Raw genomic sequence first — 524,489 nt, 5'->3', positions numbered from 1 at the left:
GGAGGAGGGAGGCTCAGCAGCAGCAGGACAGGCTTGCTGGGAAACCCGAGCAGCCCTGAAGCATCACCGCTTTTCATCGCGGCTTCATTTGCTCTCCATTTACCGGGACGATGACGCATGAAGATGGCTTCAATATTCACTGAGACAAGGGTGGATTCTTTGCGTTCAGCCTCGGAGCTAGTCCAAACGTTCCGTGTACACAGACGCACCGATTTATGCAGGGTGAATAGAAATCAACTTCGAGGCCAGATTAAAATGAATCGTGACAAGAGCGCTTCACATGAGCGGCTTTCGACTGCGTTGTTGCACACATCTGAGTCCTGACAAGTCAACAAGACTGAATTGGGTTTAACTTTTAACACCTGGAAAACAAATGACACTCACGCGTTTGTTTTCTTGGCCCATTAGGTAGTTCAGCGGCCATTAAGTAGTTACATCAAATGGTAAAATGGAAACCAGGCTGCATCTGAATAATTTCAGTCAGTGAGAAGATCTGCAACAAGAAAGTCAAGAAATGCTCACTTGAGCTTCACAATGTTGATTGTATTTTACCATCGTGTAAATACAAGCATGCAGTAAGTTTATCCATTTCTTTCAGGACACAAATAAAATCCTGCAGACTTCCATAAAACCTAGTAAGTACTCCGACCATCTTATTGATGGTATTTCATGTCAAAACACAAAGATGTGGCTGTGAGCAGGTTTCAGCTGTGTTTGTCCCAAGCTCCTGGCACTTTCCGAATGGTGAGAAATGACTTATTGGAGCAGCCTGCCCCAAGAACCGATTGATTGCGAGCCACATTAATGGAGGAAATGTGGCTTCACCAAGACTAACAACAGCAGTAAGTATGGAAGAGTATGTTTTTTTCAAATGTAGTGTGAACATGCTTGGGATGAATTGGGAGAGAGTTCCAAGGAAGTCATCAGATTTTGTTTTCTTGTGCATTCACAGTAGATTACTGCTCAACACGGAGCCCAAATTAGACTAAACATCGAGCTACTATTAACATCCTAGACTTGGTAGAATGTAAACACATTTGTGAATTGTGCGTTTTGGCACAGAAGAGTCTGGTTGCTGTTAAAACAGGCCGAAAGTTCATATTGATGCGGTGCCCTAAAACGACAAAACACATGGTACAAAGCAGTCATTTGTCTCTGCATCACCTTCACACATACTGAATTGTCCTGAAATTTGATCTCCGAGATGTTTTTTTTTTTTTTTTTTTTGCAGGAAGATGATTTAGGGATATTTTTGTCATCTGATGTCCACATGTATTCAACCTTTTTTGTTTTTCTTCTACTTCTAAGGGGCCACAAATGTGGAAATGAGGACTGTATTAATAATTCTGAGTCGAAACGGGCAAACACACCGTCCCACATGATGGAGTGCACTGCGTCAGTGACTGCAGTGCACTCCAATCATGAGCAGCAAGGACCCTTACATGGGATGAGGCACAAAGCTATTCGAGGAGAAGTGAAGGAAGCTGTAGGGTAGCAATGCTAATGCCAATGCATATGACATGTTTAGATTACACAGACATGATCATTTATTACTCATTTGTTGTTTGTGAATGCACATATTTTTCAAATCATCATGTCTGAGTTTGTACAATGTGGTAAATCTATTCATGACGCTAATGTTGTTTTTATGTTGGGCTTTTTTTTTTTTTGATCCCTGTAAGACCAGTGTGAGATTCTAATCAGTTTGGTCTGCATTATCGGCAGTAAATCAGCCGTATTTGTTTCTAGCAGAGGCGATTACTCTAAGACTGCAAGGGAAGCTCCCCTAAACTGTCAAAAAGTAAGTGATCAAATATATGTGTGTACGTATGTACAATTGTGTGGACATATCATTGACTAAATATGCACTACAACGCATTCAACTGGGAGTCTATGGACAGTGGGCGTTTATAGGCTGGCCAGGAAGCTCAGCTTTTCTGCATATGATGATTGGGTGATCTGTCTGAGGCTGAATCTCTTTTTGATTGACAGCGAAATGAGCCAATCACCGATCTTATGGCGAAGGCATTCTTTTCATTTTTGTGAAAAGGAATGCAGAGTAGAATTCACGTATAAATAAACGGACTAATTTTTATGATGTGAGAGTTGGACTCCGTGGGTGGCTTTTGTCACCAATTCTGATTATACCGTAACTTCTATGGACAGAATTTCTGCATCAAGAGGAACCAGATGAGGTGTCTATGTAGTCCACAGTGTAATGCAGGTATTGCTATTTGTATGTCAACAGTCACTGTGTGTTACTTCTTCCCACGACCGAATGGCCAGAAAAAGGAAAATTAAAGACAGACACTGCAGAATCAAACCATTTTATGCAAACCAACCTGACATTCCAAATCCTGTGGCAGCCGCTCGGTATAATCGCTCTGTGTGGTCAAATGATAATTACGATAACTGTTCTATGAACTGTAGCCGGGTGGGAGTGGAAATGTGGATATCTGCACCAGGGGGAACCACTGTGATATGTGTGCTGGCATGCCAAAACCACAGAGCTTACACAGCCCTAAGGATGACGAGAGTGGGACAACTGAAGAAGGCTCACATGAAACAAAGAACGTAGCCCGTAAAGACTTTCAGATGGACCGTGCCCTGCGTGTTTGATTTTTAGTGGTTGCAGCGTGGCTTGGCTGCCCCTCAATGCAATCTACGAGCAATTTTCCTGAGCATAGAAAAAGATCTATTGTGAAAAATTTCAGAGGATACCATCAAAAGTGAAACTCAACTGTTTCTATTTTTCACTACTTTCATGTTTCACTGATAGATCAGCTGCAGGATGATTGTGGCTCTAAAATGAAAATTGTGTGAAAGTGTGAAATTTGCGGGCATCACCAATTGTGGCCAGGACTCCATCAAAGACGAATTTTGAAGTGTATCCACCTGCATTTTGATTGCATTCAATCGAAACATGCTGTAAAAGCAACTAAAAACTTTTTGAAAGCATAGAAATTGATTTTTTTTTTTTTGTTAGTGGCCTGATTTCTAAAGCAAAGTCTGTTTCAATGGACTCCACATTGCAGGCAGCCATTGACTGCAAAAGGACTTTACGTCGTAAAAATGATGCTTTTATTTAATAGTACAATAATGCCAACTCTCTAAAAATTATTGAGCCGCTGAAAAAGAAAATAATTTGCCTAAAATGGCTCTCAAAAGGCTATTATTTGTGTGTGTGTGTAAAGCCTTTGATATTAATGCTCAGCACAGTTTAGACTTAAATCAACGCTTCAATCTTTTATTTCAAATCCATTATGGTGGTGTATAAAGGGGAAAAAAAATCATCAAATCTCAGTCACTGTCCCAATATTTCTGAACCAGTTTTTTGATAGCTTTGTCTACATGTTGGTTTGAAGTGCTGAATTGGACCAATGTTATTGACGTTTATTTAAATTGGTTCTGTAGTTACTAAGGGTAATAGCGTGTAAGCCAGCGTTATACCCACTCATCTGGAAGCATATGCAGTTGACATAATAACGGGTGCAATATTTGACATATATGAGAATGTGTTGAATACTCATAGGTTAAACTACAAAAGCATCTGACATTTATCGCTCTTTTAAATTTATTTCCCTCCGCACAACAGCCTGGCTATCCTTCGTTTCAGCTGTTGGTCTATTTCACACATTCTCACGTGCGCACAAGCTCAGCATGCTGACATGAGGCTGACGTCACGTCACACGCTGCTTGTGAGTGGAGCTTTCAGATGGTGTGCGTTTATATGCACATGCGTGCATGTATGATGGTATCCGAATATTGCCAGGCGCCCATCAAGATTCACTGTGCTTTCTTCGTGTTGTGACGTACTCCAATGAGTTCATCCAAAGGACATAGCAGTAGCAAAATGTGCATGCGTGTATGTGTGCGTGTGTGTGCGTGCGTGCGTGTGTGTGTGTTTAGTTTTGGGTTCGCGCTTCTCTTAGGACCATGAAAGCATACCTGTCAACTCATACGGTTTAGCCATAGTTCATCCGGATTTTGTGGTGAATCTTACGTATATGGCCGTATCGCACAAATCATACGGATTCTGAAAATTTCCGTCCACCCCCCTAACATGTAGTTCCGTTTGCTTTTGCCCAGAATGGTGCTAGTCTACTCGAATGCTTTCATTTCCGGTAACTTTCCAGTAAATCACGTGGTTCCTAGTTGGTTCCTAGTTGAAACCTGAGTGCTGAATGGCTATTTTTTTCTGTGTTTTCAATATTTGGAGTTGGTGAAAAAAGTAACGCAGGAATACAACTCTGAACACAGTAATGCCACTAAGTAAAATGATGATTAGACATTAACCAGACATTGTATTATGGAGATCTACAATAAATATCATTGAAAATTTTGTGGGGTTTTTTTCTGCCGTTATTTTGACATATAAAATGCTTTGGTATGTTATAAGGATTTTTTGCTCTTTATAAGGATTTTTTTGGTAGTTTATACAGGTTGGCGCTCCGAAAAGTTGACAGGTATGTGAAAGACACCCCAAAGCTGTGAATGAAGTTCAATTTAAAGGGCAGATTTTATGGGATTGTGGCTTTTTAACCCTTTGAGGGACAGTGGCTACGACAGTGAACATTTTATCAGATTACATTCATTCATTTTCCTATCTGTTTATCCTCACAAGGGTAGCAGGGGGTGCTGGAGCCTATCCCAGCTGTCTTCGGGGAGGAGGCGGGGGACACCCTGAACCGGTTGCCAGCCAATCCATCAGGTTTGTCATTGTTTGTGCATGAAAGGGTTAATTGCTAATATGTAACTATTGAGATCTCTGGAGTGCTGGTCTAGCCATCAAGTGTGAAATTAAAACAACCAAGTGAATCTATTTTTACCTGCCTACTTTGGAAAAAATGTGTCCGTGAGCGAGCTGTGAGATGTAAACATCCCATTGAGTTTCTCTACTCATGACTTGGCAGCTAACCTGATGTTTATCCATGTACATTTTAAGAAAATTACTTCAGCACTATTTTTGGTTTTCCGAAATTCTTGCTCGCTGTTCGTTCAAATGGCATTAGCTTGAAATGGTGAACAAAAATATGAAATATAATGTGAAGGAATGAAATCTCTGCTCTTCAAGTGGTACTTCGCGAAACGAATATGTCTGAGGTGGTCCTGTAAAAGGTTGGAGAGCCCCTGAGCTAGAATGCAACTCAAGTGGATTTCCTTCAAGTTGTAGCATTCAGCATTTGGCCTCCAAAGTTGCTCAAAAGTTTAGAGTTCAAACCATCACTCTGAATGTTGACAAAAAGAACTCAGCTCAGTACTCATTCCTGAAGCATGTGTTTGGTTTTATATTACCGGTATGTTATTTTTATTAGGTTGTTTAAGTGAATATAAAATAAATATTAATGTGTCATTTTACAGTGCTGTTACAACAAGTAATACAGTAATGATTGAAAAAAAATGTATAGATGAAAAGACATAACTGCATGTGCTGACTGAATGGCACTCACATGTTCGTTTTTACATTTTATTAACAAATCAGAAAAACAAGAATCAGATAGTGTTCATGTTTAGATGGTCCACTGTAGATGTTGACACTGTTGCGGCGCGGGATGAGCACTGACTTCAGAAGCAGTTTCATACCAATAGCAACAGGCCTGATGCACATACTTGATTGCGGGCATCCCAGTCCAATGAAGACGAGACATTGAATCCTTTTCGCTTCACCCTGACGCACAGCTGACAAACCATGCATGAAATCCTCCATTTCACTTAATGGATTTGATGAGATTTGCAGGTCGTAACAGCCACTGCCCCACCTTATTTATTCCTCTATGCAAACACATCTATACATGTGAAATTTATGTCCTGTGATGTTTGCTCACAACTTAAATTCGCGCTTGGGTCATCCAGTTCCAGGAACTACAGCAGCCGTGCAGCGACAACTCAGTCACGACAGGAGAGTGAACTTCTAATTGGCCTCAACGGCTGCTATGTGAGCCAATGAGAGCTCAGTGCCGGATTGCTCTCCAGATCGTCAGCGATAGCGTCGGACCGTATGACCGTGTCATGATTGCACTGTTGTCCAAACAGAGAACAGGTGTGCAAGCTCTTTGGAGCTCAGGTGGCCTTCCTGGAAACCCAACGCAAGCTGCAGCTCGGCAGACTTCACACCCACCCTGAGCAAACACACTCAACTTACGGATTGTTCTGCACTTGCATGCTTTTAGACTTCAAGACGAAAAACATCTTTGGGTGTACAGTCAATATATAACTAACCTTCACCAACATTTTGAGAAGAGGCGGCGCTCAGCTCAAGGAAGAGTCTATGATATGATGCATTTGGCTCCACTCGAGCTTAACCCTGGAGAACCCAAGAACCCTTTTCTTCTTTGGAAAATGATGAATTATACATTAAATGGCTGCTATATGTTCACTGAACACCAAAATATATGTTTTTTCAAATATTCAATGCTTTAATCCTAATTTAGGATTCGGGAAAATTTTGACCCTTTGGGATTTAAGGGTAGAATTTGAGTAGCTGAATTTATAGGTTCTCCAGGGTTAAATATGAGCACATGCACGGCATGCTTTGTGCAGTAGTTATGCCGAATAATCAATGTGCTCCATTCTATCCTTGCAGACTTGCACAACAGAAGGTATTAGGGGCGCCCTGGAAAAAGGCCATCGCCCAATGTAAGGACTATGCCACAGCTGTCCAAAATGAACCACGGTGGTAATTATCATAATATATAAATATTTTTTTTCGTTTCCCTAGCGGTTAATGGACAAGCTGTCAAAGCGTCATTTTGTTTCTTTTCTTCCAAGGCAGCGGTCGTTGAGGCGGGATAATGGCAGGGGTCGGTGTCAGTGAAAATATTTAGTGAGAAATTATGGCTAATGGCAAGGAAGCCTCAGGCAGTTTGGATGCGCGTGGGTACTTCTGGCACATCAACCGGAATCTGTGTGAACGAAAATGCTTTTACATCCCATGACATTTGGAGACTGAAATGAGCGATGAATCTGTCGGTGTATCCCCTTTATGGGTTTGGTTAGCCTGCATCCTCTTTTGCTTTTGGTTTTTAGGGAAAACCAAAGTCAACGTGGAGGAAGGCCAAAATCCGTGTGGTTTGGAAGCAAGGCATCTTGGTTACAGTGCGGGTGCTGGAACAATCCTCTTGAATAGGATTTGAGAACATTTCCACATCAATCCCTGCCATTAACTAACCAAATCTAATCGTGCAGGGGAAGTACTGGGTTTCATTTTGTATGGGGGGATCTTATATAATGTAAAAATTTGGGATTTTCCCACATTTCTTGAGAACTGTGTGATGATTCCCGTTAGAGTTGGAAGGGTGATGATCGAAACATAGAATCTTTGGATGCGGAGCGACAAACATGGAAGTTGTAAATGATAGTGCCAATGCCAGTTTCTGGATTCTACTTGAGCATAAAAGCACAAAAAAAACCAGGAATGAAGTTACAAAACATGGACAAGCTGGAATGATTATTGGAATGGTATTCCTGCTTTCCGTGAAATAATGTCTCTCGCATTCAAGAGAACATCTGCAATCATCTTGAGATCAATCCAGTCTTTTGGTCTGCGGATCATCAGGGACCCAGACACCCTTCCATCTTTTTGGCTGCCAAGCCAGTCAAGCTTTAGCCAGTCGAGCCCTGCGTGTCTGCATGGTCTTAGGCTTGCCTTTATTTAAACGTTTTCCAGCCAAAGCCAACACCCCTCCAGGGTATGAGGACTTTTACCTCCGCCCTCAACTCTTCTTTTTCTCCGGGAGGCTCCTTTTACAGAAAGTATCCAAGACCCCCAGGCACCAGAATCCTCTGTTCTTTACCATGCTCTTTACCTCCTCACCTTTTGGTATTTTTCTTTTGCCTTTATGTGAGGCTTGTTTGCAGCGTCAGAGCACATTGTGAAGCACAGCCACAGCTGGGGCCCCCACGACAAGGGCTGCCATGTGGCCTGTTAGAGCACAAATATTGCGCCACTGAGTAAACGGACTCTGGGGCCCACGTCTGAGCACCTTTGTTATTGTCACTCGCAAAAGTCAGGTCATTGCAGGCACAGAATGCTGCTTACAGGGTGACATTATCAGCCTTTTCTTTGAACTGATCATCTTAACTTACCGGTTGTTTTTTTTTCTTTCTTTCTTTCTTTTTTGCTGTTTCCATGACTTTCATCAAACATTTTTACGGTTTTGAAAGTCTGCTTTGGTTTCCATTTTTATGCCCGTTTTTTGGCTAACATTAAAACACATCAATCATTTAAGTTGACTATTTGCCTGTCTTATTAATGTTTAAGGAACTATCTTTCTCATCAAAACTAAGGTCATTTCCTCCAGCACGGATAGGTTAATCTGTAAATGTCCGGAATTTATCCTGGATTTTCTATTTAAACCGGCTGGCAAATGATAGCAAACATTAATCTCACTTGGGATGATTTTTATTTACATCTCATATTTCCTGATTGTTATTTTTTGGCAGCTCCATTTCAAGTAACGGATGATCTGCAAATCTGTAACAACTTTATGTGTTTACTTCTTTTTCTCTGTCTCTGTCATCCTCTCTCCCAGTTCCTGGAGCTGCAGGAGGAAGGAGACGACTCAGAGAGTTATAGCGGGAAAGAGGCTTAAGTGGTTGTCTAAACAGTGTCGCCGACTTTCCCAGACCTCGGACAAATATCGACCCCTCTTTCTGTGTATTCTGTCTGGGGTGACACACCGGAGGCTGTGCTTCCTGTTCTGGATCAACACTCTTCCATCCTGGTGTCCCACAGGTAGTGTGGCGATTTCAAATGTGTAAATGAAGGTGTCATTTGCAAGATAAGAATTGATTCCTTCAGGATGTTATCATTTTACACCCATTTCATCCACATCCACATCAGTAAGACCGCTGGATGGCTTTTTTTTCCCTTCCAAATTATGATTTTTCCAGAGTTGTCCTTCAAGGATGCATGACCAGCAACTCTCTTCCATTCTATCCAGACACAAGATTCTCATTTTTGTCAGTTACACTCGGTGCAACGGCTGAAAAGTAACCAGTCCAGAAAGATGCAATGTAAGCTATTTTTATTTATTTATTTATTCATTTATTTTGTTAGGGTTTTTTTTGGGGGGGGGGGGGGGGGGCTCCATGAAATATCTTTCTGCAAAGACTTGCATGATGACATACATGCCCATGCTATGACAGCCATTCATGAGTATTCATCCATCCATCCATCTCTCAATTTTCTGTTCTGGATCAATGTGCCAGTGTACACTATACATATGTTTTCAAATACAGTAAATTAATATAAGGCTTCGGATAGATAGCGCTTTAGACAACACTTTGGACTTCGGATGAAACTCCAAGCTCTGTGGGCCACCAACCAATTAATTAGCTTCATTTAAAGAAATAATAATAATCTTCCTCATGCTGGCCATGTTGCAGGTGCCCTAACTTAATAGATTAACAAGTAAAATTCCCAACATTGCGAAAATGACCTATTTAATATACAGTAAAATGCATTAATGAACTCATAAAAAATGGTAATTCAACAAGTTGATGTTGATTTCAGCATCCTAACATTCCCTGACTTGTGATACTGTCAAATGTCAGAAAGGGGAAAAGGGCTCCTTACAAATTGGATTGAACAGCATGGAAATCTAGAAAAAAGGATTTCCATATAATGTAGAGACGGAATATAACAAGCAACATTGTGTGTAGTGAAGATTTTGTTCCCATCCACTATGATATATCACTCGAATATGTTCAGAAATAAAATTTCTTGACATAAAAAAAGGAGTATCGGGCAACAATTTTGACATTTGTCTTCTAACACTATATTTTGATCCTCATATTCTCCTCTACCCCAAAAGAGAAAAAAATGCATCAATCAATTTTCTTTGAGGAGATGATCCTAGCAGCTGTGGGTACTGTTTTAAAGTACCAAAAATAAAGATGCATGCTTCGAACAGATGCTGCCACAGTTTTATCTGCTGTTTTATCGAATATTTCCTTGTTCTGAAAAGAAGAGAACAACTTGATTAACATTATGGACTTGTCTTCGTCCGATTTTCAGTCCCTGTATCACAGTAGTTGACTTTGATTATGTGCGTATTATGACCTGTTTTGCTGTATTACCTTGCTGGTTGGCAGCACGGAGGTCGACTGGTTAGCATGTCTGCCGCACAGTGCAGAGGTGCAGGGTTCGATTCCAGGCTCCGGTCTTCCTGTGTGGAGTTTGCATCTTCTCCCCATACCTTCGTGGGTTTTCTCCGGGTACTCTGGTTTCCTCCCACATTCCAAAAACAGGCGTGACAGGTTGATTGAACACTCTCAATTGCCCCGAGATGTGACTGTGAGCGCGAATGGTTGTTAGTTCAGGGTATATCCCGCCTACTGCCCGAAGACGGCTGGGATAGGTTCCAGCACGCCGGCGACCCTCGTGAGGATAAGCAGCTCGGATGATGGATAGATGGATTTTGCTGGTCTGTGTGGGACAGAATGTTTGTCAAGTACTCATTCCCATTTCCATTGCTCATTCCCAGCTGGTTTCGGAACAAAAGCAAATGATGGGTAGCTTAATCAGTCCCAAAAGTAGAATTTCACTTTTTGGAGTGCTGATGTTATACGACGTGTATGAATGCATGATATGTAGGTGTGGCCTGTGTACAGTAATTTGTTTCCATCACACTTCAAAAGAGCAAATAACTCGAGAAACAGCATATACCAACATTCTTTAATTTGAAGTGCACTAGTATGCTCATTGAATGCTTCTTGGCAGACCAATTCAATTTCTAGACACAGTTTGACCCTCAAACTTGTTACAAGTACCGAACCACTAGAAACCACAAGCAGTGAGAAACGAATCTCTGACGTTTCAATCGTAAAAATACAGCTTCCAACAATGTAAGAGCGATAAACACGGTTTATAGATATACAATATGTCTCAACATGCAGAAATCTTGAAATTATCCAATTGAGTTGAGCAACCTCAGTTTGGGCATGCAAAAATGACTTCCGATTTGAACAGATTCAGATCTCCTGGATCACAGATAGACAAGTGTTTCGTAATGGGAAGCCTTCCACTATACCGTGCATCCCCTGGTGGCCTCAGAGCACAGTTTACTGTGTCAATGTGATGCAGATTGAGTCAACTAGCTACACATGTTGTTGCCTCTTGCTTGGAGATGAGCCAGTGGTCTTTGTAGCCCTCACAGACAAAACAATGATAAAAAGGGGTAGCTGCGTGGCTAATTGAAAAGGCACTTGTCTTGAGCATCCCTCTGTCCTTCCGTGGCTTTTGATCTTCTGAACACTCATTACTGCTGACGCATGAACATGTTGACTGAAACACGACACAAGGGCAAAAACACGTGGTTTCTTTGCAGAAACTTTTCAAATTTGTTGACCAAATGGGAAGTCTAGAACTCAGACTGCACACTCAGAGTGAGTGTGTTGATGCTTCTGACTGTGCACATGGAGGTCTCATTCTGGGAAAATGTCACAAAATGTATTTTTATTATTTATTATTATTTGTTGCACTTCTTCATGAGGGATTTTATTTATTGTCAAAGTGAGAAATTATGGCTGCAGCGTAAATTCCAGACACTTGAGCCATTTGGACAACAGACTGCATGCAGCGTCCCTACACTCAAATGCCTCTTGGCTCAAAAGCAAGCACATTCCATATCAAGTCTCCGTCACCTTTCGTTTTTAATTTTGTGTGAGGCACATCCGTAAAAGGCAGCCAGCAAACTGCAGTGACAATAAAATGACACTAAGTATGATGGCGCCTGGCCATTGCAGGCTCTGTCACTGAAGATAAACATTGGATTGAATTCTAAGATCAATGTGGAGCCAGTGCAAGGACAACAGTGTGTGTGTGTGTGTGTGTGTGTGTGTGTGTGTGTGTGTGTGTGTGTGTGTGTGTGTGCGCGCGCGCGCCCATGTTTTGAGGGTATGCTCCACCCAGCATGTGTTCTTCTCTTCACAGTGTGTTTTAAAGACATGCCTTTCTGCAACTGTATGTAATTGTTCTCTACAATAACACCACGGCTTGTTTGTCCTGGCACCGAACAAAATGTGCAAGAGGGGCCCGTACTTTTTTTTTTTCCTGGTATCTAGCTGCCTCATGGACTGCCAAAATCATTAAGGGCAGAGGGAGTGTATGGAAATATGTGTGAGGCATTGCTACATTGAAGCCCTCTCCGACTCTCATCAATTCTTTGAGTCAAGCAGTGGTCAGCACATACTGCACACTGACCGGCTGCCTTTTCCACCCCAGGATGTGGTGGCGTCCCAGCACAAGCTCACTTAAGTGTTGTTATGGGGTTAACAGGCGCCTTGAGCAAGCATACAGGAGCTTAAACCTTTGAGTGACAGCTCTTTAAGAAGGTCCCCAAGGTGCTGCAGGTGTGAGAAAGAGAATCAAGTCCAGCAAACAGCACCATATAAGGAGTTTCTAGAGCTGAGTTAAGATCTCTGATATGACCTATGATTCATGATCTTGACATCATGGGAGAGAAGTTGCATGGTTCACCAGCCTAGTCGGGCAGCTCAACCCACACTTTGGCAATGCCACTTTATCACCAGATAAAATTGTCTTACATTTAAGCTAATATTGTTCAAAGGGTGGGTGATATTACATATTTCATTTATTGGTTTGAAATTCCAAAACCAACAATAACTTCATCTTATCACAATACTGGCTTAGTAATTCTCATAAGTTTTGCTGGCAATAACAAGCATATTGAATAACCTTCGGCTTAAAGGATTCTCGGGGTAAGCGTGTGTGTGTGTGAATGCACACGTGCATGTGTCTGCAAATGGGGTATCAGCTGTCAATACCCCACTATCAACATATGGATCTGTCGTCTATCTTCATGTAACAATAACCAACATATATATTATACTGTCAATTCAATTCAGAACCCATTGAATAGCTCAAAAACAAATCATACTTAAGTCACAAAAAAGCATTAAGTTTTCAGAAATTCAGCACCAACACGTCTCTGCTTTTCTTTACTGATTAGCCTACATTTTTGCAACTGCAATGTACATTTGAAGCTTAAACTTTCAATGTAGGTTATCACGACACAAAAAAATTGCAGTCACTCCCTAAATTATGGGATTGTGTCAGTTGCATTGAAGTAGAAGAAAACAAGAGCAATATTAATCGTGTTGTTGTCTTAGAAAGTAAATGCAGTTTGACAAGCTTGTCTGTCTTGTCTTACGGATGAAGCCAGAATGGCATGCTTTAAAATAAGAGCACAACAAAGGCAAACATTGTAAATTTCCCCAGTGTGGGACAAATAAAGGATATCTTATCTTATCTTATATGTTACGAAGAGTGGTTCAAACTGGTTCTATCCAAATTATTTTTGTCATGTGGTTTGTCAAGAAATTACATCGCAGCACAAATGCTCTTTGCATTTACATCGCAGAAAATAACATCCGTGTATCCTTGCAGTTTTGGTGTGTGATAAACAAATCCTGTTGGCAAACAGCACAAATGTGATCTTTTTAAATTTTAGTTGCAAGTCAGTTGGTGTTAAATGTACACAAAAAAAAAATAACAATATGGACTAAATTCCGCAATGTATACATTAAATTCCAGGCCTGGGCTTGACGAAATCTTCCTGAACTGGACTAAACATCTTTAGGGAAGCGCTAAGCAAAGGCAGCGCGACACATCAACATTACTTCCTGTCAGCCAAAGGAAATGATTGTAGGCAGAAAGGACATGCATCAGCCTGAGCGGCCAGCTGCAGAACTGTCACTCCAAAACGTCCAAACATTCCCCAGGAGGCAAACTATATTCTCGCTGTCACCTCTGCTCACGTCAACCCCAGGGGACCCCATGCCATACACTGCTACTACATCTCCAAGACGGAAAGCAAAGGCTTATTGTTATTTAACAATAGCAATGTTTCTGTAAACGTTACTACTGTACACCAATTTGTAGGTCGACAACTAAAATTTAATTTTTAATGCCAAAATATGATTTTCTTTTTCATGAATGGAAAAAAATAAAATAAAAGGTGTAAATAGCAACACTGTTTTTGGCCTGTCTTAAATGAGGGTTCAAAAATTCTATTTTAAATTCTTCTTTCCTATTCAAAATGAATACATTTTGAGTGTTCACTGAAAATGACTTTGACCGCGGTTTTGAAAGATTTCAAAATCAAAACCATTTGTATAAATGTGAGACCAAATCTTTTAAGGTTGTCTAAAGCAAATTCTCCGTCGAAGTAGAAATGTTACATGCGCCTCTTAGCACTGGCCAGATGTGTGTTGCAAGTTTCAGGAGCATTCATCCAGAAAAATAACTTATTAAAGTTACCTGAAGAATTTACTACATCTGGAGCTGCTTTGTTTCTTTTCCGACGAAAATCATTAGAGTCGCAAAACGTTGACGGGCTGTGAGTGAGTTGACTGAGACTTTCCATGTCTTTCCATTCATGTATCTTTAATTGAATATCTGCATTCACGTTTGTGTTGAATGCAGCAGGGAATGAGGCAGACAAAGGAGTTTGAGGATCCTAAACGTGGCTTGTGGCCGTAATTGGATAATGTTCCACTAATATCACCTCTCGTATGTTTCTCATCACTGTGTGGATTCTCATGATCGACTCGGATAGTTAATCTTTATTTATGGGTTAGCAGAGCTTCATATGGAAAATTGACTGCAGGAAAGGCTTAGCGAGACCTGACAAGCAGATTTAAATGACGTTTCAACTGGATGTTTGCTTCCCACTTTCCTCTCGTTTCAGCATTTTTTATTTTTTTTTGAAAAGCGGTCAGGATTTGCCTGATATAAGGTTTCACAAAGAATAAGGTCAATCGTCAAGTTATTGCTGTCCATGTACAATGCAGTGCTACCTTTGAATTGAACTTATATCTGAGAATTAGTGACTGACAGCACAATGGTGTGTTGATTCTCAGTACCATGAGTATTCTGTAATTAGTGAACCCAGCCAAATCCCCAGTTATATAATTACAGGAATATAAATGCATACACATTTAAAAATGGGGGTCAGTATCTTGCTCAAGGACACTTCAACATGGTCACAATAGCCGGGATCGAGCCATAAACTTCAGGGTGGGGAAACGACCACTCTAGTTCCCTCCTTTTCATTTTCATTTAGTTTAAATTGCAAGATTACTGATGTCAAGTATATACAGGTATATATATATATATATATATATCTATATATATATATATATATATATATATATATATATATTACAATACAAGTACAGTATCTTAAAACTCACTTTGTGACCCCTCTTTTTTTTTTTTTTTTCGTTTTCATGTTCTAAAATGTGCTGTTGTTTTGTAATTGAACAGCCAAAAGGACGACTTTTTCTTCCATTGTGTCTGTTAATAGGATTAGATGTCTGGATTAGATGTCGTAGATGCGCCTCTTGCCAATGAAAATCACTGTTGTGTTTAGGAACGTGAGCGCAACTATTATTACAGGGGTGTTTTAAACAGTACAAAATGAGGGTAATGAAGCGGACACGTACATTCCACAGTTCCTGTGGTTCCCTCCATCCGTAAATTGTAAAACAATGAAACATTGTTGCTGCAGACAAGAAATCACGATACAATAAGCTTCTGTCCTTCTTTCCCTTTCCATACTTTCACTTTTTTTTTATATATATACCGTGTATATATATTTGTCACATTGTTTATGTGAGCTCCCAATGGGGAACTTTGAGTCGCGCGTGTGCATGTGTGTGTGTGTTTGTGTGTGTCTGTGCGCTAAGAGAAAGTGACGAACACATGGGGTGCATAGAGAGTCTTTTGTGCACATCCCTGGATCCTAACACATCCACACTTTGGACGACACTCTCGCTTTCTGCCGCTCTGTCCACTGGCATATTGCGTGCGCGCGCGCACACACACACACACACACACACACACAGCGAGGGCACACACTCATTACACTTATTTACACACATCACTCTGCTGCCTGTTTTTTATAGTGGTTTTTACTGCAGTCATTCTTTCCAGGGAGGGAAGCGTGTCGTGAACTCTGCGGCTCTAAGCCCAGAGCTCTGGCAGTGGCAGCTCGTGATGCAGCCGCAAATTCAAACCAGGCCCCCCATTCCCTCCCCACCATTCCGAGACATCCTGCCGCTGTGTCTTTTTGCTTGCATGGGAATAGCACCCAGATGTTCAAATATATTATAGTGCTTTGGTGTACTTGCAAGTCGTGGTATCCATTTTCTGCTTTTTCCTGCTGGTATAGTCATCTCAAAAGATAAAGCAAATGCCCCCAACCAAGCATGCTTTCCTTTATATTTACTACTTGAGTTCTCAGAAATATGTTGTTGCAATGAAAAATGATACGTTTCCTCAGTATTTCATTATCCCCCACCCCCCTTTCAAATTTGTGTGCACATTCAAAATGATCCTATCGAATTTTCATCCTAAGGCTGAAAGTGCATAAGTTCAAAAGAGTGTGAACAACATTTTTCAATATTTATTCATATATTTTCTTTTGCTTTTTCTGTTACTTCCCTTAAAACTCCTTCCGGTGCTGTGACCCATTCCATCAAAATGAGTCTTGTCATATTTTGTCCATGTGATTCAATTTCATGAGAGAATCTACTTTCATGTTCTCAGATTTCACTCGTCTCAATTTTATCATACCGCTTAGCACACCTACTATTGAGCTAATTATAAATGTGTAAGTCTTTATTATTCGGCACCATAATTCTGCAGGATATATCAGGAATGCTGACGACCCAGGAGGGGACAAAAACGATTTATGAAGCCCCCCCCCCCGCCCCTCCCTCCAAAAGCCAATAGGGGTTTCAGCTTACATCTATGGCGCAGTGGAGATTTATGTTTAATAAGCTTCAGGTGTTGGCTGGCTCGGTGAGGGTGTACTGCCTGCAGAGAGTGGAGCAGCTCGCACACACACACACACACACACACACACACACACACACACACACACACACACACACACACACACACACACTCATATACAGTACACACACGTACTTTTAGTCCATTTTGGCTGTCACAGGCTGAACCGACGCTTCAGTTTGCACGGTTGCCTTGCGTCTGGAAAAACAGAGCTACCTTTGTGTCCGTCTCGCTGTCGGTTAAATGCGGCAGTCCGTACCAACCATTAGAACAACACACAGCCCGTCAGGGGGAAGCAGAGACAAATGGAAAAGCTAATATATGTCTAATAAGCAGAGAAGGGGAGGAATGTGCTGGTGAGGTCAAAGGGGAGATTGGCGGCAGCTATGAACAGTGCCCCCTCCTTCTGCCTCATTCTTTGACTTTTTTGTTGTGTCTTTTGGTGGATGACAGCCACTTTAACCACCTGGTGTTGTGAATTGAAGGTCATTGCATTTAGAACATCTCCTCCACTACAAATAAAGCAACTCTTTGGAGGAGGTCCATCTTGAGTTGGTACAGTATATCGCAAAAAATGTCGAAGCCCCTCACATTTTTTTAAGAGAAATCATAAAGAAATGGCACTTTGTTACAAAGAAAAAAAACTTGATTTTACAGCTTGTTGTAAACCTTTTTTCTGTCCCCCCTCAAAAATAACTGAAGACACAGCCAATGATGTCTAACACGCTGGCCTTAAAAGTGAGGAAAATCCCTCAGGGAAAATGCCCAAATTGGGCCCAAAACATCAATAGTTTGTGCGCCCCTCTTATTTTGCAGCCCTGTTTTAACCACCTTGGACATGAAGAGCACCAGAGTCTCACAGCCAGCCACTGGAATCCTCTTCCACTACTCCATAATGACATCATGGAGATGGTGGATGGTAGAGACCTTGGTCCTCCTCCACCTTCCATTTGAAGATGCCCCACACATGCTCAACAGTGTCTGTGTCCGCAGTCATGCTTGGCCAATCTTTTCCGTCAGATTTTTTTAGCAAGGTGGTGGTCGAGTGGTCTTCGATGTGTCTTTGGCTTGTTACAAATCTATATAATGTGAGGGACTCACTTACTTTTTATGAGATGCTGCGTTGACAGCTATACAAAGAAAAAGAAAAATGACAGCTTTCCATATGTAGCCACATGTGTCTGGTCCTGCCTTCTGGCCTTCACAGCCCCCACCCCACCCCAACCCTGCCATGCCTCTTCACTTTTTCCCAAAAGCCCTCATAGGCCCTACCTGTCACATGTCATCATTTATCCTCCCAGCAAACATTCCTCCAGAAAGTGTCTCAACAAGACAAACTACAGATGCAAGTGTGGCATTTCGAAGCCAACGAATGTGATACAGCATTCCAAGCCCTCCAGCCAGAGCATTAAGTGCACAAGCACAATCTAATGAACAGTAACAAAATGCCTTCTGTTACCTTGAAAAAAAAATTAATTTTCCACTTTGATTGACACTGCAGAGATAGAATGTAGTTGTGGTTTATGGTGGTGTCACTCAAACTAAACTAAAAGTTTTTTTTTTTTTGTGTTGACTTTAATTCCATCAGAGGGTAGGAACATTCGAAAGAGCTCGCATTTTGTGTTATAAGCACAATAACAAAGGTGCTGTAAATTAATTTGTTACTGTATTTTTTTAATTTAATAGCAGGATTATGCAGGGGAAAAAAAGCTACAGAACCGATTTCCTTGGAACTTTGTGGAGGTTGTGGCATAAATGTCAAACATTTTGGTACAATTATGGAGAAAAAAAACCCCCAAAGATAGAGGAGCACATTTTCTATATTTCACAATTTGAGTCACGATTGAACCCCCGCCAAGAATGCAAAGACTAGTCCCAACCGCCCATTCCTAATGTCTGACATCATTCTTCATGAAGCAAAAAGTAGCCCGTGTACTGTTGTATTGTCTGTTTACGTTCTAGGTTGTGAATAGTGGCCTGACCGGATGGGAGATTCGGTATTCTGAGAGCTTGTCGGAGCTGGCAGTTGGTAAAAGAAAAATCACTGCAGGTCTTACAAGAATATTGCTGTCGAGGGTGTGTTTTTTGAGGGATGGATGTTATGTGGTGCTCACATTGTTTCCTGGTGTTGTCTATCCATCAGGTGAGGGTGGTTTGAGAAGTGATAATAGCTGGTATTGGTACACAAGGTCAGAGCACAGTGGTAAATAATAGCCTGTTGCTCCGATTGGTTCCGCCTGTGGTGGAGTTATTGTGTGGAGTGCAAAATGGCACAAGTGGCTCTTATTCAGCAGACACACGCTGGAGGGCCCTGCCTTTCTTCTCTGCACAAAGATCCACAATTCCCTGGGCAGTTCTCAGGTGGATCGACTTTCCGGTTCTGCCCCGGTAGCTCACGTAAGGACGGCCCAGCGGATTTAACCTGCTCCAGTCTCACACACAGGGTTACAGTTACATAGTACATTGGTAGTAGGTATGCACAGATGCTTACAAACAAGCACATGCACAAAAGGTGCACTCACAAAAACACCGCCGATGGAAAATCCCATTCTGGGATACATGTGTACACATGCTTGCAATTATGGGACATTTGCAATACGCTTTCAGTGCGTGGATCAGCCCGGTCAGCTGTGTCAAAACAGAACCATACACTGTCACCTGAGCTACTGTTGTCGGAATCCTTTACACTACGCGCCAATGGCAGCTTTTCGCTTGTAGCGCGCTGTCCTTGTGTTCACTGAGCTCAACTCTCAGATTCCTGCTGTTGATTGAGAAACAAGTTTTCCCAAAGGAGCAACTCAACACTATACACTCCACATACGCGCAGGTTATAATGTTGCAACGTTTTGTTTTCTGGTGCCGGAAAATGAGTAGAGAGTATATACCAAACCAAGATACTATACATACACATTATCTTTGAGCATTGTGTTTATGCGTGCCTGAAAACATAAGCACCACGAAGGGTATTTGTGTTTCTTGAAAATGAGAAGTTATGAGATGATTACATTCCTTTGCATTTGGATCGAGCAAATTTGAAACCCATTATACTGCCTGCCTTCCGCAAAGTTTGGCTTTCTAGATTGATGACAATAATCTTTACTATGCAGAAGATGTTTGATGTTTGTATTTTTCATTTCAATTATATATTCATCCATCTATCCATTTTAAATACCACTCATCCTCGCTCGGGTCGCGGGTAGAATAGTTACAGTTGGAGCCCATTTCTATCCTCAAGGTACAATCTACATTAAGTGAGCAGTTTGTTTCTTCTCCAGGGCCAAATTAATTAGTGGTCCAAGCTGGAGAGCTCAAATGTGAATACGTAATAATTACCTTTCAGATCATGAAGACGCTGTCTCCATAACGACATAAAGGCCGGCTACTCCAAAATATTTTGGACGTTTTATCTGAACAAACACAGGTCTGAGTTGATACCTGGTCCAGAAATCTGCTTCGATACTCTGTTTCACTTGGTAACATCGGCCCCCTGCGCCAAGTTCTCAGTCAACTCTGAAATACTCCTGAGAGGTTCCCTGCTGCTCTTTGCCAGGCAAATGTCAATTACATCTGTGAGTGTGCGTCCTCGTGGACCGAGATGTTCACATTTTATTTGTTTATTTATTTTTGCGCCTGCCAAAAGATGGACAGAGATTCTTCCCACAAGATGAAAATTCAAGTTAAAAAAGGAAATGACATTAGCAGGGAAGAGGATGAGATGTGAGGAGGTGACAGGGGCTTGAGAAAATCACCTTCCCATTAAGCATGTCTGTTTTGTTTAGATCATTTTTTTCTAACCAAGACATCAGTAAAGGGCATCTCTCAGCACAACGTCATCTGTCAAGTTGTCAATTACTGTAGATACGCCTGACGATCATACAAAGTTTGTATTACTTTTGCTGCACAATGACATCGAAGAATGACAGTTCCTGTTCCTGTGAAAAGAACCACACAGACTTAAATGTCGATTTAGTCAAGTGGATGGACAACAAGTGTCTTTTTTTTTAATCTGTTTTTCACATTTTCTCTTTTCAGCGTGACCCATTTCTGTGTATATGCTACAAGGCATTTATCGTGCAAGTAGTACAAATAGTGTAGGTTATAAAATAAAGATCGGGTCCAGCAGTTTATCCATCCATCCATTTTCCGAACTGCTTGATCCTCACTAGGGTCGCGGGGGGTGCTGGAGCCTACCACCCTGAATCAGTTGCCAGCCAATCGCAGGGCACACAGAGACGAACAACCATCCACGCCCACACTCACACCTAGGGACAATTTAGAGCGTCCAATCAGCCTGACATGCATGTTTTTGGAATGTGGGAGGAAACCGGAGCACCCGGAGAAAACCCACGCAGGCCCGGGGAGAACATGCAAACTCCACACAGGGAGGCCGGAGCTGGAATCGAACCCGGTACCTCTGCACTGTGAAGCCGACGTGCTAACCAGTGGACTATCCATTATAAATTGAATTACAGAAGATGTAGACTGTGAATTTAATGGTGGCAATAGGTGTAATACTTTTTTTTTTTAAGTCTAACCCCACTAAAAAAATTACTGCAGACTTTGCTGATCTCCATTACAGACAATGTATTCATCAAGTCACCCAACTGTGGGATAAAACAGTGTGATTTATTTGATTGAAAGCAGTATAACCACACAAAAACACAGTCGGTGCTTTTTCTCTGATCTTTGTTCTTCTCTAGTTTTGCCCTTCAAGTCTGATAGGAATGTGTGGGGACTGAGCAGCTGTAATTTATTCTCCTTGCTTGGCTACAATATTACAGTGATACTTGTTTCGGCCTGCTAAATGGCTCATGTATTTTGTGTGTGGAAACAATGTGTGGGGGTTTTTTGTTCATCAGACAATCTGCGTTTAGCAAAAACAGAGTACTCGATCCATGCGTCTCATTCTTTCTCTCCCCGATCGTTGGTTCACTCTTTCTTCCCTCTTGGTTTTTGGTCACAATCTGTCACCATTGAAGGGTGTGATATTGTTGTGAAATGTGCTTCTTTGCTAAGCATCATAGTGTTTGTTCTTTTGGGTACTTAGAGAACGCGGTAAAGACTATCCATTCCTGTGTGATGTTTTTCCTCTGTGTCAAAGCAGCTGTCGTTTCTCAGTGATAAAGACAATGCATGAGGCCATCAAAAGTCGTCACAAATTAAAATCAAAACATGGACTTCCATTGTCCCATAAGCCACTAGAGACTTTATTATCGCTTCTCAGAATCAGAATCAATCTAGTCTTCCTGGCCTAGAAAGAGTTTCATATGAAATTAAATCTACAGTCTGAGGAAATTTTGATGGAAGACATTGCTCCTTGGATTGTATTTATGAAGGAAAAACAACAATTCAAAGCTTTGGCCCTGGATGAAAAAGTACTTGCCACCTAAACCTCAGAACCAGTTTGGCCACCCTCAGCAACAACAACTGGAAATCGTGCATTTTCCATAACCGTCAATGAGCCTTTCACATCTCTGTGGAGATATTTTGGCCCACTCTTCCTTGTACATTTCCTTTATTTCAGCAGCCCTGGTGTCTTTTCCAGCACAAACGGCCTTTTTTAAGATGTTGCCACAATGAATTAAAGTCTGGACTTTGTCTTCGGCATGCCAAAACTTTCTTTGTTGTTTTTTTTAAAGCTATTCAGAAATTGCTATTTATAGATATGTTTTGGATTGTTGTCCTGCCACAGAACCCGAGTGCACTTCAGCTTACATCACAAACTGATGGCAGAACATTCTCCCGCAAGATTTTGCAGTCAAGAGTAGAATTCATGGTTCCATCAATCACAGCAAGTTGTCTCTGCCCTGAAGAAGAAGAAGAAGCCTGAGATTTGACAGTAAACGCCCACGTTCTAGGGTGGCTCCACCGATGGTACATATCTGGCATAAAAAGGCGTAAATGACAAAGGACTGCACAGCCCAAAATTTAAAAAAAGCACGCGGCTGTACGCCTTTTCTCTCTTACGTACATTGAAGAGTATGGCATTTTGAAAAGTCACGCCTTCACCCCTACGCCTTAAAATCTGTGACAACACACCATAACTCATCCACAATGACAGGAAAATCATTCCAAATCTTGATATTGTTCCCCCGCCTTTGAGAAATTAAGTTCAAGTAAGACTGTTGCTGTTCTGGCCGAGGTGTTGCTTGGTTGGATTGCATACATCATATTGTCTTGCGGAATGACTTCAGTCTGAGTGTATGCTTGATTTCAAAACAGTCCTTGCACTCAGGGTAGGATTCAGGATATAAAATGAAACACTTGAACTTTACCAACACGATATATTCAATATTTTTTCCCCTGTCTGTCGCATTTCATATTCAAGTTCCAAATGTTTCGTTTTGGCTATTCGGCCCGTGACCTAACTAAGATGTGCTTTGAGTCTCGGCCCAGTGAAATGTGAGGTTGACACACTTGATCGAGCTGATCTCTTGTCAATAGTCAGTAAAGGAGCACAGTGGCTCCTAACTACACCTCTACGTGACAATGATCTATGGTCTTTTTTTTCCTCACCAATTTTCTTTCACAAACTGCCCCCCCCTTCCTCTTCCTGTGCTCTGTTAATATCATCATCTAGATACCATTGACTCATACTGTCATATGGGGTATACGAGAGAGGCCCACTGTCATGAATGCAGCATATTCCGATGAAAGGTCTGCGTATCACATCTGCATTTCTGTTTTTGTCACCTGGTGCATGAGCAGATACAGTATCAGGTTTGGGCCATTAAAGTTACCTTTGCCCGCGGACCTTGACACTGATGCACACAGAAACATTCAGAATTCACAAAGTTAAAAAAACAAAACTAAATGAAAAAAAAAACCATGTCTCAGCCTGTTCACTTCTTGGCTTCGGAAGAGGAAATCATATCAATTAACAAATTAAGATGGGTGTTATTATCTCTTCCGTAGCGCAAAGCATCAAAACGAAGTGCTTTAGGACAAAGCAAAAATGAAATTTACTTGAGTTTGGAAGCCAGGTATCATCTCAAACTTACTCCTCGGATCTGACCATTCCTCTTTCGTTGTCAAGTATTTATTTTTAGTAGTTTAATCTACTAATGTACTGCGTTTGTTCAATACCAACATCCCTTCATCATGGATGAAAAAATATACTCGGAACAGTCCCAATCACTTTCTGAACAGCCAACTTTGAAATGCCCTTTCGATCACTCTCCCCATTTACATGAACCGTTCTTGCATTGGTTTTCTTTGAGTACTCCAGTTTCTTGCCCCATTCCCAAAAACTTAACATTCATTTAGGTTCATTGAAAACCCTCGACTGTGTGTGAATGGCGGTTTGTTTATGTGTATGACTGAGTGGTGACTAATCCAGGATGCAGGGCACCCCTCCTCTCGCCCAAAGTCTGCTGGGATAGGTTCTCGTTTCCCATAAATCGAATGAGGGCAAGTGGTATCAAGCATGGATGGATAGGCAGGTACCCTGTATTGCATTGACTGTCTCAACCAAAAATCTATTAAATCCTCAAACAATGTTTCGTATGAGCCACGCCCAGGGGTATATGAAAAATGGCTGACCTCCACCGCACGCATCCACACAGTTCGGAATCTGCCGAAACATAGACATGGTCAAAGCCACCGAATCGTCATTCCGCCAGGCGTATCCCCAACGACGCTCCTTCAGCTGTATGCTCAGTTCGGTGGAAACCGGTCCAACAAAAGTGTGGAGAGCCTTGCAGGATCCGCCAATATTTCTGCCCCACGACGGATGCACTGCCTACCGAAATAGAGGCCATGATGTTTAAATGCGAACAGTAAAATGAAGGCCTTACAACAGGGGATTGATGCCATTTTGCTCTTTGTTAGAGAACAGCAAATACTGACATTTTGGACACATACAGTACATTGAAAAGTTGAGAGAAGGTTATATTCACCTGTAAGCATTACGATGCTTTGTAGATTCCTCGTGAAATTTCACCCAGAATCCGAATATGGCTAACTTTTTGTTTGTACTTTATATTATTTGTGAAACATTCTTAAAAACGACAATTCAATGTCTGGATTGCACGTCGAAATGGACAGCGATGAGGTGCACGCCCCTGCTTGTCTCTACATTCCAATTTTTGATCCTTTCTTTTGATGAATCTGCACTATTCCCCTTCCTCTTCCTGACGACTTTAGTTAGAATACCTCATCCATCACTCATGTGGGTCTTTCAAAATTCAGCTTGGCGATGTTTTCCAAGAGAAATCATAGAGGCAGTGCTGGCAGGCTATTCAGGAATTTCTGAAAGTGGCGAAGTTGCAAAAAAACAATTTCCTCCAATCAGGTCATTGTTGATTTTACTGAACTCATTTCGGCTTGACAGCCTTTTATCAAGATTAGAGCTCCAGTTTCTATGTTGATTGGCACCTTACGCTCTTTGTCTTCATTAGCGCTGACCTCTCACCTATGATCACCATCCCTTTGGCTTTGTGAGTACAGCGGTCACATGAGGGTCCAAAATTTCAAATTCTCCTCTTTGTGCACGTTTGGACAAGGTGAGCTATGTTATTTTCATTGAGAGCTGAGATATATCTGCCTTCGGCCACAAAGAGCATAATACAGAGGAATGCAAAGCGAGGCCACGCCAATGTCTTCTGGCAAATTCACCTCTCAGCAGATGCACTACATTTATTATTGACCTTGAAGTTTGATGCAAAGCTTGGAGAAAAATGAACTGTTTTCAAACAATAGACGACTGATGCCAGTGCAGGTGCTTGAACTACAGTAGCTGTAAAATGGCCTTCACGTATGCAATGTGTGATCTTAAAGAATGATGTGATGGTCAACAAGAGGTCAAAAAGTGAAATGAATTAACAGTTATAAGGAGAAATCTACATGCATGTCCTTATCATACGCATAATGGCAGCAGCACATATGGAATGACTGTAAACACAGGAACCCACATGGAATTAATTTATATTTCTTCTCTCTCTCTCTCTCTCTCTCGTACACACACACACACACACACACACACACACACACACACACACACACACACACACACACACACACACTCACACATTCATGGAAAGAGCTGTAACAGTCCATCAAAAAGTGCTCTTGTAAGTGAGATCATATCTCAATTGCTCAATGCACGGCATGTGAGCAGACTTTGTTTGGATCCCAGTCAGCATTCGCATGAACGGGGGTTTGTTAAGGCTGCGTGTTACACTTTCCCTCATTTTCCCTCACTTTTGCTCTACACATACCACAAAAAAACCAAATAAACAAAAAAAAACAGTAGCCAATTTTACGCAGAACTCGAATAGGCCTCACTACAAGATGACTAAAAGCTGTAAGACTCTTGAACTTATTGCATAGTTGCCAATATAGTAAAAACAGCGTATTAAAAATGATTCAAAAGGACTTTTGCAGAAGCATTCAAAGAAAAAAAAGGGATTTCATATTGTCGATGCTTTCATTTTCAGTAGGCTGGAATCCTGCCTCCAAAGCATATTAAAAAAATTGTAGCTAGATTCCTGCAATGAATTGTAACTGTCCAATTATCAAGAGACATGAGTCGTGTTTATAACCCATTTGCTCCTCTTTGTAGTTTAAATTACACTGCATTGTGACCGTGTTTTTGGCCCTGTTGTGCAGTGGGCTGCTGTTGATTTCTGTTCTGCCGTGTCCTACATATGGACCAATGATCACAGCAGGTGCTGAAGCTCACTTGCAAGTTCCTGCCTGCCTACAATCTGTAAATGATTACCCTGTCATCCATCAACAATACCATCAGAGAATGTCTGTCTTTCGCCCATAATGCAACACTTGTGTCTTGACCTCCGCGCTGCCCATAAACACAAACAGAGGGATCCATATCACGTCAGCTATCAACTACTTTATTCCAAAGTTAATGACATAATATTGCCTCCGTAGTCCTGCTGACCCGCGCCCGACTTGTCCGCTCCCCTCACAAGCCCTCATTGTCTTGAACTTTCTTTCGAACTCCACCGGGTGACTCCAAGACTGCTTTGTTTACATTGGAGCTCTGTCAGGGGATCTCTCCAGCCGCCAAGCCAGGTGCTTATCTGATGCAATGGACCATTGATCACCTTTTACCCCCACAACGAATCAACCCGCTGTTAGTTGAGTGGCGAATCATCCACTTGGTAACTTTACACTAACCTCGTATATGGCAGCTCCAGGTTCATCGGACCGCCGCTTGTTGGGAAATAGCGAATATTATTGGACATGTACGTCCTCGATTTGCAGCCCTGAAATGAAACGGCGTGTCACATTACGTTTGAGCTTCAAAATGTTGCAACACTTTGGGTGATACTTCCCCCGATGGAAAGCCTCGTGACACAATGACGTCAATTTCAACAACCACCTTTCATGAAGCGTATTGTTTAAGAAATTGTACCAACAATTGGAGCTCTCCTCATCCTGAGATCCCTTATTCATCTCACTTGTTTATCTGGGTGGTAAATATTTATCCACTGCGGAAATCCTGATTGCATTCAGCCATATCCCTTTTTTTAAGAAGGCATATATGAAATTAAACAATAACGTGTTCACAAATAGTTCAGTCAAGTGCCACCATATGGTCAGTAGTTTGTGTTCGTCCCGTGTCTGAGGCCACTTGGCTCAAATTCGTCTTGTACACCTCCTGACACACAACAGACAACGTTTGTAATTCATCATGACGCTGTCACGCGTGAACTGATTTGTTTGGGGTTGTGGAACAACACCCGCTGGCTGGGAAGGGGAATGTCGAAACAATTGTTGCCTAAACGCTCCAAAATATAAATATAGTCATCCATTTGTTTTGTGACACAGCTGCAGGCTAAACAAACTCAAAAAGTGTCCATTTGGTGATTCTCAATTTAATAGTTGCACTTTGCATATTGGAAGGATATAAAACACTCATCAGATATTTTGATGAAATTAAGCATGAGATTACACTGGGTGGTGGGGGGTTGTGTCAGTAAGAGGAAGAATTATAGACCCTGACAAATTTAAGTACCATTTCTGCAGTGAATTAAAATGATCCCAAACGAGTTTGTGCCACAGCAGCTCATTTCATATTAAAGAGCTCATTATTCTCTTTTCAGTCCATTACTGGTTTCGGACGGAATGGCACCACCAAGTCTGCCTCCATAGATTGTCAGAGGCGGCGAGGGGGGATGACTACATGTTTCACTGAGAGCTCCTGAACCAGGGCAGATAGTATCGCGCCAAGAGCAGCAGCAGTTAGACCCTGAAACCTAACCACCTCTCCACCCCTTCAACCCCCAACTTAATTAGGCCATAATTTTACTGTATGCCACAGAGTGGAGACGTTGGCTATGTTGAGAGAAGGAGGTGTGCTGCACCAGGGTTTAACAGTGGTTCCAAAAGGACCATTAAAACTTTAAATTAGCCTTCCCGGCCCCACATTTAACCAAATAGTGCACATTATTTCAGTGCAGGTCAGCATTCCTGCATGCTTTTAGAACCACAAACCAGCAACTATTCTGATTCCTGGCTTGAATCTCAGCTCTGGCCTTCTTGTGTGAACTTTGCATTTTCTTCCTGTTTCCAAAAACATACTAGTTGATCAAAGACTAAATTGTTGATGAGTGTGAACACAAGCGTGAACAAAATATGCACAAAATACGTGTACCCTTGCCACTCTCCCAAGGTCAGCTGGGATAGACACTCATATATATAATATAGTGTCAACTATTATGAATTGAACAAATTCACTTTCATGACTGTTATTTGCCTTTCAGCATTCTTTAATTAACTATAATGTATAACTTTATGGATGCAGCCATTGCAAATGAGCTGATAAAGTAAATCTTCTCTGGCGTTTTCTAATAATATATATATATATATATATATATAAAATATACAGTATATATTTTTTTAAACCAATCAATGAAAGAAGGCTCAAAATGTCCACCCCACATGAACATGAGTGCATGTTGCTTGATGCATTTTAGTTTGGGTTAACACAACATTCTGTTTATTTTATTGCTGACCGATATATTGCAACTTTTTCCTTCCCCTGAGCCAGAGGAAGACCAAACATCCTTCCGTCGTAAATTTTTCTGCATGAACACAACCTGGTGAGCGTGCCACAAAGGAAACTATTCACAGTACACAAACACACATGCAGCCACGCACGTCGGGGCTGCGGTGAACTGGAGAAATACCAAAATAAAAACACCTATGGCCATAATTCTCCTCATATAAAATGTACCACATGTGTTTTTATATTTTGGTGCTGTTAACGATTCGTCAAAAATATTTTACAAGCTGTACAACTTCATTTTTATCAATCACTAACTAAAGGCTTCTGGCTGCATCAGATTCAATCAGTCAAATATGGCCAGCACAAATTGTTATTCACCTCCAATATTATTGATGAGATCACTATGTGAATTAAATACGGTCTAAACGTTGTTAGTGTCAGAGCTGCATTTGTCTCCACAAAAGATTTCCATCTTGATTGAATCTGAGCTGCAAATTTATTTGTAAGAGTTGATGCCTGAGTCAAGACATATAAAAGGAAACATAAGAAAAGCTTGCATTAATACTAATGCTTATTATGATGTGTTTGATGCGATGGAGTTGAATTCTTCTCTGCGGTCTCCTGTGCTGCCTTTGGATTTGCGATCAACGTTTTGAAACACATACAAGCTCTGTGTTTTCTCTCACCGTGGTACTTGTTTGTTGATATGTGTGATCTAAAGGCAGACAAGCAAAAAAATGCATTTGATTCTTTGGTTGCGCAATATGCTATTTGCGCAAGTGTTTGCATAAGTGGTGGAGTGCCTCCTTGATATTGAATATGTTTATTTTTCTTGGGGAGGGAGTGGGGTAATTATTCCAAATAACAGTCTGGCTTGTGAAGACATGAGATGGATGGATTAAAGACGGTGTGAAGGACGTACAAGGAAACAAAATGAAAATTACGTTTAGAAGGGCGGGGTTATCACTTGATGAACAGAATTAAACTTTATTTTAAACCTAGAACACTTGAACCCCTGAACCTTGATCACTGAAAAAAGAGACTTTGCCATGAAATATAATTATTTAAATCCTTTATTGATGTTTTATTTATTTGTGTATTTATTTATTACAATTATTGTGTTACTTATTATCCCAAACATACTTTTGCTATGTTTTCTTTAAATTTGGTTTAAGTTTACACTTTAGTTGTGTCCCTGGGTTGTCACTCAATCCCGTCACCCTAAAGTAAGTTCATTCGTTTAGTTTTCGGTATGTGTGAGGATATACTCAAACTCAGGGGTTAAAATCCCCCAAAATAAAGTCAAGACTTACTCATGCTAATATACTGAACAAGCAGGATAAATCCTGTGCTTCAGCACTAATTGCACAATTTAAAGCATTGCTGACAAACACCTCTGAGAGGCGCCACACTGGCGGCTTTTTGTAGACAGACACAGGCAAGGCAGCACGCAAATCGAAAGGAAAATATAAGGTGCTAAAATGAGATTTCAGTGCTTTCTGGTTAAATAAACAAGTGACCAAAGCAATCAGTTTCCCAGAAGGCAAAGCAATTCAAATTCTCATCTGGAGTATATTGGTCGAAAGCAAGAGTACCGTGTAGTATATTGTCAATGCTCATACATGACACTTGACACTGGCCTCAAAGCATTGACTTAACTTGAATTAGAACAGTTGCAACTTAATGATACATTTTTCCTCCCTGTCATAAATCTGCTCAACAGGTTTGTCGCCTGTTGTTGTGTCAAAGGGCACATATATAACGGAAATATGGCTTTCTAATTGCTCATCTACAAATAATGCAGCTGAAAATGTGCTGAAAAAAACTTTCAAGCAGCGGCTGGACTACCGTACATATATGAAAGACTATTTTAATGGCTCGCAGATCTGCATTGAGTTTTGTTGGCCGCACAGACTCGTGTTGGCTACAAGTGTTAGCTTTTAAAGAGCAGCTAATATGGCTTGGTAAAGTTATCAATGGGGTGGGATGGACTATTTGTGTTTGGCAACGCGTCCGCGGCGGGGCGCGTAACGACTACGTTCACACTGCAGGGCCTGATGCCCGATGAGAACCTTTGTCTTGAATCGGATTTTTATATGAAGTCATTCCCATTACAAAAACAAAAATGCAACTTCTAATGTGAATGGAATGCGTTAATGAAGTGACACAATGTCGAGTGCACGCTTGTGCACAATGTCACAAGGGACGATGTTTATGGAAGTGGACATGGCTCCACACATAGTTCTCATTCCTGACGCATTTGTGGCAGTTTCAGGGATCTGTGCTTGACCTGACTGGTCCTGCCTGACTGTATATTTAGCACCTACAACGTGTCTTTATTTTGCCTCCTTCATCCTCGGTTGCTTTACGTGCCAGTCTGCTTTCTTTCTCAAACAGTTTTCGGGACTGTTGATTGATGTATAGGTCATTTTTTTCTTTTTTAATACGAGGGTGCAACTCCCAAACCTCCCCCATCGTCACTTGGCCCAAAGTTTAGGGGGCATTGGCAGCAAAGTGTAATTTGCAGAAGAGAGGACTGCCACTCCAAAACAGGCTAAGCATTCAGCATAACATATCGGAAAAATAGGAAATGTAAAACATGCCACAATTCGTGATCCATTGATAGCATTTCACAGGTATGTGAGTTTGGCAACTGTTTTAAATAATGAAATATCCGTGCCTTTAAACAGGTACTTCTCATATCACTAAGCCAGTACTTGTAAGGGAAGGTTAAAAAAAAAAATCCCAGATAACTTTTGAACTGCTCTCAAGCCCCCATCACTGCGCTGGCAGCCGTGAAGCCTCGGAAGACCGTTAAGGCTTTACAAGGTGACATGTCATAAAAAAGCGAGAAAGGGGGAGGTCATTTCTAGGAGAGAGAAGAAACTTCAAGTCACGTAGCAGCTTAGCAGTAAAGCTTTCTTTGGGGTGAAAAGGAAAGTCCTCCTCATGAGACAATGAAGTCACTTTCAGCATCATGTTTTTGCTGCGTAAGAAATCATTTGTTCAAGTAGTAAAGTGACGTAGTCGTGAGTGAAGGTCTCGCGATTGTAAATGAGTGAGTGACTATACATGCATGCGTTATGTGTTTTTGAAGCTTCATGGCTGAGACGGACGGGTGGGCTGGTGAGCCGTTCCCTGTCTGCCATCACCCTTGTCCACTTACACACACAATCTCGGGCTCTGCGGGAATGAAGAGGGGATTATGTCTGCGACCGATCCTGGAGGGGCATGCACTTAACACTACTGTAAACAACAGGGCCATTTGAGTGCTTCACACCAAGTTGACCCACTCCAAATCACGAGGTGAAAGGTGGGGGACGTACACTTTGAGGGTGGTCTCTTGAAGACTGGTGACAGTGGTACCCAGTTGAATGTTTACATGCATGTGCCCCTGCATGGAGCATTTCACCCACCCACTCCCACTCCCACACACACACACACACACACACTATAGAAAAACTGCATTATGAGACCACTTTTGGGTTGTTGCAAATGTGTAAAGGGTTATCAAAATATGTCTTTCTTTATCAATTCATGTGAAAAGGGCAGAACAAAACTCTGTTGTCAGCTGTTGGGAGAAGAGTGAAAACATCAAAACAGACAGGTATAGTTTGCTTTGAAAAGAACTATGTCGTATACTAAAACAAAGGCATATCAATACAGTCGCTGCCAGTGCCGTCTCCTCAAAGAATGCTAATATTTGTTTTGAGTCGTACGATTTGTTCTCTGAAGCAGTCTTAGCAGGATCTGAACTTTTGCACTAATGTTTGCTCTTTTCCCCTTTGATTATAAGTTGACCTAAAAATGCAACCAAGTGGCCTAGAACAGAAATTACTTCGAATATTTCAGCATTATAGCGATTCATATGAAACGGTTTATTTTGCTTGGCATGTGCAAGCTCTGGAGGAAAAAGGGCAGGGAAGGTGACAGACACTTTGGCGATGGAAATATTCAACAGTGTGTTTATAATCTCTTCCTTCACACAATAAACGTACCACAGTTCACTCACTTTCCAGTCATACTGGAGGTGTAAACATTCATTTAAATCCGTAGTGAAGCGATGAAATTATGCATAACCGACATCTCCTACAAGGAAACTTTACAACTGCTTCTTGTGCAAGATGAACGTATTTAGCTTTCTATTTCTTCGAGTTTGTGTTTTGGGGTTTTGCACAGAACTGATTATGGTCTTCTTGTACTCCATGAGCTAATCATTACACTTTGTTAAGATAAAAATTCATTAGAAAAAGTCCACTCACCCCCCCCCCCCGCTCCTTCATTAAGACTGATTCTAATTAGAGAACAAGCCTGCTGTGGTGAAGGTGACGCTGGCACAAACTCAAAATGTCAAATCCAAGAGGAGCACCAGTGTTCAGGACTACTGTGGAGGAGGTGCCCAATTTGGCAATAAATTGTTGAGTAGCCTACGCAGGTGGCTTTTGTCCTTTTGGACAAACCAGGGAACAATTTGTCAAAAGAATTTAGACATAATGGTCTTAATTCAGTGCAGTCCCTTAGTTGTTTTAATTAGTTAATAAAAATATGATATCAGTCCCTGCTGCATCACAATTATTGGGTCTGTGGGATACAATGAGTGAAGAGAGGGGAATCGGGAGTGACTTTAGGCCACACACTGCAATAACCCCCGCGTCTGTAATTGAGAGACGGGATTGACTTCTCTAAACATATTATCGTATTTGATGATCATGACTCATCTTGTCTCATGTTTTTTTTCTTCTTCTTCTTTTCATCCGCTAACAAACCATACACCATTGCCAGGTAAGCTTCTGCTCATATTTTTGGTGGTTAATGATATTGCAGTTTTGTCGCTTGAAGTAGTCTCATCCAAGGGTGTGGATCTGTTATTCTCCCTTAGGGAACAAAAACCCAGACTTAAGGCTCCAAAGCTTAGGAATTAGAGCAAAGCACCAGAGGTTTGTTTTCGCAACCCTCTGGTGCGTCTCAGCCTGACTTCACCAATGTGGCCCAGCCTGGTTGCGCGCAGCTCATGGAGACTGGCAGGAAGGAGCTGTCACTCCAGATGGTATAGTTCAGTCTCTGCCAGCAAGTGCGTCTGAAGGCCTGGCTGCTGGCCTAGAACTACAACTTCTGACAGACGCAAGCCTCAGGCCCTTCTGAACCGGCACAAAGCACCTTTTCAGGGGCCCTCGCTGCTTTGCCTCCTTCTTTCTTGCACAGCTAGGGGCAAAACACCTCATGGAGGCTGGGATGGAAAGTATTCACCGCAGAAGTGGGCTTTGGTTCAACCTCCGCATTCATCGGTTGCCAAGTGAATCCGATAAAAAACAGACATTTGCACCCTGTTTTACATTGCGTATCTCTACATGCATGTACTCTATGTGTGTGTCCAATGTTGAGACGACAGGCGCTAACCTGCAAGTGAACCTAATACTCCCAGAGTGCCTGAATCAGCAGTGTAGCACACTTGAACTGTTAGCCTCTCTGTGCATGTACAAACAACATCAAGCTCAGCACCCTGTACACACCCTCCTTTGTCTTGGAAGGAAAACTAATCATGATGCAACAGTTACCATGGCCAGAGATGACGAGTTGAGCAGAACTAAAACAAAAATAGTCGTTGCGGTAAGCGACAAGTACTTCAACTATTCCCTCTTGCCTTAGCATGACACGACGCAGGCCTCTTTTTGTTCTGGAGCAAAAATCTGATTTGGAGTTAAGTCACTCCAAAACTTTTCCTTGAATACTTTTGGTCCACTGACAGTTGAAAAGCAAAAATAGGGAAGTATGCTTTTACCTGGTTACAAAATGAAGGGAGCTGGATTTTTAATTCACTATAACTGACTAAAACAAGAAAAATAAGTAAAGCTAACTTAGTTTAGAAAAGAATCAAGAAGAAATTGAAAGCATATTTTGAGGTGGCAAATACAGTTGGGTGGAGCGGCTAATTTGAAATGAGAGGCGTTGCCGCATGGAGACACAGTAGTGTTTTTGTTCGTCGGAGAGAGTGATGCAGGTGAAAAGGCAGGCCTCGTCCTGTTTAAGATCCCATCTATCACCACAAAATTGTCGTTGGAATTATTTGTCTTTTGGATTGTGCAAACAGTCTATCTGACTCAAAGGTAAGCATGAATATCTCGAACGGGACTGTGCCTCAGAAACTCCTGATTCATGCTTCGACCTGCAAAACGCTACAGCTACAATATAACTCGTCATGTTTTAACCTTGATCAGTTAGAGTTTTAGGATTCTTCCTTCACTCTTGGAGGTCACATAAATCATCGCTGGTTTGTTTGAGTCATTGTCGCCATGTGGGTTGGCTGGCGCCCGGAGGAGGTCACATGATTTGCCAAAGTAGTCACCTCAATCGATACGACGCGGTGGGATCATTTTGGCATTTCTGTGATAAAGGCTTCCAAAATATTCAACTTGTACTGTGACACTTATACCTGCAGTAATATTGTATGTTACTACTGCTCGGTGGTGCTAAATACGTTTACACCAAAGAAAAGTGTGGATTACGATAAAAGAAATTCATATCACAATCTCAGGACGCACTACTGTACCATGTCGCATTGTTCTTCATCATGCGAGCACTGTTTCTCTGTTATACGTCACACGTAGCAAATGCAGCAGTCACATTCCCTCCACGCACCCCGCAACAGAACCACGAGCAACATCAGGTTGTACCATCCCAAACCGTTCAGTGGTGAACTAAACTGTAGCGTGCCACTTGGCTTTACACTTCTTTCCCGTCATCAACCTCATCATCCCATCTACCGCCCAACTTCCCACGTCAAGCACCAGGGAGAACGCTGACTCTTGGGAGCATCACTCTGACCAAGTGCTCCCCTGCACCGTTTCCGTTCAACATAATTTATGAGAAGTCTATGCTTTTACAAGTTGTTTTATTGACTTGACTCTGTGTTTATGCATGACAGTAGAAATGCAGCCAGACTGATTAAATCCAGTCTGTCTCCTGATGTGAGGCCAACGGAGACGACAGACTCGTTACTGTCTAAAACAAACTTTCTGTCCTCGAGCAGTCAGATTGAAGAGGGTTCTCAACTCTGGCTCTCTCACTGTGTCTGCGTCCAACTGATACTTTCAATAATATTGAGTCTGTCAGTGCTCTAACACGTTTGCTCTTAAATTCTGGCAATTTGTACTCGATTGTTAACTTTTAGTACAGCCCAATTGGGCCGATATTATACAGCCGTAAGAATACTGCTGCTCTCTTAGGGGCATATTCTCAACATTCATGCTTAAGTTAATTTTTGCGCGCTTTTCTTGTGCATTTGCAAGGTGCAGCGATTCTCCGGTCTAGGCTTGTGACACACTTACTGTGCTTAACTTGGAAATTCTTTCGCAACCACCAAAGAGGAATGATTCGTGATTGTGAGTCTTCGTGAGACTTTTGAATTACATTGAGATCCCTCCCACTTTGATTGTGAAATTATCTAGCATCGTGGATCCTGAAGTTATCGCCGGTCACGTGTGTGCAGCCCACCCACAGGCTACTTTGAAGGAGCGTATGTTGTTGCATTCACTTTTTAATTCATCCAAACACAAGCAATTTAATCACAGTTCCCTGCTCATAACAAAATGCTTAGGAGGTGGAGCACATTGAGAGTTGACCAGGTTGCCAACGACCCGAGAAAATCTATAATGTGCGGCCAACAACGGTAGCTCTTTTATGATCGGCGCTTCAAGCCCCCCCATAAGCATTTGGAAATGCTCCTCACATGTGGAGTAAAAAAAATCCACCGGCACAGATCTTGTCATGATTCGGTTTATGGACCAACAGGTGGCACTGTAGGGCTCCCCCGCCAGCTGCACACGTGTTGGTCATAGGTAATTAGGGCCTTAAAAGGACTCCCAGCCCGAACACTCAGTGCCGGGTCATTATTGCTCTTTGATCCTGTCATGTTCGTTTGTTTGCTGTTGTCAGGTTTGTTTCGGTCATGTTTTGGTCACGGTTCTGTTTTAGCTTCAGTTGCTATTTTTGTTTGTTACTTTGGACTATGGTTGTTTTTGAATTTTGTTTTTTCTGTGTTTTATCAATACACTTCTTCAAATACACCCTGCTCCTCCCTCCTGCCTGCTTTTTGGGGTGAACCACCACCTTGCAACGTGACAGAATGACCCGACCACCTGGACCCCGCAGGTACTAAGGACTGTTCCCTATTCCACCAATTGCCTGGCGGAGCGCGTCTGCGGCCGACACCCTTTCCCCTTTCAGGCAGCGCTGGTGATGCGGCTGTCCTGTTTTCGTCTCGTCAAGCCGCGTCTACGGTGGGCCGAGCCCCGGCCGCGTCTACGTTGAGCCGAGGCTCGTCACGTGTCTGTTGGAGCTGAGTCACATTCACGTCGACGACGAGCCGTGCCACGTCCACGCCCACGTCAGGCCGAGCCCCTGTTCACGTCCGGCTGTTCCATGTCCCCCGTTACGTCGAGCTCCGTCCACGTCAGGCCACGCCCAGCCAAAGGATTGCCGTCGCTTTTGTTCCTGTTCTCCGGCGAGGCAAGGGTTGCCGTCGCTTATTGTTCCTGTATTTCGGCGAGGCGAAGGTCGCCGTCGCTTTTGTTCCTGTTCTCCGGCGAGGCAAGGGTTGCCGTCGCTTTTAGTTCCTGTTCCCCGGCGAGGCAAGCTTTTGGACAACTTTGGGACGTCTGAGATCCGTCCCTTGAGCGAGGGGTACTGTCATGATTCGGTTTATGGACCAACAGGTGGCACTGTAGGGCTCCCCCGGCAGCTGCACACCTGTTGGTCATAGGTAATTAGGGCCTTAAAAGGACTCCCAGCCCGAACACTCAGTGTTATTGCTCTTTGATCCTGTCATGTTCGTTTGTTTGCTGTTGTCAGGTTTGTTTTGGTCACGGTTCTGTTTTAGCTTCAGTTGCTATTTTTGTTTGTTACTTTGGACTATGGTTGTTTTTGAATTTTGTTTTATCAATACACTTCTTCAAATACACCCTGCTCCTCCCTCCTGCCTGCTTTTTGGGGTCCACCACCACCTTGCAACGTGACAGATCCTTTTTATTTCACCAATTAATATGATATAATCACATTCAGCCATTGTTATAATGTAGTAGGGTCACATATATGGCCGTTGGGCAGTCAAAGAGCATATATGGGACAGGTGTGATACTGCGTCCGCAAGTGAGCAGAAATCAGCCGATGACTGTTATCAATTGCCGTCAACGACTTTGAAATGACTCAAAACGTGCAAGATGATGTTTCACCTTTGAGAGGCACAAGACCTTTAGTAGAGCCTCTGGAGCTCGAGAGGCAAAAGGGAGAATGAGCAAACTGACAGATTTGTGAGGGTCACGCCCTGATTTGAAGATCACTCCACTACATTTCATGCAGGTACGTAAGTGGCACAATTAAGCTGATGGAAGAATCTGTGCAAGCAAAACATTGTGCATCAGCTCACCTTTTCTGACTTAAGCACTCAGGAGAATATGCCCTAAGAGTGCTGACGTCTTTGAGCAATTCCCAATTGCTTTACCCTGGTAACTCATTTTATGGTGTTGACACCAATTGTAAACTGTAAAATAATTTACTTTAAGATTGCCTTTTTCGAGTTTTGTCCATCTGTTGAAGATCAGACTTTTCCTTACTTGTCACGTTTGATCATTTATCCAAATCGTGAATTATTTAGTTAATTATACACATTGGCCTGACTTCACTCGTATGCATTTATGACATCATCGCTGCTGGACTACCCAAAGGGGAGTGAGGCCGAAGCTGTTGTCATTGGCATTACTGTGCGGGGAACATTATGAGTAAGGACACACCCAGACCTGCTAAGCATGCTGTGAAAGTGGATTGTATCATTATGGATCAGCACTCATAATGAGATCAGTAAACACTATAGAAAGGGGAATATTATTATCAACTGATCAAGTCAGCACAAGCTGTTTCAGTTTTTTTTTTTTTTAAGTCCTGGCAGGGCTGGATGGATTGTTATCTTCCTCCAAACAATTTAGTTCTCGATCTTCCTTTCCCAATGATTACACACCAAGTGCTCTCGCCTCAGACCTTCAGACATAGCACAGTAGGTTTATAAACTAACTCAAAGTGGGACGTGTTAGCCACAACTGCAAATGTTTAGAAGATCTCAAAGGCCAACAAAGCTTATTCATCCTTACTCACACATGCACAGCAGTACCAAACACAAACATCCAGTCCACTTGGTAATCCTTCCATGCAAAACCAGACACGGTGCCTTCCCAGCGTATAATCAAACACAAGCACACCCTTCCTTCACACTCTGACCTTGTGCTGAACCATTCATTATCTGCTGCCTAATGCAAATGGTGGACTGAGGAATGTGCAGTCCAATTCCCCTCCGAAATTGTTCTGCGAAAAGTAAAATCCAGTGATGTGTTCCTCGAGCCGGTCCTTGGCGTCAAGGACCGGCTCAAGGACCGAAGGGCGGTCCTTGGTCTTTGGCCTTGGCCTCGGAGTCAAGTCCTTGGTCCTTGGCCTTGGCCTCGGAGTCAAGTCCTTGGCCTTGGCTTTGGCCACGGGTTGCCGGTCATCGGATACAACGAGGGATTAGAGCCCCTAATCCTTCGTCCACAGGTATAAAGTGGGCCAGAGGACTGCAAAAATCACAAAGAAATCAAACAAAATCCATCCAGGGAAACCCACGTTGATAACTTTGTGTGGCGCTTTAAGAGGGGTGGGGCTGTCACTGACAGTCAGTATATGTTTAAAGAGCGGCATCACATTCAGTTTCAATCATGGTTCGTTCCGTATATGTACAGTCAGGCGTTTTTGGACGAAATTTTTAGCGTAAAAAAACGACCATGTAAGGCATTTTTGGACAAAATTTTTAGCCGAAAAAAACGACCATGTATACTAAGGCGTTTTTAGCCGAAAAAACCGACCATGTATAGTAAGGCGTTTTTAGCCGAAAAAAACGACCATGTATAGTAAGGCGTTTTTAGCCGAAAAAACCCCCGACCATGTATAGTAAGGCGTTTTTAGCTGAAAAAAATGACCATGTATAGTAAGGCCTTTTTGGACGAAAAAAACGACCATCTATAGTACGGCGTTTTTGGACGGAAAAAACGACCATGTATAGTAAGGCATTTTTAGACGAAATTTTTAGCCGAAAAAAACGACCATGTATACTAAGGCGTTTTTAGCCGAAAAAAATGACCATGTATAGTAAGGCCTTTTTGGACGAAAAAAACGACCATGTATAGTACGGCGTTTTTGGACGAAAAAAACGACCATGTATAGTAAGGCATTTTTAGACTAAATTTTTACCATGTATACATGGTCGTTTTTTCGGCTAAAAATCTCGAAAAAATGTATAATACTAAGGCGTTTTTAGCCGAAAAAAACGACCATGTATAGTAAGGCGTTTTTAGCCGGAAAAAAACGACCATGTATAGTAAGGCGTTTTTCGACGAAAAAAAAACGACCATGAATAGTAAGGCGTTTTTAGCCGAAAAAAACCCGACCAAGAATAGTAAGGCGTTCTAACAAAAAAAAAAAAAAAAACGACCATGTATAGTAAGTCATTTTTAGCCGAAAAAAACGACCATGTATAGGAAGGCGTTTTTAGCTGAAAAAACCCCCGACCATGTATAGTAAGGTGTTTTGAGCCCAAAAAAAAAAGACCATGTATAGTAAGGCGTTTGTTTTTAAACGAAAAAAAACAACCATGTATAGAAAGGCGTTTTTAGCCGAAAAAAATACAACCATAAAAAAAAACCTTACTATACATGGTCGTTTTTTTCGGCTAAAACGCCTTACTATTAATGGTCGTTTTTTTCGGCTAAAAACGCCTTACTATACATGGTTCGTCTTTTTCGGTGAAAAACGCCTTACTATACTATGTCGTTTTTTTCGGGCCAAAAACGCCTTACTATACTATGTCTTTTTTTTCGGGCCAAAAATGCCTTACTATACTATGTCGTTTTTTTCGGGCCAAAAAGGCCTTACTATACTATGTCATTTTTTTCGGCTCAAAAACGCCTTACTATACTATGTCGTTTTTTTCGGGCCAAAAACGCTTTACTATATATACTATGTCGTTTCTTTCGGGCCAAAAACGCCTTACTATACTATGTCATTTTTTTCGGCTAAAAACGCCTTACTATACATGGTCGTTTTTTTTGGCTGAAAGTTTCGTCCAAAAATGCCTTACTATACATGGTTCGTCTTTTTCGGTGAAAAACGCCTTATGATACAAAAGAGGACTTCAATAAGCCTTACTTATCATGTTGGTCAAAGAAAGAAGGGATATGGTTGCAACGTCTGGGGATTGAACACCCAACCACTAGTTTGGGACATGGTTTCTCTATCCCTGAGCCACACCACCACATAACCCATTGTTTATTTTGTGTTTTCTTCAATAAAGCTGCAAATGGTGGTTAAAGAGGTGACCTTGTTGCAAATACTGGGAATCGAACACCCAACCGCTGGATTTGGGACTTCAGCTTTCTACCACTGAGCTAACCCACCACAATGAACCTTTGTGTTGTTTTGTGTTTTTCCTCAAATAAGTTGTATACGGTGATTAAAGAGTCGACCTTGTTGCAACAACCAGGGATCGAAAACTCAACCTCTGGTGTGGCACTCCATCACTCTACCACTGAGCCAAAGCACTACAGAGAACAGTGGGGTTGTGTTTTTTTATCAATCATGGTCGTTTCTTACGGCTAAAAACTGACTATACATGGTCATATTTTTGGGTCGAAAAATGCCTTACTATACCATGGTCGTTTTTTCGGCTAAAAACGCCTGACTATATGGTCGTTTTTTTTTCGGCTCAAAAACGCCTTACTATACTATATCGTTTTTTTCGGGCCAAAAACGCCTTACTATACTATGTCGTTTTTTTTCGGCTCAAAAACGCCTTACTATACTATGTCGTTTTTTTCAACTTAAAAACGCCTTACTATATTATGTCGTTTTTTTTCGGCTCAAAAACGCCTTACTATACTATGTCGTTTTTTTCGGCTCAAAAACGCCTTACTATACTATGTCGTTTTTTTCTGGTCAAAAACGCCTTACTATATGTCGTTTTTTTCGGCTCAAAAACACCTTACTATACTATGTCGTTTTTTTCGGCTCAAAAACGCCTTACTATACTATATCGTTTTTTTCGGCTCAAAAACGCGTTACTATACTATGTCGTTTTTTTCGGGCCAAAAACGCCTTACTATACTATGTCGTTTTATTCGGGTCAAAAACGCCTTACTATACTATGTAATTTTTTTCGGGCCAAAAACGCCTTACTATATGTCGTTTTTTTCGGCTCAAAAACACCTTACTATACTGTGTCGTTTTTTTCGGCTCAAAAACGCCTTACTATACTATATCGTTTTTTTCGGCTCAAAAACGCGTTACTATACTATGTCGTTTTTTTCGGGCCAAAAACGCCTTACTATACTATGTCGTTTTATTCGGGTCAAAAACGCCTTACTATACTATGTCATTTTTTTCGGCTAAAAACGCCTTACTATACATGGTCGTTTTTTTTGGCTAAAAGTTTCGTCCAAAAATGCCTTACTATACATGGTTCGTCTTTTTCGGTGAAAAACGCCTTATGATACAAAAAAGGACTTCAATAAGCCTTACTTATCATGTTGGTCAAAGAAAGAAGGGATATGGTTGCAACCTCTGGGGATTGAACACCGAACCGCTGGTTTGGGACATGGTTTCTCTACTCCTGAGCCACACCACCACATAACTTCTTGTTTGTTTTGTGTTTTCTTCAATAAAGCTGCAAATGGTGGTTAAAGACGTGACCTTGTTGCAAACACTGGGAATCGAACACCCAACCGCTGGATTTGGGACTTCAGCTTTCTACCACTGAGCTAACCCACCACAATGAACCTTTGTGTTGTTTTGTGTTTTTCCTCAAATAAGTTGTATACGGTGATTAAAGAGTCGACCTTGTTGCAACAACCAGGGATCGAAAACTCAACCTTTGGTGTGGCACTCCATCACTCTACCACTGAGCCAAAGCACCACAGAGAACAGTGGGGTTGTGTTTTTTTATCAATCATGGTCGTTTCTTACGGCTAAAAACTGACTATACATGGTCATTTTTTCGGCTAAAAACGCCTGACTATATGGTCGTTTTTTTTCGGCTCAAAAACGCCTTACTATACTATATCGTTTTTTTCGGGCCAAAAACGCCTTACTATACTATGTCGTTTTTTTTCGGCTCAAAAACGCCTTACTATACTATGTCGTTTTTTTTTGGGCCAAAAACGCCTTACTATACTATGTCGTTTTTTTCAACTTAAAAACGCCTTACTATATTATGTCGTTTTTTTTCGGCTCAAAAACGCCTTACTATACTATGTCGTTTTTTTCGGCTCAAAAACGCCTTACTATATGTCGTTTTTTTCGGCTCAAAAACACCTTACTATACTATGTCGTTTTTTTCGGCTCAAAAACGCCTTACTATACTATATCGTTTTTTTCGGCTCAAAAACGCGTTACTATACTATGTCGTTTTTTTCGGGCCAAAAACGCCTTACTATACTATGTCGTTTTATTCGGGTCAAAAACGCCTTACTATACTATGTAATTTTTTTCGGGCCAAAAACGCCTTACTATATGTCGTTTTTTTCGGCTCAAAAACACCTTACTATACTATGTCGTTTTTTTCGGCTCAAAAACGCCTTACTATACTATATCGTTTTTTTCGGCTCAAAAACGCCTTACTATACTATGTCGTTTTTTCGGGCCAAAAACGCTTTACTATATATAGTATGTCGTTTTTTTCGGCTCAAAAACGCCTTAGTATACTATGTCTTTTTTTTTCGGGCCAAAAATGCCTTACTATACTATGTCGTTTTTTTCGGGCCAAAAACGCTTTACTATACTATGTCGTTTTTTTCGGGCCAAAAACGCTTTACTATATATACTATGTCGTTTTTTTCGGCTCAAAAAGGCCTTACTATACTATGTCGTTTTTTTCGGCTCAAAAATGCCTTACTATACTATGTCGTTTTTTTTTCGGGCCAAAAACGCTTTACTATATATACTATGTCGTTTTTTTCGGGCCAAAAACGCCTTACTATATATGGTTCGTCTTTTTCGGTGAAAAACGCCTTACTATACTATGTCGTTTTTTTCGGCTCAAAAACGCCTTACTATACTATGTCGTTTTATTCGGGTCAAAAACGCCTTACTATACTATGTAATTTTTTTCGGGCCAAAAACGCCTTACTATACTATGTCATTTTTTTTCGGGCCAAAAACGCTTTACTATATATACTATGTCGTTTTTTTTCGGGCCAAAAACACCTTACTATATTATGTCGTTTTTTTCGGGCCAAAAACGTCTTACTATACTATTTCGTTGTTTTTTCGGCTCAAAAACGCTATACTATGTCGTTTTTTTCGGGCCAAAAACGCCTTACTATACTATGTCGTTGTTTTCTGCTCAAAAACGCCTTACTATACTATGTCGTTTTTTTCGGGCCAAAAACGTCTTACTATACTATGTCGTTTTTTTCGGGCCAAAAACGCCTTCCTATATATACTATGTCGTTTTTTTCGGCTCAAAAACGCCTTACTATACACTGTCGTTTTTTTCGGCTAAAATTTTCGTCCAAAAAAACCTTACTATACTATGTCGTTTTTTTTCGGGTCAAAAACGCCTTACTATACTATGTAATTTTTTTCGGGCCAAAAACGCCTTACTATACTATGTCGTTTTTTTTCGGGCCAAAAACGCTTTACTATATATACTATGTCGTTTTTTTCGGGCCAAAAACGCCTTACTATATTATGTCGTTTTTTTCGGGCCAAAAACGTCTTACTATACTATTTCGGGGGGTTTTCGGCTTAAAAACGCCTTACTATTATATTATGTTGTTTTTTCGGCTCAAAAACGCCTTACTATACTATGTCGTTTTTTTCGGGCCAAAGACGCTTTACTAAATATACTATGTCATTTTTTTCGGCTAAAAACGCCTTACTATACTATGTCGTTTTTTTCGGGCCAAAAACGCCTTACTATACTATGTCGTTGTTTTCTGCTCAAAAACGCCTTACTATACTATGTCGTTTTTTTCGGGCCAAAAACGCCTGACTATACGATGTCGTTTTTTTCGGCTTAAAAACGCCTTACTATACGATGTCGTTTTTTTCGGCTAAAATTTTCGTCCAAAAAAACCTTACTATACATGGTCGTTTTTTTCGGTCAAAAACGCCTTACTATATACCATGGTCGTTTTTTTCAGCTAAAAACGCCTTACTATACATGGTCGTTTTTTTCGGCTAAAAACGCCTTACTATACATGGTCGTTTTTTTTTCGGCTAAACATTTCATCCAAAAATGCCTTACTTTACATGGTCATTTTTTTTCGGCTAAAAACACCTTACTATACATTGTCGTTTTTTTCGGCTAAAAAACGCCTTACTATACATGGTCGTTTTTTTCAGCTAAAAAGGCGTTAGTATCCATGGTCGTTTTTTCGGCTAAAAATTTTGTCCAAAAATGCTTTACTATACATGGTCATTTTTTTCCACTAAAAAAATTGTCCAAAAATGCCTTACGATACATGGTTGTTTTTTTCGGCTAAAAACGCCTTACTATACTATGTCGTTTTTTTCGGGCCAAAAACGCCTTACTATACTATGTCGTTGTTTTCTGCTCAAAAACGCCTTACTATACTATGTCGTTTTTTTCGGGCCAAAAACGCCTGACTATACGATGTCGTTTTTTTCGGCTTAAAAACGCCTTACTATACGATGTCGTTTTTTTCGGCTAAAATTTTCGTCCAAAAAAACCTTACTATACATGGTCGTTTTTTTCGGTCAAAAACGCCTTACTATATACCATGGTCGTTTTTTTCAGCTAAAAACGCCTTACTATACATGGTCGTTTTTTTCGGCTAAAAACGCCTTACTATACATGGTCGTTTTTTTTTCGGCTAAACATTTCATCCAAAAATGCCTTACTTTACATGGTCATTTTTTTTCGGCTAAAAACACCTTACTATACATTGTCGTTTTTTTCGGCTAAAAAACGCCTTACTATACATGGTCGTTTTTTTCAGCTAAAAAGGCGTTAGTATCCATGGTCGTTTTTTCGGCTAAAAATTTTGTCCAAAAATGCTTTACTATACATGGTCATTTTTTTCCACTAAAAAAATTGTCCAAAAATGCCTTACGATACATGGTTGTTTTTTTCAGCTAAAAACGCCTTACTATAAGTGGTCGTTTTTTTCGGCTAAACATTTCGTCCAAAAATGCCTTCCTATACATGGTAATTTTTTTCGGCTAAAAACGCTTTACTATATATGGTCGTTTTTTTTTCGTCTAAAAACTCCTTACTAAACATGGTCGTTTTTTTTCGTTGAAAAACGCCTTGTTATACATGGTCTTTTTTTTCATCTAAAAACGCATTACTATACAGGGTCATTTTTTTGGCTAAAAACGCCTTACTATACAAGGTCGTTTTTTTCGTCTAAAAACGCCTTACTATACATGGTCGTTTTTTTCCGGCTAAAAACGCCTTACTATACATGGTCCTTTTTTTTCGTCCAAAAAGGCCTTACTATATGTGGTCATTTTTTTCGGCTAAAAGCACCTTACTATACATAGTCATTTTTTTGGGCTAAAAACGCCTTACGATACATAGTCGTTTTTTTTCATCTAAAAACGGCGTACTATACATGATCATTTTTTTCGGCTAAAAACGCTTTACTATACATGGTCATTTTTTTTCGGCTAAAAGCGCCTTACCATACGTGGTCGTTTTTTTCAGCTAAAAACACCTTACTATACGTGGTCATTTTTTTCGGCTAAAAGCACCTTATTATACATAGTCATTATTTTCAGCTAAAAACGCCTTACTATTCATGGTCATTTTTTTCGTCGGAAAACACCTTACTACACATGGTCGTTTTATTTGTCTAAAAACGCCTTACGATACATGGTCGTTTTTTTCGTCTAAAAACGGCTCATTGTTCACTTCAAAGAGGCTCTTTGTATTGGCCCGTTCGCGACCGACACATCACTTGTGAAAATGTAGGTGATTGAACAGTCAGAGGTGCTGCCAAAAAGAACCCTTTCTGCACTGAAATACAATGAAATTAATTTTCATTCCGTTTGCTACAATACCAACCGGCTGGATACTTCATACTTGACCATAAAGTTAATTTAAAACTTAGTACCTCAATTCAAAAAAAAAATCTGACGTTGAAAAAAAACATCGTTTTGTATTTGTAAGACTGAATGTGAAAATAAACAGAATTTAATTTTCAGTGAGGATCAAATACAGTTTCAAAGAAAAAAAAGTCTATCGTTTCAAATTCAGATTGTACAATTCAGATTCAGTTATTCAATATGATTCAGAGTAAAATATACAAATCCATCCAAAATCCGAGCCACTGACCTTCAATTCACGCAATTCAAATTCAGTATAAACTATTTAAAAGTTATTCACGTTTAGTTTTTGGTGGCAAATATTCCGCCCCACAGCGTCACACCTAGTTTAGTTTTGGTTGTAAAGTGTCCTAGAGTGTCTTGAAAGACGTTTATAAATGAAATTTATTATTATTAATATTATAAGAAATTTCAGGGGTTATTTTTACTGACCATTCATTGTTCATGACATGTACAAATGTTTGTTTTCCTAACACACTGTCCATTCTTGTTTTCTTACAGTTCTTACAGCCGCTGTGAGACCTAACAGCCTAACATCTTGGGCCTCAGACCAGGAAATTGTTGTCACAATCAAAAGATGTGACATCAAGATGTGATCGGGATGGTGACAGGAAGGAGAGCATGAGAAGAAAAGAGGACATGGAGAGTGCAACAATTTGATGGACAGAAAAATACCGTTCAAGAGTAAGCTGCATTCCAATTTGGACTTTGTGTTCACTGTTAATTAAAGAAAAGTGCATTTTTCCAGTGTATGTGGAGTTATATGTGAGGTTGACAAATTGTGACAATAAACATATTTTTATAAGTCGTTTTTGAGACTTTTTTTAATGTGGGTCAAATATGGCTCATGAAAGATGTGGCTTAGTTGAGGTTGAATTCAGGCTGATATCAGGAACCTGTTCTGGCCCAGCGTCGGATCGAAGTAGGGCCAGATATGGTTTTACAATGCGGCTCAGATGCGGCCCACATCGTGGATGCCAGACGTGGGCCACTGCAGGACCGTCATTCATTGAGGTATGTGGGCCGAGTGTATGTGCCGTGTCTGCCCCAGAGCTGGGCCAGACCAATTTTGCTGACTGGGTATTTTAGTCCGCAAACTGAGGAATTGCGCGGATGAAAGTTTGAGATGGCGGCGAAAAAAAAACTCACAAAGGTCTACTAATTACAACATTTCAGAAATGGGAATGCCAGTCTGATTTTTCGTATGAATCGTCCAAAGGGTGTATCACTAAACTCACCTGAAATGTATGCACAGAACACGAGAGCGAGATACGACGAGAGGCACGATTACGAGGCAAGTTGGTCATTAGATTTGTAGGCTAATCGTTATGAAAAATATTATGAAACAGTATTGGTTATTCCATAATTTACTGGTTGTAGCATGGTAACTTTATGAATAAAACCTTCGTCACAAGGTGTAGTAATGCTAATGTTAACTGTTGGTAGAACTCATGATGACGTGTGTTAAATTCTTCCGTCAAATTGATCGTAGATTACACATGCATCGTCTTGGGAAGAGGATGTCAAGCCACATCAATACTTCCATCCATCCATCCATTTTCCGAACCGCTTGATCCTCACTAGGGTCGCGGGGGTGCTGGAGCCTATCCCAGCTGTCTTCGGGCAGTAGGCGGGGGACACCCTGAATCGGTTGCCAGCCAATCGCAGCACATCAATACTTACCTGTATTAATGATTACCAGTCAATTAATCTTTGCAGTGTGAGATTGGAAAAAATACTCTGATGATGCCACACGAGTACCCTGACTGTTCTACTCTTTGAATAAAACCACTTCATTCAAGCGTTAGGGAGTGCAAGGGGTTATGATGGAGGGGTGTTGCAAATCATGAAGACCTGCCAAGTGGTATGATAGCACTGTTTTATACATGTCCTCGGCTCGGCCTCAGCTTCAAAATCAGTCCTTGGTCCTTGGCCTTGGAGGCAAGTCCTTGGTCCTTGGCCTTGGCCTCGGAAAATTTCTCAATTCCTTGGCCTTGGCCTTGGCCTCGGGTTGCCGGTCCTTGGACACAACACTGGTAAAATCTGGATGGAAATTCTGATTAACACAGAGATGTGCAGATGCTTGTGTAAAAAGAAATTAACATTAATACTGCTTAATGAAAATAAAAATACATCTCATAACATTACCTTGTTTTTGCCATAGGTTAAGAAAATTGCTGCGAGTCACCTTCCTGCTCCCCACCTTTTGGTATTCTTAACCATCATACCATCAAGTGTGGAAATAAACTGAAAATCTAAAGAGGCCTACAAACTGTATGATAAGCATTTTATGACAAAAAGATGACTCTCTTCACAATAACTTCAGCATCTCCAAAAGAGATTCCTGAGAACCCCGGATAGGGATGTGTGAACCAATTTCCTACATTGAAATGATTTGAGTCATCATCAGGTTTTCACCAAATACTGTATTAAAATATTATACAAAAAGCAAACAACATTGGAGTCAATCTCGTCACTCATTATGGCATCCAATTTTTTTTTTTTTTTTTTTTTTGCCAGACCCTCTGGCATATATCTCGAAAACCTTTGGTGGTTATCTGTATTGTTCATGTTTACAGGTTCCTCGACACATCTTGGTTGCTGTTGAACAAGCTTCAGGGAGTGAGTGAAGGGAATCGTGTTCAGGATTAAGTTGGGTGAATCACGGAGACTTGGCACTTTCGCTGAAAAGGAACGTTTCTCTCTATCTCCATCATGTTAAAGCCCAACCCGTCTTCCTCTCTGGGTTTGGTGGGGACTTATCTCCAATGGATATAGGCTCCTCTGGCTTTACACAAAGCCTTGTGTTGACATTCCAGAGGACCAAGATTTGTACAAACACACCAGGCCACACCAGATGGCTGTTCAAGGGAGGACGAGGCAAAGATGAAGGACACTGAGGGGGATTATGAAGGACAGGAAGAAACAACACAATGACCTTAGCCACCAAAATGTCAAGCTCCCCATACAGGCCTCAATTTTAACAAACCACTTAGTCTTTCAAACTTTGCTCCATATTCAACGACATACCATTCCATACATGATAAAAACGTTTTCTAGCTCCTGCCCCAAAAGTCACACAAAACTAATATTTGGGGATCAAAGGTTAATCTTGCCAGCATATGGAGCCACAAACTCTTCAAATGAAAAAGTAATTTAAGGCTTTGAGTGACCGCAGAGGGTCATGTTTATCAGATTAGGTCAAGAAAAATATCACCATGCAACGAATCCCAGGGAATTTGAGCAGGAGGGAAAAAAACAGCAAGAAGGCATCCAAACAGCAAGCTAACACCAACAACAAACTCTTCAGCACCTTCGACCAATGTTCAGACATTGTTTTTTATAGCACCAATATAGTACAACCTCTAAACAGACATTTGAGTTTTTTTTCACAATGGAACAATCTAATCCTCCATATGCCCCCAACCTCTCTTGCTGCCTGGGTGTTCCATCAGCCTGATACACAATAGACAGCCAGTCTAATAAAAGTGTGTGCACTAAGAAGTGTGGATGGATATCCGGCTGCCTTTCCCTCCACCCCACTTGAATGAGAGTTAAGGTAGTTTATACTGACACTTTGCTCCATTTTCACATCTTGGGCCCCCAACCCCTCCTTCAATCCTCAAGGGCTTTAGCTGCTTTCTTTCCCTTATTCAATGGAATAAGAGGAATGCTTTTAAAGGGAATTTTCCCTCGAAGCTTTTTTTTTTTTTTCAGGTTTCCGGAGACATGAAGGGGCATGTTCAGTGGAAGAGTTTGTGACTCGTTTGTATGGACTTGTGTTCTGGGGATCACACCTGCTGATAGGATGGCTGAAGATGGTGGATTGACATCGTACTCATTAGAATGTTCGATGTTGTTTACTACTTACAAACTTGCCGAACACACAATACAGAGTCAGTTCCGTCACCATAAACTTTACGCCACTTGTCAAAGTCAAGGCCCTAGGGCCAGATCCGGCCCACCACAACATCATATGCGGCAGGCTAAAGCAAATCATATGCGCTATGACATGTTTATCGATAAAATCTGGACCAAAACCATTTTAAAATATAGATATTGCATGTAGCATTTATTTTGTTCCCAAATACATTTTGAAAAGGAATTTAATAGTTGAACAAAACCTGTAGTCCATCAATTTGTTGTGCAAACAGTATGTAAATAATATGACGAGGTGGTCATATATGGTTTCAATGTCATAGCAGCCCTCAACTGCAATGTGACCCCTACTTTACACAAATACGTACTGTACACCGGAAACAATGACCAAAAAACCCCATAATAATCTAGTGTGGAACTGCAATGCATCACACTGATAGTTGCTTTTAATGTTGACTCTCATCAAACAGAGAAAGAAGCTCAAAGAGCAAATTAAAACAAGAACTTCGAACAGAATTATACTGTTTTGTAGAGTTGATGTTGAAAATTAAAATGTTTCACTCTTCTAAGACAGTGAGCGGCGCTAGGTATAAAAAAAAAATCGCTCATTGTTTGTGGTGGTTGTGCTATACAGTATACAGAAGAGCTGATGCTTCCAACATCGGCCACGCTAGCCAATAAATCAATTTTGATTAACTTGAATGAATGTAGATAAATCAAAGACCCACTCTGTACAATTAAATCTCTTCTGATAATGAAAGAAAAAAAAATCAATCAGCTAATCAGACTAGCCATTAGCTTGCCAGGATCCCAACAGTGGATCTTTGTCTGATAGCAGATCAAGACACACTTACACTGTCATGACAATAATGAGTTCTTTCTTCCTTAATGGAATTGGGTTGGGATAGGCTCCAGCACCCCTCGAAACCCTTGTGAGGATAAGCGGATCGGAAAATGGTTGGATAGATGGACAAAATATATTTTAAAAGTGTAAAAAAAATAAAAATCGTCTGTCTTCAAGACATGAAATTCAAATTTTGTATTCCTGAATGAAAACATGGTAACAGTTAGATCTTTTTTCAAAAGTGACAAATTGCATAAGTACTCCTATAATACTACTACTATCACAATAATTTGGACCATTTTTTCCCCTCAAATTTCAACATCATCTCTCTCCACCCACTTATCTTCAAGCATCCAACAAACTTAAAAAAAAATAAATAAAAATGACAAAAATGAACATGAAATCATCGCAGGATCTTGAATAGACCCACCGGCTATTATTGGTACAAAATAAGCTCACAGCCAAAAGCGTCTGTGGTTTTAATTATTTATTTGCAAATGTGACAGGTACATCTGCAATGGAACAGCTTAATGTTGGTCCAGTAGAAAAAAAACCACACTGATTTCATACTCTTTAAGTGTTCGATTGTGTCAAGTTAAATTGGGTTCTAGGTTGAATCGAAAGGAGCCAGCGGATAATTGTGTCTTTACACTTGGAGCAGTCAATCCAGAAAAACGTCCACTTCCTAAAGTAAAGCTAAAAAAGGCTTCAAGATCTGAAGAGAGAATGCCATCAGGATCTACATAAGAAAGAATTAGCTTGCTATAAAATGTACAAATTTCCCAAAACTTTAACTTAATATTCACATTCATATATATAAAACTTAGAAAACATAGTTCCGTCAAACCCAGTAAAAATAAGCCACTTTTCCGTTACTGCAGAGAGATCATTTTTAAATTACCATACATTTCAAGGATTACGTCGATATTATGTTCAGCTTTAATAACATCATATTGATTTTGTTCTTTCTCCAGACTTACTCATTAATACAAACATCACAAGTCAATAAATTAAAATGCTACCTCAGTCCCTGAAAGCCAATACTTAACCTTGTGTTACTGAGTGAGTGTGAGGCAGGTTTTTAGGCTTGTGTGTGTGTGTTTGTCTTGAAATGTGAATGTGTGTGTGTGTGTGTGGATGCGTGTGGGTATCTGTGTGTGTGTTTTGTGAATATAAGCTGTGTGCAACCCTGCCTATTACTCCAAACTGGGTGAAGGGGAGTGGTGTAAGGTGGGGTAAGTACCTTTTTATTTTTGAGTCCATACAAAAAAATAATTCATTGTAAATATATAATATATATTTATACATATTTGAAGATATTTACAAATATACCCAGAACTACACATTATAGTGCAGTTGTTGTTTTTCTCTAGAGTAATTGGGAGAAACAAGTGAAAAAAGAAAGGCATCAACATTACAAAATCAACAGGAAAGCTGTTTCTACATGCGCTCTCCCTCTTCCTCGGTTTTTGTTAGTCAAAGCTTTGTTTCTTAGTCCTTTTCCTATTTTTACTCCTCTTCTTTTAAGTTCATATTGGTCTATACATTCCTCCAGAAGCAAATAAAAAGTATTGGAATGCCAGCCACTGGAATGGGGTCACCTCTACTACAGATTATAATGTGTGTGCGTGTGTGTGTGTATATATACATATATACACGTATATATACAGTATATATATATATACTGTATATATACACACACACACACAAACGCATAGATAAAAATCTCTGTTAATATAAAAAATGAGAGATAAGAATCCTTGAGAATGTCAGTTTGTCCATTCCAAAAAAGTTCATCTTGTGTCGGGCCCCTATCCTCTTCTTAAGACACAAGGGCATGTTGAATGCAGGTAATGCAAATGGCAGTGCAACAGCGCTGCTGCCCGCCAGATCCCAAAGGGGTCCATAAGTCAGCCGAATGGTGGACAAAAGAAGGAACGGACCGGGAAACTGGGAGAATTTTAGGGCAGGTGTCTCTGCTGAGTGTGATTTGGGCTTTCCAGTAAAGAGTGCAGGGAGGAGCTCATGTTTTGACGTTGCCGTTGATGTGCTGATACTTGGGGTGACACGGCTCATCCGGTAAGGACTCGTGTGAGAACACGGAGTCGTCGCCGGAGGAGCAGGAGCTGCGAGTGTCTGGGAAGATTGGAGAATACTGTTCTGCGGGGGTGCACAGGTCCAGATATTCCTGTATACACAGACATAAGGGGTTCGCACATTGTTATGATACAAAAGGGACAGAGAAGGACAAAGTTCAAATCAAATGGGGAGGATAGTGATCAGATAGGTAAAATAGCCATGAACATTTTACAAAAACGTGATGCGATGAAATGTAAAGAAATAAACAGGTTTTACATAGTATAATTACTGTCGTACTTGTGTGTTGGATGTGTGCCTTTTCTAGGGCGTGACCGAGAGCAAATGACAGCTCCTAAATTGGGGCAGATGTTGGCTCAACCGGTTTAAGACTTGTGCCTGCTTGTATAAGAGCGGCCAAAAATCTCAGCGGACAATGTTAATGGTATTTGTATTTGATGTCTTTTTATAATAATGTCAGTGCAATCGCAGTGGTTCTTAACCTGGGTTCGATCGAACCCTAGCGGTTCGGTGAATCAGTCTCAGGGGTTCGACAGAGCCTCAGCCATGGAGGTTAAGACACGCCCGACTCATCATATCAATTAGTTATGACACGCTCACTTGGCAATCACTGGCTGGTTCATTTTGTGCACAGACACTTTATACTTATACTCATTGTATACTTATATATTATTGTATTTCCGTTTTGAATGAATTTATTTCATCATATACAGTATTTTTATTTTTCACTAATGAAGGGTTCGGTGAAGCTGCATATCAACTGGTTGGGTTGGGTACCTTTAACAAGGTTAAGAACCACCGCCGTAGTACAATATGACAACTGTGCTTTATACCTATCAATGTGTTTTCAAGACCTATTGCAAAAACAATGTGCAGTACCCAAGAAAAAAAATGATACCCTATCGTATTTATGTTGTCCATGTTTATATGGCCACATGATGCATAAATATATACTGTTGAAATCATCTCAACAAAACATGAGAGAGATAGCAAGGAGTTGGTGAAAAATAGCTATTGAAAATAATTTAGTTGTGAATAGCATCTGTGTTCCGTTCTTTCTTCGGTCTTTTTTGATGACTGTTTCTGGGTCTGCTTGTGAGGGAGACGACTTATTGTGGTTTTCTCGAAAAGAGCACTGGCTTGCATTTGCTCAGCTGAAAAAGAGAAGGCTCACATTCCTAAAGACCTTCACATCTGCCAATGGTTTAGGGCAGAGAAGAGTGGGTGTGTGTGTGTGTGGGGGGGGGGGGGTTATTGCATTTCAAAAGTTCAAAATGAAAGTTGGGCTCTTTTGGCTTCAATTCATGGAGTTTCAGAGCAGGGATTAGTTTTGACAGCTTTCCATCTCCTCTGTTCAGATAGCAGATACCACAGAACACAGGGAAGAGAACAGGCTTCGCTGTAGGGAGCTTGGTCGTAACGATCAGTCAAATTTACGGGGGCCTTGGTGGCCTGGATCAAATAATTTGAACTTTTGTTTGTGTGTGTGTGTGTGTGTGTGTGTGTGTGTGTGTGTGTGTGTGTGTGTGTGTGTGTGTGTGTGTGTGTGTGTGTGTGTGTGTGTGTCTGTGTGTGTGTGTGTGTGTGTGTGTCTGTGTGTGTGTTGGTGGTTGTCACGACCAATGCTTTGTAGCCGGAACGTGCATGGTGCTCCGAAAGCTTTCAGAAACATTCATGTGAACCTTGCATGCACTGGTGGTTTTGTATGGTTTGAATTGGATCAAAACTCATGTTACGCTGTGTAGGAATGTATCATATTACAGTATTCCATTTTATTTTGACAAAAGGTCAACTTCCATTTGCCAGGAAACCATTAACATTAGCGCAGTATGGTTTCAAACCACCCGAATTCTTCCAAGAACTTTGTGGAAGACCACTGATGCTGCACTAACCTCATTGGTGCTGAGTGTGAGAATGCGATCCAGATCCTCGACAAGCTGCTTGAAGGTTGGTCTATGGGATGAGATGGCGTGCCAGCAGTCTTTCATCATCATATAGCTGCGAGACACAAAGTCAAAGTTGGTACATTCGCCGAAGCATGTGAAGAACACAGGAGATGGAGGCTGGATCATTCACCATTCCTTTTCTAACTATTTCTCTTAGTTTAAAAATCTGCCACTGAAAATAATGTATGGGACTTAAGGGCTCTTTTTCATATATGATTTCTGTACCATGCCACTGCCTTTGCGTTCCAGCTACCTCTACAAAACAGCGCCATTGTGGTCACAGTGAAAGACAGACGTTGATAGCAGCCGGAGTCAGCCGTGTGAGTGACAGAGGACATTGATAGGATGGACTGAGGAGACAGACTCGGCCCCAAGTCATGGATCTAATGGGGCACCATAAAAGAGGGCCAATGTGCTCGTTTCTAATGGAACATGTCAACGACTTACAGCTCATTTGTGCAGTTGCCAGGCTTGTCCATGCGATGGCCCTCTTTGAGCAGCTTGAAGAGCTCTTCCACGGGGATGCCGGGGTAAGGGGAGCCCCCTAGGGTGAAGATCTCCCACATAAGCACCCCAAATGACCACCTGTGAAGGGAGAACAACACTGGCACGATAAGCAACAGTGGCAAAGCAGGTTCCGTTGAAATGTTGGACAAGGCGGACGGATGTTGAAACAATGTGGATGAATTTGCAAGGGACCTTGCATTCTCATAGAATACTCATGTTATTGTAGAATCAGGTAGTCTAGAAGCAGCTTATTTATGTCATTGGGGTTTCCCTCACAGGGCTGTTCTGACTGCGAAAATCATATAAATGTATATTCATGATTCTAAACAAAAGTGCTTGAAAATGGATTCAAGTGATTTTACTTTTTTTTAATTTTCTGTTAAGTCTTTCTGCAAAAATGACCAAAAAGCGTATCTCTTTACGGTGAAATTAAGTAGACACATCTTTGTTTCAGTGGGCCAGCTCCTGCCACCATTCTTGAGTGTTACATTTCACGATCTGTATGAAAGGACAGAAAGTCTTCATGTTTTGTTCCAATTTAGTTTGGGTCGCATGCAGCAAGCATGTTTCTCGTGTAAATGCCGTCCTTCATCTTGTGACACCGACCCACTCTCAGTGCCACTCCGGCCCTGATCTGAACAATGGCTTTTGTGCCTGCTGTGAAAATGACACAGGCTTGCATTGTCGAGTCCCTCCACACCAAAACAAACTAAACTGGGCCACCCAAATGGCAGAGAAATGAGGAAAGGGCAACTGATCTTTTGATTAACTAATAATGACTTCCCTGTTGTAAAATTTTCAGGATTCCACAATTCGGTTGTTGATGTGGGGCAAGTTTAGAAAGACTGGACCCACATAGGGTAAGTCTTTCAATGCTGCACCATAACACAAGGGTATGCTTACAATCACAAACGTATTTGGCTAGGTGCTAGAGGCATCACGAAAGCAACAGGCGAGCGGGACTGCTGATATATCAGTTTCTTCCATCTGTTTACACAAGCAGCACCAGCTTCATGCTGGTCTCTCTTGTTGACACACTCGTCTCTCTTTTCTGGACTACTTTGTAAATGCCTCTCAGCACTGTGTCACCCCGTTTCCCCTGTGCGTCCGTGTCCACGTGCGCCCATCCTTGACTCAACAAACAAGCGGACGCACCGACAGGTGACCTTTTACTTCACCTTTCATGTATTCCAGCACACACCACCAAACTCATCAATGGGCATATCACGGTGTAACTGATAGAGAGACAACACCGGTGAGTCCCACTCAACTGTGAAATTATGTAATTTCACTTACTAATCCAAAAATGGCCATTATTATCATTAATTAAAAATAATGTGTCTGTGTCGTGTCTATCTCTGCCAGTGATGTATTGCGATAGGCAGAAAATTGAAATGCTCTTCCACTGGGACCGCAAATCATTATTTCAGTATATGCAGAATAGTTTTAAATCTTTTTTGGGGGGTGTTGTGTCATGAGATTCTTTTCATGTCGATTATGTGTGTTGGCTTTTTGCCCTGTTGGAAAATGTTATGACATCGAAAAAGGGGAGAATGAATATACAAAGTAGATGGGAGAAAGCAAGTGACTCTTAGCAAACGGTTCGGGAGCCTGAACCTGCAAAATTTGGTATTCATCTGATTCAATCTCCCCCTCCGTAAAGACTGTGACCATGATGTCAGTGAGCTGCACCAGTCTACATCAACAAAGGACGACTTCCATTGTAATTCACGTATTCATTTAAGCTGATGTCATTTGGGGATTGCCTGTGCACTCTGTCGGTGTTGAAGTAAACAGCACCCCCCCCCCCCCCCACACACACACACACACTTCCCAAACAGCCTTCTTGCCTTCATAATGTTATTTGATGGACCAATCACTAAAAGTGAGTGATGAAATGTAATTAGCTGTGAGCAAACAAAGAGGACTGCCTGCACTCCCATCCACTCTTCTGCTATGACAGATTGGTGCTGCTCTGTGGAACGTGAATGGCATCATGTGTACATGCAGATATTATTTACAGGCGTGCGTGCGCACACACACACACCTACATAAACACTTACAGATGTGGACAGAAAAGAGGTCATTTCATTTCAAAACCTCACTGGAACAGCTCCATGTTGAGACTGCTACTGGTGCACGTCTCAAAGACACATGAATGCATGTGGATGCAAAATCTCTTTTACTTGAGGTTAGCTTGCAAGGCATTTACCTAATTGCCACATACACCCTCTGCCGCCTGCGTCTGGAGCAGAAACTTCAAACGACGCTGTCAGATCGCATACGACTCAAACACCAAAAGGAGTAATGCCCTCTCTTTGTTCTCTTTTTAGAATGAGTGTTCTTGAACTTAAAAAAAAAAAAAGGGGAAAATAAAGGAGACAGCGGCGGGTCAGCAATTCACATGCCAGATGAATGAAAATAAGAATGGTGGGGGTGAAAATGGTGGGAGGGATTATTTAGAGCATCTTCAAACCGATAAGCCGCACGTTCAAAGGAAGGGGAAGACAGGGGGAGCGAGCAGCAAGAGGACTGGGTTGCAGCGCTGCGGCTTTGTCGCATTTAGACGGGGGCCCAAAAAGAGAGAGGGACTTCTGAGCTGAGACGGAGAAGCAAAATGTGAAACATTGAGGGAGTAGGTACTGGTTGGTGGGTTCTGGGCTCCTTCCAGGGCCCTTTGAAGCTGCTCAGATTAGTAACACGACATTGGCTACAAGTCTAGCGTGAAATCCTCACTTTTGCCACAAACCGGCCAGCTTTGGCCCCCCTATAGGCAAGCAAGCACTCCACCCACCAAACACCTCAAACTAGTCTCGATCGATAACCCTGCAGCAGCACAAGACATTGTGTGAAAGACTGTGAAGGGTACAGATTGCATGAATATCATTTTTGTCTCAGAGTGGTTAGGTACATTTTATTGTTAGGAGTTACTTACACATCACTCTGGTGAGTGTAGACCCGGTCAAAAAGCGCTTCGGGAGCCATCCACTTTACAGGAAGGCGGCCCTGTAGATAGACAAAAGTAAAAAGACGAACAAAGCGATTAATCAACTTTCATTTCTGGCCTGATCAGCATTTTTGACGTCTTTTGGGAGATTGTTACTCAAAGACAATCGGGAGTGCCTCGGAAGAGTCATTCCCCCAGAGGAACATTCACAGAGTGTTCAAGCAAGGGAGCTGATGAAGAGGTCTTGGATAATGCGCAGTATCTCTCTTTGTGCTATTAAAGCACTGACTGGTAGGCAAAACTATCCAGTCTGCCCCAATCAATGTGTTTGATGGCTTGGCGACTCATCTGTTTAGTTAAGTGAACACTTGAATGAGTCTTTGCGAAAATGTATATAGCCATTTATCACAGGGGTTACCTTCTAGACCACTGGTGTCAAAGTCAAGCCCGGGGGCCAGATCTGGCCAGCCACATCATTTTATACGGCCCGCGAAAGCAAATCAAACATGTCAAGTTCCATGATGCTTGCTAAAGTCAGAACCAAAATTTCAAATTGTCATATGTAATCCACAATAACAGTCATTATTCTTGACTTCTGATTTTAAAACTAGTTATTCATCAATTTGCTGTGCGCTGTGTAGGCAAGATGTGGAGGGGATTAAACATTGATATGGTTTTCCAAAATTCATAACGGCCGTCCAAGGGAAAACGGAACTACAATGTGGCCCGCGACAAAAATGAGTTTGACACCCTTGTTCTAGACCCTTCTGAAATAGATGAAAATTCACAATATAGAGAGATTAAAAAAGAAAACAACTTAATCTAGATTTACCCCCCCTACATGCTTTAAACACATTATTAAAACCCACTTGAACTTATTAAAACACATTAACCTACTTGAACACAAAAACACAAATTGTCAGAAAAAAAATGCATATCGAATATTGTATTGCATGATGAGGTGTCTCTTGCCTCTTCTTGCGTTCGCCAATTGGCTGAAAAGTGCATCAACAATTGTGGCTCTCCTTTCCCACATACAAAGGCATTACAGTAAGTATATTGTTAAAACGATTGCTTAAAAAAAATGTGATAGCAGAAGCGTGAACAATGAACCGTGACATAGCTGGACTAAAACATACATTACAGCCACATTTAGATAACAGAATTACGACACAAAAAAATTCATGTTTGTATGCCGACACACTGAACAAATAAACACGAATTAAACATTAACAGCACAACAATGGCAGCTCTGTCTAAATGTCAAATAAGCGATCGCCATCATTGTCACGGCTGCCATTGCTATAATCATCATTACTCTCAACATCACGGCATACCGTTGTTGTTGTTGATAGCTTGTTCTCAGCATGATCGTGCATGGGATGAAAAGGCAAGCATGCATACGAAATGAGGGCGCGCGGACTGGGCTGCTCTGCGGTGGGAAAGAAAGACACCACTGGGCTGCTATGGAGTTGTCAATTATGTTTAAACTGCTCCCCCTCTCACCGTGTCTCTCTTTTTGGCTAATTGTATAAGTGCCTATGAAACTAAAGGAGGGAGAGGGATAAACAAGGCAGTCTACAGAATCCCGACATTCATAGACTGCCTGGGAACCTGCAGCTTCTGCCAAGACGCTGCAAATCCAAGAAGAGAGTGAAAAAGAAAGATGAGGGAAGAGAGCGAATTTGGATGGGTAAATAAATCACAGTTTGTAGCTCCCCAAGACGAGGCCGTCCCTCAAAGAGCACGATGCCATGTGTGCAACATGCAGGTCGATGACTCACATTGGTTGTCTTTTTATAGTAGTCGATGTTATGGACATCACGGGCCAAACCAAAGTCAGCGATCTTCATGACGTTGCTTTCTGTGACCAGGACATTCCTGGCTGCCAGGTCTCTGTGTATACACTAGGATGGAGAGAGTGAGAAATGCAAGGGTGGGGGTGGGGTGGGGGGGGGGGGTCACGAAGTGGAAAAAATGAGGGCAAGGGAAGAATTAGACATTTACGTCACTCTCCAAATAAATGAACTCTGAATCTCCTGGACACAGGTAGCACTGCCCTAAATGGCATCACACGACAAAGTCGGCAATTCTGTGAACGTGTCTGAAACGTTCCTCTTTTGCCACATGCCTGGTCAGACACAGATCTGTTGGTCACGCATGTGCAAGAATGTGTGTGTGTGTGTGTGTGTGTGTGTGTGTGTGCGTGCGAGAGTGTCACATTCCAACAGTGAGCGGGAGCTAGAAGGCTGTCTTTGGACAACATGACTGCACTACTATTGTGGAAAAAAAAATACAATTCCTCCACACAGAGGGGCCTTTGTCAAGGGATGAGACACAATGAAGAGGTTGGCCAGAGGGGTGACATTAATGTTTTTAAAAGATAAAACCCCCACTGTGACGGGCCATAGCAAAAGCAATACAACACAATAGCTGTGCCCCCCTCCCCCTCCCCCCAAATTCTATTCTTTGTAGCCAGTAGGTGGCCTTTTGCTTGTGGAACACATCGTACCTTTTGGGATGCAAGGTACTCCATGCCCCGTGCCACTTGATAAGTGCAAGAGACCAGATCTTTGAAAGTGAGCTGTTCGTCAGAGACACGGGCAATGTCGTAGGAATACTCCATTCCAGGAGGTCGGCGGGCTCGGAGGTACTCCCTAAGGTTACCTTTGGAGGCGTACTCCACGATCACATACAGGGGGCCTGCATTGGGGGGAAGATGGCATTTACTTGTTGAATGTAGTTGAAAAACCTCAAAATGTCAGTGCACTAAAGAAAAAAAAAGCTCGGCGTACTCCGAGAGACACGGACACAAACTTAGTTTGCCTTTGCTTACCATCTTGTGTGCAGGCCCCCAACAGATTGATGATGTTCTTATGTTTACCGATCATCTTCATCATTTCCATCTCTGACACCAGGTCAGACAGGTCCTTTTCGGTGGCGTCATCTGAAAGCAGAAGAAGAATGATCGAAAGTTGCACTGGGGAAACAAACACGCCTACGCCTTGCCTTCCTTCTAACCCTTGACTCACAGCTCATTGTCAGCCAGTCAGCCAGCACCTTGTTTCGTAGTGTGCTTTGATTAAACGCAGCTGACAGACAATGTGAGCTACAGTTACAACGGTGAGGGGGGATCCTCACGCAGACTACAGGAGCACCTTTGCGGTGCCAGGAGGAGGAGAAAAGAATGACTTAAAGATGCTCAATCTAGATTCATTATCTGCTGCACAAGCTCACTTTTCACAGGAGAGTGGTTGGATCCACAAAGCCGGGATGGCATTGCCCGAATTCCTCGGCCTCAGGAGCTGAACGAAAGAGCCCATTTCTATAGGCAGGGTTGGTCTGCTGCTTTACCTGATCCTACCCCAGCACTGCTGCTGCTTTCATTAATAACAGCGGTGTGACTTGCATCTTTGTGTGGCCGCTGAATGAGCTTCACCCAGCTGCTGCTCTGGGGTCGGCTATGTGACCACTCCTCACCCTTACCTCGACCACCCGCCATCCCCATAGGTGTCCTTCGGCAACCACCACCAATAACAAATAAGAATGACTCCCCCAGGCTCCACTTTCCCCTGCAATGAACTCTGACTGGAGCATATATCACATATAAAATGTGCTCAAGTTGCCCACTTAGGGTGAAGTGGTCTACTCGGCATCCTCGTAGTCAGATTTTTGGTCCAAGTCAGCTGTTTATAATTACAACCCAAATACCTGCAGGACCTACTCACCTTTCAGCATCTTGACAGCGACAGTTAAGGCCTCTTTGGGTTTGTCTTTATCAATGCCGAGAGCTTCTGCCATGACAACTTGGCCAAAGCAGCCCTCTCCGAGTGGTTTACCCAGAGTCAACCTGCAGCCGCACACAATAAAGCACAGACAGGGCTCTGATTAGCAGTTGATATACAGAGTCAAACAGACACCACCGAGTCCTACTGGATGAAATTGAGTGTGCGTGCGAGTAAAAGAGGCCAGGAGTCACGCTTGCTTGGTCCTTGCATTTCTTTTTTCTTTTTCTTTTTTTTTCATCAGCTGTAGTTTTGATCAGATAATGAAGGTGAAGTGCTTAGTTGGCACAGATGACTGCTTTAAGACCAGTTGGTAGAAAGATTGACATGGCAAAAATCTGATGACGCCCGCTGATGAAGGCACTCACTTCCAACCAGTTTATCATGCTTTGGCATGAGCTAATATCCACTTACTTGTGGCATTCCACAAGCTCTCTCAGCCCAGACACATTCACTTGTGACGGGTGGGCCGCTGCCACCGGCCGACCTCACTTACAGTTCCACATGGAAATGTAATTACCTATGTTTAGTATGCCATCTTGTAAATGTAAACTACTTTACAGTGAAGTATCGTTCACACATGTAAGCTTTTAGTTGGAATCGTGTGGGTGGCGAGAAAATACGGGAGAAAGATTTTCACTGACACGGTCAGCCATCTATATATAGTTTGGGTTGCTCGACTGTTTGTTTTTCTTTTTCTTTTTCTTTATCTTTTGATTGACAAGTGTCGCTCCCACCTCTAAGTTTCAGCATCTTGGCTATGTAAACGCTCAGTGCAGGCCAAGAAAGGTCCGGGACCTGAGGCCAGCAGCCTGCCACAGTAACACAATCCCCTATCTGTCTGCACATGATCACCACACTCAATGGCCACCATTCTGTCCATACAGCCACACATAATTGATGTTATTTTTTTTCCCTCCGCACAAGCCGCAGACGTTTGCATTCCTCAGCATTCTGCAATTCCAACATGATCCCTCGGGCTTTGGGTGACAAGAGCAGTATAAAGGCCCAGACTGACATATACGGACATTGACCCAACCTGAAAAAAAAGTGTCTCTTTGTGTTTATTTTCTATTATAATAGACAAGCAAAAATAGGTATGATGGTAAACTACATGTATATGTTCTTGTTTGGAGCGTTTCAGTTTCCAGGCCTGTTATTTTTTTTATTGAGGTTATAATATAAAGGCTATTATCAACAGCAACATTTACGCAGTAGACAGTGCACTGTTATACTGTTACAACCGTGATAAAGCTCTTTTTTAGTTTCTAATTAGCAGTAGAAAAGTGTGACCGGGTTGCTGCCATGTGGAACTTTAATTACTTGCAGGGACTATTTATTTTCTGGATAACATTGCATGCTGTGTGTAATTTGTGGTTTGTGAATATCACCTCAAAAGATCCAATGGGATTAAATCAAGCGAAACAATTGAATCGTAGCGGGTAATAAATATGATTCGTGTTCGATCGAATCTGCTGACCTGTCTCTGACAAACTCCCACCGCGGATCCTCAGGGAGGTCGTACTCAGGGATTGGGTCATCGTGCGCAGAACTGCGCCGTGTGGTGATGCGTACGAGTGGCGTGTTTGAGTTCATGGAAGCACTGGAGTCAGCCGACACCTACAGATACAAAGAGATTGGCTGATCACCACTATCTGAGTTCAAAAGACAGACAAAGCTCTTGGCCATCACTAGAGGAGTTACTTTCAGCACTTCTGTGTTGCTTCGCTACTGTACTTGTATTGATCTTATCAGCGATGTTTGCACACACAGCATATTAATTTGCTTGATTTCAGAACTTCCTGCATGGGTTATCACTCTGTGTTGAGTGTGTGACATTCTCACCAAGAATGTGTGAGAAGCAACCTTCCGTGCTTCTTGTTTTCCCTTTTTTTCTCTCTAAACTCATCTTACCTCGACACAGGATTCAGTTTCTCTGCAGGTCCAGCATTTTTTTTTGTACCTTTTGACTCCACTTAAAGGAAAAGCATGACTCAAACATAAACATTCACATACTGTAGTAGAGTTGACTTGCCTTAGACAGTAGCTTTGAGATGCGTGGTTCCAAGTACAGACCTTTAAATGTGGATTATTAATATGTATTTCAATTTTACCAACCACGCTTTTTTTTTTTTAATTGTTGAAGTAAAGTGTATTCTTGTCTTATGCTTGCGTGTCTGTTTTGCTCCTCTAGAGGTGTTAGGTGCCATAGAACTCTTTATCTACTTTCTGTTACCTGGCGGCGCAGTGGGATCTGTTTGCTTAGTTTGTGAACTGCGGGTTGGCCACTAAAGTCCGGCTTTTTGGCCGTGTTCCTCATGCGGCACACCACCACGATGCCCACCATGCAGGCGATGAGGAAGACACCTGCGCAATAAATTGCGATCTCCACATAATCGGGAGAAAGGGGCTCCATGTTTTTCTCTGCAGCTGAGGCAAATAAAGGAGGGACAGTGAGAGAGAGAGAGAGAGAGAGAGAATGTTTGATTAAAGGAAATGTACTGATCATTCTTGCACACCGTTGCACATGGATGTTCTCCATTCAAATCAACACACACGGACAAACAGACACGGCTGCTCAAGGGGTGACTCATGTAAATGTAATCACCGTCAACCATAACTTAACTCTCTCTTCTCCAGGTACCAGCATGCCGATTGTACCATGTAAGCACAACAAGAAAAAGACAATACATGCCTCACTTAGAGGAAGTCAACCCCAACATTTTCTTTCCAGTAATATCTTCTATGCACCTCCCCTCGTCGAAACACAGCATCCTGATTAATATTGTGTTTGTGGAATATGAGTTGGGCAGCAAAATCCACCCGTTTTTAGCCATCTCATGGGGTGGCCATTTTGCCACTTTCTGTCGACTGAAAATGACATCACACTTGCAACTGATATGGATAAAAACTGATTTTACAGCTTAAACTCATATCCCACAAACACAATATTAATACAATACTGTGTTTAGCCTTGTGGTGGTGCATAGAACATATTATTGGAAAAAAATATTTGGGGGTTGACTTCCCCTTTCATTTCACAAGCGAAAGAGTGCAAGAATATGAATTTATGGCCTTTGTGGTTTGTGCTTCCAAGATGGATTCTCAATAATGAATGAACCCTCAAAATCATAAACGTGGGCATTTTCAATATGAAGCCAGTTAAGAAGCACTCCTGCCATCCACATGGGGGTAACAACATACAACGTACCCAAAGTAGGAGGCTGTTGGTGAATGCAGTTGAGAATAATTCTCTTTTGAAGGAGAATTGAGGCCACAATAAAAAGAGAAATAACATTAATGTAGTGCTTGTTGTTCTTTCACAGGAAAAGACGTCACAATACTGATGATGGTGTCGGGGTGACAAAATACGTTGATGATGAATTATTTCATTTGTAAAAATTACAGTATGTACTTGTGAATTTAGAACTATATTAAGCATATTTCATCTCATTATGGCCATCACTATTTTCATGAAATTACAATATTGTTGACTTTTTTTTAACTTGACTACAATATTCCCATAATTGCATTGCTTCTTGTTTTCCTCTTTTCACTGAGGCCCTAATACTTATTTGTAATGGTTCACCTATGGTAACAATTTGTATTGTTTGCGAACAAAAAAAAACGTATGCTATTTATTTAATATCTGTGACAAGTGACATTCCTGTACTTAATTTTGGTGTATACTGCTGAAACCAACTAGTGTGTGTGTGTGTGTGTGTGTGTGTGTGTGTGTGTGTGTGTGTGTGTGTGTGTGTGTGTGTGTGTGTGCAGCAGAGAACAGATATAGCATGACAAAAGTTGAGCAGCAAACACAAACAACCCAGCACTTGCATACATGACTTTTGTTTTTTTTTGTTTTTTGTTCCATAGGCTGAGTTTGGGCTCTGATAATTTAGAAAGTCAAGCCAGATATCATGCACATATTCAGCTTTGACTTTCACTCTTTATTTCAAGATGAAATAAAGACTCAAAGAGACAACAATTATCAGAGCCAGGAAAAGAGTGAAAAGGAGACATGTACTGACAAAAGGTTGCCTGAATTGCTCAAGACCAAAATATGGCACCGGCATGCTAATTTCAAGGAGCAGGAGAGATGTGACAGAGTAGAAGGTGAGAGACAAATCCTCCCTTCCCTTTGGAGACTGGAGACGCTCAAGCTGCTTTGGGAGCTCCACTTCCGTCCCCGAGTTGTAGTAATTTGTCTACAAACGACCCTCTTATCTGCTTTGAGCTTTCAACAGCTTTCCAGTCCAGATCATATTCAAGAATATATGGCCCTTGTTGCTCTTGCATGACGCTATCTTGGGTTACGACCATGCACGTTCATCTGAGTTACTGAATACTTGAGCTATGTGCCTTCTACTCCAGAGGGAAGACTTGCCTTCTCGACACCAATGATCCAAATATGTTGGACCATACTGTTGGAAGAAATGGAAGGAGAGGACAGTTAAAGAGTGTATTTACCTGGAAGAACCGTCAACCAAGCAGTGTGATAGGAGAGCCCAATAGAATTACCCGCCAAGCACGTATACTCCCCAGCATGTTCAAATGTTACATTGGGCAAGTAGAGAACTTCTATCTCCTTATCTGTGGTGTTTACACCCGCGGTCTGGAGAGAGGAAGAAGGAGGAGGTGGAAAAGAAGAAGGAGAGGGTAGATAAGAGGGGTGGGGGGGTCAGGGGGGGGGTAAAAAATGAGGGGGGACAGAGAGGAGAAAAAAAATGAGACCCAAAACACCAAGAAAGAAATAAGAAGATGGTGTCCAACGATGAATTCCCTTCTACAGCAAAGATGTTGGGTGGATGAAACAAGGTGGGGGTGTGGTACAAACACAAGAGTAAAAAAAAGAGCCCAACACATCACCAAAACATGTGAAATTAAAGGCAAATAAATCTGATAAAACATCCCATAGCCATACTACGAGACTATAGAATGCCTACATTTGAACGGGCACATGCACACACAAACACAGAGAGCATGGAGTGAACTCCTACATACACTACGTATTGACACAGCAGACTCGACAAGCGATAACAAATGTGTGTGCTGTGACAATTTTAGTGTTTAGGCAGCTCCGCTCAATGCTTCCGAGGCTGAGCCACTCTCAGCAGCTGCAACACAAAGGTGTAGCATTAGGGGAGGGACGGTCGTGAGGACCCAGGATCACCAAGAGACCACCAATAGGACCGCCACAAAATAGCAGGTCAGGGTTGAAGCCCAGGAAACCACACCAGGAGAGGAGGGAAGACCGGTCAGGTCTTTGGGTTACCTGGGATGACAGTCAGCCAGCCAGATTGGTTGGCTTCCCCTATATAATTGGAGACTTTACAGATATACTCTCCAGCATCATCCGGCGTCACGTTGGTGAGGTTGAGCACCTCTGCGTTGGAGCTGTTAATGCCTGAACGCTGAAATCCACACATTACGACAGGACAAGGTCAACAATAGAATCATACAGACGTGCTAACATGACGACAACGGCTTCAATGAAATGCACAAGTAGGAGAAGAAGATGATATCGGGAGCCACGATAGATACTGTAAAACCTGTTAATGTAACACATCGGTGAGAAGAGAACAACGCCATCAGTTCTTTGCGGCCACTGTAGAAAGACTGGTAGAGAAAGGGAGAATATTTTCAATCCAATCCGGAGAATACAAGAGGTGACGTACCTTTAGCACTTTGACATAAGGGTTCCCATCGGGACCATAGCGACTGCCGTTCTGAGTGATGTGCTTCAGCCACTGAATGTGAGGTTGGGCGTCGCTGTACACTTTGCAGACAAAGCGGGCGTCTTCTCCAACGTAGACGGACGTATTGGCGGGCAGGCCGGCTTGGAGAATGGGGCGGTGAGGAGACCGCTCTGGACAGTGGGAAGATTCTTTTTAGTTTCGACTCCGAATGAAACAGACATACACAAATACAGTGGGTAGAAAAAGTCTACACACCCTTTATATGTTACAAACAAATGAGACCAAAATAAATCATTGAAAAAGAATTTCCATACTTTTTCACCATTAATGCGACCTACAACATGTGCAACTCAATTGAAATGTACGTGTGTGTGTGTGTATCGATTTCTTTTTATAGCTGTCAGGTTAACGCTCATATTAATAGTGAGAAAATGTTTTGAACTGATTTATCTTGTTCTCAGTTTTTTATATCACAAAAAAATAGCATTTGAACTGAGGTATGTTGACCTTTTGTTGTGTTTATGGTCATAACAGTAAAAATGACCCTTCAACCTCATTTCAACCAAATCAAGCCTTATCAGTGTTTAATCGATTGCAGCTGTTTGAACTCTGCGGCCTTGTGGAAAAGTGGCTCTATGGTCCACAAGTACAAAAAGTACTCAATTGTGGTCCTCATATGATGGTATTCCTTTCCTCTTTGTTGAATAATTAGTAATTTACACTGGTATGGTGTCACACTACTTACAGAGCTGACACAGACATTTCATCCCACATACATAGCCTGTCGTGGAAACACAAGCCACTAGAAGTGGTCAGCTTGGTGGGAATGTCTATCAGAAAGCGAAATGTCTTGAAACCAGATGGTAAACATCTTTAGATCATGTATTTCATTTTAACGATTACAGTATCTCCAGGACTTCCTGAGTTCTGTGTACAAAGATTTCCTGGTGAACTTGGATGGACAGAAACATGACTGCTCTCTTATCGGAGAATAATTTGTAAGCCGAAGACACGGCGGTATATCCTTGAAGGAATTCACGTTGGAGGATGACTTCCATAAAGTTAGGCGTTTAAGCGGCATGGCAGTCGGAGAGTTATGCTTGCATGTGTGTTGGAATGCGAAACACCTTTGCAGCACCCCCCACATGTCCTGCTATCTGCATTCTTCTGCAGGCAAACATTTGGACTGCAAATCCAAACAGAGCGAGACCTGTTGAACAATGGCACCCTTTCAAACTGCACCGGGCCGCCGCAAGCGTGCTGAGGAGCCCACCAACCCCCACACTGACAGCAACCACTCGCTGCCATCAGGCACACACACACACACACACACACACATGCGCATTCACATGGAATGACATCACTCAGCCTGAGGCACTGTATTGCTTTTTCAAACAATGCCTGAAGGTAAGTGCAGTGGGCCATTAAAGTTAAAGGTGAAAAGCCTCGGAATTCAGAGTTACCAAATGAAGGAATGGGATGAGGGGTAGTCTGCTTGCTTCCTTGATGTTATGTTTGTGTTTCTGTATATCTTTCAGCAACATGTCAGACAAGATGCTTCTCACTCCTCCTCCTTCCTATCCCTATCCTCCTTCCTGCATCGTCATTGTGCAAGTGTTCATAATCCCCCACCACTGTTGTTGTTGTTGTTGTTGTTTTTTTAACTCCCCATCTAGCAAAAGCAAGTTCACCTTCTCTAAGTCTAAAGATTTTACGGACAGAGCAAGGGAAACAATGTTACAGTCAAACTTTTCCCAGTGTAAATTGCAAGTGACAATAAAAGAAATAACTGGCCAAAGCAAATCATTTGTCACCATTTAATGTCCTGAGGAAATGCACATAACCGGAACAATCATGACAGCAGTCACTGGCAAGACATCCCATCCCGCACACAAGAGAGCAATACTGTAGGAGGGGAAGACGTCACCTCAGATCGAAACCCAAGAGAATCGTCTTCCGGTACTCTCAAGCGTGATGACAGGAAACGTTTTTATAGTTACACGATACATAAATGTATCTATCAGCTATTGGTAGTAGCTTGATTTGGAAATTTTGAATGGTGAAATGGTCACCGGGTCATGATTTGCAATGGAGGCAAAAGCAGACACAATGCAGGATACTGTATTGTAAATCCTCTCCGACCTTGTGACCCGGCAGAAGAAACACGGCCACTTGATTTCAGCATTTCTTTTGACTCTCCACGTGTGTCCTTTCATCATGCATGTCCACTCATGGTCATCCAGCCATTATCCTTGCTTCGGAGGGGCCAGTTTGAGCCAGAAGTTACTAGTTTTACCTTGTTTTAACAGCTAATCTTGTGGATCATTTGTGGGGGGACACTCATATGAACAATCTTTTCTTCTATTCCCCCTCCCGTTCTGTTCCAAACCCTCTGCTCTTCCTTTGTGGCCCACATTATAAAGAAGTAAAATGAAGCAAGAGGTTGCAGGGGGCAATGGCTGTGGAGCCAGACGTTTAGAGGCTTTACTGCTCAGCTATAAAACAGAACAAAAACAGAAATATGCAGTCCAAAGCAGAGCTTTGGCTTACTGCAGAATCAACCAGAGCAGGGGGCTCAAATTAGGGAGTGAGAGTGTGCATTTAGCATGCACTTATTGGGCAAGAACCCTCAGGTATTTAATCTCCATTTGATAAAAACACAAAGAAACGTGACTTGAAGCACAAATGTACAGGTCCGTTCAGGACGATGTCGAGTGGGGTAGTATCTGTCAACACAGTCTCACGCAGTGACCAGTGGACCCTTTAACATCTTTGTGTGAATCAAACATCTGCCGCTAAACATCAGCCCGGTTGTGGATTATTGACCTTTTCAGTCAGATAAGGGGCGTTCATGTGATTACTCTAAAGCGATTCGAGCAAGTCCTAACGAGAGAGAGTCCGCACCCCAACGTACACGCTCACATCGATCCTCAGTCGTTATCCGACTGTGGTGCTGCTGACTATTGATTCTGCTAACTCAGTAGAAAAACACTTTGCTTTGTGTGCTCCAAAGGTCATTGAGAAGGGTTGACCAAGTCTGATGAGGGGAGTAGTGCTGACCCCAGCACACCGCATGTGCTACTGCCTTAGTGAAACGAAATAATGATCGCATAATGAGTCCGTGAATCACCAGAAGCGTACTCAATCTATTCATCCTGAGTAGAAAACAAATAACTGTAAAATGATTTTGAGGTTAACTGTTCAAGGCAACCAGATTACAAACTAGTTGAATCTTCTAATTGACGAACCAAGTGATGAAACATCACGCAAAAACAAATACAAATACATTTTGAATTGTCAGTTCCATTGCGCTCCCACCCCCTAGCCCCACCACTCCACTCCACTCCTAAATTAGCATAAACTAAGACTTGTACGTTGTATCACTACTGACCAACAACATCCAGGGTGTAGGTGTGGCTGATGGATCCAAACTCATTCTCCACCAAGCAGGTGTAGTTGCCTTTATCCGATGGAACCACACTTTCCATAATAAGGGTCCAGTGCTGACTTCGGACCTGCAGAAGCAAGTTGGTGGAGTCATAAGATGGGTACAAGAAAGAAAAACACTCACAGAGATCTAAAAGTAAGTAAGAAAGTAAAAGAAGGATAAGAGAACAATAATCTTAAGGTAAAGGTAGGCGATGGAAGGTAAAGATGATCAATTTCACCTCCACGCATTTTAGTGTAAGGATAATACAACAATACCAACTGTCATTTAAAACGTCAGTCATTTGGATTCCATTAAATATTGAAAAAAAAATTGAAAAAAACAGAGTAGAATTGCAAAATGTTCCCGCTATCATCTAATTTATCAGCCGGTTACAAAGGACGCGGTTTACGACAGAGTCCTGTTCCTGCAAATATGACATTATGCAAATTTGTACGGTAAGTCGAAGCACAGAGTAGTCTATCACTAACCTATGCTAATGCAGTAGTAAAGCCAACAATTATTACAGTAAATATATGAACCAAAATACTTCTGGATCATGCCCAAAACAAAAAATAAAAAATAAGTATTGTGGTGGTAACTGAGCATGCCTTTTTTGTGCCGACACATTTTAATAACGCCACCAAAGTAGTCGGTGATGACGTGTTTCAAACATTGCAACCAATGTTGGGAATCGAAAAACCACAACCTCCTGTACTTATTTTTATTATTTCAAGGCGCTAAATGAGTTGCATCAGTGTGTGGGGCCCACATGACCAAGCAACAATAAAAAACAATTTCTGTCTACATTCAGAGTGACTGGAGCGAGACGAGGCCACATCTCACACAAAGGGAAGCTTATGCCACAGCCTTGGGCTCAGGTAGAGCTTTTGTCTAACGTTTGTGGACAAAAAAAAAAAGAAAGAAAGAAATGAGCTTCCCGAGGTTTGTCTAACAGGCTGAATGTATCATTTTCACCTGGCTGGTATATTGTCTGCATTGTAATAAACCTGCTAAAGGCAGAATGGATGCAATATTCGCAGCTATATGAACACAATCGCCACCTTAAACTCTCCTGGTGGGGCAACAATCAGCCTTTAGCGGTTTCGCTTGCTTCACTGTAACTTTCCGGGAAGTTCCAATCATCTAATTTACTTTCCATGTGCAATTATTCTTCTTTTGACAAAGGAAAATATAACAGACATTTCTAGTACGAGATAAGATGAGTAACAAGTCCAATTGTTGGAACCGTGTTACTGCTCGAAAAAATTGGTCATGTTTACGTACAAACTGTTTTCTGCGTCCCGAAAGAGTAACCTTATCCATTCACTTTCATTGTAAACGAAGTCGCGTCATGCACAAGCTCAGCTCAGCAGAAACCTGCTGCGGTCATTCACTGACCACTTAGTGACTCACATGAACGTCAACTCCACACAAATAACAGCAAGCGGGACCCGTTTTCCCTGATTGAGTTACCTCAGGCTCTTCTCACTTCACACCTGACACTACCCAATTTCTCTTACTGCCTGTGGGCGTATTGCACCCTTAAGTCCCACGCCTGGCTCTGTAATGAGTTACAGTGAGAGATTCTGCAAAGTCTCCTGGTGAGAGGAGGCTCAAGGATGAGCAATTCCAATTTCACACCATAAACCCTGTCCTTGTTTCCTCCGTCTCCGTTGGAGCATGAAAACGAGGTGAAAGGACATTCACAAGTATTAGAAAACAAAATTGGACTCTGACCGCAAATAGCTGGAATGATGATAGCACAGAGATGGGAAAGTCTGACATCAGACATAAACAGAAGTCTGATTTAGTAATGCTTGTCCTACCTTATAACCTCCCATGCGGTCCTCTTGGTGGAAGGGCCTGCTGTTTTTAAGCCAGTGCAGCTTGGGCCGGGGGTGGCCTCCTGCAGCACAGCGGAACTTGACTGTGTTGGCAGCTGGCACTGCATGCAGCTTCTTCTCCATCTTTGCAGCCGAGGTCCAGTATGGGGCGCCTGCAAACAGTTGGCCAGTTAGGCTGAGATCCCTAAAACATGTCATCAGTGTTAACTCCGTGGCCTTGGGAGCCAAGACGGTTGCAGACGGTGGGGTTGCAGAAAAGCCAAGAGCGGGCTTTCCCCCAATCCAACAAGCCACAGACGCTGAAAATCACCTTGCTGACTTTGATCGACACACTGCCTGAAGAACTCAACCCAGAGGTGGAACACTCACAAAAGTCAATAAAAGCACACTTTCATCTTAAAAAAACTGGACAGCGTTTGCCAAAATGAAAAAAACAAAAACAAAACTTTGGTCTAGGAGAGAAGGCACTTGGTATTGCCAAGAGGGTAACTGGACTATTCCATTCAATTTGATCTCATTCAATTTAGCAGCTTTTCTTACTCCACTTCCTCCAATTCCCATAGCTCCCGTCTTTATCTGCCTGTCACTTGGCATGATGCAGAAAGCAGGACCACAGATGCTTATCGCCCTTGGAAAACCATTATGTGTTGTCAGAGGAGAAAATAGAAGCTACCAAAAAGGATCTCATTCGTTCACCAAACTCAGAGTGGTTCTATAACATCTGACTGCCTCTCTGACTGTGTTGTGTTTGTTTCTCCACATTTCTGCCGCGCAAGCAACTAGCTAGATTTTGTTCCAAGCACCCTTCCTGCCCCGTTCTCCGTGCACCTGGGAGCATGATTGCCAAAGCAGATGGGCCTCAGAAGGAAAAAGAGAGAGTTTTAACGGCAACCTAAACGGTCTTCCACACCATCACTTCCCCTCTTGCACAACTGACAAACAGCAGAGGGAATTCCCACTCATAAGACCACTACTGTCTTTCAAAGATATATTTACGGTGCATGAGAATATTGCCCTATGTAAATAGAGCCCATTCCGTCTTTTTCGCTGGTACGCCCCAGACAAGAAGCGCATTGTTGGAGAGTAAATTCCATTCTTCCTTCCTGGATGGATGCATACAGTATGCTAAGTGCTCAACTATAATTAGTCTTTCCAATTGTATCCCATCACTCTCTCTATCAGTCTCCCTTTATTTCTTGGTATCTTTAGCCCTCACTGTCTTCAATTGCACTCTCCTTGTCAACGCTCCTTGCATTCCCACAGACAGATTAGATGAAGACTGTCCCATTGCAAGGCCGTCCCACCACAATGACCTCTGACCCCAAAGTGCCAGCCAGGTTGGAGGATGAGGCTAACACATGAAAGGTGAGCGCTGCTGTTTCCCATGCCCTTCGTCCGGAGGTGCAACACTTCAAACAAGATGACCCTCCAACCTCTCACCGGATGAAGTGGCCAACTGCTGTGGTGCCCAGGACACACTGCACTCTCGTTGCCTACCACATCTGGATCCACAGTCATGGACCCTTATCTCAGGATGGCCCACGGTCAGCTGAGGTTATCTAACTCCTGCACTCTGAGTCTTTTTTTTTTTTTTTTTTTTGCATAGTCCTCCTGAGAGTTAAATCACTTGGTCCAAAGCAATAATTCAGTGTTGTCATATCCTGTAATCTAAAAAGGTTACATACAGTATATGCTGCATAGGTCACCACTGTAACATTTTCACAAAAACAAGACATCCAGATTCAAGTTTCAAATAGAAAGTATTGTCCGTCTTGGTTGGGCAATATCGAACAAATGGAAAGCCTGCTTTTGTTCAATCAAATTAGTTTTCAGTTGCTGTTTAACTAGGCTTGATGTAGATTCTTGATGCAAAAACTGGGAAACTTGGGTACGAGCTTCCTACAAAGCCTTTTGTTTCGCTCACTCGTCCCCAGCGTTCCAAAAAAAATGGTTTCTTCTTCGCGAGTTCTCTTTTACTATTTTATCATGTGTGTTTTCTTGAAACGGGAGGTCCGCCAACAGTGTCTGATGATGTAAACCAAATTGAGGAAAGCTCTCAACCAGAAAAACTGTGACAAACACTTGGCTCTCTGCCTTCATCATGACATCAGTGTTACCCACCCTTCTCCGAAAGACAGCTTCCCTCACATGAAGCGGCTCCTCCATGTCTCCGCCAAAAGGCGACCACTGCCAACCAAACAAACTGCCTGTGGGTTTTTTTTTTTCAAACCACAGGAGTTGATCAATCTTTCATAAAGTTGATTTTAATCATTTGGAGTAAGTACAATGAACTAATTTGAGTAAAATGTATTCTGAATATCAAAGTGAGCTTGCCATCAGTATTTCAGTCTGTCTGTGTCGTCGGCGAGAGCCAAGGGGCGTTGAGTACGGACTTTCCGGTAGTACTTCACACACAGGTGCCACGCACCTGACAGGCAACCAAATACAGAAAAAGTAATTCAAATAAAATAACGTTGTATAACATTCAGCCCCAGAGACCTCAATGGAGTATCCCATATTGTTTTTATTTCACCAATCATGATGCTGTGCATGTATTTGTTGTTTTTATTTAGATTTCTTTTCTTAATTTGACCACGCGTGCCTGTGTGTGACGTGAAAATTAGGTTCTCAACGCCGACTGACTGTCGCCGAAGAGTTACGGACTGGGTTCACGTGGGACGGGCTGAATACTGACGGAAGCAGTGATGGACTGACGAAGGACTGACACACACACACACACACACACGCACACACACACACACACACACACACACACACACACACACATTGTGTCCTTGCTAAATGTATTCTATTTTTTAAGAATATGTAATTGTACAGGCAGAACAGCTGCCCTTTGGTTTTTAACCACTTTATTACCAACGGGAGCTTCTGGATCTTTTCTCTTTTCCCATTTGTGCAGTGTTCTTGCTTGCTTCCTCCCCCATATTGAATGTTTTTCAGGCAATGTGAGCCCAAAAAGGGAGGTGGAGAAGCAATCAGTGTGTGCGTGCATGTGGAGAATTTTAACAAGACGTGGAAGGCCTCATCTTCACTTTAGCCCATTTTTGAGAGTGAGCGTATGTCTGGATGTCTTATGTAAATAGATAAGACCAGCTGACTGACTGGCAAGCCAAATGGCTCCAAGAGGCCTGGCTACCTGCGAGACACAAGCTGAAGGAATGTCAGGAATCTCTGCATTCCCTGGAGCATCTAGTACACCCACGCGCCTAGAGTGGCGCGCGCGCGCACATGCACGCACGCGCGCACACACACACACACACACACAAACAGCAGAAATCGAGACTATGAGCGGAGAAATTGGTGTTTTGGTGCGACCAGTTCTACGTCCAATAAAATGAAGTCATTCTACTTCCTCTTTTTGCCTTACTATGTTCAAACAATCAGATTCCCGCTAACATTACCATTCTGATGCTCCGCTGTCTTGCAATGAGAGAATAGCATCTCTGTCATTACTATGGTGACCGTGTGCCATCTACTTTAGTGACGTTCAAGAGTGGTTGACTGACCGAGATCACTCGTCATGTTAGCACCAGTGTCAAAGCTAAAAATTACTTTAATTGTTATTACTCACGGTTGTATATGGCGCTTGCATAAGCACACGCTAAAACTATTGAAACACAGCATTTGGAAGTATTGTGCACAAAATCACATAAAGTATTCAATTAGACATGCTACTGGAGTCCAATAATCATACCTTTAAGGTAGATTCATTTTATCAGGAGGTACAGAGCCAGACTCCTATTGAAACCCAATTTCAGTCGATTTTGACTTTTTTCCTTCGAGCTTTTCCCATCAAAAAAAGATTCACAAACATCATGGAATCAGTCTATTAAAACTACACACAACAAATCAACCGCATAAAGTAAAGCCAACTAATTGCCATCCGAGCGCAACGAGTAATTGAGCTGAGATCACGTTTTCCAGGCGTAAATCCCTCCCATACTCACTTAGCTGTTTTCCGTCCGCCCCTGTGTCTTCTGTTCGCTCTGTATCATCCTCGTCATCCCCCGACGAGATGGCATCTGCACAGAGTAACTCGGGTTACTGACCCCCTTTCTCAGGCCATGCACCTCATCATGCAGCAGCGTCCACTCTGTTTTGCGCCACGGACGAGTTTCATGCAAAGGAACATATTGGTGGACTAGCATAGAAACAAAAACAAGTTCAGTTCACTATTATGACAAATGCAGTTGTTCTAAATCAATGAGAGCTCTGCACTTGTTCCCATTTAATGAGACTTACGTCCACGGTACTAGTCTACTTCATAATTTTGTTTTGGTCGCCGTCATTTCAGAAGATCCTGATTCAAAAAGGAAGCAAGGAATTCAGAGCAGTTTTTAAGCACGGTGCCGCATTTTACTCAAAGCAGGCTGGGTGCTTGAGAATTACTTCTCACGATGAACGTGTATTTTAAGTAGGGCTACTAATACGGTCTCTCAAAAATACAGCTTTCTTTGTTGGAAGGGAATTTGTGGCTATTCTCCTCCTGACTCATCATTCAAACATTTGCCTCTTTCCAAAGAAGTTCTCCGCGGACGTTTACTTATTTTTTATTACCCATTTTTGCTAGCGAGTGGGTTTTCTTTTTTGTACACGCAGGTGACTGAATGTGATTTTCCAAATAAAACTTCTTTCAGGCTCTAATGACGAAGAGATTATTTTTATACAATCGCAGTCTGCTACAACCCTCTGCACCATTGTAAGAATAAATTCATTGAATGCATTATTATTAGCACCACCACCACTCCTACTACTACGACTACTAAATGCTTCTGCGTTCCGACATGTCGAGACTGTAGCGCAGGGGTGTCAATCGTGCACACTGCGGGCCAGATTAGGCCCGCGAACGGCCTGTGAGACAATTTGGTCAATTCTAAAAATAAGTACGGGCTGACTGAATAGGCGCCCCAAATTCGCCAAACGGTCAGTGTTAGTTGTACACAAGTTAAAAACGTCTCCAAACTTATTTCGCTGCAGTTTAACCATAGGATTGATTCTTCTGATTAATGTAGTGAATTTCTTTGAAAAGGTCATTCTGCAATTATTTCGTTCAATGTGTTAAATTTCTTGACCGATACAACTAAAACTTAAATGCGCAAGGCAAGCTCTATATGGAATTGGCCTGTATGTCACTATTTTACACACAACTTTAAGTCAGTGTTTGTTTGAAAAAAATATTCAACTACTGGGAACACAAACACATGACAGGACAAGGACATTATGTTGCCTACAGGGACAGTTTGAAAACAGCCATTGTTTCACATGGCCTTCAATCCATGCATGCATCCATCCACTTATCCATCTATCCATCCCACTAACCATCCATCCATCCATCCATCTCTGCTGCATGGGACACAAGTGTTTATCACATCTATCTCACAGTTCTTGTGTTTTGGATTTGAATTGCAGGTGCTCAGGCATCCCAAAACCATGCATTTTTAACAACCAAAGGACAGAACAGACCAGACAGATATGTAAAAAATATATATCTATAATATACACGTTTTGCTCTTTGTTTGAATTTTTTAAAACATATCTGGTTTGGAGTACTGCAAAAGTAATTAAAAGTATTCAAGTTACTTTACTTCAATATTATAGTCCTTGAATTACATTGTGTGTGTGCCGCATTTAAAGGGAAAGAGAGGAGCCATTTGAAATTGGCTGTGATCACTCCCACGGTGGCGCAGACCTCCTTCTCTCCGTTCCGCCGGCCTTCATTAGTCTACACAATTACCACGACTGGGTCTAACTTGCCCGTGTAAAGGAGTTATGCCAAACAGTGAGTAGGCTTAGGCCAGTCACAAAAATAGAGCCCTAATTGTATAAACTAACCCTGTCCTGTCCTGCCCTGCCGTGCCTGGGCCCTGACTCACCTGTGACATTGACTATGAAGCAGACCGTGTCTTTGCCCACACTGGTGCAGGCATACAACCCCGAATCCTTGGGTGTGGCATCACGGATCTGCAGCACCTCCTGCTCTATCAGTGTGCGGTTGTTGGTGCCCAGAGAGCTGCCGTCTTTGGTCCAGGTGATGGTCCCAGTTGCCGGCAGAGGGCAGCTCAGCTTCAACACCTCCCCCGGGTGCACAGAGCACACCGTGGGCTTAGAAATTTGGTATTTGTTGGATGCGTCTGCAAAGCGAATGAGGATGGAGGAGGAGAAGAAAGGGGGAGTTGGAGTGGATGAAAAGGGTGCACAGGAAGGTGGGAAGAGAGGAAGAAACAAGCAATAGTGTAAGAAACAAAAACACCACAACACCACCAAATGGATGCACTTCAATTAACTTGTGCAGGCAGAGCAGAATATACAGGTATTTGTAAACGTCCCCATCATGTATTCCCAGTGAAACATTTGAAACAAAGCCCTCAGAAAAAGAAAAAAAACCAGCAGTCACAAAAACAAATGTACAGTGTGATTGGTAGTTATTGATAGAGAACATGCAAAAGCCACAGCATTGTGAAAAATTATCCAAATCAACCGTTGCATTGTTAGCATGAGAGATTTCAACATGGCTGTATGAAGAGAAAGCTCCCAACCGCAACTAACATTAATTGAGATGCCAAGCAGTGTGTATGTGTGTGTTTGTGTGTGTGCGCGTGTGTGTGAAAGAGAGAAAGTGAGTATGCGTAACTGATAGACTGGTCTAAAAAAAAAAAAAAGGTAATACAACTGCGGAATGCATACCTGAGTAAAACAGCAGCCAAGAGGTCTAAGATGGAAGTTGTTGAGACAGAAAGGAAAAGAAGCAGGTGTTATGTGTTTGAGTTTGGTGGAGGCTTTTCTCTGCTTCTGTCTTGTGACTTAACTTTTAAACCCCCTACCTGGCATTGACCTGACATTTCTGTTTTCCATTTCCGACTTCGCTATTCTCATTTATGAAATGTCCGTAGGAGAGCTACAACTACTGCACAAGATCAGCTGGCGAAGAAAGAGGATCGAAACACCGCTCGGCCCCATATAGAGCGGAGATCCTAAATCTAAAAACGTCAGTGAATGCCTGTGTGCACACCGTGTCTTGAAAAGACTATGATGGCTGTTATGGGACCAAGTGAATCTTCAATGACTCAAAGATAAGACTGCATTTCTACAACATAGGGGAAAATTCAACACAGTCAAATACAGCCAACTGCAATGTTTGAAATCCTTTACGACTGACATAAAAAGATCCATCCAAGTTCTGTTCTTTGTTGCAGCACAAAAATGATTGTCAGTCCACAGCGAAAGCGTCAGGAAAATGGAAAATGGTAGTCATGGTATCGCATGGTGATGAATGGATATTTAGAGCAAGTGGCTTCAGGTTGATGCATGTAATTATGGAGGTCGAGCCACTCCCCACATTTCCTGTGTCTTAACAAACACACCTTTCAACCACGCTGCACCCACATGATGTCCTGCTGTGTGTATGTGTGTGTTAAGTGTCGCGTATACACACTCCAGCCTCAACAGGAAGGGAAATTCTGCTGCAAGCCAGCAGCCGCGGCATGTGTGCATGCCTCCAAACGTTCCCCTCGGGCGAGTAAACACACGCACGCGCACACACATGCGCACGCGCGCGCGCACACACACACACACACACACACACACACGCACACACACACACACACACACACACACACACACAGGTACAGTTCCTGCATTGTCTTTTTTACTTTCCTTGCTTCAGAAATAATTAGCCCTTCCTTCACCACTCTCAGCTACGTGTGTGGTCTGATAAGAGGGAAGATGTCTCGTGCTGAATAACAGAATCTATTCTCGCCACGTTTTATGACGTAATGCCTGTAGGCCTTTCGAGAGGAGTGATTTGAAACTGACAAAACACTCCTGCCTGGCATAGTCACAACCACACCTGTTAATATATTGTACACTGGTTATAACAAACACAAGGAGGGTCCCGAGATGGTCCACACTACAAATACATAGTGGAAGATAACTGGGTAATCACATCGTCATGCAGCTAACTGACATTAATGCCTTTTTTAGGGGGGCGGGGGGGGGGCACAATTAAATTAGAAAGAAAGACTAACCAGGCAAGATGTGTTTGAAGAGGAATAACTTTGGAAGGGAGAAAGAATACACACTGGAATCGACTCGCGTTCATTTGTTATCAAAGTTAACACCCAAGTTAGCCTCTTTTAAAGAGTAACAACATCTGAATATAAAATAAACAGAAGTTCATTTTAGACCTGACTGACAGTTAATACTGGTCAAAAGCTACTTAAAATTTCCATTTTAGTTCACACAAGTCTTTTGCTACTCAGAGTTTGATCCTGGAAATGGATTGTTTCTCTTTCCTTTATTTCCCATGGGATTTATTTTTTTTCCAAAGCCGACCAAATCTGAGATAAATGACCATCCAGGAACTGATTGTGTTACATAAACATAAACAAGAGGCAGAAGCGGGCTTCCAAATGGTGTGCTTAATTAAAGAAAGCATCGACGTGTTAGTTCTGCCCTCATTACGTTATATCTCTGCCGGCTCCATTTGTGCCACTCTATCATCTCCAGCTCCCACTGCCTCCCGGTTTCTCTCTTTCACCTCACCTTCCATTTTGCCCTCTCCTTCCCCCGTTCCAAACACCCGCCTCCACGCTCTCACCCCTGACCCGGCTGACCTGACCCTGTTGACACCTCCAGCTTGCCTGACTATTCATGGGAACCTGTGTCATATGTGAGCACACTTAAACATACTGAGAATACATCAGCAACCACAAGGAGCCTTAAAGGGCGGTATTAAAAAAAACATGGATACAAGGTTTATAATAACAAAGGCGTCTATCATGCAAACTAACGCAAACACGTACACACAAGTAGAAGGGCACATGCTGGGTTGAAGAGTTGAGTAGACCGAATTTTCATTGCTGCAAGGCTAAAAATCCCCCCCCCCCCCTCTTCACCACAGGAGGGGTTGGGAAATCTCACTCATCTTTATTACAAACATACGTATTTTTGCTCTATATCCATCAGCTTCATCACTGTCGGTCCTTCTGAGGGGGAAAACATCTCTTTGTCTTTTCTGACAGTGATTCCACGCGTCACACGTGAGATGAGAATGGCCCACTCCAATCTAGATGGCAAAATGTGTATCTGATGGCAGGGAGTAAATCTAAAAACATCTCTGCCATCCTACCTGCCTTCTGATGTTTCAGTCTGCCCCATCTCATCGGGGAAGACTGAGCAGTGACATGGAAAGTGGCAAAATGTCAACTAGCAATAACTTGGCTTACTTTTGTAGAAAGGCTCATTCAGCTGAAAGTCCACTTTACTATCTCTTCTGTCTCTGACGAAATGTAATGACTGCCATCTCATCTTAGAAGCTACACACATACACACACACACACATTACTGAATTAAATTGTCTCCGCAACTCCTCTTATCCCTCCTTTTTCCTCTCCTCCTCCCTTTGCATCCTGCTCACGTAGAAAATCCCTCTCTTTCTTTTCTTGTTTTTCCCTCTTTTCTTTCTCTTTTTTTCCTCCTTTCACATTCAAATCCCTTCTTTGCTTTTTATGCGATGACAAAAGAGAGGCTCCGTGAACCGGTACCCAGCTAACATCCATGGCAACAGCCCCTTCATTTTGCCTGACCCCCCGCTACCCATTCCCAATCAAGGTTTTCCCTGAACCCCACCCGACCCTTTCAACTCTGCCTACGTCTTAACTCTTTATAGGCTAAGATGCACTCAGCCTAAAGATGTCCTTCCTTCTATAACATGTACTATTTATTTCAGATGATATTCCGTACAATCACCAGCCACAACATGAGAGTTAATAATAATAATAATAATACATCACATTTGCAAGCGCCTTTCATAACACTCAAGAACACTGTACAACCAAGAGCAATAATAAAACACAGATAAAATAATAAAACACAGATAAAATAATAAACAAAGAAAGAAAGATTTAAGGTGGATAGGCAAGCCTGAATAGGTGGGTTTTGAGCTGGGTTTTGAATATGGAAAGAGAGTCAATATTATGAATGTTGGGAGAAAGTGAGTTCCAGAGTTTGGGGGCAGAGCGACTGAAGGCTCTGCACCCCATTGTACTGAGACGGGCAGAGGGTAGAAAAAGGTGGAGGGAGGATGAGGACCTGAGTGAGCGAGAGGGAATTGAAGAAGATCCGACAGATAGGGGGGCGCAAGGTTATGGATGGCTTTGAATGTATAGAGAAGTAATTTGAAATTGATTCTAAATTTAGATTCTAAATTCTAAATGATGCATGGTGGATTAAGACCACCATGCATCCATTTTCTATACAGCTTATCCTCATGAGGGTCACGGTTGTGCTGGAGCCTATCCCTGCCGACTTCTGGCACGAGGCAGGATACATGACTGGTCACCAGCCAATTCCAAAGCATATAACGTCACACACACACACATTCACATCGAAGGACGATTTAGATTCTTCAACGAAACGTATATGATGGATGGTGGACTACCCACGCAAGTCCGGGGAGAACATGCAAACTCCACACGAAGAGCAAGGACCAGATTCAAACCCTCAACCTAAGAACTGTGAAGCAAACATGCCAATCACTCAGCCACCTTGCTATCATCTGAAAGCTACACCTGCACCATTTAACATTCCGTTAATAACACAAATGCCACAGCTAAACATCCACCACTGCCAACACACTCACCATCCACTGAGAAATGAAGGAACACATTTTGCCTTTCCGCCACAAAGAAAGATTTTTGTTGTTGTTGTTGTTCAGTTTCTCTTCGATGCATTCAAATGCGCCCGTACTCCTCAGGTTTTGGCTCCGTGAGTGAATGAACATTAATTACATTGTAAGCAATTCAGAAAGCTCATCTACCAGGTGATGAATAGATATCCAGACTATGCCTCATGGGAAACGTTACAAATCAGGGAAAAAACTGTCACTTATGTGTTAAAGGCAAGCTCCATTAACTAGTAATTGGCACTCGTATAACATAGTAATCTATTCCTGTTTTCCTCTATCAACACCTCTGTCTCCTGCTGTGGACAAGCGACACTAACGGTGTTAGGTTGGAGTTCAGGTCATTGTCAACATCATAACCCTCCCCCTCTCAAACACACACATTCTCCATGTCATTAGCTAGCCAAGTGACACTTTTATACTTTTACAGCCTTCCTACTATTATGAGATAGCACAGTGTTACAAAATGGCACTAAACACACAACACACGGTGCATCTTCTCACACCCTTGACCACCATGACCATGACTGCTGACAGCATACATGCATTTTTTTTAAAAATCAGTGTAGAATCAAACAAATATAAGTCTGCCAAGGCAACAACTACAGCATTCACACAGTCAACAAGAAAGAAAAAAAGGCTGTTTCTCTTGAAAAAGTTCCAAATCTTAATTGTGTCAGTCTCAACATCAAAGGCTCAAGTTTGCCGTCTTTAATTATCTAACCACTCAACTATTTGGAGTAGTTGGTCTCGGTGCTGCACAGAATGTTTTTTTTTTTTAAGAAAAAAAAAAAAGTTTGGCAGGGAAAGCAGGACAAGGGCCAAGTCATGAACTGACTTTTGTCAGCTGCACTTGCTTTTGGGCCACCATCCAGCGTGCCACTCTTATTCTACATCTGCAAAAGCAAGGCCTGTGAACTCGAGAAAGCCCATGCAAAGGATTGTGTTTGGTGCCATTGTCAAAGTGCAAACGGAGTGCGCCTGGACAAGGTAAACACGCTCCCACAGATACCGCAGCGGCTTCAGTGACAACAATGACTCTGTTGTGCAGGGCCTTAACCACCACACTGGCCTGGCTAGAAATGTTACAGGTAGAAAAACCCGCAGGGCCGCACGAGCTCCACTGAGGCTACTACGCTGATACACAATCTCACCCATCTAAAGTTATTTTACTCCCACGCGCACACATAGCATGGCTGAGGGCAGAGCGGGCTGGAGGGAATCCCAGACATCTCCGTAGGGGGGTGTTATTAAGACAGAGGGGGCGGGATCAGCGGCCATTCTGTCTTCCTGACATGTACGCCCTCCAGGTGACACCAGTCACAACAGGATAAAAAAGACAGTGCGGTTGGACAACGCTCTGAATAACTGAATCTGCAGTCACATGACGTCTGCGTGGTCCAAATCAATGTCATCTCATTTAAAGAATGAGTGTAGACAAAGCCTCGCAGAGAATGCTTGGCGACCCTGCTGTCCCTTCGTTTGTCTCCTGATCCACAACAAAGTGAGACAGACTCTCATCAACACAACAATCATTCTTGACCTCTAAAGTAAAGGCCAAGAGAAGTTGAAGGATGAATACTGAGTGTGTGTGGGGGAGGGGGAATGGGTGAAAAGTATTGTTTTGTTGTTTTCCAAACAAACAATTATCATTCAGATTAAAGCAGTACAACAAAAGGCTTTGGAATGTTACTTAGCACAGAAATAAAAATAAACATTATCTTTGCAGACAGCATGATTGGAGACAAAATCTTGGAGATGTATCGACTTAAAAGCAATAATAGAATGCCAAAATATCCACCAAGGTCATAGAGTCGGATCCAAACAAAACTGTATGCCTCCATCAACTCCTGGACAGTATGAGCTTTCCATTGACGCGAGTAGTGCATTCATTATTGACGACTTTAGGAAAAAATAAAGAATCGGCAACAAATCTGAATGTGTTCTTGTTAGAGCTACCACTGACCGTTAAAAATAAATAAATAAAAATTATGATAAAACCTCATTTACCATTATAGTAAAAGAGGCATGTTTTAAGCAGTTTGACCAAATGTGCTTAATCTGTAAGATTCCTTGCAGAACCATCGCTTGTCACCCCAGCAAGTAAAATACATGTATAATTCCTTTTAGACATCTGTTTGCGGGGAAAACTAGAACATAAAATGCGACAGGTTTAAGTTTTTAACTCCCAGACCAGTGAAAGCATACGATCGCATTCCTACTTTCTCTCTTTCCATCTCACTTAATTCCAGGCATGAGAGTGCTGCCAGCATAAATAGTGTCTCAGCCTCCACGGTCCCACCAACTTGCTTTTCACACTCACGCACAACTTCAACTACGGCAGACATCAGCAACAGATGACAAAACAGTGGGCTTTCTGAGTCAATGTTTGTTGGGCCTTTTCAACGCATATATATTTTTTAAAAACATTTTACAATGTGACCTGCACATTCCACGAGCCTTATGTGTTTGCTTTATAAAACCAAGCCCGTCAAAAGGTTCAGACATTGAGACCATCCTCCATCTCACAGCTCGATGCATCTCTCCCAGCCTGCTCTGGCCGCTCACCTTCAGGTTCCAGAGTGGACTCCTCTTCCTTGGTGGCGGTTAGGGGTGGCCGGGCCACGCTGACAGTCAACAAGGACAGCAGGACGGCAGCGAGCAGCCAGGCCCACGAGGCCATCCCGTTAGAGGTGGCCAGTGCTCCCCATACTCCCCGTCTCCACTGCCCCCTGGACACTGATCCCATCTGAGGGGGTCCGCCCAATCATCAACTGCTGCCGGGTTGGACTGTCAGGCACTGGAATTCACCCGATCACCTGGGCTGAGAATGGAATAAGACAATGGTCAATAGAGGAATCAGTGCTGCGTTTTCTGTGTTTTTCACTAGTTCATCTGTCTTGAAAGACAAAGTGAGACAACAGTAGAAGGCTTTACAATGTAACGCAAACAAGCTGATGCTGAAGATGTGAAGAAGCTGTGAGGCACCAGAAGTTAATACGCAGCCAACCTCAAATTCTAATACAGCAAAATGATCTTAGACAACTCAAACTCGCCATGGAGTATCAAAATATCCATCCATCCATCCATTTTCCGAACCGCTTGATCCTCACTAGGGTCGCGGGGGGTGCTGGAGCCTATCCCAGCCGTCTCCGGGCAGTAGGCGGGGGACACCCTGAATCAGGTGCCAGCCAATCGCAGGGCACACAGAGACGATCAACCATCCGCGCTCACACTCACACCTAGGGACAATTTAGAGCGTCCAATCAGCCTGCCATGCGTAGTTTAATTGGTGTGTTGCAGATTAAAAACTGATTTTTCTCTCATTGTTCACAATCAAATCTGTTCCATAAAAAGCGACCGACACCAGTTGATTGCTGTCCGCAGAGGAGACGCCAGACCCGTTGCAAGCCACTGCCTTTCGGTGCATTTCCCTCACCCGATTATGGAAATCAACCGTAACATTCACACGTATCATAACGTTGGTGCAATTTAGCAGTCGAATTATAGCAGACGTCAGTTCTTAAATGTCTCTCTATGTTCAAGTGCACGCCTCCCTGAGCTCCACATCTAGAACATATTGATTTTTCTTTTTTGTTTCCTTAACATTATTTGACTGAATGAGCATCACAATTACTATTAAATGTATGTTACTATACTGCTAATGAACTCACCCCACTTCATTTTAGTAAAACGCAAAAAGTTGAGCGCGTACAAAATAACATAAATGAATAAAAATGCAAGACTGGACTAGAAAATAGTTTGTAATGGTGTTACTTTGCTTCAAACGTGGACACCTTCTTCATTTAAAGCAGACTGAATGAAATTTCTTGGCGCTGATTGAATTCCTATTGAGATTCAAATCAGTTGGCTTTTCCTCAATTGGTGGGGGTGTCATTTGGAGCTGTTCCGTGATTTAGGGGCCCCGGCACCAAAGCAGTGAAGAAGAAAAAACAACTGCAGTCACGGGATAATTGGCACCATAAAGGCGATGTAGAAAATTAAGCATAGTAATAAATAACCAAGACCCACGTTAATGGGTTCTAAAGTAATGATGCAAGGTGTTGTATAGTTCTTCGGCTTCTAAAACAAACAAGGGTCCAGTTTTACTGGGGGGGTAAACATTCTTTCAGTGAAGTTCAATACAGAGTGTTTGCATGCACAGTTGACAATACGTGTGGTTGCATATTCTAAAGTGGTGTGTATGTGATTTTTGCCCTGGAGTTGTACACTTATCTTGAACCCTGAAATGTAAAAAAAAAAAAAAAGGCTTCTACGTTAAGGTAGGGAGACAATGGAATGTGAATGGAAACTTTTTTTTCCTGCCGAGTTAGATCATAAACCGAAGAAACACTTACCAGAGTGGAGTAAAATCGTGGAGCTCTGTTTTGGCACGCACGGATAAAGGGAGGACAGAACATGGGCTCAATCCAAACGGAGGAATGTCTCCCAACTCCTCAACACTCCGAAAAGAAAATCGGTCTGCCGTTCACTAATCCACTCTCAGATCAAATCGCTGAATATATTCCAAGTCTGATTTGCAGAGTACTGCGCTGCCATGCAAAGAAATCCTACGTTTTATCCGTGGAAGTGGGGGGGTTGTTAAAAAAGGCACAGTCAAGTAGCCCCGAAACTTTCCTCCTCGTCACCAAGTTTCTTCTGCCAGGGCGCAACAACAATCCAGCTGTGCACTTGTCAACTCAAAAGAAAGTCAGTACGAGGGTGGACGTGGGATCAATAACACAGACGTCCGATGCAAAATGCGTTAAAATCCATCAACGTGTGTCCCCTTCTTCTTTGCCGACACTCCTCACAGTGTTTTATGCAGACGCTTTGTCAGGTTTACTCGCTTTTTCTCCTCCTTACGTCTCCACACTCTGCTTTCCTCCCTCCTCCCAATCCTCAACGCTCCCCCTCCTGCTGTAATTCGAGCTGCTTCCTGGCCGCAGTGCTTTTGGGCCTCGCCTCCCTCCGCCCATCTAACCATCCAAGCGTGCGCGATCGTCTTAAAAGCGAGAGACGCGCTCCGCAGTTGGAGCGCCCCCTAGTGTATCAAGCGCGACATCTCACGGTCTACAACAGACGAGAAGTCCAGTGATTCCCAAACTTTACTGAGCCAAAACAGAGCTGGGCGACGCCTCCACGGGACCCAAAGCAGGATTTGACTTCGAGGCCCTGTAAAACCCATCATATTTCTTTTGGATTATTCATCTGCCAACTATAAATCCATGCACACAATGGATGTTCCAACCTGTTGCTTCATGAAGTCACCTCAAAGCCACTCCCAGCTGATCCGGTGACAATCAGAAGAATAAAAGTTTGTTTTATGGCCTCACAATCACAGAGAGACACATTAAAACGGAATCAAGCCAATAACACACAAGAGTTTATCAGCACCACAACATAACAAAAAGGATGATCATGACAGATAATGACCCATACTGGTAGAAAGTCAACTTGCCAATTCAGAGCACAGTGATGTAATTAAAAGCATCAATACCGTGCATCAGAGGTACATATCTACACTTTTAACCACCTATGAGCCAGCCCGCGGACCTGGTTATTCCAAAGTCAAGGCTTAAAACTAAAGGTGAGAGAACATTTTATATCAGGACACCTCAACTTTGGATTGGAATGACCTGCCTGTGCATCTGGGATGCACAAAATCGGTTGCGTCTTTTGAATCACTTCTTAAAATGCACTTGTACAGCTTTAATTGCGTTGTTTCTTAAAATGTCCTTGAATATATTCTTTCTCTTACATAATTTATTTCTCCCTTCCAAATTATTCTCCACTGCTTGGCATCCCACTTTCTGGGGTAGCAGAGTCTCAAGAGCTTTTGACTGCAAACTACACGGAGTCAATGCCCGGCACTGTGGTATCCATCAACATGTCATTGATGTTCTTGTTCGATGTTTTATTCGGACCTCTTGCTTCCTTCGTCCTGCTGGCCCACTGTTTGAAAACAAGGAACGGCTGTGAAAGGGAAAGAACGTGGCAATGCAATCTTAGCAGCATTTGAAAGCAACACATTGATTCTCTCACATTGTTCTTTGGAACCATCAATGGAAAGCATGCATGTAAGCATATCCTCAACGCTGAGACCCCTTTCCTCTAACTGCTAAGGCCTCTCTGTGCTTCTGAAGCTTCCCTCCTGCAGCTACACGCATTCAAGATGCTGTTGAAGTGAGTTAATCAACAACTAGCTTCCCTTTTGTCTTTGGACCAGCTAATTTCTTCCCCTTAACTCCCTATTCTTGTTGAGCCAATGATAATAACTTACTTGGGGCATTATGCCTGCTGTTGTAGAAAAGTGCACTCAGGAAGTGTACAGCCCCCTCTCGTCCCCTTCAATGAGAAAGCAAAACAGGATTTCAGGCCTTTTTGTGGCTTCAAAATTGACGGAGCAAGTCAGATTAGAAACCTAGCCAGGAAGTCCAAGGAACTGCCCAAAGGACAGATCGGGACAAGGCTACAAAAATTCCATAGTTAATATTCTCAAGAGCATGGTGATATTTATTATTCACACAAGGCACATGTTCTGGACAACCGCGACTAATCCTTGAGCTGGCTACACAGTCAAACTGAGCTATTGGGGGACAAGATCCTGTATGAAGATGAGAGAAATTTATTGATGGAAGAATTTGTCTGGTTTCATCCACATATGCCATTCACAATTGAGGCAATAACTCAGTTCAGAGAAATTAGCATTAGTATTGTAGTTGTTCACTTTTTCGTGTCGCTGGTGTGCAATCTATTTCCACGCAGTGTCTGTTCACGGTCACCCAGCAATTGACTGACGACCAGTCGAGGGTATAGTCCCTCTATTACGCTGGGATAGGCCCCAGCTCTAGGAGGAGAACTGGTTGCTTCAAACTCTGCCATTTAAGAATTAGGCAGACCACCCACCGCTCTTGGGAACGTTAAAAGCAGCAGCCATTATTTTGTGGGCTTGCCACAAGCTTGTCTCTGAGCCCCTCAGACAGTTTTTTGGACCTCAGGGCTTTCCAAACGATGTATCCCATCTATATTCTATGACGTGTAATGCAAAGCCTTTAATATAATATATGGTTAAATTAACACTTAATACCCCTCTGACAGTGTCAATCAAAACCGAACATGTTTGTAATAGGGGGGACATTTGAACACAGCTTTTGTATTAGATCGGTACAAAGTTGTTTCAGGGCTGCCGGCTAACTTTTTTTTACAAGGTGCACTATGGCCGCCAATATGAAATTCTATGGGCGCAAGTAGAAAATTTAGCAGCATGTCGTGTTAAGTCAAATTGCTATGTGAATATTCACTCCATTAATTTTCATTACTATTAACGGGCTTGAAGTGTGGAGCAGACAAAACATATTCAAGAATAGTAACTAAAAAAAAAATGCAGATTTACTGGCCACACAGGTGCGAGGAGATGAAAAATAGACTTGCACTGTTTCAAATTATAGAAGCAAAATGCCATCATTTTGAGTCAGTGTGGAGCCTCGTGTTTGACACAAATCACAGATGGAGATTGTGGAAGTGCCTCAATTTGAGCCAATGAACCACCGTAATGTCTTTTACTGCAGTGCTGCATATATCCACTCCACTCCATTTCAGTGAACGGGGCCAGAAAAGCAAAACATGTCCTATCGTAGCGAGGCTTTACAGAAATATTCGCAGAGCACAAAGCACACTTGTACTGTGCAGGCTCGTCCACTTCAAGGGTGCTGCTCTTGATCATGAATGGCAGCGATGTGTTATTGTAATTGTACTACACCAAATCTTAGCGAGCCCTCTCCTTGCACTGCCACTACATATCACTGACTGAAGTCTAATTAAAACATCAAACACGAGTGAGTCACATCCTGTGCAAAATATGAAACAAATACGCAAAGCTGTGTGCGGCTGAGGGATGAGGGCCAAATGCAGCGAGAAGGTAAAGTAGACAGACACACGCCTCAGATTTAATGTGAACCATATATAGGTTCTCAACTGGGGAAATGTTTAGGTAAGAATAGCGCTTTGAGTAGGATGAATTTTTTCAATGCATTTTGATATGATAGGAAGATTTGTTCACATTTTGACGAAACAAGTAAAGGAAAGAATCCATTCAAACTGTCATCATATAACCATTATTTATTGTACTGACAAAATAACATTTTGATGCTTTGGCATAGCCTACAAATGGGAATACAGTAATATACTACAGAATGATTGAATCAATATTCCCAATGGAGGACATTTATGTCGACACAAAAAGAGAGAGAGAGAGAGAGAGAGAAAGAGAGATAGAAAACGAGTTTTAAGTTGTAATATGAAAATGAAGTACTTTTTTTCCCCATGAATAAGAGTTGTTAACTTGATGTTAAATTGTAGTTGTTGGTTTTTTTTGCGGGGGTATCCAAGATAAGTAAATGGGGGGAAAGTAAATTTAAATTTGAACCAAAAACATGTCTTTCTCATAAGACAACCGTATTTGCTTACCGTACTTTAATGAGGAAGTCATATTGCAAAGGAATGTTCTGTTTCAGATGGTTCTGATGCAACCCACACATTAACATCCATCCATTCATTTTCAAATCCGCTTTATCCTCACAAGGGTCCCTGTTTACGGATAAATTCCCGGTTACTGTTTACGGTTCATAAAGATGGCACACAAACGCTAAACAAACACAAACCACACAAAAGCACATGGCACGGCTCATTGTGGTCTGAGAACATGTCACTAATTCTGGGCATTGATTTATTATCTGCAAGTGAGCGCATGTTAGATATTCTCCTCAAGCTAAGAGTTGAACAAAGCCTCACATCTTGATTTTGGTCATGACAAAGAGGTATTATCCTTCTCCGTCAGCTTTTCTTTCATTTTACAAATACGACCAATAGCATTCCGGGAGGTCATCTTTTTTCTTCTTTCTTTTTTTTTTCTCTTTTGCATAATTCCTTTGACTATACATCAATATATCAAGTAGAGGACCTCAGCAGGTAAGACTCAATTGTATTGCCTTTTTGTGATAATGAATTCTTAAATAGCAATCTATCCAGTGAGGAAGAGCTGGCACGGACTTACAGCCCCTATACATTAAACGTGGCGGTTAACATTGGTAATTTTTGACATTCACTCCTAAAAATGGAGGCAAATGTAGCATTTTAGACCTGTTGCTGTTCCCCACACACAAAAAACAAACAAATCCAGGAGTACAGGGACTTTTGATTGTGTGATGGTTAAGGCCATTCTGTTTTCTTAAGGCAGTACTTTTCAAAATCATGACATTTATTATAACTATTATTAAATATGGTACATTATTATTGATTAATGTTAATTATTATTGAAAAATGTGACGAAAACTAGACTCAAACCTTTTCGAATTTTCGTTGAATTAAAAAAAAACCCTTTTTGAGTTTTTGTTGATTAAAACTGCACTACAATGATCACATCTGGTTATGACTAATATGTGCCAAAGACTAAAAGTATTTTTGTCCAAAAGAGGCTAAAGCGAAAGCGGCTGTCAACGAGAACACTGGACCGAAAAAAGATGATGATGATGATGATGATGATGAATTATTTTTAAAAAAAACAACAAAATGTCACATCACGGAACACACTTCAATAAATTGACATGGCTTGGAAAATTTGGTTTGATTTAGCAATCGTTCTTCATCCATTGTTGGAGGGGCACAGGGGAGGTTAGACATTTGTGCTGACGACAGTGGTCCCAAGAAGTTTCTTTCCTGGGAGCAACAGGATGCCAGGTTAAACATTAAAAGGTGACCAGAACCAGCCTGTCCTAAATAACTACCATTGAGACATGATATCTCACAGCTCGAGTTATTGTTAATATTACTCCGATGCACTAGTTCTACGGCAAAGACCAATGTGATGGACTTTCAATCTATTGTCAAAGCATCTGTTTGCACTTGGGAGTATTTTCATCTTTAGCAATTGACTGCAGTTTGTCCTTCTTCCCTCCCTCTTATGCCTGGTATTTGTGACAAAATGAGTACTAAATAGGCCTGTGGAAACAAACGATGTGTTCTTAGGGACATTTTGACGTGGTCACCTCGGAAAGACGCACATTCCCAGCATACACATAGCTCTTATTGTGTTTATAGATCGAGGGGGCCCCGGGAATAAATCACAAGGTCAGCCAATGGGCTGTCTGACCTTTAACCCCAGAGCCAAGTAAAGACTCTGCTCTATGTTCTGATGCCATCAACAAGTCATTACCACCAGCGCTCTCAACACCTCCAGTGTCCTACCTTAACTCACTCTGCTTGGCTGCTATTGGACGCAAAGCCTGGTCACAGCACCTAAATTACTGTGCAGGGTGGCAGTTATAGACTTGACCTTGACTGTGTGCTGTTTTCCACGCCACACCGCCACATTTAATTCTGCCTAGGCTTTCTTTGCACAACTCTATATATTGGTTAGCCTTGTGGCAGGAAAATGAAAAAAAGTAGGTTATTGATTGGATAAATAACATGTTCTGATCAACTGAAATGATCCTGTTTTTATATATATATATATATATATATATGATTTTTTTTAACCTAAGGGAATTTGCAGACTTCTGTCCTTGCTAAAATGAGACAGAGGTATTGAGGCAAAGCATATGTTTTCTTAGGTGAGCTGCTCAGGTTAATTAATATGACCATGAATGCCAATCTACGGCCTAATTTGGGCTGAGCGGTCTCCTGAGGTGGAACCTCCTCGCCAGGGCCCTGCCCTTTGACCCCTGGGATAAGCGTGTCTGCACTATATCCAGTAATAAACTAAATGTAAATGAATAAATAAAAGAAATATAAAACGTTTTCTACAAAGTAAAATGAGATAAAAGCTACATTGCAAAAAGGTCAATAGTGCCATGCCCTTTGTTATGCACACACTCAATTTTTGTCTGAGTCAATGAATCGATTTGACAGAATTTTTTATTTATTTATTTGGGAGGGTTTTGTGTTTCAGTAAATACATTTTTCTTATAACAAGTGGATTTAGGGTGGTTTGGAAAATACTTCTTCATACAGTATACATGCCTTGACAAGCTACATGTACATATGACAGTTCCCCTGCCCTGGAAATCCAAATTAACCAAACGTTCCATTATAAGTTTATGGTTAATGTTTACAGGATTTCCTGTGCTTCCTGCAGAGGACCAACTGTGAGTGAGCTGGTTCGACTCAGTGCGTCAGGTTGCAGCATGCCCCCTTGAGCAGCTCAGACTGACAGTTTTACATTGTTATGTCCCACATCTTGCAAGTTCTAATCATACGCTTCAGTTCTGGCATCTCCCCCCGCAAAAAAAACCTCATCTCTCATCATTTTCCAGGTTCTATTTCCAACACGCACTCGCCCACAGCAATATCTGAAGCTGTGAGTTGTGCAAAGCAGGATGGATTTAAAAATTTCCTCAAGGCATGTAAACTAGGAAGGTAACTGGATGCACCTGGACATGCTGATCTGCAGAGTTGAATAGATCTCAAGACAAAACAGCGTTTGTCTAAGTCATTAAAAAAAGAAAAACAGATTAAGTTTGAACTCACCTCTGAAACATGCCAGGGAAAATCGACAGAGTCCTCCTTTGAGTGAACAGGCGTATATGTCTGAATGGGTGGTGACTAATGGATGTCCTCGTTTAAAAAAAAGAAGCACACTGTACAAATGAATTAATCAAGTTCCAAGCTCCACATCGTTTCAAAGCACTTCAAACAGTTTGCATACCCTATTAGTGAAGATTCCATCAATCATCATCATCATTTCATGCTAGAAAAATGGGACAAGGCCAATAGAGCACATTTCCACAACGCAACTAGATGTAGTTTGTGTTGCAAAATAGTGTAAGACAGCAGCTGCGGACATGAACATTATTCAGTCGTTCATTTATTTTCCACCGATTATAGACAAACAACTATTTACCCTCACACACATTCACAGCTACGAGCAATTTAGAGTCTTCAATTATCAGAACTGTGTCGCTGTGTCACAGACGCAAGACCACATGCCACAGCAGCAATTAATTGTAGAATTGACAAAGAAGACAATAAACTTGGAATAAGAATCGAAGACCGTCAAAGTGGATTTATTTGTCACAATATTCTCTAGCGCTAAAATATGCACGGAGATAATCAGCACTTCAGTTTCCTGAAAAAGAACAAAACTAAAAAAAGTTACCTTTCAGAGGAAACTATCATCTTGAAACCATTCCACTGAAGCTCAGATTATCACATTGGTGTAGTTTGTCAGCTTTTTAAAAAAAAATCACTATGCAGAGAAACATGCAAGAATACAGATTTATTTTAATTATATCTCATACCGATTCTGTAAAATCCAATCGACATGATTCAATGTAAATACAGTACTGTTGTTCAATGCATTTGAAAACAATGGATGCATTCTGACGATGTGATAGTGAATCTTCAAGGTGAAAACCCACATACACTGTAATCTCTTATCCTTAAAACTTGTCAGCGTTTGTTGTCATTAAACCTATTCGTAGTGTGGCGAAAAAAAAACTGTGGGGGGGGGGGGGGGCCGAGCTAGTAATTACTAAAAGAGTGAAAGTCAGGGAGGGAGACACACCTTGTAAGATGATCCCTGAGAATCCTAATGCTCACATTGAGCACCCCTCCCCTGTTGCTACTGCACTCACAAACTCCAGCAGCAGAAGAGCCTCCACCCCAATCATCCTCTCACCATTCAGAAACCCCCAGCCCCGACAATAAATGGATAACGGAATTGTTGGGTATGAATTTGTGGTTCGCCGATGTGACTTTTTAAAATAAACTTCAATTTGCCCTTGGAGAACAGAAAAGAGAAACAAACAACACGCCTAACATTTCGAATGGTCCTGTCATAGGAGATGATAGGCTGAGAAATTGTAGGGTCGGTGACCTCTGACACCTTGATGCAGAGCAAAGACAGCATAGGGGGGAGGGGGGCTGTCTAAGTTTCACACCCCTTCTCAAATGCCGAGCTGGGTTGGAGGTTTTATGCAATTGCTTCTTCTATGAGCGGCCGAGTGCTTGTAGCATCGACAATAAACCCGTGGGGGGCAGGGGGCAGCAAAAGGAAGAACACCCAATAGGCAGAGAAATAGAAAAGGTGTAGGAAGGGGGGGGGGGGGGATCGGAGAAAAGAGAGCAAGCAAAAAAGAATAAGGAACATGAACCAAGGTTCAGTTGACAATGAGGAGTAAATCACAGGTGGAGTGAGAACATGATGCCTCTGGGCTCACCATTTTGTTTTCAAGTGCAAGATCCATAATAGTTCCCTTGCCGCCGAGTGAGCACATCCTAAGAATTTCAGGTAGTAATGATCACTTGTTTAGCTACTCTCAGAAACCTAATCAATTGCAGTGTAAACATTAACTGTATGGTATGCAGAGATAGCAGTGGGCTGTTAGGTGCTTTCAGAGATTTTTTTTTATTTAAAAAGCACTTCATTCATACATGGTGGGCAACTTCATCCCGGAAGTGCAAGTGAAGTGGAAGTTGTGACGATTTATTTTTATTTAGCAAAACTCTCCTTGGTCTGCGGCATCAACATTCTACACAACACAGCATTCCTTTTCAGTTCTAAATCCGAGTACAATAAAAATAGCAACAGAGAACCATTTGATAAATGTGTTTTCTGTTCAATGATGACAATACGACTTTTTGGAGGCAAATGGAATATGATCCAGCGGCACGGACACAAGCGTGCAATGGCGTGTTACTTCATGCTACAGTAAATATCAGCTCAGTTTGCTATGCAGTCAAACTGACGATAGCATAAAAGTTGAATACAATGCACGGAATGGTCTGTAAACAACTAATGAAGAAGAGATAAGCAGATAAGTCAATACATGCATTAAAATACACAGCAACATAGTGCAGTAAGTCAACACGTGAGGATGGATTATGGAACAAAAACTAGGAAAGAATAATACAGGTGCTGGTTTGAGTAACATTTCTGTAACATTTCATACAAAAGGGAATTTGAATAACCTTTTCAATCCTGTGAAGCAAATTAAAAAAAATTTCTTTGTATTTTAGTTTAAAAAAAATTGTATTGATATTTGCACGTGGAAGTAGCACGGCGAGTTATTAGTTAGCATGTTTGACTAACTGTTCGACTTTCGGAGCTCAAGTCTTAATCTCCGACATTCCAAAAACATTTGTTTTAGGTGAACTGAAGCTTCTACATTATGTGAGAATGCGTGAATGGTTGTTTTTCAATGTGTGCCCTGTGATTGTGAGACCAGGATGTACGGTTGGATGATTTCCCACAATGCCCTAATGGGCGGCACAATAGTCACTGAGTAGTTAGTTAGTTAGTTAGTTGGTTAGTTAAGTTAAAAGGTGCTTATCTGAGAGGTGGCATATAATATAAATAGCTGTGGGTTAGTGTATAAAGTGGGGCCTATTAAAAATAAAAGTGGTCAGTCAGTCAGTCAGTCTACACTCATTTTATATCTTTGAAAAAAAAGGTTCACCTAATTTATTCTGAGCACTTCAACCCAGGAAATCAATATTTTTTTTGGGAGAGTTAACTCATGTCGAAATCAAATAATAGTGTGGAAGAATTTTGCTGTAACTTCACAGTTTGGGAGCTTCAGTTAGAAAAGGGGGTAAACATGTTTTTAAGCTACTTGCACATAATGAATACACAATCACGCACAAAAGGTGTAATTGGGTTTGGAGTATAAGAGTGGGTGTGGGCCCATCTGCCTCTGGTATCCGAGCTCTGTGTTTGGGGGGCCACGGGCAGCCTGCTCCTGCCACCGAGTTTGAATAGGCTGACGGTTGAGCCGAGAGAAATGTGTGCACATGGCCTCCATGGTTAATCTTCTAATGTATTCCAGAGGTCAGGAGGGTTTCGCACCAAATCAATGGAGGGATTTACGCAGCTTTCCCCTGGAATGTGCTCCATCCGCACTCTGCTTCGGGGAAAAACATCCACCTCTGCTTTGCCGGGACGTCCAATTTTCCGCAGCATTTAACCACAAAAAAGGAGGGGTGCATCTAAAAAAGAGAGAGGGATGTGCTCTGAAGCACTCGTCCCTCTTTCTCTTGCCTGCCCAACATTAAAAAAGCAGCAATGGCGGCTGCATTCACATGAAGGAAATTAGCAGCAATAAAAAATATGTATGTGGCATCACATAAGGAATTTTTTTTGTGTGTGCCCTAAAGTTGGGCTACTTTTATGCATCAGCTTGAAAATAAGAGAATTATAGTGAAAATGTAGTTTTAGCACAGATCAACTGAAAAATGGCAGGAAATAGAAACAACATTGAGCAAGATGTTGGTCGAAAGGTATCAGCTCCAAATGAAATAAAGAACTGCTGAAATATTCCATACAATAGACATGAACTTGGGCAGCATTGGGGAACTGTGGTGCTCCTCAGTGGAGTTTACATGTTCTCCCCATGCTTTCACTGGTTTTCTCTGGGTAGGACTTCTCCACACATTCCACAAACAAGCATATTAGGCTGATTGAACAAATTAATCAATAGGGGTGAGTGTGAATGATTGTTTCACTGTCTACACTAGAGTTGGCTCTGTGACTGACTGGCAACCGGCTCAGCCTGTCGCAAACCTGTCACCAAAAAGTGTCCAGCTCACACATGACCCTAATGAGGACAAGTGATCTAGAAAATGGATGGATGGATGAATGGAACTTTCCCTTGCGGTTAAACTGCCAGGAAGTGGGAAATGGGGAGAAAAAAAACCAAACCTCTCCAGTTCGTGTCAAACAATCACCATATTACGAATTTACACATCCATTCATTTTCTACTGCCTGATGAGGGCCACAGGTGAAGTGGAGCCTGTTACAGCTGAGTTTGGGGACGAGGTGGGCTACAAGTACATGTCGCCAATCAATCAAAATGCAGATACTGTATCGACAAATAACCATTCATAATCACCGGTTCAACCTGTGGGCAATTTAGTGGTATTAACATGTATCAAAGGTTCACTAGCCTAACCCAACATCAAAGATTTTGAAGCAATTAACAAAATAACTACACTGCCTGTCGCCGGGGCCGCCCGCCTCCACAGATGCCCGCCTGCCCACCCAGCCCTGGCTCCAAAGCAACATGGTTGATCCTGCCAGTATGCTCGTCTCAAAGATTAAAGCCATGTACACATGTCCCACAACCTAAACTTGTAACCTTCCAAGGCTTTGTATGACTCACCAATTTTTGTCGTTCTCCCCATCTGCCATCATGATAGTTGTCAAAAGCACTCCTAGCCCTTGATAGGATCTGCCATATCCAACCTGTCCAGCTTGCACATGTATCTCAATATGTCCTTCTCATCAAAGTGAGACGTGAATTCACTCGGACAAAAGATTGAGGGATAAACATTGATCTTATCACCGCTCACCTTCCCCTGCTGCTGCTATGATCCTTTCAGCTTGGCTGAATAAGCAAATGCACGTGGGGATCAGTAACGTGATCTCCGGAGTCTATCGTACGGATGTGAGATTGATACAATTGATTGGTGAATCAAGAAATAGCAAGAACATGTGGAGTTTAATGCCTTCCAATAGGCCTTTTTGGAGAGAAGCTGTAGGCCCCGTAAAGCGGGCTTTCTTTGTGAACTTTTGTAGCAGCAAAGTGACTGACAGAAAGTTCAACAAGTGGCAGAATAATATGAAACTATTAAGACTATTAAGCACACACTATAATTACGGCGCTGGGTTGCTCAACTCATGCCAAGAATGTAAAGTGATTGATAGGATAGTTCACAAATTCAGAATTATGTATTTATTTACTTTTAAAATTCTGTGAGGTCCTTGACTACGTTGGCCCCTGGGCTCTAGCCGAGGTAAGCCCATTGGCAAAGGCGGACCTGGACACAGTCGTCATAGGTCTGTGGAGGTATGAGATAGAGCTCGGAGACCAAATCTGTGTTTGCATATTCGTTGGCCATTTAACCACCGAATCCATTCAAATGGTTGATTGATTTTACTGAAAAACATGTCATAATAGTCCAAAATGTCCAAATGCCCCAAATGCAATTTGATCACAATGGTGTAAATGGTAAATGGTAAATGTGCACTTATATCGCGGTTTATCTACACCAGGGGTCCCCAAGTCCTGGACAGCCCTGATCGAGCCTGTTTGACATGTTTCCCTCCTCCAACACACCTGATTAAAATGATTAGGATCATTATCAGGCGTATGCAAAGCTTGCTGATATGCTAATCATTTCAATCAGGCATATTTGAGGAGGGAACCCTACAGCCATGTTTCCAACAGTATTGTGTTCAAGAACATCTTCAAACCTAAGATGCAGTCTATCACCTAATGTAGTATACATGACCAGCCCAGACCAAACAAACCTACACATATTTTTAAACTTATGTGACATTCTTTCCAGGTCACACCGGTGTTTCATAAAATGGATGCTACCGATTCAGCGAGGTCATGTCTCATCCGACATGGGAGTGTTTTCTTGGTCTGCACACTATCACCAGGGGTCTTAATGCCAAGTATACACATTACCTAGAAACTTTGATGGAGAAAAAAAATAATGTCCCACAAAAATATAATTGATGACAAAGCATCAGGAGCAACTGCGGGCTAACTATCTTTGACGAGTCTCGGGCCAAGTGCTAGTTGAATCAGCAATTTTCGGAAAGTTATTTCTCAGAGTCGTCCAATAAAGTTGTCTGTCACTCATGTGCAGAGGAATGTACTGTATGGTGGTTATGTGCTCCCTTACCTCCGCCTCTGCCTCAGGCAGTTGGGCTGAGATCTAGTCAGGTCATAAATAAGACACTGTTTCGAGCGCGGGACAAGCAACACCAGACATGCAGACGCACAGTACATGGGCCATGTAGAGGCCAGACAGCCCGGCTTGGACCCAAAACAACCTTGATAGACACACTCTTTAGTGCCGTGCGCACACACATACACACACACACACACACACACACACACACCAATCCTAGCAGCTGTACCCCTTACTACCCTTAACACACCAGTTACAGAGGTGAAAGGTCAACCCCATCTAAATGCGCTCGGCCTGTTTGGTCCCACAGGAACATTTCATGTTATTGTCTTGGATGTCTGACAAGAGGGAGTTACGTGGAGAGTTGCTTGATAGGACAGTTACAAGAGGATTTATAGAGATGCATGTGGTGACGAGCCACAAAGTCTGACTATGATTAGGAGTCTTCTTTTTTTTCCTCGCATGATACTGCTGACTGCAGCGTTATGATTTGGATTTAGACAGGCCACACTTTGCAGGGAACATCATTTGTCTGTCAGTGTAGGAAATTCTTTCCTAAAACGTTTGACAATGTTTCCAATCTTTTTTGAGAATGTTTCAAATCCGTAATGTCAAATCCCCGCGTCAACCTTTCGCCGAATTTGTTTTTCTCAGCTACAATGCTACATGATCCGTTTACAACAATGTATCGAGTTCATTCACTTGCAAGAACACTAACACACACCCTTATGACAACCACGACAAGAACTGTATCAAATATTTTGCCTTCACGACTGTTAGTTTTAAATGACTGTGGGAGACTTCGTTTTTCAATGGTGTGGCACCACATCAGAGCAAAATATTAGAAACAGTTCTTGGTATGTAGCAGTGACAGACGGTGCATTTTTATCACGCGACACTTATTGAAACCATCAATTCTATAAAATAAAATGCAATATAAAAGCACACAACTGTAACATCTAGCTAATAAAATGACAAAAAAATAGTAATAAATTCATCAAATTCAGCATTGAGAGGTTGATTATTCAATGTATTACAGAGTTCCAGACTGGTATCATTTTTACTTTGAAAGTCAATTTACAGTGTGCACCCCAAAATGTTTTGCTTTTAAGTTAGGGGCCACTGTGCTCCTGAAGAAAAAAATAGTCTTGAACCCTGTATTAAAGACTGTTAGACATGTTTTGCAAGTAAAATTTGGCTGTAACAAGTTTTACTTTAACGAACCAATCAGAGTTTGCAAAAATGCCGACATCATCCAGGGCTAGTGAGGATGAATATGAAATCGTATTTATTTAAGAAGCAGCCCATTTGCTAATATCATTGAAGTTACTCTGGCCAGCACTACTGATTCCGAAGGCTGTGGGCAAATTAAAATGATAAAATAATACTTCAGCTTCCATGCCCCTACATCGCATCCTATCAAGTTCAGCTTCATTACCCCCCCAACCCCACCCTGGGTCTGGTCTCTGGCTGCATCCTCCTCATTGACATGATCTCTCCATTCATCTGTCAATGCGCTTCCTGAGCATGGAGTGACGGGGGGTGGAAGGGGGGGGGGGGTGTGACCAGTTTGATGAACTCATAAAAGGCTGCCCCATTAGTGCCCGGATGTCCTCCGCCTTCCCACAGCCTTTCTGTGGTGTCAGACTGTTCTTTGACTGACAAGCGCAGTCACCCTACAGACCCCACCGGCAGGCACTCCACAAAAAAAAAAAAAGAAATCCGAGTTAAGAATAAATCAACTCTCTGCCAATGAGATTGAAGTGTAAGCAGACAAATATACCCTTGTCATTGCGACACGTATGTCATAGAAGATTCAGGACAAAAACACACATCTGCTGTGAATTTTGCCCGTTAGCTCCTTGTTGGAGATGTGCATTCAAAAGTTTAGAGAATGTCAAATTAAGATCGCCTGTTAAGGTGACGGTGCTTTTTAGGCTGCCTTCATCTCTGATTTTTTCTGAGTAGCGAATGTTTCATCATTATAACATTGTTCATCATGCTAAATAGGATGGTAGTTCCACTTTTCTGCAAATTAAGATTTTTATTGTGTTGTTAAATGACACATTTGCCCTGAGAGGCGACTATAAATGTTCCCCACGTGCTAACATTTCTCATAGCCCGAGCCAGGTAACAGACCACAGCCCTGCGTCTCACCCCTCAGAGGGCTGGAGGCGGATTTCTAAACCAGACACACATTAGATTGACGGAAAGTTGTCTCTTGGGCCAAGAGCTCAGTCAAGCATGTCTTAGGCGTTCTACTTTTATGAGGTGAAGGTGAATTAAAGTGAAATTAACACACACGAGAATGGATGACAGGCTTGCTGACTGATAATGACATAATCTGAAGGGTAGCTGCAGACTTACACACTTGGATACAGGAATATGTCATGTATATTAATGGAAGAGCCAAGCATAATAAATGTCCCTCCCGGCTAAAGAAAAGGTCAGTAACTAGTTCGTGCTGATAATCCCCACAATAAATATTATGAATAACTCTGTACCTGTCACTCGATCTGCTTCTATCTAGTGACACATCTTTGGCCACGTTTTTTGTGTGCAAAATAATTTTTAAAATGTCTATCTATGCATCTATAAGCAAGTATTGCTGCTGCGGCTGCCTCCTCATCCATTCCACATCCTTGTGGGCAAAGCTGGCAATGAGCTTCGAGCGATTTCCCGCACAGACGTTTGTGATTCAGATGCGGATCCTTCTGGCATTCTCTCCATGTGTGGTGGGGACCATCTTCTTCCCTTTTCTGTTTACCGAACAGTTGAAAAGCAGAGACCACAGACCAGTGCGGCTCCTCATTCTTACCAGAGATGAGAAAATGATTCTACGAACTGAGCTAACCCTGGGATGTTTCAACTGCCTTTTTTCCACAACAGGTTTTCGTTATGTTCGTCCTACCATTGAATGTGATGGCCCAGTGGCTTTTCAACACCAACCTGAAAGAGTCGTCCAATGCAATTTATTTGATTCTTCAATTCAAATAGGCTCACTTTGTCTGACACTGCAGCGCAGACGTGCAGCAGGAGCAGAAGAGGCTATAAAACCGTCTGTGGGCAAAAAGACAAAGTACACAAGGAGAGTAAGTAAAATGGCCAATGTGGTAAATAGTGTAACCTATGTAAAAGGGGGGCAGGAAAGTGGTACAGAAAGAGAAGCAGAAAAAGCAGGCTTTTATTTTCCCAACTCCAGATTCCTGGGTAATGACTGGGCTGTAATAGCCGTGAGCCTCAATTGGCCAAATGAAACAAGAGGCCAGCCAGTCCAATGATGTTTATTTCTCCCCATTCTTCATCTTTCCCCCTTTTCCTTACTTTTGAGAAAAGAAAAATCATATAAACAGAATCTGCCTTTCATTTGTCAGAAAGCACCATGTTTTCTTCTCTTATTGCCATTTGATACCCCCTGATTTTTGTGCATTCAGCAAAGGCATCAGTCCAAAATAGGGATTTGTGGTTTTCAGGCCGGTGGAGGGGCCATTTCCAAGAAATCCCCTCAAACCACAACTTTATTTGCTATGGCCTTGAATGGTGACCAGAGTAAGGGTCTGTCGATTCTGCACAAACAGCTTTTTGGTCCATATTGTCTTTCTTTACCAGTTGAATATCGACACAAATTGGTGGAACAAAAGAGTTAAAATATTTATCACTACATTTTGAAATAGCTGTATTGAAGGTGCCCAACCATTATACTGTTAAGCACATTGCAAACACTTTGTTGCAATGTGAAGATATTGCACATACCTGCCCCCTCACTGCTGGACTTCAAATGTCCTGCCACATACAACTTAAAGCGGTATGCCAAACATTTTTGAAGCACCCCAAATAATGTTGCATGGGTTCTCATGCAAAACCGAGTCAACAACCAATGTGGAAATGATAGCTGTCTGCAAGATTGATGAGGCTGTACAAGCCACCGATGGGCCTCAGTCCAGCAGCGACAGGGACTGGATGAGAGCCAGCCAGGCCGCATGCCATGGCACATTTCTGGGGTCAGTCTTATTCGTCTCCTGTCCAAATGTATACCACTGAGAGATTCATATTTGGTGTGAGCGGGGTTTCTGGCCGCAGGCCTTATTTGGGTTGATTTACGGGCGCCATGAAGAGACCACATGATCCAAACCGAGACGTGAATGCGCTATTTGACACAAACACTGACTGAGCAAAGAACAATCACAGGAAAACTTCAAACAATTACGGTTTAGGCAGAGTCATCAACTGTCTTGACTCAGTCTGAAATCACTGTAATGGAATTGTTTTGTTGAATGTCAATCAATAGCCATTTTTAAGCACATTTAGCATTTGTGTCAGCACACACTATTTCATCATACCACATTTGCAAGGACATACACTCTCACTCATTAAGTACATCTCCACAATCTAATGAGTTTAGGCTTTTTATTCAAACTAGCTCTACACCAGGGGTGCCCAAACCTTTTTGACTGAAGATCGATTTTTCAAGCAACCAGCGCCTCCACAATCAACCCGTTACCTCATGTGCAAGCATACATACACGGACGAGCACAAAAATGTATATTATTAACACACACACAGTTGTACAAAACATTACGTTCGGTTCTGAACCTGACAAGTTGGGTATCTGAATGCATACCTACCCATCAAGAGTGAAAGTAAACATTCAAGTAACTCCGGTTATTTGCTCATTTCTGAAACAGTGTATAAGCTCGGGGTGGCTTCATACAAAGTGAGCAGAATTGTATTGAATACAGCGATTAGCATTATCTAACAGCAGGTGATTCTGAAAAGCAGCACATTCAGTACTTTGATGCTCAATGTAATGTTTAAATGTAGCTACGTGTCCATGAGCTGCATACGCATAGCATAGTGTGTGAACTGCTGTCTGTACTTGATTTCATTGTTTTTAGGGGCACTCACTTTTTTTTTTATCACACTCCAGGTTCTGTTTCTGCACATTAAAGTTTGATGATCAGAGGTGGCCATTCCATCGGTACTGAGGGAAGGTCAGTCAGTCCGTTATTGACGGACACCACTTTTGCTGACAATTGAGAGATGACGCAAAACTTTAAAAAAAAAAGAGGGATCAAAGCTCATTGGCATTAAGTGTTGGTTTTCGGCCTTGTCGCTTACATGCAGTGATTTCTTCAGATTCGCTGAACTTTTTAATATGATGGACCCCGATGATGCCATCCCCAATTTTGTTGCAATTGTACTTTGAGGAAGATTGTCCTTAAACTGTTTCACTAGCATCTGATGCAGAGGTAAAAATCGCCACATGTGAATGACTGAGCAATTCAAAGAAGCTCCTTTTCCACCAAATCATGACACCCACCAGTTCCGAGTTAGCCTGCTCACCTGTGATACTGTATGTTCTAATCGGGTGTTTGATGAGCATTCCTCAACAACCTTTTCTGTCTTTTTTTTTTTTGCCACCTGTCCCAGCTTTTTTGGAAGGTGTTGCAGCCATAAAATTCCAAGTTAATGATTATTTGCTAAAAACAACAAAGTTCATCAGTTTGTACATTAAATACCTTGCCTTTGTCATATTAAACAGATAGTTGAGAGAGAGAGAGAGAGAGAGAGAGAGAGAGAGAGAGAGAGAGAGAGAGAGAGAAACATACATGAGGGAAGGAGAGTGGGATTAAGCAAAAAAAAAAAAAAAAAATTAAATAAATAAATAAATAGGACTTTCAGCTGTGTGAGTGTTTCCTGCAACGGCGTCATTCACACCACTGGAGTTGCGTCAGCTTCATGAGGCCATAAATATCAAGAGTTTTGTCATCTTAATTAGACACCCATTTCAGTCTTCCTCCACAGGCCGGCTTCCCATCGGATGCCAAGCACGCCCCTCAACAAGAATAGCATTCAAGGGGTGAAGATTTAAAGCTCTGCAAATATTGACTGCGCCATGGCTTTCATGCGCCAGGCCAAAGAGGGAATGACTCCAACCTCCACCTGTTTTGTCAGCGGCTTCGCCACATTCAAATAAAACACACGAGGGCAGTTTCCTCGCTGAAGATAAATGAGATTAAGGTCAGAAAAACAGCAGGGAGAGAGGGAGCGAAAAAAGATTTAGATTCCCCGGAGAAGACAGCACACATGAGAGGAGGCTAGTTGGTCAGCTCCCACCACTGCCTGAAGATTTGACGATTCACACGGACCCATTAGTATTCAAATGCCAGTGGGAATATGTATGACTGCCTTTGAGAGAATGAGATGCACAGGCCTGATCCAGAGAGGAAAAAGACAATGAAGACAAGGAGAGACGTTTATGAGTTTGGGACGGAGGGGAGCACAAACAAGTCGAGGGTGATAAATGACGACATTGACCTCACTAAAGTTGTCCTGTCGCCATTAGTCTTCGGATGCATTAAAAGAGAGGGGGCGCTGTCATGTACAGTATCTGCATTCTGATGGACTTTCACAAAGCAATGTTTTAGCAAACATTGCAATACTGGGGAAATTGACATTTTATATAATGATACATTTGTTTTTTCTGATTGTGCAGAACATATTCAAATGTGCAAAGATCTCAATACCTTAAAGGGGTAAAATAGACAAATTACATTATTTAACAAGTTCAACACAAAAAGGAAAACCCATAGAGAGCGTGGGTGTCACTTTTTGGAGTTGTGCACCTGCATATTGAACAAGACTGCGATTGAGAATTTGCCAATGAGTGTTACATACAGTATGCAAACCTGCATCGAACTTTATTCCTTTTTTTTTCCAAACACAACTACTTGACGCTTATATTCTGACCACATCCAAAGTGACCCATGTCGAAATTGTCTTCACGATTGTCTCCACAAATACAATTGTCTCCCCTCTAGCCAAGAGCAGTCTGGTGACAGTGTGTTGAATCTGGGTGACAGAGGTCCGACAGGAGAGGGTTCCCTCACCGCCCCCCGGACCTCTTTAATAATCCCCAGAAGAAAGGCTGGGCATTTAGAGTGAGATATGCTTAATCCAGGGTGGCCCGTCTCACAAAAGACTGCGGCACTTCCTCTGGTTTGGGAGCTTCCGCTGATTTTGGGGGGTTAGTGCAAACACACAGCAATAATACACGTCGGAATCACAATGGAGCAAACAACAGATGTACAGTTTAAACATACATAGACATGGAAATGTGAACTAAATAAATCAGCTGTGAGGGAAGAAACTAAACAAGGGGCCCACACATCGAGGGACAAGTACACAAAGATTTATTTTGCCAAAATTATGAGGGGAGTGTACTTTCTGTTCCAATGGTGAAATACAGAGTGCGTGTTATGGAGGGATCGAATGCAGCTCAAAACATGTCACGGCCTACTACACTCCGTATCTACAAAGAGAGAGGAAGCTTCATGCATGGTTGAAGCTCCCTCTTACGCGAGGAATATGATGATCACCCAATCCATCACCCCAGTGTTTGTGTATCTCAATGAGAAAATAGAATACTTTTTTTTCCCCCGCAAAAATATGGACAGGAATAGTCTGGTCACATTTTTTTCCCTTCATTTCTGACATTTTAACTTCTGACAAACTGCAAGTTTTGGTTAGCTCCTGTTTTTACTCACACCTGCTCCTTTCACATTAAAAGTACACCAATTTGCAGCTTGAAATGTCATTGTAGAGGAGATACTTCACTTTTTCCTTTTTTATTTTCCAACATTCAAATCAGGTCATCAGCATTTAAAGGTCAATCCAGACTTCATACTTAGTGAGGCAATTATACCCCAGTCAGGTCCAAGGCCTGCCAGGCTGTGTCACGCAACATTATGAACTCACAATAAACCAGCTCAGCCGTCCAGGTCACTTATTTTGACAGGAGGTCGACCACAGAATTAACGCTGAATATGCTACGTGGCCTCCACCAAGACTAACTTTTCATGACAGTGCCAAGTGTGTGTGTGTGTGTGTGCGGTGCTGCAATCCTGGAGAAACAGCCTGTCCATCAGTTCTAATTGCTAAGGGCACAGATGTATTCTTTCTAGGCTGAGTTTAAAGAAGACGTTATGGTGGTGAAGACTGACTGTCAACAGTGTTCTTGGGTTTGGTTGAAGTCTGCAGACGGGTTTGAACTTGTGCAGGACTGCGAGCTGTTCAGAACAGTCACCGAAACAAAAACATAAATCTTCCACTCCACTCCTTACCTCACACCAACATTCCCTTTTTACAGTACTGTACTTCATAGTGCTCATTCCTCAGGAATCACAGATAAGACTGCTGTATTGCAAGTTTTGGATAAAAAGAACAGCTCACGGTCCAGCAGGCAATATACAGCCCTTTATTTGGTGAACATAACAGCTGATATTGAAAGAAAAGCACAGACATTTATGAACATAAATACAAAGGCCTGACTTTAAAATGTGGCTGATCATGAGATTGAGAGTTTGGGATATAATGATAGAAATTAAAAAGGTGCTTTTAATGGTGAAAGACATTTGAAAGTCAGTTGCTCCTTCAGCAGCAATAATTGGAAAAATTCTAATAGCTGTGAGTTTGCACGTCTATTTTCAACGTAACTTAAGCATACACAGAATCAAAAGTACATTTAAGGGACTGATCCATGTGAGGTCAAGGGTCACACATCAAGTATATGCATATTAAAAAAGTGACACTACAGGGAGAGGTGGCACAAAGCTCACTCAGAAATAGTGACAGACCAGAAACACACATTTCCACCAAACAGTACAATGCAGTGCAGCTTGCAACTGGTTTGGTTAAGCAACTGACTGATGCTTTATACCTGGTCTAGTTTGCCTTTCCACTGAGGCTGTGAAGTCAAGATGGTAACTGGCAATTGTAAAATAAACTTCAATTCATCCATTTTGGCAGAACCATCCATATGTGTCACACTTGTTGAATCCACCATTCAAATGAAACAGGTTACATGAAGCTACAGTATGTCTCCAAGCAATGGCGGCATAATGATTTCACGACATAAACGAGTAGAGGATTTGAGCAATTCAGGATGACTCGTGTGGTGCTGATACTATAAGAGAGCAATTGGTCAAGGGCCATGTTAAATTGGGGGAAAAAGTAGGTGCCTTCAAACCCGGGACCCTTTGTGCATTGGGAGCAGGGGAGTTGAGCCAGTGCATTGACTGTCTCAAGCTTGCAACATATTCAAGTTTGCTTCTTGTAAGTGTCAGAAAATACATAACGTGCAAAAAGCTTCGGATATTAGGCTGCCATCTAAAACTTCAGGGTGAACCTAAAATGCACTTTCATTCTTTACGGGTGACTTGAATTGTCATTCTCTAAATTTATGAATGCAGAGATGCAACTGTTCAATTTTGCGTCATTGTTTTGGGGACGGGGTGGCCTGCTGCAATTCATTTGTGGAATACAGACAATGCTGATCAATGCATTTTCTGACCACCAAAAATTAATGTAAACATCAATCAAAAAGACAAACACTCGGGATGAATCAAGTAAGAAGATTGGTTTAAACACCCATTCATGTCACATTGAAGTAATGATGGTCCACTGACCAATCATTGCAAAGCAGTGCACCTAATAGCGGAGTACTGTGGTAGGCAACTACGACAGGCTGCTGGGAAAAAAAGGGGGAAAAACTGGCAAGGTGTTAATCATTTGCCAGACTTGACAAAATGATCTGTACTGTACTGAAGCTCTCTTGTACTGCTTGGCTGAAATTAGGTTTCAGTGACACAGTTGCAGGGAGGTGGTTTTTAAATGCCTCAGTGGTGTGATTCATCAGAGTTAGGCTCTGTAAAGCAAGATCCTTTCAGCACAATTTTGACCAACCAAACTAGCAAATTCTCTCACTTCTGTCTCATCGCAAGAGCCTTTCTGTTTGCGGGAATAGACCGCGTAGGGCATGACGGTCCGTCTGTGTAGCACCAGCGCTCTGCCCACGTCTTTCAAGACCCGAGCATCTCCTGGAAACAAAGACACACAGATGCATGTGTTAACTAACTCCAGAAGAAAATGCAGTGCAACACAAACTCGCCTCGTTTTCCCTCCCTTTGACTTACCTCCGAGTGACTTGCCAAAGTTGCTTCATTATTCCGAGAAGCAGTTGGGGGAGCAGAAAGCAATTTAGCTCCAGACAACACTAACTACACTCTGACCTAAACTTGAAGTCATGGCATTGCATGAGCAGGCTAGTTAGCTTGCCGTGTTTATATGGCCTTGCTCACTGCTGGCTTGTCAAACTCAGCATCTCATTAGGTCCCGTCTCAAGCACTGCCAGCATCTATTCGGCCTATGAAAACACTCTTATTCTCAAAAGTGCATACGCAGCAAAGAGTGCTCCTCTGGAGAGGTGGTTGGAAAAAGGGCGAAAAATGGTGATCTTCTCTTTGATATTAAAATCATCACCTCCTGGAAAGAAAGGCTGAGCCAAAGTACGCACAGCAGACGCCAGTGAGAGAGAGGAAGGACTCGCACAAAGCAGGTATAAGATTGAACTATGCGCACGATACGTTGCACTCTACAACACCTAACAAGTGCAAAGGTTGGCTCATGGTCTTGCCAATAAGATTATTGATTAGATTTATCTAGTCATTCTAATTACCCCACACAGTTTTGCAAGACCTCTTTAGACCATCGTTCCAATACTAATTATAGCACATGCCTTGCAAAAGACTTTCAAATAAACCTTCTGAAACTGAAGGCCGTTGATTCAGAGATTTCACAATACTGCTGGAAGGGTAATATGTCCATAAAGTTGCCTGTTTACACAGAATCTATAAATGTTGGTGTACCACTGCTCATTTTTAAATGGCGTTCCAGGGTTCCATGCTCCGCGGACTTCCATCACAGAGTAACCACAGCTTATGTGAATTTGCCATTTTTGCAGACATCGATCTACTGTTGGTGTTGGGTGAAACATTCCATTGCCATTATGTATCCCCACCACTCCACCGCCTTTTCATTTGAGCAGAAATGTGAAGGCCAAATAAACATCTTGAACTCCTTCTTTGGTTCCTCGAGCCATTCCTGTGATTTTCTTGTAGCGTGGCAAAACAGATTATACTACTGGAAGGCACCACCGTCAAGATCAGCAGCCTCCAGTAAATTTAGGAGTTTTGCAAAGACAGAAGGTGAGTTAGCATCTTCTGCATGAATGCTGGGTCACACGATTCCCCTACAGAACATTAATCAACGAATCAGTGTTTATCTTTTCCCCTGGTCCAGCACAGATCTTTCCAAAAGAAAGTTGGATTCATCTGTCCAAGCCATTTAGTTATCGCTCCCGCAATTTGACACAAACAGCGATATCAAGCTGATTTAAAATTCTAAAATTCTGACTAGACAAATGTGTCTAGAACACGAAAACCAACTTCACTCAGATTTTCCTCCGTAAGGACATTTCAATCTAAGACTTTGTTAATTAATTCTTCCTTTATCAGCTTTGCTACTGAAAGTCCTGAAATTGTCAAAAATATTCAAGGACTGTTTGGTGCAAAATTTCCTTTTAAAAACAAATAAGTCAGCAGTTTATAATATTAATTAAGATATCCTTTAATATCTCACCAGCATCAGATGAACACACAAAATGAAATGACAATAACCGTAATTTTAGTAGGTCTTGAAGGCAAAAATATAACACTGTACAGTATTTACAAATTCAAAGTGGCAATGAATTCACCAGTTCCAACCACAGCTTGCCTCCTTAAGATCATTATCAGAGTGACGAGCCACTTCAAGTTACACTTCTGGTGTGTGCATGACACCAGTGTAAAGTATCACTGTCCTTTTGTGCAAATTATTTTCTGTGAACATTACACAGACCTTCATGGTGTGTACTCCCACATATCTTTAAGATAGTCTATTAACCTCCACTTTAGTACAGACCAGAACTCAGAGTGGAGACATACGGCCATTTGCCTCCTTTGACTTGCAGCGACCCAAACATCCGCTAAGAACATAAACAACTTCCTTTCACTTCGACTCGCTCTGTCCCCTTATTGATGCATCATCCTCAGTTTGAGTAAGTCCAGACAACCTTTTCCAACGCCTTTTCTGTCTATCTACCGGATGTTCAGTGACATACTGCTTTGAGGTGACGTTTCTTAAGCATCCGGGTTCAAGGGTCGGGGGAGGAGTGGTGAGGGTTGATCTGGAAGTGAGTGGGTCAGGGCTGGAGTTGGAGGCCTTGACACGTAGCCACACTTCTTGTTCTTTTCATTCATCTTGAACTTTCAAAATACGCCCATCACCGGATGCTGGTCAAAGGCACACCATGGGCTACTTCTTTGGACGTGACCACTTCCTATAACCTCTTGTTGCAAATCCAAATGCCGTTTAGATATGAAAGGAAAGAAAAGGCCAACATGTTGGTGTAGTATAGAGGTTCAAGACCTCATGTCTGTAAGCTTTCTTTTCAACTGGATGTGCTGCGATGGATCCCGGAAGAACCCTTCCAGTGCAAGAAGGGGGGGACTGGGAAAGTGCATTCGACTCCAGGGTGATTACTTGAGGAGAACACTTGTCGTTGGTAGTTTGGATTTGAAATATACCCTTCGTGTCACCAGTCCCGGAGAGCTTTCTGACATACTTCATGTTAGACATGTATATAGTATATGACAAGATAAAGGAATACACCTGGATGTTAGGGGTGAGTCGACCGACCACCTGCTGTGAAGAATATGAACTTCAACAACAACAAAAGTCAGGAGCCACATGAGAGGTGACTATCTTGAAAATTTCATGTCAACTTTTGTGTATGTCACACGTTTGGTCAGTAGACAGTTTAGTTTAAGAGGTTGACCCCTTAACAGAAACATTTTCTGCTGTGTTTATTCAGCAGAATGGACAATGACCCTGGCTTTTTTCACTCTCTCAAATAAACAATGATAGCGAACGTGTGAGATTGTTCGTATGCCTTGTGCAGAATGAATAAATATTGCACGTACACTCATGAGAGGCCACGTTGAAGTCTTAAGGCACTTGAAGTGAAAGCGACGTGATCAACGTGGGTCTGCTTTGGCTCGTTATTTAAAAATGATCTTCTTTATTTGCTTCAGTTTTATGATTCCTAACTTTTTTTTTCCATGCTCCTTTTATTCAGTGACGAAATGACATGTCTTTTTATTACCACGCTTATGTCCAGGATATATGCTTAAATTGTGTGCTATGCTGTCATTATGACACGTGGAGGGGCATTTTGGGTCACGCCACTGGGCGTATTTCTGCAACACTGGTTCGAAACCTCCACACCAGCAGATGCTCAAGCCCACAAGCTTGGCAACAGTGTGCCTGAGAGTGAAATATCCAAATGGCCAACACTGAAACATGTTGACAGTGAGTTTGGACAGTTAGGCCTGATATAATGTCCATCTCAGGCCAAGATCAACAGGCCACGGAGGAATGGAGGCACCACAAACATAAACTTGTCATAGCATATATAAACTCTGACCATGACACATCATCGGTGTTTGTGCATGGATTAAGGCGATTAATGAAATGAGAATTCCTAACATGACTTTCATTGAAAGTCATGTATATGGCAGGTAACTGGTTTAATGCGTTGAATTTTTCAGAAGGTGTAGCTATGAAACTAAAAACTCACTAAAAAGTCTCTCACAACCGAAAGCAGGTCATTTATGATTAGACTAAGCATATACCGATAAGGCAACCGATGCCTAAACATTTAGCTACTTCTAAATGGAAGGATTTCAAGGTATGACCTCACTAAAAGAAAATATGAAGCCATTTCTTGCATTTATAAATTCCCATTTGCCTCTCTATTTTCCTGTCAGTATAAATCTACCTTCACAGCATCTCTCACTTTCTCTTGAAGTGTCAGTACTTAGAATCAGCCTCCCTCCCTTTCTGGCCTTATGCTGTTCACAACTTTTATTTTTCTAATTTACTTCTCCTCTAATGGCATGTCCCAATGTTTTACCTAATAAAAATAAATAAAATAATAATAAAATAATAAACGTGTGACTAGGCTAGAATGTTGATTTGTACCTTCATCAGGATTTGGGTTGAAACGAGCATATCGGGAATTCTCCAGGTGTGGAAGGCATTGCTCAATGGCTACCCAGACATAGGTTTCTGGGCAGAGCAGCTCTGAAGGCCGGTATTGTCCCTGAAATGATAAGGAAAATATAGATCACGAGGGTTAGTGGTGGTAGTCCCTGTCACCCACATATGGCTCTCTCTCACTGAGCAGCGAATGTCGGCAATCGCATCAAATATGGGGTTTTGTCAGAGTTCGTAAAAGTTTGCATACATGTCTGTAAACAATTGTAGTTGTTGCCAACAGTTTTTCTAGTCGCAAGGAAATTGTGAACGTGTTCCAAATTTAAAGTGCTTGTGCTAACAGATGGCCATCGGTGGAATGTTGTGCAGCAGCGTATTCGTAATGGACACACACATGGATCTGATGCTCTCCATGTCCCAACCGCCTTCAGCCTCCTACAACTGTCAGCACAGGCGGCTTGACACTCACACACTCCAGCTCACCTCTATGGACTCCTTCAACACTGCTGAGGAACACACCTCTAAATAGGCATACAAACAAACCCACACACACCTGCTTGTCGATAAAAGCAGACTTATTTCTGCAGGCCTCAGCAGCTCCAATCAAGCAGGAAGCATGGAAGGGAATAATAAGGGAGGTGAGAGACACTTTCTTTTTTCAACTTCTTTCCATGCTGGTGTCTTCAGTCCAAAATGATATTTCGTTATAGAAGTTTTAGAAAAGCAAGGCTAAACGAAAGTTATTTGAACTGAAGCGAAACTGAATACTGGTCCTGTTTTGACTTCTCTCTGCGATAGACCGACTACTTTTTTCTATTTGCAAAGTAAACATTTTAACTAAATAATGCCACTTTCTTATTAAGTCTTGCTACATTTTATCATTTCTAATGTACATGTTAAAGTGTATTAGCAAGTCTTATTTCTAATGGCAGGTGATGTGTTTGGGAAAGCTGAAACCTCTGTTGCACTGCATGCCATAACAGTGGCCTCCCTGCCTGGGGAAAATCTGTATATTTGAATGTAAATTGGAACATCTGCTTTGTTGCTTTAATGATAATGTGTGAATGCAAAATAAATAATGAAGTACACTGGGAATTTTCCACGATTGCCTCACGAAGTAAAAAGTTGCTGCTAATTTTGCTGTGCGGAGGCCTTGCTGGGATGAGATCCAATCATTCGCCAGCCCTCGTTTACTCTTCATTCCATCATAGCATGTCCGGACGGATATGGATGTAATGCTGGTGACAAGCGGGGACAAGGACAATAGGAACATGAATGAAAGAAAAAGCAGAAAAAGGCATAAATGAAAAAAGATATGGACAGATTTGTTGAAAATGTTCATGGTATTGGAGAAAGCAACAAGTTGAAAGTGGGTGAGTCAAAGTGTAAAAAGAACATACCAAAGTGTATAGACCAAGAGGAAAAGTACAGTACGAAACTTTACAAGGGCATACTCTTGTTAATGAACGAATACCAAATGTCATGATTCATTGTATCTATTCATCCATTTTCTGCAACGCTTATCCGCTTATATACAAGTTGCTGTAACCTATCCCAGATGACTTTGGGCGGAAGGCAGACAACACCCTGAACTGGTCGCCAGTCAGTCACAGGGCACATATAGAGACTAATGACCATTCGCATAACCATATGCACACGGTCACCGAGGGGGAACGGATCCCATCCTACCCGCACACAAGTTCGGGGAGTGTGCCACGACATCATGGATGACTCTTGATCCCAATTATTTGTTTTCCCCAAAAAAAAAAAAAAACATGGTTTGTTCAAGATTGAATAAATCTCCACAATCAGTGTAAATAGACACTCATATGGCTTACACGATATTATACACATTCTCAAGCAACCCCGCTCGCACACTTTTATTTATTCAGAGCAATTTTCAAACCACAGACTGTCCATGAATATACAGTAAATAACTGGAAAAATGCTGACAGAAAGAACTTTTGCGGCAACAGAGAGAATGAAACTCACAAATGTCAGCAAAAGGCTTTGCTCTTCTCTGGCATTTTGCCATTCATATTGACCTTGTTTTCTTGCACACTTCAAGAGATCATCATTGCCTCAGAACAATAAAGATGATTTATAAGAATGGCAATTAATCAGACACATAGATAATCTGCACTTTACTACGAACAAGTAATCCCACACAACTTTCTGGTTCTTTTATCGTCTCCATTTCCAGACTCGAATCTGAAGACATAATTTTGATTCAAAGTAAAATAAATTAAACATTTGACGAAAATTAAGGAATTTTATTAATTTTTGAAATCCTTAAAAATGATACAGGACGAGAACAAAATAATACAACTTCATTTTAGGGTTCCAGAAAAAATCTGGTACAAAAAGTTGAACCTTCTCAGGCTGAGTCATTGGGGAATTTGGTCCTGGATTTCCTGACCAGCACACCACAGGCTGTCAAGATCCACAACACTGTCTCCTTCTCCATCAGATCACAGCACTGGCTCTACCCAGGGCTGTGTGCTGGGCCCCCTACTGTTCACACGACTGACCTTTGACTGCTTTGTGGAATTCCCGATCTGTCATAGTGAAGTTTGCACTACAGCGTGAGTGAGATCATGCATCACTAACAATGATGAGTCCGAGTACAGAATAAAATGAATGAAACAAGAAAACCTAGTTGACTTGTGGAAATATAACTATTTTTACATCAATTTGAAATAGACCGGGCGGCATGGTGAGCGACTGGTTAGTTTTATTGTTGTATTTTTATCTTCGCAATACCATATCATGTGGAAATGTTTGTTAATATGACAAAATTTCTTGAATACTTGCAATTACATGAATAAAGCTCATTGAAGACATTCAAGTGTACAGTATTATAATTTGAGACACAACACAATTGTCCTGGACATTTCCTGTATTAAGTATGATTTGGCTCTGAGAATCTCATAGTAAAAGCACATTGCTTCACATCCAAGTGTTGTTTAAAGTTGCTCACTTTAAGAATTATTTGAGGGCAAGACGACAAGACTGGATGTGGTGTCCATAGTGTGTTTTCTTTGCAGCATCCACATCTGCTGCTTATTTCCTATACATATTACTTGTTAAGTTTTCCCCTCACAAATATGGCAACATGGGTAATGCAATAAAAGACAGATCTGCATCAAATGTGGAGTAAAACGGGAGTTACGGAAAGTTGGTGGTAAACTTTTTTTGAAACCTCTCCACCCCCAACCCCAAAAAAAGAGCCAGTTTTATAATAATGGAGTGTGGTAATTAGTAGAAATGACACATACAAGCACGTTTGGCCCAGCAAACAAAAAAAGGTCACTGTGTTAAATGTGCAGTTCATCTATAATAAGTTGTTCAGTTGTTTTTCATTCAGGCCATAAAACAAATTAACTGACATACAAAGAGGTCTAGTGTGAGCCAAAGCCAAGCAGACTTTACCCAGCCTGGTCCGGGGGGTTAGGCTCTGACCCAGGGTCAGGTTCAGCCAATCTCAATCCCCAAAAATGAAATGCATAATAAACATGGGCCATGATACTTGCATCCGTCGACCCTCTCAAACGTACAACTCTTCAGCATTTTAACATTTGTTGGAATGTACACATTACGGCCAGACAAGGAGGCACTGCCGAGCCATGAGGCTGCTGATGGACATTCGTAAACAGCATGATGCACAAACATACACATGCAGCTAGACAAATAACGCTTAGAGTTAAGGAGCCTGGACACAGGGATCGCACCACTGAAAGACATGTCCAAACAAGACATGATTCTGAAAAGGGACCCACAGCAACCCACACTCTCACTGCAGTCTGCAACACTGTGTGTATTTATGTAGTGGTGGGGGTCCTTTTAGAAATGGCCTGAACATGTCTGGAGTCTATGTTTTGGGGGAGATTTATACCACGGGCAGCAGTTTAAACAATGTCCGCCAAGGCTGTTGCACCTTAGTCAACACAAAACCACAGCACAGTCTTCAAATAAAGTATCCAGGCTGTGGGCCCCAAGACAGGCCTCATAATCGCAACACCAACCCACTCAACCCCTTGCTCTGCCTCACCCAGCAAAGCGTCATGGCTCCACGGATGACAGGTTAATGAGGAGAAAATATTTTTATAGGATCACATTTCAACTGACTCTTGAGAACCAATGGTAGAGCCGTTATGGGTATCAGTTCACAGCTTTGGCACCTTTATCTCTTTATCACGTTTGGTCTTTACAGGGAGGCTAGCCTGACATCTGTCTCACACTCGCTACATCTTAGTGACAAGTGGAACAATAACTAATCTTAAAAGCTCAGCTCATGCATCCAGCTCGACACTCCCAGCAACACAAAAACATGTATTTTTGATTGCAGTTCATAAGTGCTTATCGAAAGATCTTAATGTATCTTGACAAGCCCCCCCGCCACCACCAAAAAGGGGGGGGGGCAGCTGCGGCGGTTTTAAAAAAACAAATTGTGATGGTAATGGCAAGGCAAACACCTCTGGATGGCAGCTAGAAGGTCCTGGATCTGCTCAGCATGATAACGTTTCTAAACTCTCACTTTCAGCTCTGTGACCTTCGCACCACCCCCTCCTCGCTCCAACCATGCAACCGCTCACACCCCCAACTGCATCATTCAATCCATGGTGCGACGGAATCTACCCCTGACCTGACCCCTTGAACCTTGCTCTGTCAGAACCTCACCCTGTCAGCAATACTCCCGGGGGATGCCAAGTGCTGGTTGCCACAAGACCAGGTCGTACGTAGTCTGTTAGCGATTTGTTATATACACAACTACAACAAGGCAAGAAGAAAAGTGTTGATGTGACAAAAAGAGGAATAATGGTAATGGTAATATTAAAAAAAAAAGTCTGTTGAAAGCTACACCATTGGTGGTCTCCTACTGAGTTAAATCAAACACAGTTGGAGAATTTGTCAGCAAGGCAGGGTAGAGTGTGAGGTAAAAAAGCTTTACCTCAAGACAAGTTGAAAATGGACCTGACAGGCCTTTTACTTTAAACGGAAACTTTTTTTTAAACATAAGATTAAATGAAAAATACAAATACCACAACCAGGGTGAGTAGAATCATTTATTGTATGAAGGTAAACACATTTGAGAAACACCTCCATCGACATCAGAATTGCACAAGTGATCCAAGCATGAGGACATGACAAATGGAAAAACAAGATCCTTACTGCTGCCGAAGTACTGTGCCAACAAAGCTTGTAATGAGGCCCACAAACACTGAAAGAAATCTGCCGTCAAGTGTTAAGTTCTGAATGGAACCATATTCGATGGCATCACCTGTTTGCTTGCTTCCCATCAGTCTTTCATCCCAACCAAAATGGTAGTTGCTTTTTTGGGAAACAAGAGGGAAAAAGTCTGTTGTCTGGACCTGTCTGGCCTGAGAAGTATGACAATATGTCTACAAGTCTTACACAGTCAAATAGAAAGACAAAAAAATGAAATTTAGACTTCGAGCAAAGATGAGGAAGGGAGCATATGTGGAAAGTCCACAGCGAGATGCCACAGACTCATCAGTCACTGTCATTTTTAAGATGTGCAAGTGACACTCACATTCCCATACACAAAACATACTGCATGAATGGGGCTCTTGGGGGAAAATATGCATTCAGTCGGCTATCTGAGACATCTCGCAAGTTCTAACATGCAGGTTTGTACTAGTAGAATGGACAGGTTGAGGGTGAACTACAGATGGCACTGTAATTAAAAAAAAAACATTCATGAACGGCAATACAAGTCTGTTGATGAGCGTGCCTCACGTTAATGACCTTGATAAAACTTCTCTGACAAGTTGTACGTTTGCTGACATCAAAGCACACAGATTAATCCTAGTGCAGATTCTCAATCCATAAACACTTGAACAAATCAAGCAAATGCCTAATTCTGGCAGGCCAAGAGGGTGCTAAGTATTTTGGCATTTCTATATGGGCCAGGATCATTCTAACCAAATATTGGGTCATGTAAACGCATATCGGGATACCTCCACTGAACGGAACATTCGTTTGTGTTCTGAGCATGCTCTATACACAAGGAATATTGGTCTTTCAATTACAGGAAGTACTTGTATGTGCAGTGTTTGGTGTGCAACACACTGGAAAAATACAGAAGGAGAGGTAAACAAACATGGCGAAGCACAAAACCACATTTAGGAGCAAGGAGGAACCTGACTATTTTATTGGTGTGGTGAAACATATGAATAGATCATTTTAATGTCTTTAATTGATAAGTAGAAAGTAAGTCGAGGAATTGACGTCTATTTGCGTCATGACGTCCGTTCGTCACATTTTAGAGTGGGACATTCTAATTGATCACAATTACCATGTATATGCAAGTAACTCATGCGTGTTAATTCTAATGTTTCAGAAACCGGAATTTCGACCTGAATTATATAAAAACATATAAACGTAGTCATAGAAGGAACGCGTTTAATTTATTCGACTCTTCATCAAAAGACATCATTTCAGCTGAGTTCATCTCAAGCAAGGTTTATTCAGATGGCTTTTGTTGCACATGAGGCACTTGGGAGAAAAAAGGTGTCAGAAGGGCTGAGACCTTTGGGCTCATTTAACATCTAAGACTTTCACCTTCTGCTCTCCACAGCTCAACAACAGAAGGCCAGAGAGCGCCAAAGGGACAAGGACAAGAGCCAAGGGCAGGATGTCACGTCCAGCCACAAAACCACCAGCCAAACCAGGAAGGCCCTTGGGACACACACTCTCCAGTTTTACAACAAATGAGATGGCCTGACACTAGCCAGGCAACCTCCTTTTCCTTTTCTGGGCTGGCCTCCAAATCTTCAGTGACCCTGCTCTTGGGTGCTGGCACGACTCAGATTCATTTTCACAAGTTGGTCTGTTCTTGTCCAAACAGTACAATGATTTCACTTGTATGTCCAAATAATGTTCATTTTGAAGCAATACAAATATAAGTTCAACTTTAAAAAGCGCATGAACACGGGCCATTAATGGTAGCAAAGTGAAAATGATAGAACACTTGGGGAAACAGCTTGATGATGATCTGCTGCAGTCCCGATACGCTCAACACATAATCTTGTCAGCATTTTCTATAGTGCTGCAATGTACCAAATTAACATGGTCTCAGGCAACAAAGCAAAAGAAGGATGATGGGGAGTAAAATGAAGAAGAGTGGTGTTCAAGTGCTTTGAGTGGAGTCCAGCAAGGCCCCCATTGCTGGTGCAATTGACGGATTGAGGTAAACAACAGGAATGAGATTCAGAAATGGGTAACGCTCCAATACAATGGTGCTGGATTTTCGGCGCACCCCAACTTGAACACAGTGTGTATTAATGAATTGCTTGGGCTTATATGCAAATGAATCATGTCGGGAGAGAAAGTATCTGCATGGGAGGGTTTCTAAGGGAGTGTAAGAGCCCAAGGTGGGAACTCTGCAACCTTCTCACCCTTGTTCAGTGTTCCTCCCAAAGGGTAAAAAAGGGAGAAGTGGGGTTGTTCGGAACGAGATGCTGCAGTTGCACACACACACACACACACACACACACACACACACAAGAGCAAATATGGGGGTTGAGGGGGGAAATTCCAACGCAAGTGTTGTGGAAACAGTGGCTTCAGATAAAACATGACTGGGAGTGTGATGTGATTGATATTGATCGAATATCTATGCAGAACCCAAGTGAAAAATAATGATACATTAAAAAAAAAAACGAGATGTGGCACTTGGCCATAATCTCCAATAAGAATTCAGTTTAATTTTACTTTTCAAATGTATTTACTCTCACCTTGTATTAAGAGGGTTATTTATCTAACCTCCTAATCTAATACTAATCAACGTATTAATTAACCTCGCTTATTCTACCATATCAATCCTGTGTATTCTGAAAATCATTTCTTTATACCACTTTAAAATTTATATATATATATATATATATATATATATATACACACACACACACACACACACATATGGGGGGTGTACTCATTAAAAGCATATATTTCATTTTGCACTTTCAAAACATTTGTGAGCAAAAAATGTGCTCTGAACATTACACAGAGAGAAAGATATGGGGATGTGAGACAAACGATACCTTATATCGCATCTTGGGACAGGAGTGAATGTAAAAGCCCATGTAGTAGTGGGACAGCTTTGGGGACGACTTCTGTAGCTGCCTTGTGAAAGCAATCTCCCTAAAATGGAAAAAGAGGTGACAATTTTAAGATGATTGCACATTTTAGTTCTGAGAATGTATCACGCGACAGGTAAAATATAGTTTGCTCTAACAACGCAAAATACCATTATTATTGCAAATGACACGATTGAAATATCAGACCGGATAACTATGCTTTAAATCGGCCAAGTAATTATTGACCAAAATATTGATTACATTGCTTGGCAAGAAAATGCTGGAACATTTACGCTGGGATCCATATGTAAGGTTTTCAGAGCCAAACAAAATTTATAAGACCCGGTCTGCAAATACATTTCAGCCTAAAATACAGTATGTCGCTCATTCAAAAATTTCAAATACAAATTTGTTGAAATTGAATGAAATATAATTTCTCTAAAATAGGATGTAAGGTTCTTTAAAAAAAAATGTTCAAAAAAAATCAAACTGAAAGTTCTATTTCTTCAACACACCAAAGAAATCTTGAAGAACAAAGTGTGTACAAATAAAATGCTAAAATACACAAAGCAACACCATAGTGCACCTTTTAAAACAGTATATAATGCAGGTTCCGAAATAAAATTGTCCAACACATTTAAAACCGGTATCCAAGCTGAGGAAGTAAACACCCAAACGCAAGGAGGCAGCTTTTCTTGTCTCATTTCATTAGACGAAAACAACACCCTTCTCTCTATAGAAGCAGTGAGCCTTTAAGCACAAAAGCAGGTGGTAAAAAAGGAGATTTATACAGCTTCTTCAAATACAGTAAATGTCTTTCCTTCCTTTATCCCCCCCCAGTAGTTTCTTCCTTAATTGCATCCTTTTACTAACCATTCATTTTCTCCTTCCATCTGCCATTTCCTTCACCATTCCATAACTAAATTCCAGCTCCTTTTGTTTCACTCTTCCTTCTACCACCTTTCATCCACCCAAACGAAGGGGGAGAATTCCCTTTCTTTCAAAACTTTCAAGTAAGAGAAAGAGGCCTTAACATAAAATAGATGCTCTGAAAAATAAGACATGGGACAAAGGGAACGTGGGGGGAGAGAAAAGTGGAGAGAGCAGGAGGAGAATATAAAACACCGTGTTGGAGAAAGCGAAAAGAAGGCTGAGGAGAAGCAGCTCCAGTGAGGTGCTAGAAGGTCACCCACTTGCTGCCAGGTTCCTGGGTTCCCATCCCCTCACCACAAAAGGCCTGAATTGAGTGAAGGGGGTAGGGGGTCCAAGAAAAGCAAGGGGTCCATTCACCCCCCCTAAAAAAAAAAAACACTGCAGACCCCCCCCCCCCTTCTCTCGAGCCCCTCACACCCCCAATCTCACATCAATGGGAGCAGCTTGAGTTTACCATTATCCCCTCTTCAGCCATCTGACACTCCAGCACAAGCCAATTATCAGGCCCTGATGAAGGCACGCAAACACACAGACACACACACACAGGGAGGTGCACCCTCATATGAACAAGACAAGTTTTTTTCCCAAAAATGAGAGTGTGTTAATTAGCTCGTTCATGTGTTATCAAAGTTGTAGAGCTGATCAGTGTGTGCGGGAATTGACTATATTTCTGAAAAAACGTGTGCTGCAAAAACAATTGTACATGACCTTGAGCTGTTAATTTTCACAATTTTGTATGAGGAAAAAAATTCACAGCACAGAAATGTAACGACAACTACTGAAATGATGATCTTGTTTCAACCTACCGGTACTCATTTGTTTAGTCAATGTGAAATTCGGGCCTGCGTAGTTAAACACAAAGATATAAACAATCCGTTTCACAAACCTGGTTCAACAAATTCTGAGTTTAGTTCTGATCTCTTAGTTGATCTACTCTGGGACAGGAAACTCTGAGGTGTCCAGTTCCAGAACAGCTTATTTGAATCAGTTTGATCAACTGCGAGTGCCTTCACCTGGAATGAAGTGCATGTCCCACAACTATGGAAAGCCAGCATCAATGGCAGCCATATTCGACGAGTCACCATGACAACGGGGAAGTAGAGGCTGCGTTTTTCACCAAACTAGAACTGGAAATATGAGTGCTCTGATGCGGCAGGTTTGAACACATTAACTGGACATGGACTTTTTATATAGTGACTCAGATTTAAATGACAGACGGCAGCACAAGACTATGCCACAACCCGCCTCCTGACTGAATGAATGAGGAAATGAAATGGGGTGTGTCGCTCCGAAAGAGGGCGTAGACAGAAACTCCCGACCAGGTTAGCTTGATAGTCTGTTCCTGCGGTAACTGACCGTGAGTTTAAGTTAACTCTCTCTCGCTGAAAATGGCTAGAGTTACCCCTCTTTCTCCGTTTTGAATTACCTTCCTTTTTTAAAACGGAAAACTCAGAGTTTCCCTCTTCAGGATTAACAGAATCTCGTGTTTTCACAAAATCTGCTTTGTGAAGCGGACCACAAGTTAACTGTGCAATCTGCCATATAATGGAAGAGCATTTAATAGTTGTTCCTGTCGCTATACATCACAGGCATCTACCGTTAACGGATGACGTGTAGCAGTACTCAATAAGTTTTCAGCTGAATTGAGACGGTATAATTTACTGTAGCAAACCACTTACCTAGAGACCAATGAAACCGCTGACGCACGGAGGTCACAAAATTATGCATAGGACAAGATTAACTAAAAATATGAATGTATATATTTTAACATGTTTTAGTGTCCCACTCGATGATGCTTCACAAAGAAAAAAAAATACAGTATATCTTTATGTTTGAAGCCTGAAATGTGGCAAAAGGTCAAAAAATTTCAGGGGGGCCAAATACTATCACAAGTCACCGTAATGGAAAACACATATTTAAAAGCTGACTGTTACAAGAAATTAAAAGAAAATTGTACCAGCTTTGTGTTACAACGTACAGTATATATATACAGATTCAGGCATGATAATGTTCCTTCCTGAGAACAAACATCTCAGTTTGTTCTCACAGAACTTGGCAAAGTGTGGTTGAGAGGACCAGCTAAATAAGTGGTCCACTTATCCTCAGTGAATATCCAAAGATGCTTGGCAGTGGTGGTTTAACAAAAGAATATTTTGAAGCCATTTTCCAAGCCACTTTGGACAGACCTCTAATTGGATAAATATGATCTATGAGCAATCTTATGTTGCATTAATTTGTGATATTTTTAAATATTACATGAAATAAGTTGGCAACATTGTAATGGTAATTGCAAAGTGCAGACAACTACTACTAATAATTTTTTTTAAAGTTTTGAAAACATTGCCATATGTCTGTGCCATTTGAAGCACAACATGAGACTTTATTGGGATTTTCAATAATGAAGGCCTTAGAAAAATCAAATCTAAGATTCATAAGGATTCATGGACACTCGGCACTGCCAGGAGGTTTTGAGCACAGGCAGCCATGGCAAGTAGATCGAGGAGGAGAGATGATAAAAGATCTGTGCTCTGGTGTCTGTAAACAAGCAGGAGGACATCAGTACAGTGAGCTTCCTGTACTTCCTGGAGAAAACCTCCTCCAGACCCAATCACTTAGTTTAAGTCTTGAATTCTACTTGAGACTAAAAATAAAAAAAGTGATGGGAAGCAGTGCACTTTGAATCATCAAGATCCCCCCCCCCTCAACATGAGCAATGCCCACCTGTCCAAACTGGTCTCACTTTTTTGTGGATTACACACGTGCACACAAAATCACCCACAAACGCATACTGTACAACATCATCATCAACCCAACATCTGTGAAATATTTTAAAACGTTTACCCACTTTATTGATGACCATTTCACTGGAATTGCCAGAAATGTGTCTATAGTGTGTGTGTGTAGTGTATACATGTGTGTGCTCTAATTTCGTCTTGGCAGAGAGAACTGTCGCCAGCTAAACCACAATAGAAAAGCTGCCTCAGCTAATCAAATGTGAAGACAGAGGAATGTTCCTCACCCTCACGTGTGTGTGTGTGTGTGTGTGTATATATATATATATATATATATATATATATACAGTATATACATATACATACATACACACACACACAGACAGACACACACACACACCAGTGACATTTTCCAGAGACGTGTCATTTCAAGTCCATATTTGATGACTAATTAATTAAGTTTAAAAAATGAAAATGAAAGTTCTACGATCAACCAAGGCAAGCTTTGGGAACCAACCTGAGAGCGGAGTAGGAGCCCAGAGACAAGAAGGCAAAGTCTGGGTGGTAGTACAGGTAGACAGATGACACGCAAGTAGGCAGGATATCGATCACTCCCACTGCCACGATCTGGCCATCTAGCCAGTACTGCTGGTGAAAGGAGCCATAACCCATCTCGGGCCCATCGGCCGAGTACTCTGCCTGGAATGGAATAAAGAAAGTGGATAAGAAATCATTGGCGTCACCAAAATAGTTGCAGTGCTCTTTTGTGTACAATCTTGCAACTATGACCAGCATATTGTCCCCATCTCATGTACCGGGACACAAGCTTGTGCTTGAAATAAGAGAATCAAGATGTGACAGAAAAAAAGAACAGTTAGCTTAAAGAGTTTTAAAAATGATTGGACTCTATTACTATTTATTTTGGAATTACAGCCGTTTCAATCTATTTTCAGGGGCTCAAAAGTAATTGAGAATTTTGATGCAAGTGTGAATAGAACAACGGACAAGTCAAATTTATTCATATAGCACATTTCATACGCAAGACAACTCAATGTGCTTCACACAACCAAAAGCACATCTGAAAGCATTACCAAACTGTACTGAATACATTCAACAGAGCAAAGAGAACAGTAAGTATCTTATTAAAATGACTAAAACAACATTTAAGCACATTTGCACCAAAAGATATAGAGACATTTAATAGCAAAGGAAAGAAATAAAAAGTAGCTTCCTGAAATGACTAAAAGACCATATCGAGAAATTGATTTACAAATGCTTAAAAGCCCTTAATTAAAACATAGAGGTGAAAAGCATCGTTTTTAATCTGGATTTAAAAGCATTTATACTTGCAGATGTAGGGGCAACAGGATTCTTTTGGTCATACTTGGATGAAAATGTTTTGCCGTCAATGGGTGCCTGAAGTCTGGAATCCAACGAGTTTGAATTTTTGGGGGAGTTTCCTCCACGGAGATGCTTTGCTCGGACTTCACTGCAGCCTGTCTTCACTTCGTCTTCAGTGATCATAAAGAATACAATATTGAGTTGAGGTCAGGCCGTTGATGTGTTCAGTTTTCAATTGCTTCCACAGTACGTTGAGAGATACCATCCATGTGCAGAGTTTAAAAAAAACGCAATCATTTTTAATTACAAATCCATTGCGGTGGTGGATAGACGTATTATAAGAGCTTCTTTCTGCCAGGCCTTGCATATTATGTGTGGGGGTATACAGTAGCCTCACTTTCAGGCTGCTAATGGCTCCCAAATGTGGAATGAGTGCAATAGCAAAGCATAGTTGGCTTAGAATTGGTACTTGCTTCAGAAACACTACAGAAGAGAAGGTTTTTAATGAGAAGTCACGTAACCAGCCAGCGGTGCAGTGACGCCAAACTTTCTCCTGTATTATCCGTGTGTGCTCACTTCATGTGGTATTAAATAATGTGTGTTAGAGAGCACATGCTTGCTTGTGTTTCATCTGTTAATGACACTTTGGGATGATGTACGGCGCAATATAATCGGCACACATGCTCTGTGTTACTTATCAAAGACTGTGGTTGTCTGGTTAAGACTATTTTCTCCAGCTTTATGTTTATGGATAAATGTGTGGATCATTCCAGTGCATGAGAAAGTGCTCAGTTTCATTCATTAATACACTCCATTATGCTTTCATTGGATGTAAACTAATTTCCAAAAGAAGCAAGGCACACAAATGCACGACTTGCGTTACGGTATGTTATGATCGAGGTAAGTGGGTCTGGTGCCATGGTACTTGACACTGCATTCTTTGTGAATGTAGGCATGTGCATGTGTGTGTGTTTGCTTCTTTGAGATGAATATATTTTAAAAGTGTGTTTAAAAAATATTAATGGAATGTGCTCTTATTATAGAAACATTGTGACTTGAAAATATTTTTTTGCGTGTATTTCATAGAATGTTTGTCCTGGTTGTAAATTTACTATTGTATGACTACAAATACTGTCGATTAATTTACTGGCAATAATCAATAATACGTACCTGTGTCTGTGATTGTATTCTGTCCAAACTGTATAATATGTAAATTGCATAATGACGAATAAAATCCATGGAGCTGTTGAACATATACCCCATCATGGTTTCAATTGCACATTATGACAGTTGCCAGTGTACGAATGTTGAGTTTATGCATATCTAATTAGCTTCAAGTTTGTTTTCGTACAGTTTCAAGTCAAAAAAGGCAGCACTGAACTAGGCCTGTTACTTGTCTGTCACATCACCTCCAATCCTTTTTGCTTTCATTTTACTGTATATGTGAATGCATATTGTTTTGGGCTCTATGACAGAGGCAAACAATATCAAAGTTGTTGCTGTCCAGTAGGTTCACTCCACTCCAAATTAGCATTGACTAACTGGCAAGGAGACAATATATGAGGGGAACATTTTTGAACGCGCGTGTGTGTATGTGTAAATTTGGGTGAAATGTTCATCTGAGTAAGCGGGAGCCTGTTATTTCTTGGCACAAGTTCCATGAAAAACACTGCAGTCTTTGTAAGAGTTCCCAAGAAGGTTTGGCCTCGCTTTAGTGTGTGTGCGTGTGTGTGTGTGTGTCTACAAAACAAAAGCAGAAAATAGTACATATTCAATTTTGTAATTGCAAGTACTGCCAATATCAAAACAAGTTTTGGGTCAAAAAGAGTGGAGTTTTCATTGACTGGTCAAGTCGTGGTGCATTGCCTTCAGTCACAATATGAACATCTGGCCTGTACTTGCATACACACGCCCCATCTCACTTCACAAGGGTCATGTGAAATGCCGCATGCATGGCTGCTGTTCATCACATGAACAAGTACAGATATACAACTGAGTGGATCTGACAGCACAAAATAATTGATGAGTCACCGTATGTAAATGTATTTTTTAAAACACACAACGCCTCTGTTCTAATAGCTCTGCAAAAATAGGTCCTTAATAGCTGCAGTTAAATGTTGCATGAATTAGAAGAAATGCAACACGATGCGAACCACACACACACACACCACATGGTGAGTATTTTAATAGCCCTCAGATTGGAAACAGATGGAAGCCGACACGCAGAGGCAGAAAAGAAAAGCCACATACAATAACTTTGACATGAGCGGGGTGGACCGGGTGGCAGATCAGAGACAGGAATAAAAACAGGGTGGGCAACAGAGGGTCAGACGAGCAGAGATAGCATACTAAATCCATTTGAGGAGAGTTGAGTGAAAGCAGCGCATGAGGGAGTGTGCCAGAGAGTGTGTGCATAGAACGGGCTGTTCAATGCGCGTGGCCAGCTTCGATGAGGTGAGAAAAGCTTGTACCCTAAAAATCGCTAATGACGTTCATTAAGGAAGACCCAAGGGACGCCACACAGCCAAACTACAGCGATCCATGTGCACCTCAATCTAATCAATGTTGCTGTTCCAAGTATCCTTCCTGGATTTGAGTTCTGTTGTACATGTCGTGAGCTAATATGTCCACTTGTGTTTTTAGAGGCTGAAGTTCACAAAGTTTGAAGTGCTCAGTGATGACTGGTTGAAAATACATGTCACTCAACGCTACAAGGTGTACTGAGGTTTTACCATAAAACCATCGGTACTACTTGAATACTGGTAGCCACAATAAGACTTAAATTACTCAAGGAATGAATAAAGCTTTGTGTGAATTCCGCAAAAACCAGCATGAGTGGGTGTGGTTTAAGTGGTCCGAGGGCACCTATTTTGAAAAGATTAATCTTTGATGTCCTTTTCATGTGGTTTGCAAGATTAATTAGGTTAGAAATGCCCAGCTGGGCGATTTGACTGAAAAGTATATCATGATATAAGTGTTTTATATTGGTTGATTGATATATATTGATTTTTTAAAAAATTTATTTTACTTTCTTTGTTTACTCTTGAAAATAAGGACCCGAAGAAAAAAGGCTAAATTCAGGCAATTTTATAGTAACATACAATACTTAACCTTTTATAAGAGGTTAACGCAACAATGAAAAAGTCAAATAAAGTGGTCAACTGAAAGATTAAACAAACGCCTTTTTAAACATAACGTGCATGGTAGGGCTTGGCGATATATGGCTGAAAAATGTGTCACTATAGTAAGTTGTAAAAAGTATTTCATATCAGTCAATATTGATGACAACTTATTTGTTTCTCCTGTTCTTGTGTACACTGAAATTTGAAAAGTTGCTCCTCCAACAGTGCATTGTAAATGCGCATTTGTGTCGGATGTCACGATATGTAAATGAGCGTTACTCTGATTGCATTGTTGTTCTTTTTAATCTGAATATGGAATAAGCTCTCCTCTGATTGGGGGGCTGGCGGTATCTCAGCTTGCATATGTCAGGTCTTACTATCGTTGTGAGGCAGAATTCACCAAGAATTGGCGGTTTGTTAATGAGAACACGCTGAATGGCGAGGCTTTATAGATTTTTGAAGCTACACATATTGTACTTTATTACAATTAAAAAAGCTAGCGTAACAATCAAGGAAGAAGCTGGTTGCTACAGAAGGATGACGTGGGTGAAAATAACTTTTTGTTCGACTATATTATGCATGAAACAGTGGATAAATATGGATTCAGGGGTACCTTTAAGTACCCATTAGCCATCCGTTGGATACTAAACCACGAAGCAAATGTGTCTCATTGTATCAAGGACAGGCCAGGCTCACTCTGGGCATTTTTTTCAATCTCGATGCAATCTGGTCACCACATTTCAATTTAACCTTTAAGTCACTTTTCTACTCGTACTAGGGGAGATAACTCCTCTATATGAAAAAATAACCCCTTTCCTGTATCCCTTTAACACCACTCAATCTCGCCAGAGGGCTTGAAAATGGTGAGCAAAGCTGAGTGATTCAATATGTAAAAGTGGAAAGGAAATGAAATTTTAATTAATCTGTTACGGTAAGGTGGTGACAGAGAAAAAAAATGTGTGGAGTAAGAAAATAAAAGGCAATGCTACAAGGAAACTTACTGACAAGAAAAACTGTGAAAAGGCAAAGGAAATCCATACCTCTAACGGTGAATCGCAGAGAAATCGCCGGAACTATAGTGGGATGCAGAGGAGAAAAAAAGTGAGTTCTCATTTTTTCCAAAATATTACAATGTATGAAAATCTCACATACTTCTGCTACTGTCATAGAAATAAGAAGTGTTCTCTTGACCAAGTAGTTGCGTATCAAATACAATCACAAAGGGCTATGAAAAAAAAGACCGTTTACACAAATGAAAACATTTCGGCCAGTCAACTAGACAAGAGGAGATAGTGACAGTTCAAAGGATAAGGCAGAAATGTTTCAATCTGGCCTCCATTTTCTTCATTCTTTTAGTTTTAGATACTTGGTTGGGACACGAATCACTGCCATTTTTTCAGGAAGATTTAGAATGCTTTTGGAGAAATGTTTTACAGTACACTTGTGCCTGTCAAAGCAGGGCCAACAAAAATTTGTTTTTTGATTTGAAAATTTGCGAGCAGAATCACATTGCATGGCGCACATTTTTGTCCATGTGTTCGCTGTCCTGTTTTCAGCGTTTTGTGCCAGGGTAGAGAGCAGTGTTTGCAGAAGATGTACATCTTGAGGGCATGCCTCCAAAAAGAACTACGAACAACAGAAAAGCCCTTATGACTTTGATGACTATATTCCCCAAATTTGCTTCAGTCCACCTCTTGCGTTCCTTAAACTTGTACAACTAAAGTGAATGAAAAAGCCCCTTGCCAAGCATATGTGAGCCTTCTGGTTAACCAATAAAACTAACTAACAGATTTTACCCAAGACAAGTTTGGGGAAAGCCTGGGCTTGCACAGTGAAGGGCAAAGTGCTGCTGGTGGGGCAGCATTAATCTTATAAATGCAATTTTCATCTTATATTATACGAAAGGGCCATGTTATTTGGGTATACCGAAATTCAAAATGTATAATACACGGATTCCGACCTATATCTGTGTTTTTCCTAACAGATTTCTTTTGTCAAACATCAACTCCAGCCACTCTGAGTACATGTATGTTCAAATCGAAACATGATTGAGGTAGCTGACACTGTTCATTCTCTGCTTTTAAGTCCCCGTTTGTTGACATGCACTCGGTTCACATTTTATCCGCCCAAACTAAGTCCGCCTCCGTAACACTTGGTGGGGATGAGGATTAATGCTAACATTTCAACAATGCATCTGTGCCTTGCCAAGAGTGGATAAAATGTTCCCAATTGAAATTTTATCAGACAGGATCCACTAGTGTAATTCTTGTGAATGGTCCTCACATTTACTTATAATATTGACTATATTTAGGGTGACTTTTATTAGGAAAACAAAACGCACATTGGAGACTACTAAAAGTTGTTTGTTTACTGGTATTTTTTATTGCCATATTTTAATTCAAATTGATTTTAAAAATGCGGTTTTGGTCATAAATCTGCCTGTTTGATTAGCTGATTTGCACAGTCATCTTGTCAAAGTTTAAACAGACGTAACAGCCGTTGTATTGTACGTTGGCATGGTGATAGGAAGGTTACTGGTTTGACGGCATGGTTTCAAAACCACTTCCATCGGCAGTATGAGCTAGGCTTTTTTTGTTTTGTTTTTTTCCTTTCAAGTCATAGAGAGACCGGCAATGTGCAGCCATGTGTTCTTATGAATCCAACTTGAGTTTAAAGCAGGATATGTCCTGCTGCACTTTGATTGGCTGCTGCAGCAAGTACGCCTGGATGTGGCGTCTAATCGTACGATTCAGGTATCCTGGCTGCAGTGGCTTATCATTGCAGCCAGCTGTGTCCTGCCTCCAAATGCAGTGAGATTTTCATAACACGAGCAGCTGGCGAGCACGATGAGTGATGGTTGAATAAGGTGAACATCTCAAACCTTTTCCCCTCCTCGAAAAAGACAATGTCGGCTGAATGGGAATTTGTTGACTACCCCCCCAACCCCCCCCCCCCCCCAAAAAGCACAGATGGTAAAAGCTTGGAGGAGGAAGAATATCCTACTTGCACCACCCATCACTCTTTGACAAAGCCAAGCTGTCTTGAAAGGAACGTTTGCATCCAGCTGAGTTAAAATGTCAACAATTGATGAAATACAAACTACAACAGATTTGCTACTGAGACACATAACATGGCGAACATCAGGTCATTTCCGCTCTGAGAGAAGAGTAACTACTCAATTTCTGAGAAATTTCTTGAGGGAAATTAAATATTTTCATTTCTTTTTATATTTATTAATGTACCTCCAGAAGGAACAAAAGGAAAAAAGGTTATTTACCTAAACATTTTAAAATCATACATTTTCAAGCTGTAATTGCTAACCAACAATACTTTTGCGAACACTTTTATCATACCATCAGATTCTGATACCGAGCCACGCCTACTTCTGTGATTATTTAAATAGGCGTGTTTATGTTACATCTACCTTGTAGACTTTAATGTATTGCTGATGTAGTATGAATTCTTAACTTTAAAAAGCCAAACTCGGCCACATTAAGGTGTTGACATACATTTGAAGCGTGGGTTTCAATCAATTGAATATAATAGCTTGTTTCATTTGATAAAAAATTACTGGTTAGGTAAAAACATACTCGTGTATTGTTGCTGGTAGTAGTTCACCGGGTGGAACATTCTGCGAATAAGCGCAACTGGAAGCCCTGCCAAAAATTAGTGCTTCCCCTGATGTGTGTCTAACAACGTTCTTGCATATCATCTGTCAAACCAAGTTTAGATTTTGCTAAAGTAAATAAGCAAGCAGTCCTACTGTATTTCAGGATCAGATATGAAATAGAAAATTAACAATGGCCACAAAATTAGACAAAGAGAATGAAGGGAAAAAAAATCTCATGACATGCTTTTTCTGCCACTGAGAATGAAATCAAGCTGTTTGCGATTCCCTTTCTGATAAAAATTGGAAACATAGTCTGCAATTGCATCTTGTACTAATACAGTGTGATGATTCTCTGACGAATTTTCATCGGCTCTGTTTGACAAGGCTTGGTTAAAACTAACCACCCGTGTGGAGAACACAACTATTTATGTCCCGAGGCGAATTCATCCACATGCACGGTATCGTTAGTTTGGGATGCAAATCGTTGAGCGGCTTTGCAGCAAGGCAGTTGGCTAGAAACTCCCTCAATATTCTATTCAATAGTTAAGAGGGACAAGAATGCGTCCACATTTATCCTCAGGTGAGACAATATGTAGCCTCACATGAATGAGCGGCCTGGTTGTGCATTTATTCAACAGGTGACTCTGGGTTAAAAAAAATAAAATAAAAAAGGTTTGGACACCCTTGCTTAGATTATGTGAGATAATAATGTACATTATTAATAATGGTGTGCTCAACTGATATTTTAGCAGATATATTTGGACTTTTTTTATGATAGGAAAAATTGAAAAAAAAAACCCTACCCCTGTAAGAATGCCACAAAACTGACATTTTCCTCGATTAACTTTACAGTCAACGCATTACCAACAGCAAAGCCAAACAATGTGGAACACGCTGAAAGGCAAAAACACTAACACTTTTATTGAAAACTCACAAAAACTGTTCAGTAAAAACAGCTGCAGGTAATAGGTGATGCCGTTTAAAATCTACCATTGTAAAACAAGCTGCCGGGTATACTTGAGTCTCCAAACAAACTACGCATCCTTGAATTTGATGATAAATGCGTGTATGTGTGAATGAAACACATTTTCACAAAGGCATTTTCGATGTGCGTGCGGTCAGTTCTAATTAGATCATCGCTGCATTATTTCCGGCATGAGCTGAGGACAACGCGGTGTCAGTCAAACATGCAGGTGTTGACAGCAAGGCAACACCATTACGGCATGTGAATGCAATCTCAGCTTCCCTTCACTGACGCAACCACACAATAGCCCGCAAACAGATTGTGTCTCGAGTACCTTCTGGAACGCTCTCATTGGCACCACATGGAGGACATCACTTCCTATTTCGTTCCCTTTTACTCCAGTAAACACTCATATGCATCTGCACACAATTAAGGTCTAAAATGCACACATACGGACCGTATAAACACACTCATTTGCTTCGACGTAATTCTTAGGACCCTACACAATTGTGCTCTTCAAACATGGTGTGTTTTTCAAAAATAAACACACACACACAGCTAGCCCAGGTCTCCAAGGGTGAACATTAGTGGCTTGTGGTAGATTTGACCCCTCCAAATTGAGTGCATGGTGTAATACTGCTCAGTGCAACAGGTCATAAAATAGAACGGCCACACAATTAAATTTAAAAAAAATAAAGATAAAATTAAGCTTTCTTCTGTTCCGTACCCATTCATATGGATTTGTGGAAATCTGTTTGCCATATGTAAAAGGGGGAGGGCACAGATCTTTGGTAATGTGCTGAAGCTAAACCAATGTCATCATATCTTTGAAGCTCTGCACTAAAAAGATATTATGGGTAAATGAAATATTGTCTTTTTTCCCCTCACCCCCATCTACTTATTCGTCTTATCATCATTCGTAAAGTTTATGCTCACTTTCATGGGTAACTCCTTAAGTGGAGGTCTTTTTCCAAAATGGGGAGTACAGAGTCAACAGTTTTTGTTTCTTTTTTTTTTTCTTTCTCCTGACAATGAAAGCCACATGTGCTGGAAGCCAGTCACGGCTCACCAAAAGAGTCAGGTACAGTAAGTGAACAGTGCGCTTGGTAGTGCTTTTGTATAGCATGTGCCTCAACTTTAAGTGGATGTTGTGGAAAGAATAAGCCGATCTCCTTTACATCCGCTTTTTGGGGAAAAAAGAACTCAGAGAAACACTAAAGCCATTCTAAACAGTTCACTTCTAGCTTGCCTGAATGAAGGTGACCTTACAGTCGTACTTAGGAACAGGGAAATGGGTATTCAACGTATTAAAATTAGCAGAGACCTAGCATTTTATTTGTTGTTGACAAGAGACTCCAGATATACTTGCTTTCAAGGTACATCTATGTAACATCCCATTTATAACCTTTACAGTAAGTTTCAATAAAAGTCATTGTGGAAATCTCTTGCATCTACCTTGTGTACAGCTGACTGACCTGACAATGCACCTGTACAATATGCATCAACACCAGCGAAATCTACAGGCAAAATATCTCCGGCATATTCCATCATTCACTTGGTCAAAAGAAACGCATCGACAGATTGTTCTGAAAGGCTTTACATTATGTTCTTGAACCTTTCTGATCACTATGGTTAAAAAAACTGATCTGAACCTGGTATAACCGCTGGTCTTAAGACACTCGGAAAGAATCTGCCATTGCCTTCTTGCCAAATCATACTACTTTTACAATTAATGAATTACCTTACTTTTACAAGGCAGAGAATTTGGCCATTTACTCATGCCTTTTGGCAGACATTTTGGGGAGGAGGTTGTTTTTCCAGCCCTTGGGAACAACTTGCCCACTCAGGTTAGTGGAAAAATGTTTGTAGTTCTACATGTTGACTTGGCTTTATTTTCTCCACTTTGTATTTATTAGGGCAGGTGAACACATATTGCACACTGCTACAAAACATAACAAATATTTAGATTTCGGGGGGACGGGGGGGTTTGCCCCAAGACGAAAAGATGACGTTGTTAGAAGGTGTTGTGACATGCATTGCATGCACCTCTAGAAAGTCCTCCTTAAAAAAAAAAAAAAAGAATGTTCATTAGAATAATGCCTTAAAATAAAATTATCTCCTCAGAGCCTGTAGTGCTGTATGTGTTTATAATGCTATCCCTAGCCCTGGCGAGCCTTTGAGAAAGGCTACATTTGCTTCTACGTAACAAATCATGATCAGAAATTATTGATGTGTGATATTCTATCCAAGTACTGCTTCTGTTGTTGTTTCCACATTGATTTTAGCATCATCTTTTATGAGAGTATAAGCAATAATGTTATGATATAATCATTCTACTGGATTGTCTTATGTCTGCTAAGTTCTTCTGACCAACAAACATCGAATTTTTACACATTAAAACCTAGTATTTATGTCCTACAGAGCGTACAGAATAAAAACAGGGTGGTACCTCACTCTCACTACATTCGCTGGGGTCATCCCCATGAATGGCCATCTGGTATCGGGTGTACAGGGCCACAGACTGCTGATATGATGCTGTAAAGTGGGGGTCCTCAAAGCTGACTCGTACTAGCCTCACCTTCAAGCACAAAGTGTAAAAGGGAAGAGCAATGAGGGTCAACGAGTGCTGTTTGATGTTGCTTCGAGATGTCACTTCAGTCTCCTTGATCGTGCTTACAGCCGCAATTGACATACAGCTTCCTTTTACTGCTGTAGAAAAAGTACAAACGAATGGAATGAAATGACAGTCGAGGAGACTGAATGAGGACTATATGTTTTTAAACAGCTCACACTTGAACAGGGAACTTGAAGATGAGGCTAGCGCATGGCCCGCTATTTTTCAGATTGAGCATTCTTAGACATTATTTGACTTTTAGGACATTACCTTGACCCCTCTTCAAGAAAGCATATCAAATTTGTCAAACTGCAATCACCTCTTTCACAAAACTGCACAATGGAATTGTAAACATGACTCCAGCATGGCACCCAACCTGTGACTCCTTTCGGTGCCACTTAGGGATATGGAGGGCCGAGTTGCACCAGCAGCATGACATTGCCAACATGAGTGTGTAGGAGGTGCTCAGAAATGATTCCCCTTTTATAATCGATTATTTATCAATGTAATATTGCATGAATTTTGGCCATAGAAGAGGCACTGATGAGATTGAACTCTGAAGACTGGGGGCGGGGGTTGGCTGTCAAGCTGACGCCCCCCCCCCCCCCCCTCAGAAAACAGACGAGAATAAATACCCTACCGACTACCTCAAGGCCAACTCAAGACACCTGAAGAAACACTGCTCTCAGCCGTGGCGTATGGAAACATTTTTGCCTCATTATCTCCCATTCTTCGACACATACATGTGATTTCAGATTGAAACCTAATGGTTATCACTTACACTGACATCTTTGATATTGTGTCCATGTATGAAACATCTACAAATATGTAGTCCACTGGTCTGACAGTGAAGTAGAGACAATACTTCTTTCTTTAATAAAACTAAAGGACTCTTAAAAGACAGAAAGTAATGATTCTAAGACATCAATCGAAAAGAGCATCATTACTAGAACTATTACTGTCGTTGTTTGTAAATGTCCTTCTGAATGCATATCTATCATCTCCCACCCGCTGTGAGAAGGCCAACAGCAGCTTGACCTATGCCTGCCACCCCCTGACCTGGCTCTCGGAGGGTTTGTCAGGAGGGTCCTTGTGAATTGCCATCTGGTAGAGTTTGTACACCTGGTAGGAGGCGTCGAAAGAGGCTTTGAACTGCGGGCAAGGGGGATTGGCGCGCACTAGCCTCACCTTAAAAAAAAAATAAAAATAAAGGCAGGTAATAGTTAACATCAACATGGAAGGGGGGGGTACAGAAAACATTACAGGTACAATATGAAAAAGGAAACAACTCAAAGAGAGAACCATTATGAAGGCATTGTGACATGAGAATCACACAAACATATACACACACAAACACACACTCCTTGCTCTGTGTCAACTTTGTTGATATTTTTGACCGTAACTACAGTAATTTGTTTTCTGTTCTCCAAAAGAGCTATTGCTCTTATGATCCCTTCCTTGAAAGGGAAACCAGATGAGATGGAGAACAACATGCTATGAGAATCTGTAAAAATACACACGAGATGAAAAGTTACCAAATTGATTTATTAAAAAAAGGACATCAACCATTCTAGTGATTCACCATGTCCAAGTTTTTATTTTCTTTATGTAATAAACTTTATTCAAAAATCAAAATGCATCAGAAAGTCTTTGCTGATAAATCTTGGATCAACGATCTTGTTAGATTGATCAAAATAAGAAAAACCGTGAGTGTTTCTAACACCAAACAAACTGAATTATTAATGTGCTCAGAATCGGCCTCTGTGTCATTAACCACATCTCCAACCAAAGGCTTTTATTGGCCAAAGACACAGAGTCCATTGAGTCTTCTAGGCAGATACGAAGGGGGCTCGAGCCTGCAGTTTATTGGATTTGGACTGAAGAGGGCGGGTCTCAGATGACTTTTGGCATCTACTTTTCTGAGTTAAACAAATCCTTAGAAATAAAAGGACATTTCCCAAATTCAATCTTTTAAATTATGCTTCAGTGCTGAAGATATGTTTTGACGGGATAAACTACTTGAGGCACGCCACAAATCACACCATAGTGGTGAGAATTTTTTTTTGGGGGGGGGGGGGGGGGCTATCATAACAGTACTACAACATTACACAAATAGTTGGATACTTGACTGCCCAAGAATGTTTAAATAAAGCCAAAATATACGAATCTAAGTTTGATTATGATGCCAATAAATTTTAATGAAACTGTCATCCAATTTGCACTTTTCCCGAACCATGTATGGACAAAACCTCAGTCTACAAAAAAATTATCAGATTTTTCTGTACTGGTGGGAGGGAAACAAAATAAATCCATTGAAAGTATTTCACACTCCACTTGAATATTATTTGCTCGTTTGACTGTATTGTAGGTTTTAGTCAATGTACTTCATTAGGCTGTGTTCCACTTCACATGGAAGCTGTTAAGCTTCACAGTATCTCCAAATCTCTAAACTAAACTATTTTGCCCTCAATTTATTTTTCCTAAAAAATAAAACAAAGTAGAAAGCTGTGTGACCAGTGAAGTGGTTTTTGAAAGAGTGATGTTGCATGAGGACACAGAATCATGTTCACATTGCCCTCTGGTGGGTGAGAACTGAACATCACCAACGCAAACAAAAACTGAAAAATTGATTTGGATTAAGATACTTGTTTAAAATGGTTAAATTGATGACCAAGTTTTACAACACGGGTTCAACGGCAGTCACATCTAAACGTGAATGCCAGTTTAGTATTCAGCCAAGCCACTTTTGTGTTTTGTTTTGTTATTACCACCTGTCTATTCTTTTTCAAATATGTCTTGAAAGTAAGTACAAGTCTGAAAAATGCATACGTATATATTAGAGGTACCGTGAAATTATTTATAAAGCATTTATTCAAAACACTGAGTGTTCTGAATTAAAAGTCTGGCCCTAAGATTGCTCACAGTATTTTAGACATAACTGTCCAGGAATAATGGGACTTTGTAAACAGTACAGCATGTCAAGAGTAGCTCTCAAAGTAAAACACACTGTTGGACATCATACTTTTCAGTAGAAAGTATTGTGCTTCGTCAGAGGTACACATTCTGAGTTAGCAACTGGAAACCTTCTGGCCCTGCATCCAGATGCATTATGCATCCTCAAACACCCGTGAGAAGAGTGGGTTGACAAAAGACAGTGTTTACATCTGTTTTAAGTCTTGGTCAGGACCAAAAGTGATGCGACTTTGCCAACCTCATTTTCGGACCTTTGCCAGGGACTTGTTTGCCAAAATCACTCTGACTCCCTACCAAAGGTTCATTTTCATTCCTAGTGATGTGGTAGCTTTGGTTTGAATGTCATCATCGGGTAACATGGCGAAGTCTGTGGTGTGTCTACAATTCCATTGATCTTAGACTGGGAACGAGGCATTTTTTTCCTCACTGTGCTTTGGCAATTGAGCCTCCAAACATAATAAACATGGTGAAGTCACTGAGGCTCATGATGATGGAAGCGGCAATTCAACCTTGTTGCAATCACCACAACAGGCAAATGCTTATTTCAAGTAAGATACAAAGGAGATTGGAAACCACTACTGCTTACCTCAAGGCAATGAGATGGACTGTCAGGGCATGTCTCTGTCAGGAAATCTTCCAGAGTTTTGGTTTGGTTTGTCGGTGTGGCAGTAGGAGGACTAGTGGTCAAGGTGGAGGAGCCCCCAACACCGCTGTGTTTCAACTGCTCCTTTTGATGACGGCGCTCTTTTCTTAAATCTTTGGCCTTGCGACAAGGGGGTCGGTTGGGGTCAAGTCCGATACCTGCATCCCAGAGAGAGAAGACTGCAACGCTCACTCTTGTGTATGTGTGTGTCTGTGGAACTGACGTTATCCTAAGAACACATGCTCCATTTCCATTGGCAGTAAAGTATCATTTGCTGGTGACGTCATTAGCACCAAGTATGACTTAGAACGTGAACATTCTCTGTGGAAATGCAATCTTGTCTCAGCCCCCACCTGACCCCCTCTCTTCTAATCTTCCTTTTCCACCACCATCTCTTGCCAAGCCCTCCAGCTCTACGGGCATCCCATGTCAACAGTTTATACGCCCACATCCTGTTTGGAGCAATAAGGAAATGGGGACCATTTCCAGCTTGTCAAATTGCCAAACGCAACCGGCAGCTCACTTTCCAACTCCTCCTCCATCAACGTAAGCGAGGAATACCCCATCTTGACACCAGTAAAAGGGAAAACCTGGCATGGATGGATGTTCAATCGAAAGCGTCCATCCATTCATCATCTGGTCTGCTTACTGCCACAAATGTCATGGGCGTGCTGGAGCCTATCCCAGCTGTCTTTGAGCAGTAGGCGGGGTACAGGTTGAACTGGTTGCCAGTCAATCGCAGGGCACACATAGATGAACGTTTTGCGCCAAGTCACACCTTGGGACAATTTAGAGTGCTCGATTAACCCGCCGTGCATGTTTTAGGAATGTGGGAGGAAACCAGAATATTCGAGAAAACCCAAGCAGGCACGGAGAGAACATGCAATCTCCACACAGGAAAGCCGAAGCCGGAATCGAACCCTGCACCTCTGCACCCTGAGGCGGATGTGCTAACCGGTTGTCCACCATGACGCCCTGGAAAGCATCTAAATGTAATTACAGCTACTTCGTAGCTACTTCATTTCCTGAGTGGGATAACAGGGAGGGTGCCATCAAGGGGAGGCATCTATTTATTAAAAAAAATAATAAATAGCTGTCTTTGGCCTACTGCCCAAAGACAGCTGGGATAGGCTCCAGCACCCCCCGCGACCCTAGTGAGGATCAAGCGGTTCGGAAAATGGATGGATGGATGGATATAGTGTACAGTGAAATCAATACTCCACTTTTAGCGATACTGACCACCCAAAAGCAGAACCATCACATAAGCTATGTGATTTCGTACCAGGTTTAGGAGCTGTGACTGTTGTTCTGCCATCCAGGACAGATCCCGGCTCTTTTCGAGGTGGCTCTGAGACAGTGGGTGTGACATCTGCCTCATTCAACTCGACATTTGTGACAGCGGGAAACTCTGCTACCTCCTTCTGAATGTCTGTAATAGCACACTCCATTCCTTTACTTGGTTCTTGAGGACCTTCAACTTCGCACACTGAATCCATTAGTTCCCCTAGAAAAAGTAAAACAAACAAAAAAAAAAGCTAAATAATAATACAACACGTGGGGGATAAAATTATAAAATAAAAACATCCTCTTAAACACACACAAAAAAATAATTTGCAATACTCACTAGGTTCACTCTCTTTCGGCAATACTCCTTTGCAAATATATTTATTGATCTTCTTCAAGATTTTCTTATGGGATTTGGTAGGCTGGAATTTTGCAGCATGGCATCTTGAAAAGCACAGAGTAGCATCTTTCGTTATAATTCTTCCAAACAAATATTTTCAGTCATCAAATGAATATAAATAACAATGAGCCTGCATGCTCACGCCATCATGTTTGGAAATCATTACCTGATGGTATATTGTGGACAGCAGGTCTTGTTCATTATGGGCTTGTAAACATATTTTCCACTTCTATTGAAAACAAAAACATGTATAAAGTTAAGGTAAAATTACAGAAATGTGGTGAAAATCTTGAGCTTTACAGTAGAAGTATGCGATTATTTCTGGTTGAAACGAGTTGAAAGGCAGAAAAAATTGCTTGGTACCTCCTCCATCCTCTGTCTATGAGGTCTTGGTAGTCTTGTACTGTCATGGTGTGAGACCACATACCTGAAGCAAAAATTGATCATCAAGCTACATTGGTCAAGTACATTATAGCTTTATTTTACAACAGAGCCAAGAAAGTAAGGTGAGAATTGTTTTGTATGCTGTTCCTAAATCTTACATAATAGCACATGCGCAACCTGTTGAGTCTGCCCTACAGTGGAAAAAAACTTTTTTTGGATTTACTTAATTTGAACATGAACATCGGTTGCACATGATTTAAATATGGTAATCAGATGTGATTCTTCATTTGCCACCTGTAATTCAAATGAATAACATCTCAGAAAAAACATGTCAAACATGCCTACTCCCTTGAACATAATAACTGTGTTGAATGAAGATTGATTTCTTTCTTTTTACTTTTTTTATCTACCTTATTTTCTGTCAAATTATTACTGTATATATGTTTTATGTTCAATAAACAAACAAACAAACAAAAACATGTCATGACTTTTTCAAAATTCAAGAAAGATTATCACAAAGATCTAAATAAAATGGAAGTGTCTCTTTGGTAGATTACGACTATGAATTACTTTGTATCCCTGAAGCTTTCCCTGATGGCATATAAAGTGTGTTTCATCATCTTGAAGTATTGCCAAGAAACATTCTCATAGTCCCCCAATGAAGATGTGTGTATTTATTAACTGTATAAACAGGATATTGCGTCCCGTTTCCCAAGACTGCGGGCAAAGATCCCATTGCAACCTCTGACCGTGTCTGCAACAATCATAAACACACAGCTTGAGAGCTACATCGACCAGCACATTGCTGTACTCTACATCTAAACCACAGTAATTTAATATTAACCAGGTTACACAAGTGACATATATGCACTCATTTATTTTCTTCATTGAAAATGGAAGTGACTGCTCATGAGACTTAACTTTTTTAGCACATTACTTTTCCAGACCTGAACCATTTATGCTGCTCCCATGATGTAACAAGTCCACTCTTACCTGAGATTAGAGTACCACTTGTCTGCATCGTTCACTGGCTGTATTAGTAACCACCTCGGTCCTAATTGGAGCAAAACTGTCTCATCCCTCTTGACAGAAAATGAGGCTGCTTTGCAAGTCAGCATAAAATATTGCACTAGGGGGAGTTTTTTAGACTGATGCTGATTCTGAAATTTGGCAGAATAAAATTCTGATAACCGATTAATCAGCCGATGAATTGATGAATGAAAAAATATATATATAATTTCTTGGTACAGGATGAATTACAGGCATAACATATGATTGTTTAAATTCCAAGATGGCGCCCGAGTAGGCAGCCTTTGGCAAGTGCTCTTCAAGAGCCTTGCTTTTTTGTTCTTTTTTGTTGTTTTTGTCTTTTGTTTTGTCACATGTTTGTTGTTGCATCGTGTGGACCTGATATGGACTGTTTTCAGCGTTTTTTGGCCACGACATTCGTCAAAGGAGAAGTATCTGTGCTTAGTGGTTGTGCCTTCTTGGCAGCACGCCTGTGCCAGCACAGATTTTGATTGGGAGGAATGCCGGCGCCATTGACTGTCGGTGCTGGACAGACCTGGGGCGCTTGTGTTTTTTGCGCCTGTAATGGGCAGCATTTTTCACAACCTCGTTTTGTTCAGTGGAGATGTCGGTGCTGTTGGACAGTCGGCGTTGGTGCGGCGGGATGGATGGCTGCTGAAGTTGAGGATGGGGACAGAGGAGCGTTGGCGCAGAGCGCCGATGCGTATTTGGAACCGAGAGTCGCCGCTTGGAATTGAAATGGATTTCCATGGGACAGGAGAAGTGAACCAATCTCTTTTTTCGTCAATGGATGCTACAGCTTCTTGTTGACTTTGAAACTTAGATTGTAGCTGACGTGTGCACATTTTGAGCATGACGTCTCTGATCCACTGGTTAAAGGACACTTTGATTCTTTCCTCTTTCATCTCAAACTGCTTCAAACAACAAAGCGTGTGACGGAAAAGTGGTTAGGACTGCACGACTGTCCGTGTTTTATGTTGTGTTGTGTTCATTATTTTATTTTATGTTAACTGTTTTGTTAAGCGCTTTGTTACAGCTGCCGCTGTTGTGAAAGCGCTATATAAATCAGCATGTATTGTATTGTATTGTATACATGTGTTGGGTGGGTATTTGAATGTTTGGGTATTTGGGTATTTGAATCTTTGTCATATGTTGTAGTTATTTAACAAAAAAACAACAATTTTTTTTGCTGATTCATTTGTGTTGCAGCAGGAAGAGATGGCAAACAGACAGGACAGCGACCCTTGAGGACCGAGTTTGGACACCCTTGTGCAAACAACTCCATCTCCATGCTGCCAACAACCAGAATAATTGGGGGGGGGGGGGGTAATCACTGTGTTTAGACAATGTAAATAAAATGTATATTTAAAAAAAAAAAAGAGTTCCGCTTTTTTGAACACTCATACTGAAATAAATAAACTTGCACACTGTCCTCTAATGAATTGCAATGTACCCATATGACGTCATGTAATGGTGAAACGTCACTGTGCTCCAGGCAACTGTAATTTGGGCCACAAGTGCAGTCACGGCACCGGATTAGTACTGCATATTCATGTACTGTACCGGAAAGCTAACTTTGGAACAAGTAGTCAGGAAAGACACGACTGTGCATGGTAAACCCATCTCACTGCAACTCTGAACTTCCACAAAGATTGGAAGGCATCAACTGGGAGCAGAGAGTGCTGCATAGGCGGTCACATCTTGGTGATGGTGCGAGCAGTAGATAACTCGATGCTAGTTGGTGACACACCAGTTCTCCATAACTGCTCATGTTGCACCGTTTATCGTGGTATAAACGACAGCGTCACTGCCAAATTAACAACATTGCACACAAGACTCTTCTAATTTGATGCACGTTATATTCCCCGATGCACACTGATTAGGGCTTTCGGGATAGCATTAAAAACTTTATGCTAAGAGAGGAGAAAGGCTAAAATAACCTTAATAGTCGGGCCCAAGCAACGCTTATTATGACAGTGGTATGCATTTAAAACACCTTGTTCGTATTTTAATGTCTGATAACATCTATTACAAAATAAGGGATCGGTGAATGCGTTCGCTGACAGGAAGAGATAGTTTGTTAATGGTAAATTCTAGACTGGGATCTCTGATTCAACACTTACCATGAGAAAAGTTTCCCTTTTCATTTTTGCAGTAACCACAGCGGTAACCGTCGTCCCCACCGAAATATTCTACAATCGTATAGCAATTGTTTCCAGCCATGTTTAGTCCAAAAACCGATGACAGATGAGGGTGCAGGGTAGGAGGAAGTCGCCGGCCAGACAAGTACTATAGCGCACCACCGTGAGGCAAAAAAAAAAAAAAAAACTTTATTGCGACCACAGCTAGTGTCAAAGATGCTTTACCGTTATGGCGAACACAACCAATTGAGTTCAAACATTTATTATTGTTAAGTGGTATCTTTGTGGTAAAACAAATAAAGGTGCTTAAGGTTTTAATGTTTTATTCTCGCGTCAAATTTGTGCCTGTGCCGCACCCCGCTTGTGACGTCATTAGCAAGCGACCGTGGGATTTTCCTTATCCCTTAAGAAAAGTAAACACGCACCCTCACAATCGTCCTGTACTTAAGTACAAGTACAGATAATTGTGTCATAAGACACCGTGGTAAAAATAGTTCACGTATTGATTCAAAAAAGTGGCTTACAAAAGTGTAGGTGCAGAGAATGAATTGTACTTGATTGTAATTTGATGTAAAAAGGTGAAGCCCGTCTTGATAATTTGTCACAACGGGAAGGGTTGCACACACATTTATTATTTTGCATAGTGCTCTTCCCAAAACGGAAAAAAAAACACTTTGCACTGCTTTCCTGCAAGCTAAATTGTGACAGAAGAATCAGGACTGAGGTAACATGACAGATTTGAGCCAATCCCCCCCCCCCCCCCCCCACAAATGTTACTAAAAAAAAAAACAACACACTACCTGTATGTATTTTTTTCCGATGAACTTGAGAATTTTTGAACACCGCAAAATGGCTATCAAGTTGCTTCAAGGTAGCCGATGTTGCTCCATGTTGATACAGTACTGTCTGGTTTTTTAACCTTATAAGTCCCCAACATCTCAATCACACTCACAATGTCAATCACGGTAGCATTTAGCTCTCTCTACTTATATCTTTTGTTGCATCGTCATCATCCACAAAAATTGAAAAACGTAACCTGCCGATTTTGACAAAGTATTGCAGCGAATAGAAGGTACAGATACAGTATTTGTTTTCAAATTTAAGGCATTAAAGATCATCAGAAAAATAGATGCTCAGGTCTTCCAAGGACCATCAACTGAAAAAATATACTTACTGTAATAAAGTCATCTACTGAGTACCGTAACGGAGTAGCTGTATTTCAGATGTACTTGGCAGCCTACATTGTTACTTCCCACCACTCAACACATAAGATACAGGGATAAAGCTAATCTGTTTAGCAATTAGGAATAATAATAGTCTGATTTGTGTGTGCATAATGAAATGGAAAAGAGGAAATACAATAACCTACAGGCATAAAACAACACAAGGATAAATCGATCACATTACCATTGTGAGTATTTATTCAAATAATCACTAACAGGAGGATCGGCCGCTAAACAAATCTGCAATACTGCAAAATCCCTTACAGTAAATTCCAAAAAGCAATGATAGAGTTTGTAGAAAAATAAGTTAAAAATCCCCACTGTGTCAGTGATTACCTTTTCATCACTGTGAAAAAATATAAATTGCCGGGTGTATACTGCATGTTTGGTTATAATTTATTTGAAATATAAACAGTCACAATATGTGCATGTTTTCAAAAACCATCATTTGATATAAGTAGCCTTTGTTCTGTTAACACTTGATTTTTTTTTTTTTTTACAAGAAATGAAGCGATAACAGCTAAGTGCTACTTTCAGACACAAACCTTAGGATGCGGCTGACATTTGCAATCTTGAGTCATTGATATGAGTTTGGGCAGGAGCCTAGTTGAAGCTCCCCTGGGGAACGGGGAGGTTTTCATGAAGGTATTTCATACTTCCTTGCTCAGAGAAGTCGGCCACAGAATGCCCTTCTCCTCGAAGGACCCATTTGGTGGTCAGTAGCCCCTCTAAACCCACTGGACCTCTGGCATGGATGCGTGCTGTGCTAATCCCCACCTCAGCACCTGGAAATGTAAATAATCAATTGACTTTCACTATTAAAAAAAATCTCTAATTATAATGTTAAATCAATACCTAGACCAAAGCGGTAGCCATCAGCAAAGCGAGAGCTTGAGTTGAAAAATACGCAAGCACTATCCACTTGTTGTAGGAACTGTTCAGCTGTTTCTTCATTTTCTGTCACAATGACATCGGTGTGGGAGCTGCCGTATTTATGAATATGGTCCACAGCATCCTGCATACTGTCCACCACTTCGATACAGCACTCTAGATCCCCGTACTCCGTCCGCAGGGACTTCACCTCAGATGGGCTGAACGTTAAAAATGAAGCAAACCGGGGACCAGCGTGTATCTTTACCTGAAGAAATGAAAATGGGAAATTAGAGTAATTCTTTGTTAGTATATAAATATGGGAAAGTGAATTAACATTTATCTTACATGTTCTGTCCTGAGCATATCGATGATCTGGTCAAATATTGGAGTTCGCAACAAGTCTCTATGGATGAGGAGGGTTTCCATGGCGTTGCAGGCCGCAGGGTAGTCACATTTAGAGTCTCGGACTGGAATCAAATGCATACATGTACAAATATAAGTTTGTGTGTCAAACACTTAAAGGTCGCATGCCGCTGAGGTTGGCAGCTGATCCGAAGTCTTAGCTTCGCACAAGGCGCAGGTGCCTAGTCGCTGCCGAGCATTTTTCCCGAGTTTAGTGGATGTGTGACAACCATAAAGTGGGCAGGTACTTGGATAATGATTGTTTGTGCAGGCCTTTACATTTTAAAGGTTATAGTATGCAAACAGGAAACCACATAGATGTCACTCTTAAACCACGCCACCAATTATTTTTGACCAACAGAAAGCAATGGAAAAACGGACTTTTAGGGGCACTGTCAGATACAAGAACACGATGAGATACAATATGACACACACAAGTCTTAAAAGCCAACTGTAGCTAAAATAGTGGCTAAATAAACACACAAAGGGAATACATACCAATGTCAACAGCTTTATCAATGCTTGCTTCACTGTCAATGTAGACATGACAGACACCTTCGCTGTGGCCTAGTACAGGAATACCCTTTGCTGCTCTCTGGATGTCTCGTACCAATTGGGACGAACCTCTCGGAATGATCAGGTCAATGATCTTATTCAGTCTGCATAAATCTTCAACTTCTTCTCGTGTGCTAACCTGCAAGGTACAATCAATGAAAACAAGAAGATCTTCATCCCATCTGGTCGCGTGTATATAATTTAACCAGTTCAATCTCACCAGTTGAATAGCATCTGCCACTCCATGAATGGAAAGTGCTTCTTGCGTGAGCTGATGCAGAATTCTGTTGGTGTTGGAAGCTTCCTTGCCTCCCTTCAGCAGCAAAGCATTTCCACTTGCAATAGCCAAAGCTGAAACCTGAAACACACATAACAGATACAATTTTAATCGAGATTCAGAATCATGAGCACTAAAAGACTCAAGTGCTAATTACCTGTGGGAGACAGTCAGGACGTGACTCAAAGATAACCAGCAGGACACCAATGGGGACAGTAATCTGCTCCAACTCCAAGTTGTTTGCAATCCTGGTCCTCCGCAGCACCCGCCCCACGCTATCCCTTGAGGAGACGGCCAGTTGACGCAGGCCGATGGCGAGGCTGTTAAGTTTAGCTGTTGACAGACTCAACCGGTCGATCAGAGCCTGGGAGAAACGGCCTGTGAAGAATTCCGGTGAACACATGAGGAGAACTATTTTAAAATGCCAGATTTAGTCGATTCACATGGAGATTTTTTTTATTTATTTTTGATTATGTGCAATCCAATTACACGCATACTGATACCACAACCGGAGCTGCTGAGTTTGAAGGAGTTTCACTAACTGACACATCTTTAAGCCTGTGGATCACACGCGTAGGTGGACTTTAGTCATCCATGTGACCTGTTTGTCATCTTTACCTGACGATGTTGCCATCTCCATGTCTCTCTTGTTAGCACTGAGAATCTCATTCTTCTTCTCTGTAAGCAACTCGGCAAGACTGCAGATGATTTCTCCTCTCTAGAAACGCATAAAATGTGCACAATGTGTACATGCAATGAAACCATGATTGATTCGAACCGGAAAATACGTTTAGATTTACAAGATGTGAGTGCATAAAATCAAATGGAATCATTCCACTTTAAAATATATTAAGATACATAGTGAATTGTCTTTTATTGGAGAGCTACAATATATCTCTGATAGAAAATGTCACATTTGCAATACTGACAAGTTGATTTCTATCAAATGCAATCTTAATCGCACCGTGTCAACCAGAGATAAATCCTTACACTTTAAAATCAAATCAGATCTCACCTCATGTATCGAGATCAAATCGAGTTCTATTGAGAAATGCGGCCCCCTATTTGCTTCACAAAACACCTCTGTTCATGAAGATCAGTTTACGAACAAAACAAATATTGCTCTGGCTCACAGGGGTTGAAACTGAAGTAGTTGTACACTTAGATTATTCACGTATTTACTTGAGTAACATATTTCATTTTGTGACTTTGTCCAAAGTGACTCATTACTTTTTCAAGTACCGATTCAATGATTGCGATGTTGGGCACTTATAGGGCAGAACGCGAACCAGGGAACAGTCACTACAACAGTTGCAGATTTGGAACAGCAAGCTATTCCCCATCCATGGACGTATTTAAGAGAAGTGTTTGAGGTCGTGGGTTACAAGATTGATTTACAACAAATGAGTTGTCTTGTGCTAACCCATAAATCACATTTTTGGGCACCCAAAAATTCTCCAATATAGAAACATAAACATGTAAAGTTTATTTTTTGCTTTTATTAGCTGATTTAGCTTGTCATTTTTAATAACCGGTAGTTCACAATGTTCAGACTCATTTGGCAAGAGTTAATGCTGGGAATGGAACACCTCAGGTCCATTCATTTTAATGGGAAAAATTGATTCTATTCCCAGAGTTTCATAATGAATTAAGTTTGTGAACTGAGGTTCCACTGTAATAGCACAGGTTTTGGGGTTTGTTGCTTTTTTCAAAGGCATCCCAACAGTTATCAGGTCGACAAGCATCTCTTATAGATGTGCTACTGCCATGCCACATTCTTAATAGCGAGATGGGATTTTTAACCATGAAATTAATGAGGAAAGGAGAAATTCACCTGCTCCGGCAGCAGTGAAGCCAGAGTTCTTCCAGCATGACGAGCCATCTCGGTCTGTTGCTCCACAGTGGGACCTGATGGTGACAAGTGTATCAACCACAAATATTTACAGCACTCGTGATCAAAATGCATAATCATGAACCATTTCCAATTGTATTGAGTTCAATGCACCTGCTGGTTTTACTTCAGAGAAGAAGGTGCCGACTTTCTTCCCCTCCACAATGTCAGTGATGACATGGCCTGTGACTTTGGGGTCCGTGCCGTTGGCAATGACCACAGATGACCCACCTTGTAGTGCCCATAGGGCTGCTTTGACCTGTATAAGAAAAAATTAAGGAATTTAATCAAGAATCCCCTTTATTTAATTCCACATACAATTTGAGATGAAGCATTCTGTATGTTGCATCAACCTTGGCTTCCATGCCACCAATGCCAACTCTAGACTTGGTTCCATAAGTGACTGATTGTTGATCTCCAGGATAGAAGATATCAATGAGTTTAGCATCATCTGTCCCAGGTGGACTGTCATATAGGCCTGTAAAAGAAAAGGTCGCGGGTGAGCTGGAGCAATACCAGCTGATTTTGGGTGGTAAATGAGGCACGACCTGAAGTGATTGGCAGTTAAGAGCAGGGCATATACTGTATGTACAGTAGATAAACAACTATTTACACTTATATTCAAATCAATTTAGTTCCTTCAATAAAGCTACCATACCTGTTTTTGGAATGTGGGAATAGGAATTAGCACCCAGATGAAACCCATGACGTGTATATGTAATTTTTTTGGGATGTCCCGATCCAATCACGTCATCTGAAATTCGGCTGATCACGCTATTTTCAACTGATCCAGTATCGGGTGAAAAAATAGATAAGTTTTATTCATTTTTAAAGATCAAAAAGCTACAAAAGAATCCAAATATCTTACCAAATGCAACATAATAGCGTAGTTGTATACAATACAGTATAATGCTATGTTTTTGTTATTTATTTTTAGTTGAGGTACTCACTCGCTCACTCACTGACACCTACTCCCGCTGCTCTGCTCCCTTAATGTAGAAGCAGAGCGGCGGGTTTGACATCATAGATTGTTTGGAACGACAGGCAAGCCGCAAGATACTCTTAAACACGTCTGCCTAGTGTGCTATAAAGAAGCCTCCTCGCTAAACGGCATCATCAAAGAGTTGCGAGAGCGACAGACAGGTTTGGGACGGGTGTGACACTTCCAAATGAGTTCACCTCAAATAGAAGTTTAATGAGGGTAAATTATTTGCTGACGAAAAAGCTAGATCCCCCATGGTTACATTTAATGAGGTCATAAATCAATAGTGTCGTTTCGAGATGAGAGAAGTCACACAAGTACCAAAAAAACTACATGGCTGTGTGGACTCTTCATTTTAGCCCGCACAGGCCTCTAAATAATGATGTAAATGTATTGTTTAGCACTGAATCAATCAAACGTACACTAAGAGAGCATGTCCTCATTCTATGTTAAAGCTTGTACTGTATGGGCAATTCCACCAAATTGGTGCCATTTGCAATCCCAGGCCATTATATGAAAATACATTATTATAAAGTGTCCTCCACATTGATATGTATTAGGTTTAAAGCTAATATTCGATTAGCGTAAATGATAATTGATCATTTTAATGCTAAAAACGCTGAGAGTTTCAGTACAAAAACAATGACATGATAAAAAACAAGTCTGAGATGGATCAATCTACATTTTGAGTTGTGCAATATGTGTATCATCAAATTCAGCACTTAAAAAGGAAAACATTTGGAACTTTGAGTTTATTTTGAGTGTGTTCCAAAAGGCTATTGGCACTGATATGGCGGAATGGTCCATATACTGTAATATAAATTTATATATAACAACCTATAACATACAAATTGTTGTATATAAATATCTGTCTGTATATTTCTATATTAATTGGCAAAAAATCTGATGTATGTTCTTTTTTTTCTGAATGGAGCGAAGTATCGGACAGGGACATGGTATCAGCACAAACTTAAAATTGAAGACTTGAATTTGGACGATGGTAATTAAAAAAAGCGTGATCGGGACATCACTCATAATTTTACCAACTAATAACAAGATTGTCAAAGACATTTTTTATGAAGTATTGAACTGTAAATTCATAACAATAATCTGGTAATTCTGCACCTTGAACATCCGAGAGGGCAATCAGGAGGTCCACTTTCATTTCAACAGCCAGACGGGCAGCTAAGCTGTCATTATCTTTGATGCTTATGACCTGAAACGTAGAAAATCAGTTTGGTCAGGCCATCAAGAAAAAAAAAAAATCTGACTATGAGCTGCAAATGTAGTTTGGAAAAAATAATTAGATGGTACTATACAGCAAAAAGCCAGCAAGTATCATTAAGTAGTTCGAAGTTCACCCCTTTCGAGCTAACCTAAGCGGAAATGTTTACCATGTAGTTTGAAGGGGAAAAAGACTGAAATATCACCAAAGTAAACACACAATTACAATCCCTGAGGGAAAAAATTAAAATGCATACGCCTTGGAAGTGAATGTTGCAATGGGTAGAAACATAGTGTAAGGTATTTCGTTTGATGCATGCATGCCTTAGGACATCCCCACACGCCTGATGCATGCCTTATGACATCCCCACACGCAACCTGGACCACACTGAGCATTCCCAGCACGCCCTTCACACAGTACCTACATTTACTCCCTGTAGGTCACTGCTGGGAACCGGAGGGGGAACGACGGCATCATTGGTGTTAATGATGGGGACAATGTTCATCCGCAGAAGTTCAAGAAGAGTGCTGTTAAGGTTGCGCCGCTTCTGTTCGTCATGAAAATCCAAGTTTGTGACTAAAATCTGCAGAAGTGAACACACGTTACAAAGCCTTTAGTGACAGTCACTTTCAAACTGCTTTCAGTGAAAAAAAAAAATCCTAAGGTGCATACTTGTGCAGTGCAGATGCTATACTGAGTAAACATGGCTTCATACAATGCCATCAGACCACTCTGTCCAGCAGCTGCACAAGCTCTTGCCTCCAAAAGTGGAATTGCCTGGAAAAAAAAAAAAAAATTGTCACTCATGTAAACTCGTTTTCATCTTCTATTCAGCAGACGCATATCTAATAAAGTTGTCAGTCACCATTTCCTTCAGATGGTTCTGGCCTGAATGTAAAGCTTGTCTGACACTTTGAGAGAGCAGGATTTCATGTCTTAATCTCTGCTTCCCAAATGCCACAGCACCACTGGTGACAATCATCATCTCCCTCCCTTGATTCTGCAGCATGGCCACCTGACAGGATACAAGAATTATAATGAATCTTGAACGGAATTGACTCCTTAGGAACACAAGGATAGGGATCAACAAGTTAAATGGTGCATTACCTGCTCAACAATGGAGGCCAGTCGCCCCAATGCCAGGCCGCACTCATCTCCTCGTGTCACCACAGCACTCCCTAGTTTGACCACAATGCGTTTGGCTTGCTTCAACTCACTGCGATGGGCAAAAGACTTGCCATGGGAGCGAGGGTGCGAGACTGTAAATGCATTGTAGGGATGAAAGAGTTAACGGTTAACTGGTCAACTGTGAGCAAGAAAAGATTGAATAAAGCCCACTTCAATTAATGAGTAAAATACTTTTGAATACTGGCAGCTCAACTCAGATCCATATGATGGAGAATAAACATTTGTGATTCCATTTCATTGTTTTTGTGCACCCATGTGTTAATTTATTGACAGAAATATAACTGAAAACACTTTCTGCTTTTAATCACTGTAACTACATTTCATGGTGTCTTACAGGTGTGAGAATTCATAAGGATTTCCAATTTTGAATGTCAAAAAGTACATGGGGTTTCCGAAAGTGTTTATATTGAAAAATAAAACAAGTTGCAATATTAGAGCATGTACCTGTCATTTTTTTAAATTTACATTTCTTCTAGCAATACAGCACAGTGATAATGAGAATAACTTTGGTCGTGATTTAATCATGATATCAAATGTGAATTCCGTTTCATCTCTGTGCCCTCTCTCTCTCTCTCTCAAGTCTAGTGCACATCAGAAAAAAATATCAGCATGTATCAAAAATGAAATTAGATGAACACAAACATGACATTTCGGGTATATTACTTGCTAACAAATGAAAAAAACAGTAATATTGTGCATGTGTGCAGGCCCTATGGTTGCGGTCAATGAGAATGCAGCAAAGTCTGTTATCAGCTACAGGACGAGCTGCGTGTTACTTACACTTGGCTTGAGAAAATCCTCTGAGAGAGGCAGGATTGACTTTCACTTGCCGAATTCTGGGTGGCAAGTGAGAGCACAAGTGCAGTCTGGCAAACATGGCACCGAAACCTAAAATCAAGTGTGACAAACACAGAGAAATGCCCATTTAGTACAGGACACATGGTTTACTGGGTTAAATACTTTTTGGGAAAGTCTGGGACAGGCATCAGCTAACACGCGACCCTAATAGGGAAACGCGGTAGAGGTGGGTGGTGGATGGATGTTGTTTTATCTGAATAACAGTGATGCTGCTTGAACTTGACAAAAATAAGTTGACAGTAACCTACCGATCAGGATGTTGATGGCCTGCAAAAATAAACAAAAAATATTGACTCACAATATCCAGACAGTGGGTGCTGCTCAAAAGAATACATCTCATGGTGCAATAACAGAAGCAGCTTGCACATTATTCTAAACATGCAAAGGTTTGCATATGTTAGCTAGCTTAGCATTAGCTTAACAAGTTATTTTGCCGACACAAGCAGAGTGCAAGAAGAAAAAAAATTAAGTCAGTCAGTCCTTACCTCACAGAGATCAAAATCAAGAAACCTAGCCTAAATACACTTGGTAAAACTTCTGGAGCAAAGACACGTAATCAGCTGTCGGCACTTTGCTGCCACATCCACAGCCTACGTTTACGGTTAGAGCGACGGGACTGCAATTCACAAATGATTTTTGCGTATGTTTTTTTTGGTTACGCAGCACCGCGCACTTGGGAGTCATTGGGCGTACGCAAAATAGTTGACGGACAATGACGCAACTACGAGAATAGAACACCTGAACACAAAGGCAACTGCATTTTATCACATAGTGTGCCAAAAACACAAATTATTAGGTATTACCACCGAGGTATTCATGTAAATGCATTGTGTGCACGTGTATGTGTACTTTTCAACGTTGAAAGCTTAATATATATTAAACGTACTGTAACTTGATTGCTGAAAATTGATGGATGAGTTGTACATACAGTAATACATAAAAACATTATGTTTGTGCATGTACACACACACACAGATATTTCTGGCTGTCTCTCTCTATCTATCTATCTATCTATCTATCTATCTATAAATTACTTAAGTTTTGCTGGTTCAATGTTAAAGCTTTGCTCCACATAAATCCATTTGTTTTGCTGGAGTGAGCCAGTCCAAGAAACGGAAAAATATCAGGACATCTTTCGTAAGGTGATACTGATGCACGTGATTGCCTGTGCATGCAGAAAGAGGCCTGTGAAACATTCATGAGCAGGACATGCAGCACCAGGCATTATCGCTGAGCCACCATAGCAGGTCCAAGTAGAGCTATGGAGACTGTCGAAGAAACTCTGAAGTGTCCTGCCTGCCAGGATTTTTTCACAGATCCTGTCAAACTCCCATGCAGACATGATTTTTGTCTGACCTGCATCCAGGCGGTCTGTGAAGACGGTCCTTTTTTCTGCCCAGAGTGTCAGATCCTGCTACCATCCAACATCACCCTGGAGATAGATGCAAGCCTACAAAGCAAAGTGAATGAGTTCATTATCAAATCATCAACGTCGTCGCCACAGACAGAAACCAAATCTTCATCAGTAATCCTCTGCGACCACTGTATTGCGACGCCATCAGAAGCTATTCGGACTTGCCTGACCTGTGACGCCTCTTTGTGCCAGGCCCATGCATTGTTGCACCAGCAAAGATCTGTACTGAGGGAGCACACCGTGGTGGAGGTGACACAGGATCTGCTGTCTTTAAAATGCAAGGAGCACCGTGATGAGCTGAAGTTCTTTTGCTTGGAGGAGAGAGTCCCTGTTTGCTGTCTGTGTGTCCTGGTTGGTGCACACAAGAATCACAAAGCAGCCCGGCTACATGAAGCCTGCACAGACTTAAAGGTCATTAAATAATGGGTTTGCCTCGCATATTTCTATGCCCTGATTCCATGCAAAAGAACGAGTCGTATGTCTGTTTCAGAGCATGTTGGAGAGAACTGTGAGACAACTGCTGCAGATGAGATGCGAAGCAGAGAATGCCATTAAGGACTTGGAGTTCATGTATACGCAAACAGTGGTACAGTCATTGTAAAATAATTTTGTGAATCGATATTTTAGCATTTCATATAATTAAAAAATAATCATTTTCAGATGTCTGCAGCGGATTTCAGAGAGAGAATCTCAGACAAGTACAACAGGATCCGAGTTGTGCTGAATGGCGACGAGCGTCTGATGACGCAGATCATTGATGCAGAAGAGGAATGCATGAGCGAGTGGCTGGAAGCGCAGAGAGGAATCGTGGAGGATCGCATCAAGGAGATAGACAAACTCAGAGTTTCCAGTAAACTACTCTTACAAGAAACACATGACCTGAGCTTCATACGGGTAGGTGGAAACATCTTTTGCTCCAATGTCATGGTCACACTTCAAGTACATGAGCTAGTTTTGTTTTCTTTTTCCAGCAAATCACCGCTCAGAATCTGTGGTTAGTATATTTGTCATTCATGTTTTCATTGTCATAATTGATGGATATTTGTTTTGACGTGTGATTGTGTTTCTGTTTGATTGAAGTGACCCTCCAAGTTTGGCACCCATTCAGCAAATAGACAGAGAACTGTGCGAGCCTGACAAAATGAGAACAGTAGAAAAGCTGGTGGATGACCTGTCAGTGGCTCTGTCGCAACACTTACCTCGAATGTGGTCCTGTAAGTAAAATGATCTTTTCCAGTGGAACGTCCAAAGTCTGACACATGCTGGACTTCCAGGTTATTTAAGTTTCAAAATATTTTACCCATAGTAAATAATGTTAATGAATATATTTGGATCATCTTTGGAAGTGTATAGGCAATGTTATTTCGATGTCCATAAGTGCCATATAAATGTATCCGCTGTCTAAAATAATTAAATACAACTACAATGAACTAAAACTCTTCACAATTTGAAAACGCCTGGCAGACACAGCATGGAGAGAGTACAGGAGGTGTTGGTAGAGTTGTACTTTCTTGTTGGAGTTAAAAATATCTCTTCTCATCTATTTTGTGCTCTGTAGTTGCTTTTTTAAGTACGTACTGCAACGTTGTACCCAATAGGGCATTTGCTTGGTAAAACAATGAACTAGTAGTTTGCATTTCTCCACCGTCCTGTGTGTGTGTGTTTTCTCTCTGTATCTTGATTAAGTTCCTCTGAAAAAGATGCAAGATCTGAAGACTAAATTGTCCAGAGGTCAATGTGGGTATGAATAGTTGTTTGTCTATATGTGCCCTGTGATTGGCTAGTGACCAGTCCAGAGTGTACCCCCCGCCTCTCAACCCAAATCCAGCAAGGCTTGGCTCCAGCTGACACAAGACCCTAATGAGGACAAGCTGTCCATGCTTTTCATCCATCTTCTATACTGCTCATCGTCATTAGGGTCTCACACACAAGCACTGGGTGAAGATGTAAATTCTACACAGGAAGACCAGAGCTGAGATTGGCACCCCGAATCTCAGAATTGTGTGTGGAGACATTCTTACCTCTCCTCCATGGGGCTGCTATGAAACATTTTATTTTAATTGACTATATGTTCTATTCTAATGAGGAGCCAGATACTTTCATATCCTCGGCAGTCACATGGCATCACACATGATGGATTTTGTTTGAATTTTGAGGCATATTTTTTCTCAGTTTTTGATTGAAATCCAAATTATGCCACTTTTCGCAGCGTGGGTGTTCACTTCATTTCAGTGGTGAGACCAGACATGATGTACAGCTCAATGGCACTGAAAAAAAACAACGGGAGGTTCTGTGGGACCAAAAAAAAATGTTGGAGTTCTTTTTTGGAGCAACCAGGTTGGTTAGGATTAGAAATGAGCTTATCAGAAAGACAATCAAGGTTAGGTGTTTTGAAGGCAAACTTTGATGGTTTGGACACATTTAGAGGAGATATTATGAGTGTATTGTGAGGAGAAAGACACAGATGGAGCTTCCAGGCGAGAGAGCTAAGAATACCTCAGGAAAGGTTGATAGATGTGGACCCAGAGGGAAGCCATGAGAGTCTTCAAGAAGAGGATGCACACTGCGCTGACCCCAAATAGGACAAGCCAAAAGAAAAAGATGAAGATTTGATTAAAATTTCTAAAATTAACTTATTCTCCTAATAATTGTCTTCTGAATATCAATTTGTCATTTCAGATCTAGGTTGTCCTGCTCTCGACTTGAAAACAGCCCACCCAAAGCTGGAGGTATCCCAGGACGGGAGACAAGTGTGCTGGGGAGTGCAACCTGACAGTGGAGCTCCAATCACTCAGCCATATGATTCTCAGTACAGCGTCTTGGCTCAGAAGAGTTTTACTACTGGCCGACACTACTGGGAAGTCATCGTACAGGAGAAACCATATTGGCTGATCGGTGTGACTACTGGTCCAGTCACTGGAGATGTTGGTCGGAGTCTGAGGCCCTCTGGTCTGGGTGTGAATAAGACTTCCTGGTGCATCTACCACGGTGATGGACAGTACATGGCGTGCCACGACACCCAGGAGAAGCAACTGCAAGTTGGGAAGAAAGTCAGAAAATTGGGCATACTGGCAAATCTTCCCAAGGGGGAGCTGTCGTTCTACAATGCAGACACCATGAGCCTGCTTCACTCTTTCTGCGTGGAGTGCAAAGAGCCCATTTTCCCAATGTTTAATCCCTGCATTGATGTAAATGGTCTGAACGGGCAGCCCTTGACCATGTTTTGGATCAAGGATCCCTGGGATTGGAGTGTCAGCACAGATGGAGGTGACGAGTGATTTTGTCATTTGTCATATTACAGTACAAAAAGGATGTTGGACGTTAGATATTGTTGAGTCTTGTATAAGATGAGTATTAAGTTTGCGTGTTTGATTTTGGCATTTGACATGATTAGAGAAAGTAACTGTCACCGCTTTACACTGTAAATATTTAATCTATTCATTTCTGGGACAAACTACTGTCACACAGTTCACCAAGCTAATGACTCATGCATTGCTTGTTCTTTTCACCACATGACCCTCAGCACAGCACAGCACCGAGGTCATTCGTGCCTTCGGTGTCACATGTCAGTGTACCTTGCACGGGCGACCTGTATGAAAAATCGACCTAATTAAGCCTCAATATAGGTGTGACACTGCATCTTCACGTGTCTTGATAGATGATAGAGAAAATGAGAAATGGCATCCTATTGAGTTGTATTTTGAGGTCTTGTGTGCCCATTTGTCCACGTATAGATTAATAAAATCGATCTTTTATGTATATGTGTGTGAACACAGCCAAATTGAACCTTTTGAGTAAAATTACCTCCATAAGTCATTTTTAGTCAATTAAACCAAACAAGTAAAGCTGTGTCTCGGGCATTTACAATTACTATTATGTAGGTCATCATCATCATCATCATCATCATTATAAGCTTCACATCATTGCCAAATGTGCAGAACACTTCAAGATGTTATCCTTATAAGTACATGACTGGGTTATATATAATTACATTCAGTCAAAACTACGACAACTGCACAAACACCAAACCCGACTCATAAGAGTGAGGTTCAGGCCCTAAGTTCTACTCGACGCAATAATACAGTAGATGCTCCTTATTAAGATGACGCTTGAGTCTTTGATTTGATCCAGTCCAGAAAGTGAGAGACCCGTGCATACACCCCAGGCTTATTCTTCTGTCCACATTGGTCTCCCCAGCTCACCAAACCATAAACAACATGGGTATTGTTCTGCTCACAGGTCAGCGGCCCTCCAGAATCACCCTGAAACAACAAGTGTCCTCAACAGTAAAGCCGCAGCCACGCCCAACAATTTAAATGAGTCAATCACTGTATGAGTATTAGTTTTTCATTTTCTCCTTACTTACCTGGCAGGAATCGATCCCTCCTTTTAGATGGCCAGCGCAAAACATGGTGTTATCCAAAGCTGTGCCATAAATTTTGCTGTCAGAGCATTTCGCTTGGTTGATCAGCAGAACATTAGCCTCCAGCAAATGGTTGGAACCATAGTCGGCTGCAAATAGAAATAGAACAAGAGAGTGGATCAGCTTCAAGGTGTACAAGCATTTTGAATTCAAACGTTTAACCTCATCAATTATTATAATGTAGGTGGAATATATGTTTCATTATTTCACTTGAAGATAATTGGACTTACATTCCTCAGTGGCACCCCATCCAGAAATGGTACATTCCTCCCCATCATCTAGCAGCTCTTCGGGCAGACAGGCTGCCTTCACAAACTGGGTCTCATTGGCACAAACACCATCAGTGCTTTCCAGTCGCAGCAATGCTGTACAAATACAGTTGTGGTACGTTATTAGGTTACATTTAACATACAAACTATGAGACCAAAACACTCTAGTGTTATTTCAAACTGAACATATAAGTCAAACAAACGGCTCACGGGTTGTTTTTGAAAAAAATGCATGAACAACCCTGGCTAAACTTAACCCCGTCATACAAATATTTTGAAAAGTGGAGATGTATTTTATTGCATCAACATACTCCCTTGACATCAATTATCTTATTATTTTCCTATCAGTCAGAGCTTCAGAGGTACATTGAACCATCTTAATGTTGCACAGCTCCAAAATACACAGAGATTTCACAAATACACATAACAGAAATAATGTTTTTATGTGAATAGCTGACCATAGGTTCCGCAGACAAACCCGCAAATAGGTGTGGGTTAACTGCAAACCACAGGAATTTGGTAGAGACAGCAGGTCGCATCAAAGTGCTCACCGATGTCATTGTGAACTGATACTGGAGTCTCCCTGTAGTTCTCATGCACAATAGCCTCTTCAACATTAATGATCTGTTCAGTGGGTTCATCAGTGTCCAGGGAGAGTCTTCCCATAACCACCTGCATGTCATATCCCCGCTCGCTGTTCAAACACATCAACATGTCATCTGGAATGTTTACAGTGTTTTAAAAAAATGTGCTTGTCAAAATTGCTCTTACATGCAATGTCCAGCTGTCAGTATCCAGCAGCTTTCAATAAGAACACCTCCACAGATGTGCTTGAACTGCCGGGTGGATCTCTTAGGTCTCACTTGCAGCGACACCTGCCAAGGTAATGCTCCAGGGGATACCTTCAATCCCCCAAAAATTCGGGTTACGACTTTCTTTGGCTGAGGCTTCCCACAAGTGTTGAACAGTTTTGGAGATGATGCGAGAGTGGGTGAGGTGTCACTTGGTTGCGGAGGCTGAGTGGGCTTTTGGTCTGGGGAAGATCTTGTTGGCTGGGGCTTTGGAGCAGGAGGCTGAGGAGGAGCTGGGGAGTCTGGGGGAGCTGGCGAGGCTGGGGGATCTGGGGAGGCTGGAGGGGCCATTCCTTCTGGTGTCACCCAGAGGAATTCACAGTTCGGCAAGTAAAACAACTCGATTTGTGCTATGTGCAATTAAAACAGAATCTTATGCAAACAACTGAAGTCTACGTACCTTCAGAACACTCGTTTACATCACAGTAGTTCCACAGCAGCTTTTGCCCTCTTCTGAAGAAACACCATGGCGTCAAGTCGCCGTCTGGGTTCCTGGGGCATCGAAAACATCTCACTTAGCACCTTGCTTTTCCCCCCCACCCCCCAGTAAGTAGACGTTTTCAATAGCATCCTTTGAGAAAAAGTTGACCTGCAGAAGTTGTGAGGGCCAAGGCCATCACTGTCCTCAAATGAGTTGAAAGGATCGACTCCATTCTTGAGGATGAAGTGAGAGTTCCAATAGAGGCATTCGTTGCCATTAACTGTCTCGCTCACGGTGCCACGATACGACTCTCCATCATCGTCATAACAGTCATTTGGGCCTGAGAATCAAAACAGTCCCACTTCAATAATTTCAACCATAACATTCAGACTTCAACAATAAAGATTAGTTGTAAGTACTTTCAATACAGCATCAATGCCATTATCAATAGCTTAAGTCCGCTGGCATACAAAAGGAAATGCCATAGAAGGCGAATGGAAATTAACATTGCGATTTCAGCCATTTCAAGCTACTGTTACTTGAACACACCCATGGCTGTTACACATACAAATAGAATGTCCAACAGCACTAGCGGGCATATATCTTGTCTCTGCTCTGTAGAAACAATTAGAATCGGTGGAGTTTAGCTTTCATTTAGATTGTTGACTGGCCCTGTGCCACATAACTACCACTGTCGGGCTATGACTTGCACACCAGATGTGCAATTTATGAACCAGTGTAGCCAATGTGTGAAAAAAAGTTCAGATTTTTCTGATTTTTGTTTAGTGGAAGCAGCTTGTGATAACCGCATTTAATGGCACTTACCAACGTGGCAGAAACGACCTCTGAACCCCGAAGGACACTCGCAGTCAAAGTCATCTCCATCCTTGATGCACCTGCCGCCATTCTTACATGGATTCGGCTCACAAAGAGTATCTGTAGAAAAAGCAGTCAACATTATGTACTCGAATTAAACAACCCTCTACAAGTTCGGCCATTGGTGTGAGTGAATAGAGCAATGGTTCCTTACATGTTCTACAGTATGGCGGCTGGAAGGGATGCTTGCATTTGCACTCATAAAAAGGTCGAGTGGAAGTCACCACGCACTCACCACGGCCACAGAGACCTCTCTTGCAAAACTTTGGTGCTGGAACATTGATCGTGTTTTTATTGCTAATTTCTTGCAAAACACATTTGCTGTATGCAACAAATCCCTTCTAACCTCTCTCGCAGCGTCTTCCCTTGAAATGTTTCGGGCAGTCGCATTTAAATTTCTGCTTTCCTTTTTCCTTGCAGACACCATTATTTTGGCAAGGGTTCGGGTTACATCGACCTGAGGAAAAGATAGGAAAAGGAAGAAGTAGCCCACGGAGATATGGTTTAAAAAAAATGTACCACATGACACATAAGAAAGAACGACTGAAAGAAGAACATTTCGGTTCAGTGTTTCTCACCCGCTGGCTCTTGTAGGTCATAGAGCCATTCACTTGGGTCATCGTCGTCGTCATCTTCATCATCCAAAATTCCAAAGAACGGGTCTAAGAAGGATGACATGATATAAACGTATGCATCTGTGACATGCTACAACATGAAATTTGAATCACTTACCATTCAGTATGTCAGTAAATCGTTCTCTCCATTTCGCACGTTTTCCATGTTTACTATCACTGACTTCTCGACGAACATGGTCATGGTCATGATCATGATGATGGTGAGGAGGATGATGATTACAATTATGCTTTTTGTGCTTTTTAGGTTTCATCTGGAGAAAAAAAAAGGTGTTGAATATGTTTCCATTGGGAACGACAATAAGTGTCTTCTTTTGGGGGAGGGTGTATTTTTTTACAACGGTTAAATAGAAACTTGGAGTTTCAAAGGCATTTTTCTAGAGAATTTGGGACATTTGGAAAATAGATTATTTCTATGACATGAAAGGACATCTCACAACATGATTAAACATTTTCACGTATAGTAAGTGTCTTAATCATTTTTGGGTGTGTAAACACACACCCACACATACAAAAACCCATTCAAGTTCCCTGCAATTTTGCAGATGTCCCATGTTTATTTCTGTAGTTTCCGTAATTTCCAATACCTTCCCTGAATTTCTATGGAACATTTCCAGCTTTGAAAATTACAGCAGTGTTGCAACTCTGTTTGTGATTAGTCATCATTATTATGGCTGGTGAATGGCTCCATTTTATTCAAAAGAAAAAGGCATAACAAAAGGCAAAAAGCCCACCATAATAAGTTAAGCACCAGAAGTGAGCAGGGAATACATACTTCGGCTGGGATGAGGATCACAGCAAGAAAGAGGCAAAAGAAGAGGAGCTTCAGGTTCATGATGGCAGCAGATGAGCGAGCGGACACGCAGACAAATGAGAGTATGCGGCAGCAGATCGCTCTCACTTTTGTAAACCTTTGCATGAGTACACTAACCTTTGATTCGCCTTTATCTTGCCGGTCAATGATATTGATTTTTTGCTATACCTTTGAGGATTCATATGCAGTCACAAACACAATATTGTTCTGTGAATCACACTATGGACATTTGAATACCAACAACGAAGCACCAATTGTGTTTATGGTGAGATTTTTATTTACTTTTTTTGAGTTTCCAATCAAAGGACGAAGAAGTTTTTTCAAAATCAACTCATCTTTTCAAAATCAAAATCAACAATCACGTCATAGTGATAATGAAATATTACTACCGGTATTAGGTTCAGATGTGTTTTTGTTTCATTACAGTTGTGGGCTCATGGAATCATTGCATGTCTGCCCCCCTACACCCCTCATTTTCAGCGCCTCAGGGAAAAGTTCATTTGCAAGGAACTTATTTGTTTGACTGTAGACTTTGGATCTACATACACTGGCTGACTCTCAAGATAAACTACCACTGCTATTTAAACTCACTTCACCCCAAATCCAGTGCAGCCTAATGTACGATCCAGTCTAGTGGGTAGACCAAGCGGATTTGTGATGTTATTATATGGTTTTGTTCCACCAAACTACTGTTAAATATTCTGAAGTGTTAGACATGAGAAGGCATTGTGTTGCAATGCCCCACCATAAGCATTATTTTTAGAAGGAAGTATATATCCAAATGAAACTGATCACATTGTGAACAAGGAACCGCAAGCACCAGATTCTTCAATAGAGCGTCTTAAACTCTTTACATAACTGTTATTTTTACAACATGAATGGGGTTGGAAAATATTGTCTGACTTGTCTGAGGCTGACATATGTTTAGTCTGTCTGTTAAATATTTGAATTCCTCTGGAAGCTCAATTGATAGACCATCAGACCACAAAACCGCATTGTGGTTCACGCAGCATTTACTGTAAAGTTCATTTTAAAGTCTGAAAAGGTAAAACAGCTAATAACTCAAACTTCAAATGAATTACACGACTTGCAATGTTTTCCCAAGGGCGAGCAGAATGGCTAGCATATCTGCCACGCAGTTTGTGGTTCTGGGTTTGAATCTCAGCTGCATGTTGGCCCGGGATTTGTGCGAGTTTTCCCCTGGGTTGTTTAGTTTCCTACCACATTTCAAAAACATGTACCTGTATATTAGGTGAATTAAAGACTGAATTGCCCATAGGTGTGTGAATAATTTTTTGAGTGTGACACACGTACACCGCGACTGACTGGCGACTAGCAAGATACATCCAAAACCACCTGGAATAGTCTCCATCTTAACCTGTGATCCACAGCAGGATACACAGTACAAAATGGATGGATGGAAGGTTTCATTTCCATGTGTGCCAATTCCCTTATAAATGATTGGTACAACGTTAAATATGTGGAGCTGGAGGTGTTGCATTACAGATTACAATAGGTTTTGCATTGGTTCCATTGTGGTCATGGCCAGGACACAAGGCCAGGTGGAGGCTGTCCGAGAAGCTCCCTGCACAGAAGCAGAACAGCGGTGACATATCGTCTGCACCCAGAAACATCACCGACGCGGCTGGGAAATTACACAAAATTCCAATTCGACAGAACTGTTTTGGGACAATCAGTTGATGGGGCACTCCTCGGTGCCAGGCTGTATACTCCCCACCAAAAAACTCCACGCACCACGACTCATCTCCGCGACCCAGCCAGCAGTCCTCAGCGATGCCCTTGCGCGGAATGCTGGGATACGTGACGCCAAGCTCCCAGTAAGTCTTGCCAGTCACGTCCATTTCCCAGTAATGACAGCCAGAGCTGAAGCTTTGCAAGCTTATGACATTAAGAGTGGTGTCAAAGCGGGAAGGGGCGTCAGGAAGCTCCTTCCATGTGTCTGTGTAGGTGACACTGTCACCTTTCGGAGAGATGAGCAGCTTGGGATGGGCTGTGTCTGGATCCAGGCACACGTCACTCGAATCTGGAGATTAATATGATGTATCACTATGGTGAAAAGAAACAATGAATTTGTGGTCGCTAAAATTTGTGGTTAAACTAACAACTTTTCGCAAGATTCTTCATGGTAGGGGTGAGGGAGGAGATGAGCAGAAGCATGTTGTTGGTGAGGCTGAGAATCTGCTCAGCTTTCGTGGCGTCCAAGCTCACACTGCAACACTCAAACCTACTGAGTGCATCTGCCACTCTGGATCAGAAATTGAAAGATGTTGAGTCACAATCGAGCGTTTTGATTATATTTTTTCCATTATCACAGTTTAATTGCGATGGTGATACATACCTGTTGATCACCCCTGCACCTTGGTGGTCTGACTAAGAAGCAAGGAAATCATAATAAAATGAAGTGTACTGCATATCATCATTATTTATGTTGCTTTAGGAATGTGAAAATAAATACATCTGACTAGAATTACACCTGGAAGAGCACAGCTCTTCAAAATATATATAAATAAATAAAATATGGAGTCTCTAGGCAGAATTGAACAGCTGAACGGTGAAGCAAATGTGCTCAATATTAGTGCACTGTACTGCCTGTAATTCAACATATATACTTGTACCAGAATATATTCCATGCTCATTCACCATTTCATGAGCATGCAAGTCCTCGTGGTCGAGCGTCACTGTGATCCCAGCCAGGTCCTGTTCTATCTCCCGGATCAGAGACCAGTTCCTCTCCATGAGCCAGTCCAGAGCTGAGACAGCAGCACGCTCCTCTGCCTCCAGGTGGGACAGTGTGGTCCTCAGGTCTTCGTCCAGGATGGCTCGGATCTCCAGATGTTTTCTTATTATGCTCTCCTTTATCACATAGGACTTTTTCTGAGGTACAAGCACTCATCAGTTCAATGTGCAGTATAAAGAGAGTCACTCTAAATGCTTGTTTTTCTTTAAGGTTAAAGCCATGTTTATTGCCAACAACAACAGAAACATCAGCTTTTAAGTCATCATAGTAGTGGGGCACTTTTTGGGTGTGAATGACCATGTAAAGGGGGGGGGGGGACAGGTCACACTCTGAACTATTTGGAGATAAGCAACATGGTCACTGTAAAGTGAGCAACCTTAACGCCAAAGGCTAATACTATACTGTATTACAAATGAAGGAATATTCTTTTGATATTTTTTCTTCATATTCTCGCTAAATTTTACTACTAGGGACTCTTCCCATTGAGAACTTACAGTGATTTCCGATTGTTGCATGGCCAGGTTCTTCCGTCTGTCCTTCACCACCTCCCTCTGCATCTTTAGACATTCTCGATGACTTTTTAACAACTCCTGCAGAGAATGGTGTACATGAAATATCGTCAGAGGGATGTATAGGTTCATATTAAGCCTTAGTCATAATACGACGACGGTTTGGTCATTGATGTTGCGCTTGACGACAGGGCTGTAGTCAAGCCCACATTTATGATAGAGTCCAAGTCCAGTTCGAGCCACAGCGGTACAAGTCCAAGTCAAGTCCGCGTCACAAAGGGTCCAAGTTCAAGTCCGATGACATCAAGAGGAACACTTTGCCTTATTAACTGTGTGCATAGATAAACAACAAAAACAATTACCGGTCTTTTTGTGGTGCCTCTGCAAGCGTCAAACCAAGACGTGTTGGCTAACGCTCATTCTCGAGGGTTGCTAAAACCAAATGTTATAACCCCGCTGTTGGCTGTCAAGACTGAAAGAAAAAGTCTGCATGCTTCAGCACATCATGTTAACCAATCAAATGGCTATCTGAAAAACTTTATTTCAAGTTTCTTTTGAAGGAGGACGTTAATTTTTAGAAGTTAAAACTCCATTGAGTCCATGAAAACATTTTGCAAGTCCAATGGCCCAGTCCAAGTCAAATGCCAAGGAGTCTGAGTCAAGTCCGAGACAACAACAACAAAAAAATTCAGATTGTGTACTCCAGCCCTGGTTGACAATATTGTCAATTTCAAGAATTATACTGTACTATATTATATAAGGGCGGCCCGGTGGTCCAGTGGTTAGCACGTCGACCGCACAGTGCAGAGGTCGAGGGGTTCGATCCCGGCTCCGGCCTTCCTCTGTGGAGTTTGCATGTTCTCCCCGGGCCTGGGTGGGTTTTCTCCGGGTACTCCGGTTTCCTCCCACATTCCAAAAACATGCATGGCAGGCTGATTGAGCACTCTAAATTGTCCTCAGGTCTAAATTGTCCCTCAGTGTGAGTGTGAGCACGGATGGTTGTTCCTCTCTGTGGGCCCTGCGATTGGCTGGCAACCGGTTCAGGGTGTCCCCCGCCTACTGCCCGTGGCCCTTGTGAGGAGAAAGCGGATCGGAAAATGGATGGATATATTATGTAATTATACTCTACCATACCATATTTGGTTCCCATTGTTTAGAATATGAGCCAAAGCTATTAGAATAAGTCCGAAGTCATTTAAAACATATTGATTTATCGTTAAAGTGCAATATATATACAGGAAGGAAAGTATAAATCAAATTGTATTGCTTCATTTAAATGGCTATTGACAAATATGTTTTGGAAATTTCCCCATTATCCCCTTACATCCTGGAATGCAAGATAAAATCTAGAAGATATCCAGTGGGATACTTTGTGGGTGTCTACAATTTTTCTGGTGTCTACAATAATTGGAATTTACTGAGGAAAGGTGGTATTCCTCTCCCGTCTTACCCTTTTTTGATTTTGGTTTAGTTGAAATCAGTCAACATGAGCACGTCACTGTTTTACCACTGTTACATTACTATGAGTGTAATTTGTCATCAGAGAAATTGAGAATTTACACTTTGTGCCGTATCTCATTCAGAGGAAAACGGACAGAAGTACTTAAGAAGTGGAATGACTTTCATAGTGTTCAGTATATTTTGAATAAGTCTGACTTACCTTCGTGGATCGAAAACATGACACATAACTCCTGACAGACATATACCACTTTAACCTATTTCTTTTGTCATTTGATCTGTTACTCTCAGGACAAAGCCATTTTAACAATACTCTGTTTTCAAACGAAATACCCCATATAATAAGCGTGTATGTGCAAACTTTCCCATTGGGTCCATAAAAGCCACCAAGTCCTTAAACAACCTCTCACCCAGGATAAATGTGCTTGACGGAGAAACGCAAACTTCACAGAAAGAGGCAGTGAGTAGCTATGGTCTGGCTGGGGATAGTGTGGTTCATGGTGATTTAAAGCTTTATTGGCTTCGTTTTCAAAACAACAACCGGCAGCGTGAGTTTTCAATCACTGTATAAAACAATACTGTCAAACAGGCTTGCTTACATTAGCTATATTATCTACTGGTCTCTTACTGTATATTGGGTATGGCAATAAAATATATTAAGATGTATATTTTCAATAAAGGTGAGGGGTAAATGTCCGGCCATGTTTCAGAGAGCCTGAGAGGAGTGCCATTTTCTATTTTTTAAGGATCTAATGAAAGCTGGCATGTCCAGGAGGCAAGATATGAAGGCTGAGTGTAGATGCTTGGATCATTCATTAGCATAGTCAGGCAGGAAAACTGTTTCGGCTGGTCAGTTGACTGCTTTCGCAGTGGTTTTTTTTCTTTGTTTTTAATTACTTCTATTATTCAAAGACACACTGAAACAACTGATGCAACCTTTGGACCAAATATTTTTTGGTCCCAGCAAAGGAAAGCAGATGTATATTCAGGCTACGCGAGTGGACATTCTGTGGCGTCATAAAGTTCTACCGCACTTACAAAGTTCCACAGGGGTCAACAGCAACAAATAGCAGGAAGCAACGAGCATAAAAAGGAAGAAAGCAAAGTAAGAAAAAAACAAGCGCCATCAATACACATGTCATCATCCTATTTATCATTCATTCTTTGTCATTTTTGAGCATGAAATGATTCGTGATTATGAGTTCCCTGTGCAAATCTAATGAGTTGGACCATTCAGCTCAGAGTCTCAGGAAGTGTCTGGGCAAAAAGAGTTCATGTCAGAAGGTAGAAAAAAATAAAATCAAGAAGAAATTAAGGAAACAAACCGAAGCCTAGCCCAGATGATTGTTTTCATGAATGGTTTGTTTGAATGTGCACGTGTGTGGATGCATGCTGCCGCGAGCGCTAGAAAAGCTTGGCCTTCTTTTTCATGTCGTTGCGTTTCCACAGGGGAAGCCTGTCAAACTCCTGGATCTCCATTCCAAAGATGTCAAAGAACGTTTCAGGTGCTAAGTGGCGCTAAAAGGGTGGAGACAACAAAGGAGGGGAGGTAGGGGTTAGCACCAAAGCCATAAAAATGATATCTGCAAAAATGATGAGAAGCAATGAATACTGCACATTTTTGCTAATGCTCTATTTGTGTAACATGCTTAGACACAAAATTAGAAAATCGAGCATCAATGACGGATAAACATTGATACCTCCAGTCTGGTTCTGTCCACATCCCTGGGCAGTTTAGCTCTCCCTCTACTGGTTATCACGAGCATTTCATAGGGATACACCTTCAGAGGGAGACATGCATCAGTGCATTGGGTCACACACCCAAGTTGTTTTAACTATTAGCAACTTTATCTGACGAAATAACAATAATTGTATGTGAATGTACTTGTAATTGTGACAGAGGGAAGAAGTGGAAAGAGTGCAGGTATGTGGCAGGAGGATGACTGACAGTGAAAGTGGTCCTTTAGTTTGTTGGGAAAATGCTGGTTGGGTGCCATGGCGTGCATAATCTCACGTGCAAAATATCGAGAAAGAAAGGGTTGACAGTTTTGTAAGGGCGGTATTTTGAGGACAAATCAGTATAAACGGAAAAAAAACCCCATCAGACCAACATCAGTCACGCTGGCCAAGTAAACCTCATGGGAATGATCACACTAGTAAACGATAACCAGAATACCGGTAACTAATTTCACATGTGAGAGAAGAAAGCAGCAACTGAAAATTGTGGTGATGTGATTGATAAACAACGTGCTTGAATTTCTGCTTATTCTCTGACCTACTCATATCCACACAGTGGTGGAATGCTCCCTGACGAGGTGTGTCAGAAAAGTTTCAGGACTGCATTTCACAAAGTACACTTCTCGCCCTTCACTGTAATCGCCTTGAAGTACTTAACCGTGAGCTCAGCTCTCTGGAGCTCTTCAAGGTTTGTGTACATGCTTTGATATAAATATCTCCCATGTCGGGCCATCAAGGAACTGCCAGAGTGAGTAATGAGAGTAAGGAGACCAGACTTGCTAGGGAGCGTCAACACCGGTGATAATTCTTCCGAGTACGACCAAATGCCAGAGACTTCAGTGGAAAAGTCTGAAGAAAACAATGAAGTCCAAGTCCAAAATCATGTTGATCGCATTCTTCTGTGTGAGAGGCATCAACGATCTACCAGCACAGAGATTCTGCTGCGCTTGCTTCATTCAGTGCATGAGTACTAGTAGAGGCGAGACTTGTGGTGGGGCTTCACCATGTCAACACACCTGCTCACAATGCCCTGAGCACCTGACTCGGGAGAGTATCGCTGTGCTCACGGAGCAACCTCCCTACTTACCAAACTTGGCTGTGTGTGACTTTTTTTTCCTTTTGCTCAAGCTCAAGGGAATTACCAAGGGGTCCCGTTTTGAATACATGAGTGAGCTCAACATGGCCAGCAGAATGATACGGAGGAGCGCCAAAAATATCCCTCCATGAAGGCATCACAGAGAGGCCAGGGAAGCACTTTAAGACTTCGGAGGGGAAAACTTGTAGTTAACACTTGAAATATAATTTTTGTCACACCAGTTTTGCAACTTTTCTGACACCCTTTGTATGCACTCTACAGTACTCTACATAGTGGTATAGAGTCTTTAAGATGGAATTTTAAACACTGGTTCTTCACTGTATGGCACATACAGCATCAAGACCCCAGAAATCAAAGCCATGTGCAGATGAACATGAAGAAGCCGGCATGCTAAGCGCTAACGTGACTGCAGCTCCTGAAGCAGCATGCTAAATCTGCAATTTCTTGAATTAAGGCGTTAAATAAAATGTCTCTGCACTGCAGGGAGCAAACAGTAAATGACTTCCATTCTATGCTTCTATCTATCAACAAACCTCCTTGCATTATGTTAAAATAATTTGTGTATAAAATAGCTGAAACTTTTGTGTTTAGCTAGTGTTCGTGTAAGCTCACTATACATTTGTTAACATACAATATATGAACAGAAGTATTGGGACCCGTGGTCGTTTAAGCTGCATAAGATTTTGGAGGGTATGGGGGTATGATTGTCCATTCATCCAGAAGAACATTTGTGAGCGAGATGGGGGCCGGGTTATTACATCATTTCTGCTCTAGTTCATCCTGAGTGTGTTTGATAGGGTTCTCCACACCAAACAAATCCATGTACCAGTACAGTATTTATTTATGGACCTTGCTTTGTGCAGTGCTACTGGAATGGAAAGGGGACTTCCTCAAATAGTTGGCAGAAAAGTTAATGGGATTCTCTTCCATTTTTAACAGCAAAAACATTGGAAAGATATGCATTGCATGACCTGAAATGAACGCTTTGGTTAAATCAGGTGTTTATTGTGCTATTTTATCCATTTTTTCCAAGATTGCCATTTTCCAGAATAAAATGTGTTGCGGGTTGATATTCTGCACGTAAATATGGTAAGTTGGAGTTGGTTTTGGTTCCCTCTCGATCTGACGTTGTCAAATGATGACTTGTTTTACTTTTTTTATATATAAAAATATATTTATATATATATATATTTTTTTTTTATTTCATTTCATCCATTTCTTTTCTTTCTTATTTCATTGACGGCTATGGGTAAACTACAGCCTAGAAGCCGGACATCTGAAACTCGGCCTTGGGGCAATTCGCGGCCCGTGGGATGATATTTTATACATAATTCTGAAGTGACACTCAGTGCAAGGAAAAAGTAGGCTGTCGCCTACAACCCGTCATGTCTTTTTCAAAACCTGCAATGAAGAGAAAGGTTAGTGATGCGAACAGCCAAAGACAGTTTTTTTGTTGTTGAAAACACGGGCACCTTGACATGTCTTGAAAGCAAAGAGAAATTTGTGGCGTTAAATTTTTTTTATGCCTTTTACTCAAGTAGACATGCTGAGGAGTATGCACGGTACTAGGTAATTGGGAGCGAGGAGTGAGATACCAATCTTGTTCACTATTTGAAAAAAACGTTATTGTTCTGAACTGTTATTAATAAAGATTGAAAAGAGTGGATTAGTTGTACTTTTTGGAATACTTAAACCCCTTTTTGGAATACTTGATACAGCCCATACACACCCAGACTCTGTCTCCAAGGGTCCCTGCTATAGACAAACTAACATTGACACACACATTCACCCAAATGGGCACGTTAACATCATCAATAAACCCAACATTTTTGGGGGAATAAATTCTTGAGACGAGATTCGACCACAGAAATTCTTGACGTGACAGTGCCGCCCTATGTTAATCTTGTTTATTATACAGTAATCTATTTCTCTTTATGTTTGGAAGACAGCTAAGAGTGTTACATAAAGTCAGCCCAAACATTTTCTTTTCAATATGTTCTATGCGCCTTCACTAGTCGAAACACAGCATTCTGATTCATATTACAATGCACTGTACACCATGGCAACATGGTGCCACACAGGTTTTTAGTTGATTATTATTTTTTATCATTTCAGGTCAATTCCAATGTTTTAGACAATAATTCTAAGAGATATGAGGACTAATATTAAGGTTCAAGGGCATATTCAGTAGTCAAGTCCAACCGCTGATTGATTGGGCAACTGACGAGGTGGTGTGTCTCAATACTTTTGTCCATACAGTGTAGTTCACATTGTTGCCATCAGTACAAAAAGAAGAAGATACTTGCTTTGGGTTCCAACATATTAGGCATAGATACTCCCCTGTCCATCCTTGCAAGTGCTGCACGGCCATCCTTAATGTGCTAAAGAATAGAACATACACAAATATAATATAGTGGGACGGGACTGCAGGGTTAATGGCATGAGTATGTTGTCGTTTTATGACAGTGGGCACACTTTCCACTGGATGGAGCAAGGAGCTTGACTAGCGCTCAGGATCCTAGAATTCATGATGTTCAGTTGCTGTTCAAATGTCGGTTTATGTGTCCCTGGGGTGAATTTTGAACAAACAAAAAAAAAAGATTCCTAAACTCTAACATTTAGCTCGGGGCATGACATTGGTAGACAGACAAACAAAACAAGGTGGTGCTTGCACCTTGCACGTAGAGTGCAGCTACTCAGCTACTGGGCAGTGCATTTCAATTGACTGCATGCCCTGTAGGTGACGTTAAGATGAGATACAGGAACATGTTCGACGACAATGCAAGCATGTAGCACAAGTGGATAGTGTGCATTCAGGGCAAGATGCCTACTGCAAGCAAATCCGTGGTGCGAGATGAGAAAGCATGCCATGTGAAAAAGCAGATGGGGGACATACCTGAAAGTCTGCAGGACAAAATGGGACAAAAAATGAGACTCACAGTTAATGGTTTTGCTGTCACGTCTCCTGTCGGTCTACTCGCTACCGTATAAAACGTGTCCCTGATGACACATTGGGGGCACCATGAAGCAGATGTTTAAAAATGCACGGCTACTTCATGTATGCTTACCCGTGGCTCAGGCATTTCTGAATCTTTGACTACGGGTGATATCACTTGTGACATTTGCTAGTTCAACATGTTTTGGTTGCGGTGCTCACCTCTGCCTCCGCCATACATGTCGCCATAGCTGTTGTATTGTGTGAAATCTGTTGACTGGGGCTGCGGAGCAGAGGAAAATTGCTGAGTTTGGTTTACCATAGACACTATGTACTGTATGCATCACTGCATTATAAAAAACTATATGACACACGTAACAATAGTTTACTCCTGCACGTGTTCCGTAAGGGACAGTATTAATACAACAACACAATAATCACAATGGTGAAAGCATATCAATCCAGTGTTTTCTAAATATAGCTATGTAAGATTTAGTATTTTTTAGACAGAGCCTTTTTTTTCTTCCATCTGCGGTCACAATGAAACTTCTTGAGATCTCACCCGGTGAAGGCCATTCCTCCCATATGCAGGCAAGGAGTTTGTTCTAGCTGGAGAAATTGGATCTGAAAGTTCCAAACAAACTTTTATTTATACATTATATCAAATCCAAATTGACTGGATTCAGTGAGAAAACATTGAATGCTTCTCTTTACCTGCATCTCCGTTATCCTGCTTGGTGTCATAGCGCTGAGCAGAGACACTCCTTGTGTAGCGTTCCCTAACCTGCTCTTTTTCCATCTCCTCCCTGAGAATTAGCTTTCCCAAACCTGACTGGATCTAAATAAGAAAATACTTTCCAAGTCAAGTACCATTCCAAACAGGACGATTAAGAATACAAAGCATGTGCAGGATATCTAATTGTTATGGTTAAGTATTATTCGATTGACCTTGTTGAGATGTTCTTCCTGAAGCTGCTTTCTTTTCAAGGCATCTTCCTCCTCCTCTTCTCTGGATCGTCTTCTTCCCTCTGTACCTGCCGATCCAAATACAGCCCCCAAAAACATATCGTAACTTTCCAAGTAAGATGCACATTCTGCAGGAGGATATCGTGATGCACATATAATTGGACAGTGCGACATATGGTATGAAACAAGTTATAAATAACAGAAAGAGAAGGTGTATTTCCACGAATGAACTAAGAAGTAAATAATATACAGGGTGTAAAAAGGGACACAAATGTGAGACAGAGTTGACAAGACAGACAAACAGGGGACTTTTTGGAATCTTTGGGTACGCTGACATGTGATGTTGACTTTGGTGGCTTCAATCATGTACTTCCTGGAATTACTGCACGTCTAATACACAGAATAGCACAGATGTAAGACACATGGACACATGTCAGTTTGAAGTCAGTCTCAGTTATCTCTGTCTAAGCCATTTGTGGCTTTATTGTGTGCATACAGTATCTTGCGCCAAAGAGGGCAGGAAGGTAAAAAAGTGAAACTGAAGCTACGCTAGTAACTTGAGCAAAAAAATAAATAAAAATAAATTATATTGTAGCAAAAGAAGCAAAGCTTTTTATGCGCAAGCGCAACATAATAGGTTTGCCCGTTTCCAAGAGTGCTTAAACGTGAAGCAGGGATGCAGGATTTAGAGCAGCTCCAGGGGGGGATGAAACAAGAATTAGTTAGGTGAGGTTTGCCACTCCATGGCTGCAATGCAAGCATGCCCATTAGGCGCCTACTGTACCTAATAGAACGTTAGGGGAGGGCCAACAATCGCCCTCGTTCTGTAAGCTGTCATCTGGAGAGGGAGCATGGGCAGCAGGGAAGGTGGCAGATCTGATGATGTCATCAGCCGACTTGCTTTGACGTGCTATGGCAGCTGTATATAGGTTGGTAACCATGGCAACTGATCTGTCAGCGTTTATGACGCTGGCTCAACCACATTTAGCAATGTGGGCCTTACACAAAGCAAAGCATTTCTTCCACAAGCTTCATGAATTACTTTAAGTGACAAGTGAGCACGTGTTTGTTTCCTAGAAGGGCTTGGAATTGTCAAAATAACCTAATGAACAACACTACATGGTTAAAAGTAGCGGGACAACTGATGTTCAATAAATTGAGTTAGAAACATATTACATGGCATATGGTAGCATCCTGAAATTTTTGGACATGCCATTGTTCCTGTGACGTAAGATATACGACTCACAAAAAGTTTAAGGATGAACCTAAAATGCATTACAATCTTTACTTATTTCACCTTCCCTAAATTTTCGAATGCATATGACCAACTATTAATGATGTCAAAGTGCGAACAGCTTGATGAGGAGTGTTTACCATAAATACAAATTGTAATTCAATCAGAAATGTTATTGGTTGGGCCAAAAGTACTGAAACACTACACATTTAAAAAGTCATATTTGCTTGACTTATAAAGGTTAAAGTGCATTTTAGGTTCAGTTTGAAATTTCACCGTACATGCCGAAAGTTACCGTGTGTGAGTAGTGAAGATAACTCTTATCCCAAGAGATAAAAATTCTATTTGATTTAATTGCTCAAACTGAACACATTACATAACGTTATTCTCAGGAATCAATGAAAAACTACTAAGCATTATTTGATGGGATGGATAAATGCTGCAGGTGACACAGAAACGGATAAGAGACAGACTTCAAACAGCGCACATAAACTGACAACGGGTAGCTATAAGTTAAATGACAAAACATTTTCATCACGGAACATATAGAGTGTCGTACATTTGGACTTATAACCCACTCGCATCAGTATTCAGACAAAATTCAGATGAGTAAACAAGCTGTAAATAGAAGAAAAGGTACCGTATTGTTTGTAGATGGGTGGTTTTCTGTAGATGTTACTGCCTTGATCTGAAATTGGTCAAATAGAGATAATTTCTTTTAAAGACCATTTATGCAAAGCACATGCGGTACCAACATTTTTCTTGGTCAATTATTATTATAACATAGTTCTACCCACCGAAACAGCCTAATGCTCATCTCTCTGTATATTTAAAGGTATCAGGGTAAAAAGCAACCGAGCAGGCTTCCAGATAGATAGATAGAGAGATAGATGAACAGTGACAGGGTGTGCTCCGACTCCTACCTGGGAGGTGAAAATGTTTAGGGGTCAGACAGAGAGGTGGGGTGCCCGGCCGGCTGTCGGGCCTAAGCGGGAGAGGGGAGCTCCGGCCGCTTGGTGAGTCAGTGCCTCCAGTGAGAAGAACCAAAAAAAAAAAAAAAGAACGTAAACAGGGATGCACAAGGGGATCCTGAGTGTGGATGGGGACAACGCATATGGACAAGTGGGGCGAATTTGGGGTTATTGTTAGTCTTGCCGTCGTAGATGAATGCTGTTAGACGAGTGGTACATTATGGAGATGATTATTATTCGTTATATCGACATGGCTGTTTGCTTGGACTATGAAATGTAACAACATTCAACTTCCATAGTAGAAAGTGAAACACCAGAACCTCTCAACGGCATGTAAACAGCAAATAAACAACACCAAGAGCTTGACATCTGCTCAGGCTGAAGTAGTGCCGGTGTCACGAAAGAAGGCACAAGCTGTTCGACGAGACATGCTGATGGGTCCAAAATAACAAACGAGACCAGCATGAGGTGGCATCCCAGGCTGTAATGGAGATGATGTGCTATCTCAGGGGGAGTAAGGGAGGCGTGGTGATTGGGACGAGGGGGGGAGCACCTTACCTTGACTATGGGGGAGGAAATGGTGTCTAAAAGGAGAGGTGGGCCGGGAGTCACTATTTCTGGAGCCCACACTGTTACTGCACAAGGAGGAGCAGAGTTTCTGCATGCCTGTCAGAGCTTCTGCAGAGGGGAAGCGAGTGCGGCACCCGGCAGCAGCCGCCAGAGCGACCGGTTGTGGGAGGGTGATAGAGGTTGAGAACGTGAGGAGGAAATGGAAAAGGGAGATTTGCAGGCATTCAAAAATCCAAAGAAATGACAACCGAGGTGAAAAGAAATGAAACAAACTACACTCTTGTGCACGGTTAAAAAGGGAAATGTGATGCTAAGGAGGCAAACTGGCTGTCTGGCTGTTATGGGAAGATTACACTTTTTTTTTTCATTGAATTCAGTCACAAGAGATAACAACCAATCAGTCAATTTCCTTTTCACATGGTAAAAACATAAAGAAGAGGAAGCGAGAACCCAATCTTACGAGGCTTATACCTTTCCCTCAGTTCACTTCAACAATCGCGAATAATCTGTACAATTGCAGGAAGGATCCACAAAAGGACTCACCTGGCCTGTGAAAATGCTGCGGGGACCGTGACAGAGTGGGGGTGTAGCCATGGCGATTATAAACTGGTGAGCCTAAGGAGCCCTGACTGGTGGACCTCTGGAGAATGCGTTCTCTTTTGTCATAACATCCCTGACATAGAGTATACACAAAGAGACAGTGTTCGATGATGGTAAGAACAGTACCATACTGACAATCCACATACAAGAAGAAAATTGAAGTTTGATAAAACACTATGCTCACCTCATTGGATAGAGTTGGAGACATGGTTCTAAAAGACTGGAAATAAGACAAAGCATAATTACCGGTAAATCAAGTTCTGCCTTGTCAGCATCATTTTAGTTATTGATCGTTATTATCAAATCTATCTCTTGCTATACCTCTGCTGCATAGAAAAAAAATAGCAAGGCATCATAAGGAAGCATCATAAACTGGATTTTATGACAGTATCACTCAGTTATGTACATTTTTTTTTAAATATTTTTTTTCTGATTTTGTTTTATTTATCAGATTAAGGGGAGCTCAACTGGGCAGTGCCTCACAGCAAGATGTGAGTGGGCTGCTGTGTCTGTCCAAGTTTGAGTGGTAATCGTAAAATTCAGTTTTATCTGTAAACGTCTTTCCAGACCCTCCAGGACACTGCACATGAATAAAACAACAGTAAATCTGTACTCTGTGGGCAAGTTCCTCCCACAGTTTGAGCACATATGAGTGAATGTGTTTTGTCTGTCTTTTGTGTCAGGATCCAGGTTGTACATGGACACCGCTCTTCCGAACTCCTCAGCTTCCTTACGACCTTGAACAGGAGCAAGATAGAAAATGGATAGATACTGTACATCAGCAGCTGATGTAACTCACCCTTTCATCAGGCAAGGGTGAACGCTCCTTCCTGGCATGAAGAAGCTGTGAGGGACAGTGAAGTTCATGAGCAGATTCAGAAGGTGCCCCAGTAATCATTTAGAACGTTCACCAGTATTTTACAGATAAACAGAGGATCAGCTTAGGAAATGCATTCTTGCTGTTCAACATGACCACAAGGATGCCGTGCATGCAATGGGAGGAGCATGCAGTCTGCTTTACCTCTCCTACACTTTCTCGTCTCTCCTCTCTCTCCTCCAAGGAGGTGGTGTACATAGGTTCATAGGTAATAAGGTCAGGGCGCTCAATGTCATAAATGGCTTTGACTTTTGGAATGGCAGCTAGGTCTCTGTAATCAAGAATCTCATTGTCTACTTTTGCCTAAGGAGACAAATAAAGACAAACATGCACACACAGACGTAAGCAAAGAGATACTGCTGATGTAAAACCATTCGCTTCTTGAGTAAGGCACAAATATAACAGACAATTACTTGTACGTAAATGGGGCCGGAAAGGATAATTTTTCATTCAGAGAGAGGGGAAAAAAAATAGACACGCTCGTTGAGACATACAGGATGTCTGGGTGATATATCTTACATAGATCGTGTGACCCGGTGAGCCAGGTATGCTTGAACCAGGTCTGGAACAAATACTCTCAGATGACGATCTCGTTGGCTGCAGGAGGGAAAAGCAAACATACACAATATTTAGTCATGGCAGCTCATTTGTGCAGCCAGTTTGTCTTCAACCACAGGCCCCTCACCGACTTCAGATCACCCAAAACCCTCCAACACAACATCATTTAGCCGTTATGAGCGTGAGTGATGGTAGAGATTTGCAACCCCTGTATTTATGTTTCAGGAATTATGCAGAGTCATTTCAAATCTTTCCAACATGTCACGATGAGGGCATTCATTTGCAAATGCGCAAAGTGAATGAGTGAGCCGTAGTGTTGCCTTGCCTGTTTATGAGAAATGAACTGTTTGGATGACAGCAGCAATCTTGAATGTAGTATAATTAAACGAGCTTTTAAGCTAATGGGTAAATGGGGCTTTTAGAGAAGACAAATTAGTCATTTATTCTGAATGGCTTCATGTGGAATCACGGAAAGGGCACTGCAAGCTGTCTCCAGCAGATGGCAGCAAACAGTGTCGTGCTCTGCGTGTACAGTATGGTGGAACACAATGAAGCGCCTCACAGCCCATAGCGAATACAGTACCTGCCTTTCTGTTTTTTGAAGGAATAAGAGGGACGGAGGCAGTAGCTGTGGAGGAAGGGAGAAGGCGTTCACAGGACATCACACAGGGGTTGTTCATCTCCAGTCTGACTCAAAGTTCACTCGTATGCTCAGGGGCGCCGATAAGTGATTTGGACCCCGTGAGAAAAGAGCTCTCGGGGCTCCACCACTAGCACCATATATTTTTTAGGGTCCCTGTCATACACAGGACCCTCTGCTCCTTATGGCGCCCCTGCATACACTTAACGGCCACTTAACATGACGTACACTTGTGCAGTCGAACAATCCAACATCGCATGTATGAGTTTTACAAAGGTAATGAGTGTTGAATGACACTGCCAAGGTGGCAATACATTAATTGTGTTCATTAACTTGCTTTGCAGATTGTAGTAACTGTTTTGTTGGTTTGTTTATTGAACATATAAACGGATAACAGAAATTTGGCAGAAGGTAATTGTCATTTAACACAATTGACACGTTCAAAGGAAGTAGGATGGGATGAAAAAAACGTATCTATTCCTACCCCTTGTTCTTTGTGTATTTTAACTTGTTTAAAATTAATATAATAATAGGTCATTCATGTAGTATGTCAAAATGAAAGAAAAGGAAAAAGTCAACATATAGACCTACTCAAGTAGGCAAATGTATTTACACTTGTGCGTGTTGTACATATGCCGAACAACATACGGTATGTACAGGAACTATGTAAGCACGCACTCTGGTACATTTATATATCATTATTCTCTCATACTTACAATCAATATTCTGTTACATTAGACTCAATCTAACATGTTAAAAAATTACTGCAGTGTTAATTAAAAAATAATAATAATAATAAGAGTACCGGTACTTTTTTCTTTTGACACAGCTATTGCACTGAATCAAAATAGAGTGTGAATCTGTACCTAATGCAATATCAGATAAGTGTACGTCAAGTCAAACATTTCCAGCAGTGAAGTTTTTCTAAAAAAAACTCAGAAGCTTCTTCATTTCGCAAATTCGTGTTGCACATGCAGCATTTTCAACTCCATTCCCATAGAATGTTATCAGGGTTTAGTTGAGGATAATGGAACGTGCAGATTCCTACCCTCTCCCTGTGTCTCTCCTCTGTTCTAGTCGTGTTCTTGCAGCCGGGATGCCACACTGTTGATCCTGAAGAAAGCACAAAGTAAGGATTGTTTCCCAAATCTAACTCCTCGTCCCTTTAAGTGTCATGCAATTCTGGAAAGGTTTCTTGCAGAGGCAGCCTTGTGTCGACCGTGAGAGAAATGTCACTCAATTAGGTAATAAAGCTTTGCATTAGTGATGAGACTGGCATGACGAAAACCTCACTATTGGACAATGGAACAGTATGTTTAAAATAATGTAGTAATATAGAAAGAATGTCACGTCATCTGCAGGGTATTTGCGATTTGCCGAGGAGCCCGCCGTGCCAGCCAAAACAAAGCATGAGACTTGAGTTTTAGTTTGACTCTTTTTGTGCTTTCTACTGTCTTCGTCACTTTTTTATTGTTTTATTGTTTGTTGTATGAATTCTTTTTGCTCCAAGTACAGCACTTTGTATACAGCGGTGGTTGTTTTAAAGTGCTCTATAAATACAGTTGAATTCAGTTGAGAATTTCATTTGCTGCTTGTGCATCATTTTCAGTGTTATTCACCAATCACGCTTGGGTTTAAAACTATAAAGCTTCAAAGAATTTGTCGATAACGGCAGCAGAACGTGCCGCTCACCTTGGAGGTACATCTCCTCTCCTTCCGTAAACATCTGATTGCACCTGCTGCATCTCGCACAGCTGGGGTGGTAATGTTTATCTCCTGCCTGCAAAGCATTACAGCACAAAGAAAAAAACCTGACTTCAGAGAAACGGCAAGATCAATGACATCCCGCAGCGGTGAGGCAGGAAATAAACCCAATAATCCCACTTCAATCAGCTATGCTCGGACCGCCAAAGCCTGCTAAACTCTGGGACGTTTCATCAGATTCAGCAAAGGGGACTTATTACAGCTCATCCAGAGTGTCTTTCTAAAACTGTGAAGTGCTGTCGTTAGTTATTTACTGTCAGTCCTAAATAGGAAGATTGTGGGCTGGCTGAAATGTGGCTATAAAAAGGTGAATTTAATGTGAAAACCCCCATTGTTGTTCAAATATCGAAAGCTCACTGAAAATTCAAGAGTCTGCCATGATGTTGGGTGCTTCAATAAATAAATGTAATGAGCACATTATTCGATTTAATGATGGCGGTGCATGGTGAGCTGTAGAACAAATTGTTCCAAAAATGTGGCACTGGTGTTGAATTCGTTGTGAGAATGTATTAACGGCACACCATTCATACTTCCTCAACACGTTTAGTGGCTCAACAGTTCTATTTGAAAGAATCCGCATTTGTTTTCTTTTTTTGCACTTTTCCCACCACGCCCGGGAGGACAAAAGAGCACATACCTTTGAATAAAATGTGGAGTGCAGATGATTCATGACTAAGTTTGACACATACCGTGCATTGAAAATTTGTTATTACATTACTTGAGATAGTAAATCAGTTTGACGGGGAAATATTTGGGAGGTAGCACTTTGCAGTACGATTTCATGGGCAAAGCTTTTCATCTTGATTGGCTATTATTCTACTGCTACAGAGAATATGGCAAAGAAGTCTTAATTAAAAAGAAAAAAACTGATCTTAATCAAGAGTTGGACTAGACCTCCATTATTAGGACTCCCTGAATCTTAATTCCTTGTTTTAGCACGATATCTACGAAGCGGAGTGGAAACTGTCCTGAAATCCAGATGGAAGCTCCCCGCGCTTTAAAGAAAACCAACAAAACAGAGCATCACGGTTTTATCCATTACACTATATAAATGAACTAAATTGATTTTAACAGATCTCAAGAGTGAGAATCATCCGATAAAATAACATAGATAGTAGACCAAAGTAATGGTGGTCTAAAACAATACATGCGTTTCGTACTGTACCGAGGAAGAGCGGTATTCATCAATCCAGTCGAGTTCACGAGATGTTTAACTTGTCACTTGTGTCCCCGATTAAACTGCCAGACAGCCTGGCATCACTTTGGCAGCACTGTTGCTTTGGCAGCAGCTCAGGAGGGAGATGCAGAGAGATCTTTTCCTATTGTCACATAGTCCAGCCTTAATACCGGATTACCGTATACTCTGCTAGCTGGCGCTAACATTTTCATACCAGTAAATGACTTACTGACCGATTGGATCACTGTCTGCTGGGCAGTCGAGCTTGATGGGGGGGATACGTGTGGCTATAAAGGTTTGAAGCGTCAATTATATTTGCAGACAAATATCGGATTTAGAAGACTCTACATCGAGTAGTTTTAGGGATGCTTCAGTCACACAAACATCACATTAGGCATTTTATGTCATATTTATGTAAGTGATGGCAAAAGGAGCCGGAGTATGCAAGCATTTAGAGTTATAAAAAGCTGAAAAGCTACCCAGAATTAATCTTTTAGCAGAACACTTTCATGTCAAGAGACTGTTTGGCTCCGTGTTGAAGAGATTACAACACAGATTAACAAAGTACATTTATGGCAAACTGATTTTAGATGTGAACAGCACGTTACATAAATCCACACGTTGAAATAAAAACAGAGCAACAACTACTTTGGGTTAGTCGCCAGATTCCCCAAATTCATACTAATGGCTTTGTATCTTACCTCAAGTACTTTGCCTGTGATGAATTGATGACACGCTTCACACTGGACTCCAAAATGAATCTGGTAGTCCTTCTCACAGTACGGTGCACCATCCCTAAATGGAGGAAGTCAACGTTGAACATCAGGAACGGTGTTTTGAAAAACACTTGCTCAAAATACGGGAATATAAATAAATATCGAGACAAGTTTCCGCCAAACGGTTCAGCTCAGTTCAACTTTCCATTGTGCAGTTTAAACAGTATGTCCGGGATAGTTGTGTACCTCCTCTCATCAGGAATCCCATATTCGGATAATAATTTCTTTGGATCAGAATTTTCCATGGTGTAATGTTTATACATGATGAATCTTCAATGATTTTTCAAAAGAAAAAATTATTTTGAGTTAAATTGAAGTTGTTTAATTTAGGATGGGCCTCAAACATATACAGCACACACACACACACACACACACACACACCCATTCATATTGTGTTAAAGGTCTATTAGCAACTTTCAGCTCAATCAGATGCTTTGTGGCCATCGACAAGCGTCTGACAAAATTTGACCTGGATATTTGACCACTTTTTGTTGCGGGAACAAAAGTGTCGAGTGCCCAACAAGTGGTGTGTGACAAATCAATTATTTTGGTTACTCTAGTCTGGATGATAAAAATGGCAAAAATACAAAATCCAACCAATTTAGGCTACGGTTACTTACTTGCTGATGTACTCTCCGGTTAGCACTTTACCGCAGGCCTTGCACTTGAAGCAGCCGAGATGCCACTGTTTGTCTAACGCTAGGAGAGCCTGTCCATTCTTAATATCTCGACCGCATCCTGCACAATCTAAAGAAACAAAAGATGCATTGAACGGCACTGTCAACTTTGCATACGCTTGGAGAAAAAAAAAAGCCTGCAAACAAGAGCGCTCTGACACAATTCTCACTTCAGTGAATTCATATTAAGACTGAACAGCGATAATGATTGCACGTTAAGTGAAATTGAAAAGTAAAGATGGTGCCAGCGATGAGGTGCTGATAAGATGCCTCTTTCTATCATGAATATTTCTTTAAAAACTGCATCCATATTGAAGAAGCCTGCAGAAGCTCTAAAGAGGAGAGGCTGGTTTGAGTAATGAACAGCAAACTCCAGGCATCTCTTGTTTAATGAATAGTGGATGAAAGCGAGGAAGAGCGAGACGCAAACCGCAGGGGACGTGAGCACGTAAGGCCTAACGGGGTTGTGGCTCATGACGTGAAGAGAATAAGCATATCTTATTCATAGATGACCTTGTCAGAAAGCTCTCCAAATGCCAGCAGGGGGACTGCTGAGGGTGAGAGCAGTGGCAGGAGAGAGAAAGAGAAGAGGAAAAGAAGGGCCAGGGATCAGGGGTTGCAAATTCAGGAAAAAAACTTGCTTAATTTAGAAAAGTATTTCTTGAGAAGATAACAACCTGCCTAAATCAAAAACCCTCCATCTTTGAGTCTTCTGGCTTTGGTTACGCTCTATTGTTACATAAAACGTTCAATGCACGATAATCAATAATCCAGGGTCACATTAGTTTTAGCTGCATAACTGAATGATGCCCATGACTTCTTCAAACTTCCAAATGCCTGTTGGGGGTCCATGACAATTTGAGTTGTTTACCCATACAAGAGATGGCCTGCTGTGTCTTTTACAGATTGCTATGGCTGATGCTACGGGGTAGTGTCGTTGTGGCCATTTTGGCCAAGGGTGATAAGTGGCATGCGCTCGCCCCACTTAAATGTCTAATAACCCTTTCCCACTGCCGCAAAACCACGGGTAAACACGCATTTTTGGGCAGTGGGGCTCACTGGCCAGTGTCGATCCGTGCACGCCATGGGAGGCGGGTTGTGATCGCCTCCGCTCCGTATCGTTTGCAGTTTAAAAGCCTGACACGGTAGCTGCCCGCTAATTACGTGATGACATAGGGCGGTACGTGATGCGTCATAACATCGCGCGCCATCGGCCTCGTAAATAGCACGCACTCCCGCAATTTCGGCCTAACATTCACGTCGTCCTCCACGGAAAGGAGCAATATGACAATTGGTTGCGTGTCGTCATGGATCACTACTATCCACTAGTTTCAGTGGGAAAAGGGTATGAAGTGTGCATACTTCATCGGCTCGGGGTGAATCTGTGTTCTGGTTTGCTGGTGGTAATGTGTGTCTTGCGTGCTGCAGGCTATCCGAGCTTTGCATGACCAGCACAGCTGTTTCTTTGCACCAGTATGAGACATGCAGCATTATCCTGGCGCAACACATCAGCAAACACTTTGAACCCATTTTTGAACACACCCTTGTTGCTGAGCCAATGTTAGTGGGCTGCTACACCACTTTAAGGTTGTTGTTTTTTTCTTCTTCAAATTGTCAGGCTATGGGGATGGAGGTTTATACAATGAATTCATGTGTTACTATCTTGTCCTTGGATGAATATTGTAGTTACACTATTGGAATAAAAAGATTACTCGCTCACTAGTCTTTTAGTCACTAGTGGGCAGACACACATCCACAGAAATCCATGAGATGTGAACTGTTTGTATAATGTCTTTGTAGTGTGTGTGTGTGTGTGTGTGTTTTGTCATCGATGTGTAAACAATGTCTTTATTATTGTGACTGTAGTTTGCTTTGGCATCTAACTTCACTGTGTCATACTGAGAGATTATTGCCGCCTCCCCCCCGCCCCCGGTTCTTTACAACAAAACATAAGCCACATCTGAAGATAATATTTTTTAAATAGATTAGCTGCCCTTAAGCTTAAATACCACACTGTAAAAGACAATGCCTTCCTATGCTTTAACCTTGAAAAATGACTTACTGCTGGCACCCAAGATGTCTTTTGGTCCTGGAGACATTGGCTCAACACAGTACTGACACAGACAGTCCTTCCCGTTGAAGGTCACCCTGTCTCCGGCTGGGAATGGCCGTCTGTAAAGGGGATGAGATCAATAAAGTGAGCCGATACCTTATGGTTTAAGTTCATTGAGCACGGTCAGAACAGACAATGAGTAGACTCACGAAAATGCTACTTTCTGGTACCTTTTATTTTGTTGTAATAGGAAATGTTTATAAGACTGCACTAACCATCAAGGTGAATTCACATGCTCTTCTGCTTATTACAACCCAATATATATTGGAATCTTACTTGCAAACGGTGCAAACAAAGCAGGCAGGGTGATAGGTCTTGCCCAGTGCAGTGACCACTTCCCCCTCCACAAAGTCCCCACATCCAGTGCAGCGGGTACCGTGCATGCGTTGGTAGTCCACTGTGCACAGATAATCTCCATTCTTCATGAAGAAGCCGCCCTGGGCCAGGTCACATCCGCACGCTGAGCAGAGCACACACAGTGGCATGGGCCGGTTACCGCTCGGCCCGCAACACAAGAGACACCCAGTCAGGGTGCTCACTTGTCACCACTACTTACTTGTGCACAAGGATCACTGGGTGCTTGAGATAAAACATTTTCTTTTCAAATTGTGTCTTCGAGACCTGTGACGCTACTCATTTTCCAAAGGCGGGGTACCTTATAGCTTGATTGTTCATGGCAATTCAAGCTCTGTCCCTTTTTACTGTTGAGGGCCCAATGCAACAATTATACAATTGTCCAGCTCAGGAAACACCCTTGATCTGCCCCAGAAGATAACTTGGCTTTGAATAATTCACACTGCAGTTAGTTCCGTCTATTCAATTATAACCATGTCATTCAGACAAACAGGATTGCGGAAAAACAACGGTTGGATTCATAGCAACAAAATGCTGGATTATAAAACGGATTATTTTATATGAAGAAACCTGTTTTTTGTATATTTTACACAGAATTGGCAGATGACCTTTGACAAACACAACGAAAATAAATCCATTGACTCGACCTAAACAGCCTGTGCACTTGAAATGCTATGATAAATTTTCACTCCTTGTATATCCATCCATTCTTTGCTTTATGCTCACAAGGACCGCAGCTGGAGCCTATCCCAGCTGTTCTTGGGCAGTAGGCGGGGGACACCCTGAACCGGTTGTCGGGGAGAACATGCAAACTCCACACAGGGAGGCCAGAGCCGGAATCCAACCCACGACCTCTGCACTGTGAGGTTGACATGCTAACCACTGAACCACCGCACCAGTCGTTATTCATGGTATACTAAAATCGTGTGTATTATTTGTATTTGCATCTATGTACAGTATAAGACTGTATGTTACTATTGTGCATATTGTATGCACTCACCCTAGGTTAGCTCATCTCTAAGGACTCTAGCTTTGGAACTGAACAGTCAAAGGTTCAAGTCCTGCTGTGAACAAAAATGTCACTCTGAATCTTTCCTTGCATGCCTGCATGTGTGCGATCTGGTGCGCCATGTTGTGTGGAACACAAAATAAGATAAGAAAAACCTTTATTAGTCTCGCAATGGATATACAGCAGAATTGAAGCTCACTTCCCCCTTGAGGGATAATAATATGTTTCTTTTTAATTGTCGATATACAGATAGTTTTTGCACATAACGATGACATGGCCAAGTGACTCGCAGTTCCAGAACCCCGGCATGTGGCTTTTGTGAATCAAAAGGCTTTTGGAAATGCCGCAGAAAGGGGGCGAAATATTTTGATGCTTGCGATAACTTTCTCTAATCATTGTTATGCAATGAGTCCCGCTAAATCCTGTGGATGAATGAGAGAGAGAGTGAGCGAAAGGCCAAGATTTAATTGCATTAGGGCTCAGGGATGACGAGATTAACATGGAAGATAACTGATTTGAGAGTAACCCCGCACATTGAGATTTAATAGCCTTTTGAATGGTGACCATCATTTTGTACTCAAAGATACGACGTTATTGCATCGACATTTTCCAAAAATTAAAAGGGTAATCTTATTACAAGTAATGTTGGGGAATTATCAATTGCTGTATTCCCCTAAAATAAATGCATGTAGTCGCTGAAGGATGTGTGTGTGTGTGTGTCTGCAAATAAGTAGGAAGTAACAATGCCTAAACACTTTAAAGTTGAACATAGTCAACTGGCATTCCAATTTAAGAACCCCAACTCAGGACTGGGACTCCTATCTCCATTCGCAAGCTCCTGCAGGTGAGTACAAACACGTACTGTACAACCCCGCTATGGCATGTACATCCACTTGCTGAGGACACAAATAGGTACTAATCTCAGCATTTGCTTATTTAGAGTTCGTTATTCCCAGTACTCGGTGATAGCTGTAACAGTGCACCAGTCACAGATTAACCACCAAAGGTTTCACTACGACAAGTTGAGCCTTTAAGAAGGAGACAGTTAGGCCAGCCGAGGGCACCAAAGCAGTAACCATGCCAGAAATTCATCACTAATAGGGTTAAACACTGAAGTCGGGCTGGATTGAAGATGAGCCTCTAGATGTCAGACGCAGGATTCAATTCAGACAGCACCCTACACGACATGGTTAGATCACGTCTTACAGTAATCAAAGAAATCCCTACTCAGTACATTCGATCATCGTTTTTGTCTCATAGGTACAATAAGGACAATCAGATTGTACGAAACACATTTGTGTTCCACCCGGCAGGATGCACGCAGTGAAAACAAGCAGGAGTCCTACGATTGGGAAAGGGTCAAATTAGCACTGCATTGAACAATATTGCACCTTTGCTGCCAATTTTCACTCAGCTCCCACGTCTTTGTACTTTATTCGGTAAAAATGGCTCAGCTAAACTTGTATTTTAGAATGGGAAGATAGATCAAATGAAAAAAAAAGGTGGCTAGCTAGGTAGTGTCACATTGTGTTACACATACAGCACATTTGACAATAAAGTTGTATCCAATCCAATCCAATTGCGTTTCTGGTCTATCGACACATCAGAGGCATAACAGTAGAGTTATGAGTTGATGAGAGATGAGTTATTCGCCTTTGCCGTTCAGATAGCACTCACCGAAGCGGGACGTTTCCATGCACATTCACTCAGCCGATGCGCGTTGTCCTATTTCACATAATTGAATACATGGCAACGTCAATGTGACACTACCAAATACTTTCAATGCAAAAGGGGCTTGTGCAGTGAGGCTTGGTTTTAAACTTGACACTCTGGTCGTCACTGGTTATTAGTCTGTTACTTCATGATACTACACAGCCGGCAAATTCCTCTGCAGACTTCAAGCCAGTTGGTACTTTACACACGCGACAGCAAGCCAGGAAAAAGCCAGCATAGATGCTGTGAAATTATTCTTGTGACCAAGAAACTGCCTTTTGGACAACATTTAGCTTCCAGGTTTGAGGAAGGCCCTTTTGAGCATCCCGGGTATTCTCCAGGAGGCGTTTGGTGTGAAAGAGCCTGAAGGAGCGTCAACCATGTGAATGAACTAATTCAGACCCTCTTGCCAATGACCTCATAAAAAATGAGTCAAAGCTCCAAATCGGGAAACCACCATGTTTTCTTTCCTTTTCACGTCTCGCAGATGTAATACATAATAATACCTTTTAGAAAAACACTGAGTATCAGTAAAATATATGACGAAAATTCAGAACAGTGCAAGAAAAAGTCATTGAGTGTTATTTATTGTAATGTGCACACTTCATGTACAGTACGGAAAGGAGACCTTGAGGTTTGTGTTTGTTTGCGTATTCAGCAGCGTGTTACTGTACCTTTACAGGTGAAGCACTTTAGATGAAAGTGTTTGTTTTGAACCCGCAGCACCTCGCCCTTGCATGACTGCCTGCACTTATAGCACTGGATCAGGGGCTTCTCCGTGGAGTGGTGTTGCGTATCCTGCGCATGAGCCACTGCAGAGAGAAGACACATTAGCATGACTAATGGGTTCAAAATTGATGACGATGACTCATCTCGGCTGATCGGTGTGAGTCTCTGCACTTTCATGGCTCTTCTTTTTCTTGTTGTTCTTAGCACATACGGTAGATACAACAGTTTACATGACCCTGGTCAAAAAAAGGAAGAAAAAAAACATTAATATTGACCAGTGTGATGCAATTGGTTTTTTTTTAATTACAAAAAGCAAAAGAAATTCCAAAATTTATTTTGAAATGTTGTATAAACATACTTGAAACTGGGAAAAATGTGTCATGGTGCGATGAAAACAAGGTTAAACGTTTTGGCCATAATTTCAAAAGTGTTTGGAGCAAACAATACTGCTCATGATCAAAAAGCACACCATAATTACAGTGAAGCATGGCAGAATTCAGCCTTGGGTCAAGGTGGAGAGAATTACAAATAGTTCCAAGTACCAGCCAGTGTTAGCACAAAACCTTAAGGCTTCTCGGAGAAAGCAAACATTTGCCTATAACAGCCTCGTACAACAGCTGAACTTTAACCGGGCTTGGCCGAAGTGATTTTAACAGATGACAAGTGAACGGACTGCCATTTTCTATGTGTTTGTCGTTATATTGGTCAAGTCTGACTACAATCACATCCCGGTTGTAAGAGCGCACATTTGTGCAAACAGGTTATGTCAGTTTATTAGTTTATTTTTTACCCTTTTCTTTTTCAGCTGACTTTTATAGGTCATGTTAGTGGTGGAAAATATTTGGAAATTATTTATATCTTGGTCTCATTTTTTTTAGATAAAAAATGGCATCTGAACATGGGTGTGTCGACTTTTCTTAGGCAACTGAATGTTTTATATTCTCTACACTTGCAGTGTGTACACCAACATCGCACCTTAAACCAACCGCTGTTAGCATAATGCAGGAAAACAATTGGCGGGTCAGCACAACCCAGACCCCCTACACAGAGTGAGTGTCTGCAAACAGCAATCTAAATATAGTAAGTCATCAACAAAGCTGGGAAAAGCAGTGTAAGGCGTGGTCAAAGGTTAAAGATAGAATGACTTGGAGAACTTTCAAGTCTCAACCAAATACTAAAAATAATGTCAATCACTTCTTTTTTTCCCCCACTGGCTCTTGAAGTATTCACTTGGGTTGTTTGAGAGAGTGTCAAATATTTGACAGTGTGCAGATCCTGGCATTCAGCTCAGATAAGAATAAAACAGGCTTCCTGTGAAGATAGAGAGTGGATGAATGAGTGAAAGGAACAAAATGTTCACAGTGTTTTCTTCTGTGAAGTGTAGTGGCAGAGAGTCTAAAAAGACAGATGACATTGCTTTAACAAACTTGCCTTGGCCCATGTTGTAGTTATGGTTTCCCTTAGAATGTCTAATTGCTATGGGTGTAACGGTGTGCCGGAAAACCCAGTTTGATATGTCCTTATGGGTTCGGTTCACATCGGTTACGGCAAGGGAATGCAAATCCAAGTCTTTATTGTGCTGTATATCAAATCTCATTTTAAGTTAGAGCTCAACAGCTTTAATGTTTTCTGGTAAGTGCAACAACAGTTTGTTTTCTTTTTATAAAACAGAGCATACAACAGCCTGAACAGAGAGAATTGTGATACTATAAAAACATTAACAATAGCAATTTTTATTGCATTGGATCCATGTGAAGAGCCAAAGAGAGGCTGTTTAAAGGCTGCTGAATGTTGTGGGTTCTTTTTTTCCCCCCGCTAGCCATCATGTCTGTTAACCAGAAGATGAGCTGCACTCTATTAATTTACGGAATAGGTATTTGGCTAAAGTATGATGCAGTTACAATTCTTGTCCCTTAATTGATATGTTCAAAGTAGGAACACGAATAATGGTCTCATCAATACTTTATATAAGTACGCACAGAAGTCAAAGGAAAAAGTGCAGCAAGTCTTTGTGGGCCACATAAAATGACGTTGAGGGCCCAATCCAGCATATGGGCCTTGGGTTGTACACCTGCCCTTCACTGTGTTGGGAGGAGTTTCTTGGAAAAAAAAAAAAGTGGAGGAACCTGAAGTCGACTTTAATGCAACATACTGCATAGGATGCAACAACGTCTGTGCTGTTGCCGTACACGCAGTTTATCGATGTTTCTGACATCAGTAGATGACCGCTATACACTAATGATAAAGTCACTCTAACTCCTGCTTCTATGACTGGTTTTAAAGCAAACGGTATCACACACAATCATTTTGTGAACAGGATTTCTCTGCTGTGAATCGTTGCTCTGGAAGGCAGCACAAGCAAAGCATAGCCATACAAAAACTATTGCTTGACGTTTGATTTATCTTCACGGAGAAATCATCACAATTACAGCTTCTTTGCTGTGAAGAAAATGGCTTGGATAGAGAGAGTGTAGATACACAAGAGGGGTAGGCACCTCTCCTTTGATGCAGTAACACTCAGTAGGACAATGAGTCATCTCTGGATGAACCAGACACTAAAGTCTCAGCAGCTCCGAGTGTGACATTGCACCTCCAAACAATAACACAGGCCATCTGGATTACCGGACACTGCCAAAACTGCTTAAGCCTCTTTACCATTCACCATATTGTAAAAAATATATATAAAAAGAAGGTTTAGTTAAAACTCGTGATAGACTCGAAAAATATCGTAAGAAATCATTTTGGTTTAAGAGAATTGGATTCCTGCCATTGTATGGTGATAAATTACCTTTATAGCCGGAGAGTGGGAAGACAATTACATCATTCACGACCTAAAACATGGAAGAGCCATTGCTAACATTATAAAGCTCCATGATTCCAAGCTCAAAACTGAGGTTTGGATGGGAAAGAGTGTGCTGAATTTTTGCGCGTCAATGCAGCCTGCTTGCTCCACATTAAATGGCTGTGGTCTTACTGCAAAGTGTACTCAGGGTGGAGATTCTGTGACAAAATAAAGCTCAGACAGGCAGGCTACACCACAGGTTATTAAAATTTTAAAAACCCAAAAAGGGTTTTACCTAAAAGCAGATTGGGACATATCATGAGTTTAAATACAAACCCTACTCGCAACATCTTCATTATTTGCAACACCAACTAAACAAAACAAAACAAAAAAAAACATTTCTCTGCTGCAAACTAAGTGTTCTCATGATAGCAGCTTAACAAGAATGCATGTTGTATAACACGATAAATAATAGAGTATGTTAAATGTAACAAACTCAGCAAAAAGCAACTCACTCAAACAAAAAAAATTATTTGCGCACACATTCCTTAATCTTGGTGAGAAATGTTGCCTGTACTGACTTTGTGATCTGTCCTGCTCTTCACAGAGGGATAATGTGACTGATATGAGACGAAACACACAATGAATACACACACACACAGACACACACGCACGCATACAACCATGGGGTGCTGAGAAAGCAAAAACCAGCGGCGCATCCTGAAGCCTAGTGAAGAGGCATTAGGGGCGGGGTTTCTCACCTCACCCTTAAAGGCCTTCCGCCCTGCACTCATAAAAGCAGAGCATCGCTGTGTCGGCAATAACAAAAGGGAAGGCCATCTGAGGGCAAAGCAGGAAAGCTTTCAGTCCCCCGAGAGCTGATTTTCTTGCAACACGTGCTCTTAACCTTGTTGATTAATGAAAATACTGACAGTGATAGTGCCTTAAATTACAACTTTAAACTCACCAGAATGCTCGATTTTAATCGCAGGTTGGGAGCACATCAGGGAAAAGGGAATTCAGACAAGAGAGGGAAGCTCTGATAAAATATTTATTTGCTCATTGCCTTTTGCGACTGTAAGATATACTGTATAGTGTCTCCAGCTGAGACAGACAACATTCCCAAAGGAGTATGTGAATGCTGGTAAGAAAACAGACAAAGAGGTTGCATACTACACAATAGGAACCCAGATGTGACTGCCCATGCTCAACCACTCATGGATAACTCGCCCTTGACCTTATTTTCTAAATGCATTCTGTGTGACACCTTCACAAAGGAGGGAACGGTGAGGAACGTGTGACGGCTGGGACACATGTCAGGACCAATGAAGGATCATGATAGCCAATTCAGAAAGAAGTGGTTTCAGATGCTCTCATTTATTCATCGTGAAGCAGTACAACCCTTCTCCACTTGTGTAATGCAAAACCTCCACCAACAAACCCAACTTGAGTGAAAACTAAATATCCACCTTAATACGAGGGTGTCCAAAGTCAATGGCATATTGCAAAGATTTTTAAAAAAATGGCTTGCAGCAAAACATCATTAAGGAGCAACAGCCCATGACCCTGAAAGATAAAAAAAAGTACCACGATACTATTATATTTGTTGGTATACTGTACAAATAAAACTGTACAAAGCTGAGAAAAAAAACCTCCCTGCTTCATTGGAGCTGCACTTAAAACTATACTGGGGTGTTTCTTGGCCCATAACCCAAAGTGAATGATGTGGAAAGTATTATGGTTTTTGTATTACTTTGATACTTAAAGAAAAAGCATTGAAGACAGAAGAAACTTTGAAGGGATAAGGAACTGTACCACAGTATCTATTTGTTTGGAAATTGATTTAAGTGTGTTCAATCAGCGATAGTCACAAGACTGTATTAACTTACAGTACATTGTGGTCGATGGTATGAAAAATCACATTAATCATTGCCATACTCGGGAGATACAGTGAGGTCATCATAGAACTGGGGCATAGCAAGACCAGTATGACGGGTGATGCACTTTTCAGATACTTTTTTTGGACACATCAACTCTTGCAACATTCCAGAGGATAAAAATTCCACACACTCAACCGGTCAAGTTCCAACTGACAAATGTACCCGTAAGCCAAATACCTTGGCTTTGGATCACCTGAGCCCTAGCAGGAAGTTAAACAAACAGGAGATGTGGAATTCAATTATGGGGAAGGAATTTACTTTCACAACAAAAAAGATAACCTTTGAACAAGTTTTTTTTTTTTAATGTTTTAAGAATATTCATGACAATCATTTCAAGAACATTTCAACCATAAGTTGCATCTTCAAGCCTAGTAAGCAGGGGGGAAATACAATTACGTTTTTTATTTTCACGTCTAGGTCCATTCATTTTAAGAAATCTTAATTCATAGTTTTAGTTTTGTGTCGCTGGCGTAAACCTCTACTGCTTGATTCTCTAGAACCAACAGCCTGTAGTATTTACTAATTTTACACAGACCAATAAATATCACAGAAGTGTGTCCATCATTCTGTGATTGGTGTGATTCATGTACAACATTCTATTGCTACTTATAATCTTTGTGAAGGGTATCTAAAAAAAAACACTGCGATTGGCTGGCAACCGGTTCAGGGTGTCCCCCCGCCTACTGCCCGAGGACGGTTGGGATAGGCTCCAGCACCCCCCGCGACCCTAGTGAGGATTAAGCGGCTCGGAAAATGGATGGATCTAAAAAAACTAAATGGAAGATTCCAAGCAGGGTTAGCAAAGCTACTACTTGAGAGCTTTGTATCTCTTTAAAACACCATCCCAGTTTAAATATTAGTTTACAACCATTGGCTACAAAAAGGATTCATGCTAATGAACGGCATGAAATGTATAACTAAAATAATACACTTGCATGTACTGTACTTATTAGCATTTAAACAGACTAACTCAGGGATTGGTCACTATATGTTCTACATACAAAGTATACAGTATCTGTTTATATTATTGCCACTCTTGTGGTTACCGCCAATACTTATACCTCAAACTGTATTTACAGTTGTGTGATGACACCATTAAATCTCAATGCATGGTCAGATGTACGAGCATGTGTGTGTGTGTGTGTGTGTGTGTGTATACATGTGTCTATGGGGGAGGGGGTGCAGAGCTCTTTATCACCGAACCATAACAAGAAGCTCTTAACCCCCAGTACCATGAATATGTATGGCAGCCAGCCCGCCTCTCTGCCCCACTACCAGCACCCCAGACAAAGGACTTCAAATACATGCATATAACGTGAGCTGGTGGGAGGGAGGGCGGGGTGACCCTATCAGACTCCACCAGACCCCCCAAACTACTCCCCAGGGGCCTTGTCTTGGAATCATGATTTATAACAATGCAAAACATTTGTTGTTCCGCAAGTACCATACATTTTGCTGATAAACACTTCGAGGGACTTCCAGTTCAGTGGCCCTATCAGTAATGAGACAATGGCTGTAATGAGAACCACAGAACCACAGCATATGGCTACGTGGACATGATAAAAGCTATTCACTTTTGGAATCAGAATGACAGTCCATTATGTCGCCACACGCCACTGCGTTATTTCCTGTTAGCATGAGACCAACAACGGCAGACAAAGAGGATGTTTGACCAGCGCAACATATGCTATTCTCATATCTGTTTGTTGTTTTAACATCTATACTTTAAGTCAATGACTTTCCGTTCCTGACTGACCACTAATGTCATCTGCATAGTCTGGTCGAGTGTGCCAGCTGTACAAGTATGGTGCCAAAGGCACAACAGGTGTGAGCGCTTGACATGCCACCTTTTGCTGTTCACGTTGGAGAAAGGGGTTAGTTCTGCCATCAGAACGTCGACACTGGCAATAGTAAAAGAGAAGTGGCCATGTTCTGAAATAAGTGTCAGCGTTACGTTCCACTACATTAGATCAAATTGTGTAGAAATGATTAGCTCCTCAGTCAAGGGAATTCTGGGTAATTATGTCTCATCATGGTGGTGCTTTTGTACAGTAGACGGCAATAATGAATGCATAAGACAGTATGATTATTGCGTGTAATAAATGTAGTTGGAAGGAAGCAGAAAGTATTACAAATGCACACAAATAAGGGTAAGAGGGATTCCACGGCGTCACCATGGCATTGATGAATTACTACTTATTTAGAGGCTTTGTGTTGCACTGCAAAATGAACAACCACCTGCACACAGTGAGAAAATGCTCATGTTGCATTCCCGACGTTGTGATTCATCATTCACGTCATACAGCGTAATTCACTTAGGCAGCTACGCATCAGCCGAGGTCACAGCCCACCCGGCCTCAGAAGAGCTGCATGATGATCTCGTTAAAATCTTAGGGTTGCTTTCTTTATGCATTCTAAAAAAACAACAACAAAAGGCCTCTGAATGTGGATGAATCCTTGTTTTGACAGATTCCAAGAATCCAAAAGGGGAGTAGCCCTGCAAGTGCGTGGAAAACCTACTGAACATGTGGCTTCCAGAACTTTTGGTTGTTCTGCCAGCACGGGTCTTGGTGACAAGGCCGTTATTTTGTGGCCAATTGAGTCCACATCAAGAGAAGGATTTCAGGGCTGGATGCAGCCTCTGGACCGTAGAGCGCCGTCAGAAAAATAAATAAACCGATACAAGCATGGGTCAAGAAATGAGTCATTCCTTTTTTTGGGGTTGAAGGAAATACTTGTTTCTAACCCCGCCCAGAAATATCACATTACACCCACACAGCAAACAAAGCCGCCTGTACAAGATACAAGTTCAACTTCGAAAATGTGTTTTACTAAAACACAGGACAAATGGACAGTATGGCGTTAGGCTATTCAAGGAAATGAACATATGATACAGATCTCCTCCCGGGAAGGTTGTTCAGGACAACTGATTAGCTTCATGACAAGTACTGATCAGTTGATTTCATTTTGAAATGTGACATTGCTCTGTCAATTACATCAGAGAATTTATGTTGATATTAATAGATTTAATGCGTGTTCTATATGTGCTTGTCATTTAATAACGTAAAGAAATACCTACAACCTACTTTTTTGTGCCACGGAACTGCTGATCAATTTATTCTGACGACAAGGAGCGAACACCTAAATCAGTATTGTAACACAGTTCTAACAAACAATAACATCAAACCACAGAACCCAGAAAATGGACCTAAACTATTAATATTACTGAAATATGCTCCATGCCACTCATGTATCTAAAACAGCACCGTGACCTTGCTTGCGGGTAGCGGCAACCACCTTTTTTCTTTTAACGGGGCATTATGAATGAGGCCACATCTGACAACAATGGATTGTACCTTTTGCATGGTCACCATGGCAACGGCTGCAGACAGAGCATTGGAGGGAGAGGCAAAGAGAGAGAGAGAGAGAGAGAGCTCTGCGCAATGTGCTTCCCTATATAACTGTTCCACTTTTTACATTTTATACTCTGAGCCGCATTGAATGCGAAGAGGCATCTCTTTGAATCCAACACTCCCATTGCCTATTCTTCTCCATATGGTCTCATGCTTGCTCCTAACACGCCAGATGCTTTCTTCCAACATCCATTTACATACAGCCTGACACTGCCAAACTAAGCGCACGCCAGCCTGAGCATCATGTGTTCATACTGGGGGAGGCATTGCACGGTCAAGTCTTTACAGAGAGCATGTTTACGCGCCACATGTTTCTTCAAAGTTATAACGAGCACGCACACCCACAAACCTACCCACCTTATAAATAGTCCGATCAGACACAGAGGTGAGTCCGTGAAATAGAATGTAAAAGACATTGGTTCACATCGGCACACACATCCACCACAGTCCACGGCCACCGATATCACCATACCTTTTTCTTTGACCATGACCATTGGAATCCGATAAATCTGCAACAAAGAAAGCTTCTAAGTATCCCTCAGCAATGGCACAGGAGCTGTTGGATCTTTTCAAAGTGCACACAGAGAAAGAGGGGAGGTGCAGGTGCTATGCTCTCCTTCTGAAAACACCGCTATAGTGAGGGGTTCGCCTGCTTTGCTGCCACATCCCTCTTCTTCTCCTCCGCCTCCTCTGCCCACTCCTCCTGCTTCCTCTGCCTCACTCTGTCCCTCTGTTGTGTCAGCCACATCCTCACTGCAGCAATCTGGTGGCTGCTGCCTCTGTGTGAACCAAACCCGGAACCCCAAATCTCAAAGCAGATACTTAAATAGACCAGGAACTTCAGTCTATCTCACATTTCAACGTTGGTATCTGACCATTTGACAAATCATAACAGTAAAGGTTAAGAAACAGAAACAAGAGAGAGACCGTCACAGGAGATAATAACTTTTACAGGTTATTTAGGTTACTATTAGGAAGTGTTTTATATTTTCCATTGCTAATATTTGTCAGCAGGGTGGCACATAAAATACGTGGAATAATTGCATTAAACTTATTGGAAGCGTGTATATAAGACTATATGAGACCCATTTAATTTTGTGTTGAATCCAAATGTTATCCTACCAAGCAAATCATCCCCCCCCCCCCCCGTTTTATTGATCACTGTCTGTGTATTTGTGTGTTCTAAGCTCTGCTAAAAATTATGCTCCCCCCATATTTGTCCACAGGTTCTCACTACTACATTAGGATATTGTGCTCATTCAGACAAAAATAGATTTCTTTTTGTAATCCTAATTGCATATACAGTAGTATGCATAGAATATCATTTCTTGGTGCTTGAATGCAAATGAAGACAGGTTAGATTAATTAAAGCAATAACTAAAACATTTGTTTGTGTCCAACGGCAAAACAACAAGCTTGAAGCAGAACTTAATGACTTGTGTTAATAAATAATGCTTCCCGTGGGCTCACCACCTGCGGCAGGGGTCAAAGTGTCGAGTGCAGAGTGAGCTGTGTTGCGGCCAAAGGTGGAAACCTTGGTGGTCCGATCTCCAGCTACACAAACTGGCTCTTAGGACCTGGAATGTCACCTCTCTGGCAGGGAAAGAATCTGAGCTGGTGTGCAAGGCAGAGAATTCCGACGAGATATAGTTGGACTTGCCTCCACATACAGCTTGGGTTCTGGTACCAGTCCTCTCGAGAGGGGTTGGACTGTTTTCCACTCTGGAGTTGCCAATGGCGAGCAGCGCAGAGCAGGTGTGGGCACACTGATTGACCCTCGGCTTAGCGCCTTTACAATGGGGTTCACTCGCATGGACGAGAGGGTACTCTCTCTCTGCCTTTGGGTGGGGAGTGGGTCCCGACTGTGGTTCGCATTGCCGACAGTCAATCTGATTCGGTTCCAATGAGGGTTTAAAGACAGAATTTCTAGGCATAGTCAAGATGTTGGGGTTGTCCGTTTTGAGGGTCTCCGTATTACATCATTGCTTTTTGCAAAATGATGTGATACTGTTGGCTTCTTCGGGCCATGATCTTCAACTCTCACTGGAGCGGTTAGCAGCTGAGTGTGAAGCGGTTGGAATGAAAATAAGCACCTCCAAATCTGTGACCATGGTCCTCAGTCGGAAAGGGGTGAAGTGCCTTCTCCAGTTCGGGTATGAGATCCTGCCTCAAGTGGAGGAGTTCAAGTATCTTGAGGTCTTGTTCACGAAAGAGGGGAGGATGGAGCAGGAGATCGACAGGCAGATCAGTGCAGCATCTGCAGTGATGCGGACTCTGTATCAATCTGTCGCGGTGGAGAGGAAGCTGAGCCAGAAGTCTAAGCTCTTAATTTATTGGTCAATATATGTTCCTACCCTCACCTATGGTCACAAGCTGTGGGTCATGACCGAATAAATAAGATCATCTATAAAAGCGGCAGAAATACGTTTCCTCTGCGTGCTCTTCCTTAGAGATAAGGTGAGAAGCTCCGTCATCCGGGAGGGGCTCCGAGATGAGCCGCTGCTCCTCCATATTGAGAGGAGCCAGTTGAGGTGGCTTGGGCATCTTGTTATGACGCCACCTAGACGCTTCCCTGGTGAAGTGTTTTGGGCACGTCCCACTGGGAGGAGTCCCAGAGGACGACCCAAGACACACTGAAGAGACTATGTGTCCTGGTTGGCTTGGAAACACCTTGGAATCCCTCTGGAGGAGCTGGACGATGTGGCTTGGGAGAGGGAAGTCTGGGCTTTCCTGCTTAGCCGCTGCCTCCGTGAGCCAACCTCAGATAAGAGGAAGCAAATTGATGGATGGAAAATGAACAATGAATAAATTTTTGTTACCTTTGTTTCAATTTCGACTACCAGAATATGAAATTGGAGATTATCAGATCAGACACTTAAACTTTTGAATGTCAACTTGTGTTAATTATTTCATTGCTTTCACAGGCGATGCTCCGTATGAGAGGGCACTAAGAGTCATTTTCAGTCAGAGGTCAGAACGGCCATGACCTCTAGCATGAGCTTTGAATTAACATATTTAGTGGGCCTTATGAATCTAATTAAAGAGTGCACGGGAGAACATTTGCCTGTCCTGTGCACTGTCATCACTCAGTGGCATTCAAGAGTCTATCCTCTGACGTTTAAGTGCTCTTGTCATTAATATTAAGTAACCAACACTACAATCTGCATGTATGAAAACCATGAAAGTGTTGCCTTCAGCTTTGTTGCTTTAATGGCTGTCTTTGAGTGTAATGAAGTGCAAATTTGTTCCTGCACTTGAGTAGAAATTTATATATTTCTGGCAACTTTCACGTTTACTTCATTGCATTTAAAGTTATCTCCCAAATATTTTGTAGAGACAAAGGAGAAGGCAAATAAGGTATCCTCTGATACTTCAAAGGGCAGCAATCACACTAAATGAGATGCACGATGCTTGCGGTATTTCCAGATCTGTATTTGCTGATGCTCGCAATAGTTTGTCCGAACGCAATTACCAATTACTCTGCAAAAATACCTGTGCTACATGCTGGATACTCAAAAACCTGCCTCTATTTCAAACAAAGGCGTTTTCTTTCCATCATGGAATGGAGACGTGCCAAAGGGGCAAAAATAGTTAGCAGATACATTTTCACTACTCCACCCTTTTCATCATGCAGAGAGACACATGCAATCTGTTCATGATGAAATACTTGCCTTGAAGCTTTAATATTTATCATTGCGGCAATAAATTTTTATTTAACATGTCCTGCTACTGCGTTTTGCAGCAAAAACAGACCGCACTTTCCATTATTTAAAGAGTTCTGTTACTATGCTTTTAGAAAGTCACACTATTAAAAAAAATAAAAGTTTTTTTGCATTGCAATCAAGTTTACTCTATTTGTTTCTCTTGCTGGCCACCCATAAAACTGTGTGTTATGTATAGTTATGATACTCTTACCATGTGCATATACAGTATACTAGGTAGAAATAAATGTCCCTTCATTTCGGTTTTTGGTTTTCAGTGTAAGGGTTTGGTTATCCGGTCGTGTTTGCCTGTTTGATCTCTTCATTTCTCGTGCCACTGGCCCATTAGAAGTAAATGGAAGGTCAACATCAACCTCTGTGGCCTTTAGTAGCATATTGCCTCTATCAGGTTTGGGTTGAAAGTCAAAACACATGACTGAAACAATAACATTGTGTCAATTTTAGACCAATAAGCCCAGCTAGAGTGGTTTTGCGACTTTGTGTCAGATGCATTCTGAGTGTGCTTAACGGTTTGAAAACCTCAAATTGTACTGATGCCCACGAGTAATCCAGATGTAAGACACCGTGTTGCATGGTCATGTGCTGCTGTTTGGCAAAATGCAAGAGGTCTGGCCTTGCGCTATGGACACACATTATGTAACTGTAGGTGATTAACTTATTGTCTTTTCCCCATTTTTAGCAACACTTTTGGATATGGGGGGGGGGGGTATATGATTGCGCAACACATGCACAGTAGATTTTGTGCATATGCACAGATGTGAGCAGCCAATGAAAATGCAGTCATTTCTGGGAAACATCCAAACTATTGACTTGTGTTCACCTACATGCACATGGAATTCAAGGCAAAGAAGACAGACAGAAAGCTCGAATAAACAAAGGGTGAAGGTGAATGCACTTGAAATAGCAACCGTCTGGTATCTGTTATTGATTCTAACACAATATTGTGACTGCGCCGGCTAGAAACCACCCATAATTAACTTCTAGACATGCGACGTCAATTCAGGAGGCAGATGAACACATTTAATATGCCTCCCTATCCTACCTGAAGCAACATCATGTAGCCTTTCACTCAGGTAATAGTCGTTTGGGTTGAGGTAGGGCAGCTGCTCCATGTACTGTTTCGGAATGAGGTACAGGACCTCAGCCACATGTCCATCCTCAATGATGGACATGCGTTTGATGGAGCTCTTGCGTTTCACCCGCACATGATCTACGTTGTGGCTGCGGCTGGAGCTGCATAGCCTCCCGAGGCTGTTGAGATTGGGCAGAGTTGGCATGACGCTTTGCTCCCCCTCGACTGTGCCACAAAGGCGGGTGAAGCACTCCAGGTAGGCGTCAGCCAGCGTCCAGGGGTCAGGCTCAATCCCCCTCTAAAACGCAGCTGCCTTTCGACATGATGAAAACGCAGTCCTCAAAGCGCTCCAAATCTGAAGTAAGGATGAACTTGAAATGGACAGGAAGTGCATCATAAAATCCAGCGATATCCTCCAGGCTTGTCCTTAGAAATCCCCCCGTTATGATCTCATTTGTTCACATCTAAAGCAAACCCAAAAAGGTGGGTGCTGATGTGCACCTTGTGCAGGGGAAGTCAAACATCGGGTAAGATTCGGAGCCCAATGAGACACTGGTAAAGAAGCTTAGGAGTGTCTTCAGCCCAACCACACTGGAGCCTTAAGCTGCTTATGGCTGACGTTGAGCCTATGATTATCTTCTGGGTGGGGTTAGGTAGTTCCACAGCAGGTTTGCTCAGTGTACTCTGGGACACTTGCCAAGTCATGGGACCCTCGGTCGTTTATACACATCTGCCAGAAACTAACACCCTATCTGGGCTTAAGGGACACTTTAAAAACTGTAAAAGCACACACGCGTGAGCAGGCTGTGCTCGAGGCATCAAAGATCAATTAAAGTGAATTAAACAAGTGCTGGTGAATTAGTGTAAAGTAAGACCAAATGGATGCATTGCATAAAGACGGTGCATCATGATAATCTAAGACCTCCGTGGCAGATTGACTCATGATGACAAGGTCAGAAACGTGCACGAGCCTTGATTATCGTGACCATGATCCTTCAAAATAAATACGGTCACCTCATGGCCAGAAAAACAAAGTCAAATCAGTGGCACTCGCTTTTCATCTATTGGAAATACCGCACAAAGCAATTTGACCTTGGGCATAAAACTCAGAAACTGTGCGTGTTTAATTTTGATCCAGTCTGAAGGTTATTCCCAGCAGAAAGTGCAACATTTTGCTCTGTTAGTTCGCTATGCGATACATGAAATCACTGACGTGCCTCCTGACTGTGAGATGGAAAGTGAAGTTGATAATAATGAGCAAACTACCGAGATAAGATAAAATGAACTCTTGGAATCTGACAGCACACTAAAAGAACAGCTTTGTTTTGTCCAGCAGAACCCCGCCAGCCTGTATCCTTAAGTAACACAATATCATGATAAAGCAAAAGTCAGTGCTGTTGTTTGGAGTGCTCAGGCCCACATCTGAAATTATGAGAATATCTTAATTGTTGAAGAGGAAGAACTCAAGACACTTTGACTACTGCTCTGCTGGCTAGCCGAGTTTACCATTATTAATATACATACATCTATATCAGACGATGCTTTCAACAATACACATCAAGACAATGAGAAGAGCCCAGTTAAGGACATGCTACAGTGCTGCAGTGAGGCGCTGCCCTCCAACTGTCATCCACTCCTCAAATGTGCTACGACACATCTTCCCACATGCTCACATTCACACGGGCATGTTCTGAACAAGTCAGCTGCGCCTGGATGCATAAGACACACTCATGAGAGAGTCCAAATCCCGCCCTTGTGCATAAACATCATCATTTTCCGCTATTCTTACCATCCAGTCCGAAGCAGGAGGTGATTTTTTGGGCGTAATTGCACAGCCCATCGTCGCCTTGCTCCTGCATCACTGTGTTCCTCTCCCAAGTCTCTACACAGAGACAGGCAATCTTACACACACGCCGTCCCAGCCAGTCCTGCGTTCACTCCTTTGCCTGCTCATGAATTATTCATGCTTTTTGCCAGGACACTTGCACACGCGTCTGCAAGAACCCCCTCATGCAGATCGCTCTGTATACCCGCACAGAAACTGAGAAAAGTGCTGATGCAGAGGGATGTGTGCATTCCTCTCCACTGTCTGGTCCTATATGGAGGAGGCAGCGGATTTTGTTACTGCAGGACAAAGCCTTCGTTTTAATCTCTCATTGATCGCCACATTAAGTGCAATAGATAAAGTTTGTGCGACGTTCGAACACTGAGCAGGCAATACGGACTTGGAGGGGATACGAGGAAGCTCTTGCTGACGAATTAGATTATTGAAGGATCGAGCAGCACATGTTAGTCACTGAAAACCAGTCGAAAATAAATGGAGATGTTTTCCCTGCTCCCTTTGGGAAACTAATAAAAGTTTCATCCTGTTTCAAAGGACCAAAATGTCATATTTCCCCATACGGTTATCAATGTGAAATTGGAGGTATCGCAGCTAGCATAGTCGAGTCTTCCAACTCATTCACGTGGCTTTTCACTGAATGTCATTGTTTTTGAGTGTACCAACCGTATGCCTTGGGACACACGGCAGAAGTCAAGTATGCCTGTCCTAATAAATAAAAAAGGTGGTTTTACATCTGCAATTCACAGCCCAGAGGATTGTTGATATACGAAACCAAATACGACACGTCAACAGATACAAAATTCAAAGTGAAATGAAAAACACTGGCTTACTAGTGGGTATGAGAATTCTGCCGAGTTGAAGATCCCATGATGGAACTGATCCGAGAGACTAACATGAACAATAAACCCGTTCACAGATGAAACGCCAAACTAAATACTGAGCAGAAACTATTTTGGCTGGACAATACAACCCATAAATAAGGATTTAAAAAGCATTAGGTTTAGAAGGATCATATATGTTGGTACAACTGTAACTGTTTGGAGGAACCTTGACATCCAAACCCTTAATGAGGACAGGAATAAAAAGAATGCATTTTAATAAAGAATAGCTCAAAGACATCAGTGCAGTGGAAATATGATGACTTTGGTAGAGCAGCAAGCCCACAAGGGAGTATTGTACTTTTATTGGGTCACTAATGGAAGGAAATCACTTCCAAGGTAAAAGCTGTTGGCCTCGGACTGATTCTGTACCAGGGGGAGGCTAGAAAGTGAAGCAAAGACTGAGAGCGCTGTAATGGCTTTAACAGTTGATGGAATGTCGAATAATCAGAAACGGAGGCCAATCGCTCTGACTCCCACACTCAAGAATGCAACTTCTTGCCAATCTTGTGCTATTGTATTAATAATAAAATATCATGTGAGCGAGCCCAATACAAATGTTCACATATCACAAAGAGCGAGAAATCTTAGCCAGTTTGCACAATCTTTAATCGTCTCCTTGAAAAACATTTGACTGGTTCTCTGCTATCGAGTCATCGCAATACTTACCGGCACAGGTGCAAGTAATAGCACACTGCGCAGGACTGTGCAACGTTACTGTTCATGAATAATGGCTGGCTTGCAGTGGCGTAAATAGGCTCATTAAAAATGTCATGCAGTGGACCCTGAGCCCTATCGATCTCCACGGGCAACACAGAAGACACCTGAAAGGTCATGCCAGTTGAGATTGACCAGACGCAATATTAGGTACACTTGTACAAGCCAATGAGATTCTCATCAAGGGGCAAGTCACTCATACTTAGGATTATTGATCCTTTCTCCAAGTGTGCCCACTTCATTGCACGACTCAGCGTCCAACCCCTTTTCGAAACTGCCAATTTACTCATTCACTACACTGGATTCATGGGATCCCGGTGGACATCGTTTCTGACCGGGGTCCACAATTTGTCGGCCAGGTTTGGAGGCGGTTCTGCTATGCCCCGGAGGCCAGGGCGAGCCTTTCTTCCGGGTATCACCCGCAATCTAATGAGCAAACCGAAAGGAAAAACCAGGACCGGGAATCCGCAAGCCACCGTGTAAATCTGCACCAGCTTCCGTCATGGGCCAACCATCTGCCCTGGGTAGAGTATGTGCACAACACTCTCGTCTTGTCGGCCACAGGGCGGTCTCCTTTCAGCGGTCTTCCATTCACCACTATTCCCGTCGCAGGAAGGGCTCGTGGAGATCCCCTCAGTTCAGCTCCACTTGCAGTGGCCTGATACGATTTGAAGACCAAAGCTGCCCTGTCACATACCGCCTCACGGAATCAGGTTATTGTGGACCGTCGACGACGCCCTGCGCCGGACTATCATGTTGGGCATAAAGTATGGCTCTCTACCCTGCATCTGTCCGGCTCATCGAGAAATTTGGGACCATGGTTCATGGGACCATTCGAGATGTAAGCCATCATCAATCCCATCTCCGTCAAGCTCAGGCTACTTCCCACCATGAAGGTTCACCTAGAATTCCACGTATACCTTCTCAAGCCCGTGGCATCCAGTCCTCTGGCTCCTTCTCCCACTCCACCTCCGCGTTCGATCTACGGAGATCCTGTGTATACGGTGAGAGAAATTTGGGACTCTAGCCGCAGGGGGCAGAGGCATTCAGTATCTGATCAAGTGGAAGGGCTATGGACCGGAGGAGAGGCAGTGAATTCCCTGCTCCTGGATACTCCATACTTTCCACTCAACCCATCCAACTAAACCAGGTGGTCAACCATGAACGCATTCGTTAAGAGAGTTTTTTTTTTTTAAATAAACCTTTTTGGAGTTCAATTCTGTCCAGAGCTTTCTGGAAAACAATTTTTGTAGCAGTAGTTTAACTGAATGTGGACTTGAACTGCATGATTCTGACATGAGCTTCACTGAGAAGTCAGAAATTCATTGGGAAAACCGACTAAAACTTAGTTTGCCTGTTCATGCATGTAAATAACTATAATTTGACATCTTAATGAAGGAATAGGAATAATAATAATAACCATAATCAAGTACTATATTCCATCCATCCATCCACTTCCCGAACCGCTTGATCCTCACTAGGGTCGCGGGGGGTGCTGGAGCCTCTCCCAGCTGTCTTCGGGCAGTAGGCGGGGGACACCCTGAATCGGTTGCCAGCCAATCGCAGGGCACACAGAGACGAACAACCATCCACGCTCACATTCACACCTAGGGGCAATTTAGAGCGTTCAATCAGCCTGCCATGCATGTTTTTGGAATGTGGGAGGAAACCGGAGTACCCGGAGAAAACCCACGCAGGCCCGGGGAGAACATGCAAACTCCACACAGGGAGGCCGGAGCTGGAATTGAACCCGGTACCCCTGCACTGTGAAGTCGACGTGCTAACCACTGGACTACCGGGCCGCCAAGTACTATATTATCATCACCATTAAAAAAACGTGTGTGTGTATACAACTGTTACCATAAAAAGCCAGGCTCAAACCATGATGAATCCACCCACAGTAACCTTGAGGTCATGGGAATCTTTGTCTGCCACAGCTCATCCTATCATTCAAGCAGGTCCTCTGACCGATGGATGGATAAGCTGTGGGCTATATCTAACATCACAACTTTACTGAAATCCATTCCCATCGAACCGCAACAATACCATCCAGCAGCATTGTTTGCAGCTCTTTGTGTCCTGTGACAACCTTGGAAAACGTGATTTATTTTGTAAAGGAACATCAGTACAGTATTGTATCACTTTTGTGCTGAGCACCCGTCAATCCTTCCAATTTACATACCGCTTATCATGTTCAAGATCGAAGGGACGTGGAGTGAGGAGACCTCAGGGAAAAAGTGGACTCCACCGCGGACTGGTCTTCAGTTAATCACATGGCATATTTACAGACACAAAATTCACACTTACATCATCGAGTGACATACACTTTCTGTGACTTCTGTGTGCTTAAGAGCGGCTCTCAAATGTATCAATGCACCACAAGCAGTCAGCTAAGAATAGTATGTACTGGGCAGTATGGAACTATGAATCCTGACCTTGACTCACTCAAAAAGAGGGTCGGGCAGTTGCTCCCTCCAGCCACCAGCACTCACACAAGAGCTACCACTGCGCAAGACACTGAGGTGGAATCCCCTCCTTGAATTCTCTCTAATAATATGATGAAGAAAAGTCAAATATGCTGTTGCACGTGTGTATTGTATACAGATTAATCACAGGTTTTGCTGAGGCAAGAGAAAGTATAGTATGTTGTGATTCTCAGATCACATTCAACATCCACTGACTGAAAGAGCAAATGGGGTGAATTTTGCAAGTGATGATTTCAAATGTCTGGTCTATTTTTAGACATGAAGTTACAAGGTGTAGACACCATCAAATAAATTGTAGGCTGCAGCAGTGTGGTTATTCCAGCTGCAACGATGTAACCTACTTACACAGTCGATGCTTTTGTCAGTGCTCCTCCGAAAGATGGCAATGGGTTTATTTCGCAAACAGACCCGTTCTTCAACCCTCTCCTACCAAAAATGAAGAGACCTGCTTCCGCATCAACTGATATGAAGGCTTCTGCGGCATAAGACACTCACCTTTTGCAGACATGCCGGGTAGGACTGTCTTTCTCTACAGCGATGAACAGAAGACGAGCTCAGCTCAGTCAAACGCGGAGCGTCGCTTCAAATGTTAATGTCTTTTATCTGAACTTGAAGTTTTCGTCAGGCATTCTCAACATTAATTTGAACCCCTGGAAAACGGTGGCTGCTATTTAGCGGATGAGACGGTGGAGATGGCACACTGGCAGCAGGGCGTGTCCGGGAATAGGCAGCATCCTTTTTGATTTGAAGTTTTCCACTGTATTAAACTTAATGTTTGGCATGGTTATATCGCTTGCGTTTTATTGAGTACAGCGTCATCGTAACATTTAAATCAGCCGTATTGTTTCGGGAATTACGGACGTTCTGAGCAATGCAAATAATAATGGGTTAGCGGGTATTCCATGTTTGTCTTTTTATGTCAAATTGTTACATACCTTTTATTTTCTTCCATTGTCCGTATCGTGTGGACCTGGGTAATTCCAAAACATTTCCTCCAACATTTCAACATGTGTGTTATGAGACTGTATGCGAGTTACGAAAAATGCCATTTCCATTGTTTCTCAAACCTACATTGCTTGATTGGCAGAAAGACATCACATACATCAGACGCCTTCATCTAATGTTTGTAGCCAAATTGAAAATACTCTTTTGAACGCTTCCCTGTTGCATTTGTATGCATTGCCCGTCGTCAGTGTCAAACTGGCCGTGTGTGTTGGAGTCGAGCGGGTCCTGCTGGTGGGAAACGGGGCTGCCTGGTGAGCGAAGTGCCACCGTGTCCAAAGTGAGCTCGCCTCGCTCGGTTCTCGCCCGACGTCTGCTTGTTTACAGCGGCTGCGCTTATGGCCGGCGAACTTTCGCGGCCAAAAACGTTTTATTGTTTTATTACTCACGACGATTCTCTCGTTTCAAGGGTCGTTATACGAAAGCTCCAATCTGGATCGAGGCGGCAACAACAGGAAGAAGAAGATAGAGGAATTCTCTAGGTCTTCTCGGGAGAAAATAGTTCAGTCGAAGAACAAAATGTTCTCCAAATTTACGTCGATTCTCCAGCATGCAGTGGAAGCGGTGAGTCTTGAGCAAAAACGCAACCGTGCATTAATTTGTGCCTATTTTTTAAACATTTTACTTGCATTATGTTAGACCGTCCGTACCAAAACGTCAGCAGTGCTAACGAACTAGCACATGCTAACTAGCGTTTACGTCTGCCAGTTTAAGTGGAAAATAGAGCAAATAATGCACAATGTCAACGTTGTTTATATGCTCAAGACATGTTGCAGTCCCTGGACTGTACTTGTCCGAATGGTAATCAGCCGATTGTGTGTAACGAGCTTGGCAGATGGTGCGAGTTAGCCGCTAACGTTAGCTGCAGCTACGCTCATGTTGCTGCTAGTTAGCGCAAGTGAGTTTTATCTTGAGAGTGTTGCAATAGTGAAACATAGGTTTTCCATTGCACAACTGTAGTTGCACTGCTCTTGAGCAAACATTCGGTGAGGACTTTGATGGCCGTCTGATATGTGACGTGTTGTTTTGGGCTGATTTCAAGTCAGTCGAGGGGAGCTACTTCGCGAAACGTTTTCAAACAAAAGTCATCAGCATACTTATTCGGACACAAGATATAAAGCGTTCGTTTTGATCAATAATTGTAACTGACCAAATATTTTATGAATAAAAATCCACATTATGTTTTTATTTAAGAACACCACCACTATTTCCGGGCAAATACTCTACTCTTTACCGTCTTGTAAAACAGATACACTGTACAGTCTTTGCTATTGTCAGCTGATTAATGTCAACACGTCTAATTTATTCCTACTGTTTTCTTTTTTCAGCTAGCTCCATCACTACCCCTGCAGGAGGACTTTGTCTATCACTGGAAAGCCATTACACATTATTACATTGAAACGTCAGGTAAGATCCGTCTCAGGCCAAAACCTGATGGCATTATTGACTCAGTAACGAGTTTCTGATCTAAAATACCTTTTGGGTAAATGCAGTCATGCGCAGGTTTTGAACACTTGCGTTTGCTTTCTCTAAGGGTCTAATGCTGAAAAGGCAGCACTTTTACCATGAGTAATGAATGTGAAATGCTTGGCATTCTTGGAGTTTAAACCCATGCTGTTGTTTCAGCATGTTGCTGTAGTTACTATACTGAAAATATTTTACAAATGATTCAGAAAGCAGTACACGTTTGGGATCATCGGACTTTTCTCTTGCATGTTCGGTATGATTATTGCTTTTACACAGTGGCGGGCCGTGCATTTCAATCTTAGGCCTTCAGTGACGTCACATACATACACAATATAGGCTCGTCAGGCAGCACTTAATTTCAGGAGCATTTAAAACCATCAAGTATGCATTCACAATTAAGAGCAGAAAACTAAATTGACATATTGTCAAAAATAAAAAGATTTTAAAAAATACGAAATAAAATGCCACTCAAATTACGCTGTGGGATCATAAACAAGTCTGTCCAATAAATTGCGCAATGTCGCAGTTTCATATAAGACACCAACCACACAATAACAAAACAAACTATTCTTTGGAAATAAAATTAACAGATCATTTGCATTTTGAGAATAGGCTATACAACAGCAAATAACTGAAAATGTTGAGCAACTGAGATTGAACGAATTTTAGTGCACGAAGCTGACACCAATGCACCATTATAAATTGCAGGTGAGCTGATTTGATACATTTTTGTATCTTTGTCATTTTATTTCGTTACCATTAAGACTAACGAAATAAAATAAGAAGAAATGTAAAATAAAATTCATTTACTCACCAATGTAGTGCCTGTTCAGAGCTGCAGATCTACGAGAGTGCCCCCAAACGTTTTTAAACGCACCGTAGTTTGTAAGTGCCCAGCCGTGCTCTGATGTTTCCTTGCTGCCTTGGTAAAACAACTTAAATTGGTCAATCCAGTGGAAGGTCAGTCTTGAAAATTGTGTGGAAAGTAGTCCTGCAACCAGATCAACGTCTTCTCCTTCGGCCATTTTGGGTCAAAATGCAGCAAAAGCTCCCTCGAGCAGGCGCTAATCCGTCCAGTGTCGACGTAATAAGCCCTTCCAGCTGGCCCTGGTACGCAGACTCGTGATCTGATTGGCTATTGCAAGCTGACTGTGCCCGTTCATTTAGAGCGCACAGTTGCCTGGTCCGTTTCATCTGAAGGCCCCGAGCAAGTTTAGTTTACCTGGCAACACAAGCTATCTGAAATATGATTGGTTAAAAACTCGACCAGAATAAATAAGTTATTTATCAAGTGGCTTTCAATGTTATTTAAAATAACATTGAAAGCCACTCGACTAAGTGGAAATAATATGACGTAAAGAATACTGAGAATAATTTTGTTTACATATTTATGACAATAAAATAACAAATTACATTTGTTATTCTCAGAAAAGTAAATTTATTAAATTTGAATGTTTAGGCCAGCAGAGAAGGCCTTGCTGGCCCTGACGGAACGCCACTGCTTTTACAGCATGTAGGTGCCATGCTGACATCTGCAATGTGGATAAATCTTGCTTTACATGTTAGCAAAGTTTGATACAGTCTGATGTCATTACTATTAAACATGATCCTCAGCTCTCATTTCCACCCTGTGAACATTCGTTGTGGAGCTTTTTTTCTGGGTTTATGTGGTTAGGTTGCATTTGTACTCGATTATGTAATCCTCTGATCAGTTTTTGAAATGGCGTTCTACAATAAGTATGTTAACATTTTGCGGTGACAAAAGGGGGAAAGTTAAGCAAAGTGTCCATTCTCTTGTTTTGGGGATGGGAGGAAAACAGTTTACAAGCATGATACATTATACAATGGAAATTTTACATGCCAGCCTGCTTCCTGAGCTCCAAGTCAGCTCAGTCATTGTGGGACACACTGACACACTAGCTCTCCCTTGCTGCATGTTGCAGTTCTTATGTACATATTAGTTTTTGCTTGATGTAAAAAAACATTGACTGTTTGTGCTATTTGCTAACGCTAACAAGATTTGACTGAAGCTATTCATAGCGTCACTCAACCAACTTAAGATCATGAATTTGATGCATCTTACCGTTGTATGTTTGTTTCTGCTGTCAGATGACAAAGCGCCAGTCACAGACACCAACATCCCGTCCCACCTGGAACAAATGCTGGAAATTCTGAGTCAGGAGGAACTCGAACGGGAGTCTGGGGAGACTGGACCTTGCATGGAGTATCTCCTGCACCACAAGATCCTGGAGACACTTTACACTTTGGGCAAGGCAGATGTAAGACACCCGTGCATTTAAATCCTGTCCTCAAGAGGGAGTTTAACAATAGCAAAATCTCATTGACGGTCCTCATTTTGACAGTTCGATGACTTGATGAATATTTCATAAAACCTTTCAATAATTGATGTTATTATGATGACACAAAGTATTGTGGGATGTTTTCAGCACGTCATATTGATGATAAGTGGTATGTGAAATGAATGGGTATTTGAAGGCCGGTTTCCTACTAGTGTCCTCCAGGAATGAAGCAGCAGGTCCTGACCTTCTACACGAAGCTGCTAGCACACATCCGTCAACCTCTCCTGCCACACATCAATGTTCACAGACCAGTTCAGGTGTGATGATTAGCGTTTCCACTCTTTTTTTTTCCCCCCCGTATTGCAGTTTACCCTAGCACTGGTTGTGTAACAATTTTCAACCTGTTTCTGATAGAAACTGATCCGCCTGTGTGGGGACGTACTTGCTGCTCCTACGGAAAACGAGGAGATTCAGTTCCTTTGTATAGTTTGTGCCAAACTGAAGCAGGATCCATATCTTGTCAACTTCTTCCTTGAGGTAGGTTGTTGTCTCCAGGCAGTCCTCCCTTTATGGCGAGGGTCCTTTCGAGGGCCGGGACTCTCAAAAGTATGTCACTAATCTGCACTAATGCAGTAGAAGTCATAATTGTCAACATTTCTTAGAGCAAGAATTCTCACTCGGTGTGCCGTAAGGTTATTATAGTGAAAGAAAAACTAACAAAATAACTAAAATTAAAATCAAATGTAAAATGGAATTGCTTTAAAAAAAAAGTTACATCTTACGTTTATAAAACTAACACTCATTGTAGCGAAAATGTCCTTTGTTTTCGTCTTTATCAATTCATATAGATGAGCTTTTGGCTTCATTTAATTTCAGTATTGCTGTTCGTCTATACAGAAAAAAGGATGGTCAAACGGTTGAGTTATCTTTCACTTTATTACAAAATATTTTATAATACTTTTTTTTTTACCTAAAAATGCTCTATTTAAAAAAAACTAATACTAAAACTAAACAAAAAAAGACAACTAACAAAAACTAACAAATTTGCTCTAAAATCTAATTACAATTAACTGAATTAAAAAAGTAAAAATAAAATAAAATCTAACTATACTGAAAAATCTTATGCTATTAACACTGATGTGCTGTGGGAAATGATCAAATTCCACTCAATTGGTCAAATATATTTTTGTTGATCTATGCTAGTGAATTCCAGTGACCAAGAGGAAAAAAAAATGCTCTTCTGGACATTTACCCACGCTTGTGGTGTTGTTCCTAGAACAAGGCTAAGAAAAAGGAGAACAAGAGTCCAGCTGGGGCGGACGGGCCAAAGGCCGCCGCGTTGGCTCCAGACACGGGTCAAGAACGTGCAGAAGGCAGTGAGGCGGCACAAGCGGCCGCTTCCATCTCAAGTCCAAGCAACAGCAACAACAACAACAATTATAATCTCGTTACCTCGCTGCTCAACCTTACAAAGAGTCCCGTGAGTAAACACACATTGTAAGTCACCCTTTGGTGTTGCCAGACTTTGTTTTTGGATTTTGTATCCACTTGTCCATTGTGCAGGATGGCAGGATTGTGGTGAAGGCCTGTGAAGGCCTCATGCTGCTGGTCAGTTTACCCGAACCCGCTGCTGCCAAGTGCTTGACTGAGAACACTGAGCTCTGTGAGCTTCTGACCGACAGACTGGTCACCCTCTACAACGCCCTTCCGCCCTCCATGGACCCTTTGGACATCGAGACAGTGGAGTCCATCAACTGGGGGTAAAACCATCGTATTTATTTGTTTATCTACAATGTCAGTTCAATTGTATAAGAATATCCTGATTGTTTGTTTTTTTTTTTTTTGGTTCTTTTCAGTCTTGATGTATATAATGGGAAGGAGGATGCTGCAATGTTTGCAGGGAAAAGGCCTCTCATCTCCTTCCTTTCGTGGCTGGATTATTGCGACCAGCTCATTAAAGAGGCTCAGAAGGTCATTTGCAGCTTTTGCTTGCCGTGCGAGGATGCGTCACTTTGCCACTTGACTTGGCAGAAACAAGTATTGTTTTTTGTCCTTCCAGTCGGCGGCCTCTGTGATGGCCAAAGCGGTGCGCGAACGATTTTTTGTTGGTGTGATGGAGCCGCAGCTTATGCAGACGTAAATCCTGTCGTCACTCGCCCCCGCTTTGCATTCCTCTGTCATGATTTGCTTCTTAAAGCCCGTGTTCTCAATCGTAGGTCCGAGATGGGCATCCTCACCTCCACGGCCCTGCTCAACAGGATCATCAGGCAGGTGACGTCCGAGGCTCTGCTTCAGGAGATGGTGCACTTCCTCCTGGGGGAGGAGAGCGAAGCCGAGACTCCGTCTACCATCGCTCAGAATCCCGTCAGGCACAGGCTCATCGAGCACTGTGACCACCTTTCAGACGAGGTCAACGTCACGTTTTATCGTTCATCTGTCAACCATTATGAAGCTTTTTCATCGTGGTTGGTTGCTTTGTTGTCAGGAATGCATTCTTCTCATTAGACTTGTTCCAAAATCACCACCTGCCTGTGTAGAAAAAAACCCAAAGCGTTGCTGTGACTCATGTTGTCAACCAAAAGCACACAAATAATATCTGACAAAGCCACTGCGCACATTGTCCTCGCACAAATGCAGGATTATTTATATCAGACGTTTGCGACAGCCTCTGTCGCCTTTCTTTTCTTCTCAGGAAACAAACGTTGGGCACGTTGCTCTTGCGCCGCGCCGACAACTGAACCGCTCTTCTTCTCCTCCCCAATCACTTGCAGATCAGCATCATGACTCTGAGGCTTTTTGAGCAGCTCATCCAAAAGCCCGACCAGCACATCCTGCACAGTTTAGTGCTGCGCAACCTCGAGGAGAGGAACTACCTGGAGAACAAACCTCCCGAGGAACGAGAGCCCATTGAAAACGGGCAGCCTCATGACGCTGTGTAAGGACCCTGTTAGAATGTCAAATATGTGGTGAAATAATTATTCATGGTTGAGGTGAATGTTCCGTAAATGTTTTTGTGCGCAGAGACCTGGAGGAGGATCCACTGTTTGGCGACGACCTCTCGCCAGACAGCAGGCTGCCGTCTTCCGATTGGCTCAGCCCGTCTCCGTCGCACAGTCCGGACCACTCCAAGTCTGAGGGGAAAACGGAAGTTCACAAGATCGTCAACAGGTCCGCCATCTGCTCGACACGCTCGCCGCTCGCTCGCCGTTGATCTTTTTTTGCGTTTTAATTTGTCGGCCATCGTCGCTTGCAGTTTCCTGTGTTTGGTGCCCGACGAGGCAAAGTCGTCGTACTTTGTGGAAGGAAGTGGCTATGACACGTACCTCCGAGACGCGCACAGACAGGTGACCTTTCAAGAGTCCATCATCATCACCAGAAGAGCACATTCTAATGCCAGCGAATGGGTGTCCTTAGTTCCGAGACTATTGTGGCGTCTGTCTGCGCTGGGACTGGAGAGGAAGCCCCAAAGCCTTTGAGAAATGCAACTTGGAACTCCCCTTCTTTGAGGGCCACTTCCTTAAGGTCCTCTTTGACAGGATGGGGCGTATTCTAGATCAGGTCAGTTTGGGGATGTACTCAAAGCTTTTTTTTTTTTTAATTCACCACGAGTCATCTTAGTGGTGGTAGTACTATCAGTATTATTATAGACAGTGGCGGGCCGTGCATTTCTACCTTAGGCCTTCAGTGACGTCACATACATTAACACAATATAGGCTCGTCAGGCGGCACTTAATTTCAGGAGCATTTAAAACCATCAAGTATGCATTCACAATTAAGAGCAGGAAACTAAATTGACAGATATTGTCAAAAATAAAAAGATTTAAAAAATACGAAATAAAATGCCACTCAAATTACGCTGTGGGATCATAAACAAGTCTGTCCAATAAATTGCGCAATGTCGCAGTTTCATATAAGACACCAACCACACAATAACAAAACAAACTATTCTTTGAAAATAAAATTAACAGATCATTTGCATTTTGAGAATAGGCTATACAACAGCAAATAACTGAAAATGTTGAGCAACTGAGATTGAACGAATTTTAGTGCACGAAGCTGACACCAATGCACCATTATAAATTGCAGGTGAGCTGATTTGATACATTTTTGTATCTTTGTCATTTTATTTCGTTACCATTAAGACTAACGAAATAAAATAAGAAGAAATGTAAAATAAAATTCATTTACTCACCAATGTAGTGCCTGTTCAGAGCTGCAGATCTACGAGAGGGTCCCCAAACGTTTTTAAACGCATCGTAGCTTGTAAGTTGTCATTTCATTTCGTTACCATTAATACTAATGAAATGAAATAAGAAGAAATGTAAAATAAAATTCATTTACTCACCAATCATTTACTCGCCTGTTCACTGAGCTGCAAATCTATGCGCTCGCTCTGATGTTTCCTTGCTGCCTTGGTAAAACTACTTAAATTGGTCAATCAAGTGGAAGGTTCGTCTTGAAAATTGTGTGGAAAGTAGTCCTGCAACCAGATCAACGTCTTCTCCTCTGGCCATTTTGGGTCAAAATGCAGCAACAGCTCTCTCTAGCAGGCGCTAATCCAATCACCGAACGCGCACATCCAGTCTCGACGTAAGGCATAGGTGTCAAACTCAGGTCCTGGAGGGCCGCTGTCCTGCATGTTTTCCAAGTCTCCCTGTTGCAACACACCTGATTCAAATGAACAGGTTCAATGTCAGGCTTGCGCAGAGCTTGCTGATGATCTGATCATTTGAATCAGGTGTGTTGCAACGGGGACACTTGGGAAAACATGCAGGGCAGCGGCCCTCCAGGACCCGAGTTTGACACCTATGACGTAAGCCCCTCGAGCTGGCCCTGATACGCAGACTTGTGATCTGATTGGCTATTGCAAGCTGACTGTGCCCGTTCATTTACAGCGCGCACGGGCCTGCTCTGTTTAATCTGAAGGCCCCGAGCAAGTTTAGTTTACCTGGCAACACAAGCTATCTGAAATATGATTGGTTAAAAATTCGACCAGAATAAATAAGTTATTTATCGAGTGGCTTTCAATGTTATTTAAAATAACATTGAAAGCCACTCGACTAAGTGGAAATAATATGACGTAAAGAATACAGCGAATACTTTTGTTAACATATTTATGTTATTCTCAGAAAAGTAAATTTACTTTTCTGAGAATGTTTAGGCCAGCAGAGAAGGCCTTGCTGGCCCTGACGGAACGCCACTGATTATAGAGCATATCAAGGTCGACTTTTTTTTGTTCTTGTATTGCATCTCATTAGATTCTGTAAGTGTACCCAATGAAGTTTCTATCTGTGCCCGCCACAGCCATTTTTGACGTCATAAATCCACAATGAGGGTTAAATAAAACGACTGTCATTCACGCCAATCTGCTTCACCGGACTTCTCTCACCGAAATTGTTAATATTATTCGGCCCGACCAATATGGATTTTTTTGTAATGAATTAAAATAACTTCATTTTTGGTCCCTTAACATTTACAACAATACAAATATGAATTACAGGTAGACAATTTGACTGTTTTACATGACTATCTTTTCCCTATGCTGTAATGTGAAAAAAACAAACAAAAAAAACAAACAAATCTGCAGAAATTGTTTTGCAGGCTTAACAGAGCTAATACCGGCTGATGAATCGGTGAGGCCCTCGTTTAAAGCACTTTGCTCAGCTCACGCCCGGTGTGCTAAAACTTGCCCGCTTAGTCTTGAGCTCTCCTCTGCTTTGCGTCTCGCAGCCGTATGACGTCAACCTGCAAGTGACGGCGGTGCTTTCCAAACTGTCTTTGTTACCGCACCCCCACCTGCACGAGTACCTGCTGGACCCCTACGTCAACTTGGCTCCCGGATGCAGGTCTTTGTTCTCTGTTGTGGTCAGGGTAAGTTGAACCCATTTGTGTCAAGGGTCTTTCTGGAGTGTAAACATTTGTAAGAAGGGCAAACCTTGCGTGCTTTTTTGGGTCAGGTCGTGGGCGACCTCATGTTGAGGATTCAGCGCATCCCCGACTTCACCCCCAAACTGCTGCTGGTGAGGAAGAGATTGTTGGGTCTGGAGCCCGAGGGCATCACGTACGTACGGCGTCTCGGCGCAAGCGCTCGCCCGTCTGTCGCTCAAACTAGCACAATTGTATTTTGATCCCGTCTCTCCTACCAGGATCGACCACGTGACTCTCCTGGAGGGGGTGATCGTGCTGGAGGAGTTCTGCAAAGAGCTGGCGGCCATCGCTTTTGTCAAATACCATGCCACCGCCTCAACGTCGCCATAACGGCTCGCCCACTCTTCTTGACGCGACTGTCGGGACTTGATGGGTTGTGTGTTACTGAGGTTCAATACTGCCCATGCAGCAGAGGAACAAGACTGAAGATGGGCAACCTCTGCGTGTTCACTTTCACTGCCCAGCCAACCATCCTCCTCCTCCTCCTCCTCATCATCATCATGGATGTTTTGTGTGTGGGACAAAAAGATGCGTGTATTTATTTGCAGCCATGGATGCCATCGCCTTAGTGTGGAAGCACACCGTTTTTCTTTCTGGAGCATTTTTATCTTTTGTGTTTTCCATGCTTGTAGACATGCAGTTAACATTGTCCTCTTAAAATGCCACGTCCTCTTATTTATTGATTTGCCTTCTTTTTAAACCAACATGGTATTTGGATGCTTTTAATGCAGTCGACAAGCAGATGATTTATTTCCTTCATCCAAAACGAAGCTTCAACGTCATCCAAAGAGTTCACCATCCAACGTGGTGTTTAGGAGCTGGCGGACTTTTGCACATGCACTTGTTACATTTTCGCTTACATTTGTACAAAGATACAAGGCCTCTCACCGTTCCGTTCCGTTCCCCGCCCCGAGCCAGTGAGCTCCTCTATGTTTCTATGCCTTCTTCTACAAACGTGTATTTAAAAGCAGTGTTGTGTCTTGGATGACCCAAATGTGTACTGTATTGTTACGTATTCTTTGGCCAGGTGTAGGTTGCTTTAAATCAACATCTTACCACACTTCTTTTTGAGTACTTGATGAGAAACATCAAGATATTCCTCCATGTGTCTTTGGTGTTTGATTCGTTTTGAGATTCGTGTTTCAGCCCTTGTATGGGAAGGTTTGAGAGAGATTTGTGTTGGTCTCTTTTGGTCTTGAGCTGTTGATGGAAGTGCTTGAACAGAGTCACACTTGCACATTTGTATTTCTTCACACTTGCTCATTATGTAAATAACACAAAAGTTAATCTGTCCCCCTTCTTAACCCCCCAAAATAGTGTATCACAGGAGTAATGTTCCTATTTTACAGGACTTGCCTTTTTTCATGCAACTTTTATAATCAGCCATCTTACCAACTTTGTGTTTCAGTATATTGTATGTGTACAATAGCAATATAGAAGGATACTACCTGGTGTCAAAGAATGCCACGGCATTATTTTCTTTGTTGGAAGAGAGCAGAAGGCTAATTGGCTGAGTTCTCCGTGACACGTGATGCCTTAGTACTTCTTTCTCGTCATCTGTTTGGTTACATCAGCTCACTTTGTCGTGGCCGTGAATGATCTCGTTTGCTTTTCTTCGATGTTGACCGGTCACTACTGTTCTCAGACTCTTTCTGCTTCTTTTCCAACAAGAAGAAGGGGAAGCCTTGTTTCTTTTTCTTCCTGTCTATTTTGATTTGTGCAATGCAAACGCGAGACATATGGTGCATGATCTTCCCTCCTGGTGTTTCACTGAGGATTTGAGAAAGCAAGCCTAAATGTGTTCTCACCCACTTTATTTCTCCCTTATGAGCAATCTTGACTTCAGTGCTGTTGGGACAATGCGCTCTTGTTCAACTTTATCCATCTGAATAAAAGATGTATTCCACCTAGGTTCATTCATGTTTGGTCTTGTTTTTATTACAAAATATCTGTACAATAAAAACAAAACATACTCCTGTATTACTACTGAGAGTCATTTTTGTTAAACGGTACTCGGTGCTGAACACCTGTGTCAGAACACATGAGGGGAAAAAATATATATATATTTTTGGTAGTAAACTTACTACCGGTACCTTCAATGTTACGCATGTGGAACTTGTGGCTTAGCTGAGCAAAGCTTTTTAATTTAGGTGGTTTGCAAAAAATAAAATAAAAAATTGTAATACTGTAGTACAAAAATCAGCCCGGGAAAAGAGGCACTATGGTGCTAAAAAAAAAAAAGACATTTTGATCAGAGATGGCCTTATTTGTCCCTAAATGTATTTTTTTTGACTGATTTGAAATATATATATATACTGTATATACCGGTAGTCTTTCCTTTTTCCTAGCACATCAGGTTTTTGAGATATTTTCATTAAGTTTGACCGACAAAAGCTTGTACGATACCGACTCTCCCATATGCATATTAATTTATAACTGATGTTTCAGAAAAAAAATCTCATCTGGTGCTGAAGCCTAATTCATAAATATATCAATCCATTATCCGATTTTACATATACTGTTACACAGTGGCGGGCCGTGCATTTCAACCTGAGGCCTTCAGTGACGTCACATACACATACCTGTCAACTTTTCGGAGTGCCAACCTGTATAAAGTACCAAAAGAATCCTTATAAAGAGCAAAAAATCCTTATAACATACCAAAGCATTTTATATGTCAAAATAACGGCAGAAAAAAAAACACGAAATTTTCAATGATATTTCTTGTAGATCTCCATAATACAATGTCTGGTTAATGTCTAATCATCATTCTACTTAGTGGCATTACTGTGTTCAGAGTTGTATTCCTGCGTTACTTTTTTTCTCCAAATGATTTGGAGTTGGTGAAATAAAACCCCGGAAATTTTCAGAATCCGTATGATTTGTGCGATACGGCCATATACGTAAGATTCACCACAAAATCCGTATGAACTATGGCTAAACCGTATGAGTTGACAGGTATGCATACATTAACACAATACAGTATAGGCTCGTCAAGCAGCACTTAATTTCAGGAGCATTTAAAACCATCAAGTATGCATTCACAATTAAGAGCAGGAAACTAAATTTATAGATATTGTCAAAAATAAAAAGATTTAAAAATACTAAATAAAATGCCACCCAAATTACGCTGTGTGATCTTAAACAAGTCTGTCCAATAAATTGCGCAATGTCGCAGTTTCATATAAGACACCAACCAAACAATAACAAAACAATTCTTTGAAAATAAACAGATCATTTGCATTTTGAAAATCGGCGATACAACAGCAAATAACTGAAAATGTTGAGCAGCTGAGATTGAACGAACTTTCGTGCACGAAGGTGACTACAATGCGCCATTATAAATTGCAGGTGAGCAGATTTATTTGATACATTTTTGTATCTTTGTCATTTTATTTCGTTAACATTAATTTAATACTAACGAAATAAAATGACAAGAAGAAAAGTAAAATAAAATTCATTTACTCACCAATGTAGTGCTTGTTCACTGAGCTGCACATCTACGCGAGTGTCCCCAAACGTTTTTAAACGCACCGTAGTTTGTAAGTGCCCAGCCGTGCTCTGATGTTTCCTTGTTGCCTTGGTAAAACAACTTAAATGGGTAAATCCAGTGTGGCTCCAAACACCAAATTGGTCCGTTGCAAGCAATCGGCATTCCCAGCAGTACAATTTGCAGCGTTTCTCAGAGGCTGCGAGCCACGGGTACCGTTCATAATTGCTCGTCTGAAAATGACGGACAAACACTTTTCCTTCCTGGGACAGGCTAGCTAGCGCAGGAGTTGGGTGACCTCTTCGCAAAATATCCAGCTTTTCGTGGAAGGTCCGTCTTGAAAATTGTGTGGAAAGTAGTTCTGCAACCAGAGCAACGTTCTTTGGCCATTTTGGGTTAAAATGCACTGATCGCTCCCTCTAGCAGGCGCTAATCCAATCACCGAACGCGCACATCCAGTCTCGACGTAAGGCATAGGTGTCAAACTCCGGTCCTGGAGGGCCGCTGTCCTGCATGTTTTCCAAGTCTCCCTGTTGCAACACACCTGATTCAAATGAACAGGTTCAATGTCAGGCTTCCGCAGAGCTTACTGATGATCTGATCATTTGAATCAGGTGTGTTGCAACGGGGACACTTGGGAAAACATGCAGGACAGCGGCCCTCCAGGACCCGAGTTTGACACCATGACGTAAGGCCTTCTCGCTGGCCTCGGTGCGCAGACTCGTGATCTGATTGGCTATTGCAACCTGACTGTGCCCGTTCATTTACAGCGCACAGGGGCCTGCTCTGTTTAATTAATCTGAAGGCCCCGAGCAAGTTTAATTTACCTGGCAACACAAGCTAGCTGAAATATGATTGGTTAAAATCTCTACCATAATAAATAAGTTATTTATCAAGTGAAGTCGAGTGGCTTTCAATGTTATTTAAAATAACATTGAAAGCCACTTCAAATGATGAGCTTTCAATGTTATTTAAAATAACATTGAAAGCCACTCAACTCAGTGGAAATAATATGACGTAAAGAATATAGAGAATAATTTTATTTACATATTTTTAAAAATAAAATAACATGAATGAAATTTATGTTATTGTATGAATGTTTAGGCCAGCAGAGAGGGCCTTGCTGGCCCTGAGGGTCCGCCACTGCTGTTACATTACCCTGAAAACGATGTGCTAGATTAAAAACACAAAACAAGTGACCAGTGCAAAAAATCATCTACAAATGTTTACTTGCATCTCTGATTAAAAAAAAAAAAAAAGAAGAAAATTGTCACCCAATGGATTAAAAAACCCACTGGTGATACAACGATGACACTGAAAATGACCACTGCAGTTTGACTGAGAATCAAACAAATATTTAATTGCAATATTGAAGCTGTGTTGCTGTCGTGTCTTTGAACGTCCAGCAAGTAAGGCAGCATATTTTGCAGCAGCGCGTGTTGTGATGTCACAACTTTGACAAAAGAATCCATCTGAATTTAAATAAGGATCAATATTAAATACCTACCCCTAATTAACAGTGGAACCTCCAAAGTTAAACTTACCACAATTTGCATTTCAACAAAAAGTTTCTGGAGAAAAAAAGTGGGCATTTCTGAAATTATTACATCACGCTCAGTGAGCAGCTAAAGCATCAACAATGCATTTTTTTTTAAATTGGAAAAGGAAAAGTGTAAAGGGCAACTGAAATGCAAACAATCAGACTGCTCAACAAAATGTGGGCATGATTACATTGCATATTATATTATTTTTTTTGCAAGCAGATTCCAATAAATAGCGCAGAAACTACCAGTGAAAGATGTCAACAAACATTCGCCACTTTGCAGCTACTCTGCATCTTCAAATTATGAGTAGTTTTGCTTTATTGTAGCTTTAGAGATGTTTGATGTTTGTGTGTAGGGATGTTAAAATGTGACATAAGACGTTGCCTGTCGTGTACATTTAAATCTTTTAGAATGATAACCGTTTTGAGTTGCATGAACGCGATCCGTCCATCCCAATCACAACAATTCGCATGATAGATTGGGTTCAACATTGAAGGTTCCACTGAATATTGTGCGATAGCGTTTGGTGTACGCGTTGTCCACACTTGTCCAATTTAATTGTGGTTCTGTGCAATCAGATTCCTATGAATGTCCAACAGTCTGCACTCCACGTAACAATGATGTATGTCCTCACCCCCACATGACAAACAGCATGAAAAGCATTTTCAAATATTTCCCAAACAGTATACATGTACAGATTCACTTCTTGGTGTCATTGTCATGTACATACAAAACCACAACATAAAAAAAAAAAAAAAAAAACAACAACTCCATGCCGTTACACAAAACTAAACCTGGTTAAAAATACGAGTTGTTTGCTTTTTTTTTTAATCTTTAAAAACTATATACAGATTAGCAAAAGTCATAATTCTCCATTGACACACACAGACGCGCGTGTGTGTATTTATACAAATGTCTTTGGCTGGCGTGACACTTTGTGACCCCCAACTGAGTGTTCATGTAATTGTATCTTCAAAAACAAGCAAAAAAAAAAAAAAAAAGTGCACACGCACGCACACAAAAAAATACCATCTAATGACATCGAAAATAGGATTCTGATGACACGTGTAGTGATATACTTCCTATGCATTTGCGAATATATAGATATATGTATATATATATACATACCAAAACATATGGGCGAAAGGTCAACTCACACACAGGCCCTTGATTGTGTGTTTGTATGTAAGGTCACATTGAGAAGTGTGATGTAGGAAGGCATCAATAAATAAAGAGAAAGACGCTCTCGCTTGCCTCCATCAGTCACTTTTGGAGTTTTGCGCCGCGTCCAAGTTGACCACCTGCAACTCGGTCAGGTTAGTGCTGCTGCCGCTCGACTGGGGCCCAATCACCATCTGGAACGCAAACACAACCGAGGCGTTAACCTGAGCACTCGCTAAGCAGAGACTTCATTAGGTACGCCTGCCCGACCCCAGGACGCTCAATGAGGGCTTGGCATCATCGGACTGACGGCTGTTTCTCAGAGAGTTTGTTGAGACTGTTGAACATCATCTCTATGTTTCAAATACGCCATCGAATTTGTTTTGCAATCTATTTCTGGGCTAATATCTGTTCATAAGAAGTGCTTACGGCAGGGCTGGGCAAAGACTTGTGCTTAAAGGTCCCCTTTGAGTTTTAAAATAGTCATATGATTTAGAAAAAAAATTAAAAGGTGTATTTTTTCTACTTAAATAATTCTAATTTTTATGATTCATGGATATATAAATTATAATTGATTGACTGATTATTGTATAGAATAAAAAATATAGATACTACTTTCTCTATTATTTATTCAAGGAAAAAACCTTTAATTATTTTACATAAATGAAAACATGGGCAAAAAAATGAATACATTTTGACCAGCCAATTGTAGGAGGAAACCCCCCCACTAAATTCTAGCAAACATATAAGTACGAATGGGCCGTATGTGGCCCCCAAGGGCACACTTGGCTCCCTGGCTGCTTTCAAGTAATGCGAACATCAAGAAATGCATTGAATATTTGAAAGGCCAGCACGAGTGAAATATTAGAAACAGCTCTCAGTATGATGCAGCGCAGCCGTATACATCAACATCCACGTTAAGAATAGACATTGTTTGATTGAGAACAACAAAACCTTGGCACGGATAGAAAATTATCAATATTATGATCGTTCGATTGTGCAGGTGCACCAAATGTGATGTAAGTTTGTGGACATCTATTTCTTATACGGAAGGGGTCGCTGACGAGGGTATAAAAAAATGGATCTGGTAATTTTTGCACAAAAGTAGCGCAAATACTGTATATTTTTGGTGAAAATTTCCCTGCAGCCACACAAACACGGGGAGACCATGCAAACTGCACACAAAGGAGGTCTGTGCCCACATTCGAACCCTGAACCACAGAACCGCGCGGCAGACATGCTAACCACTGGCCCAAGTGCTGCCTATCAAAACACATTTATGAGCCTGAACTACAAGAGAACAACGGCGTGACATTTGCGGAACGTGGTGGCAGGTGACGCCCGCGTGCTCTGTTAACGGGTGGCGAGGTCACGTGACATGCGGGTTGCAGAGGGAAGAGCAGAGTTTCACTTGTGAAATGCAGATCTTGCCGTACTGGGTGAAGTTGCACCGCCGAGACGGGGATCTGCACTGTTCCTGGAGGGGCCGTGAGGAACACTTGCGGGACAGACGCTGCCGGGGTGGGAGCAAGAGGGAGAGGAAGACCCTTCAGGTGTCGCGCTTGCATCAAATCAATGCTAAAAGGGCTGCAGGTGCATGTGTGTGTGGTTGCTTTACCTGCATCGTGGGCTTGCGCGTGGGAAACCTGCATGGCCGACGTGCCCTGGGAGAAGGCGTTGAGCACGGCGAGCCCTCCGTCGGCCAGCGCGGGCGTGGAGGCGTACATCACCGTGTGGGGGCTGGGGTACATCATGTGACCGCCCACAGACGATGGCACCGTTGAGGTGACGATGGTCGCCGGGAGACTCACCGTAGCTGACAGAAAGATGCGCTAACTATTAACGAGCTAACTATAGGACAAAGTGTGTGCGCACAGGCGTGTGCAGTTAGCCGCCAGGAGGTGGCGCTTATTTTCAAATAAAACAAGTCTAGTACACCGTCAAGTCCTAGTTTGGCTCTCTTGGGAAATGAAGTCTATCTTTGCGGACTGCGGGCACACCCTTGACTGGTTGCTAGCCAATAAAACGGCACATATTGAGAAAGAAGCATTCGCAATCATCGTCACCAGTGGACAATTCAGGGAGTTGGGGAGGGCAAACTTTGGTGCTCAAGGGCGAAGAGTTCTTTAAAACTAAGTGTGAACCGGTCAGTCTAATATGCAAACTGGTAACAATGATTTGCTTTTTCTGATATCATTATTTAAGTTCATCTTCATGAACCAACTAAGGGCCTTATTCAAATGAATACAAATTGTTAAGTTTAAAATTGATTATGGATAGGGTATCCCCCGACAGCCCCCCCAAAAAACTTGCAAGCCAAAATTTTTACATATGGAAAAAAAACCCTCACATTTTAGCAGAATGGACAGAAGCATATCGAGATTTTGTATTGACTGTTTTATTCGAACTGGTCTATGTGCTCCCCCTATAATTTCTACTCGGGGAGAGAATCACTTTGACACAAGATAATGTTACGGGGGTGGGAGAGCTAAATTCTAATTTGAGTTTCGAGGTGGGAAGAAAGACATGAAGAGGTAAGTCATAACTTGCACACATGATTGTTGTAACAAAATAAATATAATGACAATATCATCGCGTTCATTAGAGGGGACATATTAGGGACAAGTGATTTTCTAAATTGCTTGTACACAAATACTTTGCCGTTGCATCTCCAGAGTGCCTGCCCGCTCATCCGGCGTGAAATTAAACAACCAAATGGATCTTTTCTGGAAATGGGTACTGCGGTTCTGAATTTTGCAAACGGTGACATTCGCAGCTAATTCACGTCATTTACATCATAACTGCCCCCACACTGAGTTTCTCAGTGCTCCCCTGCCACTTTCAATCCACAGCCAGACTAGACTGTCTAAAACACTTTCTCATTCCAACCTCATAGCGCTGCTTTGCATTTTTGTTGCATGCGCCGATTAGCATTAGCCAACAGTGTTCGCTCTAGTGAGTGGCATGTACAGCAAGTGGTGGTTTGGTCATTGCGTCTATTGCATGATGCACCAAATGCACGGACTAATGGCTAAATGTACGAAGCACTGACTCCACAAGCAAAAGTGTAACCCTTGATTTGTGGGGTCTTTTGACGAACCTGACCTGGGTTTCATTTATTTATTTTTAAATAGTCAAAATAAATGCCTGTCTTCTTTAAGTTTGCATTTTATTATCGGATTGTCCTTCACTTACTGACAACTTCGACCTGTGGGAAACATGCAGCCCACTCAGTTTCTTTTCTTTAATCTAGCCTACCAAAGCATTTACATTATTGAGAGTCCCGCAATACTTCTTAGGGTCAATGTGGCCATTTCCCCCTCCAAAGTGGTTAGGTAAAATGTATGTACTCGATATACCCGTGGAGTTTGTAGAGGTGTGGGACATTTCGGGGCTGCTCTCACTGTTGGAGATGGTCTGGGTGTTGGGGTGAACCTGAATGGCCTGGAGCTGCTGAGGGACACCCGCCCCTGGAGATAAGACACACACAGGAAGTCACGCAACTGAGCAACAAGTCAACAAACACACCAGAACAAGAGAATCGCCGTAGTTGTGCGTTAGATGAAGCCTTGTGAAGAATTTAGGCGCCTGATTGCGAGTCAGACAGTGAATCGGGGCAGGAGCAGTGGTGGTTAATAGCATGGTGGTAGTCGTAGTAGGATTGGTGGCAGGCCAGAGCAGGTCACCTGTGAGGGAGACAGCAGCAGGGAAGCGGAAGACGGCCTGCTGGCCCTGCTGAGGCTGAGGGGCGGCGGTCAGAGTCTGACCATGCTGCCCCTGGAGAGTCAGGGAGTGCTGCTGCAGCTGGCTCAGAGGAATGGTGGGGGTGCCGGGGGGGAGAGGAGTGCCTGCTGAAGGAGGCAGCCGCACAGACTCAGACACACACACGCACACGCACACACACACACACACACACACACACAGAACAGAGTGGCAGAGGACCGAATGTGAGAAAAGGCTGCTGTGTGGAGAAAGGCACCCTTCAGAGAGACAGAAGCCATACAGATGAGATCACAAAGCAGTCCCCAATCACCACACAGACGGGAAATCAACACGAAAAATATCACGAAGAAATGTATTTTTGTCCATGAGTACGTTGTGATAAGGAAACTTAAAAGACTGAACTCGTAAAACGGCATGGTGGACAGTTCAGTCCCGCATATTTGCAATTCAGCCTTCACGGATTTTGTTTTTTCGCTATTGACCATTTTTGTGCCCAAGCCAAAGGAAAAACAGCCTTGCTTGGCAATAACGGCATTACTTTGGCACCATCTTGTGCCATCTTGGTACAAAGAAACTGTATTTACATGAGTTGAGGAGCTTAGTTTAGACAAATGCCATGTTGTGGCATCTACGGGCAATTCGGAATGCTTTGTTAGGGCGATTCCTGGCAGATTTTCACTATTTGTGGCTCAGCACCGTCCCCATGGCCAACTAAAACGCTGTTCGATTTTATTCTCGACTAGCAGGGGAACACCCTGTGAATAAACGCAAAGTCACACATTCATTCATCACGCCGAGGAGATTTGATACTATATTCTCCAAGCCCGTTCCTTATATAACACAGTTTGAGATTCAGCGTCATCCAACGGGGCCTACAAATAAGCTGCAACAAACAGTTTTTGGCTACACTGAGTTGCATTCCTTATGTACGATTAAGCTCAGTTGGTTTTGCAAGTACAAGAAAAAAAACTATAAAAATCAACATCACCAGTGTCAACAACCTCTCAAAGCAAAATGATGGTGCTTTTCAGGTTTAGTATTGCTTTCGTATCATTTTAGTGCTGTAACTATCAGCACACACACGCGCGCAGCATGACATTGAGTGATGAGATTCAGGTGAGAGTCGAACCCTTTATTTGAATGTCGCATGGATGGCTTTTTACATTTCTCTCGTTTATCCGACACCAGGTACAAGACAGTGATGATGCCATTATGCACTTGAGCGCCTCTGCACAAACTAATTGGACCTAATACAGCAGCCGCACGAAGATTTCCCTCCCAGAAATGTAATAACGCAATGAAGGATTCATTTTTAAATGATCTGCGGTGGCTTGCTAGTGCGGTATATTTTCGACACGCTCTCTCTCGACAGAAATAAAAAACTGGGCATTATTATTATGAGGGGCGATTTATTTATTTATTAGCGGTGAGGGTACTAGACGTCATTAGTTGAGTGAAGCCACACCACACGGGTGTGTTGTTCCACATGCTAATGCCAGACAGGTGGCACAGTGCGGACATTGGAACGGGTGTCGGTGTGGCCGTGGGTGATCATGTCAGGGAAGGTTGCAGAGGAGGAAGAAGCAAAAAGACTGAAGAAGGAACAGGAGCAGCATGGCTATTATTGCGCTAGCAGTCCCAATGGTATAGCGGCCACCGAGTGACTGTTCGGCTGTGGCAGAAGACCACAACTACCAAGTGACGTAGACGGCGGCACCGACAGTCTGACGCCAAAAAGGAAAGGAGGCGATGACCATCTAAGCATGTTCTACACCTTTCTGTACTAACTGAAGCGGGGTTAATAAATAAATTCTGCCTCAAAACAAACATTATGCTATTATACAAATATTGCCTTTAGCAATACAGTTACGTGTTTCAAACAACTGCATCACCATTTTGACCGGTTCTCAAAAACAGGTATTTAAATGCGTTAAATAGGCCCTCCCAGTTTTTCCTTGCGCTGCCAACAGAAACAGGAAATGTCCGGAATCATCGCTGGGGAAGCCGATTGGCACCCCCAAATTGAAGTGTGCCCGCCCCTCAAAGTCCTCAGTCGAACTCTCTTTCCTGGGAAAAACATCGACATCTAATTCAAAACCAAGCCTCAGTTTCACCAAGTATATTTCCTGTCATCACAAGCCATGATGCGTAACTGAATATTCATGACAAATTTTAGGCCGTGTTCTGCAGCCCTCGCTGCCAGGCCTATTGTGCCCCCCTCACCTAATTATTCCTGTATGAGAGTGGAAATCAAAAGGCTGCGAGTGTGTGTGAGTAGCTTTGAAAGGCGTGACGTTAACAGCCTGACAAGTGAAGCACGACCGGCCTGAGATGACGCTCGAGATGTTGGCAAGGTTCCATTTAAATTCGAATCAGCTAACCACGCAGTCACTCGGCCAAACGCGTCTGTGCGAGTCGCAGGGACGACGTGATGCATCAATAAACGAATCAAAAAAATATCAAGAAAACACACAAACAACAGAACGCTTCGACCTACCGGGCATGAAAGTGAAGCCACCGGGCAGTTGCATCACGCCCGTAGAGGTGCCGGTGGTCTTGAGGACAGTCCCGTTGGCGCTGACGCTGGTGCTGGCGGAAACGGGCGCCAGGTAGTTGGTGATGGGAAAGTTGGGCCCGCTGCTCACCTGCATGCTGGTGGAGGTGGTGGGCACGGTGGCCTGGGCGCTGCTGGTACCGCCTGGTAGGCCGGCTACTGTGAACGTGGGTTTCAAAGTATCCTGAGGCAACAGATAGAGAAAATACCAGTTACAGGTACATCATCTCCGGCAAAGGAAACAATATTGAAAAAAGGACATCTTGAAAAGCTTTGATTCACCTCGCCTTTGAGATTTAATTCATACTTACTCATTTTCACACTTGATTTGGTGAAAACAAACATAACAATTTTGATTTGGAATGACAATTTCTGAGACGAACGTGAACATTATCACACGGGTGGACGCAGACCACTTGAGGAGGTGGGTCTCATTTGGCTGTTCAATTCAGTTCAGATCAAGGGTGAATGCTGCACAGGCCCAGACAAGCCTTAAAAAGACACAAGAAAGTGTTGGCATGCATGCATAAATAAATTAAATGAACAGTTCAACTCAACATATTCCATGCATCCCCCTGTGGCAATGATCTCTTTGTAGGTGAACTCATGACATTTTTTCTTAAATACAATTTCAGAAGCTCTCCTCAGAACATGCCAGCTGTTAAAAATATCCCCTTTAAAAACACACGCATGCGCACCCGCACACAACGTCATATACTAGAAGAGAGTATTGCTGTTGTGGAATCAAATCAATCCATTCAAATCACCTTTCCATAACAAAATTAATTGATATTCCCTAAGAAACAAAAGAACCTGCTGCTTTGTTACAGTTTTAATCACGCAAAACAGCACTTTAATGTATAAAACTATAAGTAGAACGTCACGGAAACAACTGTAATGTTGCACGCGTGCCTTTGCAAGCTGTTGGCCTCCACTCCATACATTCTCAAAATGTGAACTGTGAAGATGAGATTTGTGAAGATGGGGATGGAAAGCATGTTGGCTCAAAGTCTGCCACAGTACATGCAACTGATGACCGGTAACTAGTGAACAGCCCAAGGTGTACTCACCCCTTGACTTACAATAAGTCGGTGTATGAAACGAGTGCATGAGTGTGCAAATGGAGGTTGCATTTTTGTCCTGCTCCTCCACACATTGTGGTCGCAGCAGACATTCACTTGTGGGGAACTACAATAACAACCTTAATGGGGCTTTTCCTCCCAAAAGCAGCTGGATGCATGGAGGCGAGTAAGCGGTGGAGGGTTTAAAGTAAGCACGATAATTTCAAGAATCAATGGACGGGCGGCAGGGACCAGACGTGACACAAACAAGGTACAGACTGGAACCTCTCTAATTGCAGCCACATGTACAACTACAAGTTCACTCTTTTGTCCGGCAAAAACAAAGTTGTCATTTGCGATTTGGGTTCATCTGAACGACTATCCCGGATGGTTTGGGTTGTTGTTCATTCATCCATTATAATAGTTGAGTTCAGCCGCATTCAAACATACCCGAGTAACAAAAAAAAACATGTTATGTTGCCATGACAACCTTGACCACTCTAACATCTCTACAAAAGGCGCAAATGCACACACAACGTATGATTGAATGACGCTTTACCACACAGTATGCTAATGTGAAAATCCATTGATAAGCAGAGCAGGATGTGTTGCTGAGTGGGCTGCACAAGAGGAGACGATTGGATACGACTGTAAATAAACAAGCTAGTTTCCATCACCTTGTAACAGTCAATTGAGAACACATCGGAAGGAAACGTACAATAAAAGTGCAACATGAGAGTGCAAACACAATGTGCCACCACCTAGTTGCCTTTTGCTACTCACACATTCACAGATTCTTTTTTACTTCTGCTATTCACTGTAAAACACCCATAGTTGCTATTTTTTGTGCTTTTTCCGCAACACCATAAGATGCCACAAGATGGCACCAAAAGCTGTCAAGCAGACAGCATGGCTGGCCTCCTTATCTATTCGACAAGGCTTTGGCGCATCCTGTTTCCAAGGAACCGAAGTGGTGACTTCACCTGCAAATTTAATTTCTTCTGTGACTGAACTCTTAATTCAATTTACTCATGCAATAACACCTTGACCTAACTTGTGAGTTTTTTGAAAAATGAGCATGTTGCTCAGCCACTTTTTTGCTTTGACTTGCAAGAAAAAGCTTGAGAGCATGGCACTATACAATGGCATTGAACTCAACTCAAGTCACAACAAACGACAGTTGGACAACTGTTCAAAAAGGAGGCTTCGAGATGTATAGCACCACTCTTTTGAGGTTTACCGTTAAACTCAACACGAAACAACAAAAATCCCACAATGTATATTTAAAATGACTTTGCCTTCATCCACTATCTTAAACAAAGTAAAACGCCATGGACGGGATAACGCCGACAGATAAATACTCAAAGACTGGCCCTTTTCTGTGTTTTATTGCTAAGGGTAAGGATTAATCAATGCTCAAGATCAGATTTGATGCATTAATGCAGGGGTGGGCAACCTGCGGCTCTTTGGCAGGTTCAATGCGGCTCCTGGACTTTCACACGACAGGCGTTGAAAATACCTCGGCGGTGGCAATGCCATTCAGACGATGACGCTAAATATACAGAACGTACTACGTCAGCCTATTATCAATCCCGTTACTCGATTGACATAGAGGGCAACCAATCAGATGACTGAATCACCACTCATGCGCAAACAACGGTGCTAAGCGCTAAGCTAGTCAGCGAATTACCTCTGATATCAAGGCAGAGGTGCCCAATACGTCGATCGCAATCAACTGGGAGCCAGCGGACTGGTCCCAAGTCGACCGCAAGGGGTGGGAGGAGGAAATGTGGGGGGGAATTTGTGTGTTTGTGCCATTCTGGCTGTTGCTCATCGTGGCATGAGTGCATGGTTGGGCACCCGCGTGTGTGTGTGTGCGTGCGTGCGTATGCGCGAGGACGGGATGCCCATGTGTATGTGGCTCTTTGCAGGAACACAATTTTTTTTTAAATGGCTCTTTGTCTCTGACTGGTTGGCCGCCCCTGCATTAATGTATTACTGTAACACGTGCTTTGGTAGTAATTGACTTGGCAGTAGTGTGGAACTACAAGTCAAAAGGACATTATTTTAAAATACTATTGTTTTCTTTTTTTAGCTTGAAAGGAGGGAGAAAATGCTTCTCAGTATACACGGAGCAATATTTTCTTTGCAAAGACAGAGTCTTTCATACAGTTCATGGACTGAATCTCAAGCAAGAGACGTGTCTGTTGGGCCCTGCCAGTCATTGCCATCTTTTCCGTCATTGAAAAAAAATCTGGAAACTGTCTAGTTAATAACTTGGAACACACATACTCTAAACTGCCTGCCCATAAATTAAGAGTCGAATCACACAACTATGCCATTTTCTGCATGCCATGAGCTGCAGATGTCAGAAAATGTGTCTACTGTGTAAGTCATTCATTCAGATTTTGATTTAAATCAAGTTTTTCCATCCATGACAGCCATAATCTGTGGAACCACGATGGCTTCAAAGCCAAGACCTTAGCAGAGCTACAGTGTGGTTGGGTGCACCGATTTGCAGGATTCTGTATTAATCAACACATAAACAGACACAATATCATTACCATCAGCACCAGAAAGCCCATAAGTCAAAAGTTCCTGATAACCACACGTTCAACACGCCGTTGTAACTGTGGCACTCATATTGGCTTGGCAGTCTCATGTTGCCCTGGGTCGAACTCTAGTTCTAACAGACTGTATACGGCTGTTCCTACCACGGTGCACATTCCGTAATTGTTACGGTAAGGCAAAGCCGTATTCACGTCGCCACACGCTGCAGGAAAGGGGGCGGGGTGAGCTCATTTGTGTGTGACAGGACAACGCCCCCCAAAGCGGCTGCTCGCAACAGGACTGAGGAGTGTACTCTTTGGGAATTTTGACTTTGAAATTATGAATACAACTGGGATCTATTTTTCATTTGTGTGACTCATAATAGCACAATAAGTGTCATGAAAACAAAGCAAAGCCTCGATAGAGAGAATATTAGAGGGATACATTGTATTCACCAGCTGCCTGGTACTTTGTGGTCCAACGTAACTCACCCGTTATTTCCCCTTTGCTTACGAAATTGTTCGAGGGGACTTTGAGAGCTGAATGGCAATTCTGACCCTAAAACGTGGTCGTATTCTCTGGAGAGAAGGCTCAGCTTGAAGCAAGTTGTGGCCCCATCCAGTGAAAGAGCAGCGACCGTCAAGCGTAGCAAACTGGACCAGTTTAAGCAGATAAAGAAGAGCAGCATCAACCTGAGCGAGTGAGTTGGCTGCAGTTTGACTGACTTAAAGGCATCCAGCCTGGATTTTTAGCCAATCAGAACCACACAGACAGGGGGATCTCATCTCTTCATCACCGAGCTTGCCTGACCACAATGGCTAAACACGTCGTGCTTGTATTTGATGGCACTCAGAAGATTAATAATTAATCAGTCGGCCTTCTCACACTCCTGACGCACACATAGCTGCACATGTGTGTTCTGCTGTGAGTCACTACACATATACACAAGCGACGTGCCGAGTGTGGAGTCCATCTGCAGATCTTGGCTCTCCTCGGGGCCTCTGACAGTCCAAGGTCCTTTTAACTGCTTTAGTTAGAGTTAGTTAAACAGCAGCGGGAAAACGGAACAGGGGAGGGGCGTGACAAAGAACGACTTGCCGTTGTCATGTCCTAACTTAAAAGCAACAGTACAGTAATTCATCGACTACTTGCTATTTAAGCAGCCAGGAACAATTAGTCTTGGAGCTTTAGTTTGACATAAAGTGGTGACTGATATAATTATGCAGCTGGACAGTTATTAACCAATATGATGATAAAAATGAAGTAGGAGGTGAAAACGAGGAGGTGGTGTACCGGGAGAGCTTCAGTGTGGTGACTGTGGCATTTATCGCACCCCCTCACCGCCGTTGTGCCACAGAATGTGTGTGTGTGTGTGTGTGTGTGTGTGTGTGTGTGTGTGTGTGTGTGTGTGTGTGTGAGCGTGTGACCAAGCTGTCTGGGCTGCAGGGACAGGAGTACAAACAGCTGAGGGTACAGACAGCTGGGGGGAAACCCGAGCACCTCGCAGGGGGAATTAACCCCATGCTGGCAAACAGAGGACCCCCGAGAAAAAAACCTGAGGAAATGCTTATAAAACCGACAGCAACCTCGTAAAAATGTGTGTACTGACACCACAGAACAATTCAATCACAATGTGTCGGTTTCTGCAATTAGTTTTTCTTTGTCTACAACAAATTTGCCTTTCGTTCCAAATGTCCAACCAAAAGTGAATGCTCGAACAACTATGAACTGCTCATTCAATGTTTTTTTTCCCTCCCCATAAAGATGGTGGCCGCTTGTCACGTTGTTACTATAAGCCATTTTTTTAAGGGTAATGTGAGTTTGAAATGAAAAAGTGTTTTGGGGACAGTTTCACTAACTATAGTATGTCAATCAGTAATATAAGCAATTAAAGACCTTTGGGAGGGTGGCATGAAATTTTGTGTGTGTAGGTTTAATCATTTGGAGTCTTTGTCATTGGGGGCATGAGCCTCAATCTTCTGAATAGAGAGAGATGCAAACACCTGCTTTGCTGTCAGAAACCCTGAAACTATCAGTGCGACTGACACAGTTAGTGTTAATTGGCCCAATTGCTTTGTTTGACCATGTGTGGACTGTTCAACATGCCCATTTAGTCATGGCACAGCCTAGTAGTTAACTGTCAAGATAGTGCATGGTAACCGCCACAATGTTAGAGGGTGCATCATGGAGAGGATTCAGTTCATTTCTAAATGTGCACACCTCAGGTTCACTTCCTGTCTACTTTAATGCTCGACTACAGCGGGAATCATTGAATCCGACTTTAATGCAACTTGGGAAGGTGGTAAATTTACAGCTTGACTCTAACCACTCGTCTCGCCTAAGACAGTGAGCCAAGGACAAGCGGAGATAAGTCAGCTTGGATGGCCAGGGTGAAAGAGGTTTTGGTCTGGGTCAGGGATATGATAGAGTCAGAAGCGCACGTGAACAAAAAAAAAAAATGCATTACGAATGTTAGAATGCTGAACTAAAAAAAAAAAAAAAACAATTCACCAGTGTCCACTGAAAACTGTGTACACTGGAACCCAATCCCCCAGATGTTGTGCAAGGTGTATTTTGAATTCACAGGTACTACTACTCACTACTGCTCGCGTTACTTTGAAGGTCGGGATGAGATAATGAAGCGGTGAAGTTGTGACAAATGAGAATTTTTACATAGCTGCATGAAGCAATGAACCCAACAGAATGCATTCCAAAAGGAAGCATCCACAACACGGGACACAGTGTGTAGCATGGATTTCTGAAAGTGGCGACACGCATCTTTGATGCCCTCTCTTCACTTGCTGCCTCAATATCAAAAGTGCAAATGCAAACGGGGGCCAGTTGTAACGATGAACCATTCATTCAAAGTTTAAGGTGACAGCTGGCAGACAACTCTGGTGTTGGTCGGACGGCACATTGTACAGTGGAGCGGTGGCCGGCCGGCCCTCATCTAATCTCCCATTTGCTGGATCCCATCTCCCGGCCTGTCACCCTGCCAGCAACATGGAATTTGCAGCTCCATTTGGGACTGCTAAAAAAGGCAAGGCAGCCCAAGTGGAGGAGGTGCAGCCAATGACTGCTGACCTGTCCAGTTGCTTGCTGTAAAATAAGGAGGTGGTGGGGTGGGAGATTCTGTGTGTGTGTGGGTGTGTGTATGTGCGTGCACTGCACACTTTCCAGTCAAACACCCCAACAACTCTTTGGACCTGACCGACTTCATATGAGTGATTACCCTCAGAAGACCGATAACCGAGTTCGGATCATCATTTTTGAAATATTGCTGCTTCAAATGGACGTTGACGAGTCAAAAGAATTCACTGGGAAAACAACATTAACATCATCATTTTCATCTTAAGACATTTCAAATGTTCTTTCCCCTCTAAATTTATGATGTATACTTTGTTTAAATTGTTCACCCAAATCTTGATCAACATTTTGGGAAGTTTCATTTTTCCAAATGTCAATCATATGATGCCTGATTTTAAACCCATCAGGTCCAAATTATTAATTAATCTAAAGTCAAAATTTAACTCTCCGGCGATTAATCTGGAAAGCTAATTCAGTTTGGAGAGGGAAAGAATGCCACACAGTATTGGCACAATTGTTCACTTAAAGCACTGCGCTCGTGAAGTGTGCCGGATATCCTAAAAATGTGTACTTCAGTCTGCCTTGTGTGAACAGGTCGGGAGCAATGTGAGCGTTGTCAGCCCAGAAGGCTTTCTATTTCATTGGATGAAATGAAAGTCATTCAGCTACGGTGCACTATTGGCAGATGGAAGTGACAGGCTATTGAACTGAAGGTCCGCCGCTAATGAAAAAAAATCAAATATCATATTGCTATATTAACTACAACAATCTGTATAAGTGTATTGAGAATTCCTCACAAAAATGATATACTGTAGAAAGCAAAAGCCCTCCGACTTACACCAAGATATGTGCGACAATCATATTTTTTTGTGATTGAACAGCTTGTGAAGGTTTCAAACAGATATACTGTCGGTTGTGAGGATATTACGTTTCATTGAAATTGCTACCAAGTGACAACATGGGTCCGAGCTCAACGAAACTTGGCTTGGCTTACATACGTACAAACAAACAGACAGGACATGGGACATTTGTCTTTTTGTGTGAGTTGTTGTTGTTCTTGTTTCGGACATACAAAGTAAAGTATCAATCTGCAGAACCTCTTCCGCCATGTGTTTTAAAGGGGACATTATGAAACAACTTTTTAATTGCTTGTAAATAAAACTGTTGGGCCACCGAAGTGCTTTCACACACATCAAATGTGGCATGAAACATCCAAATACTGAAAATGTGTCGGTCAGCGAGCCATTCTAAATGTACATACTACTGTTGTGTAACAGTGGGACTAATTCACGTATTAAGCACCCCCACCGAGTTTCTCAGCCGTGGACTTGGCAGCAAGACTGAGCAAAGATCTGCCAATTTCAAGACACAGTTGGTCTACATTGCCTGAAACACGATGTCAAAGCCAAAAGGCCAGAGGCTCTGATTTAACTTTTGATGGATGCACAGTTTAGAGCTAGCTAACATACATGGTAGCTTGGTTGAATGCTCTAAATTGTCCTTAGACATATGTGATTATGAGCCTGAATGGTTGTTTGTCTGTGTGCCCTGAGAACGTCTGGCAACCAGTTCAGGGTGTACACCGCCTGCAGCCCAAAGAGAGCTGATCATCTTTTTTATTATATTATAATTATCAACTGTTGACACCTTCTCAAATCTATTTTTAACTCAGTAATAGCAATTGTCTGACTTTTTCTTTTGCATCCATCCATTATCTGAACTCCTTACCTTACCTAACACCTGCCTATGCCAGCTGTCTTTGGGCAGTAGGCTACACCCTGAACTGGTTGCATTATTTTTTTTAATTAAATTTGTGTAGAAGGCGTGATTGACTAAAGTTTGCACAAACTTGATTGCTCACGCAGACAAATGTGGAAGTTGACCGTCAAACGGGCTGGCGCCAGGATTGCGTCTGCGGAATGGGCGATATTGCTGAGCAGTCCATTTTGCCAATTCTGGGAGGAGTACTCTTTTGGTAAATAGATGAAAGTAGCATGCATAAGTTGATTACCGGTAATCAAATCCAAGTCAAATTTCAATGGCTGATTTGGCATCTTCAAATAGCGGATCTGAAAGGCACGTGCAACCTAATATGCAAAGCAGTGCCAGCGTAGCACAGTCAAAAGGGAAGGCCAAAAACAAAAATGAAGGTGACGTACTGTCAATTCAAAATTAGGTTTTTTTTTTTTTTGGACATAAAAATTAACACCAGTTGTGTTTAAAAATTACAGTGGTAATTTTAACTGATTCTTTTCAGGAACACCATCTGCACTTTTTTTCTCGTTCAATGACGTTCCCCACATTCTTATACCATATTTAGAGTGGGCAGTGTACCCCAAGTTTGGACTTAGGTTATAAATGAGTGGCAAATGCTTCAAACTTCTTGTGGTCGCAGTCAGTTTGTCTTGTTAACAACTGCCTGGTCTTGTATCCCAGTTGTCAAAGTCAGTCCCCTGTGACGTGTGGAATTTTTGGAGTGACAAGACTCTACAGCCCATAAACTGCCTGCTTTTTTTTCTTTTTCTGGATTTGTATACACCAGCAGGACATCAAAAGATGAGGGATAAAATGTGTTAATATCTTCCCGGGAGAGCAACTTCAAACTGACTTGGTGCATTCATGTCCCCTTCAAGTTTACCAAAGTGCAATGGACTCAGTCAAGAGCAGCTCAAAGCGAAGATTTGGGGGCATCAGTCCGGAATACGGTATATTTTGACATGAATAAAACGGTTTCATAATGTTTTGTTTTTACCACGTCAATCATAAAACTACCAGAGGTTGGCATACCATCAGTACGGAAGGTCCTTCAATCCGCCACTGCCGGGTGCCCATTTTGCTGACAAACGATGTGAAACAAAAAAACAAAACAAAACAATGATTGGTTGCCCTGACAACATAAATTTACGATGTTTATTTCATACAAAGGCTTTTGGGATGTGTATTTGTCTGCAAACAAACCTTTACGGTTATGGTTTTCTGCAAAATCTTGGTGAAATTATTCAATTTTTATAATATTTCGTAAACAATTACTTTGAGTCAGATATAACTGTAAGTGCGAATGGTTGTTCTTTTACGTGTGCCTTGTGATTGTTCCGTTCAGGGTGTACCCTGGCGACTGCCTGAAGAAAGCTGGCATAGCTTCCAGCACGCCTGCAACCCTCGTGAGGATAAGATTAGAAAATGGATGGATGGATTGCAAGGCACACACAGTATGCTATATTTTATTTATTTTTTGAGTGTTCGAGTCTCAGACATAAACGACGCAGGAGAAGAAAAAGACGCACAAGAAGACGCCGAAGATATGACAGTCTAAAAACAGTGTAATTTAGCAACGACAGAAACAACAATTAGGATCGCCTGACGGATTGAACTACGGTCTTAAAAATTGTGGTGACAAACTGTAATGTAGCCAAAATACAATACATCTTTGACAAATGCGATGTGAAAATGACGATGAGCGAGTGTTGTCGTACAATAATTTTGTCAATGGGTGGTGCTGCTCCATGCTGACTTTGTGTATGACAAAGGTGCTCTTTTACTTCTGTGCCTCGGCTCTGCTATGTATTTGGCGGGGTTCCCATCTGCAACAAGAAATTAGATGGCATCGGAAATGTCACATGAGGGTGTTTGGCTGTATTGCTTCCACACATATCACTGATGGAGAGAGATGCAAACTGAACAAAAAGGCTGCGAAGCTTCATTTCGTGGGATGGGCAGCAATGGAAAGGGCTATGGCGTGTACGATGAAGAAACCATAAAGGATTCTAATCCTTCGTGATGTCATCGTCACCGAATTAAACATTGACTGGAAAAACGAAGTGGAATTACCCTGCTGGGAGAACGAGATAAACATGGAAAGAGGTGAGGGTGAAACACAAGATGAGGTCATTGTTGACAAAACTGTTAGAACAAGTGACAGAATGAAAAAAAAAGCTTCCAAGAGGTATGGAGACGATGAGTTTGCTGATACTGTTAAAGATGATCATCGAGCCAATATGTGCTGTGTGACAAAGCCAGTCACGATGAAAAAAGCAACGGCGAGTCCGAAAGCAAAGGAATGGCAGGAGGCAGGTGGTTTGGAATATCAATCACTGTAGGAAAATGAGACGTGGGACTTGATGGATCTACCAACGGAAAGACGGGCAGTAGGATCAAGATGGGTCTTCAAAGTCAAGTATCATTGTGATGGATGAGTGGAGTGATACAAGTATAGACTTGTCACGCACCAGTAGGATACATCCATCAAACATGGGCGAGAACACCCGGTATGCATATATAAGTTAAACATATCAATTCATGAACTGAAGCAGTCTCCTCGTTGCGGCAAAGCTTTGACTGAGTTCATGAAGACGACTGGATTCAAACAGAGCAGAACAAAGATAAGAACTGCATCTTTCTCAAGCAGAATCATGATAATCGAGGCCACACTCAAGAAATATGGAATGGATAACGCAAATCATGTCGCAACTCCTGCTGATGCCAATGTCAAATTAAGGAAAAGTGATGGTGAATCAACAAACCTATCAGTCATTGCCTGCTGCAAATGCCACACGACAGACAGCTCAAGCAGTGAGCACTGTGTCTAAGTTCAACGCACATCCGACTGCTGTGAAGAGAATTTTTCAATACTTGAAGGAGGGCAGCAAACCATTCTCTCACGTATGAGCAGTCAAATACTGATGCTTTGATCAAATTCTCCAATGCTGATTGGGCTGGTGATCCGGATGACCGCCGCTCAACAACAGGTAACATATTTCTTGTGGAGGAGCCGTGAACCGGCTTAGCGAGAAACAGGCAACAGTTGCACTTTGCTTCCGTGTCTTGGCTCCGCTGTTGCTGGTTGCCTCGAAAATAAATACATACATACCTCACGCTACATGTTCAATTCTAAACGACGACTGATGAGTACAGTTCGGCTTGAAATAATGACGGACTGACCGTGACAGACGGATGGTGCGGGCCACTGGAGAATGACAAATGACGGACCGGCAAAATTTACCGACGCGTCCACTGACTTGAAAATGACATAAACGCTATTACTTTATGATTGGCTGGTCGAGGGTGCGGAGACGGAACTTTTGCTCCCCAGCTCAAAGGTTTTCCACTCACACGACAAGGCTAAAAATAGATTCGCTTTTGGGCTCACACATACACAAGAGCAGCAGACAGTCCCTGGAGTGAACAAGATTGTGTTTTGCTGTAATATCGTATTTCGCCAATTCAATCAATGACTTCATTGATCAATTGGGCAAATTATTACATGACTGTCCATCAACATTTTGCATATGATGCAAAATATCGTCCGATCTTGATCCAGCTCGTCTAAAGTCTAGTAAAATCTCGCAGATTTTTGTTGCGAGCACTGTTAATCGTAAAACTTAAAAACAAAACAATACAACTGAACTTTAGTAAGAAATAAGAATGTGTGTGACACCACAAGGGTATTCCTGCTTTGAACAAGAGTCTGCTTACTTCACATAGCTTTTTCTGGCATACATTCTTCTGTTCTCTTAACACCGCTTGCTGTGGATCATCCTTTGGAAACAATGTGCAAAAGAAAGCGACAGAGCTAAATTAAACACAAAACATGCACCTAATCCTTTGATTCTCACTGAACTGCAGTTTGAGGCAACTTTAAAGGCATATTCTTTTGGCGTATATTGGCTGAACTCCGATTTACAATCGCAAAGGCATTCCACTTGAGAGGTGCCCCTCTAAGACCTGTTGCATTCACACAGACATACTGCAGCAAAAAAATAAATAAAAAGGGGGGGGGGGACAATCCCACCTATTATAAACCTGCTGACCGATGTACATGTCAGGCTCTACTGACTATTACAGGGTGGTATACTTTGTGAAGGTTTCATCAGTGGGCCACACCGGTTCCTCACAGTCGAAGAGAAACACGACCAAACGGGATACAAAGAATCACTCAAATGATCCACCCCATCGCAGCCACTCATAACATCAACATCAACACTCCGTATCGCTATATGAGTGGTGGGGTCGGTGGGAGGTGGGGAATCACAGGACTCCAAAGACAGCTGCAGCTTATAAGGAATGTGAGGGGCCTCACGCCAAGAGAGCAAGCAGGGAAACCATACCATATATGGAAACAGGAGCAATCTAAATTTTATCAATGAGCAGAGCGGGCATGAGAGTGGCTTAACATGCAAAGCTTGGTCTCCCATCCTTGACGGAGTATGTACGCATTAGTGAGGGCCTTGGAAAAACAGCATGCGGGCAAACAGGCCTTAGAGTGTCCATTGCCAATGGGGAGACCTTGGGCCGCCTAAACAGCGGAGACAGTCAGGACTTCAGCATGCAACTGCATGAAGGTGCAAACAATGAACGGAGTCTGCTGAGTAACCGAATTACTTCACTTCAATCAATCAAGTAAATAAATCGCCTCTCCTATTGCCAAGAACCTAATGGAGCAGACAAGTATGTAAGTGGAGTTTATTAGAAGCTAACGCACCCCAGGGAAACTGGCTAACCGAACACTAACACCCGCAGCATTTCATCCTTGAAATACACTTGCAAATTATTATATTGTCCACTTCCATAATTGACAACTGAGCCGATTTTATAAACCGTATTTTCCGCACTAAAAGGTGCACTGGATTATGAGGCGCACCTTCAATGAATGGCCTATTTTGTAATTTTTTTTCATATATTGGACGCACTGGATTATAAAACGCAATCTACAATGAATCCACTAGATGGAGCTACGCTCCGTCCGTTCGACTCGAGAGGCGTTCATGACCCCTTCCGAAAAACATACAGTACATTAACGATTCCTTCAATGAAACTACTAAAATTGAAAATATTATATCAAAACAGAAAATCAAAGCGAGGAAAATCTCAAAATAAATTCTATAGCCCCCCCCCCCTCTCCTACAGAATTTGTTTTGGCATTCCCTTGAGCATAGCTCCAACAGAACAATCAGATGTCATTAAAATATAGAAGACTGGACTGTCTCAGAAGTGTTTGTTATTTATTCCTTTGTTGTGTACTGTATTCACGAACGAGGAAATCACTAAATAAATTCTGTAGGAGGGCTATAGAATTTATTTTGTGATGTCCTGCTTGATTTTCTGCTTGGATGCATTATTTTCAATATTCGTCGTTTCATTGAAGGAATCGTTAATTTATGTTTTTCGCAGGAGGTTACGAACACCTCTCGAGTCGAACGGAGGAAGAGAAGGCCCAGAGACGGACAAAGACGTACCTGCATTTGCTGAGACTGTGAAAACCATTAATAAAGGGTGCGTTTTAAAAAACAACACCACAGCACTCCTTTTTTCGGAGCGGCAACAAAAACGTATTTAATAAAGCAGTGACAGTTCACTGAACCAACAGCAAATTCTAACATTGTAAGCATGTCTCCAGCAAGGAGCCATCTTGGGGTCGACATATTACCGTAATGACCATACACAAGGCGCACCGGATTTTAAGGCGCTGTGAGCTTTTAAGAAAATGGAAGACTTTTTGGTGTGCCTGATAGTGTGGAAAATACGGTAATTATCACAACTTAATGCTTGTAACACTGTTAACTAAGACGCACCCATGCTAACCCTGCGCTTGTTTTTTTTTTTTTTTTGCACTGGACCTTCAGACAGCCTAGCTCAGGGGTGGGCAAACTTTTTGGCTCGGGGGCCACATGGAGTTCTAAAATTTGACAGGTGGGCCGGGTCAGCACAAGATACGGTACATATAAAAAACTGCATAGGTTGACAGTCCACACCAAATATCAACAGAACAAAAGCATTAAAGTGTGAACATACTTTTTTTTTTATTTTTTTATGAAAACTGAAACAACTATTGTATATGTCCTACATGAACGTCCAAGTATGTTAACAACATACTGTACATGTGTGACAACACAAGCAACAAGTGCAACAATATATTGCCCAAAAACTGTCGCAGACAGTACAGGTATATAAAAAAATATATACAAAATATTGCAAAGTTAGGACTATTTGCTACAAAATGAGACGAGTAAGAGACCTGGTGGCTTTTCTTTCCTCTCACTCACTGTCTCTAACTTTACCTCGTCTCGATCACCACACATGACAGCATTGCTCAGCTGATGTCGCGGAACGAACTTTTGAAGCCAGCCTCGGGACACTTCGAAGTCTTCAATGCTCATAGTTAGCGCTATGGAACTCGCCTCCTCTCTTCTTAGCGGTCCAGTTTGCGGAAAGTTTTTAACATGATAACAATCAAACCATTCTAGGAAATGTTCATTTACTCGAGCCACAAGCAATTCACTCTGAGCATGGAAATTGCCAGAATCGGACTGAGTAAGAATCGCTTCCTTGTTTTTCAAAGTCTCGTAGATTTGAGTCTTTCCGACTCCAGGTGTCTCCTGAATGTTTCGTACTTTGTTACCTGCTTCGTTTAATCAGATACATATCACTTTCCCTTCCACGGTCATTACTCTCTCCCTCTTTCTTCGTCTTCCCCTCCCTCCCTGTGCTCTGCAACTTGAAGTAACTGCGCCACCTGGTGTTGAAATACCTGTCATTACAAGTCCAAACGAAATGAATGCAATCAAACCTTAATTGTGCACCAATCTTCGGCGGGCTGGATTAAAAAGACCAACGGGCCGGATCCGGCCCGCGGGCCGTAGTTTGCCCACCTCTGGCCTAGCTGGTATTGGCTACAAACCCCACTGTGGAGGTGGTTGTTTTGTCACAGTAAGATTTTCAACAAAAAATTGCTTGAGTGTTTACAGTCATGTGATGTGGAAGGCAGACACTCGTTTCATACAAACATTAAACAGTTAATTTCCCACAATATGTCCTCTTTAAGTGATTGCACTACTCATTTGGAGCTCTTCATTTTCAGTTCACAGTTGGAATAGACAAGACCCTATGCTGCATCAAATAATTTTAGCTCCCGTCTCAACCCTCACCCCCACCCCCCTGGAAAATCCCTTTTTGTGATTGGTTGATTTCAGGAAGTGAGCCAAGGGGCAATGTCCGTGCACTTTGTCCCTGTACGTCATAGATGCAGCATCCCTGGAGTATACTGTGGACAAAAAACAGCTGGGATGATCAAAAATAAAAATAAACCAAAAATATTGGAGAAAAAAATGACTGGGGGAGTTGTATAAGTTGTTTGTTCCTGCCAACTCCCCCAAAAATTACATCGTAACTCATTGAATACCACCCCTTTTCACTGGAGCAACCCCCTCAATCCCTCACATTTTACTGAATTTTGACTGATTTGCAAGGCCCACAGAGTTTTCTGTTCTATGGCTATATATACATGCAACCTGTCAAAAGAAAGGTGAGACTCTCTTCTTTCAGCAGGAAAAAAAGTTTGTTTCTAGCTTTCTCCGTTCGTTGGCAATCAGCATTAGAAAACTGCTAAGTTTGATGGAAAACGCCGATTTTCTGCAGAAATCCAGAGAAAATGAGCTTTTTGTAAAAGCATGCATTTCAAGCATCATTTCAGGTTTTACACTATTTTTTGCTTTTGTGGCAGCTCAAATACCTCAATAATGTGTTCCTCCTACAAAAGAACATTACAAATAATGTTTTTGTCGCAAAATAATTTATTTGCACACAACAAAACTATTGAACTATGAACAAAAGTGCAGCTGTGGAGAAGATGGTTTTTGGCTTCCATCCAGTTTGTCACCACATCGATTCATCCCACCACGTCCAGATGCACGACCTATAAATTATAGAAACATAAAAAGTTGCAAATATATCTTACTGCAGAGTGAGGTACAATAATTTTATTTACCTTTCTTTCCACCACCAAAGCGAGGAGTCGTCATCTTTTGGCTTCTGGTTGGACAATCTGTAATTTATAGAAGTATGTACAATTACCACACTTTTATTTTTCTATTTTTTTTATTGTTGCTTTCCACTTACATTTCAACATCTCTCACACACACACATACATGCTCGCACACTGCTATTTACACCATTCATTCCACGTTGTTCAGCATCCAATTTGAAATGAAATGGAATATGAATTTAACACGAGTGGTTTTAGCAGAGCTGAGCGGACCAAATGTGTCCTGTTTTTTGTTTGTTTTTTGAAAACCTATGGCGACATGCAAGTCAGCGCATATTTTCATCCACATCTACGAGACGCATCAACCGTACATAAATGATTAGTGTTACTGGCAACTTCATAGTATAGCGGGAATGTAGCGGTGCATAAAAGTGACTGAGGAGGCATAAGAAGTGATGAAGTTTTGAATGGGAACTTGCAAGCTAGTCAGCAGTTACCTCCTCGTTCCAGCGGCTCTGGCGAGGACTCTCAGCTGCTTTCCGTTATGTCCGAAGGCACATATTCGTCCGACATCGGGATCCAAATCGCTCTCCAATTCATCGTTTTCGCCGTCGTCTTTACTAGACGATTCCAACGAATCGCTGACGTGTGCCCGGCGTCGGCCATGCGAAGCAATGCAGCCTCTTTGCAGTCATCGCTGGAAGTCGCCGGGGAGACGATTTGTGGGCGACGTGGGGCATCGGGAGGCACAAAATGCTCTGCCAAGCGATGGTCGCTGACGTGGAGCAAGTTCATCTTCATCAGATGAACTCGAAACTCGGCGTGAGCTATGCGGGCTGCGTGTAGCACGCCATGTTTGTGCAGGCCGACGTTCGTTTGACGGGTGCCGCTTTCGATTAGTGACCGAAGCGTCATTTTCTCTTCCACACAAACACCATCTCCTTTGTTGTTTTGTTTCGAGGACGCTTTTATACCGAAAAATAAATCATTTTTAGTTAGTTATTTCCTTTTCTCCATCGTTGCTAGTTGCTAATGTTCCAATCCACGCCCTTTCTACTACTTCTGCTGCGTGATCCTGGTTGATTTTTGCACCACTGCCACCCGATGGCCATTTTTTTGCTATTTAACATTGCCGCCAAGGCTAATCCTGTGGTGAGAAGTTGCATCGGACTCTCTTGCACCCTCCCCCATGAAAACACGTGATTGACGTATTAATACGTCATGGGGAGGGAACGGCTATGCGCAAATTGACGTATGTATACGTCAAAGGGTGTAAATGAGTTAAGGAGGGTGATAGGGAAAATCTGCTGGGATAGTTCATATGTATGGATGGTTGGATGGATGCAATTATGGCAACACAGTTTAAATGTTAGTTTTGCTCCAAACTAAAGCAGACAAACGCCAAATAAAGAGAAGCCGTTCATGATGCTGTAGCTCAAAAAAACAAAAAACAAAAAAAACAACCAATACTTACTACTCTACGTTAACACACCACTCTGGTCCATTGAGAGCATTAGAGTCTGTTTACACCAGGCAGTACAGTTTGGTTACATTTGGTACTGTACAAAACGTTTTTTTGTTTTTGGATTTCTATAAAGGTTTTGAAGAATACTAAAATAACTTATCTGTATTGGCATCAACACAAGTGGTACACTTCCTAAAGGGTGGCTCTAGACATCTGCACTTTGTTCATTGGTTGACAAATAATTGTCACTTTCAGTGGTATGGAAAAAACAAAACAAAAACAAAAATGAAAAATCATAAAACATATTTTCTGAAACAAATGTCGCTTTTGCTCTTAACTCATTCACTCCCAAAGACGTTTTTCAACATCTTTTCAGACTTGGTCTAGAATTGGCTGGTACTGAATGAGTTAATAGTATAATCTCTACCAGACTGCACCGAATGCATCGGTGCTAAAGAGGCGAAAAGAAAAGACCAATCAAGGAGTGTAAAGACCAGAAAATAATACTGCAGTGCCCAGGTAAACAACAACCTAAGTGGACATTATCCTGTTTGTTTATTTTCACCATTTCCAGCCGCGTGCCCTCAATAATAATAATGATGATGAATGTGCTCCACCAACATCTGACCAGTAGTGGTCACCCTGCCTGACCAGCGACAAGAAAGACCATCTTATAGTTCCTGCTTTTGCCAACGGAAAGTAACCCCCCTAGTGTGTAGGGACATGTCAATCAGAGTAACGTGCAGTGGAAAATCTTTCACTTGTCATCAGCATCAATCCATCCAAAAAAAAAAAAGTTCTTTTTATTTTGTGTTCCACCATGAAATGTCAGAGAAAGGGTGCTTTAGCATCCTCTTTCTTGGCACCCCAGAACTATGATGGCATGGTTGCATCTCTGAGTGATGCAAGATTTGATGGCTGGTTTGACACTGCAGAGTTCAAGTGACATAATTCAGATGTTTCTGCTATCAAGAGGTACATTTCTGATGTGTGAAAGAAGCAAACCGAATAGAGTATTTTCAGATTGGAATTAGGCCAATTGTAAAATTATTTTTAAAAAATCTAAAAAAGATGCCGATCAGCTACTGTATGTGACAATGTGACTGCAGCGTAAAAACAAAGACTGAATATATGGAGTTTGCATGTTCTCCCCGTGCCTGCGTGGATTTTATCCGGGTACTCTGGTTTCCTCCATGCTTGGCGCGTTAATGGAACACTCTAAATTGTCCCTAGGCATGAGTGTGAGCGTGGATGGTTGTTTGTCTATGTGAGCCCTGCGATTCACTGACAACCAGTTCCGGGTGTAATCCCACCTACTGCCCCAAAAGGTTCCAACATGCCCCGTGACCCGTGTGAGGATAAGCGGATCAGAAAATGGATGGATGGATGGATCAATGCCAGCTTGACAGCCTCAAAATACACAGATGGCTGATGTATACAGCAAACGCAGTGTACACAATTACATTTTACCTCAATGTGCAACATGAGAGGCGTGTCGATCATCAAATAAGCAAAATAATTGTCCATGGCGGCCTGTGGCGCGTATGGTACGCTCATTGAGATCAATAGGGAAAGGGTTAACCCAGGCCAACTAAAGAGTATGTTACTGCACGTAAACACATCCAGGATGGATCGATGTATGTAAATTTAAATGTCCGTACGTGACGTAAATATACGTGGCAGGTACAAAAAAATTGGGCATTTCAACTTGTAGTACAGTGTAAATTCAGCTCCTGTGTCAAATAAGTCACAGCTCACCATTGACTGAATACTGGAGGGAAAGCTGAAACTGACAGCCAGCTGAAGGCAACATTGCAAGCCTTTAACAAATCATGATTATGCCCATGAATAAATGATCTCTAACATTAATATAAATGACAACTTTGAATGAGAACAGCGTTTTGGAGACACTTAACTGATTTTAGCAGCTCTGTGTCTCATCTGTAGCCAAAGTAGATAAACACGGAGGCGCTTCATATAGCAGGCTACGTGTTTCTCAGCCTAACACAAACCAGATCTGCTGTGATTTATCTTGAGCGGTGTTACGAGGCTTTCCTGGAGAAGAGGTCAGCAAGGTTCACAGCAGACAGCTACCTTATCGGCCTCATCCCCGGTTGCAGGGTATTTTGGATTTAACTTTTTAAAAATAATTTGCTGCTTCCAGGGCTCACTCACAACAGGCAAGAGTTCAAGAGTGTGTTTACAATAGGGCAGATTATTTTCCATAGCGGCTTGTGGGCTTCATTTATGTGTTGTCAAATCTTTTGTGGAGCCATTCCTCACCGTGTTAAGCGTTTTGTTTTTTTACTCCTGCACATGCAAACTGAGGTTTACATTTAAAAGAAAAATAATGTCGCACAGATTGCAAAGCACGGCGTGACTTGTTCAGCATGCCATTTTAGAGTTGAAACAGTAAACTCTAATTTGGCTTTGGGAAAATGACAGAGTAACAGAAGCAACATTTCACCTTCTTTTTCTTGGCTTGGATGAAGACAAGCGCGGTTTGAGAAAAACACGTTGCTATTGTTGCAGGGAATTGATTAGTCCCCTTCTTTTGGGTGGACCCTCAAAAGTCAAATTTATAATTCAGGGATTTATTAACATATTTGGGAAGAATTTCTCGATAAATCTGCAGAATTGCGGTCTTAACGTTTTATGTGTCTCAATGTGCTATTTGTCTCACGGTGCTATTTTAGAAACCTGCTTTGGGACAACGGCTGAAAACTAGCATTTATGCTAAGTCTGGTGCATTTACACAGTTTATTCTTGTATTGATTAACGATTGATTCACAATTAACTAATTAATTAATTGAATGATTACATTTAAAAAAATGCAATGATGTTCCAAACTCCAACAATGGACCACTGCATCCCTCAGAAGACCTCAGCATACTTAATCGCTTCATATTTGAGTGAGCAACAATAGTGTAAACTCCATGAATGTGTTATTCCAGTTGGTGCTGTTGGAAGGATGCATAGATTGACACTGACAATAAAATAATGGCAAGTATAGGGACGTATTTGATCTGCAACAGTCCTGACGCAACATTCAGGGGTTTCAAACAACACAACACACAACAAAGTAGTTTGTGCAGTGTCTTAAGAGTGTCATTATGTGGCACACGAAGGCATGCCCAGTTACTGCTGAGCTTATTGCTAGTTCACGTTCAGAACCCAAACGTTTTTGTTTTTTTTGGTAATAAAAAATATTTACTGTAATTTTGACTGACAGTAAGTCACCTTCTGTTTCATTATAAATGATGGCAGGGACACAACTCTGGCACCCCCCCCCCCCGCCCCCCTCTGTGTGGTCATGTTTTATTGCGGTTATTAACAGCAGTTGACTTTTCATATTTCTCAGCTAAAAATCTAAAATAATATTGAAAACACTGCTTATACAGTTAAAGTTTTTTGTTTTCTTTTAATTAGGATGACAATTTGGCCCTGGAACGGATGGAAAAAAAGTCCATTCATATTTGACCAAATTTTAACTCCCTTCAACAGAACAGATGATGTTTGACCTTGGAGGCTTCGCGGTGTGTCTAGATCCACCCTTTAGCTACAGATAACTTTATTTAGTACCTTACATTGAAATGAATCCATATCAACCTAAACCAAACGATACTACTTGGTGGAAACAGAGCTTTAACGACTCACCTTAGTGTCGCCCATGCTCTCCGACTCAGACACCTGGTAAGTGAGGTCCGTCTCCTCGAAGCCTGTCGCACTCATGCGCTGGTCTGTGGAGGGGTCAGAACGTGGCGGCGAGTCCGGGGAGTTGAGGCACGTTTGGATCAGCGCTTTGCCCGTTTCACTGGTGATCATGGGCTGGAGTTTACGGGTGGCGAACGTGTAGACGTGACCAGTTTCGCTGGCCACGAGCAGTAGAACTTGGGTTCCGGTCAGCGTGGAGAGCTCGTAGGCCTGGTGAGAACAAACCGGTTACAAGTTAACACTCACTGAAAGCTGCATAACATGCATCTTCAAAGAGTAATAGTATTGTAAAAAATGACAAGGGGATGCACGAGTACTCGGAGATCGCAAAGTTGAACATCAGGAACAAAGAACATAGTCAAGAAAACATTGCTAAACTAAAAATAGCCTGATGTGACGTGTCGTGCAAATGAAGCCAAAATAACATAAGATAAGGCTTCCAGAATAGATCATGCGACAGCGTTGAGAGAGTGATTGCAGCAGGGCTGCACAAAAAGGGGGAGTGACACTGGGCCGGCCCAGGGACAGGATGCCATTGGCTGGAAACCACGAGGTCACCAGCGCACTCTTCATTATTGTGATACGAAGTCTATAATGCAGCATGCAAAGGCTTAGCCCCCAATGCAACAACACACACCCGAGATGAAACACGGCAAGGCTGCACTCACAATGAACTTGTGAAGAAGCCTTTTTATCGAAATGAGTCATCACTTATGTGGAGGATGTGTGTGGTGCTGCCAAGGCACCGAGCCGTCGCCATCACCTCGGTACACTCAGCGTGAGCCAGAGCTGCAGTTAGCTGATAGAACCTAAATAGTTTTATTACGCCGTAATGGAAGCATGCAATCGAGCATGGTACTTTTTAACATTGCAATGATGTAATGATACCAGCGCAGTTGGCTCAATGATCGCCACCGCGTGGGCACATATAAAAAAGCCACTGGAGCCCAGCAACTATGAAGAAGCAGAGAAGATGCAGGAGGGTGAAGCGGGCGGCTCTTATTAGCTCTGCAATGGCGAGGGAACAGTGTCAAACAGCCGCAGTAGAAAATGACTAATTTGTCAGTTTGATGATGCTTTGGTCACATTACAGGATAGACACCGACTTCTATATGCACCAGTCTCCTCATTTAATCATCACAACTGCAGGAGGTTGAGTAGAATAAAAGGCCAGTCTAAAATATTCAGTTTTTCACACTGTCGCATATGCTGATCCAGAGCATCCCAAAAATGCTCAATGGGTGACGTGTGGTGAAGCAAGCAGACCATGCAGGAACTGGGATGTCTTCAGCTTGCAGGGATTGGGTACACATGAGGTGATGGTCATGGATGAATGGCACGGCAACCGACACACCTCAAGATCTTCTCAATGCATATCTGTGCATTCAGAATGCCGTTTAGATAACACACCAGTGTTCACTGTCCATAACATACACATGTCCATACCTGAACCCAACTACCACCATGGGCCGTGCGATGGACTTCAAGCATACAGAGGAGCTTCCATGAGATTATTATTATTTATTTATTTTTTGCTAATGAAAACCATATTGTTGCGACAGCTGTCCCGGTGGCTGGTCTTAGATGATCTTGCAGGTGAAGATGTTGACTGTGAAAGTCACGGACTGGCGTGATTGTCAATGAGGCCATTATAGACGTACTGGATAATTCTCTGAAACACCTTTGGAGATTTTGTTCAGTAGAGAAATGAACATTCAATTCAGGGGCAACAGCTCCAGTGGAAATTGCTGCGGTTGGCACTCCTTCAAACTTGCAACATCTGTGGCACATTTTAGAGCGGCCTTTTATCGGGGGCAGCCTTAGGAACACCTTTTGCAATTATCATGACATCTAACCAGCATCTTGATTTGCCACAGTTGTGAGGTGGATACATTATTTCAGCAAAGGAGATTTGAACAAAAGTTGAGCAAAGTAGGCCTTTGGTGTATGATAAAAGGTTGTAGAACATGCAAGATGTTGAAAGAAAAAAAGCTTCAAAAGGAGGAGGAAAAAACAACCAGACAACTGGCATCCTTGTGAATGATTTGCACTCCATTGTGTTGGGCTGAAGAAAGCCCTCTTTTTGAAAAGAAAAAAAACCCCCTGCCAAAATCCCAAGAAAAAGCGAATTCCAGAATCAATCGTCACCTTAAACATGACATCACGCAGGAAGGCAGTTTACACTGAACTTTTGCAATTCTAGTATGAGGACATTGCAACCAGCTATTGCAGCGCGGTGTGGGCCTTGCATTATCAGCAGTGCTTGAGTGACGGCCACACAGCAGTCAAAATTAACGTGCATTGCACATTGTCTGAATCTTAAAAACAAGGTTTGAAAATAAGACGCATTATCATTTCCACTTAAGCCAATTGAAGACTATGGTAGTTGCGGTGGGGGATATTTGGGCGTAGAAAAGTCAGTGACTCTGTGATTCTGCGAATGAACACACGCAACTGCTGTTGACAAATGGGGAACTCAGTTGCTAATGAAGTAAACTGCCACTTGACAAACGGTAAGAATTCCTGTGTCCTTAATCCATAGAGGGGAGATACCACAACACATGCTTCAAAATGAGACTAACCATCTTGATCTTGAAAGTAAAAACAAACACTTTGAGACCTATTTACCATGTATCGGATATCTAGCTTTATCTTTGTCATCTGCACACTTTTAAACAGTCGGTCCACATGGCGTGTCAAATGATGTTCACGTTTCCAAGAGCCTACATAAAGAAGCCTCAGTTTCCACGACAACGATCTGAGATACATAGAAGACGAGGGGGTGAAAAAAACAAGTGAAATGCAGCAGGAGACTACACTGTGCATGTGCAGTCAAGCTAAAAAAAAAAACAACAACAACAAAAGCGGCAGCATCAAGATGGTTTTTGTGATAGCCGCACTTGACTCCATGCAGAACTTCTATAGGGCTGTTCACATGGCAACATTTGCTCCGGTGCTGCGTCGGTGCTACCCCAGTAGAGCGGTCACACGTGCAAAGTTACACCGGTGTAGCCCCTGAAAACAGCTTACTCCGGAGTAAATTTAACCCACCTCAGGGAGGTGGTTTAAAAATTTGCTCCGTAGCAAATGCTCGTTTGCAGGGGGTAGCCTCGCTACGCATGAGAAGAGTTGATTACATACGGCGAGAATGCGTTGCTTTCATGCTCTGTTGTACTTCCGTCTTGTGTTTGTTTAATAACGACACAAGACATGATGGCTGGCAATAACAGTAGCAAGCGGCACCTTGCCTCTTGGGTTATACCATCTCAACTAGAACGGGGGCGGGGTGGGGGGGGGGGGGTGTCCCCAAACATCATCTTTCCTTTTGTAGGAGACTGGACTGTCTCGGAGTTGTTTGTGTAGTTTGTTCCTTTGTTGTGTGTTCACAACCCTCACAGAATTTATTTTGTGATTTGCTCTCTTGATTTTCTGTTTGGTGCATTATACGTTTGCTTTTCTGAGTGTCATTGAAGTCATCATTGATTTACGTTTTCGTGGACGGTCATTGAACGCCTCTCGAGCAGAAGGCACGGAGACCGAGAAGGAGAAGGACGTGCCTGTACAGTAGTTGCTTGAATTGTGTATGTTTTTAAGATAAGATAAGAAAACCTTTATTAGTCTCGCAATGGAGAAATTCCAGATTCACAGCAGCAAAGTTATGAAAGGAAGAAGTAGAACAACATAATATAGGAGCTGCTGGAAAGGCAGCCACTCACGCGGCGCCATTTTAAAGTCAAAATAACAAAAATAACACAACACAACACATAGTACACAGACAGTCGTGCAATCTTCACCACCTTTCTGCATATACTTTGTTCTCTGAAGCAGTTATAGATGAAAGAGGCGAGGATCAAAGTGTCCTTTCACCAGTGGATCAGAGACGTCATGCTGAAAATGTGCACACGTCTGCTACAAGCTAAGTTTTGAAAGCAAACACGAAGCTGTAGCGTCCATTGACGAAAAAGAGATTGGCTCACATCTCCTGTCCCACGTAAATCCACTTCAATTCCAAGCCGCGACTCCCAGTTCCACATCCGCATCGGTGCTCCGCGCTAATGCTCCTTTCTTCTCATCGTCGGCTCCTCAAGCCTTACATCCATCCAGCCGCAGACCGTTCAACAGCACCGATCGCTCCGCTGAACAAAGCGGGGTTGTGAAAAATGCTGCCCATTACAGGCGCAAGACACAAGCGCCCTGGGACTGTCCAGCAACGACAGTCAAATGGCACAGACATTCCTCCCAGTCAAAAACAGTGCTGGTATACCCATGCTGCCGAGAAGGCGCAACCACCAAGCACAGAGTTTCCTCCTTGATGAATGTCGTGGCCAAAAAATGCTGAAAAAAGTCCACATCAGGTCCACACGACGTAACAACAAACACAAAGTGACAAAACAAACCAAAAAACAACAAAAAAAGCAAGGCTCATGAGAGCACTTGCCTGGCGCCATCTTGACTTCAAAGTTTTAAAAAGAACCAACACGACAGCTCTTTCTATCGTTTTGCTCCGCTGCAGAAACTGCTGTGTGACCGCAAGTGGAGCTGCACCGGCGCTACGCCGGAGTTAACACGCTCAGCGTCTTTGTACGTGTGACCGCTCCACAACATTTGCTCCGGTGTAAAATATATCGCAACAAAATACATCGGTGCAGCACCGGAGCAAATGTGTGCCGTGTGAACACCCCTTATGTTGTTGAGAGTGGCGGACAACTGAATGTCATACCAACGAACAGAGCCCATGAAGGCATGCACAGGCAGCCTCCGCACAATCGGCGTGTCCTCTGGTTTGGGCATGCATGTCTCTGGGGTTTAGTCAGCTGTCGGCACATAAAGGGCCTTGCCGCCGCTTTGCCCGCCACATGGCCGCCGCCTGCGAGCAGCGTGCCGCTTCGGTGGCACTTGGAACAAACAGCCTGTGCACCGAGGGCTGTCCTGGCAACCGCTCACTGCATGAGGTGCTCCGTTTTACTATCACCATGAGGTCAAAAGGGTGCATCAGAGAGGCAAAGTTGATAGACCTTACGGGTGAGTTCTAAACCATCATGTGTGAAGCGACTGTATGTGAATGTGTGTGATAGTTGGGGGTTGCCATGGTCATAAATAGAAGTGTCATTATGCCCATGTCTATTTGAAACCCGTTCCTTGTCATGCACCCGCTTACATGATATTTCAAAAACACTTCCTACTGATCACTTCCTGGGTTTGAATATTAGGTTAGCGCGTCTGCCTGACACTTCTGAGGGTCAGAGTTTGAATCTGGATTGCGATCTTCCTGTCTGGAGCTTGCACGTTCTCCCTGTGTTTGTGTGGGCATTCCCTGGGTACTTAGGTTTTCTCATTCATTCCAAAAGCATGCAAGTTAGGTTCTTTGAACACTTTAACCACTGAAGTTTATTCCTCTCATTAAGATATGTATGAATTAATCCAAAATGTAGATACACCTGCACAATGAAACACAATAATGTTGCCCTTACAATGGTCATTTATTGACTTTCATGATGTTTGGCCGGGTAAGGATGGGTCTTATCTAAACAAAAGTAGTCGCCAAAATATCTGACAGAGACTCCCAGCGCAGTGCAGTTCAACACTGGTGCAAACTCCAATACAGTAAACCGACCAATTCAAAGACGGATCAATGTATGTTTTGCTGAAGCTCATACAGGGGTGTCCCGAAGTGCAGGCGTAGTTAATGACGTATTTGCATATGCCAGCACGGGTGACACTTGAAAACGACTGCAGCATACGATGTTGTGACTCACCTTCTTCATAATGCCAGTCTTCCTCTTGCTAAAAGTGGTGTAGCGTCTCAACTTGTTGTCAATAAATTCCATCTTGATCTTGACGCGACCACGTGTCTTCTTCCCCGGCTTGGCCCCCGCGACGCCCCCGGGAACCAGGCCGTACCCTCCGGGAGCGCCTCCGACCTCCTGGCCGGTGACAGCGGCTTCCATCTCGGTTCTCTCCCGCTTCACCCCTCTCCTGTTGTCCCCGAGCGAACCCACTGGGTCGTCGTCATCCCCAGAGTCCGAGTCGTTGTCCGAGCCGCTGCACAGAGGCACACTCTCTCTATCCGGGTCGAACCTGGGTCCGTGAGGCAGCACGATCCCCGCGTTGAGACCCACCATGCCGCCTTGGATGGCGGCCTGAAGCGGGCTAACCCCGGTACCGTTCCCAGACCTCACACCTCGTGGACCCCCCGGACCGTTTGCCCCCAACATCCCGAGCGCCTCTCTGGTTCCGTGTCGCCCAGCCCCGCTCACGCTCTCCCCGAGACCGACTGAAGCTTGCCCTGATCTGATCAAGACGGGACGATTCCCGCCACCGACAGAGGCCGAACCGAGCCCGACGGTACTTCTCGATGAAGCTGACGCGTTTCCCTGTGGTGCCGACCCAACCTGGCTCGGTAACATTCTACTGAGTAGCGCGACTGTGTTTGTCGCCAGCCCACAAAGCTGGAGCTCGTAAATGACTGACAAAACGCATGCACGGTCGGGTCACAGAATGTAAACAAAGCGGCAGAGTTGGCGTTTCGACAGAGTCCGGGAAAGAAGGGAAACAAACTTTGAGAAGCGATGCTGCCCACTGGACCCTCGTAAGGCGCCACTGTTCACTTCGCCCTCCTCTAATGTCCAAAAACTCTCAGCACTTTCTCAAAAAGGAAAAGGCGCAAAGCGCCCGCCATGTTGGTCCGCCATAGCACGTAGTCCATGTTGTGAATTGAAACCAAGGCAAACACTGACTAGCTAGTGACCTAATAATACTCCGATGTCCATCAATAGCACAACGTGGACCGTTTCGTATTTCAGAATAGACGACTAATCAATATTTCAGGTCAGTGTTTACTCTTGCGCAGTAATATGACAGCAAAGGAACTACTTTCCTCCTTATAAAGAGATACTGTTTCCTTATATGGTGTTGTCGCTCCTTATTTGGTGAGTCACAGCGGTGTCTCCCGATTGGCTGAAGACTATCACAGGCCTGTAGCTATTGGTCGCAGTGGTGCTCATTAGCATAAATACCAACATGGTTGCGCTACAGTCAACGTCATTCTGGCAGAGGCACCAAAATAACGAAACGTTCAAGTTTTGTTGCCAACCCACCATTGGCCCGACCTAGCAGTTGAAAATAATACTGACGATTACTTTAAATTTATGTGACTCTATAGTTGAATCAACTGTATTATAAAACACAGCATACATGAGTGTATTCAGTTATTGTGTATGAAAATGTATAGGCAATTGGTCAATATTTTATCGTGTCATTTTATAAAGAGGTCTCATGGTTTTGCCAATCAAGAAATGTCTCTCTGACTAATGATCTTAAATGAGACAAAGCCTAATAAGCCATAACCATAAATAACCTCCATGCATAAAAAACAATCATTCAACATTAGTCAGTTAAATTGAGTAGAGTTGATAGAGCAAGGCATACCGTTTAAGTAGATATTCTCTTTTAAATAGATATTCTCAATTATTTGGACTCTGACGTGAAGCATGCGGAATCAAAACACAGAAAATAATGAAGCATTACATCATCACCGTCAAGAAATGAAAAGTTGGATTTGTTTTAAGGAGAGCAGCACCACTTTTGAAGAGTCTCTTGCCAAAACAGCATTGCCAAGATGATCCCAAAGAAAGTCAAAACTCATATCGCCCCCCAGTGGCACGTTAAGGAAATGGCATAGGTAAGGCTGCTGGAAGCAAGGCAGGGAAATGCCTTGTCTTCTGAGCAAACCGTCTGCCATGTCTGCTTATATAATACATTGTTTTATATTATTAAGTCATGGTCGTGCGATTTACTACATTATAATCCACTGATAAAAGAATGCAGGATTTTTTTTTCTTGTTGTCACTGACAGCCGTTTACACAAGTGCTTTAAGAGTCAGTTTGCTGAAATATGAAGACGTGATGTACTGTATTCCCTTCAGAATTGTGCACTAGCGGCGGCCAAGAGAATTTGTCTTGAGCTCACTTCACAGGTTGCAACATTTTAAAGAGGGACTCCGATGAACAACTACACATTAGATAAGAACTCCCACCAGACTGACTTAATGTAACCTGCAGTAGACGTGCAATATAATATGTAAAATGTAATAAAAGAGATGGGTTGAAAATCCTGCCTTTAAAAAGAGGTGTTCTTGTCTTAATAGTTTGCCGTGGTTCTATTTCTATTACCCAAATTGAACTACTGTATAGGGTGGGTGAAAATTAGACATTAAAAAGTGGTAAACCACATTCCTATGACAAATGTATTGAAACAATGCACGTTTTTTTACAAGATTCTAAAATGAAACATAAGCCAATATAAGATGATAAAATAATCTGCTGTATTAGCTCCTGCACAATCTAGTGACCAGACGTTCAGAAGTAAGGAATAAGAAATAAGACAATAAGAAATGCCAATTAGTGCTGTCTGTTTCATATGTATATTTTTCAAAATGGCTTCTGATATTAAACAATTAGCGCACTAATATATAAGCAATTCCTAATTCTTTGTTATTTCTCACCCCTCCTGCATGTCAGACAAACCTAAGATCACATTCAGACTGTTCAGGTGTGTTTCATTATGGTGTGGCCAATCAGTATAATTACTTTTCTTACATCACTTGCAGGTTGCTAAAAATACAACCGTTTAAAACAACTAATCGGGTAAAAACACTGTGAACCTTTATTGACAGCAGTCAATATACTTGTGTATATATCCATACATAATGGTGAAATTTCGCTGAAGCAGTTTTTAAAGTCTACATGTGAGTGTCTAGCATTCGTAGAAACATTACACTAACACATCATTTAAAAAAAAAAACAATTTTATGAACAAAAGCATTTGAGTCAGGTCATTTTTTTAAAAAAAGAATTTAAAAAAAAGAATAAAAGTGAAGCATTTTTCAATAATCCTTCATTTACCAGGCACTTAAGTACTGGTGACCAGCAGTCACCCTTTTGACCATCTTTTTTGTACTTTGTGTTAGCATGTTCGCTGTTAGGTCAGGCTATACACACACTGAGCTGGATCATGACAACAAACATATAGCACAAGTACAAACCCCAATTCCACTGAAGTTGGGATGTGGTGTTGAACATAAATAGAAACAAAATAAAATGATTTGCAAATCATGTTCGACCAATATTTAATTGAATACATTACAATGCAGGATATGCAACGTTCAAACTGATCAACATTATTCTGTTTAGCAAACAATCATTAATTTAGAAATAGGATGAACATGATTTGCAAATCATTGTATTGTTTTTATGCACTGAATACAATGTCCCAACTTCATCGGAATTGGGTTTTGACGTTAGGGTTTCCTACTATAAACCAATATAAAACAACAAACACAACACAGGACCTTCATTATAAATAAACAGGCACCTGCATGGAGACAAAGAGGGATGTTTTCGGTGAAGTTAGTGCAAGGCCTCTAACATTATGTACACTGGTCCCCCTTTTGCAACATTGCACACAGAAACAAACGGGCGCAGAGGGCAATTGTGACTGGACCTCTGCAAAGAAGCATGTCGCAAGTTAAACATACTCGGAATTGATTTGTACGATTTGGACACCATCACAAGTTTACATGTTAGGATGGTGCACCGGGAGCACGCACCTCAAGGTTAATACAATAACAAAACACACTCATTAAAATATACAAAATTTCCATTGGAACAGTCTTACCATTACTTGGGTGAATACTAAAAAAAAGATCCTTTTTTTTCTTCATTATTGTAACAGGCTCGTTTTTTTAAAAAAGATGTCAGCTCATTTCGAACATCACGAGTGTAACAGTTACACACCTTCATGCGAACAACTGCACATTCTGGAACTTACAGGGTCCACACACACGCACGCGCGCGCACTTCGCACATCCATAGGGTTGGAGGTGATGATGATGACTGACTGAGGATGCAGCTGACTGGAGGATGGGTTCAAAGACAGACGTTGGTTTGGAGCCACTTAAAATGGATACTTTGTTTGACAGATTGTGCTTGGCTGGTTCGGATTTGATCTGGATGTGTCTGTGTGTGTGCGCACAAATAGAGGCACAGAGTTCGTGAAGAATCTCAGAGTTCACACAGACGGGAAGTTGAACTGGGTGATCATCCATGTTGCGTTTAAGGCAAACTAAATTCACGTCGCTAGCCCCAAGTAGTCATTCATTTAAAAAATAAAATTAAAAAATTAAAAATGAAGAATGAGCGTGCATCCACTGAAATGGCAAACTCCTCCACACCTGTTTTCTAAAATGTCTGAAATGCATATTTAAAACTCTTGTTCCCTGAAATGTCAGACATTGCTGTCTTTATTGGTAGGGGAAAGGGCGTTCCCCTTTTTTGATGTCTCACACTTTGCTGTCAGAGGGCGGCTCTCCCAGGCTGTGGACGATGTCACTGAAGGAGGGGCGCTCCTTGAGGCTGGGGGCCCAGCAGCTGACCATCAGCTTGTACATTTTGGAGGGGCATCCTTCTGGGGGAGGCAGCTTCAGCTTGCCGGTCTGCAGGCCTGCAAGGGGAAGGGGCCACACACAGACAATAGATAGACAATTACGGCTGTGTAAATATCAATCTATCCATTTTCTATGGTGTTTATCCCCATTAGGTCCGTTTTAAAATATAAGTAATGGAAAATAAGGAAATACATTTAATGATGTGTCTAACCCTGAAAGCACAACAACAAAACCATGGAAAAAAAGCTTCATGTAGAGTATGCAGATAGGTAGAAGTAATATTACAGTGGTACAACGTCACAAAAACAAAGCCGAGACCGACCTTCCAGCACTTCGTTGTCTCCAAGTTTGGTGTACGGCATTTCCCCGTGACTGAACACCTCCCACATGAGCACGCCGAAGGCCCAAACGTCAGACTTGGTGGAGAAGTCGTCCTCAAACACAGACTCTGACGGGAGCCAGCGCAGGGGGATCCATGCTTGTCTGTAGCGATAGTACTCACTGTCCACGCACAAAGAACAAGCACCGTGAGCAGTCATGACACCTACATCAGATTCTTGGTAGTCATTTGTCTGACCTTTTGTAAACGTCTTTGCTGAGGCTGAGCGATGACACTTTGACGCGTCGCTGACTGCTGACAAGGCAGTTTCGGGCCGCCAAGTCTTTGTGAACGAAGCGATGATTGGACAGATGCTCCATCCCGTGAGCTACTTGGGCACAGATGGAAACCTGCGGAGAGGAAAGTTTCAAGCCTTTATTTGATGTGGCGCTTGTGATCACAGTGTACATGTTGATGACAAAATACTATGGACCAGTAAGATTCAAATTATTGACAGTTAACGTGGGGTGCCATTTTCTATTCAATAGATTACAACTGGTGGCCCGGTGGTCCAGTGGTTAGTGCGTCTACCTCACAGTGCAGAGGTACCGGGTTCAATTCCAGCGCCGGCCTCCCTGTGTGGCGTTTGCATGTTCTCCCTGTGCCTGCGTGGGTTTTCTCCGGGTACTCCAGTTTCCTCCCACATTCCAAAAACATGCATGGCAGGCTAATTGAACACTCGAAATTGTCCCTAGGTGTGAGTGTGAGCACGCATGGTTGTTCGTCTGTGTGTGCCCTGCGATTGGCTGGCAACCGGTTCAGGGTGTCCCCCGCCTACTACCCGGAGACAGCTGGGATAGGCTCCAGCACCCCCCGCGACCCTTGTGAGGATAAAGCGGATCGGAAAATAAATGGATGGATGGATGGATAGATTTCAACTGAATATGTGCAGTCATTAAAAAAACTCACCTTAACTGATGATCATACTTCATTTCACTTTATGTTATTGAAAGCTGCATGTCAGAGTCTTATCAGACCTATGTATGTCTTTTATATAATTTTATGGACCGAGTTGTTTATTTATGTCATTTTCTTTTTAATTGTGGCCATATTCCATCTTGAATTGTATTTTCCTCAACTACTTTACCTTTAAGTGCTGATCATTTTTAATGTACATTTATTTCAATTTCATGTTCCTCTGTCTGGTTAGATTGTGAGCTGAGCTGATGTAATTGTTTTATGTTAAGGGTGTAGCAAGTGTATTTTTTATCATTTTATTTTTACATTTTTTTAAGTTTTAAGGATCAAATGTGAGTTTTCAGGAAAATTGGGGTCAAAATGTTTATCCCGAACACTTACTTTGGTCTTGGTGCTGAGAGGCTGAGATTTCACTTTCTCGTCTTTGTTTTTGGAAATCCTCAGGAACTGCTTTAAATCTCCCTGGTTTGACAAAAGCGAGAATACGTTTAAACACGAGTGAAGCAGAAAGTCCTCCTGGACCATCGACTAGCTTCTTTTAGTTAAGCTTACCAGGTCGTAGTACTCCAGAACCATGTAGTGGGGCTCGGCTTCTCTGCACAGACCCAGCAGGCGGACCACGTTGGGGTGGCTGAGCTTGCCGAACATTTCCGCTTCCCGCCGGAAGTCGAGCTGAAGCTGCTCGTCTCGAGTCTGGAGGCTCTTCACCAGCACCACCGTTTCCTCCTCCCTCTCGTCGATGCCCTTGGCTTTGGACAGCAGCACCTCGCCAAACTCTCCTTTGCCTGCATCGCACGTCACAGTGTGCTAACCGCAGCAACAGCAGCTTGGTTTCTTCACTGTTTGCATCCAGCAAGTGAACTTAAGTTACCTAAGGTAGTGATCGTCTGCAGGTTTGCTCGGGGGAAGTGCAGCTTGTCGCTGTTAACGTGGCTGTGGCGCTTCTCGGTTGTTGCCATGGTACCCATGTTGGTGAGTGCCACCTCTTCTTGGATCTCAGTGGCGGTGTGGCCATTTTGTTGAACAGCCCCTCCTTGACAGACGCAACATATTATGGCGATGACAATTTCAAAACGTTTTCGAAAATGTGGGCGCTCACATGAGTGTAGCCATGCAATATGAAGATGTTTGCATTTTAGATATGCATACTGTATGTATAAGTAAGAACATGGACATTTGTCACCTACAGGGATCAATGACGTGACTGCTTCAGGCCCAAATTTCTCAAGGGGACACAATGTAATGAGATCCTTCTTAAGCAACACTAATTACAACTTGATCTAATATGGTTTCACATATGAAAGGGAAGCTTTTCATGTTTAGTTTTAATTGCTGTCAAGAGCGAAACCTGGGTCAAAGCTGTGGTTTACCAATACAGCTTCATCTGGACAGCTGATCCTCAACATGTTTCGATGGTAATGAATATGTTACAATTAACTAATTAAAGTGATTTTATTTTTTTTGAGAAGTGCTTTGGAAAATTTGGATGGACATTCTTTTCTTTGATTTTTGACAAAAACATCATTGTGTGGAAGAAACCCATCACATAGGATAGTTGGATAAACATACACGAGAAAGCAGGGGAAAAAGACACTGATGAAAACAAATCCCCATACAGGTGCAACAGAAATAAATACCGTAAGGAAGGAAATTGATTTCAGTCGGTCGATTTTATTCAACTGAACTAGATAAATTTATCACGCCATAAAATTGTAATTCATTGAACTTCATCAGTGTATTATTACTCCAAAAGACTTCATATTTTCTTTTTACTGCAGTTCACCGAATGAACGCACGATGGTGGCAAAGACTTTTACGTCTCAAATGTGAATAAAATGAGGAGGAGGCAATCCAGGAATTGCCAAACATCTGTATGTCTGCACCCCAAGAAATCTATTATGCTTTGAAAATGTGAAAGAGTAGCACCTCTACCTTATTCTCTAAGGAAAGAGAGCAATGTATACAGCAAATTCCAACAACAATAGCCAATCTAAGTTTGCATTTTCCAGTGCAATGCTTTATACCCGTTTGAGAAGGCCTGGCATAATAAAACAACAAAGGTCAAAGCATTTGTCTCTATCATAGAGGCATACCATTGAGGCACTCCATCTCTGGCTCCTCTCCATCTGGACGCTTGTGCTGCCTTTTGGCGTTGCGCCTCTTTTTGCAGTAGAACATGAGGCCGAGCACCACGATGATGTACGCCACAGCCGCCCCCACAGACAGGCCGATAGTTTGAATCATCTTGTAGGGCGCTCTGTCCTCGTCCTCGTCATGCGTCTGGGCAGGTTTATCTGTGGCATGCAGACATCAATAATAAATAAATGAAGTCCCAGAGTAGCCAATCTCCATTAATTTTGTGTGAGCAAAATATCTAAATCCATTTGTCTCTTAAGAATCTGTACTGGAGCATTATCCTCTTAACTGGTGGAAATTGGGAGTGGGAAGTGTGACTGTATTTGCGTTTCTCTAACAGACAGTTTTAATGAAAGGTTGACTGTATATTGAAGCTTCAGACAATATACAAGAGACACACCGGTATTAGATCTACCTGCCCAGTTCCATCACCCCAGTGACAGCTGTAGTGGAACACAAGTAGCCATGATGTTTAACCTGCCACGGTGGTTGGCAGGAGGAGTATTTGGAAGGCTTACTGAGTTGTCCCTTGTGTCCACTGTGTGCGGGCGTGTGTGTGTGTGTGTGTGTTTATACGCAACTTACCAACGACATAAAGCTGAGCCACGCGGTCTTTGATGCTGCAGCTGTTTCCAGCCACACAAGTATATCTGCCTGTGTTATCTGTTGTGACGTCTGCAATCACAAGGGAACCATTGGGCATCTTCTGGATCCTGAGAGATGGAATGACAATTTTGAGGAAACAATCTTTTGCACCATTCTAAAGGATCCTGTTAACTTTCAATCCATTACATTCAGATCAACTATTTTTCAAAAATGGACATGGGTGTATTGAGAGCGAGTGGATAATGGGGTGTACTGTATATGGTAAAATGTTTCACACACGCTCTATTTTTGCAGGCTGGACTCAAAGGTGTGAACATATCTTTCTCCGGAGAGAGTCTCACTGTCTTCAGAAGTCCCCAGTTACACCACAAGAAGCCACTAGATTTATTGCTCATCCCTTTTGTTTTGAATAGTCCCTAGTTGGGAGAGAAGTCACTCAAGATTTGAAGCCTTTAAGTATAGTGGACAAAGTCACGATATTGGCAACGATGAGTAGCCGCTCACTTTGTTGCCTGCACTAGCTCTGCCCCATCACCGTGGAAGTGAAAGCTGTAATCGGTCGTTTGCAAGTCATTTAGCACCATGCTCTCCACAAACATGCGGCGTGATAAACCGGAGAGGGGGCACCCATCATCCGGGCGCACCCCAGCCCAGTGTCGAATGGCGTTCCGCGCGGCCGGGGGGCGGGGTCCCCCCGCCCGCTAACCTTGACCAACCGGGGGGCGGCGGCGCTACGGTATCGCCGCGTCTAGGCGGGATTCTGATTTAGAGGCGTTCAGTCATAATCCCGCAGATGGTAGCCTCGCACCATTGGCTCCTCAGCCAAGCACATACACCAAATGTCTGAACCTGCGGTTCCTCTCGTACTGAGCAGGATTGCTATTGCGACAACACATTATCAGTAGGGTAAAACTAACCTGTCTCACGACGGTCTAATCATTTGTATGAGCATAACTGTCCCTCAAAATGCTTTGATTTGAACAACAATGTCGCAAGGGTAGTAAGTGTATTTTAATTTCCCCGGTGGACACAATTTTAATGATTTTTTCTTTAATTAGAGATGCAAGTCAAATTTTCTCGAGGATTTTTTGTGCTGATTGCAACCCTCATTTTTCTCTAGCACATCAGCTTTTCATAACAACAACAACAAGACTAAGAATAATAATAAGAAGAACAAGAACATAATATATTTAGTAATATTTATAAATTAAAGCTTAGGTTCAGCAACAGGTCGATTTTTTTTCTGAAACATCATAGCTATCAATTACAACATATGGTAAAATCAATATTATGGAATATTTTATAGGTCAAACATGAACATCTCTCAAAAACCTGAAGTGCTCGAAAAAAATAGACACAATTTAAAAAAAATCTGCATCAAAAATACATTTAAGGGACACATAAAGCCCTCTCTGATTCACCTTTGCTATTGACCAGTGTTTCATTTGTTTATTTTGACTCAAGAATGTCAGAGACCATATATTAAGACATCTACGAAATATTTTGATAGTTTGTTGGTGAATGTAGATTAAAGCCTTCATTTGATGCACTGTCCATTAAAATTAATACAGTTCGTCGATGAAAGGTACAGTGTGTAAAATGCACTAGCCATTTTCTGTACTAAAATTAAGTAATTATTGTTCCACGTTTGAATACTAACCTGTATTTTGAGACCATAATATGAGATCACTTTGCGAAAGGAGAGTAATCAGGAAAGCCGATCCTTCTGAATGTCCAAACATTATCCATCATGATTTATAAGGATGCAAAGATTAAAGTAGCTCTCCTAAGTTGCTGATTGTAGTTACCTTCTGTTCTTACTGATGTCCAGCGTCTTGTCTTTCACCATCCAGTGGATATGAGGCTCAGGGTTGCCGCTGGCCTGGCAGTGTAGTATCGCCGTGTGGCCCTGGTACACTGTCGTATTCTCAGGCTCCACTTTAAAGCGAATGTACACTAACAGTGCACATGAAAAGACACAGACACACACACAGACACAATACATTATCTTAACTCTTAGTTCTCATGCGGGCGCAAACTAAAAGGCTGTGGCAACTGTGGTTGCTCGCAGTCACACTCTGGTGGCCAAATGTAATTTATTACTAGGCTGTAAAAAGACCACCAAGAGCCAGTAAATGTTGCCGCTTATTGAGAATGATCAATGAAGGTTTCCTCATGAAAGCACCCTCAAATATACTCGAAACCACAACCACTTGCAACATAGGAGTGGTGACTAATGTGGTCGTGCCAAGTTCTCTTCAAGCTCCCTGCTTGCACAATAATGAAGGAGCATTTTACCTGCCACTGTGAGGGACACCAAAGCTCTGATCTCCCCCTGGAGGCTGTTGGAGGCGATGCAGGTGTAATTGCCCGCGTCACTGCGGGTGACTTTGGAGAAGTGAAGTTGGCCGTTTTTCTGGTCCACATGGGGTGGAAGGTCTCCTCCGTCTGAAGGGGGCGACAGAAGACAGGGGACATCCAAAACAAATGAATTTTTCTTCATTTTCACTCACTACAGCTGCAATGCAAACAATTGATGACGCTCATTGGGTCAGAGATGACTGCATTTCAGGCATCATTCACAATCGCTAGATTTATATACACTTAAAACCATCTCCTTGTTCATCTGTGAAGAAGACTAGTACATTGAGAAAACCCAGACAGGCATGGGGGAGGACTTGCAATTCCTTGCTTGTAAGGTTGAGTGCATAAATGTATATCTGAGAGCTACATTTTGTTCCATTTCCTGAGAGCTTGTGAAGTGAGTTGGGTATTGAGATCTTCGAGCACACCTGCTTTAGTCCAACGGATGGTGGGACTTTCTCTGCCTTTAGCTGAGCACTGGATGGTGATCTCATTATCCAGCTCCAGGCACTGGGAGGGTTGTGGCGTTGGGGTAAACTTGAGCTTCTCTGAAACAAGTCAAAACAAAACACACACACACACACACACACACACACACACACACACACACACACACACACACACACACACACACACACACGCACACACGCACACACGCACGCACACACGCACACACGCACACACACCTGCATTACATGTATTACACTCATGGTTGACACAAAGCGGAAGTAGGAAAGCATGTCAAGCTGATTCAGCATGTTTCAAGCATTTTCAAAATCGCTGCACCTTAAATCAGTGACAAATTTCTTTCATTAAACATGACCATTCTTACTTTCTGAACAGTCCCTTTTGAACTCTGAAATATTAATAATTCTACAAAATCAAATGAACACTTTTTGGCTAATATTACGGAAATATATAGTGAAAACATACACACAAAAATGTACGGCAGTTGTGAGTTAGCTGTTGCGAACAACAGTTACCATTTCAAACACACATTCAAACGAGGCGCTTTAATCAAACTCTCAGTGCTTTTGTTGTACCTTGAAAATACACCTTAACGATTAAAGCACACCTGAGAACCTGTGCACAATGAGCTCGTATACAAGTGTCAGGAACTAAAAAGTATCAGAGATGAGCATCTTATGAATAGAGAAAGCATCCAGACATAACAATGACACATCAGATCATCTGCACAAGCATTCATCTGAGAGGAAAAAAAAAAGTGTTACAATGGAGGTCAGACTAAAGCTGCTGTACATGAGTCACGTTCAACACCTCTGTCGGTGTCCTCCAGCTCTTCCTATTTTAAGAAACATACACACACATACACACGGGCCCAAAGGCAAGACCACATTTGTTTTAGATTTTCCCTGAGTACTGTATTACTGATCTTTTTTGGAATGACTCCAAACACACTTCGCTAAAATAAATCTCGCGGTCTTACCCAGCACGGTGACTCTGGCCTGGCCAGATAGTCGACCACCCACGGTTTTGGTCTCACAGCCGTACATCTGTCCGTCGTATACCTCGACGCTGTTGATCCTCAGTGTGCCGTTCAGGAATAGTTTAAAACGGGAGTCCTGGCAGGAAATGTTCAAGAAAAGCCCAGTTAAATTGTCTAGAAATGTGTCCAACATTGTGGAAAAATGAGCTCTCCTTTTTTGTGCGTGTATTTACGATCTATTTCTATCTGAATTGCAGCAAGAAAATGACCGGGGTAACAAGTAATAAGGTAAACAGCTTGCCAGCCTGCAAATGTCCACATATCTCCAAAGCCTCAAAAGGAGCTCTCACACAGGCCAGTGTGAAATGCGACCATGACAACTGACCTCTGCTGTGATCATGATGTTGTTGCGAAGCCATGTGACCTCAGGTTCAGGAGTTGCTTTGGCGTGACAGTGCAGATAACCTGGTTTACCTTCTTCCAAACGACTGTCTTGGGGCCTTGTTACCCACACAGGGGCGGCTGCAGGAGAACACACGTGTATATCACGAGGACATTTTATAGTCCCTCTCACACATGCAGTATAATTGTAACAGCCAAGTAATCAACTGCATGACAGGAACCTTGTCCAGACAACTTCGCTTGACTTACTGCCACTAATTATCAGCATAACACAAAGGGAAACAACAAAGTGTTGTGTTGTTCCAAGCTAGGCATTATGTATGCACTTGGAATATTTTGGAGTCATAAAAAACATATTTGTATTGTGTTTTGTATATGCCCTGCATTTCAAAATCTGGCATGTATTACAAATGCATCGGCGGGTGTGATTTATTTGATTGTAATGCACATATTGGACAGGGACATTTGACTTTTTTAATTGTTTCTGCTTCAAACTGTACGGAGGGCTGGCAGTGCCAAAACAGAAAGTAGCATCAGAAAAATGTACTGAATCACCCTTGACTATGTGACTCTCATTTCTAAAAAAAATACTAATAATAATACAAATAATTGTGAATAAATGTGTTATGTATTTGAAGTTGTTTTGGACTCACTGGCCACAGTGAATGTAACTTCTTGTGTCCTGCGGCCTGCCTTGTTTTGAGCTATGCAGGTGTAGACTCCAGAATCGCCCGCCTCCGTTGGGCTGAAGACCAGATCCGAGCCATCCTGGTACACTCGTCCCTCTGTGGGCACCCTCTGACCTCGCCTCTCCCACCAGACTTCGGGCTGGGGTCGTCCACGTGGGGCGTTGCAAGGAACCCGCTGCAGGGTGTCCGCTGTGAAAACCTTTGACATCTTGGGCATCATGTCATCAATCTCTGTGGTGTGGAGAAAATAGGTGAAGGAAACATAGCTGTGAAATTCCAGTCATTTTAATTTGGTGATTGAGAATCATCAAACTGTCTTTTGATTTGATTTTGAATACCGTGCATCGAGTGCATCTGCACACAAAAAGATTTAGCTCACAGATCTGTTGACAGGTTGTCGGTATTTTAAATAAAACTCAAATCTCTCCTCCTAGTATTATGTGGAACAAAGGCAACAGTAGGAGACTGACAAAATAGGTTGTTTTAAGTAAGGGAATTAAATTAACAAAGGTCTTTGTGAGGTGAGCCATACCAAAGGTTGTCAGCAGCTATACAATCAATGGAGGGTAATCTGCTACAAAGACTCACAAGACCTCTCTATGTATCATGTATTTTACATTATGGCTGATTATATGAATCATTCAAACTTTGTTGGCCAAGGAGACCCAAGTTGGTTACCGGCTCCAACCTTTTACAGTCAATGATCGGAATCAGTTGAATACGAACAGAGGGAAAACGCACATATTTTAGCAGATGAAAGAAAGGCTGAGCTGGCAAAGAAGGAGGGGTGGGCGGTGAAATGAAGGAGGTGGAAGTGGAACTATGATGGAGAGACTGTTTAAACTTGTCACCAAATAATGACTTCTATTGTGACACAAGACCCTTTAATGCTTGCAGGGATTACCATCAGATTAGGTGAATTAAGGTATTTAAATGGAGCTGCGGTTCACTGGGCTAAAACTGTAGATGCAGTCGGATTTCATTTAACCCAAAAAAATAGAGGTTTGGAGGGGGGGGGGGGGGGAGTCCTCGGGATAGTTAAAAGAAAGAAATTCCTGCCTTCAGCGGGTTCAAAATATTTGACTTGCGTGCACTTGTAAGACAGTCTGATTAGTACACAGCTTGGCCTGACTTTAAACTGCAACAGTCATTGAAACTTTTTTGGTCATACTGTTCAGAGCTCAACAGACACCATTATGGGCTACGTCGTATAATAGGCGTTATGTGTCTAGACAATGTTTTGACTCTCGTCTCTGCACTGTTGAGCCATGCAGTTTTTGTTCTCTGCGGGTTCATTACATAATGCAATTTCTTGGGTTGTCTCGATCCGACCACATGATCGGAAATCTGGGCCGATCACATGATATTCAGCTGATCAGTATCGGATGAAAAAGATTGAATTTTTCAGTTTTTTTATGTCATGTAAAATGTATCACCTTGGGATATCTTTGTTCCGGGGCGGGGGGATAATTGAGACAATTCGGATGTGATCTTTTTTCTTCTTCTTAATCACACTGAATTGCAGAGGTATTGGAATGGGACTCGGTAATGAATTGATTTGAATACAGTACCCAGGTATTCAAATCAACTGACTTGGACTCGACTGGGACATCCCTTGTAATCTCAAATATTGGTACTCATCATGCAGATTTATATTCCCAAAGAGACATTTTATTAGCATTGAAAAAATCAATGACTAAGGTAAAGCAATTTATACATCACAAAAATACTAGAAGCAGGTTTCTCACCATTTTAAAACTAGAATGGCATTATAAGCATGAACAATATATCCAAGCGGACATATATCAATTGATAATGCACAATGTATTTGTAGTGAAAAATTGTTGATTTCTACATGCTTTGTAATAAGTGCCTCTCTTTACTACTATTTTGAGTAGATGAAGTCCACCAGGTCAATAAAAAAGCTGTTTCATTTTGGCTGAGCAGGATTTGATTATCCAAATGCTATAAATTCTAAATCTCATAAGGGAATGTGATCTGTTATTTTACACAGATTTCCACGTGATGTGATCAGCTTAAACGTGATATGTAAAACACACGAAGAGGAAGAAGTGAAGTGTTTTGGCATCTTCCGAGTGAGGAAGATACAGCTGGGCCGGATATTGATAAGCAAATGTGATTATCTGGTGAGATATGGCTCTTTGTGAAAGAGCCAACAGAAGGAAGAGCGATAATGTACATAACAGAAATGATATCACACACTCAGATAAACCAATGGGCTGAGGCGTTTATCTCCAAGCAGCTTAACAGCTGCAAATATGGATGTGCGTGGGTATGCGTGCGCGTACACCTGTGTGTGTGTGTGTGTGTGTGTGTACCTGCTATAAGTAGGGAAGCCTCATGTGTGACTTGGGAGCCGCTGACACCTCGCCCAACACACTTGTAATTGCCTGTGTTCCTGGGTTTGACCTGGGTGATGAGCAGTGACCCGTTGGACAGCAGGAACACACTGGAGAGAAAACAAAGCCCCATATTTCCCCGTTCAATCATTCTTCACGCAACCAGTGTACCATAATCTGCACCAGCAGCCCAACTGCACAGTGTAATGGGTACCAGGGATCTGGCGTGTTTCCGAAGCATACTGATCCAGGGAAACATCTGGTGCACCAAGTTAGTTGTAATTAAGGCAAATAAAGTACCTCTGCACAGCACACGAATAAGTGTCCTACATAGCAAGTTATTTTTAAAACGTCTTGTGACGGTGGAGGCCCCATCTTAATGGCCCAGGTTGACCTCTGGTACGCTAAACAGTCATTCAATGGCAGTGACAGACAGGGTGAGAATTAATTACAGGCTGTCCACATCTGGGGTGGCTAAGCGAGGGAGTGGCAGGAACCCAACACACAGCAATGTCGGTGTCATGTCATCTCTGTTCAAAAAGCAGGATGAAAGCAAGCTCTGTGACTCCTGTGTTTTCTTACTAAGTGCAAGTGTGTACTGGAGAATATATTAAAGACAGCAGTTTTCATAGCAACATAAAATATATACTTAGAAGCGCTATTGGTTATCTGCCTCCAGGGAAACGTTTTCATACTTGCAAAATTGCCCTGTGGCCATATTGTTTATTAAATTATTTTCTTTTATGTACACAAAGCAAGACTGGGATGAGTTGCTGAAATGATGACACAGGACTGCATCATTCTGACCTGATCAATAAACATTACACAGGCTACTTGAAGCCCTTACTCTTAACTATTTGCTGGGCTCCAGAGTATTTTTATTTTATTTATTTTTTTTTTAATATGAGCCGGGTGGCTCAGAACCTGAAATTTTACGGGTGAAAAGTAGAACATGTAGGAGCGCACACAGAACAAAAACTTGCAAAGTAAATTCACACCTTTCATGTTCACTGCATTACTGATAAATGGGCAGAAGTGCAGAGCAGAAGTCTGTTTAAAAACAGTAAAAAAAAATTAAAAAAAATCTGCAAAAACATTGCCACTGTTGAAAAATGTTGCGGCAAAATGCCCCCATTTAGGGCAGTCTGGAGCCCTGGTTTGAGTGTTAATATTCACACAGCCAAGTCACCGCTACCTTGGTGATGTGATCATCTGCAAGTAGGCACTGCAATGAATGGGGGAGGCAATATTGCACACCATGTTGACAACCCTAGTCACATTTTCTGCAGGGCTGACATGACTAATGAACCATGAGCGGACGACTCGAAGCCTCATTCATTTCTCATTTAAACACAGGCAGCTGTAGCAAACCGCCATGCAGGCCTGTAAATTTCAACCCAAAAAGTGACTCTGTTTATGGTCACATGCAATTCAAAGACAGCTGCAGTGGCTCTGTGTGACGTTGGGTGTGGCCGCTAGAGATATTTTCAAGTCAGGCAGCAGCAACAGTGCAGTGTGTCCCATCTGCTTGTGACTCTTGTGCAGCGAACCGTGAGGAACATAAACTGACCATAATTATTAAAAAACTTAAATCACCCAGCAGGATAGATTTTTTTTTTCTTTTTAACCACAGCTGGCCGCAGGCTTGCTGGTTGACACATATGATCGAAAGCTTTCTAGGGGACATGCTGGTAAACTGATTGCAGCTTGAACTCTATTTTTCCGCTCAGTGTGTGAACACTGGAAGGCTCTTGTGATAGGCTAGAGAGAACACCCACGTTAAAATGAAATACAGCAGATTTCAAAGGAACTTTACAGCATTTCCGTAATAACATTCCTTAATGTGCAATTCAGCTCAAGCCTGAGCTGCACATCAAAATGGAAGCTGAAAGTATGACTCAAGGGTTCCAGCTTATAGGTCTCAAGGGAATGCACCACAGCTAGGCAGTAAAACAAGTAGAGCTGATGCATATAAGGAAGAATCGCGAGGTAAGGCCAGGGAGCTATTGTGGCAACAGGAGGGGACATATTTCCAGGGGAAAAAAAAGGGATATTGTAATCAGGATTTACCGAGTTTTATTGACCAGCAGCTCGCTTTCGTGGTACCATTCCAGAGCAGGAGGCGGCACGGCCGTGAACTGGCAGTGGAACACAGCTTCTTCATTCCTCATAACCACCTGGTCCTCGGGAGTGACCACTGGTCGAGGAAAGCTCTTATCTATAAAAGAGGTAGACAAACATCTCCATGATTATATCTACAGGTATGAGACCATCAAGCGCAACCGCATCTGCGCACTTATTAAAAAGTGCCAACAGCAGTGCGGACCCTCAGGTGCTGGGATGTGTCAACACCTCAGGGGCCCCCAGGTAGTCTTCATTAGGGCCCTGGACTTTTCATTGATCCTGGACTCATCAAAACCATTGTTGTGTTATGGCAGCTGGAACACATAATGGGACTGACTGTTGTGCGGGAGGAAAAATCCCGATTGTCAAATTCACAATTTGATGTGGCATGTCATTTTTATTGAACAATCGGAAATTCATTCCATACCTTCTAATACCTGCTTACAATATGAATGAACTTGTCAGTAAGTTGTAATGTAAATGTGGTATTTCCTTCAAAGTTATAGATCTCCAATAAATGACGATTATCGATATATTTGAAAGTGGAGCAACTCTACTAGGTAGTAGGTCTGATTAACGAGGAGAACACACAACACCACATGACTAAAAACCTTTCATAGTAAATTTTCATATTTAATTCATGGAGGTAAAAAATATAATGATATTTCCATTCTCAATTTCCCCTTCTGAGATTGGTCGCATTTTTATACTTGCCATTGACAACTGACTTTTGCAGCCTAGGAACATGTAGTTAAAAATATTTTCTTTGTGTTCAGACTGAAGAAACCATATACAAAAACAAAACAAACAGTATGACTGGTTAAATTTTGAAACTTGCATAATCCACAGGCTTCACTGGCGATGTCTTGAAATTTAGCATCAGTTTTCTTGGTCACATGCTCAGCCAATTTAAAAAAGAAAAAAAGATAGGAAGTACTGCAGAGGAAGCCAATAAGACTTTCCATTGAGTAGGCATGATAGGAGAGAGGAGATGGCAGGTGCAGTGGGATTTATGACAGCTCACAAATACGACTGAAATCTTCAATTGAAATGTGTCCTTTTGATTTATTCATTCATTTTTACATATTTTCAGGAACCACTGTGATTTCTCATATGCCTGTAGGCATAATAACTCACCGACAGTGTTCATCAAATTAACGTCATCAGCAAAATTTCCCAGTTGCCACATAAGAGTTGGAATTTGTCAAATTAAAGAGACCGTGCTTCATTTCCACATTGTTATATGGCCAGAAGGGTAGTCGATTAAAGGCCATATTAGCCTAGAGATCCCTCATATTATACACTTGGCCCACCCAAGAACTTTACGGCAAGACTGTTACAGTGTGACTACGTTGAAAAACTGCTCAAATCTGTCAAATCTACCTCAAAGTGAAGCCCTATGGCAGTACCAATGGTGGATAGGGTAATTGGAAACGCCGTAATTATCCATCCTTCCTCCACCCAGGTGCTGACATTACACGAGTGTGATTGTGTGTGTGTGTGTGTGCGCGCGCGTGTGTTTCAGGTGGCTCATTAGTGTGATGCAAGCATCAGGTTTCTCAGACAGATGCTGAATGTACTGTACTTCTCTCTGCGGTGTACTAGTGTCACGCAAGCACACATAAAATGGGGAAAAAAATCATGACAAGGGCAAGCAGTAATACAAATACACTCATGATGCATAACAGTACACATCAGCAGTTTTGTAAACGTTCAGTAGTAATGCAGCTATATGGCGTATAAGCCTGCCTATGTTGGTCTGCTCCATTGGCATTTATGATGTTCTGTCTCCATATGTAAGCTGAGTTGACAACGCACCATTATGTTCTATTTCATGACATGAAAGCAAGACATGTCAAAGACCAATAAGTCAGCAAACTGTGTGCACCTACTTGTACACATTGGACATACCTATGATGTTGAGTGTGAAGTTACTGTTGCTGCAGACGTGGCCGGCTGCGTTCTTGGCGCAGCAGTAGAACAGACCATTGTCATCTGGAGTGGCGCTCTTGATTGTGAGTGTTCGTTCCTTGTTGTTGATCTGATGGCTTTTCTCAGTCAGTTTCACCCCGTCTTTGAACCACTGGCAGGTTGGCCTGAGAGGAAGACATGAAACGGGGATGATGATGATGAGGAGTAACAAAAAAAATCCCCAACATCAGGCTATGACAGAATTAACTTATTTTGGTCTTGCACCATCCTATCATAAAAAAATGATCGGGGAGACTCACCGTGGGTGTCCATCAATGTGACAGCGAAGCGTGACGGGGGCTGAGCTCTCAATTTCCCCTTCTGAGATGGGCTCCTTTAATGTCACGCCACCGCTTTCTAACCCTGAAGAAGCAGAAAGGAAAACAGCCAAGACTTCAAGTGGGAGGATGGACAGACAAGAAGTGTTTCAGCGATTGTCAGCATGAGACACAGACTTAAATAGTTTGCTGTTATTCATTGACACGGACATGTGAGACACGGTGGGCCTGCAAGAATGACACCGATGGTGCATCACAGTGACACAAACGGAACAAGAGAATTTTCAAATACACCCCATGCAATGTTGAAAACATTGATGCACACTGTCCATAATTCCTCCAAATATACAATCAAAAGGCTGAAAGTATCATTGGCTACAAATAAAGGTACCGCACAATGGATTGTGAAGTCCAACAGGAGTCAAAACAGGAGTAATTCATTAATTGATCATTCCTTCAACCTATAGTCAATACACAAAATCCAAAAGTTATAGTTGTAATAAAATACAATGATTAGCTCTATGAGATAATTAGTGTTCGCTGAACAGTGACCTCTAACATGAGGAAAATAAACTGACTCTTACGACAGTACATTCCTCTTTTGGTAGCAAAGAGTGTCATGAAACATGATTGATGTTTGCCACAGATGCATATGGACATGGAGGGAAAGAAACCAATCCTCAGTTTTACTTGAATGCATCAGGCAGGAAAATCGGAGGTTCTACTTTGAAGTATGGCTGAATGGTGGTCAGGTAACTGCCAATCACGGCTCGTTCGCAAGCTGAGCTGTGGTTGGTTATTCCCTGACCACTGAAAACATGTTCGACAGCAAGTGGCAAAACGTGATTTTAAAGCTGTTAATTGTACATGAAAAATAATGAAATTATTACATTCATTGGAGACAAAATATTAACTTTTTTTGATTGCTGAAAATGGCCAAATCAGTGAAGTCTCCCTTAAATTTTAGTGTTCTATTATTATGAATGTCATGGCTATAGTTGATAGTGTTTTTGCCAATTTTACATTTTGGCGCGGCACGATTTAGATTAAGCTCTATGAACACACACAACCAAAATCATTTTTGTATACTTCAGAGGGGGGGGAAAATTTAAAATTAATGAACACTGGCAAAGTCCTTTTCAGCTTTTGTGTTGCCTTGTCTTCAAAACACTCCTTTAAATGTGCTCATTGTATTTGTATACAGTTTCTCCATTGCTGACATTTCTACAGCCTGTGGCTGACTAGTGTGAGCAGCCAGCACTCTTTATAGCATCTATTAAAAATGCATGGCATCACCTGAGACAGCTGTGGAGAGGCAGGAAGAAGCAGACTGCCCGACAAAGAGCAAAGTAGGCTCTACAGGGAGACCTGTCTGGATGAATATGCTATGCTTTCATTGACTAGCCTAAACCCAGCCTTCTCTGAGACCCATACAGTACTCTTTAGCATCATCTAAAGCCAGATGCCCCCCCCTGCAAGTCTGTAAAAGTTCACATACCGTATTGGCCCGAATATAAGACGGCCCTGATTATAAGACGACCCCCTCTTTTTCAAGACAAGTTTGAAAAAAGACTTTGAACACCAAATTAATTTTTATACAGAAAATAATTACAGTAAATCTGAAATAAATGAGTATAACAATATATTTGAGAGAAAAAGCATGTTATTTTTCCTCGCTTGAATCTTAATATCTGAACATTTAAATATGTAAACTAAAGTTTCGTAAATGAATGGCTTCTGATTTTTGAAATGTAAATTACATCATAACTTCTCCTCAGCTGCCGGTTAACCTGGCCGATCTTCGACCCACTTTTCTCCAGATTGTCGCTACGTTTCTCCATTTTCTATTATCTCTTCTATTATTTTCTTCTCTTTGTCTTCTTACCGCTATTTTTTATTTTTCTTCTTCGTGCTACCGCTATTTTTATTTTTATTCTTCGTGGCAGGGGTTCACTTTGGCCTGGGAGTCAAGTTCAGCATTCGCTTCAATGATATCTGGCGTCATCTAGCTCTGAAAAACGTTTTCAGTCTTATTTCAATGTAAAAAACACCATCTTATATTCGGGCCAATATGGTACATTTGTGCATCTGTCAAAGACATGTTTGCATACAGTGATGAGTGAGATGCCGCCCACGCTGTCGTAAGCAAGAGGAATCATTTCAGTGCCTTCAAGCGGGCTTGTTGTGTGCACACGTCAGAAAGTCTTTGTTAATTGTGTGTCTGAGGCAAGGTCGCTCTTGTGAAGAGGAGTAAGGTGAAGGCTATAGAAGGACCTTAGGGCAGACACACTGAACTTTCCATTGGTGCAAAGGAAGCTGAAGAATTCGAACAAAAACAGAAGGTGTAAACACGGAGTGTCAGCGAGAGTTCACTGCAATAACTATCATCAGCATGTCAAACCTGGTTTGCAAATAAAGGCAGTTGTTTAAACCTGCCCAGAGGTTTCGGATACAGGTGGTATAAAATATATGGGCTTCTTTCTAACACTTTCCTATGAGTCAGTGTTTTCTTTGGGAGGTTTTTTTCCCGGAATAAAAACAACACGACTTGAACAACAGTCTTTAAATAACCAGTTTTAATGTATTTACCAAATTTACATTTGCCTTCATTGAACGGTTCCAACAAGGTTGGGGAAGCACAGAATTGTCCAAAGTATCTCAATATGGTGAACTAAGGCCAACCTCATGATAGATTGATTGTTTGTGTTCCGAGACGTCATCATATAAAGATAAATATGCGGCATGCACGTCAATGTCGAGGAACCATGCCCTACCACTGACCTCTGTAGACAGAAATCCATTAACAATCACAATGAACCATTGAGAAATCGGGACTTATATCCGCTATTCTATTATTTTGGTTGAACTAGATTTCTTGACACTTGCACATTCTCAGCTTAGGTTTCTCCAGCTGTCCACTTGACAAACAGAAGGCAGTCTTTCATAACCTATTAAGAGGGACACATACTTGTTGATAATCCATCCTCAGAATGCATGGCCAAGTGTCTCAGTGAGTGAGTGTGTGCCTGCCTGGCCTTAAACACCAGAATTAAGGCTGTACATTTATAATTACGTTGGAGGAGGAATCGGAAGCCAGATCAACTCAGGGATGACAATAGATCAATTGAGACCATATTACAGTTCGGGCAGCAGATATGTGTGAGCTTGTTTTTTGCTAATTTCTAAAAAAGGGATGGCAGATTGTGCTACAGAGGCAAGGTATTCTAGGCTTTTCATTTGACTGGCAGTACCATATGCGTATGTAAATGCAAGTTGGAGTCCTGCTGTGAAACAGAGAGATAAATAAAAAATGAAGAAGGTCAGGGAAAAGTGTGGTGTCAGATTTGATCAGCTGTGCTTGACAAAAGGCCAACAGGCCAATGCTTCAAATTCAATAATTTCAAGGAGATGGTGTTGCCGTCACATGGTGGAGCACAGGCGTGAGGCTGATGAGCAGCTGCGTTTTGTCAGCTCACGTGAAAATGTGAAACAAAAGTAGGGGGACAGATGGATGAGAGCTAGTGGCCTTGCACTAGTGATCAGAAAGGATGTCCTATGAGCACACAAAGCTATCTCTTCATAAAAGGTAGGTTAGGGACACTCACAGTAATTAGCACAAGGTGATGTGTGTTTGCTTTTGTTCGTGTGGCTCAGTGCAGGTTTGCAGATTAAATAGGCAGTGCGGATTGAGCGCGTTTCGTAAGTCAATTGCCAATGCATGCGACAAATTTCACAAACATTAGACTGTCTGCACGTTGCTGCAGGCGTCAGGCAAAATGCCTGCAGGAGCAACAAACATGCTGACAAAGGCGAGGCATGGCCCCGACGACTCTGCTGGACGCGGTTTCGCCACGGAGACCCAATGACCAGGCAGGTCAAAGGAACGGAATGGGGGGTGGGCTGAACCCCTATTAGTGAACACAGAGGGGGATAATTACTCTGAATAACTCTCAACTGACAGGATTTGCTTACCCACCATTGAGAGCAAGATAAATTAACTCTCTCGCTCTCGCCACAGGCTGGGGTGGGGGAGTCGGGGGGGATAAGAACCGATGGCGGTACAGTACATGTAGAGCACCCTGCCCTCCCCCCTATAGCTCATATTTACTACGATGCACGCAAAGTAGCATACGCATGAGTGAACACTCAAGCAGAATTAGAGCTAGAGGGGGTCTTTAAAAGCTGCGTGTGGCTTTATCACCCGTTAAATGTATGTTGGGGAAATATGAGAGCATTTGTCATAACATGGTCTGATCCAAGTAAAGCGATCCACAGAGAAAAGCCAACGTGCACCTCTTTACAAAGACAAATGAGTTGATACACAAAAACAAGAATGGCATACAAATGAATTCTTTAGGATTCATTACTGATATGAACAGGGGAACATCTACATTGCAACACACTACGAAGATACAGTATTTGCCAAGTTATCAGGAAAATAGAGACATATTGCAATAGTGGGCTTTGCATGAAGTCACAGGCTGAATTTTTCACAATTTTGAAGTCTCAATTGATACAATTTCAGATTTTTATTTTAATAAGCAAGACTTTTTTCTTTTTTTTTTTACTTTAAAGGTTCTTTAAGTCGACTGAGGGTTGACCACCTTCCTAGAAGAGATTATGTTTGATGTGGAAGGTTTCAATTTACCGTTACAGGACTGCACTGCACTGCTAATTCATCTCCACACATCCCTTTGCACAGCAATGCAAAAGCACTGCCAGTCAAAAGGGAAGAATTAATGTTCTACCTATGATGTGCTTTCTCATTAATCTGATGTCAAGCAATCGGTTTGAAATTTTCATGGAAAAGGTTAACCAGTCATGTGTGAATATCACTGAAGAATGCTTTTAAGCCAGCATTGTTCAGCCAATGTACTGCAATGTCACGGCAGCGGTTTAACTATAATATAACAATCTTTATTGTTCATTTGCTTTAAAAAAAGTTGGTTAATATTAGATTCCATATTCATAAATAGTTGAGCGTTTCAAAAATGAAAGTAGTATTTCTCACTGGGATTTCCTCGGAAAACTGTTGTCTATATCTGGAACCTGCAGCAAAAAAAGAAAAAACGAACACTCTCTGGTAGCTAGTATAACTGAAGGATGCTTGACCTCCCACACAATCTATGCATCCATTGCTAAGGAGCCCCGTCTACATCAAACTATCCATCCATTATACAAACCGCTTAGGCAGATTTGAACCCTGGACCTCAACACTGTGAGGCGGACGTGCTAACCAGTTGTCTGCCGCGCTGCTGCATCAAACTAAAACAATGAAATTGGCCGAGTGTTTGAGTCATCTGGGTGGGCTTTTTCTCTGGTTTACTCTTTACACTGTGTGAGGAATGCACTTCACTCTTCAAAAGGGATTGCACTCAGTTATACTGTATACAAATGGGAGGTGGGGGTCATCCAATGCATGGAAATGCTAATGCCACCAGATATAGTTGCTGATTAAACATGTCAAGAGAACTGGTGTTTCATGTCCAACTTGTTTCATAAGCTTTATTAAGATAGTGGATCATCTTTGATTAAAACACATGAGAGCCGCCTCTTTCCCTTGAGAGAAGCTTTCGAAAACTGACGAGTTTCTTATGACAATGACACGATGCGCTAAACATCACAGGCCACAAATACTGTATCTGCTCGTGGAGATGCAATACAGAAGTGAGGTTCCTCCGTGTAGGACAGACTTTCAGTTTTCAACTAGGAGGTCTTGTTTGATTGTAATCATCCTTTGAAAATTGACACCTGTCACGCAATCTCCCCAAAAAAGCAAAAGCACATTTCTGCTTAAGTGCAATGATAAAAGAGAAAGGCAGTATTTCAAACGGAGGCACTTCAATCGTAACAACTAGTAACAAAGGCTGCTCCACAATGTGACCAGCTTGTTATTTATCACTAAACAGTTTTGCTATGGCTTTCTTTTCACCAATGATGTTGCCTATGCTGCAAATGAAGGCAATGCAAGAAAAGGGGGTGTCGTTGATCAAAGTCAATTACATTGCTTGAAGGTAAAAGCAACTCCGCAACATTCAGACTAAACACACGGGAAAAGAGCATGTGATGCAACATGGAAATAAAAATGTATTACAGGCAACAAGAAACACATGCTCGGTGGCGCTCATCTCCAGTTTCAATTGGGCAAAGGAGAGGAAGCTTCAAAGAAAAAGGCAACAAAGTGGAACCATTCCCTCAACTTCTTAGCCGCCACCTACTGCGACTTTTATCTTGCTTTTCTGATCCGGAAACTGGACAAACATCCTTTTTGCCATCATGAAACCCTGTCAACTGGTCATTTTCACGCAGGAAAATGAGGTGCTTTCAATCTAAAATGGAACACTTACATTTGATGTTGAAGGAGGCGTTTGTGGAGTGGAGCACCTCTCCCATGGCCGTGTTCTGTGCCACACACTCAAAGTTTCCTGCATCCTGTTGGCGGTCCACAGTGATGAATTTGAGATTGCTGCCCTCCTGGTGCCTCCTCTCGCTGTTTTCCAGCGGCTGCCCATTGTGGAGCCAGCGGTACGTGATGTCAGTCGGATCGCCGACCTCACAGCGGAGCATGGCGCTACGGCCATGCAGGGCATCCTGAGACTTGGGCTCTCTGGTGAACTGGATGGCAGCAGCCCCGATGGATAAAACTGAGAGGAGAAAAGACAGACAATAAATAACAGGGCCGATCGACCTTGTGTGAGAATGTTTCAACATGATATGAATTTAGAGGAGGGGGGAAGGGTTGAAATTGAAATTGATGAAACCATGAGTTTTCCAATCTATTACGCAGCCACACACACGCACACACACACACACACACACAAACTCACTCACACACTAGTCTTGTGCCATCAGTTTATAAAGAGAGCTCTCAAATGCGACACCAAGTGTTGCACACACATCCTCACGCACACTTGAATCTTTTATGACGCATCTACCAGGAATGAGAGATACGTCTTTTCTGCTCTATTTAACCACATCTCACTGCAGGGAACGAAAGGACTGAACCCTGAACCAAAGCTCCAAGAACACAATGCAACCGCCGTCATTTTAACGTGCAACATCATGTTCCTTGGTAGCGATGGAATTAGTTTAACTCGGAACAGAGCATGCAAATTGAACAAGTCTAGCACACAGTGTGTATTTCAGTTTACTATGGACTTGTCACAACATTGTCTGCACAAGACAATGAGATTCCATGCAAGACGCTGGATTGGCTCTTTCAAAGATAATGCTCAACCGAGTTCCACGATGCACAGTATATTTATTATTGCACTCGTAGATTGCAGCGGTGTAAAACCTTATTCAGCTGCCTAATACAAACATCTGTCAGTGTCAAGTCCAGTTGGTGTTACTATGTTACTAGCAATAATCTCTCTTCATGTTCCAACACCTACCACAATGGACCCCTATCATGTGTCAAGGCAGTCCCCATCTGCCAGTTAGCATACCTGATGTCAAGTTTGTTATCATAAGGAACGGTCTATTGCTAAGAAGCGATGAAGCGTACCTACCAGCAATGTGTGGGCGTTGTGTGTTATGGGGGAGGGATGTGTCTGCACGTATTGAACAACTCGAGACCGGAGCCAAGCCACAAGAGAAATGTTTTCAATAATACTAAATCAAAGAGCTTGTTGAAACCAAGACAATACCTTAATGATTGACCCTCGTCAGTCCTTACAAAGATTGTCTGTTAGATTTTAAGAAAAAAAGTCTATTCTGCAAAATGACACAAAGATCATCCATTGATTTAGTATGCAAGGTGAGAAGACATTTTCTTTTTTTTCTTTTTTTTTTTTTGCTACTCATAAGCGACGGTCTCTTCCTTATTCCTATTTCTTTTCCATGTTCTGATTGAAATGGCCTTCGGTGGGCAAAATACTAGTGTTCCAGTTTATACGCTTGCCTTGGCACATAAGCTGTGAAGCAAATAAAGCCCTTCAGCTACGTCTTTCCATGACGCCGTTTGGTTTGAAAAGCAAGAATAGCTGTGGCAATTTTTTGGCAGGCAGGTCTGGCAGACAAGTGGGTTCATCTTTGTGGGGGGTCACAGTCCAGCAGGCTTTTCTTCAGTGGCAACTCAAGTGTGGCAGACCGATTTACAAATATCACAAGGACACCCATTGCCAGATAATTTACACTACAAGCAACATTTCTCCCCTCAAGTTGTGCCTGTGAAGTTGAGGTTAGGTCAACTTTGACTTTACATGATTATATCAAAATTGTGAGGAAATCTGATGACACGGGGAACCGATTTGAAGGTCCAAATAATATAATTGAGAAACAGTTTCGTGCCGATAGGGGTAAAAAACAAAACAAAATAGAATGTCACTCAATTGGAAGCATGAAAAATGTACATGGCACCTACAACACACAGAATTAGACATTCATACCAGCATACACCACGCTGGCCGAGAAAAAAGAGTTCATAACATTGCACAGTACATGTCTCTCGACTCATTAAAAATAATTTGCTAATTTTCCTCATGGTCAATCAAGGAAAATCAGTCACATTCCCATCCGGAGTTAAAAGAGTGAGTTTGGGCATCCTGCCACATGCAACTCTCTTAAGAGGTTGTGAATTTGATATGTATAAAACTAGGAAGAGAGAGCATCCTAACATTCACTTCAAATAAATACCGGAAAGCCTCAATGCCAAGCATGCAGCTGAGTTGTGAGACAGCCAAGTTCCCCCGCAGGCTGAGCCGCCTTGGCCAAGTTTTTGTACATGCAGTATGATATTCTGTGTGCATTTTGAAATGGAGTGCAAGAGCTGTGTAATGAAGTTTACTTCATACCTGTTGACGTAATGTTTGTGTATATATGTGAGAGTGTGTTCCTGAGTGCACAAAGGAGAATGAGTTCCGGGAAAAGTCCCTGCAGAGAGAGACAGCACACAAAGCTGAGGTGTTTTCGCCAACCACATGATGAGTGACGAGGGGAGGAGAGTGATGAGACATAGGGAGGCACCGTCTATCACATTTGAGGATGTCTGCAAAGTTCACAGTGCTGCAGCTCAAACCAAGAAGAAGGTCAGGTGCACCGGGCCGTGACCTACATCTTTGAAAGGGTGACCTACATCTTTGAAACATGCACTGCTTGTCTCATAGGGGCACCCAAAAACGCACTTTAAAAATAGACATGTAAATAAATGAATATACAGAGGACCGCCGGTATTTGTGGGGGGTAGGGACCAGGCCGAAAAATCTGCGGGTACCGAACCATAAGTATAGTTCTACTGTATTGCGGGTGTCGGCCGGAATACCATTATACCGTATCTCTGAAACCATTAAAACTCATGTTTGTTGATACCCAGTGACCAACGGTATCGACTTGTGAATGAATGAAATTCAACTGATTTGGACAAATGAGGTTTCGGCCTGACTACAGCGAGACACAAGTCACAACTGCAGCATCAGTGAATACAGTACAATGATTCTTTCTTTGCCTGTGCAACTACTCTAGATCGAAACCTGTAATGTGGCTCATGATTTCCCACTGAGCACACAAAGGAATGCTTGAACTGAGTGCACAGAGGGACAAACAAAGAGATAAGCAGGACAAACAACAGCCTAACTTCTGAGGGAGCTTCAAAGTGAGAGGAGTTGAAAGGGAAATGTTCAGTGATAAAGAAGACAAACCAAGACTACGATAACCACCATTATAAAGCACTATGGTAAGAAAACTGCAAGTACAAATCCAAATCACAAGATGTCATCCACGTTGTTCTCAGATAAGGTCCAGATGTCAAAATGTAGCATGCAAAAGTTAATACAATGCCTTTTTTATGATTTCAAAACAGAATCCAGTCATTTGTGGCAAACTGAGCCACAACGTTATCGTTCCATAAAATAAATATATGTCATCAGGCGGTTGAGTGACAACTTTAGGATTCTTTCCTGACAGCCCTCGGAAGCGACCCGTGCAATGACCCCTCCCTTTGTTTCCTTAATCTGCTGCTATGGTGACCCAAAGCCCAGAAAACTAATGGATGGGAAAATTGGCTTTGCAACTACAAAAGCTGAGTGGGTACTCCTGGATATTATAGGGATCAATATGCACTTTCCGGGAATTGTTTACAATAATACACTAATGCACCAGTCAGAGAAGCAGGTCCAATACATTATTAACATCCAGTCCGATGAAGGTAACTGACAACAAAGTGGAAGTAAGTACCGGTAAGTAGGTTGAAGACTAATATCTGATACTGAGAGGATAAAATGTTTGCGCACAGGGATTCTCCTCTTCCGATTCAGTGCACCGAAGCCTGTTTTGACTGGCTAAAATATCAGGTGGAAGTCACCCTCAAGTCGGCGCGTTGCATGAATTCACTGCAAAAGCATAAGCATGAGTCGATATCAAGTTCAATGGTGCTCGTAGGAAAATGACAGAAGTTGTGGAGTTCATGTATCTGAAAAAAATGCACAGCACCTCAAAGAAAATTTTATTTTAAAAAAGCATGGGAGGAATGTTAAGGATGTGATTGATTTGCACTTAATGCTTGATGCTTGGCTCGCTAAAGTCCAATAAGCAGTTTGCCTGTGTCCCAAAGTCCGCTCGGATATGCTCCAGTCCCAGTCATGACCCTGATAATAAGTAGCGCAGGGAATGGGTGCGTGGATAGATTCATTGAGTGACAAGAGACATAAAAATGACAGGCTCACTTCCATCATGGAGACAATTGGAATAATGAAGACATCTGTCTCAACAAGTTACGACACAGTGATGAAAACCAACGATGCATTACCCAAATCAAATACCAACTGTATGTGGGTTGCCTCAGTGGACCATGTCAAAGCAAGGCTCATGCAGAGGATGGTTTTCAAGTGACAGGATGGTGGAACGGAGTCTTGGCTTGACAGAAATCAGCCATGCTGAAGCATTGACTGAAATAACCACCGTCGCCAGATGTTTATCTCTCGGACATTACAGTCACTGTCACCCAGTTCTAAAAGGCAAGCAGATTACACCATTGTTTACACCAGCGGCAACATTGTTACCCATCCTGTCAAATACCAAGAATATCAATCGCTCTGCAAAGATTTTCTGCCACTGACAACAATGAACGAAAACCAATAATGACCAATCATGTTTACATTTTCAAGCCATTTTTCAACCAGCAGCAGAATCAATATCACCGGATTAAATCGCAGAATGAGACCAGACAGCAGACCTCTTCTGAAATGCAGAAACAAATGGACAACATGTGACCGAATAAGAAACATAAAAGGAACTCAGAATTAGACATCTGGACTTCACATCAATATTCAACTAATTCTAGAACTATCTACAATCTCTGAAGAGCTGAATTCGGAGGCAGAGGCAAAGATCTTTGTTGGTTTTGTGCCTATTAGCAGGCTGGACAGGGGGCTTTTACTGTGAGCACTGAACGGAAAAGATCCTATCCATTTTTTCAGAATGCATGGGAACACTAATGCATCCAGCTCTGGGAACTATGCTCTCTTTAAAAGCATCTCCACGTCGCTGGAGTGCCGGGAACAGCGGATAGGACAGTGAATAACATGATCAAGGAAGGACAACATCGACTGCCTGTGGCCAATGAATTCTAACTGGAGCATTGAATGATGAAGTTATTGAATCAGTGAAGTGAAGAGATGCTTATAACTATTGTCACAGTCAGATAGTTAGCAAGATGTAAAGTTCTGCTGCTGCACTGGAATGTAAAGTAAAGCATATAATCCTTACAGTCAGAGGGCATGTAAAATGGAGTGAAGCACGAACAGATTAAAATAAAAGAATGTGAAGATGCTTTCCATTTAGATTGGGGGGGATAATTAGAACCATTTGATACTTTGAAGTTATCATAACTCCATCATCACATTTTGGAACTCTAGCCTGGATTAACAGACAGCACTCACTGTATTTTATGAGTGAAGACACAAAACGTCCATCATTCCTGGCAAGGGCAAGATAGTTTTTGAAAGTTAAAAGGGAAATCTAAGATGGAAATCATTGAAAGCTTCATCCTCAGAGAAAAGATTAATTGAAGTGGGAATGAAGGGTAACATTATGGGAGGAACGGGAGCCTTCTGGCAGATCTTTCATGGCCTGTCAGCAAACCACTGCATGCATGTACATGTACAGTATGTGTGTGTGTGTGTGAGACAGACGGCAATTATCTGGTTTAATCTTCAAGTAGAAAACCCCTAAACAAAAATAAAAGAGTGTGGCTATCCAAATCTAGGTTATATTGTTGGCCATGATAAATTTTTGCTTGGAATATTTTTGGACTGCTGTTTAAATTATTCTGTTGAAGTGTTGTTCTCTCCCCCCACTAATCTCAAACCAATACTGTAATTTCTTGCAAAGCCCAGTGTCAACACTGGCTTGGTATTTTCCAGCATGAACCTCACAAAGAAATCAGCAGAGCATGAAGCTGAAATGTAGCCCAAACAAAGAGGTCAGGCGTCCTTATTTGTCTTGACAGCAGAGACTAACAGGATACAATCAGACCAGGTACAATGTCTCTGTCAAGCTATTGTAACCAAAGTGACAGTTAGGTTCAGACTGAATCTTAGTCTAGTCCCTTTATTGACCTGTGTGGGCTTTTGTCAACAAGGTTCAACTATAACCTGCAGAAAAGAGGGCACCACTAAATCGGAGCTAAGGTCTCCACACTGAGAGTATTGTGCACTAGCCTTGAAAATATTCAAGTGACATGATAAGAGAAAAGCAGGACATCCTCAAAAGATGCAATTTTTGCTTGAAAAAAACAACAACAATATATTATTCAATAATTACTGTCAATTAAACATTGAATAGACAAGTCATTCCTGGATAAAATCTTCATTTACACATCAGTGCCATTTGATAAAGTTTCCAAAATGTAATCCATCAGAATGAATCAAAATACTTTTGCTGCTTTTATAAGGATACTACTATTCATCTTAATTGTCATTGAATTAGAGGTAGTACTTAGTATATACTTTGTCATTTGAGTTCTACATGTTAATTGGTTACGTTTGATAGTCTAGGATCGACTGTTGCCTTAAAATGGAGTGCTCGGACCAAGTGCTATGGCATCACTCCTCCGGGTAGAATTATTCCACACAATACAACGAGTTATTGGGTCTGAAAGAAAAGATGAGAAATGTCTGAAAATAAAGTCAATTAATTAATTAATTGTCGATTGATTGATTGAATACACACATAAATAAATAAATAAATAAAATTAAAATACCTTACCATTTGAATAGACTAAATTTTTGACACAGCTTTTGTATAGGTGGATGTCTTTATGTTTTCAAAGGTTTTATCAGTCACAAGTACGGGACCTGGTCAGAGCTTAGAATAGATGAATGCAGCTCACCCTTGAACAATGAAATGGTTCAAAGAAACTGTATAAAGGAACAATTCCCAGCTGCCTCAATTCAGAACATCAGTACAAAGGTACCTGCTGCTCCTATTTTAAATCTGCAGGAGACACCGCTGTGTTCATTCCATTACTCCTAAAAGGGAAATTCAATTGAAAGATTCTAATTTATGAACAGTGTCACGGCTATGCATACCTGTTACCATATTGCAATCCACGCTCTTATTGTACTCGGGTAATTGCACTGGGTAAAGTGATAAGGCTTCTGTGCAAAAAAAGAAAAAAAAAAGGCCAAGCTATTATAAGAGCGCCTTCATTTTGTGCATGGTGTTCTCCTTTTTACCAGTGACAGCAGGCGACGGCCTCCGCCCCAAACCAGACAAAGATCCCAACTCCCTTGCTTATTACCAGGCAACACTGGCATGGCAACCAGTATGCAGGAGCTCCCGGTGGACCACCGCACCAGTGTTCTTCGCTCTTGCTCAGAAACCGTAACCTGTATCTGATCTCAATTCGGTCAGATGTACTGTAGATAATAGAAAGCTGACAGTGACAGCCTGAAAATCTTGTTTGCAATTCTTGTTTGTGAGCGGATTGATTTCTAATAAAAGCTCTTGAAGTGATATTTTGACAGTTGTATGTCACCACTCAAGCACCGTTATCAAAGGAGGACCCATCCATCCTTACAAGTCTTGGCATTACTGCGCTCCTCACTTTCGGAAAGGAGGAAGTGTTCCCACGCGGTCAACATAACAAAACCAATAATTATAATATAAAAATACTGATGCAAGAGACGTCAGTCATGACTCTCATAAGCACGCTCGGAGGCAGTCAAGCATCTATACAGCAGTCAACAGGGACAAGACAAAAGTTGAAGTTGTAAATGTCACTTGTTAGCCTTATCCAGGTAAGTGTAGTGTGGATGAATTATTTTGGTGCCTTCTTTAACACAAAGGATTGTGACCTCAGTTATGCTGTTTCTTACTGTGGCATAAAGTCGAGGAGGTGACAGCTGCTGCGCATGAAGAAACATTTCATCGCAAATATGAGCACACGTCGCTCATCACGTTCCCCGACGGTGTCCCTCCACACCTGCCTTTATAACTGTCAAGATGAATGTCAAAGCGACATCTAAAATACAGTGCGACTGAAGCTGACCAGATTTCAACACCCACTCATAAGAGGCCAACTGTTGAAAAACAGGCCGCCTAATTCTTCCCCATGTAACCTTTGGATCGTAAGGATCATGGAAGGGTAGGCAGGTGGAGGAGGAAAGTAGAGCAAAGAAATTTGACAGTGATTTACAAAGGACAACCAAATAACGGCAGTGAAAAACCTTTGTGACGTGCAGAGATGTGCTCCTGAAAAGGAGTCATGGGTATTATACTAGCCGTGCTAGGCAAGCCTTCTGAAGTAGCCGCCATTCCTGCAGCACTGCTTTTTTGTTTTTCTTTTTTTGAATTTGGAAGCAATTATTAGATTAGCCTGGATTAGGTTTTGCTCAGGTGAGGATGGCTGGGCTGTGGTCCGCCTCTCAGGCTCTCACTAATCTGATAATGAGACTTTTTAGTGGGAACACAAAAAAGAAAGGCGACTATTCCTCCCTGTCTAAATTTTTTAAACACAAAGGGTCTACACAAACATGAAAGCCTACTGTGGGCTTGAGTAAGTGTTCAAACTATCCTGCAAATGGCCTGAGCAAAACTTAACAGAGAATAATAAAAAAAAACACACAAAATGTTGAACATCTGGGGTCACGCTCCACAATATTTCCAAGATTATGAGCCAACGGTGAAAGATAAATGTGTAGTGGACCAGAGACGTTCTGCCATTTCCATCCGGGCTAAACACGCTAGCCTGATAGATGTTATGGACCAACGAGTCCTCTTTTTAAGTCGGCGTTTAAAGAATCAAAGCTGGCTTGCAAGTTTAAATCCGTCTCTGTAGGCTTTTGGACACAGTCTCAAGTGTAATGTGATGGATATCAACTATAGCAGAGGAAAGAAGTGGTGTCCTGTTCTGACAGACTGACACAAAATTTAAAAAAAAGATGAATAAATGAAACGAAAGGTAGTTGGTAAGACAGTCTATCGGAAACAGTATAGCTCAATGTGCTTGATTCCATCAAAAGGAATGATCACTTCCCACAAGTGTAAACCACACTACAGAGATTGCGCACACGTGTGATAACAAAATGTGTGAGGAAAGCATTAGTATTTTAATTTCAAAGACCACTTGTATTCCTTTAAATTTTGTAAATGGCTTGGTGTGCTGCAGTGGAGAGACATGGAACATTTTCAACACTTCTAATCATTTGAATAACAGTGCTGGGGGCAGGATGTAGAAGACCCCCCAACGTGCCTGAGCAATTACCTTTAAAACCTGTGTTTGTAAATTACCGTAGATGCAATGAAAAACCTTAAAGAAAAACAATTTGCTATTGCCATCAAAATATTCTTAAACAAACCTTATTTAATGTTTTATGCAGTCAGCCTGCCTTAATCAAGAACTCTGGAGATGTGTATATTATCAACAATTATATAAGCACGGACAGATTCCGTTACTTGGCAACATGCGCCACTTGCCGTGTTTCCACCCACTCAGCTAGAGCTGAACACGGCCAAGGTGATTACGTCGCTTCTCTGAATAAGTGATCTGCTCACCATTCACCCGTCAGACCCTCTGAGAAAAAGGGGTGTCATGTACAGTGTAAAGATGACAGAAATGAGGTCGCTCTGTACAGGAAATGGAATATTTGATCTCGCTAAGATGCTTAGCCAGAGTGTTTTTGAAGTTACAGCAGATGATAAGAATCTAGTGGAGGAAAGCTCAAGATAAAAAGACCCTGAGATAAGAGATGAAATGTTATTTGCATTTGGACAATACAGTAAAGCTAAGATGGTGGTGTGTAATATGAGGGTTGATGGGGGCAACATTTGTATGATCAACCAGGCACTCTAATTTAGAATGGATTAATTATCTCAGATATACTTGGTGAGTGACAATTGACAATGCACCCAACCTGGTAACCCGGTAACGCCTACATCATGCCAAAAGAGCAATATCATGAGCAACAAGGCTGCAGTCAGCAGGTTAATTATCTAACGAGAGAGGTTTACCCTCAAATGCGGGTCCCTTTGCTGGTTCTTAAAGTAGTTTCTTGTAAATAGCACTCAACGGTGCAATGCGTTACTGTTTTATGTCTGCGGAGCACTGGGAGTGGCATTTAACAGAAGGTCAAGTATCTGACATAAAATTGAAATATTTCCTCTTTCACTTTGGTGTCCTTGGTAACTGCTGCATCCATCCATAAAACGGCCAATGGAGTTAAAAGATGTGCAAACCACATGACAGAAAATATCATATGAAATGAAGTTTTGGGAGACATTATTTCCTCTATAAACTAAAACAAAAGCTTTTTCTGTGGGGGAGGGGGTGTTAAGCAGTGGCGGTTCTGGGGGGGGGGGGGGGGCCAACAGGGGCCAGTGCCCCTGTAGCAATGATTCTGGCCCCCCCTGTGGCCCCCCCTCCGAGCGCAGATTACGCAGTCGTGCCGAGTCGCCGACGCGAAAGGTGGAACCAAAGTGTGTGATTTAACATTCTAGTCGGACCCTTTAGTGCGCTGCGCCATTTAAAAATGAGCGGGAAAATGAGAAGCAGTCCGCAGAGAAGGAAATTACCACGACACGAGTGCTATTTGCGTGTGTGCGTGTGTGTGTGTGTGCGCGTGTGTGTGTGCAACTTTTTTAGTCTCCCTTTTTGTTTTAATTTTTATTTAACACGATCAATATATAAGACATTGCCTTTTAAAATTTGGATAATTATATGCATGTAAAACATCTAGCTTCAGTGTATTTGCAATTTTTGTCCCCGGCAGGCTGGTACCATATCATCCCCTGGCTTGAATATTCTCAACAGACGTATTGTTACGCTTGCAGACATTTTAGCCCTCCTAATACTGTTTTTTTCTCATCACTGTCATGTTATGACTACAATTTCAAAGTCTGAAGAAATAAAAAGTCAAATAAGATTTCGAATCTGTCTTTTTAGCCCTGGGTTGAATGTGCCCCCCCCCCATCAAAACCCCTGGCCCCAGCCCGGCCCCCTCAGTGAAATTGATCCAGAACCGCCCCTGGTGTTAAGGAATGTCTGTGGTCTAGTAAATTTATCTCAATACAGAGCAAATTGTGAGCAAAATATTTGTCATGGAAATTCATTTGGAATCAATTCTATCAAGTGGTTTCTTAAAAATAACGGGGGGGGGGGGGGGGTATACATGTAAAACAATCCGCTCCCAATCTAAACCCACCAGCGGCCTAATCATATTCCAGGAATTTGTGAAATGAGGACGGTATTGTAAAAGGATGCATTTACACATCAACAACAACAGACTGGCTTCCTGTCCTCGTAAATGTCGACAGCTCTGCCACAATGACCACCCTCTGAGTTTGCTGTCACTCACTTTCTGGGAAGAGACCTCGCACTGCAGGACATGGTGCCCCCCCACCCCTCCCCTGACACTTCATGAAATGACACCTTTACAAGCTCATACACTCGGGGGTCACTAATTGGCTTGCCATAGCTGTGTGTGAATACTAACTCGACGAGAGGCCAGCAGCTGTTGTTAGAAGTAATTCCCTCAATTGTGAAAGGACACGAACAAAACAATTAAGTTAAAACTAGGAAAAGTGTTGACGTTCGTGTCTGCCTGGGTGGAATAAAAGAATCGAGCATCACACGAAGCTACCAGTATGCCCACAACTAATTATGTGCATAAGAAGCTGGAGCCCACCTCCTCTTTCTGAAGGATCCACCCATCTACTTATCTGAGTATGATTGTGGTTTCCCGTTGGATTTTCCCCATCCTCCTTGTCCAAGACCGCTGTGATGCTGTCAGTCCATAATCATTCACATCCTTACCCACTACAGAAAGCAAGAGCAGACTTTTTTTTTCCAAAGCTGAGATGTTCATATTTCCCCACATTGATTGCAGTTGGTGATCTGCCCAGAAATATGACTGGCTGCCTCAGAGGGAGTAGCAGAGGCTTTTATAAAAGGCTGGCATCAAAGTGTTGGTTGTCCAAGAGAGGGACTATTCAACTTACCCTGACCACAAAATGACTTGCACAGAAACGACCAATGAATTGGTTAATATAAATGCAGTACAGTAACACATCGTGTTTGAGTGATATTAGTGTAAATTGTAAGATTGTGACTAAAATGTAAGAGACAAATAAATATTTTCAATCTATGACCAAAACCTCGTTTTGTGAATTTCTGACTTCCAGTGTTCTCCCCGAGGTTCTATACATCTCTGCGCTGTTTTCATGTGCAGTCGACCCTAAACGCCCCACTATTTACGGATGACAGGCAACGATTTTAAAATGTCAAGAGTAGAGCAGTTTTACTGTCTGCATTACATGTCTGGTTTTATTTCTAAATCATATCAACCTTCACCGCACCAGGTACCTTCAAAATACAAAAGGTATACAAACTTATAAAGTATACAATCATTTTGTCCATTTTTCTTTTTGAACATTTTAAAATGTCCCGGGTTGAATGAATATAAAAGAATGTGTTGGACTATGTTAATAAAAGTTTAGCAATTTGTTTGTTTGTTTGTTTATTGAACATAAAACATATATACAGTAATAATTTGACAGAAAATAAGGTAGATAAAAAAAGTAAAAAGAAAGAAATCAATCTTCATTCAACACAGTTATTATGTTCAAGGGAGTAGGAAGAAGTAAAAAACTTATCTAGTCCTACCCCGTTATGTGATTGTATCTAATAAATCATTTTTATATCAATCAGAAAAGAAAAAAGTAAGAAGAAAGAAGTCTCCATTAAGGCTCATACTTTACCCTTAACCGTGATATTTTTACAACTTTTGGTTTGTATCGGGATTATATACTTCCACACCCTGACACTCGTGTCAATTTTCTCTTGTATTCATAATGGATATTTATATACCTTTCTCTATTTATCAACTTAGTTCTGATTTATCATTATATTTAATGTTTTGAATTTATCATTTTAACTCTGATTGATGTAGGTTGTTTGTACTATTTTTTTGAATTTGTTTTTGAACTCAGCAAGCGATTTACTCATTTTCAGGTCCGTTTCGAGATTATTCCACAGATTAACACCTTTGATAGATACACTTCTTTGCTTGATGTTTGTTCTTGTTTTGAGTTTTTTGAATAAGTTGGTACCTCTTAAATCATAGCTGCTTTCTCGAATTTCGAAAAACTTCAGAATGTTTTGGCAGAGCAGGTTATTGTGTGCTTTGTACATTAATTGGGCGATTTTAAAGTCAACCAGGTCATAAAATTTCATCGTATTTAATTTGATAAATAGTGGATTTGTGGGTTCCGTATATTTTGATCTATTAATAATTCGAATTGCTTTTTTTTGTAGGTTGAGAATAGGGAGTGTGTTTGTTTTGCAGGCATTTCCCCATATTTCCACACAGTAGGTCATATATGGTAATAATAATGAAGTGTATAATGTGTACAAAGATCTCTTATTTAGCACTTCCTTGGTTTTGTAGAGGATCCCTACGGTTTTGGCTATTTTTCTTTTTACGTTATCGATATGTGGCTTCCAACATAGTTTTGAGTCTATTACTAATCCGAGAAACTTGGTTTCATACGCTCTTTCTATCTCAATTGAGTTTACCATAATTTTAGCTTGGTGTTTGATTGGTCTTGTGCCAAAAACAATTAACTTCGATTTTTTCAGGTTAAGTGACAATTTATTTCTGTCGAACCAGTTTTTTAATTTGTTTAATTCGTTTTCTACGGTTGTCAGGAGCTGTTTCAGATTTATTCCAGAACAGTAGAAAGTTGTATCATCAGCAAATAGGACACATTTAAATTGTTTTGAGACCTTGCAGATATCATTTATATATAAGATGAATAGTTTTGGACCAAGCACTGACCCCTGAGGAACTCCGTGAGTGATTTTCAGTTGATTCGTTTTTTTATTGTTGACTTGCACGTACTGATATCTGTTTTCTAAATAACTTTTTATCCATTTATAAGATACACCTCTAATGCCATATCTTTCTAGTTTTTTCAATAATATACTGTGATCTATTGTGTCAAAAGCTTTTTTTAGATCTAGGAAAACCCCAACAGTAAATTCTTTGTTGTCTATATTAGTGGAACATTGATTAATTGAACATTGCATCCAAACACGATAAGCCAACTCCGGGCAGCAACAATGTAAAAGGGACAGTTACACAAGTCGATTTGATAAAGGGCAATATAAATATATTTAAGCTCTCTAGATGTCTTAGTCACGTCCAAGCAAATATTTTAAAAAGGCAAGAAAACCCGTGTATTCGCTATTGTTTCAATATTAGCTGATTTACTGACACAGTGTTCTATCATTTGGCTAACAAAAAACAAACAAACATGATTTTATTAAAAATGAAAGTTTCATCTAGTCATAGCAAGATAAACAAATCTGCTAGGAAAATATGACCATGAGAGATCTAACGGTATCTATGAGAGTAAAAAAAAATCCATGTTGGTGTTCTAATTTAGGAAACAATTAACATTAACATCTTTCTCTGGTCTCCCTATTACGAGCTCATCTTGGCTGTATTAATGCCAACGGAGAGAGGGAAAGTGCGGGGATCACAAAAAAATGTGGCATGGGCACTGTTGATATTCTAAATGTCTTAACCACGAGACCTTTGCAACCATGTGAGTGCTGGCCATCCTGCTCACCCTTGTGAACCTCACTCAGAACTCCCTGCTTCATTGCCTGTAAAATAGACACAGTGGCCTATTTATAAGGAGGATTAAGTAAAGAAAAAGTCAGCAGGAGGGCTTTTTATCTCTGCCAAAACTCCCAGCCCAAAGGAGAGAGCCCATTCCTAGCACAAAACAGCACATACATGTAGACCGACGTGATCAGTGGCTCGACACAGACATTGCAAGAGTTCAACATTTGAAAAGAACAACGTTGGGAGGCGCATGCATTTTGTGGAAGACACTGGCATAAAGAAAATACTCAAGGTAACACAATCCCAAAAATGGCTTCTGGGCACTGTGACATCATTGGAACACTAACATGACGCACACAGATGGGGAGTGTGTGGGATGACAAGTTCCAAGTTATTTTGCTACTCAGGAGATAAAATGTAAAAGAAAATACTTTGTCTTCTTTCAGGACTATTCTTGGTGTCCAGGGGGACAAGGAGTTTGTTCGCATGACCGTAATTCGTATCAACGGCCTGGCATCAATGGTACAGACTTTTCATTACTTTTTGCAAGTCAGTGTCAGTCGGGAATGCTTACCATATTTTCACGACTATAAGGCGCCATTAAAAGTCTACAATTTTCTCCAAAATGGACAGGACGCCTTATGATGCGGAGCGTCTTGTCTATGCGCCGAGTTCCAAAACCTGACTGACAGCCGACACGCTGTTTATATAGAGAAAAGGCGCAAGTGACTGTGGACAGGCATGCGGCAAAGAAGTCGGCCAATCAGTGAAGGGTGGGCGTGTATATATATATATATACACACATATGGAGAGCGAGAGAGAGAAAAGGCAGATGTGAGTGAGGACAGGCATGCGGGGAAGAAGTCCGCCAATGAGTGAAGGGTGGGCGTGTAAGTGGACGCTAAAGGTACGCCCCAAGCAGGTACCAACACCTGTATAGAGTGTGTGCATTGTTGCAAAACAACTTCGGTTTTGGTTTCTAAGAACCCCCGAAAACAACTACAAAGAGACACGCCTACGAAGCTCAGTTCAAACTTCAAGCCATCGGTTATGCTTTTGGCATGCGTGCCCATCTCACAGCAGCGGTGAAAAACCAAGTCAAGCAAATGAACTCTGAGCTTGCCGTTATTCCCGGAGCCTTGACTAAAGAACTCCAACCGCTGGACATCGGCATCAACCGGGCGTTCAAAGTAAAGTTGCGAACAGCATGGGAACAATGAATGATCGATGGCAAACACAACTTTACAAAGAGTGAGAGGCACCCATTAATGAGACTGCGCCCAACCATACGGTGCGTTGAATGCTCGTGAAAATACGGTACTTATATGTTGTGATCATGTAAATGGACACAGCAAAAATGTACATAATGCTACTTGAGTGCTGCTATCACGACATCTGTTATTTCACTTCAAAACGGAAAGACTCATTTTGTCAGTTTGGCCTTTGAAAGGTGTAAATAAAAGCCACCATGATGACACCACCTTCAGTAAAAATGACTACTTGTCGATAAGTTACAATTAAAAAACAGACGTGCACCATTGTACATCAATGGTGCCTTGAGACATGGAAATTTAACCTCAGGCGTCAGACACGATTTAACATGCCTTCTAGCACGAGATTGTTCCATTTCTCAGCAGACAATCGATGCATTAAATGCAAAACAATGTTAGATCGACTTACAGTGTAAAACGGGAGTATATGTGTGTAATATCAGCCCCCTTACCGACAAGGCATCCAGCAACACTGATCCGTCTACCCAGGTGGTTGAGACCCTGGAGCCTGACTAACAGCCATACCACAATGATCTACTTCTTATGTGCCAATTCTATAGAAAAAAAAGGTGGGAACACCTATCCTCAAACCCAGAAGTGGGAAAACAAGAAAAGGACAGCACAACACCTGAAATAAGGACTTTGACGCACAGATGACAGGTGTGTTTCATCAAGCACAGAGTGGTGTATTGATCCAAAGCGCTTTGCAACTTGAGGCTTACAGGAGACTTGGACATGCTCCTCTAATGGCCGATGTGCTTACACTAGAGAAGGAATGCTGTCAGCATCATGAAGAGATGGGGGGAAAAAAACGGTGTTGTGGAAAAAGCCGATGGGTCTCCAATGGTTATGTTCTGCAAGTAGAGAGATTTTTTTTTCAAAAGTTGGTTGCATCAATTTGTGTTTTTTAGGGAAAGTAATTAAAAAAAAACAGACTGGCGCGATGAAATGCACCCTGTGTATTCATCATGCATTTCTGTCTGCCCCAACAGCATCTTTCAGGCATTTCCATGGCAACCACAGAAAGACGGTGACCAACCTTCCTGGTAGATGATGGCAAAGGTCAATAAAGGATAATTTATTTTTTCTGAGGGGAATGATGATGTTCTTATCTTCAAGTGGCCATTCTCACAGTATGCACACTCTTGAAAGGCTTCCACCACCAACCCCATTACCCATTTACATATTCTTTGGGTTGTTGTATTTTCGGGATGATAAAAAAAAAAAGTGCTGGCCAAAAAAGCAAGAATTGCAAGCAAAAAAAGTGACTGTTGACACCGATTGTCTCCAATTTCGCAAAAAAATATTAAAAAGATAATTATTTGAGAAAACCTGAATGCCCTCACTCCATCAAACACACTGATACTTCTTTTACTCTATTTCTGAAGTAGCTCTGTTGGGTCGACATTTGGTGACCTGAATATGAATACATCTTACGAATCTCATCACAAGAAATTGAAGGCAATATCCTGGGCAGGTCGGTAAAGTGCCGAACAGCAAAGTATTAACCAACCCAAAAGCTACACTCCCAAGGGTTAGAGGCTATGGTGTCAGTGGGGGCCAACAGTGAGATGGTTTGATGCCATGGGAATGTTCAGGATGCATTTGACAAAGCTGCAACACTAAATTGACTTAAGCCCCCAAGCCAAAGCAGCAAATCGAGGGGGGGTTGACCAATCTTCAAGTCTTGTTAAAACAGCAGCACTCAAGTGACGGTCAAAACAAAATCAAGATTGGCACAAACATGCCTACGTACCTCAAAATGCAATCCGTCAAATGTAGGAGATACTATACACCTAATTCAGCCAAATGACATTTACTGAGCCGTTATTTAGATGCTATCGGTGGCCCATGTCTTTGTGCTAAGGGGATTAGCACCAGTGCGCCCAGTGCTGAAAGGCGCTTTTGTGCCTTCAATCTTTAGCGAGCTGCTAGTGAGGTTCAGATGCCTGTGTGGAGGGTGTCAGTTATCAGGGATCCCGCCATGCCTTGCTAATCTCTGGCTCCGCAGAGCTCTTGAAACTTGGCCGGTCCGCTCTATGGCCGCCTCAACCAAGAGTTTGCTCAGAGTAGGGGGACAATGATAGGTATTCACTCTGAGAGCCAGTGGACCGGCATGCCTCTCTACTTGAGGGAGCGGCATATGCTTGTATGGGCAAGGCCAAGGTTGGAGGGCGCAACCACAATTACTGTAGCCACTCTATAAATTTCCAAAATGAGTATTTTTATAACATGCAGCTCAACGACTCAAGTGTGTGAAAACGACGTTAAAATGTAATTTAGTAGTTGTTGCTTTGATGTAAAAAGGTTTACCCGTTTTGCATCCATGAGTGGTCCCATCCAAAGTGAGAGTCAAGATACATCAGCACTTTAGGGCCCTATTTTGTTCCTGCTCGAAAAACAATCATGATGACAAATAATTAAAACGAAATCATGAAGCTTATCTATCCATAATATGACCGTTTCTAAATGAAAATTCAGACTCAGAAAGACGAGATAAAAGAAAAACATATTTACAATTTATCATTTACAGTAAAACTGCTACTGACCTAAATAGAAAAAAAAAAGAACATTCAAAAAACCCTTTCATGAAACTTTTTAAACACAGTAATAGGATATTCAATGATATGCCAACATAGTTGTTTCAAAATTCATGCGGAATTTCTGCAGGGTGCGCCAGTTAATGTAAAAGTAGGTCACAGAAACACAGTAGAATGTATTCACCAAATATGAGCACTGTTTCAGTCTCCCATTCCTTCAGCAGTCTGCTGCTTTAATTAAACGTAGAGGAGTGGGAGAAAGAAAAGATAAGCAACGATGCTAATTAACATCTTGTGATTTTTGTTGATGCATAAGATTGGGGAGTAATGGCTTGGTGCAGCTAAATGAAAAGAGGATTTTTGTAAATGTTGAATTCATTTGTGTCCGCCAGTGTGGGAGAAGACCGCCGTTCCACTCCACTGGAGAGTAGACACGATGAGGGGCAATCGTAAATGCTTGGCTTCAGAACTTCACAGAGCGCAGTCTCCTCTCCTCCTCAGGTGTCCTGTTTGTTCTGCTGACCAGGTTCAGTGGCTGGGACGACCCTTTGCCAGAGATGTGGACACACACAATCGCCCCCTTTCAAGGTAACAAAGAGCTCAGAGATTCTAGTCTGGTATTTGTGACAGGAAAGCTTGTCTTGAGTTTGAGTCCCAACTTAACCTGATCACGTTAAAAGGCACACGTGACATTAAAATTAAGACAACGTATTTGAGGAACGCTGAGAAGACTGCGCAAATGCCAAAAAATGGAGGACTCTCCTGTTTTGGAACCTGCTTGACGGAAGCACAGTAATGACAAAGATTATTGGCTTGGACAGCAGTGAAGAACTGAAAGTCTCATTAAGTGAGCAAACTCTGCGGACGCAGCACGATCAAGAAATCCACGGTGCCCCAATAACAAAATGCAGTGGCCATTGCGCACACACATTTTGGCACTGCAGTGTAATGCCACTTGGTCCCATCCCCGTGCTTTGAACAATGTGTCTCTTGAAAGATGAAAGGAGGCGAGTTAATTGCCATATCTACAATAGAAACCACCCTGCAAGGACTTCCCATTTCCCCCAGCAATTAGGAATCACTTCCCCCCAGGTACTTGTGAACAAGGCGTGGGGTCACACTCATGTGGCATCAATCCCCAGCAGACTCTTCCTGTCATCAGCTAACCTATTGAGCATGTAGCATATGATGATGTCTCCGATGACTTGCTACGACACGCGTGTAGCAGGTAATGAAACCAGTGAATGTCACGTGAAACATTTACATTACTCGGGGTGGTTGTCAATCCAGAGCATCCCGTCTTTGCCCTTCTCTTTGACCGAGAACAACAAACTACGATAAAAAAAAAAAGACAAAAATTACACGGTCAACCAACGATGCCAGTGAGCAGCCCGTGTTTTTATGATTACAGCGCAATAATTGGAACTAACGACTTCCTGCTTTACACCCCCATCTCATGTGGGTTGTGCACACTGAATGAGCAATGTTTTGCTTTTCCCAGGATTTAGGCTAAGGGGGGGGGGGGGGTGGTAGGGGAAGGATGGGGTGTGGGGGGCTGATGGTTGATGAACAACATGGGCTGTCTGGCTGGCTTGAACTCTTAGGTGACTCGTGAGGATGTTTGAAATGTGCATGAACTGTGAAGGAAGTGAGTCACCAAAATGTCTATCACAGGTTCATTTGTATGTACGCCACAGCCTCCTTTTGTACTGGAGTGAGATGTGCTGAGGCGCATTTCCCTCATCCTCCATCAGTGAGCTACAATACTACCCCCTTTCAAGGATCTAGAATGAGCTCTCTGCCGTTGTTCTACACAGAGCCTTGTCTACATGGCTGGTTAACAGCTCACTCACAGTGGGCTGGGCAGCACATATGACAAACCCAACATACCCCTACGGACCAAAAGAGGGAGCATGGCCCGGACTAGTAAATTTGTTAAATTACTGAGCACCCCTGAAGACAGCATTACTAGGGAACATCTAAGAGTGAATTTGCCTCCAGTCATATACTGTACATACCTCGGCATTAAGCACAATGTCACACAAGACTTATGCATTGCTCTGGACTCGGTAAATCTTGTGGAACTTTGTACTTACATCTACAGTAAATGTAAATAAAAAATGTAATTTAAAAATGATTTTTCACCTAACCCGACTGGTCTATTGCCATACCTGTGATTAAGGTCTTTGATAGTTTTTAACCTGGATTTAAAAGTATTTACACTTTATTAGTATGTTTTGAATCTTTATTCATTCACTCACAGGATACCAGCAAATTTGAGGACCATATTATACACAAGTAGAGAGGGGGAAACATGCTTTTTAAGGGTGATTTGGGGCTGGGGAGTTGTTGTTATACACGGGTGGGTGTGATTCACGGCATTTTTAAGTAAATGTATTTATTAAAGAAAAAGAAAAAAACGTCAGGAAGCATCTCTATCTCATGAGCATTGTGTGAAACAACTGAGAACTGTGTTAAAGTATTGATTAGTGAGTCCGTTATTAGCCCAGGTATTTAATTTAGTGATCTCACTGCCACAATTCGATGAGGTCCTGTAAGTTTGTCCTGCTTTTGAATGGACTAGGACGAGTCAAGGTCCACTACATAGTTTGAGGACGCCCTGCCTTTGTATTGGTCATAATGGCTGATCAAAGTCTTGTGAATCTCAGACTTTCTTTCTTGTGACCCCACAGTCGATTCTAACAAGCACTTTGTATCACGCCCGTATGTTTAGCAACATCTCTGCATCACTTCCGGCTTGCCCTGGTATCTCAGTGGCTGCAGTCACAAACAACAACCTATTTAGGGTTTAGCTGTGATGCTGGGAGTAAACACCTAGCGTGCTGCTATCAAAGACTTAAAAAAATACATTTATATAGTTCCCTCAAGTTCAAAGTGTAAAAATGAGATATATTTTAAATTGTTCTCTTATCGGTCATCAGATTGTTTAAAAAAAAAAAAAAGGCAGATGCAGATATCCTGCATGCTGTCGAATATCCGCGCCCATTATTGGTCCGGCCGAAAATTAATCTCTCTCTAGAGAACATTTCGAAACTTTCTACAATGGAAAATATCCCAACAGTTTTGTCCAAAAGGGTATGTTATTGATGTAAGGGTACAACAGCACATGGCGACACAAACAGTCTCAACACCAGTTGTTCCAATCCATTAAGTGCAACACAAGTGCATCCATCACCTAATACACATGATAAGTCTGCAGGCTTTCCTGCAAGGAAATTAGAACTGGAGGACTCCGTTTCACTTCCCTGTATGCTTATGGGAGTATTTTATTTTATTAAGGAGGTGTTTTGATACAGAGAACAGCTGTCGCCACAGCCGGTGCTATAGCAATGGGCCATTGGGGTGCATTAACGCAAGAACTGTGACCCATAAAAGTGATGTGCGATAGATACAAGTTTGACTTTTTATACCTCTCTTCAGATTTATTTTCTGGTTGATACAGCCAACGAACACACAGATATGAGTTACATTTCCCAGATTCCATTACCGGCGCTTCCGGACTATTAAAAGGCAACTTTTTTTTTTCCCACGCTTTGAACCTCAAGGCTTTAAATGTGATGTGGTGTGTTTATTTGTTTTTTTACTGATGAGCTTAGCCATGTTTGGCATTGTTTAGAAAAATGTTTCCTGTTGTTCAAAATATTTAAAAGTTTTACAAAAATCTATCTGTGTGACGTCTTCTTGTTAAAACGTGGAGACCCGCGGCTCGTAAGGCAAAGTCGCCAATTTAGGTAGATATTTGTTTTCAGGGATAAATTTAGCTGTTGGGGCTTTTAATCAGGTGTGCTCTGTAGTCAGTGAATTACAGTCGTTGCAATATTATTAAAAGTGAAAAATACATTTGTTTGTGAGTGTTTTGAGTGATTTATTCTTTGAAACATTAATATTAGAAATATACATAGTCAAACACTGCCGAGTGCAGTCCCGCTCAAATTTTCTTGACAGGATTTTACAATGAGGAACATTAAAATAAATTGTTCATTAAGTGATTTTCTACAGGTGGGCAGCTCTGTGAATGTGACGCCATCCAAAACTTTGGTGCAACCTGCTGTAAAGCAAGTGGCGCCCCAGTGCAACCAGTACAAAAAGTCAGTCGAGAAACCTGGGGGGCATTTCCCAAAGGTGAAAGACGACAACCTAAAGGAGATTAAAAAACTTCTAATTTTCCTCTGTTGACAGTATGTGGTTGTATGTGTTGTGTTAATATTTGTTGAAGCGCATCATTTTTGAATTTTATTTTGTAATAACAGCGCCCAAGTCATTTTGATTGGCATATTTTTTATCCGAGATATTTGATTGTGTTACATTTCAATTGCTCTTAAAAATAATGCACTTTAATTATTTTTGCTCAAATATCATCACTATATCAGTGGCATCAGAAAAACAAAGTGATAGTTAAGTACTGGTAATAGTTCCTGGAAAAATATATATCGTCCTGAAAAATGTGGCCTATAATCTCGCTTGAATAAAATAGTCTTGCCCATCAAAAGATAGCAAGAACGACTCGAGCCTTTTTACGTCTCCACACCAGCCCGAGGCACCCCAATGTAACATAAATCCGTCCCTCCAATCTCCACCCCCTCTCTTTCTTCCCCGAGCTGCCTGGACTGTTGAAAGTCAGACACTCTGAGAAGCTGGCGGTGTAAAGGAGTCTGCTCACATTTCAAGACAAAGCCCAAATCGCTTTCAGAAAGGAGACACTTTCGAAAGCGCTATTTATCACCCAAACCTGTTTTTCTGCTTTCTGCCTATTTCACACCTCTCTAGACAAATGCGACAGAATTATGTTGTCCTTTGACTTGGAGTTTCTGAGCTTTCGGTAAAATTTAATCAACCTATCAAGACAAATATTTTTCTTTTGATAAACATTTACCTATAGAGGATGATTCAGTTCCATTCAGTTCAATTTGTGGGATTACCATTTCAATAGAAATAGTTCGGCTCAGTTTGAGAGGGTATGATGCAATGACTTTTTTGTTGGCGTTTTACTTCCATTTGAATGAACTTTTCTGTACTGTGAATATGCCATTTCATTCGAAGATACATCCATCCATCCATCCATTTTCCGAACCGCTTGATCCTCACCAGGGTCGCGGGGGGGTGCTGGAGCCTATCCCAGCTGTCTTCGGGCAGTAGGCGGGGGACACCCCGAATCGGTTGCCAGCCAATCGCAGGGCACACAGAGACGAACAACCATCCACGCTCACATTCACACCCAGGGACAATTTAGAGCGTTCAATCAGCCTGCCATGCATGTTTTTGGAATGTGGGAGGAAACCGGAGCACCCGGAGAAAACCCACGCAGGCCCGGGGAGAACATGCAAACTCCACACAGGGAGGCCGGAGCTGGAATTGAACCCGGTACCTCTGCACTGTGAAGCCGACGTGCTAACCACTGGACTACCGGGCCGCCCTTCGAAGATACATCTCACCAATAAAAGACAATTACTTTTTTACAGTTCAAACCATCCTTTTTTAAAATCCCTACAAGATGCTCTAAGTGTTAAAAATAAGGACACATCGATACCACTTTTTCTGGAAACCTAGTACAGTCAAACCTCCATTTTTGAACGTCTCTGTTCTCGACCAAATCGGTTTTCGACCAAAAATTTTGAGTTTTTCATGCCTCGGATGACGACCGAATTTCGGTTCTTGAACAAACTGAGCGCACTTGAATGCGTCACTTGACTCCTCTCGCCTTCCTTACTCTCTTCGAGGTGACGAGGTCACTTCCTCGTCTACCGAGGAAGTGTCACTTCCTTGTGTAGCGTTCCATTGTGAACAGATGTGTTCAATAAAGTTTTTTGTACGGATTATGGTCGAAAACCGAGGTATGACTGTACAAATACAAATTGAGTTCTTGCAATCTCGGGAACATGGTATGTGATAAATAAGGGTGTAACGATTCGTCTTAACAATGATTCGTCGCACAATTCTTCATTTAGAATTATACCATCCAAGGCTTGAAATCAATTCAGTAATATGTTTTACCTTGCACTGCTGCTTTAGCAGCAACGCTGCAAGATGTACCTGGACTACCAGCAGCATTGTGTAAAATCCCAAGGCGTCTTATAGAAAAGTGCAAAGAACGGTGTCCTGCTTTTCTGTCAGTAACCGATGTTGAATAAGAGCAGTGTTCGTCAGCAAGAAAAGTGACAATTTGTCAGATTTAAAACCTTCTTATACACACAGCCATCTTGTGGCTGGTTGAGATGGAGTTTCCTGTGTGAAATTACACGATGGGGATAATCAGATAATGACTCTTTAAGCAGCAGATTTGCCTGGTTTAAGGGTAAGAGGTCATGTCAGAGAGAGGCCCCAGTGTTTCAGGACCCGAGGTTAAAACACAAGCCGTGGCCTTTGATCACAAAGTTTTAACTTTGTCCAATATGTTTGACATGCAGCCAAGAAACAAGACTGACACTTATAGCTGTGGGTCAAGTTACGCCGATCTGAACAAACACACACACAAAAAAAAAAAAATGGCATCGATCCCAACAACTGATTTTCATTCTGCGTTGTGTGGCACACCCCTCACATCCCTCGCTGCTCTATGAGGCCATAGTAAGTCGATCTCGTAACACATAAAGCCCATGTTCCACTAAGCCGTGAAAGTTTGCGAAGGTAGCGAAAGTTGACTTTACTTCGGGGTTCGTTCAAGGTCGAAAATGTTCACAAAGACATTTGTACAATCAACATTTTCTACGTGAGCACTTAGACATTTATGGAAAAAAATTATAAGCACAATTATTTTAATCAAAATTGAAATCACAATTTTAGAAATGATTATTCAATGATTTCAAAACTTGGTTTTATTCAACAACTAAAACTCAACTAGTCCAAATCATCATAGATTCATAATGATTCGTTCCTGCACATAGAACACTTTATTTTTAACACACTGTTGTTATCTTGCAAATACCAGGTGAAATTCAAGCCTTTGGCATTTTCATTCTGCCACATCCACACCTTTGACACTTTGCAACTGTGCACACATTGAAGCCTTGAATAAGCATAATCCGTATCTCTTTGTCATATTTAATTTTTATGTTCTGTTATTTTCACAAGTCTTGGGATATACTAAGCAAACTTGGGACCTTGTATTTTGTGTGTATTGTTTGTTGTATTTTCCATGTAATATGGAAATGTGTTTTGGTACGATGAAAAAAAGGCCATGGATCTCTGTATCCTTGATTTATGGGTATAGGAAAATTCCATGAATCCTTCAAAACTCATCTTGAAATAGAACTTGAAAGGCTAACAAGAAAAGAAATTCAAGTAAAATAAGAATGTATTCAAAGAATAGATATTTAAAAAAAACAACAAACGTAAAAACAAATACTATTCCTACACATTTGACCTCTTAGGGGCAGTATGGTGTCATGCATGCATGGATTACACAGAGTGAGAACACAAAGAAATTGTGATTACCCATGTACTGTATTAGTGTTTCCACAGGGTTTGTGTGTAAATATGCGTTATTTGAAGGAATATCACTCCCAAAGCCATTGTGGAACATAAAATGTTATTGAACGTTTGATAGCCCAACCACTAGACTCAAGGTTTGATTAGGTAAGTAACTAGATGGTGACTTGATTGTAATTAAGTAAATAGCAAAGTAATCTCATCCCCATTATTCTTGATTTATGTCAGCGTTGATAAGGCGATAGAAAGCCCACATTATACTTGAGATTTGTAGCTGTTATCTTTTACAGCACCAAGGGAATTTTATCTTTTAAGTTTGAAATTTCCGACTGCATACACCTCGCATCTTGCAGAACGTGAGATATGTCAATGTTTAAGCTAGCAGCCACTTTATGTAAGCTTATAGTTCGAGACAGAACCATCCATTTACACATTTGTTTCAACAGTGTGTAGATATGTTCGTCGTGCCATGATGTTTAACACTGAGTGATTTCATGAGTAAAATATTAGGAAAGGTGAAAATCAAAATCAATGGTCCTGCATTCAAGCAGGTAAAACTGAAATCAGTTCAATTCAATCATTAAATAGCTTGAAATGTTTTTGTTTTTTAAAGTGCTGAAAACGGTCCTTTGTGTGTGGAATGAAAAGCGAGCAGTCTGGCACAGCAATTTAACCGGATCTAAAGCAAAGACACATTTTCATGAAATAAGAAGCATATGGCTCGACATTCAATTACACCTATTTTCTCTCCGGCTTACTCCTAACAAGAACCACTTGTTCCCGCTCCTAGACTTGGTGAGGAATCGTCGCGCTACACAGCTTGGTTTAATCCTCAGAAGCTAGCCACCTAAAAGCAGCCCTTCGTTCACAAACAGACCTTGAAGGGACATCAGACATACCGCACAAACAGGATCGCACAAAGTTTGCCTTTTCAGCCATACAACCACAAAAAAAAAATAATAATAATTAAATAAAAAATATGAGGAACACTGACTCACTACAAGTCAAGCATAGCGGGTTTATGGAAAATGTAAAAATAATAAAGCTCGACTACAATTTTACAACTGATTAAAATATGAATGAACTCAATTACATGATGATTCATTACAGGAGGATGCCTAATGGGGGGAATGTTTATGTGAAACTTTAAATCAAGCAACATTTTTTTAAAAATCAGGGATACATGTTTAATTTGAGAGAGAGTACATGCAAAAATAATCTTAGTGGGTTGTTACTTAAAAACAAGCTTATCATCCAGTCCAACCAAATCCTTTCGGTGAATCGTTTCATGGGAAACAGAAAAATCCAGACATCATGCTTTCCATTCTCACACAATTATTTTTTTAATTGTGTTTTTGTCAAAAGTGGGTCGAAATAAAAGTCAACAAATGGGATCCAATGCTGCATCAAAAACTGCTTTTCAAAGAGAACGCACATCAGAATGACTAATGACTGAACCCGGGCCCAAGTTAATGAGAGACAGCACCACGGAGGAGAGCAAGTAGAGGACAAAAAGTTCCTAGGATATGTTGTTGGCAGAGCATAGGGTCCAAATGCTTGTATTTAAGGAGATAAACAGATGAATTTCCACACGGTCGTATGGTAAATAATTTAGCTTCAGGTCAATTCTTTGCCGAAAGAGTTGTTTCGAAAAGAATACAAATGGAATCAAGTCCTCTCCTGGGAGGAAAAAAAAAGATGCTGCTGAATGTATATCTTTGGTATGACCATGATCGGTCACAACTGACAGAATTTTTAAATATTGACATAGTTGTCCTTGGAAGACCACACTTCCAGCTGTAGACTGGTCTTTGGTGAAGTTGATGCTTGTCCATCTGCACTGAAATGTGAGGATTTTTTTTTTTAACCTCAACTTCTCTTTGACCTTCTAACCTCGCTTTGCTCCTTCAGGGTCTTGATGTCCTCCAGCTGCCCAAACCGCTGTAACTCATGTCTGAGATGAGAGGGCACAATGAAACACAGTGTACTTTAAAGTAACATTTCCAAAGTGTAGCCAAACCGCAGTTTATTATTATTTGTTCCCTACGATGACACTCGTGCACGGTAGTAGCTGGCCACATTGTATCCCATAGGAGATCCTCAGGTTATTCATGATGCTATATATTGACAACAGAATTATTCTGTGCCCTTAGCTCATGATGTAATGCCTGCATAATCTGTCTTTACAAAGAGTGTAGTTTTTGTTTTTTTTAAATATTTTGTCATCTTTAACCTTTCTACTTGGTCACTATCTTCTGAATGACATTGATTCGATGACAACAAAATGGCCTGATGCTGATTGGTCCACGCCGAGAATGACGACTTCGCCAAATTTGACGATAAACGAAATACAACTGAACTGCAAACGAAAATCTTTGTGGTGGTGGACGGGTGGATGATATAAATCCATTGTATCCCCCACGGTTTTCTGATTGGTGTCTGTCACACCTTGCAAAATAAAGCGATTGGAGTACAGTGAAACTCCTCTACAACGAAATCATGTTTGCAGTAAGACATTTTTCACAACGGGGGGGTCACTGTATCAAATTTTATCTCAGATGTAAACACACACACACACATACACAAACGTATGTGTACTCTTTATTTTTATTCCAATAGTGCATAAGTATGAGCATACACTTATTTGACACTTCATAGTAAGTGTAGAAAGAAAAAAAGGGAAAGAAATTGCAAAATTTACGATCAACATTCACTTTTACATCAATTTCTTGGATAATGTCTTTTATTTTGCTTCTTCCGTCTTTCATTTTGATCACTTTTACCCTCTCTTCTAGTGTCAGAGCTCTTCTTGTCTTAGTTGCTTGACATCCAAAGGTCCGTTTTGTAGCCATTTTTGCAATGCAACGTTCTTGCTGCGTCTGAAACTAACAATAACAAATACTTCCTGGACTACTGCGCATGTGTAAACCAATGTGGTGGTTGCTGTTGCTGTTTCCAAACGAAGCACTAGAGGTCGCTGTTGGATTAGACTTCGTTGTAGTGAATCTCGTCGTGAGGCAAGAGCAGAGAAAAAGATTTCGTATAACGCAACAGGGTTTTTTTTCGTTGTATGGGGGGCAGGGAATTGGGAATGGTGTTAATGCATGAAGATTTTTTCACGCTAGGGGGTATTTTCGCCCATGTAGGTTTCGTTGTAGAGGAGTTTCACTGTAGTACTTACTTGGTTTTTATAAAGCTGTACACAAAATAAGGTACAGTGTATTGCTGCGCAAATAAAACCAAACACATTAGATTGTCCCAATGGATGTTCGGATGAACACATAACACATCTGTAAAAGGAAAAAAAAATGTTTACTGGCGGGTTTGTGGGGCCCCACAGCTGTGGGAGGCTCCGGTCTGGTGTCTGGCAGCATATTCTATGAATGTCTCACCACCATTTCCGTGCACAAGGGAGCCCACTCATGTTTAATGCCTTTTGAACAAATTCGGCGTTATGGAAAGAGTAAACTGTGCCAGAAAAAAAGATCAAACAAAAGGAGGAAAAGCTGCAGGACATCCACTCTTTTACTTGGAAGAAATGAGAAACATTGATTTAGGCCTACAAATAGTACTGCTCGCCTAAATCGTTAATAGCCTCATAAAATACAGATGTCTTGTCAAGTGGTGCCTTGGCGGGCTTTTTTAGGAATCACATAAAAGTAACTTCACTCTGGAGCGAAAATGGATTTTCACCATTTGATCCAACTTAGGATATAAGAGTGTAATGAATCAAGACAATGTAGTGACAGTCACTTTAAGATGGCGTGGCAACATACAAAAGCTACCAAACAGTATCAGGCTCCAGCAGTGACTGGAGAGACTTGGGGTCTTAAGTGGTCGGGTTGTCGCAACTGTCTCAAGTCTTGCGACCCCAACAGAGAACATGCTGTTCGTTCTCATCAGGATTTTGTGGTTTGCACATAAACATAAAAGACACCAGGCCAGCATGAAGAAGAAAAATTCTCCTTTTTGTCATGTGCGTGTAATTTGACCTCTGTATTTGACCCATGATAGCCAACACACACCGGAAGTGGCACTCACTGGAACAGAGGGCCCGGGGAGCAGTTTGAGGTGTCGATGTCTTACTAAAGGACACAACCAGGTGTCCGAGGTGGATGGTTTTGAACCAGAGCCTCCACGGTGGCAGGTGAGAATCTTAACCACTTAGCCACAGCTGCCCAGTTTAACATAAGCATAAAAAAAGGGTCGCTAATATGCCGCAGCCTAACCACTAGAGGTGCAACAAACGATCGATTAATAAGATAAGATAAGAAAACCTTTATTAGTCTCTCGGAGAAATTCCTAATTCACAGCAGCAAAGTTATGAAAGGAAGAAGTAGAAGAACAAAATATAAGAGCTGCTGGAAAGGCAGCCACTCTCGCGGCGCCATCTTGAAGTCAAAATAACTAATTGACAACTAATCAATCCAATAATTTAACTATTTCGATAATAATTCATCTTTTAGAGACCTTGTTTTAACTGAAAATGAACCAGAAATTTCCAAATCCTTTGAATTTCAGTCCCTCACCAGGCAATATTCTCTGATTTCATACTTTGACAAAAAAAAAAAAAAAAAAACCTTTCTGCAGGAAACAAAAAAATAACAGAGAGATTGCTGTGCCAACCCGGCCATTTTATAGTACTTGAATCAGGTTTTCCTTTCATAGTTCTCCACTACCGATGTAAATGTTCAGAAAAGTGCCAGGGGGGAAGGGGAAAAAAAGGAGCGAAAGGAAACGTGGGCAAGCTCGATGTGCACCCGGAGCTCATATGTCACTTGACCTCCATTTAAGATGGAGCCCCTGCAGTTGCTGAGTAGGCAGGCGTGTACCTTTCAAGGCAACCTTTTCTTTGCTTCATGAGAAATGACAAGCTAGGAGGAAAATGCACAAAGGCAGAGTATGACGTCTGCCTGGGACATTTATAATAACTAAAAAAGGGAAGCTCGCAAATAATTCTGGTGCAAAACCCTAAGTTGTACAACTTAATGCCATACATGAGATTTTGACTCTTACTAAAAAGAAAAAGAAGCCGCCCTTGTGATTTCTTAGCAAATGTAAGAAAATATAAATATAAAAAAAAGATCAGATTAAAGCAAGTTATGCTCGTAGTTGCAACCATTATTCTTAATTACATTTGAGGCTGTCCAAGTGATTAAATTGTCACGCTGAACATTTATGTTCCTACACACAGCGAACACACTGACCACCATACCGCCAACTGCTCTGCTGTGGCCACACACCAGAGCCAACAAATCCAAGAGACAGACATACACGCACACACCCAAACACACACCCACACACACGCGCACGCACACAAGTACATACAGTATTCCCTTCCGTGCATAGTGTGAGTGTGTGTCTGGACAATTTTGGAAATTCCTGAGGCAGTGACAACTCTGTGTGTCCTGCAGTTTTGAGCTCCCATCTGCATTACAGGAAGCCAACAGCAAAACACACAGCCGCCATCTCCTGCGCCTGCTGTCACTCAGATCCTCTGGGGAGACCACAGCTTGTGCTTTACATTTTGACCACACGCATGCACTCACGCACCCAAATAGACCAGAGACCTCCAGCCACATGGTTCACAATGAGGAAGACAAGGCTATGGCCTTTTGACTAGACTTGGACCTGAATGAAGGTACACAGGGATGATTTCCAAAAAAAAAAAAAAAAAAAATGTGTGTGGAACGAAGAGGACCTTGCGGAGCTCTCCAATCACCGTGACGTAAAACGTGGGGAAACCACCATAACAACATCTACACTTCCTGTGGTTCTAAACCAGGAGGGGCAACCGGGAGTATTCATGTCAGACACAACACTTTAGCATCTTTCATCACCTCGACTGATAAGGACGGAAATGTTGTCCGGAGCTTCAGCACCTGCACAGACCACTCCATTGTACTGGAGGGGAACCTATTGCGTTTGTCCATTGTCGGAATTTAACCCGCTGCTAGTGATGAAAAATAAGGATTTCAGGCAGGGCTGTCAAACTCATTTTTGTCGCGGGCCACTTTGGAGTTAGGTCTTCCCTCGCAGGGCTGTTATGACACCGAAAACAATTGTTTCATAGTCTCATCGATTTATTACTTGTATACAAAAAACTATAGCATAGTTTTGAAATAAGTCAACTTTAATAGTTTGTTCAATTATTGTTCAAGTGAGTGTAAACAGGGTAACAAAATAATTGCAAAATCTCAACATTATTTATTACACATGACAATTTGACATTTTGATAGATTTTAGCAAGACCATGCTTGACACAGATGATTTGCTTTCGCGTGCCACATAAAATTAGGTGGCGGGCCGGATCTGGCCCCCGGGCCTTTAGATTGACACCTGTGATTTAATGCACCACCTAAAAAGGGGCTTATGATGATAAATAAAATCTAGTTTTTAAAAAAAATTCAGCGCCATCTGATGCAAGATAGGTGGGCCAGACAACCTAAGATCTGCAATGTGCACCTGCTAAACATACTGTAACAATTTTTTTCTTTGGGAAAACGTTGCAATTAATTGACCACGAAGAATTAGGTCATGATAATGTTCATCACAAATTGCAAAAATTAGCAAGCAGTTGATCCAGCCTAAAAAGGTTAATATGTGGAATACACTTGGCAAGGTAGAACAGTCATTCATTTATTCATTTTCCAAACCGCTCATTCCTCACTCGGGTCGCGGGGGGTGCTTGGAGCCTATCCCAGCTGTCTTCGGGCAGTAGGTGGGGGACACCCTGAACGGGTTGCCAGCCAATCGCAACGCACACAGAAACAAACAAACATTCGCGCCCACACTCACACCACCTACAGACAATTTTGAGTGTTCAATCAGCCTGCCATGCATGTTTTTGGAATGTGGGAGGAAACCCACGCAAGCATGGGGAGAACATGCAAACTCCACACAGGGAAGCTGGAGTTGTACCTCTGCACTGTGAGGTCAACCATGGAAGTACTATTTTTTATGCAAAAGCAGATGTATTGCTTAAGTCGTCAGTAACACAAAAAACAAAACACAGCCATTCGGAATATCCATGATAAACAACAAACGGACAGGATAACACTTTTACGAAAACAATATCCATAATACATACATGTACCGGTATATACATATATGCATTTCCATCATTTTTGGCTACAGTGGTGAGGATGGAGAGAAGAATGCAAGACAAACAGGAAGCACCTTTGTGGGTAAGATGGGGGAATCATCGCGGACTTTTTGTGTGAGCGTGTGAGTGTGTGCGCGTGAAACATCCCCAAATAAAGCAACATGAATTTATTTTCCTGGTTCTGAGGTATTCACTTGGAAGCATATACATCGAGCACTCATTTGGAAACTTCACCCATCTACTTTTGATGTGCCAGAACTTGACACATACTTCGAGGGAGGCGTAAATTCAGAATAGCTGAAAGCAGGCCAGCGTTTAAAGGGATCTACTCGATGGCATGGTTTGTGAAGCTACAGCGAACAAATTGAATGGAAGCTGCGGAAGGTGAAACAGAGTGCAAGTCGCTCCATAGTGAGAGCATAGGATCAAGCCAGGGAGCTTGTTTCACATAATTAAAACCACAGAAAAAGAAATAACGGGATGGATAATGAGCTTCATTCACCGCTGTCGTAATTGCTTTCGACAAATAGAGAACAATGCCAGACATAATGCGCAAATGCTACACATATGGATAATTGCCAGAATCACAACGCAAACTTAAGGTCATTTTACAAGATAAGACATTCAATAGATCTTCTTTTGACCACGCCCACTATTAAACCGGATGTCACAGCTATACCAGTTACACTAATGAGTATAATATAGTAAACAAAATAAAACCACAATCATGTACAGTATTAACTTCATATTCATTTAAGAGTCTGATAAGTGCTCGGAAAATAAAAAGGTACAACCACCGTTAAGATAAAGGTATTTTGTGCTGAGGAAAGGGGGTGGATGGATAAATCAAACTATAAGAATTAAGCGGTTTATCAGAATGTTGCAAGCTGTAAATAGTAAAAGCGAGAAAGTTTCCCACAAGGCCCCCCACGCAAACAATAATTCAGACCAACTGCAGCGTTTTGTTCAAAGACTTAAACCGTCCAGCCAGCAAAGGCTGAAGTTCAAAACCAAAGCAGACCTTTGTTTTTCTCTCCCCAACAGCTTTCCAGTCATTTGAGAGGAGGCATGCAACATAAAATCACAACAAGGCACAGAAGAAATGTGAGCGAGTTGAGTTTCGCAATAAAAGAAAAACAAAAAACAAACCAAAAAAAACTGTTCCCTGCCTTACGCTCGCAGGGCAACGGACTGAGACAGCCGTCGCTTTTCAGCGAGAATCGAACAAAGACGTGACCTAAAAAGATATAAAAGCACTGTGAAACTTGGTTGACATTCAAAATGAGTGAGCATGAAATCATTTATTCACATGCTGACTAAAACCAAGAGCCACACATACTGCTGGCGCCCAAACCAAGGTGTACAGGCACCTCATGACATTTTCATGTCATTACTCAGGTTTCTTTCTGGTCATTGTCTTTTCGAAGGGCACCAAAATAAATGATCTGTATCATATTAGGACTAGAAGTGACGATCAACAGAAAAAACTGAGCTGATTTGGCGACATACAAGGAACCTTTTTAAAACGATTTTATACCAAAATGAAATGATTTTGTTTGTCTCTTTGTCAGCTAAGCACACAGTATGACGTCAAACTATAAACAGAGCAGATGCAGTTATTGCCACAAAGGGCACACACACACCTGAACTTAACCTTGAGATCACCATCTTGTTCAAGTGGTGAGCCGAATTGAACTACACCAATTTGGGCAAACACACAGCTTCATGTCATGAGAAGCATGTGTTCAAACAAGACCATATCTAACTTAAAAACAAAATAATAATTTAAAAAAAAATACTCGCTTTGCAATTGCACAAGGCAAGCCAGCTTTATTTATACAGCACATTTCAAAAACAAGATAAATCAAAGTGCTTCCCATAATTAAAAGTACAACATTTAAAATCACTTACAAAGGAGTTAAAGAAATTTAAATAGCCAAGCCAAGAAATAAAAAGTTTAAATAATAATAATAATACCAAAGGACACATGCGAGAACAAGAATTTGGAAGAAAATATTTTAATGCTTTCAAAGACCTCAATCATAGGTAAGAAAAGCATAAAAGCAATGCTGGATTTAACAGCATTTACACTTGGGGCTGACTTCACTTCTGTTGGCAGCTTATTTCGTTGGCTTGCAGCATAACAGCTAAATGTTACTTCATAAAGTTTGCTTGGAAATCTGGGCTTCACTAATTGACCCCAACCTGCAGACCTAAGAGCCCTACTGGGTTTATATTCAATTAGCATTTCTTGAATGTATGAGGCTGTGTTCACCCCACCCAGCACAACCCACTGTGTCCTACGCCAAGACTAGTACATCTTTGTGTCCCATGCTGACCAGAGACGGAGCTAGGTATGAACACTGGTTCTTGAGCATCAGCAACTTCGGGGGGGGGGGGGGGGGGGGGGGGGGATAAAAGTGTGAAGCACAACTTTCTTATATTTCCACTTGAAGAAGCTGCCCTCAGTTTATCTGTGCATGTGGCGCATGCAGCAATTACATTGCCGAACACAAATACCTCCGGGTCAGTGGTTAGCTGGTTGACCCTGCGCACTTTGGTATCAAACGGAGTTAAAGGTCCTTCCAATTAAACACCAGTGATCTTTTCACTCGGTTTCAATCGGCTGCTGTGTCGGGCCGATTGAGAGGTGCTCTGGTGTCACTCTGCTTGTGGCCCGTTGGTGTGATGAGTTCATTCAGCCTCGGCGCACAAAGAGTTAATAGCTGCCGGGATTATGCAATGACAAGCCAGACGTCTTTCTCCTCTCTTGCCGACCCTTTATTCTTGCCCCCGCGTTCTAATAGTAGGGTGCCAAATTCAGCATTCCTGCACGTTTCGATCTGGAGCATTTGAATGCCGCGGCATGCTTGGCATCGGTCTGGGGACAAAACAGCAATTGTGTTGCACTGTGAGGAGACTCACACCTGCCCTGCAGGGAGGTGTTGTCGTAAAGATTTACAGCACTACGTGATATCCACATGGGGTCAAACTAGTAAAAACTTCAGGACTAATGGTGTCTAAAAGGAACCTGATTTGATGTTATCTAAAATAGCTGAGAAATTGTCCAGAAACAACAGATTAAGCGTTTCTATGGTCAGAGACCCTTTGACAACATTAGGAGAGAAAATACAGAGCTTACAGTAGTTTTGCCTCTTTGTCTGAGGTCTCGGGTCACCATCCTACTGTATGCGCATCTGTACGATAATGTTAAATGATTACAAAGTATTGTACTGTATATGAAAACAAGCACTCATTTTATAACCTTATTTTATGCCTTCCAAGTATGACTATACTCGGAACCACAGAATCCATAAAGAACTTTAGAAAAACCCACATAACCACATAGAAGTAGTGTGTGTGTGGAGCGTCGGGACAAAAGCTTTCGATGGCATGCCAAGCGTAGCTCCAGTTCCCTCTGTGAAGAGGTTATCTCCTTGGCTGGAGTTTGGATGACGACTCACAGCCCAGGAGGCCAATGATGGGGGAAAAGTGTGTGACGATGATGAGTCTGCATGTAAGCGTGTCTGCGTGTGAGTTGTGGCCAATAGCAACTCCTGGATGTGTGTGTGTTCATTTTGTTTTTGTTTTCTATTCTACCGGCATTCATGAATATCTGGAACTTAAACTCATTCACTCCCAAAGACGTATTTAGATGTCTTTTCAGACGCCCCACATTTAATCCCAGCTCCTCATTTTATATTGACTGTACTTGAAAAGCGTCTGAAAGGGAAAAGGGTCTATTACTCCATAATGAAATATATGATTACAATTTGAGCTGCAAAAGAGTACTGGTCTACCACTGCCAACAACAATCAGCAATCAGAATGAAAAAAGTTGTTATATGGCGATTTGCGCAATATATGTCACCCTGGAATATGTCGTATTGTAGACACTCCTTAACACAGACGCCGTTTTTTGACAACTAGTTTCTGAAATGTCCCCACACATGATATATTCGCAAACGTAGCTATGATGCGGATGATTGCTCTTCACAGCGAACGTTCTTTGGCACATCTTACAATGTTATTTGGACCGACGTCAGTCATGTCGAACCCAAAGTCAATTCCTGGCCTCCTCCATATTTGGAAAAAAAAAAAGTTGTGTTCCTTCGGCTGCTTGCACGGTCACGTGACTGAATCCTGCTTGATGATTCGCAGAATACAGACTTATCACTTCTTCTTCCTTTGCCGTCTATGTACACTGATTACAGCCAATCAATGAATGAGTGGACTCATCCCGAAGTGAGAGCATTACACACATTCAAGAATTCATTACCAGGGATGTATGTTTGTGTCTTTTACACAATTCACACATTCAATCCCAGGTACGTTTTTTTTGTTGTTGTTTTTTAAATGTGGAGTGCAAAAGAGTGCCTGAAAATGACTGGAATTGAATGGGTTGGGCATACTGTAAAAATCCATTTTTAAAAATGTTCTAATTCAGAAATTCTGATCTGACAGGGACACAAATGATGATGTAGTGGGTGAGCGACTTAAAACGAAAATAAAAATCCATTCTCAGCTTGTAAGGACTTTTGTGCCATTATTTAGTTTAAAAACAAATCTGTTCAGAATGAGACCGTTTGTTGGCAGTGAGAGGAACAATGTTTTAGGACTTTGCTTCATTATGAACTTCATCTGGTGTGCAATTCAGATGAATCGTGGCTGCAAAGAATTGAAAATGGTGTAAGAACAGCTAGAACAAAAGAAATGCCAAAAGTGGAGAACATTAAACAACTACAAAGACGTCTGAGGTGCAGGGTGCAAGTCAGACAGGAGACAGGACTGCAAGAAGGCACCGAGTCAATAAACAACAGAGATCCTTCCAGACAAGAGAGACAACAACAGAGCCAAAGAGACCCGCAACCGCATAGGAAGGAGATCTCTGCAAGACCCGACTCAAATCACAACCACAGAATCCAGAGCCAGCACAAAAATCCAGAGCCAGCGCACACACTTTGTCACAAACCCGCACGGGTCATTAGGTGCAGTAATCATCATTTAAAGCGAGCCGCATGGCCGTTGCAGTCATTTTGTTGGCTTTTGTTGCCCACGGAGAGCAAATGCCATCATGAACTGAGGCTTTTTTTCGCTACTGAGATTTGAGCTCACTCATAAAATGTGCCAGAAATTGTACAGCTTTGCATAGTTTCACCACCGCACCTACACAAATCCATTCTCAATAGTCCGTCAACTTTGAAAAAGGAAGGAATTGCTAGAATTTATTTTAGGCTTATAGGAAAAAAAAAAAAACATTATCAGGCCAGAAAGAAGCAAAGTCGACTCTTTGAAGCCAAAGTTTGCCTTGCTGTGAGGGGGTCTTGTGTGGTCCTGAACTACCTTTTTGGGCATCAAATTAAGGCAAGATGCGAGCATGAGCGTAACATTGCCGCCGTTTCAAACTCGGACCCAAATGGAGGCATGTTTTATTAAAGGTTGAGGACACACACTGTGCCTTTCAGGCTTCATTACTCCTTTGAAAGAAACTCACTTAACCAAGCTCAACATCCTTCAAGACGGAAGAACCTGGATTGATTTCAAGGTCACGGAGGACGGCGAACAAGAGAAGACAGGCACGCATCTGTTTCAAAATGACAAGAAAGCCAAAACTGAGAAAGCGGGCCATCATGATTGCCGTCGGTGCAAGAGGATCCTCGCCTCGGAGCGAATCCGTCATAATGGGTTGAGTGCACGCTGCACACATCTACCGTGTGAAAAGAAGTCGACTCTCCAGTTCAAAAGGGTTTCCTCTAAACCTGAATCAACACTTCTGGTAAATGACCAGAACCACAAGACGCCAGACACCTTTGGTATTCCTCCCCCAGAACTCAAATTCTGTGCAAACGGGAAAACATTGCGATAACCACAACCAGATCTTATGATTCACGCCTATTCAGCGGGTTCTTTGTTCCGCTCTTTGTTTTGTTGTCACGCTCAGGTCTTCAAGTGGAACTTGCCCGCCTCACTAGAACGCTGATCCCTGCCTCGGATAAAGCACAACTATTTACCGGTAAGTCAGTTTTGGAGTGCAGGGCGACCGCGAAACAAGCAGACCCAGGACATCTTTGTGTCGTGCAGCTTTTGCTTGAATTACACAACGGAATTATAATCACTGCAGTTATTTTTCAAACAACAGATCAATTTTCAATCTTCCACCAAGTACAATTCACTTCAACATAATAACCTATAATAAGATTTCACACGACATTAAAAAAAGTCTTCTCAAAAGTTAAAAAAAATTAGATTTGCAATCGTATTTTTCCTGACCAATATCCACGCCCTTAGAACATGAACTATGTCTTGTTTTATATTTTAAGAGACAGTAAGCCTTCTATCATTAATCTAGGTGTCAAAATTAATTGATCATCAAATTACCCAACTATTTTTATAATAGATAATGTTGAGTGTTTGATAAATAAATAAATTAATATATATATATATATATATATATTTGTAAACATCTGTTTATTTTGGAAAACAACAATTAACATTTTTCATGTTTTTTTTTTTGACATGGTGTGGACCAAATCAGTAATTGCATTCTAGTCAATTTGAAGGAAAATATTTTTAGTCTGTTTAATCTATGACAAAAATAACTGTTATTTGCAATCATGGTATGAATAACATTTATTTGGTAAACTTGAAGTAGGTTCAGAAGTGCGTATCTAATTAGTAGCCTTCTGCATTAATCACTACCCAAGAAGCATCTCTAAATTGCAAAAATATTGGTCAGTATATCTCTCCCTCTCATTTAATTGATGTTTATTTGATTTGTTTGATCATTAAACAATATCAAATATACAATAATTTTTTTAAATCAACAGTAACAGAGAAAAAATAATTTTGCAATATATTTTATCCATCCAGCCATTATCTGCTCCTCACTACGGTTGTGGGCGTGCTGGAGTCTATCCCCGAAACTGACACACATAAAACAAAAGCAAATTAAAAATAATATACTTAAACAGAAATATTCATCCAAACCGGGTACCAATTTATGCCCACCTGTGTGTCGACCACATGCCTGACTAGAAAGACTGTGTTCTATGGACAATGATGATGCCATTTCTGCTCCTACACATTAAAAATAAAATAAAATAAAATAAAATAAGGCATTCCTAAAATGGGCAAAAGCCCCCCTTGCTCTCACAACAGTACCTGGCTTGGCTCTATTCATGCATTTTGTAAACAGCCGCCGGCTCCCCTGTTGCCCCGCACACAGAGCTCACATTCATCCCAAAGTGGGCACCCTGAGGATGGCGGGGGGCGAGAGGCCTACTTTAACTTAAGAGGACACACAGCCATTTTGACGACGCCTAATGCAAATGCATTAGGTACATGTGGTACGACACGTTTGACGCTCATGCATGGTTCTGTTAAAAGGGACCATTTTGATACAACTGAGATTTTTAGCATTTCATGGACAAGACTATATACAGCAAGACTGCTTAGTCGCTTCTTTTATCACAAGCCAGAGAGCCGTGATCAAGGCCAGACCTGCATTATGAATGGCACCCACAAAGTCTGAGAGACACTTCCATTATGTCTAAAAGGAATACAGTATCATCATGAGAAATGGTGTCTCCAGCGTGTTGTGAGAACAGTGAAAGAAAAGCACCAGGAACACATTTCAGTAACTAAAAGGCTGCTCCAGTGGTGATGCATAGATGCCTGCGCTTATCCCGCATTAACATTTACGTACTTGCTTCCAATCGTAACCGGACAATGCCTGCGCTTATCCCGCATTAACATTTACGTACTTGCTTCCAATCGCAACAGGACAAACATTAAGTTTGACCGTGTGATGAGAGCCTTTTCCACTTTCTTCTACCTGAGATAGCGTGTTCGACTATGGACAAATACAAACAACATTAAGGCATCAGAGTGAAATCATTTCCCATTTTGAAGGCACAAGTTGGATTCGCTCCCAGAATGGGGGGAACAAACCTCATTCACCCACTAAATTATAGTAGAATTGACTTCACATCGGATTCCACGCATTGAAGAGGAAAGAAAAGCAGTGGAATAAGCAAGCCCCATTCTTTGATATATACTGTATATTTTTTTTACATTTGCTAAAACATGAAATGGTTAGAAATATGTATCATCAACTTCAGAGTACAGCGTTTCGACATAAATTGGTACAGAGGCCTGCTGCAAATAGCCAAAGCCTGTAAGTAATTGACACCCCTTTAGGGTTTTATAATCCTGTGGCATCTTTCGGCTATTTGTCCTTTGACAAAAAGCACTCCATGAAACGCTCCAACTCACTTCTACATAGTTCCTTGCATCAAGATGCCATTAAGTGGCACCACAGCAATAGTTATGAGAAAGGACAATTACCTTTGCCCCAAAAAAGATCAAGTAGGTGAGTGAATTTTTAAGGGAATAACAGAGAATAGGTTCCAAAAACAATGCATGAAATTTCAATCTGCAAGTAGCGAATCACGAGGATTGCCAACCAATTTTGCCGTAGCACATCAATTCAATTCAACTTCACACATCAGTTAATTTTCACGTAATTACTATGAATAATATATGCATATACATATGTATATTATATGTGCATATGCCCTGCGATTGGCTGGCAACCGGTTCAGGGTGTTCCCCGCCTACTGCCCGAAGACAGCTGGGATCGGCTCCAGCACCCCCCTTGACCTTAATGAGGATAAAGCGGTTCGGAAAATGAATGAATGAATGAATGAATATGCATATGCGGAGAGGCAGAATATGAAACACTCTTCCATTAAATAAAATAGATATCCACTTTTTGTAGAAAAAAAATATATTTTTAAAATTGTCACTGTAAAGATTGGGAAGGGATATTTGAACTTCTTTCTTTTTAAAAAAATGTTAGTGCATGCATGTTAGTTTAGTGTTCGAATCCTACAGTAGTATGAAGTACATGTACCAACCTTGGAAGCAGATGATAGCGACAACGTACAGGGGGTCGATTCGGAGTCTACCCCCACCCTCGCCGCGTCGATTTTCGGTCTCTGTTGTTAGATCCATATCCTGATTTTGGAGCTCGGCGGCTCCTCGGTGCTTCTCTCCAGAGTCGTGAAGCGTGACTGGGGGGCGTCAAAGGGACCGCCGTGGGTGAAATGACCACCGTTACCTGCTGAGGTCCGCGTGCGATCCGGACTTGAAGCTCACCTGGTCGCTGATTTTGACTAGCGGGAAGAAGGCATGTGGGGACGGGTCGCTCGCTTCCCAGGCCGGACAGACAGGGCACACTTGGAGCGCACTCGACAGAAGACGCGCCGAAAGTTTGTCAAGCAAAATCTAAAAACTTTAGATTTTTAGAGTTTAGAGCTGTAAACTCGGACAGCGGTGTTTCATCACAAGCCGCCGCGTGCAGCTCCCTCCTCGGCGGTCCACCAGTCCAGTGACGCCCAGCTCCGAGTAACTCAAGTCTTCACCGACTTTGTTTCGATCCCTCCGCTGTTTCCAAGTTGGCTTCCTCTCATTCGCCTTGTGAATGTGTTTGTACTCGTGAAAGCAGGACTAGTGATACACTCCATTTCCTGTTTGGATTTTCAAAACAAACTTTAGACTAAACTTATTTTGGACCAAATGAGTCTAAAATTACATTGACCAAAGTTAATCAATTAAATTGTACCCCAAATGTGATTTTTTTTCGACGACAAAATAAAACTTACACCATGTTGTAAAAATGCCGTACACTTTCATTTTACTATAATATGATGACATATTAAACGATATTAGTTCACTTCGGCTGATGACTTCCTAAGCACGTTACCAAAATATTAATTGTATTTTGAAATGAGCGCACCAATAATTTACGCGCTCATATATTTTTTTGTTTCTTGTTACATCTTCCGGTACCGGTGCTTAAAAAAACGAAACAACATTGCCACCTGCTGGTATGTCAACCTTGGATGCATGTTCTTTGGAAGATCACCATGTAGCCGGAGTACCTCAAATGTCCGACATTCAAACCCAGAATCTCTTGACTGTGGAGCAGTCTCTTACTGTACTGCCACGTCATTTTAGGATATCGATCCTGCGCCTGTGATGCACAGAGTATTGCAAATGCAATACATACTGGATATGAAAAGTTTACACACGCCTCAACAGATGTCACGTTTAAAAAAATATCTATTAAAAATAGATCAACCTAAATTATTTCACTACATTTCCTAACATTGTTACCAATACCCTGGACAAAGATCTAAAAATGAACAACTGAGCTGAAGTGGTTACACAAGTGTGAACAACCACTGTTAACGAGGATTGTGTATGTGTTCAGACTCAACCAACCATATTCAACCTCACGGAACGATTTCAAGTGCTTCTTGTTCGGCGCAAATTGTGTGCGTAATTGTGCGACCAGTCTCAACCAACCGATTTTTAATTGGTAAGGGGTTATGGGTCACATATTCAGGGACGACAAATTTTTGTTGGTATTTTAATTCTTGTTTTGGTTCCATTTGTTTACAACACATGGAGGCTTTTCTTTTTAATCAACTGAAGAAAATGTTCATGCCAACAGAAATTGTAATTTCGAATCAAGTCACGATTTGAACATCTTCACTAGTTGGAAGCAATTGACTGAATGTATCACTGTCCTATTCATGTGTCCCCTAATGAGAAAAAAAAACAATTATCCAACATTCCAGTTCTTTTGAATCACTTGATTTAAACGACAGAAGACAAGCATTTGAGCATTGTGCAAACTATGACAGTCACATTGTAGCAATCTAAACATGAATCACATCCTCATCAGTGTAAACAATTTCAAGTTGGAGTTGTTCACCGTCACATAACCTCAAACAGCATGGCACCTGATATCATTCAAGGAAGGGGCACAAGTTACCAAATTTCCAACTTTACAGACTTTTTACTGTTTAATTTTTTTTTTTTTTTAAAGTGGGTGGTCACATGGATGTTTGTCATGACCGAGGATCTATATGAGTTGCCTTGTTCATGTTGTGAACACACACAGCTCTCAAAACTAAAAGACAATGAAAGTAGCAGCCTATTTGACTTCAAAATGTCATTCCATTCGGTGGTCTGCGAGTCACGTGATGACAGTAAGGTATTCATTCACCCTGTATCCCAAAGCTTTGGCCCAATGCCACATCTCCATCGGCAAAACAGAGACAAGTGAGGTTTCAACAATCATAGCAAATCTACAAGATGTCATTTCAAAACCTCTACACAGCTCATTTCTACAGAGAGGACTAAAACAAAATTTATGATTATTTTTCATGGAGAAGGAAAAGGACAATCAGCAGTTTAAAAAAAAAAAAAAAGAATGGCACAGGATATGTGAGAAAAGGATCTTGGTGTCATGCTCTTAACATCACTCCAAATGTACAATGATGATGCAAAATCAAAATGGTGGCAACGTTTGCACAACAACAAAGGAAGGCAGGCACATTTTCACAAGAATCCATGTGCATTCAAAAAGGGTCTTTGGATGCAAGTGTTATGAGGAAACATCTTTGGGTCTGACGTTGGCAGGTCGAGAAGGTTCACTTCAAATTCCAGCTCTGTTTCCGGAGTACAGATCCATGGTGCTGGAGCTCAGGCCTCGGCTCACCCTCAAATTATTGCTTCGAGTCTGAGACTGAGATGTAAATTTTGTTCAGTACATGATGGAAACATTTTACTGCAAGCAAATCTCTGGCACGCCCGTCCAACACAACTGCCTGAAAAATAATAACTACATAAAATAATTAAAATCCTTCACGGAATGTCACTGGTTCCTCACCTGGAATAATTCATCACCCGTCTTGTTCAGGTAGTTCAATGAAGCGGCTCGCTTCATGCTGGCAAGCAGAGCGGAAGATGTTACGTCATGCAAATGAGCGCACTTCAAAGGCTAATCTAATCCTTTCTCTCCTTGGTTTTTGCGGTACTTACTTGGTGCTGCGAGGTTCAGGCGGTCCGTTGCCCTGCAGTTTTTTGACCAACAGCTCGCTGCTACGACGCAGGACGTCTCGGAGTTTGCCCAGAGAGCCGCTGCGCTGGAGTGCTCCGCTGCCGTCCTGCACACACACACTCATCAAGCCACTTGATCGCGATGAAGAACACAACTTCACATCACACTCAACAGAGACTGAATAATTTCATCATTAATTTCTGGCTATGTAAAAATGAGCTAATTATTAGCAAACATTTAACAAGTGCAAGTAGATCCAAACTCATCCAGTGAGATATCAATGTATTTGTCCATGTTGTTACTACTGGTCCTGGTTTGTTTTGAAACGAGAAAAATGTTGGTTGTAATAAGATTCATAACCAACAGGGGGAGATGTATGTATATTGAGAGCATTGGAGGTGACCACCAAAACTAAGCTTCACGTTCAAACTTGAAAAACCAAAGACACCTCAGTATTTGGCTCGGTTTTACTTGCAAATAATAATTTTATATTTAACACAGACACAATAGACAAATATACAAATAATCATCATACTCCAAAAGGAGTATCCGGGCCACTGTGAAGAGAGAAAAAAAAGTACACCACAAACGGAAAAGGTGTTAAACTGTGGCAAATAGTTATTTTACTACAGGAAAGTAAATTCTCAAATAAAAGGAATATCGTACTTAGTCCGTAACAAGGGTAGGAAAAGTGTAGGCCAGGAGCCACATCTGGCCTGTTTACGTTCTAGAATCTTTTATCCACGGAGCATTTACATCAGGCGTGTTGGGGGAGGGCGACATCTAAAACAGGCTGGATAGGGGCTCTTGAGGACCGGACAGGGGCACCCTGATTGACATGACCGTATTTGTTGCATTCATTTAGCATGTTTTCCCCCTAAAATGGGTTAGTTAAAATGTACAAATTTAAAAACCCATTTTTATTCACTTAATCAGGTGATGGGAAAATGGATTTATTGTAAATAAAGTAACATCAAAATTGTAAAGTAAAACTATAAATACAAATAAAAAATGGTTTAAATATAACTATGAATACATACAAAAGTAATATACCTGACAGCTAAAATGCTTTAAGTAGCTGACTCACAGTGCCTCTTTGAATGAATAGATTAAAAAAAAAAAATTCAGTCCTGGCATATAGTTGCTAGCTTTCTTGAGGTGGCTAAAATAATATTTATGAATTTCGATTTCATCCAAAATTCTTGTGAAATATGTTTCACCCTCCTGCTGCGTGTTTAGATGAAAAGCTCTTCAAGGTAGAAGTCATAGCATTAAAATGTAAGTTTTTCCTCATATATGTTATAATTGTTTATACAACCAAATAATTGAGCAATGGCAAATATTTTGAAAAAAATAATCATCCCTCTCTGGCCCTATTTTATGCTTCGAATTTAATTTTGTCGAGCCGTGACAAAAAGGTCAGAGACTGAAGAGAGAGAAGGCGTAACCAAATGTGTCAATTATTTTTCCACGCACACACGCACACACACACACACACTCAGCCTGCAAGTCGCAGCTGCAGCACAAAGCCCCATCGTGCTGACACTCTTCGTGGCTGGATTATTTAACTTCGGTTAGCAAGGTAAACACAAGGAGCTGAGACAAGGGTGTGACCCAGTGTGTATATATATATATGTGTGTGTAATGGTGATTTCCAAGGGGGCCGCCACATCACTGGGCCTAGGAAAACCACCGCCAAAGTCGTCGTTCTCACCAGTCCGTCAGATAAATTTCAGCTCTCATACTTTTAATTGACTGTCCATTCCAAAAAACACATCTACCGGTAACTGGTAACATCTCACGTTTGGCAACTTTCCAACATGAATGATTAAGCCACGCTACCGAAGTAGTAGCCTTGGCTAGCATTCAAATTTCACAAGCAGTTTGAATATCGCAGACTGTAAGTTGATGGGAGAATGCACACAACGGCTCTGGGAGAACATGGCCTATTTTAACCCCCCCCCCCCCCAACCTCGTGTTTTTTTCACTCAAGATTAGTTAAAATTTTGTGAAGTTATGACTGTATTCTCTGTATTTGTTTTTTCCCCTCAAAAAGCCAACTTTTTTTTTCCATCCAGCTACGGTGCAGTAACGATTGTGCCCTATGAACTTTGCTTGCAACAAGTGACCTCACTAGTGAACAGACAAAAGGAATCATTCCAAAAATGTATTTTGGTTGTTAAATCTTTCAATAAATGAACCAATGACTTTTTTAATGTTCTATGAGGAATAAAATAAAATAGATGAGTTTTTTTCCCCGAAAGATTTAGTGGTCCAAAATTAGTTTTATACAAAAAAGGCAAGTTCACAGATGGAAAAAAAACTTTATTTGAGATGCCAACAAGAGTTGCTGCAACCATATTCACAATGCAGATTTGTAAATATGACGCAGTTATACTACTAGTGCTACTAGACCTAATGTCATGTGAACACTACATTGGGAAAATGAAGTCACACTATAGATATATGTCAAGAGTAGACAGTTCAATAAATAAGCATTCCACTAACACAACATTATTGATATTATAGTTATGTGACTCACAAGGTCAATTCTATAGCTGAGAGTAAAAGCAGAGGTATAGATGCACGTTGAAAAGGAATGAAGAATCAAGGCAAGTAGAAGCCTGAAGCCAGCAAATGAATGCATCACAATCACAGCCAACAATGACACTTTCAAGGTGTTCAAGGTCATTGCACATTCACATTGTGAAAGGTGAATTAACGGTTGTGGGTGTTGAGCTGATGAAAGAACTAAAACGCTTTTCACCCAAGTGGCGAGGTTAAACTATGTGACCGACCACTGTGACTGTACACACAAATGCACTCGTCAAACACGACTGCGAGTCACGGCTTCCACCTGAATAAGAACAATAAGAAAAGGCAATAATGTTTGCTTGAGACCACGACATCTGATTCTCATCTCTCATCTAATTGGTCTCTGTTGACACAAAGTAGAAAAGCATGCCGCTTTTTTTCTCTTTTGCAAATGTGAGCTTCTGTGGATCACACAAAAAAAGAGTGCAAGGACACTGATGACAGAAAAAGCAAACCGCAGAATGAATTACTATGGCAACAGCTTGATGTGATCTGACAAATGTGTTGTCAGCATCGGATACAGACAATTGTGCGATTTATTTAAATACTACCACCTTACTATCCAGCCCAAAAGAATGTGCATAAAAATGTAAAATAATGATAGAAAATGACATAAAGCTCTTAAGTTTTTAAGTTGCAAAAACAATAAAGGCTCCCTTTTTCATCTGGTCAATTCAGATACGGATATTTTGATACAAACGCGAAATGACATAGTACCATAAACTCAGGCATTTTGAGATTAGGTCACAACATTAAACACAAAAATACCTGCAATATAAAAAAAAAAAAGAATGTTGCTAAGCAGAGCACGTTTGACAACTTTAAATAAAAGTGGGTGATGTGTGATGCGGAATAAAGTTATTTTAGAATTCAAGGAAAGGAATTCAGTCAGTCAAATAGAGCGATATTCATCGAAGGTTTCAAGTGTCAATTTCGATTTGTTTTGATCTAAAGAGCGTAAAGAGAATGTGAAAATTAGATCCAAATCTGAGATGAACCGAGTTGTGGCAATGCGAGTGCCGCGTAAGCTCACAGATGGGATACACCCCCTGTCACATCAATGCAAGTTTGAAGTCGGCGAAACAGATGGGTAAATGTATTGGTGCATGAGAGGCGTGTCAAACATTAAATAAGCAAAATTGCTGACGGCGGCCAGTAACATGGAGGTTACCCTCCTTTAAGCCAGTGGGGAAAGAGTCAGCCCCAAACAATGAACAGTAACATTTGCTTGTAGTACCTTACTGTTTGTTTACATTTTGTCAGCAGTGCCTGTTGATTTGTTAACATGCAATTTGGGTTGTCTCTTGTGTCCTTTCCATGTACAAACCCAGTTCTAATTAAGTTGTGACGTGAATTTTATGGCTGCAACATGTTCCAAAAAAGCCAGTAAAAGTGGCAAAAGGTGGTGAAAGTTGATGAATGCTCATCAAACACCTGTTTGTAACGTCCCACAGGTGAACAGCCTAACTGGGAACAGGCTGAAAACCAACATTCAATACCCATGACCTTCGATCATAGGTCATGCAAAGTGGAAGTGTTTGTTGATCTGATGAGTCCACATCCCAAATAGTTTATGTTAATAAGATAAGATAAGATAAGATATCCTTTATTTGTCCCACACTGGGGAAATTTACAGTCTGCGGGTGTAATTGTGGATGTTGTGGCCTCTGGGCCAAAGAGGGGAAAAAAATATCCGGACGATTATGGACGCAACGTTCAAAAGTCAGCCTCTGTGATGGTGTGAGGCTGTGTTAGTGCAAATGGCATGGGTAACTTACACATCTGTGAAGGCACCACTTCACTTCATGTACTGTGAGGTACATACATGTTTTGGAGGAACTTGTGCTGCCATCAAAGCAGTGTCTTTTTCATGTATGGCTCTGCTTATTTTAGCAAGATAATCTCAAAACCACATTGTGCACATATTTACAACAGAGTGGCTTCATAGTAACAGAGTGTGGGTACTAGTCTGGCCTGCCTGCAGTCCAGACCCGTCTTCCATTGAAAATGTGTGGCACATTATTAAGCGTAAAAAACGACAATGGAGACCGCAGACTGTTGAGAAAGAACTGCACCGACAAAGCTTCAACAGTTAGTGTCCTCATTTCTCCAACGTTTATTGAATATTGTTGTTTTGGAACGCGTTGCAGCCATAACATTCTAAGTGAATGACTATTTGCTAAACACAAAGTTTATCAATTTGAACATTAAATATATTGTCTTCGTAGTGTATTCAATTATATATAGGTTGAACATGATTTGCAAATCACTGCATTCAGTTTTTAAATGTTTAGCACAACGTCTTCCTCTAGATAAATCGCTGGCATAACAAGGTGTGAACATTGTTTAGCACAACGTCACAACTTCATTGGGTTTGTACACACAATGATATTGGATTTGGATGGCCTGAAATCAACATGGCAAAAAAAATTGCCTATCTGCAGTGAACCGAAATCGGGTACTTGGATCTGAAATGTAAATATGTCTTATTATACTGTTTGATATGTGTAACATACATACAAGCAAATTGAGGGAAAGAAAAGGAAGTGAGGGAGGCTGAGGCTATGCACGCGCACACACAATGGATGTGCTCAATGAGGAAAAGTTGCCAACATAGGGTTAGTAGAAGGAAAAGGTAATGCCAGAAAGAGCGAAATAGAAAACCAGGAAGGACGAAGATGAGAAGACCAAACGTCCCGGCAGCTCTCGATCGGACAGCGGACTGATGTGACAGCTGAGGAAGGGGAAGAGGGGCTTTCTCTGCTGGGGAGGGGGCACACCGGAGAGGAGCGACAACACATATCCTTTAGCTACTGGTTGAGGGAGGGAGAGAGGGATGGAGGAATAATCTTGATGGCTTAGGCCTGATAAGAGAGAAAAAGAGAAAGAGACAAAAATGGCACAGGTTGTAAGACGACCAGCTCTGGGTTGGTCCTACTTCCTCACATCACTCATTCCCTTATACGCATTACAATCCAACAACTAGGTCTAATTTTGTTCATCCCAGTTCATTATTCTAAAAGGTAAAATGTGCTCTCAGGATCTTACAATGGAACCTCCCAAGCTGAATGCCCATAAAGATGTACAATTTGGAGTTCAACCATTTTAGCAGGGGGGTCTGGAGTTGCCACAAAAGCTGGACTTTGTCGTGTTATATTTCATGACGTATAATGCAATCTTGTGAGACTTCACCTCAATGAACAGCCAAGAGGATTAACTCTAAATGTTTAGCCTATTTTTTGTGATCGCCAGAAGTGAGATCAGGAAACAAATGTCCAACAGGAAGATGGAAATTGAGCTACTTGTGGCATTTGTACAATAATCCTCCATCACGTTTTCAAATCTTACACTACTACTTAAGTCTGGTCTGACTGAAAAAACTTTTTTTTAATTTGCATCAGTTATAAATGATCACATAAAACATTATGTTTTATACAGTGAATGTATTTTGGACTCTGACAATTAGACGAAACACATTACTTCAGTTTCCATTATTTCCTACAAATTGTTTTGTAATTTATACAGCCTAGTGGAATTGAGGTGTTCAAGTTAAGAGGTTCCATTGCATCCATGGCGCATTACCTAATCAATGTGTTGGAGTGTTATTTGCGATACTTGTGCAACTCTGAGCAAGTTTAAATTATAGCAAGTGTAATATCTTAAATTTACATAATTTAAACACGGCAACAAAATCCAAACTATGACTTTGTGTGCAGGTCCCCTGATTTTAGATGCAGCGACTCAGCGAGTGGGTGTTTGCCGTCACTGTGACTCAGCCGTTTTTCATTCCTTTCTGAGTAGCACGGTCTGAATTTGGCAGTGATTGCGTGCTGCAGAGATGGACCATTAGCAAGCATCAGCACTGAAATGGATACACTCAAAATCGAGTGTGTCTTGACAAAATGGGATTTCGAGACATCTTGCAGTAGCGCTATGCGTGATTTAATAGACTGATCCAAATTTTCAATCCCAATCCTTCACTTTCAACAACAATACACGCAAAAGCACTGTGCTACATACCAACCCAGCCTCGCTCGAAGAGAGACATCAAGGGAGAGTACAATCCACTCAATGCAGAAAAGAATTTTGATTGACAGGCTGATTGGTTGTCATGGCAATAGTAACCAACAAGGTTAGTGATAAAAGAAATAAGCCAAGGATGGAAAAAAAGACAACATGCAAAGAGACAAGAAGCATTCAGCAGAAAGCAAAAAGCAGGAGTCAAATCGCGGATTTCATGATGAGACACTCAACGATTAAAAATTCAAGACAAATAGTTTTGCTGGCATCTGACCACCCTTCGACTGTGGGACCTCAACATAGACTAACTAACATGAAATGGTGTCTTTGACAACATCAAGACATTATTACTGTGATATTCCAAATAAACGTGTCATCATCACTCAGCGAGTGTGCTGTCAAAGGTTGGCAGTCAAGAATTTGCTCACCAGATACGCTAGTCTGATATTGTGCGAGCCTGATCCTGTGCGCCAATCTTTGGAAATGAATACATGTATGGATTGTCTGAAGGTTAGGCTTACAGTCAAACTAACTGTGTCAAATGAGTGCTGAGAAAACAAAATACAAACAAGACAACGGGTTTTGTTTGTTGTATGACAGATCAGGCCCTCAGCTACCCTCCGCACATCATCGCATGTTTTATAAAGCATTGCAACAGCATTCTAACATGTGTAGAGAAGCACTCACAGGAGAAGCACTCACGCTCACATTCACATTTACATTTACGCAAGTGTTACCACAAAATGCCACCTTCTCTTCATGTCAAGACTCACTCAGAGAAACAGACATCATGTTAATATGGCACCCACGTGAGAGCACACAGTCCATTAGTGCGCATGTTTATGGGTTAAGTCCATTGACTGGCACGGCTGCATGCATGTTTAAATTGGCTGGAGCGGTGAAGCGCGATGCTGCACAGTGTGTGAGAAGCGCAGGCTCAGTCAAGGCACATCTCCTGGCACAGTCATGTAAAATTCACCACGGGGTTTCTTCTAACTAGGACACGCATCTAGCTGTGTTTCTCTAACTGTACAAATTGCTGCACTGAATGTCGGGAAATGAGTAATGATACATTTAATGATGTTGAGCAAAAGGACTGACACGTGAACCTCAGTGGACATTTTAAAGCTGGATGAAGGTAATCTGCAGATTAAATGGCCATACTTTTGTGCACTGAAAACCTGTAAATTATATTTCTCGGTTCATATAAGGACCATGGCCATGAGAGTTCTGGATTTAATTGCTCATTTAAATTTGTTTTCTATGTGAATCCCAGGGTAAGTAATATGTTGCCAAGGTGCCAAAGCATGAGCCTGTGCCATATTTTTTACGACGGCTCTAGTGCAGAAACAATGGCAACAAAATAACAATTAAAACAAGACATCGGCAAGCAACGAACAACACCACAAAAACATAAGTCAGATACACTGTCAAATAGGACATGTCGCCATGCCAAGACACTCAATCAGCTTCATCTTTCAACCAAAAGATTTTGATGGAAACCCCTCATCGGAAGGACAAGGCAAAGGGGAGCTTGTACAAACAGCGTTCCCTGCGTACATCCAGTCCAAATCGAAACAGGTTGTTTTACATAGTATTGTCACTAATTGGTGGCAATTCCAGAATGTTTAAAAGTGGTAAAATGGTTTAAAAAAAATTATGTACCAGTCAACATTCCCTTTAATAGGATCAAGTTGTCTTGTACTTCCAATGAGGACCACTTGCATGTAAGATTCAATTTAAGTGGATCTGTACTCACCCCGTTCCACTCCACGCCCATACTCACTTCCTCGCCAGCTTCAGAGCCACTCTCGTACTTAACGCTGCTCAAGCTCTCCCTGCTCCTTCGCCTGTCGCCATCTGCGTCCTTCAGGATCTCTACCATGCGTGTCTGGTGGATAGGGTCAATGCCCTAATGGGAAGAACACGCAGAGGAAAACACACCATAATTGCAAAAGGTAAATGTCAACATTAGGAAGGTGGATTAATGGTTGAAAGTGTGGAGTTGAATAGAAGTATTTAAAGGGTCTGCATCATGAAAATCAACTTTTTGCGGCCTTGTTAAAATACAAATTGCTCACCATGGACACGCCAAATAGGTGTTTTCCTCCATTCAACCACCCCTGAGCAATCTTGTTCATCCTTGGATTGAGGAGCCGGCCCCGGTAGACCCCCCCCCCCCCGACAAAACATACGCCCACCTTCTTGAGCAGCCAGCAGGACGCACAACAAGTGTATTCGGGAAAGAGGCGCTTTGAACAGCCTACCCGGTCCAGGCGCCAGCCTCTCCAGTGGCAGACTATCCAGTGGCTATTTGCCTGTGAGCATATGTATAATTTCTGCCTGGTGAACCTTGGCCAGTACAAAAGTGGATTGGCAGGAAGATTAAACCTTAAAACTCGCACAATTATCACAATCAAACATGCTGGAGAAGCAGAAGCTGTAAGTAAATTAACCCACCATCTAAATTATGACATAAAATTGTTGTTAAGCATGGTATGTCAGATGTATTTTCTTTACATTACACTGGTTTTAATGAGCCAGGAACCTTACTTCCTTCCGGGTAATGAAAACAGCCACCAAAATAACTTAGATTTCATGAGAAATTAGATCGCAAGTGTGGTGGAAATCTTAAAAAAAAGATGATACAGACCCTATCGTGGATCATGTGACTTAAAAGTCAGGAAGAAATATTTTCTATGGCTGTGAAATGGGAGGAATGTCCAGGGAGAAAGGTGGAAGCTCTATGGCGGCCGTCACTTACTGTGTTGCTCTGGATCCAAAGCAATGTTGTGAGAGGGAGGGAAAAATAAAATGAGATCGACTCACATAACAACATTTCGGAATTGACAAAGCAGTAAAGTGAGTGATAAGGCGCATGCATATTCCATATTTTTCAAAAATATGGTTAACCTGCTTGCGGGATCTCACAGCGCACTCCTCCAAGGTCTCGGCGGCTTCAAGCTTGCCCTGACGACGGTAGAGAGCCCCCAGGTTCCTCAGTGTTGTGTTCACGGTGGGGCTGTGGACACAAGAAACAGGCACACCGCTTCATGATTGCTTAAGGATTGAACAAAAAGTTTTTAAATTTGAGCAGCAAAACATGACTAATTCAAATAATGTCATATGATTAACACATTTAAGCTTGTGTTGCCTTACTGGAAATGCCCCAATTTGTTCCAGGATGGGGATCTGATAATTGCTCCAGTATGGGTGATAGATTAAATCACACAAGTAAAATGGTATGCTGCATTCCAGAAAACTGGGGCGTGAGAGATGCTCATTCTGACTAGGAAAAATGCACTGGAGCAGCACTTGGAAGTTCTTGTTCAGGGCAAATCCACATACCATGACTTCCCAACAATAAAGGCATCAGACATTAAACACTGGTAGTGCCAATCTTGAATGAAAAACCTAATTTGTAAACTAGATTTACCGTATTAATCTAGATGTCAGCATTTATCTCAATATTACCACTCTACATGAAGGCCTTTTGTAAACTGAATGTCACTTAACAAGTTTATATTTGTTTGTTTAGAGGTATTTTTGGTTTCCTTTAAACCAGAGTATCAAGGTGGGATATTTTCAGTCTTCAATTTGGGAATGCAGCGGTACATTATACACACCAAGAAAATGTTTATCTGACATTTCTCAAACTATAAAAATAATTAAGTCTTATAACTGCTTAACTCTGCATAATTCAAAGGTGTCTTTGAAACAGCATCTGTCTTACCTGTTGACTTTACAGGCTTTATACCAGCCTCCATACTCTCCATAAGGCGTGTTGTCCCTGTGCTTGCCCTGGAAGTAAAAAGAAAAAGCCAACTGAGAAGGGGAGGAGTGGTGTAAACCAGACCAACAGGATTTTTTTTTAAACATGACTTGCCCAAAGGCGCTTTATGCTGTGTCTAAGGTTTGCACCATGAGACTGGATCACTTCCCAGGATCTGAAGTGACCTTTCCGTTTTCCTATTGCTTTTAAAATGTGCCGTTGCTCTTTATGTACTACTCCTAAATATCACGAGTAGTATCTTATGGCAGCTCTCACCTTGCTCATCTCCTCCCTTTCCTCTGCGTGCATCCAGATAGGCTTGTTTTCAGCTGCAGACACACACACGGGAGAGGTTCGACAAACTGCGCAACGCGACTGGATTACACCCCCACACACACAGCATCTCTTGAGGCGTTGCTAAGTCCGTGATCAACTATTCATGATGTACTGAAGGAGCTGAGAGCCGCCTATTGCCCTTCAAGAATGAAGGTTGAATCTGCAGTATCAATCTGCGTTTCTGTAATCGTCTTGCGTGCAAAAGCAAATTTGCTTTTAAAGAATATATATCTTTTTTTAAGTGTAGAAAATATGAGAAAATAATATGGATATATGCTTGCAAAATACATGTACGTATTTTCCAATCATATATGTAGCTAAATGTGATTGACTACGTGGGAAAACAAAACTGTGGTTGAATAATGGTGATGTGCTGCAGTTTTGTTTGAAACAAATCTGCGAAACCTTGTAGGTTACTCTTCAAGGATGAACCTGTCAGAGGAATTTGCCATGGAAAGCTGACAAAAGTCTTTTTTTATTTCTTATTCAAAGAACATCTAATCTCACGGGGATGCAACATCTTGTTCAGTTGGAACTAAAAGAGAATGCAATTGCCAGAGTTCATTCAGACCAACAAACTCTTTATTTCTCCAAAAGGCTTTTGTAAGGAGTCTTTGAGTCCTTTGAATGGTGAAGGCAGGCAGCCTGCTTAGAACATCGTCCACTTTTTAATCATCTGTCCAGCACTCCTCACTGGTGTGAGATAAATAGTAAGTAAAAGATGAAACAATAGTGAACGCTATAAAACAAACATCTCTAAAGGGCAATTCAAAGTAAACCCAATGCCAGTTTCTATTTTAATGCCAGCATTCATCTTCGTTGTTAAATATCTTCAAGTCATCTACAGGTCCTTACCATCAACAGATCCAAACTCTTTCTCATGGGCACGAGTCAGAATTTCTTTGTACAGAATCTCAGCCTCCTTGTACTTTCCCTGTTTGAGAAAGCATGACGCCTAGAGAAGAGAGCAGGCAAAAATGAGGTTGAGAGTTGCATCAAATGACTCACAAAAGAAAACGGTCGTCTCCAAGAGAGAAGGAATGATCTTCTCCTATGAAATTACTCATGCTAAGTCATTTTATTTCTGTCTCACAATTACAGCCTCGAGGAGCCTTAAGGGAGCAAGTCAGCTGACGAGATGCTACTGGCTTGTGTGCAATATCGAGTGGTTAATTTAACTAGATCCTCAAAAGTGCTTCTCTGAAGGAGTCTCATGACAAACACACACTTCAGTGTAAAGCTTTGACATTTGCCTGAATCTCATATCTTCAATAAATGGTGTCCCCAAAACATTGAAAATATCTGAAGATACGCAATCGTTTACATTCACAGCACACTATTCAATAACAGTCTCCTCTTTCATAAAGGAAAACACAAGACCATGTCTCCATTTAGGCATTCAGTGCCTTTCAGAGACTTTGCGGTGCATCGACTCACCAGGTTATTCTTGGTTTTGGCCACATTGGGATCATCCGGGCCCAGCCTACATTCATAGATCTCCAGGGCACGACAGTAGTAGTATTCCACCTCCTCATACTTTCCTTGATTCTGACACAGCAGAGCCAAGTTATTCAGCTGTTTGGCCACATCTGGATGGTCTTTCCCCAGGACCTGATGGAAGCCACACAGGGTTTAGTCACAAATTGGTGAGTCTACCCTATTACTTCTCTTTGCATCTATCCTTCTGTTACTGACACCCATCATGGGCCTGAGACACTTTGATCACCTGAACAAAACCAAAAACGTTGTCCCATCACATCCCTTTTTCAGTTTCATGCCAGCGTTTTTCGAAATCTGCTCTCAATTCAACCCTGTAATTCCTTTCCCAGACAGACAGAAGGCCTCCAGTGGCGTCTCAAAAAGACAATTTAAAAAAACAGCATTCTTTTTTTTTACAGATGCTGGAGTTAAAATGGGAATCTTTGTTATTAAAATATGCCAAATGGTCACTCTCAACAACAGTGTTGTGGAAGCCAGGAATGTAACCATACCTTCTCTCTGATCTCCAAAGCCCTCTTGCACAGAGGTTCAGCCTCCTTATACTTTCCCCTCTTTCCATACAGCACAGCCAGGTTGTTCAACGTTGCAGCAACCTGCACAACACATACAGACACGATAACAAATAAAAGACGCCATTTTGTTCAGAACATAAGCCCTTTAGCAAATTACTAAAATGCTTTTCTGAGGCCCAATGATTTAAACCAGCATTGTGTAAAAAGAGTTTGTGTGTCAGCTAGCACCAAGGTTATTCATTTCATTGAGAAATGTTTTCTCTGGTTTTGCTTGATTTACATTAAGTTAAAGGAGTGATAAAATCAGAAGCCTATCCTCGGGTAGAAGTACAAAAAAAATCTCGACTGTACATCCTGAGTCAGTAGGATGATAAATAAAAGGAGAAGGTGCAGGCAGCAATTACATCCTTGTCATGTGTCTGAGCAAATACAAAAAGGACATTAGCATGTCAACAATGAGATTTGGTTGCCATGACTATGGGATACTTACAGCAGGATGGTCTTTCCCCAGGGTTTTCTCTCGGATGGAAAGAGCATCGTTGAGAAGATGTGCAGCTTCTTTGTATTTATTTTGATCCCTGGGTAATGAAGATGAAGACAGTTCACAACAAGAAGCGACACAACTCTAATAGTGTTGGGAAATTATCTGAAGTATGTCATTTCCCACCTATAAACCAAAGCCAAGATGTTAAGCATAGTAGCTACATCGGGATGGTCGTGTCCAGAGGTTTTCTCCAGGTCCTCCAAAGCTTGCTTGCAGAGGGGCACAGCGACCTCGTACCTGCCCTGAGAAGCATACTGGATCACCAGGTTGTGTAGTGTTCTCAGACGAGCTGGGATCTCATAGCCTCCCTGTTGGGCCGCAGCCACTGCTGCACTGTTGTGTTGATGTTGCACTGTTGGGCAAAAATGCAACACAAACATGAGGGGGGGGGGGGGGGGGGGTGAAAAAAAAACATTAAAATAATCCGATGTGAGTAGTATTGTGGAATGAATAAATTTGACAGAATACATTGTCCCTGCTAATTGCTGTAAATCTTACCATTCTCCTCTTCATCATTGGGGAAGAGATCATCCAGGGAGTCCTTTGGCGTTTCTCTGTCCTTTTCCTCCTGCTGAGATATACAGTATAAGAAATTATATCCAAATATACAAAGTGACATTTTAATAATGACATTAATTCTCATTATACATTATACAATTATCGGATTACATCAGCGTACATCCAACATCTCAGATATACAGTACATAAGCAGTCCATTCAAGACTGCGTTCCCACCATATACTGAATGTAAAAAAAAAACTGAATCTGAATGTACTCAAGTAAACTTGAATTGTTATTTTGCACTTCAAAGAGTATAATTTGTTTTTACTGACTTTATTGGTTGTTTAATTTTTTTTTTTAATGTATTTTATTCGAGTGCATTATATTCTCATGTTTGAGGTTGAATTTATGTAACTCAACATTTTGGAATAAATGGGCTATATTCTCTCATACCTAATGTTGCTCACTATTCTTTGTTTGAATGGCATCTTTGATCAAGTCTCTTCTTACATTTCAAACTACAACATTTTTAAAAAGCATGTAACATTCCTTCAGATATCGTACCAGATCAATATTGGTATCAGACAGTACTCTCAGCTGCAATATCGGTATCGGATCACCAGTAAAAAAAATTGTATCAGGACACCCCTGGCAAGATGTAAACTTAATACTGCGAGACTTGTACTTACAGAGGGGGAAACGTCCTCATCATATTTCTTAAGCTGGTTCATAAACTCCAGATGTTTTTTCTCTTCCTCGAGCTGAGCGACACTCTGCTCGCTCTTTTGCAGCTTCTGCTGGGTGTTGGCTAGCTCATCCCGCAGCCACTGGTTCTCCTGGCAAAGCCTCCTCACCTGCGCGCGCAGCTTCTGCTTCTCAGACTCCACTGCATTCAGGTGGTTGGACAGGGCCATCATCACCTAGTATGAAAATAACATCAAGCAAGTTTGGCATTGAATTTAATTAGCCAATAAGTGCAATGATCAGAACAGAGTGTGAATAAAATATTTCTTCTCAGTTGAATACAGAATGTGGACAAGCAGAAACGCGCAAAACAAGAGAGTTATTAGCTGGTTCAAAACACATCCAAACTATTATACTGACAATTATTCATCAAGTGTTACCTGTGCTTCACCAAGGCCCAGCTCAATCATCTCCACTGACTTGCGCAGCAGATTGGATTTCTCATGCACCAGGTTGGCCTCTTCGTCCTTTTTCAGGCACTTGATGGTCTCCAAGAGACTGTGGAGAATGGAATTGTGCTCATTCTTGAGGGCTTCCAAACCCTGGATCACCAGTTTGGTGTTGGATATGATCTCCTCTTGAGAGAGCTTTTCGAGCTTCTCTTCCCGGGCATACACCATGGTGGACATCTTGACAAGTGCTCAGGGAAACCTGTACATGATACAGAAAGTGGAACATGGTATTGCATAACTGATAAGTAAAAAGGAGCCAGAAGAATCAGTCTGACCGATTATTGCCTGACAGTGTAAAGACCTGACCTATATTCATTTTAAGGCAACTTGCTCATGCGATGAACCAATCACCCCGACAGCCCAGATGGGGGACAATAACCTATGCATTATTACGTGGTACGTGTTGAAAATTTGACCACCAACGATTTTAGACGCAAAAATAGAAGTGCATTTTTGATTTTGGTCTCAAAGAGCTTGGTCACCAAAACAACACAGCTGAAACAGTATGTTGTAATAAAGCAACCAAAAAAAACCCTCAGCAGTGTCAAGTCAGCTTTTATTGTCAAATATGCTCTATGTGTAACATACAGCATAGATGAAATTACTTTCCTCTCTCAACCACAATGCAAACATGTAGTGCATTGAACACCGACAGCTAAAATTTACATGTGTGAAACCCTGGTCTTTTTTGCAGTCGATTAGCTGTAGTATACTACCATGGAGTTCAAAGTAACACTAGAGTGAGTAGAGAAGTCGGCATTTCTTCTTGGGTAGCCCACCCATGATGCTTGCTAGCCAGCCATGGCGATGGCAACGTCAAAGCACACCACCATGGAGCTCAGCATATTAAAGAGATGTCAAATGTAATGGATCATTCACATTTTGTTTTGGAAAAATCACTCAACGTTAACTCATTACACGAGTAACACTGACTGCACTGGATATTAAAAAATAATATACAGTATATGAAATTGCTCAAACAGGTTGATAACGAGCTGACTGAGTAAAATAACTATCATAATGCCGTCACTGTGTTTTTTTAACTTAAAAATCACAATATTGATGTCCTTTTGTGCTCAGTCAAGTCTCGCCCTGTCTGAGATGATGATGGTGTTCGAGGGTGTTTTAAAGAACTGAGTCATTTGGTGAGCCAATGGAACAAGCTATTTTTTCAGTCTGATGACTCATTGAGCCACATCAATTGTAGGCTAAATGCAAAAAGGAGCTCCGCCCTTCCAGCTGATATCCAAGCAGCTGGGAGCACATGTGCACACGGTCCTTTAGCATCAATGAAGATAAAAATGAGAGATGAAAGGCAGCCAACTGCTTTGGGGAATTGCACCCTAACCCTACATTAGTGGGCCACTTCAGGTTCTGATCGCCCTCCATTTTGTTGATTTGAATAAAAGCATAGCCATCAATACAATGAGAAGACGGGGTAGGGGACAGTGTGGTGGTGGTTGGGTTTATCCAATGTACCGGTACTTGGCAAGTGACAAAAGGGCTGTTGAAGAAAACTAAAATGTATTATTTTGCTTTCTTGTGCAACGTGCAGCTGGGTGACAATGTTACTCTAAAACCTCAAATGGGCTGGACCACTTCACGGCACAAACCTCATGGCCTTGAAATACAGCGTGATACTGACAAACCCAGTATAACCGCTCAAACTGGGTACGTTAGTTTGACCTGATTATGGCTTTACCTTGATGTTGGGCATAATCACATCAAGTAATCACGGCTGAACTACTGTATGTCAGCAGACGTTTATTTGATGCTACGAGACATTGGCCCCAAATAAGAGATTTTTTTCTCTTTATTCTCAGGTTCATGGACCTGCTTACGCTAATCTCCTGAAGAATTCATTATGCCTTCTGTGTGACTGGAAAGATCACCTTTTTCCTTGAATAATTTCAGAGGTAGATTCGTTTGTTTGGTTTAGTGATACCACAATGGCAGAGGAACCTGCAAAGTTGAACGTGCCACAATTTGGGGCTCAACCAATATTTCTTGGCAATACATGCCTCAAAAGTCAAATGAAAACTTGACAGTTAAACAATAACCATGGTGACGGTACACAAGACCTCAATTCAACGAGCAACTAAATGTTTTATTACGTTTGGGTCAATGTGAGGATTGCAAGATTGGGAAATCCTATTGCAGAGGATATAGTCCAACAAATACATGTAAACAAAGAAAGCATATTCATGTTGTTACAATGTTGTTACAACCTGACATGATGACGTAGCAGAATGGCAAAAGGTTCATGTTTCTCTTTAACGTTTACTAAATTGCCAGTTTACAACGGAAAGAAGTTGCTTCTTCTTGAGTGAAATGTATTATGGTGCTAAAACATATTTTCCAATCGCCACTCACTGCCAAGTATCAGGATTCAGACAGTTTCACGTGTTATTTCACACAACGTCATATGCAACACATGTCCATATGCGGCACATTAACAGATGGTTGAGCTCATTGCACCAGCAGATGGCTTCGTAATTAAGTGAGAATCTGAAATGTGTTTACATTTAAAAACACTGACAGAGAGGAACAGAACTGCAGAAAAAAAACAATGTTGGTTCTTGTCAGGTTCTCTAAAGCGAGTTAAAAACAAGACTCCAAAATAACTGCGTTCATAAAGGAACCCGTCGTTGAGCCGCTGATGACTTTCGTGCTACAACTTGCAGCTAGGACACTAACCTGTTTATGTTGCAGATCAGAAACTCATGTGTCTGACATGGAAAATAATTGATGAAATAAAGACTCATCTTCCAGCGACAGTGCGGCATGCATGGAATACACTGCGCTCATCTTTTGACAAACAACAAAGGATGCCGTGCCTGTGAAACTGCTTCATACAAATGTAGGCGACATGGTGGGTGGGAGAGAGTTAGAGAGAAAGAGAGAGAGCCGGTGTAGGGAGAAAGGGGATGCTGGTGCCTGTAGGATGACGGTGACCTTCCTGCTGCGTCATTGCAACAACCGGCATCAGCTAAGGGCATACATACAAAGATAGCCCCGCCTAACGCGAGAAGCAGAACAGTGCAGAGGAGCAGGATGGAATGGAGGGAGGGAGCCATGGGGATGTGCTCCTCTGCACACAGACATAAGGGAATACCAGTAATGATGAGACAACGGGAGAGGCTCCGTGAACAGTTTGAAGACCCTAAAGGACGGCCACCCTGCCTACCAGGTCTAGGATTATTTGAAGGAAAAATTATCCAATTATGATCCCACCTCCACATTATTGCAATTTAATATGCAATCATTTTTTTCATGACACTCTTCCAATGTATTTTTTAACAAACAAGCAATAAATTAATCATTATTAAATTGAATGGTATCAGATTTATTACATAGAATGTTTTGCTTGTATAGGTTCATCTTATGCTGCAATCAAGACAAATGAACCATGAATTAACATGAGACCGTTTATTTATGGTCTTCAATTAGTCTTTTAAGCATTTGTGGCGTAAAAATAAGTCAGTAAGTCATAAATCAGATTACAGCTACAATGCAGACAAATCGGTGGCCTTATCACTTCACCATTCATGTTTCATAAAACCATTATGTAACCATGTGGACTCCAATTCTTAAGCAGTGAAGTTACTAAAAATTATAAATCAATAAATTTAAAATAAATTACAACTAAAATCATAAAATGGATAAATTTGATGTCAAAAGATAAGATAAGATAAGATATCCTTTATTAGTCCCACACTGGGGAAATTTACAACCTCTTACAGAATATTTTTTTAAAACTATTTTCGAGTTGTGGGGGTTAAAAAAAAGAAAAGAAATAAAAGAAAAGAAAAAGGCCATACACGTGATTAAAAAAAAAAATCTAAGTCCGCATGAAAAGATATTTTACTGTGGCCAATCAGAAGCCAAAGAACACCAGCTTCAGAAACTACTTAGTTGGAACAAGACAAAGTAAAAAATTAAACGGAACTGAAGAGAAATATCTCTTGATATTTACTACTCAACTTGGGAGACAACTTTTGATTCAAGAAAACAATGTCGATGTTGCAGCAAAGTGGATACCGCGTTGAATAATACTGTGACATTCCAAGCTACAGTAATTGCTCTACATTATCTATATGGTATTTGTTCGACAGCAGTCTTGACCAGATACTAGCAACCTCAGGAAAAGTATCAATAGGTAGTAGAACCATGTCGTTCATGACAATCCAGTTTGTTCATGAAAGTAACACTAAAAACAGCTGACCAGTCAAGCCCCGAATAAAGTTACATTTTTATTCGGGGGTCAGGGGTCAGGGGTGTGTTTTTACACACAAGATGACTCATTCAAGTTAATCAATGATCAAAGGTCACAACATAGTGCCAGAATCGTAACAACTCAAGTCCAAACCGACATCACACTCATGAAATCCAGTAAACAAAGGAAGCAAACAATTCAACTATCTGATGTTAAGCCACATGATACTTCTCGTCAGGATAAAGTCTAACCACCCTTGAGCCGACACACTTCCTAAAAATTCTTAAAATAAAGCAAACCTTGTTGTATTTGACAAGTTTTTTTCCTTTGGAAACCATACACTGTGGATTTGTCTGCATGAGGGGTGTGATGCATTTGTTCTTTTCGAGGCCAGTGCACCAGGTGAGTGCAGCTTGTGATGGAAACCGAAATCACAATGCCTTAGATCCATCAGTTAACAATGTGTTTGTGTCAGCATCACATCTCCAGATCCTATTACGTTATTCTGCCTCACCGGATGCCATCATTCACCCGTTTCTGGCAAGCATCCACATCTGCATGACCAGTGGACACATGGTGGAGGAGGGTGTGGCAGGCAGACATGAGAAAAAACAAGGGACGTGCCACTGACACACAGATAGATAGATAGATAGATAGATAGATAGATAGATAGATAGTCACTGATAAACCCCTAATGTGAGTTTTACTCATACATTTCTCCTTGGGTCTGTAAACAAATAGTACCATCTACAATAATATTGCTTGATGGCAAGAGCTAGTATAATAGTCCCACTCAAATGCAAAAATATTTGGTCATGTCTTTTGAACAAATGACAATGAGACATCTTTTCAAGGCAAAGAAGCTAGGATTTTCTAAACTTCGGAGAACATAACAGCACATGTAATGGTTCAATTATTCGACCGTTTACCTGAAATTATGTTACAGCTATTGCATTCCACTGGACGCTACATTAGGCAGAAAAAAATATATATAATGATTTCGCTCGTTATGTACATGTTACGTTGTCCTCCACCATGACGTGATTTATAATTTTGAAGGACAACGATCCCGAGTACGTATTGGTACACATTTACGGAGATGTTTTCACCAATGTTAAGCGTAAAGCTTTAAATTGGGGTTCCGCGGATCTGTCGTCAGTGGCTGTTTAGCTCGCAGAGCCTGTTAGCATCACCACTCCCTGTTTGTTGCGGACTCGGTGCGTTTACATTTCCAAGGCGGTTGCATACGAGTACAGTTGTGAAAATGGAAACCATACGGATACGAAGTCAAACAGCTGCTTTCACTAATTTCGACAGAGAAAAAACGCAGATCTCCCTTACCGACTGCCAGAACCTTCGGCTAGTCCAGCCCCTTTAAAACTAAAATGTCTCCAAAACCGCACAGCTCTCCCATCAGCCTTTGCGGCGGAGCGAATCTCAGTGACGTATTGTTTTGTTTTGTTTTTGTTCTCGTCTTCGAGGAATAGGGTGTTTTTAACTATATATTGTTTTCATCAATATGAATAAAGTCTTGGTAAGTTCAATAACTAAAATGTGTCTCAGAAGACACAGATTAATTGACATTTTATATTGTATGTACCATTAAAAAAACGCAAACGTGCCACTTGGTGGTCACAGTTGTTCATTGTTTTGTGTTCACTGTAATAGAATTCATTAATACGATTCAAGTTTTGGTAATTTTAAAAACTCAAACACGTCTCAGAAGACAGATTAATTGACGCTTTATACGCCGTGTGTACTATGGAAAAAAACGTGAACTCTGTGCGCAATACTTCTACCTGGTGGTCACAGCTGTTCATTGTTTTGTGTTTACTGTACTAGAATTTTAAACTGTATTAGCATTCTGAATTTAAACGTGTTATTTTTGTCGTGTGAATCACGTAAGGATAAAAAAATACTTCCAATAACATGCATTGTCGAAAGAGTATAAAAATGTTGCGACTGAACTTCGATGAAACCAGTACTTGCATTACTGCAGGTTATGGATAAGTCCCTATTAATATATGATGGATAGGTAAAATACGCCAATACGGATAAACGATCAGATCAACAAACGACTACTGAGGTACTGTATTCGGATAAACGTCATCATCATGCGACACGCTCGCTCACGAAGGACGCCGGGAAGAAAACTCAAACTGAAACGGATAGAGGTATGTTTACCGTTGATTAGCGATGTTGTTTTAACAACAAATATGAGATTTGTATCTACATATTTAATGCAATATCACCCTGTTTAAATGTCTTCATCTCATTAACCTCGCTAAGTAGCCACACACAATGGAAAATTAAACACGAAGGTTAACCGTGGCAAAATGTTGTCATGTGTATTTCCCTCAAATGTAGGTGAAACTACAGTGTTGGAGTTAACGACCAGCAAAAAAATGTTAAAATACATCTTACTGAATGAACCCAGGGACTGAAGAGGGGGAAAACATCTAACAGTGTACCTTTTTAAATCATATCCAGTTCTTGTCGGAGTGATGGCGGTGTCTTGTTTGACTCGAGCCCTGAGTTACCTCACCATCTCTCAGCCTGCCTTGCTGCGCTCTCAGGTCAACATCTTATATCACAATACAATAATGACAACATTGCAGGCAGTTAATGTGTACTTGTTTTTTTTCTTTTTTTTTGGTTCCCCCTCTTGTGTTGACAGGTCAAATTGGGTATCGGGGCATGTCTGCCATGGTTATCGCCTGCATCCAGTACAGCGCCATGCCGGGGCATCCTCACTACAGCGTCTCTTGAGCAGAACAGTACGAGGTGGAAGCAAAGGGAGAAGTACACAATTCGACCGATTGGGATGAAAAAGACAGGAGGAAGAGATCACACAGGTTAAAAAAAGTGTGTGTGTGTGGATTGGGGATTGGTCGTACCTTAACCTAATCGTGCTTCTTGTTAGGTTGCCACAATTCAGCTATAAGTTCCGGTGTTTACTCTGCAAACACAAAAAGACCTGTCAATATCCAACATGTCCAGCACACATTTAAGGGGACACACATTAGCACAACCACCACCAGCAAAGCAGGTCACCACATCTTGGTTTGCACTCGACAAACAGCACTACCTACATGTTTTTAGAAGCACTACAACAGAACTGACTGGAAACTGAAGGAATGCTTCTAATTCTTGGGAAGGCTTCCATTTGTATTTTAAACACTGAAGTGTTTGAACATGAAGTTTATGACAGAATAGTTTGCTTGCTCCTTGGATAAAAGCAAAATATGCATAAACTGCATTTCGAGTTGCCTATGTTTTTGCCTTGGATTTCTGTTTCCTCCATTCCCAAAACATGCATGTCAGGTTAATTAATCATTCATTCATTCATATTCCGAACCGCTTCATCCTCACTAGGGTTGCGGGGGGTGCTGGAGCCTATCCCAGCTGTCGGGGGACACCCTGAATTGGTTGCCAGCCAATCACAGGGCATCGGGTTAATTAAAAAATTGGAATTGGCTATATGTATCAATTGGAGCATGAATGGTTGTTTGCCTCTGTCTGCCTTGTCCAGGGTTTGCACTAATTGAAATCATAACTGTATTGGTGCTCTTTAGGTAAAATCCGAACACATGGCATTGGCGGAGGCCACAAACAAAAGTATCGCTGCATTGATTTCCAACGCCTCCGCTATGATAAACATGGAGAAGGGCAGCCCTTTGACGAGAAGGTTATTCAAGTGCGATATGACCCGTGCAGGTGAGTTATTTTCGCTTTTCAGCATGTCAAATAAATGTTGATGGCTGTCTTAATCTCGTCTGCTGTGGTCTTTCCAGGTCAGCTGACATCGCCCTAGTGGCTGGGGGCAACCGTAAAAGATGGATCATCGCTACAGAGAACATGCAGGCAGGAAACATCATTAAAACATCACCCGTAATTGGACGCATGGCAGGTATGGGACTAATTAAGAAGCACTTTGACACTACGCCGTTTAACTGATGAAAGTTCTGTTTTTAAGTAAGGGCTGATGTTTTACAGTGTCAGCAAATGAGGGTGACGCCTACCCACTGGGAGCACTTCCTGTGGGCACACTAGTTAATAATCTGGAGATACAGCCAGGGAAAGGATCAGAGTATATCCGCGCCGCAGGTAAATAATTGCAATGAAAATAAACTTGGGTTTCCCTCACTGTCAATTCAATGAAAACAAAGTTGTTTCATATCGTTTAAGTAGCCTCCCAAATAGAGAGATTTTTTCATGTCAAATTCTTTATCAGGGACAAGTGGTCTTCTACTCCGTAAAGTCAATGGAACAGCCATTGTTCAACTTCCGTCAAAGCAGCAGGTTCAGGTGAGCTTACATAGTGCAAAATGACACCAAAACAAATCTGCTAAGAAGTAGCAATGTCATTGTGACAAACACATCCGCACAGGTAATGGAGACCTGCATGGTAACGGTGGGCCGCGTATCCAATGTGGACCACAACAAAAGGATCATCGGTAAAGCAGGCCGCAACCGCTGGCTTGGCATCCGCCCATCGAGTGGCCTCTGGCAGAGGAAGGGAGGCTGGGCCGGACGCAAGATTAAACCGCTGCCGCCAATGAAGAGTTATGTCAACCTGCCCTCCATCGCGTCTCGCTCAATATGAACACATGCTTGGAAGAAAGGAATAATTTGTACAGAAGATTAAAAATTTTATTAAACACAACTGCTTGTGAGAGCATTGAAAGAAAAAAATATATAAAAATCCAAAACATATATACAACTATAGTAAAACATGCAGAGTAACCCATATTTTTTTTAGTGGTAAATTTAAAAATACTGTCACGTCGTTTAAAATAGGGTTTGTGCAAAGACACAGGGTGGCATCTGAAGTGACGGGACCAATGAGATGGCACGCTGTCTTCTTTCCTGTTGGATCTCTGATTAGATTTACGATCAGTGACACAAGAGCACAGCCTCTCATTGGCCCTGCCTTGTAAAACACCCCCATGCTACGGCAATATTTAGGGCAAAGCTGGACTTGGGTCTAATACATCAGAACACACTTGACACTTAAGCCCATTGACTGTTTTCAATCAATTGATAGTTTTGCTCACAAAACTCAGCCCTGCTTCACAGCCAAAGTTCCATGATATACTGTATTATCTAAGGGCCAGTTGGTGTCCCAGCCAAGACTAGATGGTGACCCCTCTTAAAACGCAGGAGACAACCAAATCAGACTGACTAGTCTGCAGGCAGACGGCATAGTGGCAGCTATAAAATTTTAGAAAAGTTACAGAAGGGGAAGTAACAGATGGCCATGATGCATTCAGGACACCAAAAGGAGTTTGAAGCCATCAAACATACACCCGACACAACCAGGAAACAAGTCTTATCACGTCTATAGGTAGTGGTTTACATTTTGGGGGGTGCAGTGGGTGGGGGGCGGGGGTAACAACTCAATACCAAACTGTCCCAATTCGGGTATCATTGTGTATCAAACTACATAAAAAGTGCATTACAAAGTAAGGGAAATGTTGAAGAAATGACAGTTGTAGTATTATATTGAACGGAACAAGTTGTGGAAACATACTGAAGTTGGCATTTTTGTTAAGAAAGGAAGGTAAGCCATTTGTGCTTTCAATTTAGTTGGAATGGGCGATTCGCAAATCACAATGATATATTTTGTATATGTATTGTATTTATTAACAATACTTTTAAAAAGCTCTAGAAAAACCAACACAGAAAGCCGTTTTGGCCGTAGGATTCCTGTTGTGAAGGGTCACGTAACAATCGTCAGGGAGTACCATCAAACGTAGGGCACACCTATTCACAGCCACACACGCACACACACAGGCAGTGATTTGGACATCTGACAAGACTCCATCGACGTTTCATTGTAATTGCATTAGACTCGGCGGTAATATCAAAGCAGGTTTCCAATCACACCAAGAGTTAAGGAAACATTCCTCAACCAGCCAACATAAGAGTGAGCAACCAACCGACTAGAATGTTTACATTTGTGCACCGACAGCCACAGTGATGCTGTATAAAACGTGGTTGGGATGTACATATCTATTGACTGACGGATAAAATTCGATTACTTCCAACAATTCAGTAATGCCAATACTGATTTCTACCACATATGCGTTTCACTTCAAGCAGGCCACAAGCATTGGGGACAGAGGGAAAATATATATATAGTTTTGGCACATCAATGCACATTTGGATTAGCCACTGGCTGCTAAATTAGTTGGGGTCTATGAGACACCATAGCATCATGATCAGTGCAAATGCTGTTCACTCAAAAAGGCAGAAAAAACATCACTCGGGTAAATTACACTACCAAACATATCAGGGCTTAGAAAACGCAAATTTGGCATTCAGCTCTTGGGGATGTTTGTTTTTGTCTCATGATACCCTGTTTCTAAGTGATTGTGTCAAGTCTTCAGGACTGGGATTACTTGGTGAACTTTTGAGTGATATAAAAATGTGCGTTAGTCAATTTTAGCTACCTTCAGAATACCAAAATGAGTATTTGTTGCTTTAAAATACACTGAAGTCCTGTGGGTTTTTTGCAGTGAGAATTTGAAAAAAAGCAAAAGGACGAACAAGAAAAGCAAAGAATGTTTCGGTCAAGATTCACAGCAATATTCCAATGACTACCACGGCCTCAAAAATCTCACACACGCCACTGCACATCACCATCGCACTTCTGCATTTTCTACAGAGTAACAATACATGTAGGATTTCACAGAAATAATAACATGTTAACAAAAACCAAAGTGCAAACATAGCTGCCATTGTCGAAATGTGGCAAATTGTCAAACGAGTCAAAGGACCTCCAAGGCGGTAGCACAACTCTTACAAAATAGTACTTGTTCTTTTTGTAGTGTGTTAAAAAAAGACAGAAAGAAAGAAAGAAAGGAAACCAACAAACAATAGCCAACATCAACAACACCGGAAGGACAACGTGAAGGTGTGTATTGAACATGAACACGTGGATGTGAAGTCAGTAAGATTTCCACAGGAAAACTATTACTGCCGTCGGCTTTCCCTCAAATTCTGTGGAGTCTCTGGGTGAGACAAGTGCAGCGCAGAAGAGTCTAGCCGGTTCCAAGCGGACGGCTGCTGAGGTCACACTGGTTTGGTGTAACCGAAGATTCCCAGTGGGAAGTGCTTGACATGAGTTGGCCACTGGGCAGCAAGTTGGAAAAACTTGACGTCGTTCCACTCCACTCCATCGATGGTGACTGTGAGAGATGAAAGAGTAAAACTCATCCACGGAATTCAAATAAGACTCAAAGGAGGCCGCTGAAATCAACAAGCAGACAACTGGAGGAGGTTACTGGGGCATAACTCGCATTTCAATATCACTCGATGTTATCCTGACCGGAATCACTCAATCATCATCGGAGCAGAATAATGAAATCCTGAGGTCTTACTATTGAGTGGCCAACATGTGCATACACAACATTACAATGATAGGGTCTCTAAAAATATGTTTGCTGCATGTTATACATTTTTCCTCCAGTCTGGATAAAAAATAAACTCATCGATTATCAAATTAATTGACAACTATTTAATCAAGTAATTGTTTAGAGATATTGTTTAACTTTAGATTTTCCAAGTCTTCAATCTCTTTCCTGTGATATTGATTAGTCTTTCATTCATTCATACATTCATTCATTCAACCAAAGAAATATACCAAAAAAACAATAAGCGGTGGGCAAATTATAGTCAGCAATTCTTTAGTTGGGGGGTGGAAAAAAAAGAAGCAATATTGATATACATTTTAGTTCATTTTATCGTAAATTACAATTAATTAATTATGAACAGTATAGTTAAACATGAGAATGCCATTTTATCCTTAAAATACACCATTTTACATATTCATAACCTTGTACAACTGTACCGTCGCAAAGCGAGGACCTGCGCATGTACTGAATGTGAGAAACTAGCATCCACAGCAGGGGGCAGTGTTACCTCTCAGCATCGTGTGTTGGTGCTTGGCTGTGCAGATCAACCTGCTGATTCCGTCGATCACTTGGCTCTTTGAGTCCAGCTCTTTCTCTTTCGGCTTCTTGCTCAGAAAAATGACTAGAGAGAAGAGCAGAGCATATCAAATAGAGTTGTGTGCTGGGCTTCCTTTTCTCCGAAGCAATAATTAAGCAAGCAGGAAGTTCAGTGTCTTTTTTTTCCTCTTGCATTGAGGAGGAATTGTGGAAGGGCTGCACAAAAGACAAAAAAAAAATGACAAGAATGGTCTGTTGGTCTCAGACTATAGTGTTTGCATTTGACACTGTAATTTATTCCCGTGATATTCTGATTGTTTTCCCTCATAATTGGACTTTTTTTCCTATTCCAGTAACCCTATTACTTCATGTTATGTTCCCATCTGTGAAATCCTCCCCATGTTCAGTTTCATGACTCGTGTTTCCTGTTTAATCCTCCAGCTCTACTCGGCGTACCTTTCTTGTTCTTCTCCTTGGTGACGACAGTCATGGCCATACTGGGTGGAGGGGTGATATCCCCCGCACAGGGCAGGCGGCTGACTTGTAGCGAGCGGAAGTTACTCTTCAGCGTGTTTTTCAGTCCCACGTCCCGCTTCTCGCCCTCTTTTTTCTTCTCGGGGCCTTGCCACGTCCAGTAGTCCACCTGCAGACCCATCACCTCGCTGCCAGAACACGGAGAACTGCAAAAGGCAAACACTTTCGGTCTCATACCCCAGCTGCTCAAACAATGACCAAAAAAATGGAAAGTATTTTTCTTCTGTCTACACTCTAGTCGACAGAGTATGTGTCTGAGATAATTTTGTGTGTGTGTGCGTGTGTGTGTGAGTCCTACCCAGCTCCGGAGAGGGCAGTGGACACAGAGGGCGACTGTGGGGGTGTTCCCCCGATCTCCTTCCCATACGGACCAGCCGAGGGCGGGGTGGGGGAGGCCAGGATGCTTGTGTTGACCCCCATAGCATCATCAGAATCCACTGTGACCACAATAAGCCATCTTAAGCAACATCCCAAAAAGTTGGCCTTGATAGGGAATTTGTGAAATGTGCCTCCTCTGTTCATATCTTTTCAGGGGTCCTCGGTTTACAAAGGCATCATGAGTAACTTGGAATGTGCAGTAGTCAATCGCTAACATGTGGTCAGTTATACTGGAAGTATTTGTTTAGAAATACTTCCTGGTCACAGACATAAGTGAATAAATAAATGAAGTATAGCAGTACCAAGCATGCCTTCTTCATTATTATTATTATTATTTTTAAACATGTTAACACAACAAGGTTAAGACCATTTTCAACCTAAACCTGGATTGTGCAGCAAAAAATAAGGCCAGTGAGAAAATGCAGTCAGATACTTTGACAGATGTACAAGTCGAAACGTGCTGCAATCTATCACTCACCTCACATTGTGGGAGTAAATACCTGTATGACTAACGCTTCTAGCCCTCGAGTATAAAACAAATAAAAAACATGAAGGACAATTCAGACTGAGCTGCCGCATGCTGTGCGATGAGTCTGTAGTCTTATGCAGCTGATCAAAGTAGTTTATTGTGTGTGTCATTTGTAACCTCAAAATGTCATAATTATAGTACATATATTTGCATGAAAAACACGTGTTGGCTAAAAATATAAAACAATCAGGAAAAAAATGATGTAAAACCATAATGGCGTATTATTTGTGCCAGGTGACACTTCAGACTGCACGCCGTTCGTGACTTTGAAATGTTGTAAACCGAGGACCCTCGGTTCACTTAAATCAGCACCTTCTTTAAAAATATGAAATCAAAACATTCCGTATGTTTGTGTTAGTTTAACTTTCACTTTGGCTTCGGAGCTTGGGTCTCACTTACCAGAGGTTGAGAGGCTTTGCTCCACAATTCCAACTTTCACAACCTGAAAGTAAACAACAGTATTGCGGTGTGAAATTCAACACTGAACATCATAAAAAAATGAATTCCATTTACACCCGCCGCCCCACAAAAAAAATAATAAAAAGAAGAATCCTACCCCAATAAATGGCACAAATTTCTGACAGGAGTCCTCGTCAGGGCTGTGAGGGGAGACAGTAAAGAGGCGGTGGTTAGCGTTGCGGGAGAGAGGGGGCTCTTGGAACACTGCAACACTCCAAGGTGCAACACAATGGTCCTGGAGGGGAGATGGCATCATGCCCCATCGCGGTAGAAATGGCACATGACTGACTTTGGAGTGGAATGAGATCGTCTTGGGCAGTGTATGGTATGAATGAGAGGACCGCTCCTTACAACCAACGTTCGTTTATCTGGGGCGTTGTTTTTGAGAAACACTGTTAGAAGTGACTGCGTAGCTGTGAACCATGAACTATTCAACGACACATGCAAAAATACCGAACTTTAATGTTTTTTAGCACTCACAAGAAGAAGCATGAAAGTGGCAGTATTGTTTTTAGAAAAAAAAAACCACTTGCAGTCAGGGATCTGCTCCTGGGATTTGTGCAAAGGTAGCAACATGTCATTTGGGGCTCTTCAGCTCCACTGTGAATGCATGTGCAAGACTTCAGTCCCCATGAAGCTTAACACCTCTCACTCTTTGTTTTGTGGCAATATGTCCCTTCCCATAGGGAATAAAATACACTTTAGGAATATACGTTTTTGGACACCTACAGAGAAGTGAAAACGGAAGAAAACAGAATTGGTCGCATCTTGTCTTTTGGAGTGTGTCCAAAGACTTGATTCCAAAACGTTTACAATCAATGACAAGCTTCCTTGTGGGCCTCTCGTGCTTAGTGTAATATTAACCGGCAAACCGCTCTTGAGAGATCCTTTTGAGGTTGTTAGGCAAATCATCACGGCAACAACACGCAGGACACGGTAGGTCAATCAACACAAAACCCAGACAGGACGTGCAGATCGACATCATGGTGAGTATCAAATGGGGAAAGGAGTGTTAAGACACAGCAGACAGAATAAAAAAAGGAGGGCAAAAACCAAAAAAAGAGTCAAATTAGATACCTGATGTAAAAATCAAAATACAAACTTCTTTTCCTTGAATGCAAATCAAAAGGGGAAAGGGGAAAAAGGAATGCAAAAGGTGTTAAACTGCATAGTGTATTGGGTACCTTGTGACTAACAAAGAAGCCACTGACAAAGCAAAAAAAATGAACACATGCAAATGCGTCAGCTTGACTGTGTGCTGAATGTTAAAGACTGCTGTACTATAATAAAAAATGTGTACCTATATTACAACTTGATTGCAAATGAACATGTGCATGTCTGCTATGAAAAAACAGCAACCTAATTGACAAATGTTAGCACACATCGCAGCAACCTTGAGTTGCGTGTGGTCACTGATGACTCATTCAGTAAATTTGCATGCATGGTGTGGATTACATTTGAATCCACAACCACTGTGTGGTGACATTTGGGACACCTGCACAATCTGATGAGATCCAATATCAGGCTTGCACCAAAATGTATGCCATTACAAAGAAAATAATGCTTTTGATTTGCACTGTCACTGTACCATGGATATATATATAAAACAAAGCCAAACCTAATAAAATCCCATTTTTCTAATGCAAAGAAAAATATCATTTTGCCAAGAACTTGACATCCCTCCAATACTGATGAAAAGAAGAGAAGAAAACCAGTGAGGGAGGGTGCGAAGGGCCAACGACAACATTTGCAGAGCTACAGGAATTTATGCCAAGTATGTCTGCGTCCTACATTTGATTTCACATATTCATCATATAGGGCGGCAGGGAAGAAAAGAAGAAAAATGGAAGAAGATAATCCAAGTGTGGCTAAACTGAGCAAAAACATACTTCAAGTCTCCAGAAGCATGTGCACCATTGTTTTATGGTTCGATGAAACCAAGGTTGGACAGTTTTTGGCCATAACTCAAAGGTACATTTGGCAGAAATTATGGAATTATTTGATTCTGGTTTGACTATTTTCTTGCTGCACGGCACTTTACTGTACAAAGCCAGAAGTCCCGTACATTTCACATTCGATTGCGTCCGTGCAAAAGCTAAATGATGGTTAATTCCGCCAACACTTCCACGAGTGGTCGACACAATTTTACTGAGATCCTCATAATTCAGACAGACGTGCTGAGAAACATACATGCATCTCCACAAACGCCGCACACGAGGATGCTTCATTTTGCTTTATATTTACTCATGTGACTTTACCTTTTCTGTTTGTAGGTAAGCATGGCTTCAGAGATGGGAAACTGGTGGGACACACTGGCACCAGCCAGATACTGAACAACTCGCCCTGCTACGTCAATGTTATCTGCACGTGGAGCAAATAAAACGAGTAGTAAACAACAGGAAGTGTACAAATCATCCCCACAGTCACATTGGACTTCTATAAAACAATGAAATAATCATTCCTAAATAAACATTGCTTTATATCATTCCTTCAGCTATTTTACTGCGATTCAAAATACAGGCTGCAGGTGGCTGACAGTAATAACCCCCACCCTTAAAAAATCCCACAAATATATGATCTCATGATGCGGTAACGAAGCAAGGCATTTGATTTCAATTTAACAAGCCTCCTAATTCAAAAATGTAGGTTAAACTTTGAGCCCGTTAATCTTCCAGTGAGGCAGCAGGGTGGAGCAGCAGTGCTGTGAAGCAGAAACTTCCCTCCACAGAGCACGTTGCAGCTGTCTTGCACAAATGGAAAAGATCATCTTTCCACTAATCAGCCTCTGATCCATGCTCCGGCCCCACTTATTTTCTTTGCAAGTTGACCAAACATCTGACCCGTGGCCATGCTTTGTGGCCAGATACCGGAGGTGTGTGTCGTCGCTGACCACGAGCGTGAGCATGAGTTGTGTCCTACCTGAGGTGGGCCGTTCCGTCCTGCAGAACAGCTCCCGCCATGCGGTGTCCATAAAGATACTGTTGAACTTGCTGTCAAACGAGGCCACGTACTTGGCCAGGGGATGAGAGCCTGTGCGGCAGTTGCACATGCAAATGTAAGACTAAAATATGTCGATCACGAAACATAAATTAGGTTTTAACGGTGTATTTACCAATAGGGATGACCAGGAATCGTATGTAACTGAGCCAGTCAGGGGTCTTGTTGGCCAGCTGCTCCACAAAGAACCGCAGGATGGTGCTCAGATAACTCTGGTCACCTGCAACTGCCACCTTCATTGTGGGCGGAGTCTGCGCATTGCAATTACAACTACAAGGGATAAGTGAAAGAGAAAGACAATTCAATTAAGGGACTCATTTCACCGATTACTGTTTTATCCTCAAGTTTAAAGATTTGTGTGCTTACACGGCAAGAATTTTCCTTAAAAAGAAATATAATAATATTGGAAATGATCAGAGTATGAAGTGACCCACAATCTCTGGATTCGAGTAACGATGGTGTTGAAGGCAGCCTGGACATCTGCAGCTGAGCAGGTGGACACAATGGGCTGGGCGTGTTCGTGGAGCAACTCTGCAACATACTGCATGATAACACACAGACACGATGTTATAAGAATAGTGACTGAAGCGCTTGAAAGAAAGAAAAAAAAAAAAACGATTTCAAGATGTTGATTGTCAGGCTAAGCTATTGACCTGTCCTTGCCACTCCATTGTGTTGATGAGAATAATGCTCTCCGGCAAGCGTTCATCAGAGATCAAGATCTGGTTCAACTGGTCATACACAGACTTCCTGGGAACCTTTTGGATACAACAGCAGCATGGACTCAGAAAAATGACACAAACTAGCACAAAACAAAAAACAGTAAGACGATTTGGGCTTGTGAAGTTTTTTTTTTTTACCTGTGCTATGAGTCTTGATTCTGGGGAGCACTCGCTCTCTATGCTGCTGGTGCGGTCACTTTGAGCCTTGGAATTCTGTCTGTCTTTCATGGAGGTGCTGCGTGGACGCCTCTGTAGCTTGTTCTCCATTTTACTGAAAAGACAAAGAACAAAAGGCGATGAATACGAACGAGGGCAATGCAGCTGTTAGTCATGCATACAATAGCGATCATGCGAATTGAGAAAGATGGTGCGTGCGCAAATCCAGTTGCAGGGCTCGGCAGTGTACCTTGGAGACATGTGGTTTTGGGACTCGGTCTTGCAAAGCTTGCCAACAGTGCTAGTCATCCGTTCAGTGTTGACGTCCCAGCTGCTCACCTCTACTGGCCCTGGCCCGCTGTCATCGGTCTCTGGCTCCTAAGCCAAAAAGAAGAAAAGCAACTATGAAGCAAAAAACTGCGGAAGACAGTGCTGATGTTCATCACACAACAGTTTCTGTCATGACCCTACGGAGCTCCCTCAACATCCCAAAGATAAATAGGCTAAGTGGGAACAGGTGGTTGCCATGATTGGGTATAAAAGGAGCTTCCCTGAATTGCTCATTCAAAAGCAAACGAGCGAGGTTCACCTCTTTGTGAGAAAATACCAGTAGCCTAAGAGTTTAAGAACAATGCTCCTCAACGTACAATTGCAAGAAATTTAGGGATTCCATCATCGTTGGCCCATTATGTTATCAAAAGGTTCAGGGAATCTGGAGAAATTACTGCATGTAAGTAGCAAGGCTGAAAGCCAACATTCAATGCCGATGACTTTCGATCCCTCAGGCGGCACTGCATCAATAACTGTAATCAATGGGTACAGAATCTCATTACAGGGGGTTCAGGAACACTTCAGAAAGCTAATGTCAGTAAATATAGTTTGGTGCTACATCTGTAAGTGCAACTTAAAACTATAGAATGCAAGGCAAAAGCCATTTATCAACAACACCAAGAAACACTGCCGGCTTCTCTGAGTCCAAGCTTATCTAAGATGGACTGAGGCAAGATGGAGAAGTGTTCTGTGATCTGACGAGTTCACATTTGTTTTTGGAAATAGTGGATGGCGTCCTGTTCTCCGGCCCAAAGAGCAAAAGAACCAGCCGGGCTGTTATGAAATAAAGTTCAAAAGCCAACATTTGTGATGGTATGAGGTTGGTGATGGTATGATGTTAGTGTCAATGGCATGGGTAACTTACACATCTGTGAAAACAACCATTGTGAATGCTGAAAGGAACAGAGAAACATATGCTGCCATCCAACCAATGTTTTTTTTCCCCCCCTGGGTGCCCCTGCTTATTTCAGCAAGAATGTCAAAATAAATTCTGCATGTGTTACCGCAGCATGGGTTTTGCAGTTAAAAGACTCGCAGTTGAAAGAGTGAAACTGGCCTGACTGCAGTCCAGACCCGTCTCCCGTTGAAAATGTGTGGTACATTATGAAGCGGAAAATACGACAACAGAGACGCCGGACAGCTGAACTGGACATCAAGCAAGAATGACAAAGAATCCCATCAACAAAGCTTCAATAATTAGTGTCCTGAGTTCCCAAACATTTATTAGGTGTTGTTAAAAGTGCAAATTACTGTATTCTCTTTTATTCATGTTTAACACAACGTCCCAACTTCGTTGGAAGTGGGTTTGTATTTCAAATGAACCATTTAAATGGCTGCATTGTGACAGTGGTTATATCCTTGGCCTTGCACACCCCACGCCATCTTTCATGGCGGAAAACCCCCAAACCCATGGGAGGCAAAGCACACTCCGGTTTTGAGAGTAAGAGAGTGGAAAAGAAAAATGGGGAACACAATGCCCAAAAACATACCCCGATGGTAGTGTCTATAAGACTGTCCTCTTGATAGCGAGCCCCTTGCACTTTACATCTGTCCACAGTGAGAAAGTCTCCACTCTGAAAGGTAAAGATACAGAAATTGTTGAGGTCATTGCATGATTAGTAAAAATGTCACACAAGTTAGCTGTACACAGTCAAACTGAGTAATGTTTGCTGAGCTTCCTTCCATCCGCTGATTGCTTTGCTTTTGGGTTTGACTGGAAACACTTATTTGACGAAATGGACGACATCTACTTTCTGGAATGTTCTCCGCTCTTTTGTACAAGCTAAAATGGATTCCAATACATTTATAAACAGCCCACCCTTGTCCTCCCTCTCACAAAGTCAGACACAACATGTCTCTCTCTTGGCTCTTCCGCTGCTCTTTTTGTTTCCAACAGGTCATAAATCTGGGTGGGAATGCTCTATCCAATCTTCTCTCTGAGCATGGGGGCACATTTGGGTCTGCGTGTTTGAATGTGTGTGTGTTGATGGTGGCGTAGAGGTCATATAGTGTCTGTCTCTATAAATACTACAAGGGTGAACTACTTCGGGATAGCAGCCCCTTCATCCCATCCACGAGCAGTGTCGGGGGATAGTGGTCTACATGACCCTCATTCCCAGAATTTTTAGCAGGGTTCTTGGGAATCCCTGGACCATTCAGGCATTTACTCACTGCCTGGGGGCAAGTATTTTACATAACACTGGGAACAACGTGACCCCTATCCAGTACAACCAGAAGAAAGAACTTTATGGCTATACAGCAGGTCTGAAAGGAACCAGAGCAGGTTGTTATTGCAATAACAAGTGAGGGCCTGGTGATCAACTTACAGCATATAACAGCTCTCTCGGTTGACTTTTTTGGCTGTGTATGCTTCCGATTTCTGTCTGGGAGCTTGAGTGAGACATCCCCTCGAAAAATGGCCTGAAAAACAAAAGATTAGACTTTAAGAATAAAAATGGTTCACTAGGAGTAAACATAGCAACCTAGTGGTTATTTAATTCATAATTTAGAATTTTGACAATCAAGTGGCCCTGTTTCTGGAAGCCATGGAGGCAAAAAGGACTTGTGCTGTCAATAGAAATAGATTTGGTCCAAAATCACAAATAACGGGCTACTTATGCATCCTCAATAACAACTAATTGTTAATTGTCAACATTAGATCAATTTGCCAAATTATCTTCTTTAATATCAACACACAAAAGCATACTCAAAGCTTTGTATTGTCTTGGTGTCCGCGTTATCTACTAAAGGAATTATGGTAAAAAGAAAATCCTTCATCCTTTCAGCAATTCATGGAAGGTTGAAAATTAATCACAAAAATTATTGCATAGAACCAAAATGAGGGCAAACTCACTTAAGCTTAGGCTTGGGTGTGCTCAAGACACTTTCATTGTCTTCCATCTCCGGCCCGCTGTCGCTCTGGTTGTATACTTCTAGACTGTCGTAGAGTAAGTCCAGATCCTCTTCTACTTCCTGGGTCTGGTCTACTGGATCAGAGTCTAAGACCTGACAGACGTGATTGACATATTGTCAACACATGAGTGTGCTTGTAAATGTCACATGGATCCAAAAAAAAAAAAGTGTAAAGATTGACCGGTTCTGCACCCTCACTAATCACTTGTACAGCTGTGCTTATCGGGTCAACAATTAAAGACAGACTGAATGCGAAAAGTAGAAACTGCTCTAAATAAATCCATGACTTCAAGCCGGCCAATCAGATATGAAATGCTTGAAGAAACCTGCAGTGTTGAACTTTGATCTGCAGGCTGCACAGTGGGGACGCATATCATAGGAAGTGCACACAGGAAGGCTTTGGGACTAATCGGCTGATTAATGCCACTCCATAAGTGCAAGAGCTGTCAGGGAGCAGATAAACACAGTCTGTCCCTTCTCTACCTCCTAGGCTATGTATTTATAGAACGCCGGCCATGCACACTGTTCCGCCACAAGGAAAGGATTAATGACAAGCGCTGTGATAAAAGATCATCAGGCTAACTGAGGTGTGCAGAAGGACCAAATGTCGCCAAACTCAGTCAGAAAGCAGTGAGTAACTCAGAAAGACACCGGTGACTCCAATTCATCGAAACGAGGCATTGATCGATCTGTGCAGGTGGCCTGTGTTCAACTTGAGCATCAGTGAGCTGTGACTGGCCAGCGGCTCTCAAAAGGGTCTCAGTAAAGAGTAAACACTCAACAGTAAATCACAGGCACATTGACAATTAGCATCAGCGTGGTGATGTTTAGCAGTGCGTGAGCAGGACAAGAAATATGCAAATCCCACAAGGCTCATGTAAGCAAAGGAATACCATTTGAAAATCAAGTCTAAGAAGCATATGATAAGCAAAAGAAAAGATGGTGAAGTTAAAATGCAAAATGAAGCATTTCTTAAACATTTTCTATTTATGCTAAATGTTCATTTTCTAAATCCAAGTTGGTTTATTTGATGTGTGTGTGGCTTGTTTTTTATTTATTCATTTATACTGATTTGCGGAATGTATTTGTGATTCAATATTGTCTTGAATAAAAGTGCTTTGTTGAAACATTGAAAATTGCGATTGGTATTCCAATATAACCAGAGAGATTGGTCTACCGACTTGATTGTGTGAATTATTGAGTGCTTTTGAAGGGAAAAAGAAACACTCGGTAAGATTTCACGACATAATAGGGTTAAATATAATTTTAAAGGTTTTTGGTCTGCCACAGATTATGTGCTTAAACTATCCACTACCTAAGCTTTAACCCGCAATCATCACAAGTGCCCTTGGTTGTCTGGTGTTTGCTATTTATTGTTTTATTTGTTTATATTATGTTATTTTATGATGTATTTATGTATTTTAATGCAATTCAGTTTGGTGACCTTATTTTTGAGTTGTGTGTGTGTTTCAATGCACTGCATGTTTGCACTGTGGTTGAGAGAGGAAAGTAATTTCATCTGTGCTGTATGTTGCACATACAGCATATTTGACAATAAAGCTTGACTTGACTTGACTAATGGACATCTTGAGGTAAGTATCTCCTTCCGCTGTTGATATGATATTAGAGATTTTTAAAGACTCACCTCATCGGTTACCTTGAACCTCTTCAACAAGGCCACAAATTTCTGCTTGAAGTTTGGTTGCTATAACAGAGAATAACAAAATCGAAAACAGGTTGACAGGAAATTACTGCCATGGTGAAAATAGCAATAACTTCGATTTATAAATTCTCCCAAGGATTACGCATCCACAGCCACACATCTTGGTTGAGTTCACTGAAACCACAAATCTCATTTACATGCTCATCCACATCCTACTAATGGATCACACTGTGTGCTTCCCCTAAAAGCTTGTGAGTCAGAAAACAACGGTCTTGGGTTATTCTTGCGGTCAATGATTAGCCAAAATAAAAATCCATGTGGCAGAAGAGAAGGCGGCTAACCCTCGTCATGGAGGTGGTCCGTATCATTTTCCTCCGGGCTTTCTTGGGCTTGCGAAGCTCATCGTCTTCATCATAAATATCCTGAAATGCACGGAGGGCAGATATGATAGATGATCGTACCGTCTGACTATCACAGCGTATGATAGTGACCGTTAAGAATTCCCACTCAATTGTACAAAAGATTTTTGTGTCACATTATGAAGAATTCAGGTAAAATGTAGATGCACTCTTGATACCGCCTTAAAGAGTTCGCAGGCCTCATTTAAGACAACTGGGAAGTGCAAAATATCCAACTTGAAGCTTCTGACTTGTGACTTCAAGGCAATCAATTCAAAAGTCAATTAAAATCAGTTTTGTTTCTATGCCGGCGATGTACTACGAATGTGCAGTTAACGTTATGCTAACGCAAAAGTAAAGCCATATGTACAATTTACATTTGCAAGAAAAACACAAATTAAAAACAGGATATGCATCAACATCTTTCTTTTTGTCACTCACCTGGCCATGAGCCGCATCATCACTAGCTTCCTGCTCGGATGAATAACTGTCATCGTCCTCCTCGGAATAGTTGTCCATATCTGGGGAGCGGTCTAAAGCAAATAAATCAGAAACTAATTTACAGAAATATGGTCTGTAAACCAAAAAAATATATATATTCCAGACTGAAGCAGGCACAAATCCATGGCCACTTTATTTAATTACTTACTGACTGCACTTTCAACCATGATGATCAAACCCATTTACTTTGACCTTACTCAGCATGAGTGGACTACTGTTTAAATAGCTAATTTTATTGGTTGAAACAGCCATTTAGAACTGGGATTTTCTGTTCTTTCCAATCAGTTCATATCAGTGTCTGTTCCATTCTCTCAAATGGAATTGATGTCAGAAAGGATCATTGCAAAGAGGAGCTAGATAAACGTTCGCCCAAAGTGACACGGGTTTAATACTTAGTACATGAGCTCATCTGTTATGTTTGAGTGACCTCCTTAATAACATCCAGAACAGAGAGGGACCAGCATAGCTGGATGAAGGTGCGGAGCCTAAGCTCAGCCAAATATTTCCCCCACTGTCCAGAATTAGAGCAGTGTAAGGTAATAGGCCCAACATCTGTTCAGCTCAGAGATCAACATTACAACCATAGCAGAACAGAGTCACATATACTCAGGCCTAGTTTGGAAAAGCATTATTTGACTTTGTCTTCATTTGGGAAATGGGATCCATGTGGTGGGAGAAAACAGAAAGGCTGAAGCGTCAGTGAGGATTAGGCTGGCCCGCTAGGAATGGTCAACTAATGGGAATTTAAATTGTGGTTTCGATTTTGGCTTATATCCATCTTTCAAACTTGATTATTGAGGAAAAACAATTGATGTGCAGAACGGCGCAGCACATTTACAAATTCCCAGTGTGTGAAAGTACCCTGAATGCACCATGCAAGCGTGCGACGTACGCGATTTTCTGTCATCCCTGAGCCTCCTATTGGCAGTTTTAATGACACCCCAGTTGGAGTTTACTGAAAAACTAAACACACATTACAATTGCATAGTGTATATTTAAACAAAATATGCTTTTGGTTTTTAAACATTGGTAGCGCTAATGCTAAATTAATGGAGGATCCCAATTAAATGATAAAAGGAAATTAGCATCAACTGAGAGTGATATTCACACACAAATAAGGCAACACTGGTCAAATGCATTAATTCTTTCCAACCTGTGAACAACTATTACTTGAGTTATTTTATAGTATTCCTTTGCAACTTCTTCTGCTCTCATTCTAAGTGTGTACTCCATCCATGCACAGAACCACACTGCCCCCAAGAAGCCAAAATGCGCAAGAACAGTCGGTATTTGTTTTTGTTTTTTTCCTATTGGTATTTTCATAGGACACACATTTTAACCTTCTAACTAATTCATTTTATCTTTGAAAACACAACTTTTAAATGGCAAACAAATTTCCCTTCCTCAAAATTCAAGGATACAAAGACCAACACCCATTTCCACATGACATGGCCCAAAATACAATCCTCGAGATCCCAGGTTAGCCAAGTAAATCCCAAGATTTGTGAAAATAACATAAGATAAAATAAATATGATAAAGTGATTAGGGTAATGCTTATTCAGGGCATCAGTGTATGCAAAGATGCATTGACGGTGCCAACCTGAGGTTTTTGTCTTTCGGCCAGCTTGTCCACTGCCGTCCTCATGGTCGATGGGTTGGCTGGACAGAGAGTACACGCTGATCTCCGCCACGCGCACTGGTGCTTCTTTCACGTTGCTATGGAGACCGAGAATCTGGCCTCCGTCTGTGGGGTGCTGCATCACCTGAACATAAAGACATTATCATAAAATAAAATTGGACTAGCTAATTTCCATCACCTCTTTCCTGCATGGTTCTTCCTACTGTATGTTCTTATTCAATCAGGAGATATTCACCATATCAAGTCCTCTTTACCTGAGATAGAATCATGTTTCATGCAATTTCTGCGTGGATCAATCACTCAGCGGAGACATTCTGAAGCCGAGCAGAACAAATACTTGCAGAGAGCGGGAGGATGGAAGAATGTTATCTCTGTCTTCAGAGAGCCAACACTGATCCTGGAATGGAGGCTCCATTACATTGCTTTACACCAAGCGAATGATTACAGCCTGAGAGCAAAGCGATCTCTAAATTAATCTTCACTGCTGCAGAATTGCTTATTTTCCTCCGTGGCTGTCTAACAGACCAAAGCCAATTTGCTTGCATCATGAAAACAGTGTAACAGCTGTATTACTTTTGTTCCAATCTCTATCTGGGGAGTCACAGTAATATTTCACAATATAAATGGCAATACTGGGAATAGGATTATTTTGCTCAAACACTAACGGGGGTTGCACTTGGAAGCTCCATTTTAAAGTCCATTCAAATTCAGGATGAGTGCTGGAGACCAAATTAAAAACATGACAACATACTGGAATTGCTTGTTATTTAAAATAAATAAATAAATACATTAAAATAAGAGGCATACTATAATACAGTATTCAATTTAGGCTTAGTCATTCATACAAGCCTGCAGGATGTTGCACAAGAGTGAAGTGATATTCTAAACTGTGGCAATGCATTAGCCTGACTTTCATGTTTCATGTTACTTCCTTTTCCAGGGCCATTGCTTCTGTCATTTAACATGAAAGGATGCATTTAGAAATGTACAAAATGCAATACTGTGGAGAAAAAAATTTGCCTTGGTTAACATCTATCTCTTGCGATATGCACAGAGAATAAACCTCAAAACATTTTAGAATTCTATATCTACGCCCACATCTCCAAACCTTATGGAATAACTCAGAGTTTAGAGAATCACAAAAAGCATTTGGTTTTACTTGATGACAGCAGGCATTAATAACCTAAATGAACCCAAAACCTTTGCTTGGCGTAACAATGTCCATACAAGATTGCACTTAGTTTTTTTTACCCCTGTAATATGTACCAAAACATGAATCCTCACTCGCATATTCTTAACCCCAAATGACTTGGATTGAGCACTTAAACAGAGCCAGGTTTCCATGAAATAAATATCCACATTTTGGAAATAGACCAGCTCTTGGTCCATTATTTTCTACATATCATAGCTCAAAGGAGTGCTTTCTGAAAAAGTACATCCAAAGCCAGCTCCAGATGGCCCATAATCTCATACAGCAGTGGGTGTGAGGAGCATGAATCATTTCAAAGTCAAGTGTAACACCAGCGGGGCCAATCAAATGAAGGTACATTGCTATGAATACATGTCAATCACTGTCAGAGAGAAAAACAGAATGCCTTATTCAAATATGCAAAGTAAAAATCGTTCCCCAATGTAAAAGAAACACGCAATACCTCGGCCATATTGATAACTCCCACAGCCAAAGTCTTGTAGCCCAGGATGGTTCGATTCTTGTAGCGTTTCCTCCTCTGCAACATGATCTGTAGTCTGTTGGCATCCCTCTTCAAAAAATGGGGGTACTACAAATGGGGGAGGGGGGATTAGAACCACATCTTAATCCATTTTCAAGGTCAACACAGAGATGACACTTTATATATGTCGATGCTCTCTATCCACTGTCACTCCGCCTAAGCCGAGGTGAATACTGACACTAAATGTTGGGCCAACAGCTTCAGTCCATTATGACCTTCTTTGTTTAGGCATCTGCAGCTAATTTATCCAGTGTTTCCTTACCTTTGTCACACATCTGGGACATCTTTAAAGCTTTCTGAGCCGTCTCAGATGACTAGACAGGAACTTCATTAAACTACTGGTATAGACTTCTGTGTGAGCAATATTTCTCTATTTTGTAGACTCATCATTCATTTGTAGCCAGAATGATTAATTATGGATGTCATTAGATAATGAAGGGACTATTTTAATAGGAAGGCCTATCTGGGGAGATTAAATTCAAAATGACATCTTTTTCCAATCAAGACAGTACACGAATAAATGTTCAATCTGCTTCTTCAGTGACGTCAGTTTATTTCATTACTTCAAAAGTCAACCAAATAATTTTAAGAATTAAATATTTGTTCTTTAAACTCTCATGCTCAAACATAAGGCAATATTAACACACAGATATGAAACAAGGAGAACCACCGGCTTTTCAAAGAATGCCAGCGTGGCTTTGAGTTTCGATTCATTTATGGTTGTCAAGTAACTGGTGTGTCAGTGTGAGAATTTACAGCACAATGACAAAGTACTTGCCTGTAGTGAAAATGTGAGTTCCAGATCTGTCTCCATTAGTCCACTGGGTGGTAGGACATACTCATTGGATCGCAGGAGGCGCTTCGAACCCTGGAAGACAGAGTCACACTTTGTAATGCAAGCAAGCAAGCCAGCCGATCTCCGCATTTTGGATCGAGAGTGGCACATCTGAACTGTGGTGTCAAATTAATCAGAAGACAAACACAGCTTGTCTTTTTTTTTTTTCTCTCAATCCGGTGAAGAGGTACATGCAAAAAGTGAGAAAGTCTTATTTTAGTCCCAACCTGGTTCACACATTTATGCAAAGTCACACCTTGCAGCGAACTAGTACAAACAGTCCCGGACTCCTTGTCGGCATCTTATTAGCGTAAAATACTAAGGCGGAGTCGGGATTCATTGTTTTGAGACAGACAAATAGCTGCTTCAAAATAAGTATTTCCGATCAAGGATTTCCTCAATGATAATGATTTCTATTCGTCCATGTACTATTTTACTGCCAAGCTCTACGTGATGAACACAGTTAACACTAACTTTATAGGGCCATAAATCTGTGCAATGAATGCATAATCACCAGCTACAAATCGAATTAAAAAAAAAGGCTCTAATTACGCACAAGTAACAACTGTTACCACTACAATTTCACAATCATGTCATCAAGGAAATAGGCTAACAAACGTTTGCATTTGTCCATGGTTTAACATCTGGTTTAGTTGGTGGTCTAGACATCAGAGTCACCAAGAGCAAAACATTTTCTCTGGTAGAAAAGTTATATTGCTTAGAGAAAAGCACAAACCAACCGTTGTGTTATCGGAAAATGTGTAAACTGTAAGGGGAATTTTATCCACCTCCCACTCTGCAAATGCAGCAAGGAGAATTACTGCAATCCAAAACTGAATGGTTTATTAGCATTTTCTCCCTCTCCACTAATCTAGTTAGTACCGGTAGTTTATGCCTCGCAGATGCAGATGCAGATGCAGATGCGGAGCTGTCATTTTTAAAACCATAAATGAGATGTTGCAACCTGTCCACTTCATTCTGAAATGTATCAACAGTATCATAGCTCAAAAGATCAACACCTAAAATGAACATGAGCCTTTTCCCACCAATACATTTCAATACTGTCACACTTTCAAAACATTCATCACGTATCCCATTTAAGGGCCCACTCCAAAAGTGAATCCCAGTGAACATTTCGAGAGAATGTCTATGTACAACCTCAACGTCTCATCAGCCAACCACCGAAGTGACGCATGCACAAAGACAACCATTCACTGTGTCACCAATGAACTAAGCGGAATGATTTTGGTCTGCTGAAAGCTGGAGCACATGCCGAAAACAGAGGAGTTCCTAACCGCCAAGATTCTTGCTGTTTCCCCCAAGCTTCTTGAAAGGGGGAGAATGAACTGACGCTTTTAAAAAATGAGAACACTCAGATTGCTAACATTTGGTAGTAGAGCTGCAACAATTGATTAATAAACAACTAATTGCCGATCAAATGAATCAGTTATTGATAATCGATTAATCATTTAGATACCTTTTTCAATTTCAAAAATGTTAAAATCCTCACAATTTCAGCTTTACAACATTAAATAGTACTGTTGTCCTCCGTGACATAAGACTGATTTATCTTTGTGTTGAATGACAAATTAAACATTTGCTTTTACTTTGGAAAACAACAATCAACATGTTTGCCTATTAACTGCACCGTAACAAATGTATTTTTTCTGCACTGTAAATTTAAAAGACATGATGTCCTTTTGTTGAAAAAAAAAAGAATGGAAATTTAAAAATGTTTTATTCATCAACATTTTTAAATTAATTAAATTTAAGTTGCTATCTGACAGTAAACCCCCATATGCTAAAACTTGCAATCTTTGCTATTAGATCATTGTAAAATGCGTCCTGTGGTTCAATATCTTGTTGAGAAGGACAGACTGTCCCAACCTAAACAGTGGCTGCTGCACGAGCTTTATAACAAAGAAGAGGGGGAAAAAGAAAGAGAGAAAAATCACAGTCTGTGTCTGACCTTGTTACTGATGATCCACAAAAGGAGCCTTGTATGTATGTGCTCTTTTCTCATGCTTCATAGCTAGTACATTGAATCAGGGCACTCTCTAACGGCCTGACATGCATTGATAATACACAGCCTTGGCAAGAAATGCTTGTACTCAATGTCCTCATCACCCTCTCTTCCTCGCCCTTGTGCTCGGTAACAAGCCTTACAGACTGTCTTTCTGCGCCAAATGGTGGAATGTAACAAGTCTAACCTCAGACAAACTCCATATTTCAATGCGATGCCATGTCTCCGTTGAAAACAAATACCACATACAGTATATCTGATTTGCTAAAAGGAAGGTTAAGACGGGTGAAGATAGATGGCTGTAATATAAAGGACATGAAGTTTCAAAGGTCTTTGTAAGGTGGGCATGAGCTACTGGCAGTGACAGTGGTCTCCAAGGTGAGCGACAGAAGAATCTAGAAACAAATTTCCACCAAGTTGCTTGATTTGGGTTAGTTCGGTGTGGTATGATCTGAATTGCTTTTTTCATTGTAAAAGCCCCCCCCCCCCCAAAAAAGATCCCAACCTTCCAATTTTTCAATAACCTTTTGCTAGCGAGCTGGTCGCAGTGATACACTTCAGTAGCTCACCATCATTATTATCATTCTTGCTTGTTGCCAAACCAGTAACATACGCAGACACTCCAAGGTGCAAGCAGTTGTTCTTGTCCAAGCTTCACACTCCTACAGCATACTGTATAATTGTGCTAAGTATCTCAACAAAAGAGAGCAGGAAAGTGGTAGGTACAGTGTAGAATGATATTCACATCAACTTGTAAACCAAAGCACTGTTAGGGTGGACTTACAGTCTCACACTCGGCCATTCGAACCATGCCGGACTTGACCTCTTTCCCTCTCATATCTCCTATGTCACACTACATGCACATTCAGAGTGTGCTATCACTTCAGTATGATCACACTGATCATGCCACATACATCGCGTTTCCTCATGTGTGACCAAGCGTGCCTTGAAACTAATTTTTACTGTCAGGATTAGTTCTAGCAACATCGTTCCCGACTAGTTAGCACATATGCCACACTGTTCAGAGGTTGTGGGTCCAGTTCCGGGCCCTGCCCTTCCTGTATTGAGTGTGGATGTTCTCCTCGTGACTGCCTGAGTTTTTCAAGGGTTCTCCGGTTTCCGTCCACATTTCAAAAATATGCATGGTAGTTTAAGTGAAGACTCTAAATTGTCCTGAATGTTCCGTAGGTGTGAATGTGAGAGTGAAAATTGTTTGTGCATTTGTGCCCTGCTATTGGCTGGTGACTAATTCAGAGTGTACGTCGCCTCTCACCAAGAGCCAACTGGGATAGACTTCACCACGCGCGTGACCCTCATAAGATACAGAGGATGGATGATGCAGATTAGTTCTAGCTGTTCGGTTGATTCATATTGTGCATAGTGCCAGCCTGAATAAATGGCAAGGAACGATTGCAATACAGTAATGGTATGACCACTACATTCCGGGTATATGTATGAGCAATCGTGCCAGGCCATGGCTCACCTCGTATTCGAGTGCCAGAGGAAGGGACGCATACAGATCCTGCACAGCTGTCCTGAAGGCAGCTCAACAAAAGATGATGTTGCACGATTTGGGAACCGCGTAGCTCAGGGGTGCCCAACCTTTTTTGATCGAGGATCAACTTTTCAAGCCAACCAACCTTCGCGATCGACCGTTACCGCACATGCACTACATACGCACGTGCACGCTCATGCACGAGCGCGCATCTGCACGCACGCACACACGTATGCCATGTTGAGTGGCAGCCATAATGGCCCCTTACATGAACGAAAGCGAAAAATAAAGTAGTGCAAGCGTTAGTGAGTTTGTGAAAAGGAAATCACTGGCTACCTTAGTAGAGAACCGACGCAGAGGTATGGGATGCACTTTTTCAGCATGTTATGCCAGTGCCATCGGTAAATTGTACATGAAATAAACTTTGAAGGAGAATAATAATAAAAAACACATATCGCAACAGCTCTGATCGCAAGCTGCAATTGCAGACTGCTGACCGCGAACAACTTCCGGTTATGGAGGTCACGCGCCACTGTAGGTTAAAGCTGACCAGCTTGTATTTATTTTTGTGGACGTGAAACTGATAGTGTATACTGCACCCTAAGCATCCTAACAAAAATATAAAATACGTAAATCTTTTTTTTCCGCCTCCCCATTTCCTCCTACATTCCCTACGATCGACTCGAGATGTGTCAGCGGGCTACATGTCGATCACGATCGACTGGTTGGGCACCCCTGATTTAGCTAATTGATGAAGTTTCCAATATATTTATTTATAACTCATCCATTTTCGACAACAGAGTAATAATACTGTATTTGTTTTTTCAACGAATGGCCCAAAGTTATCAATTGAATTTGTATACTCATGATTACAACAATAATTAATCAAAACTAGAAACATGCTCATAAACAATTATGATTGTATAGGCACCTCTGAATTGAACCCACGCTGCATGCACAGAAGCCAGGCAAATGAAGCCTTAACCATCGGCGCTGTTCATTCCCTTGTGCCATCAAAAGTATAAAATAAAAATCAAGTCCTGGTTTAAAAGGCGTTCAAATTTCATTCACTGAAAAGTAGGTTACGAAGAACAAACGGCAGTCACGGGAGGCTACAATTACTCTTGATTAAAAAGAATTTCAAGTAACTGTAATTCACTCTCGATCCCCGATGAAGGCGAGACACACTCCAATCCCCACCGAGACTGCCCAAAAACGTTTTTTGTGGGGGGTTTAAAAGGCTCACAGTCTTGGGCAGAAACATCTCCGATGTCATGAAGGAATTACAACATTTCAAGATTTTATGATCATTATGCTTGTTTTCATGCAGATAATGCATTGAGTTTGGTGAAGCATTGGACAGCATACAGATATTTTTAGATCGGTAGATCGTTTTATGGCCTCTGCAGCTGCTCACACAAATTAACCACACATGTCATACCCTTTCGCCCTAGTTTTCACTCATGTCAAATCTCAATGTTGTAACTAAGTAGTGACGTTTAAGTTGTGACATTTCACAAACGGTAAAACACAGTGCATGCTATACGGTGCTGCGCGTGCACAAATGATTATTTTTCTGTTGGCGATGAGTCATTATTTTTAAGGGCTAACACCGCGATGAGTGTTAGAGACACGCCCATCGTCATGAATATAACATTCTAAATCCGTCTTAAGGTGCTAATGCAACTGTCGAGAGTACTAATGCTAGTCTGCTATTTAAGGCACGTGAGTGGATGTGACATACCAGAGCTGTCTGCGCTAAGAAGGCTTTTTATCAATTGGCAGGATTAGCAGCATGTTTTATCGCTGACTAGGTTTGAGATTATGTTAAACAGGGTGCAGCACAAGTGAGGAATTGAAAAGGAAGGCTCAAAAGATCACACTGACTCACCTGTATTTTGACTGCAATGGAGAGCGAGTTCAGTTCTTTGTCCAGTTCTTTGAGCACGACGAGTCTTTTCAGCGTGAGGCTGCAGAGCCTGCGAGAGAGAGAGAGAAAATGAAAGGTTAGAAATATGGGGAAAAGAAAAGAAAAAGGACAATTTTAGGCCTGCAGGTATATCTAAAAGTGGAGCACATCCAAGATCCACAGATCCAAGTAAGAGACGGTGAAAAATATGTCATGAAAGAGCAATTCTTTTGTTCATTCGTGACAAAGTGATGCTAAATTAGGGATTGATCAGATGGCCAATTTTAGTACAAAGGTTGAAGGAGGAAGCAGTCACTGTAGTAACAGGAACATAAAGAGCATTTCTAGATTAGGCAGCATTCATAACAGGAATTTGAGTGAGTGGTTTTTCACGACATGAAACGAAATGAACACAAGAAAGGTCAAACCACACTCTTAGTTCTTGCCTTTCAGAGCAAGTGAACAACTCCCAAGCAAGGTTTGCGGAACTTCCTCATGACCTACTTTCCCATCACTCCTGTTGCATGAAATTATGATCAGTCAAAGGTGAGTGAGAAAGACAAAGCAAACACCCAGCGATGCAGACACCCACTACTCTGAGAGCCGATCTGCAGCACGGTGTCCCTCTACAAACTCCCTGCTAGGCAAGTGTGATTCAGGAAGGCACAGAGAAAACGATCACGCAAGTTATAACGTCTCGTGCCGTGTACTCGTATGGAGGAACTATGTGTAAGTGTGAATATCAACGTGTGACTGCCCATCCTGTTACTTCACTTTTACCTCGAAGTTGCATTCACAACCACAGGAAAAGAAAAATGCGCTGATTAAACATGCACATCGTGGTCGTCTCTCTCTCTCTCTTTCGCTCTCATGCCTTTTCTTTCTGCTTGACAATCACACACATCAGGTCTTCATATCTATGGTCATATTTAACTCGCCATAATTCATTTTTCATGTAGCTTAGAGCCAATGCATTACAATAATATGGCTATCAGGAAGTATGACCCGGAAAACAGGGTCTAAACATTAAAAAATAAACTCATGAATCTGTGTGTGTGTGTGCCCTAAATACAAATCTGTTTGGGTCTGGAGTAATCAAATGGTAGATTTTGTAGAATGCAACTCGCCTTATGGTGAGGATGAGTCACCAGCAACACAGCTCTATGTTGGGGGTGGAGACAGAAAACAGGAGTGATGGTCCAACAACATATCTTGTCACTGCTCGCTCTGTTTCTCTGTGACTGGGATTCACATGTAATCAAAAAGGCTGCAGGCACTCAATGAGTCGCATCAGAGACCAGTGCTTTCTTTTTTTTTAATCATTTGTCAGAGGTGTTATCTCCACTCCTGTCTCTCACTGGGTTGTGATGAAAGTGTAAGTTGAAGCCATCTGGCCGGGTCTGGTTCCAGCAGGCCCCCGTGTTCCGATTGCAGTGCCAGTTCACTTTGTCACCCAAACAAGTGACAGCAGTTACAGACCGGGTGCTGTTCAAAATCACTCGACGTTGCATTTAAATAGCATGGCTGCCTTTGTATATGATCATTCCATTTTTGAGAAGCAGAATGAAAATCATGTGAAAGTCAACAGTTGCTCAAACAATGTCAAGAACCAAATAATTTTTTTCTTTGTGGTTTCTTAAAAAGAAGAACAACTGAAAACACTGTAATTGATTGTTGTCATGCAAACAAACCAAACAGCCAAAACAGCAACAGCAGTTTTAACACTCTCGTTTAAACAACCCTCATCACATTAACAGTGACTGGCGGATGTACCCTCCTGCACATCAGGGTCGAGTGAGAAAATAATAATAATACTGTAATAACAATAAGATACTTTGTATGCAGTATATTTTTTAACATTTATGTATTAAAAGTTCGGTTGAATAAGCTCAACATGTACCGGTAGTTTTGTTTAGAAAACCAAAAAACAACCACAAAATAGGCAGTATGGCTGGGTGGAGTAATCTAAACACCTCGCTGCAGTTCATTATGACGTATGGAGAACATGGCATGGGAAGTAAAGATAAGACATATACTTTCTGTTTGCTAGTTGATAAGAGCCCGCGGGGAATCCCCTTTTTAGTTTTGCTATTTGTACCGTGTTCAGCTAAGATCTTCTGGGGTCATCACTGTTCTAGAAGGTTATTGATGCCCCCATGCATGGTGTTTGACTGATTGTGGTTATCATATAAATGGGTCATAATATAACACCTTATCGGATGACCAACAAAAGAATTCTGGATTGTTGTTTGTTTCTGGGACGTTTGTTGATTGATAAACATTGGGAACTGTTAGCTACATGCAAATGGGAGTCATGCATCCGCACTTGAGAGGGTTTGCAAAATGTATTCCAGTCCGCCACCATGCCAATATCCATCGAAGGCCAACAAATGGATGAAATAAAAACTCCCTTAGGATTGTGTTGGGTGGGACCAGTTCTCTATTACTTACTTTTTGATTACATGTGAATCCCAGTCTCTATTACTCTATTACTCTCTTAGGATTGTGTTGGGTGGGACCAGTTCTCTATTACTCATTTACTTTTCAAACCAGCCATAATATTTCATTCCTGTACTATGTAATTAGACAACCAAAAGGTAGGGTAAAAATGCATGATGCCAGATTTATTGACCAGTAGTGGTGCCAAATAGATGCATGAGCTAATACAGTAGCTTTAGTCTACCTGGCATCACGGAAAGTGGCATAAGTAGGGCACCTCAATCTAATCCCATTAGAATGACTATCATTCGTTGTATCTTGACCAACTTTGGACCTTTTTTGTTTTGTAGAACGCAGCTAGACCACTACAATATAAAGCAGTTTCATCCTAAGATTACAATCACCATTTGCCAAACACTGATAGCAGAGCAATGGGAATGACTGCCTCTAATCTATCATGTTTAAAACCATAGACTAGAGGTTTGATTTTATGTGGTTAAACAATTATTTTGTAAAATAATTTCATCATGTTTTTTTTCTGCTAAAATGGATGGATAGTTTCATAAATGCCTGCAATGATTATTTTCATACGCACCTTGAAAATATAATTACTGTATCAGATAATGTTAGCTGGAAAAGGAAATGAGGGCTACCGCAGCAGTCTCTGTGTATTTAGGAGATGGCAACGCTTATCTTGTAATTCATTTCAACAGCCACGGTCAAATATTTGTTTTTGATAAGAGATCAATTATGGACAGTTATAAAGCAAAAGACAGTATATCAGCTTCATTATAGCAATTACACAAAGGCTCCTGGTGGAATGCTATCAACCATTCAAAATGCTTACAATTCCATTTTGCCAACAAAATTAATTCAGGAGACTGCTATATTGACATGTCACACACTGTTGGTGAATCAATGACAGAGGAATTAACCAGACAGACTGAGGCGGTCACTGGGAAAAGCCCATGGACAAAATTTTTCCATTTAGTAAACAATTTACGTACGTCCGTTTACGACTTTTTGCTAGCTTTACTCAACGCCGGCTTTTTTTTTCTTGTAACAAAAAAACCCCCACTTTCAATTGTTTACTTTAAGTTAGGGGTTTTAGTATTTTAATAGACAACATAAAAAGTCTCAACACCTCAGTGTTTTTCGAATGAAAAAAAAAACATTATTTTTAACAAATCTGTTCATAACTTTTTCCACTGTGGTGCCTTAATTGAAAAAAAAAAAGCTGAAATATTTTATGGTTAAAAACAAAAACAACAATAATATAGTTGCATAAATATAAACACAAACGTTTGTAGTTGTTTGTAGTTGCATATCAGACCTGCAGTTCTATGGTCAGGAGAAATTTTGGTTCGATTCCGCAACATTCTTGGGAGTGTCAATTGTTAATCAAAAGGTCCCGCCATAGCACCTCAATCAAGTTGCAGTCAGGACTCCAATTGGGCCACTCTCGAAGAGGTATTTTCTTCGGTGGGAGCTATTGTATTCATTTATCGCTGTCTTGTGGGTCAAAATTCTGTTGAATTTTTGCAGATACTTTAAGATTCTTCTTCGCCTCTTTGAGAATTTTGTGCTGTGCTCTTGCAGTCACCTTTACAAACTCACATGTTCCTTGTTTTGTACACAGTCTGGACAACAGTAACGGGACAAAAGGCCACGTCAACTTGCAGGAAGGGGAAATGTTACACATGTATCTGAGAAGGCAAACTGTTTTTTACAGATTGTCACAATCTCTCTTCGTTAACCTTGAACATGTTGGGATGGAGGTCAGAGCTCTCAAAGTTGTACCACACCAAACTCATATAACCATGCCTTCGGGACCCTGGTTTGTGTCCATTTATGCTAGACAGAAAAGAGCCTTTTACAAACTGTACAATTGCCAAAATTGTCTGCGTGAGCTACAAATTAATAACCTGGGAGAACTAAACCCTGAGCTAGCTTTTGACATGTGCAGCCCAGTACAAAGTATAAAAAGGGGGGAAAATAACACACCAAGGGGACATATTAATCGTTTAAGTGCCAACATTGCACCAAGCAACATTTAAAGTATGCCTTCATCTCGAACAATTTTCAAGCTACAACCTTTGAAATAGTGACATCAAAACTGTATATTTTAGTGGAAAAAAATCCCCTTTACGCTTAAAACAATATAAAGAGGGGAAAAAGGCATTAAAATAAAAATGTTGATATATTTTAAGGCATGATTCTAATCATGTTTCTAGGCTTTTCACTCAAACCAGATTTTTTTTGGGGGGGGGCGGCGATTTAATGGCCTTGCTTGAAGAATTGTAAGACCATGTTTGATTTCAGAGCAATAGTGTACAGCATCACTCAACCAAAAGTGCATAGCCTTCCCTAATAAAACATCCTCCCAAAATGTGCAGTTGATCCCTTGTGGCTACTAATGCAACGCTATTTCTGGACCTCTTAAGTGATAGCAGCATTCTCAAGTAACATGGTGATAAAAGTCCTGTTTAGTTGAAGAGACTACAAAGAGACCACTGCTATTCTGCCCCTGGCAAAAAAAAAAACAAAAAAAAACTTGTAGTCGGGGGGCACAAAATAGCACAGAAACAAAACCTCTGAACTGAACAAATAACTGCCTAAACAAAAACACACTTTTGTATTTATTTTCCCCTGGTCAGCACTCTGCTTGATGTTTTGCCAGTTCCATGCCTTCGCATCACTGCACGGCAATTGTCGGAGGCACAAAGCAGGGGGAATGGAAGATGGAGAGAGTGACTGAAAAGAGGGATGAATGAAAAAGACTGAATGTGAGCAGGAGGTACAAAGCGAGATGGGGAGAAAAAAATTCTGTGTACTTCTCGTTGCCTTCATGGGAAATGCATGTGACCACGTTCTTTTAATAAAACACGCAGAAGAAAGCAATCGCACTTTGTTCTTTCATTACAATTTCATACATCCGGATGCATAATTTAGCCCCCGAAAACGGAGCTACGCCTCACCACTGTGAGGATGAGACTTCCCCGTGGCCATTTTTACAGCCAGACATTTTGCACTTCATAACTTGTGTGGAAGAATTGGATATGACAAATCAGCATGTCCCAGTCATGTAGAATTTAAAGAAGCAATTCAAACGCGGGTCTGCCTTATTTTTGACAAAGTATTATTTATACTCAATAGATGTGTTTTAACAAGTTCAAACAGTAGCATACACCAAACAAGCTTAGCATGCATTAAGGTTTGCACGCAAGAGGCATTTGAGCCCCCAACATCTCGTTATGTGTCACAGATGGCCATATGCTCTTTGGGTTTTAATACCACAAAGAAACCATCTCAAGCCTGCAATGTAATAGGGGAGAGGGCCCATGTCAAGTGTATATACACAACAGAACAAGAGGAAGCAGTTTTCTGGTGCTGTGAAAATGTCAACAAACATATGCAAGTAGCAGAGTGCAAAACACTGCTCTTTTGCAATGAAAAGCACAAGGAGAACGGAGTTTTGCTGTTTCACCCATCGGAAATTTTAAATGTTGTTTGAACAAGTTCAAAATGTCTTTGCCACATGAAAAACTGTTTGCGACCATTAAAATTGTGGGTGAATATCTGGAGAGCGTCTTTGCGACCGATTGCGACCTTGACCGAATCCTGACAAATAATCAACACTCGCCAACCTTCGCCACTCAGTGCAAGTTACCCGTCTTGCAGAATTGTACTTAAAATAAAGAACTTTATTGACCAGATTGTGAATCATTTACCACTCAATGGACAACAATACACATGTTTCCCTTAAAACTATTAAACCTACAAAACTCTGACATTGAACGTGATGCCGCTGAGAGTTTTGGTGCACTTTAGTGCCGGTGCAACCAAGAAAGAAAAAAAAAATGGGCCTATCAGTGCAACCAGTGCAAAAAGTTAGACCAGTGCCCTGAAATGTCGGGATAATAAATAATAAAAAGAAGGATAAAATAAAACACTGGGAAAGAGTAATGTGATTTTTGAAATTGCAAGAGAAGAGAACATTGTGTACTTTGTCAAGAGGCTCTCTCGTGCTGTCGTACAATCAAACTCTGAGGGGATTATCAGCGCATTTGATGAGTTTCTTAACGGTGTTTGTTCACATTGGAGTTCTGATCAGTTTATTTCCATTTGGCAATGTAAGCCTTTGCTTCCTCTGTAACATCCATTTGGAAAAATAACTACTGACCGCTAGTACCCTCTTGAACAGATGCTGACCTGTTTTAATGCTTTTTCCTAAAATAGTGTTTTTCCTATTCAAAGCATCACAATGTGGCATAGAAAATAAAGTACATGCACTGTGGGTGATTTATTTCCCTGCTCTGTGAGGGAGAAGTAAAGCAGAAAAACAATTCAATTCCAAAAAAAAAAAGTATCATTCTTTACACACTGTGGTCAGAGCTCTGCCAGTATTTGTGAACATGTCGGTAGTCACAATATGACACACAACAAATCAAATGAACAGTACCGTGCAAAGGTTAAGTAGACAACTTGTCAACTCTTTAGCCTGATGTTTGATGACACTTTTAACAAGCCATACTGTGTTCAATGATCTGAAAATAGTCACAGGAACTCAGTGTGTGCTTGTCATCTTTTTTTTCTATTTTGCAGGGATAAACAACTCTTTTATTCAACCATGAGCAGCAACTGATGAGGTCAGCAGCCCACTGTTTGTAGTGACCATGCAAGACATGAGCAGGCAAAGCATGTTTACAGCCCAAATCATAAGTGAAGTCAGACCACAAGCCGATGACACAAAGCAAGATATTGTGGGTTATGACATTCACTTTAGGTTGAATTGGCCAAATTTGCTTCATGTTCCGGTACACGTTTTTGTTCTCCTCCGGACAGCACTTGGTTTAAAATAAGAGGTTTAAGAACAGACTTGTCATTCTGTGTACTTTCAGCCCGATGTTAAACGGAGAGTGCCACTGAGAGGAGGGAGAAAAAAAAAAAAAAAAAACTTCTGAAACTTCTGAAAAAAAAATCAACTGCTTCATGAAACAAATTTGAAGCTTCATGTTCCCATCACTTGTCATTGACAAGTAAAAGCGTTTCTCAGGTTGGTCAATTTCAACAAAAACATTTTTTATGGTAGCATAGATGTTTACAACACTGTAAACAGAGAATTTCGACTGAGTAAGCAGATTTCTGAGCAAACCTGGGCAAAAATCACAATTATTTCAGTGTACGTACTTTTTGTCACATTTTTGTTTGGTGGTGTGCTGTGATTTCTTAATAAGTGTCTTGGTTCAATAAAAATTGAGAAACACAGAGTAAGGAAGAATGGAGCATACAACAGTGCTGTGGGCTAATTAAGCAGTAAAATCTAAACAGAAACAGACAGTTCAGACGCCTTAATCTGGGATTAGACAAGTAGGCAGGCTCTAGCTCCAGTGCTATTTGAGAGTTAACACACTAAATACTGATGTGTCCTTAACCTGATTCCCAAATAACAACTGCCTTGTTTTTTCCTTCTGTTCCTCTTTTTTGATTTCTAAATATATATATATATATATATATACTGTATATATCTAGCTATTATTCATTCCGTTATTCACCATGTCAATAAAGCACACAAAGTCTTGTCTTTCAAACAACTCTCGCCCTAGAGTAAGGACAAGCAATAGTGATTATTATTTGCTTGTGATTGTGATTATTATAATCCCGGCACACAAAACTTAATTTGACTGACTTAAATTCTGAGAGGATGTGACAAGAAAGTATCTTGTGTCATCTTATTATATTGTTTTTCTGTCTATGCCAGTGGCATATCGTGGCAGGCGACCTGTTGCCATTCATACAACAGAATGTCATGGCTCCCTGAAAATATGTCAGCTTTGTGTTCAACCATACAAGCCTAGATTTCTCACTCAATAAAGTTGTGATTAGATTAAGACGAGATCATTATTTCAGCATGCATACCTTTTATTTATTACCAGTAGTTATTTTTGGATGTGTTTACCGTTACCGTTCAACAGTGTGTGGATGGTTTTCAAAAACTGTTCCACCCCTACTATCCCTGTAACCCAGTCCAACAAGGTATTTAATTCATACATCTCCCCAGGAGTTTGTTCACCTGCCAGTTGAGTCGAAGCACCTGTGGCTACAGCCAAACTGGATTTTTACTTTGTGGATCGGGATTTGACACTTCTGAATTTATAAAGTCGATTCTGGCAGACTGGAAAATATCTCTGATGACACAGCTTGTTTTCAGCTGGTCTGTCAGGTGCTTTCATTCATCCACAGAGTTCTATTTGAAAGAATAGGCCATGTGTTGTTGCTGGCACATCCAACTCAGGAAATGTCTGTATGGGAGAGGTGGGAAATAAGTGGAGCAAGAACAAGGAAGAGAGTATAACAGTTTTAAGACAGATCAGAGTCGCCCTGAGACTGGGTTGGTGACCGCTGCAACACAAAACTGGATAGAACTGAATTTGCAAAGAACTCATTATCCGGGCAACCAAGATCTTGGCTTTATCCCATTTTGACATGCGGGCAGGAGTGGACTTTTCCCATCGTGATGTATTCAAGAGAAGCATCCTGCCTATTCACAAGCCATGGGACAGATCTGCATTGCTTTTAAATGCTAATCCACAGCTTCAATCCTGCGCCACCCTCCCAGCGTGCAGGTTGTTGGTCAACAATGGAACGCTAAAAAGGGTAAGGGGGGGGGGGGGGGGGTGAGCAAAAGGAACCGTCCCAGCAATTCTCAAGTTGCCAAGAATGTGAAACGCTCCCCAAGGAAATTCCTCCTCCTCAAGGAAAGCAGAGGAAGGAAACCAAGTGAATTTTGACACATTTCAGGCTATGGGAGTGAGTGTGAAAAAGGGGAGAGTGAGGGTAGTGACTGGTCCAAGCTAAAAGACCTTGTGCACACCATGACAAAGCAAAAAGTCCAGTTGATTTCAACATCAGGATTTTCAGGACGACAAGTTGATTGGCCCTCCAAGTGGATAGAATTCAGAATACAACCGTATTTGCATCTATCTCGGGGCCACCAATATAAATTCCTCACCCACCAAATTGGAGTGGTTGCGATACAGTGATGTGGTCCAACTGCCATTTGTGTCTGTATCACAACTCTAAAAGGCTACTCGGCATGGCTGATGGGGGTGTTTATGGTTTAGGAAGCAGCAGATTACACTGTCAGTGTCTCTATGCACCATTTGACGACAATTGGTTCTTTTCCGGTTATGAAATTACATTACTGCAGCAACCCCGCACTAAAAAAGACATTTGACAACACTCAGGAGGATGCAATGTGTGAATCGACAAAATAAGCTTATGGCATTTTTGAGGTAGCACTCTTTCAGTGGCAAGTCAATGTCATTGTTTGCTTGATGAGGGATGGAGCCGTGTGGTATTACAATGGGTTTTAACCTAGATTTATGATTCAAGAACAGTCCCTATCGATGAATAAATATTAAGTAGCTCTTGACATGCAAAGGGCTCTCGATTGCCCCTCCTTAAATGGAATCCAATTCAATTGGCAAGACTCGATCAACTATTCATCCCATACTTATTTTGACTAATAATTGCCATAATTATTCTTTTTATAACAGGACGAGTGGTGTCTTTGTCTGGCACGACATCAGTACAAACCAGTGTTACCGTGCCTGCCGAGATTTTTTACATCAATAAACAACCTTTTGACAGACGAAACATGAATTGGGGCAGGAGGAATTATGTGACAATCATATTTATTAACGACAAAGTTACGGCTTGTTCAAGTACTTTGTAGATGACAAAAAGGTTGTCTTGGGACAAAGAATGAAGGATACTCTGGTACCCAAAGTTAAAGTCAGAGGAAAATAGAAAGGATTTTGTTGTGGTCTGTGTTGCAAGCTTTCCTTGAAGATGCCACACCAAACCATGATGTTGCATTTTTTCGAGAGGTGACATATTTTTTTCTTGGCCTAATTTTCCATTCTTGACTACAATTATGACACTCTTGGCACCTAGTCATTGCGATTGCAAATACATTCTTTTAAAATTTGTATTCTAAAGAACCTTGAAAGTCATGCAACGACTTTATATAATTGTATTTTCTATTATCAAGAAGCCTTTTCAAACACTTGGACATCTGGGGACTATTTCACTCACTAACGGCAATGAAATTGCACAATCTAATAGAGTCAAACAGCAATAGGTTTATACACCGACATACAGTAATTAAAAAAGAGCAGCCTCGTCTGCCACCAAAATGTAGTCCAACATTGTCATTCACATTACTTCCAGTGGGTATTCCTTTTGACACAACGTTCTATTCTAGACAGGTTGCTATTGCTGGTCAAACTTTTATAATTTATGATGACGTTTTAAACTCTGAAGTTTTGGGATGCCCCCCCCCCCCCAAATGCCTAGTGAATTTTGACTTGTATATGTTCCATTGTATTGATAAATTGTTTGAACATGGACTCAAGAGTTGATCAACATATTTAACTCACCGTTTATAAAATCAATGTATTCAATGAGTGCTGCTTTGAATGTCTGATATCTTATAAAACTCGTCTTGCCACTGTAAGATGCATTTTTTTTCACATTGGAGCCTCAATACTGTAGAATAAAACCTGTAATTGTTCAAAAGCAAAGAGTGTACAAGCATAACAGAAATTAATCTCCTCATTAATTTTAATGAACAACATTTCACCCTTATCCATCCTTGGTTGCTCAGCAACACCAAACAGTCAGCTACACAGTCAGCTATTTGTTGAGTAAAAAAATAAATAAATAAAATCGTGAACACGCTGGGCAGCCTCACACTAAGCTCCCGCCCTACCTTGACCACAGAGCTTTTGTGTTGCATTGTTACAAAGTATAAATGGAAAAACAGAGTAGCCATCTAATTAAAAATACCCAACAGCAGTTGTACAACATTGTAACAGAAGTAGTACAGATGAAGTGCAGGAATAAAAAATAAAAATCATCTTCAGAAAATAGAACGTCACAACAAAAGATCAACAAAAACATAAAACAGGCACGGGTTACTGCACACATTTGTCGACACTGTTCCAAAATTTGGGAAGACAGTTTCGCAAAACCTGCATTGAATGAGCTGCTCTTTCGCAGCTCCAACAACACCACAAATGCAGTTTTCCTCCATTTCTAGGTATGTGCTATGTGCCGCACTCATCATTTCTGTCCAATGAGAGCGTGGATCATCACACACATCTGTGTATTTACAAACTGCAGCAGACGGGAAAAAAAAAATTACCGGTATATTCACTTTTGTTCTGGAGCAAAAAAGATCGCTCATACTTGAAAACACTTCAGAGTTGCTGAATCTCAGCAATTGTGCAAAGAAGGGTGGTGCCAAAAAACCTCCACAGTGATGTGACAGTTGACTTCGGTTGTTGTTGCTAATGGTGGCCCAAACAGGGCCACCTGGGTAGCTTTGAATCTTTTTTTCTCCTTAAGCATTTATGAAATCACAACTTAAAAACTGTGTTTTATATGGACTTGGGTTATCTTTGTTTAAAATTAACACGTTTATGGTTCTTAAACATTAAAGTGAGGAAACAAAAAAGTACTTGATAAGAGGACAAATACTTTTTGACGGCATTTAAAGTGATTATTTTCTCTTTGTATGTAAACCAGTGAAGATTACTCAACTCTTCTTAAATAATCCTCTACAGTTAAAAGTTTTTACGGTTGCAGTATGACAAGTTGAGACTGAAACAAATTAACATAACATAATTTCCTATGGGCAAAAATAGTTTTGAAATTAGAACAACTTGGAACTCAAGGGACGTTTGATTGCGTTCGACTTGGAAGTGTATGAAAAAATGATCTGCAGAATGAACAAAAATACATTTTGCAATGCTCGATGGCGATACTCCACATTTGTGCAGAACTTCAAATATGCCAGTAATAACCGTTCAATGGTTTTCTTTGAAATGTTAATCAAGAAACACAGACAATGACATCTTCGTGAAATAACAGAATTTCTGAACTGAAATAAAGATGCTCAAATATTCAATCTGCCTTTGTTTACGACATGTCATTTGAGCTAACGTGGGTGCTGAACAACGCTCATGTGAAACTCTGCAGTAAATGTTGTTCACATGTGACTCCATTCACACTTGCTTGCATACTCATGCAGGCAGCAGGCAAACACACGCATGCACGCACGCACATCCAGAGTGGAGGAAGCCCTCCCCTTGCAAGCCCACTTTCCCCCCAGAGAGTAGAACAGATCTAGGTCAAAGCTGATTAATGTACCCTCAGCTCCCGAGAGAGGCTTCTGGTCAGGTGGCAGCAGTGTGCCTGCTCACCGACGATGCATACTAATGCACACACAAGTCTGATCGAAAATAAATCGCATAGTGAAGCTGGCATTATGACAAGAGTGCGTATTACTCATAAGAACATTAAACGTTTCTAGTGTTAGAGGCCGTGTGAACATACAGAGTATGCTTTAACGGTCGCACTTGACAAGTTAAGGTATCAGAGCATGAATAGGCGTCAACTTCGAGAACCAAGTCACACACGGATCCGATTTGTTGACAAGGTTCGCAGCAGTGCCGCGACAAAATGTCAATAATGTGCTACTAATTGGACTAACGGCACCCGTATCATCGAGGATATGGAATGCTACCGTCAATAAATCCACACATGGATTTAAATGTGATTAAACCTTTGAACGTCAATGGAGATTTGCAGTCTTGTGTACATCTGACGATTTGCTGCAGCAGCCGTTGGAGAAATTAGTTTAGTGCAACTTTGCTAGCTATTTATTACCACAACAGTCGGAAACCACCCCCCAAAAAAAGCAAGCAACTGTCATTATGATTATGACAAACACGAATGCCACCGATTCTGCGACTGCGGCGCTCGGCAGCATGCGCCGTTACTAGGATAGGAAGCGATTGTTATACATCTACTGTTAACTCTTAACACCATTAATGTATGCTTGTAGCTTTAGCATTAGCCAGCTCGCTAGTTAGCCTCACAGTTAGCCAACCCAACAGTAAACCAGAAATGCATGGCAGCTCCTTCGCATTGCTTCACGTTAGTCACCGAGGGCGTTGTTTATCCAACAATAGCATCATCACAGACCACAAGACAAAATATAACATATTCACGCGATGCCAATATTGTCAACATTACCTCGGGACGCAGTTCGGGGATGATCGGTCTATCTCCCAGGTTGCAAAGAGGTTCATGGGGACAGGCATGCCTCCGGAGCCCGAGCTCGAACCCAGCACAACAGCCCCGGCCAGGGCCCCGGCAGGGAGCGTCGAGGGCGCAGGTATGCAACCGGCACTGCTGTTCGGGCTCAGGAAAGCGGCCCGGGAGCCTCCTCTCTCAACAGCCGCCGCCATCATCACCTCCACTGCCGACGGAGCAACACGAGCTGAGTGTCGGACGTATGCGGGAGCCTGTGAAGTGTGCGCTGCCTGGCCAGCTCCTCCAGACTCCCGACTAACCGAGCCCTCCACTGATTGTGGTTGACGCTAATAGTCGGGGCCGGGCGGGGCGGGGCGGGGCATGCCAGCACAGGCGGGAGGGGGCAGCCCCTTCTTGCCTTGGGAATGTGTAAAATTATCCACATCAAAACAATCATTTGTTCGTTGTATATGCAAAACCACGAAGGCCATTTTAAAGACAGAACACTTGCAGATAAAGACGGTAAGCAAGTTGAGTGGAGAAAAATACACCACATTCTTAAAAACAAGCATGATTAATTATTTTAATTGACTGGAAAAGGTTGTTTGTTTACATACCTCTCTCCTGGTGACTGGTGACTGTAGTCCAGGGTCTAAGTGGGTTTGAATAGGCCCCAGCTCACCTGAAAGTCTGATAAGGATAAGCGGTATAGACAGTGGATGGTTGGATAGACTTTTAAAATGCAGTACACAGACCTAACACAGCACAACACGAAACAAGAGTTTGATAAAGAAGACAGTCTGCTGTGTGTTTATTATAGTCTTTGAATACACATTCTTCTTAAGAACATAGTACGCATACCAGCAAAATAAATCTCAAGCTATTTCTAGTAGCAATGTGAGAAAATTAGAAATATTAAGGTTTCGGATCAAATTTCAGGATGAACCTAAAATGCTGTATAACCTGTACAGGTCAACTTAATTTGACCTTCTCAAAACAATTGAATGCACATGTCCACCTGTTAAATCTTTTTGCAAGGAACCAACCAAGGTACTGAAAGAGCAAAATCAACAACAATGTGTTTTGATCTGCGTACGAATCAACCAATAAATTGTTTTTCTTTAATTACAAATGATATTTAAACAGGCATTCAGAAGCAAAGCGGAGAAAGCAAAAGTAGCCTCCAAAATTATCAGAACGTACAGTGACGTCATTGAAACACATTAACAAAAGATTTTAACAACATTTAAAAGTAAAATGAAGAAATAAAAGTGGTTTTCGAAAATCACTAATCAATTAAATGATTTATTAAAATTGTTGAGAGGACCCTAAACTTTAGTAGTTTTTAACCTGGACTTTAAAGGGGAAAGGTTTATTATTAGTTTTTAACCTGAATTTTAACGCATTTACACTCAGGGGTAACTGGAAATTTAAGACCCCTATAATTACAAAGCAAAATTTATAAGGACCATTTTAACTGAGCAAAGATGAACATCCAAAGGTTCTCCGTCAGCAACCAAAAATGAAATAAATGCAATTCTTGTCACATTAAAAATGTTCACTTAAGACTTACGAAAGCTGCTCTAAGCAGGTAAGTGGTGTGTTATACATCAGTATTTTTAAAGAATATTTAGAGGCTGCATGTGACATGCCAAAAAGCTAATTTTCTTTTATTTGGAGGTAAGAATTTTGCACTCAAAACACATTTGTTTTGTCTCGACCCAATTCCTAACTCAAGTGCGTTGTCTCACACAGTCAAGCAGTGAACTGCCAAGACTTGTTTTTCATAAGGTGTTGAGAAACTCAAATTCTGACAAACGTGAAACTTCAGTCGACTTGACTTGACTTGACTTGTCGAGGGCTGTGTTTGTGAACATGTCAGCCCGTTTGTAACACCTAAGTGGAAGAAAAAAAACATGTACAATATTGCTATCAGTTAGTGTCGACATTGTCCATGAAACATGACTATGAGGATAAATGGTTGTATTCATACGTACCCCTGTGATTGGTTGAAAATTTGTCCACGTGTACCCCACTGCTCACCAAGAATCAGATGGGATAGGCTTCAGCTCACCTATGACCCTAGGACAAGAGTAAAATGTGATGGATTGTGGTTGTAATTTGCAGTGATATATGCATACAGATGTGCTTCATATATTTTAATCTGAATATTGGCCAATCAAAGCTGAGCTTTATTGTATTTGTAAAGGCATGATTTTTGATACATTGTACTCAATTTCATTACATTGTGCAGAAGCACCTCATACAAAATGTGGAGCTGCATAAAAATAAGCTTATATAATAAGGTGACCTAGATATTAATGCTTAAGAGCCAGCTATGTTGCCCTATCACTGAGGCCAGATTACAAAAGGAACCACCTGCCTGCTTTCTGAGTTATTATTAGATAAAAATATATGTAGACCATAATGGATGACGTTCTTCAATAAATACGTGACGTGCATTGCCACCAAGTGTTTAAATATAGCATTGCGTCAGAAACGTATCCTTTGCAACTTTTTCCATTACTGCCCAATAGATGGCACACTGTATTCATTTGTAGTTAATGCTTAAAACGGCAGCCCTCACACGTCTTAAATCCCCCCGAGTGAACCCCCTAAAATACCAGGCCAGATGCAGACATAGTGACGCTGTGACATCAGTGATGTTTCCAAATCACACGTCAGAGGGAGAGACGTATAACACGTAGTTAGTGGTAGTTTTACAAAATCAAATACATTACTGTTAGTCTAATCAACACTGCCACCACCCCCACCCCCACAAAAAATAGAATACTTGATTTCAGGTTGAAAAACATTCCAGAATAAAGGCATAGATTGCATTTATGCCGTTGATTGACAACTTTAAAGCCACCTGGTCCATGCTGAACGTGTAAAACTTGTCAGAAAACAGTGGAAAGTGAAAACAGAGGTGCAGCCCGTAAACATTCAAAGGGACTCAAGCTTGCACAATTTGGAAACCAGCCAGCATTCTCTGGGAAACATGTCTTCACTTTTCCGTTGAGACATGAAACGTTATCATGTGTAACTGAGAAAACAGCATCATACGAGACTGAAGCGGAGTGAACATATATATGTTTGCTTTTTCTTTTTTTGTGTGTATTTATGTGAGGACACCACAGAAGGGACAGCTTGATATAGCTATTTGATGTGAAATGGGTGACTTTTCTTTGTGTATTTGTACAACCATTCTCTATGTTTGCTTCTGAAGAGGACACAATGAAACCTCCCGTTCATCAGCAGCATCTTACTGCCCCTTTCTTTCACACTGGTAAAGTCACTGGACTGAGGAGCTAGTTACCAGCAAACGATACAAATGAAATGGTCAACTCGTCCCAAGGTTCGGAGTTGAGGACACTAACCAAAAGATAACATTGGCCAAATGGTCGTTTGCATCCCAATCCGGACTGCTCGGTTGAAGGTACTGCATATGGCTTGTTCCTGGGCAACCTTGTTTCCGTGTCGGGTGGTGTTTGTGGCAGGTTTCCTGAGAGCTTGAACATTCAACTCCAGTTTTTATTTGGAATTTGTTACAAAAGTTACAAAGGGACATGGGATCCCCACTTATTCTTTTCCATAGGTTCACATTGCTCATTTTGTCTTTCCACCAGATGTTTAATATCCTTTTGCAGCAGGTGTTGAACATTTGCAGCAGCTTTCTGTTATTTGTTTTGTTGTTTTCCATTTTTCGGAATATCACCTGTCTCATATTGGAGTTGAAAATGTGTATCGAAGGCCAGATGCACACATGAAGACAATTACCGGGAGGTTGTTTTTGCCTGATGTTCATCCATCCATTGTCTGAACTGCTTATCCTCCCTCAGGGAGGCTATTTGAGCTGTCTTCGGGCAGTAGGCGCCCTATCCGATGTCGTTGTTTGTACAACTGCGGGTTGCCCGGATTGTATGAAATATTTTCCAAAGCAAATATTTCCTTGCTGACATTGCCACCGTCTCCGGTCCTCTTCGGAAACACTCGACAACTCGGCATACCAGCAAGAGCCTGGTCATCTTTGTGTGATCATGCGAGAGCTCTGACTTGGAAGACTGGATTCTTGACCGGTAATGGGAGAGAATCTTGGTGTGTGGAGCCGTGCTGAGATTATCTGAGCACCACAGACACAATATGACCAAAGCTGTTTATCACCCATTTTTTTTATCTTGATGTCTGAGTGTCTGCCAAAGACAAAAAAATCATTTAAGAATCGAAAAATCATGATGTGTGTGCCCAGCCTAAATGGCTGTGAAATCTTTTGACCTGATCTTTCTGACTATTTCAAACACCACTCCAGCCTGTTATTCTACTTCTGCTATCAGCATCTGTCCCTCCAGTGGTGTCGACAGCACTGCCTACATAGGTACAGGAAAGGCTTCTACTTTATTTAGTGCAGTGCTATTCATGAGCATGGAGATGCTGATTTTGGAGTGACGATTGAGCACTTGTATTTCTGTCGTATTTGGGAGTGAGACCTCTATTTTGGGCGGAGGGCAGTTTGTTAACATCTGCCTTCTCTTGTATTTGTGTCTTGTACATGTGAGAATTGTGAATGTGTGGTTTGCACCCTCTTTTTCATTACCAGAACTGACAATGGACTGGCCACTCGTCGAAGGAACCTCCCTTGACTGTGTCCATTTTGTTTCCAGAGCAGCCTGATTGTAGTGCTCCATTTCCCTCACAGCTATGTGCATTGTTCAGATGCAAGCATGTAAATAACAGTGACTTCAGACAAGTCCAAATTGTCCATGTTTTATCTCCATGATTTGCATTTCTTCATTAAAAGTAAACGTCTTTCGGTCAAAACTGGATTGAGTCTGCTTACGTCAAAGGGAAAATAAATCGAGCGCATTTCCCCATCGCAGTATATGTGTGTCCTCGCTTTGCTTGTTATTTTTACACAATATTAACCCATTTAAAGAGGTGATAATAGCTTGAAAGCAAATCAATATACAAACGCTCTTGAATGATGAGAATGTCTGAGAAACTCCATCAATTTCCGGCCACTTATACATAGTACATTCCTTTGCCCAGACTGAGAGCGAATTTGGTATCCTGTTCTTTCAATTATCTCACACCAAGGCATGAACATGTATTGATTGTAGAGATGAATAGGGGGAGTTCAAATTCGGTTAGTTGTTTACCAGTTCCCTGCGATTGGCTGGCAACCGATTCAGGGTGTCGCCCGCCTACTGCCCGAAGACGGTTGGGATAGGCTCCAGCACCCCCCGCGACCCTAGTGAGGATCAAGCGGTTCGGAAAATGGATGGATGGATGTTTACCAGTTGCTTGAAAACAAATTGATATTGTAGAAAATAAATGAGTCATTTTCCTGAGCAAAAAAAAAAGTTAACGTGAACTTGTTAGAAGAAAATGGCCCATTTTGATGCCATAGGTCCTTCAATACAATTGTTCGAGAATCTGACAGACAGGAGGTTCTGAAATCCGCTATAAGTGTCTGCTTTCTCAAATTCTCACATTCTCCATGGACTTTTTTTCAAGATGCATGTGTGAAACAAATTCCTTTTTGAAACAAACCGTCAGATTAATGAACTGGCCTCTGAAGAGCGAAGCAGAGCTCTTGCAGAGGACAATGAATATATTTGGATTGAAGTTGAACAATGGTTGCAGAGTGTCGACTTGAGGTGGTACCTCGGGGTTTGCCTTAAGGGCAATCCATTCAACAAATGCATCGGCTAAAGTAGCAAATTTTTAACTTGTACTTTCATTTGAGTTGTTTGCCAAACTCACGCATAGTGCCGAAATGGATCAACTACAATCAAAATATATCATCCATGTGAAAAGGATGCCTGATTTAACTGATGCTGATGGTTGACTCTCTAAAGTGATGAAGGAAAACATTGAACTTTCTAAGTCGATCTGCAACAAAGTAACACTGCTTAAACACACATCAACGTATAAATGGGGTTGATCACTTAGGACAAAATTGCTGTTATATTTGTCATGACACACACACACACACACACACACACACACACACACACACACACACACACACACACACACACACACACACACATTGACCAAGCTCCCGTCAATCAATGTGATCCGTCTCTGGAGAGCAGTCAGGAACAATTTAAACATCTCTATTTGCAATCAGCAGATTAGCACATGACCTGATACAGGAGTGCAAATCAATCAAAGGCACAAATATTTCTCTTTAAAAAGAATCTTGGATGTCTTTGATGACAAATCGTGCTCCAAGACACAAGCTGTCTAGATTTTGACTTTGCACTGGACTTTGCCAAATGGTCCTCTCCTAATTTTTATTAACTGTAAAATTTTGGATACAAAAATGATTGCATTACCTGTTGGGAATTGATTTGATTGAATGCTCTGGTAATTTTTTTGTTCTTCTTTTTTAGGTTTACCTGCGGAGCCAATTTTCAGTCTGAGCAGTCCTGCTTCGCACCCTTGTGTCTGAAAACCCCCCCCAACAAAAAACGATGTCATCACCTCAGTGACTTCGACTTGTACAGTTCTTGTTTTTTCGAAATTGACTGTTTGTCCATTTAATCTAAGTCTTACTGGATTTGCTTCCACCTTGTGCACAGTGTGTCCTTTTGCTTCCTATTTATGGAATCGCTTGTTATGCAGACTGCATAAACATTTGGAGCAGAACAAAACAACTTCTTTGTTTCCCCTCCCCACCCATCTAGATTTGCCCCCAACAACAGTATACAAAGGAGACAGAAATGGCAGAGATACATTATAATGTCAGAAGATAGTCGGGGGTGAAAAGAAAGTGCTTGATGGAATCCTGTGATTACACTGTATGCAAATCATCATGTGCACACTCCAAATCTCATCTTGATCTCACAGTACTTGAACCATGCATAAAACACATTCATAATTTTCCATTCAGTGAGTATACCAGTGAAGCTTCCATGCTCGCCAAAGAAGCCAATTCCACAGGCATTCACGGTGTTTCACTCTGGGCAATACAGCTTGGAGAGACAAGGGAGACAGAGCTATATAATCCATATGCATGAATGCCAGCCGCAGAGACAAGACAAATATGCTCACAGGATCTTCTCTCAAGATTGACCTGGTCAGACCGCACAGCTACAAAGGACAACTCTGGACACGAGCCAGCATTAGGAGACATGTCCACTGCGATTAAAATGCCCATTAAGGTCGAAATGTATCTGCCGGTTTGCTTTCTCTCTGGGTTGAGAACCTTTGTTGAAAGGAATCATTTTGCATTTAGATTTCCCAGGACAAGAACAGGGAAACTCCTTTGTTGGCAAATGTTTCTTATGGATAAGGTGCTTCTTTTGTGGCACATGTTTAGCTGATGACCAAACACACATTTTTGTCATACCCAGCAGTAAGGACTTTTTTTTTTTTTTTACCCCCAGTGTTTGTCTCGCTTTCATTCATGAAAAATGCCAGTAGCATACAAGCCAAGCAAATAAATGGAAATGTTTAATACACAAAGTTCCATAAAATTTCATCTTCCATTAAACAGACTTAAAACAACACTAGAGATGGTTTATCAATATTTTAGGGTGGCGGAGAAGAAAATGTAGTGTCTATTTATTACATCCTCTTTAATGCAAATGTACCAAACATAAGTGAATCAATCTGAAGCTATTTCTATGGTCGTCTTATATCTTTGATAATTTCGCCTCGCTCAAGTCAGTGTTCATGCGCATTTCGTCGAGATGCTCTCTTATTACTCTCATTCCGTTTTTGGCTCTTGCCTTTGCTGATGCTCTTCATTTTTCAAGTAAGTAGTTCTTGGTGTGTTCAAGTGTATCGATGGTTTGGTCTCCACACGGTTTAGTCTTGTACTTTTGTTATCAGCTATTTTCGTTCGTGTTTTTTCCTTGTCTTGTGCAAGCGCTTTTTTTTCTCCACATTATTCCTTGCTTGTTGTCCAGCGTCATTATTTGTACTTTGTCGGTCGTGCGCCGATTTTTTGTAACTAAATATTTTTGTGGCATCATCTTTCCCGAGTCCGATTCCTGAGTCCGACAACTCAAGATCCACTATCTTGCTGAGGGAAACCTCCAAAGTGGTCTGCAGTTGATAAAAACGGAAATCTTTTAATTTTTAAACACTCTTCACTACACTTCATGTGTTTTGGGGTGATAAAAGACCCACTATGACAATAAGATTTCAACTTGCAAAAGCCGTCTATGATGAGCAATTCCACAGAAAGTAGTTTTTATTTTGAAAACAAAAGATTGTTTATGTTGCCCTGTGTCAAAAGGATACATCTGGCAATAATACATCAGTTTAGTTGGCAGTTTTTTATTTGTTTTGTTTTTTTAATAACCACATTTTTATCCATCTGTGCTTGGGCTTAGAGGCATCATCAACATGTGAGGTGTGTCTGACAAAGAAAATTAGCTGCAAGTATTTCAAAGTCAAGATAACAGAAAACAACAGTTTTTGGTGTAACTTTTCACGTACTTCATTCGAGATACAATCATGCAAAACTCTTATACTTGATGGATTCTGCATTCATAAATGTTTCCGTCATGTTTTCCAAATGCCTTCTCTTCCAAGTCTGAAACGACTTTTGTTTCTCTCTTTTATATTTTTTGACACTGAAAAGGAATCATTGATGCTCCCGATCTACAAAAAGACTTAGGTTACAGCATTATAATGAAATGTCCATCTTACTTGGTGTTATCTTTCATATTGGCCTGTACTCGAAAATTGAGCTTGTGGGTGGCTCCAATTCTGCAGAATACAAGAAATTAAACTGCAAAGTGTATATATAATAAATACACAAGTGGACCAATAGAAATTCAGACAAATGTCTTGGAGTGTGAGTGAGTTTTCTTGCTGAAGCCCATCTGTCCATGCTGATTCCACAGTCACAGAAGGCTGATGATCTTTTTCTAATATGCGACACATCGTGCTTTTGAAATGATGCATTTATCCAGCTGTCAGTTCTGAAATTCTTCATACTGTCAGATAAATTGGGCAATGTTTTTATTGTCCTCGCTTAAGGATGCCCTTCACAAAAAACTTGTGATTGACAGGCTGGAAGCACCCTCGGAATGTCAGCAACCCTGGCCTCACCTTTCATTCTTACATTCTTCCAGACTGTGTTTTTAGAAAACTGTATTTACAGATAAGGCAGAACAGAGATCGAATCAGTTTTAAAGCCCTGAAGCATTAAAAAATAACAAATAAAAAATTGACAATGTTGTTCTATTTGAAATATATGGAGCATTTCTTCACAATGCTTAAATAACCCTGGAATTGTTTATGTGTCGCCAAAATATTTTTTTGGCTTGAGAAAATCTTAAAGTTTTTCTTGGAAAATACAGAAGCGAAAAAACAGAAAGCTTAGGTAAAGTAAATACATAGAGTTTTGAATTTGGGATTTGAATCCCGGCTTTGGCCGAGCGGGGTGGAATTTGCACGATCTCCTTGTTCTTGTGTGAGCTTTTTTTCTGTATAATCTGGCTACCTTCACATTGTAAATATATGCATGTTAGGTTACCGCATTACTTCTCAATTATTTTCTGTTGCGCCCTGCCAGGAAGAAGAAAATATTTCGCACACCAACTCTGTTGCGACAGCTTGTTCCCTGGGGTCAAGCACTCCACCATCATTACACCGTGCAAGGTGGCTATTTGACAAAGACTGGGGTAACGGAAGATTCCTAATCATAGGCCTTCAATAGGCGGCCGGTGCGGCCCCTGAACTGTTATGGCTTTTTCCAGGATCAGATGATTTCAAATGTTTTCAATATGGCCATAGGTTACACCGAACTTCACAATGCACATTCAGCAAACCTATTCATTGTGCATGTGAGGCTCGTGGTGCGTGAATCTAAAAATTCCTTCATTACGTGTTTTGGTTGGGCACCAACTAAGATTTGTCTCCATGCCAACAATACACAGAAAGTGAGTTCACTCCTACAAATGTAATTTTGAAATTTCACTCACACTTTGCCAGCTGTAGCTACGCAGCAATATTCCATGTGGGTTGCTAAAAGAAGTGGACGGTGAATATTGGCAATGAAAGAATGCGCTGAAATTTTGTGACCTCCATTCTTCCACCTACCAGCACAAGACACGTGTTTAATCGATCATGATGAAGAGTTCAAATTTGATTCAGCATTATGAGAAAAATCACAGGAGTTTTGAAAAAACATTTCCTCAAAATTCAGAGGGAAGAACAACAAAAATACATACACTGAAATCATCATATCAAGCAGACAAGATTCTTGTCACGTCTCCGACACAACAACAAAAAGCAACATAGTAGTAATTTAGAGTGTGTGGATTTTACAGAGGCATGAGGCGCCATTCTCAAAAGGAGAAATAATAACAGAATGCAAGACGTAAGTGATGGGCACAGTGTTTGAAACAAAAAGAAGAAATGACAGCTAAAATTAAACACATATCTTTCTCAGCAAGTAGATTTGCCGAAGTGCTCACTGGCGATAAGTGGTTGTGTGATGGTACACAAAATGCAGAGTGCATTTACTTCGCTGTGTCGGAGTCCACTGACACCACTGATAATACTCAGCTGATGGTGTTTGTGACGTACTATCTGGATTTTATTTTAGTTACGTGGTTCTTACACACACACGTGGTCTACAAACACGGACACCCTGATTAGGAAAGGACAGAGCCGACTCTTCCTACTCAGGAAACTGAGGTCTTTTGGGGTTCAGGGGTCGCTCCTTAAGACTTTCTATAACTCGGTGGTGGCCTCGGCCATACATTGTGGCATTGTCTGCTGGTCAGGCAGCATCTCAGCCCGGGACAGAAAGAGACTGGAGCGACTGGTCAGGAAGGCCAGTTCTGTCCTGGGCTGCTCCCTTGACACTCTGGAGGAGGTGGGCAACAGAAGGATGCTAACTAAGCTAAAAGCTATGATGGACAGTCCCTCCCACCCTCTCCAGCCCGCCCTGACAGCACTTGGTAGCTCCTTCAGCCAGAGACTGTTACACCCGCGCTGCAAGAAGGAGAGATACCGACGCTCGTTCCTACCAACTGCTGTCAGGCTGCTGAATAAAAAATAGCAACAATAATAATAATAATAATTAAATGATGTGGAAAACAATTGTAAATAGCACTGCGATTTATCCATTTTGTATTTATATTGCCCTTAATTGAACGGTGTTTGTTTGTTCTTTCTTCTTCTTTCTGCCTACATTCTTGCTGCTGGAAGCTGTAAATTTCCCCAGTGTGGGACAAATAAAGGATATCTTATCTTATCTTATCTTAACCTGGGTTTGATCGAACCCCGGGGGTTCAGTGAATCAGTCTCAGGGGTTCGACGGAGCCTCTGCCATGGAGGTTTAGACACAGCCCACTCAACATGTCAATTAGTTATGAGACGCCCACTTGGCCATCACTGGCTGCGGATGATCACATTGCATTGCTTGTCCAATCAGTGCTGCGGGAAATTTGGTTCCCTCAGTCGTCAGCGTGTGGCTGTCATGATAGTACGTCGTGTGATTTAAAAAAAAAAAAAAGTTTTAAACACATTTTATGTCCAGCAAAAAAAGAAAGTGGTCAGACAAATATCTACAACATGCATCACGGAACATGATGGGACTCAGCATCCTATCTGCATGATTTGTAATGCCAAGTTGAGCAACTCTCATCTCGCACCGGCAAAACTAAAAGAACACTTCTCGAATCATATTTTTATCTTTCACTAAGGGTTCGGTGGATGCACATATGAACTGGTTGGGTTCGGTACCTCTGACAGGGTTAAGAACCACTGTTTTAGTTTATATTTTTTCTGTCATTTTGAATGAAAAGGACATTTTGTTTTGAATATTACAGTATTATTGCACGTGACTTGACCAACCTCAATAAACTGACTTTTGACATTAAGGCCTTGATTTAGGTTTGCGCACCCCTGCTCTAAATTGTCCATCGGTGTGAATGGGAGTGTGAATGGTAGTTTATCCATCTGTGCCCTGCGATTGGCCAGCGTCCAGGCTCCAGCTTACCTGTGACTCTAATGAAGATCAGTGGTATAAGTAAATGGATGTCTAGTGGATTGGTGGTGCAGAATTTTGTTTTGAAACATGTTATGCATACCTGTGATCTCAATTGACGTGTAGTTAGTTAAATGCACTTCATTAGTGTGGGCCCCAAGGGCTATATAGGACTCAAGCTGCAAGTATGATGGCTTTTAGGGGACAAAATGCATTTTGGAGACCGCAGCATTGTGAAGGTTTCACTTATGAGTGGATGAGTAGCACAATAATTGGATGTGTGTTTGAGTCTTACGTGGTCTGCACTTGGCAAAGTCAGTAGTAAAAATCATCTTATGGATTCATCTCAGGTTCTGTCAACTAATTGTTTTGGTTGTGTTACAAGTTATCATCAAGCCAGTGATTTGTCAGGTAAATTGAAACCAACTACAACACAATTTCTGTTGGGAGACAAACCCGCAGGATATTCGAGCTGCACATGTGAGGAGAATAAATGAAAATGCAGACGTCGGGATATCAAAGGTTACATTTACTGTCAATTTAACTTCTTCATCTGTGATATGTAAAGACACTTATAGTACAGTACACAATTAAGCGAATGATGAAGTGGAATGACAGTCTCTCCTGTTGGGTTTATTCTGATCCCAAGTGTAATTTTAATTTTCAAAATGTTTTCCCATCTATCTGCTATATGTGGTTAGATCTAACCAACATAAGCTTACAATGGAGAGCATAATCTTCCAAAATGTTTTTTCCCCTATTCTTTTGGATGAACCTTTTTTCAATTGGAATCTTTTTTTTTTTTCTGAAATGACACACTGTTATTATTTCTCAGTATTTATTTCTCTTGTTGTATGTTGTCTTGAGAGGGAAGAAATTTTATCTGTGCTGTATGTGCAACATACAGCACAGATGACAATAATGTTGGACTTGATACTTGACTTGATAAAGAAACCGAAGTCAAGTGTTATTCATGAGAACACTCTCCCATCCTCCTTTTTAAACAACATTTGCTGTATTGTGTCAAACCCAAAGACAAGCAAGCCCATTCCACTTCTTAAACAACACATAAGCTTCATTTGAATTTCAGATGAGCTGTAAATGTTTGCATATACTTTTGAGACACCAGGTCATTAAATATGATACTGGCATTATGCAGTATGAATACTAATTGCTAATTAAAAACACAGATTTGGCTCACTGGTAAATTCAGGTCAAATCAAGCCTGTAGGAGACATATGTGCATACGCAAAGAAAATGAGCTGTTTTCTCTTTCTCAAGTTTTGGGGAACAGAAGATTATGCGGTTTATTTACATTTAGTTTCATCGATAAAACTAAGGGTTAGAAAATGCATGGGAAGCCAAAATTGGAAATGGTGTGCTGTGTGATGCCAGGGATGAGAGTGGGACCAGATGTTATCTTTATGTATGGAATGGGTTATCATATCATGGAGCACATTTATTGGCACTCTCTAAGATGTCATTGGAGGTTTGATTATCTTGTCCACACAGTCACCTCAATAAGACAGTTTTTTTCTTCTAAACTATCCGCATGCTGCATTGTCACAAAGCTGCTTCGGTCCAGTCACATTGTGTCCTTCAGAATGCCAAAGCTGAATGTTCCTTATCAATTCAAACACATCACTCGATTTCAGTAATGACTTTTCTTGGTTATCAATTTTCTTACTGTCACTGATAAGAGTCGGGACGAATTTCCTCAATGACCCAAAAATGTCTGCATGACCCAATATGATCCTCAAGTTACTGCACTGTTTCTCTATTGACATGAATGTAAATGCCATTATTCGATACCAACCTATACACCCTCTCAAAAGAAAAGAAAAGAAAACACAAGTGTCTTGCTTTTGCCACATTTTTTAATCTTTAATTCACTTGACATTGTGCTGCTCCATCCAGTGTGCGCACCGCGGCCACCTTAAGAAGACGGTCAGAATTGCTCAATAAGCCGTAGTAATATTTGTCATTCTATAAGATACTTGACTATTGTTATATTATCTGCCTGGATGTGTTTCGTCACTGTTTCAAGTGGCAGTGGAAATAAACAGTTCGTAGTCTCTTTTTGAGAGATCGTTAACTATCTGCCAAACTGGTGCTTGTCGTGAAGTGAGTTGAGTTCACTGCCACTATGGAGCGCCACTATCTCTGAATCTCAATTCAAAGTGAAAAATTGGTCAAATGATGGCTCATATGCCAAAGCACACTCGTATGTCAAGGCGCCACTGTTAATAGGAACACTTCTCGATATGACCACAGTTGTACACCACTGCAAATCACATCCACCTCTGTGAAGAAGAATATTTGATACTGGTTTAAATGCAAATTTATATTACGGAAGTGGTCATAATGTTATGGTTAGTTGGTCTAAGAGATAATTATGATGTGGATAATACAAGCATCACAACAGTCTCATGCATGACAATAATTGAAGTATTTAATCCCTCAGCAAGTGCCCGACAAAATATATTTACATTTCCTGATTGCTCCATCAACCATAGTGCCACCAGGGAAATAAACGAGAATTAAGATACATTGTGGATGTGTGTGAGATGTCATATTATCATGAACAGTAGTGATTGTGATAGAAGAGGAGAAATTGATAGTTTCAGTTGCAATCATCCAATAATAGAATTGATTGTGTTGATTTGAGCTAATTCCCCCCGATTGTCAGTTAAGTGCAATCAAAGCCACTGTGTATGTATAAATATATTTTTTTTCCATTTCGGCAGTGCAAGGAGTTGATGTTGGCCTCGCGGCATTTTTGAAAAAAAAACTTTAAAATTGACAGTAATTGTTTACAGTTAATGTTAGCTGTTGTTGATTATACCAGATAATTGTCGACCTTTATATGTGCATTGCCTACCTTATTTTGTTCGTGCCATGAGCAAGTTAATGTTCAGTTTGTTGAACCCCGTCAGTTTCCATGGTGTTAGGTGCTCACTGTGACTTGATTGATGGCTACAGCTTACCTTAAGAGCCTCCTCTTCAAGCAAGCTGAAGTAACTTAATTTTATTTTCCAACTCAAGATCATCACGTTACAATAGACAAAAGGTCACTGAGGGTGTACTGATTCACTTGCTTAAAAGGAAGCTGTACACAAGGTGATCTTTTTTGCAGCTTTGAAACAACACGTGACCAGATAACCCAGACAGGGAAGTCACATGCAAAAGCACATTTAGTAGCGATAATGCCTCAAGTGTTGATGCTGAAAAAGATTCGGTCACATTGTTTGGAATCAACACGGCAACATAGAATTTTTGGGCACAAAATGAGACTGTGGTCAGGCCAGCCGTTTTGTTATGCTATATTTGTTCATACTACGCATTATGGCCACACACTCCCAATACGCTGCAAAGGCTAACTTGAAAAATAAAAACTAAATAAAAGCCTAAGAAAACAACATGGACATCAATGCTTTTTGAGGCTTTAATTCGACTTTTACCGAACAGAGCGCTGGTGGCATATTACTGGAATACATATTCTGAACAATCGTTTCGGTCTGACTTGTCTTCTCGCCTGAAATTGCCAAGTTAAAGAAAATAAATACAGTCCATGCAGTGTAATTGTGAATGTGGCCTTCCTGTGCCTGCCTTCATTTTCATTTCAATCCCCCCTCTTTTGGAACTTGCTTTTGCAATTGCAAACATTCCCCAAGAATAGTCGCACCCGTTTGTAATACTGCATGACTACACACACCAGTTTGCATATCTTTGCTTTCTTCCGAGGTCTCCGTAAATATCATTTTCTTGCACAACGCCTGCGTGCATGCCATTTCTGATTCGCTTTATCCTCACAGGGGTCGCGGGCCATGCTGGAGCCTATCCCACCTGTCTTTGGGAAGTAGGCGGGGGACACCCTGAACCTGTCGCCAGCCAATCGCAGGGCACACAGAGACGATCAACCATCCGCGCTCACACTCACACCTAGGGACAATTTAGAGTGTTCCATTAACCTGTCATGCGTGTTTTTGGAATGTGGGAGGAAACCGGTAGTACCTGGAGAAAACCCACGCAGGCACGGGAGAACATGGAAACTCCACATCGGAAGGCCGGAGCTGGAATTGAACCTGGTACCTCTGCACTGTGAGGTCGACACACTAGCCACTCAACCACCGCCCTTCGTGCATGCCAAGAGTTATTTTTGTCCAAAAAACTACAAAATGTGATACAGTATGGATTAAAAAAAAACAATTTTCATATTTCTAAGGTGTGTTGTCTTAGAAATAACCGGCAAACAGACAAACTATCAATGCCACTTCTATGATAGCGACCAAAAAGGATGTGCACAGTCAACCAAAAATGTTGCCAAAGAAAGTACACAAAATTAATAGAGAGGTGGATTTTTTGGATGTTGTTAAGATTTTAGCCACTTTGATTAGCCACTAAACTAATGAATTACTACCAAACCATAATTTGGCCATTTATGCACTAGCAGTGTAGAATCACTTTGACGGTGGGAATCTAAGTGTGAATGTTTTTCTGTCTTAACATGCTTCCCGTGATTGACTGGGGACTAATCAGGGTTGTAGTGTGCCTTTCATCTAAAGTCAGCTAAGATAGACAGACTTAACACAATAAGCAGTATAAAAAACGAATGGATGGATCATTTGCTCACAGATAATCCAGTGGATTTTCTGGTAAACATTTTTGTGTCGCAGTCAGGAGACCTAGGTGGAAAATCCCTGTGTGGACATTTTTATGTTCTCTCCATGCTTGTGTAGGATTTTACCTGGCACTCCAGCTTCTTCCCAGAATCCAAGTGCATTTTAAGTTCATTAAAGATGTCAATTGCCCATGTGAATGTGAGTGGAAATGGTTGTTTGTCTAAATGTGCCCTGCGGCTGACTGGGGACCAATCTAGGGTGTATCCACCTCTTGAACAAAACATTTACCGTATGTGTTATAACATCATGTCTTGGAATCATTGTCTGAAGCGCGTACTGCCTGTGATGCAAGAAAACTACGAGCAAGAACATCCAAAACCATAGATAATAGGAGGTATGGGGTGCCTATGAGCTCATATTGGATGTAAGGATATCGATACTACTGTACCATTTTAAGGACATGTCAGGCCTGCAAAAAAGTCTCTCCTAGAATGGCAACAGTGATTCTTAAAGTGTTATGTCCAACATCACAATAACAACAAGAACAAAATTCAATTTCCTCTCGAGGCAATAATGGGGTACAGTTTTGCCTGTTTTGTTTTTTAACTCAAAAAGTATGGCATTGCGCGATATTCTGTCTGACATGAGATCAGTGCAATGATGTGGTCTGTCAAGGCACTACTGGAGACTTCCGTGGATGGTATGAAGTGAAATAACCCGGCATGACCTATCGAGGACACATGCCCACATGGCCGACTGTCCCACAATGTTACGACCAGAAGACGCTATCTGTCATTAGGGGAAGCTTGAACATTAATACTTGAAGAGGAGATGCGGTTGATTTATATTCTGTCCTGAGCCTGGTGGTGGAATCCAATTTTGCAGCCATTGATTTTCACTTGTAATGGTATGATGCTTTTTCTCATTGCTGTGTTTGAAAAATGTGAAAACTTCTTAGAAGTTGCACACCATGACCAGAAACTGCTAAACAGTTCTAAAACTACATATAGGAGATGAATTTCTGTGATAAACATTCCGTAAGGTACGTATGTATGTATGTTTCAAGTTAACTGGACGACACACAGCTGGTGAGATAGAACCATGGCAAACTTAAGATATGATTTTTCAGTTGATTAATTCTCTGTGCAAAGTTGTCACCCACTCTGCATTCAGATTGAGTGCCAGCAGTGTATTTAAGATGAGTGATACCAGGCTAAATAAAAGCCTGCATGTTTGCACTTCTGCTTTATCCTTTGGGACCGCTGTTTTTAATTATTCAACTCAGGTCTACTGAGGGATGTTGATGATGACGTGGCCAGGACAGTGTCTTGCTGAAGATCACAGTGGACACAAGTAAAGATTTCCCCAATGACTCTTCTCTACTTCTTGCATCCGAGACTACAGATAAGAGCATTGTATTGTGTTTGACATACCATAACTGGCAAACACATTTTATTTGCCTTCCAAGTGCATTTTCTTTCTTATTTATTTTGTGCGTGGGCTCAGGAAAATCTAATTAAATACGGGTGCAGATCTGGATTGTCTATGCGCAGATTGACTAATATACGGTACTTTTACTTTTTGCTGTTTCAGGCTGCTTGCATTGGGGCCATGTGAGAATGTGTGTGAAGTAGTAAGTGGTAATAGAAGAAGCGGAAGATCTCTCAGGCCTAAAAGTAGCAGCGATGAACTGTAATTTTAGCGATGACGAACTGAAATTTAGCACCAACGAAATCATGGGAAAAATAACGTTGACTGTCTGATGGTCCTAAAATAGGGGTGATGAACTGTAATTTAGAGATGACAGAAACGATTACCATTTGGTTCGGCTTGAAATAATGACGGACTGACAATGACTGACGGGTAATCAGGCCGCTGCAATATGACGAATGACGGACCGGCAAAAAGTTGTCGGTTGCCCACTTGTGGTAGTATTAGTGCTGTACATGGGGGTAGTTACGAAGGGACCCTTGTTAAATACACTTTTATGCTTCTTTATGCCCAACATTAAGTGGGACTTTTCAACAACCAGATAAACAACATGATATATAATGTGAAATCAAATCCCAGCACACACGCTCTGTATTTGACATATTTTTCTCATTCCAGTGCATAAAACCACATTGTACTGTGACCACCCCCTGCCTAAGGCATTCAAGCTTCTATCAGGGGAACTTTTTATCCAGCCTACACATATTTTTCCTGCTCAGCAGCAAAGAAAATCTGCTTTGTTTCAGCAGCTTTCGCAGCATCTCTTATCTGCCCATGTGAGGTTCCTGGTGACAGATTCGATATATCATGAATCCTTGTGTCACGAGTAGATGGAACGTAATCTGACATTTGTACCATGAAAATGTGCTCATCAAAGCAAGGCAGATTGTTGCACTTCCATTTGTTTGGCCCGACAAAGAAACCAGTGCTTTTGTGCATTTAAAAAAACAAAACAATAGTATATTAAAAGTGTTATATCTTGCTTTGGTTTTGGAAAACACAGGAATGCAGTCATCCAGGTCAGCAGACTGATAGAAATCTAATTTATCTTTAAAAAGGATGTATGGGCAATGGACTTTTTAATGGGTTGTTCACAAATAGTTAGGTCTCTCGAGTCCTCGACCGTGCATCAAGTGTCAAGTTAAACAACCTAGAAAATTTTTATTTGCCTATTTCCGTAAAGTGTGTCTATAGGGGTGTTCACACGGCAAGATTTGGTCCGGTGCTACGCCGGGGCTGCCCCAGTAGAGCGTTCACACGTGCAAATTAGCTCCGGCGTAGCCCCGGAAAAAGGTTTACACCGGACCAGATTTGATCCACCTCAGGGAGGTGGTTTAAAAATTTGCTCCGGAGCAAATGCTCGTTTGCGAAGCAGCACCGATGTAAATTTGCACGTGTGAACGCAACTGGGTTAAATTTGCTCCAGAGCAAATGCTTGTGAAGCGTACGTACGGCGAAAATGTGTTGCTTTCGTGCTCTGTCGGACTTCCGTCATGTGTTTTTTTTTAATAATGACACAAGACTTGGCTGGTAACATCTTTCCTTTTGTAGGAGACTGGACTGTCTCGGAGTTTTTAGTGTAGTTTGTTCCTTTGTTGTGTGTTCACAACCCCCCGCCCCCCATATAATTTATTTAGTGATTTCCTCTCTTGATTTTCTGTTTGGCGCATGATGTGTTTGCTTTTCTGAGTGTCATTGAAGTCATCGTTGATTTACGTTTTCGGGGGCGGTCACTCTCGAGCAGAAGGCACGGAGACCGAGAAGGAGAAGGACGTGCCTGTCCAGTAGTCGCTTGAGTTGTGTATACGTTTTAAAAAGAACCAACACGACAGCTCATTTGTTTTCTGTCGTTTTGCTCCGCTGCAGAAACTGCCGTGTGAACGCAAGTGGGGCTGCACCGACGCTGTGCCGTTGCAGACACGCTCAGCGGCTTTGTACGTGTGAACGCTCCACACAATTTGCTGCGGTGCAAAATATATCGCAACAAAATACATCGGTGCAGCGCCGGAGCAAATGTGTGCCGTGTGAACACCCCTTAGGAGGCATTCTGCACTTCAATTGGATTTCACTACACAATAACTGGCCCCCTTCTGAGTTCCTCCCCCCAAGATGTGGCTAGCGAGGCTCGGCAAAGATCCAGCACCATTTTTTCTCTTTTTTTTTGTCCGACTTCTGGGCAAGTACAAGAAAACTGTCAACCACATCACACACTCACCAGAGAGAGCCCTCTGAGCAACTTGAACAGACAGACATGTTATTAAACTACCTGTGAAATGTTTTAAATTGAGAAAAATATGCATCATATGTCCAAGTCCAAGATTGACTTTTGATTTGCATGCACCTTATGGTGTAGCGCTCTACATCACAAGTGTCAAACTAAATACCCGGGGCCAGATCCAGACCATGTCATTTTAATTTGGCCAGCAAAAGCAAACCAAATGTGTCAGCTTCTATGTCCCTTGCTAAAATCTGTACCAGAGTTGCAAACTGTCACATAAATGAATGTGGCGATTTATCTGTGGTTCATAAAAGAATCATTCATAACCAATTTTAGCAGAAGTCAAAAGTTGGGAGTTTACAGAATATATAACAGAAAGGCCTTGTTTGGTTTTCATCCCCAAAGTGCAATTTAAACACAAATGGTGAACAAGATGTGCAATGTGTGTATTAACTTTAACAAAGCTGTTAACTATAATTTTTGTATCAATTGTAATCTATCATGCACTGGTAGCCAGCCAATCGCAGGGCACACAGAGACAACTATCTGCGCTCACACTCGCAACGAGGAACAATTTTGAGTGTTCAACCAGGCTGTCATGCATGTTTTTTTCGGAATGTGGGAGGAAACCGGAGTACCCGGAGAAAACCCACGCACGCTCGGGGAGAACATGCAAACTCCATACAGGAAGGCCGGAGCTGGAATCGAATCCGGTACCTCTGCACTGTGAAGTCGACGCGCTAACCACTCGATCACTGGGCCGCCATCAATTTTAATTTTTTTTTTTCTTCCCAATGATTAAGTCAATATTTCTGTGTTCGATTATGGACACAAAGCATGAAAGCGGCCTCTGCTTGAGAAAGCACAAAAGATGACCAAAGACACACCTTGCAATGTCATGTCACCACAATGATTGCTACCAGCTTCAAGGCACTCTTGGAAGATTGCAGCAGAGTTGCAGCTCTGTCTTAAATTAACTCAGCCTCCATTTTTTTCTTTCAGCATTGCCCATCGGACATCCTGGTTCTGATATGAGGGCACGACCTCAGCGATAAAGTCCTTCAAATGGCTGCAGCAGTCAGCTCTTTTTGAGGTCTTGCTTCGACGGTGGAGGGAACATTGAGCACATGTTTTATGTTAAAGGCTCATTCGGCCAAACACATGGCTGCACACAGAGACCGGACACATCTGATAAGATTAAACGATAGCAAGTGGATTTGGCAGTCTGTGCGGCAGCTGCAGTCTGTAGAGCGTTTAACTTTCACTTCATCTGACAGCCCCCGCCATAGTCGTATTAGTAGGCTTTTTGAAACATAGTGGATCATTCTAAGTCAAATGTACTTGAAATGGTTTAAATCTGTACGAAACAAATTTTGTTTTAGTACACCTCGAATGTCACACAAAATCTTGTCATCTTGGATGACACCATGCAAGACTTTTCACGCGAGTCTTTTTACTCTAGTTAAAGTCACCCTTGGTAGCATAGGTTTCCTCCCACATTCCAAAAACATGCATTTTAGGTTGGGTATGAAAGCCACCTTGCAAAGGCTCCATAAAAGAATGAGCAGTGTAGAACATGAATGGATGTACTTGGTACCGGAGTCGGGATTCAAACCCTGAACCCATGTGAGGCTTTGTGGTTATGTCTACGAATGTTGATATGTTTTATGTTCGGTGACTTTTCGAATATGGTTGAAATTAAAATGGAGACTCACTGAAATACTAAATTGGCTTGCATCATTTTTTTCTTACCACTGCCATGTCCAGGAATGATTTTCACCCCCTGCAGTGTGCATCAATATTGCAAAAAATAAAGATATACAGTACATTTTACTGTGGCTTCATGTGGACGTGGACTGTATTCGCTGCAGACTGCTCCATGACGGCAGACAATTCAGTGCAACTGTCAGACTTTCTTTGTGATTATGGTGCCTCTCCTGCCTTTTTTCTTGTCACACTGCAACATGTTTTTTCCCTTCTATGAGCTCAAAGTGTTGACCTTAGTTGGTCCCTAGGCATGCTTTTGAAACAAACCACTTCCTGCCTTCAATGTGTAACCCTGTGACATGTTTGGACTTTGATGTTCTGGGATAGAGAAGATTTGACACAGGAAGCTTTGATTGTCGCTCACATTATAGCTCAGGTAGTGCAACCATTCACCTGGAACCTTTACATAGACGACTGTAATGAGAACTATTTCACTTGTAAATTCAACTTAATATGAAAAGAAAAATTGTCTTTACATATTTTTCTTCATCATATTCACATCTTGTCATCTGACCTTTCTGTGCTGTATAGAAACTGCTGCTCCTCCGCCTCAGATGTAGAAAAAAACTCTCAGCCAGAGAAATATCAAAGTGAAGCTAGAATAAAAGTAAAGACGAAGATCCACGGTGACATTATTGCAAGAGGGAATGATATGGGCAAGGGAAAACAGTATTTGAATAAAACGCAAGCGAAAGAAACATCAAAGTACCCAGTTGAAGTCATTACATTAAAGGCCCACCCACTGTGCTATTTAAATGACCTTGACGTTAAATGTAATGCTTTCCTAGCTATTAAGAATAAAAATCCCACTTGAACTTACGTATCTAAAAAGGTAACTCATCACTCACTCATCAGAGAACTGCAGGGCACAGATAAACGAGCAACCATTCGCGCTCAAAATCACACCTAGGGACAATTTAGAGTGTTCCATGTAACATGTGGTGGTGTTAGCAGAGGAGGTAAGTAGTCTTGAACATGTGTTGTTGAATAGCCAAAGGAGCAAAGACTTCTTGAATTTCCACAAGCACTTGTTTATCCCTCCATTCATCCATCCATTTTCCGAACCGCTTGATCCTCACTAGGGTCGCGGGGCGTGCTGGAGCCTATCCCAGCCGTCATTGGGCATTAGGCAGGGGACACCCTGAACTGGTTGAGCCCTTATTTCATCGCAACAAAATAATAGTCACTCAGCTTTACCTCACGTTACTCAATAGCACAGCGGTCAGGTGCAGCCGACCGAGTTGGTGACAAAAATAAGGTGACCAACTGATATAATAAATTGAAGAGGTGCCACCGTACTATAATAACAGACTGTTACACCCGTTAACCTGCCATGCATGTTTTTGGAACGTGGGAGGAAACCGGAGTGCCTGGAGAAAACCCACACAGCCACAGGGAGAATATGCAAACTCCACACAGGAATGCCTGAGCCGGAATCAAACCCTTCATCTCTGTACTGTGAGGCGGATGGGATAACCACTTGCACACAGTGCCGCCTACAGAGACATATGCTCATGAAAATCAAATAAAAGTAAAAAGGCTCAAACCAGATACTGGTAAAGACTGGTCTTTGTAAGCAGAGAGTGAACATTTCAGCACTTGACCCTGCATCATAAACCATTGATTGGATCTTGATAATAAACAGTCAGAGGGGAGTGCGACTTGAACTCCGGGTTCTGATATTCCAAATGGCATTTGTGAATAGTTCCAACTAATTATGTGTGTTTTATTGTGAATGTCAGTTCCTGTTTGTGCTCCTCATAATGTCATTTGCATGTTCGACCTACTCTAATTTCCGGACTATAAACTGCTACTTTCTTCACAGTGATGCGGCTGGTTTATGGATTGCTCCGAGCTCGCGAGCTTCATATCGGCCATACATTTATGGGGGAGTCATTCAATCCCTTAGTCCTTGTTTCACTCCTTAGCCCTCGGTTGCGTGTTTCACGAGAATGAAGGAATGTCCCAATTCTCAGAGGGCCTTGTCTCACATCAGTAAGTGGCGACAGCTACAAGATGTAGCCGTGGCATACCAGTTTATGATGCTTGATGTTTAATATGCGCGCACACGCGTGCGTGTGTGTGTGGCCACCGGTAACTCAGTGCAAATGTAGCTGTACTTTTGCAAAGACAACACTCATTAAACCTCGGGAAAGAACACGTTACAGAACATTTAAAAGTGAAGGTTCATTTAAATGAATAATCAGCGTTCGTTAAAACAGTGTCATTAAAACAGCTCCAAGCATTGACACTCAACATTGCTGAACTATTTTCAGTTCACCACAATTTGTTGCCATGAAGCCATTCAGTGAATTAAAGGAATCTGATGGTGCAATAAAAGAGTCTGATCAATAAAGGTACAAGTCTTGGAGGGAATCCAACACATCACATGGCCCGAAACGACTTATCAGCAAACGGCAGTGGATGAAGGCAGAAGCTCAGATCTCATAAGAGCTGATCGCTGGAGCACATTGCAGGTCCAGTACGACCGCATTGAAGAGACAACTAATTAAACAGATGAGCTGTCTTTGCATGTTGAAAGTGACTTGCACAGAGCTAGCACTACATAATGAATGAACTCTGTCTACTTGAACAGTGTTAAGAATGGTAAGATACAAAAAGGGTGTGAAACCAAAAAAAAAAACAACAACAGGATGAATGACCCAGTAGGACATGACAACATTCAATTGCCATGTTGCACAGTTGGGTGCCATGGGACGCTACAATTAATATGCAGCACTGCCACATGACGCCAAAATGGCCTATTGTAGTGTTAACAACTATGACAGTATTCATCATAATGTACATGTTTTAGGTGTTACCTTTCAGTTACTCAACCTGAGTCGAACACAGCTTAGTCATTATCAAAATGATTTGTTTCTATGAGCTCAATCTGCAGACTTTGCTTGGGGGAATGACCAGAGCAAGCCCACCAAACCATATGGAAGAGTAGATGCTGTCGTTCTTGGTCAAGGTGAAAGAGAGTAAATGAGTACAAGAGACCTCGGCACAGAATATGTAAATTAAAATAAAGCCTGCTTTTTTTGACCATCAAAATTTGGACTGCAAATACACATGGGGGAAGTCAAATCGAAATGTTTGTATAATATACAGACAATAAAAAGCCAATTTCCCCTGATATGTCCCCTTTACGTCAATCTAGTGATTTGTATCAAAAGCTATTGCAGAAATATCCCGTTGTGATGTTGTCATTAGTAAAACATAATCACAATCAATCACTTTAATGGTTAGTGACAGTTTAGCTGCAGTCGCGTTCAAATTATAGTTTGTGAAGTCAATTATGTATGTCAAATTTACATATTTTCATTTCATCATTATAATCATCGTAATTAGTGTACTGATACTTAGCAGGGCAGACACCTCGATGAGACATAAAATAACGCTATAAAATATTTCCTGCAGTGAGCATTAATTGCTGCTTTTTCAAGGAAGTTTGCCATCATACATCCTAGAACCATGCAGTGGCTGCCCCAGCACAAAAAAGTGAATAGACTGTTGACAAAGCAGGTCAGACTGCTCATGTGATATGTAATTTTCCTCTTAGAGGAAATGTCAGAGTTCTTCTCCCAAAGAACATTTTCTTGTGAACCATAATTACCTTTCATCTTCTTTATTCCCCTCACTTCTCTTCTTACGACCCACAGTCGTTCCATTCAGCCTCTTACAAGTACCAAGTAATTTCACCTCGGTCCAGAAGACTAATCTTCCCTCGCACAAATGTTACCATCTTGTATGTGAATTCCTACCACCTAATAGCGTATTTTTCTTTAGGTGTAATTGTGTACAATAACTCTTTCCAGTGTAAGACTTTTCTATTATCTCATTACAGGCACCAGCATCCGACAACCTAAGTTAAAATTTTGAGTAGGATTTCTTTTGGCGACAGTGACCATTACTTGTGGCCATAACTGCACAACCATTGATTTGATGGCACCACAAATGTGTTTTTCTGCAGCGACTGCCTGGAGTCTTGTCATCATCATTATATCATTTTCACTACGACTCTTATGGTAACAATTTAGAGCAGTTTGTGGACACTAGACACATTGCTGGATACAAAGTGAATTGTTTTTTCAGGGTTTTTTTCCAAGTTGTCGGATGTTGACTTTATTTACCATGCGGTATCTTGAACGGATGGATAAATATTCACAAACTTATTGGAGTGGCAAGGCCAATTTGTATATTTTTGCCTGAGACTGACAAGATTTGGGTTTGATATGTAGATGAAGATGGGACATGGGATTATCATTTCAAGTTTTATTTTCACAAATTCATTTTCATGCAATTAAAATAATGGGAACACATAAATTGGTGTGTTTTCTTTATCCTACTATAACAGGGGTGGGCAAACCTTTTGGCTCGGGGGCCGCATTGACTTTTAAAATTTGACAGAAGGGCCAGGTCAGCACGAGCTATGGTACATTAAAAAAAAAAAACTGCATTTGTTGACAGTCCATATCAAACATCAACAGAACAAAAGCATGAAAGTACGGTATTAATATACTTTTTTTAAATGACAAAAGTGTTGTTGATGACCTATTTTAGCCTGTGCATCGCTGCAGATGGGTTGTGATCAGACCAGTAGAAGTAGAGCGATACAGAGGTACTAGGTGGTCGAAAAGATTGCCCCCCCCCCCCGTGTTCTGCAACTTCAAGTCAATGCGCCACCTGGCGGTGAAATGCCTGTCATTACAAGTCCAATTGAAATGAATGCAATCATTCACATCGAACCTTAATTGTGGACCAACCTTCGGCGGTCCGGATTAAAAAGACCAACGGGCCGGATTCGGCCCGCGGGCCGTAGTTTGCCCACAGCTGTACTATAATCATTATTTAAACAAAAAAAAGTCGAGGCTCTATTCCAGATTCAGGTTTTGCTAGTGAAGAGTCTTCACTGAAGACAACAAACAAGCACGTGTGGAACAGAGAAGAGGACAGTTCAATCAGAGCCGTTGGAAGAACATTGGTCACAACCAGTACAACCATTTGGAGAATACATAACCGCGAGAGGACAACGAGAAAGAAAAACACCAAGCGTAGACAACAGAAAGCCCAGAAATCGTCATCAGCAAAAATGTCAAGAGGGCACGAGTGAAGGTATCGCAATCAGCTGTTTGCAGTTCACGTAGATCACCTTGTATCACTTGACTAAAAGTCTTACAGTATCTGAAATTAAGTATAAAAAGTAATCATCTCACATTTAATGTAAGGATACTAAAAAGCAATTAATAATAACAATAATCAATGGAATTGTCAAATTACTCTACTTACAATTAGTATTGAAAGTAAAAGCGATTGTTTTCTTGTTTGATTACGTTTTTATTGATTTTATTCTTGTTTGTATAGTTTACACACAAGTTGCACGAGTCAAGTCATGCAATTTGCAAACAAATCGATTTGACATTGCTTTGAAATTGCCAGATTTAAAGCATTGGTACTGACAGCTGAGATAATTATCGAGTAAAGCAACATTTTCTTAACATATCATATTTTTCATTTATGTCAAACATTTTTTATCCATCAGTATAGCAAATGGAGATATAAAATATAAAATGACACAGCTGTGAACTACTAAAAATTGACCCCACCTGAATATGGAATTCACCTTAAAATGTAAACGGGATTTGGAATGTTAAAGTGACAGGAGTTCGGCCTCTTACTCTGCAAGGTCAAGACCTGTGATCTGTGTATATATTATGCATTATACATCATCATTTAGAGCAGGGGTGTCAAACTCATTTTTGTCGTGGGCCACATTTTAGTTAGTTTCCCTTTGAGGGCCGTTATGACTGAAACCAAATAAAAAAGGCAATCATTACAGTGTATTACACTATTGTTTAAGTTCATGTAATGAGGGGTGTGGTTACAAGAAAATGCTTACAATATGTCTGTTATTTATTACATATGAGAATTTTTAATTTTGGTTGAGATTTTAGCAAGCATCATGGAAGTTGACATGTTTGATTTGCTTTCGCGGGCCACATAAAATGATGTGGCGGGCCAAATCTGGCCCCCCGGCCTTGTGTTTGACACTAGTGATTTAGAGTCACAATTTAGTTATTCTCTTCAATAATGGTTTTCTCCAAAATGAATCTGGCTCTTGAATGCAAATTTGATCTAAGAAGCAAAATTTATTAAAAATGTAGCTGCATGTAAATTTGATGTACAAAGTTGTCAGAGGAAGCCTCTCTTAAAAAGAACAAAAAAAACACATGAAATATGCAACAATGCAGCTGCAGTCTTGGCAGAAAGAGAAGAAACGTGGACAGATTACACCTGATCCAGACTCCTGCACCATCTCTCACATTCCAATCAGATAAGCTTGTCAAAAACGAGTCAGCAAGACCTCTCAGATCATTCCATAAATACACGGTCAAATGCAGTGCAAGCTGAGTGTTTGTCTGTCACAAGTAATCGTTCAACTCGTATTTCCTTGGAGGATGCCCATGGACAAAAGTCAATGCATCTGTGGTTGGTCCCACGATTGATGCATTTCAGGCAACGCTCAAGTTGCTCAAGTTGATCACTTAGAAACGGAAGCCACACATCGTGTAGTGACAACCAATCAGCAACGTGATTGTACTTATCTTGGCTCTGTCCAAATTCACTGGCTGCTTCCTTCAGGGCCTTCAAAAGGCTCAGCGTTAGATAATTTATTACATTAATTATTATTATTTTTTTTTTGCATGACCTCAAATACCACAAAAATAAACGATATATGTTGATTAAAAAGAAAAAAAGTAGACCTTTCAAGACTTGTTGGGGGTTGAAGCAGCCTTTGCTCAGGACCCGTCGCCCTGGAAACGAAGACCAGGTTTGGTGGATGGATTTGAGGGCTGCGTGAATTGTCACACGGCATGCTTTCAAGTCACGTCAGAAATGATGTCATGTGGCCGACAAATGCGGCCTTCAGAGGACCCAGCCTTATGAGTTTGAACACAGCCTCTATCGCACACACGAAGCAGCAAATAGCACACACAGGGCACACACACACAGCATAGCGAAATAAACAATGTAGGATAAAATAAAAATGATAGTCTCTGGGCACTGAGAGCCAAACAGCACAGCCGGCCAACCGATCCCGGAACCAGTCAAAAAGGAGCAAATTTGGGAGTGTGGAAGTCTTGTTCACAGCTGTTGACCTGTGAACCAATATAGCATTCACCATGAGGCAAAGTTTTAGCACAACCATCTATCTGATTGACTAGCAATATTCAAACATTCTTTTTTTGCCGTCAGAGAAAGAGTGAACCACGACTCACTGGACATATTTCTTCATGAAAAGAGAAAGGAAGACTTTTCACAATGGAAAGAGTGTTTTCTCGCTTCTCATGAGTGTCCTCATCAAGAGACATTGTCTGCTTGTGGAGCAAATACTGTGAGGCGCCAACTGATTGGTCTGATTGGCTTGTAATCAATGTGAGACAACGTCAGTTGAATCACCTTCCAAGTTTTTCTATAATGACCTCCCCTATTTAAAAAACTTTGTATTGGCCCGTTCCCACATAGATTTTGTTTTTAATTTATTCTCGAATCCTCTGGCCGGTCAGATTTTACTGCAATATGTCGTTCTGCTCTCCATGTGGACTGTATAGAACAAGTCAAATCCAAAGGATTACGCAGTTCTTCAGAGATTAGATATGTGTTTTTGCACCTCTTTAAATCTTCTTATATGAAGGTCAGCAAAGCAATACTTCTTAATATTAAGGTTGCATGATGACATTCATAGTCAAAGTCGATTTGCTCTGAGACCTTAATTCATGCAGCGAGGTGAGATGAAGCCACCTCTGTTTATTAAGGATGAAGTCACGTCAGTGCAACACGGCCGAGTGAGGAGACGATTAAGTCATGAAGGCAAGGCATTTATTGAGAGGACCACTGGGTAACTTAATAAATAAGCCAGACAAGCAGGTAAAGGCACCGCTCTCTTTTCATTTCATGAGTAAATCTAGTGAGAAGTGCCTGTGGGTGGTCAAAAGGGGGAACGCGGTATAAGCCAGCACATGCGTGATACTCCGCAGATGCTTTAGCAGTGACAGCTGGCAAGGCAAATGGTCCAGAGTGCAAGCATTCAAGGTAATTACAGTGATTATCCACGAATCCAATGCTGCCATATGGAAACTAACTGAGTGCCGTGGAGAGATCAAGCTGTTATTCATTTAGCAGTGTGTGGCATCCTCCCAAACACGGAGATTTTATTGAGAAGTTTGATAAATCAAACCTCTCTCAACATCACCATCGTGCAAAACCGACATGTTATTTTGTGAAAATCTTCCCCTTGACTGCTGTCATATGCCAATGTATGACGTGAGGCATACTGCAAAAATAACCAAAACCCCAGATTCCAATTGGCCTAGTTATGCATGTGAGCCCCAAGTTTTAATACATTCACTCTACTTGGTCCGAACCAAGTAGAGTGAATACTCGCACCGAGAGAAAATTCATCAATAGAACATTGACCAGCACGTCACATTACATTTCTTACTTCCATCCATCCCAGCCGTCTTCGGGCAGTAGGTGGGGGACATCCTGAATTTGTTGCCGCCCAATTGCAAGGCACACAGAGACCAACAACCATTCACACTCACACCTGAGGACAATTTAGAGCGTTCCATTAACCTGTCATGCATGTTTTTGGAATGTGGGAGGAAACCGGAGTACCCGGAGAAAACCCGCGCAAGAACGGGGAGAACATGCAAACTCCATATAGGGACGCCGGCGCCGGAATCAAACTTCTGCACTGTGAGGTCAAGGTGCTTAACCGCTGGCCATTTGTTATTTCCATTATTCAAAAATATGATGTAAAAGATCAATACTATAATAATGTTAACCTCAGTGTGTCTACATTCTTCCTCACGTCTAATAATAATAATACTGTAATACATTTAAGCAGAGCGGAATGTACCCTCAGACTTTTTTTCTGGTGATGGTCAAGCTCAGCACGGGCGGTTGGACTCAAACGCAAGACTCGAGGCACAAATCTGTTCTGACATAGACTGTTTAATAAAAGTGAAAATGTCAGCGTCAGGGTCAGAGGGCGTAATCTGGAAATTCTGGTGATTTCCCACTGGGCCAGGCTGGTATACGCACCGTTTGGGGAAACTACTCCATGACACGTGGATCCAACTATCACCTGATCGTACAAATGTACTAATAACACGCACATGCACGCCATTATATTGCATACACCTACTGGACTACCTTTGTTTCTTAGGGTGTCATCAAGTCACAATAATTTAACACCAGAGTAACAGTAATGTTACTTGCAACAGCAACAAAGCATGATGGCAAAGCCTCTTCCAATTATTGTTGCTGGATGGCGATCATAAAGTTAGCATCAATCCGCTGAGGAGTGCACTGGAAGAAGTGGGAATCGTTTTCAAAATAAGGGTGCTAAGGACTGAGGACAGTTTGGACTGCGACAGACAGTTAGGACTCATTGGTACAGTACCACCATTTTGACTTATGTAGCGCCTTTCAAGTGACTTATGGATGCTTTGACCCAAGGTCATGTTTACTCATGGTAACCAATGAGTCTTCCATGGAATGAACATCATCAACACCAACATCGGTGCTCGCGTTCATCTTTCATACCTCCAGCATCAACTGCCTGTGAAACAAGTGCAGATGAATATCACTAATCTTGCCATCTTTTTGAGGTCATTTCACACTTTCACTTGCTCCGTGAAAGCGATACTTATCACTCATTTATCTGTTTTCATCAAGAGCCGCTTTACCTTTGCAAGTCTCAGTCTTTATTGTTTTGTTTTAATATGGTTGTTCACGCTTGTATTAACACAAATTATGCTCACAGATGTTGAAAAATTTTGTGGACACGCACCTAAATGCAAAACTCCTTATGTTTGTTTGTCAAGATCTATATCACAAATTAAACAAAGGAAACAACAAAGGAAATATGTGTTATCAGAAGATCAATCAGACACGCCGTTTAATGTATTTTTAGGTAGCAATTTTTCGACAGAACCTCAGGGTATACACAAACGATCATGAATAATGTTGTTTTTTAAAACACCCCCCAAAAAAACAAAAAAACCAATGGCACCATTGCTTGTCCTTAATTACAAGTCTGCTCACCTCATAAGAGCAGGTGTTTATTGCCCTGTTGGAAGGGAAGATGCTACCCTAATTTAACAGGAATAGACCTCCATTCATTATTCAAGAATAGGTCAGTGCAGAGATGATCAAAAGAACAAGTTTTATCAAACAAACAAGCTCATAATTTATGTTCGACTGAGGCGCATTCCACAACAGTTCAGCATCGATTATTTATACATTTGTAAAAGTGCATACTTGGGCAAAGGTACTGAATGCCACATTTGACATCTGTACAAAGTACCTCAGCTAAGGAGGTATGGCTGACACCAGCCTCTCTCACGTTACAACACCATCAGTCGGGTATCCTCTTACTTTCTATAACAAGTGGAACAAAACTTTGTCTTTCCAGCTAAAATTCTGACAACTAATTTGCCGCCTCAAGAGGAACCACGTAGAGTCAGCCGGTTTTGTATAAATTACCTGAAATCGATTTTGAGCGCAAGCACAAGTGTGGCCAAACACTAAATGCAATCGATTCAATGTTGTATTTTTTGGAATGAACATTTGGAACCGGAAGATTATTGCGTGTGGTTGACAAGACCCCTCGGTCATCTAATAAGCCATTCTTATCAAAGTGTGGTGTGTTTTGATACAATAAAACTACATTAAAGGCATATGATGGAGCCAGAGAGGTGATAGATGACCCTCCCTCTCCCAAAAAGAATTTGAATAATAGTTTACTGTTAAATCATACAGTTTCAACATGTAAATATCACAAAGAATGTGTTTTGAAAACTGCAAACACCTTTTTTTGAAGTGATATTGTAAGTGAAGTGATATTGTAAGACAATAACAGAATTTGAACATTCGTATTCTTTGACGTTCATTCGCTGAATAAAAAAAACATTTAAAAAAATCAGAAGTTACCAATTATTCAGTACTTGAGTAGTAATTGTCGTTTTTTTCCCACTCAATACTTTCTCTAACTCCAGTAATTATTGAGAAGAAGTTTTAAATATTAGTGTAAAGGAACTGTACTCTTACTTGAAAACAATTTTTGGCTACTCTGCCCACTTCTGCTTCGCGCCGCGAATCATCTTGCATGTGAAATCATCACTGTTGCAGGATTATTGACATTGGGTCGGTCCTATTTATTTTCATTTTAACACATCAGTATTGACTTTCAGATTGCAAGACATTGCCTGTAAATTTAAGAAGCCTCTTAATCCCTCTTCGTGTCAGCACATTCACAGGAGAGTTCATCACAATGTTGGCAAGTGTGATGCAAAAACTGCTGCTACGGTTTAGAACGAGAGTCATAGGCCTTGTCTATGGTAATGAAATGTTTCGCAGCCAGCCAACGCGCATTGATCTTGGGAAGGATCAACATCATACTGCACAATTTGTGATTTGTGCACATCAGCAGCTTCGCATCTAGTATCGTCTCACGAAAATCTCAGTCTTGCCATCAAAGCATTGCCATCCTTGAAGCTCTCAACATTATGCGTCAGCTTTGTTCAATTTTGACTTGACCACAGTGTTGTCTTCCCTTGAAAATGTCCTCCCACACAGCTTGATTAGATTCCTAAACGGAGCATAACGTTCAGAAAGTGAGAAATGTCAGCACCTACCAAGGTGATTCTGAACTCGGTGGTATTGATCAACAACAGTGTCAGCTTCCCTTTCGATGGATGGCAGTCATCTAGACATGTGGGGGCCATTAAAAGTCTTATTTATTGCTCTTTAAAAACAGGGCCATCTTCCCTTGTGATCAAAAGAGGTGTGAGAACCGGACAGAAAGATTTTTGCAGGGAATCAATAGAAGATCTGGAGGTGACGGACAGGTGCTGAGATGCAGATAACTTATGAGAACAAACGGTTCCTCTAAAACTCCATGATGGACTGTGACCCAGCATGTCAGGAGGCTGGCAAGGAAGGAGTACGGTAATTACTTTTCCTGTTTACTCTGACCTTGTTCAAGCTCTGATGTCACTCACCACATAGGTTCATGAAAACAAAACAAAAACAGAACAAAACAAAAATATTCTGCCTATATTTTAACATAACTATTCCACCCCATTCAAATCACAAAAGGCATTTTATTTGTTTCTAAAAATGCCAAAAGTAAACACAAATTTACTTCATCTGGGGCCTGCACTGATAAAGCCGTGGGAACTAGCCACTCCACCATTATTATGATACACAATACTTGGCCAGTGCTTTCTTTAAGCCAGCCGAAGAGCTGAGTAAGCTGGCAAGAGCAACAAGTAGTCCTCACTGTATATGTTGAAGTGACTTGACTGATTTGAATCTGAAGACAAAACTAGATACACCGTAAAAGCCTGGCTGAGCCCCATCTAATAATAATCGATGAAGAGAAAATTGTATCTCAAATTTGCTCTCGCAAGTCAAAGCCAAAAAAAAAAAAAGAAAAAAGGCTGGGTAAAAGTTCACTCGTATTTTACGGCATAACCGTACCTGGAAATCAAACCCGTACCACTTATTTATTGTCTTGATGTCAAACTCCAATTTTTCAGGCTACAGAAAAAGATCAGCAATTGGCCTCATTGTTCCAATACTATTGGAGGGGAGTGTAATTGCCGGTTGTAGTGTTGTTTCTTTTCTAGATGGGTGTACGCGTGAGAGACAATCAGACTTCCTTGTCACCACTGCAGGAAGCATTTGACGAGAGCAGCAGCCTATAATTTATTCGGATGGTTCTGCCCTCCTCCATTCCCTCTGAAGGTCATCCTTCATACTGATAAGAAAGTTAAAAGAAAAGCTTTTTCACCAGCGATAATCAACGGCTTATTCCTTCAGGAGTTGTGTCGCAATGTGGCTGTCAGCATCCTGCTGTAATACATGCCGTCAGAAGATGCCGCGCCATTGCAAGGGATTTGCTGCAGCAAGGTTTCATTCTCAGGTTGTCAGGCTGACAAAGACAATTGATTGAGGTTGTTTTGCAATATAGCAGGCCAGAGAACACCAGAATGAGCCATAAAACTTGATAAACAACAGCTTAGGAGCTGACAATTTCCCAGAAAAACACATCACTGGAGATTTAAGCTTAAGTGTTTGTGTCCTTTGGTTAATTTATAGACGACACATTTATGCTGCTGTACTTTTTTACCCCCCAAGTCACTTTATGCAGTTGAATGCATAGTGTGAAATTGACTACATTAAAGCCACAAATCATTGGGGGACCTTTTACAAATTAAAAACTATAAAACGATATATTTGAAGGAAAATAAATAAGGCGCATACGGAGGATCCTAATAACATATATGAGTTCCTCCAAAGAGTTTATATCACCTGACTGCATAGACAGATGCAGGCAGCTAGAGTGACTAGCCGCACATTTCTTCAAACTTATTTCAATAAATCTTCACTCTGCTAGAATTAGCCATCCCTTGAGCCATCCATTATCTGATCCGCTTCATCCTCATGAGGGTTGCGGACGAGCTGGAGCCTATCCCAGCCGACTTTGAGCAGCAGGCGGGGTACACCATGAACTGGTTGTCAGCCAATCGCAGGGCACACATAGACAAACAACCGTTCTTGATCACAATCACACCTGGGGACAATGTAGAGTGTTCCTTTAACCTGCCACGCATGTTTTTGGAATGCGGAAGGAAACTGGAGTACCCGGAGAAAATGCATGCAGGCACGGGGAGAACATGCAAATTCCACCCAAGAAGGCTGGAATCTAATTTAGCTACCCGGGGGAACCAAAGTGACCAGTGACCAATGATCTTATCCGAGCTATGGACTCCGACACCTCATCAATATTATTATTACTCGATCTTAGCTCTGTCTTTGACATCCTCAATAATAACATACTATTAGAACTCAGAATGTGTGTTTGTATTTCAGGCTGAGCTCTTTCCTAGTTTAATTCTTAGCTCTCAGAGAGGACACACCATGTAATTTATGGTAATACGACTGAGTTGAACTATATGTTGCCTGTTTGTAGTGCCACTTCCTCTGTTTGTCCTTCCTCCTCCTCCCTAATCAGGAGATGGGGCTTAGTGATGATGACCCAATTGGATGTCGCTGTACAGATTCTGCTCTAATCAAAATGGACATGATTTGCATCAACTAAGATGCACAAGAGCTGGGTCGACCACTCGGAAGCACTGTTATGAAGATTTCTTTCTTGAGCAACCGGGCTCTCCGGAGGCGTCTCCCTGCAGCATTTTCATTTTGTTAAATGGATTTTATATCATTGCAACTAACAATGTTTAGTACAATATTGTATCAAATGTTGCACACTGTTAAAAGACGACGTGGTGTTAGGTCTTCTTCCACCTTATAGAGAGATAAAAGAACCTGGGTCCAAGGAGGACCAAGAGCAAATTGACAGCTCCCCCTCCTCAACAACACTCAGCATCAATTGCAACCTGGTCATCCTGGAAGGGGAATTCTCCCATCTGCAGCCCCTTCTTAAGGTTTCTCATTTTTCCCCAGATGGAGTTTTTCCCTGCTCTCCTGGGGGTTAAGGTCAGGGGATGTCGTGGATACTGGTCAACTGTGGGCATGTGAAGCCTTTTGAGACTGTTTTTGATTAAGGGCTATATAAATAAATGTGACTTGACTTGGAACCTGCATTCGAACCCACAACCTCTGCACAGATTTGCAGTGTATAGAGTTGGGTGATTTTTCTCATATTTTTCTTGGGCAGATGTTCTTGGTTGTTGATGTGGGAACAGAAAAGTGAACAAGGGACAAGTTGAAGATGTCTGTAAAAACTTCCACCAGCTCTAAAGAACTCGGCCAGGGATGTCATTGGTGCCTGCTGCTTTTCAGTGAAAGCTCTTTGCTATCTATGTCGGTACAATCTCTTTGCGTCAGTCAGTGTTGAGTGTGGCAAAGTGGGTGTAGAAGTCAATTCAATTCATTTTACGGTGTGTTGCTGCTGCTGGTCATGATGGTGGTGCTCCTCGACCACAACCCGCTAGTTGTAACACTATTATAGAACACTGTTACATACAATTGAGTTTTCATCAAGACTAGACATGGGGAGTAATGAGTCAAATAAGCAAGGAAGCGTGAACATGTATTAATTTATTCTGAACTGCCAAATAGGAAATCACATGTGCTATATTATTGATTTAAACTAATGAAATTATACAGAGGCCTATACAGAAGTTCACAAATGATTATAACAATCACATTCTATGCTTTCTGCAGCACTTCATCGAAGTCGACACAAAAAATAAAACATTCTCCATGTTGCAGATGGTTCATTGTTCATCAAGAGTGACTGATGTAGAAAGAGGCCAAGAAGCAATAAACACACATAATGAGCTTCTTATTACCTGATGATTATTTAATAACGTTTAATGGGCTGTTGGATAGTGACTCATATAGTCTTGGTTTCAGATTATTAAAGGAGTATAAATGAGTCATCATCTGCAGTCAGCAGCTTTTTTTTGTTGTTGTTGTTAGGATTCCATGTTTAAATTGTACCTTTGGGATTAATGTTGCCAGTACAATACATCATTGGTGTCTGCCTGTTGCTCCCATAGCTCTAAAATATTAAGGTGGGTATGTCACACGAAAGTGTGGGAAAGAAACTTCCGTGCCTGTTGAGACCTATTTCAGATCAATCCGTCTAACTCGATTGTGTGGAAATAGTCTATTGAAAGTTTTAGTGACATTTATCAGGGGAGTGATGGAGACTTTGCTAAGTCTTTTAAGACTTATTTTCTCCCAATACGATGGACATAAAGGGCAGGGCAGGATTGTCCCTGTGAAATACAGTTCAGAGCATTTCTGAGGCCCCCATGCACACCCGAAATTAAATCAAGTGAATCAAATTGAGGCAACTGAAGTCTGGGCTGGTCCTAATTTCATGCAATTCTCAGTATGCCTGTCTCTTTCCCTTTGCCCTTATAGTTTAGTGGAAAACGAGCTACATTCATGTATGCAGAGCATACTGACTAGATTGTAGTTAACTTCGGTGAGAGCGTTGTGACCTGTTTAGCAGCAATTGAATATACCTTTGCCTTTCACTTTTGGACTGAAAGGTTGCGCAAAGCAGAATCCAATTTGATCTCAGATGCTGGTTGACTGTGGATTTGCTCATTTGAACACATGTTCATATCAATAATGGAAAAATCCACGAGTGTATTCAATTATTGGAATAAAAACTGACCCAGTCAAAACTTTGGCTATCATTAAACCTAAATCAATTGAATGTAGGAAATAGTTTAGTCTGAACATTGTAACAATCTTCATTTTCATCCAAGTGTAAAGAATGTAAATTGCTGTTAACATTAAAACTTTAATACAAAATTTAATAAAAATGCAACCAGTTTTAACTTTTATAACAAAGACTTCGGGCCCTATTTTGACAGACTGGCACCTGTGCACTTGGTGGTAAAACGAGCATAACTTCATTTTCGTGCCAGCGCAAGTCTTGTCAACCATGTTTGGGGCCATGTTGTGCCTATCTGGGCATTCTATTGCATGGAATTGCCCCCGACTCATCTAACAACAGAAAGAAGTCTACGCTTGGCGTAAGAACAGGCTCCATCGTCATTTTCATTCCAGGGAGTTAAGCACGTTTGTGAATTTGGTGGACTCATTCCTGAACTCATTCCTGCAGCGTCCCCCGCGTACATTTGCAAAATTGGCTACAAAAAGTAGACAAGATTTAGACAAGCAAAAAGCAGATCTAACTCGTACTGCAGATGGTGTAATGCAATTTTGGTGTATTTCATCGAGGTGCAGGCAGACAAATTCAGCGCTCCACAAACATGTGTGGTGGACGTCATGGGAATGCATTTCGAAATATTACATCAGCTTGGGACAAGCTCTCTGAATCATTGTACAATCAATTAATTAGAATCATTATTATCTATCCATCATCCATCCTTGATCTAATCCACGGGTATACTGGAGCCTCTCCCAGTTGACTACGGGCACTAGGTGGGGTCCACTCTGAACTGGTTGCCAGTCTATTGCAGGACACACAGAAAAACAACCAGCCACACTCACAATGACACCTGCTGTGAATGTTTTTTGGAACACTGGTGGAAAGTGAAGTAATAGGAGAAACCCCACAGATAGGGGAAGAACATGCAAACTACACACAGGGAGGCTGGACCCCGGAATCAAACCCTCGACCTCTGCACTGTGAGGCAGATGCGTTAACCAGTCAAGCACTGTGCCACCCTAACCATTAACATCTAAAAATTTTTTTGATGGCATCTACGGCACTATTTGAAGGGGCTGAGGGTGGTGGGTCACACTCGGACATACGATCAGAGGTGTGATGCCGTCTTCAAGTGCCCACGTCACATGCAAGGCCGACGACATCATCTGCAAGGGGAGATCTTGCAGTTTACCTGCCAATGTCACGCACGGACCCCAGCAAGTCTATTTGTGTTCCCGCAATGTCAAGCACGGCGTAGTCGGGCGTACTGCATCTCTGCCACTCTGATTTTGATGCAAATGACGGACGTGGATGGAATTGGCCGAGGGAAAAAAACTACTTCCATTCCTCTACGGCACAAACACCCCGTCTCACCCACTTCTACCATTGCAAAGTCTAGGAAAATAGCAAATGAAAGAAAACTCCACCCATGCGCAGAGTTAGACTGCTCTCCACAAAAAATAAATAAATCACGAGGTCTATTTCACTGCACAGGAAAAGAGAATGAGGGTAAAAGAGGATCAGCAAATTAGATGTTATGTCAGAACATATTATTCCATCTTTTTCACGGGATCGTCTTCAAAAGAGGTCACTAATCTAAATGGTAACCATGTATTGAGTGAGCTTTGCTGAGTAGTACAAAAGAGAGTCAATCATGAATGCACAAAACAGGAAACTGTATTGAGTGCAACACAGCCTATTCATTTTTTAAAGAGCCACATGACAACTTGAGAACTTAATAAGTGAGGAGGGTCTAGAACAGGGGTGCCCATTACGTCGATCCTGATCTACCGGTAGATCTAAGACAGGTCCCAAGTAGATCCGAGGAGTGTCGAGGAGAAAAAAAACAAACAACCATTTGTTTGTCTTTGTACATGTTAGTAATATATATTTTTTGTGTTAATGTACGCTGCACCCTAATCATCCTATCAGTCTCATTTTCACAAAATATATTTAAAAAATAAAATAAAGCAGGTAAATCTTGAATTTATGGTGGCGTGTGATTACGTCACCGGACGTTTTTCGCGCTCAGCAGTCTGCAATTGCAGCTTGTGATCAGAGCTGTCGCGCTCCATCTTTTCTCGTCATTATTCTCATTCAAAGTTTGCTTCGTGTACAATTCACCGAGGGCATGGGCAAAGAATAGGAATCTAGGAGGGCCCAGGGAAGCACTTTAAAACGGTCGGTGTGAGCTACGATAGGCAACAGGCTGCAAAAGTGCATCGCATGCCTCAGTTTCAGGCTGTTTCTCATCATGGCGTGTGTGTGTGTGCGCACCGGTAAGGGTAGATCCCGGGAGGTTAGTTGATCGAAAAGTAGCTCTTTGGTCCAAAAGGTTTGGGCACCCCTGCATAAAAGAATAAATCTGATGATCTGTAGTGAGTCGGGCGCAGGAAAAGCTGCCATCATCTGAAAGAGTTGAAGATCAGTCGGAAAATGTTGCCAAGAGGAGCTATGTTAAGGATGGCTGAAAAAGACTCAATTTGTTTATAATTCATTCATTGCCAGCCATTTGCAGACCCTCCTTTATCCTACCACATGAATTAAAAAAACAGGCTTAAAAAAACAGGCTGTAAAAGTGCATCGCATGCCTCAGTTTCAGGCTGTTTCTCATCATGGCGTGTGTATGTGTGTGTGTGCGTGCACACGCGAGCGCCGGTAAGGGTAGAACCCGGGAGGTTAGTTGATCGAAAAGCAGATCTTCGGTCCAAAAAGTTTGGGCAACCCTGGTCTAGAAAAATAAATTAGAAACTGGAATTCTTGTCGAAATCGAAAGTGAATGGTGTTGTCGTGTTGGCATGTCAAAGAAAGAAATGATTTCAGAGTTAATAGTTGCTGGTTGATGTCACAGCTTATCATAGGAATCGCCATTTAACACACAAATATGGCCGGTTAGGATGAGATCAAAAGGATGCCTCAAACAGTCGACCCTGCTTTGATCATACTTTGATCTTCAGGACAAAGAATTGAACTGAGGCCTAATGTGCTGGCAAATACATCACAGCAGATGATGTGCTGCCGTACAGTATCTGCTCTCAGACCACAGTTGAACAAGCCTCAAAGGTTTAAACTGTTTGGCTTTTTCTTTGGCTATGTGTGAGTTTTGTAAAACATGTATTGCAAAAGAAAGAGCCTGAACAAGGTGTTAAATGACACAGCGTTCATGTCACAACATCCATACGGTGTGTGCTTTGCTGTAAATAAACATGAGTTTACTCTAATAATGTTTCCCGTGAACCTTGTGAGATGCTACGATGTATTGCTTTTAAATTATCGTTCAGTATAGTCAGGCACGACAACTCGATGTGAGATATAGAACACTGTTACTGCATCCCAATAAAGCTCCAGTGATCTGAAAATACGACTGCTAACTACTGTTTGACATCAGTTGTCACAATGGACAGACAATTTGAACATTGCAAACATACACTAGAGGACCAGTTTGCCTGATTGACTAATTAAAATGCACTTTTGTGTTTCCTTAATTTGTGGCCCCGGTAGGAGATAATCAATTCTTCTTGAAAGCAGGGGTGTTGGAGTGGGAGTAAATGCTAAACACACTTTCATAAACATTATGGCAACAATATTAGGAACCTTTATAATACAATTTTGAATGTAGTATTGATAGATAGATTCACTGCCAACAGCCAGGGTGGTAACTGGCCGGAAAGGCTGGCAGCTGCCACCCATTGCCATCCTGTGCGACTGCCTATGTCCAGCTTCTATACTTTTTCTATCCCTGTCATTTACAGTATCCTGTGATGGATTATTCACACAGGTAAGTCAGTCTTCAGTTAACATAACACTTTTTTTGGACTGTAGATAGATAGATAGATACTAGTTTCACAAATTTCATTAGGAGGCAAATCAAACAGCACGTCAGATCAAACCACTGCAGGAGCTATGGATCTTTGCAGCGTATCGGATGAGAAAGCCGTCGCCAAGTCAACAGCGCAGACGATGGATGAATGTTTGATTTAAACAGCGAAGAGGGGGGAAAAAGGTGTGCTCTTCACTATGAAATGAAAAAAGATATGCAAATGATGTAACATGAAGCAAACAGAGGCGGCAGACATAACCGAGTGTGAGAGGAGCTTTCGAGTGCAAAATAACAGGAAGAGTGTATTATTACAAAGTATGCATAAGACTGATCATCTTTCATTTCTTGTGAGTTTTTAATCACTTAGAGAATCAGAATCTCGTGCACACAAAGGACAAGAAGCTATGACAGGCGAGTGCGTCAACTGAGACAATAGCCATGTTCCTGTGTTACTCCTGATGTGAATGAAGATTGTCAGTGTGATTGCAAATAGATTACAGTAGATGCAGGCCAAGAATAAGCCATCGAAGATCTTAACGCAACAACTCACAGTATTGTAGTCTAAATCTACACAGTCTTGATCAATTATGAATTAAAAACGAGGACAATCGGTGCATGGAATATTCTAAAATGCTGTACTGTATATTTTAGAATCATGTAGGTGCAAAATTGTTTAGAAAAGTGATTGTTGTTAAAACATTAAAATCTGTAGTACACCTTACCACATTCTGCAATGACTTTCTTACTCCTTTTCAGTCCTGTAATGAGCATTTTCCTCTTTGCGTAACAGAACTGATATCTTTCTGAACGAGTACACAAAAAAGTACATTTCAATACAATACAATACATGCCGATTTATATAGCGCTTTCACAACAGCGGCAGCTGTAACAAAGCGCTTAACATTTCAATACAATCTAGGTACAGGAACCTCCCATACTGCCACTGAGATGATGTCCAATTACTTTGTCTCATCCAGTTACCATTAAGATGTTTTGTTGCTCAAATCGTGGACCATATTTTCCTCAGTAAGGCTCAGACTTGCTCCACGATCATCAAATTCCAAAGAATGTGAGCGTCTATATAAATAACTACACAAAGGAAAGGCAGGTGGATGATCACAGGGACTGAGATTAGCTGTAATGTCAGTACTGTGAGCAATCAGGAAAGCGCAGCAACATACAGTAGCAAGCTGGATAGAGGCGATGACTTGTTTACTATGGCGGATGTGTACGGGAGGACACGAAAGAGGCTTAGGACATGATAGAAGCAGGGGCTGAGGAACAGCCTATATTCCCACTGGAGTGGGCTGGGTGTCATGAATGTGCACTTGGGGTTTATTCAAGAAGTCTCATGCTCATGGATTATAGACGCAACCAGCGAGTCTTTCTCGAACAGTTTCAAAATATGCTAATCTGTGTGCAAAATATGTGTACACTTCATTGCAACAGGTTTATGGTAATGTTGCACAATTTGTCCCAGGAACTCATTCTCTTTCATAGAACAGTTTGTCGAGGATGTGTTGCTAGGGAAACAAATGCGTGGGATTGCTGTGTTGACGGTGGGGTTCACATGAGAACCCTCCATCCCGCTGCCGCAAGACATTACGGGTCATCATATCTGTTCGTAATAGTTTGGCAGTCAGAGAGATATTATACTTGCTCGAGCGCTCACACAGGGCGTTTTTATTTTTTGTTTTGTTTTTGTTTTATTTTACCCAGTAAAAATTATTGTACTGGCTAGGAACAAACAGCAACCGATGTTGATGTTTAAGGGATAGATTTTATTTGGCAAGCCTTTGTAATGATAACCACAAGGAACTAAGGAGTGAAAAAAAAATCTCATCATAGTATAATAGAAACATGAGATAAAAATGAGCCGACAAATAAGTTATACGTGTATGGTGGGTTTTCAAAACGAGAACATTTGGCGAACGTTTGTGACCTAGAACGAATCCTGACCAGAACGCAACAACTTTCCAAACACAAACGTAGAACACAATTTTAAAATTATTTGGTGTAATTTTTTTAAATGTATTTTTATGAGGATAAGCTGTTCAGATAAATGATGGATGGATATATTTTTTGTCTAAAAGTACCAAATATTCAATATACAGTAGAGTGGCCAGAAAATTGACTTAAATAAATAAACCGAATTCATCATTATTCTCTTAAATGTAATTATAAATCTGTGGTTTTCTCCCTCATGTTAGTTATTGTACAATCCGTTCCATTTTATCATATTGAGAGCTAAACAGTCCATGTTTTCTCTGTGACCTCAATTTCCGTGGTACAGCTCTAGCACACAGAGCTGACTCAAAGACTCAAAGAATGTTATGAATGGACTATCAGTATTCACTTTAACACGATCATAAATCTATTGGCTTCCTTCACCATGTCTAAGGTAAAGAGCCCATTGTCATTATTCAATCCGTTCGATCCGTCCTCGAGGACCCGGTTTGGACACCCCTGATCAATAGGATGAAGAATGTATGCATTTGGAGTGGTATCTTGACTTAAAACTACACCAGTTTAAGAGTTTGTCAAGTTGTCACTTGGTTGATTTTTGCTTTGTTCTGTAAGCCAGAATTAGAATTCCGGGTGAATTTCAGAAACAAAGATGATTGAGTCCGGGGGGTGGGGGGGAGCAACTGTTGCTGCTGCAGTGGAGCTCACGTGTATACTGTACAACGAAAATACTGCCATGGAGCAACAGTAGGCCAAAACCCACGTCACTCACTGGGCCCCGCCCCATAAATGCACACATTGTTCGTGTCACTTGCGGCTTGTCTCAATGTACAGTAATTTCACTTTGGAAAACCAGTTTCAAGCTTTCATTTTTTTCTTGTTTTTATCCAAAACTGTGTTATTTTTATTTACACACAACACAATGTAGAGGTATGTCAAGGTACCATTGTATATTAATTGACAGATACAAGGTGCCCTTGACTGGTTCCACATTATTTGGTTGCCTGAAAGAAGTTGTTCTGAATTGATTATTTTCAGTTGCTCTTACCTCTGCATTTTCATAGGAAAGTAAAAAGTCAAACTCCACATTTCCATTTAAAATGGAAATAAAGTAAATGCAGTCTCTGAAGACGAGTGTGTCAAGGGCTGCATAGAAAATGAATGGAGGAAGGTCAGGAGAGTGAGGCTGGCTGTGCGATGCAGGGTAAGTTGAGTTTCAGGAAATGGAGTCTAGGGCATAAGAGAAGACCAAGCAAAGATGGATTGCAGCAGATGGAACTGCAGGAAGAGAAAAAGAGGATCTGGCTTGGGTACAGATGAGGAACCTTGCAAAAAATACCAGGCTGAGCCAGAGGCTGAAAGAGTTGGCACATCAGCCTGGCACAGTGGAACCACTGTGTGGTCAGGCATCAGGGGCACGTGCAACAGAAAAGCAATCATAAAAAGCAGCGTGTCTTTTGTCGTGGATTCTTTTTCATTCGAGCAACAAAAGTTGAACAAATGTTTACACATTCAGTCCAGATTTTCTAATCATAATCGGGACACCAACCAATTGCTACCCTGCGTGAAAGAATAACCAGGCCCACCACTTCAGTGTCCACACGTTTCCAGCCCATCTGCTCTCCGGGAAATTATTCTGTCCTGACTGAGCGGGTTCGCAATCAGATCATACACAGGCATTACATGATCCCGCTAACAGAGTGTGACAGTGGCCCTCGCCAAACTCTGTGAGGAGAGGGTCCAAGCAATTATCTGGGAGAAGTATGAAGAAAACACAACTTGAGTCCACAGAAACACAAACACTTTCATTCTTTCAATTATAACTTTTCTACGAGAGGAATTGTTTTAATGAAAGTGCCCGAGTCTCACAACAGTATCTCAAACCAATTTAGAGTCTTTCTTTATGATTTATTTACAGTGTTCTACCAAAGGTTGAGCAAGTGATAATGGAGGGGAAACTTCGATGGTCCAACACAATCTATTGTATGTTCATGCTGTATGTCAACAAAATGGAACCCACAGGAAGTAATTGGAACTGTGGGCATGATAAAAACATAAGTGACATTTGGTCCCGAGTTGAGGGGATGTGTAATGTCTGTGGCAAAAATGGACCCAAGTGCACAGGCGTGCAGGATGTACACAAAATGTATTTTCTAAAACAAAACAAAAGGACAAACAAGACATGTGGAACCAGAAATTTTATTCACTCATTCATTCATTCATTTTCCGATCCGCTTTATCCTCACAAGGGCCGCGGGGGGGTGCTGGAGTCTATCCCGGCCGTCTTCGGGCAGTCGGCGGCGGACACCCTGAACCGGTTTCCAGCCAATCGCAGGGCACACAGAGACGAACAACCATCCACGCTCACACTCACACCTAGGGACAATTTGGAGTGTTCAATCAGCCTGGAATGTGGGAGGAAACTGGAATACCCGGAGAAAACCCACACAGGCCCGAGGAGAACATGCCAACTCCACACAGGGAGGCCAGAGCGGGGAATGAACCTAAGACCTCTGCACTGTGAGGTCAATGCGCTAACCACTGGACCACTGGGCCGCCCACCAGAAATATGAAATAAACCCATCCCCGGGTGCGCACAAAGTGCGTGTTACAAATATTCCGATGCAAAGTATGGGAATTATCAGTTGGATTGGTGTGTGAAGACGTGTGTGAATTTATTCACAGCTCAGGCCATGTGTACAGTGTACACACAACCTTTTGGTAGAACACTCAAACTACAGATAGAAGACTGACGCACATCACCAACAGGCAAAAATATAAACAAGGGTTTCCCAAACTAAGTTGGAGCCGTTGACTCATTGTCCCCAATGAAACATTCTCGCTTAATGAATTCAGCCCGATGGGAACCAGAAATTAATCAATGCACGAATAATCTGCAATCTAAATGGCCTGAAAGAATTCATTCCCGCACAATTCATTCATTCTAGACGATCGTTGTTAATTAAAGATTATTCTCGTCCGAGTTAGACATCAGACCATTTGTTATTTTTCTTTTTACTCTCCCGTCAAAAGTACACACACCATGAAACAAAACCAAATATAATCCAAACACATGACATATGACAAATAATATGTTAAGGGCTGATTAATCAAACTAGGTAACAAATTAATGCGCTTACTGTGCTTTGTTATAACACTTGATTTGGGCGTCCTAAGAAAATGGGATGCTCGAGTGGACTTTGTATTGCACTTATAACTGTATCTAACTATAAAAGAATCACAATAAAGTGAAATGCAAACATAGTATTTTTAAACATCTTATCTAATGTGTAATTTGTGAGTGTTCCCACACAGGATTAAGAAAAAAAGGGCATGTACGTTTTTTTCTGCTCCAATCCTGGACTATACTTGAGATGACCAACACAACACACCACAAACATAAAAAAATGTCCACTCACAACTGTGAGTCTGCACACCCCTACTACTTACTTCCCGAAGGATTTGTCATTTTAATATTGATCACTTTTAACATTGTTGAAGCCGACTGTTTTACAAGCAGCTCAAGGATAATCACTGAGTTCGTATAATCTTTTGGAGGTATCCGATCATGGGGCCTTTGATCATAGAGGTGGGGGAAAAAATGCTCCAGCTACTGTCATGTGTAAAAACAAGGAAGCTGCTTTGTATAAAAATTGAAAAGATTACTGTATGTGCCTGGGCGGTTACTCCCTTGGTATAGTAGCTGCAAGCAGACAATTGATTCTACGGTGTGGATCTTAAAAAACAAACAAAAAACAAATGTACTGATCTGCAAAGCCCATCGAGAAGTTACATTTTCGCTTTAATAGTCATTAAACACACACACGGCCAAGCATCAATCAATATGATGCCATCTCAAATGACACTATTCACATTGATTACATTAAGGAAATGTTTAAAAGGGGAGGAAAAAAAAAATCACAGTATAAGTCAAATTGTTATGGCTTGTTTAGTCTGGACACCAAAAGGCACAGATGGGCGACAAGTGGTTAAAATGGTTGGGAACAGTTTATTCATAAAAACACGTGGGAAAAAACAAAACGTGAGGATGCAGACAGTATAGACAGAGGCTTGTCTCACTGGAGGATTCTAACAAGGAGCACTGCAGTGAAAACAAAAGTCCAGGGAAACAAGTTACTCTCTCTGCGGGTTGACGGTAAATGTCAGGAATAAAGAAGCATCTCAGACCTCCACCAAAAAAATAAATTTAAAAAAATCCTGCAGCACTATCGAAAGAGAAGGAATTCTCTGACGACATCTTGCTTGCAGACCAAGCCTTTTATGATGCACATAGGACAAATTATGCTTGATCGTGTCAATCAAAACATAATATTCTCATTTTGCGACGGAGGTTGCATAATATTCCAAGTTCATGAAACAATGACACACAAATAACAAAATAGCAATTGTGCTATCGGTAAGTGGCAGGGCATATCCTATCAAGCATTCTCACATGGTGCATACCGGATCAAAGGTAAGACCTCTTATCAGTTGCTTTCGTCTCTCGGGAATACTTCTGTCTGCAACTCCTTGGGAATATGAGCGTCAGGCAGCATTTCCTTTACAGAATGAAACAGCTGATGTTTGTTTTTAGATGCCCACTTCTCTTTTTCACTCAGTGGTGCTTCAGTCTTATTTCAGTTTATGTTTACAGCTCTTGTTTGGTGAATTTTGTGGGTCACTGTCATGAGGAACGGGTATGTGGATAATTGTATGCAACAAAATTCTTTAATTGTATTTGAAAAATACTAATTGCAAGGTGCCTTATTGTTGTTGTTGTGATTGGGGGCCGAGCACCACTATAAATTCAAATGCAAGATTTTGCCCCCGAGAGAGAAAAACATTGATGTGGGAGTGGTGTCACAGCATGCCAAGCATCCTTTCAGATTGCTCCGATATCATATCTACCGGCTCAGGGCATCAAGGGTGCATATTTGCATGGAGCAGGGGCCCCTTGGTTTATATTTTGACATTTACAAACAGTATGCAGTTTAAGAATGTATTTTTTGCCATTTTTGTTTTTTTTCCATTTCATTTTCTTTTTGTCGAGAAGTGTTTTTCATACAAATCTACCAGTTGTAATTTAGACTCCAAGTTCAGAATAAACTTATTTAAATGTATTTAGTCATGTAGGTTAATTACTTCGCCGCCATACCTACGCATACTCTGTCGCAAACTGAGGACCTCCCGCATTGGGGAATTCCTATGATAACAATGTTAAACCAAAATATTAAGAATGCATTGCATCTGAAGACTCATTGACTTTAATTAGATTTTCTTAAATTTGTGAGAATTTTATTTGTCCAAATTGACTATATATTCATTGTTTTAGAGCTAGCGTTTACCCCAAACCAATCCTTTAGTTTTTTTTCTTTAGATTTAACTGAAAAAAAGATCAAGTCAGAAAGAAACATTGTTTAAAAAAAAAATAAAATAATTGCAACTGTCAAAATAACCATCAAGCATTCCCAACATGCCATTATTCCATGTTTGCTGGTTACCATTCTCCTGATTGCTGATGACATCAATGCAAAACCAAAACAGCGTGACAAGAAATGATTTTGAGGGCTGAATAATACAGATGCTAAGATTGCTTCTGCCTCCGGCTATTTCCAGATAATGAGAATAAATGAATTGAGAAATGTAAACGGACCTGAGCCACCGCTGGAGGAATTGATTCGGCGCCGGCTGACATGTTTGTACTCAACGAGAGCCGCAGTCAAAGAGCCTGCTTTCACAGTGAACGCATTCTCAGTGTTTCTTTCTTGCAGCTTTAGCTTGAATAAGAATAATCTGACTTAAAAATTAAGATGCAACTCCTGTGCGTCGAAACGACTTGATTAATTACCCTTGAGTAGGCTTGCTGATGTTTCAGTCATTATGTTTCATCCAATTGCTTATGCGCGAGTCTGTGATAAAACGTTTACCTTTCCGAATGAGATTAGAGATTGTGCTAACTATTCGGGTCATTAGAATTCAGAATCATGAATGGCCACTATCTTGAAAAACAATGCCGCATAGACCCTCATGTCCTTGCACTTAACCTTTTTTCTCACCCACTTTAACTCGCCTTAAACCACATTTATAGTCAGGGAGCATAAGCAACAGGTATGGCACTGCAAGCATTATATAATTATTTTACTTGTTTAAACCGATCTCAGGACTCAACAGAGAATAATTGCATAGCATAGTCTTGTAAAATGAAGCATATCCAACATGCAGTAGGCTGCATTTCAACAAGGCTTAAAACTAGGCGCTCCTAAGTCATTCAAATGACCTTAAGCAAGGCTGTGTGATTTTAGCTCAACTTGTTATGGGAAACATTTGAATTAAAAATCGTGGAAACTAAACATTGATGACGGTACAAGGACCGCTTTTAATGGCTTTCCTTCCTTCAACCACCACTGAGAGAATGAAATGTAGTGCTGCTCAAAATCACATGTTTTCATGCACAAGTAGAACAGAGAGTGGTTGTTCATATTTTAGACAGTGAACACCAAGATGTATTCTCTAGCGTTATGAGTGCAAAGTTTTAAGGCACTGAGAAGCGTATCTCTTCAGGTAACTTGGAGGATGCTCGTTTACATTGCTAAGTGGTCACTAAGGGACGTAGGAGTGAATCTTATGACTGGTACTTGTAGAAACAAAGGGAAAACAAGAGCAATAAAAAGTGATTCCCTCTGCTCCGTCGTCCGACACACAGCACTTTGCTCCCTGCCTAAGAGGCAGGATAATGGCACAAAATGGAGCTCTCTCTTTGGATTTTTTTCATCGTCTCGGTCATTGAAAACATGATGTGAAAGCTGGGGAGTCTGCCAAAGGGACTCAGTGTCTGCCCTGCATGGTTGAAAGGAAATTTTACTTTTCTTCATGCTAGTTGATTAAAAAAAAGCATCATATATGGGTCAGTAAGGGTAAAAGTGTCCTGGGGAAACTTGAATTAAGGAAATGTCTTCAGAATTTCTGGAAATACTGCTATGAAAATCTATCTTTGAGGTCCAATGCAGAATTCATTTTTCCCAATGAAATGAGACTGAAAGGAAGTTCTTTTCAGCATCTAAAGGATTCATGAAAAAGGGAAAAGGTTTCTGTGTTGAATGCTGGGTGCTTTCAGCTTTTAGCATTAGGAACTACAATCCTCCCCCCTCTCCTTTGACTCTGCAAGGCGAAAAGTAGGTCTTCAAATTGCCCTGCTAATACATTTTTCTTGTGCATGGCCCAGCAACACAAACAACTTAATTAAAAAAAAAAAAAAGCAGCTCAAGGCACTCGTGGATTTGTAATGAAACGTTAAAATTTTCTTTTCAAGCTGCTACAACGATTTTACTGGCATTACTCGCTATTTGCGTGGATTTACCTCATTCCCTGATGCAGCACCCCAAACATGTCTTGACATGATACAAGGCGGATTAACACGTCTGGGCATAGCTGTTCATGTATCATCATCAGCACACACACACACATTTTATATATACTGTGTATAAAAAAATATATAGATATACTGTATATACACACACACACACACACACACACTGTACTTTATATGTCAGATCATTTTGCCTGACCCTGTGTGTGTGTATATTTAATATATAAAGAGAGAGATAGAGAGTTCTTCCTGCCTATTCCTGTATTAAGGCACCTGACCACCATCCTCAAATTATTTGCATTTCTTTCTGTTTTACACCGTTGGTGGCAGGCAAAAGAGAGCAGTGCCGTTTTTTTTTTAAATTTTTATTACCAACTTGGGTTGGCCACAGGACTACACCACTCTCTTGTCTTGGGAATTTTTCCGTTGTGAGACAAATAAAGGTTTTCTTATCTTAATTCCTGTTTTTCGCATTATAAAAAGCACAGACAACATGAACAATTGGTGTCTTATCATAATGAAATGAAAGATATTTTTATCATGTTGATACAGCAGTTCTTGTAAGTCACATATTGCGCCACAGGATTCATGGAGCAAAGCAGACATAAGTCAATCACATTGACGTGACTGTTAGAAGGGCTAACGATTTAAGTTTCTGCAATAGGAACGATTGAAAAGGGTAATTATCTGCTTACAAGGTAACAAATTTTTCTTTTTCACCTTTCCGAGATAGTTGCTCGTGCAGAATGGAGGCCCTCTATACTTGTGCTATCAAACCACTTTTCTGTGCAAGAGCGGAGTTTGATATACCCCCTCTCTGTGGTTATTGTGATGGATGTTTATTGGAAAATGCAGTCAGACAGAGCGATAGTTGAAAGGGGCTGGACAGAGAAAAAAAGAGAAAACTGACAAAAAAACTAATACAACCAAAAAAAGAGAATAGCAGAATACAACGGAATACGACTATGACAGCGCAAGATAAGAGTCAGGTTCAATCTATATTATGTGGCATTGGAAGTTAGTGCTTGGCTTTGTGAGGAAGGGGTGCAACAAGTAACAAATAGGACAGCGCAGGAGGGGTAGTGAGTCATGCAGTGCTGCTGATGTGTGAAGCAAATGGCCTTGTAGTGCCTCAATAACTGTAGAAACCGAGTGCAAATGTGAGAACAGTCTCGAAAGTGAATAAAATCATAAGTGAGTTGCCCCAAGTCGGACAACTGGACGTACGAAGCATCAGAAATTGCTTTGCAGGCACAATAAGGATGGGCGGACTTGTTCTCACCCATACAAGAGGGAAGCACGGGCCAGGGTGGTGGGGGAGACCGGGCAGTATACTACTGTACCTGCAACCAGGACAGTCCGCCAGCTGTGAAGAAGTGCCTTGAGGGGCCCCCAGGAATAAAACATAGGGACCCCAATGCACTTTGCCTCTGCCACTCGGAGTGCAAGAAGAAAACATGCACAAATGGATGAATCTGCGGGTGCAGGACCTCTAGTCTGCCGGGGGCCATTGGGTAATGTTATCCCAGAAGCAATGGAAAATAATCCTACTTTTTTTATTTTATTCTTTTTTTTGCAAAAGCAAGACAAGCCTTGTTGTTCTTTTTTTTTGTCAGGAGCAGTGATACAGAGTACCAGCGGTTTTCAATTTTAACCTCTACTTTTTATGGCATACCAGGACTTCACGTGAGCCCCCGGTGCCCTCCCTTGTTCTGTTTCTCTCTCGTGTTTTCTCATTACCGCCAAGCACAAATAGACAAAAGTTGTCAGCTGTTTTTTTTTTTAAAGGATTGACTTTTGCTCAAATTCACCACAATGAAAACTAAATAAAACACACACACTCACACACAAACCGTTTTTTTTTTTCTGTTGCCAACTAAGCTAATTCTCACATTTACTTAAATCAATGAAATATGTGTGTCTAACATTGAGCAATTTGAAATTCAGGGACACATTTTTTATTAAATTCTAACAATCCTCCGTCTGCTCCCAACGTGGAGTTTTACTTCAATTAACACTCTCGATTATGACAGGGCGAACCATCCTCATCCACCGCAGCTCACTTTTACCGGCCATCAATTTTAGAATTATATTTGCGTAAGTTTCACTGATTACACAAACCCATCGCACATACACAGAGTGATTAATAGCTCCCGTCAGTCATGGTGCAACATTAGTGCAGCTGTTTGCAGAGCCATGTGTCTCGCGACGGCAAATCCTGCTAATGTGCTTGCTCACAAACTAAGGAGTGGATGAAATATCTTCAATTTCTATCAAGATTATACAAAGAACAACATGGACATGTAGGGTTTATTTGTTGTTTTCTCACAAAAGACAGATTTGGCTCCAATTCCCTTTTCTGCTGAAGAATAAATAAACTAAAGTGAGGAAGGTTTTAACACTTCACACGCCACACTTCCTTGTTGATCCTTGGGGGCTTTCACAGACGACATAGCTTCCTTAATCAGAGGATTACAGGTACATCCTTTCAGCAAATTCTAATTTAGGTTGTTGACACGTTGATTAATGTGGTAGGTTTACATTCAAATACTTTTAAATGGGCGAATGGCCACATCATCGTGCTGCGTTCGATCAAGACAAGCCTCGACAACCACACTGAGGTTTGCGTCAACAGAAAATGCATCAGTGAGGCCAAATAAGGCTGTAAACAAATCACTGCAGTACGCAGAGCCTAAAGGAACGCGCCGGCTTCCTCAGGCAACACAATGTTGTTCATCTTCCTCGTAACACTGGCCAGACAGAGATCCGCGGAGACAGTCAGGAAAGTCATCATTTTATTTACACGCTATCCTGTGGTTTGTACCAGTGAGTATATTTAAGTGGCTCTGCTGAATCCATCAGTGCGTAATCTTGTGAGCACAGGAGAGAGCAGACAGGTTAACAAAAAGCCTTTCAGGAGAATGTGCAGCCTAATCACCTCATCATAACACGGCATCCATGAGTAACACTAAATTCACTATTGCCTTCATCACAGAATTTACTCTCAATAAAGGACACCGCCGTTTTGGCTATGCAGACAGCCGGATCACCTCAGCCTAGCACTCATAGTACAGGCACCAGGTCTGATTACAAATTGAAGTCGAGTGAAATTGCAGAACTTAGTTCACTAGCCAAACTTTGAATTCAACTTCAAATTCTGTCACACAAAGAGCCCGGATCCGAAGTAAAATGAGGCTAAACCATATTAACCGATGGCCTGTCCGTTTCAAGCTATCTTTTCAGCGGTCTCCGTTTTGTGTGGCTAGACTATCAGTCAAAATGCATGTTGTGCATTTTTTGAGTGAAGTTAAGTATTTGATCCCCTAAAACTCAGCCAGAATTCTGGATTCCACTGATTGTCTGGTGCCCGTGTGGCGCATCGAGCTTCCAAATCAACCATTTGCCAGTACTCCTAATCGCAACTCATCATGTTTAATTTTTTTCAAAAGATGCCAGAAACAGCATTGTATACGCGCACCAGAATAGATTCTAAAACCATCAGCAAAATGCTTGGTGAAAAGGTAACCACTTGGCGCCATTACTTGAAAGTGCATGTCGTACAAAATGGCCATCAATTGTCCCCCCCCCCCCCCCCCCCCCCGGCCTGAAACTCAATGCGAGATCTTGCCTTGTGGCGTGAACATGATCATGAGCGAGGTAAGGGAGGAGCCTTTAAGAAATTATTATTCGATGCAGCTATTCATTTATGTGATGTAGTTGTTTTTCATTTAACTGCTTTGCAATACGGCTGCCTGAGGTTTATACAACAATGACATGAATTCTTGTTTTAAATGTATTTAAAAACAAAAGTTGTTTTCTCCAACATAAATCCTCATTTTAAACTGTTAATTAGCACGGATGCTTCTGCTGCCATGTGCCTTTATTCCGCACAACAAAAGCTATTCAAAGAATACAGTGTTAACTTTGAAACTATTCGATACATTTTATCCAGACAATCTGTACTGATGAGTAATAATTAGGAGCAATGTTTCATGTGGTTCTCCTCTGAACGATACAAAATTACATAACTGTCATGCAAAATTAATCAATGTAGACACTTGAAACTACAAATGAATATTTCCCTCTTTGTATAATTTTGTCACAACCGTTGGCAGTTTTACAACTACCATATGAGAACACGGCTTCAATCTTTCGATTTTCGGTGATGGCAGCGATAAAATTCCAGTTATTCTCTGCCTTACTGAATAGGGTACATTGGGCAAGAGCTGAAAACACGAATCATTCAATAGTAACGATATATACATTTCAAACCATGTTGACTTAAACTGCCGCGATCACAGATGCTGAAATCCACCTTGAGCAGTCTGGAAGTCTGACGGGGGCAGACGAAAGTCCATCTCCTTGTTGCATTTAATATCCCCATGGGAGCACCTGAGCTCATCTATTTCATGTTCCCCAATTGGTGGTTAGAAGCCTTCTGGAATTGTTTAAGATGGGAAGCCTTACCGCCCCCATTTGTTTTGCTGTCGGTAATCAATGGCAGAGTGTTCCTGCTAATGTGATTTATGGGTGCCATTTTCACAGTTATGCTTCATGTACAAATTGTCTTTGGTGATGTCAATTCTCCATTCTTCCTCATTTCTTTTCAGAAGTTGCTTACACTGCATTTCTGGCTGCTGAACACCAAGAAGGAATTTGGGACATCAAAACAGAACTTCCTTTCTTGCTTTGCATTGGTCTCTCATGTGAATATATAACGGTTAAAAAAAAAAAAGTATGTCGTAAGTCCAAGGATAAAACCTGTATCCACCACTTCTCACTCTCTCAGCAACAACACAGATAAGTCCTGCCTGCTACATGATTAGTGTGTTTGGGGAGAACGACAATACAATACCCACATGCAGGTTGTAAATCCTATCATTTTCAAAGCTAAAGTGGGCAATAGAAGCCCCATCCTCATGACAAATTGGATTATTCAAATTCAAATTCATCTCTCAACATCCATCCATCCATCCATCCATGATCTGAACCGCTTTATCCTCACCAGGGTGGCAGGTGTGCTGGAGTCTATCTCAGCTGATTGTGGGTAATTGTCGGGGTACACCCTGAACTGGTTGCCAGCCAATCGTAGGGCACACAGAAAAACAGCTATTCACACTCACCGCACTGACAGAAAATGTTGTGTTCAATTAAACGACCATGCAATGCTTTTGGAAAGTGGGAGAAAACCGACTTTGAATCCTGGCTGCGGTTATTTCTTCTGCCAGTAACCAAATTGTTGGTTCAAATGAAACATTTATTGGTTATATGCCTGTCATGTTTTTGTTGGGTCAAAAATCAACCAATCGAGTCTAACTGGCGGCCATGACAGCCATCGACTTCCTGTTCATATGTCTACACGCCATTCCTCCTCTACCCAAAAACAAAACATGATTGAAAAAGTTGTTGAAACATTTGAAGACGATTTCGATTTCAGTTTCAGTTTCACTACAAAACACAAACATTATAAACACCCACCATCACTTAGGGGTACATTAACTTTTTTCTCAATGATGTTACAAATATAGTGTACACGAAGATTTTCACGGGACATTAAATTGTAATGTTCTGTTTAGTTCATGCCCATTACTTGAGTTAATGCAAAAATAAAATAGCATCTTGAGAACAATTGGGATAAAATATGCTGTAAGAACAGAACAAAGGAGGACTGACCTAATTAAAAGGAAAGCTCTCATCAAATAATCTAAAGACGAAACCACATTTCAGATCCGTGAGCTAAACCTTACGATGCAAACTTGACTTGCCAACCACATTTTGAAAAAGGAGTGTGCTATTGCTTTCAGAAACCATGCTCAAATATTTGCCAAAAGGCAAATACCACATTTAAGGGCCAGGGAATTCAATTGAAGACGTTTATGATAACCGGAAAACCAGCAGGGGGAAGACACGGCATTGCCGCTGCACGGAGGGCTTACATTGCATCCTCTGACTGTCTTTTGTGGCTGCTTTATGTTGTAGGCAATGTGGCTTCTATTTTATCATCTATTTATTTTGGTGTTTGTTTGCTGAGCTCCACACAGATGATGTAGTGTTCCTGTTCATTAACCAAGGACAGTAAAAGGCAGCTGGCTGGGCTTGAGAGCGCACGATTGGAACGGGCGCAACTCCTAAAGTTTATTTGTCTGACAACGGCCATCTCGTTATATAGAATTGTACATCAAATATGTACTAAAATAGGTTTGTGAAGACTCTCACTTGACCACACCTGGTCCATTCAGAAGGTTGACTCAACAACTTTGTGATTTATAATATTGCAGACACAGAGACGGAGCAAAAAAAAAAAAAAGTGTCAGTCGCAAATCCCTCAACCTTCGGAAGGGCAATATAAGTAAGGCGGGGTGATTTTAATGATTGAGAGGTGATATGACGTGACCAGCTGCGAGCATATTTACTCCATCAGACATGGCGGGAGTGTGCACCACAGCAGCAAATCCAGTTTTTTCTTCTAACTTTGGGTTGCAAGTTGAAGTAAACAGAATTGGTCAATTAATAAAAGAAGAAAGAGTAAACAGGAAGTACTAGTAAGAATGACTGAACAATGAATGCGCACAGCAGATAGGCAGCCATGACTTGGCTTAATCTCCCAAAGATGCAACTATTTTGACAAAATAAGTTCCTCCACATCACTTGTGTGGCGGTATCTCCAGAGCAATGTGGAAGAAGCTGGTGTGCAAACTATATAGTCAAAAACAAAACAATCCAACAAACCTGTTGAATCATTTGAACAAGTACTGCAGCACCGAAGTGACTACCGATAAGTGGAAAGCATGAAAATGTGAGTTTGCGCAGCCTGCCCTCATGAACATTTGCGGTTTAGCTGCGAATAAATCTCGGGCAGCAATCCATCGTGCCATCTTTTGATCATGTACATTTGCAAGTAGCAATGATGCTGGCGCCGTATGTAGGATCATAACTTTAAACTTCTGCTTTCATTTTCAGGCGTGTTCATTATTCCAGAGGGATTTTTCGTAGTTCACTCTTTTATATTGTTCTACATTTGTGGTACTGGTCAATAGAAACGTTTGAAATTAAAGGAAAAAAATGTATGTTAATACAATGTTGAATTTCTCTATTTGCCGTCATTGCCAATGCTTTAAAACTGGCAATTTAAAAGCAATGTAAAGTCGATTTCTTCTTTGTTTGCGTTCATGTCTGTATTCTATACATCCTCTCCAGTGCGTGTAGGCTATGCAATAACAATTATCAACGAAGCCTGCAACAAATAGACGAGTCCCCAATGGCAGTTGCAATTAATAGACTAATCCGATCACATTTAAATTGCAGAACATTCCATCAGGAAGTAGCTGCTCTTAAATAATCATCAATATTTTATAGCCTAAATTATTTAAAGTACAGTACATATATACAAATGAATACAATTAAGATGAAGCAAATTAAACTTCGCCGCTTGTATCATCATTCCTGGTACTTTTTTTTTTTAATGGAGAAGGCAGTGAAACCATGAGGAAAAAGCACCACGCTGAGGAGCAGCAAAATAAACACTTGTACTGTTTTATATCACTTCATTCATACCAATAATTTTGCTTTGCTTCACTAGTATGTCTAATTTAAAAGCATTAAATTGATCAACAAGAGCAAAAGTGAAATTGAAAAAAAACCCCCAGAAGGATTGTTTTTTTTTTTCCAGTTTTTAATCGATCTGTTGCCGTGGAGGGGTTGTGACAAACATGTCATGTGCTGTTACTTAGAGTACTTCGACATCCGAGCTCATGAATGCCACACACTGTTTATGCGAGAGAGGGAGAGAGCGAGCTAACAAGCGTGCCTTTACTCTGCCATACATGAGCTGTGTTTTGTTGTAAACAAACGCAAGTTTACCGTCTAACCTTGGAAGATGTTACAATGTATTGTTTTCAAAATGCCGCTTACAGTGCAGCCAGGCATAAAGCCTCACTGTAAGATAAAAACACCCATTAGCTAACTACATTTCACAGAAGTTGTCACACTTTGCAGATCATTTGAAAACTCTAGACTACAGCAACCACAAATGTATTCTAGCCCGGAATAAACTCACTCTTCATTTTTTGGGGGGGGGGGGGGGCGGTTAATTGGGGGCATGTTAGGATGCAACCATTTCTTCTTGAAGGCAGGTGGTGGGGGATCAAAGTGGGAGTAAATTCTAAACACTTTTTATGCACACTATGGAGACACTATTTAGTAAAAAAATTGAATTTAGTATTCATAAATTCATGGCCCATTGGGGTGGCAAAAGATTTGTTCCAGGTGGCAGCTGCCTGTGGTGGTCAGGCACCAAGTGCCTGCAGTCGGGAGTTTTCTGTCTGGTGATGTTTTGCAGGCACCTTTGGTTGTTGCCCCCCTGCAGGTCTTGATGTCTGCATTTTTGTCTAAATGAAGTGAAAAGGAAGACAACGAAAGCAGATGCTTGCAGAATCCCTTCTTTGATGAGGAATAAAACTAAGAGTGCTTTGGAGAAGGTAGAAATTGACAGGAGACACCCTTGTGAATACACATTTGAACATGGTCACATTTAAGAACAGAAAAATGAGCATCCTGTGTGTTCATTTTTGGAGAGACAAGGTCATTTGGTAGCAGAATGAGGAGAAGAGAAAAGTATGAGGAAAAAAAAAAAGAACAGCGATTGATTTTATAATATTGTATACCAAACACTGGTATGTATGGCTGCCAATAGAAAGGACTTACAAATACTGACAGTGTGACTTCTAACAAATAACATGATGAATTATCAGGTGTACATGGATGTATTACCTCCTCACATTACTTATGAAGGCGATTGGTGCAAATACTCTTCGCCAAAGAAGACTTGCATTATAAACGACTCTGGACATTGTTGTCCTCTCAAGGATATCATTTCCATTTGAGATGTGACTGTTTTGACCCAAAGTAGAATCTCTTACGAGAAGTTCATTTGCCTTTGATTTAACCTTCACAGACAAAGTAAAGAAAGACAAAATAGCCAATGCCGAGTGTGCATAAATGAGGATATTTTGGAGATGGGACTTTGCTTTCAAGCTCAGGTGAAGTGCCCTTTTTAATGGAGAGGTTAACATTGTGTTGGCCTCCATTGTAAATCACAAAAGGCATGTAAATGAAGACATAAATTATAGATTACAGTGTGCAATGTGAAAGGAATAACAAATGTGGACTTTGGCGGTATAGCGTATCAATCTCTGAGGCTGATGTTATGAGAGTCCAACTATTATAGTAACAGGGATAGTTCCCCTGTGAAGCAGACAACCTAGCCAGTCATTTGAATTTCCAATTTAGACATTAAACCGGTGCCGTTAGCTCGACTGACCAATATCTGGTCAAGGACAAATCAGTTATTGGGTAGGGTGACCAGTGATCATTCATTAGACGACAGTTCCCTCTGCCCCCTTCCCGTCAGGTATGGCACTAGACCAGGGTGAGAGGCTCAATCAGAAAATCTGTGAAGCCCCGCCACCATTTTATATGACATGCTAAAATGTAATGATAAATTAGTTTCTCAGCCCCACTATTTGTCGGTCTCACACCTCCTTTAGCGCCGAGAAGAAAAAAAAAATCCTGGAGCCGTCCCTGCTCCCCGGTGATTTTACCATTTGGACTGCAGAATATCACGTAGGCATGTGACTGGACTCCAAAAACCAAACTTGGAATGACATGAGTCCTACCTTGCTTTAATCATGTACTTTAATATCACGACCGAATTGAAAAATCTGAAAATTTGCTCACCAGAAAGCAGCAAAAGGTTTGATTTGTCCTACGTCCTTAGACATGAGGCCTCCATGTGTTCTAGTGATAAACCGCACAAGGATAGAAGACCGACATCCACAATGGCAGCTGTTGACTGTCACCACATCCGTGGTGATCATCTGCACAACCAACATCTGCATCTTTTGCTCGCAATGACGTTAAGTCACAGACTGATGAAGAGAATCACCAGACTGTATAGAGAAGCAATACTTGTGACCTCTCAGAGTGTGCAATTCATGAAGCAAGTAGTAAATGACTTCATACTGCCATAATGAGAGCAGTTTGGGGTCTCCAAGGAGGGATTATCACTAATTGGCCCAGCTGGCGAAACATCTCTAGTTGTGTTATCATTCTGGATGGCACAGTGGAGCAACCTCAATTGTCACGAGGCGATTTACGACACATATCAGCAATAAACATAACAAGGTCAAAATATTTGCATGACCGCCAGTCGCTGCCCATCTCCTGCACCAAAGTAGATGTTTTCATCAGTATTTTGGAGAGTTAATCTCCACTCTGCCAATCCAATCTAACGAAATGGAATGGAATGACTGGACAAGATTTTGGATTTGGTCCATGGATTTTTGTCTCCCATTCACTCAGAAGAAATACTGGCACGACTCAAAATTGTAAGGATGAAAAATGACCAGAACTTTGAGAGGTCAAACAGTCACCACTCATTGATGTCACATGAAACTATAGCGGCTTGCAAAATACTTCAGGTAAATGTCAATCTAGAGCAGGAACCTATGGCTCGCGAGCCATATGTGACTCTTTTGATGATTGAATCTGGCTCGCAGATCAAACAAAATATTCGCTTGTTTAATCCATCATCGATTTTTTTACTGCTCATTTCCTGTTCAGGGCTGCAGTTGGCTCCAGGAGCAATTTTGATTGGATAATACTGGCCTACATTGGACGTTGCTGCGGAAACAGGTAAACGCCCCCTTTTGATTCAGCCCGCTCAGTCATTAGCTCAAAGCCAATCCTAAACGAATATGATGGCGAAAAGGAAAAAAGATGACGAGCATGGTAGACTTCAGGACGAATGGACCGAAGGATTCGCCTTTGTGGAGAGAACAGGTTCTACGGTGTGTCTGATTTGCAATGACAAAATACCATCGATGTGACGGTCGAATGTAAAGCGACACTTTGAAACGCGCCATGCTACATTCGCATCAAAATACCCTGCGAGAGACAGCGGAAAGGAAATGTACAAGCTAGCCAGCAGCAACTCAGCATATGGACCCGGCAAACTGACTATAATTCTGCTAGTTTTGCTGGATTTCTGGCAATCGTGAGGAACGGAAAACCATTCACATTAATGGTGAGTATTATCACAAAATTATTTAAAAGAGTACATTCAGAGGCTTATTATACGGACATTTTGTTGAATTCACTTTTACAATAGTTTTTTATTTTATATACTGTATGTGTAAATACGTTTCCAAATATTTTGCTTTATTTTTATATAACGCAAAGGAAGTTAATCCTTTGCGTTATTGTGATGGCTCTCAATACAATACGGATAAAGTGACAATAAATCAAGCTCAGGAAGCATAGAACAAACCTTCCGAGTCAACTGTATCCCAAAAAAGAAGAGACTCACCTCTCAGGCACACATTGTAGTTGTCCTAAATGGCAACGCCTGTATGTGGATTCCCCAAAAACATTCTCAAGATGAATTGCCTGAAAAACAAGGTATGAAGAGCACGGCGAATGTGAAAACAAACAAATAACGCTAGGATACTAAAAACAAAGAGCGGCCACAAAAAAAAAAAAAAAAATGAAATGGACAAATAACTTGTCTAACTAGTTCGAAATGCGAAATTAAGGATTAAGGTGACATACTTACCGATAACTGGAGACAAGTGCAAAGGGTCAATCAGTCAATCATCGAGGAGGGAAATACAGGACAAAAAAGAGAAGGAGAGAGAGAGAGAACTTCTACTAAGCGCACAGAGGTCTGCAAGTGAATAGTCCAACACGAGCACACTGCTGCAGTTGCACCTAAAAAGCCAGTGATTGCGATTCCCGACAGGTGCGTTGCCGAAGGCCTCGCCCACCACCCATCACTCACCCACACACTTGCACACAGACGCATGACAGAAATCCTCCCTTATGTTCATCAGTACTGTTAATGAGTAGGCTACACATTCTGGTAGAAATGGTTTAATGTTTCACGAGAATATAACGGAACAACTTGGACACCAATAAGGTCTTCTGGCTAAGGTTCAATTGTCATTGTTTATTAAGGGGAAAATAGTTTTAAAATGTCAACAAATTCGAGGTCAATCGGCACCCCAGAATGGATTGTGTGACGTTCAATGGTATTTATGAGGTCAGTGGTTTTGGAGATGGCTTGGCTCTCAGTTTTAGAATTCATGCCAAAGTCATGCCTTTATGAACTTTGCTTTGTGCACTGGGAAACAGAAAAAAAGGCCAAAATCTTGAAGGCATACAATTTTTTTTCCAAGACAATGAAGAGTCAATGTGAACAAAGTAATCCAGCCCCCGATCGATTAAGTCCAATATAAAAAGTAAATCAGAAGTCTTTTGTCAACATGAAGCACCTTTTCAAACACCTTCTAGAACATATTCATTTCAGTTTCAATGACTTCTGTTTTTATTATTTCCAATTGTCTCACCACAATTGTATCTTTCCGCATTTCCTCCTCCTCTTAATCTTCTTTCTTTTCAGTATCCTCACCCATAGTCTTCAGATGCAATGCTCTTTCCCCAGATCAATAGGAAATCTCGATGTCAAAAGAGCCCATCTTGGCTGCCCCCCTTTGCCTAATTTCCTCCAGGTCTCCCGTGATTGCAGACTCACTTTGTGGAGAAACCAGAGTTCTGTAATCCTGTTGGAAAGGATCTCTTCTCACCCAATACTCCCTCTTCGGATCACTTCTCATTCTCTTCCGCTGCAACCAGCAAGAATGCACAGTGCCTTAATCAACTGCTTACTGAAGGAGGTTACCGGAGCTTTTTGTGAGACTCAAATGAGAAACAGCCTCGGAAAATGGGATACTGGCACTAGACACAATGTGGAAAAAAAAGACAGATGCAAAGGGAGTGTGTGAAAAAAAAAGATTGAGACTGAGAAGTTGTGCATTCAGCCAAGCTGCAAAACTCCCCCGCCCTGCATTTCATCACCCTATATAAGCGCCTCTCTCTCTCTCTCTCTCTGCAGCTGTGGTGTGCCAAGCATCACCTCCACAGAGCAAGTGCCTTTACTTGAGCAGAGGAGGGAGAGGGGAGAGGAGGGTGGCGGCACGGGATAAAGAGAAAACCCTCAGGAGCGTGCACCAGGGTGCATCTGCGACTTTGCAGAGAGAGCCGGAAAGTGCACAGGGAAACGGGCAGAGGTGTCGGAGTATCAAAGTGATCGCTGGGGCTGGGAAAGCCTGCACAGGGTGAATCAAACACTGTCGCTGTTGATCCCGGTGTGCCTGGCACAGCGAAGAAGCTGGAATAGTAGAGTGAAAAGGTTGCGGCATCTGGCAAGTGGGGGCTGGGGGGGATCCTTTTACAGAGACAACCGGGCCAGATACATGCTGCGAAACACAACTGACTGGAGAGAGATTGTGACACATTTGCTGCAAATCTTCCTTTAAAGGCGTCAAAAGGCTAGGTAAGAAAGACAAGACTGGCATTACTACTTTTGGCTTCACTGATGCTGGATGATGGAGACGAAAACTCCGTGAGAGAAAAACCCATTTCAAAATCCAGACTTACTGAAAAGCTCTTTTTACTCAAAAGTCTTTTCTGGGCTTTTGCACCCTCAACCAGCACAACATATAAATAACCTCCTTTCTCCAGACCATTAAGATGCCTCCTGCTGATGCAGTCTGAACTGTAAGTGGATTACAACCGCAATGTTTTGGGACTGCTCTTTGAAAAAGGAAGAGGAAAACCCATAAGTGGCGGATTTACATCTGTCAAAGTGGAAGAGGATCCCGTGACGCTTTTGTCTTTCTCTTGCTGTGGATTACAGATGGGCTTTGTGATCTCTGCAAAGTCTCATGGGTGACTGCGCACCAGTCAGTACAAGGGGGGACTCAAGTGAGGACTAAGATGAACCTTTTTCTCTGAAGATTAGGCAAATACGAATGTTGAAAGTGAATCTGCAATGTAATGTTTTGTGCGTAATAATAGGACATGTAAGTAATTTGTTCAAATTGCATTGCATTGCATTCAATGAGGATGAGACATGCTGGCATCCGTTAACTTGCTGGCACCCTGGTTGAGAGTGATTCTCTGTATGAAGGGTTCTGTCTATCTGGCAGGTGGCTTGGACATAAGCAAAGAGTGACAGAGTTGATATTCGTAACTCCTGTTTCTGGGATTCTGGCTAAAGCAGAAGCCACTTTGGCGAATACTACAGTCTGGGCACACTGAGGACACTCCTCTCCAGGACACAGCTTCTCCTCCTCCTCTCAACTTAGCAAGGATGGTACCCCCACCTCCCACCAACAAACCACACGTATGCCTGTCCACCATCCTCATCATGAGCAGCATGGCATTGATTGATGCCTACCTGGTGGAGCAGAACCACGGCCCGCGCAAGATTGGCATCTGCATCATGGTGATGGTGGGAGACATCTGCTTTCTGATTGTCTTGCGCTACGTGGCCGTATGGGTGGGGGCCGAAGTGCGCACGTCCAAGCGGGGGTATGCCATGATCCTTTGGTTCCTCTACATCTTTGTGCTGGAAATCAAGGTCTACTTTGTGTATCAGAACTATAAGGCTGACAGGAAAAGCCTGGACGCTCTTGCCAGGAAGGCACTAACACTGCTGCTCTCCATCTGCATTCCAGTGCTCTTTGTGGTGCTGGTGGCTATTGACCACATGGAGTATGTGCGTGCTTTCAAGAAGCGCGAGGAAATCCGCAATCGTCTCTTCTGGGTGGTGGTGGATTTGCTTGATATTCTGGACATTCAGGCCAACCTGTGGGAGCCCCAAAAGAAGGGCCTCCCTCTGTGGGCGGAGGGCTTGATGTTTTTTTACTGCTACATCCTCCTCCTCGTGCTACCCTGTGTGTCTTTGAGTGAAATCAGCATGCAAGGTATCAACATTGTGCCCCATAAGATGCTTCTGTACCCAATCCTCAGCTTAGTGACCATCAACGTCATCACACTCTTTATCCGTGGTGGCAACATGATTTTGTACAGGGATGCGAGGGTGTCGGGGATCCTAATAGGGAAGAACGTACTGGCTATCATTCTAAAGACCTGCAGCTTTGTCCAGTACAGGAGACAGTTGCAGAGTGCCCCACCTGCTTTTGGAGTTGAGCTGCAGAAAAACTCACTTGCCCACGCCCGCCCTGCCCCCACCCCTCCCCAAGTCGTTATCCAGGACCAGACACCCTTGCCTGAGGTGACAACATGCGAGCACACGTGACAAGGTGCTTTGCAGGATCCTCAAGATGCTGGCAGGGCACAATGTTTTACACTTTTTTTAGGTCATCTGATCAAACGGAATACTAATGCGCACACAAGAGAGTTATCCAGCATTTCCAGGTGTGTCATGTTGCAATTTAGATCTTGTGATTTTGTTGAAATGCTTTCCTCCTGTGAATTCGGTTGATTGTGTATTTTTCCAATGGTGCGGGGGGAAAAAAAAACAAGAGTACCGGTATATATTTTCGAATTGGCTGTTGCATTCTAATGTGTGATGTGGTGTCTATTATTATTATTATTATTTTTTTTTTGCTTGAGTCTTAGTAGTCGAGGGCTTTCGAACAAAACTTGAGCAAACAATGAGGGACTCCAATTAATGTGAAAATAACTGTTCAAATGATGGCAGAAGTGTCTTTTCTATGTGACCTTTTGATAAAGTACTGTCCTTCTTCTGTGAGAACAGGGTTTGCATCACGCCATTTCAAAGTCATTGGACCAGTTAAGTAAGTGTGTGATTTGTTTTCAAGTCAAATTCCGCAGGTCTTTAATTAACCTGTGCTGCAAAAATAAAACATAAAATGATTTTTCCACTCAATGCTGAAGTGATGATTTTGCAGCATAGATCTATCTATCTATCTATCTATCTATCTATCTATCTATCTATCTATCTATCTATCTATCTATCTATCTATCTATCTATTCTTTCTTAATTTAAACCTGGCACCTCCAGTTGGAGACTCCAAAAGGCATCATTGAAAAGTGAAAAAAACTGTCTCCCATGTTGCATGAGACATCACAAAAGAATACTGCATACAGTATATCTCGGTGTTTACTGCCGAAGTAGCCAATAAACTCTGAGATGGCTTATTAATTCAACGTTGGTTATTTTGTAAGGAAACAAAACCCATACCATGTAAAATAGCACAAATCACTGGTCGACTGCCAGTCGACATTATGAGGTTCCTTTGTATTTGGCATATGCAAGGTGAAGAAACTGGACCATTCCCACCAAACAGCATGGGGAGGTCAGTTATATAGCAGCTAATTGGGGCGTATGAACTAGATTTCAAAACAGGCTTCTCTATATAAGGCAGTCATTTCATCTCTTAGCATCTGTAACTACAGTCTCCTTAACTTATTTAAAGCACACTGGCTTTTCCGAGAGTGCACTAACTGGTTCACTATTCGAGCCAATGAGAACAAGGGTGGGCTAGTTCTGTTTTTGTCATTTTTAATTTCAATGCAGAAATGAAGAGCGAGTGAAAGGCATATCTTTCTGATTAAATCAAGGTTAAGCAGCAATGTTGATATATGAGGGCAGTCCATCATTTCATTCACACCTTTTTTTTTTAGCTTGGGGGGCCAGTGCATCTTCATGTCAGTAAAGGTGAACGTTATTTATCACTTTTCATTTGAATCTATGAATTATGAGAGTGGTGATAATATGCTGTGGTAAAAAGCAAGACATCATAAATTCAGCAGGTGGGCGCAGCGTCAACAAAGGAACACATACAGTCTTTAGAATTAGAATAATGGATTTGTCAAATATAATTCTGCAATTTACAATGTGTCAATTAAAAAGAAGACTTAAAACAATTTCTGAAGTAACCACCAATTTCAAAAAATACCAGGTTACATTTACCAGTTAGTAGTGAGCAATTATTGTTGCCGTTTCAGCGATTATCCCTTTTTTTTTTTCAAGATGGAATGTCAGTTGTAATTTTAAAAAACAATCACTACCACATTGTTTGGGTCCTCTTGATTCTTATGAAGCAAATGCTTCTGTTGCGTGAAAAATACATCAAAGAATAAACTATGAGGAAAAAAATATTATTTCTGTTGCCACTCGTCCCACTTCAGATAGATTCTAATTATTCAGACTTCTTCCACAGAATCAGGAAGAACATGGAAGTTGATGGCTCATAAAAGTGCACAGATTGCCACTCAGGGTTCAAAGAGGCTCAGTGGAGGCTTGGTAGGTCACGTGACCTGGTGATTGAGACCTTTTTAATGACATATTAAAATAAAGGAAATGGCAACAGAAGTCATGATGAGCTCGGTTTTAAGTCTGCTGAGAACAGTATTTTTTATTGGGTTAATATTACATGAGCACTACAGTATGATGACACATCACACTGGTGTGAGTTGTAATGTTTAAATATGAATGCAGCAAAATCTCTCAGTGCACCGAAGAACCATTGATTCCTTCATTATTGATTAAAATACTGCCGAATCAAAAGAAGACCCTCAAAAAGGTGTCAATGGTGCTCATGTCCACTGACCCCACAACACCACCTAGTATTGAATGAATAGTGCAGACGTTCAGGTAAATGCATCACACTCCCAGATGTTCTACTGTGAGTGATATTGGGTGCACTGGCCCACATTAACACTGACATAACATAGTGGCCTGCACCCAGCAAGAAAGAGAAACGGCAGCAGTAAATTCACAACCCGACCTTGGGCAGTCTGGGATAGCAGCACGGCCGCGAAAACGAATCTATTTTTCATGGAAGTCATGTAGGGGCAGAAAAATAGCAGAAATAGATGCTCATCAAATATTGATTTCCTTCTATTGGGGCTAAGCGATCATAGATTTTGGAAGAATAGTCAGAAGATGTTTTTCAGCTTGAACAAAACTGTCTATTGATGATTTTGCATTAACTTAAAAAAAAATCCCCTTAAAGGTCCACAGTTAAAGTTCCGTGTACATTTCAAAGTGTGATGGCCAGTTCGCATGATGAAAATGTCCATTCAATACATGCAAGCAAGCCAAGATGAGCTGAAAGCTATTTTGTTGTAGGATAGTTAGCACCGATTTGTTTTTTCGCAAATTGTCTTGGGACATTTAGAAGAGATTGCAAATATGGGCAACTTACTCTGTTCTATTAATCCTACTCTAATAAAAGATCTGAATTTGTCATAGGATGAAGCCCATGACTTGAAATGACAGGGTCAACTTTTGCATAATCAGATTGCCGAGTTTGTCTCCTCAGTCATTGCTCTGACGTCTAAACGCATTGCTTTGTCTCACATTGGAAGGCGGAAGTAAATTTTTTTCCAATTCCTAACAGGTTCTGTTGACTCATAAAATATTTAGATGATGTGTTTTGAGAGATACTCAGTCATCTGTTTACAATGTGCTCCGCAAAGTCCCAAAAGGCTTCAAGAAAAATAGCTGTTGGTGAAAGGAAACATCAGTTTATATGTTCTGTAAATTATTATACCAAAAATGTGTTATTACTCTCGGCGGGAAGACGTTTGCTGAGTCTAATTGAGCTGTCTACTTGAAAATAGCATCAAGATAAGGAAGGCTATGGGAATGGCCTGACTGACATTTTCAGATTCTAATGATCAGTTCGTAGTTGGCTTCATTCTCCTGTCGTGGTACATTTCTGTTTGTGCGTAATTAAAGCCAAGAGTAAATATTCAAAGTCAAAACTTGGTCAGCAGCGAGGGCAACGCAAGAGAAAGAAAACAGACGATTATTCCAAAAACCCATAACGGACACTGGACCTAAAATAATCGATTTAAAAAAAAAAAGCGTCTTTCAAGAGGTGTGGTCTAAAATGATACTTTTTGAAGGCCAAATATGCGTTTGGTGAGTCCAGTGCTGTGATGGGTCATCCACAGAGGTCAAACTTTGTGTGCGCGTGTGTACATGTCAAATGACGCTAATTCTGTTTTAAAATAGTTGGATTTCTGGAGTGCTTGCAAATGCAAGTGTGAAATTGAACAACCAAGGAAATCCTTTGTCTAGTTCTGAGAATGTCTGAGGAAGACCCCCCCCTCCACCAAAAAAACCCCCAATCATGTAAACAGTGTGGCTAATTTACATAATACCGCCCACAAACTGAGTTTCTCTACCCATGACATCTTCAGATAGGCCGTGCAAAGATCCAGATCCACTTTCCAGCAAGCGGCAAAGTCTAGCCATTGGACGATTCACCATCTGAAACGTGCAGTGGCACTATCATGCAGAAGCAGCCGCATCCTCTTCAGGAGTGACACTGCTGCTATCATGTCAACGCCTAAAGGTAAGCACAGAGCCAGAGCAGAACAGATTAGCGTGGGTTTAGGGTGTTAGCTTCTCATAAGCAGCACAAACTTGATTGATTGGTGATGTCGGTGCAGTGGCGGAGTAAGACTTTGATTTTGTGAAAATTATTAATATGATTATAATTACTATTATTATGTTTTGTCTTCATGGAGCTCACTTTATTTCCACACAGGGGATGCCTCCTGTTGTCATGGTATTGAAATCTGTAGTCACCATTGGCCCAGTAGTAACCAGTTAGGCTAAGCGTGTCCACTCACTCACCTGCATGAGACAAACAAGCTAAATTTTAGAAGTATAGTTTGACAAAGGCACGTCAAAAATGTTATTTCGACGCCTGAGAGCTGATATAAATTGTGTTAAAAATGTGCATCCTTTAAAAATAGTAGCTGTTAAATAGAGACTCCGTTTCCTCGTGCAGGTACAGTATATGAGGTTCACAATCCAAAATCTAGAAAATAAAACAGTTGGAAGTTGAAAAAAAAAAAGAAAACATTCACAATTATTTTCTTGAAAGAAAATCAAGAGTACCGAAATAAATCTTAACAGTCAATGACTGTTTTGTCAAGTTGAAATCGCTAATTTTCACAGCATAGTATAAAAGACAACTTGCAGTGATTTTCTGTCTTCTCAGAAAAAGGCTGGCAAGCCACATTGCATCTCTGCTGTCCTCTTCTCCTTTCAAAACAATTGTCAGTTAAATGGAGATCCAGCACGTCTAAGCTCATGTTTTATGATACCTGGCCGTGACGAGAACCCGTCCATTCTTCACACAAATATGCTGCGCGACACCGCACTTTCAGACGGCATAATTCACATTCAATATACAAGTAAAAAGACACACCTTCTGTTGCTCTTTAGACGACTGAATGGTTGAACACTCAAGTGAAGTGAAGTGAGCCACTAATGGCATTTTGCAAGATAGAATGCTATTCGGCTAAACATTTAACCTCATCGTATTTGAGGTTTCCAAATCTTCCACATGGGTGCTTTTAATTGTATGGGTTGGACACACTGTTGGAAGATATCATTTCAGACGTTTTATGACTGTTGCAATTTACAGCACTCATCCCTTGCTGTCATTGCAATACGAAAGAGGGTTGAATCATCAATACCACGTAGAAAGCTCCCCTAACAGGAGTTACAAGACCTCTCAGGACGACAGACCTACTCTGCTGTTAACACAGAACCCGTCTGTCTTTTTCTGTTAAAAACAACAATTCTAGATTGTTTCAAAGCATATATGACCTCTCTAACACAGTCGATGTGTGATGACGTCATCACAAGCAACCGGTTATGTGATGTATTGTATGGTATGCATACACACTTATTTGTCTTTCATCAGCACATGGCAGAAGAAGTGATTGACGGTCTGAATCTTCATATATTGTCCCGACATTCACTTCTTGCACCTACAGTTCACATTGACATGGAGTTATGTCGGTGCCGTTTGTGTAGAACAGCAACCACAAAATGGTGGATAAAACCTGCGCTTGAACAAGCTGTGCAAAATGGTCCACAGAGAACAAGTACACCTTCGCCTGCGTGCCCGTGTGCGTGTGTTTTGTTTTCTTGGAATGTTTGCACAACTTTAATTATTAAAGGTGAAGAAGTACTTACAGTTGCTGAATGAAAAAAAAAAAGAACTGTGGAGAGGCCAAAAGTGACATTAAAGTAGGTCAAGTCAATGTGGACACAATTAGCGGTGTGCCCAGATCCAAATTCTCATCTGTTATCCCACAATATTTTCTTATTTCTTCTTGACAGTTAGGTATAATTTACCTTACATCAGCCCAAATCACATCCAAATGAATGTTAGACCTCATCAAGTTTTACACATAAAAGGAATAAATCTGATGATCTGTAGTGAGTCGGGCACAGGAAAAGCTGCCATCATCTGAAAGAGTTGAAGATCAGTCGGAAAATTTTGCCAAGAGGAGCTTTGTCAAGGTTGGCTGAAAAAGACTCAATTTGTTTATAATTCATTCATTGCCAGCCATTTGCAGACCCTCCTTTATCCTACCACGTGAATTAAAAACATAAAAAAATAAATAAACAAATAATTTAAAAAACTAAAAAAGGTTAAAGACGCACCTGAGATTGAATGCCTGGCTTCTTAAAAACATGAAGAAAAAAAAACCCCATCCTTGGCACCAAATAAGTAAGTGAAAACAAACAAGTTCTTCTCAAAAACAAAATATTAATGCTGAGGTTCACTCTTGCGACACGGTGGTCTACTGGTTAGCATGTCTGCCTCACAATGCAAAAGTGCAGTGTTACATTCTGGCTCCAGCCTTCCAATGTCGATCTGATTTAGCTGATATTTGACTCATACAATTTTTTACGATATGTTTTTTTTTCCACAATAACACGTATATAGTTAGCGTTTATCGCTCATAAAAACGAAGGCAAAGAAGAGCTGATGGAAGACCACAGAAAGGCACGGTTTATTCTCAAACGGTACCACTACAATGAGTGGCACTGGCCATGTTGTGGCTGTCCAAATCCGACTTTGTGTGTGGAGGTCACAAGGGGGCTTATTTATAATCTTGTTAAACCATACATTTTAGAATACTGCAACACAATGAGTGAAGAGCATCGGCAAGTTGTAGCTTCCTCAGATGTCATGTTAGTGCTTACAGCGCTCCAATCATTCCTTACACTGCAGGTGAGAACTTCTGTCTTTGACGCTTAAATGACCTTGAGAGATTGAATCACCCCCCACCCGCTTCAACAAACCCGTGTTCCTTAAACCAATTAGTGACAGGAAGGTAGAAAATCAAGATGAAGCATGGTGAGTGACAGCTGAGGGATGCTTGCGGTTACCTTATAGAGATGAGGTCACGGTGACTCAGCGCTGACATGACGATCCTAGATTTCATGCAGGACATTGAAGAATTTTTGCTCATTAGTATTGGTATTAATTGAGAGAGCATGGAAATGGTACTCATTAAGTTCATCACAGACTGACAAGCGGAGAGGTCCTGTTTACACGCTCAGCCTTCGCTTGATGCCATTCTATCATGATGTGCGTTTAAATTTTAACGACACGACCATGAAGAGGTATTCATTCATCGCATATATTTTCTGTTTCCACAGATATCTAGGCTTATTTATGTGTTTGTTTATTTATGTGTATTTAAGAATAATATCGCGACCTCATGAAATGCTATGGCACAAATAAGCTTCATTAGCCCACTTGCCTTCACATAGCTGCCCACAGGATGTTCAGACCGGTCATGCAGTTCATGAAGTGAGGACGATGCCACAAAAAGAATCTGCAGCTGCATTTCACTGATACTTAGGGCCGCCTTTACCTACTCATGGGCTAACTGGGCTAACTATCAAATAAAGACCCCCTTGACAAACCCTAGCCGAGATGCCCTCGTCATTTTGCAACACTGACAAACAGATCAGTACACCCATTTATGCTTTTTATCAATTTTACTAGACAGAATAACAAACAAAAGGTTCACAAACTACATCTTGATGAACCAAAAGAATATTTTCAAGGTGGCCTGGTGGACCAGTGGTTAGTGCGTTGACTTCACAGTGCAGAAGTCCCGGGTTCAATTCCAGCTCCGGCCTCCCTGTGTGGAGTTTGCATGTTCTCCCCGGGCCTGTGTGGGTTTTCTCCGGGTACTCCGGTTTCCTCCCACATTCCCAAGACATGCATGGCAGGCTGATTAAACACTGTAAATTGTTCCTCGCTGTGAGTGTGAGCGCGGATGGTTGTCCATCTCTCTGTGCTCTGCAATTGGCTGGCAATCGGTTCAGGGTGTCCCCCGCCTACTGCCCGAAGACGGCGGGGATAGGCTCCAGCACCCCCCGCAACCCTTGTGAGGATTAAGTGGAACAGAAAATGGATGGATGGATAGAGTATTTTCAATCACTTCTATGAATAAAAAATATATTTTAAGACATCACACAGGTATAACAAGTGACACTTTACCAAATTAGGACACACTGCACTCTTGCACCAACAATACTTACCCACGTAAAAATAACACACTTGCCAATTTTGAGTTGTGAAAAATAGGGAGATTTTTTTTTCATTGCCGTATCGGCCCAAGGTTTCTTTGCCAGGTGCAAATGCAGAGCGTCTTCTCTGATATTCAATCAGATACCCTGTTCATCATTGAGAAAATGGTTAAATGAGCAGTTTTACGTGATGAAACGAGTACCGGATGAGGGTAAATAATGAGGTTGCAATGCAAGGCATTCACTATGAAGTGTATATTGCTCATCGTATTAAAGTGACTGATCCGCCAGGTTACTGAAAAAGAATAAACATCCGCATAAAGTATTTTGAGCCAAGTGCAAACGAGCTGCCTGGTGACGACCACACCAGCTGGCTTTTCATTTTGATGTTTTTGAAACTTTGATGTGTTGTGCCCATCGATTAACAATATACCTGGTCTTTTGACTTTTCCTTTCTCTGCATGCATATATCATTCATATTCATGCGTTGCTATTCCTTCAACTACATTGACCATCAATTTAACGGCTTTATTTATTTTGATGTTAATCTTTTGGACCACTGGGCGACCGTCGACAGATTTCCATAGCAACCAGCAGCGGCATTTTTTTTTTTTAAATGTTGGAATTGACTTGCCGTCTTTGATGATGATATATTAACGGCGGAACAAACATAGTGTTTTTAGAGTCTTCTGAAAAGTGATGATTTTGCCAGTGATACATAAAATGAACAAGAACAGAAATGTATGTGAGCATCCACATGGTGGTGATGCATGGCGGCTTCGGCGTGACTGCAATTTGACTTTCTGCGACTGTGTGAAGTGCGAGGGAGGCTTTGTCGTTACATTGATGACATCTCCACTAAGGAGTGCTGCCACAAATACAATTACGTGGTACTATTGGGACTTACAGTGGGAGGCTGGGCTCATTTTTAATTAGCTGAATTTCCTCTGTGCTGGCCAGATAACCCTCATCTTTTGCAAATCTATTCCAGATCAAACGCACACGATCAAGTTTTCATCTCACAGATGAGTAAACTCTTAAAAAAAAATCCTATCCTCTTTTATATTTTTAAATGTGTCACACTTTATTTTATGGATGACAGCACAATATTACAGTTACAGATAATATCAGGAGAACATTTGTGTTGTTTCTCATTTTAAGATGGGCGGGGAGAAAGAATGTTACCTTATTTACTTTGATGTGATTTCATTTAAAGTTGGAAGATGATGCATGTACAATACATAACACAACAATGTTTAAGTGACAGTGCCGTTCCAATATAACATGTCATATTTGAAGCTATTGAACTGAATCGTAAAATCTGGCGACTTTCTATTTGTTAATGGGCTAAGTCACCAGGTTGTGTGGCCAAATAGAAAGAAACTCAATCAGTAAAAGAGACTTGGATGAGTAAACACTCAGAAGTTTTAAGAACACCTCTGTACTATATAAATATGGATACAAACATATTAGAAACAGCTCTGACTTCCACATCAGTGCATACCACAAACACAATCATAAACATATTGTGAAATGAATAATTCTCTGACAATACAATCGCAAGTGATTATTTTATCTTCTCTTACTATTGTAACAAAGATGGTGTTGGCAGGTGAAAGCCAAAACAACAACATCACCACCACACAGACACTTCGCCATGGCCCAAAAGTGCGAGAGTGATTACCATCACAGTTGTAGTCCTGGGCAGAGCTATTGTCGACATCCTTAAAAAGTTCTCCTTCCTACTCTCTCTCTCGTTTAGCTCCTCGTGCAATTTATTGTACACGGGAGAAATGAAGCAGAAAATAACCGAGTTTGCAGAAGACCAAGCAAGCAATTTGTGAACTTTTGCTGCTTCAATTTATGTACGTTTATCAACTTCTTTAAAAAGAATAACAAACACAGCAAAAACAAAGGGACATCTTTGTGAATTTGAAGAGTACAAAATATTGCTCCACTCTCGAATTGCATGTGGTGGTAATCGACATTATATAGTTGATGACACGTGCAAAACAGAGAGATCCCTGGCAATCTGAGTTTCCACAATAATTCATAACAATGCAAAAAAAATATATATCCTGGAAATGCAGAATTCTAATCAGACACGATGACTCCGTGACCATCTAAAAACACGAACTTGGATGTTCGGTGAGTTTCGAGTGCATGTGGTTGTCACAGATAGGATTTTGTTCCTGTTAGAACAGCTGTCTACTGCATCTTCAAGTACGGTAATAACTATAATGACATTATAAACTATAAAAGTGGACAAAGACATCCAGAGCTGTAAGGTTACAGCTGGAGAGTTAAACAATGGGCTGGAACTTTTGTTATCAAGTTCAGAGTAGAACTGCAGACTTGCTGACAATTTCCTGTGGGTTTATTGCTGGTTTTATATTAGAATTACTGACTGTATCCCAACTTCACTGATTTTACCTACTGTCAAAGCTGCAGGGATTCTAAAGTGCAGCACACATCTAAGTTTAACTCCTTTGTTAGACATCACGGCACTGACGTGCTTGCCAAAGCATGACTAATCAATCCATTGATGTCTTTCCTAACTTTTCAACAACAACGTGATACTTTTGTTTTGCTAATTTAGACGAAAAACGACTGAGTCCTGCAGCTCACCAAGCAACGTTGCCGCATCACCCCCCCCCAAAATAAATAAATTACTGTCTTCGCCGCTCACCAAGCAGATAAGCACCGCACATCTACTGATGCTCTGCAACAAAACAAATGTGACTCTGTATTGGGTTCTGAGGATCCCCATTCAGTACACCTTACGATATTATATTTTACTGACTATCCAAAACCTGGCGTCATTGTCAAGGAACAAGCAGATTGCCAAAAAGGAAGCAAAATCAAATGATAAAGGAGAGAGGGAGGATATTTCAAAAGTCAAGGATCAATCAACCCATTCACTTCCTGCACCCATGCGTTGAGATGAAAGAGACTTTCCCATCTTTGCATTCGAGCCACAAGTATTAGCTTGCCTCACACTACTCACTGTGCAACATTTCAATTGGTTTCCACCACATTACTCAATGCAAAGTGCACTGAAAAAATGCTTAATTTACTGGATCCAGATATATTTTTTCAGAAGATATATGGTCTAGTATTGATGTCTTTAATAGCTTTTCAACAGCATAAAAAATTTTCTTAATCCATCTAAATATTTTAAGTAGGACTGTACATAGTCTTTGGACATACAAGGACTGGATGTGGGGAGCACATTTGGGTAATAGCTAACATGTCTGCCTCACAATTGAGACTTTAAGGTTTTGAATCTCTGCCGGAGGTGGGTAAAATTAGAACTCAAGTAAGATGACTCTAACCTTAGAAAAATATGACTCAAGTAAATGTATAATGAAGTCCTCCAAGCATATGAATGTGAGTGACAATGGTAGTTTGTCTCAATACAGTATGTCCTGAGATTGGTGGCATAGCATCTAGAACACTTGCAACCTGAATGAGGTCAAGAGGTATAGAAAACGAGGGAGCAATTTCCATTGGAACCTTCAACTAGACCAGACCTGCACACAAACACAGAAACTGGTTCTTAAACAAAGCTGAATCTTTGAGCTCTTGGGCACGGAAACAGTCAGGCGATCAATGTTGTGTAAACATTGGCCAGGTCTCACTGAAATTCTGGCTCGCAGTTGTCATAAATGTTTCTGACTGCTCCGAGGGATCTCGTCCTAGCCTCGAGAGTAAGAGTGCAGTGGACGTCATGTACTGGCATCCACCATTGTTGACAAGCGGCTCACGCTGGAAAGCTGGCACAAGGTGGCTGCCAGACTGCTTCAGAAGGAGCTTCTACATGGAGGCAGAAATGTGACTGAGGCGCGTGCTTGCTGTCCCTGTGATTTAACGGTGCGGCTAAATCACGAGCGAATCTTAGCTCCACTAGCCAGCCTCATTTCAAATCGCTCTACAAATCATACTTTGCAGGCGGCGTGCAGGGCAAGGACCATAAAAGTGCCCCAAAATAATCATCCCCCGGAACTCTCTTTCTATGCTTTCATTCAATAAGTCAACGAAAAGAAATTTGATGTTCATCATTTAAGATGAGCATCAAAAATATGTCCTGGACCAACAGTCACCAAGTGTGTTGGGCAAGTCACTTATAGCATGTGCTTTTCTGTTTGTACAGTATGTTACTGCTGCTCATGCTCAATACTGAGGAAACTAAATCCAAAACAAACAAAGTCTAGTTAACAAAAAGAGTCCAAAGTAACAAACAAAAACCATGGCTGAAGCAAAAAACTAACTATGACAGAGACAATGACAGAAACAAACAATGACCCGACCCCGAATGGTCATGCCGGGAGTCTTTTTAAACAGACAACTAATGACACAATGACCAACAGGTGTGCAGCTGCAAGCGGAGCCCTACAGTGCCACCTGTTGGTCACAAACAGAACCACGACAGTAACAAAACCATGACAGTTTGAAACTAAAGTTGGTTTGTATGATTCAAAGTATTTCAGGGAAAAGACTGTGTTGTCATACTCCTATCTCAAGAGCACTGTTAATGGATTTGTTGGTCTGAGAATTGATTGTATATTAACTCTTGGGGAAGTCCAAGTCTAGCATTTAGCACGGTCTAACTGTGCGCATGGGTGGAGTTTTCTTTCTTTTCGTATTTTCGTATACGCGCGTAGGTAATAATCGGCGTTTGCGCTGTTGTACGAAATGAACACAGTAGGTTGCACTTTATATTTACACTTCATACAAGTGTACTACAAGCATGTGAACATTCAACATTTTTCGAAAAGCTTTCTCTGTGTTGAGGGAAATTTTGGAGAGCAAACGATTAATGAACCAAAAACCTCTTCACTGCACTTCTGGCCATTAGTAATAAAGATAAGTTCCATATGCCAATCAATAAACTCCTGTTGTGGCTCCATTCAACACCACAGCTTATGTTTGGACAAAATAGGAATAGCACATAATATCCTGAAGATGAAAATATTCTCCACGGACTCAGTTAATTATGACATGATGAAAACTGTGGTTTGCTGTGCCGATTAAAAAAGTCAGATGAAAAAGCTGAAGTTCATCAGTATTCCTAAGGACCAGCCAGTGAATGTAATGAAAACAGGCAAGCATCTACTTTATATCAAGTGGCTTTAACGAAGGCTGTTCTCGTTTTATGAGAACAGCGTTCTCGTTTTATGTTTGTTACATCTCAATTTTAAGTTGAAGTGAACCGAGTGCAGATAAGCATATGCAGTAATTCTACATGGGACAGTCAGGTTAATCTTCATTTTATGGGATTTTTCACTCCCGCTATTAATACACCTCGTAAGAATGCCGACCTAGTAAAGACAAGCAAATTCTGATCCATCTGTTTCAGGGGGCCTCATTCTAAAACACACAATTCATAGACATCGACCAGTGGGCAGGTTTGCAAAAGCATAAAAAAATATATAAAAAAAACGCTAATACTATTAATATGAGTGCAAAGAAGGCAAGCTCTAACTGTGAGCGCAAAAAGAAACAGAAACATTCCAGATGTCTCCCTATCACCTGCATTTAATGAAGGTGTGAAGTTTGCATGTTCTCCCCGTGCATGCGTGGGTTTTCTCCGGGATAGGCTCCAGCATGACCGCGACCCGTGTGAGGATAAGCAGATCAGAAAATGAATGGATGGATATACTGCATACATAAATGTACAAACAGGTGGAATTGGAGAGTAAAATATTTAGTTCCTGTAATTTGTCTCTGTGTGTTTTATTTTCGATTTGTTGCTTCCTATCGAACGGTAAAATTGTGTGGGAGCATTGATATGTGATTGACCAGTAAACCAGTGATTGACCAGTCCTTGAGGTTGTACCCGCTTCTTGGCCAAAAGTATATGGGCTCATAGATACGATAGCTAACAGCCCTGCTGGATATGAATTTCCTGATGAGAAGAGTGAAACCCTTTCAAGTGACCCTTCCTCGCGCACATTTGTGCTGCAGGCAGGGAACATCGATGATCAAAAGCCTTGTCTTGTGAATACAAATCTAAAATGTTTGTTGTCAGTGATGCAACCGCAAACGAATGTGGCCGTGGGCTCATTTGTCACGTTCAGATTTTCAATCAGGAGGGTGCGGGACAACGTCCCGAAGCAAAACTACGGACCATCCTCCGTATCGATCTATCTATCACCAGTCAAGACCCGGCCGGTGAAGTCTGTTCAAAGGAGGTGAGCTTGTTCGCCTCCTGCTTCACCACATCCCAAGACTTACATTTGCACACATACCACCTGCAAACTTATCTCTGACAGAGACTAATGTCTCAACACTCTACACAGTCTTCACATTTGACCTCCACCGTCTTTAGCTGTTGCGCTTTGTTGAACCTATTGTTCATATCCGCAACACAGTCTGGTCTGTAATACTACGTTGGAATGCATGCTTACCTTGAGGATGTCAGCGGAAACCTCCACTCCTTTTAAAAGAGACAATGTTCGTGTGTTTATGATCAGCAGCCATATTTACTGCTGAAGTGCACATTCAAGGCTGTTGCCAAGGCCATTCGATTTGCCGCTATTTGGTCATAAAGCATTGTGTTTGGCAAATTGGATTTAGAAAAAAAAAATAGAAAAAAAAGAAAGAAAGCATGCACCAGAAGAAAAGTATGAAGATTTCTGCAGTAATTATAACTCATCCTGCAGTGGCCAACAATTTTATATTTGTTGGGATATTTAGTCTTGGCTTTAATCAGGTTGAAAGGGTCTGTAGCAGCAAATATTATTTCATTGCAGTCCAAACAAAACCAACAAGAGCAAAAAACAGCAGCTGGACTATAACCGATACGGTACATGTAATAATTGAAGGTAAATGTGTATAACATTTCTTTGCATCAATTTTCCTTTTCGATTTCATTCAACTTGATGACGACAAGCAGCCATCACTTCCAAGTCCTCGGTGGGTTGTGAGCTAATTCTCTTATCCGCCGCAGTCTCTTTAACTGTACCGGTAGTGAGTTGTGACAGTGGCGAATTGTCCAAAGAATCTCGGTTTATGGTGTTCTGCTGGCCATGTCGTTGTCAACTTGAAAATGAAATGCGAGCATTTCGAGGGAAGAACATCTCGTGCTGTCATGCTTGTAGAAGTAAGCACAGTTGTGCTCCACAAATATATTGGTTTGGAGGGGATTGCAAAATATGGAAAAAAGGATCAACGGCACTCAGCCTTGATCGCTTGCTCCTACTTAGCATCCATCAGGTGAGATTTCACGATAAAACTTGTCACATTGTGCTTTTTTGTTGGTGATCCGCCGAACTTCAATTGCCAATGCCAGCTGTCAGATTGAGTGTCACAGTGGCCCAGAGTCACACTGACAAATCTGTATTTGTTGATGTCCTCATAAATATGTATTGCAGCTGCAGCGCTGTATTGACACTGCAATTATGCAAATGTTTCACATTTTAAGACAGTGGTTCTAAACCTGGGTTCGATCGAACCCCAGGGGTTCGGTGTATCTGTCTCAGGGGTTTGACGGAGCCTCTGCCAAGGACGGCACGCTACTCAATATGTCAATGACACGCCCACTTGGCCATCACTGGCTGCAGATGATCACATGACAATGCTTGTCCAATCAGTGCTGTGGGAAATTTAGTTCGCTTCGTAGTCAACATGTGACTGTTGGGATAGTACGTTAAAAAAAAAAAAGTACAGTCTCTTGAAATTTTATCGACTTTTTTCTGTTTTTAATAAATGCATTTTTTTAATATGTTGAATTTGTAATATATATATACCGGTATATATATTTTCACTAATTCGGTGAATGTGCATATTAACTGGTTGGGTTCGGTACCTCTAAAAAGGTTAAGAACCACTGTATTAAGAGAAATTAACCAATGAATTATTTACAGTGTTTATCGTGATGAGTGATTAAGCTAACTGTGAATGATGATGATTATAACTAATTGTATTTTTTTTCTCATTTTCAACATATGTCGTGGATTCCCTTTCACCAAAAGACAACTATTGTTTGCGTTGTATTGCCATTCTGGCATGGTGACACATCATTTGAAAACTCTTATGTATAGGAGTCTCCTCTTTGTGTAAAATCCTTGCTTTTATTGTGAAAATGATTGGCTAATGGAGTAGCAGGATGTCAAACATATTTCACAAATTCTCAACAATTTCCTGAACAGGATGACAAATCGTCCCTTCCCTCGTGCACTAAGCATGGGCGGTGAACACGGGCATGAATACAAAGCAGAATGGGAGCTTGAACTTGGCTTGCCGTAGCAGCATGTCTTCCTGCACCTACTGCAAAGCAGCCTGCGTGTCCCACCATGCCTTGTGCTCGTTGCAGCCCGAGATCTCTCTGACATGAAAGCCCGATGTCTCTTGAGGCTGCATGTAGCAGAGAGACATGTCATTGGCAAAACCCCACAAGTTAAATACATGTGCGCCTTTGGCTGAAGCGTGGGATTTATTGATCCTGTCACATTTCCATGAATGGCTAAGCGAGCAGGCTTCAGCTTTAACAAATCAGGGTCGGATTGGCTGTAGTGAAATAAATAGACTTAGACTAATCCCATACTGCAGATAAAACACCGCTGAGAAGAATATGAAGGCAGGCTCAGAAGTGATTGGCAACTATTGAAGGAGCATATGAGGTCAAAAGATACAGGGCGACAAAGCGCAACATTGAACAGAAGTATAAATTGGGCTATTGTCGGGCACCCGGAAGATTCCGGACAGAATCGGACCCTACAAACGTAGACTCAGGAAAGTTGATCCAACAAAAAATGTTCATGTATTTCCTAAAAATTGGTGCAAGTAATAACAAATAATGACACTAGACAACAAGCAAGGAATAATGTGAAGAAAACAAAAATTGCTTGCACAAGGCAAAAGAGCAAGAACAACAAAAAAAAAAATCCCTGAACGGAAATAGCTTGTAACGAAAGTACGAAAACCAAACCGCTTGGAGAACAAACCGTCAATACACTTGAACACACCAAGATCTACTTACTTGAAGAACGAAGAACATAAATAAGCAAAGGCAAGAGCCAAAGAAATGAAGAAAACATAAATCAAGGAAAGAGCCAAAAACAGAACCAGAGTAATAAGCGAACGTCAAGCTGAAATGCACATGAACAATGACTTGAGCAAGGCAAAAATTATCCGAGAGCGTGAAGTGGGTCCATGAGGTCCTTAAATAGTCCCGCTAATTGTGATGCCAGACAAGCGCACAGCAGGAAAATCCAATTTTCTGTTCCCAGTCAGAAACGACTCTTCTACCAATAGTTATAATCAAAACTGAATTCTTACATATCACCACCGCTTGTGTTACATTTCAATTCACTAATGTTCTGGTGAGTAATACACTTTTGAACTTCTCCATGTTTTTAGTGGCCCGTGTCCCTCATTGTTCTGATCTTATGTAAAGGAAAGCAAGCTCTTGAATCTAATTTTCTTGATTATTTTTTGTGAAATCCAAAATTAGATGACACTTGGTATACTGATGATTACTGGGTAATTGGGGTCAAAGTTAATCAAGAACAATCGTTTAAAACCATGTATGTATTTATTACTAAGTAGTCACAAAAATAAATACCTGTCAGTCAAATATCTACTTTAATTGCATCCAAAGGAAATGATCCCAAAAACATAATTTAACATGTTGCCAATATTCCTCGATAGATGTCTTCATACATGTTAATTAACCAGTCTATCAGATGTGCTTTTCTCAGGCTTGTGGCTTATGATGGAGCCAACCATGGTCAATTTTTGGGGGGAGCAGCTCCTCATTTTTGTTGATTTACATTTATGGTGATGAAATTTGAAATGCTAAATTTATCCTGACACTGATACAGTTTCCGTCTGAATCCAATGGCTTGTTGTATGTCTATGTAATGTCTGATGCATTGACCATGTACAGATGAAAAAAATATAACAATTAAAATAAATCCATGTCTGTTCAGCCCAGTCAAGTGAGTAAATTACCATTCTCCATAAGGATTGCATTTCTTTTGCATCCGAATTGGTGTCTTTGCATGCCAGCAGATATTGAATAACTCGACTTTTCAAAAAGGATTTTCGATCAAAAGCAGGATTTTTTTTAAACTTCTCGAGTCACTGAATTGCTCTAAAATGGCTCGACAGAACAGAAAGTTCATTGACTGCATGTAAGGATGTGAAATTTCAATGCCTTCAGTCTTGAGGAACAAAGTAGGCGCTGCGGGAAATGGAGCAAATATGAGATTGAGGAAGGCACTTGAGTGAGTGATACAGCACCGAGAACAGTGAAAGATTGAAGAAAATCACATGCTGACAACTCAACCTTGGGCAGCCTGTGAGCCGCTGGGATTTATCTCTGCCCTTCTTTTCTGCAGCGCATGTTGATATATTTCAGTTTTACATGTCAATGGATATTCTATTTCTATAACTACGCTCCGCCTCCAAAAATAGTGTAATTCCTTTATTTGCTGCAGACTGAAAACGTTTGTATTTGACATCAAAAGATGAACATAAAACATCAAGTCCAACTTCAAAGACATCTTCCCCCCCCCCCCCCCCCACCCTACTCATTTTTATGTGAGTGAAAGTATTGGAACATGTAACTGATAGTTGTGGTTTGTTGCCCTTTTGTGTCCTGTTGTAATTAATACAACCAGATTGCTACTAGTTGGAGAACGGTCCAAGGGTGAAATATAACCATTTGTGAAGCTGTAAGAACACATTAAAATATCAAATTAAACAATTTGGAATGCCTTGAAGAAGAGATAAACCATTTATGTCCTGAGTAACAGATGTTCAATGGCTACACAAAAAAAGAAGAAAAAAAAACGTTTTTAGAACTGTCAATATAAAGTACACAGAAAAAAAGGTATTTTGAATTAATGAATTTCTTACTTACTCACTTTTACGAAGTGGTTGCACACAATAAAATCATCTGGATCCAGATACATTTTTCAAGTAAATTATACATCTACTTAAAAACTGCACCTCGAGCCGGATGATTGTGTGCAACCACTTGACAAAACAAGATTGAGTAGGTTTCAAAACACCACTTTTGTCAGTGTATAAAACCACTGTCAGCAAAAACCTCCAGAGGGCCAGCAATGAAGGTCATGAATAGAAGTACAGTTTACAAGTTCACAAAAAAACCTGAAATGTTCATCTTTGGCCTCACATTCATCTTTTCACGTCAGCCCGAGATGTTTTCAGTCTACAGCAAATGTAAAAGAATTTGCCTGACTGTTCGAATACTTGGTGAGGGGAGCGTATGCATGCTGCTCTCTTTCAGCCACCTTGAAATAAAATGTTCTCGAATGGACATGTTGTTGGATTGATTATTTTTAGTCATCATACATTCGCTTATGCCTGACATGATAAATTGATTATGCTTGCAAAGAAGAACGCTTATGCTTGCAATCATTAATTGACTATGCCTGCAATGAAGAACGCTTCTGCTTTTAATAAAGATACATTCTTTATTATGTACTCACATTTTATCCATTATATACTCACTTTTATAATCAAGAATGCTTGGTGCACTGTGTGGAAGTTTAGGGACGCAACCACCTTTCCGAGGACGTGGTTGGGAAGAGATAAGTGTTAAGACTAAACAGTGAGCAAGGGTGAACAGTGAATGGAGCCATCAACACCAGCTGCGGCGTGATGTTTTTGTGACAATTGCACACATGTACGTAATTTGCACTCACATACACACACATAGTCAAACAAGTTCAGTGTGTGTTCAACAGCCCCCACCCTTTAGGTTGGACACACCTATGTCGTAGCTTTCCCAATAAATGAGGAGGTGAAGGGGGAGATCGTGGGGGGTGACGTGCCGAGAACTGAAACCGAATGCTTCTCCTCGTTCCCTCCTGGTACCAGAATCGAGTCTCCTGTCTCCTCCTTTTGTTTATTCCTGAGTGTCAAATTGGACAAACCTGACACATGTCCATTTAATTACAATGCCACTTCCGGTCATTTGTTTAATCCAAGAGGCCGCTGCTGTAGTAGTCCGTTGTCTATCCACGGTGATCAACGATAAAGGCAGTCACTGCAGGATTCCTAAAGCGGAGAGATAGCAAACAGTTGGCAGAGGTCCTCCTTGGAATAACGTGGGCGTGTGCATAAACTCCTGATGACTCTGCAGACAGTAATGTGATTAAACACTAAGTTATTATGGGAATATGTTAAATGTAGAGAGGATGAAGACACACGTTTCAGTCATAATCAGGAAGGACGTGGGGTTAAGAGTTAAGTGAAAGTGAACGATCATATTGATCATTCAGTCATCTTTTATTCATTCATCTTCCCAAACGCTTATATCCTCACTAGGGTCGCGGGGCGTGCTGGAGCCTATCCCAGCTGTCTTCAGGCAGTGGGCGGGGGACACCCCGAACTAGTTGCCAGCCAATCGCAGGGCACACAGAGACGAACAACCATTCGCGCTCACACTCACACCTATGGACAATTTGGAGTGTTCAATTAGCCTGCCATGCATGTTTTTGTAATGTGGGAGGAAACCGGAGCACCCGAAGAAAACCCACGCAGGCCCGGGGAGAACATGCAAACTCCACACAGGGAGGCCGGAGCTGGAATTGAACCCGGTACCTCGGCACTGTGAAGTCTACCGGGCCGCCTTCATATTGATCAATATGGTGTAAAGCACCAAAGCCGAAAATGTCATTGGAGCATAGCATAACAGAAAACCCGGCAAATTAAACTTCACTGTGATTAACATCCTGAACGGTCAGTTACACTTGAAATACATTTATTGTTTTCTTTGTCACTGACATGAGTTTTCAGTGGATAACGCAAACATGAGCTGGGCGCTAGCAAGCACTGAGGCAAGACAAATTCATTAGGGGGTGAAAATGGAACAACTCAATGTTAATCGACAGTATGACAAAGTACCTCTCCATCATTTGCCTGTCCACAGGTGAAGCATGCCACGGTTTGTTACTATGGTAACACACATCGGCTGACAAGCTGTATGTGACACAGAGCTGCATGTTGCACTGTGCGCACACGAGAGACGGTGACAACGATGTCTTTGTACGGAACCGAGCCGTCAGCTTGTAAGTCATCGACAGGAGGCACAAGTAACATTAGCCTGGGCGTCAACCCGTCAACTGGGTTGAAAAACAATTGCATGAAAAATATTTTATCACACCTCACTGGTTGCCAGTCAATCACAGGGCGCGTGGACCCTCCACATCCACACGAACATTCACACCATCACCGAGTGGGAAGTGAACCCACACTGCCTGCATTTGAGTCAGGCAAATGAACAACTGCACCGTCAGTGACCCAGCCTGCGGCATATCCTAAAAAAATGACTTACACGGCATCAGGTGGTTAGGGCCTCACTAAAGAGGAAAATATACACATAAAGGGTGATTGACAAGTCCTTATTTAAAAAATAAATCCTTATAACTTCTGGTAATCTTTTTTTCCGGATTATTTGATTCGTAAGGATTTATACAAGAAATGGATTTAAGAGGAAAATTTGTGAGCGCTCCAAATAAACCGTGCAAGTCGAAATTCACATTTTGCAACTCATACAACCAAATCGGCAAAGCAAAACTGCGGTCGTTTATGCGGCGCAACGCACTCGTGGAGCAGGAAAATGGAGAATAGAGAAGGAAAATTTTTAAAGAACGGAAAATGGCGAAAGTGGGGGATCGTTTTCGAACTTACCTTACAACCTTACAAATAACCCTGGATTTTTCAGTGTTTAAAATCCTTACAAGAGGTTCCAGGGATTAACCTGCAAACATTACTCCTCAAATGAAATCCTTAATTAGCTAAACTGACCCTCAAAGGAACAAGCAAGTCAATTCGACCCTTGTGAAGATTTAGCGAAATTTCAAAAAATCGGAATTCACTTTGAGATTTTCAAACTGCATGGGAATCATGTCATGCCCTCCTCACGCTCGAAATCAGAGGTCAGCGGCTTTTTTTCAAACTGAGAGCAACTGATTGGGTACTGATGACCAATTTCACACACACTTCTCAGATAACAAATTTACTGACATGACATTCAATTAGATGTTTTTGTTCATAAATAATGGTATGCGTCTGTTTGAAGCTCACTGGTCATGTAAATGATTTCTCACAATAATGATCAACCGATGATTTAACAAGGTAGGATATATATATATATATATATACAGTATATATATAATATTTGCAATACTTCATTTTTATACATGGATGTTTTTTCTTCTATTTGTTCCTTGGAATTGGCTGGTGACTTCAGGGTGTATCTGATACCGCCTGATGGCCAATGGCCAGCTGGGACAGGTTCCAGCTCACCTGAGACCCGAAGAAGGATAAACGGTAAAGGCGCTTTCTGTTTGTTAAAGACCAGTGTTGGTCCTCACTTTTATTGCCAGCTTCGGGATCCTTAAGTAAACCACACACGTGCTCATACAGGCCATTAAAAAAAACAAAAACTGAGAGAAAGCAAATTACACAGACTTAATCCTTTGACTTAATCCTCAACAGATGACATTTCACATCTTCATGCATGATCAAGTATCAACTATCAAGATGGCGATTTAAACTCCGAGGTTTTGTATTTTATTTCATCACAAAAGCCCATCAGACTGGGAAAGAGTGCTGTATGCTTGCTCTTGCTTGATGTGGCACATTGGAGTTTAATGGAGCCCCGCCATATTCTTCCTCATGAAAAAAATTCTGCTAAACATCATCCTCGTTACACATCGAAGCGGGTCGATCACCTGGAGGCGTACCCTTCAGATGCGGCTCTGACATGAAAACAATTACAGGGTATATCATGGAATTGCAAGTAATGGAGCGCAAGGTCAGAAATGGAATAAGTGGCCGAGGTGAGATCTTAATGTCGCAAAAAAAAAAAATGATGAAGAAAACAATAAACTGGCCTTTTGACATCTCTCTAAAAACAAATTGAGACACAAGAGCTGGCTGTTATTACAAAATCACCGTGACAGTGGAACACTACAAGCAGTATATTGAAAAAGTTCTACTGGTTTATGTGATTCTCTCTGCCTCCTGCCCAAAATTTTGTGTGTGTGTGTATATATATATATATATATATATATATATATATATATATATATATATATATATATATATATATATGTGTATATGTGTGTGTGTGTGTGTATATACACACACACACACACACACACACATCGGTTTCTAATGGAAGAATGGGGTTGAATGATGCTTCTAGAAGTGACTTCAACCGATTTAAATTCTTTTTTAAAAATGTTTGCAGCCCGCCCTACATCTTTCTTTGCTGGGACACAAGTAATTTATTGATGTGGTGTTCAGGAAAATATAGAGCAGCTCCTTGAGCATTGAACTTTATTTTTTTACTGTAGGTGAGTCTTCCTTGCCTTTATTGAATTACTTTGTCACAGTAACACCTAGCCCGCCTCTCACTAACGATGCCAGCTCGGATCGGCTCCAGCTCACCTCTGCGATCCTGCTCGGATAAGCAGAATAGAAAATGGATAAATGGATACACTTTTGAGCATTTTCCCCCCTCTTCATTTGGTAGACTGCCGAGCAAGTAGGGACAATCATCATGTTGGAGAATATTGCTGCTTGCACAGCTTTTCAATTTTTCACGGATTGAATCTAAATTGCTGTATATATTTAGACTACCACTACTGTTTGATAACTTTAAAAAAATGTATCTGTGTAGAGATGGACGGTCCTAGTGTAAATGGAGCAATTGGAAGTGGGAGGTCAAATGTGTGAAATATAGCACAAGGTGAAATCAAGTGCACATTTCGCATCAGACCTTGTTTACAGAAATTAGAAATGGGCTTTGAGTAATTGGAGGCATTGCAACTCAGCTGGGCCTCCCAATAGAACCTCATAATGGCGCGCATCCCAGCGAGGCACAATCACCTGGTAACACACAGATTGATTGAGGCAGAGGACATTCCAGCACATCCTCACAAGAAGACTTATCCATCATCGGAATTTGAATTTGATAAGATGGCAGATATGAGAAAATATCATTAGAGCGGCAGGGAGGGATGCATGGGGAAAGAAATGCACTCTGACTTCAGAATGGCTCATCAAGTAGCAAAAATAAAGACCGGACATGATGTCGGTAGAGGCTAATTATATATTGTTTTCAACGAAGATTTTTTTTTGGATGTGCAAATTTTGTATTGTGTCCCAGCCTGCTTGATTGCATAGTTAGAGGAGGTCTCACATGAGGTTTATCTGCCCAAGAAGCTGTTTTGCGTGGAGGGGTGACACTTTAAATGGCTGATATAAAAGGTGACACGAGTCATCAATCACACATCCCCGGCCTGTCTGCATGGAATTCCTCTTTTTAAAAGATGATCCATCAAGCACCTATAAGTCATGGCGTAGATGCAGGCCGTGCCCTTGTGTGTTTACAAGATTGCATGTGTCGTTTGGATTTGGGATATTTGTGACAGGGGCGTATTCGATCCAATTTTGACATGTGCTGTCATCGCTCAGATTAATGAATCGGAGAGGGAATACAGATTTGTCCATTTTACAAAAAACACCTTCGCTCTGTTAGCTGCGGCTGTGGAACCAACAGCATTCGGCTGTCATCTAATTTGATGTTGACAAAGCTTTCATCAAGTAATCATACTGCGTACTGCACAAAACATCAACTAATCATGCGCTTGTCTTCTTCGACTCCTTTGAAGTCCATTAATCTTTGCATGCGAACTTTCCATCACCAAGTGGCTGTTACACGCAAATGATGGCAAAAACAAAGAGATACTCATTTACAATTTGGCTGGGTCATATCCGGTCACACACACAGAAATAATACGATAGAGCCCTTGGTTGAATTTGCCTGCTGGGTCTCCCTTTCGCTTAAAACCCGCAAATGTATTTTTTTGGGGGTTTGTGCATTCTTGATTGGCTGTGACGCCATGCACCGATTCCATTTTGAATTGCGCCAATGAAGACGATTGGCAGAACCCCGCAGACTGCGAGGCAGTTCAGTCGGCTTCGGTGGCTTCGCTCAGTGTGCGGCGGGTTTTAATTTGTAGTTAATGAATTTGATCTAAATCGATCTGACCTTAAAGTCTGATCTGATGGACTGACCCTCATACTGAAGGCAACATCACATTTATAAATCAATGTGAGAATCACTGAACACCAAGTCAGCACATCTTGGGTAGAGCTGGAACATAATGTGGCCTTCACGGTGAGCGGATTACAGAATGTGAAAAAAAAAGTGAGATTTAAAGGTCATTCCTAAAATGGTTGGAGTACCGCCACTCAACTGAAACAATAAAGACAATAGACACAAAAAAGAAAATGGGTTATTTATGAATCATGCTCCCTGCAGGATCAACAGCACACACACACACTTTGAGGTCATGAATATCTCAAAGCAGATAAACTGCAACATTTCCCACATAACAAAATCAACCTGTCCTTCAGATTAAATTAAGGTCTTTAAATTGTGTGTGTGTGTGTGAGCAATCAATTCCCTTTGGCTTTTCTTCATCTGGAAAAGGAAGTCATTGTAGCCAGTGGAGGGAATTATATTCTGGGCTTTCTAGAGGAAGGTAAATAAACAGCCAAAGATGGAGGAAAGATTCCCCAAACATTTGCTGAAATTGGTCAGATAAGACTAAAAAAGGGACTCAGAAATTGTGTCTGGCTACCTTTAGAAAATCACTTTGACGTGCATCAGGTCGCAATTCAATCTCATCTTCAGTGGTTTTGTAAAATGTTCCTTTCATTTTAGATAAAAAATACATTTTACTCTGCGTTTTGTTCAATCTTCATAAAATGTCCAAGCCACAAAACACAGTTAATCAACTCAACTCAACTCAACTGTATTTATAAAGCACTTTCAAACAGCAATCGCTGCATACAAAGTGCTGTACATGGAGCAATTTAACGTATACAATAAACAGTAAAACAAATCAGTAATAAAGACGGTAGAAAGCACCAAACAGTAAAACCAAGAACAAATCTAAGTCATGCTGAGTCGAATGCCAAAGAATACAAGTGAATAAAACTCATAAACAAAACGTTACTGTATTTGAAAAAAATCAGATGAATACTTTTCTACATGATTTTTTGGGGGGCTGATTCCAAATCTACTCTCGTTTTCTTTTTTCTCTAGCACATCAGGTATTCATAATTATAATAACAATAATACAGCATTTAAGCAGCTGGGGTGTTCAAATGTTCAATCAACCTGCCATGCATTTTTTTGGAATGTGGGAGGAAACCGGAGCACCCGAAGAAAACCCAGGCAGGCCTGGGGAGAACATGCAAACTCCACACAGGGAGGCCGGAGCCGGGATCGAACCCACGACCTCTGCACTGTGAAGTTGATGCGCTAATTATTGGATTGCTGGGCCGCCTGCAAGAAAAACTTGCCCGGACCGATGTTTGTGCAAAGTTTCATGAGGATTTGCCCACGCGTTCAGTAACTTTTTGTTTGTTTGCTGGTCCCTCTCTCTGGAATGACCTCCCACTGAACATTCGGCAAGCCTCCTCGCTGCCCATCTTCAAAACCCTCCTCAAAACTCACTTGTATTCTTTGGCATTCGACTCAGCATGACTTAGATTTGTTCTTGGTTTTACTGTTTGGTGCTTTCTAGCGTCTATATTACCGATTTGTTTTACTGTTTATTGTGCATGTTAAATTGCTCCATGTACAGCACTTTGTATGCAGCGATGGCTGTTTGAAAGTGCTCTATAAATACTGTTGACTTGACTTGACTTGACTTGTTTGATGGAAATTTTGGTGACAAGGCATGAACGACAAGAAAACAAGACACAGCATTACATATAACGAAACTAAAAGTAATCCAAACAACTGAAATACAGATCATGACAGAGAAGGTGGAAGCATCGTCAGTCTGTCAGTGAGCTGCCATCAGTATTTGAAATTCCAGTCCATCTGGCGACAGCAAAACGGCGTTGAGAATGGATTTACTGGTGAAATGTCACACGCAGGGTCCACACACCTGACACAACACCTAATAAAGAACAAATAAAACAGTGTTGAATCCCTTTTTGCTCCCACAGACCGTATTGACATTGTCATGGCGGTACTCAAGTCTCAATCATTTTGGCTTTGGCCTCCATTTCACCAAATAGATTAAAATTCAAAAACCTTAAGCATTAGAGATTAGCAACAGATCAAAATCTAAATATTTAACACTAAGCAGAAGAACCAGACTAGGTTGCTCATCATCACTTTTTCTATCGACACTTTTTAATGACGCATTAGACAAAATTGCAGCAGGATTTTTTTTTTCTTTATTCAACTCGACCATTTAGTTCCTTTCCATCAGTCCATAAAGTCATCAATAACTTTGGGAACGTTTCTTGCTTCTCCGTGAACCGGACTAAATGCGAGATCCTGCCTCTCATGTCCATTGATTGGGATGCTGAAGTTGGGGGGACTTACCCAATAAACTTGCCACCCAATGCATCAAATACCTCCCAATCCATATCTCAACAAACCCAAAGGACATATTCAAATTGAACTTCACACTGCCGCTATGGAAAATCAAATAAGACCTCAGTCAATGGAATAAACTGCTACTCTACCTCGTTGCTGATTTGTTTATTTGCTTTGGAATTGCTCCTTGTTCCATACTGTTCCGTGCTTGTCCTGTAAAGTGTGCATACATGTTCAACATTTGAAGTACCTTGTTCTTGTTAAGGGTGAATATATCATATATCAATATACTGTATATCATTTAATTCATTCACTCTCAAAGACGTTTTTAAAAGTCTTTTCAGACTTGGTCCAGAATTGGCTGGTACTGAATGAGTTAAATGTCCTGAAGATCAGGCTGGAAAACTGTTCTTTCATCATTAAATGCCCCGTGAATGAGCAGCCTATGCTCTTGTCACAAAATTGGAAAATGCTACACTATATCAGAAATTCTTGCTTTAGGTTAAAAAAAAAAAAACTCTTCCAAGCATGTAACATTGTAACTCACTTCCAGCAAATATGATTAAAATTGACATCTTCGCTTCATGCCCTGATCCTTTAAAAACATTTAATTGTATTTGTAATCATGCCACAAAAAAATTCAATTTTCCCTCATATGCGCCCTTGAGCTGTCGCATTTTAATAACACCACATCATAGCCCATGGGATTCATTTAACATTTCAGCTTTTTCTCATCAGCATTAAAAAGGCACGATGAGTTGCTTACAGGTGGAGTTTCACCTTATAGACACCATTCCTGAGCAAACTCATCTTGTGTTTGCTTTTGGCTTTCCTCATCAGTCGATTGTAAGGCCAGTCAGAAGCTGACGGCGGGTTTAATCCAATCAAACTTTCAAACACGTCAAGTTATCTTCTTCCTCTAATATTGTATCAGTAAGTGAGGAGACAGAGAGCATGAGGGAAGATAATGTCTGTTGTGGTGAGCAGAAGAATTTGGCTAAAACGCAATTGTGGAGATGCGGATCGTGATTTAGATGTGAAGGAAAAAAAGCTAGCAGGCTATTTTTGTGTCATGCGTGGGAGTCCGATTCATGGTCAATGATGCCCGAATCAACGGTGTAACATTTAATGATACACCTTCTTCGTCTGCGTCCAGCCATCACTCCAGCTCTCTTCGGCATGTTATGCACTAAGTCACGAAAGCATAACTGCATCCTTCTGAGGTCACCGCAGCAACGCTTTGCTGAGAAGGAATATACGTTACGACTTCTGATATCCTCTGCCATGAAAAGACTTCACAAAACGGCGATATTTCTTTTGTGAGCACAAAGAGGCAATACTTATATACTCAGATATAAATGTGTCTTTGTACGATGTAAATTCTGCTTTTCACATGGGCACTCAAACTGTTATTATTTTCCCAAGAGCACATTGTTTGCCAGAAGGCTTTCAGTTCCCTAAACCCAGTTTGATGGTATATTTTATGGATATATGATGCGGTCTGAATTCAATAAAATGCTGCAATACTTTCATTTTGTACAGCTTACCTGCACAATCCACTGTCATCCAATACAAGAACTGTATCAAATGTCTACCTGAATGAGTATTAGTTAAACATTAACTTAGTGTGTGTGCTTTACTTTTGATTAAAAAAGGCTTTGATGAATTATGATAATTACTCAAGTCTGTATCTAATGTATGAAATGCATTGTCAGAGAAGTCTATATTTAAGAACTGTGCTTTGAATTTTGTGCCATCAGTTTTTCAAATTACAAAATATCACTTGGTTGATTATTTTTTACTTTGTGTTGCGAGTCAAAATTCCACATAGCCTGCCATGCTAGTGAAGTGAAAAATAAAGTTACTGCTGCACTTTCAGTCCTTTAGAGAGAACATACACAAATACAAAATGAAAACACTGGTGTAACGAAGTTAACACTATGTCATGCCAGGGTTATCCATTTTAATCGCTTTTATTGTATTATTTTATTTCATCCTATTATATTGTCATTCTTTGCAAATCTTTCCACAGTAGTTTTGTTTCCTATGCCACATTCCTCTCAGTTCCCATGTAGACTGAGAATAAATGTTCACCTCATAAAACTGAATTGTATACTGTGTGTGCGTGTGCATGTGTGTGTGCTTAAAGAAAATTAGTTATTAACCTTTAAGCTTCAAAAGCAAACTCAAAACTCTCTAAATGTGACAGCCTTCTCACTAATGACTAGTTTTCAGAATTTTTTTTCGTCTGTATACTGTAAGCCTTTTAAATTTAATAAAGACTCTGATCCACTGGTTAAAGGACACTTTGATTCTCTCCTCTTTCATCTCAAACTGCTTCAAACAACAAAGCGTGTGACGGAAAAGTGGTTAGGACTGTACGACTGTCCGTGTTTTATGTTATGTGTTGTGTTTATTATTTTACTTTATGTTAACTGTTTTGTTAAGCGCTTTATTACAGCTGCCGCTGTTGTGAAAGCGCTATATAAATCAGCATGTATTGTATTGTATTGTAAAGAAAAAAAATAATAATGTGGTGGCGGTTGCAAGTACTGCAGGCAAAATCATTCGGCCACCGTCAATTCATCAAATAATTAAAACCTATTATCGCGACACTTGCATGGGAGCATGAAGTTCACAATAACACAGAACAAACCGCTTGAAAGCAGCTCTTGACGTTCCTCCCTGGGCCACGTTTCATGAAAAGGCACTGGCTCAGCACCCCCAACTACCATAAATGTGTGTGAATGCGTGCCTGCGTGAGTGTGACTTTTGACTTCCTGTGCAAATGACACTTTTTAGGACCAGTTTATTTCTTTACATTCTCGGACAGAAACAATTTATTTGGCCCGGAAATTATACTATCCCTCATGAGCAATTTGTGAACGACGCAAATGTTATTGCTTTTACGGCTATTTTAAACACATTGTTGCTTATTGGTGAAAGGTGGACTGAGAGTTGCTGTTTGAGGGCTTTCAGCGGCAACAAGTAATGGTTCCATTAATCCATTCATTTTCTGTACCACTTGTCTTCATTAGGTTCATGAGTAAACTGGCCTCAATCTCAATACACTTTGGACTAGTAGTCAATTGATCCCAGGGCACATACAGACAAGCACCCATTCACCTAAGCATATAAACACACGCATATAAAAGATTTAGAGTCTTCAATTCATCCAAGAACCATGTTTTTGGGATGGCAAAGCAAGCCAGAGTACCCGCATAAAACACACACAAGCACAGGGAAAACACACAAACTCCACACTTGGGCAGCTTGAGTCAAGATTCGAAGTCAGGACATCATGTGAGGCGGCGGATGTGCAGAGCACTACCCAACTTGTTGCTCCATGTAATATTTTGCATGTAAATTTACTCAGACCCACTCAAAATTCAGAGTAATGTGCGAACACAGTGCCTCAGTAATGTTACGCAGCAATTTTAAGCACATTGTTCCTGATTGGTGAAAAGTGGGCAGGTGGGTTCTGTGTGATGACTTTAAACAAGTTACGTTTTCTTATCAGGATCGTGAACTACTCCAATTGGGATAGATGAATACTCCTAAAATGATGACAAAACGGTCTGACCTCAAATGCAATGACAGATTAATGCTGTGTAAGGTAATACTCGGGTAAAATGCAACATTAATGTAGCACATAAACTATATTACATTAATGGGAAAAGGTTACTGCAGATAAACTTCTGAATGTAAAAAAAAATGTTACGGTCAATATTAAAGTTTGGAGACAGGAAGCAAATAAATTCTTGCCGAAGATAATATTACTTACTGGGCGGAAGCAATTATGTAGTTGTTTAGATGTGGTTTAAGTCTTATCAAATGTCTGTAAAGCAAATAAAAATAGCAAATTTGCAACTCATTTTTTGCCAGGATGGCGAAGAGGCAAAGTAAGGGTGATTTTCTTCTCTGCACCAGCTCATGTTAAAAACAGTCACGTTCTCTTTCTGATCTTACCATTATTGCAAGTACAGAATCTTTTGTGTTCTGGAAGATCAGTGCAAGGAGAAGACGAAGAAGAAAAAAAAAAGTATGGTGAGCTGGTCCATTAGGATCAGCCTGATAAATAGGAGGAGGACGTCTCTTTCTCAGGAGTCGAGATGAAAATAATCCAAGTCTCTGCTATCACGCAAGCCCAGTTATGTCTAAGAAGTCATCTTATTTTGCATTTAAATTTGCACTGTGCCCACTTTGACAGTGTTTGTGCAAAGGAAATAATGGGCTTCGGGTTCAGACGCCGGCCATGCCACTCCACAGCAGGTGCGGATAATGAAATTAATGTGGAATTTTATTTACTACTTCCACTTTTAAGTATCTTGGCGGTTTGCATGCCATCTCACTGTCACTCCATCATAGCTTCTTACTGAGACATTAAAAAAAGGCCCGCGGGTAGTCTTATTAGCTGGCACCAATTTTGAAAAGATAACATGATCATTTAAAATCCAAGTTGGGACTCAAGGAACATATCTGCAATCTCATCCCTACAATGAATGTACCTGTGCATTGGACTAAGGTTATGAGAGTTAACAAAAACGAACAAAATGAAACTAACTGAAACGGTATCTTACGTTTTCACAAAATTACATTTTAATTACAGCAAAAATGTCCTTCGTTTTCATCGTGGTCAAATAATATCATACTTTATTTTCAATGTAGCGTTGGTTTGTGTCTGTACAGGAAGGTTACACAGTCATTTGAAATTGTAGTTGACTTTGCTATACAAAACTTAGTGACCATTTTTTTTTTCAACACAAATAATCCATATAATTTAAAAATAAATGAATGAAAACTAAACAATAGAGTACATTTTTGAAAAAAAGACTAATAAAAACTAACGAACCTGATCTAAAAACATGTTAAAGCTAATTGAAATAACAAAAGTCCAAATTAAGTAAAGTCTAACGTGAACGAGAATTCCAAACCTGAAATAATCCTGCTCCTGATATCTACTATCGGACTCCTAACAAGGGTCATTGGTAAGCTGATATTCCATATCTGACTTTGGACAAGAAGCAGAGTGTACCCTGGACAGGACATCCACATAAGCCAAACTCAAAAAAATGCTTCTGTCAATAATAAATTATTCTTGCCCGCACCCTTTTTTTGGGATTCTGCCGGGGACACTGTGAACTTAAAGACTGCAGCAGGGAAGAACAGCCTGTGATATATCAGACAGGAATCTGCCTGGCCAAGCTATACTGTAGGAGCGCACACTTTGGGGTTTGTTATTCAAAGCTTGGTGCACAATAGAGCGTCGAGGGGATGTTGTTCAAGACCAAGCCTGGTGTTTTTAAGTGCAGCTCTGGTCCGACTGAAACTGAAGAGCTCCTCGGCAAGCAGAACGCGTCAGTCAAACCTAGCGTGGTGCAGTCAGTTCACGAGTAGAGTGTTTTGTGTTTATTGAGCTGGCGCCTGCAAAAACTATCAGCAGGACTCATTCCAGAAGTCTTTGAGCATACGCTCTGATGGACTGAGGCGGTGCAGCCTCTTGATGTGGAACTCAATAACTTAGACTGGCAGCATATTCTCGGGACGTGGGGTGATGCCTTGGGCAAAGCAGTGACAGCCCAGCACACCCACGTTCAGCTCCAACCAACAGCAATTACTTAGTGCAGCTCCTGTTAACCCATTAAGGTCTTCAAAAGGCCTGAATCAGCTAGCGCGCTCGTTGTCCAAGGGGGAATGATAAATTGGCGCCTTTCTCCGATGAGCAAGTCTACAGTCTGGTAATTACATGTTTTTGTGCGCAGTAATTATGATTGGATGTGTGGGATGATTTTCAAAATGTGTATGTGGAGGCCTCAAACCAAAGAGAGCCGCCACTGACAAAAATAGAAGTCTGTCTCAAGGAGAACTAATTTGTAAATGCCATCTGCAAATGGCAGGACCATTGAGTTTAATCACTGAGTGAAAAGCACATCATAATACATTTATAGTTAATTAGAGCAAGAACAAAAAAAAAGTAGGACCATTCCCAAGGTATTTGCAGACAAGTTCATCACTGTTAGCTCCTGACTGCTTGAGAGAGCTTGAGAGTTTCTTAGACACAGCTGAGGTTAACCAGAGCCAGGAAACAAATGGCCTGGTGTATTCAGGGGTGCTCAGGTCCCGAAATAACTTATTAGGAGGTGTAAAGGTACAGTGCTAAAATCTTCCTTCGACGACACTGTCATATGTAAAACGACATGTCGTGTAACCTCTTTCATTTGATACTGGATGTAGAGGCCGCAGGCGATTGCATGGTCTCCCTGTGCTTACCACATTCCCAAAACTTGTATAGTTGGTCGGATATTGAAGACTTGGAATTGTCATGGTTTTAAATGTGAACGTTTTTTTTTTGTATATACCGCATTGGCCCGAATATAAGACGGCCCTGATTATAAGACGACCCCTTCTTTTTCCAAGACTGAAAAAACTGAAAAAATACTTTTTAAACATCAAATTAATTTGTATACAGAAAATAATTACAGTACATCTGAAACAAATGATTATAACAATATATTTGAGAGAAAAAGCATGTTATTTTGCCTCATTCAAATCTAAAGTGCAATCCCATTCGTAAATGAATGGCTTCTGTTTTTTGAAATGTAAATGACATCATAACTTCTCCTCAGCTGCCGGTTAACCTGGCCGATCTTCGACCCACTTTTCTCCAGATTGTCACTACGTTTCTCCATTTTCTGTTATCTCTTCTATTGTTTTCTTCTGACCGCTATTTTTTATTTTTCTTCTTCGTGCTACCACTATTTTTATTCTTCGTGGCAGGGGTTCACTTTGGCCTGGGGAGTCAAGTTCAGCATTCGCCTCAATGATGTCTGGCGCCATCTAGCGTCGTGAATGGGTATAGTGTCTAGACCCCGAATATAAGACGACCCCCACTTTTCCAGTCTTATTTCAATGCAAAAAACAGTGTTTTATATTCGGGCCAATACGGTATGTGCTCTGCGATGGGCTCGTGACCATGCCAGGGTGTACTCCACATCTTGCCCATCATCAGCTGGGTTTGGCTCCAGCTCACCCGTGACACCACTGAGAACAAGTGGTGTAGAAAATGGGCAGATGGATTTAGGTTTTGGCTGAATGGCTGTGCTAATTCCAACTTTTGTTGAACACAACAATAAAACTGCTGTGCCTGTCCATCAGTCTATATTCAAAACAGCAGGGCGCACTGAGCCGAGACCTGTCACTCCCATGGATGCTAAATCCGGGAAACTATTTGTAATATTTACTGTTGTTTTCCCTTTCTTTCAGCGCCGCACTTCCATCTCAAACTGACCGCCCCACTGCACGTCAAACAGTGTCACTGGCGGGTCACCGTGATTATTGAGCAGGCTAAAGCTTTGCAGACACCCAGTAAATTACTTTGGCAACGAGACTGTCAAGATCTGTATTCATTTTTCAAATAAATGCGCTTGAAGCCATAACAATCTTTGATGATTTTATGGAGCTCCAGAAGAGAGGTGCTGATTTATATGCTTACTTTTTTTCACATGTAGGTGTCAATTCACTGTAGTGTTACTGGTACAATTTCTAACTGCATACAGATTTGTAGTGCCTGTTTTTGTCACTATTCATCTGATAGATGGTCTAGTATAATGCTGTGTTCATATTTGTGACACTCCTGCAACATTTGGGTCAAATTCAATACATTGAAAAATGTACATATTCTGAAAGAGCATTTCAAATGCCTTTAACACTTTCTGGGACAGCGGTTACTATAATGGACAGCTTATCATGTTATCAAGTTACAGGGTATCATTATTGGTGCATGAAAGGGTTAGATGATTGTGTAAATCAGGTAATATTTGGTGAATATATGCCCATTTAAATATTGAGAATTAAGTAGCTGGAGAATGGCTAAACTCACATGCATTCTATCACTCACCAGAAATAAACGCAATTAATGCCACCTATTTCCATAAACGTGTCTTTTATAATGCCAAATGTTCAGAAAATATTCCAGCATTGGATAAAATGTCTTTTTTTTATCCGCCTCTCCTCACAAGGGTCACGGGTGTGCTGGAGCCTATCCCAGCTGTCTTATGGCAGTAGTTGGGGTACACCCTGAACTGGTTGCCAGCCAATCGCAGGACACAGAGAGACAAACAAACATTCAGACTCACACTCACACTTACGGACAATTAAGGCATTTTTGCAACTTCTGCATCAAAAGTTTAATTGAAGGCTATTTATTGATACATATTAGAGTATGTATATTACATGAATGCCACTGACTGTTCCTGGTGCCAATTCATGTTTACTTCTGGTATACAGAACTGATTTAGCCACGTAGCATTTGCCCTTTCCATCATTCTGCATAAATGACACATGTCCAACTGTGTTGAAGAAAAGGGTTATGACTGAAATTTTGTTAGACTGCATCGACAGCAGATAGATATTTCTTCCAGTTGATGCTGAAAGATTTGCCGCCTACTTAGACAATTGGGGAGCTAGTGAAGGCAATTGTATCACTCCATCATTCGGACTTATTGTATCGGGTATCTATCGCTCATAGCTGTTCTGGCCAACTATCAGCCTTTGGATTTTTTTCTAATTAGTACTTAGTAAAATATACTGTATGTCCAAAATATACACCCAAAATAATACGTATAATTATTCTTTTAGTATGTCACCATTGCCGAATATATTTTTCAGTTTGTCATGGCTAATCTGTGAATTCTTCAAGCCATGTTTTCACAAAGAATGAACTTTAAATGTACTGTATCTTGAGGGTGATGCACAATAAGTCTATACGGGCAAATGGAAGTGTGCAAAGCTCTTGTCAACGCCTGCATGCCTCAAATGGTGCTGAAGTTGAGAGGTGCCGCTGCCATATCAGCCACAGACACGCAATGAAAATTTTCCCTGCATGCAAAATACAGCACAAAGCTTTAATGTGTACTTCAGGGCTTTGAATGACTGGCCAAGATTTTGTTTAATTTTCAAGGGAATGTAAACCCTCACAAACTTCATTAAGGCAACATTTCACTTTTTATTGTATTCACTCACAGGGCAAGTTTTTTTGGTTTATTTTGTTTATCTTTCTTGGCCCCGAAAGGTACATAAAAGTCTATATTTGGCTGGAGTTACTGTTCAGTGCCAGTGTACGGTGGATTGTGCACTTCATATGCTTGTGAGATGCAGCGAAGCTTACTAATGGAAACACAAAGCAGCAATAGTCAAAGCCATTTGGTAATTTAGTTATATATACTAGCTTTTGCAATCTATTCTTTTTAAGTGCATCGCATTAACCCAGTGAGAATACTGTGTTCTCAGGTCACACCATGAATGACTGGAGAAAACGTGATTCAGAGGGTGGCACCATTTCATCAGAGAGTGATAATTTACGAGCGCAGAGATATAATAGTTTATGCATCCCGTCAACCTTTCAGGGGGTCGGATCGGAGTCAAAATGAAGCACGCCTGCCTCCAGAGTCAGTGCAGAGATGAATGGTCACGTATGATGCCACAAAAAAATATTAATAAATCAAAGTGCTGGCACCGCCCGTGACCCACAGTCACGGCATTCTTACGGCTTCATTTTCAGTTGCCGTGCTGGGTCACATTTCACACCACTGCCTGATCAAATGAGTTTCTTATCAGTTAGATTTGATCTAGAAAGCAGAAGACACTTATGCTGCACTCAGTGGATGTGAAACTGAGGGACATTTCACAGCAATGACATTTCTTTGCGACGAGTTCAATTCGATGCTCGCTACATTTTATTGAGAACACCACAGCGCTATCTTGTCTGTGTGCGTGTGTTTGTGTGTGTCTGTGTGCGTGTGTGTGTGTGTCTGTGTGTGTGTGTTGCAGAATTCATGCTTGATAATCCCCAAACAAAGTCCCATCATCTGCTTTATAACAGAGCTGCCAGCACATGTCAACTGATAGTGGCCCAGTTTTTCAGCGTTGCCGGCGGATCATTGGTTGCTATCATTTGGTGGAAACTCTGTTCAAGTTGGAGTGCGGGGAATACTGTCACTTTCTTCACTCTATCTGGAAGTCCTTCCAAATGAGATGCAGGCAGCAAGAGATGTTTTAGCCTCTCAACTGCACAGTGTTGGATCACTCTCAAAGCTGCCGTCTTCATCATCCACCGCCCAGCCTCAGTTGCTTTTGGCTACCCCAAACATTTAAGAGCAGATTGTCACACCCAGGTTTAAATGCAAATATTGTCCGACCCATTAGAGATTTGCATGAAACATGAGAAGTCTGACTGAATATAACGTCATTGCTGTGACTAAACCAATTGTCCTAACCCAATATGTTCATTCTCTAATGCACAGGTGTCAAAGTGAAGGCCTGGGGGCCAGATCCGGCACGCCATGTCATTTTATGTGGCCCGCGAAAGCAAATTATCTGCGTCAACTTCCATTATCCTTGCTTAAATCTGTACCGAAATCTCAAATTGTCAGACGTAATAAATAACGGTAACATTTTGCAATAAGTTTGTTACCCTGTTTACACTCACTTGAGCAATAATCGAACAAATACGTGACTGATTTCAAAACTAAATAGCCATATTTCTTTTGTGTTCAAGTTCACTGTCGTAACGACCGCCTGAGGGATAACATAACTCCGAAGTGGCCCGCGACAAAAATGAATTTGACACCCCTGCTCTAATGGATTGGTGAAAGAATGCTATACGTGTGCTGTGTGGAAAATGTCAGAAACATTCAAGAAAACCATTCAAAACGGTGCATTTAATGCAGCGATACCTTCATTTACAGGTTTAATTCATCCTGTGACCAAATTGAGTTGAAATGCCATGAATCCAAGACAACCCTCCAAAAACCCAATACCATTTGTTGTTACATGCTTTTAGTAAAGGAAGTAAAGAAAAGTAGGACTGTGTTGTATGAAAACATAATAAACATGGGTGTGGCATCAAATATCAAAGCGCTTGAGAATCCCACTGAATCGGACCAAATGTAATCATTCCACCTTCAAATAAACTGTCCTTGAATTGTATCACACTCCATGTGTTGAGATGGAATCTTCTTTGATCTGAGAGATGCACACCCATAATCATAAAGCATAATTAAAAAGAATTCGAGAAATAAACTGTTTCACAAAGTGTTAATTACTGTACTTTGGGACATGTTGAATCGCGCCAACAATACTCTTGACTACTTTTGACCTACTGTTGCCTCTATCAAGTGTTCTTATTTCGTATTTTTGTCTTTGACTGTTTTTCCTGTTCAATAAACAGTGGAAATGCTTTTGTGAATGTTGCACTCTACCGTTTGTTCCCCAATACACTTCGTAACTCAACTTTTGTCTCACAAAAAAAAAAGGCTTTCTGTGAGAAGAATGCTTCTTGTGGAATGCCAGCTCACGGTTTTGCCACCAGGCTGGTGCCCAGCGTAAGGAAGAGGCAGGCAGTTGTGCGACATAGGCTCTGGACAGTTTGTTTGAAGAATAAAGTGTTGTCAATATATCTCATTTGTTGCGTGTTACTGATAAAACTTGAATTGTTCAATCCACCAAAGAATACTAAACAAGAGTCAATAGGAGCAGGAGAATAAGCCGCTTGGCGAAGGCAGTGAAGATCTGGCTCATTTTACAAAAGCACTTGGGGCACTACTTCAAAGCAAAGTAAACAGGCTTTCCATCAAAATACATTTTACTGGCAAAAAGGATTGTTTCTTGTTGGCCATTGATTCTGAAACTTCATAACATTAAATTATACTTTATTTCAGGGCAACTTGACAGTTGAAAGGATTCTTTTTCCTGTATGTTGGGCAAGACCATGTTACGTGAACAGAAGGGAGTTAAAAGTATTCAAGTAAATACAATACAATACATCTTTATTTATAGATAAGCGTTTGTTTGTGGCCAACACAGCATATTAGCCCATCAGCCTCACGGGTGAGAGGTCCAGGGTTTGAATGTCAGCTCTGCCCCCCCCCCCCCTTACAAGTATTTTAATACATTGCTATGCCATATAATTTGTGTAGGGGTAAGCTGTATCAATATAATTGACGAGGAGGACATCGTTTTCTGCTGTTTTCGCCAGCCTTTGTGATTGAGACCATTAAACGCAACCAACACAAGAAATACCGCTGTGCGTCAACAATATTCTTAAACACAACTCAGTCAGACACCACCGGTTTCGTTTGTAGACTGCTGAGGCTAAATTAATTTCACATAAAGCTAATTCCTTTTCCGGTAGTTTGAAGTGCAAAAGGAAAGCACAAAGAAAATATCTGTGCTCACTGATCATCTCGCACAGGCTCACCCACACTTTCTGGAGTACCTTTGCGTTTTTATAAGGGCAGACCGACACTTGCAAGTTGTCAGAAAAACACCTCAAGACACAAGCCCAGCACAAAATATACGCATAAAGCCTCCGGTTCAGCAGAGTTTTTGTCTGCATTGTCAGAAAGAATGCTTGAAGAATCCAGGAAGAAAACTTTCAACGCATCAAACGATAATCCTCCTTGATCCACAAGTGGGCGGTGACGTGGCCCATGCTGGAATTAAATATGAATGTTTTTCATTGAAAGGATGCAGTCAAATATTAAGCCCAGCGCGCTTTGTCGTGCCAGGAGACATTGCTTTGCCTGCATGCAACGGCAGGGGCCGTTGGGTTTTTAACATTTGGCTCAAAAGGAAAGTAACTTACAAAAAAAAAACAAAAAACAATTGTGGTGACTGAACAATGTTTTCAGCCAAGAAATTAATGAGCCACTACATGAATAAAATGTGTCATTGTTTCTTTGGAGTGCCAAACAGTCTGTGGGCATCATTAAATCTGACGCAACCTTTAATTTAAGTTTAGCCAAATGTGTAAGTGCCCTTTTCAGTTTTCTTTAAGGCTGCCTAATAAGGGTGTTTATTTGAGCTTTAAGCACATCTTACTCTTACTGTAAATAAAACTTTTGTTTGCAACACAACTGGTACTCGTTAAGAGGGACATAGCTTCGACTCTGGCATCCCTTCATTGGCTCCCTGTACATTTTAGAATTCTTTTTAAGATTCTATTATTTTGTTGTCAAATCTTTGAATGGCCACGCCCCACCTTGCCTCTCGGAGCTACTCCGCCCATATGCACTTGCAGGATGCCTCGGGTCTGTGGACCAGATGCTATTCGAGACATTGAGGACGAAATGAAGGCTCTGAGGGGGATGGAGTCTTTTCCTGTCTTCGGAATGCACTCCCGTGAAACATTAGGCAAGCCTTAAAGACTATATATCCATCCATCCATTCATTTTCCGATCCGCTTTATCCTCACAAGGGTCATGGGAGGTGCTGGAGCCTATATCAGCCGTCTTCGGGTAGTAGGTGGGGGACACCCTGAGCTGGTTGCGAGCCAATCGCAGGGCACATAGAGAAGAACAACCATCCGCACTCACACTCACACCTAGGGACAATTTAGAATGTTCAATCAGCATGCCATGTATGTTTTTGGAATGTGGGAGTACTGGAAACCGGAGTACTCGGAGAAAACCCACGCAGGCACGGTGAGAACATGCAAACTCCACACAGGAAGGCCGGAGCTGGGATCGAACCTACGACCTCTGCATTGTGAGGTTGACGTGCTAACCACTCGATCACCGACCCGCCAAGGAAGAAGAAAGAAAAAAAAAAGCAGAATGAAGCTCAGCAAGCCAGGAAACAATACATATTAGAATGTTTGCCTCCCCGCTCTGACGTTAATGGAAAAAAAAAACCCCAAGCCGTGCTCCAAAAGGGGGCGGACCAATCTGTGCCTTTAGTCATCCGAAAAACACCCTTAAACCACTCCAGATTCTTTTGGGGAGGGTGAATTTCAGTGCTGACATCATTTTTACATACAGAGCTTTTATATATAAGTGCAGCTCTCTCGAGTGTCCCGTTAATGTGACTGTAGAATACAAGAACAACAGAGACAAAGACAGTTGTCTTGTTCACAGTAGCCAAAGTGCCTATAGTCTAATTACTGTGGCTTCTGTTGGCGGGGGGTAAGAACTGGGAAGAAGTCCAAATGATTTTCATTTTGGAAATAAACAAGGACAAAAGTAGCTTGTCTTCTCTCTCTAGAGTGTAAACATTGGTCCTTTACCGCAAAGCAAAACTAGAGTGCAGTGTACTCGGTAGAGTGGGCGATTGGATAAGGCAAGGAACTCGCTCATGGTTTAAATGTCAACTGGTCAATAAAAGTCTGGCATCCAGTCACTTCTCATTTGTACTGAGACAGAGGACGATATTAAAAATTGAAACTAAAATTACCCGCATGGCATTTCCCCTTTTAGTCATTGTTGTTTTTCATGTCCGCTCTGCACTCTGTGTCCTCAGTAATCGTGAATCAGCAGCACTCCGATTTCTGAAAAATATTTGACTTTCATGTCTTAACCCGACATTCCAACAGCAGTCCAGAATGGCATTTGTTTTTAAATTAAAGCTGAATGTCACACTCAACGTGTCCCTTTTTTAAGAGATTGACTTAATGACCTTGAAGAATATATCATTAAGGCACACAAATTAAGTTCTCAGAGGAGCTTAGGTATTGCAGGAGAACAGCTGTTAGGCCAGTCGAGCAGATGCATTAACTTGGCAAGAAATGTGTGAAAAGACAAACTAATTTAATTTTAACATCCATCCATCCATCCATTTTCAACACAGCTGATCCTGAACAGGGCGGGGTGTTGGAGCCTGTGCCAGCTGACTACACCCTGAACTGGTTGCCAGGCAGTCAAAGGGCACATATGGAGACAAACCATTCCCACCCACATTCATTGAGTGTGAGCCGATCCCATGCTGCCCCCACACACGTCAGGCGAGTGCACCCCTACACCATCGGCGACTAAGTGTTAAAAATCTGTTGGCTATAGAGTAAAATAAGGATGGCAATTGATTAGCTGAGATTTCCCTCCACCTTTTCTCCACTGTATGGTGCCTACAGTGCTGCTCAAACCAACTGGATTCGTGTTTACATTCCCATACATTCTTCTTTCTGCCTACATTCTTGCTGCTGGAGGCTGTAAATTTCCCCAGTGTGGGACAAATAAAGGATATCTTATCTTATCTTATCTTATCTTATCTTATAAACAGGTACAGCTCCACCTTGAACTTTCAAGCGCCCTATCAAGTTACAAGCGATCACCCGGTTTCGACCATTTCACCATTTCAAAAAAATGGAGAGCAACAGTCGCCAATGCACTTTCAGCTATTTACATAAGGGGACAAACAGTCAAACACACAGATACAAAATTCAGACACTCACAAGGAGCAAGGAGGAGACACTCACATCGGCCGACCAGACTGACTCTCAAACCCCAAGGTCCCTCGCTTGCCCTTGCCCGATTTAATTACACGAAATATAACCTGTTTATTTCTTTACAGTGTATTTTATTACGTTTTAATTTTTATTTTATAGGGGAGTTCACTTTAACAATGGACTGGAATGGAGCAGTAAGGTGAATGCTGTTTACAAGAAAGGAAGGAATAGGCAGACTATTTCCTGAGGAAGCTCAGAAGTGTGCAGCAAGATGATGTGTTTTACCACTCTGTGAGAGCTGGTGCCATTTACTTGTACTGTTGCCTTGTGTGGGAGCAACAACACTGCCAGGGATGCAAAAAGGATTACCGGTAATAAACTATTAAAAAGGCCGGTGACATCCTGAGGTCTAAAGTCAGCCGGGATAGGCTCTGGCAGCCCCACGACCCTGTTCAGGACAAGCGGTGTTAAAAATGGATGGATGAGCATACACACGACGCACCATCATACTCATGGATCTTTCATGCCCATAAAACATTTTTGACATTTTGTAATATAGAGCCGAGGTATCTTTATATTTTGTTCTTATTCATGCGATTATAAGTGAGCTGTCTTGACATTTTTGGGTAAACAATTCCTGTCGGTAGACTATTTTGAGGATGAATGATGAATTTTAAATGGAATGTGATGGCTCAGCAGGAGGTAATTCTCAGAAAAGACTAAATGGTCCATACAAAAGTTAGTGACCAAAATATTATGTTCTTTTTATAAATGCTGCCACACACAAAACTGTCATCTGTTAAAAAAAGGTATTGTTTATTTCTTGAGTGTCATCTCTTCCCTTCAGCAAAACGTGCGGATTAAGTTTGAAAAATAAGTATGTTAGAGTTTGAATAAGGACAACAATGCTGGCAAAGCCGTACCGTACTGTCTGGTGATTAAGCCACTGAATACAAGTAAACAAATAAAGAAACCACAGGGCCAGAATCCTGCCTCTCAAAAAAAAAAAAAAATACAAAAATAAGTTAAGAGAAAAGAAAAGGCAGGCTGCAAATAAAACTACTCTCCTGGCTGGTTTTAATCAACAGACTCAAATCTCAGGACTAAGACTGTTCTGTTGTCCCAATGAAGAGATGAATATCGCACGTGGATCGCTTCAACTTGCCATTTAGTAGAACAAGCTTCTCAGAGTTGCGGAACAACAAAGGTACTATTCATTCTGAATGAAACCAAATTGTGACCACATACTGTATACAAAGTGCAAGAATTTTACTACCTCCACTTGTGTCAGGCACAAACTACTGGGACGGTTTTCACTCAAGAAGGCTGAAGCAGAAAGAAATTTGATTGTGCAGGCAGATATGAAATGCAGGCTGCATACTGAAACTGTCATCATTTTGAGCGTGCAATACTTTGTCGGTTGCTCTTAGTCCACTAATGAAACCACTCAAACCCACAAGTAAAAACAGACTACAGATTAAGTAGAAATTTCAAATCCCCAAGAAATTGCATCCTAATGCTGGGAGATGAAAGATGAAACATGATTTAATGTATAGCATAAGCCAAATAGCATGCAAATATGCCCTCGGGGTGCTGTGAGTAGTAAATGGATGAAACCAGAGCTTATTGCATGCTCAGTACATCCTATAAAGAGGGCATTTGGAAAAATATTTTTTTCACTGCTTCTCTTTGGGTCTCTTGAGTGCTGGCCCACCTCAAGTGTGAAATCACATCACCCAGTAATTGTTCTAGTGAGTTACGATGTAAAAAAAAAAAAAAAGAGGCCAGCAAGCAAGCTGCTCAGGTGTTAGTTTCAATTGTCAAAGCAATCCTTAAGTTTCTGCAGAGCTACACTGTTGTTGGATGCAGAGATCTTCACATTGTGCATCATTAGATTGCGTCACAGGTACAGAGGACACCAGCACAAAATGGCTTCCTCTTCATTTCGTATGGAAACATCCCAGCGATTGTCAACCGAGGTATTCTCGTCTGTTTTAGTGACCTGGGTCAATAAAATGCCAATAAGCCCAAAATGTAAAACAGAAATGCAGAAAAAAATGGTCGTTTTGGATAACTGGCATATAAACATTAAAAAAAATAAACTGACTCTCGCTCAGCCGTGTACATAGATGTACCACTGTACTCTTATGTACAGTATTCCAACATCCATGTTTCTCCCACCACTGATGCTTAATTGGTGTCAATGAAAAACAAAACCATATTTGCATCGGCACACCACACAGTAGAAGTGGGCTGGAATCAGTGGTTCATTTCGAGACAACCGCCAGAAAATTAAGTTAAGAAGGCCATACGTGTGCTGTAATTCTTGTTCCTCATTTTTTTTGTAATGCCACCACAGAAGGCTACCATTAAAAAAAAACCTTATAGAGCAACTGACTAAACCAGTCCCAATACCAAGGGTTGGCTAAACATGCAGAGGAAAGCTAAACAAGCTAACCGCTTATCAGTTGTATGCATTAACGATTTGAACTCTTATATATATATTCTGTATATATACAGTGTATAACTATTATACATAAATGTGCCGGGAAAACAAACAATATTTGTTCCTGGCTGTCAGTATTCGCATATTATCATTTGGGTTTTAATGTGCATGTTTGACTCCCAGCATTGGCACAGTCATTGTAGGATGGCACTGATCGATTTAATAGAGTGGTGTCATGCATGTCAAACTCATCTCCATGTCACAACGGTGCTGTTGGGATAGTATGTAAATGTGTCACTCAAACACTCGGTCGTCTTATATTTTGTGTCAGTTTTCATATTGAACACGTAATTGTGCTGGTCTCTGCGACTTTATCTATTGAACCGTTTTAGGCTATTAGTGAGGCAGCAGAAGACGGCCCTGAAATTATCAATCATCCGTTTCTGTAGCGAATTAATTACACTCATTGATTACTATGTATGAGTGACCTGTTGCTAATGTTCTCATCTGCTCAGTCTAATGCGAGTTGATGTCTCTTGGGTCCTCGCTCAACATCTGCTCATTCACCTCATACACCTACAATTTGTTTCTTCTGCAATAATTGCAATCATTTAGCAGGAAGTCCGCCGCAGCGAATAAAGTGTGTAGGCATAAAATAGAAAATCAAGTTGGATTTCATCCTTTCTTGACAGCGCCACACAAAAACCTACCATTTATCTGATAAGAATGTTCCATTGTGTGCCACTCTATATAGCAGAGCAATTCCTGTGCCCATGAAATGTCAACAGTGGTGACGTCACGCCAGATGGTTCAAGAAAGGAAAACAATTAGTTTTAGTGAACTCAAATGAATGGGGAAAAATAACAAAAAAACTCATGTGAATGCTTACTTTTGTTTGTCCTCAGCACTGTCACCTTCAAGGCAATCCGTTTATCGATGTCAATATAACCGACTGAAACTTTACTTCAGTGTTTATGAATATTAAAATGGCTCATGTAAACTTGAGTCTGTGTGGAACAGTTTTGAATATTTCTCTTCTGCAGCCGACCTTCGTCCTTGGTGCCCACCATTTACGTACTTGCATACTAAAACCAAAAAAAAAAAAAAAACACATTAGAAGATGATGATTGGAAATCAGTGCAAAGCACAGCGCAAACATTTTTCCCCATTTAAATGTTCTTACTAAAAGTCACATTGCCAAAAGTGGTGTCAACAACAGTGGTCTTGAATAATGACATAAATATGCATGAATTGTTCATATTGCTTCTTTCACAGTTTACTGTACAATGATGCATATTAATTTTACTTGTTAAAACAGTTGATCATGGTGCGTTATAGCAACTCCACTTTCCCTGTAGAGTGGCATCACCTCCACCCCAGCTTCCTACGAAGGGCAACAGGCTCCTATTTAAATAGTGGTGGTCATCAATGCAGCTGGTGGCACTCCTGAAATCCAATTGCTAATCAGCCATCTTTCCCTTACAAAAATTGGTGGGCTGTGTCAGGCCACCAATCAGGGAGGCGTTGGAGATTGTCAGCACAACATCAGCAAACACACAGACAACAACATAATAACCACACAGGTTGACGGGCGTGACCTAATTGCAAGTAGCGTTCAGCTGGCCCGAATCGGCAAAGTTGATTCTCCAATGACGGGCATGAAAGTAAAGAGGATTTTGACCACTCATAGAAATGTGAAACAGGAAGGCTGTGACTTACAGTACAATATAGATCACTAATTGCCGTAATTCATTTTACAATATTTGCGGTGAAAATCATTACAACACCTCAACCTAATTTTGGAGTTACTTTTATCCAAAACAATTAGCAAATTCAAAATGTTAACATTTAGCTTGAAGATTGGATTTGACAAGACAACTTTGTGTATTGTCTGGTCCTGAATTGTCACAAATATATACGGCTCATACATCAAAAACATTTGCACAACATGGTTAGGCTCTGCTCACAAAACAAGGTATAAAGTGTTGGGGTTGAAAAATAGAAATGATCATCTCGAAATGATTACAACCTGCTCTCCCTCTTTAAACAGATACTCAAGAAAAATGTGCCCCCATCCAATCCCTCCTCCCCCACCTCCAGTTCCATTTTGACCCTCCATCAAAATGCACATCACTTTGAAGTCAAGATGGCGCCTGAGTAGGCAGCCGTCAGCAAGTGCTCTCATGAGCCTTGCTTTTTTTGTTGTTTTTGTGTTTGTTTTGTCACTTTGTGTTTGTTGTTACGTCGTGTGGACTTGATGTGGACTTTTTTCAGCATTTTTTGGCCACGACATTCATCAAGGAGGAGACTCTGTGCTTGGTGGTTGCGCCTTCTCGGCAGCATGGGTATACCAGTACTGTTTTTGACTGGGAGGAATGTCGGCGCCATTTGACTGTCGTTGCTGGACAGTCCCGGGGCACTTGTGTCTTGCGCCTGTAATGGGCAGCATTTTTCACAGCCCCGCTTTGTTCAACCGAGAGATCGGTGCTGTTGAACGGTCTGCGGCTGGATGGATGTAAGGCTTGAGGAGCCGACGATGAGAAGAAAGGAGCGTTAGCGCAGAGCGCCGATGCGGATTTGGAACTGAGAGTCGCAGCTTGGAGTTTGAAGCGGATTACGTGGGACAGGAGAAGTGAACTAATCTCTTTTCGTCAATGGACGCTACAGCTTCGTGTTTGCTTTCAAAACTTAGCTTGTAGCAGACGTGTGACGTCTCTGATCCACTGGTGAAAGGACACTTTGATCCTCTCCTCTTTCATCTATAACTGCTTCAGACAACAAAGTGTATGCAGAAAATTGGTGAAGATTGCACGACTGTCTGTGTCCTATGTGTTGTGTTGTGTTATTTTTGTTATTTTGACTTCAAAATGGCGCCGTGTGAGTGGCTGCCTTTCCAGCAGCTCCTATATTTGTTATTATTTGTTCTACTTCTTCCTTTCATAACTTTGCTGCTGTGAATTGGGAATTTCTCCATTGCGAGACTAATAAAGGGTTTCTTAATCAAGGAATCACGGATGTTTTGTGGTTTGCTTGTTAGCAATAGTATGCAAGCATTATGTAACAAATTCGTACAAATCTGTGGCTATAGTGGAGCACTGGACCAAGTAGATTACTTTTTTTCCCTTTGGTTAATATTGCAAGATTTTGTTGAAAAGAAAGTGATTCACAAACATGAACCACTCTCTTTGATGAATTTTGTATGGTTCAAGTGGCGACTGATACAACAGCATGGTGATTGTTCCGAGGTTTGCACTCTACGGGAGGCAATTACGGTTGATGATGTGACTGTTAGAAGTAGAAAGGATGAGCTCTCCAGTGTGTACACTTTGCTATATTCAGCCAGATGCTACAAAACAGATAGGATGGTGCTTCACAGCGCGGGTACAAAATGACCCAAAGCAAAAGAGAAGACAAAGTCGGTGCTGATCTCAAAATTCAAGTCAGAAAGAAACAGAGGCTGAAGGGAACACCTGATAACGCATTTTGCAAGGATAATTTAAATTGGCTGATGGTATGAGCTTCAAACTTCAAAACAGACATTGCCTCCAAACTATTTTTTTTAACGCATTATTTTTTTTTTCAGACATACTCAAGCATCAGAGTCTGGTGTCAGGCATCGGGTCTCATGAACACATTGGTGAGGTTTATGGAATTACAGTGTCAGCGATCAGACATCGGTTTAAAAGTCATCATGTGTCAAAAATGCTTTTTCCATGATTATGCAATTGCATCATTTGAATTGTGTCAGTGTCTGGGAATAACTGACAGTGTATAATCGGGCAGGCAGCAAACAAAAACAACAAAAGGTCACAACCCAACCCATCCAATTCCATCTCTGTGTCGTTCATTCACAGCCGCCACATCGGGGGTGTGGCAAGAGTGGATGGGTGCAGGGGGTTTGGTATTCCAGATGAATGATGTAACTTTGACAGGTATTGTGAAAGGGTACGTGTTTTCGTCTGTGACTGACAGGTGACAGTTCCGGGTTTAACATCTCGCCAAGTTAAGCTATGATTGGGTCCAGCTTCCGTGTTGCCCTGAGCAAATGGGTGGCTAGTTTGTCTACATGGAGGTAATTCAGTGAAAATGGCAGTAGATACCAAATAGTTTGGAACGACCCTTGAATATGGTTACATTGTAATTATTTGATTTCAAACAATGATAGTTAAAGATTCAAAATATAGAGTGATGTTGGAAATTTACACTGCACACAGTAGAAGAAAAACGGGCTACTGTGAGATGCGGTGCATTGTTGGGACACTTTTTTCACCCCAGAGATGACTTTGTGATTAGAGACATTGCACGTGCATACCGTATATACGGGGTGATGATGTTATTGTCGACATAATTACAACCTTACTTGAAAGCCTTCACAATATACTTGAGTATTCTCAACAATTCACCGGGTAGCTGTAGATGAGTCGCACAGGACAATTCAAGGATGTGATCCGTGTGCTGCATCACAGCTTACCCGACCGGCAGATTAATTCACCTGCACTTTCTGTTGGGAATCTTATGCCAGCTCCTTTGTATTACTTCCCAGCTGCAATGGCCATATTAGGTTTCATATTAATCCCTGCAGCATGAGATGCATGCAAAGCGCCTCCTCCTCTGTGATGTGTCAAGAAAATTAGCATGGGCACCAAGAAATGTACCGTGACCGCTGAGGGTCTGAGACTTTCAAAGAGAGATGGGTTCATTTCCGCACAAGTCCCCCTTGATTTAAACGTGTGGGCTTTATTTCCTGAAATGATTGCACTGCCCAAGTGTCTCCAGTGCAGCAAAGGGAAGTCCCGGCGCAAACTCTGATGCACTTTCTGCTGACTGCATAGAAAGTGAGGTGCCTGCCTTGGGATAATTTGCTGCAATGCTGCTGAATTTAGTGTGTAAGTGTTCATTAATGTATGATTAAATGAAGAAACACAGCCTAAAGAGGAATTTTCTCAGACATGTGAAACGATGTTATGTTTCTGTGTTTTTGAAAAGCTCATCAATAATACATGAAAGTTACCGGTAGGTAAAGAGGGTAAATCAAAGCTGCTTTTTTTTGTTTGAACCACAAAATAGATCATACACGACAATGGCGGCACTAGCTATGGAGGCTGTCAAGAACCCAAGTTGGTGACCAATGCTCTAAAAGAATCTGTCTTTAAAAACAAACATTTAATCCTTACTGTAGATGTCAATCAAAATCATTACTTTCATGCAATGGCAAGCAAACAACACAGCTCTGAAGTCATTTTTTTTTATCATAGAATCCACAATCATGTTTTGATGAAATAAAATGGGTGAAATATTCAATGGTTCATCAGAAGAAACAGCAGAAGTGGATGACAGAAAAATGCATTTTGATAGCTGTAGAGACCCCAAAACAACCATTAATGACATCAGCAAAAGGGCATGAGTGATGGTATCCAAGTCTACCATTGAACAAAAAGTATGTTCAAAAAACCACTCATTAGCAATAACTGAAAGCCCATATCATAGCTTGAGCTTGCATGGGTTCTTCTGGGAGAGGCTGCAGCAAAATGGAAGTCTCCAGAAATATTTCTGCCATTTTCACAAACTGTAATCAAATCCATTGGAAGATTCTTCATTATTCTGCCAGGTAATGGCCAAAAATATAACCAGATCAAATGTTTCTTTCGTCGAAAACTAAATAAAGAAATCTTCCTCACCGTTCCAATACGTTTGGATGGCGGTAGGGTATATCTTTTGACAGCCGGATGTGAACTTATTTTCACTGTCTGTTTAGTGTTGACAGTAATTGGAGAGGAATGCAGGAATTAGGAAATCATTTAAAAATGGTGTGTGCACAAGTTTGAGGTCGGACAGTAATTGTTCAAAATGTCAAAATCGGATATTCGTGTACGATGAGAGATAGTTATGCGGTCAATACATTTTTATCCACTCTTAGGAGAAAGGATAAATTAGAACTGTTATATTTTCTGAAAATCACTCAATGTGAGGGCTAATAGACATGGGAAGGTCTTCAGGCGAGTGAAGCATACTTATCAAAGTGTCTCTGTGCACTGCGATATTACACACTTGAATGTGGAAAAAGGACCATTTATGTGAAAGATAACTTTGGTTGAACAGTCCAGACACGTAACTGGAAATATGAGAATGTCATACTGGAATTAAGCAAGTAAGTCAATGTCATCTGCTCGAACATAAATGTGCTATTCTTGGAGCCCTCTGACACTTTCCATGTACACAGCAGCGAAAAGACTCGAGCATGCCCCGACCGATCTCGTGTGGTCAGTTAGGAACGGCAATAGGATTTATCTTCATTTACTTTCTGCTACGCTGCAATCCCTGAGAAATGAATTTCATCATCTGGTTACTCTGCATACGGTATTTATTGAGCACCTCAAACGCAGGTGGCATAAAATCAACAGTAAGCATGCAGGCACTATTCAGAGTTCGCAAAAGATCTGCGATCCCTAGGCTCAAACCGTCGCCAATTCCTAGTGGATCGCAGTGAAGTCCGTAAGGGAGCCTCCACGCCGAATTGACGGGACTTTCCATCACTGGAGAGTTGGTGCGAAGTGGTAATGACCTTCGGGTCAGCAAAATCCCGCGGGACCGCGTCCGGCGGTATACAAATCCACCGCAGTCCTGGCGTTAAGCGCCTAGCAAGGTGGCGGACCGGATCCCCAAGCCGACCATCCCCATGGGTTATGAAGGAATGCCCACCCTTCAAAATAAAACACCGGGCCCGGCGCACTCACGGTCCAACCTCGGGTGCTGCTGACCCCCTGGACCACCACCGTCGGCCACCGCGCTGCCGTGGACCCTGGCCACGGGGTCGAAGTGCGGGGGCGGGGTTGCGACCCGTCCCCCTCCCTCACGCTACATAGCCCCCAGGATTCTGGACTATTCAGAAAAGTTACGGACGACGGTGACACCTCTTGTCTATTTAGTAACAGTAAAAGCCCCTCTGCTTTCCCCATCTGTCTGAAACACGCCAACTATGTGGCAGTGAGAATATTTAATACAGCCACACAAGCGAACACAGAAACTGTGACAAATGGAATCTGCTGTGTATGCAACACTCTTTGGGGACCCGCTCTGCCTCGAAACAGGACAATGCTGAAGATGTGCCAAAACCAAATACAATTGGCAGCACTCCTGCAGGGAAACCCAGAACCTTCACAGAGGATAATGACACTGGCTTCACTTCAGGGACAATCATAAAAGAATTACACTTGACAGCCGTAAGGCCCCCCACCACTGCTCTAATTCTTAAAAACTGGACATGAACCAATGACTCTTGTGAGATGATTGTCCAAGGAAAGAAAAACAACCAGAACTCTTCGGGGGGGGGGGGGGGGGTTGTCTTCTTACACACCTTTTACTGGAAATACAACAAATCCGAAGGGCAAAAATGTGTCACGTTAAGTAACAGTAAGAGAAAAATGACCTGGCAACAAGACAAACAACCTCAACAACAACAACCAATTTTACCGCACTTTTTTTTTTACCTGCAAGTAAATGTTAAAGTGTTACTTACTTCAAATTTGTCTTAACCTTTAATAAAATTTTATGTTGGAAACAAATTGACTGGACCAGATTACGTTCGACCTTCGCGTGAATTTATTTTTATACTTACACTTATGAGAAAAGTTGAAATACAACCGGTACTTTAAAAATTGCCGGAACAGGTAATAAAGATTTTATGTTTGACAAACACATAAATAACTTTGGCTGAGTTGGTTTGTGTGCAGTCGTCAGCAGACTGTTTTTCTCTATAATTGCCACTGAAGGGTACTGAAATACTGTGCCATGGTATGTTCATGCTATATTTATAGCTGTTCATATCGAAAATGGCACAGGAGATGTAAAAAAATATATTTAAGAATGCGGTGTTTTCACAGGAAGGCACAAGGATGCCATCAGTCAAGACTGAGACTGGTTACTGCATTTTAGTACACAATGTGATGAATAACAAAAGGTAGAAGGTGTTGCCATGGAGAATAAGTCATAAACAGTGTGACAGCATTCCGACCTGAGAAGTCAGTTGGTGATTATGCAATAGCGCTCCCACTGTATCCTACTTGCTGACTTGGAAAACATGCGATTGATTTTCACACCGGTGCACCTTAAATAGTTATTGACTAGTTATTGAATAACCACCAGGCCCACTTGCCAGGTCCTCGAATTGATTTGGTAGTTACTGTGCCGATTGCAAATAGCTTTAAATGTATGATGACTATCGGCGTGTGCCGCTTGCAGTGACAACATCTCAAAGGTCTAATTTGCAGCCAGACAACAGCCATCTCCATCGCGGCTTGGGTGTGTCGGCACTCATTGATCGCTAACAACATCCTAATGTGCGGATTGATGTACCAAATAAGTATCCAGATTGGACATGAATAGATGATAAAATAGCCGCCCATGATTAATTGCATTGTTTAGGTTCAACCGCTGCAACTAAACTGATAACAGCAATTAGACTCTCAGTGACCGAATGCCCAGCACTGCTTTACCTTGATGTTCCTCATCCCTTTTCTCAACCTCAATTTCCATATTTTCTTTTAGAGGAAAAATTTCATTGCTATTTGAGTCATGAAAGTGATTTTGAAATGTTCATAAATAACCTTTGGCACTTTGATGGATTTTGTGTCGCTGCGTGGAAACTTTTAGATGCGTTTAAAATTGCTTATAAACACATCGTGCATAATGAGGTAGACAACCTCGCTTTCTAAGCTTTCATTGAATTCAAATATAAAATGTTTTTTTTTTTTAAAACTGTAATTGGGTAACAACCAGTCCAGGTTGACCTCTGTCACCAACCCACCCCATCTGGGATGAGCTGCAGGTCACCTGTGACCTCACCTTAATGAGGACAAACAGGTTAGAAAATGGAAGAATTGAATATTTTGATTTGAAAATATTAAGATTTTGATTATGAAGTAAAACATGACATTTACAATAAATACATTGACGTCAAAATTTGCAAAACAGATTACAAATGAAGCGGCCCGGTAGTCCAGTGGTTAGCACGTCGGCTTCACAGTGCAGAGGTACCGGGTTCGATTCCAGCTCCGGCCTCCCTGTGTGGAGTTTGCATGTTCTCCCCGGGCATGCGTGCGTTTTCTCCGGGTGCTCCGGTTTCCTCCCACATTCCAAAAACATGTATGGCAGGCTGATTGGGCGCTCTAAATTGTCCCTCGGTGTGAGTGTGGGCGTGAATGGTTGTTCGTCTCTGTGTGCCCTGCGATTGGCTGGCAACTGATTCAGGGTGTCCCCCGCCTACTGCCCGAAGACGGCTGGGATAGGCTCCAGCACCCCCCGCGACCCTAGTGAGGATCAAGCGGTTCGGAAAATGGATATTTCCAACCCTCTCTGGTGTGTAATGCTTCAACTGTGACCCGGATGGCTTCCGTTGCCATATTATTGAGTCTCTCAATCCGTGGATCACTGCGACTCCATAGGGAGGGATCATTGAGGAACAACTGTGCGTTTGCAAAAGTAGTTTTGGTCATATACAAGTTGAAGCTAACTTTAAGAGGCTATTCAAAGTAAATAATACAAAGTTTGTACAGTACTTGGCGCTGTGCACCAAATGACTGGAATCCGGCAGGGGCCCAAGAAGAATAAGAAAAAGACAACGACAATGAGCATTTTATAGACAGGAGTAGGAGTTTGAGCTACTTGGAGTACATTTTACCCTCGGTAAGCCATTTTGAATGTTAAACTTTTTGGCATTTTAGGAGTCAAATCAGCTGTTGGCACTCAACAGCGTGCTCTTGCAGGGGCCACAAATGAGGCAGTGCTTCACTATCACCATGTGCTGGATGTTCTCTACATGCGAAGAGTTAAAAGAAAGAGGAATCCATCCATTCATGATCTGATCTATTCATCCTCACGAGGGCTGCGGGCATGCTTTCACCCTGAACAGGTCACCAGTCAATCGCAGGACACACATAGCCAAACAACCATTTGCGCTCAGAATCACACTTTAGGACATTTGAGAGAATTCAATTAACATAATTGCATGTTTTCAGAATCTGGGGGGGAAAAAACGGAGGAACCAGACCTGTTTTCATTGCATCAATCACATTGCTGTTAAGGTTGCTACCGGGCTGTGAGTTCCTGGAAAGTAAGAGTGCCCGAACATTGTCAGGAACGAGTGTGTCTGTGCATGTGCATAAAAGACGATGTGCAAATATGGTATGGGGGGGGGGGGGTCGTTAGGCAAGTGCATTTGCAGACAGATATACAGTACATATTTTCTGATGGTATCATGTTGAAACGGTAATCCGAATTAATTTTGGAATCAAATCATTATAGCAGGGCATATGGTTCCTGCCCTAATTCGTTATGTTGATGTGGTATGTAGAAGTACAAATAACTTACTTTCCATCCCCGAATCATAATGCTTTTAGAGATGGAAACTTAGAAACATGTAAACGTGTACTCTTTATGTAAGAGTGGCATGTACGGTATATCATTTAGCAATGCATATGTGCTTTGGAGCCAGTGGGAGTAAATTAGAAAGCCCTCTTCAGTTTAAATTCCGCTTTCAAAACCTTGGAGCGGGTATTAACAAGCCAACCTATCAACATGGATGAAACGTGTCATTAGCACAAGGACAAAGCATCTTATCTCTATCTACTCTTAGGATAGAGCTGTATTAAAGCCTGAGAAAGAAACCCCTAGTGACGCCGAATCAGTTTGCAGGGGGAATGATCGTGGAAGTTGACTGGTGCTTAGCAGGAAGTCATGTTTGCAGTGGGAAACAAAGCCTTGATGAGATTAGTGCCGGATGAAATACTTTCAAAAGACGTATTGATTCAAAAGGTCACATTTTTCCTCCTCTCACAATGAGACTTCTTGTCTGTCTGTAATTATATATTTTATTACATATCTAAATGGATTTTCGCAATGATATATCTAATCTTTGTAATATTCAAACTCTGGTGGGTTTTTTTCTTTTCCAACACGGAGGTCAGAAGTAAAATCCCTGGAGCTGAGACGGAATCAATTTCTCGCTCAAGCGCCCAGAAAATGGGCAAATTAGCTCAGGGAAGATGCTGGGATGAGTTCAGGTGATTGGGATACAAAGCGTCACTGGTATTTGCTTTAATTGATGTTGTAGCAAGAGAATCGCTGAGAATACTGAAAACACCATTAAAAACCTGACCCACCACCCAATCTTGAACGGTAAATGGTTAGATGTACTTTTCACGCATTTATTTTTGTTGTGTTGCAGACACACATGTGTACACATCACCGATCAGCTTTTGTTTCATAATAGGTTACCGTATTTTTCGCACTATACGGCGCACCTAAAAATATTCAATTTTCCCAATAGTGCACCTTATATATGGTGTCACCGTCTCTTTATATTCATCATTTGGTTGTTTTCGCATTAGTGTGTTCCTATGCCATCTAGTGGTGATTATTAGCAGGAACCAATTGTCACCTAAAAGGGTTCTGACAACTACTTTGTGAGCAGCCACTATGAAATAAATACAATACCAAAAACAGTTAACTACTGACTAAACGAAGGAAGAAGGAGACAAGCAAGACTTCTAAGGATGTTTAGCCCCTTGTGAATGTGAGCCCATCAGGTGTGTGTGCCTTTTTGTCGAATCAATTGTCTTCATAACTTTTGTCTTTCATTTATTGTTTTGTAATGGAATTTGTATTGATATGGCTCATGTCCGTGTTTATGACCAGTTCTAATGGCTTTGTTACTGCTGTATTGTATTGTACTGTATTCCCTTTAGCGGAACACCATCTAGTGGATGCATAGCGCAACCGCAGACACTATTGTAGCTTCTATTCTCTGCGGCTTAATGCAGTGTGTGCTGTATATGCAAACAGTTTTAAAATAGGCCATTCATCGAAGGTGCACCTTATAATCCGAAGTGCCTTATAGTGCAGAAAATACGGTATATCATTTTTCTACAGTCTGATTTTTACCTATCTTACACTTATCGGACTTTAATCCACATTTGGAAGAAGCATACATTCTTTCAATCTGATGATATTTGTGTGTTGTTTTGCTAATGCATATCTAAATTGTTCCACCAACAAAACAAACAGAATCCATTGAAACCATACAGCCTTCGTGACTCATAAAAAAGATGAAAAAACAGTCGAGCCGATGCACTGAGTTCCATATTATTGCATTTGAGAATGCTGTTGGTCTTCCAAAAGGTCACTGATCCTAATGGCATTTCAGAGTGGTTGGGTAATGGGGTTGACTGATGCATAGCGAGCACTCACAACCACAAAAACACAGCAAGACACAGCAGGGAGCATGTTTGCTAATTGATACCAGTGCCTTTTACATAAATACGAGATTGTTCGCAGTTATTTGGTGCAGGGGCTAACAAAGGAACTCATCCATAAATGATCAGATCAGAACAATATGTTCTACTCCAGTCATTAACGGTCTGACTTGCGTATGTACTGGGTCGGTTTATGTAGTGCTGAAAAATGCTGTTAAGTGTCATGACAACCCATTCGATGAGTCAGATAAATGTTGTGTAGGACTAAAGTCTTGGGATCTAGCTCCTCATCAATGAATTAATCAAGTAGGGATTAGTCGATTTCCCACTCTCTCCCGATGTTTCCTGTGGGTGTAATGACCAGGTAACTCAATGTGCTTCACACAACCAAACGGACATCTAAAAGTATTAACAAACACAACAACATTCCCAAGGCAGAGAGAGCAATTAACTTATTAAAATTACTGAAAGAATGTATTCTCGATAATATTGAAGTACATTTGCAAGCAAACATTTTAAAGACATTTAAAGACAAAGTAAAGACATGAAAAATAGCTTACAGAAATTCCTAAAAGACCGTAGACTGAAATTGAATTTAAAACCGTTTAAAAGACCTTAATCAAATAAAAGGGGGAAAAAAGCTTTCTCAACTTATACTTTAAGCATTTATATTTGGGGCTGGCTTCACTTGCGACGGCAACATATTTGCGTGCTGCAGAACAGCTATGTTTGTGGGATGCGCTTACCATCTGGTCCATTTTCAGATCGTGACAATAAATGCTGCTTCATCATGTTTGCTTTGAAACCTGGTACATTATAAAACAAGAAAGAAAGCCTTAATGATGGAATTGTGTGTACGGCTATTGGCAATTTTTTTTCAATGTACAATTTTGTCATTTGTCCTACATCCGCGCATTTTAAAATGAAGTCACTCTACATAAATGACCCTCATTCCTCAGTGGCACAAGCCCTATTTTTGTGACACCACTAAAAAGTTAAGATGAAAGTCTACACCTCAATTCCAACTTCATCATCCTTTTTTAAATCAGTTGTGGCTGCATCATGAGAAATTAAATATGTGATTATTAAAAAACTTCTGGACCTTAGTGTGCACACTTAAGTTTTGAAGTCAAGATGGCGCCCGAGTGGGCAGTCGTCAGCAAGTGCTCTCATGAGCCTTGCTTTTTTTGTTGTTTTTGTGTTTGTTTTGTCACTTTGTGTTTGTTGTTACGTCGTGTGGACCTGATGTGGACTTTTTTCAGCATTTTTTGGCCACGACATTCATCAAGGAGGAGACTGCTTGGTGGTTGCGCCTTCACGGCAGCATGGGTATACCAGCACTGTTTTTGACTGGGAGGAATGTCGGCGCCATTTGACTGTCGTTGCTGGACAGTCCCGGGGCGCTTGTGTCTTGCGCCTGTAATGGGCAGCATTTTTCACAGCCCCGCTTTGTTCAGCGGAGAGATCGGTGCTGTTGAATGGTCTGCGGCTGGATGGATGTAAGTCTTGAGGAGCCGACGATGAAAAGAAAGGAGCGTTAGCGTGGAGCGCCGATGCGGATTTGGAGCTCGGAGTCGCGGCTTGGAGTTTGAAGCGGATTACGTGGGACAGGAGAAGTGAACTAATCTCTTTTCATCAATGGACGCTACAGCTTCGTGTTTGCTTTCAAAACTTAGCTTGTAGCAGACGTGTGCACATTTCCAGCATGACGTCTCTGATCCACTGGAGAAAGGACACTTTGATCCTCTCCTCTTTCATCTATAACTGCTTCAGACAACAAAGTGTATGCAGAAAATTGGTGCAGATTGCACGACTGTCTGTGTCCTATGTGTTGTGTTGTATGATTTTTGTTATTTTGACTTCAAAATGGCGCCGCGAGAGTGGCTGCCTTTCCAGCAGCTCCTATATTTTGTTGTTCTACTTCTTCCTTTCATAACTTTGCTGCTGTGAATTGGGAATTTCTCCATTGCGAGACTAATAAAGGTTTTCTTATCTTATCTTATCTTAAAAAATCTTCTGGGTAATATTTAACATGGAAGTGAGCTACTATCATCTGAAGTGACCTTTCAACTGGGAGGTATTTAAACTTTTGGAGCTTCTTTTCACAATCACCATGTTTTAAATGAATACGGAAATGAATATGAAGGAGAGCTTGCCCGCCTCACTGTTGAAAGGCTCTGAGTTCCTTCCTGTGTGGAGTTCTTCCCATGCTGGTGTGATTTTCTTCGGGCCATCAGGCTTCCAGTGCCCCCATCCCCACCCCCTGCAACTAAAACATTGTGTGTTATGTAGGTTGAAGACTTTAAACCAGTGGTTCTTAACCTGGGTTCGATCGAACCCTAGGGTTCGGTAAATCAGTCTTCGGGGTTCGACAGAGCCTCTGCCATGGAGATTCAATGTGTCATTTTGTTATGACACGCTTGCTTGGCCATCACTGGCAGGTTCATTTTGTGCACAATTAAAAAACGTATACCAGTACTTTATAATTATACAAATTGTGTTTACATTTTCTTCTGTTTTTAATTAATGCGTTTTGTATGTCTTGAATTTGTAAAAAGAAAAAAATCATCTTTTTCATTTTTCACGAATGAA

General features: G+C 41.5%; 14 protein-coding genes and 2 long non-coding RNA genes across 49 annotated transcripts; 5 read left to right on the top strand and 11 right to left on the bottom strand.

The window, feature by feature from the left end:
• The first annotated feature begins 724 nt into the window (after nt 1-724).
• On the top strand, nt 725-47,702 carry LOC147199360 (uncharacterized). 2 transcript variants are annotated; one of them, XR_015102108.1, is made up of 6 exons: nt 725-842; nt 4,625-4,711; nt 6,584-6,676; nt 8,532-8,734; nt 8,943-9,015; nt 47,442-47,702. It is a non-coding gene; the product is annotated as an uncharacterized LOC147199360 (long non-coding RNA). The 2 variants fall into 2 exon arrangements; XR_015102107.1 differs by having other exon boundaries at nt 8,893-9,015.
• A 4,433-nt stretch (nt 47,703-52,135) lies between these two features.
• On the bottom strand, nt 52,136-89,520 carry fgfr2 (fibroblast growth factor receptor 2). Of its 6 annotated transcripts, none has more exons than XM_086122810.1 (18): nt 88,979-89,520; nt 87,189-87,444; nt 79,813-80,070; nt 77,887-77,961; nt 73,901-74,070; nt 72,036-72,159; nt 68,624-68,814; nt 68,221-68,359; nt 65,176-65,375; nt 64,426-64,565; nt 62,889-63,010; nt 61,997-62,107; nt 61,673-61,863; nt 60,945-61,067; nt 59,149-59,219; nt 56,154-56,291; nt 55,653-55,758; nt 52,136-53,851 (listed from the first exon to the last, which is right to left on the bottom strand). In XM_086122810.1, the coding sequence occupies exons 2-18, from the start codon at nt 87,367-87,369 to the stop codon at nt 53,687-53,689; spliced, it is 2,505 nt and encodes an 834-aa protein (XP_085978936.1). In that variant the 5' UTR covers nt 87,370-87,444; nt 88,979-89,520; the 3' UTR covers nt 52,136-53,686. The 6 variants fall into 6 exon arrangements, with proteins under 6 accessions (XP_085978936.1, XP_085978937.1, XP_085978934.1 ...); XM_086122811.1 differs by having other exon boundaries at nt 65,182-65,375; XM_086122808.1 differs by lacking the exon at nt 68,221-68,359 and adding an exon at nt 67,416-67,560.
• A 21,037-nt stretch (nt 89,521-110,557) lies between these two features.
• Nucleotides 110,558-148,669, bottom strand: ate1 (arginyltransferase 1). 3 transcript variants are annotated; one of them, XM_086122056.1, is made up of 13 exons: nt 148,511-148,669; nt 145,338-145,401; nt 145,141-145,203; nt 144,915-145,018; nt 144,573-144,794; nt 143,234-143,448; nt 140,734-140,862; nt 139,510-139,638; nt 133,527-133,559; nt 128,541-128,722; nt 124,323-124,422; nt 116,242-116,362; nt 110,558-112,199 (listed from the first exon to the last, which is right to left on the bottom strand). In XM_086122056.1, exons 1-13 carry the CDS (start codon nt 148,608-148,610, stop codon nt 112,021-112,023), a joined length of 1,641 nt encoding a protein of 546 aa, XP_085978182.1. In that variant the 5' UTR covers nt 148,611-148,669; the 3' UTR covers nt 110,558-112,020. The 3 variants fall into 3 exon arrangements, with proteins under 3 accessions (XP_085978182.1, XP_085978183.1, XP_085978184.1); XM_086122057.1 differs by lacking the exon at nt 139,510-139,638; XM_086122058.1 differs by lacking the exon at nt 140,734-140,862.
• Nucleotides 148,670-150,124: 1,455 nt separating this feature from the next.
• On the bottom strand, nt 150,125-159,447 carry LOC147199357 (delta-1-pyrroline-5-carboxylate synthase-like). 2 transcript variants are annotated; one of them, XM_086121252.1, is made up of 18 exons: nt 159,359-159,447; nt 158,251-158,269; nt 157,925-158,032; nt 157,064-157,215; nt 156,822-156,971; nt 156,629-156,733; nt 156,381-156,539; nt 155,857-155,947; nt 154,103-154,227; nt 153,864-154,008; nt 153,693-153,766; nt 152,477-152,576; nt 152,016-152,236; nt 151,802-151,939; nt 151,525-151,720; nt 150,970-151,091; nt 150,607-150,889; nt 150,125-150,536 (listed from the first exon to the last, which is right to left on the bottom strand). In XM_086121252.1, the coding sequence occupies exons 1-18, from the start codon at nt 159,362-159,364 to the stop codon at nt 150,355-150,357; spliced, it is 2,376 nt and encodes a 791-aa protein (XP_085977378.1). In that variant the 5' UTR covers nt 159,365-159,447; the 3' UTR covers nt 150,125-150,354. The 2 variants fall into 2 exon arrangements, with proteins under 2 accessions (XP_085977378.1, XP_085977379.1); XM_086121253.1 differs by lacking the exon at nt 159,359-159,447 and adding an exon at nt 158,488-158,626.
• On the top strand, nt 159,264-163,261 carry LOC147199356 (E3 ubiquitin/ISG15 ligase TRIM25). Its single transcript, XM_086121269.1, has 6 exons — nt 159,264-159,827; nt 159,907-160,002; nt 160,077-160,310; nt 160,388-160,410; nt 160,497-160,630; nt 162,096-163,261. The coding sequence occupies exons 1-6, from the start codon at nt 159,264-159,266 to the stop codon at nt 162,692-162,694; spliced, it is 1,650 nt and encodes a 549-aa protein (XP_085977395.1). The 3' UTR covers nt 162,695-163,261.
• Nucleotides 163,258-167,818, bottom strand: LOC147199355 (factor VII-activating protease-like). Of its 2 annotated transcripts, none has more exons than XM_086121267.1 (13): nt 167,664-167,818; nt 166,989-167,142; nt 166,835-166,918; nt 166,603-166,713; nt 166,411-166,527; nt 166,206-166,316; nt 165,549-165,720; nt 165,360-165,451; nt 164,880-165,255; nt 164,660-164,802; nt 164,070-164,204; nt 163,783-163,928; nt 163,258-163,678 (listed from the first exon to the last, which is right to left on the bottom strand). In XM_086121267.1, exons 1-13 carry the CDS (start codon nt 167,805-167,807, stop codon nt 163,514-163,516), a joined length of 1,950 nt encoding a protein of 649 aa, XP_085977393.1. In that variant the 5' UTR covers nt 167,808-167,818; the 3' UTR covers nt 163,258-163,513. The 2 variants fall into 2 exon arrangements, with proteins under 2 accessions (XP_085977393.1, XP_085977394.1); XM_086121268.1 differs by having other exon boundaries at nt 164,880-165,252.
• Nucleotides 167,819-167,940: 122 nt separating this feature from the next.
• On the bottom strand, nt 167,941-172,767 carry LOC147199354 (putative E3 ubiquitin-protein ligase TRIML1). Of its 2 annotated transcripts, none has more exons than XM_086121271.1 (5): nt 170,955-172,767; nt 170,364-170,597; nt 170,062-170,093; nt 169,826-169,968; nt 167,941-169,746 (listed from the first exon to the last, which is right to left on the bottom strand). In XM_086121271.1, exons 1-5 carry the CDS (start codon nt 171,099-171,101, stop codon nt 169,175-169,177), a joined length of 1,128 nt encoding a protein of 375 aa, XP_085977397.1. In that variant the 5' UTR covers nt 171,102-172,767; the 3' UTR covers nt 167,941-169,174. The 2 variants fall into 2 exon arrangements, with proteins under 2 accessions (XP_085977397.1, XP_085977398.1); XM_086121272.1 differs by having other exon boundaries at nt 169,829-169,968.
• Nucleotides 172,768-172,901: 134 nt separating this feature from the next.
• ablim1a (actin binding LIM protein 1a) lies at nt 172,902-214,446 on the bottom strand. Of its 12 annotated transcripts, XM_086121265.1 has the most exons (26): nt 207,823-208,385; nt 194,869-195,006; nt 191,395-191,578; nt 191,068-191,177; nt 188,949-189,075; nt 188,254-188,347; nt 186,304-186,391; nt 185,660-185,724; nt 184,555-184,599; nt 183,933-184,010; nt 183,558-183,716; nt 183,336-183,380; nt 182,721-182,756; nt 182,480-182,609; nt 181,925-182,044; nt 181,319-181,423; nt 181,036-181,083; nt 179,946-180,080; nt 179,144-179,229; nt 178,910-179,033; nt 178,758-178,819; nt 178,418-178,478; nt 178,157-178,164; nt 177,567-177,641; nt 174,128-174,208; nt 172,902-173,945 (listed from the first exon to the last, which is right to left on the bottom strand). In XM_086121265.1, exons 1-26 carry the CDS (start codon nt 208,055-208,057, stop codon nt 173,832-173,834), a joined length of 2,553 nt encoding a protein of 850 aa, XP_085977391.1. In that variant the 5' UTR covers nt 208,058-208,385; the 3' UTR covers nt 172,902-173,831. The 12 variants fall into 12 exon arrangements, with proteins under 12 accessions (XP_085977391.1, XP_085977392.1, XP_085977383.1 ...); XM_086121266.1 differs by lacking the exons at nt 172,902-173,945; nt 174,128-174,208; nt 184,555-184,599 and having other exon boundaries at nt 177,627-178,164; nt 179,946-180,086; XM_086121254.1 differs by lacking the exons at nt 172,902-173,945; nt 174,128-174,208; nt 179,946-180,080 and having other exon boundaries at nt 177,630-178,164.
• A 570-nt stretch (nt 214,447-215,016) lies between these two features.
• Nucleotides 215,017-226,384, top strand: fhip2a (FHF complex subunit HOOK interacting protein 2). 2 transcript variants are annotated; one of them, XM_086122382.1, is made up of 17 exons: nt 215,021-215,342; nt 216,107-216,185; nt 218,355-218,524; nt 218,758-218,862; nt 218,960-219,082; nt 219,822-220,025; nt 220,109-220,305; nt 220,402-220,516; nt 220,605-220,681; nt 220,762-220,954; nt 221,317-221,480; nt 221,567-221,713; nt 221,799-221,889; nt 221,960-222,103; nt 224,276-224,416; nt 224,503-224,606; nt 224,692-226,384. In XM_086122382.1, exons 1-17 carry the CDS (start codon nt 215,298-215,300, stop codon nt 224,801-224,803), a joined length of 2,211 nt encoding a protein of 736 aa, XP_085978508.1. In that variant the 5' UTR covers nt 215,021-215,297; the 3' UTR covers nt 224,804-226,384. The 2 variants fall into 2 exon arrangements, with proteins under 2 accessions (XP_085978509.1, XP_085978508.1); XM_086122383.1 differs by lacking the exons at nt 224,503-224,606; nt 224,692-226,384 and adding an exon at nt 224,147-224,178 and having other exon boundaries at nt 215,017-215,342; nt 224,276-224,403.
• Nucleotides 226,385-228,988: 2,604 nt separating this feature from the next.
• On the bottom strand, nt 228,989-265,399 carry srfb (serum response factor b). 4 transcript variants are annotated; one of them, XM_086121702.1, is made up of 8 exons: nt 264,336-265,399; nt 258,523-258,789; nt 236,889-237,129; nt 234,355-234,519; nt 234,028-234,138; nt 232,287-232,484; nt 232,080-232,181; nt 228,989-230,862 (listed from the first exon to the last, which is right to left on the bottom strand). In XM_086121702.1, the coding sequence occupies exons 1-8, from the start codon at nt 264,984-264,986 to the stop codon at nt 230,825-230,827; spliced, it is 1,773 nt and encodes a 590-aa protein (XP_085977828.1). In that variant the 5' UTR covers nt 264,987-265,399; the 3' UTR covers nt 228,989-230,824. The 4 variants fall into 4 exon arrangements, with proteins under 4 accessions (XP_085977828.1, XP_085977827.1, XP_085977826.1 ...); XM_086121701.1 differs by having other exon boundaries at nt 232,105-232,181; nt 258,556-258,789; XM_086121700.1 differs by having other exon boundaries at nt 232,105-232,181; nt 264,336-265,398.
• Nucleotides 253,192-258,135, bottom strand: LOC147199351 (uncharacterized). The gene is made up of 3 exons (XR_015102009.1): nt 253,898-258,135; nt 253,404-253,460; nt 253,192-253,331 (listed from the first exon to the last, which is right to left on the bottom strand). It is a non-coding gene; the product is annotated as an uncharacterized LOC147199351 (long non-coding RNA).
• Nucleotides 265,400-267,221: 1,822 nt separating the features above from the next.
• On the bottom strand, nt 267,222-333,579 carry ptk7b (protein tyrosine kinase 7b). Its single transcript, XM_086122601.1, has 21 exons — nt 333,287-333,579; nt 333,046-333,201; nt 291,046-291,342; nt 284,681-284,783; nt 284,361-284,545; nt 282,396-282,543; nt 280,305-280,435; nt 277,930-278,196; nt 277,260-277,396; nt 276,875-277,010; nt 275,856-275,975; nt 275,362-275,511; nt 274,872-275,019; nt 273,043-273,170; nt 272,415-272,615; nt 271,193-271,354; nt 270,874-271,106; nt 270,703-270,783; nt 269,602-269,753; nt 269,347-269,525; nt 267,222-269,080 (listed from the first exon to the last, which is right to left on the bottom strand). The coding sequence occupies exons 2-21, from the start codon at nt 333,140-333,142 to the stop codon at nt 268,920-268,922; spliced, it is 3,216 nt and encodes a 1,071-aa protein (XP_085978727.1). The 5' UTR covers nt 333,143-333,201; nt 333,287-333,579; the 3' UTR covers nt 267,222-268,919.
• A 969-nt stretch (nt 333,580-334,548) lies between these two features.
• On the bottom strand, nt 334,549-356,705 carry klc1b (kinesin light chain 1b). 6 transcript variants are annotated; one of them, XM_086122449.1, is made up of 17 exons: nt 356,575-356,705; nt 350,946-351,216; nt 350,511-350,741; nt 349,819-349,891; nt 349,444-349,672; nt 349,267-349,354; nt 348,756-348,857; nt 348,202-348,375; nt 347,620-347,719; nt 346,705-346,757; nt 346,390-346,457; nt 345,570-345,678; nt 345,421-345,429; nt 344,416-344,568; nt 336,023-336,147; nt 335,871-335,928; nt 334,549-335,726 (listed from the first exon to the last, which is right to left on the bottom strand). In XM_086122449.1, exons 2-17 carry the CDS (start codon nt 351,192-351,194, stop codon nt 335,637-335,639), a joined length of 1,911 nt encoding a protein of 636 aa, XP_085978575.1. In that variant the 5' UTR covers nt 351,195-351,216; nt 356,575-356,705; the 3' UTR covers nt 334,549-335,636. The 6 variants fall into 6 exon arrangements, with proteins under 6 accessions (XP_085978575.1, XP_085978576.1, XP_085978577.1 ...); XM_086122450.1 differs by having other exon boundaries at nt 349,819-349,888; XM_086122451.1 differs by lacking the exon at nt 345,421-345,429.
• On the top strand, nt 356,639-359,899 carry mrpl2 (mitochondrial ribosomal protein L2). 2 transcript variants are annotated; one of them, XM_086122456.1, is made up of 9 exons: nt 356,662-356,767; nt 357,269-357,407; nt 357,724-357,809; nt 357,911-358,088; nt 358,809-358,950; nt 359,028-359,143; nt 359,230-359,340; nt 359,468-359,541; nt 359,624-359,899. In XM_086122456.1, exons 1-9 carry the CDS (start codon nt 356,753-356,755, stop codon nt 359,837-359,839), a joined length of 1,077 nt encoding a protein of 358 aa, XP_085978582.1. In that variant the 5' UTR covers nt 356,662-356,752; the 3' UTR covers nt 359,840-359,899. The 2 variants fall into 2 exon arrangements, with proteins under 2 accessions (XP_085978583.1, XP_085978582.1); XM_086122457.1 differs by lacking the exon at nt 357,269-357,407 and having other exon boundaries at nt 356,639-356,767.
• LOC147199346 (phosphofurin acidic cluster sorting protein 2-like) lies at nt 359,873-398,264 on the bottom strand. Of its 2 annotated transcripts, XM_086122446.1 has the most exons (25): nt 397,946-398,264; nt 384,383-384,470; nt 378,917-379,006; nt 378,061-378,186; nt 376,370-376,532; nt 374,709-374,800; nt 374,211-374,291; nt 373,852-373,911; nt 372,148-372,299; nt 371,621-371,714; nt 370,784-370,867; nt 369,214-369,341; nt 368,946-369,078; nt 368,739-368,843; nt 368,520-368,626; nt 368,201-368,355; nt 368,008-368,118; nt 367,347-367,449; nt 366,166-366,198; nt 365,186-365,228; nt 365,029-365,071; nt 364,021-364,159; nt 363,645-363,868; nt 363,160-363,273; nt 359,873-362,426 (listed from the first exon to the last, which is right to left on the bottom strand). In XM_086122446.1, the coding sequence occupies exons 1-25, from the start codon at nt 398,161-398,163 to the stop codon at nt 362,311-362,313; spliced, it is 2,802 nt and encodes a 933-aa protein (XP_085978572.1). In that variant the 5' UTR covers nt 398,164-398,264; the 3' UTR covers nt 359,873-362,310. The 2 variants fall into 2 exon arrangements, with proteins under 2 accessions (XP_085978572.1, XP_085978574.1); XM_086122448.1 differs by lacking the exon at nt 366,166-366,198.
• A 64,140-nt stretch (nt 398,265-462,404) lies between these two features.
• On the top strand, nt 462,405-465,273 carry LOC147199345 (transmembrane protein 121). Its single transcript, XM_086122163.1, has one exon. It carries the CDS (start codon nt 463,603-463,605, stop codon nt 464,551-464,553), a length of 951 nt encoding a protein of 316 aa, XP_085978289.1. The 5' UTR covers nt 462,405-463,602; the 3' UTR covers nt 464,554-465,273.
• The last annotated feature ends 59,216 nt before the right edge of the window (nt 465,274-524,489 follow it).

Source organism: Hippocampus guttulatus, chromosome 10, assembly GCF_054856545.1.
Source record: "Hippocampus guttulatus isolate MCC_2025c chromosome 10, RoL_Hgut_1.0, whole genome shotgun sequence".
Taxonomy (NCBI): Eukaryota; Metazoa; Chordata; class Actinopteri; order Syngnathiformes; family Syngnathidae; genus Hippocampus; species Hippocampus guttulatus.
This window is presented reverse-complemented; position numbering and strand designations above follow the sequence as displayed.

Coding starts and splice junctions, on each gene's coding strand:
- srfb (XM_086121700.1), bottom strand. CDS start 264,986: ATGTTACCGAGCCAGGTTGGGTCGGCACCACAGGGAAACGCGTCAGCT. Junction 232,485..234,027: donor CACCTCTACAAACTCCACGG/GTATATCGAGTA, acceptor TCTTTCTGTCAG/CTACGGTGAGTCTCCCGGCG. Junction 232,182..232,286: donor CGCGCAAGCCCACGATGCAG/GTAAAGCAACCA, acceptor CCACCCCGGCAG/CGTCTGTCCCGCAAGTGTTC.
- klc1b (XM_086122449.1), bottom strand. CDS start 351,194: ATGTCCACCATGGTGTATGCCCGGGAAGAGAAGCTCGAAAAGCTCTCT. Junction 349,892..350,510: donor ATGAGGACGTTTCCCCCTCT/GTAAGTACAAGT, acceptor TGTATATCTCAG/CAGGAGGAAAAGGACAGAGA. Junction 335,929..336,022: donor CCTGAACCTCGCAGCACCAA/GTAAGTACCGCA, acceptor TCTGCTTGCCAG/CATGAAGCGAGCCGCTTCAT.
- ablim1a (XM_086121265.1), bottom strand. CDS start 208,057: ATGCCAACTCTGCCCAATCTCAACAGCCTCGGGAGGCTATGCAGCTCC. Junction 182,610..182,720: donor CTCCAACTCTATCCAATGAG/GTGAGCATAGTG, acceptor ACTCTATGTCAG/GGATGTTATGACAAAAGAGA. Junction 182,045..182,479: donor GCAGCATTTTCACAGGCCAG/GTGAGTCCTTTT, acceptor TCCCCTCTGCAG/AAGCTCTGACAGGCATGCAG.
- fgfr2 (XM_086122808.1), bottom strand. CDS start 87,369: ATGGGATCAGTGTCCAGGGGGCAGTGGAGACGGGGAGTATGGGGAGCA. Junction 65,376..67,415: donor TTGGTTGACGGTTCTTCCAG/GTAAATACACTC, acceptor TATTTGCCTCAG/CTGCAGAGAAAAACATGGAG. Junction 56,292..59,148: donor TACACTCACCAGAGTGATGT/GTAAGTAACTCC, acceptor CTCCCTTCACAG/GTGGTCATTTGGGGTGCTTA.
- ate1 (XM_086122056.1), bottom strand. CDS start 148,610: ATGGCTGGAAACAATTGCTATACGATTGTAGAATATTTCGGTGGGGAC. Junction 145,019..145,140: donor TGTCCACAATATACCATCAG/GTAATGATTTCC, acceptor GTGCTTTTCAAG/ATGCCATGCTGCAAAATTCC. Junction 139,639..140,733: donor ACAAACCCTCCGAGAGCCAG/GTCAGGGGGTGG, acceptor TTGTGCTTGAAG/GTGAGGCTAGTACGAGTCAG.
- fhip2a (XM_086122382.1), top strand. CDS start 215,298: ATGTTCTCCAAATTTACGTCGATTCTCCAGCATGCAGTGGAAGCG. Junction 219,083..219,821: donor TTGTCAACTTCTTCCTTGAG/GTAGGTTGTTGT, acceptor TGTTGTTCCTAG/AACAAGGCTAAGAAAAAGGA. Junction 221,890..221,959: donor TCCGAGACGCGCACAGACAG/GTGACCTTTCAA, acceptor GGGTGTCCTTAG/TTCCGAGACTATTGTGGCGT.
- LOC147199357 (XM_086121252.1), bottom strand. Junction 150,890..150,969: donor ATATGCTCAGGACAGAACAT/GTAAGATAAATG, acceptor TCATTTCTTCAG/GTAAAGATACACGCTGGTCC. Junction 150,537..150,606: donor TGGCTACCGCTTTGGTCTAG/GTATTGATTTAA, acceptor TTACATTTCCAG/GTGCTGAGGTGGGGATTAGC.
- mrpl2 (XM_086122456.1), top strand. Junction 357,810..357,910: donor CTGCCTTGCTGCGCTCTCAG/GTCAACATCTTA, acceptor TTGTGTTGACAG/GTCAAATTGGGTATCGGGGC. Junction 359,144..359,229: donor CGTAATTGGACGCATGGCAG/GTATGGGACTAA, acceptor GATGTTTTACAG/TGTCAGCAAATGAGGGTGAC.
- LOC147199355 (XM_086121267.1), bottom strand. CDS start 167,807: ATGCAAAGGTTTACAAAAGTGAGAGCGATCTGCTGCCGCATACTCTCA. Junction 166,528..166,602: donor GGGAAGACGCTGCGAGAGAG/GTTAGAAGGGAT, acceptor TCAATGTTCCAG/CACCAAAGTTTTGCAAGAGA. Junction 165,452..165,548: donor GGCCCTCACAACTTCTGCAG/GTCAACTTTTTC, acceptor TCGATGCCCCAG/GAACCCAGACGGCGACTTGA.
- LOC147199356 (XM_086121269.1), top strand. CDS start 159,264: ATGGAGACTGTCGAAGAAACTCTGAAGTGTCCTGCCTGCCAGGATTTT. Junction 160,003..160,076: donor TCATGTATACGCAAACAGTG/GTACAGTCATTG, acceptor AATCATTTTCAG/ATGTCTGCAGCGGATTTCAG. Junction 160,631..162,095: donor CTTACCTCGAATGTGGTCCT/GTAAGTAAAATG, acceptor TTGTCATTTCAG/ATCTAGGTTGTCCTGCTCTC.
- LOC147199346 (XM_086122446.1), bottom strand. CDS start 398,163: ATGATGGCGGCGGCTGTTGAGAGAGGAGGCTCCCGGGCCGCTTTCCTG. Junction 366,199..367,346: donor CTTACCTACAAACAGAAAAG/GTAAAGTCACAT, acceptor TTTGCATTCAAG/GAAAAGAAGTTTGTATTTTG. Junction 362,427..363,159: donor CCAACACACGATGCTGAGAG/GTAACACTGCCC, acceptor CATCTCTCACAG/TCACCATCGATGGAGTGGAG.
- LOC147199354 (XM_086121271.1), bottom strand. CDS start 171,101: ATGAACCTATACATCCCTCTGACGATATTTCATGTACACCATTCTCTG. Junction 170,598..170,954: donor TGCAACAATCGGAAATCACT/GTAAGTTCTCAA, acceptor CTTGTACCTCAG/AAAAAGTCCTATGTGATAAA. Junction 169,747..169,825: donor GAAGAATCTTGCGAAAAGTT/GTTAGTTTAACC, acceptor ATTAATCTCCAG/ATTCGAGTGACGTGTGCCTG.
- ptk7b (XM_086122601.1), bottom strand. CDS start 333,142: ATGGATCTAACAACAGAGACCGAAAATCGACGCGGCGAGGGTGGGGGT. Junction 273,171..274,871: donor GACATCAGTAAGAACAGAAG/GTAACTACAATC, acceptor TCCATCTCTCAG/GATCCAGAAGATGCCCAATG. Junction 270,784..270,873: donor TTCTGGAGTACTACGACCTG/GTAAGCTTAACT, acceptor TTGTCAAACCAG/GGAGATTTAAAGCAGTTCCT.
- LOC147199345 (XM_086122163.1), top strand. CDS start 463,603: ATGGTACCCCCACCTCCCACCAACAAACCACACGTATGCCTGTCCACC.